Genomic DNA, 571243 nt, shown 5'->3' on the forward strand with positions numbered 1-571243 from the left:
GAGAAGAGAAAGAAAATGAGGGGGAAGGGGGAAGGGGATAAAGCACAGAGAGAGCAGAACCAAGAAGACAGCTTTGCTCTGTGCACAGCACTAACTCCATGATGCCCAAATCTTCAAGAGTTGTCTAAATAAATAAAATACTTTCAAAGTGCTAATTATTAGTGGAAGTCTATGTAGTCTGATTGATATGGGGGGCACTCCATAGTTATAGGGGGAGAAAGATGCAGAAAGACCACAAGACATTGGAATTTAAAAGTACAGATAGGGCTTTGCATCCTAACCGATTGTACGAACTTTGTTGGGTCATCCTGAGCCAACCCCAGATAACTAAAAGTGGATGGGGTTCAGCTGGGCTACACAAGATGGACTTCTCCAAACCCTCTTGGAAATGCAAATCCAGTATATATATAATCCATTAAATACAGAAATAATTTAAGAAGATTCAGGCTAGATCAGAGAAAACCCAAATATTCTGAACATGCAAGGAATTGCAAATATTCAGAAGTATACAATATTTAAAATGGATGCAGCTCTACCACGGCCTAATATACCTAGCGAAGTACAATTGACAAGAATGATCTGCAATTAACTTACCAAAACACCTAAGAAAACAAGCCTCCTCCGCTCATATAGAATTTGCATTGTTTGTATGCAAATGAATGCTCCTGATGTGTTTGAGAACAATTTATTCCCTGAAGAAGGCAAATATTCTCTTTATAATCCTGTTTACTCTGTTCCTTTGCTTTGCAAAACATTTTTCATAAAATCACAAAGTGATGAAATGTTGGAGGCATCTAACATTTCTCAGGGAACATGTCGGAAAGTCCAAAGTCCTCGTTGTACAGAAGAGAAACTCCATGGAGCCCCGGGCACACCCATATACCCTCAGCATTCCCGAGGTCTGCACCCCATACCCCACACCCTGAGCCCCCATTCCCCCAATGCTGGGGTCCAAGCCACAGCTCAGGCAGATGCAAACAGAGCAAGAAACCTGCAAAGCACTAGCTTTGGGGGCATCACCAGGACCCATCAGCCTCCTAGACTGAGGCAAGAGATTCCAGCGCCATTTCCTTATAGAACTCTAGGCCTTGTTAATCTGTTTGTTCCTAAGCCCCAGCTCCTACTTTATCTCCCGCAGGAAATCTTTCCTGACTCTCTTCCCCCTACCCCATCCTGATTAGGTGTCCACCCTCAGTGCTTTCCTCTATTGTTTTTCTAACCACATCCTATGGCCATCTCGCATTTACTTTCTGACCCCCTGCAAAGAAGCCTGGGACTCTGTCCATTTCTGTATTTTCAATGCTTGGGATAAGGCCTGACACAGGACTTATTGATGCATAAACTTCTTCAAATAAACCCATGAAGAAAATCCAGAGAGGGAATCATCATCTCCTTGGGAAGGAACATAACTCAGATTCACACAGTCCTCATTTCCTGTCCTGTCCTGGCCAAGTCCACTTCCATCCTGCATTTTCAGACAAGAAACACAATTAAGAATTCAAAGCATCTCTATCTCTATTCTTATCTTCTTCTTGCCCTCTTCTTATAGGTTCAAGGGACTTCTGATCTAAAGTTAGGAAACTTGGTTTTAAATTCCAACACCAATTTCTACTACCTGGATATTCGTGTACCGCATTTTCAACTTTATTTAGTCTCAGTTTATCCATCTGTAATACAAAGACACCAAGAATATCTTCCACGTGGGGGTTTCAGGAGGATTAAAGGAGATAACATGTATGAATATGTCTAGTAACCACTAAAAGTTAGAAATTCGAAGGTCCTTATCCTTGATCTTAGCCACTTGAAAGAAACATTTCTGAGGCAGGTGCTGTATAATAAGGAATTTAGCTGGGTTTCATCCCAGGGTTTGGGTGGAGGTCCTAAAGCCTTAGAATTCCCTAAGTGATAGGAGTGTCTTTGGTATTCATGGTGGGCCCTGATAGTTTATCCTAATAAGGTGACTCATGGTGAGTCGCAGGATAATTTCAGGATAGGTGCTGGCCATGCCAGAAAGACGAGCCATGTGATTATAGAGGGTTGGGGCTCTCAGCCAAATGATGCTACACCGACCACAGGGGAGGGGAGGGAGGCTGGAGATAGAGGTCAGTCATGCGGCCAATGATTCAATCCATCATACTGAAAGAAACAAAACCCCAATAACAACTCTGGACACTGAAGCTCAGTTAAGCTTCCTTGCTGGTGAGCACATCAATGTGCTGGGAGGGTGGGGGGTGCCCCCAATTCCACAAGGAGCGGGCATAGGAGCTCTGCATTTGGGACCCTCCCAGAACTCACCCTGTGCATCTTGTCTGCCCCTGATTTCTGTCCATTATAATAAAACTGTGGTCATAAGACTAGTGCCGCCCTGAGTTCTGCAGTCCCTTCTAGTGAACTGTTGAACTTGAGGTGGGGGGGAGGGACCCCGGAATCTGTAAGCCCTTGGCCAGAGCACAGATAGTCTGGGGAACCCCACACTTGCGGCTGGTGTCGGAAGTGAAGGTGGCCTGACGGAGGATGATGCCCTCGCCTCGTGAAGGCTGTGCTGATCCCAGGTAACTAGTGACACAACTGCACGGCAGCACCGCAGTAGCAAACCTCTCTGGCTCTGCTTCTGGTTTAGCAGACAGCACCCAACCCCACCTCCATGTGGGACAGGCACTGAGCAGGGGCAGGGGGCAGGCCGAGAGCTTCTCTGCAGTGGCGCATAAGGCAGAGGCAGCTCTGTAGTTGTCCGAGAGTGAGCACCACCATCGAACGCTGGACTTCAAATCCCAGAGCCGGCACTCACGGGCTCTGGGGCCTTTACCTCTGTTTCCTGATCCATAAGATGGGGATGATATAATAATAGCATAACAGCTCACAGGGCTGTTTCCAGATTAAATGAGCTGGGCTTCCCTGGTGGCGCAGTGGTTAAGAATCCGCCTTCCAATGCAGGGGACACAGGTTCGATCCCTAGTCTGGGAAGATCCCACATGCCGCAGAGTGACTAAGCCCGTGCACCACAACTACTGAGCCTGAGCTCTAGAACCCATGAGCCACAACTACTGAGCCCACGAGCTACAACTACTGAAGCCTGCACGCCTAGAGCCCGTGCTCCGCAACAAGAGAAGCCACCGCAATGAGAAGCCCACGCACCACAACGAAGAGTAGCCAATGCTTGCCGCAACTAGAGGAAGCCCGTGCGCAGCAACGAAGACCCAACACAGCCAAAAATAAATAAATTAATTAAAAGATTAAATGAGTTAACACCTGTAAGTATTATGTATCTTGTGCACATGGAACAAGGAATACATGTGGTCTCTCATTATCATTATTAGTACTGCTATTATTTACTCTGCTGCATGGGCCCCTGCTTTAGGTGAAGTCGATTACTGTAGCTGACGTAACTGGCAGGAACAGAGGCAGGGTATGGAAGAGAGACATGCCTTCTAGAACCCAACGGCATCTCTGCTTCTATGTGTTTCCAGAGTCGTGAAAGGTCACGGGAAACCACAGAGTATAACATAAAGATACTGGGGGTAGGAGGAATGCTAATATTTGATGGGTTTACCATGTCCCCTCCGGCAGGAAAAGAAGAAAAAAAAGGTCTAAAGTGGTCTAGACTACACTGTGGTACCCAGTATCTATATGTGGTATTTAAATGTAAAATAATTAAAATTAAATAAAATTAAAAATTTATTTCCTCAGTCACAAAGGCCACATTTCAAGCTCTCCGAAGCCACTGTACCTGGTGGCTACTGCATTGTTTAGAGTAGATACAGAACATTTCTATCACCATAGGATCTTCTATTGGACAGTGATGGTCTAGAACCATCAAAGTGTCTGCAATCAGAGATGTTTTGAAACATAAATCAGAGTTCTTTTTTTTTTTTTTTTTTTGGCGGTACGCGGGCCTCTCACTGTTGTGGCCTCTCCCATTGTGGAGCACAGGCTCCGGACGCGCAGGCCCAGTGGCCATGGCTCACGGACCCAGCCGCTCCACGGCATGTGGGATCCTCCCAGACTGGGGCACGAACCCATGTCCTCTGCATCGGCAGGCGGACTCTCAACCACTGCGCCACCAGGGAAGCCCCAGAGTTCTTTTTTAAATAGTTCTGTAACCATTTAAAAACCATCAATTTCCCCTCAAATGTAAAATAAAATGAAGAAAAACAATGGATGCATTTCACGGACAGACTGACCATCACTATGTTCAAATAATCTGCACTCTTCTCTCAAACACTTCAGTGGCTCTAAGTTTGGGATCAGGAAAGGGGAAATGTCCGAACTTCTGATATACTATCTTCCTCTCCTTCAGCTCTCATGCAAACATCCTGGGGCACCTGTCTTTTGTCAACCTGGAGGCTAGCAATTCCCGCTAATTCCTGGTATGCTCAGGTCAGCAATTTTAGAAGGGGAAAACCACTCCCCAAAGCTGGCCCTTGGGCAGAGATGGGTCGAAGGCCGATGAAATGGAGTAGTGGAAGCAAAGGAACACATTGGCAGAAGCATGTGTTGATGGGGTTCGTGGTGAGGTCAGAGGGAAGGGAAGGACTGGGAACAGAAGTGATAAAAGCTGGAAAGCAACACTGATTGCTAAGATGGTAACTGGGAAATCTGGTGGGATGGGATAGAGCCAGCTTGCAAGGGGGAAGATGCCAAGATAGAGAGTAAGAGGGCAGGAAGCTGCTGGAGGCAACATGGGGGTCTGTACCAACACATGGGCCACGGAGGGGTCACGGAGGACCCTGGTACCCTGAGCCAGCCTGCTGGACGAACATAACAATGCAATTTTTATAACAAGTTATTTGACAATTCTTACATTCTTATCAAAACACCAAAACATTGTGTGATGGAACAAGTGACCTCAGAAAGAGCATTCAATTAAGATCTAGGCCTGGATTTACCACTTAATGGCTACACTGCAAGTATAGCTTCATCTCCCCAAGCCTCAATTTTCTCAACTATTCAATCAAGAGATGGACAGATATATTCTCTAGGTGCTTTAACCTCCATCATGCTGGAATCCTGTGGCCCAGCCAAGGTCACTGTAGTGCAGACAGACTCAACACTTTAAGTCATCCAGCTCCAAGTTCAGCCCCATCTAAATGATCACAATCTCCAAAATGACAAATCCACAGATAGAGAAGATTCTATACCAACCTTTTCCTTTCCTTTTTAATTTATTTTCCCTTCAGACTCAGTTTATTTGCTAATCAGCACTAGCTATAAACACAGCCAAACCTTTCAGCAGATGTCCAAATTCACTACAGAAAGCTGTCAGGACATTTTTCCAATAGAGCCAAACTCTATCTTATAAATGTGCCAAAAGGCCAAGGAAGAGGACCAAGAGAGCCAGCATGTGCTCACAGAGAGCCTCTGGAGGACCGTGGTCTGGTACAGCATCCTCCAGGGCACCCAGGTCTGGACCCAAACAAAACAAAACACACACTACAAAGAGAGGGCAGTGGTATCTGCAGTGTCGGTGGTAGGGAAACTCAAAGATGCGGAGACAATTCAGCCACATCTAGAAATCATCCTAATAAAAATATCCACCCTGATTCCTGACTCCAAACGACTCTACCCTCCATACTGTCCCCAGCGGACATCTACGATGCAGAGTAGGGCACGCAGGTGTGGAGTCTGAAATTCCAATGTCACGGGACATCCTCTACATCATGTAACTGATAGAAAATGACTTGACCTCTCTGAGCCCCAGTTCCCAAAGCTCAAAACTGGGGAAAAGATATCTTCTGCAAAGGATGTTTGTGAGGAAAAAGTAGGTTAATGAAAACCCTTTGTAAATGGTAAAATGGGTGGGAAAAGCTATTCAAATGTAAATCATTAGAATTATAGCTTTATGCAATAATGTGTCTTTACTGCTCCTTAAAGACTATTCTGTACATTTTAATTGAGATAGTGTTGTGGGAATAACATATTAGCCAACTACGGCATCATCAGTGTTTTGCTTATATGATGAATCTCTATCACTTTGGACTTTTGGGTGTCCAAGGACTTGAATCTAACAGACTTGAGCTATTGGAAACAAGATGTTTGTCAGCCTGGGGATCCTGAAAACCTTGGCCTAAGTAGTCAGGGACTGCAAAGGGCAATGAAGCCAATGGTGGAGCAAGAATGGAAGAGCAGGGAGATGGCATGGGGGGTGGGTTGCAATTATGCATGGGAGGGGCTGTTAAAATATAGTTTCCCCCTCACAAAGTGGTCTTGACCAGCACTAATGAACTTGGTGATCCAGCAGAGATTTTTAAGCTGGGTTGAAGGTGCCATCTGGCCTCATCTTGCTGCTTATAGTAAACTGCAAGAGTAAGAAACTGAAGGAAGAACTGTTAAAAGAAAAGGAAGCAAGACTTGATGATTTTGAAAATTCTCAGCCTCTCCGGACAGAAAATGATGCTAAAATTAAGAAATGGCTTCCAAGCACTGTCAGAAAAATGTGGTCTAGAGACAGAGCTGAATAAGACTGCAGAACCCTGGGTTAAGACTCTAAAAAGATCAAAGCATGGGCTGTTACTGGGTCCTGCACAGCAGCCTGCAAAGAGACTGAAGGTGTGCCTTACGGCTTGTCTCAATGGGACAATTGGGCATTGAACCTTGGTCTTCTCAACAGGACCCAAAGCTAGAGGAAGGCTTTTCTCAAAGAGATTTGTGGATGTGACCTTGTTCTAGTACAGTGAACCCCTACTGGATTCACAGAAATCCCACAGAGTTTTTGAGAAAATGATATCAGCAGAAACACTGTCATTTTGGACTAAAAGGAGTAGACACAGTAAAAAATGAAAAGAGGCCAGTAGACCCCAGACTTTCTCCTGGCAAGAAGCAGGCCAAGCAAACTACTTGGGAGCAAGCATGTATTAGCTTTCATGAAAAAGGAGGATGACTCAGAGGACAGACTGTGGTAAATGGCTTCTAATAGAGCTTCCAATGGTCCCTGGATTCTGGTACCAATGTCCTGGTGTGATGCCCTCGCCTTGAGTGTGGGCTGGATCTCACGACTTGTTTCTAGCAAATAGGATATGGAGAGTATTATGGCAAGATTAGGTTATAAACGACTGTGATTTCCATCTCATCTCACACACTCTCTCTCTCTTGTTCAGATGGTTGTGAGATGCCCATGCCCAGAAATGCCTCTGGTCAGTATTTAGTGAGGAATAGAGACCCTCATCTCAACAATTCACAAGCAATTAGATCCTGCCCACGACCACTTGAGGGAGATTGGAAGTAGATGCACCCCTAGTGCAGCCTTGATGGAAGCCTTAGGAGAAACCCAGAGCCAGAGAACCCAGGTAAGTCAGGCCTGGATTCTTATAAGGCACCAAGTTTAGGGGTAATTTGTTAGGCAACAACAGATAACTAATGACGAGTGTTATGAACTGAATTCTGTGCCCCACCCTCTCCCCTCACAATTCATATCCTGAGGTTCCAACCTCCAAAACCTCAGGATATGACCTTATTTGGAAATAGTCACTGCAGATGTAACTAGTTAAGACGAGGTAATACTGCAGTAGGATGGGCCTCAATTCCAATATGAGCAGCATCCTTAGATGCTGGGAGAGGGGAAAGTTGGACACAGATATAGGGAGAATGCCATGTGGAAATTGGAACTATGCTGCTGTAAGCCAAGGAACTACCGGGGCCTAGGAGAGAAGTTTGGAACAGATTCTTCCCTAGAGCCTTCAGAGGGTCCTGCCAACACCATGACCTCAGACTTCTGGCCTCCAGAACTTGGAGACAATCAATTTCTGTTGTCGAACCACTCAGTTTGTGGTACTTTGTTACGGCAGCCCTAGGAAACTAATACAGTCAGTAAGTAGAAGAAAAATGTTATAGAATATCAAGTGGGAAAAGCACAACCAAGGCATGATTTGCTCTGGTTCCAGTAATCCTCTGAAACACGATACCCCCTCACTAAATCTTGGCCAAAAAACAAAAAATGATCTATGTGTCCCTGTTCAAACGCCATCACTCCAGGGCCCTTCTGATCACAGGAGAAGTTAGAGGACCAAGTTAGAGGACCATTCTGAGGCAGGTGGGCATGGTCCTTGCATCATGGCAGTCACACACCTGGAAAAGGTAAGCAGGGTAGAGTAGCTGGAAGCTAACAAAGCAGAGCAAAAGCCCAGATACAGTAAAAAAGAAGATCTGGGTAAGGAGACCCCCCCGCTTACCCAGGGCGTGCATCTCACCCCCTCTATAGGTTCATTACTAAGAGAATAAATATAAATAAAGAGAAAATGTGATTCCCTTTTGTGTAAATTAATTTACAGCACTGGCTGACCCACTTAAAGAACCACAGGGTGAATCACTTTAACAAGAAAGACATCATCTTCTAAAGGACCTCTTATATAAGCCTGGGCTCTGCCGACAGGCGCACGCCAGCCCAGCTCTGCATGTGAGCCACTGGGCTCCCAGGCGTCCAAATCCATCAGTTCTCAAACTCTACGCATATTCACTTTCAATTAATAGACCAAAAAAAATGGATTATGGAAAATTCAGGGCTGAAAAACAGACTCTCTGATTAAAATTCATGTTGACTGCTCTCATCCAGGGCTGGCAAGTCCTGGTGGAGAAGAAAAGCCTTTTTTGTTGACTTTTTGTTAATACTTGAGAAGAAAGAGTGAAGAAATGAATTACATTGCAGTGGTCCTCAGGGGGGAGCACCGGTTCCTGAGGCAGCATAATTATCCCTTCCAGCCCATGACCTTTACTCCTTGATGACTGGCAGGTAGGGAAGGGGGAGGGGAGCCCGGCTCTCCAAGGCTCCCTGTGAGCTGCCCAGGGTCAGGAAGCACTCTGCTCTAACCGACTGCTACAGAGATGTAGGTTATGTGCAGCTCATCAAGCTGCACCAAAATATGGCTCAATGATGCTTCTTCCAGATCCTCTGATCAGACTCCGACACATCCTGCTACCAGGGGCAGGTCTGAGTAGAGCGTAATTTTTTTTAAAGCATTTCACACACACACACACACACACACACCCCAAACTAACAAGGAACAAATATGGAAATGCAAACATGACCAGGGGTGACATTTCTCAAGGTGCAGCATTTGCAATATTTTGATTAACTCCCATTTCCGAATGGCAAAGCAACTTATGTTAATAAACAGCAAACCCCAATTAGACATCTGTGCCTGCAGTCCAAGTGGAGCCTTTGGCTGGCTCGCGTGGGGCACTGGTTTTCCCAGAGTCTGTGTGCAGGCGATCCAGCCTGGGCTTCAGGAAGAAGATTTCCAGTGATCTCCCCAGGCACCTGCATTGAACTCCTGTAAGCAGCAAAACCCCCCGCAGGCTCGTGGCCGAGCACCTTTCTCTCCTTTCCTGCCTTCGCCCAATCGGATCCCTGACCACAGTTCGGTCTAGAAAGCAGGAACCCCTGTGCAGAAGCCACCCCCTGAATATAGGAAGGTATTTAGCTGGCTATTCGGAGAGGAAGGAAACCACTGTGTAGCGAAAAGGACGTGGATCATGGGCCAGACACAGATCTGGGTTTGAATTAAAGCCTTGCCATTTACTAAAGAAGTGACTTGGGGAAACCATTCCAGCTTTTCAGCCCAGTCCTATTAACATCCATTAATTACTATTAATTATTAATATTTAGTAATTAATGAAAATGAAAGGGAATTTTAATAGTTGCCCTTTTAGAGCCAGGCACTGTTGTAATGTGCTTGAGGACACAGCAGGAAATCAAAGTGGCAAAAATCCATGCCTTATATTTTGGTAGGGAGAGGCTGGTGTTGGATGAGAATAAGTTAATTATACAGTATAACAGAAGGCAATAGGGACTATGAAGAAAAATAAAGCAAGGCAGGAGTTAGAGTTGGATTTTTTTTTTTTTTTTTGCGGTACGCAGGACTCTCACTGTTGCGGCCTCTCCAGTTGCGGAGCACAGGCTCCGGACATGCAGGCTCAGCGGCCATGGCTCACGGGCCCAGCTGCTCCGCGGCATGTGGGATCTTCCCGGACCAGGGCACGAACCTGTGTCCCCTGCATCAGCAGGCGGACTCCCAACCACTGCGCCACCAGGGAAGCCCTAGAGCTGAAATTTTTAAGAGTGGTCAGGAGACTTGCCATTTGCATGTGCTGGGAAATTGCCAGTGGCTGTCAGGAAGAGCAGGCAGGAGATCAGCAAGGGCAAAAGCTCTGAGACAGAGCTCTCTTGAGGTGCCCAAGGGGAGTGTGTCTGGAGGAGGACAAGAAAGCTGTGGGCACAATGGTGAGGTGAGTGCAGGCCCTGTAGGCTGGTACGGGCTGAGGCTTTGATGGTTGAGCAAGATGGAAAACCATCCGTGTGTTCTGGACCTAGGAGCGACCTCATCCTTTAGGATGTAGTGAATTAAAAGAAGATAAAGACAAAGACAAGAGGAGGAGAGAGAGGAGGAGGAGGACAGGGAAGGTGAAGGAAAAATGATACCACGTGCAATTAAGGAAGAACAAATCTGACTCCATATTGGATCTTAACCTTGTGTTCTATTGCTTTTGCTACAAGTTAATCACTAAAGGGATGGTGCCTATAGCTTAAAGTGTACATAATGGTCCATCTCTGGGAACCCCGCTTCTTGTCCTAAGCCTTAAGCTAAAATGCCTTTGTTTAGCTCACAGGAAACATTCTGACCGGGTCCACCTGTGAATGGCTGCAGGAAAGAAGAAATTAACACACACCCTCCCAGAGTCTGGCCCAAACCAGGAGATACTGCAACAACTTTTGGCCTTTTTACTTTACCTCCTCACCTCCCCTGATCTTTGCTCCATAAAAGAAACTAGCGGGCCTCCCTGGTGGCGCAAGTGGTTGAGAGTCCGCCTGCCGATGCAGGGGATGCGGGTTCGTGCCCCGGTCTGGGAGGATCCCATATGCCGCGGGGCGGCTGGGCCCGTGAGCCATGGCCGCTGAGCCTGCGCGTCCGGAGCCTGCGCGTCCGGAGCCTGTGCTCCGCGACGGGGGAGGCCACAGCAGTGAGAGGCCCGCATACCGCAAAAGGAAAAAAAAAAAAAAAAAAAAAAGAAACTAGCATCCAGACCCCAGCCAGAAGGGTCTCTAGGACAGCAGTCCGTCCTCTTCTTGGTCTGCTGACTTTCCAAATAACATCTTTATTCCTTGCCCCTACACCTTGTGCCCTGATTTACTGGCCCACCGTGCGGTAAAGCAGAAGGAGCTTGCACCACATAACGAAAGCACTTAGATGCCTCCTGGGACAGGTAAGTGCTTTAAAAATGCTGTTTTGAAACGCTCTTCACATTCCCCAGAGAATCACAGCAATCTTTCTTTCTTTTCTCCTTTGCCCCAAGATGGTGTGATTTATGCATACAATTTTGCTTGGAAATTTTTATGTTGCCTGAATGAATGTCATGAAACTTAAAGAATGGAAATGAAGTTTGGAACCAAAGCACACTGTTTTACTAGAGATTCTGGTGACTTCTACCTTGCTGGGTCAAGGAAGCCAGGTAATGTTTTCCCCTCCATCCATCCATCATCAGCTGTCAAGAGATGAGGGTGCTTGTAACCAGTGTCTGCAGGTTCACCCCACACACCTGTCTGGAGAAAGCAAGGACGCATCCTCCCAAAGGGACAGAGAAAGACAGAGGCAGGGACGGGCTGATTGAGTACCTTGTCCATGTGATGAGAAATTCATGGCTGTTGTTCTCTTTACTGACTTCTGCTGAGTAGACAAAGGTCAAAATCGATACCGAGATGCAAGGGAAGCACGCTCACTAAACCCCTCACTTTACAAGATTCAAGGCGGCCGCTGACCATGCCGGGGTTGTTAAAATGCCTCCCAGGAAAAAAGATTCACAACTCCCAGTCTGCATCTGAAGCCTTGAGTCATCGTTTGAGCTCTGGGTAAATCAGTGCTGAGGGATCTAAAATGCCACACTGTCCAAAAAGCATTCTTTTTTCCCCCAAACCAGTGTCTCTACATGCAGTCTCTCCCTAGCTGAGGAAATGACCCCACTGTCTAGTGCCCGAGCCAGAAACCTGGAAATCAAAGACGCCTCACACACAACTGGTGACCAAGTGTTGCTAATTCTAGTTTCCAAACACCTTTCCAAGCTTCCACATTTCCGGTATTACTGCGATAGTCAGAACATAACCTGTTTTACCTGCTCTCCCTGTTTCTTATCACGTCTTCTAATCCATCCACTGATTTATTTGGAGAAAAAAAAAAAAAAACAATAACCTTATTAGGTCCCTTCCCTACTTAAAACTCTCCAGTGTCTCCTCACTGCCTAAACCCCTTAGATGTACATATCAGACTCTGTGATTTAGCTACGGAACATCTCTGCTTATTATTTCTCAATACCTGCCTTCATCCATTCTCATTTCCACCAAAATGCAACTTAGCCAGATTGAGGTTGGAGTTCTCCTAAAATTTACCAAAACACTTTAAGCAAATGCTTTGCTTAATCCGCCCTCTCAGCCTGGAGAGCTGGCCTCACAGCCACTATGGGTCCCCGAGAACATGCCTCAGGGACCTGCTTCCACAGGGAGGGTGGTTTCGGACCAAGGGACCCAAGTGCAGAGTCCTCTGACTGCTTCTACCGGACCAAGACAGAGGGCAGCCGAGAGGTCAAGGAGGATCCTTTCCCTGAAGGCAGGAGATCCTCTGAGACAGCCTTCCTCTCTGTCTTCCAATGGCCCTGATTTCCTTGGATGACAGGAATCTGGGACACTTCCACCCATCTTTCCTCCTTCTCTCCTTCACCCCGGGTCAGCCGTGCGGTCTGACAGCTTTCCCAGTTTCTCCTGGATCACGCCACATTTTCTCTCACCGTTGTTCCCCCAATAATATTCTTGCACATTTAATCCTCTTAGCATCTGTTTCCCAGAGGAGCTGGTCCCAGACTAACACAATGGCCATGACAGGAAAGCCTGCTTTTTATCTGACACGTCCTCTCCAAGGTGTCTCATGACCCCTGGGTAAAACAATGCATCATATATAATAACAGCATATTATATATTATAACTAATCATAGCACTGCTCATATTAGAGAAGTAAATATTCACACGTCTCCATGGCATCCCCGCTGAAATGCCATCATGCCTCATACTATACTACAGGGCCTCATCACAGTCGTGGCGTCTTACACAACATCTCTGTGTCCAGAGAGCTGAGCACAGGGATTGGCCCACAGCCAGAAATGGTTCATCAGTGACTAGAAAAGTGCTCAGCACAGAGTAGATGCTCAATAAATACATGGTGAAAGAGTGAATGAGTGATGCTTTCTGCCTACATGAACGAACCTATGAATGGATGGCACACAAGCCCGGACAGCAGGGGTGGAAACCAGAGATCCTAGAGAAACTCAAGGGAGAGAGAGAAAATGTTTTGCTTCCTTGAAGGAATAATGGAGGATGAGCAAATTCTAACAGGTAAGGACAGTAAGAAAGATATCGAATTGTCCTAATGACCTTTCAATTTAAAGTATTACTAAAAGTCAAGTATTAGACATTTTGTAATTTTGTTTTGTTGGACTATTTTGGTAGTTAGACTGTTATTAGTTGTTATGTAGTAGAGGATAGATTAGGTATAGCCTGGATGTTTGTGAAAGATGGGCAATTTGTTGTGGGGAAAGACATGGATTTGCAGAAGAGATCCCGAAAGAAAATCATCACCCCATTTTAAACGTCTCTACGGTAAAACCATGTCATCAAGAGCAAGGTACTTTTCATGGAATGAGATAAGCCTAGACCTTACCCTACACCAGTCTTTTATTTAGGGAGAGATGCTATGTTTTAAGAAATGCTCGTTATTCCAGGATGTATCTGCATTTGCACTTTCTCATTTTAAGAGAGGAAGGTTGTGATATAATCAAATGTAAAAACTTGGATTCAAAGCCCCATTTTTCCCCCTTGCTAATCTGGTGACTTTGAACAAAGAACATAACCTCTCTGAGCACTAATGTCCTATAAAAGGAGAATACTAATAAAACTTCCCATACAGTGTTTGTGAGGATCGAATGAGATAATAAATGTGAATGCCAAAGGAACAGCACTTGACACACAACTGCGGCTCAATAAACACTGGCTGAGTCGACAGCCAGTGCTATCGCGGCATCAAATGCATTTGAAAAGGTATGAGATGAATTTACAGCTTGGCGTTTCTCCAAAATTCAAATCTACTTGGAAAGGGTTCACATAATAACCCTCTCTGAAACTCGCCGGACTCACTCACTCCTTCGGGCTCTCCAGTTCTGAAGAGACCTCTTCTTTGGCTGCATCTGGGAGATTTCCCCAGGGTGGTTCCCACTCTCAAGGTCATCTTCCCACCCATCAGGCTGCTGCTGCTGCTCCCACTGCCAGAGACTGCAGGCCACCTCCAGACCTCCCAGCCTTGCCTCCCATAAACACGTGCAGTTGTAAAGCTGGGATCTGAGTGCCTGATTCTCTTCCTTTTCCCACTGGACCCCTTTCCCCGATCCCATTCCTACTCTCCAAATCCTCACGCCCACTTACTAAAACTTGTGTCCTGGAAAGGATCAGATAAACTACTTCCATGAGGGATCTTTCAATACATTGAACTAATGTTCCTTGAACTCTTTTCTGTGCCAGGCGCTATGTTCCATCTTTCCAGAGATGTTCGGTTTTAAAGGAGATGGTATTAGGACATACAGATAAACATAAATCAAACTCTACCGGGAGAACTTGAGCAAGCAGGTGAAGTTGACTGAGAAGTGAGAAGGAAGATGAGGTCCCCGCGCTAAGTGGATTACCATTGGTGGCAGGTGACATCCAAAGGGATTGCGAATTGACTTTGACTCTAGGGAATGGTGGTGGCTTTAAAATATGTCCCCAGATTTGTTCACACACCTCCCTTCAAGAGGAGGAGCCTGGTCTCCATCCCAACTCCCCTTCAGTGGGGCCAGACTCATTCCTAACAAATAGAAAAAAGAGTAGAATAAATGGTATGTGACCTTAGAGGCTTGGTTACGCAAGGCACTGTATCTTCCTCCTTGCTCTTCCTCCTGGATTTCTCACTCTGGAAGAACTTAGCTGCCATCTCATGGAGAGAGAGCCATGTGGTGAGAACAGAAGCCTCCTGCCAATAGCCAGGTCCATGCACCATCTTGAAAGCGCATCCCTCAGTCCCAGTCAAGCCTTCGGATGCCTATGTCAGGCATCATTCCTGGTTCCCAGAAACTGTGAGATAGCAAATATGTGTTGTTTGAAGCTACTTAGTTTGGGGATACTTTGTTACGCAGCAATAGAGAGTTAATACAGGGGAAACTTAGACATTCTAATGTTTTAGAGTTAGTTAGAAGTAACAGGTGGTATATTGTGTTTCAAGGTAGCAGCTGAGTTTCTTGTGCCAACACAAGAACACGGGGCCTAAAAATGCTAAAAAAAAAATTCCAAAGGCATGGTTGACTCTCATCCCATGATAGAAATGTCTGTCTGGGTCACAGGTGGCTCTGAGGACCAAAATAATGGCACCTTACATTCACATATCATCTCATGCCTGATGTCATTTGATCCTCACAATAATCCCACTGGGAATGTAGGAAAATTATTATGTATTTTGTAGACGACATAAAGTGAATGCCTAAGTTTCACAGATAATGAGTGATATGGGTGGTATGAGAATTCAGGACCCCTGAATTTCAATCCAGCATAATTTCTTCCATATTATACTCTCTGCAAGAATCTATTCCCAAGCCAGTGACTGTGTTAGTTATTAGGGGAGAGGAAAGAAATAAACACTTTCTGATTATTCATTCTGTGTCAAGAAGTACAACAGCTATTTTACACACGATTTCAATTAATCATCATATCCACTGGCATAGCTCTTGTTATCTTAGTATTTCTGTCCCTAAAATTCCTTGTAGCTCTAACCTGACATGATATAAGGTCAAGGTTGGTCACCCCTGTGTAATTTTTGGCACTTAAAGGTTTTCGTATTTGGGTAAAAGGCAAGACTAGAGCAGGCTTCAACTACAACCACCAATGTCAAGATTACCACAAATTTCTGCTTCTGTTTTTGATGAATTACAAACCTATCACCATCTTTAAAACAAGCAAACACAAAAACAAAAAATTAACAAAACAAAGTAATCTACATTCTGGAAATACATCAGTGAAAAAACTAGGTATAAACTTCTTCCCTCACAGAGCTCCCTGGAAAGTGTCAAACAGTCCTACACAACATGGAAATCAAGTAAACATCTTTGTGGGAAATGTCATTCTTCCCCATGCCACTTCCTCATCCATCCCAGCTGGGTCATCAATAGAATTCGCCAGTCTTTTTATTTGTTCTTCCTCAACCACCTCGCAAGTATCAATACTTCTTTTTTTTTTTTTTGCGGTACGTGGGCCTCTCACTGTTGTGGCCTCTCCCATTGCGGAGCACAGGCTCTGGATGCGCAGGCTCAGCAGCCGTGGCTCACGGGCCCAGCCGGGAGCAGCATGTGGGATCCTCCCAGACCGGGGCACGAACCCGTGTCCCCTGCATCGGCAGGCGGACTCTCAACCACTGCGCCACCAGGGAAGCCCATCAATACTTCTTAGTCACAATCCCAGATATCTTCAGATATCACAGTCTTCAAGATTAAAAACAACAACAACAAAAGTAGCAGCTAACACACTAGAGTGCCTGCCCAAGCTAAGCACAGTGCTTAGCTTTATGGTAATGATCTTATTTGATTCTCATAACCCCATGAGTTAGGTCCTGGTATCCCCATTTTACAGATGAAGAAACCAAAACCCAGAAAGGTTAAGTTACTTTCTCAATGTCAAACAACTAGTGAGTTGTGTGCCCACTAACTCATGTCAGAGCCCATGTTCTTCACTGCCAAGGGGCACAGTCTCTCCTCCAGTCCCCACCCCGTCATTCTCAGCAGAGGATCATTTCCTCCTGGACCTCTCCCTTTTCTATGTAAGGTGAATTTATTCAAGGAACAGTTCACACCATCATCGTCCCTTCCTCCCCTCTCTTCTTCCTTCAACACCCCACAATCCATCTTCTCTCCCGACCACTCCACAAACTGCTTTTACTGAGGTCTTTGAAAGAGCCCACTTCTAGACTATCCAGATAGCATTTAGACTTTACCTTACCAGACTTCTCTCCTGCATTTGACTCTGCCCAGGACTCCCTCCTTCTTAAAAATCCATCCAGTGTTCCAAGATACCAGCCATGCGATCCTCCCACCTCTATAACTATTCCTTTTGGCTGTCCTTCATATAATATCTTTTACCCACACTTAAATTTTGCTATTTCCAGGGTTTCGTGCTTGCTTGCCTCTCTTTTCACCCTTTTTCCTTTTTATTCAACAGCATTCATGTTCTTCATTTTAACAACCACCTATATGAGGGTTCCCAAGTCCACAGGCATGGAAACACTCCTAACTGATTTTGTACCACCAACCCTCACTGCCAACTCTTATATCCAGTGTTTTAGTGGAGAATCTTTCTGAATGCTCCACACACACATCTCAAACTTAACATGACTAAAGCTGAACTCATCATTTTCCTCTTTGTCTCAAGTCGGCTCCTCCTCCTTTCTTCAAGTGATGCCACCCCCTTCCTTCTAGTTCTTGACTCTGAAGTCTGGAATTATCTCATAAAGCTCACTTTCACTCATCCTTTTCTTCAGCTCCTAATACTATTATTGTCTAAGATAGTGTCCCTCTCTCTTACTCCATGCAGTCCTGCAATCACGGTCCTAGTTCTGGCCTGGACTACCTTAATAATCACTTAATTGTTGTCTCTGTTTCTTGAATTTTCCAATATGCAGCTTTTTCAATCCAACATTGGAGTGATATTCTAAAAATCACTTCAATGTGACTCTGCTATCTGTTAAGACCAACTTGCTTATTTCCTGCTCACCTACTCATCAACAACGCAAGTACCACCTCTTCCAGGAAGTCTTCTCCCAGGCTAGGTTGGCTGTCCCTCTTTTGTGCTCCCAGAGTACCCTCTGCTTTCCTTTGACATGGCATTTTCCATATCATTTTAAAATTTTCTCTCTCTGACTGTCTTTAAAACAAGAATGCAATGCATGCCTTCTGTGGGCTGGTCCCTTCCAGGTACTGGGGATATAGCACTGAACATGACTGAGAAAATCCCTGTTCTTCTGGAATTTTTATTTGTGAAAGTATAGATGGAGGGATGGATGGATAGATAGAAATATCAGAGAGGAATTAAGTGCTAGGTAGAGAATCAAAATAGGTTGATGTGACAGAGAATATTTTAGAGTCATTTAAGCTGAGAGCTGGTTGACAAGAGGCGCTAGTCATGTGATGATTAGTGGAAAAGCACATCAAGGAGAAATCCAGGCTGTGTAGGGGATACCACTTCAGGCAGAAAAAAGGTTTGGCTGTTTCAAAATCAGAATGAAGGCCAGCCAGTATGCCTGGATCCAAGTGGGCAGGGGGAGATAGGTCTGAGCTGACACAGAGAGGTGGGTGGAGGTCAGATCACATGGGGCTCCATGAACCCGGATGAGGAGCTTGGATTCTCCTCTGGGTACAATGGGTAGCCTTCAGTGGATTTTTAGTAAAAGAGAATAAGATCTGGAGAGATGCAGACTGATTTGAGATGTGGAGAGGCAGAGTCCCAGGACTTGCTGATAGATTAGATGTGGAGCTGGAGGGAAAGAGAAGGATCAAGGTTAATGTCTAGAATTTTGCCTTGAGAAACTGGATAAGTGGTAGTGATGCTTAGAGATATTTGGAGATCAGGGGAGAAGGAGGTAGGAGGTTATAGAGGGAAGTCAACGGTTCCTTCTTTTTGTTTCTCTTTCTTGTTTTATTTTATATTTTTTGGTATTTCCAAAGGATGTTTTTTAATTTTTATTTTTTTATCTATTTGTATTTTTAATTGAAGTATAGTTGATTTACAATATTATATTAGTTTCAGGTGTACAACATAGTGATTCAATACTTTTATAGATTATAACCCATTTAAAGTTATTATATAATATTGGCTATATTCCCTGTGCTGTGCAATATGTCCTTGCAGCTTATCTACTTTATACATAATAGTTTGTACCTCTTATTCCCCTACCCTCATCCTGCCCCACTGGCAACCACTAGTTTGTACTCTATTATCTGTGCTCTGTTTCTGTTTTGTTATATTCATTTGTTTTATTTCTTAGATTCAATATATATGAGATAACATATATTTTTTCCAAAGATGACATACAGATGGCCAATAGACATATGAAAAAATGCTCAACAACAGGGAAATGTAAATCAAAACCACAAATGAGATGTCACCTCATACCTGTCAGAATGGCTGTCATCAAAAAGACAGCAAATAACAAGTGTTGGCAAGACTGTGGGGATCAAGGAACCCCAGTACACTGTTGGTGGGAATGTAAATTGGTGCTGCCATTATGGAAAACACCATGGAGGTTCCTCAAAAAACCAAAAACAGAGCTACCATATGATCCAGCAATTCCATTTCTGGATATATATCCAAAGAAAACAAAAACACGAATTCAAAAAGATACATTCACCTCAGTGTTCATAGCAGCACTATTTACAATAGCCACAATATGGAAGCAACCTAAATGTCAACAGATGAGTGGATAAAACAGACATGGTACCTATATACAATGGAATATTACTCAGCCATAAAAAAGAATGCAGTAATGCCATTTACAGCAACATGGATGGAGCTGGAGGGTATTATGCTTAGTGAAACAAGTCAGACAGAGAAAGACAAATATTGTACATTATCAAGATTTCTCTTTTTAACCATGTTAAGTTTGAGATCTGACTAGAGTCTGGAGTTCCAGGGGAAAGTGTTTATATACATATACACACACATATATGTATATACATACATACACCATCAAATGTATATATGATAGTATGTGTGTGTGTATATACATATAATCAAATCCATATCTCCATAGATATATGTGTGTGGGTATTTATATATAAATACTCATATAGATAAATAAATAATGTGTGTGTGTAGTTGGATTAGATCTCTTCTGGCAAGTGTGCTGATAGAAAAGAAGAGAGCACCCAGGAATGGTCTCTATAAGCCCCTTTGTGACCAAACTGTTTTGACAATCTCCTTGGCAGGAATTACAGAGCAGGTGTTGTCTGTTGTAAGTTTTTCAACAGAGGTCTGTTGAAAAACTTTTTGTCCCCTGAGGTCTGTCCCCTAACTCTTGTCCTCACATCAGCTTCAGGAAGTGACCCTGCCATTGCCATCACTTCTGACACCTAGCAAGTTTCCAACTCCACCCATTCACAACGTGGCTAACCTATTTTCTTTGGAATGATCTTCTATAACCCTGTCAAACTTTAAATATACACATTCAAAATAAAATAGACAATTTCACTGAGGGAAATTGGACCTTCTATCATAACTCGTCCTGAACAAATTATATAAATAATAATACTTGCAACCACAGATGTTCTATTTTCCAGGAAAGCTCTGTAATAAATCCCCAAGCTATAGCGCCAGCATAAAATGTTTTTTCTCTTTTTCTACTTACCAGTGAGAAAACAAATCATTGTATCTTTCCCCTCAAATAAATTTCAGTAATTTAAATTAATTTCAGAGGAAACCATGTATTCTCCAGGTTGTATTTCAGTTCTTTAGTATTCTGGGTTCAGTTCACTTCTAGGTGGATATTAATTATCTTACACATGTGATTCTAGAATATTTTCATTAAAGCCATATGGTTCCTTTAAAAAAAGGTGGTCTTCTCCAACCACCTAGAGGGGTGGGATAGGGAGGGTGGGAGGGAGGGACACGCAAGAGGGAAGAGATATGGGGATATATGTATATGTATAGCTGATTCACTTTGTTATAAAGCAGAAACTAACACACCATTGTAAGGCAATTATACTCCAATAAAGATGTTAAAAAAATTTAAAAAGATGGTCTTTCATTTATAATTTTTATATGTACCTAAAGCAAAGAGATTCAGAATGCCATTCATTAATAAAACAAGTTCATTTTCCTGAGAAAATTGGAGGCCTCTAAAGTTCCTCTTTAATTTTTTTCAAAGAAGGACCAAATGACTCAGCACTTAATGCCTTGGACTTTCACCTGGTATTTAACTCTTTTTCCTTCTGTCGTTATCCAGCTGCTCTATTAGTGTGCTGTGGTCATTTTGTAGCGTGGTAACATGGCTAGGCTGAACCTTTTCTAGAATTCCCTTCCCTGTCTCGTTCCAGTTTTGTCTTTTTACACTTGAAGGTCGGCGCTTCTGCGGTTCACACAGGTCCACACCTGATTCTCCTGTAGAATGCACCCTTCACCGAGGTGGGTGGTGATAACCAGTGAGCAGTAACAAGGGGTTCCGTCCATCCTCACAGGTTCCAGCTGGTGCTCACGAATTCGCGCTTGTCCTGGCTCTTCCCCACTTTCAATCCATTTCTCTTTCCAACAGCCTGCACTGCATCCTCCAAGCTCCAGCATCAGATGCAAAGGCGACAGCCTTAGACAGTGTCTAACCAGCGGCCATGCTGCCCAAAGTCAAATCTCTGTTGCGAATCCCTGTGTGTAAGGGGTCAGGCGGTAGAGGGGGAGCTGTCCAAGGTGATGCGTTTTCTCTCTACCCGTCTGTATGCCAAATGACACCTCTACTCTCCAGACTTTAACTTAATCCTATCTAGCTGACTCCATCATCTCCGTTTTAAGCCCTGGCTTGTATCTGCACTCCTTGCCTGTTTCCAGCTACCTACAGGACATCCCCACTCTGATAAGGTACCATCACTTCAAAAGCAATGTGTCTAAAGCTTAGATGACTGAAGTCCCTGCCAGCCTGCATCCGCATCCCTTCCATCTTCCAGGCTGGATAAAGGCAGGCACCTTTGATTCTTTCCTCCTGTGGTCCATTCAGCAGCAATTATTGAATGCTCCCTTGGCGTTCTAGAGGACAGCTGGGGCCAGGGAAGAAGTCCAGTGGGTGGCACTTTTGACCCTACCTGTCCAGTTCCAATAAACAGAGTTCTGTTTTCATGAAATTCCACACACAATTATTTTAAATGAGGGCTCTGCTATTTACTGTGGCGTACACACTCAAGGCCCTTTCCTCTGCACGTCACCCTCTGCCCTCCTCACTGCTTATGATCTGTGGGGTTGCTGGTCAGTATTGCTCATCCAGTGAGAACACTGGTGAGGGACACCCTCACTTCGTCCACACCCCAGACAACGTGGGCAACACGGTCTCCAGATTTCAGCAAGATGTCCCTGGCAAAAATCAACCAAGGTTGCCTCATTGACAAACCCTCTGGATTTTTCGTCTCCTTCCTACTTGACTCTCTCTGGTATGAGGTGACTCTGTTTTGCACCCTCCTTCTCGAAATGCTTTTCTTCCTTGGCTTCTGAAGCATTAATCTGTCCTGTTCTCCTCCTACTTGAAAAGAAATATAAAATGCATTATTAGGGGAAGAAGTGATGACGTCACTTCCTTTGTCACCCTGTGTGTGTGTGCACGAATGTGTGTGTGTCCCTGTTCTTCTCCATATACTCTCTTTGAATAATCTCATCTTTTTCCATCTCATCCACTTCAACAATCTCCTACGAGCTGATGACCCCCGAATCTGTATCTCAACTGTCATCTGTGATCTGCATTCCAGTCTCATAAACCTAAATATCCACTGGAATCTCCACCTGAATGCTCCTAGACCCTTAAACTCATCCCACCCCAAACTGAATCTATCCTTGTTCCCCAGCCCAGGTTCATCTCACCCAAGCATATTTCTCTCATTTATTCATTTATTCTCCCTTCTCTTGATTCCTTGCATGATGTTATGTAAGATCACTCTCAGATATTAGCATTTAGATGTTCTTTTATTATGTTCACCTGTTAATTTCGTCTCCTCATGTAAAATTTAGGCTTCTTGAAGGCAGGGATCACACTGTTGGCTGGTCTTCTAGCCGTACAATATGTGACATTTAGCTACACATAAATATATGGAATCGAATGGAATTATTCTCAAGTCTTTGGCTCTACCAATGGAGGAACATGCCAGGAAATCATAACTACATCCGCTCTCTAAATCCAAAAGTAACAGATGCAATTCATCTTCTTTGAGTACTATTAGTAGGAGAAATAATTTTAAACTGAAAAATATGTAAGAAAAAGAAATGTTCGAAACTGGATTTTGAAATCTGACTTAGAATTATGTCTTAAACGTTTCCACCTGCATGATCTTCCATGACTTGATAATCCATCTCCCCACCTCTGACCTTCGGACTGGACCAGTACAGATGACGACAGATGAGAAGCACATGGTTTATTAGGCTAAAGGGGCTCTGTCCCTAAAGATGGCCAATCCTTAACTCTGAAAACCAGTCAGAAACTGGAGGAGTTGTGGGGAGGCTGGGAAACAGAAGTGGGGCATCTCAGCCCCTTCCAGCCCCTACCTTTGCTTCCCATGGTCAGTCCCCTGCAGGGACAGCCTCTGACCTTTCACCCCGTGGTGGCAGGAGGAGAGGCCTTCCCCATTTTCTCATGCCAGGCTCCCCAGACTCTCGGAGGCCACACATCTGCTATCCACCAACACTTCTCTGACTGAAAATGGTAATGAAGCTACTTATTCCCCGCCTGTCCTCCAAAAGGATAAAAATGGGGTGGGTGAGTCATGAGCTCAGTACATCTACAGTTGTTCCAGAATATTTGAAATCTTTGCTTTATGGGCAGTAAGCTAGAGGGGCCAAAGAAATAACCATGGACACAGCCATGACGGGGAGGAGGTCTGGAAATAGTGTGTAGAAGAAATAGTTATCGTCTCCTTCAGTTTTTCTCACTTGCCTTTTGATAAATCCAGGGTACATGGAAGCAGATGTTATTTCTTCATGCTCGCCTGGCCCTGGGCCCAAAGAGGCCAAGCTGGACCTTGCCTGTCCCAGCACCCCTTCTGCTCTCTCTGCCCCACTCAACGACACCCTTTAAATGTCTACCTCAGGCCCTCCCGTCTAACTTCTCACGGATAAGATTCTCAGATTTGTCATTTACACGCCCCATCGTACAACTAACCCTGGGACTTCTATGGGAAAGTAGACAGAAGCAATTGTTCTTCTTCTTCCCCAGTTAGCTAGCAGGTGTGTATGGGGGGAAGGGTATCACTTTGAGAGAAGAAAGCCATTCTCTGATATCACATCCTAAGGCAGGTCCAATGGTCCAGGCTGTCACATTCTCTCAGGGGAATGAAGAAATTACTCACAATTAGCAGAGAACATCTTGGAATGATATTTACGATATTCCTTGGCTTTAGTCATTGTATGCTCTGTTGGCCTCAACCCTAATTAGACGGTTGAGAAAAGAAAGACTATTAATTGCTGCGCATCCGCTGTGAGCACAGGATGAGATATTTTAATCAAAAGATCCAAGAACAATTCCCCTTCAAGGTTAAAAGAAAAGTTAGCTGCATGGATAGTAAAAAGATCTGCTTTGGCACATAAAGCGGTTCTTGTTATGAATATCTGACTCAGGCTGACGCTTTTATCTGCGTGCTATCTTATAGAAGCTAATCATTTGCTACCAATTCCTAGAACCACACACTAGAGAACATGTTGTAAGCATGAAGAGAAAACAAATAATTCGACTTGATTTTCAACCCAAGTTGGACAGATGAATGCCTCTCATCATCCTTCTTTGATCACGAATGTCACTTTTTCTTAATGTAATTTTCATTCCCGGTTTCTTCCCAGGAATAGCAATGAAATATCCAATCAGGTGTTACAAGATTTAAATCATCCTATATAAGTCATGAGGGCTCTTCAAAGAAAACCCAGAAAATATGAAGTTTTGACTGAAGAAAGCAAAGGCTTTTTTGGGAAAGCCTTAGAAGGCAGAGCTTCTGGGATGGCCAAGACAACAAAACAGCAAGTGCTTTCTTGATGCTTCATCTTGTTCATACTTGACATCCCTCCTGCATCCTCAGATCATCTTCTCTCCTCCCTTCCCAACTCAGGTTCCAGGCTGCTCTGGATCCTGAAAGCTGTACCTAGGACCTACATTCCTGGTGGCAGCTGCTTGGAGGCACAGCTGGGGATGCTGCATCTGCTCACCCAGCTCCACTGCGCTGACAGCTGCTCAGAGAGCTCACCAGCCTCCATCGCTGAGATGGGCCACCAGCCCTCTCTCCCTCCAGAGAGACCCAAGAAGGAGGGGTTACTCTCTGGGATCACAAAGCTTTATTGTTGAGGCACTTTAAAAATTACACCAGTGCTTTAAGGATAGGGAAGGCAACTTGTTAATTTGTCATTCTCTGGTAAGTGCCTTGGACCCTAGCATGCAGTGGATTGCTCTGTAATAACTGACTCAACTACTGACCCAATCAATGGATATCCTGGAATTCTTTCATCATGACATGTTGTGTCACCGAAAACAGATCATCAGTGGACTAAATTCCATCTGCAGAATGAACTTTCTAGATTCACTGTAGAACTATCATTTGCATGTTCCAGAAGACGAATTAGTGGCTTGTTACTGGATTTCTTGAGAGTTAAATTTGAAATGAAAGATGCCACTCCAATGTACATACACAATGAAATGTGCTGGTAAATCTTTTACTTGTACTTGTTTTCACTTGTACTTGTTTTCCTAAAATACTGGAGTGAGGGAGCCTGACCCCTTTCCTGTCACTTTTAAATAGCCTCCTTCTAATCCACTAAATTTCCTGGCAGTAATGAATCTCTCAGAATACATTCTGATCAGGTCTCTCTTTTCCACAGAAAGCACACTTTTTACCTGCAGGACTCTTATAAAATACGGAATAACACAATCATAACATCTGGTTCTAAGAGTAAGAGATAGAAACCTGTGTAGTTGGTCTAAAAGGGTCCTTTCCAATATAGATACTCCAGGGCAACTAGGTTCTAATTTAGGTAAGATGCCTGACCGTGAAAATCTTAAGCTATTAGTAAGTTTATCTTTAGCACTGGAAAGATGTCAGAAAACAGAATCTATTGTTTGAACTTTATCTATTATCAAGGAAAGAAAATCAGAGGTCTGAAACTCCTCTATGTGAGGCAATTACAAGATCTTTTTTGTTAGAACAGGAATAAATTCAGTGGTGACGGTTTTGGAAATCAAAAAGAGTAAAGAGCACATGTTAGCCTGTTGGGTGTCTTTAGAAGAAACAGCACTTAAATAAGGAAGAGAAAAGACAGATATATCTCTGGAAAGTATAACAGGACCAGAAGCTGTGGGGAGAACTTTGAAGTAATTGTGTCCTGAGCTTGAAATATCACCAACATTTCTGAAAACTAGCTATATAGATTTTGATGTATATTTGACTATTCAGCATGAAATGGACTGAGATTCCTTTGTGACTCTAAAAGCTATAGAAAAATATACACATTTCCTATTTTCTGTTCGGGACTATTCAAAGTGACACGTATATACTCTAATGATGCTCAAAACTGCATATTCGGACTGAGGTCCAGATTTTGGCTGCATCTGGCTATACTTAACACAATATTGAATGGTCTAGATAATATTAACTCAAAGAAGAAAAAAATCTTCAAAATATTTATCATTAAGTTATAACTTAAATAACAGTGGTTAACACTTAAAGAGGTGTCTCCCTCATACAGGGAGATCATTTGTTTTTGAGAAAACCCTTCTAATTCTGAAATATAGAGGATTTATCAAATGCTGTGAATCAAAATCGAATTTAATAAGTTAATGTTGAGATTAGCTAAGGATCTAGTATGTGCTGCAGCAGACAGATGCCTAGGTAAAAATGATACATATTATTTTTTAATGGTGAATTAAAAATGCAAATGGAGAAGAAAAATGAGCTCCATATTATCAGAATGGTAAAGAAAATCTCTCCAGGGAGTCTCAAAGAATATTGGGAAAACGATTTTGGGAAATGCAGCCAGGAGCATAGTTCAATTTATTTTATTTACTTTCAAGGATTATTATCCATGGTCTTTGGAGAATAATGTGTTAATTATAGACGGCTGACAAAATGTAACTGGTAACAAACTATTATATATAGAATGGATAAACAACAAGGTCCTACCGTGTAGCACACAGAACTATATTCAATATCCTATAATAAACCATCACGGAAAAGATATGAAAAAGAAAGTATACATATATGTATAACTGAATCACTTTGCTGTACAGCAGAAATTAACACAACATTGTGAACCAACTATACTCCAATAAAATAAATTCTAAAAAAAAAAATGCTCTTTCTGATGTTGCAAGATTGAATACCAAGGTTGAAACTGTTGTATAAAATGAAGACTTGGAGCAGGTGGAAGGCATTAGACCACAAGAAACTCAGAATGAGAATAGTCTTTGGAGGACTGTCCTAGATAATTCTTTATATCTGTCTGATTTAGGTCAGTTTGGGTTCTAAACCCTGTACGGGTCTGAACTTTCTGTGAGTCCCAAACCCCAACTTTGGGCAAGCAACTAGAGTTTGCTATGAAGAATTCTGGACCAATCTTACAGAAGTACTTGGGATAAAGAAGTACTGACAGATCCCTCAGTATTCATCTGCCTGCTCCCCAAAGTCCATTTCAAATGTAATTTCATTATTACAGAATGATAATTAACACATGAGAAAAAAGTTCATGCCATGCATGCCAAGTACTGTCTAAGAAGTTTTGTATTTTTTGTTATTGTTGTTTTTTGTTGTTCTTAAAATTCAATCCTAGGAACTTCCCTGGCAGTCCAGTGGTTAAGACTTCGCCTTCCAACACCTTCCTCGTCAGGGAGCTAAGATCCCACATGCCTCCAGGCCCAAAATCCAAAACATAAGAAAGCAGGAGCAATATTGTAACAGATTGCATAACGACTTAAAAAAAAAAACCTCAGTCCTCACCACAGTTCTGCTAAAACTTTTTAAAATCTGTCATATTTTACAGGTGTGGAAACTAAGCTCCAGACAGGTCTTTAAGTAACAAGCTCAAGGTCACCCAATCAGTAGATGTAGAGCCAGGATTGAACCCAGATGGTCTCCTTCCCAAGCCTGTACTCACCCCATGACCACCTTTCCTGCTGGCCCCCAACCAGATGCAACTACTTCTGAATTCCAGCAGCATTTTGTGCCAATATATCCTATGTTGATTTTAACTGTATTTACTTGACTACCTGTTGCTTCCTCTCAACTAGATTATATACTTGTTGAGAGGTAAAAGGAGCTCCTTCTGTTGTCCCCAAGGCCTGTTTCAATGCCTCAAACATAGCAGGCACTCAACAGATTTGGGTCATGGGAGTGAATTCAATGGGGTGAGGGGCTGATTTGTCCAATCACTCAAACCACTACCCCATTTACACTATGAAAATCCCAGCCAGAATGGACTTAATCCTCTTCTCCAGCCAAAGGGCGGAGATGGAGAGCTGGACTCAGCAACACAACCAAGGCACGTGTCCATCCCCATCTTATCTCCTCTGCCTACTCCCCTGTCAACATTGACCTAAATGAAGCAAGGTCCGTCATTTATTTTAATTCAATTCCCTGGCATTCCATGTTCCATGACAACTTTTAAGAGATGAGACAAACGCTGGCCAAGTTCAACATTTTACCAAAGTCTGGTTGGAGTAAAAGTCAAGAGCAGCTAAAGATAGCTTACAATTGGACATACTCTAGTGTCTAATGAACTCTGGGGAGATGTGTGAGAAGGGGTTACAGTAACTTACAAAAGACCCAGAATGAGTGGAAGGACAGAAGCCTGGACTACTCAGGTGATGGGTCCAGGTTCCCTTTCGAGCCTTCCTCACCCCCTCTCACTCATCCCGTTTGCCTGAGAAACCACCAGAATGTGTGCTTGGTATTCATAGCATGGAATGAAGTGAAAATAAGCTTCTTTCTCTACTTTCTCCTGATATGACTAACTTCACTTCTTTTGCCCCAAGTCATAGCCTTGGAAAAGCCCCTCCGCCTTTTGTTCAAGAACAGGATAAACAGGCCCAGAGGACACTTTTCCTCTAGCAGGACCTGAGCGTGAGGGGGCTGGTCAATTTCTGGGCCACCCAGCAGGAGAGAGGTAAACACGAAAGCAGGATGACTTTACAGACCCTCTTCTGCCACTGGAAAATACTAAAAAGTTTTAAAAACTCAGTCTTGAAGCATAAAATTAGAGAATGTTGGGTTGATAGAGACCTTGACTACCCTATATTCAATGAGGGCTTTGAAACTCAGTGAGGGGACATGATTTGAGAAGCAGTGACTCTGGGACTTGCTGTCCACCTCCCAGGCCAGCCCTGTTGGGCTCCATCACATCCTTCTGGTGGTTCTTTTCTCTCTTGACACAGATGCACTTTTCAGAACCAAATCAGGTAACGGCCTCGCACCCTTGGAGACTGGTACTAGGTGACTCTCTGAAGCAGCCTGACAAAGAACATGAGAGGTGGGCAATGAGACCCACAATTAAAGCGGAGACTTGAAAGCATCGGCTCAGAACCACTCTGGAGATAGCCATGACTCACGAAAATTTCAAGCTAGACAAAATAATGATTACAAGTCTGTCCAGAAGGCGGGCGGGGGGGGAGTGAGCTAAAGAGCACTAGGGGTCATCAGTCATTCTATAAATAATATGGAAGATTGAAAATGTTCCCCATTTAGTACTTGTCAAGCCCACAAAAGGCCTAATCTATTCACAGACTGTAACTATAATGTATCCCTAGATATGGCATGTAGAGCAAAAGCATGCAAGTGAGACTTAGGAAAAAGTACAGCTGTTAGAATTGCCTGTGCATTAGTGCCGTAGAGAGAGACAGATCTAGTTTTTTCTGGCTTCTCTGGAATCCCTCTATCTATAAGCTATTGTCTCTTCTGTTAGAGAAGTTGGGCTCTGAGGCCTTCCTCAGAGAAGGGAGGGCTCGTGACAGTAGTGAACTCGAATGTTCTGTAAAGAACAGGGCTAACTGTGAAAAACAATCTGGAGTTTCCTTAAAAAACGAAAACTAGAGTTACCATATGACCCAGCAATCCCACTGCTGGGCATATGTCCAGAAAAGATGAAAACTCTAATTCAAAAAGAGACATGCTCCCCAGTGTTCACAGAAGTATTATTTACATAAGCAAGACATGGAAGCAACCTAAGTGTCCATCAACAGAGGAATGGATAAAAAAGATGTGGTATATATATATATATATATATATATAAAATGGAATATTACTCAGCCATAAAAAAGAATGAAATTTAGCCATCTGCAGTAACATGGATGGACTCAGAGATTATCAGACTAAGTGAAGTAAGTTAGATCAAGAAAGACAAATATCATATGATATCACTTATATGTGGAATCTAAAAAAATGATACAAATGAACTTATTTACACAACAGAAACAGATTCACAGACATAGAAAATAAATTTATGCTTACCAAAGGGGAAAGGGGAGGGTGAGGGATAAATTAGGATTATGGGATTAATAGATACACACTACTAACAACAAGTATTTACTGTGTAGCACAGGGAACTGTATTCAATATCTTGTAATGACCTAAAATGGAATAGAATCTGAAGCTGTACACCTAAAGCTAACTCCCTATTGTATATCAACTATAGTGTAATAAATAAATTTAAAAAAACAGGGCTAAATAGAGAATGCCCTTTGACCCACAGGCTCTGCCCCATCCCCATCCTTGTGCTGCATGAGGCACCCTATTTACAGTGCCTAGGATGTAAATCTAGCCCTTTGGCTAGAAAGACTTGGTGATATTCCACAAGCTCCACTTCCTGCAGGAGCTCTTTTGCCTTGGATTCTAGATTTTGCCCTTTATTCCAAGCCTTTTCAAGCAGCTTATGAATAATTATCAGCTGAAGAGAAATAACTTGACCCTCTTTGGGAAAGGACAGCTCTGTTTTCAACACTGTCTTATGTCCTGCCTATCTCAGAACTCAGAACCAAAGTCCCAACCCCTTAGGTTATTGAAATTCTTGGTTAATGCCAGTAAATCACATTGAAAATTCTACAAAAAAAAAATTCTATACTTTTAGCCTTCGAAGAAGTCCATGCCTTGATTTGGTTTTTGTTTGCTTGTTTCCAAAGAGAACATCTCCTTGGTATATTAAGCTATTTTTATTTATTAGAAGTACAGAAGCTTCTTCATGCTGAACATCTCTTGCAAAACTATTTATTTTTATTATTATTATTTATTATTCCACCCTCCTCCCACACACACACAACTAACTATTATCCTGAAGGCAGGAACTGAATTCCAAGGTATTTAAAGCAAATATATTCTAGCTCTGAAAATTAGACTGAACATCCACTCAATCACTTCACAAATAAATGAATATAATGGGGAAATGAATAATATGAAGGATTATTGTCTGGAGGATTCATACTAATTGGGAAAAATTGCAGAAAAAGCAATGGATATCACCACTTCAGGATTCTTCTCAAAGGAAGCAGCACATATAGAAATTAGTACTAACTTTTGGTCAGTCTGATTTATTCTTATAAACACTTGTACCTCATTTTCAACCAAATGAAATATCAAAGTAAGTAATGACAAATTTTATAATCTTTAATTCTAGGTAATACAATGTCCTGAGGCTTGAAGTGTTCCCTAAACTCAAATTTAAGTACATTATGGGGGCATTGTTCATTAGTCTATGGTATGTACTCATCTGCCTTTAAATTTCATTTTAAACATTTGTACTAATTGACAGACTAGATCCCCCGGAAATGCTGAAAAATCTACCAATAGGCAATTGCTTTATATGCCAGTATAATCATTTGCTTTTCGAAACCTTTACTCTCATTAGCTATTGAATATTTCTCTTGCAATTTAACCATAGAGCAAATTTGAGAGTCATTTTGCTGTTTATGACATTTGCCAAAAAAAGAAAAAGGCTTTTTACTACTAGTAAAGAGCAATATAATAATAATAATAATATTTAAGTACTATTATAACAGTTAGAGTAAAGGTTGCCAATAACCTGACTTCTGTTCTTGACTCTGCTGACCAATTTTTTGGGGACCTTGGGCAAGTCACTGAACTTCTCTGAGACTCAATTTTCTAACCTATAAAGTGGAGCCTCTGGTCAATTACAGGACTGCTGTGTGTATTAGACGTAACACTTCCAAAGCATTTTAGTCTGTGGCTGTATCCCAGTCTCAGACAAGTCCCACTTTGGTTATCAGTGGTGGCGTCATCATCATCACCATCTTCTCCACCCGCATCATTATGACCATCATCGTTGTCATTATCGGGATTGGCATTGTAAGCAGTTGCCCAGAAAATATGACTGAAGGATTACTGATGGAACAAGGCATGTAGGTTTCACACTATATTAATTTCCTAGGGCTGCCCTTAAAAAAGTACCCAAAACTGAGTGTCTTCAAATAACAGAAATTTATTCTCTCAAGGTTCTAGACGATGAAAGTCTGGAATCAAGGAGTCAGCAGGGCACACTCCCTCCAAAAGCTCTGGAGGAGATTCCTTTTTGCCTCCTCCAGACGCTGCTGTCTCCTGGTGTTCCTTGGCTTGAGGAAACAGAACCCCAATCTCTGCATCTGTCTTCAAAGGGCCACCTTCTCTGTGTGTTCAAATCTCCCTTTCCTTTCTCTCATAAAGACACCATAAATCATTCTCATAAATCCAGAAAGATTTCATCTTGAGATTCTTAACTTTTACATCTGCAAAGACCCTATTTACAAATAAGGTCATATTTTGAGGTTCTGGGTGGACATAATTGGGGCAGAGGAGGGTCATTGCTAACTTCAATAAATGCTCAAGGCTGACTGGGACATGTTTCAGGAAAAAATTTAGGTCTGAATTCAGGATTCTTAGAAAAGAATACCAGGATCATGAGCAAAGCATGGGAAGTGGAAGCATATTTGTTGTGTTCTTGTCATCATTAAACACTGATCTTTGAGGGAAGTGAGACTTAAAGAAGGTTTGTCAGTGCCCAGGGTCACTCAGTGGCAAAATTGCACTAGAAATAAAATTCAGTGTCCTTTCCACTACACAACTGAATCATCTCTGCTCATCTCAACACTCCTCCAGAAATGACTGCAAAAATATAAATATAAGACCTTGAAAATTACAGACACTTTAATACTTATGTTGACTTAGATTAAAACAGTTAAGAACCATTTGGCTGACTTCCACCACACTAAACTTCCACCTGAGAACAAAATAAAAGCTGGATACAATTTAAAGGAAAAAATTTTGAAAGCTTTGAAGGGTTGCTGTAGTTGATGTTGGTATACTTCAAGGAAAATACTAGTAGTAACAAAGAAGGATATTTCATGATGGCAAAAAGTGACAAAAAAAGGGGGGCCCATACAATAAGAATACATTAAAAAATCCTAAATTTGTAAGCATCTAATAATATACCTTTAAATATATAAAACAAAAAAGAAAAGATAGAATTAAGAAGACACATAGGCAAATCATATGTACAGCTGGAGGTTTTTAATTATGTCTGCTTCTCATGGATATAAAAAGCAGACAAGAAAATCAGTAAGAATACACTGATTTGAACAAGATTAAGAAACTTGGCCTAATTGATAGATAGGACCATTTATTTATATTTATATATATTCTTTTTCAGATTCTTTTTCATTATAGAACCTATACTTTTATATTAAGAAGCCAGGGGAAAATGCAAATTAAATCCAAAGGAAGTAGAAAGAAGGAAATAATATTTTAAATGTCATAAAATAACTGTACATAAAGAAAATCAACAAATTCCCAACGTTTGTTCATCAAACAAACAAACAAAAAACAACTAATAAAGATGGATAAACTTCTAACAAGAAAAGTGATCAGAAAAAAAAAAGGAAGAGACACAATAAACAGTGTCTGGAAAGAAAAATATTCCACAAGCATTAAAAATAAAATTAGGGGATAAAATGAACAATTTTAAACCAATATATTTTAAAATGAAATGGACAAATTAATTGAAAGGCAGCTTATTTAAGCTGATATAAGAATAGAAGATATGAAGAATGCTGTACTAAAGAAACTAAATTTCTAAGAAAAATACTCCCATAGCATAAATTTTTAGGCCTAGATGGCTTCACTAATGAATTCTTCCTCTTTTTTAAGGTAAGAAATAGCAGCAGTCTACCACAAACTCATTCAGGGATTAGAAATAGAATCTGTTTATCGAGGCCCTCACACACTTGAAACCAAACCTAACAAGGATATTACAAGAAAATTATGGAACCGTCTGTCTCGTAAACAAAGACAGACTCATATACACACCCAGGATACTCAAATCTGGTATAAGGACAGATGAAATGGCCTGCGCGACACAGCTATGACAATTATTTTCTTCAAGGTTTCTTCAACCTTGTGCTTTTGTGGTTAAAAAAAAAAAGCAAACTGTCTTGTTTATTGGAAAGAAGGCAGCACAGCAGGAGACGTACCCTTCTGAAGTCACATATACTTATTAAATTACACCAGGGAAGCGATGTCCTTTTTCAAAATTCATCATAGGACTCTACTGGCAGTCCCTGCAGTCCTGTGTCCAAAGTCTGTCTGTGGTGGCTGAGTGACACGAATGAATTAAAAGCGAGAGTCTGACGCTGCTGGGTCCAGTCCTGGTTCTGCCATTTTTTTTGGCAAGGTGGTGCTGCGAAAGTCACTTTGCCTCTCTGAGCCTTAGTTTCTCAGATCAAATAATGGGTCAGTAATATGTATCTCAAGGTAGTTAAGGGAAATAAACAAGGTATCAGGTGTGACTATGCCTAGCACAAATTCTGTCACGTGAAGTTTTATAGGTACACATGGAGAGGTAGGTATTTTCCTGAAGCTGGAGATGTTATCCATCTGCATCAGTTATTGACATGATTCTCGCCACCTAAAATCACTGCTGTCTACCTTTTTCTGTTTATGAAAAGCAATCAATACATGCCCCTAAAAGATGATCATTTACTGTTGCAGCTCCTTGTAAGGTGTCTGTGCGTACATCAGATGCATGCTCGTTAGGATGCATACGGTATGGCTCACAACGGGAGAGTCAGAGAGATGCTGAAGGGACCGTTTTGGGGGTTGGGGATGGGATTGGGGCAGCGGCTTCCAATAATCAATACAAGTGTTCTAGGTGCTCAGTATCAGAGACAGTCTTGTTTCTGAAGAACTTCCTTGATAAAAGCCCTTTGGGGGTGGATCATAGTAAAGCAAGTGATGAAAGCACCTTTGACTCACTGAACCGCACAATATTGTGGAAAAGCTGAGAGTCGGTAGGAACTCTGGGCTTAAACTTCTCCCCTGAAGCCAGAAACCCCTGTGAATCTATGTCTTTACAGTATCTTTGCCAAGAAATTTCCCTGCCTGGAATGTACCTTCCTATCCGTGCTTGGAAAATCGTTACTCATCTTTTCTTCTTTTTTTTTTGGACATCTTTATTGGAGTATAATTGCTTTACTGTGTTGTGTTAGTTTCTGCTGTCGTTATCATCTTTTAAAAATCACGCATTCACTCCATCAGGAATGTTTATGAAACCCTTACTACGTATCAAGTGTTGTGCTGGGGGCTGGGTGATAATGGAAAACAAAATCAGACCCTGACTTCATCCTTATGAGCTCAGCCTCTGCACTGATGTCCCTGGAAAGCTTCCCCTGGATGCTCCCGTCCTGGTCCTCAAAGCTCGGGGTGCCCACATTATGGTAACAGAGAACAATCTATGTGTTTACATGACTGTTTCCCCAGCCTGGCAGGGAGCTCCCCAAGAGGAAGGCCTAAATCCATTCATCTTTTCTTCCCCAGGGCACACTCGGGGTCTGGCACACAGTGGGCACTCCATAAACCTTTGTTAAATGAATCATTCATTATTTATGAGGCCCTGATACAGTCGAATCTGTTCAATGATTCTGCTAATGAATATGAGAGAAATGAAAACAATTCTATTCAGGAAAATTACATATTTTTGAGATATTCTTTGTTTTTTCCTATTTTATTAGATTTTATTAGCAGTCCTAGCAGCTACTTTAAAAATACCTAAAAGCTAATGTCATTGGTTTTCTAAAAAGATGAGCAATATAAATACAGGGGAAATGATGCCTGATTAGACTTTTCTGGCTTACAATCATGAGAATTTGGGGGAGGGGGAATGGAATGAGCTTCCATTGAATTGAAAATAGCTATGTACGTGAATGACTTAAAATTCCAGGGGATTTGTTAGGTTTCCAGACTAAGCAACAATATGCTTCTAGAAATAGAAAGTGGTCGAAGACATTCACAGAATTTGACTTCACAACACGGAGGTCTGGCCCATCCTCCAAGTAGAGACTACATTGCTTATTTAAAAACACTTAATATAGATCTAAAAGTTTCCTGAGGTTCATACAAATGTGCTGACTAGCCTTGAAAAGAAGGAAAAAATGAAAAAAAAATGTCATTACTGTGTCCAAAAAAGGCAAGAAGTCATTCTTCAAGTGGTGCTAGGCAGACTCTGGAGGCTTGAGCAGCCTAAATATCAAGGGAACCTTGGAGATAAGAGATACAGTTTTCATCTACTTATTTTGAAATAAGTAAAATGGTTAGCCTTGATTCATCACGCTAAAAGTTACATACAAAAGGGCTGAAGAGTGAAAGCATGAAAGTACCTACTTGGTCTGATGTTTAGATCCTTTCAGATGGGCATGATACTGTTCTATTGAGTTTAGAGAGACACTGCAGATGGTACATCTGTAATTGCGCCTCAGACCTGTGGACGACAGACACACAGACCTGGTTAGCTGCATCCTTGTCATCAACCACCTGAACGAATCCTAGATCTCCAAAAGGTCAGGGACAGAGCCTCTTAGAAGCCATCTGGTCTACCCCACCAATAACAGTTCAATCCTTCCTTCCAAGAGCCCAGCCAACAGGTTCCTCTGCAGAAGTATGACTGTCAATACTTTGGAAGCCGCCTGCCCCATTGCTGGATGACTGAAATTATTAGAACATACTTCTTTGAGGTAAAATGTTTCCAGATACTTCATAACCCAAACAAAGAAGCAATCTATTTTTTCCTTACGGCAGAGAGACATGTAAGCTGTCATTTCTGCAGTGAAACTTGAGACTCCAGAGAAAAACTTAGTCTCAATTCCTCTTCCACCTCTATTCCAAGGACTGAATCAGAAATTCAAGTTTATATATCATTCATCTGAGCTCTTCTCCCAAGACCATCTTATAAAATGTAAATGCCCAGGAGGAGGAGGCTGTCTTAATTTAACCCACATGTAAATTTACTTTCCACCAGAGAGTTGAAAAGAAAGTTATTGACTGTTTACCCATTTCACTCATTCATTAATAGAGTGTCAACTTTGGACCAGGCACTAGGGATTCCAAGAGGAATAAGATGTTCTTTGTTTCCAAGGAGTTTGGTGAAAACCTTGATTCCTCTGTCACTCCTCATCTAGAGTCAGATGTGTTTGAAAGAAGCATCAACCAAACAACTTCCACAGCTCATATTCCTGCTATGTCCCATCAGAGTGGAGAGGAAAAGTAGATTCAGGGTCATGGTCTGAGACTTTGGATTTTAAATCCTGGCTCCAAATATTCCTCGTTCTGTAATGTAGGGGAGGCCAATCATATCCCCCTGGCCTCGGTTTCTTCATCTACAAGATGAAGACGAGTCCATCCACATCACAAGGTTTTATAAGAATTAAGCGAATGAGTCTATTCAAAGGCTTAGCAACTGAGACTCGGTGTTCTTAATTTTGCTCCAAAATTCCATATCTTCCCATTGTCAAAGCCAGGAGAGTAAACAGCTATAACATTTTTTCCCCCCTGATGAATGTATAGTATTTTCTTTCTAAGACACAAAAATCACTCTTATTTTCCTAAAAAGAAAATAATGCACAGTGTTGGGAAGAATTTTGCAACCTGCTATCTGGGTGACTTGACACAAATTATTTGACTTCTCTGACCTTCTGTTTCCTTATAGGATTGTGGGAAGGACTGAGTAAGATAAGGCATGTATGAAGGAGTGTCTGGTATACAACAAGTGATAAACATGAACTAGCTGGTATTATGACTGCAAAGAGATATTACAAGGGAATCTTTATTTCTCAGTATCTTGGATGAAGCCCCTGGTTGAAGTTCTAAGACACAGATGCTAGCTACACCTCCATGACTAAAGTAGAGTATGAGAGCCCCAGTTCAGGGCATCCAACAGAAGTGGTCAAGAGCCATTTTCCAACTAAAGTTGATCCCTCACCACCAATCTGAAAAAGAGATTGGAGAAGAAAGAAAGAAATAGAGAATTTCTTAAAGGGATCTCTATCATACTATGAATTTGACTTAACCCTCTTCCATGTGAGATGGGGGATTCCTTCTCTCTCACCTCGAACCCATGGGAAAAGGATTCAGTGGAATACTCAGAGAGCTTGAGGAATGCCTTATTGTGCTTGGAGCCCAGTGTCCTGGACTCAACAACACTGGCAAGATCCAAAGTCTGGAGCCTGTGTCTACTTAGCTACTCTGATGGCGAAGTAAGCGAGGTGGAAGGACTAGGCCTGACCTATATTCTCAGAGCTTGTCAGAGCAAACGATGTGAAGTTTCCCACAGACCACGTGTGTGCCGTGTATGAATGGTGGGGGCAATGTGACCTCAGCAGAAGGATGCTAGCAGGTTCAACTGGATATCTAGGGCCTTAAAGTGACCCCAGAGGAGGTACATAGCCTATAGACTAAGTATCAAGTAATGCTGAGTTCTTGAAAAAGCCATGAAATCACCCCATGAGAAAGAGTCAGGCAGTGTCTATGCGAGTTTTGTATAGGTATGTATCAAATAAACCTTTATCTCCCTCGCCTTTCTAACCTGATACCCTGCATCCCTCAGCCCTGGAGGAACCTGAGGCAGAGATAAAGGAAGAAAAGCAAAAGCCACAGGCAGAGAGGAAGAGAAGAGCCTATGCTCTCTTTTCCCATGGCAAATAGGCCGCCCAAGCAGAACTGAGCTAAAGGAGGGGGAAAACTCACTTCCAATAAAGTTTGGAGCTGTTTAAAAATTATTTTCTACCCTGTGGGAACTACGAATGTCACCTGCCATTTCAGTAGACAAAGGAGTCATCAGCCACTGCAGGCCTCCTGACAATGGGGCTCCCTGAGGGGATTCAGGATGCAGAAAAACAAGATATTGGACTGGGATAGTTAAGATGCATGTCAGGGCTTCCCTGGTGGCACAGTGGTTGAGTCCGCCTGCCGATGCAGGGGACACGGGTTCGTGCCCCAGTCTGGGAAGATCCCACATGCCGCGGAGCAGCTGGGCCTGTGAGCCATGGCCACTGAGCCTGCGCGTCCGGAGCCTGTGCTCCGCAATGGGAGAGGCCACAACAGTAAGAGACCCGCGTACCGCAAAAAAAAAAAAAAAAAAAAAAAAAAAAAAAAAAAGATGCATGTCAAAGGAATGACTTCAATGGGCCCAAGACTCTTGCCATACATAGAAAAGCACCTAAAATCATTAACTTGAACTGTTTTGTTCTTATGAGTAGCAGTAATCTTGTGATGTTTAAACACATGTTTTTTTTTTTTCTCAGCAAAAACTCCTATATATCCTGGCTTCTCCCTTACCTTTTTAGAACACCCCCTCAGAGCTATCTGAAAGGCTGTATCCCAGGCTAAAGTCCTCAGTAAGTTCACTGAATAAAGCATAATTCTCAACCTTGAACCTGTGCAGCTTTTTTCAGTAGATAAAAACTACTGAAAAAAACTTGGATATATCAGTTAATGCCATAGAATTTTGTGTATCTAAGAAGGAAAGTAAAGAACTCTTTACTACTTAAAAGTGAGCAAAAATTCATGACACTTACCCTAGTTTTTACCAAGGGGTAGGAAAAAATTAACCCCACAGAGATGGCATGAAAGGGCAGTGGATGGCAAGAAGTTACTTCTGATTACATCCAATGAGCCCTGCTTACTGAATACTGCAGTGTCATCAGAATTGCTCTTATGTAGATAACGTGACAAAGGGCAGAACTTCCTGTGAACTTTCAAATTCCTAGAGCCCAATGCATGTGTCTGAGAAACCTGTTAGACATGACAGGATAAGTTGGTTTGGCCAGTGTAAGGACGAACTTATTTTGTTTTAGTTTCAAGTACATGATAATCGGACACTGACTGACCTAATTGCTCAATTAAGAGTCAATTCAGTTATGGGAAAAAACAATGAGACCACAGGATCTTCTTGGTGAGCAATCTAAGGGACTCACAATTTTCCAGGCACAGATGGACAGTTCAGAGACAAAAGAGACAACTCTTGTCTCTCTATTCCTTCAAGCAGTGGCTCCAAAACGTCCCAGTGCATCCTCTGGGGATGGTGCTCAAATGCAGATTCCCAGGCCCAGTATCTGCAGATTCAGATTCTATAAGCCTTGGATGGGGCCTGGGAACCTACAAGAAGTTTCAGACTTGTAACCCTCACCTCCAACACACATACACACCTACCTTACAGAGTACCGCCCTCTAGTACCATGGTCCTTTCGTTAACTTGAACTTGTCAGAACAATACTGGGTCTTAAAGAAAAAAGTTACAAAGAAGAGCTGTGCTTCCAAGGCTCTTCCATTTCACTCGCAGGTGTGCGTGACTCAGGAAGATTACCATAGTCCCCAAACCCAGAGGCAATAAGTTATCACAACCTACATGTGAGTTGTTTGAATGCTTGTCTGGGGCTGAGCCATTCTCCTCTGTTATGCACAGAACATGAAAGCTAGCTTCAGCCTTCCTACCTCCAGAGTTCTCCATCAGCCTTGTAAATGGAAACCAGTATTTATATGGGTCCTCTTCACACTACAGACTCATCAAAGGTCTCCTCATAACGAATGGAGGTTGAGCACGGCAACAGGCATAAATATTTATGTTTACAAGTGGGCCTTCTTAAGAGCACCAACAAATCTAAAAACTGTTCTGATCTGTTGCTTTTCCATTACAATTCTCCTGCTCTGCAGCCAAACAGAAGCATGGGCAGGAACTATTTGGCACGTTATTGTGATGCAAACTGCAGGAAGCATAAACTATGAAGGCAGTGCATATAAACAAGAACAAAGGGAGAGACAGGGCAGAGGAGTCCTCCTCCACACGTGACACAGTGTCTTTGGTGGGAACTTAGGGCTTTATTAATGCTGAGTGAAATTCTAATGACTTTGGAATTGTACAGCTCCTTTTTCCACAGAGAAATAGAGAATCCTATTAAACAAAAACGCTAACTTTCTCATTCAATTCATTTTCAATGCAATACCATTTTATGAGTATCCCGAAATGTCTGCAGATGTAAAGGTTATTTCTGCAGGATTGCCAGTGTGTGTTCAGAAATATCTCCCCTGCTGGCAAGGACCTGACAATCCAGTTGGAGAGGGAAGATACGTATAGAAAGAGCAGTGGTACAAGGTCAATCACAAAAAGTACCACAGTAAGGATGAAGTGGAATGCTAGGGGAATGAGAGGAGGAGATTGTTTCCAACTCAGAGAATCTGGAAAAGTTTCTTGAAGAAGCTTCACTTTTGCATTTATATTCCCTAGCATAGTGTGTAAAACAGATGGTCCTGGAGAGTTTAGCAGTGTGACTACTCAATGTGTCTTTTCAATTCTAGCAAAGCTAGACTTCAGATGCCCCTGTAACTTCAGTTGTATCCATTCTACATTAGGGAAACATCACTGTGCCTTTATCATGATGCCAGGCATTTTGCCAAATGCCAAGAATGTAGGAGAATATAAAATAAATTTTCATATGGAGCTACTCAGGTAGAAAGACAAGAAGCAAGGAAACAAATAAAAACATTGTGGAAGTATTGCACAAGATGTAAAGAGGAAAATGAGAAAGTCACAGAGAAGAAGGCTGGTTTTGGATAGCATGGTCAACAGAGGTCTCTTAGAAGCATGAAATGAAACCAGAGAGATGAGAATTAGCCTGTGATATGAGGAATTGGTTCAAGAGTTGTCCAGGGAGAGAAAAGAGCAAACAGAGAGACGAGGGTGAAGTGGAGTTGGATCGTTTAAGGAAGATAAAGTGGTGAAACAAGCAAACGAACAAAACAAAACAATCAGAATTCTATATCCAGCAAAAATATCCTTCAAACTTTCAAGTAGAATAAGGACATTTTCAATAAACAAACCCTAAAAGAACAGCCTGCCAACAGACCTGAGCTAGAGAAATGCTTATAAAGTTCTTCAGGTGGAAGGCAAATGACACCAGATGTGAACTCAGATCTACAGGAAAAAATAAAGAACACCATAAATGATTAATATGTTGGTGTCTTTTTTATTGATCTAAATTTATTTGAAGATAGAGAGCAATTTAAAGCAAAACTATAACAGTGTGCTGTGTATTGTGGTGCTATACTGGGTATAGATGTAAAATATGTGAGAACAATAGCCCAAGAATGGGTAGGAGTTTGAGAGCTCATGATATTGTGTATAAAATCTAATTAATAAATAATAAATCTACCAATATTAACTCTAAATGACAGTGGTCATTTAAGGATGCGTCCTAATCCCCTAGAAACAAATACAAAGATATAAACCTAAGGAGACTATAGAGAAAATTAAGTAGGATAATAAACAGTATTTGATAACCCAGAAGTGGAAGTTCCTATATGAATATCAGACAAAATAGACTTCAAGACAAGAAATATTTCCAGAGATAAAGAGGATGTCTTGTAATAATACAGGGAGAAACTCATTAGGAGAACCTAGCAATTGTAAATGCAATTTAGCCAATAAAGCATAAAGAACATGAAGCAAAAACTGATGGAACTACAGGCGGAAACAGACACCATAATTATAAGAGATTTAACACTCCTCTCTCGGTAAGAACAGAACAGTACAACAAAACAAATAGTATCTAAATGAAACTATCAACCATATTGTACCAACTGATATTTATAGAACAGTACACTCAACAAGTGGAGAATATACAATCTTTTCACATGTATATAGCAAGGAAACTAAGTTAGGGAATGTGCTAAGCCATTGAAAATTCTTACTAAATTTCAAATATTTACATTTTGTACAGTGGTTTCTTTGACTATCACTGAAATTAATAAGAAATAAATATTAATAGCATTTATGAAAATACCTAAATACTTCCAAGTGACCTATTATCAAAGGGAAAAATCCGAAGGGAAATTAGAAAATATTTTGAACTGAATGATAAAATGAAAATACTACATATCAACAAGTTTATATTAATCAGTTTTTAAAGGAAAATATATAGCTTTATCTTAGAAAGGATGAAAGGTTTAAAATCAATGGTCAAAGTTTAAATGCTATGAAAGTAGAAAAAGGCAAGAAAATTAAAACGAAATCAGGTAGAAGGAATAATAAAGAGAAGTCAATGAAATAAAAAACAGAGTACAGAAAAAATAACAAAACCGAAATCCGCTCTTAGAAAGGATTAATGCAACTATTAACCATTAGAAAGTTTCATGGAGGTTTAAAGAAAAGCAACAAATTACTAAAATAAAAGAATTGTTTCTAATGCAGATACTACAGACAGTTTTAAATGGATAATAAGAGAATATTATGAATAATTTTATGCCAATAAATTTGACAAAGTATATGAGATGGGCAAATGTCTTTAAGAATTCAACTTACCAAAACTAACACAAGATGAAATAGAAAATTAGGGTAGCTATTATCTATTAATGAAACTGAATTTATTGTCCAAAGTTTTCACACAAAGAAAGACCCAGAGGATTTCACTAGAGAGTTCAAACAAACATTAAACAGTTGCATAGTATCAACTTATACAAACTCTTTTAGCAAACAGATGAGAAAGAAACACTTCCACACTTGTTTTTGAGGTAACATAACATTATTTTTTTTTAAAATTGATAGAATATAAAAGAAAATAAAATTGCAAGCCAATATCTGTCATGAACATGACAGAAAAATCCTTTAAAAACTAGTAAGAATCACATTATAAAGATATTTCTGTATGTATGTATACATACAGACATATAACAGTTCCATCATAAACAAGTTTGTTTGTTACAGGAAGTAAGACTGGTTTAACATTTAAAAATCAAATCATATAATTCACTTTGTTAACAGACAAAATGAGAAAATAATATAAGCTTAATAGATGCAGAAAAGAGCATATGACAAATTTCAACATCCATTCATATTCAAAATTCTCAGCCTACTAGAAAAGAACATCCTTAATTAATAATTAATAATAAAGAGCACCTATCAAAACCTACAGCTAATATTATATTAAGCAGTGAAATACTGAAGTTTCCTAAGACCAGGAAAAAGCCAAGAATGTCTTTCTCATTTGTATTCAACATTGCACTGTGGATTCTAGGCAGTGCAATAGGATAAGTAAAAGAAATGAAAGGCTTGCAGATTGGAAATGAAAAAGTAAAACTGTCTTTATTTGTAGAAGATATGATTGTTTATATAGAAGATCCTAAAGGATCTACAAAATAACTACTAGAATAAGTGAATTTAATAAGGTTACAATACACAAGGCCAATAGAAAAAATTGCATGCTTAAAATAGCTGCAAACCACTGATAAATACATTTGTAAAATTACCATTGTAACAGTATCAGAAATATTTTAAAACACTTAGGGATGAATTTAATAAAAGATGTACAAGACTGAAAACTACAAAACATTGCTGAAAGAAATTAAGAGGAACCTAAATAGATACAGAGATATATACACCATACTTATCAACCAAAAGAATCAATACTTTTAAGATATCAGTTCTCCTATAGATTCAAAGAAAACTCAATCAAAATTCCAACAGTCGGGCTTCCCTGGTGGCGCAGTGGTTGAGAGTCCGCCTGCCGATGCAGGGGACACGGGTTCGTGCCCCGATCCCGGAGGATCCCACATGCCGCGGAGCGGCTGGGCCCGCGAGCCATGGCCGCGGAGCCTGTGTGTCCGGAGCCTGTGCTCCGCAACGGGAGAGGCCACAGCAGTGAGAGGCCCGCGTACAGCAAAAAAAAAAAAATAAAAAAAAAAAAAAAAAAAAATTCCAACAGTCTCTTCCAGAGGGCTTCACTGGAGAATTCTATCAAACACTAAAGGATTACAGAGATAAGTGGATTCTAAAATTTATGTGGAAATCAACGTACCTAAAATAATTTTGAAAAAGAAAAAAGTTTGAGGACTCACACTTGAGGATTTCAAGATTTGCTTATAAAAGTCCATCAATCACAATAGTGTTACATAAGCATAAGAATGGACAAAATGCATCAAAGGAACAGAATAGAGAGCCCAGAACTAGACCACACCCAAAGAATCAATTGATTTTTTTCACTTTCATTGAGATACAATTGACATACCGCTCTGTGTAAGTTTAAGTTTAAGGTATACCCTGTAATGACTTGACATACGTATACCCTGTAATGACTTGACATATGTATACTGCTACATGATTATCACGATAAGTTTAGTTAATATCCATCATCTTACATAGATTTAAAAAAAGAAAAAAAAATTTATTTGCTATGAAAAATTTTAAGATCTACTCTTAGCAACTTTCAAATATATCATACAGCCGTGTTAACTATGGCCAATGTGTTGTACATTATATCCCCAGTACTTATTTATCTAATAAATGGAATTTTGTACCTTTTGACCACTTTCATTGATTTCAACAAAGGTGTCAGAGCAATTCAATGGGGGAAAGAAAGCTTTTTCAGCAAATGGTTATGGAATAACTGAATAAATGCATGAAATAAAAAAATGAACATCAACCTCTACCTCACAACACACATTAAAAGTAAGATTGATTACAGACTTAAATGTAAAAGCTAAAACTAGGGGCTTCCCTGGTGGCACAGCGGTTGAGAATCTGCCTGCCAATGCAGGGAACACGGGTTCGAGCCCTGGTCTGGGGAGATCCCACATGCCGTGGAGCAACTAGGCCCGTGAGCCACAACTACTGAGCCTGCGCGTCTGGAGCCTGTGCTCCGCAACAAGAGAGGCTGCGATAGTGAGAGGCCCGCGCACCGCGATGAAGAGTGGCCCCCACTTGCCGCAACTAGAGAAACACCCTCGCACAGAAACGAAGACCCAACACAGCCAAAAATAAATAAATAAATAAATAAATAAATAAATAAAAAGCTAAAACTATAAAGCTTTTAGAAAAATATGGAGGAATACGTCTATGAACTTGGTATAGGCACAGATTTCTTAGGAATTAAAACACGGTGAACATAAAAAAGAAAAATAGATAAATTGGATTTTACAAAAATCAAAAGCTCCTGCTTATAAGGAGACCAATCAAGAAAACCAAACAGTAAGCCACATCCAGGGAAAAAATAATTGTAATTCATATATCTTGTTCAGGACTTCTGTCCAGAATATATAATTTACTCCTACAGATCAATAAATAAAAGACAAACAGTCAAAGTTTTTCAAAGGACAAAATATTTGATCAGATATGTTATAAAAGAAGACATAAAAATGATTAATAAACACATGAAAAGATGCTCAACATCGTTTGTCACCAGGAAATGTAAATTAAAAGAACAGTTAAACACTATCTCATACCCACTACAAGTGCTAACATCTAAAACAACATAGGGGCTTCCCTGGTGGCGCAGTGGTTGAGAGTCCGCCTGCCGATGCCGGGGACACGGGTTCGTGCCCCGGTCCGGGCGGATCCCACATGCCACGGAGCGACTGGGCCCGTGAGCCATGGCCGCTGAGCCTGCGCGTCTGGAGCCTGTGCTCCGCAACGGGAGAGGCCACAACAGTGAGAGGCCCGCGCACCGAAAAAAAAACAAAAAAAACCCCATAAATAACATTTGGTTATTTACCAAATGTAAATAACCACATAGCTGGAATTCACATACAGAAGAATGTAAAATGGGAAAACTGTCAGTTTCCTATAAAGATAGACTTACCCTATAACTCAGAAATTCTACTCCTAGACATTTACCCAAAAGGAACAAAAACTTAGGACTAAAAAATGCTTCTGCAAAAATGCTTATAGCAGCTTTATTCATAATAGCCAAAAACTCAAAATAATCTAAATGTTCATCCATGCAAGAATTGATAAGCAAATTATGGTGCATTTATATAACGGAATAATACATGGAAACTAAAAACCAAACCAAACCAAACCAAACCCTACTGATTTATGCAACAACATAAATTAGCATCAAAAACATAATGTGTAGGTAAAGAAGTCAGACAGAAAATAGCACAACAGCACAGCTATGCTGTAATGATAGAATTCAGAGCAACGTTGCCTTCTGGGATGGGGAAGGTCCGGCAGGAGACACAAGAGAATTTTCCAGAGTAATGTAACTGTTCTGTATCTTGGGAGGGTAGTTACAGGGTATATTCATTTACCAAAAGTCATCAGATTATATACCCAAGATCTGCATATTTCGTTTTATTAGAAAAAATAGCCAGAAGGATGTAGTTCCAGACAGAAATATCAGCAAACCCGAGACTTCAGTTTATCCTCATGTACTCCCTACATAACTTCTATTGTTTTACATTCCTAGAAAGTAAACTTTATATTCCTACTTATGCTTTGATAACCTTGCAACTCTCCAAGAAATGTTTGCCCATGTTCTGCATTATAATGCTTGCTAAAGCTGGAAACATTTTGAAAGATGATTAATAATATGAAAGTTAAAAAAGTAAAGTCTTTGGTTTTGAGTTCTTTCTTTCTCCTCTAATCCTAAACATTCATGAATCAGACTGTCTAGTAAATGGATGTGTCATCTTCCAGTATAAAAAATCATATCTAGGGCTTCCCTGGTGGCACAGTGGTGGTTAAGAATCCGCCTGCCAGTGCAGGGGACACGGGTTCGAGACCTGGTCCGGGAAGATCCCACACGCCGCAGAGCAACTAAACCCCTGTGTCACAACTACTGAGCCCGTGCGCCACAAGTACTGAAGCCCACGTGCCTAGAGACCATGCTCCACAACAAGAGAAGCCACCGCAATGAGAAGCCTGCACACCGTAACGAAGAGTAGGCCCCACTCGCCACAACTAGAGAAAGTCCGCACGCAGCAATGAAGACCCAACACAGCCAAAAATAAATAAATAAAATAAATACATTTATTAAAAAACATCATAGCTAATCCGTATCTTATATATGCCATATAGAAGCATTGCTGTGCTTACTTTACCCATCTACTCATTTACTCTTGGCAACATTCTAGGAGCAGACACGACAGTTATCCTTCTTTAGCAGATGAGGAAATTGAGGTACAGAGACTTAGTCAGAATCACAGAGCTAGGTGGAGACACAGCTGGGTTTGAACCCATCCCTTCTGCTCAAGCTGCTCCTGACACCATGCATGGGGCCCTCCTGGGACAGGAGGAATAGAGTCACAGAAATATGTAAGGTTCTTTGGAGCTCATCTGGTCCAGGAGTTCCCACACTGGTGACTAGAGAATCAGGTGGGAGTTATTAACAGCACAAATCCCAGGCCTCACCCCAGATGACTGATTCAGTACATCTAGAGTGGGACCTGGAAATCTATATTTTGGAAAGCTCCCCAGGGGGCAAGTTTAAGAGAAATCATCAGTCTAGTCCAAAACCCCATGGGGGTCACATGAAGGTTTACAAGCAGAATGGTTTGTGTCTGCTTGCATTTGGAGGCTGTCCCTTTTTAAACACCCACTGTTCTGAATTCTGCTTTGTGCACAAGCTTATTCCCATCTCTTCAAATACATCAAATACTTGAGGAAAGTTATCACATCCCCAAGGCTCTGTTTACCAGGCTGAAAGTCCATTGGCACTTTGACAGCGTTCTTCACTAAAACATAGGTTCAAGTTCCCCATATCATCCCTTATTACCTTATGGATGGCATTTCCTCTTTGCGGATGACATTCTTAAACTATGACCCTTGAACTGAAGGCCAAGCCCCTGGTGTGGTTTCATCGGTACAAAGCAGAGCAAGACTTTCACAGCTCTCGTGCACCATTAATTCTATCAATATCTTTAAAGCTTTAAGTATGTATGAGTCTGGCAACCCTGACCCACTGTAATCTATACTCATAAGGAAGCTGCTAGCAATCAATTCTGAGTCTTTTGTACCCAGATTTCTGCTAAGCCAAATCTTCATTTCCTCTATTTTTTATACTGTTTATCCCCATTAAGTTCTAGCTCAGTGAATTCCACCTATTCCTTTAGGGAATATAGCTGCAAATACAAGGCAGCTCATGTATCCATTTTGATTAGTTAGGAAAGAGAGGCAGCCAGAGTGCTATGAGAAGATTATGAGCCCTCATTCCAGATGACAGTGAAAGACGGCCACCATCTATTAGCCAGTCTGTCATTGGCCAGTGGTGTACTTGGCCTGTCTGTGAGATTCCAGCTCTAGCATATCAACATCAATCATAGAAAATTCAGGACAAGCAATGTTCTGGTAAACCAGGGAGTCATTGACATATAGGTGGTAGTTAAAGCTGTAGGGCTGGTGAGATCATCTATGGAGACAATGTAGGTAAAGAGAAGAGAGTGGAGGAGGGTGGAGAAGCATTTAGTACCCCTTGATATCAGAGATGCTCACCGTGATGCATGCGGTGGAGCCAGACCCACGGGCATCTCTGGCTCCCATCAGACCTCCACCTTCCAGGTTGCTGAATCCTAGGCAGGATGTGGTACAACATGGTACAAAGCCCCAGCCTATCCTGCAGGTCACCCACATCAGACACAGCCTCCAGTTTGCACTCGTGGGTTCCAGTTTGTCTTTGCTCTTCCCTACTTCACAGCCACCTTTCCTTCCTGACTGCCGGCCCTACGGACTTCAGGCCCAAGACTAGATGCAGAAGAACCAACAGAAGAAAAGACTGTCTTACCAGTTCCCATAATCCTTACAATAAGTTCCTCACTCTTGGTGGTTGTACTCCTCTGATCAAACCCCGACGGATAGAGGGGTTATCAAGGAACCAGAGAGAAGAAAGCTTTGCTAGAAGGATGAAGGAGACATTTTTTTTTTTTTTTTTTTTTTTTTTTTTTTTTTGCGGTATGCAGGCCTCTCACTGTTGTGGCCTCTCCCGTTGCGGAGCACAGGCTCCGGATGCGCAGGCTCAGCGGCCATGGCTCACGGGCCCAGCCGCTCCACGGCATGTGGGATCCTCCCGGACCGGGGCACGAACCCATGTCCCCTGCATCGCCAGGCAGACTCTCAACCCCTGCGCCACCAGGGAAGCCCAAGGAGACATTATTATCATATTTAATCCTCAAAACCACTTTATGAACGTTATTAGCCCATTTTCCAGATAAGAAAACCATGGTTCAAAGACATCAAAGTCATACAACTAGCAAGTGCACAATGAGACCTGAGTCTACTTATTTCTGAATTCAACGCTAGTGACCTTAATAACGACACTAGGGCTTTTAAACGAAACATAGGAGTGAAGGAAGAAAAGCGGAAGAATCCTGTTTAAAAAAAACAACAACTTAATTTGAAAATAATGCATAAAATAGACAAAGCACAGTTGCTCTAGTTGAAAGGGGGATTAGGGTTTTTAAACATCAGTGAGACCATCAAACTTCAAGCATAGCACTTAGGGTGCCCCAAGTAAGGGACCTTGGGCTTTGGGGAGAAGAATGTGAAAACCACTGCATTTCGTCATGCCACCCATCATGGGATAACACAAGTGTTGCCATGTCCAATCTTAGACTTGCGCTGTGGAGTATCTCTTCCCTGTGAGTGTCAGCTAAGGAAACCTCCTAGGATCAGGGCTGGCTGCAGCACCAGATAGAGAAGAGCAGTATTACTCCAAACAAGAATCATTATGACCTTCAGAACATTTAAATGCTTAATCTTTTGAATTCATCCCACTGTTTGCTGGCACAGACTACAAGATATCTGACAGTCAATTAAACGAAGAACACACATTTCCTAAAACAATTCTTTCTCTATTTAAATAGTATTTATGTGAAGCCTTGAAAATGGAATCAGGAAGCAAATGGCTTTACGTCTTCATAAGCTCTTTCCAAACAAACAAAACCTAAAGCTATGGGCTAAATGTATTCCCCATAATTAAAAGACAATTTTAGCCATGTTGGATGCCTGACCCAAGAAAGGACTAGAAAATTGTCACCCTACTGTGAAGATTCAGAATTGACAGAGTAGTTCATTCTAAGTATTTAAAGAGCTGCTTGATCAGAAGAAGATTCACATGTATTCTATGTGGCAGAGGATAGATGATACTTTTTTTTTTTTTTTGGCCGCACTGTGAGGCATGTGAGATCTCAGTTCCCCGACCAGGGATTGGACCCATGCCACCTCCACCGGGAGCGTGGAGTCTTAACCACTGGACCGCCAGGTAAGTCCTGATATATTTTCATACTTTGAGCAAGGCAGCCCCCAGACAACCTTGTTTTTAGCTTTGGAGGGGATCACTAGTATTATGATGGCTATTAGCAAACTGCAAGCAACCCAAAGAATTGAACTCATTTTTGTTTTTGTGATTTGAATTAAATGCAAAGGATACAGAAGTAAGTAAACCTACTCTGAAGTAATCTGTTATTTGAAAGGTACTCAAGGGATCTGTAACCATATATTAAATAACAACATATGGGTGAAATAGCTTTGTCCTGGTCTGGATGTTGATGTGATACAAATGGAAATTTATGGAACATGAAATGTGTTTTTCCTTTTGGTCCCATGACATTGCCATAGATCTCAACTTATACAGGCAACTAACAACTTAGCTGGGCTATATGTTTTTCATGTAAAGCGTTGTCATAAATGTGTTTTTTTCTACAATATCATTTTTGATTACAGATTTTTTCATGCATAAAGTAAACTGTACTCCTAAGGTGAAGTTGTGAATTATGGCATCAAGTTCAACAATGGGTTACATTAAACTCAAATGGGTTAAATTAAACTCATGAGGGCTGGTGGAAAGGGTGCACAGGAAAGGAAACATGTGTCTCTTTCCTTCTCTCTCTGCCCTGTGGAGATGTGTCTTCCAAGCCATCTCTCATTTCTTCCTGAGGGCTAGGGAATCACAGGCCCTGTGATTTCCCTGAAGAACTGTCAGTAGTCCTGATAGGTCCACAGCTGTCAAAGGATCATGGCATTGGCTTTTTAGCTGCATCAGCTGAGGCACAGTGATTGTCAACTCTTTTGCTATCGGCTAGAGGTCTGAATGCATCCTTAGCGACCTTTGCTTTGGAGCTGTCCCGACTACCCTGGTCAACCAAAAGGCTCCAGGAAGCAGTAGGAGCACTTGTGATCATTTTCAAGAGACCTAGTCCAAGAAGGATTCAAAGGTGAAATATGAATGAAAAAGAAGTCCTAATTCTCAGTATCTCCTTTGACTCACATTATAAATGAAATTGTTCTCTCTCCCTCTTTCTCTCATTATCGTTCACACACAAGTTGGCTCTCTGGTACATGAATATTATCTTTGGTGTCCTCTGATTCTTTGTTAATCTCTCTTGGCCTGCTCATAAACATCTCTCTCACATGGCTGGGTCTTTATCTTGCTTTCAGCAGACAGCCTGCCAGACCCTGTGTTAAGTCACAGCTGTCTGCTGCTTCCTGCAGTATTGGCCTTTCAATAGGGATGTTTGAAATTAAAAAGCCTTCAACACTTGAAGAAAACAATATGAAAGGTAGAAGTTCACGCCTCACCAGATGGGTAGGAGAGACCTTTATGAAGACAGTAGCCTTCAAATCTCTGCAGCCACCTGAGTGTGTGCCCTGCCTTCCCCTGGGCCAGCCTGACACCAACGCCTTGACACACATGGTCCCACTGTGCCTTGAATAAGTGACTTTTCTCTAGGACACATGGCAAGAGACATCCCCATTCAATACCATTATCACAGTAGCCTCACCTAATTACAGAAGCACACCCGATCTTGTTTGATTTACAAGGTAATGGAGAATAGCAAAATTCACAATTTAGAGATAAATGTTGATTTTAGAAAAAGAAAACATTGTAAAAAAAATCTAGAAAATGCCTGCGACTCAGTAATTCTCAAATATATCTGGGCCTGCGGATATGGGAAACAGTGGGCATGAGAATAAAGTACCAATCATTTTCAGGAGGAGGAATTACATATTTTTCTCTCTTTCAACCTAAGCTTGTTATTTAACCCTTAGGAATCTCTATTTCATAAACTATAAAAGGGAGATAATAATTGTACCTACCTCAGAAAGATTATATGAAAATTAAAACTGTTGATGTAGGTGAACAACTTAGAAAAGAACCAAACAGCTCAATAAATGTAAGCTGCAATTGCTATTTTTAACCACAATGAGCCTTTGCTTTGAACAAAAATAAAGACCTAACTCATGAGTGTGAGATTTAATAGAAATTTAATATTCTAGAAAGAGTTCTCTTTCTTAGCATCCTGAGGCATATTCAAATTATTCTGGCAAGCTGCCTTCTCTACAGATGCTATTTATACACATCTTTTTTGACAGGTCAAAAGTTTCCTTATACACTGATCATCCTATATATTTGCTTGGCATAGAGTTGAATGAAAAATTATCTCTATTCTTTTAAAAAATTTTTTTGAAAACATGGAAGATATGACATTATATGAACTACTTCTTAGGAAGCTGTTGACAGTGGATCTCAATATATTTTGCCTGCTTAGTTCTCAAATTGAGTGATTGAGGCTACTGAATAGGTAATTAGCCAAGTTCATAAATTAGATAAAATGGAAAACTTGGAAGGGTATATTGGAAGTTGTGTAATTGCATCTTTTTTATTCTTAAGGTGTGCACTCAAGGATCCATCTGAAGACCTGTTTTAATTCTTCCATTAGTAGCTTTTGTTAACAATACTGTTTGTTTTCTTGGGCCCTTATAAACACTGAGCAGGCAGCAGCTCTGGTGAGAGCAGCAATTCCTTTCCAAATGCTCAAACTGACTTCCCAGGAGACTTTGATGTACCTGAATAGAATATATATACAGATAAATAGATGTATAGATATATCTCCTCATCATTACATTATATTATATTATAACGCATGGATCTGAATTTGTGAATTCACTTGCCTACTAAAATTTATCTGTAATCCCCAAAATCAATACTGGTGATGCTCTGTGGTCATTCTCAGACATGTACAGAACAGCCCACATGCACATTCCTTGATGAGGCTGAACAGGTGATACTCCATTTCCTAGTTTCAGCTCTCACACAGAGATGAACAGAGGATGGAGGTGATGGGGAACAACCAATGTAAGGCAACAAGCTCCAGCTTCGGGGCCTATTGATGGAATTTGAAACCCAACTCTAGCCCCTATTCATGGGGCAGCTTCAGGCACGTTGCTTACCACTTGTAAAGCTCATTTTCCCTTTTTGAATAAAAGGAAAATAGCCTTTACCGGTCTGAGTTGTTAAGATTCTAATCTATGTGAGATATGTATACAGATAAAATGATAGGCGCTGTTATATTGTGATTTATAATAAGAAACATATATTTGGTCTTCACCCCTGTTCCTGGCACAGAGCTCCTAAAACCCTTGGAATTTCCAAAGTGAGGGCAGAAAGTTTTCTTTTGTTATGTTAATGAGGATGGGGCTGGTTGTCAGGAGAACCAACCTTGTGATTAGAGGCTTAGAACTCTCAGACCCACCCTTCTGATTTCTGGCTGGAGGTTGAATCAGTCACCAATGGCCAGTGATTTAATCAATCATGAGCCTCCATAAAAACCCAAAGGATTGGGCTTCCCTGGTGGCGCAGTGGTTGGGGGTCTGCCTGCCGATGCAGGGGACACGGGTTCGTGCCCCGGTCTGGGAAGATCCCACATGCCGCGGAGCGGCTGGGCCCGTGAGCCATGGCCGCTGAGCCTGCGCATCCGGAGCCTGTGCTCCGCAACGGGAGAGGCCGCAGCAGTGAGAGGCCCGCGTACCGCCAAAAAAAAAAAAAAAAAAAAAAAAAAACCCAAAGGATTGGGTTTGGAGAACTTCTGGGTTGGTGCACATGTGGAGATGTGAGGACAGTGGCTCCCCTGGAGATGGCATGGAAGATCCTAGCTCCTTCCCACGTACATCTCTTCCATCTGGCTGTTCCTGAATTACATCTGTTTATAATAACCTGGTAATCTAGTAAGTAAAAGGTTTTCCTGAGTTCTATGAGCTGCTCTAGACAATTAATCAAACCCAAGGAGGGGGTCATTGGAACTTCCAATCGAGAGCCAGTGGGTCAGAGGCACAAGTATAGGTAACAACCTGTGGCCTTGTGACTGGCATCTTAAGTGGGGCTGGGAGGGCCGTATGGATGGACTGTACCTTTAACCCATGGGATCTGGTACTGTCTCTGAAATGGTGTCAAAGTTTCGTTGCATAGTAGCACACCCAGCTGGTGTCTCAAGAATTGCTTGCTGGTGTGGGGAACTCCTTGCCAGCCTTGGAATGGATACCAGAGCCCATGTAGATATACATATTTCCCCTAGTAGCGATGGTTCAGTATTTGTAATTCAGTTTCGGGGTGGGGGGATTTACAGAATAACTACCCTGGATACAGAAGATGAATGGCACATATACACGATGGGGGAGGTCAAGACCATGCGAGGGTCTGGGGCCGCTGTGGTGACTTTGGCTCTTAATCAGAGTGTCATGGCAGACAGCCACTGGCCCGAAAGTCAACAGGGTCACTCTGACTGCTAGGTTGAGAGTTGTCTAAATGCAGAACAAGAGCAGAAGCGGGGAGACGGTGTAGAGACCAATTACAATCATTCAGATGGGAAAAGGTAGTGTCCTGGACCAGAGTAGTAGCCCTAATTTCATAAAATGCCAAAGACGAGCATAGAATATGCCTTTCTCCCCCCAAAAGAGGAAAAGCAGGAGAGCTTTAACTATGCAATGTCTCCACGTCTAACATCAAGCTCTTCGTCTTCTATTCCAACTGCTCCTCCCACAGTGCTTTGCATCAGGTCCAGTGAGCACCGGCTAAGCCTTCAGAGCTGTCCTCCAAGCCCCTTCCAACCCCCTCCAGCTCCCTGGTACACTGGGTTGGCTCTGTCTTCAAAACAGATCCAGAGCGTAATCTGACATTTAAGAAATTGTTTCCATTGTGGTAAAATTTATTTACACGTCACAAAAAATGTGCCATCTTAACCATTTTGAGGTGTACACTTCGGTGGCATTCAGTACATTCATATCACTGAGAGGCCATCACCACCATTCATCCTCAGAACTTGTTTCATTTAGCAAACCTGAAACTCTGTACCCAGGAAACAACAACTTTTTCCTCTCTCCCCCCCGGCAACCACCATCTACTTTGTCTCTGTGAATATGACTATTCTAGGTACCTCACATGGGTGGAATCATATGGGATTTTGTCCTTTTGTGTCTGGCTTTAGCATCATGTCTTCAAGGTCCATCCAAGTTGTAGCATGTGTCAGAACATCCTTTTAAGGCTGCACAATATTCCATTTGTATGGACATACTAAACTTTGTTTATCCATTTGTCCTTGGACACGTTGATTCTACCTTTTGCCTATTGTGAATATCGCTGCTATGAGCCTGCTGTACACGTAGTTATCTGTTTGAGTCCTGGCTTTCAGTTCTTTTGTGGCCCTAGCCTGAGGTGGCATTTCTGGATAAAATAGATCCAGAATCCATCCCTGACACGTCTGCTGCTACCACCCTAGTCTAAGCCCCCATAATCTCCCATCTGAATGATTCCAATTGGTCCCCACACCTGTCTCCCTGCTTCTCTCCTCTTCCCTAACTTTAGACCATTCTCAGCACAGCAGTCAGAAGGATCCTGTTAATGTTTCAGTCCAATAGCTCCCATCACAGTGGCATCACACTGTCACTCTGGCCGGACCTCCCCCACTGCTCTCTGCCTTGCACACTCCTGTCTTGGCCCACCCACCCACCCTTGCTACCCCCTCTGTCTGCTCATCCCCAGGGCTGTGTGTGGCTCTCCCTCAGCTTCTTCAGAGCTTCATTCAAAGGTCACCTTCTCCGTGAGGCCCTCCTTGACTGCCCTAATGAAACTGCAAACCTCCTGCCCCACTCCTGTCTGTTTTCCTCTCATCTTTCTCCATAGCACTTACACCATCTATCAGATTATTGACTTTACTTCTTAAAACAATTTGCTGCAATGCTGCTTTAAAATTTAACATTCAAAAAGGCACATATCTTTGTCTTTCTGTTCCAAGCACAGAGAAGTGCCTGACATAGAAGCACTCAGTAAATATTGGAATAGATAAATGGATGAACGAATGAAATGTACAATCATTCAAAGGTAATTCAGAGAAGCTGAACATGAAGATATGTTTAATCTTTAGAGAAATATCCCAAACAGTCCTTTCTTTAGGTTACCTGGATGGGAAAATTCATTGACCTATTATTTGAGTTTCATGGCTATTTAAAACCAATGTTTGTGGAAGGGAGAGAGTTTCAACAGAAACTATGTTGCTCTCTCCCTCCCATCAAGATTCTAATGTGCCTCTCCAAAAGGAAGTATTTGAAGATGCAGAGAGTATATTTTTAAAATTCCCTGAGTTTTATGATATAAGATTATACCACAGATTTAAAAAAAAACACATGCAATTCATGTTTTTACATGCCAGTATGTTATATGCATAATTTGAACATGAAAGTAAGGTACCATGTATATGAGTGAATTGATTTTGGAATTCTATGTGAATGTGTATAGGAAAAGAAATAAAACATTAGGCCTACAATCCAATGAGATAAAATCCCAACAGCTATAAAATACTGCTTTGATACTCCAACTGACAGTTTCCAGGATTAACTGTCACCAGGTATGTGAATTGTTACAGGATTTTTTCTGATCAGCCAATACAAATGACTATTCTTTAGTCAATAGTTACAATCTGGTGGGAAATTTTGACTGGAAAAGAGTTAATTCAATAAGGTCAGTAGACATAGGCAAATCGATCAAAAGTTGTAAATTTGAGATTTCCTGAAATCTTACAAACGTCTGACACTGACCTACTCCAAAGTATTTCTAAAACGAATTCTTAAGGCCCCAGATTCACTCATTGCAATTTATTTTATCATTTCTCCTCTTTTTACCCCATTGCACTTTAATTTTATAACACTCCGGCTTCCTCTATTACTTGGTTATAGCCATGGAGAACGGGAAATGTCTGATTCATTTATGTATTTCCAACATAGGGTCTAGCACATAGTAGGTATTCAATTGAGGTCTATAATTACAGTTAATCAGTAGGACTCTGTCAAATACATACACATACATACACAAATGCACACACACATAAACACATACACATAAACATGTATACATACATATACATACACATATAGACTTAAATGTTTCTACGCTGACTTTCAGGAAGTTGAAGAATTTGATTTCCAAGGTAAAATTGGGAAAAACTTTACCAAAGAAGGGCTTCCCTAATATAGCAGGTCTTCACCATTAAAAGAGCTAAGATTCTCTTCCCTTTGGTAAAAATAGGGGCACACCTCGTCTGGCGACATACCATTTGGGGAATCATCAGCTTGCTTTTTTTTTTTTTTTTGTGGTACGCGGGCCTCTCACTGCTGTGGCCTCTACCGTTGCGGAGCACAGGCTCCGGACGCGCAGGCTCAGCGGCCATGGCTCACGGGCCCAGCCACTCCGCGGCATGTGGGATCCTCCCGGACCGGGGCACGAACCCGTGTCCCCTGCATCGGGAGGCGGACTCTCAACCGCTGCGCCACCAGGGAAGCCCCATCCGCTTGCTTTGAACCTAAGAGTTGGCATCTGCGTTAGTGTGCAGCTGTCTGTGCCGGGGCATGGCTTCCTCTCCCAGGGCTGTGCCTCGAGGCAGGTGGGAAGGTGGGGTGGAGACATCTGGGAGGAGGATGGAGACTGCCTGAGCATACGCTGTCTAAGGAGCAGCATGAGGAGGCATCACTCAGTCCAACTGAGCCCTCAGTTCCCAGCACAATTCTTCTGCCTGCCCTCCCTCACCACACTCAGTGCCCGAGTCACCCTCGGGATTCCTTGGACCGTGATGGTCTCTCCTGGTCATGCAGAGTTTGCAAATGTTCTTGGTCTTGAACTATTCAAACTAGCACACTATTTTTTTCGATGTTTTCATCTCCCCATTTAAACTAAAAACCACTTTGAAGCAACAGTGGCATCTCAGGATGGTCATCCTTTTACCTACATCTGCACCTGCAAAGAGTTCTGCTCACAGGGCTGCTCACAAAATAGCTGTGCAATCCAACAGGTGTGTATGTGTGTTGGGGGAGGGATGTTGGAAGGGAGAATGAAGGTGATGGATAAAGCTCTTTTTTGCCTTATTTCCATAAATTGGACATCTGTCATTCCTGCTAGGACAAAAGTCAACCATAAGGAAAGTAAAGTTTCCATCACATTCAGATATTCTGTTATTCCGACCTCCTTTCTGGTCTAAGCTGTGCTAACTCTTATCTCTAACTTCTCCCAAGATAACAATGAACCAATTAAAACATTCCTACACAGCTCAGTACAGGATGCCAGAGGGTCCTGCCTGGGTACCAGCCCGCAGATCCTTCTTTCTCCATCACGGTGGACCCGGCTGCCCTTAACAACGGACAAATACACACACATATACCTAACACCTAGCCGCACCTTTGGCAGTCCCAAGAGCCCCTGCCAGCCAACCTTAAGCAGGAGGAAGCAAGGAAGTTCTGATCCCGGTAATTGCGCTTCTGAAGGGCTCTCAACATCTAGGCTGTGTAACTCCATCTCACCCCAAGTGTGGAGACTAGATTCCCGGCTTGGTCGTGATGCCTGAGCACATCGGAGAAGTGCTATTTCCTCGTGTCGGTCCCCCTGCTGTCCCAGTCCCCTTCCAACTGCCCACAAAAAAGACCAGCAAGCCATTCGATCCTTCCCGTCAGTTCCAGAACTCCAGCAGGGTGGAAGTTAAGTAAAACTTTTGTCCCTCTGACCAGGTGGGTTTGGAAAAAAATCTATTTAATCTATAGCTGAGCACATAAATGTCAAGCACGTAATATAGACAGGCAGCAGGATAAGACTGTCCTCCATCCCTCGACTTGAAAATGGCTCTCACTCCCAGCAACTTTTATTGCTTGAATATTTTCAGTTGTTGAAGGAAAGGCTTTATTCATCTGATGTGCCATCAGGCAGAACCGAAGATCAGGTGACACCTGGTTGAAACAGGGTCAGGATTATAGGGCAAGGGAAAGCTGAGGATGGTTCCTCAGTGGTTTGGACTGAGGCAGCCCTTTTCCACTTGAACCAAAACTTGCAGTCCGGGTACCAAAACCCAGCAGCATAGCGTTTACTGAGACAGGTTTAATAAGCCTTGTAATTTAGCAGTTCTCCAAAGTTCCCAGGAAGTGGGGAGGTAAATAGCAGAGAAGCAAGAGAGGGGGCAAAGGTGAAAGGCAAGGGGGAAACTGGGGCCTCTGAGGTCTGTTTTATTCCCCTTACATGCTCAGTGCTTCTCAAAATATCTGTGATAAAGAACCATAATTTTTTGTTTTTATTGACTTTTAATTTTCGATATGTTGCAGACCGCACTTTTGTGAAATCCAATAAAAATTAAATTAGTAGGAAAATAAAATGAAAGCAAAGGCACGTAAAACACCAGCTCAGAGTTTTATTATCAGCTTCAACATACTTAAAATGACTCTATAAAGTTAGGGGGAAAAGTTTCTAAACGTTTACTCTCAATGTCTATGCTTATCTCATTGCAGACCAGTAAAAACTGGTTCTCAGAGCATCACCGGCCATGAACTACTTTTTGAGCGGAATTGCTTTAATTTAGTGGAGTTTCTTCAGTGCCTCTAGATCTCAAAGCCCCACCTGCCCACGGGAACATCCCCCGCTTCACAGCGGGCATCCCTGTGGCTGGTGAGTACTTTCCTGACAGCAACCTGCTGACCACTGCCCACAGGTGGCCCCCATGCTCTTGTTTTCAGTGAGAAGTTACACCCCAAACCCACAGTTAGGCACTAACATTGGCCAATCTGATCACCTACCAACACTTGGAATGTGGCCAAACCCCAGAGAGACCTCACTGTGACAAAATAGCAAAGCCAGACCTTTTATTCTGCATTCTTCTCAATTTTCTTCTTACCTCCCCTCACTTTCTCGATTCCTTGATGGATAACTGATTCAACACACTTTGGTGTGCCATCCCTCCAAACTTTTCTTGTAGCTTTGGACCATGGTTTCCCCCAAGTTTCATGTCCTTTCTGTTCCCTCAGCTCCCTTTGAGAAGATGTCCCAGGTTCTAGCTGAGCCAGCAGAGCCCCAATTCAGAGGAGTCAGGTCACAGAATTTGCTGTGTTAATGGCCAGATCCAAGCCCTAGTCCCTTTACTCTGTCCCAACATAGTCAACCAGTCCCAAGGTAAGGCAGCAACTCCAACCTTTATAGTTATTAGAAGATTAATTAATGCCCAGCAATTTGAACATATTCCCATTGGTGAACGCAACATAGTCTGTTTAAAGATTTTTTTTAAGAAGTAAAAGTATCTTTCAATAATGTCAATCCTTGAAAACAAACAAAACTACAAAGAATCCACAAATAGGGCTTCCCTGGTGGTGCAGTGGTTGAGAGTCCGCCTGCCGATGCAGGGGACACGGGTTCGTGCCCCGGTCCGGGAAGATGCCACATGCCGCAGAGCGGCTGGGCCCGTGAGCCATGGCCACTGAGCCTGCGTGTCCGGAGCCTGTGCTCCGCAACGGGAGAGGCCACAACAGTGAGAGGCCCGCGTACCGCCAAAAAAAAAAAGAAAAAGAATCCGCAAATAAATCCCCACTCATTATTGAATCCAGAGCGTGGAGAGTGTGCGTTGTATACAATAAATCCAGGAAACTGAGAGATTATTCACAGAAGCACACAGGACTAAATTTAAAGAATACCCAAAATACTGTTCACATGTACAAAGACCACCTGGGTGTCTACCTACTTTTATCTTGGATCAAACAGGCAAACCTTTGTGAGCACATCATGCCTTAGGTAGACACAACACTACAAAGCAAAAATGGGTTGGGTGAAGCAGTGATGCAGGGTTGGAATTCATCCCACGAGGAGATATCCAAAGAAAATCACACAAAAAATATCCTAATCAAGTGGATGATCCACCAAATCATGTACATTTTTTTTTCTTTGCATCTGTCTGGAAAGCTTGACTGCCAGTTGAACCACTTAAGGGAAGATGGGTCGTCTGCTTCATGTGGATGAAAGCAGGAAGCATTTCTTTCATAAATGACATGCATACAATTTAATTCTGTTACCTTTTCTGCTTGGGAAAAGTGCCTGGATTTTACACAGAAATAAGAATTCGATGTTGGCACATTTGCCATGTTTTCTTGAGACTGTAAATAAGAAAGAGATGGTGTCTTGTACATTTCTGAATCATTGGTATGTCTTGGATTCAAATGTGCAGGCTCTGTAACAGCAGAAAGGAAAGATAAAGACAGGGCAATAAGAAAAGGAGGTTGTGTGTGAAACCCAGGCTGGTCCTAGACTAGGCTTTCTCCTATTTTCAAACTGAGTAACCAGATTTACCCTTTGTATTATATTACTCGGCTGGTCTCAGCTTATGTGTGTGACGGCTGTTATGGAAATTTCTCTTCATCACCACATAAATAGACAATTATCACTTTCAAAAAGAACCAAGGTGGCATCTGCACTTTCCTTTGAGTTCTAAGAACAAGTGGTCTGTGCTTAACTGAAAAGTTCCTTTGGCAAATACACAAGTTGTGGAATCTTTTGCTATAGAGAGTCACGTAAAAGTAGTTTTAATGGACCATGTAATAGCTTATTTGACTGTGCCCTTTTATTTTAGCATAAAAGCATAAATATTCCATTCAAATGCAGAAAATCTATTCAAGGCAAAAATTCCAGCCTAGTGCATCAGCTACAACACTCTTTGGGTTGTGGTCCATTTAAAGGACAATGATGTGTCACCATTCATGGTGTCTGCCTAGAATTTGTATGTATTATCTGTGGGATATATCTGATCTCTGAAATTCACACTTCAACTTATTGTCAGGTGCATGTAATCACATTGAGAAAACCATTATTCCTTTCTACACCAAATCAATGTAGGATTTCCTTCTGGAAAAAAAAAAAAAAAAACGTAGGATGTTCATTATTCCGGGCACTAGTAAGGGAGACCAGTAAAGATGAAAAGTAAAAGTCTCAAATGTTCAAATGGTTTCTCAAGAGAGGTTAAAAATAAAATTTTACTATCATCTATTTTAGTTTTACAGACAAGCAGCTTAAGTGCCACAGTAAACTGGGGAAGTAAGGTCTGAAACTCTCCCTATAACCTAGAGAGCTGATTTTTCAGCAAGCGTTTTTAATGGTCAGACCTGCACTGTCACGGTTGAAAGGCAGAGGTAGTCCAGAGGAGGGCAAGTTCACGGGCTTTGGGTTCAAACAAACCTGAGGTTTCACTCCCAGTCCCACGACTTACTGTCGTGACGCACTGAGGCTCAGTTTCCTGCTTGCAAGAATAAAGATCATTTCATTCACTCTGGAGGGTTATTGTGAAGGAATGAATTGGCAACATATATAAAGGACCCAGCACAGTTCATGGTATATTACAGATACTCAATCAGCGCTTATTCCTAATCTCTCCTTTTCTCTCTCCCACGAGTCTATTATGCTAATAGCCACTAGCGCTCTGGGGCAATATTGCAGCCCAAAGATTCATTTGTGTGTCAATGCAACTAGAGGGTAGGAAACGCAGGTTCTACATCAAAGAAGCCACTTGTGACACCCACAGAAAACTTCTAATTCCATATTCCCGGCAAATCTTTCTCAGTTTCCTTTATTGCTAGCCCTTCCCATGTACACACAATAGCTGTTCCTTATACATTGATATTCCTCAAGCTTCTGGGCTTGGCTTTTCTCCTTGATCTTCACTTATCACTGATCTTACCTCAAGGACTCCAGCTTCTACCTCTGTGCTGATGATCTGAAGTCCATACGGTCAGTCCTGGCTTCACGCCTTAGCTCCGGACCCACATACCTCATGGCTGACTGGCATCTTCACCTGAGTGACCCCCAGGCACCTAAATCTCACGTCCCAAACAGTCTTCACTCCCTCAACCCACTCAATCCTCTTACCCCCCAATAAACCTGTTTCTCTGATCTCCTATATTCTGGTTTATTGTATTCCTACCCAATCATTCTCTGAACTAGAAATTCTTCACCTGCCCATTTAAATTGGTTAAATAAGTTTTACCCTCTTCCCAAGATTCCTACATGCACTACCCTATTCAGCTATGGATGTTCATTCCCTCCTCGCCTCTTCCCACCCCATACCTGTAACCTGCTCCTGACTTCCTTATCTACTCATGTAGCAAAGGCAAATCTTATCTGGAACCTTGGATTTCCTCAACTGGCCAGTTTCCTGGACTTGATGCCACCACTGGGGGCCAGGAAGTCACTTGGTCTTACTGAGAGCACCAGGCCAGGCACGTGCACTGGGTGACTGGTTTCTTCAGCCACTTCTGGACTTGAAAGAAACATCACGCTGCAGGGCATGGAATCTGGCATCCCAGAGCAGCCTCTGAAAGCTTGGGTGACGCAACCTGATAGCATGAGAGAGTCAGCTTTCTATACGGCCAATGTCCCCCAAAGAAAATCAGAGATGGGATAGGTCTGGACAAAGGAATTCCCCCTTGCTCCTGGGCTCTTTTAAGGTAAGCTTCCTTGATAGACAGTCCAGTGGCATTCCACATACTGATTGACAGCCCTGCTGGGTCACCTCTGTATCTCCTCACAGCCCATCATGAAGCAGCAGCTCACACAGAAATGCATCACGTTTCATTACATCATATCCTTCTCTGCATCCCCTCCATGGTTCCTCGCTTCTGCTACCCTGGGCTTTTACCCGACAAACAAAGCATTGACATTTAATCCTTGCCTTGAGCTCTGTTGTCTAGGGAACCCAGGACTAAGAAAACTTCTAAAAAAGATTTTGCACAACTTTAAATAAAAGGCCATGTTCAATAAGATAAGAAGGCTTGGCTTTCCTTTTTCTGCAGCAAGTATTAAAAGAAAAAGTAGTAGTTTAAGAGTCTGCTGGAGGAATGCTACATTCATTTTACAAAATTTTGCCTTAGGTTTTCTAGCAGCCAGAATGAAGAAAGAAACATAATAGGTTTCATAAGTTAATAACAATTGGAAATATATTTATCAAGAAAAGTATCTCAACTCTGAATAGACCCTGAGCTTTGGGAGGAATTTGTCATGATGTCATGACGATCTTTACATAAGAGTCATAAAGTAATGCAATGAATCATATCCTTTATATTATATATTTTTTACAAAATTTAAAAATATACACAGAATGCTCCCCATGTGAATTTTTCTTATACTAGAATTCAGGGAAAGGCAATGCAAGATTTTAGGACAATAGTTGTAAAACTCTTGATCTACACAAGAAGTTTCTTTAAAATACACATTTCAGGGCCTCATTCCAGACTCATGAATCAGAATTCCTGGGACTAGAGATATGTATTTTGAAGCCAATGCACATGAAAGGTTGAATACTGGCAATTCCAATGGTTCAATCTAAATGTTATCTAGAAAAATGGTACAACTTTGGTAGCAGACACAGCTTCTAAGAATACAGTCTAAATGTTATCCTAGAATGGGGGATCACTACAGAAAAAGACACCATCATTTGGATTTGAGGAATTACGAAATGTGTATAAAGCTAAAATGAAATGGCGAATTATGGACCAAGAATATGATGTGTGTTCTTTGAACAAATATCTGTGACACATCCTCTGTGGTTACAATGCCTTAGCTAAGTAAATGGCACGGGACATGCAATGTAGGATTCTTAAAAGCAGAGGCAGGGTCCCAACCATCCATACGCTTACAGGATAATTCAGAAGAAGTGCCACACAACAAAAGGTTATATCACTCAGGACGAGATGATGTACCATGAATTATGTCCACAGATGCAAACTGTCTCCTGAATATGTCAGCCACTGAGGAAACCCAAGACCAGCCAAATGTTTTGTCTTTTCCAAAAGGAAGCTTTTGTCCCATAGATAGCTTTGCTGCTGACAATTGATGTGAGATTAAAAATACAACAAATAAGGCACATGGCACAGATCAGAGCACTAGAATGTTCTCAGAAATTCTACCTCACTCTCCACTTTTAGAAAGCATGACTGAGACAGCCTGGCTGGTCAGAGTTGAATCACCATTGTTTTCTTTCTTTTTTTAAAAAATTTTTATTGGAGTATAGTTGGTTTACAATGTTGTGTTAGTTTCTGCTGTAGAGCAAAGTGAATCAGCTATATGTAAACATAGATCCCCTCTTTTTTGGATTTCCTTCCCATTTAGGTCACCACAGAGCACTATGGGTAGAGTTCCCTGAGCTATACAGTAAGTTCTCATTAGTTATCTATTATATACATAGTATCAATAGTGTATAAATGTCAATCCCAATCTCCCAATTCATCCCACACCCCGCTTCCCCCTTGGTATCCATACATTTGCTCTCTGTGTCTGTGTCTCTATTTCTGCTTTGTAAATAAGATTGTCTATACCAATTTTTTTCAGATTCCACATAGGTGCATTAACATACCATATTTGTTTTTCTCCTTCTGACTTACTTCACTCTGTATGACAGTCTCTAGGTCCATCCATGTCTCTACAAATGACCCTATTTTGTTCCTTTTAATGGCTGAGTAATATTCCATTGTATATACGTACCACATCTTTATCCATTCATCTGTCGATGGGCATTTAGGTTGCTTCCATGTCCTGACTATTGTAAATAGTGCTGCAATGAACATTGGGGTGCATGTGTCTCTTTGAATTATGGTTTTCTCAGGATATATGCCCAGTAGTGGGATTGCTGGGTCATCTGGTAGTCCTATGTTTATTTTTTTTTAAGGAACCTCCATACTGCTCTCCATAGTGGCTGTATCAGTTTACATTCCCACCAACAGTCTAAGAGGGTCCCCTTTTCTCCACGCCCTCTCCAGCATTTGTTGTTTGTAGATTTTGTGATGATGGCCATTCTGACCAGTGTGAGGTGATACCTCATTGTAGTTTCAATTTGCATTTCTCTAATACTTAGTGATGTTGAGCATTTTTTCATGTGTTTTTTGCCATCTGTATGTCTTCTAGAGTAATGAGAATAAAAACAAAAATAAACAAATGTGACCTAATTAAACTTAAAAGCTTTTGCACAGCCAAGGAAACAAAAAACAAGATGAAAAGACAACCCTCAGAATGGGAGAAAATATTTGCAAACAAAGCAACTGACAAAGAATTAAACTCCAGAATATACAAACAGCTCATGCAGCTCAACATCAAATAAAAACAAACAACCCAATCAAAAAATGGGGGGGAAGACCTAAATAGACATTTCTCCAAAGAATCACCATTGTTTTCTACACATTAACCTCCAGGCTCTAGGTTTCCATGATCTGGGTATGTGGCAATGAGCTTACACACCATGAGGAACAGTACCATGTTAATATGACTTCAGATTCAATATTTAGAGGTATTTTTAAACATCAGTCCAATTCTAACAAAGAAAAAAAAATTCTTTGTCCTGGGGTATCCAGGACAAGGACAATGTGAGGCAGTGTTTTCATTTATAACAGAGTCCTGCAGGGCCTATTGGTATTTACCTTCTACATCACTGCTCTAAGAGGCTAAACACTCACAAACAATTCTATCAGAGGGTCTGAGGATAAAAAGCACTTATAAATAATACTTCCTGATACCAGATACATTTCATAGTGTCTAACAGATGCTCCAGATTTTAAAAAGGAAACCATGGCTTAAATATCTTTTAAGGGGATGCAGTTCGTGTGGAGAGAAAATCAGATACTCTTGAGTACGAGGGTTTTAATTGTCTTTTGAGACTTTTAAATCCAAGCTCCTAACTCATTTGTTTAATGTAAAAACTGAAATTGTGTGGTCATTTTGATTGAGCACATTCCATTTTTCCTGCGACTAGAAAAAAAAATCATTACAAGTTTTAATGGTCAGAGCCACACTAAAGATGGAAAGGAGACGTGAGGGTCTAGCTCACTCGGGCCGACCATGCATTAGCCTGAAAGACACAGCTTCCGGCCTCATGCCCCGATCTGCTATTAAGTGGCATCTGAGCTTGGGTTTCTCTGGCTGATTCAAGGAATCAAGTGCAAGAATTGTATTCTGAAGACAATTCCAGGAAACACTAGTGACACAGTAGGGAAAGGGGTAAGGAAACTGGTTAATGAAGGATTTGTTCCCCAGTTAAGTGAGGTCTGAGAAGAAGGCTGAACCCCACTGGGGCCTCTCGGAGTGAGTGTCCAAAGTGTCTGTCAGAGAGTAATCCCATCTGAGGGGTGAGGATACACCAACTCCTGGTCAGTCACTGAGGACAGGCTGCTGGGGGAAGGGGCAGGAGTATTAATCCTCTGATGATTTCAGCCTCTGCCACAGGGACAGCGAAGTGGACTCTGGTGACCCGAGAAAGCCCTTAGACAAAGAGATGCTGGTGGCGACGGCCTGAGGTCAAGGTGACGTGCACTGAGGCGCCGTAGGTGGGGGGTGATATGGGAAGAGCGTCAACAGGGTTGGCCCCAAGTGGACTTGACCTCACGCGCCCATTCAAACTCTCTGTAGTCAGGAAGAAGATGGCGGGGGCAGGGGGGTGGGTAGAGGAGAGAAGGTCAAAAAATAATAAAAGCAGACAATTTGGTCTTCTCTACTTGGATGGGGCACGCTCGGCACCTTCAGTGTTTATGCCGTGCTGGGCGGGATGCAGGCTGGAAACAGGCAGAGCTCACACAGGTGCCCATAAGGTAGACACGGATGGGGGGTGGCCGTGAGCCCAGATGGGGACCACAGGAGAGGCAAGTGGGGAGAGAAGCAGAGACAGAAGCTTTTGCTCAGTCCCTGGGGTAACAGAGGGGGAGACAGGGAAGCTGGCATCGGCAAGGTCCAAGGAAGCAGGTGCCCGAGAGGTGCAGGGGCAGGGAGACACCAGCAACATCTAGAGCAGAGCCCTAGCCGGGCAACGATTCTATCTCACTCATCTCTTAGCATCAGCTCCGCACTGCTGACAGGCAAAGCGGAGCACGGAGGGTGAATCGGGCACCTCTCCACCCCAGGAAGGAAGAAACACGCCCTGGCAGAGAGCAGAGGGATCAAGGGAGACCACGCCCACCACAAACATCCCAAGCGCATGCCCTGCAATTGTGGGTCGGTCGTGTCTTTTTCAGACTTGAAGCCCAGCCCATTACCAACAGTCCAAGACGCGTCCATCTAGTTTCTCAGAGTGAAATCACTTACAAGGAAAACGCACCGTAGAAACACAATAGGCCATCAGCCAAATAAAATCCCAGCGATTGGAGGCTATTTGTCATAACATAGAAATATAGATTTTTCTCACTAGCTGAATACATTGTCCCCTACATATGAACCTTCAAGTTGCGAGCTTTCAAAGATGCAATCGTGCATTCCGTTCCATCGTCGTCAGGCATGAGGGAAATGGCCGCTTGCCCTCCGTCTCCTGTTGCTGACGACCCTTCAGCTCTGCCATCTCCCACCTGCTCTCCCTCCTCCAGTCAGTCACTCTTCTTGCCTGTCCACTCGATGCCAGCCCGTGTGCCGGCTGTTGTACTGGACTACTGTACTTTTCAGGGTACTGTACTGTGAGATTAAAAATGTTTTCTTTATTTGTGGTGTTTGTTTTCTGTGTATTATTTGTGTGAAAAGTAGTATAAACCTATTACGGTACAGCACTATATAGACGATTGCGTTAGTTGGGTACCTAGGCTAACTTTGTTGGACTTACGAACAAACTGGACTTATGAACTCGCTCTCGGAACAGAACTTGTTCATATGTAGGGGACTTAGTGTGTTCCGAGAGATCCCAAGATATGGAAGTGTCTGGGCTCGTGGCTTGTGCAGGAAGGTAGCAGGCTGAGAACTGCTATAGGGCAGGAGCCCTGACCCATCCTGCCACTCTCTATGCTGAAGGGTCATGGCAGAGGCACACTTTAAAGTGACAAAAGTCTGGGTCTTTATGAGTAACAAGAGAGTCGAAGCTGGAGCTAAGGATGATGTGGGAACCGTCAGAAGCCCCCCTCCTACTCTGTCCTTCCCCAGAGCACGGCAGGGCTGGTGGCCACAGGGCACAGAACCAGGACAAAGCGAAGCCTTTCCTGCCCGGGGATAGGGGATCTGCCACCTGACTAACACGACTGTTTTTTTTTTTTTTTTGATTTGTTTTTTGATTGAAGTATAGTTGATTTACAATGTTGTGTTAATTTCTGCTGTACAGCAAAGTGACTCAGTTATACACATATAGACATTCTTTTTACATATTCTTATCCATTATGGGTTATCACAGGATACTGAATCTAGTTCCCTGTGCTATACAGTAGGACCCTGTGTTTATCCATTCTAAATGTAAGAGTTTGCACCTACCAAGCCCGAACTCCCAGTCCATCCCTCTCCCTCCCTCCTCCCCCTTTGGCAACCACAAGTCTGTTCTCTATGTCTCTGAGTCTGTTTCTGTTTTGTAGTTTATTCCACTGTTAAAGACCATTTTTGTAGGATCCTTCCTACAAGATCTAGGAATCCTGTTTAATAGCCAAGCAAGGATTTAGGTCAAAGGAAGACGTGTTTGTTTCAGATTTTGAGATGCTCCCCATGTAAAGTCGACCATACATTATTATAACACAAATTATCCAACCAACGATTCCTCACTCCTATCACTTGTTTACAGATTTTATTAAGTTCTTGATCCAGCCACTGGGGTTTGCTGTTGCTTCTATTTGTGTCATCCCATAACAAACGGCCCTGATAGGTTATAATTCTGCAATTACAATGCCTAATACAATCTGTATGTGAATGTGCACAAATATGTTTCTCTCTTAGTGGTTTTCTCAGGCAAGCCTTTCTGCCGCTCAAGCTGCTTTCAAGCCTGTGCCGTACATTTATTTTTCAGCAAAAGCATTTGATTATATAACCCCTGCTGCTTATTCATTTCTAATGCCTCCTAGACCATTTGGAATTCTAGTAAGTTCTTGACAGAATTATATATATTCTAATACTAGCAATGTTCTGTTTCACAAAATTGAGGTCTGAGTCGTTTTATTAGATAAATGACATCCACCGTTACTGAGCTCCACCTTTATAACCTAATAAGAGTGGGTGATGCCCTGCAAGGATAGTGGGCTGGCTGGGAGACACTGTGATTCTAGTCTCAGCCCTACTGGGAAGGGACTTGGGGGTGGGGCACTTGGGAAAATGACTCAGTGTCAGACACAGGGCTTGTGCCCATGAGACAGGCCTGAACACACCAGGACTACCTGTGGAAAGGCAGCAGGTGGAAAGATGGGAAGATGTTGGAAGCTGCAGGCAAGGCCAGAACTTGCTGCATTAAAGGATGAATGCAGATACAAGAGCCTGCAGATAACCCTAAAGCCATACTCTAATCTGGAGGAAAAGGGCTGGAAGAGGCTGTAATTCCACTAGCTGGTGCTTTGAAGTGGGTCCAGGTCTGAGCAGCTGGTAATCTGCAAAGACTCAGGGATTCAGAATTTGGAGCAGATAATAAAGACAGAGGAAAGAAGAGAGAGTCACCCCGGTGGTACCAGGCAGGGCTGGGAATTTCAAGTCACAAGGTTAGAGCTGAAGGAATAAGCAACAATAGTGACATGATGTGACATCCCTGAGCTAATGGTATCGACTCCTCGGGCCCTGACCTTGGGCATGTTTTGTAACCCATTCGTAGAGGCCTCTGCTTTCAAGGTCAATGGGAAATGGTGGTGATGGTGGGGGTGTGTAATCAGGAAAACATAGCGTATGTCTCTTTGGATTTTCCCCTCTGTAAAGTGAACAACTTAGACCACATCTCTAAGTGTTACTCGGCGTCTAAGTTTAATTATTCTAATGGTTCTTTGTGCCATGTATGAATTGTTCAAAGCAGGTCAAATCATGTTTGGTAAAAGCTTACCCAAAGCTTTTCAATTTCAGTTGTGTCGGAGGCAACACACCAGTTACAAGGTCAGGGAATTTATTTTGAAGGCACTATAAATATTGAATATTTTGTACAGTTTTAGTAAAAATAGAAACTTTACTCCCATTTACTAAAATAGCAGTTATCAGAAGCTTAGTAGTAAGAGTCACTTCAAAGTATTTAACCTGTTTAAACTGCCCATCACCAATACATGAAAACACAAAAGAAAGTTCAATTGATAAATGAGCTGCTAATTCTTCTCACTAACCAATCACTATGGCTTATAATTTAAGCATATGAAATGCAGAAGAAACACAATAGTTTATTTCAGACATCCAGAGTTTACACTTGTATCTGCCCAAAGAAAATGGTGAGGAGAGTGAATATGTGTGTAAGATACACCATTGAAGGATACTGGGAAGGCCCATGGACCCAAACACCTGTCTTCTCAACCACTTACGAGGAGGCCCCTCCAAGGCTGAGGCTGTAGACTTCCAGGAACCTGGCACGGCTGATGCATGCTTACAAAGAGGAAAGCACACTGGGCCAAGAATCAGTTCTATTCTAAATAGTGGCACTAACTGGGCGGCTTTGCACAAATCCTTCACTTCTCCGAGTTTTCTGTCTCATTTGCTAAAGAGGGTATTTAAGGCCAGCTCAAATGTTATGATTCTAAGAGGTTACTTAGCATTAACACTTCATTTGACAAACATTTACCGCTTCCCTCACCAATGTGTTGGACTCTTGTGTTAAGGGCTGGGAAGCAAGACAAATAAAACAGCACATGTGGCTTCAGGGAGCCATCCGTCTGGCTGGGGGACCACCAAGGACACTCTAACTGTTACTGAAGTCGGGTCTAGCTGCTCAAAAGCCAATATTTGAGAGACAAGATTGGTGGAAAGGAAAGTTGGCTTTATTCTAGAGGCTGGCAACCAGGGAGAAGGTGGACTGATGTCCAAAGGCCAACTCCCCACTGCCAGTCAGTGGGCAAGAGCTTTTAAAGGGGAGCTTCAGGGGTGTATAGGTGGAGGGAGGGGATTACGTGTAGAAACAGCACAGTCAGCTCTGACAGTCATCTTGAAATTGGTCCTGCCGTGGTCTGATCAGCATCATCTTGATTGTTTTACGTCCAGTTAAACTTTAGTTCCGGAGTTGGTTTGTTCCCATTTCTCTGAGGCCAGTTCTTGGAATTGTGGCCACTTATGTCATGGCTACAGTCTGGTCATCGTGTAGTTAACTTCTTCCACCTGGCGGGGGTTTCAGTATCTACAAGACAGCTCATAGGACATGGCTGAGAATATTATCTATAGTCCTTGAGGAACTAAAGGTCCTTGACTTTATTTAATAACTAAGCATTGTTAATTGGTCTTATTTGACTGATTTTCCTTTGTTTCTGTCTTTTCTCATGTCTCTGATTAAATTTATTCTTTTATTAAAGTTTTCCTATAGACAAAAAGTAGGCTGAGGACTTGGTGGGGGGGGATAGTGGGGTCTCTTCTGGGAAGGGTCCATAGGGTCCTGCTCGGTTTCATAACCACGGGATGCTACACAGACAGAGGGAGGGTCCCCCGACATAACAGAAGAAGCTAGCTGGAGATTAGCAGCTGTCACTTGAGTGCCTGGCCTCATGGTGGCACAGTGGGGCAGCATGCAGCACTAGGACAATGTGACATAGTGACAAGACGGCAGACTTGGAGGCCTCTCAAGGCAAATACTGTAACTCTAAGTGCTCCTCTGTGAATTTGAAAAACAAGACTAACATTATTTCCCTTGCAGGGTGGGTGTGAGGATAAAAGTGAGATACTGCGTAAGAAAATACTAGTAAATGCCTAGCATAATTGTAATAGGGAAGAACAAATCTGACTCCATATTAGATCTGTTCCTTTTACTTTAATTTTTGTGCTCTGTTGCCTGTGCTTAGTCACGCTGGCTCTGCATCTTTTGTAAAACAATGTTGCCTGTAGCCTGAAATATACATGGTAGCCCATTCTTAAGGCTCTGACCTTTCAAGGTATAACAGTCCTCCATTCATATAGAGATAAAAAGTTGCAGAACAGAGAATAACATTTGTCTTGTTGGAGGTTTTACAAGAACATCATGACCTAACCAGATGTGGGCAGATGCAAGAACAAAGGATTCTGACAGCAAGAAGTTTGCAATAACCAACCTCACCCCCTCCCCTTTTAGTATAAAAGAAGCCTGAATTCTAACTCAGGCAAGATGGTTCTTTGGGACATGAGTCCGCCATCTTCTCAGTCTGCTGGCTTTCCAAATAAAGTCATTATTCCTTGTCCCAACAATTCGTCTCCTGATTTATTGGCCTGTCATGTGGTGAGCAGGATGAGTTTGGACTCGGTAATATTATTTCGGTGATTTTCATTCTTACTAATATGCAAGTTACTCAGAAGAGGAACCAAGAGGCCAAGAAGACAGATGTGTCTGTTTTGCCTCAGCTTGGCCTTGCTTAGCCTGGCTGGAGGAAGTGGTCATCCCTAGCCTGCAGACCCCAGATCTCTCTTTTCCAAGACCGCCAGGGTATATCACGGCACAAGGGGACAAGGGATGGCATCTAGCATTCCAGCAATAGCCAGAAAACAACAGTGCTCTTGGTTGTGGGAAATCCATCTCACAGGGGCATGAGATATGTTGAGTTCTAAAACCACAGGGACCCCGGACAGGTCATATCAATTCTAAGATGAAATAAACAACTCTTCTTCCTCCAAGTTTCACCCCGCCATAACAAACCCCAGAACTAACAAAGCCTCAGCCTGCCCCATCCAAGCAGCTACAGTGCTAATGTGTTTGACTCCAATGGGAGAGGCTTCTGTGATTGGTGGCCCTTTGTCTCCTGTATCCTACAAACACTCAAGGCTTAGGAGAAACACCAGTTTGCCAGACTCCTTATCATCGGCCCAATATCAATACCCTTGGGGAAGTGCGTGGGTCTGCTCACTGCACTCACACTGCCTTTACCTCTCAAATGAGGAAACTAAAGGAAAAAATGTCCCCAAGGATATACAGCTCGTCTGTGTAAAGGGCCAAGACTAGTCTCCAACACTAAAGTAGCCTGCTAACCGCCAGCCCTGTGATCTTGACCTGTGTCACCTGCCCCATTGCATGCCACCCTCCCTGATGCCCTGCCATGAGCAGTAAACATGCAGGGTGTCTGGGGAATGGCAAAGCTGGTTAATATCTCTTTGTGATTGAGCGCTGTATCCAGCACACTGTCTGGGAGGACAGACTAGATCTTTATCCCACTGGTGTGAAGGTAGGCTTCTGTGACTATAAGAAGGAACCCCTGGGTCTTTAGAATTAAGAGGAAGGAAAGCCATTGATTGCTAATGGGAGATGCTGGGTGGACAGGCACCAGTTAGGATTCAACTGGGGAGGTAAAAGAAAGCACGGAGAAGATGGGGGTAGGCTGGAGAGAGCCATTTACAACTGCAGCCCTCTGCAGGAGAAGCTGGGTTTGGAGTTTGGGTAAAAGGAGAATAGAACAAGGAGCTGTGGAATTATCCATTGGATGAACCACATTTCCAAAACAAAGTTCAGCACAGTTGACCCTGTGAAGCTCTTCCTGATCACCCCACTCTGAATTATGTGTTCCCTCTGCAGTTTTCCCAAATGATTCTGTGTATAAAATCGCATTGTTCTTCTCTACCTTTGTACCTGTCTCCCCCACTGAACTGTGCCTGGTCTGGAAGACTGTCAGTAAGTGATTATTGAACCAATCAATAATCAAACAATTAATGGATCAGGAGATTTGACATTTGGTTTGTCTTTGAAAATCTGAGATATGTATTTGCCTTAAGAATATTGCTGTGGAATAGTCTACCAGAAAGGCTGAGATTTTCAAGGGCATTAAGCACACTGAGAATGTATCAACTCATTATGTAACTAGAACATTTTAGAAATATCTGCAGTAGAGTTAGGCATTAGAATCTAATGCATAGATAAATAAAAGAATATAAGAATATATACACAAATACAAACCCATACCCACATATATACTCAAAAGTCTATATATACATACATATATGTTTGTCTTTATATGTGTGTAAGTATATATACACACACAGAGAAAGAGAGAGAAAATATTCATTGTTTTACTGACTTTATGGACCAGGAAGACATACACACTCCTAAAATTAATATTCATGAACATTTATTAACACTATTGTAATTCAACTTATCATTTGAATTATAATATTTCTACCATTACAATTTTTTCTGCTATGTATAAGCCTGGAATAGAATTAAAACATCTTATACCTGTGAGATTTCAATATTTTCTAGGTTGATATTCATATTCAAATTATTTCAACTTGCTTCTTCAACTTTAAATCTAATGAGAGCATCATCTCTTTTCTTATATGGTACTAAGCAGTCTCTGTGTTCACAAATAGGTATGTTAATAAGGCTTTGTAATTGATACAGCCCTATTTCTTAGGGAGTCCTTGGAGAGGATAGGGAAGGAAGTGAGGATTAGTCTACAGATGCAGAGGCAGGAGGCCAAGGGATTGACTGCTGGAAGGTCTCACTTCTGTCTCTGTGGTGGGAGGGGAAGCCATCACTGAGAGTGAAGGTGATGGAAGGTTAGGAAGAGGCTTGAAATAAGTTGTCAGCTTTGAACCGTCCACAGGGAACGGGAAAGAAAGTTACACAGAGATACACAGGAGGACTGAGCTCTGAGTCAAGAGCTGAGGAAGGATTGTGTCAATTTATCACAGCCCAAGGTTTAGGTGATTTTTCCCATTGGTGTCTCCACATCCTGATCACAGGAAGGGATGTGAAGATGTGTGGATGATTCCAGGTTACAGCCTGCCTGAGGGGGTGTAAACACAAGAGGGCAAGGGACCTGAGGGTACTACTAAGGGGGAGGCAGGCTGATGTCTAGGTTATCAAAGAAATGAAGTCAGAAAAAAGTCGATAATATGGTATATATGGATCAAGGGACTAAAGGTCGTAACACTGAACAGTAAGATTCTGGAAGGTTTATTATGTGCCGACTATTGTGTGAAGCATTTCACATACATTATTTCATTTCATAATAACTATGAAGTCTGCACTATGACTATGAAAGAGGCTAGGTAAGTTATCCAAGGTCATACTGCTAATAAATGATAGAAGGACTCAGCCCTCTCATCTATTATATGACGAGACCGCATGGTGAATAGTTATAGTGAAATTAAGAAACGGTTTTGAGCTTAGAAAGCTGTGGTCTGGGCATGAAATTTTGGATAGAAAGGAGGAATTACTGGAGGGCTGAAGGTCTAGAAGTTGGTAGCTGGGTGGCATGAGCCTCAGAGGAACACAAGCACTAATTTGGAGCAGAGAGATGGAAATTTGAAAATGTCACTAATAATCTACAAGGATGTCAACACTGCTTCTGGGTTATTTGTAACTTAGAATGAAAACAAGGAGTAACCACGAGGGAAAATGCCAACACAAATCTATGCAATACAGAATCACTACTACTTCGAATCTAAATACATAGTGATAAAGATCCATCACACAATGGAAAAATGATTGTATTTGTATGACAGATCATGTGGAAGCATATTATAATGTCTACTTGAGAAAGCCTTACTTTCAGTCTTCCTTTTCTATTTGAATTCTACTTCCTGGCAAAACAAAAAACAAACAAACAAAAACCAAAAAAAACTTATTTTCAATTCTTACTTAATGACTTGCTGCTCCATGTGAAAAGTTTCACGTCACTCATGTGGCTTCCTCCATCTGGGACGTCCATCCGTCAGTGGCGTTCGTGCAACCTCTCTCTTGTCTGGACCAAATTCCACATTCTACACAAAGTTTTTCTTCCTTCTCCAAACAGAAGTATAGTCGGTCCACCGTATCTGAGAGTGGTTGAATTCACAGACAGAGCCCAAGAACACAGAGGGCTGACTATACTATGCCACTTTATACAATATAAGGGACTTGAGCATCTGTGGATTTGGGTATGGGGAGGGGGTCTGGAACCAACCTTCCCCAGATTCCTAACGACAATTGTATATACTACTTGTGCTCCAAAATCCCCACCACATTTGTTTGTACTTCAAATGCCTCTGCTGCCTTTCACAGTTACATCCATAATCAGTAAAACAACAGCTCACATTCATTGAGAACATCATATTCCCTGTGGGGCCTAACATGGGTCCCTTGAAATAGATTTTCTCTAAACCTCACACATCTCTTATGTAGAGTATAATCGGTATCAGTTCCATTTTACAGATGAAGAAACTGAGGTTCAGAGAGGCAAGTTACTTGTCCAAGCTCACACCACCAAATAGGAAGGGACCAATATTCAGACACAGTGATGTCTATTATTAGTCTTGGGCCCAACCCCTGTAGTATTCTACACATACAGACTCACATTCTATAAATCCTGAAGAGTAGGTACAGCTTAAGATCTGAGTATAAATGATCTTTGTACTTCCTGGAGTGCCATGACAGTGCTTTGCCCATAATAGGCTGTGCAAAGATACTGAGTGAGGGGATAAATGAATCGGGCTAGTGATAGTTAATATGGGAAAACTTTGTTTCTGAGCATTTAAATAATTGTGGGAGAGGGTAAATTATCAGAAGAAAAGGGCTTAAAAAGTGAGGAATAGGGCTTCCCTGGTGGCGCAGTGGTTGAGAGTCCGCCTGCCAATGCAGGGGACACGGGTTCGTGCCCCGGTCCGGGAAGATCCCACATGCCGTGGAGCAGCTGGGCCCGTGAGCCATGGCCGCTGGGCCTGCGCGTCCGGAGCCTGTGCTCCATGGCGGGAGAGGCCGCAACAGTGAGAGGCCCGCGTGCCGAATAAAAAAAAGTGAGGAATAGTTGGCAGTGTAGGGGGAAAATGGGGCTACAGGGAGATATGTATCAGGACCTGAGCCATGCCAGAGCTACAGTAGCCCCACTAACCCCAGTCACTGTTAACACACCCATGTTGTGTCAGTGTACCTGTGCGTATGTCCACGAAGTCATTTTCTTACCTTTAAGAGTTTGATTTTTCTTTTTAAAAATTTTACTTTATTTTTCTTATTTCACTCCTTAACACCTTACCGATGCACAACCTGTCAATGGCATATACTTTTTTTCCCAAAAATAAGTAAAGTTTAAAAAAAGTTCTCTTTTATTATTTTCTTATTTCTGTGATAGTATTGTTTTTACATTATCAATTGGTAATAAGCAGGAGAGAAAATAGCATGGCTTGCCAAAAAAAATCTATAAAACTCTTGGACTAGGATGATTTCTTGCTATGCGCAGGGGCGAAAGAAGAGGGATGAGCAAGGACCCCATGGATGGACATTACCTAAAAGGTTTGTTTAAGTATCAGATACAACTAAGCTTTAAACGTCATTGGACGCAATAAAGTTTCTTTCTTTTTGGCCCAGCAGCTAGAGGTGCATGAAAAAGACCCTATTTGTTTAGACAAACAAAAAAGCATCTAAGCACAGTGCAAATGAATTCGTTTTTATCCCAGATTTATTCCCTTAAATAGCTGGGGAAAAATATTTTCTCTTTGCTGTCACCTCTAAGAAATTATCTTTCACAGCTCAGAAACACTTCTTACACCACCAGTTCTAGAGAAAGATTATTTCCACATCCTTAATTTCACCCAGAAATGTAAAAGTAAGTCAAGGCAATAATGTCATGCATCAAGCAGTTATTCTACATGTAATGAAGAGGCTCCAGAAGCTCTGGTTCTATACATGGGGAGTTGGGCAGGAAATGTGAACTGTTTGCAGGTAAAAGTTTCCATTCTGGGGGCATCATTCAATATGGTTTTCTTAAGCTCAGTTACCTTCTTTGCATTCATAATACCTCTGATCACTTTACAAAAAACTATTCAAACATCAGTAATCTCCCACAATCCACTTGTGTGTAAAAGCATCTAAGGATGGAGCCATCCACACAGAGAAAAGATACAGAGGCAGGATTCCATTACCCACATCCCTTCAGCACCCTGCGATCATTTGCAGTATATTAATTTGTACACATTTGTAGGAGTTTCATGGAGATATACTTAGAGGCTAGTCATATGGCTCTATTCTGTCTGCCCTTTTAGATGGTGGATGATCTTTTCAAAGGGAAGAGCAGCAATTTCCCAGCGGCCCTTGTGTAAACTGCTCGGCTACTAGTACAGAGAACGAAATTCCCCCAAATCTGATGAACGGATAGCGTTCCTAGGTTTTCTCTCCCAAACCTGTACAAAGCATTTCCGTTTGTATGATTTCCGAGAGGTCCACTTAGCCAAGGCGCCGACAAATAAAAGGTGGCCTGGGAAATGATGTTCAGTACATCTTGATCATTACTTTCTCCAGAGACCTAAACACAGTGGTGAGAAGGACTCGGGAAAATTTGGTCACTGCTTCCTTCTGCCTCCGTTTCCTTCCCCAGACAGTCCCCTGCTGCGTCCTCATCTCTCTGTGACTTCCTTCTCTCTAAAGGACGCCCCAGCCCACCACATGCAGACACACTCACACACACTGCAGCCCAGCACCCGGGCGTACATGTGTTCCAAGATATCCCATCCCCTGGCCAAGCAATCAAACTCCCATTCCCTGGTAGTAGACTAGGTAGTCGTACACTAAATATTCATTTACAGTGATTCCCCGGACTTCCCTGGAGTTCCAGTGGTTAGGATTCTGAGCTTCCACTGCAGGAGGCACAGGTTCGATCCCTGGTCGGGGAACTAGGATCCTGCATGCTGCACGCACGGCACAGCCAAAAAATAATAATAAATAAATAAATAAATAGATAAATAAATAAATAAATAAATAAAAATATACAACGATTTAAAAAATAATAAGTAAAAAAAAATAAAATGATTCCCATGGAAAGAGTGGCTACAACGTTCCAGAAAGAGCCCCCAGACTTTAATTTGGAAGTCTTGGGTTTGCCCCCTTGTTCTATCACTTACTACTTCGAAAAATTCCTCTGCCTCTCCAGTGATTCCCCTCATTAGCTTTGGTGTCACGGCCATGAAAATATTCACTGTGGTGCATAAGTGGCTAACAGACATGGCCTTTGTGCATGTGTTCTGAAAAGCAATGTTTAAAAGGAGAGCTTAGGGCTTCCCTGGTGGCGCAGTGGTTGAGAGTCCGCCTGCCGATGCAAGGGACACGGGTTCGTGCCCCGGTCCAGGAGGATCCTGCGTGCCGTGGAGCGGCTGGGCCCGTGAGCCATGGCCGCTGAGCCTGCACGTCCAGAGCCTGTGCTCCGCAACGGGAGAGGCCACAACAGTGAGAGGCCCGCATACCGCAAAAAAAAAAAAGGAGAGCTTAAAGAGTACAGATAGATACACATATGTATATGGATAACCGAATCACTTTGCTGTACACCTGAAACTAACACAAGATTATAAATCAACTATATTTCAATTAAAAAAAGTTTAAAAAGTTAAAAATAACATAAAAAGAGCTTACTAAGTCAAAGAAACTGTAATTTAATTAGTAAAGTTTGAGAGCAGGAATGGCTGAGTTCTGACATCTTCTGGGGGCCTCCATCACCACCTGCCAGAATAAGTGTCAGCGACCCGGGCCCTTTTCTAAAGGTTCCAGATATCTGAGTAAGCTTCTTAGTCAATGTTACAAGAGATGCCGTGAAGAACTGTAAGGAAGTCCAGCAATCAAAATTAAGGACATTTCCAGAAGAACCTGTGACTAGTCCCTGGCACTTTTCAATATGTCATCGCCTTTTCATTTAATGGATGTGAGAACATTTCTTAGTAGACATCTGAGGGTGTAAACACACACACATACACATTTTGTATGCCTTTTCTTCTTGAGAGACAGACTTGCACTCACAGAACTGATTGAAGTTGAAAAACAGACTTGGCCAAGCAGCCGGGGTTGAAGTATGGTACACAAAAGCTTTCACTCTGGGAAAAACCAGGATCTCTGACATAAAGCCAAACAGTGGCTTCAAGTCCTGCACGTCCGCATCCTTTTTCTTTTAAGCCAGTGCTCAATTTATTCTGCCAAACACAATCAAAAAGGCCTCACAATGTTTTTTGTTTTTTTGCTTTCTTTGGTGTTTCGAAGGTCAGCTTTAAATGCCTTCACATTTCTTCGGCTGCCTTCTATTCTTCTTTCAGGAAAACAAACAACAACTTAGAAGAGAAAGATAATTTGCTATGCCTGCCAAAGCTTCTGGAGCTATCAGTTATAAACAGGTGGCAGTCACCAGTGGCACAGTCTAGGGGAGTTTGTAATTAAATAGTGGCGCTTTGAGTACCTACCAGAAAGCACTGATGATGGATCAATGGCTTGGGGAGAGTTTTTGTCCCAGACAATCAAGTCTCAGTCTAACACGTATATTTGGGGGCACTGAGGAATGTTTTATGGGGGATTGGGGCCCTAGGATCAATTTTAATTTCACTGAGTTCCTAAGACGCAATTGTCAAGTTTTTTTTTTAATGAAAAACTTTCATTTTTTTAAAAAAACACCTCCCTCCAGAGGGAGTCCCCATGCCTTTTTCTGATGTGAGAGCTGCCAAATGCAGAGTTAGGTATCCTGAAAAAGTAATTGCTTCTTTAGCCGAGGCTCTAGTGTGTAGTTCCTGAAAAATAACCATCTTCAAAAGTTCCAGAGAGAGGAAGGCAGTCTGAATCTCAAATATAAAAAAGTAATGAAATAGACTGAAAAAAATAGGACACAACTCTGTGATTCCCAGGAGGGTACACAGAACACTTTAAATGTCTCCTCTGTCTCAAAGTGACATTTCTAAGACAAACTGCAGGTGTTGGAGACGGGGTCAGAAGGAACACTACAGTCATATGACCAAAATAAAATAACATGAAATTATTTTCAGATTATCCTCAGAATGGAAGCCCTTTCAGAGAGGCAACAAAAGGCAGCAGTTATCGTGGGAATTGCTTAGTGCCAAATCAGAATTAATGGCAAAGAGGCTGAGTCAGACTTGAAGAGGCTGACACCCCAGTAACTGTGTGATTCCTCCCTTCAAGTCTGAATCCACCAAGATCTGGATAAAGTGACTTAAAACAAGAGGTCAACATGCAGTTCCTTATGGTTCGGCACCCGCCACTTCCTGTCTCTCCCAAAAGAGAAATTAATGAGACTCAGAGAATTATTAAAATTAAACTTTAGAAACAGAAATCCCTCCAATGCCATATTAAAATAGTTATTAGGTGGGTCCTCTGCAGTAACAGAAGCTGCGTACAGAAATAGCCACGAGACAATTCCTATCATGACGAAGTCCTGGACAAATGTCTGCTTTTAAGAACCCCTGAGGGACTTCTCTGTGGCACAGTGATTAAGAATCTGCCTGCCAATGCAGGGGACATGGGTTCGAGCCCTGGTCCTGGAAGATCCCACATGCCACGGAGCAACTAAGCCCATGCGCCACAACTACTGAGCCCACAAGCCACAACTACGGACCCCGCGTGCCTAGAGCCCATGCTCCGCAACAAGAGAAGCCACTGCAACGAGAAGCCTGCGCACCGCAACAAAGAGTAGCCCCCACTCGCTGCAGCTAGAGAAGGCCCGCGCACAGCAACGATGACCCAACGCAGCCAAAAATAAATAAATTAAATAAATTTTAAAAAAAGAACTTCCTTTCCAAAAAAAAAAAAAAAAAAAAAAGACTTGAACAGGTACTTTATAAAAAAAAAAAAAGAACCCCTGAACCACTCATGTGACTGTTGGATGGAAAGGTCCTTGCTTTCCAGACTCACCAGGACACTAGGTACCAGGTCAGGGAATGGAGCAGGGTGTGCCAGGATGCTGGAATTTGGGGATGTTGGGAAGACAGTCAGGCCACCACCACCAAATCTTCAGTCTGTCTTTACTTCACAGTCCTTTAATGAGGGATGGAGTCTTCCATTGCACAGCTGATGTGAAAGTTAAAAGGCTCCTCTGCTTAGGAGGAGCTCCATTGAAGTCCCCTCTCCAGGGTAAATAAGTGCTTATCAGACAGGAGAATATTTGTGTTATGAAGAACAATTAAGGATGGCGAGGTAGAGGCCTCGGAGCAGCAAGAGGGGCGCTGCGGGAGAGGCCCTGAGAGGGCAGGAGAGGCATCCCAAGAAACAAGGGTGAGCGTTAGGGTCAAACTTCACCCACTTCTCAATTGTGCAGTTTTCAGGCTGTGCCTGGGCGTGAAAGGCCCCAGGAAAAGCTTCTGGTGCTTTGGGGAAAATGGAGCATAAACAAGGTCAGCAACGAACATACACGCCGTTCAGATTTCTATTAAACGGGGGAACTCTGAGTCAGTGTACAAGGTTGTATCCGGAAGAATTAAAAAGATGCTCATGAATAGAAAGCACATTATAAATATGAAGTGCAACAGAAAAGCTTTTGAGTTCAGTCTATTATGTGGTTGTCTTCAGTCTGATACGGAAGTATGACGTCATTACATAGCAATGAATAATTACCCTCCATCACGGGAAGCTCAGTCTATGCCTGCAGTGACTCGATGCTGGTGATGGCAGGGTACCCGCCTCCTGCACCCAAACCTCCAGGCCTATGACTGCTGCTTCTTAGCTGAGCAAAGCCCAGAGATAGGAAGGTCGCAAGCCACAGACAGGGTCATGGAGAAATACTGGCCAGCCACTCTTTAAAGGGATCCATACCTTCAGCTTGACTCTTCTCTTTAATTGTATTTCTCATCCATGACTGCTCAGACATAGATGTGAAAATTGGGGATATGAAAATTCTACTCTGGTAAAGTTTTCTACAGGGTTTTGAATGAGCATGGAGATAGTTTGGGAGCTGGGAAGGCCCAGTTGGGGCTAATATACCCAGGCAGGCTCTGAATCCCCAGCCCTCCATAAGGCCCCCAGGTCCACACTGGGATTCCCACGCCCACACGGGGACCCCATGCCCACAAGGGAATTCCCACACTCACACAGGGATCAAGGGCGGGGAGTAACTCTTAAGCTTCAGAACTTCCACCATTCTCAGTTCGTAGGATTTTTCTAACAATCCTCCAAAGAGGTGGAATGGAAAGACACAACGCTGTTTCTCTGAGGTTCAGCCAAGATAAGGCTGGATTTTCCTAAATAACATTTATACGGAAAATAAAAAGAGGGAGGGGAAGAGTGAGGCAAGGCAAGAACACACACGCACAGATGAAATCATGGAAAAACAGTATCTGAGTTCCTGCTTGCCTGGGTCTAGTCCTCATAGTTTTTTGTTTGTTTGTTTGTTTGTTTGTTTGTTTTGTGGTATGCGGGCCTCTTACTATTGTGGCCTCTCCCATTACGGAGCACAGGCTCCGGACGTGCAGGATCAGCAGCCATAGCTCACGGGCCCAGCAGCTCTGTGGCATGTGGGATCCTCCTGGACCAGGGCACGAACCCGCGTCCCCTGCACCGGCAGGCGGACTCCCAACCACTGCGCCACCAGGGAAGCCCTAATCCTCATAGTTTTGAGGGCAGGTGCTTGTCTCAAACAAGCAAAAGATCTTTATCATAAATAAATATATATGTAATAATACATATGTAACAATGTACAAATATATATAAATGTATTATTTATTTTTGCATATATTTATAAATATATGTAGTGTATATATTATATAAATCTATATGTAATATTATGTATATGTTTGTGTGCATATATATATATATATATACACATTATTATACAAGAGAAAGATGCAAGGAAGGACTCAAGTGAGAAAGGAGTTCTAAAAAAAAAGAAAAAATTTCAAGCTAACACAAGTCACTCCCCTCCCCTGTCCTCTGTCTTTCCCTTATACCCATTTACATTTACATTTATTTTGCTCAGGTGACTTTCAAATCTTGTTAGAGGAACAGGAAAAGTAAAAGCTCAGAAATGTTTACATACTTTAAATGTCTCAATAATATGCACAGAAATGAATTATTTTAAAAAAAGCGTTGGTGACTTTTAGTCTTTTTTTTTTAATGACTTTGCAAATTTGACGATCCCTGACAACCAAAGCTGATGTTGCCAAATGGCAGCGAAACCATTTTCTTCTTCTAAGATGTCTTTTTCTCTTTATTTCATTGAAATACAAACTTTTAAAGATATTTTGGCCTGAAGAATTAGGCATGACATTAAGTTTACCAAATTTAGCAAATGAAAATATAGGATGCTTGGTCAAATTTGAATTTTGGATAAACAACAAATAATTTTTCAGGATCAGCATGTCCCAAATACTGCATACTCATTGCATACTTCTACTAAAAATTATTTGTTGTTTATCTGGAATTCAGATTTATCTGATCATCTTATATTTTATCTGGCAAACCAAGGGGCCATTAAAAAATCATACCTACACCATATAGCCTACTGTTATGGTGGGTGAGCATTAAATAATATAGGGTATTCAAAAATAATTATCCTGGGATATCAGAGTAGGAAAAATATTAAACATTTAGTCATCCTCATTAGTATGGCTGAGAAGTAGTACATATACACAATCAATGTGGCTTCCAGAAGACTAGAGAAAACACATATCAATACTTCAGTGTATTCAGCTTTCCTACTTCCCTCACTTGGCCAAAAAGGGTCATCTTTTCAGGACAAATATTTCCAGCTCACTCCATTCAGTATGAAAATAAAAGACTTTCCTTCTAAATTACCTGATACACGAGCATGTCCTTCCTTCAGGAGAAAAATCTGGCAATGCTGCGGCAGTTTTAGCCTCTCTCCTGTAAAAGCTATCTGTGAGAGAAGGGCTATTAATATTGTCTCCATTTCCTTATCTAAGGAAGGAGGATTGGAGGCGACGTCTCTACACTATCAGGTTTAGAGGAAGAGCACTGCTGTTTGGAAGGAGTAAAGATCCATTTCCATTCTGGTGGGTCTGAAACCTCACATCCGGGCCGTATTTCACGAAAGTAAGATGACTGACTTAGTTTCCCAAGGAAAGATATTTGAGAGACACCACAGTTTTCTCTGGAGAAAATAAAGGTGTGGATGAGCAAAGTCAAAACTTATATACTTGTTCTCCTGTTAAGAGTCTTGGTGAGTGTGTCACTGTCTGGGGGGAAGTTTTGGAACTTGTTTGGAAATGCCTTTGAGATTACACTCTATTCTGAGCCGCGAGGCACAGGTAGACATTTCCTGGCAGCTTTAGAATCCCTGTCCATTTCTCTGTGGCTGGTTTCCCAGTCTGTTTAACCAAGCACTTGCCACATGCTACATTAGGACTAGGCTCAAGCAGTTCAGAAGCTGCACTCTGCCTTCTGTGTTCATTTAGAAATGAAAAAAAAAAAAAAAAAAGAGGCCAGTAATGCTGCCTTATAATGAGTGACGATAGATGGGTGACATTACCTGTTCACGTACCAAGGGAGTCTCTGCCTGTAAAAATCAATTTATAATAACACTTGGAAAACCATATTCTTTTGGAAGTATGTCAGGGCCCTTTATATCCATGAGACAAGCATAATGGGGAATACCCCAGGGGGCACTTACCGACTCACTAAACAAATACTTCTTTAGTGCATGTCAAGTGCCAGTTAACACTGGGTTACGTGTTAACACTGCAGTGATGAAACTATGTACAAAGTCTCTGCCATCACATAGCTCTCAGCCTAGAGGAAAGAGACATGTGCAAAGGTGATTGCCAACCATTGTGAGGAGTGCTGTGAAGTGAAACCATAGTGCAGGGTCCTATGGGGAGCTGAGGAAGGACGCCCAGCCTGGAAGCATTCTTGTGACAGCCTCCTAGAAGATGCTCATCGAAGGCGAGATCTGAAAATTCAGTAGGTATCTCCCCAGTGAAGTGTGTGTGCGTGTGTGTGTGTGTGTGTTGGCAAAAAGACAGCAGTAAGGGGCTTCCCTGGTGGCGCAGTGGTTGAGAGTCCGCCTGCCGATGCAGGGGACGCGATTTCGTGCCCCGGTCCGGGAGGATCTCACGTGCCGCGGAGCGGCTGGGCCCGTGAGCCATGGCCGCTGAGCCTGCGCGTCCGGAGCCCGTGCTCCGCAACGGGAGAGGCCACAACAGTGAGAGGCCCGCGTACCAAAAAAAAAAAAAAAAAAAAAAAAAAAAGCCGGGAAGACTTGGGCAGGGGAGGTCCCCTCCTGACAAGGTGGGCTGCTGGACGGCACAGATATACAGAGACGGAACGAGAAACTGACAGGGGCGCTAAGATCGTACAGACAATACTTGTTCACTGAGAGCGGGTATAAGAGAAGGAAAACTGGCAATCGTCCAGTTGTCCCCAGCAGCCCCGGGGAAGGCGCATCACTGGTGTTCCAGAGAGGACAGAGCTGGTGGAGCTGTTCTCCGGGGCAGCCCCGCCTTCCCTGCCTCACCTCGGGGAGTCAGGGCCAAGTTTACGGACTGCAGTCGCTCCGTCTCCTGGCAGATGTTCCACCCTCCTGCGCCGCACTCAGCCAGGAACGCCTGAATCCTTTCCCCCAAACCCTTCCTTTTTCATTCTATTGTCTTTGCGATTTTCGGGCAGAATCAGTGTGTCAATCTCTTCCAAGATCTTCATACACTGCTCGCCTATGGAGTTTGCAGAGAGCTTCAGCTTGCAAATCCTTGGCCACAAAACCCTGCTGGATTCCAGTAAGCTCTATACTCAACGCCTCCAGTCGCTCAGCTATCTTCTCCACAGACTTCTGCAAGTCTTTCAACTTCTTTAGTTCAACTTCTTCCTCGGGATTGTTCCTTTTCCCAGTTCACATGACCCGGCCACCGTTTGGTATTCCAAGTGCTGACAATGGCGTCTCCATTTCCTTCAGAGATTTCCCCTTCAATATGAGTTTCTGAAAAGGCCGCGGGACCCCTGTGGCCTCTGCAACAACGTGGACCAGGTCTTGGACCATTGGTTCACTATAGCCCTCTTGCAGGGTAACTTGCAGATCGTGCTTCTTCTTTTTTTTTTTTTTTTTTTTTGCGGTACACGGGCCTCTCACTGTTGGGGCCTCTCCCGCTGCGGAGCACAGGCTCCAGACGCGCAGGCTCAGCGGCCATGGCTCACGGGCCCAGCCGCTCCGCGGCATGTGGGATCTTCCCAGACCGGGGCACGAATCCGTGTCCCCTGCATCGGCAGGGGGACTCTCAACCACTGCGCCACCAGGGAAGCCCAATATGGCATATTTTTGTTCATCACCCAGTTCTAAGAACCCACTTAGCTAATGGAGGCATCGTACATACCTTTCAAATAAAAGATCTGTTTTGGTAAATAACGTTTCTACAGGCAGCACACCACCAGCCTCCATATTTCTAAGGAAATCTTTAGTTTTATTATTGTATATGTTTAAATGAAAATGTTTTCTCCAAGATTTTAAGGAAAATTTTCCCATTTCATACAGTAAGGACATGTAAATCATTTGGGAATTTTAAATACATTTTTAAAATAATGTTAAAATGGGGGCTTCCCTGGTGGCACAGTGGTTGAGAGTCCACTTGCTTTTAAAATGCTTGCTTTTCCTATTAAGTGTGGAAATTGCCTCAAGTCAAGGACTGTGTCTTGTTCATTATTGCATCACAATATCCAGCATGATAACATATAACACAAATATAATAATCACCTAATAAGGATTCGTTGAACAACCAGTGGATGAATAAATGAAGAGATCTTTCTTTCAAGTATAGAGCAAAGCATCTATAGGATTGACTGTCTCCATTTGCATGTAGCAGTTTCCACCCCGGGCATAGAGCCATACAAAGGTTCCAGACACAATTTACCAGGATGACTAATGCTTCTTCCCTTACATCAACGTCAACTATAAAATCCCCATTTTCTTGGGGAACTGTTCACATGAGATGATAATTGCCAGTAGCAGAAGCTGTTTGAAAAACAGATTGAATGTGTAGAACGCACTATGCTTTTGTGGGTGTGTTTTCCTTCCTGTATCTCTATATGTTTATGTACGCAGGATATACCAGAGATTTTCAGGTAAACAGCTTTTCAAAATATTGCTGTGGACTTCTTGAAGATGGGAGGATGTCTTTTATATTTCAGGGCGATGCCATCTTTATACGCCAGGGTTTATCACAATGCTTGTTATACGCTAAGTGCTCATTAAATATTAGTCAAAATAAGATAGTGAACAAAAACATCAGTCAGTAGGCTCTCCTTTGAGTAAACCTGACATTTGTATACCTTAATCTCAGTTCACAATCCACTTTATAGAATCCCATCTATTGCAGAAAATTAGGTCTATTGGTAGCAGCTTTGAAAAAAATGGACACTTATGGTTACTCTTTTGCGTGGAGTTAAAGCTATAATTTTAGAAACAAAGAAAAGTTACCCACTTGTTAAAAGACAGGTTTCTCCTGATTTTGCATCTTTTCCCAAAGCATCCCTTATTTTGTTGAATACAAAGCCCAACTAACAGAGCCACTACCAAAGCCCACATCTATTTAAGAGCCAGCATGGCAGATATCTGTTCCCAGAACCTTAGGAAAACACCGTGCTGAGCTCTTGTAAAATACGACCTCTGTTACTGGAGCTTAAACTAAACAATAGAGACCTTCAATCAATACTGAGGAAAAGCCTTAGAGCACTGAGGAAGGAAAGCATCTTCACATGATACTGTCAGCTTCCTCAATGTAGCCAAAATTGGCAACTAAAGAACACTTAAGTAACCTGGATTTTTGGTGGGTGTGTTTTGATGCTGCTTTTGCCCTTTTCTTGGTCAGCATCTCAAAACCAAGGACACTGTCTCCATGTGTCAAACTCAAGGCTGTTTCCAATGTATTAGCCCACTCTGAAATTAGAAATCCAAGTGGCTTTGTAGTTCTCTGTTTGATGAGTTTGCCCACAAACGCATAAATGGAGACAGAATGATTCCGTTTGAAAAGCCAAGCTCGTCCATTCTGGAACCTAGTCAGTGACGATGAAGAGTTAACCCAGCTTCTTCAGACAGTGTTCCATTCATTAGCTTCAGGAAGAGCAATAATGGACCAAAGTCTGTCTCGGCTGAAGAAAGAATGGCCCTACGGGATGTAAACAGACTGCCATGAATGTTCATCAACTACATTTCTTGTTGGACTTGAGAGTGAACAGAAATTTAAGTCATTACTCATATTACTCATTAAATTTCTATTTTTCCTATGAGTGTTCCCAAGGCCTCGCCAAGGTGTCTTTGAGAATTCGAATGCTCTGACTTCTCTTCATTTGGCTGACATGGGGAAGTCTGCTGAACAGAGCAAAGAGAAATACGTGTATCTTTCACTGGTCCCATTTCTTCCCTCCCCCTGCTGGACCTTGGGCCCCTCCAGGCCTTCACACAGGCCTCTGCATCCATTCTATCCAGTCTCCTGGCCTCCTGAATCCCCCTATTACAATCCATCACAGAGCTATCCCCCTAAAGCACAGATAAGACCGGTCATCATCCTACTCAAAAAGAAAAAAGAACAAAAAATGTCAGTGGCTATCAAATAAAGTTCAACTTTGCCTGACACGTAAGGCTATTTATAATTTGGTTCTGATCTGTCTTCTCAGATTTATCTCACTAACTCCAGGGAACTGGGTTGCTAATCGTGCTCATACTCCTGCCGTCTCTCTACACTTTTAGTCACGCCGACCCTCTGCTCTAAAGAAACTGGTCATCAGTTTCCATGTGTCCTGATGCTAACTGCAGGTTGGACGTCATTGTTTCCCTACTTTCAATTCCCAAAGCATCATGCTGGAGTGGCTTTTAAGCTCTGATTTTAGTTTTTCATATTTTGTGTTCTATTTATTTCAATAAATGTATTATTTTGCTCTCCCTGCTCTTCTCAAGACTTTAAATGCTTTGAGATGGGATGATGAGTCACAGACATTTCAATATTCCATAAGTCTTTAGGCACAGAGCCTGGTACATAATAGATACTTAGTAAGTACGAGTGAGTGAATGAAGGAATGAATGAAGGAATGAATGAAAATGATCTCTTCCACATCACCCTATTTTCCCATTCCAATAATATGACAGGAACACGAGCCATTTAAGCAGTTTAATTATCTAACCCAGAATATGGGCTCTGAACATCAGAGCAAGTCTAGATGCAACAGCTGAGGTGTCAAAACACATTAAAACTAATAATGCAAAAAGAACCAGGTGTAAGCTAAGCTGAGCATTTTCTTCTGGCACCTCTTCCCCTACCATTCAATTGTTCTATAATTATTGTCTCTGCTTCAAGGTCCTATTTTCTGCTGATTCTCAACTAGATAAAATACATACAGCTTTCAGAGATTGAAAATATTCCTATAAGGAATGAACTAAGGCTTTTGTTTTAACTTATTAAATGGAATAAAAATACACCTTAGTTACATAGTAATTTATTATCAACTATTCAGCACTGGGAAATGTTCAATCATCCGTTTGAGACCCAGAATTCTGAGTGCACCAGAAAAACTGGAGTTGGTTAACAGGAGTGAGACCACTCAAATCCTGGGCATCCATTCAGGACCTTCCATCAATGATACGTTGTTCTGCATACTGTAGGTGATACAAAGAATAAGAAGGTATGGACCCTGCCCTCCAGAAACTTTGACAAGACCACAACTGGGTTAAAAGTATCAGGACAGATAACGCCAAATGCCCAGCCCTGGGATTCGTGCTTCAGCAGAAGGTTCTGACGGTATCTGGGTATGCAGTTAAGAGTCAGTCATGGGCAGGCCCTGCCTGTACATGAAAGGTGCAACTGTCAAGGGCTCTGGAGAACCAACTGTCCACCAAATTCTGTTGAATTCACATCCAATTTGTTCCTCATTTTTTCCCTTTACTGATATTCCTGCTGCTACTACTTTCTTTAGATCAAGTTGGCATAATTTCTCACTGGATTAAATTAGTAGCCTCCCAATAAATCTCCCTGCTTCCCATCCAGTTCCCTTCTAATCCAGGCTCCACATTGCTGTCTGCAAACATCTCTTTCAAAAATACAAATATCAGGGCTTCCCTGGTGGTGCAGTGGTTGAGAGTCCGCCTGCCGACGCAGCGGACGCGGGTTCGTGCCCCGGTCCAGGAAGATCCCACATGGGCGCGGAGCGGCTGGGCCCGTGAGCCATGGCCGCTGAGCCCGCGCGTCCGGAGCCTGTGCTCCGCAACGGGAGAGGCCACAGCAGTGAGAGGCTGCGTACCGCAAAATAAATAAATAAATAAATAAATAAAAATATCAACATGTAACTTTCCTGCCAAAAATCTTTAAGTTACTCCCCATAACCTTCAGGGTTCAGTGGAAGTATTCAACTGGCGCCATGATCTGTTTCTTGAGGTGCTTCTCCCATTAACCCCAAAGTGGCCTTAAGCTCCAGCCATCCCACACAGTTCCCCCAGGGGGCGCTGCTGTCCCTCCAGCTCGCAGGCCTTTGCGTGAAGTCCGTCCTCAGCCTGCAGTGTGGTCCCACTCAGCTGCCTGACCTGCACATCTTCCAGTGTCCTTCAAGGTTCACCTGCCGCCTCGGATCGCACCATCTGGGAGTTCTACCTCCATTCCCACGCCCACTGTCACCTTCACAGGGCTCTTTTACTTGCTCACTTAAACAAGGCTCAATCAGTGGCCAGAATCCTCTGTTCTGAAATGAAGACTTCAATGGGGATTTGTTAGGTCCATTTTCCTATGAATAAGCTGCCCCAACATGCCTGGATGCACCTAATGCACCTCTTTCTAACTCCCCTGCTGTTTTTCAGGAACCAACATGCTCCTCCCGAGCTTGGTTTCCTCCCCAAGACTGTCAAGAAATTTCAATTCTCCCCCCATGCCCCCCACTCCCCCAAAACTATTAAAGAGACCTTGGTCAGTATGACTTTCATACTAAAGGAACTCCAGAGCTTTTTCTTAGTCCTGAAAACTATGAATGAATGATGGACCTCCAACCAGAATGGGCTGCTACCATAAAAACCTGCTTGTGATTTGAGAAATGTAGCCCTGAACAAAGGAAGCAGGTAAAGGGTGCGTCCCCAGGAATGACAGAAGCAGGACCTGCTCTTGGACAGAGGGAAGAGCTGGTGACCCAGAATGGAAATGAACTAAGCCCTAAAGTAGGGAAAAGGTGGAACATTTGGATTCACAAATAAAATGAGATGCAAACACCTGGGTGCACTTAGAATAAGTCACAACTTCTTCCCAAGAATAAATCACAACTTCTTCCCATGACCTATTTGGATCTATGCAGTGTGACCTCATCTAGATCACAATCTCACTTTTTACCCCTCTCCTCTCATTAGCTTCAGGCCCTCTGCCCACCACAGGGCCTTTGCACCTGCCAGCACCTCTACTCGAAGGGGCAGGTGCTTCGTGTCAGGATCCTTCAGGTCACAGTTCAAAATGTCAGCTTCTCTGAGTGGTTGTCACTAACTTTCCCATTTGAAGGAACACACCTCCCATTAGCACTTGTCACAGGCTAAATGTATTTTGCTTGTTTATTTCCTGCTTCTTCTCGATAGGAAACTTCTCTTCTCATTCACTGTAGAATCTCCAGCACTTTGCGCTTGGTACCAGGTAGGAGTTCAATGTTAGTGGAATGAAGTGGAAAATAAATGAAAAAATCAAAGAAGCCATCAAAGAGGAAATAAATCAACACATAACAAGTTTTCTGTTTCTAAAATCTTGACCTTGAGTCACCTGATCAGAATTTGTTTCTATCATCTCACAGGGAGATTAGGAGCCCACGAGCAAACTGTTAACTCCAATTAATTTGCTTCCCAAAACTTTGGAATCCCCAAGCGTATTGGAGTGGCCATGTCCTAAGGGAAAATGATTGTCGGATGAAGGAGGGATTGTTGAAAACTCAAATGGAGATTCTCAAGCAACCTTCAGCTGGGAAAGTGTGCCCTGTCTTTGCCGATTCCCGCTGTCACATCCATCAAGTCTTGGGCAGAGGACCTCAGAGAAACTATTTTCTGTTGACCTGGTTCTCATGAGAATAGGCAGAAATCTCAATCAGATTTTTAAAATGAAATCCTTGACTTGTGTTTATTGCATATATTAATGCCTCCTGTGGATGAGATGTTTTCCACTCCAAAGTCTACAAAGGGTATAACAGCACAGTATTTGTCACATGGGTCAGGTGTCCACCTGCATTCTGATTGTGGTGGTTTAAAAATGTCCACGTGTTCTCTGGTGGTCTCCTCTTCAAAGGTGGAGTTGAATTCCCAACCACCCCTTGAAGAGGGACTGGCATTGACTTCTAACCAACAGAAGGTGATGGAAGCAAGGCCATGTGACCTTGGAGCATCCTAAAACAGATGGCTTTCACCTGAGGCTCTGCAGGAAGCCAGGGCCACAGCACGAGCACCTTCAAAACTCCTGGGAGAGGCCCATGAGGAGAAAAACAGAGGCCTACTACCAACATATGAGTGACTCACTTTTTTTTTTTTTTTTTTGTTTTTGCGGTACGCGGGCCTCTCACTGTTGTGGCCTCTCCCGTTGCGGAGCACAGGCTCTGGACGTGCAGGCTCAGCGGCCATGGCTCACGGGCCCAGCCGCTCCACGGCATGTGGGATCTTCCCGGACTGGGGCACGAACCCGTGTCCCCTGCATCGGCAGGCAGACTCTCAACCACTGTGCCACGAGAGAAGCCCCACATTTTCTTTCTTCTTTTATTTGGCTTTTGAAATTGACATGCCACTCTCCCCACTCTCTCCTTGGATACAGTTACGTGAGTTTTGACAAACACATACAGCCAGGAAGCCATATCAAGGTCCAGACAAGTTCCACAATCCCCAAATGCCCTCTTATGGCCCCACTGTAGCCAACCCCTTCCCCTCACCACCAATGACCGGCCACCACTACTCTGTTTTCCAGAATGGAATGAGCCACCTTTAGAAGTAGAACTGCAGCCCAGGCTGACATCTCAGGTGCAAAGTGATAAGAAACCTCAAGCCAGAATCACCTAGCCAAGCCACTCCCAAATTCCTCCCTGAACTTTGAGAGATAATAAATGTTTACCATTTTTTAAGCCACTAAGTTTTGGGGTAATTGTCACACAGCAATAGTTGCACCTGTTGCCTTTGGAAACTGTTCATTTTTTAACCTAGACTACCTTTCCTTCCCTGGTCTTGGAGAAGCCCCAGTGCCCAAGTCCCCTGCACAGGTACCTTAGGTGACCTGAAGGTAGAGGAGGGTCACTGAATGATAGGACCAAGCTGTCTACTGCCTGCCACGTGGGCAAAGGCCGAACTAATATTAAGAGGAATTCACTATCATCTGAAATAATTCAAAAAGTAAATCTCTCTCACTCCAGTGTTCTGCCTGTTTTGAGGAAAGTCTGCTCATTCTCACGCACATACCACTTTTATGATTTGAAGTCCTAGGTAAACTTCCTGTAACCCCTGGAAATGATTCCCCATTCCCTCCAATAAAGGCAGAAGCTGCATTACAGAGGGAGTCATCAATTCTAGCAGACTCCCTAGAAATAGCTTTCTCTTCACAGAATTTTGCTTCTCAATCCCAGGCCCCTGGGAAAAGTGAATATGATTTCTTTGCCTTTTCTAGATTCTCTCTAACTGAGATGGAGTCATGAAGGTGGAGAAAACTCTTTTATTAAGGTATAGGATGTACCCTGTAAATCATTCATTCCCAGAAAGCTGCGAGTTGAACTGTGCCCATTCTATACTTGAATTCAAAAAGAGTTTTATACTAAAATATATGTAAGTTCCCAAACTTAACTGTTTTGAAACAAAAGAGTTAATCATCAGAGTTCTAGTTAGTCAATGAGGAGTCATTGGAAATGGATGCACCTCCAATCAGGAGCCATAACTGAGAAGGGGACAGTTACCCCACTTCTCTGGGCCCCAGAACCCTGCTCTGTAAAAACAAGGGGCATAATTCATGATGTTTGATGTCCTTTCCAGCATTGTCTGCATCTGATGCTCAGAAACATTATGAAATTTTCAAATGAATTCTTTTGCTCTGTTTTCGTTTCCTCCGAAACAATGAAATAACTGTGCATTTTCTCATCCTAACACTTTTAAAAGAATAAATAATAAATGTCTGCAAGATGAATATTCTATTTTCACTGAGCTCTAAATTCATAATTTATACTCTCCCTGTCTCTACATAAGAAATTGCCTTATATCTGTGTTTTATGCTAGCAAGAAGAAATTAAACTACAAAGAAAACCTCTAAAGCACTTTCTGTCCGTTGGATTTTATACTTCCATAATTCAATAACTTCCTTTGCTTTCTACATTGGACTCCATGTTCAGAAAGAGGTGGCCGTTTTTCTTATTAAGCTAAAACTTGGAAGTAGATAGAGACAGATGTCATCTATTTTCTGGAACAAATATCACTAAACTTGAGTCAGTAACCAGGTTATTCATATTAATAACTATTTAGGCCAATCCCATTTAAAATCCCTTGTTAATCTACAAGAATAATTTCCTTTTTAAAAAATTGATTTGCCACTTGAAGCAAAGGAAGGCCAGAAAGCTAATACGGTTCTGTAGAGTTTCCAATGACTAAATAGTGTGGATACCAAAAAAATACAAAAGGTACAAGGTTTTTTTGTGCTATTAAATTATATACAAATAATAGGTAGAAAGTTATGTGTAGGTCACAGGAATCAAGGTCAATGTATAAAAATTAATTGCATTTTCTATATGTCAGTAAGAAACACATAAAAATGAAATTTCAAAAAATATAATTTATAATAGTGTTAAAGAGCACAAAGTACTCAAGGATACATTCAACTAATAATGTGTAAAATCATTACACTGAAAACTACGTGATAGTGCTGATAGAACTTAAAGAAACAAGTAAATAGGGAGATATATGATGTTCATGGATTGTAAGATTCAATACTGTGAGTCAGTTAAATAAATCTCCCCAAATTGACCTTTAGAGTAAATGAAGTCCCATTCAGTATTCCACCAAACTTTCTACGTAGAGACTGAAAAACTGATTCTAACATTTATATAGAAATGTGAAGGATATAGAACAGCCAAACAATCTTGAGAAAAAAGAACAAAGCTGAAGAACTTGAACTACGTAATATCAAAACTTCTCTAATGCTATAAATAAACACAGTGTGGTGCTGGCATAAAGATAGACAAATAAATCAATGGAATACAATAGATTGTATAGAAATAGACTCACACACAATCAATAGATTTTCAAAAGAGGTGCCAAGAAAATCCAATGAGGAAAGAAAAAATAATTTCAACAAATTTGCTGCAACAATTGGGTAAATATCTAAAAACAAAATGAATTTCAACCCCTTCCTCACACCATACACAAAAATTAATTTGAGATACATCATAATTCTAGATATAAAAGCTAAAGTTATGAAACTTATAGAAGAAAATATACAAGATTATCTTTGATCATGAGTGTAGGCAAAGATTTTTTAGACGGGACACAAAAAGCAATGATTATGAAAGAAAATAAAGAGAAATTATACTTTCATAATTCAATAGTGTCTGCTTACCAGACATTATTTAAGAAAATGAAGAGCCAAGTCATAGTCTAGGAGAAAATATTCACAATGGGTATACCTGACAAAGGATTTGTATCTATAATATATGAAAACCTTCTACCTATTACTCAACAATAAAGTATGGTACTGGCACAAAAGCAGAAATATAGATCAATGGAACAGGATAGAAAGCCCAGAGATAAACCCACACACATATGGTCACCTTATCTTTGATAAAGGAGGCAAGAGTATACAATGGAGAAAAGACAGCCTCTTCAATAAGTGGTGCTGGGAAAACTGGACAGCTACATGTAAAAGAATGAAATTAGAACACTCCTTAACACCATCCACAAAAATAAACTCAAAATGGATTAGAGACCTAAATGTAAGGCCAGACACTATCAAACTCTTAGAGGAAAACATAGGCAGAACACTCTATGACATAAATCACAGCTAGGTCCTTTCTGACCCACCTCCAAGAGAAACAGACATAAAAACAAAAATAAACAAATGGGACCTAATGAAACTTCAAAGCTTTTGCACAGCAAAGGAAACCATAAACAAGATGAACAGACAACCCTCAGAATGGGAGAAAATATTTGCAAATGAAGCAACTGACAAAGGATAAATCTCCAAAATTTACAAGCAGCTCATGCAGCTCAATATCAAAAAAACAAACAACCCAATCCAAAAATGGGTAGAAGACCTAAACAGACATTTCTCCAAAGAAGATATACAGATTGCCAACAAACACATGAAAGGATGCTCATCATCACTAATCATTAGAGAAGCGCAAATCAAAGCTACAATGAAGTATCACCTCACACCGGTCAGAATGGCCATCATGAAAAAATCTATAATAAATGCTGGGGAGGGTGTGGAGAAAAAGGAACCCTCTTGTACTGTTGGTGGGAATGTAAACTGATACAGCCACTGTGGAGAACAGTATAGAGGTTCCTTAAAAAACTAAAAATAGAACTACCATATAACCCAGCAATCCCACTACTGGGCATATACCCTGAGAAAACATAATTCAAAAAGAGTCATGTACCACAATGTTCACCGCAGCTCTATTTACAATAGCCAGGACATGGAAACAACATTAAATGTCCATCAACAGATGAATGGATAAAGAAGATGTGGCACATATATACAATGAAATATTACTCAGCCATAAAAAGGAATGAAATTGAGTTATTTGTAGTGAGGTGGATGGACCTAGAGTCTGTCATACAGAGTGAAGTAAGTCAGAAAGAGAAAAACAAATACCGTATGCTAACACATATATATGGAATCTAAAAAAAAAAAAGAAATGGTTCTGAAAAACCTAGGGGCAGGGCAGGAATAAAGATGCAGATGTAGAGAATGGACTTGAGGATACCGGGAAGGGGAAGGGTAAGCTGGGACGAAGTGAGAGAGTGGCATGGACATATATACACTCCCTAATGTAAAATAGATAGCTAGTGGGAAGCAGCCACATAGCACAGGGAGATCAGCTTGGTGCTTTGTGACCACGTAGAGGGGTGGGATAGGGAGGGTGGGAGGCAGACGCAAGAGGGAGGAGATATGGGGATATATGTATACATATAGCTGATTCACTTTGTTATAAAGCAGAAACTAACACACCATTGTAAAGCAATTATACTCCAATAAGGATGTTTAAAAAAAATAAATAAATAAAGAGGCAGACGTAATTTTTTTAAATAGGCAAAAGACATGAACAGACATTCCACAAAGGAAGATATACAAATGACCAACATTTTAAAGTGTTTGACATAATTAGTCAACATGGAAACACAAATTATAGCCATAACGAAATACTCTCCTATACCCACTAGAATGACTAATATTTGAAAGACTGATAAAAACAAATGTTGGTGAGGATGTGGAATTCATATATGTTGCTTTAGGGTGTGCAAAATAATGCAGCTACTTTGGAAAACATTTTGGCAGTTTCTTGTTCAGTTAAAAACACACGCAACTTATGACTATGACCCAGCAATTCTACTCTGAGGTATTTAACAAGAGAAGTAAAAACATCTGTCAACAACAACAACAAAAAGAATGTTCATAAAGCCTTATTCAAAATACCACCAAAGGGCTTCCCTGGTGGTGCAGTGGTTGAGAGTCCACCTGCCGATGCAGGGGACACGGGTTCGTGCCCCGGTCTGGGAAGATCCCACATGCCGCGGAGCGGCTGGGCCCGTGAGCCATGGCCGCTGAGCCTGCGCGTCCGGAGCCTGTGCTGCGCAACGGGAGAGGTCACAACAGTGAGAGGCCCGCGTACCGCCAAAAAAAAAAAAAAAAAAAAAAATAGCACCAAAAAAGTCAAGAGGAGAATGGCTAGACATATTGTGGGATTTCTGTCTAGAAGAAAACCACTCAGTGATAAAGGGCAAGGGGCTACTCTGCTTTTTATGCAACAAATGGATACATTTCAAAAACAATATGAGAAGCTAGATACAGAAAAATACATACTTTCTGTGCCAATTATATGAAATTTTAGAGCAGGCAAAACTAAATTTTGGTGAAAAGAAATAAGAAAAGTGGTTCCCTGGAATGGGAAGTTAGGATTGACTGGGAGGGGGCATGTGGGAATGACATCATGATGGAAAAGTTATGGATCTTGATAGGAGTGTGGGTTACACTCAGTGAACTATATATCACTTAATATCTCTGCCTTTCACAATATATAAAATATACATCGTCTTTTTAAAATAGAAGAAAAAATCATAAATAATTTCTTGTAAAAATTATTCAATCAGGATCCTTTTGGAAATGAAAAGGATTGCCATGTTAAAAAATGCAGGATTTTAGGTGATTTTAAAATTCTGATTTCTCTGTTTATTCATTCATTCAGCAATTTTACTGAGTACCTACTCTGTGTCTATCACTGTTCTAGGTGTTTTTGAACACATCAATGGGCAAAGCAGACATAGATTCCTGCTTTCAAGTTGCTAACAGTATATAGGGTGAGTAGGGAGAAATCAGGAAAACCATAATAAACCGGTAAATGATGTAGTGCTTTACTGAGAAGTGCTGGGACTTCCCTGGTGGTCTAGTGGTTAAAACCCCATGCTTCCACTGCAGGGGACACAGGTTCGATCCCTGGTCGGGGAACTAAGACCCCACGTGCTGCACGGCCAAAAAAATAAAATAAAATAAAAAAATAAAAAACTGAGAAGTGCTAAGAAGGAGAGGAAGCCTGTGACACTGCCATCCTCCAGCTGCTTGACACCAGTTTTTTAGAAGTTATGGTTATGCCTGTATTTACTGGTTAGCATTTTTGCCTTTATTAATTGATGGACCATGCACTAGAAGCGTTCCAGAGACAGGAGACTGTGTGTGTGTGTGTGTGCGCGTGCGTGCGTGTGTTTTAAAACATGCTAGGTTATCATCATTGCTTTATTCCCTAAACTTTTGCAATATTTAATGCCTGAATACATATACATCAAGATGTCACCTGGGGTGGGTGAAAAGGTCGGTCTCAGGGACGCTGTGTTCAATGCTAATCGCGTTTCATGTGCTACTGAGTCAGAATCACACTGAGTTATCAAGTCCAAGAGCAGCCTTTTTTGTCTTCGGGATAAAAGACAAACCACTCAAATGTTACAGAATTCAGACTCCCAAGTCATTAAGATGTGGTTGTACCTAAAAGATGCAGCACCGATAATTCAAAACAGACAAGAAGAATGTGCTCTAGGAATAATTCTTCTGCAAGTCATAATATCTGGCACAAAACATAAATAAAGCCCTATTTTTCTCCTTCAGTGCCTGCCATGAAGGAGCCGCTGAGCAGACTTGTTATCTGCCAGGAACAGCGAGACATGGGGAGACCTTCAGCTAAAAAATACTCCTCCTGTATTTTTAACAAGACAGAGACTGTGAACACAAGAAATTCCCCAGCATACAGCAATAGTACCAACAATTCAAAAGCGTTTGCAACATGATTATCCAACATACTGAAATATTAAGCTCCATGCTGTTTCTCTATAGCTAGAAAACCTACACAAAAATAGTGTTTTTGCTCTTTGCTCTCATTTGCTGTTTTTAATCATTATCTTGGAAAAATCAGTCTCTCATCAAGCTCCATAGATCTCCTAATGGACCTGCAGTCTTAAATCTATGCTGTATGATAGGATTCTTCCATGATAATGTTTATTCACCAGCGACAGCTTATGTTCTCCTCTCTTTTGCCTAAACATATATGATTCTGCTCACATGGGATGCCTTCTCACCTGCTAAAAGACCACCCACCTTTCTAGTTCCAACTCCAGTCCTTTTCTTTGGTGAAGTCTTCCTCAACCAACGTAATCAGAAGTGACCTGTCCCTCCTCTCAGGTCACACAGCAAGATTTTCTGTCCCATTTATTTGGTCTAGAATTATACCAGGTTATTTTCCCTTGGAGGCTCATAGCCTGGTAAGGGTAATAAGAATCGCAGGCTCCACATACCAAACCCAGCTCAAACCCAGGTTGCGTTCTCAGAACTGACTTGTAAATTTTGTTATTACAGCTCTTATGATGGATGATGTCCTGGCCAACTCCTAAAAGTATATCTAAACCATAAAATATCTGAGGAATAGTCGAGCACCCTTTGCAGAATTATTTTTCTGAGCAAATGCATTTCTACTTCTACACTGCCAACATCAGTTGATCAAAACTGTTTAGATGATCAAAAAATGTTTAAATGGTTGTTGATGATGAAATATTCTGTTAGGTTCCACAGAATGGTATGTGGCTTCCTCAGGAATCCATAGGACTGATCCCCACCCTATGACTTCCAAGTCCCCACTCAGCAACTTCTGTAAAACCTCCCATGAACTTCAAATGCTCCATAGTTTCCATCAACCGAGAAATACGTATCAGATGGCGGATGGGGGGAGCCAGGTATTGATTCTATAGTGGTCCACAGCACTGTCTTACCTCAGCTTCCTAGATATGCCCATGAAAAGGCCTTGGGCTTAATTTAATCCATGAAATGGAGCCAATGTGTTGCTTTGTTTTGGCTGAATTCATAAAAGCACAAAAGTTTAAAATTAAGATCACACCATGTGGCCTTTTTTGCATCTGCTCTTGTACTGCTCATGTACAAAAGCATTCATTCCAGAAGGTGTTTAAAGATAAAGCAGAAGGAAAAACTCTGATTCATGAATGGGTGGTTTTGATCTGAAACATAGTCAATAAAAATATGGCAATCACAAATACTTTGAAAGAAAGGAGATGGAAAAAATTAGTTTTCTGTTCATTCCTTTTTCTTCTATTCCTTTTGGAGGATCCTAGAATTGTCCTTAGTAAGCAAAGCAATAGGAAGAATCATCCCAGTTTATGAAAACACAGTCCTTTCTCTGAAAGCCCAGTTCTGTGGCAGAAATCAGAAGAGTTTCTCTTACCTCTTAATTCCCCCGTATCCAGAGTTGTCCCAAGCTGTTCTAACAAAGCAACTCTTGCTGCATTCTTTTTGTGTTTCTTGCCGTCATAATGCTGCTGGGCCATCAGAGGATTGTTAAACCAGGCTGCACAGAGCCCACAGTATCTGTCTGAATCTCTTCTTTGATAGGGAGATGAGACCACTGGAGCAGTGTCCACTCTCGGAGGTTTAAGTGAGTTCAGAGGCGTTGCTGGGGAGAAAAACAACCAGATAGAACCACAAGCCACATTAGTCCCTTCCTGAGTGCACGTGTCCTCAACAGCTGAAGATGAAAGGGTCTCCCATTCATTCTAGAGCTCAAAAATCCAAGAATTTACTGAGATCAGGAAAAACGATCTTTGCCAGCCTTTGTTTTTGAAGTCAGGCTACAATTAAAAATTCCTAACTTATTGCGATCAAAGTTTGCAATTTGTTATGGTTCCATCTGATAGGTCAGGAAACCATCCTTTAGGAGGAAAGAAAGGTTTTTAAAAATAAAATCTCGGGGCTTCCCTGGTGGCGCAGTGATTGAGAGTCCGCCTGCCGATGCAGGGCGCACGGGTTCGTGCCCCGGTCCGGGAAGATCCCACGTGCCGTGGAGCGGCTGGGCCCGTGAGCCATGGCCGCTGAGCCTGCGCGTCTGGAGCCTGTGCTCCGCAACAGGAGAGGCCACAACAGTGAGAGGCCGGCGTACCACACACACACACACAAAAATCTCGGAGGTAAGGGAGTGATTTATTAATCAAAGCTAAAACTTGAAGTAAACATTGAACAATTACGACTTGAAAGATTCTGAATGAATGAATTAAACATTTGTGTGCTATAGATGGAAATAACTAGTAAGTAAAGGATTTGCCGAAGTGATAGAAGCTGATCTGTCAGTTGCATGGATTGTACCAACTGACGAAATCATGCTAATTTTATTTTCAGTTATTTCTGTTTATTGTGAGAGGTTACTGTCAACCCATACCTGCTAAAATTGACATTGAAAATACAATATTTTTTTAAAAGACCAAAAGACAAACACTACAGAGCAGATGTTGCTATCTATATGAAAAAGACATACTATCACTATTTTGAGATTGCACAGCCTCAGCTATTAACACATTTCATTGTGAGCTTACAGTTATTTTGGGTCCAGGAAAAAAAAGAGAATCTAACTTGGAAGAGTTTACTAACAGAAAACAAAAATAACCTTTTTAATGCATTACAACATACAAGTTGCTTTCATCTTTTCAATAACTGTGAGTTGGATTATTATCCTGTTTCTCAGATGATGGACTTCAGAGATGCCGAAGTTTTACTGAAGGTAAGGTAACTAGTTATGGTAAATGCAGGACTCCAAGCAAATCCTTAATTTCCAAAACCAATATTCCTTTCAATACCCCTAAGAACTCTTTTCATACTTCTTAATAAGCCAAGGGATTTTTTTCTAGACCTCAGTTATCTTTGTATTTTATATGGGACATAATTTAATTTTAGAAAATATTTCTGCTCCAAAACTTCTGGAGAAGAAAACAAATTTAAACTCTCACATGGCCCATTAGTCATCATGCAATATAGCAATGCCTTCTGTTTCTTTCTTTGCCTCTGTGATGTGGAGTGCAGCTGGCAAGACTATGAAAATTAGGGTTATTCCAAGGAAAAGCTGAGATCTGGAACCTCAATAACAAATTAATGAACCATCTGATCAACTCACTAAGCTTTCAAATCACTTTTATGCGGATTTTAATTTTAGATTGAATAACTGATATACCCACAGCCAACACAATACTCCATGGTGAAAAGCTGAAAGCCTTCCCACTAAAATCTGGAGCAAGACAAGGATGCCCACTCTCACTGCTTCTATTTAACATGGTATTGGAAGTCCTAGATACAGCAATTAGACAAGAAAAGGAAATAGGAGGTATCCAAATTGTAAGGGAAGAGGTAAAACTGTCACTATTTGCAGATGACATGATACTCTATATAGAGAACCCTAAAGTTTCCACCCCAAAACTATTAGAACTAATAAATGAATTCAGCAAGGTTGCAGGATACAAAATTAATATACAGAAATCTGTTGCATTTCTGTACACCAATAATGAAATATCAAAAAGAAAAGTAAAAAATATATAAATAAAATCACATCAAAAAAATACTTGGGAATAAACTTAACTAAGGAAGTGAAAGACCAATATGCTGAAAACTATAAGACATTAATGAAGGAAGTCAAAGATGATTTAAAGAAATGAAAAGATATCCCATGCTTTTGGCTTAGAAGAATCAAGATTATTAAAATGGCCACATTGCTGAAAACAATCTACATATTTAATGCAATCTCTATCAAAATACCCAGGACATTTTTCACTGAACTTGAGCAAATAATTGTAACATTTATATGGAAGCACAAAAGACCCCAATTTGCCAAAGCAATTCTGAGAAAAAAGAACAAAGCTGGAGGTATAACCCTCCCAGACTTCAGACTACACTACAAAGCTACGGTAATCAAAGCTGCACGGTATTAGCACAAAAACAGACATGAAGGTCAGTGGAACACAACAGAGAGACCAGAAATAAACCCACACACCTACAGTCAATTAATCTATGACAGAGAAGGCAAGAATATACAATGGAGAAAAGACAGTCTCTTCAGCATGTAGTGTTGGGAAAGCTGGACAGCTACATGTAAAACAATGAAAATTAGAATATTCACTCACACCATATATAAAAATGTACTCAAAGTGGTTTAAAGACCTAAATGTAAGACATGAAACCAAACAACTCCTAGAAGAGAACATAGGTGAAACACTCTCTGACATAAGTTGTAGCAATATTTTCTTGGATCAGTCTCCCAAAGCAGAAGAAATAAAAGCAAAAATAATCAAAGGGTACCTAATTAAAAGTTTTGCATTGCAAAGGAAACCATCAACAAAATGAAAAGACAACCTATGGGATGGGAGGAAATATTTGCAAATGATGCGACCAATAAGGAGTGGTTATCCGAAATATACAAACAGCTGATACAACTCAATATCAAAAAAAAAGCCCAATCAAAAAATTGGCAGAAGACTTAAATAGATATTTTTCCAGAGAAGACATACTGATGGCCAACAGGCACATGAAAAGATGCTCAACGTCACTGATTATTAGAGAAATGCAAATCAAAACCAGAATGAGGTATCACCTCACACCTGTCAGAATGGCCTATATCAACAAATGTTGGGGAAAAGGGAAGCTCGTACACTGTTGGTGGAATGTAAATTTGTGTAGCCACTATGGACAACATATGGAGTTCCTTAAAAAACTAAAAATAGAGCTGCTATATGATCCAGCAATTCCACTCTGGGTGTATATCCAGAAAAAACAAAAATCACTACATCAAATAGACACATGCACCCCTGTGTTCACAGCAGCATTATTTACAATAGTCAAGACATGAACACAACTCTCTCTCTCTCTCTCTCTCTCTCTCTCTATATATATATATATATATATACACACACACACACACACACACACACACAATGTAAATACACACTCGTGTATATTTTATATATATATATATATATATATATATATATAATGGAATATTACTCAGCCATAGAAAGAATGAAATATTGTCATTGGCAGCAATATGGAAAGACCTAGTAAACTTAGTGAAGAGTGTATTAGACTTAGTGAAGTAAGTCAGACAGAGAACAACAAATACTATATATCACCTATATGTGGAATCTAAAAATAATACAAATGAATGTTTATACAAAACAGAAACTGACTCACAGACATAGAAAACAAACTTGTCATTACCAAAAAGGGGTGAAAGGACAAATTAAGGGTATGGGATTAACAGATACAAATTACTACACATAAAATAGATAAGCAACAGTAATACATAAGTTACTGTACAGCACAGGGAATTATACCGAATATGTCATAATAACCTAAGATGGAATATAATCTTCAGAAATACTGAATCATTATGCTGTACAGCCAAAACTGACACAATATTGTAAATCAACCATACCTCAATAAAAAATAAATAACTGATATACAAATAAATACTTGCTAAATGACATTTTAATTCAGGAAATGAACTGTCACAATATCTAGAAAGCCTTTTCCTACCTACCCAGAGATTTCATCAGAAAGGGAAGTTTTTAGCTAGTTTGGATGAAACCAAATGGTATTATTTCTATAGGGACTTAGAAAAACAAGAGGTCTCTTAAGAACCTCATTGCCGAATTCAATAATACATCACCATGTGATGATAAAACTCAAACTGGGGCTGTACCATCCTGGCAGCCACCCAGAATCATTCTGCTATGACTTAGAAATGCTAATAAAAGCTACAAATATGCAGTTGACTTGTAACGTGAAAGGACTTCTATTTACTTTTCTGAAGGAAATTGAATCTTTCTTACAAAGTTTCCTGCATCCTTATCAATTTCTGAGGATTTATAGCCATCTATTGTTTTTGATAGAAATGGAAAACATATCAAACATTTGCATTCTGAATGAATGTTGAGTCTTGAAGCATAATTCACTTTTCTCTAAACTGGGCCCTAAAAAACATTTCAGAGTTGATTTCATCAATGGATAGCTTATACATCATATTCTGGCAGGAGCAATGCACTATAGAATATTCATCAGATAAGATAATCTTATCTTGCACATAAGAAAGTAGTTTGATGCTGCATTTGCATGGTAGCTTTTCCTCTTTAGTAATCCTACTATCCTGGTGCAGCACCAAAGTTTAATTTTTCCTATGCTTCTGTTTCCAACTGTCTTCACCAATTAAAACCCAGTTTATATTTCCTATAAAGGCAAACAAAGGTAGTAGTATAAAGGGAATGGAAATAGCTTTGAATCAAAATTGAAAATCAAGGTTGGGTTGGACTCTACCACCCCTGAACTGTGTGACCTTCGGCAAATCTCTGATGCCTCTGGTTTCCACAAGGTTATCTTTATACATTTCAGAGAGTACAAATTATGCATCTCATTCTGGAAACTTTACTTTCAAACAGGAAACCATGTACTCTGATTCACTGAACATAGCATCCAAATCCTCACTTCAGCTTTTGACAGGGTACCAACGATCCCAGTGTGCCTGGGACCAAGAGGGTTCCCAGGACATGAGATTTTCAGTGTTAAAACAGGGAAAGTTGTGGGCAAACTGGGATGAGTTGGTCACCCTAACCTCTGGGATCAGACCTGATTTAACATCCCACTGGAGAAAAGAATTAGGAAAAAGTTTGGAAATAACTGTTCAGGAGACCAGAGCAGGTTCTCTTTCAACCAAGCAGACAGGATCCACTGATAGATCTCAAAGGTTTACTTGTTAGCTCACCAAGTGGGTGTCCTTGCCAGAGAAGGGGGTACCACAACCTCCAGGAAATGGTGTTCTCACTTGCCTGCCTGCCTTCCAGTCCACAGTCACAGGGCGCCCTTCAACTCTCACACCTCCACAAGTGAGACTTCCAATAACATCTTCTATCTCCTACACTTTCTCTCTCTCTCTCTCTCCTTTCTTCTTTGTTCCTCCTTTTCTCTCCCCCTCTTTCATTCATTCTTACAAAGGATCTGGGGGCTTTCAAAACAATCCCGTAAATGGACTCATTTTAAAATGAGTGGTTTTCTACTAATTCAAAAAGATACATGTATCCCAACGTTCATAGCAGCATTATTTACAGTTGGCAAGATATGGAAGCAACTTAAGTGTCCATCAACAGATGAACAGATGAAGATATGGTATATATGCATATATACATGTATATATGTGTGTGCATACACACACACACACACACAGTGGACTACTACTCAGCCATCAAAAAAGAACAGAATTTTGTCACTTGCAGCAACATGGATAGACTTGGAGGGCATTATACTAAGTGAAATAAGTCAGACAGAGAAAGACAAATACCGTATGATATCACTTATATGTGGAATCTAAAAAATACAGCAAACTAGTGAATATAACAAAAAAGAAGCAGACTCACAGATATAGAGGGCAAACTAGTGGTTCCCAGTGGGGAGGGGGAGGTGCACTATGGGGGGGAGGGCGTGGGAGTTACAAACTATTGGATGTAAGAAAGGCTCAAGCATGTATTATACAACACGGGGAAAATAGCCAATATTTTGTAATAACTAAATGGAAACTAACCTTTAAAAATTGTATAAAACATTAAAAAAATTAAAGTCCATAATACATTTTAAAAAAGCATGTGTTTTTCTCACCTAAGGGTTCTTATCTACATTACTAATTCTTCCAAGTTTTGTGATATCATGCAGTTTATTCTATTTCATCTGTTCCATGTATTTTTTTAAAATTTGAGTTGCCCCCAAATTCAGTTTGACCAATGGGGCAGCTTGAAGCTCAGGGAGATAAATCAACCAGCGTAGGGCCCCTAATGAATAAACAGCAAAGGAAATAGCAAAGACCACACCTTCGGACTTGAGGCCCAACACCATATTTCAATGTCAGCCAGTTCCCAGTGATGCCAAGGGAGCAACAGGCCAAATAAACAAGCAAATTAACCACAGAGTCAGGACACAGTTCCTAGGTTTCAGCATCTGTTCTCAGTAGGGATTCTTTGGAAACATGCATGTTCTCTAAAATAATTTTTCTGATTTCCAGTCCCTATGATAAACTGCCTTTCTTTTTTTTCTTCCTATCCTAAATCAAATTAAAGACAGGAGGAATTTTTCGGCAAGTATCACTGTTTTTTTTTCAAATGCAGTTGACACTTCAATGTGACTGGACCATTTAGCGCCTGGCTGAGGAGCGGCTGTCACTACACATTGACAGCTCAGCCTCCAAAGAGTCCAGCCTCTTCTGCAGGTAAATGCCTCAACTCCGTGCAAACTGTGCAAAGTTAGAGCTCAAAACGTAGACTTCCTCTGTACTTCTCACAGAGGAGAGTGCCTCTTGTGTAGAGGATAAACGCTCAATGAACATGTGATGAATAAATGAAGAAAAGAACTAGTAAATTTCAGTTAATATCAACTCGGGGGATTTTCATGTTTTAATAATGGCTTGTGATAGCTGAATTTAAAATCTTTGATGGTTTCATTAAACTTACTTCATAGGATTAAAAACAAGTTAGATGCTCGTACGTGGGGATGAATTAAATAAACTGTGGATCGCTATACTCTGAGATTTAGTGACCTGGAGAAACATTCAGGATATAATATAAATTAAAAGATGGAGGTTACATGTGGGATGTAAACCCAATTACTTATTAAATTATACACACAGACATATAAAACTATATATAAAGGCTAGAAGGCTATAAATAAAAAGCACTGGTAATTTTTAAGTTGTGGATGATGAGTGATGTGGTTTATACTCATACAACCCTTGATGCAGGGGAAAAACATTTCTATTTTTCATCTTATATAGAGGTCACATTTCATGCGAACTTCTTATAGTGCAAAGTCTAGAAAACACTGCTTAAGGGACTTTTGGTGCCACAACGAGGTCTCAGATTAAATCTCACAAGATTTTCTTTGCACTGATTTATTTATTAATTTATTTTTGATGGGGGTGGGATAGGTTGGGAGAAAGCTAACTCAGTCAGAATATCATATAAAAGCTCCAGCTTCTCCTATTTCTCCAAAAGATATGGGGCAACTCCTTTCCCACCACAGCTGACCCTGAAATGGCTCTAATGATTTAGATAAAAGGAAGTATCTCTCTTCCTTCTCATCTGATATGTTTGGAAGTGAATACTGCTACCTGAAGCTGCAAGATAGAAGAGAGAGAAAAATCCAGGTGCTATTTCTTCGATGCCAGGAAGGAAATTAAAGAACACTATCAAATATCCCAAGTTCCAAAGTATGTACCATTAAACACTTCCTGAGAATAAACAAAGATGAGGGTGACTTACCAAAGCCATCATTCCAATTCAATTTTGTATCAACAGTCTAAGTATAATCAGCCTATTAGTGAGAATTGCTTCCTCACCCATACTGCATTTATAGATCATCAGTCTTCATTAATATCCTATTCATAGATTATTGATTTTCATTAATATAGAATAATTCCCTCTGGTTCAGTCACTGATTAGGTTCTAAATATCTTAAGTACGCCTGTTTTCTGCGGAATCTTAATCTTTGAGAATAAGCCATTAAATAGAACTTCAGAGGAGATAAAAGCCCTTTTATAACTTTCTCAGGTTGTTTGACAAAGAATCCTAAGGCTGTGGTACTGCACATTCTTTTACACATTGGAAACAGAAGGACAGAATGTAAGTTTCAGGAAGATAGAATCTTTATCAATTTCATCCGCTGACATATCCCAGGTGCCCAGAACCAGTGCGTGTTATATCAAGGCTTGTGGAATAAGGGGCCTAGTTTTTTCTCCATCAAGCTATCTATGTAGGAGAAGGAATCATGGTTTTGCCTTAGGACATTCTGATAAGATGGTGTGATAGCATCCTCTCTGTCCAGAGTGATCTTAAAAAGCCCTGCTGCGTTGTGGGTACAATACACTCATGGCATTCGGTTTTCAAACAGTATTCAGTTAAGGTGCTTTAGTCCCTCTGAGTTCAGTCTCAAAATCCTCGGTTTTCGCCTCTGTTCTCAAACTCTGTGCAGAGGTGCCCTGGATGGTGCAGTGAACACACAGAAGAGCCCATACGATCTTTTAAAATCCTGAGAAAGCATCGTGAATCCATCAGACCCCATGGGAACCACTATCTCCAGGTAATTCCCAGTTTCAGCATGAGATGCTACAGTCCTTTCTGTGAGCTCATATTCCCTTGAAGCTGGACTTCCAGAAGCTGCTGTGTACCTCCAATCCATCCAACCCATCAATGAGGAACAGGAAATGAAGTTGACAAAGTCCAGTCTAATTCAAAGATTTGAGAAGTTACCCAGTGCCCAACAGGCAAGCGCATGCATTAGGCAGTGTGGTTATTTAAGGATTAAGTACAAAATTAAGACTTCTTTCAATACACGTGCATTATTTTTGCACAAGGCTGCTAAGTCATTAGGACATAAATACTCATTAAGTTGTATGGACACAAAGAGTTATGACATCCTACTGTATACTTTGCTTATTGCTTGAGCAAGAATTAATGACCTGCTAACTGGGCACTGCTCGAAGTGCCTCTCCTCACAAATCTCAGATGAGAGGCAGAAAGTCAGCTTCTGGGAGAGAGACTCGACTCACTGCCACCCCCATGCCTGCCCCCAGCAGGTGCCATCCTTAGAGTGGTGAGCAGGAGAGCATCACCCAGACCACAGCCAGTATTGTTGGAGGGCGAGGGAGGGCCGATGAGCTGACCCCTGGGAACGGATACTAACTCCTGCTCTTTTCATTCTGCCATGGTTCTCCGGCGTCACCTAATCCATACGCAATGCTCAGGGACGGGAATGATTTACTTATCCAGCGGCATCAGCTATTCAACCAGGGAGCCAGCTTCCTGGCTCGTTTCTTATAGCCTATGAATATGTACAGAGGATTCAAAGATGGGAAAAGTGATCAGTGCCAGAAACACAGTGGGGATCAAGTGCAAGCTAAGTTTGGAGGAAGACAGAGAAAGAGGGTGGCCTTTTGGCCTGGGCTGGAGGGAAGCTGAAACTTTAGAAGTAATTTTAGGGAAGTCAGCGCTGATACTGTCCCCTGAGTAGAACACGTACATCTACACTTTTCTTCTTTACCCTTAGGCAGCAGCCCCCGCAGCAGCCCCAAAGCAATCTCCTGGCTTCTCCATCCAGCCTCAGCTTTGAGGTACCTTAAGCCCACATCCCTAAAAGTGACACTGACCTCAATAACCCAGAGTTTGCAAGTTATGAAAATTGCCTCTACTTTGTATTTAAAGCTATGAATATTAGTTCTGCATATATCTTGCACGTATCTATTTGGTTAATCCAAATAATCTAGAAATAAAGTCTTTTGTATTAACTGCCACTTAGAAACTTCTAAGTCTTAAGATTTGGTACTCTTGGTATTCAGCTCTATAAACCTCAAAGCAACCCAAAACTTCCAGAGGTCAGACTGTGAAACAGCTGGGGTTACCCGGCCCCATCATGCGAGCTGCCCCCTAATACCCGGATCAAGAGAATCCAGAATATTAAAAGCTAAAGCAAGAAGGGTCTCCAGCCCCAAAGAGTTTAAGGACCACGTCCTTACACCACTGCTCCTGATCTTGAGCAGTGAGGTTGCTGGGTAGAGGATGATTGTACGTAAGGAAGAGGTTTTAGGCTACCTAAGACTTTGAAGATAAATGCCAGAAAATCATTAGGCAATCCAGTTCCTGTGGAAACAGAAGGCTACTCAGAGCCCGAATTGTTTAGATGTATCATCTATAATCATTCCTTTAACTATGGTTTTGGCCGTAAATTGCACAGTGCATTGCCAGGCAGACACAGCCAAAAGGGAGTGCGTAAGAGAGAATAGAAAAGCTCTCAGCTGAAGAATTTTTTTAGGACAAGAGTGCCATTAACAGCCAAGGAGTGTGAAGCCTCTTAAAACTTGTTACTCTGAGTGTGCTCCAAGGACCAAGAACATCAACATCGCCTGGCAGTTTACTGGAGATGCAAATCTCAGGTCCAGTCCTGGACCACTGGATGAGAACCTACATTTATGAGAGCTTCAGATGACTCATATGCAAATTAAATTTGGAAAGCACTGAATTAGGATTCAGTGGTTCCCATCCCTGGCTAAGGGTTAGAATTACCTGGGAGGAGTTGAATACTTATGGACTCTAGGCCACAAGCCAGACCTATTAAATCAGGATCCCTTGGTTCAGGGCTGAGCATCAGTAGCATCAGTAGCACTTTTGCAAGGTGCTTCTGGTGTGCGGCCAGGGCTGGGAACCATGGGACTGAAGGAACACCGTCTGGCTTGGACCCCACATTCACCTTGACCTTACCAAGCATCTGTGATTCCTTGTCTCATCCATTCAACTGTAATTGGCACTGTCTTCCCCATGAGACATCCAGCACCACTCCGGCCCTCTTGGAATGGAAACATCTTTAATTTCAAGTGGCATCTTGTACAATGACGCATAGAATTTAGAACCTGGAGCCTAGGCAGAGTCTTGCCGGGTGAGCACGAGGTCTCCCAGAGCACGTTTCCAACCCCCTCCTGTCACAAGGATGGTGTAACAGGCTCCAGACACCTTTTTGGCTGTTTTCCTGCAGATGTTAGTTTTTAAATAAACACTGCCTTTTTCCCTCCTATTCCAATTGACAGCTTTCTTATTTAATAAATACTAAAACTGTTTTAGGTCTATGGCCATACCGCCCTGAATGCGCCTGATCTCATCTGATCTCGGAAGCTAAGCAGGGTCGGGACTGGTTAGTACTTGGATGGGAGACCACCTGGGAATACCGGCTGCCGTAGGCTTTAAAAGAATAAAAAGTAAAAAATAAATTTAGGGGCTCCCCTGGTGGCGCAGTGGTTGAGAGTCCGCCTGCCGATGCAGGGGACACGGGTTCATGCACCGGTCTGGGAAGATCCCACATGCTGCGGAGCGGCTGGGCCCGTGAGCCATGGCCGCTGAGCCTGCACGTCCGGAGCCTGTGCTCCGCAATGGGAGAGGCCACAACAGTGAGAGGCCCGCGTACCGCAAAAAAAAAAAAAAAAAAATTAAAAAAATTTATAACTATTTTACTACGTTGCATTAATTCTACAGAAGATTTCTTTAAAAAACAAATCAAAAGAGACAATGGGAATAAAAAAATAACATGGTTTTTAAATGAAGTCCAACCACAACTCAGGGTGGGGTTTCTAATTAGACAATAAAATGGGGCTACTTGTTCAACCTCATATCGTTGCTGTGAGGATTCAAAGTACCTGCTTGGTGGATGTTAGTTCCCAAGCATCCTGGCCACAGAGGAAACTATGACTGGAACTCAGATCTCCTAACTCCAGCTCCATGTTTTTCCACTGTCCCACACTGACTTTATTTTTTTAACATCTTTATTGGAGTATAATTGCTTTACAATGGTGTGTTAGTTTCTGCTGTACAACAAAGTGAATCAGCTATATGTATACATATATCCCCACATCCCCTCCCACTTGCGTCTCCCTCCCACCCTCCCCAATCCATCCCTCTAGGTGGTCACAGAGCATCAAACTGAGCTCCCTGCTGAGCTGATTTTAGTCCTGCCACAAGTGGGCCCAGAGGCTGGCCCAGCAAAGACCGGGAACGTGGTGAGCATGAGAAAGGGCAGTGTTGGGTGAGAATAAGCTGACGTAGTGGTAATGAAATGTTCAGGTCGCTTCTCTTAAGTGTCTGGTTACCAAAGTAAAGGGCACACGTTGTAGAATGATACATAAGATCCAGAGAGATGGCTCATGGAAGAAGGGTGCGTCAGTGATGGTTAAAGGATTTGGAATGGCTGCACCAGAAGAAAGGAGGCTGCAGACTTATAAATCTTGAGACTCATAGAGGACTATGGCATTTGGACCAACGGCCAGCTGTTCTCCAAAGCTGCTCAAAGAGGGAAACAGATTGAGTCTGGAACAGGAGGCCTTTGGAAGACAGGTAGCTTAAGGGACTTCACGCCTGATGTGAAGCAGGCTCCCTGGCCCTGGGACGGGGACCTGAGGGAGGTTTACAGAATGTGAGCATTATTAATACCCAGTGGGGGAGGGGAAGAGGGTTTCAATCACACCACATACTGGGACTTAGAATGAAATGGAGCCTTACTGGCAACAGATAGATAGATAAGATCCTAAGTCCAGATTCTGTGAATTCCTAGGTATAACGAGTCTCTGGATGAAACATAACATTTTTTTTCCAAAAAGCAAAATTCTTGAATATTAAATCATGAGGGTTAAACAGATATATGGACATCTTTCTTTCTGACTTATTTTGACTAAAAATCCCCTCCCCTTGGTATTAAGAAAGATCAAGGAAAACATTGCCAGAGTTAGTTTTCGCCTCCCTTGCCCATCAGCATTCTTGATCTATTAGTTCTACTATCTGAAAATGAAAATTCAAGTATTAATATTTCATCCGCTCTATTGACTGAAAAGCAAAATGAAGATGTCATGATTAGCACTTTGCACTAATCGAGATGTAATTACGGTGAGAATTCATGAGGAGGCCTTTAACCCCAGACTCCTGCTGCCCGGGTAACTGATTCCAGCAGGTGGGACAGAGTGGCCATCATGCCTTCCCGTGACCGAGGGCTCCTGGCTTCCAAAGACCTTTGTAGCTTTCGGTTTTGAGGGCTGCACTTGGAAGTCCCAGGTGGTGTCTTTAGCCAGTATCGCTAATTATAAGAGTGGATGCAACTCCTGCCCCATCACAGTAGACAACATCCTCTTGAAAACCTAGATGGGGCTTCCCTGGTGGCGCAGTGGTTGAGAGTCCGCCTGTCGATGCAGGGGACACGGGTTTGTGCCCCGGTCTGGGAGGATCCCACATGTCACGGAGCGGCTGGGCCCGTGAGCCATGGCCGCTGAGCCTGCGCGTCCGGAGCCTGTGCCCCACAACAGGAGAGGCCACAACAGTAAGAGGCCCGCATACCGCAAAAAAAAAAAAAAAAAAGAAAGAAAACCTAGATGGATTTTCCATTAAAGCCATAAACGAGTGTGTGCCCATGAGACAAGTGAAGAGAGTCACTCAGCAGGAAATCCTACACAGGAGAAGCAGCTCCTCGGAAGGCTGATCATACAGTAAGAAAGCATGAAATGTCATCTACCTGTTTTCGGACAGGGAAACTTGCTTGGTGTCTGGATCACATGACAATTTATAATGCAGGATAACCCCTGGAGAAATTGTGTTTTCCTGTAGACTCACTTCATGAAGAGGAAAGATGCTTTTCTATCGCATTCCAACATGAGACCCTTGAAGCTGTGGTTTTCCTCACCTCCACGAGAGAAGGAACCCATGCATTTGTTCCGGGCTGGCTGAGAGGCAAAGGGACCTGAGTGTCAGAGGCGTGTGACTGATGTCAGGAAAGGGATTGCTAGGGACTAGGAAAAAAGAGGATTGTACATATGGATAGAGACCTGTGTGTCCAAGGTGGCAGGATGTCCCGGAAATGTCTACAATGGGACCACAGCCTTCTCTTTTAAAGCCTAGCTTGGCACAGAGGGGTTGAAACCACCAAGGAAAGTCACTGACCTTGAGTAATAGGCCAGTCTGCACAGGCAGAGAGGAAAGTGAGACCCACTTCTGAGGAAGTCCTGGGTCTTCACCTTGAACCTGTGGAAGCCCAGCACCCAGCAGCCTCCTGGGTGATCAGAAAGTAGCCAGCGCCTACAGGCTGAGGGACCACTTTGGGGGTACCCACATGCTTCTAGGCCCCTGTGTGGCCCTGAAGACAGAGAGGGTACCCCAAAGAATGACCAAGACTGGCCTTCTCACCAAGCTTCAAGGCTAGAGGACAGAAGTCTTGTAAATTGATTTTTTAAATATAAAGAAATTTAATATGTGTGGCACTCAAGTACTATCCAGTAATTCACACTTACTGCACCTGATTATTGAAGAAACCAAACTGAGTGTTAAGCAAGACTTTTAAGGCTGATGTTTAAAATACATAGATGTTTCAGAGGATGAGAATACAGTCTGGGACATTGACTCCCAATTATTTTAGGTGGAATGCTTACTTTACAAGTGCCTTCTCGATTTCATAAACTAGACAGTTTTAGGGTTCTTGTCTTTAGTCAATAATTTAAGAGTTGTTGCCAGAAAATCTCTCACTCACAGTTTTCTGAATCATAATGCATTCTGTGTGGATGCCAAGTCCTGACCATGCCTCTTACTGACAGTTTCAGAATAAGCGCAGGAAATTGATTGTTTTATTGGTCTACTCTATTCGTTCCTAAAAATGTGTCAAAGGATACTTTCTGGAATAAAGGTATAACTGCATCATAAAAGCTGCCGAAATCATCAACTATCTTCTACTGCTCTTGGATCACCCAGAGGAGAAAACTGAGCTTGCGGTATTTTTAAAGATTTGTGAAACTCAGCTGGGAGGCAGCCTCATTGTTGAAATCTCTAATTCTACCCAATCACCGATGCATTCCTTTACTGGTCATCAAATATAAAATAAAAAGACAGTAGCCTTGATCTAATCATTGTTCCAAGCCTCTTATGATCCACTGTACAAAAGCATGACCAAAAGAATCTGGCGTACCTCTCATGCAAATTCATTTAAAACCTGATTCCCTATAGGGTAGTCAGCGGCCTGACGTGTGTGTTTTCTCCTGACAGTGTGACACCAGGGAAAGATCACTGCAAGAGAAGAGAAGCCTCTTTGCCATCAACCAGTTTTATCACTTGGGGCAAATAATGTCATCTCTCTAGACTTCAGTGTCCTCATCGGGAAAATGAGGTGGTTGAAATAATAACTGCTAAGAGCCTTCCAGTTCTGCAACTCTATGAATCTATTACTTGTTGCATTTACAAGCATCTGAAAAGCCACAGTCATCATCGGAACAAGTGCACTGATGTGAGGACAATGCCTTAGAACAAGCCAGCTTTCCTAATTTAAAAGAAAACACACCACTACGAAGATCTGCCTGTTTGACAAACTACTGTTTGCATCTATTAAAACAAGTACCTAGACAGGTTATGCCAGGCACACCAAATAACCTGATTCAGATGATAGAACTGCTGGGGTGGAGAAAACCTTCAATGCAAATGTGAGGCACTGATTGGATCTGAAATGCATATATATATATATATATATATATATATATATATATATATATTTTTTTTTTTTTTTTTTTTTTTTTTTTTGCGGTACGCAGGCCTCTCACTGCTGTGGCCTCTCCCGTTGCGGAGCGCAGGCTCAGGACGCGCAGGCTCAGTGGCCATGGCTCACAGGCCCAGCCGTTCCGCGGCATGTGGGATCTTCCCGGACCGGGGCACGAACCCGTGTCCCCTGCATCGGCAGGCGGACTCTCAACCACTGCGCCACCAGGGAAGCCCTTAAATGCATATATTATTCAAAACGTGAATTTATTTAAGTTTCAAACAGATCCAGAATACCCTTTTCTTTATTCATTCAACAGAGAACTCAAATAAGCAACTAGGTATCAGCCATAGAAATTTATGGAAAAGTTCTAAATCTCTGTCTCGTTTTCAATAGAAAATAAGGGGAAAAAAGGAGAGAAGCAACAAGATTTCAGAAGAGGAATATACGATAAATACACCCACACACGGGACAAGCAGAGTGGACAAGATCATTGCTTGTCTATTTCTTTCCCCACACAGTGGTTCACTGTTCCCACAAATGAGAAATTATTTTTTTTGAGCTTCATTTTTTTTAAATTGAGAGACATTCTTGATTGAAGGTGTATAAATATCTGTCTTTGTGGCTTTATTGCTTCCAGTCATCTTAGTGAGAGTCTTGGGGACTGAACTGTGCTGTTCGTTAGGTAAGCAAATGTCTGTAGATCATTTTACAAAGAATTACTTATCCTCACCTAGAGATCAAGGGAAAAGCCTTAGAAAATGCAATCAGAAATCCTGGGTTCAAGTTCTGATTATATATTTCACTATGTGACACCAGGCAAGTCACCTTACCCTATACAGCCTCAGTTTCTTCATCAACAAAATGGAGCTAATAATACTTTGTATTTATTATGAAGATTAAATGAAACAATGAAGGTAATATTTCTGAGATAGTATCTTTCTTTTCCGGGGGTGGGAAATCCAGGGTGAGATAATATCTTAACACTTATCAGTTATGATCACTGATTTTATCATTAGGTTAAAAAAAATATATATATATATATATATCATTAGGTTAGATTCAGCCTACTCTACTACAGTTTTACCACAGGGCAGGATCTTTTAAAATACAATATATTTTTGCTTCATTGTTGAGAGATGAAAAGGCTTTTTGAAAGCTACAGTTTATAAATGTAATGAATATAAAGTAACTTTTGTCATGTAGACAGTTGATTCTTGTTATCCGTGGCAGTTATATCCTAGAAACTCTCCAAGAATACTGAATTAGTAAATACTGACCGAGTATTCCTTGGGGAAATAGAGTTAGGTTCCTGTGAGCTTGTGGTCACACTCTGATCAACTGGTCAATATAGAATCTTGTTTTACGTGTGCTTCTGTTTAAAGACACCTTCTTTAATATATATTTTTGATTCACTAACATTTAACTCAAAGCCAACACATTACAACTCATGCCTGAACAAAGCTTATCTAAACACACACATTTTCCCTGTAAGGCACATCACAGCCTTCTTGCACTTAGGAAAACTAGACAGCACTCCAGGGCCGTCCCGGGGAGCCATTTTAAACGGCAAAATTTTCAACAAAAAGCACAAAAATGCAAAACACCTGGCAAGAAATAGATTGCAAAAAAAGGCACTTGTGGGCTTCCCTGGTGGTGCAGTAGTTGAGAGTCCGCCTGCCGATGCAGGGGACACGGGTTCATGCCCCAGTCTGGGAAGATCCCACATGCAGCGGAGCAGCTGGGCCCGTGAGCCATGGCCGCTGGGCCTGCGTGTCCGGAGCCTGTGCTCCACAACGGGAGAGGCCACAACAGTGAGAGGCCCACATACCGCAAAAAAAAAAAAAAAAAGGCACTTGTTTGCAGTATGAGGGTTGAAATTTCGAAGATAGAGGGTTGCCTTCAGCTGAGAACATACACATGGGGCAACTCAAATGTTTCACCACTTTGCACACATCTGTGAGTGCCCATGAAATGCCATAAGTGCTGATTTTGTGGTTAAAAATAAATTTTAGTGAGTAGGTGAGTTCACAGATACAAAATCCCACAAATAATGAGGATTGTGTGTTTGTGTATACTTATGTAAGTATTTATACACAATCATATATTCATTTAATACTTAATCATGTGGCAGGCTCTATAGTTAAGTATTTTAGATATATTTTCTTCCTCCTTTATTATAATAATTATATAATCTCAGTATCCCCATAATCTTACCAATATGAAATTGAGGGCTGAGAACTTAAAATCACTTGTAAAATTCACACAGATAGAACCAGAATTTAAAGCTGAGTCTGATTTCCAAGCCTATGTTTGCCCTCTACTTTATTCTGTGTTTCACCAATTTTGGTTTTTTTTAACTCAAGCAAGTGGCCAGGCATGCCACATCTTGTCAAATTGGCAAACCACTGCCTTTGATCTTCATACTGAACTCAAATTTAAATGACCAAGGTAACAATTTGAAAACCAAGCTATAGATATTTAAATGCCTATCCTTATTCTAATCCATGCTTCCAATTTTCAGTCATCTATGTTCAGTTATTAAATGCCTACTATGTGCCAGTAAGTCTTGTATGTGCAGTCATCAACACAGAGGTAATGCCAGGATGCCTCTGGAGCACGTCAGAACTGTTCTCCATCTTCTAGGGTTAAGATATACACACACTACAGCAACTTCAAACTCTTACAGGCAAATGAAAGAAAGGTTATTGCTAAATGTGATGCCATTACCTGTCAAGCCAGTGATGTCTGAGAACTATATAAAAGAAAGTGCTCAGTATCCATTCTGGCTAAGAATGATGGATGTATTCATAAAAGCTTATATGTGAAACAGTAACCTTCAGGGACAATGTATCAAGCAGGATGGATTAGGCTCTTCTGCAGTAACAAATAGCCCCCATGTATCACAATAAAGGCCTCTTTTTTGCTCTTGAAAAGTCTAGTGTAGGTTGAATGGCCCTCCTCCATCCTGTAGCCCGGTCTTAAGACATCTACTCTCAACCAATTGAAAGTCTGGGGAAGGTAGGAAGCAAAGGGTGTTTGGATGAGCAATGTCTCTGCCACAAACACAAATAAATTTTCCCGTTAATCCTAAATATAATACCTAACCATATAGACTATGGATAATCTTAAATCTCACTTTGATTAATGGTAGACAACGGGAAATACCTGTAGTTTAAAGTTTTTATTCTAAGCTTCAAATTTCTTCTAAATCGTTTACATTTTCTTCAAGAAAACTTTTTAAAGGACAGTTAAAGGATGTTTTCTTTTAGGATTTTCTTTAAGATTTTGAGTCTGAACTCAGTCTCATTCTTATTTCAATTATCTTGTTTGTACGGGTTGGTCATAAAAAGAAAGGGGGAAAATCACTAGCTAGCAAGCATAATATCGGGGCCAGTGACTTCAGTTAAATGAAGGTGGTTGTATCCTGTGTTGAACAGTGTCTCCCCTCAAATTCATGTCCACTCAGAATTTCAGAATGGGAACTCATTCGGAAATAGGGTTTTTGCAGATAAAATTATTTAGACTAAGATGGACCAGACTGGATTAGGGTGAGCCATAGATCCAATAATTGGCATCTTTATGAGAAGAGGAAAGGACACACAGATGCACAGGGAGGAAGGTCATGTGACAATGGAAGCAGAGATTGGGATGATGGATCCAGAAAGCCAAGGACCGCCAGGAGCCTCCAGAAGGAAGGCAAGGATTTTTCCCCAGAGCCTCAGTGTGAGCGAGGCCCTGTCCACACCTTGATCTCAGACTTCTAGCCTCCAGAACTGTGAGCATAAATTTCTATCATTTTAAGCCGCCCAGTTTATGAGAAGTTGTTACAGCATCCCTGGGAAACTATACAGATCAGACCTCAGATTTCAAATAAGAATTTAAAATCAGGAGGTATAAGTATATGAAGATTTTGATAAAATCTGGTTATAATCTCACCTCTTTCGTTTTCTAAATGTCTTTGAAGTTCAGGCCTAGTGGAGATATTTGCTATCATTCACATCTCGCAGCTTCTCTGGAGAATTCCTTGCTCTCAGCAAGAGGGAGCCACTGGCCTCCCCTCATTCTCTACTCTCAAGGTACCTCCCCAAGGCTCGTCTCTCTAACTTCCCCCCATCTGTCCTGATCTCTCCACTAACCCCCATCCGGTGTCTCCCCAGCTTCTCAAAGGTGTGTGGTCCTGGGGAATGTTTCATTTTATACACACACACCTATAATACCACCACTCTCTCTCCTTGCCACCTCTCCCCCCGAGATCATTCATTGTCTAGATCAGAGGTGGGCAAACCTTCCACATAAAGGACATTGGAGCAAATATTTTAGGCTTTGTGGATTCTATGGATTCAACTCTGCCATCATGGCACAACAGCAGCCTAGACAGAGCGCAGGTGAATGAGCACAGTCGTGTTCCAATCAAACTTTATGTATGGAACACTGAAATATGAATTTTCTATATTTTCCGTGTGTCACAAAGTATTCTTCTTTTCATCTTTTTTAAACCGCTTAAAAACATAAACACCATTTGGGGCTTGCAGACCACACAGAACGGGCAATAAGAGGTCAGATGTGGTTCTCAGGCCAAAGTTTGCTAAACCTGATCTAGCTCAGAGGTTCTCAACTGGGGTCAACTTTGCCCCCCAGGAAACATCCGGCAATGTCTAGAGATATTTCCTATTGTCACATGTCTAGTGGGGCTCTTTTGTCATCTAGTGGGTGGAGACCAGGGACGATGCTGCTAAACATCGTACAACGCATAGGACAGCACCCCTCCCCTAACCAAGAATTAGCCAGTTAAAAATGTCAGCGAGGGCTTCCCTGGTGGCGCAGTGGTTGAGAGTCCGCCTGCCGATGCAGGGGACATGGGTTCGTGCCCCAGTCCGGGAAGATCCCACATGCCGCGGAGTGGCTGGGCCCGTCAGCCATGGCCGCTGAGCCTGCGCGTCCGGAGCCTGTGCTCCGCAACGGGAGAGGCCACAACAGTGAGAGGCCCGTGTACCGCAAAAAAAAAAAAAAAATGTCAGCGCCACTCAGATTAGAAACTCTGAGCTAGATAAAGGGCTCCTGTGAGAAACTGAGAACCCTCCCTAACACCCCACGCCATAGGTTATATAGTTATTAAGGCCCTAGTTGGACAACTCTCAGCCTAAATTCTTCTCAGATCTCTCCAACTGCAATGATTCTAACTGTTCTTCAATAGATCCTGTGTATCCGTAGATCTTCACAGTGTGTTGTTCATTGTAGCCAAGGGCCCACGTTTCCTCCACGGCGAGCCTCAGAAGGGCGTGTGGTGTCCTACCCACCTTTACATTCCCACGACCAAGGGCGGCAGGAACTGAGCGAGGAAAAAAATGAACTAAAACCTCCAAGTTATGAACTCACCTGAGGCAGGTACCAGGTGAGGGAATTCCAGCTTCCGTAGAGGAGCTACTTCTATGAGCCCTTAGAGTGGAATTTTCTGTCCCAGAATGCCAGAGTTGCTGGGTGAATCGATGGCCAAACAAGGCCCCATGCTTGATGAAGCAGGAACTACCTTTGGCCAGAAAGTCAGTGGGACTGGAGCTGGTTGAGAAGAGCCAGTAGGACTTCCTGCAGCCCCTCTTATGGCATCGGTGGAATCTTCAATTACCCGTTGGGCTTGGTGTCCTGTGGCATCACATGAGGCTGGAGCAGGTGGGACCACAGAGCCAGAAATGGATTTGCAGAATCCCGCAGCTCTGGGTTTGCCCTGCCCTGCTCCCATCCAGCGCACCCGACGGCCCTTGGATCCCTGACTCAGCCCCTCCTCCTCACCTCTGAGTTTCTCTCACCCGGACCCTGCTTTGCTCTCCCCATCTCACAGCCCACCTCTGCCCCACCCCAAGCTTCTGCATTGACTATGCCTCTTCCTCCTATGATTTCCGGAATCGGCTAGTCCACACCCTGGACGCCCCAGGCCAACACCACCAATGGCTCCCTCCCTGCGCACAGCACAGAGCCCCACTTCTCCCACCCTCTGACTTGCCCTCTGCTCAAATCCGGGCTCCTGCGTTTCCCTGGTGGCGCAGTGGTTGAGAGTCTGCCTGCCGATGCAGGGGACACGGGTTCATGCCCCGGTCTGGGAAGATCCCACATGCCGTGGAGTGGCTGGGCCCGTGAGCCATGGCCGCTGAGCCTGCGTGTCCGGAGCCTGTGCTCCACAACGGGAGAGGCCACAACAGTGAGAGGCCCACATACCGCAAAAAAAAAAAAAAAAAAAAAATCCGGTCTCCTGCTCGGTCCTATTAGCTCCTGTCCATCCTCCCTCTCTACCCAGTCACTCTGGATTATGTCTCCTTTGGCAGATTTCCCTGGCTGTTTTGATTCATCTTCTCCCCAGGTTCCTGTGATCTGTACCCTGACCCCTACACCTGCACTCGTACTTGTCCTCAGGCAGGAACAGAACGCCAGGTGACATGGGCTGTCACTCTCTGTTTCAAGGACATGGAAGACACGCAAGCTTGTGCCCGGGAAGGATGCAGGAGAACAAGTGTGGAGCCCTGTTCCCTCCAGGAGGTGCTCTTGGTAAAGTAGATTCACCCAAGGGAAGCAGCCTTGGATGACAAGACAATAAAGTATTTCAAGAGCAAAATTATATGGCCCGGAGTTCAGAGCAGGCTAAATAAAAACAGCTTCATTTCCTAAGCAAACAGAGCAAAACATTTCCTGAGCTCTATGTGGCCCTGTGATTAGCACTTTGCATTTATTAATCAGATCCTATAATCACTGTGCAAAGCCTTTGATATAAGTAACAGCATTAGACCCATTGTACAGATTGGGAAAGGGCAGTCCGGGCAGGTGAAGTCCTCAGCCAGTAAAGGGTGGGGTCTGACTGACCTGCTTAATACCACAGGACAAAGTCAGCAGTGGTCTTGCACAGCGAAGTAATAAGTTATACTTGGGGGTAAGGCCCTGATACAAAGATATACCTCCTTCCCCCAGGCAAGTCTCTGAAAACAGTCACGTCAGTGTTCCCTATGTTGAATTTGAGGCTCCCCAAGGTGAAATAAGTAAAATATAGATAAAGGAGTACCCTGTCTGGCTAAGTATTTACTTAGCCCAGGTGTGTTAGTTTCATCTGGTTGCTGTCACAAAGTACCACAAAATTGTGGTTTAAAGCAGCACAGTTTTACTATATCACCATTCTGGAGGTCAGAAAACTGAATTCCATAGGCCACCTCAGTTGCCCCTTGTCCTGTAACACATATTCACAGGTTCTGGGGATTAGGAAGTCGGCATATTTGGATACACTATTTGGTCTCCTCCAGGCAGTAACAGTGCCCTTGGGGCCCCACCAATGGCAGACCTGCAGCCATTGAACATATACCCCTACAGGGCACCCAGGCAGCCACGGGGAAAATCCAGCACAGCTTACAGCACAGGAGCCCAGAATGGAGCCATCCAGCTGGTTCCTCATCCTCCCCTGCTCTGTGGGAAGTGCTCCCCTTCACCTACAGACTCGGCTCCTGTGAGGGGCCTCCAGGGCCAATCCCTGCCTCCTGCGGCCAGGTTTACATCAATCTTCTAGCTCTTTGTGTTTCCACTCTGATCGCACAGCTCCTTCCATATACCTGAGATTGGCACTCTCTTCTGGGCCTTCATTCTGGTGTCTGGTTCCTTATTTGATCCTTCAGAGATGTTGAGTTCTTGTCTTTTTTTTAATATAAATTTATTTATTTATTTATTTATTTTTGGCTGTGTTGGGTCTTTGTTGCTGCACGCGGGCTTTCTCTAGTTGCAGCGAGCAGGGGCCACTCTTCGTTGCGGTGCGCGGGCTTCTCACTGCGGTGGCTTCTCCTGTTGTAGAGCACAGGCTCTAGGTGCACGGGCTTCAGGAGTTGTGGCTCGCGGGCTCAGGAGTTGTGGCTCGCGGGCTCTAGATCATAGGCTCAGTAGTTGCGGCGCACGGGCTTAGCTGCTCCACGGCACGTGGGATGTTCCCGGACCAGGGCTCGAACCCGTGTCCCCTGCATTGGCAGGCGGATTCTTAACCACTGCGCCACCAGGGAAGCCCGAGTTCTTGTCTTGAAAAAGATTTACTGTCTCCTCTGTTTGCTTGCCAGTCCTCCGTCCCAGATGCAGAGTCCTGCCCTCGGGTTGGTGGCTGCGTCTCTCTCCTCCTGACAGGTTTCCTAAACGCCAGAGCCTGTTTGTGCCCTCGGCTCCGTGGCCAGCCCCTGCCCGTGAGTTCACAGAACTCATCCCAGAAAGGTCCGTCTCCAAGGAGACCCAGTCCCGGGCACCCTTGTGTTCCTCCCAAGGCAGAGTTTGAATAACCCATGTTAATCATAATCCGGACGTCAGAGGCTCTGATAGACGAAAGGGGTCAGGCTGCCCACTACCCCCCATCAACTCACCAAAGCCTCACCTGGGAAGAACACAAGACCTTCTACTTTTGAAAGCACTTTTCAATCTAACATTTGCTCTGTAAAAGGGCCAGTGAGGTAAATGCATCCAGTATAAGAAATAGACGACTGACGGGAAACCTAAGGTTGAAAAATACGTGGAGCTACTAAAGGAGATGCTACAAGTGGGCCTCACTTCCTGTCTCCTGACTCCCAGGTTAGGATTTTTTCTGCCATATTATGTCAGTGGGTCAAGGCTGTAGGTAGCATCCACTGAGAATCTCCGTGTTGGAAGGTCTTTAAATGTCATCTAGGCTAACCATGTAATCTAGGGCCATTAAATGTCCTCTGGGCTAATGTCATGATGGTGGCAGCCCCTCAGGAAATGCCCTGCCAAGTGGTCAGCCAGCCTCTGCTTCAAAAGCAGCCCCCAGACACACAGCCCACCTTTAAGTGTCTCTGAACATTAATAAAGCCTTCCTTATCTTGAGCTCAGATCTAACCCCTTAATGTCTACCTACTCATTGGTTGAATCTGTTGCAGCCAGGCACACACGTGCATGTGTGCACACACACATATGCACACACACACACATAACAGAGAAGAGCCAAACTGGATTACCTGCTGGATCTGTTTCTTTTACCTTAACCTTTGCTTTCTGCTGCGTTTGTCCATGAAAAGGGTACTGTCTATACATAATTGCCTGCCTTGGGGAACCCTGCCCCTTTGCCTGAATGTTAAACCGAAGTGCCTTTGTTCAGGGAATCTCTGGACCCTGTTCCACCTGTAGATGGCTGCAAGAAAGAAGAAATTAACACATCCCCTCCCGGAGGCTGGCCATTCCAGGGGATATTTGCATAACTTACGGCCTTTTTACATTACTTCCTCATCTCCTCCCTTTCTCTGTGCTATAAAATAAACTGGCATCCAAACCCCGATAAGATGGTTATCTTGAGACTTTAGTCCGCCATAATCTCGGTCTGGCGGCTTTCCGAATAGTCGTATCCCCTGCCTCAACACCTTGTCTCCGACTTATTGGCCTGTCGTGTGGCCAGCAGAGCGAACTTGGACTCGGTAACACACACACAGCATGACTCTGTCCCATGACAGACTTGTGAGTAATCTCTTTTCCGTGCTAAACAACCCCGCTCCCTTTCCTCTCCCTCCAGTGAGAGGATTTCCATGCCCTTCACCATTCTGGCCTCTGTCCTGTGAGTCAGCTCGAAACGCGTCCCACGGTGTGGCAGTGACACGACCACGGCAGCCTCAGTCTAGCCTCCGATCTGGGCAAGACCTCCACGCTGAAGTCTGCCAAGGCTTGGAGAACGTGGTGGGTCCCGAGTCCTCATCACGCTCTCATCTTACAGAAGGAGCTAGAAAAGCGTGAACTGGAGCAGAGATTCCACAACACACTAACAAACGAGATCCGGAACTGGGTTGTGTTCTAGTGGCCCTGCCAAGCATTTCAGAAATTCTAGTAAATACACGTCCATCTGGAAAGGCAACCCAAACCTAAACCATGTAATTCAGCAGGATCCCCAGCTGATGCCTGATCAAAGCACATCTTGAGTAGGAGGAAAGGTAATGATTCCCAGATACCAACTGCTGGCCCTCATCAGATGGAGAAGCTCGGAGAAGCAATGAGTTGTGCTTCAATTATTCCTACCCAGAAATCGCCACCGTTCAAGGGCCTATTATTCACGGAGGGGAGGCTTCAGCAGCACACCTGAGCAGGGAGATTCCTTCTGAATTCAGTTGTTTATGATTTATATGTTCTGTTTCTTCCTTTTGTTTTCATGCTAGAAGTAATGTCAAGCCAATCTGGTTGATAAGGCAGAGCAGTTCCGAGATCGGCAGAGGACGGTGAACCTTCGGGCACCACTGCTGGGTTCGGCTGCAGGCAGCATGGGCGGATGGCAGGCAATCCCGACTCCACTCAAGGAGCAGAAGGGGCTGCACTCGGGGGCTCAGGAAGCCCGTGGCCTGGGTATCCTTTTTTGCTGCCTCTTGGTCCTTATCCTGCATTTGCAGTAACTGCATTTTGCTGGAGACCAAGCCTCAACCTCTATCCTAGGTCTGGCCAACCGGGTTCCTGATGTGTCCTTATACTTGGTTTCCAGCCCAGCACTCTGGTCTAAGATGACGGTGCCCTGCCATGCTCTGAACAGCCTTTTCTTTCCCTAGAGTCCCAGGACTGCAGCCAGCACCCCGCTACCACATGCCTGACTTTTCTTGATGCTGGTACCCTGCTTGAGTCTCGGCATGATCTCGGCACCCAGAATGTCCATTGCTGGATTCCACCCTCCTATCAGGCCCTCCACCCCTGTCCTGTGCCTCAGGACATAATGCCTACCCTCTGCTTACACTTGGACCTAATGACTCACCTCCCTGTAGGAGGACACATTGCTTCCTTTGCTCCCTGCGGGCAGCTGGCTTGACAACAATGCCAGCCCAGGGACCAATGTAGCTTCCCAGGCTCTCCAGTCCTGTCTGAAGTTACCATGTTCTAAGATCCTTTCTGCTCAAAGCAGCTTTGGAGGAGAATGAATGAGAGATTAAGGTACAGAAAGGGAGATGCTGGGAAAAGACAACCAGCATCTGTTTCCATAGCCCAAGCCACGAGCTGTTAGTGCTACCTTCCTCCTGCCCACCCCCACTCCCTCCTCACCCACCCAGCAACTGTATGCCTGTCACAGTGAGGACTGGGCCAGCTCCGTGGACACCAAGACTAAGTCATTAAGGAAACACTGCAGTTCAAGTATTTTAGATTCTTTTCCTTTGGAATATATTGATGGCAACTAACAGCTCAGGATAACTCAGAAAAACAAACTGATGCTTGGTTATCTTAAGGATGTATTGAAATTCACAAATAACTATTTTTTTTTTGCCTGGTGGTGATTTTTTTTTTACAGAAATAATAACTCCCATTTGCTAATTAATGTGATAAACAAAGATATAGCCTCTTCTCGTCCATCACCACCTCCAAAATTAATTTTAACAGCAATACTAAGCTTAGGCAGAGAGAATAAATGGGCTAGTTACACATTCATGGAGAACAGGTAAAAACTTTCCACTGGTTGTTTCTGTGAGGTGTCTATTTTAAGAGATTTGAGGGGGAGTAGGTTACAAGGTGAGTATCCAAACTTTTAGAGGGCAAAAATCAAGAGTTTCGACCAAATGCCTGCTTATCAAATATCAACACACAGAATGTGCCTAAATCAAGCTGAGGTTGTCTCCAAATTCAATGTGTTTTGCAACGCCATCCTATATCTGAATGTCATAGCCACCTTGACAAAAACAAGAGTTTTTTTTAGTTCAACTAAGTAGAAAAACCCAGTGAAAAGATTCCTTGCTCGTCTCCAGGTAAAAGCAGATTTTTTTCTTAAGAAAAACACCAGTGAGGATAAAAGCCAAGTATTGTTTTAGACTCTCTTCAATTTCAAAAATACCATTGAAAAAATAATTACACCCACGATTTATGCATGATGCATTAGGCAGCCAGATACAATGCACTGCTACCTTGTAATGGCACTGAAAAAGTCAACATCATGAAATATACCCTCAACTTCTTGGGATTATCACCTAGTCTAGTAACATCTGTGCCACAATGTAAATCTTGTCCAAATAATCTATCTTGATTAAATGATAACAGTAGTAATTTTGTTCTATGACTTAATAGACTTCTGAAGAATTTTTTTTTTGGTTACTTCTGAAGAACTAGAGGGTCAAATGATCTGTTATCAATGTTTAAGCTTTTTTTTTGGGGGGGGGTACGTGGGCCTCTCACTGCTGTGGCCTCTCCCGTTGCTGAGCACAGGCTCCAGACGCGCAGTCTCAGCAGCCATGGCTCACAGGCCCAGCTGCTCTGCGGCATGTGGGATCCTCCCGGACTGGGGCACGAACCCGTGTCCCCTGCATCGGCAGGTGGACTCTCAACCACTGCGCCACCAGGGAAGCCCAATGTTTAAGCTTTTTATTGTGAAAGTTAATAGGCTTGAATCACAAGATTCCCTACAAAGATGACTGAAATGTCATCTGGGGGGAGGGGGTGGGTGCGCCTCGGGTGTCAGCACATGAGAGTGTCTTTAAAGACTCCCATTTTCCTCCTCCGTATCCCCATGAAGACAAAAACATTCTCCAGGAGTAAGCAGGGAAGCAATATGTATACAATACACTATCCATCACCCCTACTGATTACAGACCAAAACTAGAAAGGACAGTGTTCCTTACATAATAGATAGATTATCTTACATAATATACGATAAATATGACAGACAACATCTTGCAGGATGGAAAGAGCCATCCAGAAGATGCAAATTGCTGAATGACGAATCTGAAGGGGCCAGGTTGAGAGAACCAGCACTTGGATTTAACAGTCTTATGATAGCACAGGTTCCGCTGGGCTACCTGCTCATCCCTTTAGGTTTTCCTCTCAGCCACTCTCATCCTGGCAGCCACCCATGAAGAGGGAGCCTGATGAACGGGACGGGCACTGGATTTCAGTGTCTCCCCGCCATCACTGTTCAGACACCTACCTGTGGTCGTTAATGGGGTTTTCTCTCCTAGCAACAGTTTTAACCTTTTGGCATGGATTTTGCCTTGATAATGGGAGTCAGCCACCACCGCGGAGGTGAAGGACATGTTACAGAGGGTGCAGCACTTGTTTTTATCCACCATGTCGGCATCACTTCCCTGTGAGGGAGAGAGATGAAAAGAACATTAGAGAGAGCCCCAAGGCCTCTGATGTTTTTGTCCTGTTCCGTTCTGTGGCACGTGAAACCTACCATAGACTTTCTTCTTGAAATGTCTGTATTGTCTTTGCTCTGCAATCTCTTTTTTCTTCTCCATGATAACATCATCAAAACTTTCTCAGTTACTAACTTCAACCTATATTTAATAGGGACCACTACTGCCAGGCACTGGGAACACAGGACAAAGGGGCGGATATGAACTACCCGCAGAAAACCAAGGCCCACAGCAGGTGTCAACATGTTGGATCCGGCACTGGGAGGAAAGGGGTCTCTCACTTCCTCCATTATATGCATCAAAGTTAAGGAGAATAGCAGAGTTCACATGGCCTGAATTATTTAGCAAAAATTATCACTTGGCATTCAGCTCTGCCTTTGACCCACTTTGGTCTCACCAGGATACGTGGTCCCATGTTCAAGATTTTTTTAAAGATTCCTTTAAGGAATTGAATATTTTTCATAAGTAACTTGAGTCTATATCATAAAGCTATGGTGACCATGCTGGCTGAATTTTCCAAGAGAGTTTGTGTCATTTTCCTTTTCTTCAGGACAGGGGATTCATTAACTGCTGCACAAAATACTTAAATCCAGCTTGATTTTTATTCCTTTGTAAGACTTCACGAAAATGAATAATGATTTGGAGAAAATAAATCCTTTGTCAGACCATGTGACCTGGCTACTGTGCTCACAGATCATCAATTACCTATATTCTGTGAGGGGAAGATTAATCCATGGGATCCCCTCCTGCCTAGTTAGAAATTGAGGGTAAAGAAGGCACTCAGATAAGGAGTTAATCTATTCCTTAATGGAACGGCAGTAGCAAAGCATCTCTTTATTAAAACAGCAGCCTTGGCTGAGTATCTTGCCCCACAACAGCCCCTTCTCCTATTCCCGGCAGGCCCAAAGAGTGCAATTTAAAATAAAAAGGAATGAAATTGGGTCATTTGTAGAGACGTGGATGGACCTAGAGACTGTCACACAGAGTGAAGTAAGTCAGAAAGAGAAAAACAAATATCGTATATTAATGCATACGTGTGGAATTTAGAAAAATGGTAGAGATGATCTTATTTGCAAAGCAGAAATAGAGACACAGACGTAGAGAACAAACGTATGGCTACCAAGGGGGGAAGGCGGGGTGGGATGAATTGGGAGATAGGGATTGACATATATACACTATTGATACTATGTATAAAATAGGTAACTAACAAGAACGTACTGTATAGCACAGGGAACTCTACTCAGTGCTCTGTGGTGACCTAAATGGGAAGGAAATCCAAAAAAGAGGGCATATATGTATACGTATAGCTGATTCACTTTACTGTACAGTAGAAACTAACACAACATTGTAAAGCAACTATACTCCAATAAAAATTTTTTTTAAATAAAATAGCATGGGGACGAGGATGAGGGTGGGGATGGGACTGAGAAAGGGAATTCTGTATTTTCTGCATAATGATAAGATGTCCAGACTGCTGGAGAGTGTTGCATTGCAAATTATGTGGCAGTTGGAAAACTAACTCTTTCCTTCTTAAGGCAGTCGTTGGTAATATGGCTGACAATTGGCAGTCAATCTTGGGAGGAGCGGGGTGTGTGTGTGTGGGGGGGGGTTGTGTGTGTGGTTGTGTGTGTGTGGTTGTGTGTGTGTGTGTGGTTGTGTGTGTGTGAATGCACCAGGAGGCTGGCCTGCAGCTCGGGGATCAGGGAAAGGGAGAGACGCCATAAGAGTATCTGAGATTTGGAGTCCCACCTACAGCCATTTATTCTCTTGACCTTAGCATTTAAATCTTAGCATCTCCCCAGCCCCCTTACCATAGCTAATGAGTGAGATTGAAAGAAATGTACTGCTAGGGGCTGGAGTGGGGGTCGGTGAAAGGAGGTGGATTCTATGGAGAGGGGAGGGGCTTCCCGAAAGGGGTCTCCTAGAGAGGCACAAACCTCAGGGCAGGACGTCTGGGTAGACATCGAGGCTGGACTCACCGAGTGTACCCTTGCTGAGGGTTTCAAGCCAAGGTTTTCTCCTCAATAAAAAAACGAAAAGGGAATTCCCTGGCGGTCCAGTGGTTAAGGTTCTGAGATTCTACTGCAGGGGGTGCGGGTTCAATCCCTGGTCGGGGAACTAAGATTCTATATGCCTTGTGGCACAGCCAAAAAAAATTTTTTTTAATTTAAAAAAATTAAAAGCCAAAATGAAGTCATAAATACTTGTACCCCTTTGTCTGGTCTACTGTGGAGCTGACTGGACCAGGCAGGAAATAGGAGAAGAGTTGGCTTCCCTGCATCGACCTCACCAGCCAAGCCCAGGAGATGCCCCAGATCTATGTATGGGGTAGAGCTAGGAATACCGGGAAATACAAATCAGGGAGTTACTGAAGGCTTTGAGCCCGATAAATGAGGAGCGGACAGCTCGGGAGGACTGAGAGACACACACTGGCACTTTCCCACTCTGTGTGAGAGGATATCTGTCCTACATTTGGCGGGGGGCCGGGGGGAGAAAGGAAGGTTGTCAAGGTGAAAGTGGTTGCTTGAATTACCTGTTTTCACCTCTTATGCATAATATGGGTCAAAACACCTAATTTTTTTCTTAAAATTAGGCAGAAGGTCATAAGCCAAAGCATAACTCACAACCTACACCTATTTAGATCATGTGCATCCCTCCTGCCTCTTTCTAGCAAAACTGCCGGCCCAGCCTGCCCCTCTCTCCCTGGAGTTCTAAGGTGGAGACATTTCTATGGAAAGTGCCTGCTGTCATTATATGAAGTGTATTCAGAACTAGTTTCCGGGGCAACGGACAGCCCTTAAACCGGATAATGACCAGTGGGTTTATGGTATTCATTCACCCAACACATTTTTAAGGACCTCCTAAATGTGTGAGATGCTGTGTTAGATGAATATAACCCTCCTCCTTGTTATTAAGGAGGTTGGGGCCAGGAGAATTGGAGAAGGCAGGTATAGAATGAAAGGAACATATTGTAATCAAAGACATATAGTCTCCTATTGGACCCACGCTCTCCCAATTGTAAGGTAAAAAGACTAGCAATGTAAATGAGCCTATTTCTGTGGATTTTCATCTTCAAGCCTTTCTTGTGCCTGGAATGTCCTTCCTCATCATTTCTTGTCTAATCTCTTTCCAGAACCTGTTTTCATGGCCCAGGTTAACCATCACTTCTTGAGATGAAGCTTCTTCTGTCTCCCTCTACTGCCCTGCAGAAGTGGGCACTGATCTTAGGGCCCTCTGTGTGTCCTGTACATACTTCTCTTATAATAGAGCACTGAGTCATGATATTTGCTTTCATATTTGTTCCCCTTGTGAGGAAGAAGGACATTGCTAAGGTCAAGGAAATGGATACTGAGGCCCCAGCTTTTAGCACAATGCTTGCCACACAGTGGGACCTACAGATATTTACTGAATGAATGGAGGAGTTGAGGGTTGGTTTGTGAGGTTAGTAAATTGCATGCCATAAAAAGTCAAAAGAGGAGACAGGTAATGCAAGGAGGTCTATGGGCAGCCCAAATCTCTCAGACTAACAGGAAACTTGCCAGAAAAAGAACCAGAATTTTGAACAATTTATAAACTAACTTGAGGGTTCAACTAGGGCAACATTTTCCGAAAATTTATGTTTGTTTCATCATGGTTTTAATATATATTCCTAGATTTCTGCTCTGCTGGGCAATCTCATTCACATCACTATATAGAACAGTGGTCCCCAACCTTTTTGGCACCAAGGACCGGTTTCATGGAAGACAATTTTTCCATGGACCGGGGTTGTGGGGGGGGATGATTGTGGGATGGTTCAAGGGCATTGCATTTATTGTGCAGTTTGTTTCTATTATTATTACCTTGTAGGATATAATGAAATAATTATACAACTCCCCAGAATGTAGAATCAGTGGGAGCCCTGAGCTTGTTTTCACTTACCACTCACTGACAGGGTTTTGGTATGAGTCTGCAAGCAATTGATTTATGATGGTCTCTGTGCCGTCCAACCTCTCTGCTAATGATAATCTGTATTTTCAGCCACTCCCCAGCGCTAGCATCACCGCCTCAGCTCCTCCTCAGATCATCAGGCATTAGATTCTCATAAGGAGCGCGCAACCTAGATCCCTCGCACGCACATTTCACAGTAGGGTTCGCGCTCCTATGAGAATCTGATGCCGCCGCTGATCTGACAGGAGGCGGAGCTCAGGCAGTAATGCGAGTGATGGGGAGCGGCTGTAAATACAGATGGAGCTTCGCTGGCTCAACCGCCACTCACCTCCTGCTGTGCGGCACCATTTCTAACAGGCCATGGACCGGTACCGTGGACCCCTGATATAGAAGAGTCAAAGAATAATAGAAGCAGAGAACCAATTGTTATGCAAAAATATATCATGGGATGTAATTATGCCATCATTGCAGAAGAGGGTCGAAGAAAGTTTAGCTGTCTGACAAGAGAGGGGCTGGGATGCCCTGAGAAGCTAGGCAGATTTTGAGGCCCATAGGACACCTTTTATAGGATATTTTACTAAAGAGGTCAGTGTAACTCACATGATGCCACCATCTCTGATTCCTCTAATGAGCCTGGTGGAGATGCAACTACCCAGAAAGAATCTCAATATTAACCAAGGGCCTGGAAACTGCCGGAATTTTTTTTTTTTTTTGCAGTTCGCAGGCTTCTCACCACTGTGGCCTCTCCCACTGCGGAGCACAGGCTCCAGACACGCAGGCTCAGCGGCCATGGCCCACGGGCCCAGCCGCTCCGCAGCACGTGGGATCCTCCCAGACCGGGGCACAAACCCGTGTCCCCTGCATCGGCAGGCGGACCCTCAACCACTGCGCCACCAGGGAAGCCCGGAAACTGCTGGAATTTAATTGTGTGTTCCTGGCTATCTACATCCTAAATTCATAGCTCCTTGCAACTACAGATCATAGCATTGTTCCTGGAGTCTCCTACTGCCCCCCAGAGCCCTGCTCTTCTATGGCTCAGGGGAGAAATTCCATAAAAGTTGATGAACTGACCTCAATGAACACATTTAAGGTTTCTGGCTTAAAGAATTGAGAATGGCCCCAAACTATGAAGTAAATTAAGGGGAATCCAAGATTGTCTTAAAATATGGGTTTCAAACTGGAGGTAAACATTCAGTGGGACTTTTTCAATGCAGTGTCCACATGGTTGAAAGAAAAAGAAGTTTGTGGAGGGTCCTAAGGCTGCCTCATCAAAGCATTCTGCAAAGTTAAGAACGTTTCAGAGGAATTCCATCTAGGTGAAAAAACGCTGGCTGACTAGGCCAGAAATCTAGTCCCAAAATTCTGTTTTCTTTTTTTGTACTTTTTTTCTTTTTTTACTTAATTCAAATAACTGTCTTCATTCTCCTTTACTTTAAGTGAGTGTAAAAAGCCTGAGAGAGAGACTTTTATTTCAGAATATCAGAGTGAGGAATCCTGTGAATTTGTTCCCTGGCAAAATAACCATAACCAGTGAAAATTCTTTTTTTAAAAAAAAAACCTTTGAAGTCTCTGAAAATTATCCTAAGAGCAAACACCAGCTTAAAAAATATATATCTATTTAAGAAAATATACTAACTCTCAGTAAGAAGAGTGAGAGTCTACGGCACTTCAGAGACAACCTCTCCCACCCTACTGACCCCCCAGTTCAACATTAAAAAAAGTCCACTCTGCTGTGTGTGGTCAAGAAATTAGTGTTCCCTCTCCCATCAGCTCCCCATTAAGAGATATCAGGAAGAACAGATCACCAACACATCCTCTTTAGCTCCAAGCTGTAGAAACTAAATTCCTGGCAATGTAGCTCAGACAGAGATCAAGTACTCTCTTCCTCACTCTTATTCATAGGACAGAAGCTCTTTCCCTGGCATAGCAGGCCAAGAATATTGGAACTATGATTGGCCATGCCCCAGTTTGCTTGGAGGACAGAGGTTCTGTGCCAGGGAAAACAAGCTAAGAAGACCAGAGGCTGCCATCTCTGCCCAGATAATAAAGCAGAGCTGTCACTCTGAGAAAAGCAGTGGCTCAGAGATTTTTCCATAAGAACAGAGGGGTAAGAGGGGGGCTGTAAGAACAGAGAGCTCCTAAACTCTCCCCAGAGGAACTGACTGTGTTTGAAATAGTGTGGGAAGGTTTATGCTAAAGGATGCTCTCAAAAACAATGGACGTTTTGGTGTTAAGCAATTAAGAGAAAACTGATAGCTCCATCAGACCAATAAGCTAAACCACAGCCCAGCTAGTTTATCAGAAAGAACCAGCTAAGGCGAGCCTTCCAGGAGTGAGAACAAACTTCAAAGACTTGGGCTTCCCTGGTGGCGCAGTGGTTGAGAGTCCGCCTGCCGATGCAGGGGACTCGGGCTCGTGCCCCGGTCCGGGAGGATCCCACATGCCGCGGAGTGGCTGGGCCCGTGAGCCATGGCCGCTGAGCCTGCGCGTCCGGAGGCTGTGCTCCACAACGGGAGAGGCCACAGCAGTGAGAGGCCCGCGTACCGCAAAAAAAAAAAACAACAAAAAACTTCAAAGACTTGCCTCAAAAACTAATGCTACAAAAAGGAGTGAATTTAATCAGATCAGAATTTATACTGCACACTGGCAAAAACAGAAGTCGTCCAGCAATTAGCAGAGCCTAAGAGCTAGGTATGATTCTAGCAGAGGCAGACAGCTTAACAGAGAAGATCAGGGAAAGAGACAGTCAAATAGAGTCCTGCAAAAACACTGTCACCCCACAGTGACTGTGCACTTTCCTAAGGCTGTTCCTCTGAGCAATGACATTTGTGGCTGCATATCATGGGGGAGGAAGAGATATAATTAAAGTAATCTAGCAAAGACAATGGACAAATAAATAAGCAATCAAGAACAAAAACAAACCCAAGAGGGTGGGGGAATAAGTTTCCAGAATTGCTACAATATATTACCTAAAATATCAAGTTTTCAACAACAAAATTAAAAAACATTAAAAAAAACCCAGAAAAGTGTTACCCATACAGAGAAAAAAAAAAAAAAAAAAAAAAAAGAGGGCCCAGATGTTAGGTTTATCTGGCAAGACTTCAAAGCAACATCAAAGACTTAAAATGATTACAAACGTGTTCAAAGAATTAAAGGAAATCATGCTTAAATAATGGAATGTATGATGCCAATATGCTATTAAGTAGAGAATATCAATAAAGAAATAGAAATAATGAAAAAGAATAAAATGGATATTCTGGAGTTAAAAAGTGCAGTAATTGAAATTAAAAATTCACTGGAGGGGCTCATTAGTAGTTTTGAGCTTGCAGAAGAAAGAATCAGTGAACTTGAAGATAGACCAAGATAGAGATTGTGCAATTCAGAAAAGAGAGAAAAAAAAGAATGAAGAAAATTGAACAGAGACTCAGAGAAATGTGGAACACCATTAAGCACAACAACATATGCCTAAAATTGTAATACCAGAAGAAGAAAAGAAAGAGGAAGGAGCAGGAAAACATATTCAAAAAAATAATGACTGAAAACGTCCCAAATCTGAAGAAAAACATTCATCTACACATCCAAGACATTCAACAAAACTCAAGTAGAATAAGCGCAAAATGATCTACATCCAAATACTTCATAGTAAAAACACTGAAAACCAAAGACAAGGGGAAATTTTTGAAGCAGCAAAGAAACACAGGTCATCACAGACAAGAGAACCAAAATAAGATAAACAGTTGACTTCTCACCAGAAGCAATGAAGGTCAGAAGACAGTGGGATGACATACTCAAAAAGCTGAAAGAAAAAAATCCATCAACCAAGCATCTTATATCCAGCAAAACTTTTTTTTTCAAAATTTAAGGTTAAATAAAGGTATTCATAGATTTTTTACAAGTGAGAGAATTTTTTCCTAGCAGATCCACACTATAAGAAATACTAAAGGAAGTTCTTGAGGCTGAAAGCAAATGACATCAGACAATAAGTTGAATCTCATAAAAAGAACCAATAAACAAAGAGCACCAGTAAAGGTAACTATGTAATTATAAAAGACAACATAAATGCATGTCTTCTTTCTTCTCTTAAACTAATTTAAAAAGTATATAGAGTCACATGTATATATTTGTATTGTTGGGCCAATAATATATAGAAATATAATGTGCTTGACAATAAGAGCACAAAGGAGGTAGGTGGGAGCAAACCTGTAATACAGTAAGGAAATGACACGAGGTTGTAACTCAAATCCACAGGAACTAATGTTAAGAACCATAAAGAGTGAATAAGAAGGTTAATACAACAAGCACTAAAATATATACTGTTCTCCTTTAATTTCTCAGCTTCCTTAAGGATATAAAATTACATAAAATAGTAATTATAGCAATATATCATTGGGTTTGTGACATGCATAGATGTAATATATATATATATATATATATATATATAAAATAATAGCACAAAAAATGGAAAGAGAAAAGACTGCTATACAAGAGTAATGTTTCTATATTAGGCTAAAATTAAGTCAGTATAAATCTTAGGTAGATTCTGATAAGTTGGGATGTATGTGTAAGCACTAGAGCAACCACTAAATAAATAATTTCGAATAATACAGTGAAAAATCACTAAAGGAATTAAAGTGGTATAGTACAAAATATTCTCTTAATGCAAAAGAAAGTGGTATAGGAGAAATAAGGGAATAAAAAAGACATAATTCATACAGAAAATAAAAACTAAAATGGTAAACATAAATCCAACTAGAGCAACAATAACACTAAACTGTGGCAGTATTATACAGTCTAATCTAAAGAGAGATGATAAGACTGGATAAATAGAAAACATGACCAATCCACATGCTGTCTGGAGGACACACACTTTGGATTCAGTGATACAAATGGGTGAAACGACAAGAATGAAAAGACGGGACTTCCCTGGTGGTCCAGTGGTTAAGACACCATGATTCCACTGCAGCGGGGCGTGGGTTCAATCCCTGGTCAGGGAACTAAGATCCCGCATGCCACAGGGCGTGGCCAAAAAATAAAATAAAATGAGCATAGTTTTAAAAAATAAAATAAAAAAATTAAAAGATATATCAGGCAAACAGCATATATAACGAATCTGTAGTGACTGCTAGGAAAAGACCTAGGCAGTACACTTTTTAACATCAGTCTGAGCAATCTCTTTTTAGATATGTATTCTCAGGCAAGGGAAACAAAAAACAAAAATATCCAAATGGGGGCTTCCCTGGTGGCGCAGTGGTTGAGAGTCCGCCTGCCGATGCAGGGGACACGGGTTCGTGCCCCTATCCCGGAAGATCCCACATGCCACGAAGCGGCTGGGCCCGCGAGCCATGGCCGCGGAGCCTGTGTGTCCGGAGCCTGTGCTCCGCAACGGGAGAGGCCACAGCAGTGAGAGGCCCGCGTACAGCAAAAAAAAAAAAAAAAAAAAAAATATATCCAAATGGGACTATATCAAGCAAAATACTTCTGCACAGCAGAGAAAACTATCAACAAAACAAAAAGACAACCTACCAAGTGGGAGAAGATGTTTGCAAATCATATATCTGATAAGAGGTTAATATCCAAAATATATAAAGAATTCATACAACTCACAATTAAAAAATAAAACTGATTAAAAAATGAGCACAGGAGTTGAAGAGACATTTTTTCCCAAAGAAGACGTACAGATGGCCAACAAACAGATGAAAAGCTGCTCAGCATCACTAATCATCAGAGAAATACAAATCAAAACCACAAGGAGATATCACCTCACACCTGTCAGAATGGCTACTTTCAAAAAGAAAATAAATAACAAGTGTTCGCAAGAAAGTAGAGAAAAGGGAACCTTGTGCACTGTTGTTGGGAGTGTAAATTGGTGCAGCCACTATGAAAAACAGTACTGAAGTTCCTCAAAAAATTAAAAATACAACTACCATATGATCCAGCAATTCCATTTCTGGGTTTCCAAAGAAAACAAAAGCACTAATTTGAAAAAATACATGCACCCCTATGTTCATTGCAGCATTATTTACAATAGCCAAGATATGGAAGAAACCTAAGTACCCATCAACAGATGAATGGATGGATAAAGAAGACATAATACATACATACATATATATATATATATATATATATATGTACACACACACACACACACACACACACACATAATGGAATGTTGGTCATAAAAAGAATGAAATTTTGCCATTCGTGACAACATGGATAGACCTAGAAGGTATGCTATATGAAATAAGTCAGACGAAGACAAATACAGTATGATTTTACTTATATGTTGAATCAAAGAAATAAGACAAATGAACAAAAACAAAACAAGTGAACAAATATAACAAAATAGAAACAGAGTCATAAGTACAGAGAACAAACAGGTGGTTGCCAGAGGGGAGGGAGGTAGGGGGATGAGTGAAATAGATGAAAGAAATTAAGGGGTACAAACGTCCAGTTACAAAATAAATGAGTCAGGGGATAAAATGTGTAGTGGGGGAAAATTAATAATAATGTGATATCTTTGTATGGTGACAAAGGAGGTCAAAAGGTACAAACTTCCAGTGATAAGCTAAATAAGTACTATGGGTGTAAGGTACAACATGATTAATATAATTAACACCGGTGTATGGTATAATGAAAGTGATTAGAAGAGTAAATCCTGAGTTCTCATCACAAGAAATATCTGTTCTATTTCTTTGATTTTGTATCTATATGAAATGGATGATGTTCATTAAACTTACTGTGGTCATCATTTCATGATGCATGTAAGTATGTAAGTCAAATCATTATGCTGTACTCCTTAACCTTATACGGTTCTGTATGCCAATTATCTCATAATAAAACTGAAAGGAAAAAATTGGGCAAAGGATCTGAATAGACAATTTTACAAAGAAGATATACAAATGGCCAATAAGAACATGAAAAGATGCTTGAATCACTATCAGGAAAATGCAAATAAACCACCGTGGGATACCACTTCATAACCACTAGGCTGGCTAGAGTTTAAAAGATAGGTAATAAAAGGCACGAGCAAGGATGTGGAGAATTAGGAACCCTCATATACTGCTGGGGAGAGTGTAAAATGTCACCGCCCCTCATTGGAAAACCATCTGGCAGCTCCTCAAGAGTTGAAACGTGGAGCTACCGTACAACCCAGCAATTCCGGTTCTAGATACAATCAGTCCTCCTCATTTACAGGCACGTATCCCCCGCTTTTTGGAAGTTCGCTTTCACAGGAAGATCTCCAATTAGTACCTGTTTCACTAACTGAAAGAAATCCCAAGAGGATTTTGACTTTTGGGGAGAAAAGTGAAAACAGCATTGAGCTTTTGTTTTGCACTGAGCTGTTACAGGGGCAGCACACAGCCGCAGCAGCCAGAGGAGCATCACAGGCTCCCTCCCCAGGAACTACACAGCATCTCAGCATCAAGCTGCCATAGCTTTGCACACCCTGTGAGCATCTGTGCCTCCGTTAGCAAGGTGTGTCCTAAGGTAATCGCTTCTTCGCTTTACACCATTTCAGTTTACGAAAGTTTTCATAGGAACGCTCTATTTTCAGATAGTGGGGGGAACCTGCATTTGCAAATTTACCTACTTGCAAATATTTATTTGTAACCCCCAAATCCACACTTGTGGTGCTATTGTGGTAATTCACAGACTCGTGCACAGTGGCAAAAAATGAGTCACCTGACGCACACGTTCCCAGCTGAGCTTGAACAAGGCAACGCTGCCTTCTTGTTTCACCTCTCATGCTGTAAACAAGTGTTCTTTTTATGGCCCATTCAGTTCCACATTTTTTTTTTGCATCTTTGTGCTTTTACTTGGTGATTTCACCGCTTCTAATGATCCCCAACCGTAATGTTGAAGGGCTGGACAGTGTTCTCAACCACAGAGAAAATACACGTGTTAGATCAGCTTCATTCAGGAGTGACTCATAGTGATGTTGGCTGTTTGAGTTTGGTGTTAATCCATAAACAATACTTTACATCTGGAATAAGGAAGAGAAAATTCACTGATCCTTATGTTATCCAGAAAGTGCTAAAGTCATATCTGCAGTGCATGATGAAGGTGTGGAAAATCTGGAAAAGTGGCTACATGTGTGGATTCACAAGATAACAGCCGATAAAAAAGCATAATGGACAGCATTGTTGTGAGGCTAAAAGTCAATGAAATGTACCACATTACCCAGAGTCAGGAAAATATTAAACGTCCCTCAGCTAATTTTATCATAAAAAAGAACTATGTATAATCAATTATTTGTAAGAAATGTATATTAAATAAGGCATCTTTAAAGAGAAACACATAAAACGAGGTTATGTATTGACAGATTGACAAAAGCCTTGGGACCAGCGGCTTGCAGGAACTTAACCCTGTATTTCCCCTAGAAGCAATGGCTCAGCATTTGCTAACTCAGAGCTGGTAACTTTACGGAACATAACTACATGAAAAATGAGAATTAAATGTATATTTCATTCAAGAGAAATAAAAATATATGTCCACATAAAAACATGTATATAAATATTCATAACAGTATACTTCATAATAGCCCAGAAGTGGAAATAACCCACATGCCCATCACCTGAAGAACTGGTAAATAAAATATGCCATAATCCATACAATGGCCCATTATCAGCAATAAAAAGAATAAAGTACTGATACATGCTATGGCCCAGATGAACCTTGAAAACACTACGCTAAGTCAAAGAAGGCAGTCACAAAAGACCGTATATTGTATGATTCCATTTGTATGAAATTTTCAGAATAGGAAAATCTATAAAGACAGAAAGTAGCTTAGTGATTGCCACACAGTAGGAAAAGGGGAGAGAGAGTGAGGGGAAATGGGAGCAACTCCTAATGGGTACAAGGTTTCTGTCTGGTGAGGATAATATTCTATGGTTTACTATGGCAATAGTTCCACAACTCTGTGAATGCACTAAAAACCCTTGAATTGTACACTTTAAATAGGTGAATTGTAAGATATCTGAATTATATCTCAATAAAACTGTTAAAGGAAAAAAAGCCTAAGAGATGCATTTAAGTATTCCAAAAGCCCAAAGGAATACTACATTTGAAGCATAACTTTTCTTTTCTGGGCATCTTCTGCTTGGAGGCAAATCCACTGAGAAAGGGAAAAATGAAAAATATTTTGTTCGTGTGGTCTGCCTTGTAGTATATGTCTCAGAACTAGCTGAAAGTCCTTGGAATTCTGATCACTGGTGTCCATTTTAGCTAAAGACATTTCGTGGCTACCATGGAACTCTAACTGCAGCTGCTATTAACCTACACCTAAAGGCAAGAGCAACCTGACACCCCCTGCTAGAGCCAGAAATAACTGTCTCCCAGCACATACCGTGCAGTAAGAGGAAATGTCCAATAAATGCAACTATTTCCAGAATTATGCATGTCGTTGCTTATCATCTGTATTTAACTTTGAAAAGAGGCAGTAAGCAGGAAAGAATGTTCTTTCTCCTTCTCTCCTACTTTATTGGGACCAAAAGACCTAGAAGATGCTTCCTGACTGACAGCAGGGCCCTGAGCAATCTTTCTCCCACTGTTCTCTCTCATGCATCCTGTCCCCCTCCATTTAGGTCACGCTGTCCTCTCTCCTCCCAGGCTATTCAAATCACACCCAGATGCCGGTCCATTTTCTCCAGGACTCCTGTGAACTTCAGCTACTTCTTCATGGCTGACCTCTCCCCGTCCTGAATATCTGTGCCTTAAGTTTTGATTAGGTATATTTCTTTAATTGTTTCATCTGCATTTTTTTTCTTTTTTTTTTTTTTTGTGGTACGCGGGCCTCTCACTGTTGTGGCTTCTCCCATTGCGGAGCACAGGCTCCAGATGCGCAGGCTCAGCGGCCTTGGCTCACGGGCCCAGCCGCTCCGGGGCATGTGGGATCTTCCTGGACCGGGGCATGAACCCGTGTCCCCTGCATCGGCAGGCAGACTCTCAACCACTGCGCCACCAGGGAAGCCCCATGTCCATTTTTTTATTAGGATCATCTCTCCAAAACCATCTTTAAGGCAAGAACTATAGGAGTGATCCTCCCTCCCCACCCGCCCCATCTCCAGAGCCTGCTGTGGGTCTAATTACATAGAAGAGACTCAATAAACATGGAATAAATAGTTGCTGAATGAATGATGTGAAGTGGCCATCCATGAACCAGTTCTAACTTGGTCATGTACATCTGTTTTCCGCATAAAATCATCTCTCCCCTGCTCTCTTCCCAGCATTATTGCTGTGTCTCAGGAAAAGGTCAGTGGGCATGGAGCTCATACTCAATACTGAAATGGACATAGTGGCAATGGTATGTTATCATGGGAGTTTGCCCACACAACAAGGATGTGTCCTGCTGGCCAGGAAAGTGGATGGTAACCAGATATCCCAAGAGGAAGCTACAGTGTCTGCAAGAAAGCTGGCATGAGCCTCGTGTCCCAGTGTTGACTAGAGAGATACACAACCCTTCCTTTGGATGGAAACCATCCCTCCATTTCTATAGGACTGGGGAAAGTGGTCCTTTTGACAATAAAGGAAAGAGAGAAAGAAGATGTCTCCCCGGGAGAGATGCAGAATTGTCTGTGTGCCTTTGGTGTTTGGAAGGCACTGGTTTGTTTCTGCAGTCACTGAAGAAATATTTAAACAGATGGTAACAGTACTTACGAGATCCCCAAAGGGAGAAATTAGCCAGAGTCCCTGAGAGAGGACAAGCACATAAGTCAGATAAGCCCCACTAACAAAGAGAAGGGGCAAACAAAACTGTCACCATTGAATAGATGTGCCACAGAGAACAAAGGCGGTGGGAGAGGCAGGAGGGAAGAGGGGGAGACCAAGGGCTAAAAGCTCTGAAAATCTAGAACCTTCCAAAGGAAAAGCTGTATGTCCTGTCTGAGACACCACTTGAAGACTGGACAGAGCTGAGGTGGCCTTAAAATTTGAATGCCACCCATGCCAGAGAGGCCCTCCTTCAGACAGCCCTATTCACCTTTACCATCCAAACTCCCAGCCCCCACGTACCCACACAGCTGCCTTTTCTGAGCCATAGGAGGCCCTTATGTATTTTCCCACACTTAGTTTTCATAATAACTCTAAAACAGGCTTAGGATTTATCTCTGCTTCCCTTTTCCCTCATCCCCCAAACACAAGCCATCAGCACATCCTGTCAACTTGTCCTCCAATTACACCCCCAAACTCTTTCTCTCTGTCTCTCAATCCACTTGTAGAGTCTTTTCTCTGATCACTCCCACCATTCAAGCCTGAGTCCTTCTCCACTGCATGCCTCTCTTTTATACTCTTCATAGAACTTACTTCACATTCTAAAATTATACGGTTTAACTATTTAAATCAACTTATTTCTTACCTGTCCCCTACCACTAAATTATTCAATCCTGTGTGCCCAATATCCAGAGCAGCAGCACTGGCCTAGAGTCTGTAAGACAAGCCACAAATATGGCCACTTTAAAAATTTTAATAGTCATATTAAAAGAATTAAAAGAATCTGTGAAATGAATTTTTAAATACATACTTTATTGAGCCCAATATATTCAAACTAGTTTCCTTTCCACATATATTCAACGTAAAACTTATTAAGGAGCCATTTTATATTCTTATTCTCCTACCAAGACTTTGAAATCTGGTGTTTACATTTACAGCACATCTCAATTCAGGTTACCCGTACTTCAGGTGTCCAGTGGCTCCATGGGCCAGTGGCTACCGGGTTGGATGGCATAGTCCTAGATCATAATGAGTAATTGTTAAATACTAGTTGAACTAAAAAATGAATGAATAAATGAATGAAGGACTCAGTGAATAAATAAATAAATGAATTCCCATTTTCACAGATCAGGAAAGTGAAACCAGAGTGTTTACATAAATTCTCCAACGTGTCATATGTTTAGAACGTGGGGGAACTGATTTTTGAATCCTTGACTCACTGAATTCAAGGCGGTGCTATCTCCATGATATGGCACTGGCATCTTAGGTCAGTTGTCACAAAAGCTTTCAAGGGCCCTTTACTACCTAAACATAAATTCCTTATCATGACATTTAAAGCCTGCTACCACGTAACTCTCAACACACTTTTCCACTGCTTTTCACACATAATGTGCCCCAGGCAAACTGATTTTTTCAAGGTCAGGAACACAAAGGAACCTGCCAGGAGATGGCCTAAACTCCCAGTTCTCAATGTCTCTGCTCTTCATAGCCTGGCCGCCTGCCGTTGTCAGATGCTGCAGGTGAGTGAGGATCCAGTGCTTTTGGTCCCATTTCTTTTTTTTGTTTGTTTGTTTTTTGGTTTTTTTTGCGGTACACAGGCCTCTCACTGTTGGGGCCTCTCCCGTGGTGGAGCACAGGCTCTGGACGCGCAGGCTCAGCGGCCATGGCTCACGGGCCCAGCCGCTCCGCGGCATGTGGGATCTTCCCGGACCGGGGCATGAACCCGTGTCCCCTGCATCGGCAGGCAGACTCTCAACCACTGCGCCGTCAGGGAAGCCCAGTCCCATTTCTGTATCAGGTTGGAGAGCAGCAGACTCCCCAGAAGAGGAAGCCCCTATCTTGTCCATCTTCCTGTCTCTGCCCCAGCAGAGTGCCCGGAACACGGCAGCTTGAATGGAGGAATAAACCCCCCACCCTACAACCACCCTGAGTACATTCCTGCATGTCCTTGTTCATATGGCTCCTTCCACCTAGAATTTCCCCAGTCTCTCTACATACAAGGGTCACTCAGCTACCATGTCCCTCATCAAGGCTTCCCCAAGTCAGCCCACCACCAAAGGATCTCATGCTTCCCTCTCTGCTGTACAACTTCATTTAGGTCTCTCCCCACACACTTAACACCACAAAGCAAATATCTCACTATCTCTACTGGATCGTTCATTCTTTGGTCTAAAAAGGTATCATCCCCAGTGCCCAGCATGGTGTTTTTGTGTGACGTCCTGAAAAAAACACAGAATACTGAATTAAAGAGGAGCAGATCTGCATTCAAAAGATGCTGGTTTAAGTCCTGGCTTTAAATGTTCAAGATGTCACATAATTATTGAGTCTGAAATTTCTCCCCTGTTATGTATGAAATAAAATCTGCCCTGTCTGTCTATTCATGAGGTAAAAGTCAGGATAAAAGAATACAATATATGGAAACATTCTTTGGTTGGAAAGTACTTTTCAAAGTTTATATATATATATATATATATATATATATGATGTATATACACATATTTATGTATGTATATATAACATATAATTATAATATTGTAATTATATTATTCATACATACATACATATTCAAATAGACTGGGGGATGGATGCATATTATCTTATTTTATCTTTTTCATGGCATTTATTTATACCTGACTTTTTCTTACTTATTTATGGGGGTTCATGTTTAATCCCTGTCTTCTATCGTTGTAATGTATGCTTCTTGAGGCCAGGAACTCTGTTTTATTCACAGCTCTACCCCCAGTGTCTGTAAGAGGGCCTGCTATAGTCCATTCAATAAACATCTGCTGATGAATGAAAAAATACATGCACACAAAATACAATGAGGATTCTGAGAAGATGTTGGCAACAGTGGTACAGTTTTAAATTTTCTCTAAATCCCCAAATAAACCCAGAACTCAAAAGCCAAACAAAAAAAAAAACCAAAGACAACACTTCTAACAAAACTAAATGACAAGGTAGTCCCAGGAACGTCAAAATACAAGTGACTAAAAATAAACAACAAGATCTAGAAGGCCTCTAGGTATAAGTCTCTGTGCAGGAAAACAGAGTGAAGGCATGGGGTACCTGTTGGACCTCAGACCAGAAGGGCCCTCAGCGGCCAGCAAGTCCTCATGAGAAAGCATGGCAGATGCATGTGAGAACAGCAGCTGAAATAAGGAGGGCCTGCTCCATCCCAACAGCAGGTAGTACAAGGGTCTATGGAAGGTCAGGAGAGGCAAGCACAGTCTTGCCCCTTGGAACTTTCAAGGCAATGCATCAGAATTCTTACCGGGACAGAACTTTATACTGAAAAGACACTGCTGAAGACAGAATCAAAATCTTGGGGTTGCCATATACACACTACTATATATTTTTTATTTTTTATTTATTTTTTGCGGTACGCGGGCCTCTCACTGTTGTGGCCTCTCCCATTGTGGAGCACAGGCTCCGGATGCACAGGCTCAGTGGCCATGGCTCACGGGACTAGCCGCTCCACGGCATGTGGGATCTTCCCGGACCGGGGCACGAACCCGTGTCCCCTGCATCGGCAGGCGGACTCTTAACCACTGCGCCACCAGGGAAGCCCCACACTACTGTTTTGAAAATAGATAACCAACAAGGACCTATTGTATAGCACAGGGAACTCTGCTCAACATTCTGTAATAACCTAAATGGGGAAAAAAATTGAAAAAGAACAGATATATTTATATGTATAACTGAATCACTTTGCTGTACACAATACTGTAAATTAACTACAGTCCAATATAAAATTAAAAATTTTTAAAAATCGATCAGATCAAGGACAATGGAGACAAAGAAAAGAGAGGTTCAGACAAACATGCAGAAGTGAAAAAGAGCCAATAATATTCAGTAAACAAGCTACTGTATTTTTAAACACTAAACACAAACATGCTCATGCCAAAAATGTAAAAAGAAAGGAGCTCTGTTAAGTTAGAAAAGCAACCTTGAATTACACCTCCTTCTAAAAGTTCAAGAGACAAATACATGATAATAAGCAAGAGAAAACTATGAAGATCATATTCCATAAGAGTTATTTTCAAAAGGAGCAAAATAGCAAGCTTACAGAAAATGAAAGCATATCAGAAACAAATGCTTTCAAAAAAAATCAAAATGGTAATCTTCTATTTCAAAGCAAACTAAGACACTTTAAGAAAATGATACAAGGCATGAAAGGACAACATAAAAATGAGAAAATTCACAAATTAGGTGTAAGAACTACAAATATAAGTGGAAATAAAAGAATAAATCAGTTCAGAAATGAAGATTAAACTAGAAGAAACAGAAGATGAATAAACACAATGAATAATTCTCTAAGAAAAATAGAAGGTAAAATTAAGGAAAACATTTAAAATCCTAAGGAAGTAGAGATATAAAGAGATTCAATAGTAAGTGACAAATTGAAGAAAGACAAGGATGATCCAATATACGAATAGTAAGAGACCTTGGAAAAGAAAGTGAAATAAAAGAAAGCAAATGTTGGTATTTTCTAAAATTAAAATTAAATAATATAAAATATATATATATATATTTTTTATTAGTTTCTGCTTTATAACAAAGTGAATCAGTCATACATATACATCTGTTCCCCCATCCCTTCCCTCTTGTGTCTCCCTCCCTCCCACCCTCCCTACCCCACCCCTCCAGGCGGTCACAAAGCACCTAGCTGATCTCCCTGTGCTATGCGGCTGCTTCCCACTAGCTATCTACCTTACGTTTGGTAGTGTATATATGTCCATGCCTCTCTTTCGCTTTGTCACAGCTTACCCTTCCCCCTCCCCATATCCTCAAGTCTATTCTCAAGTAGGTCTGTGTCTTTATTCCTGTTTTACCCCTAGGTTCTTCATGGCATTTTTTTTTCTTAAATTCCATATATATGTGTTAGCATACGGTATTTGTCTTTCTCTTTCTGAGTTACTTCACTCTGTATGACAGACTCTAGGTCTATCCACCTCATTACAAATAGCTCAGTTTCGTTTCTTTTTATGGCTGAGTAATATTCCATTGTCTATATGTGCCACATCTTCTTTATCCATTCATCCGATGATGGACACTTAGGTTGTTTCCATCCCCGGGCTATTGTGAATAGAGCTGCAATGAACATTTTGGTACATGTCTCTTTTTGAATTATGGTTTTCTCAGGGTATATGCCTAGTAGTGGGATTGCTGGGTCATATGGTAGTTCTATTTTTAGTTTTTTAAGGAACCTCCATACTGTTCTCCATAGTGGCTCTATCAATTTACATTCCCACCAGCAGTGCAAGAGGGTTCCCTTTTCTCCACACCCTCTCCAGCATTTATTGCTTCTAGATTTCTTGAGGATGGCCATTCTGACTGGTGTGAGGTGATATCTCATTGTAGTTAAAATTAAATAATATATATTAAAAGAGCATACTCTGAATGTCAATTGAGAGCAGCCAATAGTAAAATATATTCCAGGAAAACTACTGAACTTGAGAGAAACATTTTAAAAAAGTATTTGAGCCTCTAAGAAAATGATTTACTTATAAGGAAAACAATATTAGATCATTATCAGACTTTTCAACTGCAGTGTTTTATTCCAAAAATAAATGGACTAACATATTTTACATTCTCAAGAAAAAAAGGTGAGCCCAATTTTTTTTATATATCCAGCAAACCTGACATTTCAATAGAAAGGGTCCAAAGTGCTAACAGGGATGAACTCAGGTAACTTTGTTCTCATGAGCCTTTCCTACTGTATCTGCTGAAATGACTAGAGAGACATCAATAGAAGACTAGTGGTTGTGTAGTATATATGGTTACTTATGAAATTAAGATAAAAGGGGGTTAATAGGGAGAAAGTATACTATGCAGTGTCTATATGCTCAGATACTGTGGATATAGTATAACTATTTAAACTGGGGAGAATAAGTGCTGCAGAAAATATTTATCAGTTAATATATTAGTGATGTAGTAATAGTATGGTTATTTGCAGCATGTTATGTCTATGATATTGGAGAGAGTAAATGAATAATCATGGGACATTCAAATTTTGTCATTTCCGGTGTCTCTGGGAATCAAGAAGAAAGGTAAACAGAAGAAAACGTAAACAGAAGAATAGAGGAGGGTGAGTACAAACCCTGAAATCATGACTGAATTGGAAGAATCAGTCTTTACTGGTGAGCTCTTGTGGAAACACACATCTTTCTTAGTTCTATCCACTGAAGAGACCTAAAAGCAATCACAAACCCAGTACAATATCCCTAGCACTCAGAATCCTAGCAATCTTGAAATACCATTCCCACTAAAAGAAACTCAGTCTTTTGGGAGAAAAGCAGCTGATTCCAGGAAGTGGACAAGATGAGCCTGAACTATCTTGCCATACTAGATAACAAGAAAGCTATCAAAGATGACCACGGGGCTTCCCTGGTGGCACAGTGGTTGAGAGTCTGCCTGCCGATGCAGGGGACACGGGTTCGTGCCCCGGTCCGGGAAGATCCCACATGCTGCGGAGCGGCTGGGCCCGTGAGCCATGGCCGCTGAGCCTGCGCGTCCGGAGCCTGTACTCCGCAACGGGAGAGGCCACAGCAGTGAGAGGCCCGCGTACCGCAAAAAAAAAAAAAAAAAAAGATGACCACGGTCATGACACAACGGCTCAGAGGCAAACTTGAAGAGAGGCTCCCACTGGCAAAAGATGAACTTCAAAAGGGATAGTAACTGCAGTTGATCGAAACACACCAAAATACGTTTAATCCATGCACTCATAACAGTATGTCTTAAAAGTCGATTAGGTCACCTCTGCAGGGAACCCAATTCCTTAACTGGAAAATTGATAAGTAAAAGGACAGAATAAAGCAATATTTCTGCCTTTTCTAAAAGACCTGTAACACAGAGTACCAAACAGTAAATGAGGAAAAGTGCTTGTTCAAAACAATTCCAACTAATCAATGAAAAAATGATAGAAGAAAAAAATTTTGCAAGCTTCATTGAATTAATAGCACCAACAGCTGCTAACATCACAAAAAGAGAGACAATCACATATCATGTGTCTTTGGATGAAAGAACCCAACACCATTTACAGTCTTGTCAAAGGCATCAATCCCAAAGCTTATCAAGTCTCTGGATCCATCTACCAATTTGCAGGGAATAGACAGGATAAAAGAAAAGTATTGAATGGAACCACAAATACACTTGCAGTAAAACCTACACTCTAGAAAATTCTGTAGGTCAAGTGCCCCCAAGTTTTTTCTACAGGTAAGTTATAATGAAAAGAAGAAAACGGAGAAGGAAACTGAAGATTCAAATCAATAAAAACAAATACAGGGAATTCCCCGGCGGTCCAATGGTTAGGGCTCCGTGCTTCCACTGCCGGGGGCATGGGTTCGATCCCCAGTCAGGGAACTTATAATAATAAGATAAACATTAAATAAGAACAAATTCATCAAGTTTTTAAAAATTAGGCAAGACTAAACTTTGGTAATTAGGGATGCACACATTGTCATAAAACTATACAAAAACCTGAGAAATGGTTCTGGGAAAGTCAGGGTAGCAGTTTATTTTGATGGCATATAGAGGGTCAAGATAGGGAAGGAGCAAATGGAGGTGCTCCTGGGATGAGTGACCTGGGTCGTGGTTACAGGGTGTTTGCCTGAAAATTCATTAAGTGAAACATCTGGGTTTTTTTTTTTGGTAAAATTTTGTATCTGTGTTTTATTTGCTAATGAATGGTTTGAAAAGATGGATTCCAGTTTAAAATGCACCTGGCTAGCAGCCCTAAGTGTCTCCCTGAGTATAACTCTAAAATACTAACGAAGAGTGAAAGAAATGAAATGCACACTAAAAATTAATTTGACAGACCACCTGATACCAGGACTTAAACTGAATTTCCACTTGCCATAAGGCATAAGGAGTTCAACTGAGATAAGCTGTGAAACGGGAATAATAACAGAATTTCCCTCGTAGGGCAGTAGTGAGGATTAAATGAATTTGTAGGCACAAAGTACTCAAAATGGGGCCTGACCCAGAACAAGGTTATATTTAAGAATAAGCTACTGTTTTTATTATACACCTACCCACGGTCACGTCTCATGAGTTCCATAAAACAAAAGATAAAAATATACTGTCTACATCTCACTGTCCTTCCCCAAAATTCAGACTTGTACCAACCACAACAAAAACTGAACTGCTATACTTTATCATATGGCTTCTTGAACTGACAAATCATTTACTAGTTGTCATTTATCTGCATCCATTCTGTGACACTCATTCATAATTATCAGCTGGGTAAAGAAACGCGACTAATCCATTATACATTGGTGGGTGTAGCTTCCCATCCCGGCAGCCAAAAAGATGGGCTATAGAGACAGAGGCAGGGACAGCTGCAGGGGCTCAGCATCTTGGGACTCATAGCTTTAAACTGAGGCAGCCACTCCTAGTGTTAGAAAACCAGCAAGGATAAGAAAAGATGCTACTCAGAAAGCAAGGCTTAACTATAGTTGAAGATCTTGCAGAAACTGGGGATGGGCCAGGAGCTGTGCCCATCAAGCCACGTTTCATCATGGCTCTAAGAAAGGAATTAGACACTTAGCCAATTGGACACCAAGAGAAGTTATTTCTTCTCAGATTAATTTACAAATTCAACACACGTTTAACCACTGGACGTTGGGGAAAAAGAAATCTGAATTTCTTCTGCAAGAGAAAACCAGTAGAAAGCTTAGACAATTTTGAACATTAAAAATTAGGAGTGATTTAGCTTCAAATATGAAAAACATAAAACTCTACGAGTTTTTAAGGTGGGTTTCTGTTACAGAAAGGCTAATGAAACAAAATAAATGCAGAAACAAGTAAAGAATAAATTCTAATTAGGATAAAATAAAGAGAAATTTCATGTCAGTGAGAAAAGTGACATTATTAAATAAATGGAATTGGAAGATTGAATAATAATTTGGGAAAAACAATAAAGCCATAAAATAATGAGAAGAAATATACAGAAATATTCATATAATCTTAGGATGGATTAAACTTTTTAAGCATAAAATAAAAAACAGTTCAACATTAAAAACCTTAATGACATATTCTTCTTGACCAGAAATTTTTCTGGAAATTTATCCTAAGGAAATCATGAGAGTCTGAGTGAATACATACAAGGTTATTTGCTAAAGCACTGATTATAATAGCTAAATGCAAAAATTTATATACTGAAATTAAGAGGACAATTTTTGAACAAATGGTGGTATATTGGTTATTGAACTAATGTTTAATAAACTGTGGCATGTTTATATAAGGGCATGATGGAATACAAAGTTATTAAGTGAAAGCAAAGCTATTAAAGTCATGATAGAAGATATTTACAGACATGGAATATGATTCCTGATGCATTACTAAGCCCATTCATTAGAGATTTTTAAACAAGTATTTATGGAGTGTCATCTCTGCATTGGGGATAGTGGAGGAAACAACCCAGGTGACAAGCCCTGTCATGGAGTTTATATCCTAGCTGGGGAGGCCGATAATAATTAAGATAAATAAGTAAAATACATCATATGTTAGTCATGATTCCTAAGGAGGAGAAAATAATGAGAGGAGATGTGAAATTTTAAAGTGGTCCTAGGGGTGGGGAAGGGAAGGATTGGGAGTTGGAGATTAGCAGATGCAAATTATTATATATAAGAAGGATAAACAACAAGGTCCTACTGTAAAGCACAGGGAATTATATTCCATATCCTGTGATAAACCATAATGGAAATGAATATGAAAAAGAATATATATATGCATCAATATAACTGAATCACTTTGCTGTACAGCAGAAATTAACACAACATTGTAAATCAACTATACTTCAGTAAAATTAAAAACAAACAAACAAAATAATAAAGTGGTCCTAGAAGACTTCAGTGTGGAAGAGACTTCACTGTGGAAGGGACTTATTCACTGTGGAATAAAGGCCTGAAAGAAGTGATGATTGGTCGTGCAGATAGATACAAGGAGGAAGAGTGTTCTAAGTGGAGGGGACAGCAAGTAATAGGGACCCGAGCATGAGGTGACCACGGTGCTCAAAGGTTAGCAAGGAGACTGGCATAGCTGGAGCAGAGTGAAAGGAGTGGTCATGAGGTCGGGGACATGACCAGGAAGGGGACATGGTGCAAACGGTAGGTTATAATAAAGACATTGGCTTTTATGCTGTATGCAACAGAAAGTCATCTACAGGCAACAACCAGCATGGTCTACCATATACAAAAAGCAATATTTGCATATATATGCATACATCTTATTTATTCATATAGACATAAGACAAGGGAGAAAAGAGACAAGTGTAAACAAAAACTAGAAAGACATGTCTCAGAATGTTAAAAAGATTTTCTGTATATACAGTTTCATAAAATTTCTTTCTTGGTCCTTCGTAAATTGTCTAAACATTCCATACTGACTATATGTTCCTTTCTTGTTTTAAAAAAGAAGTGAAATTGCTTTTAAATTTTTTTAATTGTAGTTGATTTACACTGTTGTGTTAGTTTTTGGTGTACAGTGAAGTGATTAAGTTATGCATATCTATATATTCTTTTTCATATTCTTTTCCATTATAGCTTATTAAAAGACACTGAATGCAGTTAGCTGTGCTATACAGTAGGAAAAGAAGTAAAATTTTTAAAAAATAATTTTTTAAATAAAATGTGAGCAAATCATGATTCCCACTATCTTGGAAATTTTCAGTTAAAAGGGGAGAGATCATGCATTTGTAGATGAGATACTCTTTCAGCAATAGACGGGGCAGATCTACACGAACGTCTCTAATTAGCATGACCCACCTCAGTATCTGGGTTCCCTGTCCATGACCTCTTTTTCCACATGTTCCCATGGGGGTCAAGTCACTTACCTCTGCAGACTTCTGAATAAGCTTAAGGTCCAGGAACTCCCTGACCCTACAAGTCATGAAGGAAAACTGTCAAGGAGGCAAGATGTGGGATGCAAATCTACAAACACCTGTGATCTTATGTCTTTACCCCCACACACACACGCCACTTCCGGGTCTCAACTGTCTACAGAGAGGACAGTCAGAAGCAGACATTATACCCCAGTTCCCACTGGTATCACCACAGCCTTGGGGAAAGGAAATCAAAGGATCAGACCTAAAGAAAAAAAATTATGGACAGTTTTAAAGGAAAAATAAATAAATATCTCCACTGGATTCACCATGAATACTCAGAAAAGAAAGTCTAGATCTTCAAATTGTGGCACCCGGCTCTGCAGCATCAGGATCACTTGAGAACTTGCTGGAAATGTGAATTCCCGGGAGCCCATCCCAGACCTGCAGCATCGGTGATGCTGTCCACGGGACCAAGCTCCAGGTGATTCTGTTCCATTGAAAGAACGCCCTACCAATTTACATTCCCCAAAACAGTTACCTTTTCTCCACACCCTCTCCAGCATTTATTGTTCAACCACTGTGGAGAACAGTATGGAGGTTCCTTACAAAACTAAAAATAGAACTACCATATGATCCAGCAATCCCACTCTTGGGCATATAACCAAAGAAAATCATAATTCAAAAAGATACATGCACCCCAGTGTTCACTGCAGCACTATTTACAATAACCAAGACACGGAAGCAACCTAAATGTCCATCGACAAAGGAGTGGATAAAGAAGATGCAGTACATATATTCAATGGAATATTACTCAGCCATAAAAAAGAATAAAATAATGCCATTTGCAGCAAGATGGATGGACCTAGAAATTTTCATACTCAATGAAGTCAGACACACAAAGACAAATATCATATGATATCACTTATATGTGGTATCTAAAAAAATGATACAAATGAACTTGTATACGAAACAGAAACAAACTCACAGACTTCAAATACAAATTTATGGTTACCAAAGGGGAAAGGTGGGGGGGAGAGGGATAAATTAGGAGCTTGGGATTAACATATACACATTACTACATATTACATAGATAACCAACAAGGACCTACTGTATAGCACAAGGAACTCTACTCAGTATTCTGTAATAACCTATCTGGGGAAAGAATCTGTAAAAGAATGGATATATGTATATGTATAACTGAATCACTTTGCTGTACACCTGAAACTAACACAACATAATAAATCAACTAGACTCCAATATAAAATAAATATTAAATTTAAGAAAAAAAGAATGTCCTAAATCTACTGCAGGAGTCGTTCCTCAGACTCTGCATCCCTTTACTTAAGGGAGAGTCGGTTGGATAGGGGGTCAAATGTCTACCCTTTAAAGGAGCTCTTCATTCATGCTTTGTGTTCTATAGAGGTTTTAAAAAGCAAGGTCTGCTCAAGATATCAACACCTACCCAGTTTCCAGCTGGTTAGACTGGGTAGGAGTTGGGACATGAACACTTCCTCTAGACTGGTTTGGAGACCACACGCCCATCTGCTTTCCCCCCTTATTTCCTCAACTGCCAGCAGTCCTATCCTTGTGAAATTGTTTCACTGGTGAGTTAATCTCTTTGGATATAAAATACTGTCCTCCTATGAAAAGTTCTGAGAACTTTTAACAGCGAGACTAGCTGAAACATTCTGTATCTCTTTTGTAATCCTGTAAGTTTATCTTCGATTGTTCAGTAATACCCTCTTTTCCCAGTAGGTTGGAATCATCCTTTTGCTACTAAACCTTGAACACACCGAAGGCCCTTAAGTCCCTGTCTGATCGGGCCAGATGGAAGGTATTCTGAGAATCTCATTTACCCTTTACTATGTGCTTGTCTCTGATTCAGGCTGTACAGAAAGGTCAGAACAAATCACATATTCACTAGCCTTTCTGTGTCAGTTCAACTAAGCAAGCCAGACCAAAGGAACACTTTCTAATAGGAAATATGCAAACTAAAACATTCAGTTAAAAATGTGCATTTCTTGAAAAAACTTCAGAGAGTTATAACTTCAGAGAATCTTTCAGCCTCAAGCAGGGACTGAATTTAGTAAAGTAAGGTTACTGGAAGTTTTGGTGGTATGTTCCTTTGTATTTTATTTTTAAATAAACTTTATTTTGGAATAATTTTAAATATAGAGAAAAGTTACAAGGATAGTACAGAAAGGGCCCATATACTGCTCACTCAGCTTTCCTTAATGATAACATCGTACGTAACCATGATATATTCTTCAATGCTACGGAATTAATATCTGTACATTACTATTACCTAAACCATAGGCTTTATTCGGATTTCACCAGTTTTTCCACTCAGATTCTTTTTCTGTTCCAGGATCCAATCCAGGACACCACATTGCATTTGGCATTCTGTTTCTCAGCTTTTACTCCTTCCTGCCAGCTTCTGGATTAGAACTTCGTATACAAGATCCGCTTATAAATTAATTAACTAACACAGCATCCTGTGTTTCATAACTGGTAGCTATTCTGCTCTAAACATCAAGCAACCCATCATGCCCTGTCACCAGCCCTCCTCAAGGGTTAGATTGGCCTGACTCAAACTTGGGCACCCTCTTAGGTAGGCCTGGGATCAGAGCAAGAAATCTATTTGGACTGGACAAGCTAACCAAGCCCTGCTGATTCCTATTTCTGAAGATAAAAGTTAAGCCAGCGTGTCATGAGGGCAGCTCTTTGTAACGATATCTTCAGGATGGCTGGGACGACAAACGGTTTAGGAAACTGCAGTTATTTATTTTTTTAAATTACCAGTTCATTCAAAGGCTACAGTATGAAGAAGATCTGGGCAACAGAAAAAACAGAAATCACCCATGATCCCTTGGAGAACATCCTCCTGACAACAGTTACTGTGTCTTTATCAGCTCACTGGTCTCCCACACTCTCTCCCCACCCAACTCACCTCCACAACAGTGAGAGAAAGGGAGAGACACACAGGGCAAAACAAACAAAAACCTTTAGCCAAAAGCAAAGTTTGCAAACTGCCCATCTAGATCATGGTTCTCAGCCCTGCTCTGTAATAAGGTTTCTGCCGGTGCAGGAAAATGGTTTCCTGAGTGGAAGCAATCGTCTCTCATATCCCTGTGAATTCAAGTTCCAATTTCTCATGATATTCTTCCTCTAAATCTCTGACACACAAACGTTCCTAAGGTTCAACTGCGGCATCGACCCGGAAGCTCAGATGAGGAAGAAACAAATAATCATGTCTGATTCTTGAGGCACCTCCCAGATGGGAAATGGGTCAGGCCCAGAAATAAGCCTGAGGGCTCTCTCCCTAAATGCGTTATACCACGGGGATGTTTTCTCTTTTTCTTTTTTCAATAAAGAAGTTGGCGCGAGAGTTGTTATGACTTTGAGGAACACACTAGAGAAAGCAGCGGGAATGTGGACCTGGACAGACAGTGAGGCCCAGGGCAAGGGCCCCCCCATGTGCTGTTCTCCATGAGCCCGAGGGCACAAGCCCTGTCCCCCCAGCAGCCCGTCCTTCCTCAAGGCTGATTCTGGACTGGAACTGAGACCTGGAGACAGTTTCGGCATGCCCTCTGCAGAGGACCAAGCCACCATTTACACCATCATTGGTCCACAGTGGACTCACCTTTCCCTAATTCCAAATTCATAATGAATCTCTGCATCCGAAGATTCTTATCAACTTCTTGCCTGTGTTATTTAAGCCTCAGAGATTTGTCTGGAAAACACCAGCATCCTTAATGATCCAGAGGAGATCAGTCTCATTCAGGTCACTGTTGTCACTATTGATTGTGACAATCAGCACTGTTCAGTACAAAAGGTCCTAAGATTAGCCTGCCATTCACGGCAAGTATCCGCAAACTTTTCTTAATCGAGTTTCTAATTTTCTAAGAAGTCTTATGATTGCTTTGGATAAATACAATACAAGTCTTGGTCTGAGGTCAGAAGCATTTGTATCATCCCTTCTCCCTGCTGCCCTCATCCAAATTACAGGAAAAGAATGACAGGGAGTGTGACATCAAAGGCCAGGTACAATTTCAGAATCATCAGCTAGACTCTTTCAGAAGAGCCCCTGTCTCCTGATAGCACGATCTGAATGAGGGGATAAGGGGAGGGGGAGACAGGATCAGAGGCAAAATAGCAAATGCCATGAGAAAGCTATTTTTAAGCCTTCAGGTGACACTGAGGGCTAGAGGTTTCTTGAACCTTAGAGCTGCACCTTAAAGGCAACCATGTGTCTGCATTTTAGAACTATCAGCTAGAAGCATCTTAGTGGGTAGGGAATTTATATTTATAACCAGATAAGTACATAGTCTGATAATAAACAATGTACAGCCGCCTCTCTATCTATGCCTGGAATGGTTTTTTTGGTAGCACTTTCTGCTTTTCTTTACAAACAGCCCTAAACGTGGTCACAAGTAAAATGGCATCAAATATAACAAAGTCATATTCAAATTATTCTCCAAAAAGTGAATAACGATTCCCTTTTTTCCTGTGAGCCACAAAAATAAAACTGTGATGAAACCCCAAGGGGAAAAGCCAGACTTGGAACACAACCCTCCTGTCCATGAGCAGGAGTAAACGAAGGAGATGTACATGCTGCACAAAGCACCAGGGAAGTGACGGGGATCCACACGCAGAAGGGACCCAGTGAACGGAAGCACATGGTTTTCGTCCATCGCTACCTATGAGCGCATGCGCACTCACAGCACAGACAGCAGGCGCGTGCACACACACGCACGCAATGCAGGTACACGCGCGCGCTCACGCAGGCCCATGCACACGCACGCACACTCATTCACTCACGAGCTAGTCTTCCCAGTCCGCGACGTTCACACTCTCAACACAACAATAACCCACATACAAGAAACGGTTTCCCCAGGAGTCCGAGACCCCACCACACAGCCAGGACGAGGCCATTTCTTCCCCACCTGACTGAACCTGCAAGCACACCTTCCCTCAGGAAAAAGCTGGAGAAGGAGGCGACAAGGCAGTCACAGAAGTACGAACCGATGCTCCAGACTGGAGCCTGTGGGTACCAAGGGCCCAGAAGCACCTGAGTCAGGACAGAGAGCCGGGGAGCATGAGCATCTGTATCTGAGACCACAGTCACCTTCTGGAAGGCATATCGTTAAGATTGGTTAGGTGTAGCTAGAAGGTTCTATCCATGCTCCACGTCAGGTACTTCACGGGCTGATGAGGATTAGTGGACCAGGTGGAAATCAAACCAGCCTCTACAGTATTATTTCTATGGAAAAAGGGTTCCACACTCCAGGCAGAGATTCACAAGTGAATTGTAAGAACACCATACATTTGTGCTTTGGTGCCTTCTGGGGAGGGGCAGGGACTAGCTTTTTGCCTTTCGTCTCATCTTGAAGGACACAGCCGGTGGATGGGGGCGGTGCTCCACGGGGGTGGCAGATGGTCCTGGAAGTGTCACATCTGAAAATGCACTCTGACAATGACTGCTACTGCCATCCCATGTGCAAAGCTGCCTCCTGAAGTCCTGTGCCAAGCGCCCTTGCCCTTGAACCTGGCTGTGCCCCTGAGAGCCAGGTAGCTGCCCTGCCTAGTCTGCATTTCAGCTTTCTCCCGTCCTGTGGGTTGACGTTTCCTGTGCCTTTGCTGTGTCGACGTGAAAGCCACTTCCCATGCTCTCCTTCGACTCTCTGCCCAGCAAGTCGCCCTGGGATAAACACGAATCCCCCTAAGGCTTCCCTGTCGCTCTCCCCACAGCCTGACTGCCACTTGACAATTGACTGAAAAACCTATGCTTTTGAGTTGCTGCCAGGTGACTGAGCAGGAATTAACACACTTATAGGTGTCTCGGGAAGCACAGGTGAATTCAGGTAGGCTGACCCTCGATAATATGATCCAAATAGGATGGGGAAGGGAAGGAGTGACAAAACCATTCAAGGAGCTGGATGTGGTGTCTGTGGTGGCCCCAAGTCTCAAGGGAAGTCAGGATGTAAAATTACTTTCTTGGCTTTTAGCTTGCACAGAGGTGATGTGCTCTGTCAGTGTTTGATTTTGTTCTAACCTGTTTTGTGGCTCAGTAAATCATTGGACGATGTCTTAAGATGGTATCTAGCTTTTCATGGGCTGACTCATATGCACAGATACTTATTAATCATCTACTATATGCAGGCGTCAGAAAGGAATAAGATATAGACTCTGACCTTCAAGAACTTCCAGTGGAAGGAGAGAGAATGACCATAATCAGGTCAGTTGATTTCACTACGCTCTGCTATGTTCTATCACAGACAAGGGGAGGCACAGCAGACAGAATAACTCTTCTGGAGAGAGCTGGGACCTTCCTACAGGAAGAAATACTTAAGCTGGGTTTTGAAGGCTGAGTAAGACTTTGCCAAGCATATATGAATGTAGAGATGAGAAAGGAGATGGTGCAATCTGGAAACGGGAAGGCATGCAGAGTAAGGCACTTGAGGGAGAAGATGAAGTGGACAGGGAGGCAGGACCCAGGACAACAAGAGGCTCAGGTCCCAGGAGGAAGAGGTAACAGGATACTCCTAGCTCCCCGTGTTCATCTACAAAACAGTTTTACTGACGAAGCATCAGAAGTCTCGTTGAATCTGTCTGCACTTCCACCAATGAAGCTGAAACGACGACTCCTTTCCATCACTGCATGACTTGCAAGTGGACACTTTGGTGATCATCGGCTGCCTCCCAGGGGCCTCTCTGTGAGGGGGCCCACAGCGGGGAGTCGTCTCAAGAGTCCCAGGCAGCAGAGCTGCGCTTCCCGAGACACTTGTAAGTGTGTTAATTCCTGCTCAGTCACCTGGCAGCAACTCAAAAGCACAGGCTTTTCAATTAATTGTCAAGTGGCAGTCAGGCTGCAGGGAGAGCGATAGGGAACCAGTAGAGGAATTCATGTCTCGCGGGGCTGTGGTTACTCTTTCCCCAAAGAGACAGAGAACCTCATTAGATCTTTCCTGGGGTGCCTCTTAAGGGGAGGTTCTTTTGTTCTGTTTTCTCTTTGTGTGTGTCTGTATTCATCAGAATCCACCAAGGCACTGGATATAAGCATGTAGGAGGGTGATACGACGTATACTTCTCTTCTACACAGGGTGCAAGGGGCAGCTGCGTGAAAGCATGATGCTGAGTCAGGGATGCAGCAGGTTTTCTGACCCTGCCTGGTGGCCACAGAGCAGGACCCATCAAGGAGCCACCGGGAGGCTCTCGCTCCACGGCTACGTGCACTGAGGAGCTCCTTCAAAATCGTCATTTCATTTCCACCTACTGTCAGAGACAGCGTTGCATTTGAAGAAACAGGGAGAATGAGAGATAAGAGAAGGACTTGTAAAATGAATGAACATTCTTCTGAATATGTGTTGTACACAACATATAATTTTTGCACTGTTACTCATTAGATCATGTAACCAGGATCCTCCAATTTCTACTCTGCCTTTCCTCTCTTTTTCCTCAACAGATACTCATCATTGGTACTTTCCTAGATCAATCTTTTACCTGATTTCCATTACCCCATGTTGTTTTTGCCAGAGTTCATGATTATCTCAAACAGCACGCTGGCTAAATGTGACAGACAGGCACTTTCGGAATTAAAGTCGTTCCTGTTTCCCTAATTAGAACAACATTCCTGCACAGACTCCCCAGATGCACCTGCCTTCGTGTGAACTCTGAAGGCTGATCACATTGCCTTTCTTTGGTCAAAGATGCTTTGAGTTAAAGCAGATGGACGGGAGGAAAGCTCCGCCAGATGTGATTTTCTCTTTCATTGAGCAGCATCAAGTTCATGGGCTTTTCTAGACAAGTGGTTTCCAAAAAATGCAGCCAACCATCAATTATTCAGTAATTGATTAAGTCGACTGTCAATTATATAAATCTGCTGTTTCTCAATTTTCTCTCCCTTGACTTCTGCTCTTCCCACCATCTCACTGCAGATAGCTCTTTCCCCAGAGGACAGACGGTGCCAGTGAAAGGGGAGAAAATGGGAGTCAGGCAAGTGGCCGCCCTGTCCCCATGAACCTTGATCACCCACACTTGGCTGAGCATGTATTTTAGGTCAGAAGTCAAACTATGGCCCACTCCCCAAGTCTGGCTCACTGCCTGCTTTCTGAAAACAAAGCGTTATTGGAACACAGCCACTCACTTGCTTATGTGTTGCCTGTGGTGCTCCTGCACGCAGCAGCAGAGTTGAGTAGTTGCAACAGAAACCACATGGCTCGCAAAGCCTCAAACACCGACATCTGGCCCTTTACAGAGGAAGCTTGCTGACCCCTATGTTAGGTGCTTGGGCTAGTGAGATCAGCTTCTTTAGGGCAAGCTCTGATTGAGGTGAAGGACTCACATTCTCTAGCTCATGAGCCCAGATGTCACCTCGAAGAATAGTATAAATGTGAAGGACACCCTAGGTCACCCAATGCAGAAAAAGATCATTTAAAAGTTTGCTTTTAACTGCAAGTAAAAGAAAACACCAAATCAAACTGGCCTGAGGAATTTATTTTCTCACTTCGTACGTTGAGAGATAATTTAGCCCCAGGGTTAGTTTTGTTAGTGGCCTGGCAGCTCAAGGTTCTTTTTGCTCTTCCTGGCCGGCCGTGCTTAGCCTGATGTGTGCTTCAGGCGAACTCTCCTCGTGGCACTAAGATGGCTACAGAATTCCAGTCATCTCACACTGACACAACAGTGTCCAGCAACAGAACAATCTCTCCTTATGTCTGTCTTTAAGATTGCATCAAACTGTTCCCATAACTGCCACACCCACCCTCAGCTGTCTTACCCTATATCTCTCTCAGTAGCCAGAACAACAGTACACGCTCCTGTGTTAAATCAATGACTGACAAGTCACAGGACCAGCTTCCTCTAGTCATGATGCAGCCTTTGGTCCTGGGATGGACACCTCTCACCCCTGAGCTTATGCTTTAGCTGAGAAGGGTGGGTCTGTAAAAAAAATTGGGGCTCTATCAAAAGGAAAAAGAGTGAAGAGGTATGCAAAGCAGACAAACAACAATGTCTGTTGTAGATTAACACAGATCCCCTTTCACCACTAGAATAATTCACAAGCCGTGTCCAATTAGTGATGAGCAAGTTATATATATTATATATACATGTATATGTATACATGCACACACACAGAACTTGATACAGTAGAGAATACTTTCTATTTTAAAGATTAAAATACTTCCATGAACTTGGAACCTGAACACATCATTTTATCTCTCTGGACCTTAAGAGGTTAAGACAAAATGAAACTCCCTTCAAGGTCTGGGATACAAAAATCATTATTAATTCAAAACCTTAAGTAAAGGAACATTGGTATTTGGATAAATATTTTATTCATATGTTTTTATAGTTACAAGCTGCATTTTTACACAAAGAATATGAGCTAACCTTAAAACAAATCTAAATACCAAAAGGGAAAATAAGTAGCCATCAGAATAGGTGCTAGTGGAAAATAAGGGAAGGAAAACATTAAAGATAGAGGCTAGGGGAGCATGTAGAAAAGCAAACCACATGTTCCCGGAGAGTTGCTTCTAAGAACCACCTAAAAATTGAGTTCTAAGCTCTTTACAATAGGAAACAAGAAAGGAAACACGGTAAGTTACAAAACGGACAATGACCTTGAGATAAAATCACAACGATTATTTAAAGGAAGCATAGCTTTGCTTGATAATAAGACTTAAGATAGGGGCTTCCCTGGTGGCGCAGTGGTTGAGCGTCCGCCTGCCGATGCCAGGGGACACGGGTTCATGCCCCGGTCCGGGAAGATCCCACGTGCCGCGGAGCAACTAGGCCCGTGAGCCATGGCCACTGAGCCTGCGCGTCCGGAGCCTGTGCTCTGCAACGGGAGAGGCCGCAACAGTGAGAGGCCTGTGTACCGCAAAATAAATAAATAAATAAATAAATAAAATAATCTTACAATACTTGATTTGTACACATTGTATATTTCTGTGTATATGGGTTTCCAACCTGCGCTCCCTGAAGGGTTCAGACCCAAGTGTGTACATGGAGGGTCTGATTGGTGTAGTTCTGTCAGGGGTCTCATCATAAGCATCTAGGGAAACACCAGGGAAATAGCTCCCCTTGAAGACAAACAGATCTGGCTTATATACAAAGGGTCGCAATAAAAGGACCCAAAACAGGAAGGTCAAAGCCAGTAGGAAGTACTGGGGCAGGTGACATACAGCAAGCAAGAGACTAACAGTTGGCATCAAATAGAGCCGGGAACACAGAGTGAGGGTCCTGGGGCTGCGGCCCTCAGAAGCCCAAGCAGAAAGGGCATTAGGACAGTCGGCCAGCAGGGAGCAGGGCCCAAGCCACTGAGCTGGATTCATGTCTAGGACTCATGCCAAGAGTGCCCTAGATGGCAACTAAGTCACCACGATGGGACTCAGGCAAAGGACAAGAGGGGAATTTAACACCTAGCCAAAGTATCCAGTGGTCCATGATGCCAGGATAAGTCTTGAAGCAAGCATGACTGAGGCTGGTTTCAAAAGTATTGGGGTGGGGCAGGGAGCAGGGTGTGGTGGTGGTGGTGGATGAACTGGGAGATTGGGACTGACATATATACACTAACATGCATAAAACAGATTGGGATTGACATATATACACTAACATGCATAAAACAGATAAATAATAAGATCCTGCTGTATAAAAAAATAAAATAAAATATTAACTTGTAAAAAAAAAAAAAAAGAGTTGTGGGATGGATCTTTACCATCTCTTCCCAAAATGGGCTCCAGTTGCCTTGGTTGTGGGAAGAAGAGGGATGCAGAATTCGGGGACCAGGGACAGCTGGCAGGCAGAGGCTGAGCGTGACCTTCATGCTCTTAACTTAAAAAAAACAATTCTTCCCAGAGTTGAAGTACATTGACATTCTTTTAGAAGAGTCCCCAACGCACCTTTGAGGGAAAATTATTACAAGGGGGTCAATGGGCAAAATAGACCCCATTTTTGGACCTTCAGTAGGTTCACTACTGTCTTTGAAAAAATCAGAACTCTGGTATATTTCACTTCCAACTTAAAAATGCCTTGAAATGCTACTATGTTCCACATTTTAAACTTGTTGCCAGGAAAGAGGGTGACTGCATCTAATTTGCAATGCATGCCTAGGCATCATGTTAATTCACAGAACTTGTGTTAATAAGAGACACTTCAAAGTGCATCCTGTGTATTCTACAGAATTAACTAGAATTGTTCAGGGGCCTGTTAACAAGTTGCTGAAATGCAGAAGCTTTGGGGTTTGTTGGGCAGTCAAAGCTTATTACAAGCTGTGTCAGGGCAATTTCAGGGGCAGGCAAAAAAGGATTGCTACTTTCTGGGGAGCCTTAGGCACAACTTTCAGATTTCATTAACAATGACATATACATGGATTGCAGATAACTATTACAGGTGGGCTCCATTTGAAGAACTATTAGTTGTGAAAAGCAATCTGAGAGCGTGTCTACATGAGGAGGAAGTTATTCATTTTGATAAAGAATTTTCTATTTACTCATCAGCTATTATTCATTCATTCATTCATTCCTTCATTCAGAAAACGTTTCCCAAGCCTCCCCATGAGTGGGAAACTCTGGACTATCAGTAACTCGCAATCCTTGACCGGGAGGAACTGACACCCCTGAAGACACATATTAATAATTAGCTAGTTCTAGGAGGTGACAGTTGAAAACAAGATGCTATGAACATTAAAATGATGGAGATGCCATTTCCAGCAGGGAATTTAAGGAAAGCTTCTCAAAGAAGATGGTAGCCTAGCTGAGACTCAGAGCTAGGAGGGTTTTAGCAGTTAGTGATTATAAGTAGAAAAGAGCATAAAGGAATATATGCAAATCAATCAATGTGCTACACCATATTAACAAATTGAAGGATAAAAACCATATGATAATCTCAATAGATGCAGAAAAAGCTTTCAATAAAATTCAACACCCACTTATGATTAAAATCCTCCAGAAAGTAGGCAAAGAGGGAACATACCTCACCATAATAAAGGCCATATATGACAAACCTATATGCCAACATCATTCTCAATGGTGAAAAACTGAAAGCATTTCCACTAAGATCAGGAACAAGACAAGGTTGCCCACTCTCACCACTACAGTTTTGGAAGTTTTAGTGACAGCAATCACAGAAGAAAAAGAAGTAAAAGGAATCCCAATTGGAAAAGAAGAAGTAAAACTGTCACTGTTTGCAGATGACATTATATTATATGTAATCCTAAAGATGCTACCAGAAAACTACTACAGCTAATCAATGAATTTGGTAAAGTTGCAGGATACAAAATTAATGCACAGAAATCTCTTGCATTCCTATACATTAATGATGAAAAATCTGAAAGAGAAATTAAGGAAACACTCCCATTTACCACTGCAACAAAAAGAATAAAATACCTAGGAATAAACCTACCTAAAGAGACAAAAGACCTGTATGCAGAAAAATATAAGACACTGATGAAAGAAATTAAAGATGATACAAACAGATGGAGAGATACACCATTTTCTTGGATTGGAAGAATCAACATTGTGAAAATGACTATACTACCCAAAGCAATCTACAGATTCAATGCAATCCCTATCAAACTACCAATGGCATTTTTCACAGAACTAGAACAAAAAATTTCACAATTTGTATGGAGACACAAAAGACCCCGAATAGCCAAAGCAATCTTGAGAAAGAAAAACAGAGCTGGAGGAATCAGGCTCCCTGACTTCAGACTATACTACAAAGCTACAGTAATCAAGACAGTATGGTACTGGCACAAAAACAGAAAGATAGATCAATGGAACAGGATAGAAAGTCCAGAGATAAACCCAAGTACATATGGTCACCTTCTCTCTGATAAAGGAGGCAAGAGTATATAGTGGAGGAAAGACAGCCTCTTCAATAAGTGGTGCTGGGAAAACTGGATAGCTACATGTAAAAGAATGAAATTAGAACACTTCCTAACACCATACACAAAAATAAACTCAAAATGGATTAAAGACCTAAATGTAAGGCCAGACACTATAAAACTCTTAGAGGAAAACATAGGCAGAACACTCTATGACATAAATCACAGCAAGATCCTTTTTGACCCACCTCTAAGAGAAATGGAAATAAAAACAAAAATAAACAAATAGGACCTAATGAAACTTCAAAGCTTTTGTACAGCAAAGGAAACCATAAACAAGATAAGGACAGCCCTCAGAATGGGAGAAAAGATTTGCAAATGAAGCAACTGACAATGGATAAATCTCCAAAATATACAAACAGTTCATGCAGCTCATTATCAAAAAATACAAACAACCCAATCCAAAAATGGGCGGAAGACCTAAACAGACATTTCTCCAAAGAAGATATACAGATTGCCAACAAACACATGAAAGGATGCTCAACATCACTAATCATTAGAGAAATGCAAATCAAAACCACAACGAGATATCACTTCACACCAGCCAGAATGGCCATCATCAAAAAATCTACAAACAATAAATGCTGGAGAGGGTGTGGAGAAAAGGGAACCCTCCTGCACTGTTGGTGGGAATGTAAATTGTTAGAGCCACTATGGAGAACAGTATGGAGGTTCCTTAAAAAACTAAAAATAGAACTACCATATGACCCAGTAATCCCACTACTGAGCATATACCCTGAGAAAACCATAATTCAAAAAGAGTCATGTACCACAATGTTCATTGCAGCACTATTTACAATAGGCAGGACATGGAAGCAACCTAAGTGTCCATCGACAGATGAATGGATAAAGAAGATGTGGCACATATACACAATGGAATATTACTCAGCCATAAAAAGAAATGAAATTGAGTTATTTGTAGTGAGGTGGATGGACCTAGAGTCTGTCATACAGAGTGAAGTAAGTCAGAAAGAGAAAAACAAATACCATATGCTAACACATATATATGGAATCTAAAAAAAAAAAAAAAATGGTTCTGAAGAACCTCGGGGCAGGACAGGAATAAAGACGCAGACGTAGAGAATGCACTTGAAGACATGGGGCTGGGGAAGGGTAAGCTGGGACAAAGTGAGAGAGTGGCACTGACATATATACACTACCAAACGTAAAATAGATAGCTAGTGGGAAGCAGCCGCATAGCACAGGGAGATCAGCTCAGTGCTTTGTGACCACCTAGTGGGGTGGGATAGGGAGGGTGGGAGGGAGACGCAAGAGGGAGGGGATATGGGGACATATGTATATGTATAGCTGATTCACTTTGTTATAAAGCAGAAACTAACACACCATTGTAAAGCAATTATACTCCAATAAAGATGTTAAAAAAGAATTTAAAAATTATAAAAAAACCATTTCCCCAAACAAGAATATTAATTAATTAAAAAATAAAATAAAGGTAATTTGGAGCCAAATCAAGAAGAGACATAAATTCCAGGGTAGGGAGTGTGCGATGGATTTGTCAGGCAATCAAGAGCCACTAAGCTGTTCTGCAAAAAGAAAGGACAGGATGAATGCTTATATTTAAGGAGAGCAACATATGCTTCTGAAATGCTGTGCATCTTCTATGGGGAAAGAAAACTGAAAGCAGCGATGTCAGATACAAATACATCACCATAGTTTGGCAGAGATGTGAGGGGCGACTGACCCCATGGGCTGCAGGGTGATACCCGTGTGCCGCTGGGTGATGCCCCACGTGCTGGTGTCTGAAGGAGGTTCAGTTGTGCTCACTAGGACATGTCACAGCGCTGCCCAAATTGGGCACACGTTTTCAGCTGGGGTTTCAAACAGGAGGAGGCTCTTCCGCCCAAGAGTCTTTCAATGGCCCCATCAGCACTGGCTTTGGGGTAGATGCAGACACACACACCGGTTAGAGGGATGGAACTGTAGCCCTGTGGTACCACTGCCACGACTAAGAAAAACACAGCCATCAGAGACACATTTTGCTCAGGACCAAACCAAGGCCAGGTTATTGATAAGGAGCGAGTACTGGACATTCCAGAACAGACCGGACTCTTGGGGGCAAGAGCAGTGGGGGCTTCAGAGCAGAAGCTACAGACATGATCAGTTCAGAAACGTCCTCTTGGCATTCCTGGTAAAGGTTACTCATCAGTTCTTTAGTACAGAGGACCTGGAGGCTGCTCTGAAAACCCACTGCTTCTTCTTATGTTTAGCTGCACAAAAGGCTGTACAGGAAACGAAATACTGCTCCTACTATAGCATAGACGTGATTGATCATGGTGTATCCTCTCATCAGCACTATAAAGAAGCAAGGGGAACAACCTGTCTAGGTATTGGTATCTATTCATCACCTAGATTGAGAGAACTCTTCGGAAATTTAACATCAGGATCCCTGTGTCCACAGTGTGTGTTTGGAAGTAGGGCAAGTAAGATGGCAGATTGTCCTAGAGTCCCATGTTACCAAGGCTTGTCTTGTATACACCAGGAGCAGCTAAACTTTGCAGTATCTTCAAGAACACTAGCACAGCTTTAGGTTTGCATACATGAAGGAGAGGAGTTGAGTGGGACTGAATGAACGCATCTGGGAGCCTGGAAGAACAGTGATGCTTCCTGTCAAGTAACAGTAGTTGGGAAGGGGAAATTATTTGCTTAAGATGGTGATTTCAGTTGAGAATGTGTTGACCTGGAATGGGAAATCCAGAGCAAAATGCAGGCACTGAAAAGGCAGGATGAGAGGTCAGCAGAAAAGGTCAGGGCACGAAACCAAACGTTTCTCAAAATAAAATGTAAACCAATAAAAAGGGACTCATAAAATGTGTTATCTGTTTACACACAGCTTTCTAGAACTATCCCAAAAGCTTAAAATGAGGTACGCCTTTAATTACATTAGTATTATATTTGACATTAAATAGACAATCATTTTACACATTTTTAGAGAAATAAGTAAAAAACAAAACTCTTTTTTAAGGAACTGCAAAGTTCTAGTGTATCCCTCATTCTTGAATTAGTCAATACTCTTATTGAGATAATAATATCATTGTAATAAAAACTTTAGGGGGCCTCCCTGGTGGTGCAGTGGTTGAGAGTCCGCCTGCCGATGCAGGGGACACGGGTTCGTGCCTCGGTCCGGGAAGATCCCACATGTCGCAAAGCGGCTGGGCCCGTGAGCCATGGCTGCTGAGCCTGCGTGTCCGGAGGCTGTGCTCTGCAGCGGGAGAGGCCACAACAGTGAGAGGCCCGCGTACCGCAAAAAAAAAAAAAAAAAAAAATTGGGGGGATGTAAGTTGCTAATAATTTAATCTTTAATAGAAGTACTGGAGGTTTTAAGACATTCTGAGCCTCAGGTGTGCTTCTGATCATAAATAAAGAACCACAATTTGTAATACACTACTGGTGTTTATCATTTTTTAAGAACACAGAACTAAATGCTAATTCAAAGAATTAATACATGTTGTGTGTTTCTGTCTTATGGATTTTTCCCCCCTACTGTCCCTCAGATGTGCTGACTATTGAAATTAATCATTTTAAGTCATCCCAGAAACAGAATTTATAAGACGGGTTCACACTGAAAGGCATCCACCCAACTCCTCTATACATAAGGCCATCTGTGCAATTGTTTTCCATCTCTACACTCAAGACAAAACAAAACACACCTGAACAACAAACTCCTGAAACCAAAAAAAAACAAAAAACAGTGCATTATATCACTAGAATATTCCACTGCACAAGAACAGAGACTTTTGTCTGTTTGTTCACTGTATCTTCAATGCCTACAGCAGTCTGTGGCATACAGTGGGTGTTCAGTAAACATTTGCTGAATCAATCAATCAATAAACACCAAAGTAAAATTTTTCTTTCTCAACAGACACACTTTTAGCATTTTAGATAGGACTGTTCTTACCTGTGAAATATCGTCCTGCACACTGCAAGACGGTTAGGACCGCCGACCCTCCCCTGGTCTCCCCAGGAGACCCCATTGTAACAACCCCAAACACCCTCACCCATTTCCAATGGCCCCTAAGAGGAGGTATTGGCCGCAGGTTGAAGACCCAGTGTGGGAAATGTGGAATTCATTATAGGCATCTGCCTGAGAACCCCAGCCAACTTTATGAAACTCTGCAAAATAAAACAATATCTAGAATATTTGAGTGCAAACTTGATGATTTCCACACAAAGAAAAAAAAATGCCACTACTAAGAAAGTTCCCCAGGGGAAAGGTGCTGAGTTAGAAAGAATCAGCCCTCTCTCTTGAGAAAAACTCATCAGTCGATTCTCCCCACCCTCTATAGAGAAGCATGTCCAAGTTTATAAAGAAAGTCAAAGGGGAAGTAATATCCACTTTATATTGTGGGTCAATCTTTCCAGAATACAATTATCCCACAAGGCTATAATAATAATAGCCTTGTGGGATAATTGTACCTAGGGATAATTGATAAATAGATAATTTACAGATAGCTCTTCCAGAGGCCAATATTGAAAATCCCCAAAAGATATCTGAATTGTCCAAAACTGAACATACCTTTAAAGACATTAGAAATACAATAGAAATTACATTTTTTGAAATAATACTCTCTTGTTTGAATGTTGCAACCAACATTTAAGGCTTTGTAATTAAAGGAATGTGTAAGAATTTTTAAAAATACCCTAAACATTTCATATGGGCTTTGAGTCAAGTTTTATTGCCAATAATACAGTAACATCAGTATCTCTGGTGACCTAAAAATTACAGAGCTTGTTGAGTTTGATTTTTTGAAGAACATAGACTATTTTCAACTCTTTCTTGCCCATAACTAGATGACAAAAAGGCCCGTTTGAGGCAGGACTGACTGCCACATGGGACCATCTGAACTGCTCACCAGATCTGATGTTCTAGGCAGAAATCCTCCCTTATTAACACTCAAAATTCCTGGTTTAATCTGTAACAGCACAACAGTCAAGTTGCATAAGTGGAGCCATTGTAAGGAGTCCTTGGTGATGATACATCTGCCAATGAAGAGGCTAAACACCCAACGTTTAGCACAATGCTTAATGCATATTTGGAGTTTATAATAAATATTGGTTGAATAAAGGAATAAAAGAGATGACCTTGGGGCTTCCCTGGTGGCGCAGTGGTTGAGAGTCCGCCTGCCGATGCAGGGGACGCGGGTTCGTGCCCCGGTCTGGGAAGATCCCACATGCCGCGGAGCGGCTGGGCCCGTGAGCCATAGCCGCTGAGCCTGCGCGTCCGGAGCCTGTGCTCCGCAACGGGAGAGGCTGCAACAGTGAGAGGCCCGCGTACCGCAAAGGGAAAAAAAAAAAAAAAAAGAGATGACCTTTGCCACCCAGGAAATTGAAATTATATTCAATATCTTCTGTTTATAGAGGACAAGATAACGGTTCATGCATTTTATGAGGCTTTTCATCAAAATAGTTAAATATTCGTTTTGGGTGCTCACAAGAGTAACAGCCAATTCTCTGCAAAAGATACTCACTGAGAATAGTCCATTATCAGACAGTGTCAGATGTTTTTAAAAAGCATTACTAAAATACAGGATATGAGTTAGAAATTTGTTAAAAAGTATTTGAGAGCTGTTTTCAGGAATGTAACCCACTGTGAAGTTTGAAAATATACATTTTGTGTTGCAGCCACTTTTCCAACTCTCCTCACAGAGAAGGGGCCTCCATGCAGCCGCCCGTCAGAATGTGCAAAACTTCGTGCCCAGTGTATGCAATCGTCCTCCTAAAGCAGAGAGTTTAGCAACTCTCTCTGTAGACAAAGGCATATGGACAGGTGCCACCGCAATACTCAAGAGTCCCAAAACAGCATGTCTGGAAGGGAACTGGGAAAGCATCTTCCTTTCACAGAAAGAGAAACAGGCACAGAGAGTCTGAGCGACTTTTCCTAGGTCACACAGTACATCGGTAGCTGTGATGATATTGGAAATCAGGTATTAAAAGCTAAGAACCCGGATGAATTATGCAGGAGCACAAATAGAAAAGATGAGAAACACATCCGTGTATAGGGAGATGCTGCAACGTGAAGCAGCAGAAACACGATAAAACATCCACCTTCTGACGGTCCAGACATCAGGTGGGATGGGAGACAGTTGGACTCACCTGGCTTGAGCTTCTAGAATACTCCAACCACAACAGCCTCGGGAACACGGGGAAGGAAAAAGGAAAGCCAGCACCAGGGGACATTGCTGGCTGGGGGCCTGAGTCCAAGAAAACATGTAAGCCCTGCTGGTAAAAATGAGGATGGCTCCCCAACCTTTGCTGGCCTCTGCAGAGAACCCACCGTGAAAAAGCACAGGACATAGAGGGAAGGACCCTCTTGATCATCTATACCCATAACAAGGAGCAAACTGCAGCCAGGAAATGGTGGGTACTTCCCCTCAAATTTGGATATTACCCAGAAACATTTGCTTTCCTGGCTCTGCTATTTTCATATCTTTCAGCCGTAAGTTTTATCTGACAGTCTCAGAGTAGCATCCCATGATTCTCATTCATTCAGTAAATACTCATTGAGCACCAACTGTGAGGAAAGTACAGCACAAGCTCTGGGACCTGATGCCTGCCTTAGAGGAACGCACAGTCAAGGGTGAGGAAAACAGTAAACACCAAAAGTGTCCAAAATTGCTGGGAGTATTTTACAAGTTCACAGCAAGTTCAAAAGTAAGAAGTAAAAAGATGCAGCTCACAAGAAGGACAGGGAGACTGGAGATCACACATGAACGAGGGAAAGATCACGAAGGGGTGGGTTTTGCATTCTAGAAGGATCCTCTCCAGCTGAGTGAGAGACGGGGAGAGTGAAGCAAACGGGACATGGAAACCAGAGAGGGAGCGATGGGAGAAAGTGGAGGTCAGAGAGGGCCCCGAGATACAACAGGTGGGACTTCCTTAGGGATGGAAAGCGGGGGCTGAAAACACCAATGACTCCAATGACTCCAGGGTGTCTGGCTTGGGGTCTTATTTGCCAAAACTGGAAAGACAGGGAATGGGTTTAGTTCCAACAGGACATAGCACCCATGGGACTTCCAGAGGGAGAGATCAGTAAAGCATTGAGATACAGGTCTAGAAGTGGGAGGGAACGTGGGGAGATGGGGTGGTGATGGAGCCATGGCAGCGAATGGACACTACAGAGAGAACATTTAGAAAAAGAAGCGATGGGGGCCAAGGATGGGACTGCTAACCATGTGCGAAGTTAAGGATTTAATGGAAGCAAGCCATTAAAGGAGAATGAAAAGAAGCCAGAGATACAGGAGAAGGAAGAAACGTCATAGACCCCAAGGAAACTAAAGTTCTTAAAATAGTTGGGCTTCCCTGGTGGCGCAGTGGTTGGGGGTCCGCCTGCCGATGCAGGGGACATGGATTCGTGCCCCGGTCCGGGAGGATCCCACGTGCCGCGGAGCGGCTGGGCCCGTGAGCTATGGCCGCTGAGCCTGCGCGTCCGGAGCCTGTGCTCCGCAATGGGAGGGGCCCCCGCAGTGAGAGGCCCGCGTCCCGCAAAAAAAAAAAAAAAAATAGTATCATTGTTGTCAGATGCTCCGATCAGATGAGAAAGGACTAAAAATCCCACTGACACGGGTCACTAGCAGGTCAGTCATTAGTGACCTTGATCAGGGCCATTGGCCAGGTGGGTGGGAAGTAAATAAGATGAGGAATCGGCATAAATGTGCTCAAGGGAAGTAAGTGAATTTGAAGGAGGTCTGATTATCCATCGCTATCTAGAAACACAGACAGAGATACAGATTTATCCAGATATATCTCTCTATATAAATATAGATTATGGAAAATGACATAAAGTTTCTGCTCTGTACCTTTCAAACTATATGCTATTAAACAAGTTAGTTAATCTATATTATCCTCAGCTGTTTTTTTTTTTTTTTTGATGAAAAGAGTTACATGAAACAATGCACGTGAAACATTCAGCTTAGAGTGTGGCACATGGGATGCCCTGGGTGATGCTAGTCATTAATATAAGTACCATGGTTGCTGCTCTAGCTGGGACAGTGAAGGTTCTGGCAAAAGAGCACTGATAAAAGTAAAGCGAAGAGGTGCCCGTTGGATGGGTTGAAAAGGAAAGGGTTAAGGTGTTGGAGATATGGATGCAGTAAAGACAAGGTATCCTAGGAGTTAGGACTTGGAGAACTGGGGGAATAGGAAGTTCCCCTATGGGATTAGAAGTTTCTATGTTGTATTTTAATACTTCAGGAAAGGTTAAGTGCCGTGTAATAATGAAGGAATATGACTAAGGCAATGAGAAGACAAAGATCATTCATTCGTTTCCAAGAAGTAAAAACTTCTTGAGAAATGACGACGTTCTTTGGGGAGCTGGGGCCACACCTTGAAACAAAGTTGAAACCTGGCTGCAAAGGAGCCTAGAGGAGGTCAGGATGCAGGACGGCTTGTCTCCAAGGATGTGAAAGTTGTTCTTGGCAGTGTCTGGACAGTAGACTCAGCGACCCAAAACCTCACAGCGTCAGACCATGGGCATCAGCTAAAGGAGAGCTGTAGGGTGACGTGTGTGGACGGAATGATGCTGGAAGTAGATGGTGGCAGGAAAGTGCCCACCACGTGGGGAATTTTCAGTTAAGGGCAGGAGGTGAAGGGACATGGTCTGAGAAAAGTCTGAGTACAAAGGCTGTTGATGTACACCCCCAGGCGGTACCATATCCCTTCAGGCACTACAGGCACCAGCCTCAGGGCCCAGGGGCTTTCCAGAACCTACAAAACATACTTTTAAAAAATTGGCTCCAGGGGCTTCCCTGGTGGCACCGTGGTTGAGAGTCCACCTGCTGATGCAGGGGACACGGGTTCATGCCCCGGTCCGGGAAGATCCCACATGCCGCGGAGCGGCTGGGCCCGTGAGCCATGGCTGCTGAGCCTGCGCGTCTGGACCCTGTGCTCCGCAACAGGAGAGGCCACAACAGTGAGAGGCCCGCATACAGCAAAAAAAAAAAAAAAAAAAAATTGGCTCCAAAATATGGAAAGCAAACTGCACAATTGCTATTGCTAAATGTTTAATTAAATGTACAAAAATGTATCATTATGTCAACTTCATTAACTGTTAAATTTAGTGCTCATAAAAATTTCATTACATTTAGAAAACAATTTGTATGTTAGATTTGCCTGCTTTGCAAGAACCCCTGAGTAAGTACAATAGTTGTCAAGAAAGCGCTGTCAGTTGTAAATGAAATACCTTTCTCATAACCAAGTGATTTAAAAAATACTATTAGTATAATTCTTTCAAATTTTTATAATAAAAATGTATTTAATGGGAACAAGGGTAGATGTTAATATATTTGATATAACACTTGAAAAGTTTCCAGGGGCCTAGGACAGGGATCCAGGAGAGTGAGGAATGTTATAGGGAAAGGACAGGTCAGGGCAAAGGAGGAACCTTAACCAGGAACAAGTAAGAATCTTCCAGTAACCTTGACACTTTCTCCAGCTCAGGGATTCTTAACCTATGTGTGCCTTGACATCTACAGACGCCTTCTCAAAATAATCTTTTTAAGTGCATAAAGCAAAATGCACAAGATTACAGAATAATCCAATTCTAGTGAAATACAACCAACAAAATATTTCACGTTTTTGTAATAAAGAGAGGATGCTTTCAACCTCAGTGATGTGATTTCAAAATATTGATGGTTTTTATTGGTGTCAGGAATTGCTCCTATTACTACGGTTTGTGGCTCACATGTATAATTGAAAGAAATACTAAATCTCAAGACGTCAGTGCACATAAAAATGTAATTTTTTTCCCATCAAAGTTCACAAATCTCTGGAATTCTATCCACAGATTCCCTTGAAAGTTCTTGGCTCTGTGGTTAAAAAATCATGCTGTAGTTTCTGTGCAGATAAAATGAACAGACTGGGGGAAACGTTAAAGGAATGAGAAGCAGGGGCAGAAATTTCTAGCCGACTTACAGGGACATCACATTCAAAGGTGCTCCCCCATAGTTTCATTTCCTCTTTCTAAACTATTTCATACATTCTGGCAGAATCTACTTCTGTTGGTTTGGCGTGTCATCTCCTTTAGCAAAACCTCATTTGAACAGTACTGGACTCAAAGCTAGAAAACAATTTCACAAATGGGTAGGGGGATAATATAGAACAAAAAGCAAAAGTGAGTAAAGGATAAATGACATGCTATGAAATTCAGAGAAAGTTATGTTTAGAAAAGATGGACATAACCACATGATAATCAAACCTCACTAGTAACTAAAGCTCTATCAACCAAATAATGAAATCTCTCATTTTTATCTAACAAATTAGCAAAGATTAAAAGCATTACTAACATCTAGTGTTTGTGAGGATGAAGTAAAATGGACACTTTCATACACTGAGAGTGGGAATACAAGTCAGTACAATCTTCCCGGCAGGCAATAGCCTTAGCCTTAGACTACATATCAAAAGGCTGTAACACAGAAATGCTGCTAGGAGGATATTAAATAAATACTTGTACAAGTGGACCAAAATATAGTTAAAATTTTGATATAGCATAAATATCCATTAATAAGAAATTGATTAATTAAATTTCAGAATATTCATTCAATATAACATTTAAAAGAAAGTATTAAAAATCAGATATATATGTTGTGTTGCCATAGGAATTTGACTAAACTATTTTATTACATAAAAAAGCGGGACATAGACATTATCTATAGTGTTAGCCTATTTTTGCCCCCAAAATACATATATAACATAGTTAACATACAATTCATATGTAAATATTATATATAGCTTATATATGAATATTATGTATGCATATATACAGATGTATATACAGATGCAACTATCAAAATATTTTCTATATATACATATATTTCCAGGTGTATCAAAGTAAAGAAACCAGAAAGGATCTCTATCATACAGTTAACTGATGACAACTCTCAGGGTGGGACTTTAGTTTGCAACTAAACTAAGTAAATAAATAAAACCATGTAGAAAACAAGAATCACTGTATCTCATTTTATAATCAGAAAGGGAAATAACACAGCTATTCCCGTTTGGCAAAATGTAACGTGGTTCCTGTGTCCTCCAAAGGCCTATTTCTTTAAAAGGAGGCTTTGAATGATTGATCTTTTTCTCTACTCAACAAGAATTCAAGGCTTTAAAACATTTGCTTAATTGGGTCGTTTCAGTTAACACCTGAAAGCAGTAATTTGTGATGACATCTGAACAGGGAGCTTCCTTCCTATTTCCTAGTGGCCCCAAGATGTCAGGCAGATGCCCCAGACAGCTGATCCAAGGTTGCCCTGGCTGAGGGTCCCACTAAGCATTTCCTAAGGGCCAAGTAATCCACCTGCAAAGAAACGATGTTTTGCACTGACAGAGGTCTGGTTCAAACCCAAGTGTTACTTTCTTGTTCATTTATTCACTCACCACCCATGTGCTAAGTATCTTGAATGTAAAAGGAAATAACATACTCCCTGGCCTGCTGGACCTTACCATAGAGAGGGAAGTCCTTAGTAAAAAAAAGAAACACACACACAAATCAAACAGAATGAATGCAGAGGGGCCCCAGGTGATGGTGGTCTTCGAGGTGCAGGTGCTTTCTGAGCTGGACCATGAGTGAGAAATGGGGTTCTTCAGGCAAAGAAGGGGGGGAACAGGCTCTCATTTCTAGGAGGGTGACCAGCTTTAAAAAAAGAAAGAAGATGCATGGTAACCACTTCCAGGAACGAGAAGAATCTGACCTGACATGATCTTAGAGTTCTCTTGGGTCAACGCCAGGAGCTGAGTCCACAAGAGTGACGGGGTGGGATAATAAGGCCTTGTTAAGGAACCCCTTGGAGACAATCTCCTACCTGGGGCCCAGGCTCCCTGGCATTGCATGTTTGGATGTTTCTTTTTCGCAGGAAGCAGGAGGGGTTGGTGCACAGATTGCGTCTGCCAGCTCCATTTCTATATCGAAACACACCAAGGACTCTGGGTCCCTGGCCAGTAGAGATAGAAGGCAAGCCTGCTGGAGACGGGGAGCTGGGAAGTGGTGTGAGGGTGAGGAGAGGCCAAGGGGCATGACCCTGCTGCAGACCCCACCTGGTTCAGTCATCAGGCTTGTGTGTTTCATTCCTTGTATGTTTCCATGAAATATCAGGAAGGCCCTGCTCATCAGTGTCCCAAATGAGGTGAAAGAAATGTGAAAGAAAAGATATATCCAGTGGTCCCTCATTTCTGTTCTAAGTGAAAAAACACATGCCGTCAGACCCCGTCACCTGGAGCACCTCTACTGAATGTAGTCACCGGGCTCTGCCCAGCTGTAACTCACCAGTGTCCCTCCATATGAGTGACTGAGCAAACCCACCTTGGATATAGTACCCCCGGCACAGTTCAAGAATTGCATCTTCGGGCTTCCCTGGTGGCGCAGTGGTTGAGAGTCCGCCTGCCGATGCAGGGGACACGGGTTCGTGCCCCGGTACGGGAAGATCCCACATGCCACGGAGCGGCTGGGCCCGTGAGCCATGGCCGCTGAGCCTGCGCGTCCGGAGCCTGTGCTCCGCAACGGGAGAGGCCACAACAGTGAGAGGCCCACGTACCGCTAAAAAAAAAAAAATTGCATCTTCACAAAGGTAAACTGGGAATGGGGAATGAAGGGAGAGTGAAATCCTTTGGACGGACTTGCCCTTGGTATCTTGCAATTCCTACCTAACTTCGAACTAAAATAATGACTGAGGCAAGCCCTAGTTAGGCAGCTAAATTAGGAGGGGCTACAGGTGCCCTGTTGAGAAGTTTAGGTTTTATCCTACAAGAAAATGCATCAAAGGTAGATAAAGAAGATGGGCCAAGATCAGACCAAGACACAAGAAAGGCAATTCTTGTAATAAAATTTCTAGGCTGGATAGAAGCAAAGACAGACATAAAGAAGGGTAAGGAGACAGAGGCATTAGGCCGAGTGGGAGTTGATGACGGCTTGATCTCATTCTGAAACATCAGGAAGGGACCGAGATGGGGTGAGCAGGGTCAGACAGGGATGAATCACAGGATCGGAATGTGGCAGGTGAGCGGGGCTGAATGTATTTCAATAGTTTGCAGCCTGAGAAAATGGAAGACGTTTGGTATCATTAAATCGTAAAAGGACATATAGGAGGGGAAGCAGGTTTCTGTGGGGAGAAAAGATAATTCCATGAGGCATGCTTGTTCTAGACTGAAAACACCCAAAAGTCCACAATCTGAGAACATGGGGCTCTATTTTCAATATATAAAACCAAATCGCAGGGCAGTAATGCAAGGAAGTGGTATACGAAAACATTTTCCCCACATTTACATAACTGCATTTCCCAGAATAGAGAGAGATTTCTTCATGTTTAAAATTTAGTTTTCTGAGCAAAACAAATGACTCGGGCGTATCAGTCATTTGCACCTTAGTATAAATGAGCGAATAAGCGCTTTTCCCGAGCCAAGGCTTGGAGGAGAGTATCTGAGAGTCAAGCACAGTGGCCCTGGGAGGGAACAACGGGGCAGAAGAAGGATTACAGGCAGCCTATCCCTTGCTACACACGGTGCCCAGAGCCAGAGCTGACAGGCAATGTTCCTCCATTTCCACCCAGAGAATGTTTACCCTACACCCGTAGGTCATCAAAACCTCTGCCCCTCTACCTCATGTGCCAGAGGGGAAGAAAGCAAGGGGACATTTCATATTTTTTAGTGGCTATCATTCAACTTGCCCTCTTTAAGGAAACAGAAAATGGACAATTTGGTATTGTTTTATGGAATATTGAAATAGTAAAATGCAAAAAGATATTGTTCTATAGCTGATTTTATCCTCTACCATGACTTTGATAGTAACCAGCTAAGTCTCCCACACACAACACACTCCCATCTTCCTCCACATGTCCTCTGAGGCCTCACTGGCTTCCCAGCAGCAGGTTTCCAGGCTCCTGCCCCAGCCCTCCCCTGCCCTCCCCCCCTCTCCCCTCCTCTCCTCCGCTCTCCCCACTCCTGGTTGGCATTACCTCCAAAATATCTCAATAGCTCCTCAAAATCAACATGTCTAGGGCTTCCCTGGTGGCGCAGTGGTTGAGAGTCCGCCTGCCGATGCAGGGGACACGGGTTCGTGCCCCGGTCTAGGAAGATCCCACATGCCATGGAGCGGCTGGGCCCGTGAGCCATGGCCGCTGAGCCTGCGCGTCCGGAGCCTGTGCTCCACAACGGGAGAGGCCACAACAGTGAGAGGCCCACATACCGCTAAAAAAAAAAAAATCAACACGTCTAAACAAATGGGTTTATGCAAATCTGGTCTTCCTCCAGAGTTTTCTCTCAGTAACAACTTCTGCATCTACTGCTATGTAACAAACCAAACCAAAACATAATGTCTTGAAACAACAACTATTGCCCTAGTCTGAGATTCCACAGGTGGGCAATTCGGGCAGGGCTCAGCTGAGCGGTTCTCCTTGTCTGAGCCAGGCTTGCCTGCTGTTCACTTTGGCAGTCGGCTGTTAGGCTGGGTCTCAGATTTCTGGCAGCCTCCACGGGGGTGCCCACACCTCCTTCCCCGTGCCCTCCCATCATCCAGCCAGCTGGCCTAGATGGGCTGCCAGAATCCAAGTGCATCACAAGTCTCGGGGCAGTGGACACGTGTGTTTCTGTCTCTACTTGCGATGCGTTTGCTACTACTCCACTACCAAAGCAAATTGCCTAGTTTAGTCCCAGTTCAGGTTGGGAGAATGATGCCAAAGGGCGTGTATACAAGGAGGTGGAAACAAATTAGAACCCTTACTGCAATCAACCCTCCATCACTGAAGATGTTAACTTTAAATTATCTCATATTATTCACTCTGGTCTCCACCTGCTCTGTCCTAGTCCAAACTCCCCTAAACCTCTACAACAGGCTCCTGGCAGGTCCCCTTGCTCCCCTCTGAGGCCCTCTTCAACCTTTCTTCCACTTTGCAACAGACTGATTTTCAAAGGCCACATCTGATCATTTCAGCCTTATGGCTTAAAATCCATTGATGAGTCTCATTCCACGTAAAGTAAAAAGAAATCTTCTTTTGATAGATTTTAAAGAGAGCCCTTGATCATACATAGTGGGTTACACCTATTTTTCCAGTTTCATTATGAATAGTGCCCTTTCACTTGCACACGTATTGCAGTTGGGATGGGCTGGGAGGGTCCATGACATCGTCAGCCTTCCCTAAAAGCATCAGCGGTCTGGCTCCTACTTAGTGCCTGTCCCAGCCTCTTTTACCACCATACCTTGCGTTGCTCTGCGCTTGCCAGGCTCGCCTTCTCTCCATCCCTCCCCAAACTTTCATAAATGTGATTCCTGCTCCCTGGAATGATCTTCCCTTACCTCCTTACCTGTGAATACCTATGCACCCTTCACATGTCACTTAGGAATCACTGCTCAGAGAGACCTCCTGCCAGCTCCCAGACAGGCCATCTCCCCTAATGAGCTCCCCTGGCACCATGCCCACTCACCACAGCATCCATCAGGGTTGCCATTTTCAGCCAAGGGCAGGGGGATCTTGTCTGGGTCTGGCTTTGCTCACCACTGACTCTCTATCTGGAATTGGCGCTTATTACTGGACTATATAGATGAATAATTATTGCCTTAGAAAATGAAAGAAATATTTCTAATGGTAAACAATTTATTTATGAACCAGTTTATTTATGAATCATAATATTGGTTTCCAGAGAATATTTAAATCACATTTGATGAAGATCGGAAAGCAACAAGTGATCATTTAATCCAGACAAGGAAACAGTCCAGGCATGTTTAGTGACTTGTCCAAGATCTCTCAGCCTTTCTTGAAGTCCAAGTGAAATGCAGACAGGACTATAGGTTTTCTCTTTTATTTCTAAGTGACAAGGCTTCCAAGGAGAAGCCTTGAAATCCCTTCCAAACTCAGATATTCTTTCGTTATGATTTAAATTTACTTTTGTCCTGATAGCGTTCTGTTTTTTTTCTCTTTCTCTCCCCTTTCCTTATCCTTTTTGCATCATTAGCCATGAAAGCAAAGAACTACTGCCCAGGACAGTATGTCACAATTCTGGAAAAAAAAAAAAAAAAAAAAAAAGCCAAGTCTGTATGGAGTGAGGGAAGGACAGGAGAGACACACTCACAACTCTTATTTCTTGGTGTTGAGGAAATTTCAGGCCTTAATCTCATCTTGAATTTTTCCATTCTCCATTACAGCAATGGATAGAAGGGTAATGAGAGATCAAACTAATTTTTCAATTCTAGGATGTGACATCATGACCATTCATTTCTGGAATTGCTAATGCCAACCAGTGACCTTCTAAGATTATGTACAGCTGTGATGAGGAAATTTAATAAGAAAAGGTCAACCAATACTCAGTATAGAAAGGAAACAGACTTTTTTACAATAAAATATCAAAAATTTTTAAAAACCAACATTGTGTCTTACAACACATATTCAGTGCTTATAGCCCAAACTATAATGACTATTTAAATTACACAGAGGACAATATTTGCTGAGTTCTTGAGTATCTGAAGCCATAGACATTCCTTGAAAGGTCAGCTGTAAAACCCAGTTAATAACTTTGAAGGAAAATGACTTTTTCCATCAGGAATTTACAATAAAAATCATGTCCTTTTCTACACAATTTTTCTTTTAACTATACTTGGCAAAAAGACAAAGCTAATAGAGGAATTATAAATAATTACAGGGCTATTTGGCTATACAATGTCACAGATCAAGAGGAACAATCCCTATTGCAAGTAGGAAATAGTCCTACACCATTCGCTCACATATGCTTCCAGAGAGAGTTTCGATGGGGTTTCAAGAATGACATGCTTAAACAGCTGCATTTTTAGTATCTATTAGTCGCTGTGCCATGACTGAATAATGCCACCCGTGAGCAGGAGGAAAGGGAATACAGTCCAACCAACCACACCACGCGTGTGACCAAGGGGTGTGCTTGCTGTCACTGCAGCTGTTCCAAACATCTCACTCTCTCCTGCTTAGACTCAACAATGGGGACTGGCTAGCAGCCAAGTCAGGACAAGATGAAAGTGTTCCTCCAAGCAAAGATCTGATGTGCAAATACCAACACCATATTTTTCACTCTTTGAATTAGTTTAGGTTCCTTCGGACAAGAATATTATTGGACACTGCAATATTTCTTCTCAGTTTGTCTAGTTCCTTGGCCATCACTTAGGGCTTCTACAGAAAATGTATCTCTCAGCAGCGTTTAGTTCGGGATACAGACCACTGAATTTCACCACTAGGTCATTCTAACCAGTCTGTATGTGTTTCTCCCCCTATCAAATGTAGCAGCAGAAAGACACTCAGCATCATCTGGGCTATTAGAAAGGAGAAGAAGGTAACAGGTGTAGAGCATCTCTCCCCCACCAGGCTCTGGGGGGCTCCCTACTTGACGTCTACATTATCACATGTATTCTTCTCAGTAGTCCTGGAACATATGGGCTGTTGGCAGCATTTCTCAGATGAGGAAGCTAAGTCTTAGAAAAATTAAAAAACTTGACCATGGTCACCCAGCTAGCAGAAGTTGGAGGCCAGATTCAATACCAGGGAAGTTCCCAAAGCCTATGACTTTTCCTTTATATTACACTGAATCAGGTGGCACTTCAGCATCTAAAACCTCAGATTTTCTATAGGTCTGTAAGGCCATCAACCCTTAGTAGGGACCTGGCGGAAAAAAGAACGTGACTGGGATGCCCCACCAAACATTGCTCCAGCCCACGGCAGGCTCTGAGTGGAAGATTTCCTTGAGTCACTCCCATAAAGAATGTTCTATGGGAACCTAGCACTACCGATGTCACCGATATATGAAATGGCTGAGCCAGGAGTGAAAGTGTGTTCTTAAAAATGAAGAAAGTCAATGCATCAAAGCCTGCCACCGGGAAGTGGGAGAACGAGAAAGAATTAGATGACCTGCCCCAAACCTTCTTTATCTCATTTGTAAAACGGGCACAGTAAATGCTCACGTTGAGAAAATGTTCTGAGCCTGACATAAGCTCACACGTGCAGAGCTCCCAACTCAGTCTGTGACATGGGGCACGTGCATGAGTGAGGTTTGCTGGATCCAAGTCCAAAAAGCCATTTTACTGCAAATTAGTAGAACTCAGCACAGCATCCCTATTTTCAAAATGTATTTTGCAAGGCTTTCTGGTATTTATCAGGAGACATTCATCACTGTCTCAGCATGACCTGCAGCAAATCTAGGTCACATGAAGTTAAAATGTATCTTGTATTCCAATGTCACAACCCCTTGTCCGGTTCTAAGGCAAGAAGAAAAATATACAAATATTCCTAAATGAACACATCAACCTAAACAGAGCCAAACGGTTGCAAGCCAGAAGGTAGTGAAGGAAACGGATTTCTTTGTTCTGCAAGAATAATATTCTGAGCATGAGGAATGCCCAGAGGTGACAAAGGAGAAACAGAACGGGCACTGGGGGTCATGTAACAGAGTGACAGAAGGCGTGATTTATGATACGGCTGCACAAGGGTACAGACTCACGGGGCTTTGTAGGACAAAGCAGGGAAGGGAGGCAAGATGCCCTCACACCCCTCCCTGCAGCCAGGGAAGAGATGACGATAAATGGACCCAGACACAGAAGGAAAGAAATCTGATTAAACATGAGTGATAACATTTTCAGGATAGAGTTGGGATTTCAGAGAAAAACAAACTGATGTTTTACGAGATTCTAGAATGTTAACCAAGGAAATCTATCTACCAGGGGAAAACATAATTGAGACAGGGAAGATACCTTTGAGATACAGACACCTAAAAAAAGGAAACACAGCAGAAAGGGAGGAGAGAGCTGCAGATCCCAGCTGTCACGTGCCAGCGAGTCACCTGTGCCTGGAGGTGCCTGGAGGCTCCTGTGTACCCATGCTACCTACCCCCAAAAAAGCCAACATAGAAACTAACATTTCAGAGCTGACATCAGCTGGAGAGAGACTATCACAGGTCAAACAGCTCTCTGGCAATCTGTGGTCACCAGAATTCTTTTATTCAAACTACCCTAAACAAAAATATCTTTCGATTCATTGTCAAGGGCCCAAGTGGTGTGCAAAGTGAGAAGACACACACTAGGGAATTTGATCCATACCCTTCCAAGTCTTAAGGTCACCCAGGAGGCATCCTCGACCTCTTCACCCCTGAGGTAGCGCCAGATTGTCCTCCAGAGAAGGACGTCCTGACTGTCAGGTCCCTTTTGTCTTATGGCTGAAAGGGGGTTGGGATCTGGGAAGGACATCTACCTCTGTGCGCTGCACACCACCTCCTGCTCACACAGCCTTGATTTCTGGTACAATAGGATCAAGCCTCCAAAAGCAGACAGGTGAAGGCAGGCGATGCGTAGCAGCAGAGGTGTCCAGTGAGAGGGCAGGAGGGTTTGCCAAGGGGGAGGATGGAGTCAGGACATGTAGATGGTTATCAGAAGCAACTTATGTCGGGACCAGCTTGTGCTACGAGAGCACGTCCTCCAAGGACCTGCCTCTCCCTTTCTTTGGGTTTTTCCTATTTGAATATGACCCCCATGGGACCAAGAACCTGGTCAAGATTCTTGTGGAAACTGTCCATAATGCTCAGATTTTCTTGAACAAAGCCAATTTCACAAAATATTCTTTTAACAAGGCCACTTTGATAGGTATATAACTAGACTATGATTTCACGGAAATGTTCTAGAAGACTTCCTATACAATTGATCATTTTTTTTAAAACTATTGTTTAAAGTCTTAATTGTTTTCAAGAAAAAACAATGGGGCAATAGCTTATTATGAAGATATGAACAATCATTTATGGAACTAAGTGCTAAGGTACAAAGGTGAGTAAGCAAAGCCCATGCACTCAAGAAGTCTAAAATCATGCTCTCTGGGTCCTACCATCTCTGCCTTTTAAACAAAGGAAGAACGGGATGGACCCCCTGGGAATCACTGGACCTAGGTCCCGAGACCACACCTAAACTGTTCCCACCTTTTAAATAATCCAGTCCTCCTGCTAGAGGCGTATTATCTAACTACTGCCAACTTCCGTGTCCCCTCTGGACGCCTGCAATAACTTCCTGCTGGTATCCTTCATTCAGGGTGCCGGGGTTCTGGTAACTGTCCTCTCCCCGGCCCCTCCCTTGGTGACTGTCTTGAACTCACTCAACGCACTGTCCTGCCTTTGGATATCAGCACACCAGGAGGGCACCTCTAGCCCATGCCTCTCTGGGCTCCACCCCCTGGGCTGGCCCCTGGGTGTCCTCACCCTCCATCAGAGAGGTAGAAAGGCTTGATTGGGAAGAAGCTCTGAGGACAAAGCCCCCCACCCACCGTCCCTCTCCTTTGCTGCCCCATACCCCTTGGCTGGAGGCAAATTCACCTCTACGCCACTTTAGCCCTGCGCAGCCTGGAGCAACATGGACAAAGGGTTTCGTCATGTTCTTCCCTGCTTCTCAGATCTTTCTGCTCTCTGGGTCACAACCTCAAGGTTATTGTTGGGGGGGGTAGGGTGGAGGAGGGGCGGGGGAGCAGCAACCATCCAGTGGTGTAAGTTCTAAACGTGGAAGTCATTCAGAAACCACCTTCTCTTTCACATCCATTATCCACTTCATCCATTTTTACCTACTTCACTGTCCCTCAGATCTATTTATTGCTCGTTTTTCTCCACTGCCGTCACCCTCATCCAAGGCCATACTCTTTCAGTTGATAAAAGAAATGTTCACATACCGAGGTATGGGGCAGTCATTCTGGCTTAATTTGAATTTTATGCTAACTAGAACAGCCCATTTGTGACTATCAAACCTACTTTATACATCTGCTTTAGTTATTCAAGAAAAGGGTGCACTGACCAGAAGTAAAGAATGTCCATGTTAAAAAGAAAGATGAAATGCCCCCCCTTCCTGGGACGCCACTGCTGGTGCTCCTTCCATGATAAGACCCCCTTCCCAGGTGCCAAGGTCACACTGACTCGCTGTGCGTGTGCTGATCTGGTTTTTTGAAAACCTAAAGGAATGTATCCCTGACTTGTTTGATGTTCTTTGTTCTGACAAGACATAAAACTGTGCTGAAAACCATGCTTCTCCAGAGCAGTTTCTCAGAGTAATCTAAGAAGCTGTCTTCTGGGCTACAGCCCTCAGTTTGGCTCAAATAAAACTCTTTTCTACTCCTATTATAGACTGTTTATGGATGATTTTCATCGACACAGGAAACAGTTGAAAGTCTGATACTTGACAGTTCAAAGTAGACGAGACTCTTCCTTCCATCAATCCATTCTCTGCAGCTCACCGCATGGCTTCTAGCCATGCTGGCTTTCTTGTTATTCCTTAAACGCTGTGATTTCTCTGACTGCAGACGCTTTGCATAGGCTGTTCCATCTGCCTGGAATTCTCCTGTCTCCCCTCACTGCTCTGACTAATCCTTACTCGGAGAAGACCTCCCTGATGCCAAAGACCTTGTGATTTTCCCATTCTCTACTTTTCCGTTACGTTCCTTCATTTAGATATTTGTATGACTTTTTACATTAGTGTCCATTTCCCACACTATCCTGTAAACACTGTAAACAGATACTGTATCTGTTTCATGTGCTATTAAATTCTCTGTAATTAACACAGCACCTGACTCTTGGTAGACAGCCAATTAATATGAAAGATTAAGTAAATGAAAAATATATAGTAATTCGGAGCTCAGATTCGAGAGCTAAACTGTACTGTGTTTGAACCTTGGCTGTATCACTTACAAGGTGTACGATTTTGGATAAGATACTTGACTGAAGCTTCAGCTTTCACATCTTTTTAAGATGGAGGCAATGAAGATTCCTACTTGCACTTGTAAAGTTCAAATGAAATAAATACCAAGTATTTAGTAAAGGGCCTGACACATAAAAAGGGCTTAATAAGTCATCTGCTAAGGAGAGGATATATCCAATGATAACAATATAATAATGGGATTACAGAGTACAGGAGGAGGCCACAAGGCTTACAGTAATCAAACACCCATGACAGTACCTCCACCTTAAAAAAATTACTTTCACAGCTGTCATTTTGGGGAATTCTCTCCTCTGCTCTGAATCAGATTCTAGATGGAAGTAATAACTATGATTTACATATTTTAGTATAAATGAGCTTCAGTACCAGAGTCCCAAGCTACAGATCTTGTCGCAGGCCTAGGAAGTTGTACACAGCTCAGGTGCCATACTCCACATTCACATCTGTTTTTTCATTTAAATTATCATCTGTCTGTTTGTATAACAAAAGTGTTACTCCCCTGCTGGGTACAGTTTGGAGAGGAAATACTAGATTTTTCAGGACATATCGTTGATCTGTAGTGACAAGAAAAAATATTCTACATCAGGGCCGTCTCAGAAAACTCACGAGTCCTGGTTACCATAAATTCAGTTTGGTGGGAAGATGGCAGAAGAAACAAACCTTCCTCATTGTTTCCACAGTGTGGCAGACTTCAAATTGATTCTTACAACATAACCTGTTCATAAATTTCAATCTATCCTATTGAAAGAAACAAAGCAAACTAGCAACAAAGTTCCTGTTCAGGGGTTGGGAATGATACTTCTTATTCCCTACAACCTTCAACCTGCTGGGCCCTAAAAAAAAGGAAACTCTGGAAATGAACAGAAGACAAGGCAGCTTTAGAGTCTGGAATGTTCCAAAGGGATCATTCCTATGAGTAGTGAGACAGCCACCCAGAGGGATGACAACTCACCTCCTCCTTTGCCAGAATCATCCACTTCACACAGGGGTGGGCAAACATTTCCTGTGTGGTGGCCAAAGAGTAAACATTGCAGGCTTTGTGGGACAAAGAGTCCTCCACTGCAACTACTCAATTCTGCTGTGTGATGTGAAGAGAGCTCTAGACAGTAATGGAGAGGATTGAGTATGGCTGTGTTCCAATAAGGCTTTATTTATGAGCATTAATTTTTGAACTCCATGTAATTTTCATGTCATGATGTATTATGCTTCGTTTGATTTTTTCCAAACATTTAAAAATGTAAAAACCATTCTTCGCTTGCAGACCTTACAAAATAAGTAGTGGCTGCTTTTGGGCGGTGGCTATGTTCTGACCCCTGGCTTAAGACACATAAATAAATATTAAGTCACACCTATGGATTTCCTAATTGCTCTTCCAGTCTTCCAGATGTGAACAGCAGGCTTGCCCCTAACTGGAAGATAGCAGGTCGTATATTGCACTGCAGAGAAGAAAGAATGGAACTAATAGACAAATAATTTTTTTTAATCCCAGGAAAGAACGTTTTACAGACACTTTACAGTTTATTACACAGCTTCGCAAACAGGAAGCTTCTAAACAAGCAGGGCAGTGATTGTAATCCCTGATTATAAAACCATGGCAGTGACGGTTTAGAATGTTCAAAGCAATGCTGTAAAACTAATAGGTTGCTGAGCCAGGGAAAGAATCCCCACTTCTAGCTCTAAATGTGCAACTGGAAGCCAAGACACAGCATCCTCAGTAGATGCACCCCTCTTGGAGAATTCCCCATGAATTCAGCAGCAGACCAGTCAAGAAAATGGAAAATGTTGACAAAGTAAATGTCAATATTATGCACAGTATGGGTCTGTACCTTTGTCTACCATCCAATGTCCACTTTTGTCTCTACTGCTGTTCTGGGAGAATACTGTCCCCCCAAATTCAGGTCCACCTCGGACATGTGGCCTTATGTGGAAATAGGGTCTTTTCAGATGCAATTACAATGATGTCACACTGGATTAAAATGAGCACTAAATCTAATGACTGGGGTCTTTTTTGGAAGAGGAGAGGACACCCAGAGATACACACAGAGAAGAAAGCAGACTGGTGTGACTCAGCTGCAAGTCAGGGAACACCAAGCGTTCTCAGCAACCACCAGCAGCTAGGAGAGAAGTGTGGACCTGACTTTCAATCCGAGCCTCCAGAGGGAGGTCCTGCCTACACCTTGACTTCAGATTTGTAGCCTCCAGAACTGTGAGAGAATAAATTTCTATTGTTTTAAGCCAAGCAGTTTGTGGTCATTTGTTACAGCAGCCCAAGGAGATGAACACAGCCACCCACTAGCACTTTGTATCTAGAAATACCTTTGAATTTTGTTTCCCTGAAGACATCACTCATGTGGAGGCCACACTCAGAAGAGGCCTTTCCCACCCTTCTTCATTAGCACCATCCACATCCCACCCTTCAAGAATCAGCTCAGGGTCACTTTCTCCAGGAAACACTGTCCTGCCCCGTCCTGCCAGGAGAGATCGGGGACCCCTCCCCTGTGCCCAGATGGCAGTGAGAAAAGAAATTTTCACATATTGAGGTATGGGAAAGTCATTCTGGCTTATACAGGAGTTAACTTGAATTTTATGCTAATTAAACAGCCTGTTTGTCGCCTATCAAACCTACACTGTACATCTGTTTTTTTTTTTTTTTTAAAGATGTTGGGGGTAGGAGTTTATTTATTTATTTATTTATTTTTGGCTGTGTTGGGTCTTCGTTTCTGCACGAGGGCTTTCTCTAGTTGCGGCAAGCGGGGGCCGCTCTTCATCGCGGTGTGGGAGCCTCTCACTATCGCGACCTCTCTTGTTGCGGAGCACAGGCTCCAGACGCGCAGGCTTAGTAGTTGTGGCTCACGGGCCTAGTTGCTCCACGGTATGTGGGATCCTCCCAGACCAGGGCTTGAACCCGTGTCCCCTGCATCGGCAGGCGGATTCTCAACCACTGCGCCACCAGGGAAGCCCCATCTGCTTTAATTATTAAAGAAAAGGGCACAGTGACGAAAAGTAAAGAATGCCCATGTTAAAAATAAAGATGAAATGCCTCCCTTCCTGGGACACCAATGCTCGTGCTCCTTCCATGATAAGACCCCCTTCTCAGGCACCAAGGCCATACTGACTCCCTGTGTTATGTGGTAGTGGGTTTTCTTCTTCTGTGGTTTTTTTTTTTTCTGAAACCTTGAAGTAAGGTATCCTGATTTGTTTGATGCTCTTAGTTCTGACACGACATAAAACTGTGCTGAGGGCTTCCCTGGTGGTGCAGTGGTTGAGAGTCCACCTGCCGATGCAGGGGACACGGGTTCGTGCCCCAGTCCGGGAGGATCCCACATGCCATGGAGCGGCTGGGCCCGTGAGCCATGGCCGCTGAGCCTGCACGTCCAGAGCCTGTGCTCTGCAACGGGAGAGACTGCGGCAGTGAGAGGCCCGCGTACCGAAAAAAAAAACACCAAAAAACCGTGCTGAAAACCAAGCTTCTCTGGAGCAGTTCCTCAGAGTTGTCTGAGAGGCTGTCTTCTGGGCTCAAATAAAACTCTTTGCTATTCCTATTATAGATTATCGATTATTTTGGTTGATGGTCGCCTGGACATATGTTTAGGGTGGTGCCTAGCACACTGTATGAAAAGACATGATTTGCACATTGAGGCCCCGACTAGATCCTGATTTCTGTTGAGGAAGGTTCCATGCCCTTCCATCTTTGTGCCCCCAGAACTTAGTAGATGCTCACCACCTGTCTCTGGGAGTGGCATGGTTAGCTAGTTTGCAGGGCCAGAGGGAATTTTATTTTGTTGTGTTTTATGTTTTCCCAGCCTTGTCTCTGCCACTCACAAGCTGTAGGACCGGAGTCAAATGCCTTAATCTCGATTTCAGTTTGCTTCTCTGTGGGGATAATGCTAGCTCTTGCCGTATACAGGAGGTGTGAGGATTAAATGTGTTGATGTATATAAAGCATTTAGAACTTAAGTGGGAAGCACCTGATAAGTACCGGTTACTATTATTACTTTGCCCCAGAACAGCAATATTCTCTGGCTATGGACCCAGCAATGGCTTCCATGACTCCAAATAAGATACAATTTCAAGATACATGGAAGAAGCCCAGGAATAAGATTTAGGGAAGCCGGGAGGGTCTTATTCTCAGGCCTGACAAATTTGGACAAGTCATGGTACTTATTTGGGCCTTATTTTCACCTTTGTAATTACGGGGTGGGAGGGAGGTTATATCAAGTCCTCCCGACCTGAAACCCAGGATATTTAGGGACCTGTGAACGTGATCATGGAGGTCCTCAAGCTGCACTGAATATTTCAGACCTAAGGGAAACCATATAAATATTTAGGAGTGATAAGTTCAATCACACTAACCAAATGTCAAGTTTCACCACTTAGAAGAAATTACATTAATTCCATGTAAAAACACTTTATTTAATACCAACTGGCAATTTGGGTTGGCAGTTACTTATCTTTACAGAATGAAAATAAAAGTAAAATTAAATCACGTTTTTTAACTTAAAAGTGCTATTTCCCAAGCAGACAATTTTTTTTTTCAAAGCATGTGACCCATGAGTGAGAAGACAATAAAAAGGACCATTGGTAGAAAACCGAGGCTCTCGGTGGACTAGATAACCTTTAAAGTCCTTTTTGGCTCTAATGCCGGTGGGATTCCTGAACATTTCTCTAAGGCAATCAACTCTAACCATTTATTTTGCACTTAATTTTACTCTGTGGCCTCAAGGGGAAAATGTCCTGCTCTAAAATTTCAGGGAAAAACACAGAAGACCCAAATGAGGATTCTAAAGAGTAAAGCAGGGAATTTAAAATGCTGGAAAGGCCAGAGGACAGAAATGAATTTCAGTTTTTAAAAAGCAACGACAACAAAAGGTCAAATGACCTGGAATAGAAATGACAATGGCCCTGGGAAAAATATCAGGCACTTCTGTTCATCTGTAGGTAAATTCAGAGTTACTGTGTATTCCTAGGCTGCCATTACCCATCAATTTTAGGGATCACTGTAGGCCCAAGGTTCACGTGTGGTCAGGGTTTGGAAAATCAACAACAAGTTTTCTGTTTTCAGAAACACTCCTTTTGTTGGATATTCGGGGCAGCCATAAAAGCGTTCTCAGTCAAGTAACACTAGGATGCAAACCATAGACCCTGGGAGCAGGGGAGGTGGGAGAATGGGCAAGACTGGAGAGGCAAGTGGACCAAAGTATTACATCCTCCCAAGAGCACAGGTGCTGGTAGAGAGAGGATCAGTAATAATAATGCTTGCAGAGGGACTTCCCTGGTGGTCCAGTGGTTAAGAGTCCGCCTTCCAATGCAGGGGACGCGGGTTCGACCCCTGGTCGGGGAACTAGGATCCCTCATGCCGCGGGGCAACTAAGCCCACGTGCTGCAACTAGAGAGCTCACGTGCCATAACTAGAGAGAAGCCCATGCACCGCAAGCACAACTAAGACCCGACACAGCCAAATAAATAAATAAGTAAAAAATAATAATGCCTGCAGAAAGCACTTTGAAAACAAAGTGCTATATAAATGGGTTAGTTCAGTTGAGTCTTAGGGTAAACCTGTACTTTAGAGATTCTTATCCTCATCCCCATTTTACCACCCTGTGGAAATAAACAACAACCAAATGGGAACAAGAAAGGCTATTTACGTAGAGCTTGCTGTAGCAAGACAGCCAGCCAACATCACCTGCATTTGGAGGAGACTCAAAGGCAAACAGAGAAGTGGAGAGGAGCTTCATAATGGAAAAGGGGTGGGTTTCACCCGTGCCCCGATTGGAGGCTGTTGGCCTGGGGAAACTGCAGGTGGGCCACCTAGAATGGGACAGCCTATGTGATTGGTTAGGGGTACATATTTGGCTTTTTCTGGTTGGTCCTAAGTTGGAAACAGAGACAGAAATTAGGGAAGCTGTCAGCTATTCATCAAGCCTGGCCATTCTAGGCCTATTGTTACAGGGCTATTTTTTGACTTCCTGGATTGTCACTAGAGACGGTGGTCTGACTTCCTACAAGTCTGACTCACAGCAGGCAGGCTTCTGGGCTAGTTACTGGATATCAATGTGTTGGTTTTCTGGACTGGTTGTTGCAGGTTGTGGGTCAAAGTTCTACTTTTAGATATGTTCTGGCCATTGTTGATTTGTGTATTTAGTCTTTCAACCCTTAGATGTGAGTCTGTACCAGAGAAAATTGGCCCAAATAGTTACCCACATCAACTCTCAGGGCCCTGGAGAGGGGCTGGGCGTACCTTCCACACAGCATCCAATGCATCAAGACGCCTAATGGAAATGAGCTATTCCTCCTGTGAAATGTCCATACAGCCTATTAAGGCATCAACCATCTCTTTTAAAAAGTAAGATCATTATGTTGCTTTTCCTACTTACTTATTTGCTTCCAGACAATGATTAACAAGTCACAGAAAATGATTCAATCAACAAATCACTGGTAGAGCTAAGTTTTCAAAATCCAGGAAAAAGCTCTCAAAGGGGCCTTTGGTAAAGTACCCTTGCAAACACTTCTTTCTGTAAAATCTGAACCTCTTCCCCTCTATCAACTGACACCGAGGAGTCTGGCAGAACCGGAGCCTGAGTGGGGTGAAACATGGATCTGACCAGAGCAGCAAAGATCGTGTCCTCAAGGTCACAGCTGGAGTCACAGTGCTCCTTTCTGTTTGCTTGTGAAGGGAAACAGAAATAAGCCCACCCCAAAATAAGCCACTTTGGCATATTGATTTTTTTTAATGAAGTTACTTAAGAAACAGCAAGGTCCAAGAAGGATACTCTGACCATCCTTTGTCCCCCTGAAAGCAGGAAATAAATCTCCCATGGAAAAGGCACCTTCCCTGTACCAGGAGGTAGACAGACATGCGTATCACCAAAGATACGGAATTCATGGTGGGGAGAAGCCTGTATAAACCAACCTTGTTATTCCTTCACTAATTTGCTACCCAAGCCCAAAAGCCTTTGTCGTGTCAATTCCTCACAAATGTATTGCTTTGCTTCTTTGTCTAAAAAGCATCAAAGTTGCCTGTTTTGGTCATCTCCTTGAGTCTCCTATCTTTGGGACTCCCACATGTATGAAATGAAATTTGTTCTTCTTCTGTTCATGTGTTTTATGTCATGTTAATGATCAGACCAGCCAAGGAACCTAGAAAGGAAAGGTTTTCCTCCCCTACACCTGATGGATGACTCGCTAGGAGCGCAGATATAAGTGCAACATTCATGATTAGAATTTGAGTGGATAGAAAATAATCTGTGTTCCAAGAGCTAACTGTCAAGTGTCGTGTCCGTGAATCCTATTGTTTCTGACTCTTAGGATTAGACGCTAAATGGCTATTGAATAAAGGGATACATCGCTGAATAATTTCAAGAGGAAATTAAAAACCTAATTCTGTTCTCTCTGTAATAGACAGCTGATGGAGGGCGGGACTCCAACGTGGTCCCAGGATTCTGAGATCACATAAAAGCTGACTTAGGCCAACTTTCCTGTGTCTTAATAGGTCCTTTGGCTAAGGATGCACCCAAGAAAACACCTGTCCTCCCCTCACTCTCATGCCTCCATCTGGTACCACCCATCCAAGCCCAAAGACCCCAGCTCACATGCCAACCCTGCAGTAACACCTTCCCTGGTCAGATGGCCCTGGCATGACTCACCTGCCCTTTGTCTCCATGGGGCTTTGTACAAATGTTAACAAACACCCACACTGTGGCATCAGAGCTATTTTTTATACAATGTTAAACTCTCTCACTATATTTAAGTCTCTTTAAAGCCACAGGTCTGTGGCTTATGTGTCTCTGTTTCCTCAGCGGGCAGTAAAGAAAAATCCACAGCATCCAGATGAGTCTGTACGTGAGCACCTCATTTTGTGATGCTGAGACACGGGCTTGGAATCTGTGGACCCTGCCAGCCATACTGCTTGCTACCTTTGGTCATATGCAGTTACCTTTCTCTCTCTGTTTCTTCTGTGACAACAAACAAGTACGGTTTTTGTCCATTCTCTTTGATGATCATGTATTAATTTTTAATAAGACTGGCATCGATATGGCAGCAGAAAGCAAACAGGATCACAAGCACGGTGAGAGTGTGGGGTGTGAATGCTACATCCTCAGCCTCTCAGCCCTCAAAGGGTGAGAGGAGTTTCTGTGTTTCATCGTCAGTTTTTATCATGGAGGGTCTCTGCCGTGGGTGGGTAAGAATATTCCACTTATTAGGAAAAGGGTCCCCTGCTGGGAGGAAGCAATATTTCTCTCATCAGTCTTGGCCTTGGCCTGGCTAAGGGAACCCCTTTGCTCTGACATTAAACCCTCAAAGCAAGTTTCTAATTGTCATTTGTCTTCCTAAGTAAACATTCCCTCAGGGAAAGGTGACGCTGATCAAAGCCGTGAATATTTTTATTTGCAAGATGTGCACAGCTTTCATTATAAATGAACAAACGGCATTCTGTTTTACACACCAAAGGAAACATACATTATGTAGCAAGCAAAGCATCTGATCTTTCTGACAGGTTTGCCCTTAGGTCACGTCTTCTGAAGGTGCCCGCCTCCCCTCAGCCAGCCTCTGTCTGTCTCAGCACCTCTGTCTGTTCTTTTCTCTGTGGAGTCCCAGCACAGTACCATAAAAAGTCTCCCAACCCGATACTGGCAAGTTCTGGCAGGAAAAAAGGAGAAGACTTGCTTACATGTCATATTTTCTGTAATATTTAATGCGAACGATTTCAACTCACTTAGCTGGACATAACTGCAATTCCCAGACCTGCAAAGTTTTTAGCAAACAGAACAAATTATCCAAGGATAACATGTGGCATCAGATACTCACATTCTCTGATCGGAGTCTCTTTGCGGGACACCCACCGTCCCTGGGGTGAAGCATGTAATATAGTCGGACTTTACTGGCATGTTTTCGACTCTGGGAAGAAAAAGCAGAAGAAGCAGATACTGTGAAAGAGAAGGCATTCTGAATTCTTGGACACATAGCCAGTGACTGCAAATGCCCAAAAGGACTTTGCTTAGAAAACACTTGAAACAAGGTCCTCACTGCAGAGCACAGAGAACTACACTCAATATCCTATGGTAAACCATAATGGAAAAGAATATTTTAAAAAGAAGGTATATATATGTGTAACTGAATCACTTTGCTACACAGCAGAAATTAACACTTTATAAATCAACTATACTTCAATTAAAAAATATTAAAACTGAAAAAAAAGAAAACACCTGAGCACGTTCCTATGGGTCCCATGGGGTGAAGTTTCAGATAGGTTAAGTGACTTGCCCAAGGTCATCAAGCCAATATAATTTCAGGATTACAAAACAGAGTTAATGAAGAAAGGTGAAACCATTGGGATCTTTTAGCCTGGAGTGAATGTTTAATTGTCTTCAAAGGTAAGACCAGGTCAGCAGAGGGAATAATACAAGGACCAACTGTGATGAAGAGCTAGGTCCCCAGCCCCTCTCTCACTGCAGCTGCCCAGCCCTAAGCAGCCAGGGACAACGTTGCCCTGGGATGGTGACACGTACACGGCACCTCCAACCAAAGCCTGATCAGAGCCAAGCTACACGCAAGCAGGCAGATGCAACTGAACAAATAAAGCCCCACCTCCTGCAGACTAGCAGGACTATGAATTTCCATCTGTCCTGACTGCTCCGTGTTCAGTGTGGACAAACTGACCCCTTATTTATTTATTTATTTATTTATTTATTGTCTTTTCTGGGTTTTTTTTTTCTTATTTATTTATTTTTATTGGGGTATAGTTGCTTTACAATGTTGTGTTAGTTTCTGTTGTACAACGAAGTGAATCAGCTCTATGTATACATATATCCCCTCCCTCTTGGACCTCCCTCCTATCCCCCATCCCACACATCTAGGTAACCACAGAGCACCGAGCTGAGCTCCCTGTGCTATACAGCAGGTTCCTACTAGCTGTTTTACACATGGTAGTGCATATATGTCAATCCCAATCTCCTAGTTCATCCCACCCCCACGTCCACACGTCCGTTCTCTACGTCTGCGTCTTTATTCCTGCCTTTCTTATTTCCATCTTTCCTCCTTTGCTGAACTGAGAGCCCATCCAAACTCCCCTCACCTCTAAACAATACTGCAGTTCTAACTTCCCAGTTGCTACCTGAGGCAGGATGGTGAGCTGAAAACACCAATAAAAGAGTCAGAAGTTCGCCGCAACTAGAGAAAGCCCTCGCCCAGAAACGAAGAGCCAACCAACACAGCCAAAAATAATAAATAAATAAATAAATAAATAAATAAATAAATAAATTTAAAAAAATGAGAGACAGCTTAAAACAATGTGACCGGGGCTTCCCTGGTGGTGCAGTGGTTGAGAGTCCACCTGCCGATGCAGGGGACACGGGTTCGTGTCCCGGTCCGGGAAGATCCCACATGCGGCGGAGCGGCTGGGCCCGTGAGCCATGGCCGCTGGGCGTGTGCGTCCGGAGCCTGTGCTCCGCAACGGGAGAGGCCACAACAGTGAGAGGCCCGCGTACCGCAAAAAAAAAAAACCAAAAATGAGACATTGTATAGGAAACACTGTAATCCACATAATGTTAAACATCGCTCACTGCAGACTGCATCAGTCCTAACTTCGAGTTCTATGTGATCTCCATGATATGAACTCTCCTTGAATCCTTTGCTACCTGATTCCAAGTCCCCCATCCCCTTCCTTTACTCAAAGATTTTTTTCCTTCTTTTCCAGTCCATGGTTCCACTTGTCATTCTTTATAATTGGGTTCTAGCCGACCTCCTGAATAATGGTTTGCCTTCATGGATTAGCCACAAAGGCAAAGTGATTTTCAGAGAATACACAGCAAACTGCATCTTGTTTACAGGATGTAGTGTAAATCCTTTCTGTCTGGTTTTCCTCATTTATCACTTTTTTAATTCCTTCATTTTTCCTGGAGCACAAAGACTGGACTGTCTTTAAATGGGTTTAAAAGTGCTATTGGAACATGAGAAATACTAGAGACATTAAAAAGTACTGAAGTGTGATTTTAAAATATATTTGTAGTCCTTTCTAGGTTGTATCTTAAGTTTTGTTTTTGTTTTTGCTGTACGCGGGCCTCTCACTGTTGTGGCCTCTCCCGTTGTGGAGCACAGGCTCGGGACAGCGGCCATGGCTCACGGGCCCAGCCACTCCGCAGCATGTGGGATCCTCCCAGACCGGGGCACGAACCCATGTCCCCTGCATTGGCAGGCAGACTTTCAACCACTGCGCCACCAGGGAAGCCCTACCTTAAGTTTTAATCAAGGTTATCTGGAGTGTTGTTTGCCTGGAAGATTGGTAGGACAGAGAAATGGAACCCTATATGAACCCGCGTCAGACAATTTCAACAACATGGTTTAGCTTCTGCATATTTTTGAGAATGACCATGCAGACTAGCACTTTTCCTTTTGCAGATAAATATGTTGATTCCTAAAATGTGTACACCTTTCCTACAGGATTGTGGGGTTTGGGGAGGTAAGGGGTAGTGGGAATATTAGGAATACTGCCATAGTCAAAAAATAAATAAAATTAAAAGAAGATGTCAAAATCTCCAGGACAGTGAACGTGGCCACAGAGCCTGGGCTGGTGAAGAGCATACACAGACAAGTAGTTGGTGAAAAGACGAAGTGATAACAGCGTGAGCTCAAATGGGGCTGAAGTAGGCTTTCAATTTTGCGTTTGTTACCATAGAAGAACTTCTTATCACAGTCCTTGCAGCATCAATCTACCCAGGGAACAAAATCATGGCAAAATTGGAAATCTCATAATGCAGCCTGTTTTGTGGTTGGGCTTTTTTTCCCTCTTTCCTAAAATAAACCATTTCTTTCAAAAAGACTATTTCCAGCAAAGACACAGTTCACTAGGTTATTTACTTGCAGTTTGACAAAACTAGTAAAAGCCCATTAGCTAGAAAAAAAAAAGGGGGAGTAAAGAGCAGCTCGGGTATGAAGCCGTTAGTGGTGAGCGATGCTGGGTGCGACGAGCCTTCTTCGTGATTTTGTTCATCGAAGGCTAGTTTGTCTCCTTCAGCTTCCCAGCCTCCAGGTTTGATGGAAGCACTGCCTTGCCCCAGTGTCTGGGTGAAAAGAAACAGAGTCTTGGCAAACACCACCTGATTGTAGATTGATGGGGGAGGCGTTCTGGCTCACCATTTAGCCGCATCCGTTCCTCCTGGTTCTCTCTTTTCCCCCTGCTGCTTTTTCCAGGCTGGACCAAGGCCTCCCCACCCTGACTTCAGGCAGGAAGTAACAACCCCAATGACCGTCCACTCCCCAGTGAGAGGAGCACGGAGTCCCAGTGAGTCTGATTCAAACCCAAAGCCACAAATCACGTTGGTTGACAAAGGGAAAGAGGTTCCCAGCAGAATGTTCCAGGTGCCCTCAGCTCGCCCTGCCTCAGCCCTGGAGCTCTGCAGCAGCCCTCCCCTTTCTTCCTGGTACACTCACCTCTTTGTCCTGACAGGACACCGAGTCACCTACTGCATCTTCCTCCAAATGACTTCTCTTAACTACCCTCCTCTCAACTTCCCTTAACCATCTGAAATTGCTTGGAATTAGGCACCGAAATTCCATTCCATTTATTCTAAAAACAAAACCTTCCCCATAAAAAGTTACAATTAAATTTGAGCAAAGATGTTCATGGCGGCATTATCGAAATAGGAACAAAAATAAATAAATAAATTGGGAGACAGCTACATTTTTTTTTTTTTTTTTTTTGCAGTACGCGGGCCTCTCACTGTTGTGGCCTCTCCCGTTGCGGAGTGCAGGCTCCGGACACGCAGGCTCAGTGGCCATGGCTCATGGGCCCAGCCGCTCCGCGGCATGTGGGATCTTCCCGGACCGGGGCACGAACCTGTGACCCCTGCATCGGCAGGCGGACTCTCAACCACTGCGCCACCACGGAAGCCCGAGACAGCTACATTTTTGACAACAGGGGATGGGTTCAAGCCGCCGTCAATGCCCTTATGTTCGGTTGGAAATGGAAAAAATGCTTTCTACGTAATGAATGTTGGATGGAAAATGCTAAACTCAAAATGGCTTGTATACGATGATGACAATTAAATAAAAATGCGTAAGTATACCAAGAAGAAGTGGCAAGGGAAAAGGAAAAAAAGCATGATTTATTAGGGTAGAAGGAGGCTGGATGGTTTTCCTTCTTAATTTTTATAACAGATTCATCTTTAACATAAACATAATAACAACTTCACAATGCTCAAGCCTTTGTAATTCCTCATTAAGTCTACTTTATATGCAAAATAATTGTAATTAGTAAAAAGCATCACTGATCTGGAATGCGTTTAACATATACTGATATAACGGACCACATTTCCATCTACCCTTATCAACATTCAAAATGCATATTTTTTTCATTGCAATAATTGTTATTTAGTGGAGCCTACTTAACCCAAGGGTAGCACGTGCTACTTCAAAACTGAAAACTTGATTTTGGTACGTACAAATTCAATGGTAAATATGTGTACTTTTCACAGTGTGGTCTCTTTAGCTTTCTGTGTGTGTGAATGGAGATTATGGCAGCGGTCCCCAGCCTTTTTGGCACCAGAGACCAGTTTCGTGGAAGACAATTTTTCCACGGACTGGGATCGGGGTGGGGGTGGGAAAAACGGGACTGTTCCGGCGGTAATGCAAGCGATGGGGAGTGGCAGATGTAGCTTCCCTGGCTCGCCCACGGCTCATCTCCTGCTGTGCGGCCCTGTTCCTAGCGGGCTGTGGACCACTGGATTATGGGATGGTAAGTACTGTCCAGACAACCAAACTGAGAAGCCCTGGAAGAAAGCTACTTCTGAAACAGACTTATGTCATCCAAATAAACACGAACAATAGCAAGTCCTTAGGACTTTTTCAAAGATGCATTAATATCTAAAATTTACACTACTTTTAAGAGCTTAAAAAGCCAACTGAAAGGAACTTAAAAGAAAAAATATATATACCTTATATGTTAAATGTATACCTTACAGAGTTCCAAGAGGGGAAAGGACCATTCCTTTCAGGGGAAAAAAAAACATGAAAAAGGAATTACAATCTCTTTCAGCTGCACTCAGAGTCAAACCCAGGTTCTTTCTTGCATTAATATTCGCATTTTAAGCAGAAGTCATTACTTTCATACAAACCACATCAACTTTAAGCTTCCCAGGTAGGCCAGAAATGACCAACTCTTCCATTTTAATTAAAGCCTTTGCCCCCATTGCTGGACATTGTGCGTGGGCAGACCTATCTGCAGATTAGTTTCTTTGGCTGAAACAATCTCTTGGCACTGTAAGAAATAGTCTAAAGTGGAAATTCAGGCCAGCCTTCTCTTTGCAGGGATAAAGAACGAGACCAACCTCTATTTCAGATCTATCGCTGTGAAAGGAGAGGGCGAAACACATAGAAATAGAACGGCTCTCTGCTTCACCTAAATAACCATCTTCCATTATCACACATTCCTTAAAAAACTGGCAACTCACATTTGCTTCCAACAGGGCTACTGATTTCTGGTCTCATAAAATGTGGCGGTAGCAAAGCAACTTTGTATTTGCATAATGTTCCTAACAGCCTTCAAAGTCCTTTCACATTTATCCTCTCATTTTATCCTCCAATCACCGCTGTGAGGCTGGCAGGAGATGTGTTATTTCAAATAAGCTTTAAGATCCATTGCTGATTTCCTAGTTAAATCTTCACCATCTTATTTCATCATAGGTATCTAATTATACCTCTTCCAGAAACCAGCTAACATAAGCCAAGAACTACAAGAAAAAAAGAAAACCTGGAACGGACTGATCATTACAGAAGAGTGATTCTCACAAGCCACCAATTTTTGAAGTATTTCCACTCATTCTAGGGTAAAGAGCAGCTGATTAGAGCAGAGACAAAACATACCAAAGGTTTAACTCCCCAGCTGCCCAAGAATGTCTGCCGATGTGAGATGGGGGTTCCATCTCTCAGGAAGGAGGAGAGGTTGCCCTGGCAGATCCCCACTTAACATTCTGAAGTTGAAGTCCCAGGGCTGAGCCCCAGAAAAACTGGGGGGCAACTCCACTAGGAAGTCAAGGTTAAATGCAGATAAACCAAGAGAAACCATGAGTCTCGGAGATTCCCTCTGATGAGTAGGGCTCTTTCCCAGATTGGTGCACCCGGATTGGTTGGATACAGAAACCTATAGTGAAAGATGGACCAACTGGAAATCTAGGAAGAGAAGACTGACCCCCTAGAGAAAGGCTTTACCAACACAGAGAAGGAAGAAATAAAACTCCTCTGCCCAAGGCCCCAAGGCAAGATGTTCTACCCAGGCTGCTGGGTTACTGAAATGGTCTGTCATCCAGTCCTACAGCTGAAATTGGATCAGAAGATCCTAAGAAGTTTCGGGTGGACTATGAAAGGATCCAAGGCTGATCCACACACACTGGGGACATGTGGCAGGCCTTAAACTGATGAGTGGCATACAGAAAAAAATTACATGACTCAAAAGAAGACATTGACAAAACTCTCAAGGAAGAGACATCAAGGAATTTTTTCTTTGCAAAATATTTACCACAATAAATAGAAGTAAGTTTTAAGCGGCATGTTGTATTGGGCCATTTAATTTCAGAAAATATGGACTGAGGATTAAAGCTCAAAGATGAGATAAGGCAACTGATTAAGACGAAGATGTACTATCTGAGTTAATAAAATAAAGCTATTAAAAATATCACAGCTTAATTTGGAAGACCTTTCACAGCAGGGCAAGAGCAGAATCAATACTGCAGGTCAGTGTGAAGTCCAGATAGAGTCACTTCCTAGAATGCAGAAGAATAGGATAAAGAAGTAGGAAAAAAATGATATTGGAGATCTGACATATGAAAGACCAGGACAAATATAGTGCAGCTTTAGCCGTAGAAAAAATAAGACAAAAAAATGGAATAGGAAAAGACTCCCAAAATAGACCCAATAGTTTGGGACCAAAAAGAAAACTAGGAAAATATATCTAACTTTGTGATTGGAAAGTTTTCTAAACAACAAAGCAAAAGAAGCAGTACTGATAGATACAGCTAAATATATACATATATATATATATATATGTTTGTAATCTGAAATACATAAATGTAAGAGGCAAACCACAAAGTAGGAAAATATCTGCAATATGTAAAAGAAAGTGGTCTAATACCTTTAAGATAAAGAGTGTTCTAACAAATTTATAAGAAAAAATAATATTAAAATAAGCAAAAGATATAAATAGGAATTGTAGAAATGAAAATAGCTAAAAGATACATAAAGAGAAGTTCATCCAAATTCTACCTCATATTACTTACTTTAAAATACATATGTATTTTCACCCATTAAATTGGCAAAGGTTTATAAAATATACATATCCATATCAGTGAAGATACAGGAAAACTAAGACTCTTGTACATAGCTAATAGGCATGTGAATTGATACAATCTTCCTGGATGGAAATTTTGCAATATATATTCAAAAGGCAAAAACTTGTTTGATCCAAAATGCTACTCCTACAAGTTCATTTTAAGAAAGCAATCGGAGACATGTACTGTCATTTATTTATAATAGTGAAAATGAGAAAATAATTTAAATGTCCTGAATGAGAGAGAGAAATGTTATGACATATATATGATAGATCACCAAAACTGCCACTAACAAGCATATTAATAATATTTAATGACATGAAAAATATCTATGCAATAACATTAAGAAAAAGTCTGTTTCAAACCAGAAAATAAAAGATGCCAAATTTTTTAAACAAAAATATCTATGTGTACTATACACGTTTGTGTGCATAGACATGGCCAAAGTCTACGAAGAAACACACCAAAAGATTAATATTCTTTACCATGGGTCACAGGTGACTTCAATGTATGCTTATTTTTGAATTTTCCAAATTCCTTAAGGAAACTAGTCATTCCAGTAATTAGAGGGGAAAAAAATCACAATTTATAGGTTCATTCCAGTTTTGATGATTTACCATTCTGTTTTACCTTAAGATGAGGACAATGATCTCACAACTTCTAAATCCTCAGAGAAGATGGATTACACCTATTTTGTTCATTTGCATCCCCATCATTTAGCATCATGACACACAGTCGGCGTTCAAGAAAGGTTTGTTGATTGAGGGACTGAACGCGTGCATGAAAGAAAGAAGTGATCCACAACCAGAGCCCAAGACTCCTGATGTACACACACTTCCATGATTGTGTGGAAGTGTGTGTACATCATTGCTATAGATCCCCTTCCACTCTGAAAATGAAATCAAACCCACCTCCAAGTTCTTACCATCCCTGAACCCCATGGGCAGGGCAGGTCCAAGAGGAGAAGGGAGCGTGCAGACCAGAGAGAGTTCTGGCAACAGCTCCTGCAGGCATTTTGCAGACTGTACACATTAGAGGAAAACTCTCAAGGGGACCTGAGGACAGCTGAGCTTGAAGAAAAACTCCAAGGAAACCGAGGAATTGCTGCAGCTGGTACAGAAGTCCAGATCCAGAGCGAGCCCGCTTGCTGCAGCCATCGTGACACATGCAGATCCAGGTGGTTGAGCAAGAGGAGGTTCGGGACTGGCAGAGCCAACTCCTCCACTGTTTCCAAGAATCCCAATCCACCAGACGCTGGTTTAGTAAATCTCATTTAACCTGTGGTCAGACACAGGCTGTGGCCTAGGGTGATATGTCACTTAGTTTTTAATCATAGGATCCCGGGCATTTGTGCTGCTATGGACTGAATTGTATTACCCACCCCCCAAATTCATATGTGGAAGCCCTCACCAACCACCCTCTCCCACGCCCCAGCAGTATTGTATTTTGAGATAGGTAATTAACGTTGAAAGGGGTCAGAAGGGTGGGGCCCTAATCCAGTAGAACTGGCGTCCTTCTAAGACGAGGACACGTGCACAGAGGAAAGGCCATGTGAGGACACAGCAAGGAGCTGGCAGTTCTGCAAGCCAGGAAGAGAAACTTCACCAGAAACCACGCCAGCACCTTGATTTTAGCCTTCCAGCTCCAGAACCGTGAGAAAGCAAATGTCTATTGTGTAAGCCCCCACGCAATGCTATTTTGTCTCGCAGCCTGAGGTGACTAAGACACATGCCATCTATCCACACCAGGTGCTCTTTGGGGGTCTTTCTTCTTGTACACAGGAATCAGTCCCTTTCCCAAAAGCAAATAGGATAGCCTTAAAGTTTCTAGAATTAGGTCATTTTATTATTTTTCTGAAATATTTTTAAAAGAGCATTTGAAATGAGAAATGCTTATCTTAAACAAGTTTTGAGAAAAATGAATTTTTGTTGGAGAAAACCATATAGGGTGGGCTGGGCAGCATTCATGATTGTGTAAACATGTTCGCACTAAATCTGTTACTTCCGTCTGCCTACACAAGTGCCTACATCAGTGCATTACAATTTTAAATCAAAGTCTTGCAACTCAAAAAATTACATTACCACCAAAGTACAGAGGAACAATTTTTCTGTTGCGTGAGGGCAGAGCTAAATATTTCTCCAAGATGTCTGCACATTTCAAGCAGAATCACAGGAGAAATAAGAGAACACTGGAGGATACAAAATGCAGTATACCTCACCTAGGCCTCACTTTTGCTGTTTGGGAAAATAAAACAAAAAATGATTTTTTCTTTCCCTCCAGAAGCTCCTGTAAAGAAGTTAAAGTTAGAGATGAGAGAAAAAATAAAGCCAGTGAGATCAGTGATTAAAGTCAGAGAAGACAGGGTGATTTGAAGCAACAAAGCTACCAAAGCCTTCTGCAGTGTGAAAGCTTAAACACAAGCCAATCCTGCGCAATCATTTCCCAAGGTCTCTTGGTTTCTCTTATAAAATTCATGCCTGGAATAAGAAAAAGGTTAGCACTTTATAAAAACATGGCTTTATGAGGTCTTCCAAGATTAACCCAACCACTGCCAAGGGCAAACACTTGTCTCCATCTATTTGTTTGGAGTGAGGTTTAAGGTGGTGGAGAAACCAAGATAAAACCGAGTCCCTGGTCTTCTGAAATAGATGACAGTCACTGAGAAAACCCAACAAGCAAGGCAGCAGGAGCAGGTTTAATGTGGCCTCATTACCCTGTGTAACATTTTTACATTTGATTCTCTTTTTACCCTATTATTTTATACTTCTTGGCATGTACCATACAATTATTCTCAAACTGAACTCTGTTGTTATGACTGAATCCTCAATTTTTGTTGTTTTTATAGTCCTGATCCATTCCCACTATGTACCTTTAAAAGTTCTGCACAGGGCTTCCCTGGTAGCGCAGTGGTTGAGAGTCTGCCTGCCGATGCAGGGGACACAGGTTCGTGCTCTGGTCCGGGAAGATCCCACATGCCGCGGAGCGGCTGGGCCTGTGAGCCATGGCCGCTGAGCCTGCGCGACTGGAGCCTGTGCTCCGCAACGGGAGAGGCCACAACAGTGAGAGGCCCGCGTACCACCCTCCCCCAAAAAAAAAGTTCTGCACACATTGGTTCTTCTATAAAAGCATGTTAATTACTTAAATAGTCAGGTGAACAGAAGCTTTTTTGTTCTGTAGTCTGCTTTTGTTTTTATAGTCCCACTTGCTTATTTTTGCTTTGGTTGGCTTTGCTTTTGGTGTCAAACCCCCCCCAAAAAAAATCATTGCCAAAACCAGTCTCAAGGAGTTCACTCCCTATACTTTCTTCTGGGAATTTTATGGTTTCAGATTTTATGTTTAAGTCTTTAACCCATTTTGAGTTAATTTTTGTGTGGGGAATAAGATAGTGGTCCAGTTGCATTCTTTTGCATGTGACTGTCCAGTTTTCTGAACACCATTAATTGAAGAGGCTATCCTTTCCTTTATTCTTGGCTCTTTTGTCGTAAATTACTTGATCACATATGCATGTAAAGGTTTATTTATGATCTATGTATTCCATTGATCTGTATGTTTGTTTTTATGCCTATATCATACTGTTTTTTTGGTTTTTTTAAACATCTTTATTGGAGTATTATTGCTTTACAATGGTGTGTTAGTTTCTGCTTTATAACAAAGTGAATCAGCTATATGTATACATATTACCAAAGATTTGAAATATACTTTGAAATCAGGAAGTGTGATGCCTCTAGCTTTATTCTTCTTTCTCAAGATCACTTCAGTTACCTGGGGTCTTTTGTGCTTTCATACACATTTTGAAATTGTTCTATTTCAGTGAAAAATGCATAGGAATTTTGATAGGGCTTGAACTGAACCTGTAGATTGCTTTGGGTAAAATGGACATTTTAACAATATTAATTCTCCCAATCCATAAACATGGAATATCTTTCCATTTTTGTGTGTTTTCTTCAATTTTTTTCATCAATGTTTTGTCACTTTCAGTGTCCAGATCTTTTACCTCCTTGTTTAAATGTATTCCTAAGTATTTTACTCTCTTTGATGCAACTGTAACTGGGATTACTTTCTTAATTTCTCTTTCTGATAGTTCATTGTTAGTGTATAGAAACCAACTGGGTTTTGTACATTGATTTGTATCCTGCAACTTTAATGAATTTGCATATCAGTTCTAACAGTATTTTTGGCAGAGTCTTTAGGGTTCTCTACATATAATATCAGACCATCTGCAAATAGAGACAGTGTTACTTCTTCCTCTGTGATCTGATACCTTTTATTTCTTTGTTTTGCCTAATTGCTCTGGCTAGGACTTCCAATACTATGTTGAATAAAAGTGGTGAGAGTGGGCATCTTTATCGTATTCCTGATCTTACAGAAAAAGCTTTCAGTGTTCCACCATTGAGTATAATGTTAAGATGTGGGCTTAGCATATATGGTCTTTCTTATGTTGAGGTACATTCCCTCTACACCCAGTTTGTTGAAAGCTTTATTATGAATAGATGTTTAATTTCATCAAATGCTTTTTCTGCATCTACTGAGATGATCAAATGACTTTAACATTCATTTTGTTCATGTGGTGTATCACACTGATTGATTTTCAGATTTTCAACCTTCCTTACCTCCCTGGAATTAATCCCACTTGATCATGGTATATCATCCCTTTAATGTATTATTGAATTTGGTTTGCTAATATTTGTTGAGGATTTTTGCATTTATGTTCACGAGAAATATTAGGCTGTAGTTTTCTTTTCTTGTAGTGTCCTTGTCTGGTTTTGGTATTAGGGTAATGCTGGCCTCGTAAAGTAAGTTTGGAAGTGTTCCCTCCTCTTCTAATTTTTGAAAGAGTTTCCAAAGGATCAGCATTAATTCTTCTTTAAATATTTGGTGGAATTCACCAGAGAAGCCATCTAGTCCTGAACTTTTCTTTGCTGGGAGGTTTTCGATTACTGACTCAATTTCTGTAGTCTGCTCAGATTTTCTATTTCTTCATGGTTCAGCCTTTGTAGGTTGTACCCCTCTAGGAATTCATCCATTTCTTCTAGACTGGCCAGTTTTCTGGCACTGTTTGTTTACAGTAGTCTCTCTGATCCTTTGTATTTCTGTGCTGTCAGTTGTAATGTCTCCTCTTTCGTTTATAATTTTGGTTTTGAGTACTGTCTCTTTTTTTCTTGGTAAGTCTGGCTAAAAATTTGTCTGTTTTGTTTACTCTTTCAAAATACCAGCTTTGAATTTCATCAATCGTTTTTTATTGTCTGTTTAGTCTCTATTTCATGTATTTCCACTCTGATCTTTGATATTTCTTTCCTTCTACTAAAAGCTTCTGCACAGCAAAAACAAAACAAAACCATCAACAAAATGAAAAGGTAACCTATGGAATGGGAGGAAATATTTGTAAATCATATTGCTGATAAAGCTTAACAACCATGATATGTAAAGAACTCATGTAACTCAATAACAAAAAAAAAGAACAATTTGATTAAAAATGGGAAGAGGAACTACATAGACATTTTTCCAGAGAAGATATACAAGTGGCCAGTGGGCATGTGAAAAGATGCTCAACATCACTAACCATCAGGAAAATGCAAATGAAAACCACACTGACGTACCACTTCACACCATTCAGAATGGCCATCATCAAAAAGACAAGAAATAACAAGTGTTGGCAAAGATTTCGAAAAAGGGAACCCTTGTGCACTGTTGGTGGGAAGGTAAACTGGCACAGCCCTTTGGAAAACAGAATGGAGATTCCTCAAAAAAATTAAAGATAGATCTACCATATGATCCAGCAATTCCATTTCTGGGCGTATATCCCACGGAAATGAAAACAGGATATCAAAAAGGTAATTGCACTCTCATGTTCGTTGCAGCATTATTCACAATTATTTACAATATTCATAAATCATAAGATATGGAACAACCTAAATGTCCATCAATGAATGAATGGCTAAAGAAGATGTGGTATTTACAGACAAAGGAATATTATTCAGTCATGAGAATGAAGGAAATCCTACAATTTGAGACGCAATCATGGCCCTTGAGGACATTACACTAAGTGAGATGAACCAGACACAGAAAGAGAAATACCACGTGAAATCATTTATATGTGGAATCAATCAATCAGTAAAAAGCTGAACTCACGGAACCAGTAGAGAAGTAGTTGCCAGGGGCTGCAGGGTGAAGGAAATAAGGAGAGGTTGGTAAAAGGGTACAAACTTTCAACTGTTAGATGAATAAGGTCTGAGGATCTAATGTAAAACATGGTGACTATAGTTGATAACACTGTACTGTATAATTAAAAATTGCTAGGAGAGTAGAACTTAGTCGATCTCATAAACAATAGATAAATGATAAATATGTGACGTGATCGATGTGTTAATTAACTCCATGGAGAGACTCCTTTCACAATGTGCACATAAATGTGTACATATGTCAAATCACCATGATGTACACTTTAAATATATTACAAATGTATTTGTGAGTTATACCTTAATAAAGCTGAAATAAATAAATAAATGGCCAGATGACTTTTACTGTAGAACATAACTCCAATAGACCTCACTTTGAATGCAGCGATAGTAAATAATAATAATTTTTAATTGGACTAACAAACAAAACAGAATATCTGCCTAACAAAGAGATTCTTCCACGTACAAGAAAATTTAAATTTTTAAAGTCAGTTTCCTCTGGTACACTTGAAAGGTGATTTTATTTTCACAGATTGTGCATTCATCCTATTTTCAAGAATACTTGTAGGTACATATAGCTTTTATAATCTGAGAAAAGTAATCAGCAAATTTATTAGGAATAGTTTTCACTGTAAAATAATGGGCAAAGAGTGGACTGTCTATTTCTTCCCACCCTAGTGTCCCCCCCTCCATGTTTAGCTAGATTTTTGCACACCACGTTAGCCGGCTGAAGTGGGGCAGGGCTGGGAAGCCTCAGCACTGCTGAAATCCTGAGGGTCCAGCCGTGCCACTAGTCGAAAAATAGGTTAATAACTTGGTTTCACTTAATGACAGGGAAACAGAAATTTTTTTCCCTTGAATCCCTAGAGTCGAGTATCTGGAAGCATATTTTATTTTTCCAGAAATACCTGTTTTGCTTAATACTGCTCTCCAGACCTTCAGGGCACACATGCACATGGCTGCCAGCTGCAAATCTGCTACCACCACCAGCTCACCACCACCTGCATTTCAGCTTCTCTATTTGCCTATTCAAAGTCCCAGATTTTAATCTGTTTGCAGGTTGCTCTGAACTGATAGCATGATTAAAGAAAAATAGGGAATTCTGAAATAATCCATTCTCTCTAGCCAGGTGGTTCAGAGAGATAGACTTGTTCAGTGGAAGATGGTTGTATTCAATAAATACTCCCCAGATGCTCCAGAGTCCCTATGTCACTCCTTTCCCTCAGCTGGAGGGACCAGAGGGACACACCGTCTAAAGCAAGCAGAGGTTTGCACATCCATCTGCCACAGACTGCAGCGTGCTGCCCCTTGGGGACAGCAGGGAGGGGCGCAGGAATCCCTAGTTTCCACCCAACCGCCCACCCCTCTGCATACAGACCAGACCTGGAGTAGTTCTTTTCCTTCCAATCTCTCCCAAAGTTTGGTCCCTGCACCACCTGTTTCAGAATCATAGGGTTGTTTTTTTTTTTAAAGGAAGGTTTCAGACCTCATCCCAAGAATTGCTAGGGGCCAAGGGACCAGGAATTAGGTTTTTTGCAGCTCCCCAAGTGCTTAGAAGGCAAGTGGACTTTTGAAAACCCGGTTCTATTTTCCCTCCTTTCTAATCAGCTCCTCTCCCCTTCCCTTCTGTGGCTGCCAAGCCCAGATTGAAAGAAAAAGAAAACAGACTGGGAGAGCTACCTCCAGCTTTAGCTAGATTGCACTTCAGTGTGAAGCAAAATCTGGAAGAGCTGGTCTCAGCCAACCTCCCAGGGACCTGCAAAGAGCAGGCTGAGAAGTGCAGAGCTCGAAAGAGGCTGCTGCGTGGCACAGAGATGCTGCTCTGACATCTCTCAGCTCTCAGACTCTGAGACTCCACTTCTCACCATCTCCTCCCGACCTCCATTTGCCTCTTCCTAAGGGCCTTCAGAACATCCCCTGTAGGTCCAGCCAGTGTCTTGCTCAAACCCAGTACTTCCAAAGAGAAGTCATTATCTTTCTTCCTTGTCTAGTCCCCTTTTCAGTGTCTCTGTCTTTGTCTGGAATACAAGCGTTCATGCAGGCAACCAGGCACAAAACCAAGTGAAGCAAAAATATTGGAAAATACCAACCGAAATTGTTAAATAAGGATGCTAAATATATTTAAGGAGTTGAGAAGATATTACCAATATGAAACAAAAACATGAAATCATAAAAAAGCAGAAACACTAGGTAATAGGATTACACAGCATGACTGTATGCAGTTTATTGCTTTAACAGATGAAAATCCATCAGTGTAAAATACCGCAACCATGATTGTTGAACTATGTGAATCTGTTATTTCTCTAAGTGAAAAACAATCAAATATTGGAAATTTCATATGGTTCAACTTCAGTTTTCTTTGATAATCGACAAAAAATACATCTTTTTTACAAAATGGAAATTTTGTTCACACAAAACCTGCACACAGATGTTTATAGAAGGCTTATCCATAATTTTCAAAACTTGGAAGCAACCAAGAAGTCATTTAGTTAGGTGAATGGATAAAATAAACTGTGGTGCATACAGACAATGGAATGTTATTCAGCACTAAAAATAAATGAGCTGTCCAGCCATGAAAAATTTAGAGGAAACTTAAGTGCATATTACTAAGTGAAAGAAGTCAATGTGAAAAGGCTACCTACCATATGATTCCAACTATATGACATTCTGGAAAAGGTAAAACCATGGAGACCGTAAAAAGATCAGCGGTTGCCAGGGGTTACAGAGGGGGAAGGATAAACAAGCAGAGCACAGAGGATGTTTAGGACAGGGAAACTACTCAACATTGTGGGTTTTTTTAAAAAGTAATGTATCATGATCAATACTGGATTATCTAAGAAGTGCAAGCATGGCGCAGCTTCAAAAATCTCAATGTTATTTACCACACCAATAGACTAAAGGAAGAGAAAAATCATTATCTCAACCAATACAAAAAAATCATATGATAAAATCCAGCACCTATTTATATTCTTTTAAAAACTTAGTAAACTAGGGAAAGACAGGAGCATTCTTGCCTCCACACTGGTTGTATGAAAAATCTATAGCGACCGGTATGCTTATTGGAGAAATTTTTCTTTTTTTTTTTTTTTTGCAGTACACGGGCCTCTCACTGTTGTGGCCTCTCCCGTTGCGGAGCACAGGCTCCAGACACGCAGGCTCAGCGGCCATGGTTCACCGGCCCAGCTGCTCCGCGGCATGTGGGATCCTCCCGGACCGGGGCACAAACCTGTGTCCCCTGCATCGGCAGGCGGACTCTCAACCACTGTGCCACCAGGGAAGCCCTGGAGAAATTTTTATTGTATTTCTTTAAAGACTATGACCACTGTCACTCTTGCTGTTGCACACAGCACTGGAGCGCCTCATCAACTCCATAAAGAAAGTAAAAGAAAAAGAGATCTGGGCAAAGAAAGGGGAGAGCTGAGACTCACTGTTGGCAAATAATAAAAAATGTATCTAGAAGAAAATTGACAGAGTCAACAGACAGACCATTAGAACTCGTAGGAGAGTCTAGTCGGTTTGATGGATGTGGAGAGGCACTGCCCAGATCCCCTTCCATGGAGAACGTGTGGCCCCTGCTCTGGGAGTATTGTCAGCAGCCAGTCCTCAGCTGTCAACTCTTTCAGGGATCCCCAAGGCCAGGTCCTTCCCAGGGTGAGTGGAGAAAAGAACATAAATAAATACCAGGAGAGGGACCTCGCACAGCCTGGTTTTGAGAAGGCTTTATGCATTCTGAATGCGATTAACTAATCCAGGTTACACACTTAGTAGGTTGTGTACAAGGTTACACAACTAGCAGGTTGTATAGAGCCAGTATTTGAACCCAGGCTTTCTCATTCCAGGGGTTAAATAAAGTCTTAACTACAATGCTGTACCACAGGATACTTTCCCCTTACCATCCTAAGATCACAAAATGCATATTCCTGTCTCTGTATATTTGTTGATTCTCTTCCCAATTCCTGATATACACGTACGCCTCTCATCACATAACCGAATATAATAACCCTTCTATGTCTATTCCAAGACTGACCCCTCTAAGGACTCTTCCCCAGTTGCTCCAGAAACTAATTTCATCCTACTTGAAAATCCCACAGCTCTCATTGTCTTTACTGTATATTTTAGCCTTTTTATTATTTTCAGTTAAGCAATTCATAAAACATTCCCCAGCAATATCAAATGCATATGTAGTTATCCATCCAGCATAACTCATGTAGCCCCAAACCACAACTACTGTGGCAAAGGGCAATGTATGAATCTTCTATATTAGAACAAGGCAGGGTGTACAGTCGGTGTCAAAACAGCACCCCTCGATTTGAATAGATTACAGATAGTATATTAGTCTCGCTGTCTCGAGACAAGTTAAAGCAAAGGAAACAGAACTGACTGTCAAATTCAGTTCTGCTTGTCTTTCTCAAACACATGGTCAGTATTCTATAATTTCTTCCTTCCCCTCATCATTCTTGACAATCTAATTTTGATTCAGAATCTCTTCCCGAAAGTCAGCCCACAGATAAATATGCACATATAAAGATAGCGCAAGACTACTGAGAAGTATTTAACCATGTAATCATGCATTCAGGCTGGACACGTTCTCATCCAAGGAAAATAATAACATCTTCATCCTAACATTATCGGGCATCCCATGATTATGCAGCACCATGCAGAGCCCTTTCCCTCTGCCACCTGCTCTTAACTAAATTTCAAGTAAGCCTTCCCCACTCCTTTTCACCTCCCGAGTGACTGGCTGTTTCATATAAATGGACTGAAATTTTGAAAACTGATGAATAAGGGTGGAAAAATTATGACTATAATTTTTTTAAAAAGATAGAGGGTTTAGCTGTCTTCAGCTCCCCCACAGCCCACTGCAGTGGTTTCTGGCTTACATGACAAAACACAGCAGCCAAGGCAGGGGGACGGGGTGCTGCGGCTGTGGGTTCCTTTCCTCTTTGCTGAATTAGGAATCCAGCAGAAATTAGTGCCTTCAACACAACCATCTGTTCTCCATGCACTCTTTTCTTCTGGACTTCAACAAGGGGTGATATGTTGATGCTAAGACACATTTAAATCCAGTTCCTGGTGTTTCAAATCTTATTCATCTCAGCTGAGAGTGAAGTTATGAAATTGGGCCAAGATGAGGGAGGAAATTAACTAATGTTCATGCCCCATTAATTTTCTAGTTTCCTTTTACTGGATTCAACCAACTGTACAAAAAAATTCCCGTGATATTTCAGCTATGAGAAGAGTTATATGGACTGTGGCAGGTAAACAGTACCAACAATTACACAACTATTATTCATTCACTCATTTATTCTCCAAACTCTTGATGTGTAATACGTACAGGCTAGGGTCAAAAACCACCTCCACAAGTCATGTGGCATGTGGATTATTCTGGGTTGAGTTATTGCTATAAAAAGAGATGCTACCAAAAGGAAGATGATCCAGCATACGCTATCTAGTTATTCTCTTGTGAAATCTCAGCATCACCTTCCATGAACATCTACTCAGTCCTTGTGCCTCCCAACTTACTGGCTGGAATTCACTCAGCTATCCTTCGGCAGCCTGACACTTCTTGATCTTCTTTTGACTTGGTATGTCTAATAGCACTCCCCTTCCTCAAGAGTCTGGGCCCTAGAATAGATGTATACAAATACAGGCTGTGCTAAGAGAAGAAAACTGGAGTTGCATTTTGCCAAAGGCTATTCTTGGTTCAAAGAGGATGAATAGGTAGAATGTAATTTTGAAATCTGTTACAAAGATTAAAACAGAACAGAAAGCTAGATGGTGAGTATAAAGATACATTAACCTTCCAAAATTGGTTTCATGAGAGAAGTTGTTTAAAGGCCAGTGAAGGAACATACATTAACTTTAAGATGCTGACTAATTTATGGTCTCTTAACTATAAAATGCAAAGGTAGAACATGACAATTTTTAATGTCCCAATCAATGGTAGCACTCTGTGATTCATGATATACACACATTGAAAATGCCATTGCAAATTTAGAGCAGTAAATGCTTATGTTAGAACAGGAGGAAGGTCTCAAATCAATGACTTCAGTTTCTACCTTAAAAAAAATCAGAGGGCTTCCCTGGTGGCGCAGTGGTTGAGAGTCTGCCTGCCGATGCAGGGGACACGGGTTCGTGCCCCGGTCCGGGAAGATCCCACATGCCGCAGAGCAGCTAGGCCTATGAGCCATGGCTGCTGAGCCTGCGCGTCCGGAGCCTGTGCTCCACAATGGGAGAGGCCACAACAGTGAGAGGCCCGTGTACCGCCAAAAAAAAAAAAAAAATCAGAAAAAAAAAGTAAATTAATCCTAATGAAAGTAAAAATGATAAAAAATAAATATCAAAGTGGAAATCAAGAAAGAAAACAAAAAAATAGAGAAAAATCAATGAAAGCAGAAGCTGGTTCTTTGAGATCAGTAAAATTGATAAGCCTCTAGTCAGACTGATCAGCCAAAAAAAAAAAACCCATAAAAGACACAAATCACCAATACCAAAGATGAGGGAGCTAACATCAGTACAGGTACTACAGATATTAAAATATTAATAAGAATATTATGAACAACTTCAGGCCAATTAATTCTACAACTTAGATGAAAGGAAAAATTCCTTGAAAAATACAAACTACTGAAGCTCACTCAAGAAAATATAACCCAAATAGCATATCTATTAAAGAAATTGAACTTGTAGTTTAAAACCTTCCACAAAGGAAACACCACACTCAGATGGTTTCACTGGGAAATTCTACCAAACATTTAAGGAAGAAATAACATCAGTTGTACACAAACGTTTCCAGAAGTTGAAGAGGAAAGAATATTTTCCAGCTGATTCTATGAGACCAGCATTATTCTGACACCAAAAATAAAGATATTACAAGGAAAGAAAACCACAGATTAGTATTCCTCATGAACACAGATGTAAGAATTGTTAACAAATTTTCAGCAAGTGAAATCCTACAATGTATAAAAAAGATAATGCATCATGACCAAGTGGGACTTACCCCAGTAATGTAAGGTAGGTTTAATACTTTAAAAACCAGTCAATAGAATTCACTATACCTACCAGCAAAAAAAAAAATTTATAATAATAATAAAAAAATAAAAAATAATAATAATAAATAGAAGGAGGGGGAAAAAAGAAAAGAAGAAAACTTATGTGAACATCACAATAGATGAAAAAAAATGCATTTGAGAAAATCTGACATCAATTCCTGATAAAAACTGAAAGCAAATTAGGAATAGAAGGGAATGCCCTCAAATTGATCAAAGACATCTATAAAAAAAACAAAAGCTACCATGATACTTAATGGTGGAAGATTGAATGTTTTCCCCAAGATGAATTAGGCAATGATGTCCACTCTCACTGCTGCTATGCAATATTGTACTAGTGGTTCTAGCCAGTGCAATATAGCATGAAAAAGAAAATGTATCCAAATTATAAAGTGAAAGACTAAATATACAAATGGACAATGGCCAAACCATGTATAACTATAGAACTCTGACCCATAGCTATAGCAACCAGTCCTAGAAGTCAACCTACTATCTGCAGTAACCAGTCCAGAAAATCAAACTAGTCTTCATGGCAACCAGTCCAAGAAGCCAAATAGTAATAATGCCTGTAGCAATAGACCCAAACTGCAAGAACATAATTAATAACTGAAGTCTCCCTAATTTTTCCCATGCTTCCAATTTAGGACCAACTGGAGAAAGACAAATATATGTCCCAAATCAATCACATAGTTAACCCACCTATAGCCTCCCCATTGCTAAGAGCCTCTAATCAGGATATGTCTGAGTCTCTTTTTTGCAGCTATAAAGTTTTATCACCCCTCTGCCTGTCTTTGAGTTTCTGCCAAACACAAGTGATGGTGACTGACTCCCTTGCTATAGCAATCTCTGAATAAACAGCATTTGCTTGTTCTCTTTTGATTGGTCTTCATTTATTTCTACAAAAGAAAGAAATAAACCTGTTTTTACTTACAAACAACAAGAGTTATGTGTAGAAAAGACTACAGAATCTGTCTTAAAAGCTCTTAGAACTGGGTACTATGTTAGTAATGTTTTGGGATACAAGATTGATATTCAAAAAGCAATTGCCTATGTACTAGTGACAATCAGAAATTGATTTTTTAATTCACTATTTATAATAGATCAAAATTGAAATACTTAGAGATAAATCTGACAAATTATGTGCAAGACCTATGCACTAAAAACTATAATAGATTGCTGAGAGAAATTAAAGAAAAAGTAAGTAAATGAAAAGACGTACTGCATTCAGGAATTATAAGACTCAACATTGTTAAGATGTCTATTCCTCCTGTAAGTTATTTATAAACTTCCAATAAAAAAATCTGTGTAGCCTTTTTATTTATATGAATCGATGAACTGATTATAAAATGCATATGAATATGCAATGTACTTAGAATAATCAAAACAACTTTGAAAACAAAGAACAGATTTAGACTTGTACTACCTGATTGAGACTATAAAGCTACAGTAATCAAGAGAGTGTGGATTTGGCATTAATATAGAAAAATACAGCACAGAATAGAGTGGGCAGAAGTAGACTCACACATACATGGTCAATTGGATTTTTAACAAATATGCAAAAGAAATTCAGTGGAGAAAGAACAGTCTTTTCAACAAGAAGTGCTGGTAAAATTGGATATTCATACAAAACAATGAACTTTTATCCATAACTAACACCATATAAAAATTAATTCAATCACCTCATACCAGGTAAAATGGCCATCATCAAAAAGTCTACAAATAATAAATGCTGGAGAGGGTATGGAGAAAAGGGAACCCTCCTACACTGCTGGTGAGAATGTAAATTGGTGCAGTCACTATGGAGAACAGTATGGAGGTTCCTTTAAAAAACTAAAAATATAGCTACCATATGATTCAGCAATCTCACTCCTGGGCATATATCCAGAGAAAACTCTAATTCAAAAAGATACATGCAATGTTCATAGCAGCACTATTTACAGTAGCCGAGACATGGAGCAACCTAAATGTCTATCGACAGATGAATGGATAAAGAATATGTAAGATTATATATATATATATATATATATATATATATATACACACACACACACACACAAAATGGAATATTACTTAGCCATAAGAAAAGAATGAAATAATGCCATTTGCAGCAACATGGATGGACATAGACATTATCACACTAAGTGAAGTAAGTCAGATAGAGAAAGACAAATATCATATATCACTTATACACGGAATCTAAAAATTGATACAAATAAACTTATTTAAGAAACAGAAACAGACTCACCAGACAGAGAAAACAAACATATGGTTACCAAAGGGGAAATGGGGGAGGGATAAATTAGGAGGTTGGATTAGCAGATACAAACTACTATTTATAAAATAAATAAAAAACAAGTTCCTAGTGTATGGCACAGGGAACTATATTCAATATGTTGCAATAATGGAAAAGAATCTGAAAAGTATATACTTTTTCAGATATATATATGTGTGTGTATATATATGTGTACATATATGTATATGTATATGTACATATATACACATATATATATACACACACATATACGTATAAAAAACTGAATCACTTCACTGTACACCAGAAACTAGCACAACATTGTAAATCAACTACAGTTCAATTTAAAAAATAACTTAATTTAAAAACTTAACTCAAAATGGTCCAATGGTCAATTGTGAAACCTAAAACAATAAAACTTCTGGGAAAAAATAGAAAATTTTTGAAATCATGGATCAGGCAAAGATTTTATAGATATGACATGAAAAGCACAATCCATAGAGTATGAACAAATGGACCATTTGGACTTAATTAAAATCAAGAAGTACTGCTTTGCAAAATCTATAGTTAAGAGAATTAAAAGATAAGCCACCACCTGAAAAAATATATATTTGGAAATCGCATATTTGATAAGGGACTTGTATGCAAATATATAAAGAATTTTCAAAACTCAATTATAAGAAAACACACAATAAGATTTTTTAAAATAATCAAAGGATTTTAACAGACATTTCTACAAATCTCAAATAAGTACATGAAAAGATGCCTCAATATCATTTGCTATTAGGAAAATTCCAATTAAAACCACAATGAGATACCACTACATACCTATTGGAATACTAAGATAATGATGTCTGACCATACCGAGTGTTGATAAGGATTTGGAGCAACTGGAACTTTCATACACTGCTGGGGGAATGTCAAGTGGTACAATGACTTTGGAAAACAGTTTGGGAATTTCCTTAAAAGTCAAACATCCACTTACTGTATCCTTAAAAGTCAAACATCCACTTACTGTATCAGTTTGTTAGGGATGCCATAACCACAGACTGGTGGGCTTAAACAACATAAATTTATTTTCTCACAGTTCTGGAAACTAGAAGTCTGTAAGCATTACTGGCCTAGCTAAGAGTGTCACTGCACAGCTGGGCAGTGATGTCTCCAGGGCGAGGAGGGCTGTTTTGCTGCCCAACCAAGACAAGCAGTGAAAGCTCACCTTCTCTGGGATTGTGGACAAAGTTCCAGCTACGACTAGGTATGGGGGCAAAACAAGTCTGGATGGATCCTGAGGCATAACATAGTCTTATGTTAATTTTACCTATAATAAAAATCCCATTTCAATTTTCTACAGTTTGGTATTTGAGTTATATACTATGAGCATATATTATGTTGAACCATATATAACTTTATTTGTAAGTGAAGAAGATCATATATTGGCAATTTCAACCTTATGTTTCTTTGATAATCAGAAAAAAATACATCTTGATATTTTTTAAATTGAAAACTATGTCCACACAAAAACCTGCACATAGATGTTTACACCAGATTTATTCATAATTGTCAGCAGTTGAAAGCAACCAAGATGTCAACAAAATTTGCCAAGTAAGTGAATGGATAAATAAATGTGGTACATCTTGGAAATGGAATAGTATACATCCATGAAAAGAGATGAAGGAAACTGAAACGCATATTAGTAAGTGAAAGAAGCCAACGTGAGAAGTCTACATACTGTGTGATTCCAACTATATGACATTCTGGAAGAGGCAAAACTATGGTGATGGTTAAAAAGCTCAGTAGATGCCCAGGGCTTACATGGAGGGAGGAATGAACAGGTGGAGCACAAGAGGTATTTAGGGCAGTGAAACTATTCTGTGTGGTACTGTAATGGTAGACATAAAACCCATAGAATGAATAACACAAACAGTGAAACCCAAAGTAAATTACAAACTTGGGGTGATAATGTGTCATCATAGGTTCATGGATTATAACAAATGACCATACCAATTCAGGATGTGAACCGTAGGAGAAACATAGAGGTTAGGGAATATACAGGAACTCTCTGCACTTTCTGCTCAATTCTTTGGGTAAATCTAAAACTGCTCTAAAAAATTAAGTCAATTAATTTAAAAAGAAAAAAAAAAAACACCTTGCCTTTCATGGCCAAGTACAGACATTAAGGACAGATGAGCTCAGGGAGAAAAATCCTGGGACAGGCTGTGTGCATCTGGCGGGGAGGCAGCCCTCATGTCTGCAGAAGGGGCCCTAAAGGAGTTCAGACCAGTCCCAAAGACACGCTCCAACGACTTTCCAATCTGCCTAAGGCTGACCTTCCTTTCCTGACAGCATGACTTCACAGCAGCCTGGAAATCCTTTTGCAAATTTGCTGCTTCCTTTCAAGCATCACAAATTTTCCATTGGGGGGTGTTTCTAAAGCTCTGGTGGTGTTTAATCTCATCTCCAAGTCATGACAAAAAGTCCAACACTTGCGAACGTTTCCAAGTAAAATGAATAGCTTGTGACAAGCAATGTCCCCAGTGTTTTCAAACCTGCACGTCAGGGAAGACAGGGACCACCCCATTTTATCTGGGTCATTTTTCTTGCCCTGAGGTTTCCCCCAAGGTTGAGGGGTCCCCTGAGATGTGACATCTGTCATTACAATCCATCTGGATTCCTCTTGTCACCTCCTTTAGGAAAAGTGTGACAGACTTGCTCCTCTTTTTTTTTTTTTTTTTGTGGTACGCAGGCCTCTCACTGTTGTGGCCTCTTCCATTGCGGAGCACACGCTCCGTACACACAGGCTCAGCGGCCATGGCTCATGGGACCAGCCGCTCCGGGGCATGTGGGATCTTCCCGGACCGGGGCACGATCCCGTGTCCCCTGCATCGGCAGGCGGACTCTCAACCACTGCACCACCAGGGAAGCCCCTGCCCCTCTTTTTGCGATCATAATAGAAGCACATATTTGTGTATTTTCTGCCCCAGATCTGTACATCCCTCAAGGTCTTCCATCCACGGAAAACAAAACATGCTTATTTCTCCCCATTCTCCTATATTCTCATTCGGTTGAACAGAATGGCCAATTTCACCGAAGAGAAGTTCCCTGGAATTAGTTATCTGTGGGCTGATTCAGGAGAGGTCAAAAGGCCATTTTTATTTTTACCTTTAACAGAATTGTTTTGAACTGAAACATAAATATCATTAAATATAATCCATTGATCTGTTCATGTGGGTCTGTAACATGACACAGTCCTGGGCTGACAAAACTCAGCAGCTTGATCAGGAGGTCAGGATACATTAAGGAAGAAACTGCCCTCAAGAGCCTGGATGGGAAATAGCTTGTGTGCACCAACAGCTGAAGAGAGGCATTGGGATCTGCCCTGATTCACAATGTAGGACTGTGTTTACTCAACACGCTAGAGTGCAGGACCCGCCTCCATTGTGGATACTAACTCAAACCTGGAGCACCTAGAGAGGAAATATACACATACTGTGCTGCAGTTCACAAAGTATTTCACCAGCCCAGTGACCCAGGCACTATCTGCTGGAAGGCAACAGTCAGGTTTCTACATCAGGCTTCTTCTTAAGGACTTTGCTTGGGCTTTTATTGCTTCATTAAGGGGTGTATGCTGTTTGGATCAGGACACCACACAGTGGCACAAAACAGATATGCACTGTCCCTGGGGCTTTCTGACCCTCCCTTTCCTATGGACATGGGTGTCTCCAGCCCCAGGGACCTCCCTTCCCTACAGCCTCTGTTCTCTCTCCTTGGGTCTGTCTCAGCTGGTTTCCCAGATGGACAGCTGTCGTCACAGACGTGTTGGGCTCTAGCGTGACAATGGTTACGTTAATGGGAAAACAAGAACTTGTAGATGGGGCAGGAGGGAGATTGGGTGATAGTGGCCAATGTAATGTCATCATCCTGACAGAGAGGAGGAAGCTGAGAAAACAGAAAGGAACAGATGCAGCAACACTTTGTATCGTCTTGGAAACCCAGACAGAGCCACCAGGAGTCCTCCATGCTTCTTTTTCCAGATCTGCTCATTACGGACTCCTGAGCAGTCCTAGCTCCACGATCCTGCCGTCATCGTCACCCTCAGACCGTCCAATCAAGAATCTACTCTGGACCCGGCCCTTGCCTTGCAAGCCCTAACCTTGGGCCATATTGATGGCTGTGCACCCCATCACAGTACCTGACCTGGGGGCAGACCTCTTGGTCAGCTGTGGCCAATGGTGTGAATGTCCCTGCACTGCCCTCCTGCAAAGAGGCACTTCTGCCCCTGAATCCTAAAGACACAAATAGAAAGCCCACTGCATCAACCCATCAGGCATTTGAAAGGTACAAGCTACCCTTATGACACACCATGGTCACTAGACCAAGAGACCGCTCTTTAGTGCAATTTCTAGCCAACTTAGTTAACTCTAGAACTTACGGAGACGCCATTCAGAGCCTCGGCTGTCCCTAAGCTGAGGGGAGAATTTAGTGTTACACCTGCTTCCTCCTCAGGGGCTTCCTTTTTGCTTTCACTGGCTGCACTGATAATATATCAATTGGGAAACTGTTCTCAGCAGTGGAGTGCGGTATTGATTTAAAGGGCTGAGGCTCTGGGGCTCAGACTTTCTCCCCAGGTTTACTGGATACAATCCATGGCATTAACGTTGCATATAAAAATCTCCCCATACTTTATAATGAGCATTCTCCATTCTGCAAATTGCAAACAAATGGCGTTCTTGAGCCTCCAAAGTGATGCTTTATATTCCAATCACCATCACGACAAGTACCTTACAAGACACCACTTACACAGGATCTCATCCCTTCCTATGACAAAATGGACCTGAGAAGCAAAAGAAGTACTTAAAAATATGGCTATGACTTTCCCACATTTCCTTTTTGCTTTTCTCCCCTTTCTTTGCACTTTGAGTCTCAAATAGCATGCGTGAGGGGATGGAGAGGTTTATGCTGTGTTCCCTCTCCCCAGAATGACCTCACTCTCTCTGGCTGGCAGAGGCGGGCGAGGCTATAAAGAAAGGGGAAGTTTTCACGCCATATGTAACCCTGCCTTGGAAGCGGGGTCAAGGCAGGCAGCGTGCACCACCGTGGAGCGCGCCCCTGCCGTGGTGCACGCACCTGGGAGGCTCCAAGATGCACGCAGGGAGAGGGAATGTCAACACCGCTGTCCGGCCCGCCCAAACTCTACATCAGCCTCCACCCTCCCCCACCTTTCCCTTTAGAGGAATGGTCCTGCAGGATTTACTCAGATCAGTGCTGAAATGAAAATGAGAACATTGATATTCCATCTCAGGATGTTTCTTTGTGTGCCGTTTAGCTCAGGAGAAGGTAAAGAGCAAGTGCTTAAATCAGCAATTCACAGAGCAATTCACAGTCCTGTCTGCTAACCACCGCCCTTGAATTTCACCTGGCTGTTTATCACTGTCTCCCTGGTATTTAGAAAAAGACAGAAAGAAAACTTGCTGCCTCCAAAGCACTAGTGAGAATGGTGTCTCCTTCACTCCCGGGCTGCCCCACACAGCTGCCGCCCAGACGGGAGAAGGTGCCTAGATGTGCACGCCTGACGCAGTTTTCACAGTATCGCCTTTGCTTCTTCATCGAATCCAGTCTGGAATTCTTGCCCATTTCAGTCAAAGGCCATCTTGGTTTTTTCTCTTCCTTTTGGGTGTCTGGGAAGCTGCGTGAAGTTCTAGGCCAAATAGCCACCTGCTGTGCTTGGAGAACTCACTGGCCCCAGGCAGGATTCACAACAGCACCAAGTCTTCCAGTCCCACACAGGGTCCCCTCACCTCTGGGGTCAGCCAGTCCCCTGACCTCTACCTCCAGGCTCACTGGGCTTGCTCCTCTCTCCAGCAAAGCCAGGCTGCACGCCTTTCGTATTCACTCTGACTTTGGAGCTTTGTGCCAACAGCCTGGAGCCTCCTTTTTCCCGTGTCTATAACTGCTGAAAGCTTCAGAGCCTGCTCACCTCTCCTCTGCGAATCCCACCCAATCCATCATGTCCCACCCACCAAAACACAGCCCAGCACCTGTCCAGGGGTCAGGGTGGGTCTGACCTAACCCTTGGGGCAACCTGACATGTGTAACAATCATTCACACATCCATCCCTGCTCTCCGGGAGACCCCAGGCCATCACAGAGACACCACCATTCATCCTTGTATTCTTGGGCCCCAGGCTCAGCGCCCAGCACTTTCTAAGAGCACAGTACATGCCTGTTGAATTGAAGAAAACACAGTTGGACTCAACTGCATTGTCACCTGACTTTTCTCAGACAGAGAAAGGAGAGAGCGTGACAGGACCAAGGAAGGTGGTCTTTGGGGAATTTCCTGCATAACAGAGTCCAGGTACTGCACGTGGGCAAATTACCTAACCTCTGTGAACTGCAACGGCCTCAAAGGACTAGGGGAAAATCGCCACATCTACCACTTGAGAGTCCTTAAAAGAACAAAACGAGGGACTTCCCTGGTGGTCCGGTGGTTAAGACTCCACGCTCCCAATGCAGGGGGCCCGGGGTTCGATCCCTGGTCAGGAAACTAGATCCCGCATGCTGCAGCTAAGACCCGGCACAGCCAAATAAATAAATAAATAAACAACAACAACAAAAACAAACAAAAAAAAACAGCTTTAGTGTTTAAAAAAAAAGAAAACAACGGGGGCTTCCCTGGTGGCGCAGTGGTTGAGAGTCCGCCTGCCGATGCACGGGACGCGGGTTCGTGCCCCGGTCCGGGAAGATCCCACATGCCGCGGAGTGGCTGGGCCCGTGAGCCATGGCCGCTGGGCCTGCGCGTCCGGAGCCTGTGCTCCGCAACGGGAGGGGCCACAACAGTGAGAGGCCCGTGTACCGCAAAAAAAAAAAAAAAAAAAAAGAAGAGCATGGGTAGGGAAGCATATCAGGCAGGGAGTGGTCGGCCAGCCCACACTTTTCACCTGCAGCATCCTCCATGGTGAGACGGGTCTGTGGAAACTACACGAGAACAGGCAGCCTTGGGACACAGGCTAAGACCCCGAAGTCCAGGCCAAAGCCCTCCAAGGGGTGAGCCAGGTGGGAAACAGGCAAGGATGTGAGGAAGACTGGCAGGTCCCTTGGGTGAGCTCCTAAGGGAAGGTGTCAGTGGTCCAAGCCTTTCTCCCCCTCCCCGGTCTCGACTGCCCCCCTCAGTTTCAGAGCAGGCGGACAGGAGGGCTCAGCTACCATCTGGGAAGGGGGTTCTACAACAGGTTGAGGGATCTGCCCATGGCTCATTCCCCTGCCTCCTCTGAATCTGTGCAAAAAAACTTTAAATCCAAGCATGAACCGGGGCAGCTCTGCTCAGAGCCTGATCTGCACGTAATGCCCCCCACACATCTCAGACAGAACTTTCCGCTGTTCTCCTCCTTCTTCTCCCCTGGCAAATATTCATGCAGCCCCACAGTGGGATGTGGTCTTGCCAACCTGTAGGGCTCGGTTCCAAGGTCCTGGTCCCCAGCTGTTAATGCATGAGAACCCACAGAGGGCAGGACATCTTATTTCTCAAGCCCTGTTGTAACTATCTGAAAAAAGACCTTGCTGAAAAGCAGAACACTTAGAAACTAATCAGCGTCTCTATACCTTGACTGATTCTACCTCTAAGAGCTGCCTTGAGTTTCCACATGCGGCATAAACCTGGGCTGTTTTAGAGCCACAGAGGTGCCCATGGATGTCCCTCGTAGTCCCAGTCCCTCCCAGCTTCTCTTGGCTCTGACAGGAAAACTTCATTGACAAAGAAGGTAATTCGTACTTGCGCTACCAAAGCAGCACTCTGCTGAGATTAATTTTCCCTTATCTTTTTTTTTTTTTTTTTTTTTTTTGTGGTACGCGGGCCTCCCACTGTTGTGGCCTCTCCCGTTGCGGAGCACAGGCTCCGGACGCGCAGGCTCAGTGGCCATGGCTCACGGGCCCAGCCGCTCCGCGGCATGTGGGATCTTCCCAGACCGGGGCACAAACCCGTGTCCCCTGCATCGGCAGGCGGACTCTCAACCACTGCGCCACCAGCGAAGCCCAATTTTCCCTTATCTTTACTGCCTTGCTGCTATTCCTCAACTTTGCTTCCTAGGGTTTCATCCTGGGCCAACACAGTGTTTTATCAGTGAATAAAATAGCAGCTAAAATTAGAGGCACCTTAGTGCACAGACCACCTCTACCCCCTACCTCCTTCCCCACTCCGTGTTTCTAAACTGTTTCTACCATTTCGAAGGATTTTTTTCAAACCAAACTCTCTTCAGTTGGCTCAATTACCTTTGTTACCATCTAGTCTAGCTTCTCCCTTTCTGTGTCTGTCTGCTTCTGTCCCTCGATAGATGATAGATAGATAGATAGATGATAGGAAACAGATCATCAAACACTGTTTCTGTTTCTCTCTCTCTCTTATATACGGGCAGAGACATATCTAGGGGAAAGAGAGAAACAGAGTCAGACAAGAATGGAAACAAAGTGTTTTTTTCTTTATTCCAAATTCACAGATCTGTTCCCTTCACTATTGGAGCTTTCTCCTGAGGTCTCTGAAGGCTCTCCTAAGCAGTTTGTTTTTTTTATTTTATTTATTTATTTATTTATTTATTTTGCGTTACACGGGCCTCTCGCCGCCGTGGCCTCTCCCGCTGCGGAGCACAGGCTCCGGACGCGCAGGCTCAACGGCCATGGCTCACGGGCCCAGCCGCTCCGCGGCACGTGGGATCCTCCCAGACCGGGGCACGAACCCGTGTCCCCTGCATCGGCAGGCGGACTCTCAACCACTGCGCCACCAGGGAGGCCCAGCAGTTTGTTTTTTTTTAAAAAATAAATTTATTTATTTATTTTTGGCTGTGTTAGGTCTTCGTTGCTGCACGCGGCTTTTCTCTAGTTGCCGCGAGCTGGGGCTACTCTTCGTTGCGGTGCGCGGGCTTCTCATTGCAGTGGCTTCTCTTGCTGCGCAGCACAAGCTCTAGGCGCGCGGGCTCAGTAGCTGTAGCACACGGGCTTAGTCGCTCCGCGGCATGTGGGATCTTCCTGGGCCAGGGATCGAACCTGCGTCCCCTGAATTGACAGGCAGATTCTTAACCACTGTGCCACCAGGGAAGTCCCTAAGTGATTTTCACTTTGAATACACAAAAGAAAGTCAGCTAATCAAAATGTTAAAGTATAAAAGAAAATTTTAAAAACACCACCAACGTACTTGGAAAATAGGTAAAATCAATTGTTAAATCCATCAATCTAGTGATCATCTTAATAATCTAAATCATTGGCTCACCAAATCTGGAGATCATTGACACAAAAGCAATTTAAAATTATTAAGCCCCCAAAAGAGTAATCGAAGAGTGGGCTCTAAGATGCAATGTGTCTCAAAGACAAGTAAAAGAAGAAATTCTCAAGTGTCCACAAGAACAAAATTCTTAAGGATCTGATGACTCCTGTCTGATAAACAGTAATTTAATAATCTAAAGTCTTATTCCATAAAAATATCTTTTATTAACACAGAAAAGGGGAATGGTTCATCTTTATACCTGCCAAAATAGATGCATTAAAAATGATTATTGGGGCTTCCCTGGTGGTGCAGTGGTTGAGAATCTGCCTGCTAACGCAGGGGACTAGGGTTCGAGCCCTGGTCTGGGAGGATCCCACATGCCGCGGAGCAGCTGGGCCCGTGGGCCACAATTACTGAGCCTGCGCGTCTGGAGCCTGTGCTCCGCAACAAGAAAGGCCGCGATAGTGAGAGGCCCGCGTACTGCGATGAAGAGTGGCCCCCACTTGCCGCAACTAGAGAAAGCCCTCGCACAGAAACGAAGACCCAACACAGCCATAAATAAATAAATAAACAAAACAAAACAAAAATGATTATTAAGGGCTTCCCTGGTGGCGCAGTGGTTGAGAGTCTGCCTACCGATGCAGGGGACATGGGTTCGTGCCCCGGTCCGGGAAGATCCCACATGCCACAGGGCGGCTGGGCCCGTGAGCCATGGCCGCTGAGCCTGCGCGTCCGGAGCCTGTGCTCCACAACGGGAGAGGCCACAACAGTGAGAGGCCCGCGTACCGCAAAAAAAAAAAAAAAAAAAAAAAAAAATTAAAAAATTTTTGAAAAGTAAAAGAATTTGTAGAACCCCAGGGTTACATCCATGTACCAAATGTGAGGAATACTAAACGTCTTGCATCTGGACGGTTCAGTCAACAGTGTGTCAACACTCCCTGGAATCTCAGAGCTACAAACCTCAACCTCCAGGGAAGCAGACACAGGGCACCACTGTCAGGGTTTTGCTTTCTTTCTTTCTTTTTTTTTTTTTTTAATTCAGGGCATTTGAATTGACTTTATTTCCTAAAGACATGGATATGTACTTCCTCATGATCACACATGACAAGTATCCAAGGACAGAAAAGCAAGGTTCCCTGAATGTGACTTTGAGTGACCTTAATTTTCAGAGATGTGCTGCCATAATCAGGGCTTTGTTCTTCTATTAAGCAACCATATTTTCCCCTTTTAATTATTAAATATATTATATGTACAAATCTAGTCCACAGAAAAGACACAGGAAGTTTTTTAGTTTTCACACTTCATTAAATAGGACAGGGAAGAGATATGGGAACATATGTATATGTATAACTGATTCACTTTGTTATAAAGCAGAAGCTAACACACCATTGTAAAGCAATTATACTCCAATAAAGATGTAAAAAAAATAATAATAATAAAAATTTTTTAATTAAAAAAAAAATAGAGGACAAGTCCAACTGAATCTTCTTTCTAACCAAGTCACCCTAATCTCTGTAATGAATAACACACACCTGCGCTTCCCTAATGCTCCTTACACCTTCTCATTTGTACGGGTGTCATTCCCGCTCTATCCAAATGAGTGCAAGAGCTTTGTCTTTTTCATCTAGGGATCCCCAAAGAGGAGGAAAATGGAATCAATTATGGTGCATTTACACAGTGTAGATGTTCAAAAAATATATTGGGAGCATAAATGCAGACAAACATCAGGGGGTTCATCACCAGGCTCTAGACTTAGAAGAAAATGTTCAGAAATTGCAGTGAGTCAGCCACCTCTTAAATCCTACACTACTTGGCTGACCTAAATATCAGAACACAAACCAGTGTGCCTTCTGTCCACTGCTGTCACAGAAACAAGCTTAAGAGACTTGCAGTTTCCCAGATGAATGTTTCCAGAGGATAAGACCCTCTTGAATTCTGGAGTCAACCCTACAACGCTGGGCGGGCTAAGCGGGGATGAAATCAGTTATGCACTCGGTGTTTCACGTCTTCCAGAGACTGAAGGGATAGTGCTGGTCCTTACCACCCGGAGTGGCCCTTCATTTTTTTTTTTTTTTTTTTTTTTCTTTTTGCGGTATGTGGGCCTCTCACTGTTGTGGCCTCTCCCGTTGCGGAGCACAGGCTCCGGACGCGCAGGCCCAGCGGCCATGGCTCACGGGCCCAGCCGCTCCGCGGCATATGGGATCCTCCCAGACCGGGGCACGAACCCGTATCCCCTGCATCGGCAGGCGGACTCTTAACCACTGCGCCACCAGGGAGGCCCGGCCCTTCATTTTTATTAAGCAGAAAACGTGTAACTCTGCCACATTAATATTTTAGCTACAAGACCGCTTTCCTGGGCAAACACATTTTGGTCTCTAAGATGCTAAGGTAGTAAACATCACTTCTTATTCCTTCACCCAGAAAACATTTCAAGAAAATTTCTGAATGTCATAGAGGCCCAGTGACATCAGATTAACTTCCAAACTTTGTTTCAACAAAACCAGCACATAAATACCACACACCCATGTCTCATCTGAGGCACGCCAAGCCATTCCAAAGACACCTGGGTTTTTTAAGTACCAGAGCCAAGGGATACCATGCGTTTTTAGTGCCCTCAGCTTTATCCAGCTTTGAATTATTTCCACTACACCCAGTTCCTAAGCCAAATAACTTGATGAATTCTTTGCACACTGACACAGATTAAAGCAGCTTTTCAACATGGAGAACTTCATTATCATATAAATTTATTATATGGATTTGGATAGGGTGCAAGTCAAATCACATTTCTGGCTCACCGTATAGATTGAAAAGGAGACACGAAGCAAAACAGCCAATAGGGCAGGGGTTAGACATGTCACTAACAAAATAAGGAGGATCTACTATGACTTTTCTTTTACGAAAATAAAATGTTGTTTTTCTTTAGATCAAAGAAGACTACCATGGGAGCACCTAAAACAATAAAAGTTTCCATAACGAATGTTAGAGCACTTTGTAAAGAAGATGTGGTAATGAAAATGCAGCTTAAGGATTGGAGGGGGAAAAGATTGCATATTTTGGCTTTTTATTACAAGGGGGAGTGGGATGAAGTGAGAGATTGGGATTGACATACATACACTACTATGTATAAAATAGGTAACTAATAAGGACCTACTGTATAGCACAGGGAACTCTACTCAGTGCTCTGTGGTGACATAAATGGGAAGGAAATCTAAAAGAGTGAGGATATGTGTATACATATAACTGATTCACTTTGCTGTACAGCAGAAACTAACACAACAGTGTAAAGCAACTATACTCCAATAAAAATTAATTTTAAAAATAAACAAGGGCTTCCCTGGTGGCGCAGTGGTTGAGAGTCCGCCTGCCGATGCAGGGGACACGGGTTCGTGCCCCGGTCTGGGAAGATCCCACATGCCGTGGAGCGGCCAGGCCCGTGAGCCATGGCTGCTGAGCCTGCGCGTCCGGAGCCTGTGCTCCACTACGGGAGAGGCCACAACAGTGAGAGGCCCACGTACCACACACACACACACACAAAAATTAAATAAATTAAATATACATGCCCATAAAGCAACATACATTTCAAAGACCATATACAAATAAAAAATATGTCAACACTAATAAAATGGTTACCTGTGCAGATGCAGGGGAGATGGGCGTAAGGAATGGGGGTCAAAGAAGGAAGACCCCTAACCTTCTTTAGAAGGGGGAACTAAATTCTGGACGGGTGAAGTGACGTCGCTAGGATTATACTTACAATGCAGGCCTCTGACCTTGAGAACACTGGAAGCTCTTTTCCTACCTCAGGCAAACTCTGCCTGCTCTGAGGATAAACTGAGTGAATTCACTCCACAGATACAAACTGGGGAATTTAGCAGGTGGGCCAAGAAGGAGTATGAATGTTTCCATGAAGTGGAAAAAGAAGATGATGCTTTGCTGCTTTAAAGTAAGTGACGGAATCCCATAGAATTCCCCAGGTTAAACACAGGGGCTGCTTTAGCGCCACAGAAAACTGGGGAGTAAGATGAGAGGTATCATTTAGGGCCAAACCTGGAGAGGTTTAGTTTCCAGTAAGTCAAGAGCCACAAAGAATTAATGAAAACAGGGATGGGTTGGATTTCTGGAACCGGAAGGTGGAGAAACATCTCAAGTCAAACGCAACATCTGGGACTGCAAGGCCAGAGCAGAAGGAGGAATATTTGGGGCAGAGATAGAAGAGAGTTTTGCTCTATTTTTCCTATTTTCTCAGTAAAATCTAAAACTTTCCATCTGCCTGTAGGTTTTTCAAGGTGAGGGCGGGACTGTTTCTATAGTTGAGTCAGTAGAGTGTGTGGACAGGAGAGTCTTCCCAGCAGCTAGCATCGTGGTGGCACAGATGTGCCCAGAGGCCAGGAAACCTGAAGGATGGGGCAGGGAGAAGGGGGCTGCAGGCAGGAGGGGGCAATTTGAAGGTGGTAGGGATCCTGCCTGAGTACGTACAATTATGCCTTTGTATGATCCTCAGGGAAAGGGATGGAATTCAAAGCTAGAAACATTCCACTCAAAATTAAAGCATCTTAGTAAAAGCTAAAAGGAACGAATTAAATGCTCAAATCACAGAGAGGGAGGGAAATATGATGCCCTCAACATCTTCTCCAAGCATCAGAAGAAACGTGGGCAAGACACCACAGCTGACAGCAACATTCCAACCCACTTCCTTAGGTCATTAGCCTTCAAGATTCCCCTGTCTGCTAACATCTTAAAAAAATCGACAAGCCCAGATGGCTCAATGACTCGGAAGTCGGAAATGCGTATGCTTTCAAGGGAATGCCGGGAACGGAAAACTGGAAGAAAAATTGTCACTGTCAATAACCATTCAGTAGGAGCCAGGAGCATCTTCCTGCTACCAGAGTTTTATCGAGCCTGCCAAGGAGTCATCATTCAATTCACTAATTTTTTTCTTTACAAACTGTGATACATTCATATCATGAGAATCTAAGCCACAATTAAAACAAACAAAAAGTGGAGGGTCGGGGCATCCCTGGTGGCGCAGTGGTTGAGAGTCTGCCTGCCGATGCAGGGGACACGGGTTCGTGCCCTGGTCCGGGAGGATCCCACATGCCATGGAGCGGCTGGGCACGTGAGCCATGGCCGCTGAGCCTGCGGGTCTGGAGCCTGTGCTCCGCAACGGGAGAGGCCACAGCAGTGAGAGGCCCGCGTACCGCAAAAAAAAAAAAAAAAAAAAAAAAAAAAAAAAAAAAGTGGAGGGGCTAGCTTGCTGCCGTTTGTGAAAAATAAAGAAAAGGAAAAATTAAGTTGTAGCAACATGGGTGGACCTAGAGATTATCATACTGGGTGAAATAAGTCAGACAGAGAAAGACAAAAATCATATGATATCGCTTATATATGGACTCTAAAAAAAATGGTACAAATGAACTTATTTACAAAACAGAAATAGAGTCATAGATGTAGAAAACAAACTTATGGTTACCGGGGGGAAAGTGGTGGTGGGGAGGGATAAACTGGGAGATTGCAACTGACATATTTACACGACTATATATCAAATAGATAACTAATCAGGACCTACTGTATAGCACAGGGAACTCTACACCATACTTTGTAATGAGCTCTATGGGAAAAGAAACTAAATAAGAGTGGATATATGTACATGTATAACTGTTACACTTTGCTGTTCAGCAGAAAGTAACACAACACTGTAAATCAACTCTAATAAAATTTTTCTAAAAAATTAAGCTGCATTGATATGCATAGATCATTTCAAAGAAAATCAGTCACCCAGGATTCTTCTGAGAAGGAGAACTCCATAGCTGAGAAACAGGAATAAGTGGAAGAATTTTCACATTATACACTCTTCCCCACTTTTTGAATTTTGAGTCATATAAATTTACCTTCGTCAAAAAAAAAATGAATAAAATGTTAAAAATAAAAAGATTAAATATTGATATGTTTATCCCCTGCTCTTTTCTTCAAAGACTTTAAGAAGACATATCAAAATACATCCACCTCTAACGCAAAAGGATGAAATAAATAATTGAGAGGTACAGATTTAAATTAAAACAGGGGAAAGAAAATAGTAACATCCAGAGGTAAAGTGAGCACAAAAAATGTGCACACAAAATCCTGTTGCTGGATGTGGCCATAAATCTGGTGGATAAAGCAAAGCAGGAAACTAGATCAGAGTCAAGGGCCTGTGATAAAGCAGCCTCTCAAGCAGACGAACACCTTTTCTTATAAGGGAGAGCAAAGAGAAATTTCTGCCAAACATCCATCTTTAGAAGATGCTGAGATACCAAGGATAGATCCCCAGCTTCTGCCCACAGATGGAGAGCCCCTGAGTGTGGGGTAGGCAGGCCGCTCCCCACCTGGGCCCCCCAGGGCTCAGAGCCTGGGAGACCGGATGGCGGGGCCCAAAAAGGCAGAGCAGAGGGGGATCCTCCCAGTTAGACATGCCACTCAGAACACAGGCTCCAAATTCCAAATGGAAAATCTCTGGGCTTGACCAATTAAGTTGAAGGAGTTGGAGAGAAAATCCTCATTTGATAGCATTGTATTTCTTTGTCTCAGACAAACAACACATGCTGGCTTCAGTTTTCCACACATCATGGAAATGAAATAGGCATCAACTTCACAGGGGCCCCCAGACACGCGATTGCCAGAGTTGTTTGTTTGTTTTTAATACATTTATTTATTTTTGGCTGCGTTGGGTCTTCGTTACTGCACGCAGGCTTTCTCTAGTTGCGGCAAGCAGGGGCTACTCTTCATTGTGGTGCGCAGGCTTCTCATTGAGGTGACTTCTCTTGTTGTGGAGTGCGGGCTCTAGGCACGCGGGCTTCAGTAGTTGTGACTCGCGGGCTCAGTAGTTGTGGCTCGCGGGCTCTAGAGTGCAGGCTCAGTAGTTGTGGAGCACGGGCTTAGTTGCTCCGCGGCATGTGGGATCTTCCCGGACCAGGGCTCGAACCCGTGTCCCCTGCATTGGCAGGCAGATTCTTCACCACTGTGCCACCAGGGAAGTTCCCCAGAGTTGTTTTTTACATGTTTGTTTGTCAAGAGCACTCCCTTGGGGATGTACAGCCTTTCCTCTCTTCCTCTTTCTTCTCCACGCGCCCCCCTCCATCCCCAACGAACCCACAGCAGGTCCTAGTCACGATGTCCCTCTGGTGTCACACACATGCAGTGCATAGAGGCAGTGCTGTATGTTCACCACACCGGCTCCATTTTCCTCCAGGGAACCCAGCTAAGCCACATTGGTTGCCCAGCTTCTCATGCAGTCAGAAGAAAACATAGGCCTGAGGTCTGGTCAGTGGAATGTGGGTGAATATGGTGTTGTCACTCGCAGACCTGGCCCCTAAAATGTCCTGCACAGTCACCCACATTGCCCATCGGTCCCTAAAATGTCAGCTGGACTTTGATACTCAGAGCAACTGATGGCTCTATCATCTTTGTCAGGAGCAAAGACAGTGGAGCCTCTGTCAACTTTTGTCCTAAATAATTACATGGTACAAAACCCCCTCTGCTAGCTAACCCACAATGGGCTATAATGCAGGCAGTAAAGAAATTTTTATTTCTAAAATGCTGAGATTTTTGTGACTGCAGTTAGCCTACGTTGTCTAAGGTAGAAATGGGGGTTCTCCCATAACAAGACACCAAATATTTGGCATTGGCTTAGCAGATGGAGAGTTAGGTGGGGAGGGTACACATACAGCAGATCCGGGATACACAGTGACAAAATCTTGGCAAAGCTACTGCCTATAGTACCCTGGAGGGCAGACCTGCCTCCAGAGCTTATGGTGCTAGAACTGGATGGTTCTGCACGAGGAAGTGGTTAAAATTCTAAGAAAACTAGAAGAGGATGGGAAAGCAGATTGCTTGGAGAGATGCTACCTGTTCCTAGCTGCCTGGTGCTGATGTTCAGCTAGGTTTTTTATAGAAGTATCTAAGAACTACAAGAACTATGATGTGTAGCTGACTCACTAGCAAATAGACATAAGCAAAATAAAAAGCTATTTCAGAAATTTGAGACTTAGGGAGTTGGAAAAGTCATTTGCTAATTGCTTCTAGTCACCTCAAAGAGATGTCATTTTTTAACTTTTTTTTTTTTTTTTTTTTTTTTTTTTGCGGTACGCGGGCCTCCCACTGTTGTGGCCTCTCCCGTTGCGGAGCACAGGCTCCGGACGCGCAGGCTCAGCGGCCATGGCTCACAGGCCCAGCCGCTCCGTGGCACGTGGGATCTTCCCCGACCAGGGCACAAACACGTGTCCCCTGCATCGGCTAGCGGACTCTCAACCACTGCGCCACCAGGGAAGCCCTTAACTTTTCTTTTAATTGAAGTATAGTTGATTTACAATATTATGTTAGTTTCAGGTGTACAACATAACGATCCCAAGTTTTTATAGATCATACTCCATTTATAGTTATTATAAAATATTGGCTATATTCCCTGTGCTGTAAAATATATCCTTGTAGCTTATATATTTTATACATAGTAGTTTGTACCTCTTGATCCCCTACCCCATCTTGCCCCTTCCCTCGTTGCCTCTCTGTCATTTTAAAAGACACTGTGTATTGGAGACCCCGTGAGATTTCTCAGTTGCACGTGGTGACTCAGGCCTTTGGCAAAAATCAGATTAAGGATGGGTATTTCCACCCACTTTTAGATAACCTCAAGGTAGCCACGATGAAACTGAAAAATAGAGGCACAGAAGTGAGGAAGCAATATAATAAACAGCCTTGAAATTATGTCTGGGAAACGCTGTATGGTTGTGACATGAGGAGCTTTCTGAAAGGAAACAAATCAGAAGCCTTCTATATTACTGAGAGAATTGTATTACTAAAGCTGTTCTGATCTGGAATTAGAAAAGCTTTGAATAGTCTCCAAACCTTAAATCAATCTCAGGCAGAAAGTGGGCTGTGAGTGCTGGTGGTCCCCAAGGAGGCTGGAGGACCCAGGATCCATTTCACATGTGTCAAGGAGGACCATGGACGGACAAGGAAGAACTCTGGGGGCAGAGCCAGGGATCCCTGGGGAAAATGAACAAAAAGTCCCTCCCAGAGGGGAAGATCGGAATCTATTTGGGTAACTTCCCCCACTCCCTGGAAAGAGAAACTTCCCAATGCCTGCCCTGCAGGATGTCGACTTTGCTGTGGGCTAGTGGTTACTCTTTTCTTCCTTTTTCAGATGGAAAACATAACTGCTGTCATCACCACTCTAAAGTGTAAGAGGGGGAGAGATGACATTTCTCTTTTGTTCGTTGGTGGCTGAACCAAGAAGACTCACATCCACAACTGATAGAGAAAGCCACTCCCCTCCTGGAGATCCTGACATTTGAGCTGTAGGCAGTGACTGGGTAGCACCTGGAGGCTGTTCCCATGGAGATGGGATGCATGTGTTCCACATGCCCCAGGGAGAATGTAATGGTGACCAGAGGGGTTGACGCGGCAGAGATGATCCTATGTGTTCACTGCACCCCTTTCATCTCCTCAAACATTGAAAGAGCATTTCCCAGCTTCCCCTGCAGTTAAGTGGGACCATGTGACTGAGTTCCAGCCAATGGAGTGTGGCCTGGCTCCTAAAATCCTCTGAGTGACATCATATGCTCTCAGCAAATGAGAACTCATTAACCACCTGCTCTTAACCAATGAGCAGTAAGCACAGCATCTGACAACTGCTCTTGGTCAATATCTGTGTTGTCCCGAGTCGAGTGTGTTCTTCTGCCTGGCATTGTCTATTTCACTGTAGTTTCTCTATTAATCATTTATTTTATGTTCCAGTAAACTGTATTAACTAATAATAAGTGATAAAAGGTAAACTGGCCAAACCTGCTGGAATAAACAATAGAAAAACATAAGAATAGGAACAAATTTCACAGAAGCTCAAGAGTCTTCATGAATTGGTCAAGAAACAGACATTGAAGAGTATCAGGCAATCAGGGACATGAGGAAAGGTAGTAAGAATTGCTTTAGCCTGGGCAGATGCACCAATAATTGTAGTAAGAGCATCTGGGAGAAATTAAGCATGTCATGACTATAAGAGATCTGAAGAGACGAAAACAGCAAATCTCAGTGTACAGTGCAAAGGAGGCATCTCCACAGGACCCTGCAATAAAGATCTTTTATTTTCCTCACACAGTTAGCACTTGCATCTCCAGGAGCACATCACCAGTGGTACCCAGGAGAGATGCGAGTGGTGTGAGGATACAGTGAGCCCTGCCGATATTCAAGTCCAGTTAGCGTGGTACCTGGCAGGACTGATGCAGAAACACAACACAACATTGACCCCCAACTCTCACACATATGCTAGGAGTTGTCCAGCTTGCATGCTCACTCAGGCAATTAGCAAAAGGAAGAAGCAAAGTGGAGAAGAAGGTGTGAGGGACTAAGGGGGAGAAGGCAATAAAGGCATTGGTAACACCAAAAAGTCAAGACACTAATCAGCATATATTGGAGACCTCATGTTTACCTTGTTATCTCTACCCAGGAAACACTTATGCCCCATTCACTATTGGACCTATAGAGACTAAGAGACTGCCGTTCAGCTATTCCCCACTTTAAACAGAAGCTAAGGAAGGCAGAGTTCTGTTGGAAGGCCATCAAAACAGGTGAAACTGAAAAATCCGTTTCAGCATGCCCCTGCAGGCCCAATGCACCTGTCGCTAGATTCTGACATTCCCGTGGGGACTGATAGGTTTCACTTGCCAGGACTGACATTACTACAAGATTCAGAGATGCCTGAAGAGTTCCCCATCAGCTTAGAGAACCGCCTTTCCTATAACTGCAGAACTGTCACCTCTACATTGAAGGCCGCTCCGGGAGTACAGAGCGACTCCGAACGTACACCATCGCACTGTCTGGTGCACCCACGGACGCTTCCATTACACCTGCCCCACTGCTTCCCCCTGCCAGTCCCCACCGCAACCTCCTCATCACCCTTGAAGTGCCAATGAGCAACAACCAGGGGCCAAGCTGTGGAAATAAATGAGAAACACAGTGCATGACTCTGGCCTGCCCTCAGGAAGCTTGCAATCTTGTTTGGAGGTGCCTCTGAGACTTGGATTTCACAAGCAGTGATTAATTACACAGCCGGCGAAGTAACACAAAACGGGCAAGGAATCGGGGCTGGCCTGTTGATGGCTGGCTCCCTTGGGTCTGCCTAACAAGAGTTTTTTCTCTCCTGCTAGATCTGATCATTCATCTTCTTCCTTTAGTTTTACTCCAGAAAATAATCTTTCTGTCCTTTTGGTTTCAGTTCTCCTAGTCTTCCAATCCTCTTCTTCCTACACTTAGAAAAGCAGCCCTTCCCTCATGGCCTCAAGGGGAAACAAGTTCTAACCTCTGTAACATTCAGGCGTATCCATTTGAAAGCTTTCTCTTCCCCTCTGTGTCTGTGTCTACTTGTTCTATTGATTCAGACTATTCAACCAGCGAGCAGAGACAACATCTAATTATATTTTCCACCGAAACATTACATGTTACTAATGCTTAGCAAGTAAGAAAAACAATAATGTCTTTATGTTTCCCCTTTTTTTCAGCCCAGAACTTCATATGTAAAAAGAGATCTTAAAAGTATAGCATGGAAGGGTTTGGTCCATTAGACATATATTAGGTTGTGTCCTCCTGTACAAAGGTTCAGGCTTTTAAATGGGACATGAAGCTATTAGCCATTACACGTCTGCTTTGTTGTTTTTCCTCCAACTTCAGCAGACTGGCACGTTAGTCTCTGGGCAAAAGTCATATCAAGAGCTGTTCTTTTCCCAACAATACATCTTGACCACCATCGATGGGCTGTCACTCAGAAATGCACAATGATTTTTTACACTCTCAAATACTTAAGAGCCTCACAAGAGTCCAGACTCCCCTTTCCTTACCCCTTGATCCCACCCTACCTGTAGGTGCTGCCAGCTTCTCTTCTCCAACACAAATCTTCCAGTCCAGCCAGGCCAGCCTCCTTGGAGATTCCAAGACTTCTTATTCTAGTAACCTCTAAATTTAACCCATCCACTGAAACCTCGAAAACTCATGTCATCCCCAAAAATCTCTCTTGACCATAATAGCTCTTGGTGATGATTCACCCTTTTGAATTTGGAATATGCAAAGATCTAAAAAATTAACAGCACAACATAGCATATACATCAGACAGTCCAATGGGCAGAAGAATGAACATTCTGCTTATATCAAGTTAGATCAGCCTCTTTTTAGGAGCAGAATCTACAAAGCCTGTTCTCGGTATCACACACATAGATACCACACTGAACTAGCCATGGCTTTTCCTTTCCAAGGAAGTTTATGAGCCTCTTGGAGGCAGGGACTATTCCTCACATAACCCAGAACCGCCTGCAATATCAAACGCTAATAGTGCTGGGCACGCAGATAATACACCGAAGATTCCCACTGATTTGCCCTGTAGGGAGGCTGGGAATATGATCTGGTCAAACTGAGAGTAAAATCATACTCAAGCAATAAATCAGTGAAAGAGCACTGAGAATAACCGTAGCCCTATCTTCAATGAACTGACTGGTCTTGGGACCGTAACGGAGCTGGACCCTATGAGACCTTCCCAGAATGGACACCCACCCATGTCATCCGCCTGCCTCTCTGTCTGTAGGAGAACGTTAGTCAAAGAATAAATTTAATCAGAGAAGTGAGAAAATGCAGAAAGAAAGGAAAATGGTCAAGCAAGACAAATAATAATACTGTAACCATTAAACAAAGTCAAGGACCTTTAGTTCTTCCTCCAGGACTATAAATAATATTCTGAGCCATGTCCTTCAAGCTGTTTTGCAGATACTGAAACCCTCAACAGGTGGGAGAAGTTAACTGTGTGCTGCCCACAAACACACAGACCCTAGGCCGGCTGGAGCCAGAAGGCTGACGATGCTGATTCCCACTCACCTAACCACCAACCAATCAGAAGGATGTCCACGTGCTCACCACGCCCTGCTCCTTGAACACCGTAAGACCCCTCACTACCGGCACCAGGGTGGGACACACAGTCTTGAGGGCATTAGGCCCCCTTTGCCTGGCAAAGCAATAAAACTATTTCTTTCTACTTCCCCCAAAACTCTGTCTCCGAGATTTAATCCAGCCCCGGTGTACAGTGGTCAAATTTTGGCAACAGAACTCACAGAGACCCACTCTACGTGCAATTTCAGCAGAGGGGGTGTGGGGGCGTGGGGGGGAGGGATGAATGGCATGAAAATATCAGTTCTCAAATGGCCTTTGAGATCATCTGGTAGGAGCCATCCTCCTAGAGATGAAGAACGTCTCCAACCGAAGCTGGAAGACCAGAGACCACACAAGGTGTGCTCAGTCCCAACTACACCCTTTCCGCACCCGCAGTGGCTCTGCATGTGTGTTTCCCGCGAAGCAAGTACCCACCTCTACCTGGAAGCAGGGGATGAACCCTCGCCCAGAGTTCCCATCCCTGGTTAACAGGGACACATTTCATGTTGTTCTCATGATATGTAACTCGGTTAACTGCAGATCTGTTGCTTTCTCTTCTCCCTCTCATCTAGGCTACATGCAACAAACCCTAACACATCCTCTAAACAATTAAGTTATGCCACAGCTGGTACAGTGTGGTAACAGGAAGACTTGAGTTCAAATAACTAAACCCGTAACTGAGCAGCTAAGATGCTTTTCCTTTAAGAAAATTTTTTTGTTGTTTTTGATTTTCTGACGTTACTTCTCTATCTCAGGTAACAACAAAGCAGTGTTCGGACAGTGTCACCAGGTTATTTTTGTAAACAAAAGCTCACTGAACAGCTCTGATGTGCACATGCTGTCCCAGGAATTATGGAAGATCAAATGAATAAAACTCTCTTTCTGGTTTCAAGAATCTAGTAAGATGATTAAAAATGGAACCCAAAAAGTCTAATAAAGGGAGAACATAAGAGGAGGCTGTGGAATTTCAGAGCAGGAACAAATTCCCTGATTTTCCTTCACTGGGGAAATGGAATTAATAAAAACCATATATGTTTACAAAGCAACATCTACAGAATTTAGAAATCCTTTTTTTTTTTTTTTTTTTTTTTTTTGCAGTATGCGGGCCTCTCACTGCTGTGGCCTCTCCCGTTGCGAAGCACAGGCTCCAGACGCGCAGGTCCAGTGGCCATGGCTCACGGGCCCAGCCGCTCCGCGGCATGTGGGATCTTCCCGGACCGGGACACGAACCCGTGTCCCCTGCATCGGCAGGCGGACTCTCAACCACTGCGCCACCAGGGAAGCCCTAGAAATTCTTAATTTCAAAAGATGGCTATCTTCCATTTTGATCATTCTTCTGCATCCACATTTCCTTCCTCTTCCACTCAGCCCCCTACTGACAAAAGAACATGCTGACTTTTTTCACAGAGGCTGATTTTTAAAAGTTTTCTCGGAAGAGCAAGTTTTCTTTGCCTGCATCCAAATATTGACGCCATGGAGTTAATAACGAGCAATAATGTAATGCTGCACGTTTGCCACACTGTACAGCTTCCGAAGTGTTTTCACAAATGCTCTTTCAAGGGGTCTCTCTGGTCACCACAGAATCCTGAGGAGAACACATGACCCGATGAATGCGTCGCTCAGCGTGTGCATGTGATTATTATTATTTTCCTCGTGCGCGGAGGAATCTGAGGTTCAGAGGAGTTTGGTGAGTGACAGGGACAACTGGCATTTGTCAGACAAAAAGAAAATTGCTGGCTAAGCCCTCTAAGCTAAAATTACTTACAAATTATTGCCCTTGAAAGCTCACGTTCTCGCTGGTATATGTTCTCTTGCAAAGCTAACGGCCCTGAGAAGCATCTGGGGGCCCAGGCTCCCCTTTTCTCCACGCGTGCCCCCCACCCCACCTTTCCCTCCTCAGAAACTGGTCGACCTCTCTCCTCTCTTCCCAATAAAAGATCAAAAAGCAGCCACTTGAACTTCCATCCTAAAAAGCCAAAGCCGATGAATTATGTCCTTCAAGAGTATTTGGGCTTTAAAACTTGGGCATCCCCCTGCGGGGGGATGTCTTCTTGCTAATGAACACTTTTGGGGGCAGCAGCCAGAAGGTGGAAGGAATTTGGTGCTGAACCACTGATGCTGCTATGTTTCCCTCCAGTGATGAAGAAAGGGCCTCTGAGCTTTTCTTCGGGGTCAGAGAAGGAAAGAAAAGCTGGCACTAATGAAACCTGGGCTGTGTCCCTGAAAGGGACTTCAGGGATGAGCAATGACAGATTTAACCAGTAGAGAAAGCCCACTGGGTCCCCAGGGGCTGAGGGACAAAGAAAAAAGCAGAATTTGGGGAGCAGCCAGGGGCCTGAGAGTGACATCCCCAGCGCTCTCTCCAACCCCACGCGTGCACGTCTGTCCTGGCCTGATCTCAGACTCGCCGGCTCAAGCCCTGTGCTTCTCGAGATCTGCCCCAGGTCCAGAAAGCAGCACCCTCAAGTCCCACAGCCTGGACCCAGGCTTCTCCTGCTTCCATTTGACACACTAAGTGGGAGAAGCTTTCTTACCTCGTAGTGGGCCACGCGCTGAGATTCCGATATCAGCTGTGCACTGCACACCTTGCAGTAACTGTCTGTAAATAAATCCTGATCGATATCGGAGGACTTCATCAGGCTAAAAGAGAATCAAGAGAAGAGAAAGACAAGATGAATCCACTGCTTTGGTTTTTAAGCAGGACACTAAGTGTGTGAAAAAGCCAGCAGCCCGGTACCAGATCCAGTGATGGTGGCAGTGGGGGAGATCTCCCCAAACCTTTGGGGTGACCATGTCAATCGACCTTAGAAAGCGTATAGGTGACCATTTTCTCATAAATGCTCGACAGCGTGGCTGATACCCCGAAAAATGGAAATCCAGCTTTAGTTTTCTTTATTTGACAAATCAGACCTACATCTACTCCATTGTCAGGAATTTATGTGAAAAGACATCTTAAAAAATGATTCATGCCTCTCTCATATACACTACCAAATGTAAGGTAGATAGCTAGTGGGAAGCAGCCGCATAGCACAGGGAGATCAGCTCGGTGCTTTGTGACCGCCTGGAGGGGTGGGATAGGGAGGGTGGGAGGGAGACCCAAGAGGGAGGAGATATGGGGATATATGTATATGTATAGCTGATTCACTTTGTTATAAAGCAGAAACTAACACACCATTGTAAAGCAATTATACTCCAATAAAGATGTAAAAAAATAAAAAGATTCATATTAGCAAAATATTGTAAGCACCCAATATAGCCAACAGTAGGAAATAGGTTAAATGAAATTTTGATACAGCCACACACTAGAATACTACATGGCTCCCAAATCCAAACTCCGATCAAATCCTTTAAGAAAATATTTAGTAAAATAGGAAAAAGTTTACCATTAACAAAAAAGGTTTACAAATCAGTATGTACAGTATTATACTAATTTCTTTTAAAACAGGTATAGATGTGTAGAAAACCATTCCAGGAAATTTTAACAAAATGCTAATAGCAGTTATCTTTGGGAGATTATAGGTAATCATGAAATTTTCCTTATTTTTACATTTTCTACAATGAACATGGATTGCTTTTGCAGTACATGGAAACAGGTTAGCTTTGTAAAAAGACTTATAAGCAATATCCAATTGACTTTTGAGTTCAATGGCTTTACTTAGACAGTTAAAAAGTAAAATCAGACTAAAGTATCACTTTCTTTGCAAGTCTATACCTTGTAAAGTGAGGAGCCCTCATGATTCCTGCTGACTTTTCTACATGTAGGGTAGAGGAAATTCATAAAGGCCACTTCCACCGCTCCACACCACAAGTGAGCCCACAAAGGTAAACAAACATATCCTCAAATTCCAAACCCCAAACCAAAGTGCAGCCAAAGTTCTCAAGCTTGTGAAAGTGAGCTGACACAGAGGTGTCTTACAGCAGCTGAAATGTAACGTCACCACCCTGGAAACACACCCCAGCACATCAGGATGCTTTTCTCTAACCCAAAAATTCGTTTCATCTTACCTCCTACCTGCCAAGCAAAGAGTAAGGACTGTACCAGAGGCCATGCGTATGAAGAGGCCTGAGAAGCCGAGACACCAGGGTAGGGTGGGCACCCTGGAGTTCATCCTACTCCGACCCCCTCACCGTACACGTGAAACTGTCCACAGTCACACTGCTGACGTTTGGCATGGCCACAGATACTGCCCAGTTTCCCTGATCCCAATTCCCAGTCTCTAGCCCAGGTCGAGCACAACCTGCAAGCTGCATGATATGATAAGTCACTAAACCCTCTAGGTCACAGTTCTCTCCCTAAAAAAGTTGAGAAAACAACATTTTCCAGGCCTCCTTAGAGAACTGTGGGGACTATCAAAAGGAGAAATCTAGAAGAAGGTACTGTATAAACTGTAAAGCTCCTTTTATTTGAATGGGAATCACTATCCCATTTTTACTGACATCCCGATGTTGGTAAGACAGTGGGCAAGTCTTGATTAATGCAACAAGATGAAGGATTGTGGTCCATTGTAAGACATGTAAAAAAATATCATCTAAATAGCTCGGTCATGAGCGTAAAGTATCCGCCTGAAATAAAAGGCTGCCTGACTCAACAACTCCAAACTCACTTTCTACCTTCTCTTTGGCTATCTTGGCCTGTTAGGGCATTTGTATTAAGCAGTTCAAAAGGATTCACAGTTTCTGCTCCCAGGAGACAAGAGTACCTATGGTTTCCAATGCCCTGAGTCCCAACAGTAATGCCAACGAGTAAGGACCAGTGATTCTCACAGCTGAAATGGACCTGTTATTTCTGGAAGGATCGTTCCGGGCAGACAGCCCGGTCAACTTGGAGTACAGCACCTGCAGTGCCTGGAGGCTCATGACCTCCCATGGCAGCCTGTTCCAAGAGCCTGGCAACTCTAGTATTTAGGTACTTTTTAGGTTGATTCAAAATCTGTCCCCCTATAGATTTCACTCATTGATTCTCTTTGGGAAGGACACAGAATCATTCTACTCCCCTTTCTCATGAGATCCCCTCCCTCAAGTACTGAAGATAGCTCTCGTCTATCTATTCCCAACACCTGTCCTGCCTTATCATCTTGGTCTGTGTCTGTCTTTTTATGGACCATCTTCAAAGGCAATGCCAAGAGCAGAATGAGACACTCCAAATAGGTCGGCAGAGGATCGCAAATCCAAATGACCCTCCAACATCCACTGTCATTTGCAATGGTCTGTATTCACAGCCTAGAGCGCAAATGGACAAGAGGTGCTTTGATGATGTGAAAATGTAGTACAACGTTTTGAAATGTCAAATTGGAAGAGAAAACTCGGTAAGGTGTATTTTTGAAGCCAAGCTCCTATAAGTAGTTGTGTTTAAGTATTATCGTGTTCCCTGATATTTCTAATAAAGAAAAGCACGAAAATAGATTCACGGGTGACCCGGTTAATAGGAATCTCCAAACTCAATGCACACTCCCTCCTCATTATACAACTGACTGCAGAAATCAAACAGTGTGAAAGGATATTCAAGGTACATGTCGGACCAAGCAGGGCCCGTAGGAGTCTGAGTCTCGGTAAAGCAGCTGTGCAGCAGAAATAGCTTTAAAGGCAGAATATAAAATGTGTATCCTAAAAAGAAAAAAAAAATTCAAAGTAAGAAGAGAATATCCTGGCTTTTTCCACTGTTTTATATAAGAATATTGACTTGAACAAGCCCACATACAGTACAATGGTAATAAAGACCCCTCTGAAATCGACACGGCCCGAGTAGAATGCCTGCACGAGTTAAATTCCAGTGGGAGGCTATCAGTGGACAAGTGTCAGCCTGGTTTGTGCATGAGACCTTTACTCCAAGAAAAGAGAACTCTTTCTGCGTAGGTCACATTAGACCAGCAGAGGCTCTGATTTATGATTCAAAGAGTGGACGTCCCAAGAGGGGAGGCTGCCACTTGGTCCTCTCCTCCAGCTTGTTTAGAAGAGGATTCCCAGATTCACTGGCCCTCAGAAGCACAGGAGAGCTGGGAAGAAAAAGGAAGACTTGACTGTCTTTCCTTAACCTTGTCCATGGCGCTGAATCATTGGCTAGAGCTGAGACGGGGCTGGGCCACTGATCACTTATTGGTCAGTCATACTGTCCATCAGGGCCAATGTGTGGTGACACGCCACCCCCCTCCCCAACAGATGCTAAGAACATGCTGATTGTACTGAACTCTGACCAGGCACTGGGGCACTGTGAGGAGGGAGACAAGACTAAGGGAAGCAGTTTGATGTCCTGAATTTGAAACTGATCTGAAGGAAAGCTTCCTCACTATTCCCCACCCTGGCACATTCCAGAGCAAACACTGAAGACTTGAATAACCTCTCTATCATTCTTCAGTATTCACAGAGGAAAGGGCTGGCCTGTATTGTAGGAAAGTAAAGGCCCAGAGTAGAATTGGAGGCAGTATTAGAACAAGAACATGGTCAGATTCTCATTGGCTGTCCTAGGTCTCTGTACAGCGATAGACCTACTTAAATGTGTAGCGGTGACACTGTAAGACTCAGAGGTGTAGTTCAGTATAGTAAATAAAGAAAATTTGGAGGGGAGAGATTTTGTTCATTCAGTAATGGTTATTGAGCATCTATTATGTGTGAGGCATCGGGATCACAGAAGGCACAGATCCTGTCCTCCAAATCTTTATAAGCTATTGAGTGAGAAGAGAGATACCCACCAAATACAGGCAGCAAGTGTAACTGGCTGGTAAAAAATGCTATAGGATTTGAAGAGACAAGAGGTATTACAGGGAACTCTTCAAGGAGGTTCTATAAGAATTGAAATTTAAGGATGGACAGGATTGGAGTGGAAAGAAACGGGTTCCAACTCAGGAGCTAATTCTTTTCCCTGGCATGGGAGAAAATCCTACTATCAGTAGGTATAAGAAGATGTATATGGGGCTTCGCTGGTGGCACAGTGGTTGAGAGTCCACCTGCCAATGCACAGGACACGGGTTCGTGCCCCGGTCCAAGAAGATACCCCATGCTGCAGAGCGGCTGGGCCCTTGAGCCATGGCCGCTGAGCCTGCATGTCCGGAGCCTGTGCTCCGCAACGGGAGAGGCCACAACAGTGAGAGGCCCGTGTACCGCCAAAAAAAAAAAAAAAAAAGAAAGAAAGAAAGAAAAAGAAGATATATATGAAGGGCACTGGTGGCCGTATTTGGGATTATGCAACATGAGGGGAAAAGGTAGCAAAATGCAAGGAAGAGCGGGGTACACAAACTTCAAGGTCCAGATGGAAGCAGGAGAGCCAGGTCCCAACACATTTCTCAAGGTGCAAGGAATGGCGTTTCTCAGGATCTTCAAATGCAGATGTGAAGCCTTCCTTTCTGCTTCTTTCTGCCCCTCAAGAGTAGATTTCCGGAACACTGGCTGAAAATTCAAAGAAACCTGAGGCTTCATAGCCGAGATGAATATTCTTCATTCTATTTCTAATAATGCTAAAACAGCTTCTGACTGAAAGATCCCAAAACCCATGCAGGACTCTTCAGAGAAAAACAAGACATTAGTTCAAATCCAGGTTTGGTCACTTGTCAACTAGGTTTTTGAGCAAGTTACATATCCTCCTTGAGCCCTGCTTTCCTCATTTGTGAAATGGGGTAAACATTCTCACAGGGTTATTGCGGTGATAAGAAAAGGTGAAGATTGAAAGCATCTAACAAAGACTGTGGCGTGTGGCAGGCGCTCCCAAGACAGATGTTACCGCCACTGGTATGAATATTATTAATTTTACATTATCATTATTCTTATTTTCAGGAGGGATGCTATAAATATTTAAGCAGAGAAATAAATAGAACCATATTCAAGACTAAGGGGGAAGATAACACAGTCGGTGCGCTGAAATCATAGCTCTTATTGCCTTCACAGGCTTTCTCTTTTGTATTAACAATGTCATCTACAAAAATGTCTTATTTCTACCGATTCCACTGCCAGCTGACACTCAGGCCTTATGCTTGTGAAGACCCCATACTTCATGAATGTTTAAAATCTATTTTTGTTGTTGGGAGGTGCTAATACTTGCAGATGGAGCAGTTTGATGAGAACGGTGCCCTACCCTCTGTCTTGCCCACATGTGCTCTTCTCGCTGCGAACTGCTTCCCGGGGGGACGCAAAGGAAAAGCACACTCCACCCAAAGTCTGGGGGTAGACCAGTTCTCTGCACCCATAGCCACTCACTGTGGTGGCCCTGCGGTGGCCACAGCTGTCACACTCCCCAGGGTGGCATCTCGGCTCCCATCCCTTGGAGAGAGAAGCCCTCGGCTCAGTGATCCCCACCGCTGGGTATCCTGTCACAGATTTTGGCATTTTCCTTCCGAAGCTCATCTATAAGATCTAATAACCTAACCTACTCTTCAGTCACTCTCTCCCCTCACTAGCCCTTTAAGCATAGGGTTTAAGGGGTTTCCCTGGTGGTGCAGTGGTTGAGAATCTGCCTGCTAATGCAGGGGACACAGGTTCGAGCCCTGGTCTGGGAAGATCCCACATGCCGCAGAGCAACTAGGCCCGTGAGCCACAGCTACTGAGCCTGCGCGTCTGGAGCCTGTGCTCCGCAACAAGAGGGGCCGCGATAGTGAGAGGCCTGCGCACTGCGATGAAGAGTGGCCCCTGCTTGCCACAACTAGAGAAAGCCCTCGCACAGAAACGAAGACCCAACACAGCAAAAATAAATAAATTAATTAATAAACTCCTACCCCCAACATCTTCTAAAAAAAAAAATAGGATTTAAGACTCATGGCAATTTTAACCAAAGTGTTATTTACTCTTACCTTTAGGGGAATATTTCTGCATTTCTAAACTGCCACTCCATCTGCATTTGTGAACTCATCAGTATCAGGGACTGCATCTAAAAATACTCCCAACATGGGACTTCCCTGGCATCCGGTGGTTAGGACTCCGCGCTTCCACTGCAGGGGGCATATGGGCTCGACCCCTGGTCAGGGAACTAAGATCCCACATGCTGCACGGCGCAGCCAAAATTAAAAAAAAAAAAAAAGTACTCTCAACAGCGTTTGACTCTTGTGAAAACTCTAGACCCAGAAGGAATGAAGATTTTATTTTACTACTATAAACGTACTAAGTGGTGCTCCTGAGTCGGGCGTAGGGCTAAGGGCCTTACCACCTGATTCAGTTCCTCCAAGAGGCAGGTAGCGTCATCAGCCTCATTTTCCAGATGAGTAACTAAGGCTTTGGATTGAGTAACAAGTTTGTAAGTGGCCGTCGGGTACCAAACTGGGGCTGACTCTGTGCGCATCCACTCAGCCCTCACCCTGGCTCCCTCCCTGTGGTGGAATTCAGCGCGGTGAGCCTTTCAGTCTGTTATCCTATCACCTGTCTAGGGAGCAGCATTAAAAATATGAAAATGGGGCTTCCCTGGTGGCGCAGTGGTTGAGAGTCCGCCTGCCGAGGCAGGGGACACGGGTTCGTGCCCCGGTCTGGGAAGATCCCACATGCTGCGTAGCGGCTGGGCCCGTGAGCCATGGCCGCTGAGCCTGCACGTCCGGAGCCTGTGCTCCGCAACGGGAGAGACCACAACAGTGAGAGGCCTGCGTACCGCAAAAAAAAAAAAAAAAAAAATATATATATATATATGAAAATGAAAGTGTCGGGCAGACATCCCGCCCAGAACTCATACGTTGTGGCCTGGGGAGCCCCAACTGTCCAGGTGGAACCTTGGAAGCTGGAACTGACCTCAGGGTCCAGACGCTTTTACCTGCGTTTATCTATCAAACTGGGATGTGCTACCGTCTTCCCGCACCTTCTACCTCTGTTCTGCCTGCACATCGGTAGCCTGACTCACCCTCAGATTCAGCACCTACTTCTCCCATTTGGCCTGACACCCTGCAAAACCAGCCCACCCTTCTGTCTAGCCTGGCTGGCTCCTCTTCATCCGGCTGGGACCCTCCACTCTATGCCCCGTGCCCACCCCAGCAAAGGGCTGGACTCCCGCGGCCACAGTGCCCCGTGCGGAGAGGCTAGACTTCTGTCTCTTTCAATTTTTTTTTTTATCGCTTTTTTTTTTTTTTTTTTTTGCAGTACGCGGGCCTCTCACTGTTGTGGCCTCTCCCTTGCGGAGCACAGGCTCCGGACGCGCAAGCTCAGCGACCATGGCTCACGGGCCCAGCCGCTCCACGGCATGTGGGATCTTCCCAGACTGGGGCACGAACCCGCGTCCCCTGCACCAGCAGACGGACCCTCAACCACTGCGCCACCAGGGAAGCCCTGTCTCTTTCAATTTTGACAAGCTGAATGGTTGACTGAAAATGCCACCAATGAAAATGAACTTTCCCCTGGTTTATGAAATCGAAACTGACAGGAGGAAGCCTGCTGCTGTTTACAATCAGCCACATTCTAAAATTAAAATTATTAACATCAAAAAGAATATTGAAATGGTTCCTGTTTTGTTCTTACCAATACTGGAGGGCATCAAGTTCTACTCAGAAGGAGGAAAGCTATGAGAATTGGGGCTGGTTCATTTTCGGGGCAAAACAAATAAGCCTTGGTCTGCTTCTCTGTGGTACTTTGAGGTCTTATTCTACGGGCGAAAGGGCCCTGAACTGGAGCCCGCTTTTGGTGTTGTCGTGTCTGTGGCCTGATCTGTGCTCCCTTCCCCTTTCAGGCCCTGCCACTGTCCTTCTGGGGCACATAAACCGCCTTCCCCGCGAGCCTTCCTGGCATCAGCAGACAAAGATTTGGAGACAAACACGTGACTTTGGAAACATCTCCACAGTGACCCCTCACCCTAACCCCTGCCTCTAGGGACCAACAATCCTACAGATGAGCTGGGTCTGTCTTGTCCCTTCACATCTCCCTCCATGTGATGGTGGGGGACCCAGGGCTGGTTGCCATGGCAGCAGACCAAGCAGCCTGAGCAAAAACCACCGTGGAAAGTGCTCCAGAAATGGGAGCACACAAATGAAGTGATGCCCGAAGCCAGCTCTCAGGGCCACAGACCCAACGTGTCCTCCTTTAATTCACCGCACACCCCCAGGTGGCCAGACAGGGGACCTGGAACCTCCATGAAGTGGCTGAGATCCGGATGAACGTCAGATATACAACCAGCTTGAAGCACCTTCGGGTTCCCTGTTTCTTGGGATGAAGGCTTTTCTGCTGATCGGATGCTTCCTCCCCCCTTTCCTGATGATGCTCAGGTAAAGGAATCTGGCAGTCCAGGCCCCTCACCATAGATTATCCACATGCAGGCGCAAGCTCTGCTTTCCAGCCTGAGCTTGAGAGAGAGAGAGAACTCCCCACACCACTATCTTCTCTCTCTTCTGCTTGGCATCGCCAGGAGCTGCAAAGCTGACTTACACCACTCGAATAACTGTCTTTTAATGGCACCATTTTCCTCACTTGTAAAAGCGGGCACTGTGACCCTGACTCAGAGGCATCTGCCTCTGCTGGGCACACATGCCTCATCCCAGGCCCTGGGCTGTGGAACCATATCTGTCAGTCTTGTCCACATATGGCTCAGGCTGGCCGATGACATCCGGGGCAGAGAGAAGCAAACATGCCCCCAGCCTGGGCCAGCCTCTGAGGGCACACACGTGTGTGCCTGGTCCCTGGCCACTTCTCCCTCTCCAGCCCCTTGTGCCTTGTCAGGATGTGTGAGTCTGGATTGTAGACACCAGGGGGCTGAGTGGAGCCCAAGGCTTCCAGGAACCCCAGCGCCTCAGATTTTCTATGGCCTTTACAAAACGGCCTCTGCCCAAGTCCAGCATATCCTACAGCCTCGCTCACATCCCCCTTTTACTCATCACCCAGGGTTTATTGAGCATTTACTCTGTGCTGGTACCCCTCTAGGCACTAGGTTTGCTGCAGTGAACAACTCCTCCAAGGTTCTGATCTCACGAGAAGGCTCACACACTGGACTCGGTACACACCATTCTGCAGAAACACACACAGAATCCCCATCTCCTTCCACACGTTAATAAAATATTTATACCAGCTAGTAGGCAGTGGCTCTATCTCTCTCTCATGTCACTCTAGAACCTCTACGTGTTCTGTGGCTTAACAGTTCCTGCTAAGATTTCAGGGTTGGACCTTTGTCTCCAGCGAACAGTAGAGACAGGGGATGTGGGCAGAGGAGGGGGCGAACAGATTTCCAAACGGTGAGGGCCCTTCCGTCTGGGTTTCCCAAAGGCCCTACGGGAGACAGCTGTGGGGAGGGCCCAAGGTGGCCGGCAGTAACAGGCAATGAGCCCAATTGCCCCAGCTGACGGGTCTGAGTGGCCTGACGGAGCACTTTTGTCAGGAGAAGCACCATTTCCTTCCGTAGGATATGAATGGGTACACTCCAGCACCTCTGCCAGTCACAGTGGGTCAGAGGCATTTTCTTTGGCTTTCTGCCACATCAGAGGGGAGACAGGGGTGGTGGATGGAGAACTCAGATTTTCCCTTTGTTTATCCCTTCCGTCGGCGCCAACACAGAGCCCCCATCTCAGGAGGAAAGCCAGAGGCAGATAGAAAAAAATAAATTACTAAGCCACAAAGAGGAGGAGAGGGCAGGAGAAAATATGGGCGAGGAGAACACGTCCCTTATGTTTTCTGTTGCTCCAAACTGAAGGGCTGGGCACCCAGATGGAAAAGCCACTCGCATCTTAAACACTAGGTTCCCACCCTCCCCACCACCACCACCTCACCTCCCCTCCCCGACGTGAAGGAAGAAAGCCGATGTGGGTTCCTCACTTCCCAGGGTGCCAGCTGCCTGGGTGGAGCAGGTGCACCCTTAAAACAGGTGGATTTTCTTAACAAGCTGCTAGACAACACAATCTTTCTTCTGAACAGTGGATACAAGCCTTTGCAAATACAGTTTGTAAGTAAATATTCCATTACTGCAACTTGTTTACATGATTTATCTTCACAAGGCTGCCCCTACTGAACCAGAAAGATTGAGGGCAGATGTGAATGCGGCTATCACATCCAGGGCTTGGGGGCATAGCTCTGCACCTGTAACCAAGTGCAGATGAGCCAGACCGAGCCGCTGCGGGGAAAATCATCACTTTTACTCCAATCTATACTCCGAGGACACTGTGTGGCGGTCCATCAGCCAGCAGACATTCTCAGCCCTGTTCCCTACTCCAGCCTGCTAACTTGCCTTAGCTCCACAGGAGATTCCTCTTTGGTCTCGATTTCTGTGCCGCTTTTCATAACATCAGCAAAATTGTAGAGCTGTGTAATAGTATCTGGAGTGGCCGAGATGAAAAGACGCAGGAATTAAATGTTGCAAAGGTAGGGGCCGCCCATCCGCAAGGTGACAAAAACCTGCCTGCAGGTCCGCCCCTTCCATGAAGTCTTTCAATCAGAGCTTCTTTCCCATCTGAGAGCTGGTTTGAGATCGTGTACCACCTCTTGCTTTGGGATGCAGCAAGAAGTAGGAAACATAATGACAGCTTAGGGAATCCAGCTACCAGGGGAAGCAAAAAAAGCTGTGTGTGGTATGCACATTAATAAACAATGAAGGGATTCGTAAAAATGAAAATATCTGACTATCTCAAGTGTTGGTGAAGGTACGGACACACAGGGTCTTTCACACACTTTTGATAGGAAGAGCAGTTTGAAAGTTAAGCATTATCTCATCAAGCTAAGCACTCCAGTTGATAGGCAAGAAATATTCTTGCTCCACGCACGACACGAGGCGTGTAAAGGATGAGGATGGTAGCATTGTTCAAACAGCAAAACCTGCAATCAGCCCAATGCGCGTCTGCCGGAGGTGGGATGAATAAATTGAGGGAGAATCACAATATGAGTGTTGTCCCGCAACCCACCAGAATATGGATGAACCGTGGCAGTCCAATGTTTACATGGAAAAAGTAAGTCAAAGAGCATGTACACGAGATCCTTTCTACGAGTAAAAAACTGAAATAAAAATAGATACATCTTGGGCTTCCCTGGTGGCGCAGTGGTTGACAGTCCGCCTGCCGATGCAGGGGACGCGGGTTCGTGCCCCGGTCCGGGAGGATCCCACGTGCCGCGGAGCGGCTGGGCCCGTGAGCCATGGCCGCTGAGCCTGCGCGTCCAGAGTCTGTGCTCTGCAACGGGAGAGGCCACAACAGTGAGAGGCCCGCGTACCGCAAAAAAAAAAAAAAAAAAGATACATCTTTAGGATACATGTAGAGAAGACACAACTCTGAAAATGTTTAGCAAAAAAATGAGGACAGGATTTAGGATGGTGATTAGTGCAGACGGGCAGGATGAGGGAGACTGGATGCAAGCTGTTGCCAGATCTTAACTTTGCTTTGAAAGGTGTTATACAGGGGCTCATTGTTATTAAAGATGGTAAATGATAGTGATAATGATGATAGATGATAGATAGATAGAGGTTAGATAGATGCCAGATAGATAGATTGATGACAAATAGATACCATCTATGCACCAATGATGAGAGAGAATTTTCTGGAAACAAATCCTCCACACCCTCTATAACAGAGACACCGTTATATTGTTTTCCTTCTCCCCAGCCACAAAAGATAATCTGCATTTCTCATCCTCTCTCGCAGTTAGTTTGCCTTCTACTAGTTCCGGCCAATGCAATCTGGGCAAAAACAAACTGCACTCTTGTAGGCGGGCCTGGAAAGCCGGCTGCACGATCTTCTATCTGCTTTCCCTCCTGAGGGTTGGATGCTCATGCCTTAGTCCATTGGAAGCCACGTGTTAAAGAAGTGAAACTTCTGAAAGCCTGGGATCCTGAGTGACCACATGGAGCGCAGCCCCACGGCCCTAACCTCTGGTGCCCACTGGACGTTATGGGATTGAGAAATACATTTCTGATGCGCCAAGTCACTACAACCCCAGGGTTTACCTAGCATGACCTTAGCGAACTCAACTCAAACACAAGCACCATGACATGGCTGGAAAACAGTTACCCAGAAGCATACTTTTTACCAGTTAAACCTCTTACGTGCTTTTGAGGGAGCTGGAAAAAGCCAGACTTTCAAGGGTCTTAAACTTGAGAGACTCGACTCTACGTTGTCCCTTGTGTGCTCTGGGTGATGGCAATAAACAGCCCAGGTCTCCCCGAGAATGCTTATACGGGCTCGTACCAATCACTTCCTCATTTGAAGAGATGTGGTGCTTTTATGGCATCTAAAAACTAAGCAATTTTTGGAAAAGTATCACACCATTTGAGGACAAAGCCTATGTACTGGTACATTGACTAGAAGGGCCTTTTCATGTATTTGAACTAGGAGCCCTTTTCAAATACCAGTGGCACCTTCTAGGAAGGCCACTCTGTTTCTGTCCGGCTTTGAGCGCATTCACCCTCCTCATGCCCGGCATGCTGGCACTGGTGTCTTGTGCGATCTGCTTTGCTGTCTTGTGAGGGAGGAGAACCAAGCAGATGGCCATGGCCACAGGGATGCCAGGTAATGAGCAAGTGCCTCACGTCAGAGCATCGGGGCCTTGTCACCTCGCCAGAAACGACAGCTTGGCCGTCTGGCATCAGCCCTGATGTTGGGAAGAAGCTCCCATCTCACCACTCCAGCTCCTAGTGTAGCTGCACTTTCCAATTCTTGCCCTGAATCAGTGTTTCTTGCCTTTTCAGCTGAGTTGAGCTGGGGTTGGGCAGTTTCCAGAAAATGAAACGATATTAAATATAGATGCATCACTTGGCTGAGCAGTTTGTGGCTTTGGGGAAAAGAGGGGCATATCTACTCTGGGCGGAGGGATGCCCTTCTAAGGCCACGTCCCCTCCCCCTGCATCGCTGTAGTCGTACCCCTGCCCCAAGCCTGGCAGTGAACTGTCAGCCCCTCCACCTCTCCTGCTCACCTGCCCAGACCGGACTGACCTTAAATCAGTGCCCCTACCCAGCCTCCCTCCTACCCACCTTCCCCACCTCCTGGGAGGAAGGTAGGGCTGCCCAGTGGAAGAGCACATCGGTGTGTGGACGGGCTGCAAGGAAACAGGGCAGTGTGAACACTGGGCTGCCAAAGTCAGGGGACATGGGACTCGCCGCCCAGAACTGAGGGGACTGGAGACGGAATAAGACCACATCCCACGGTGGAGACAGGAATAAGGTAAATCACAGCTGTAGAAAAGACCTTAGGGACCACTTGCCCTCTTCTCCATACTCAGAGAGAACAGAGAAGACATGCAGGAAGATGATGTGACTTACCCCTAGGTGACCCCTGTGAGCAAACACAAACTGGGGATCCCTACCCTCGTACAGTAACATCCTTTTCCTACATCTCCCTGCCCGTCCAGAATGTTCACTGTTTTCCTTTTAGGAAGCATTTTGGGCAAAGAGGAACCAAAGCCACCCTTTTAAATTAGGAGGGAGAACCAGACACGTGCGGGACCTGGCGAATCAGGGATGCCCAACAAAGACCACCTTCTGGATCGGCCTCTGGGAAGTAGGTGGGAGGGGTTGCGAGGAGGGGAGGGGCATTGGGTTGGGGGCCTCGCCTCCCCCACCAGGCTCTCGGATTGTGGTGACTGACCCTTTTGGTCAGGAATGAGAACGCCCTGCCCAGGGACCTGTGAGTCGTACAGATGTCAGGTCAGAGAGGGAAGTAGATTTAAGTACCGATTTCACCTACACTAGCCGTGCATTCACATCGCGAGCAGCAATTCTGATTTCTCACCATCCAGAATAAGAGGCCATCCTCCCAAGTCAATGGGCCATGACGTGCTTACTGACTGAGTCATCTGGACCCACACTGAAATAAGTACTTGGAGCTTCCTGGGGTGGACAGGGAGACGAGAGGTCCAGATGCCCTTTCAGGGAAGACCTTCTTGCCCCCACTGCTGGGAGTGGGGTTGGCTCTGGGGCTCAGCTGTCTGCCCTTTGGGAATGGCTTCTGCTGCAGTCACCCCGTCCAATGTCACACTCGCAGCCAGGGTGGCCCACACCCAGCCGCTGATGGACGCAGGGTGAAAAGACCAGCCACTGAGGCTTAGGATGGGACAAGTCGCACACACGGTCTCAACCTGGACCCTCTTTCGCAGGTGGAGAGGCTGTGGCATCCGCTTCCTGACCCTGCTTGTGCCCCTCCCTTCCACGATGTCCATCCCAGGTGCCACTTCTGGTAAACATCCCAAGCACTAAACCCTGCAGGGTCTACCTCCTGGCAAACCCGCACATGGACCTTGCTTCTCTCCCCAGGAGGCAAACCTCACACCGTAGCCCCACTGTGGACCCCACCTCATCAGAAATTCAGAGACCTGATCAGTTCCCGAAGCCCTAGAACTCCTCTGGGAGCCCAGCAAGTCATCCTCAGAGTAAACTTCAGACAACCTGAGGCAAGAATTGCCTCTGGTAACGCTGTATCCTGAGATTGGCTCAGTACTATGTAATAATATGCAAAACAGAGAAATATGCCAGAGCTGAATTCCATTTCCCAGCCCTTTGATCTATGGTCTCCACTGTGGTTACAGTTATCACACCATCTGACTTGAACTGATGCTTCTAAGTTCCATAATGTCAAATAACTCATACTTCAGTAACACTGCCTACCCACGGCTAAAAATATTGTTTCTTCCCACACAGCTATTCCTAATGAGATATTTCAAGCCACCTGGCACCCAGGGGAGATCCCTGGCTCATCTTCGATGGCGCCCTATGAAATGGGAACTGTATACAATAGAACCCATTGGATGCTGGTGTCACGGGGCAGGAAGAGACTGCACGGGTTCTTTTGTCCTACAGTAAGAGATGTCCCCTGGAGATGTCATTAGACCCACAGTCAGGGTGACCCTCGGGTAAAACGTGGTACAACACACCAGAAGAGGTGCTGGCCGCTGTTACTGATTGGTTTTCCTCCAGGACCTTAGCTGCTCTTACAGTTTCTGATAAGAACCAGTTTGAAACCTGAACAAGTGTTAACTCCCACTGAAATGTAAATGCATTCAGGGAGCAGACAAGGCTCCTAACGGCTGCACTAGCCAACAAATCCCAGCCATCCCAAAGGCGTGCCACGCATCACAAACAGTGTGCCCTGCACGCTCATCCCCCCATTTTGCTAGGCTGTGTTCTCGCCTCTCCAACACCCCACTGATCCAGGTGTTTAGGCGTCACCTCCCTGGGACGTGCTTCCTCTTCTTCTCACCCAAGCTGGGTTAGGGACCCTTTTCTAGGTCCTCCCAGCTCCCGGTGTACACATATACATAACAGATATAATATATGCTGCACCCCTGGTGTGCTGTGCTCCCCCACGGACTGGAAGCCGTTCTAAGCATGTCAGCTTGGGTTGAAACAGCAAAACTAAAATGCACTGGTGTGGCCATCTGTGTCTAAAGAGAACTTGTTGTTTCTATTCTGAGTGTTATCCTGAAAACTATTAAGCAGAGCCCAGAGGATGGTCCCAAAGAAAACAACTCCAAGAGCATCCCTGGGACATCCCTGGGCTACCCTGGGCAGGTCTTCTCCAGGGAGAGCCAGGCAGCCCACCTACCAGTGCAGATGTGTCAGTTTCTCAGAGCCCACAGAGGGGCTCCACCCTCTAACTAGAAAACGAGGCCTCTGTGATCTGGTCTGGGAGAAGTGGTGAGTATAGCCTCCCCGCCCCAGCAGTAAGCTCCCCTCCTCCTGCCTCACCTCCCAGCTGCACAATGGGTCTCTGCTGGAACAGGAGATAACACTAAAGAGGAATAAATGTCCCTTCATGCACTGCAACATCCCAGGAGGACCAAGTGAGTTCACCAACTCTGCCTCTGCCCAGGCAGGGCAACTCTGTTCTGAGCCACACCCTCCCACGGCCTGGATTTAGCCTCATCCACTGTTCAGACCACATCTGTGGGACATCTGGGAAAATGCTACTAGATACTCATCATCATAGTCAATGCTAACTGACTATTATGGGTTGAATCATGTCCCTAAAGAAGGTATGTTGAATTCCTAACTCCCAGGACTTGGGAAGTGACCTTATTTGGAAATAAGGTCTTTGCAGATGTAAGGAAGTTAAAATGAGGTCATATAGAATCAGGGTGAGCCCCGAATAGCCAAAGCAATCTTGAGAAAGAAAAATGGAGCTGGAGGAATCAGGTTCCTGGACTTCAGACTATACTACAAAGCTACAGTAATCAAGACAGTATGGTACTGGCACAAAAAGAGAAATATAGATCAATGGAACAGGATAGAAAGCCCAGAGATAAACCCATACACATATGGTCACCTTATCTTTGATAAAAGAGGCAAGAGTATACAGTGGAGAGAAAACAGCCTCTTCAATAAGTGGTGCTGGGAAAACTGGACAGCTACATGTACAAGAATGAAATTAGATCACTTCCTAACACCATACACAAAAATAAACTCAAAATGGATTAAAGACCTAAATGTAAGGCCAGACACTATAAAACTCTTAGAGGAAAACATAGGCAGAACACTCTATGACATAAATCACAGCTAGATCCTTTCTGACCCACCTCCTAGAGAAAGGGAAATAAAAACAAAAATAAACAAATGGCACCTAATGAAACTTAAAAGCTTTTGCACAGCAAAGGAAACCATAAACAAGACTAAAGGACAGCCCTCAGAATGGGAGAAAATATTTGCAAACAAAGCAACTGACAAAGGATTAATCTCCAAAATATACAAACAGCTCATGCAGCTCAATATCTAAAAAACAAACAATGCAATCCAAAAATGGGAAGAAGACCTAAACAGACAGTTCTCCAAAGAAGATATACAGACAGCCAACAAACACATGAAAGGATGCTCAACATCACTAATCATGAGAGAAATGCAAATCAAAACTACAATGAGGTATCACCTCACACAGGTCAGAATGGCCATCATCAAAAAATCTACAAACAATAAATGCTGGAGAGGGTGTGGAGAAAAGGGAACCCTCCTGCACTGTTGGTGGGAATGTAAATTGATAGAGCCACTATGGAGAATAGTATGGAGGTTCCGTAAAAAACTAAAAATAGAGCTACCATACCACCCACTCCTGGGCATATACCCTGAGCAAACTGTACTTCAAAAAGAGTCATGAACCGCAATGTTCATTGCAGCTATATTTACAATAGCCAGGACATGGAAGCAACCTAAGTGTCCATCAACAGATGAATGGATAAAGAAGATGTGGCACATATATACAATGGAATATTACTCAGTCATAAAAAGAAATGAAATTGAGTTATTTGTAGTGAGGTGGATGGACTTAGAGACTGTCATACAGAGCGAAGTATGTCAGAAAGAGAAAAACAAATACCATATGCTAACACATATATATGGAATCTAAAAAAAAAAAAAAGGTTCTGAAGAACCTAGGGGCAGGATAGGAATAAAGACGCACACATAGAGGATGGACTTGAGGACACGGGGAGGGGGAAGGGGAAGCTGGGACAAAGTGAGAGAGTGGCATGGACATATATACACTACCAAATGTAAAATAGATAGCTAGTGGGAAGCAGCTGTATAGCACAGGGAGATCAGCTCAGTGCTTTGTGACCACCTAGAGGGGTGGGATAGGGAGGGTGGGAGGGAGGTGCAAGAGGGAGGGGATATGGGGATATATGTATGCATATAGCTGATTCACTTTGCTGTACAGAAGAAAGTAACGCAACATTGTAAAGCAATTATACTACAATAAACATGTTTAAAAAAAAAAAAAGAATCAGGGTGGGTCCTAATCCAATATCTAGTGTTCTTTTAAGAAGGAACTTGGACAAATGGGGAGACGACCACGTGAAACCAGAAGCAGAGATGGGAGCAAAGCGTCAACAAACCAAGGATGCCAGAAACCACCAGAGCTGGAAGAAACAAGGAAGCATCCTCCCCTACAGCCTTCAGAGACAGCAGGATCCTGCTCACACCTTGATTTCTGGGAATCTAACACGCTGAGCCGGAATTTCATGCCACACGCATAATGACAACAGCCCTGGGAGGTGCTTACTGAGGCCCAGAAAGCCCACAAGACAGCCCCAAGGGAAGGTCAGCATAACTAACACAGACAGAGCAGGAACTCAAATTCATGTCCCAGGGACTCGAATCCGTGTCTCCTGCCTGCAAGCCCAGCCATCTTTCCAGAGCTTTCCAGAGCTTTGAAATCAATTGTTGTTTCAGCTTTTGCTTTAGGGGTCTCCTGATCCTTGTTAAAACCTCCCTTTCTTTGCACTTGCCAAAAGGAGAGAGAGTTTGAGGCTCTGATGGACTTCCAGATCTCATGGTCAGGAAAGGCCCAGACAGCACAGCTGCCATCTGCCTGGTTTTGTCCCAGGCCTGCCTGGGTTGCTGCACTTGATTTGGGGGGTCAGGAGAAAGCAGTAATTTACAAGCTGTCTTCACCTGCCAGTGTCATTGCCATAAACGGAGTCCATAGTAATTAGGCACTTGTAATCACTTAATCCACTTTAAAATCTCTGCAAGAGGAAGGGAATCATTATGCAGCTCCAGTCTGGCTAGTCCTTGGCTGGTCTTCAGGCACCTAGAGTCCAACAGAATATTATAAATTACACATTTTTAAAGACTCCTCCCAAACAGCTGCAGCCCCGAAGTGGGAGCTTTGTACAGAAAGGCGAAGTCAGGAAACACTCTGGGTTTCCCTGTGACTCTTCCCAAACTGGGAGCCAAACTGCCTCAGAGCCCTCCACTGCTGGGATCGGGCTTGTAAACTGGAACTATACCCTTTATTCCATTACATCCACATGGGCCACCTCTCCAGTCACCGCTGAACTCCACAGCTCCCTGACACAGGCCCCGAAAGTATAATTTACCAGGTGCTGCGGGATCAGAGACCCAGCTCGATGTCACGAACCGCTGTGTCCAGCTAGGCTGCATTTGCAAGCGGGAAAGGAGAGTAGAACTGGGCCAGAGCTGAGGGATAGACCAACGTGATCCCCATTTTCCCAGGGAGAGAAGGCTTGCCTGTGGCCCAGACATCCCCTCCACCCGCTGGGCTAAAACCGCTCCTCCGATCTTTCCGAAGCAGCAGCAGCAAGCAGCAAGGCTCCAGCCTTCAACGCTGATACTTCACCAGCCTGCGGCTCCGACAGCCTGCCAGCTCCACAGACTCAAGGGTCACCCCTGAGCCTGTTCTTTGTCTTCCTTCTGTGGAATCTGTGCCTGCAAGCAAGTCACCACCACTTCCTGGTGACACAAGAAGCTCTTGGTCTACCAGGGAAGTAAAAAATCGGTTGAATAGATTTGCTGCCGATTATGATTTCTGGTTGGTGGGGCAACTGGGGGCATGACTGGAAAACAAACCCAGCAGGACCTTGCACTAACTTTCAGGACCTGGCCCCCTCTTTCCTCCCCCAGAGTTTATGGGCTGTGTAGACACGGCATCCGGAAAACCAGGACTCACACAACTGGCACTGATGCAATTTAGCAAAAGCCCAACCAGTGACACTGAACATCTTCAGCCCAGCCCAGGGGCCTCTGAAAAATGCCCAAGGATACAACCAGCAGAAGTGACAAGGGCAAAGTGATGAAGAAGGAGAAACTGAGAAAGAAAACATCGCAGTTAAATGAAATAATGGCTGACCTTGCATTAACAACAAAACTTTCTAACTTTTGGAAGTGACGCCACAGAGCAACATCACATTTTAAACATTCTTGGGGTAGTAAGAGTGTCTGTCTCACACCTGACAGAGCAGAAACTGAGGGCCTGAGAAATAAAGGGACTTGCCTTGGGTCACATTGTCCGTGGCAGGGTCAGGGTCGGGACTCGGGCACCTGTAGCATTGCTGTGAGCAGAAATAACGCTTCTCCCAGGGGAAAGGTCCAAGGGGTGACCTCAGTGCATTAATGAGACAAAAGCAAAGACACCGAATGCTCGCGCAGTGGGAGAGAGGCTGCCTTAGATTCAGTCCCAGATAACATGACTGCAGGTGCTGAGCGAGGCTCTGAGCTGAATATCATTCACCAATAAATATAGCATCCTCAGCCCTTCATAGCTTCACCTTTCAATGTTCCCCCATCTCCCTGGGACTTGGATCATCTCGAGAAAGAAGTGTGCGGACGCCCTGGACCTGTGCCCAGATCAATACAGCCAAACAGCATCAAAGAGAACATTGGCAGCATCATTATTAATTTCAAAAGCTTGGCTTCTCCAGAGAAAATAGTCTCGTTTCGAGATCCACCACTCTGCAGACTGCCCTCAGAAGAGGACAGAAAGTTGAAAGTTATTAATGGGTATCTCCAGGCAATTACAGACACCCTGCCCTCGGGTTTCTGGTGTCTCCCGCCTGCCAGTTGGCGACTCTGCTGCTTCTGGAAGATAATGCAGCCTCTGCTAAAGCTGGTGAGATGTTCGATCAGACCTGCAGGTTGTGACAACTGCCGCAAACATAGCCGCCTCCTGTAATTTGATTGCAGGCAAGACAGTTGCTCGTGTTCAGGCAAGAGTCCTGACACGGTGAGAACCCCAAGAGACTGCCGGGAGAACATGGTGAAAAGCCGTGTTCACTGTCCAGGGAATCTCAAAAAACCTGTTAGGAAATGATTCAACCTCCCAGGCTAAATGCACTTGCTAGTTTAAAAAAAAAAAAAAAAGGTTGGAGGGGTCCACTGAGGGTGAAGATGTGTTGAACAAAGAGCTGAGCATCAATTAGGACCAGCCCCAAGGAGGCAAGGTGTCAAAAGGAGGGAGAAGCCAACTGGCATATGGGCTCCACGTATGGGAAGATGCGGGCCTCTCCTCGTCTGTGGATCCTGGAATTCCAACATTTGGACTTCAGCCTCTTCCAAGGCCCAGGGAGATCAGCTCAGCAGTAGCCTTCCTGAGGCATCAGGGAAAGTGGTCCATCTGCCAAAGGTGCACCGAATAGTCTGTCCGCCAACTGGCTCTGGCTGAGCCCTGGGATGCTGCTGCTTTGTGAGCTTCTTCCAAAAGGGCTCCCCCCTCACACTTGTTTTTTCTTACAGCCTTTTACTTGTTTCCCTCTCCTTAATCCAGCCCACCGCTGCCCCAACCCTCCCACTCATCCCGATCTCCAATCTTCCCAACAAGAAGACCGAATCTCCCTCTTTCTAGATGTGCTTCAGGACACAAAGGGAGAGCCAGCGCCCTGGAGCTCAGGTCTGGGGGCCATGGAAGCAGGTTCCATGGAGGGAAAGGGTGCCCAGGACAGGGCTGCAGCAGCCGCCTCGGAGCTGCCTGCCTCTGGATTCCATAATTAAAGTCACTGGGTGTTTGATCACCTCTTCCATGCAGAGTAATTAAAATCCTGCGCTGTTTCTTTTTCATTTCCTTTGATAAATGGTGAAAACTGTTAACGAGCAAAGGCAGCAACGACCCCCGTCATTCACCCTCGGCTCCCCGGTTTTCATGAGCATCCCGCTTCCCTCTGGGTGGGGACTGCGTCAGAAGCTGCAGAAGCGGGGGTGGGTACAATCCAAGAGCCCGGGCAGGATGGATCCTCACGGCTGAGGGGAAGGGGTTTGAGGATGACCTCTCCAGAAGGACTGACCCTGTCTTTTCAACCTTTTGAGGGGAAAAGTGTCCAGGTAGGTCTTTGTTTTAAAGGGAAAACTAAAAGTGTGAGTTCAGGCTATTCTGTTTGGCTTGTAAAGGCATCTCCCTTCCCTAGGCCCTTATGAAAAAGAAATGAGGTGATTTCATCCCATTTCTTTTGACCTAGGAGAAAACACTTTAGAAAACACCTTTCTAAGTTTCAGCCTCTCCATCCAGGAAATGGGTACAGTCGTATTTGCCCTGCTTATCACACAAAGATGCCATGACAATGAACAGCAGGTTACACAAGAGAACACTGCACAGGCACAGGCGCTAATTGAGGTCAGCAAGTTTCTGGCATTATTCCCGCCTCCCTGAGGGCAGAAAGGGAGAGCGTGGCTGGTTCCCAAAGCAATTTAGTGTTTCTAGTTCAAGTAGGGGGAACTGAGGAAGGACAGGGAAGGGGAGGGGGTGGGAGGGCAAAGGTGTTCCAGGGAAATTTCCGCACCATCCTCTCTGTGAGAGGACCTTGCCCGTCCCTCTCACAAGGCTCTAGAAGGTGCTGGAGGCCCCAGGCAGCCAGCTGGCCTCCCCTGTCACCACTTGTTTTCCCAAGTTGCTCCACAGCTGTGGCAACTGCAAGAAAAAGGACCTTTTCCCCTAATAACGTAGACGTCTGTGCAACTGGGTTGTGAGGAGAATGAAGGCCCCTGCAGAGGTGACTTCTGTCCTGGGAGTTTCCCCTCGAGTCACCTCTCATGGGACAGCCTAAGTCCATCCGCCACGTGCAGGCTGGATCGGCGGACGTCAAGCCCGGTGCCTGCGGGGCTCTGAGGAGAAAACCCAATGTCAGCAATTCCTGGCCTCCAGAAGCGCTAACCCGCCAGGGATGATGGGAAATGTAGTCCAAAGGCACACGTGATACGGCCTCTAATGTAAGCACCAGACTTTCCCTCAGAACCACAGGGACCAGGAAACCTTCTGGCAGTGGGTAATCTTCCTTGTTTTGTTTTGTTTTGTTTTGTTTTGTTTTGTTTTGGCTGCGTTGGGCCTTCCTTGCTGCACGTGGGCTTTTCTCTAGTTGTGGCGAGCGGGGGCTACTCTTCACTGCGGTGCGCGGGCTTCTCATCGCAGTGGCTTCTCTTGTTGCAGAGCACGGGCTCTAAGCACGTGGGCTTCAGTAGTTGTGGCTCGCGGGCTCTAGAGCGTAGGCTCAGTAGTTGTGGCGCACGGGCTTAGCTGCTCCACGGCATGTGGGATCTTCCTGGATCAGGGATCGATGGAGCCCATGTTCCCTGCATTGGCAGATGGATTCTTAACTACTGCGCCACCAGGGAAGTCCCGGGCAGTGGGTAATTTTGAAAACGAGGAGAGGGTTTTCTGCTGGACTCTGGATGTAGGTGCCCCTCTGCCTACCTCCTAGCGCCATCAGCCATCAGCCATCCTGGGGAAAAGACGTCAACCCAAGCAGAGGGAAATGAAATCCGACAGCCTAGAGAAACAAGGGGAAAGAGCTTCACATGGTGTGACTCTGAGGGAAATGACTTGGCCCATAGCAACACCTGGCCATGAGGAAGAAGGGTGCGCTGAAGGGGAAAAGCGTCCCCTCTATGTGGACGTCACACTTTACATTCTGTGACCCCAGACTGCGCTCAGGGCCAGTGTCCATCCTGTCACCCGAGCATTACACCTGAGTATCCCCAGAAACACAACAAAGTGTTTGCACTAAAACCACCACCACCACCACCACCCAAAAAGATAGTGATTATTTTCAGTTCTTTGGAGGAATCTAAGGCAACTGAACTTTCTGGAGAAAAGTGGGAGGTGAGTTAGACATGAGTCAGACAGCAGCATGTATTCTACAGTAGGGAAAGCACAGGCTTTGGGAACATCAAGGTGATCCCAAAATGCCACTCGTGGGTATCTATCCCAAGAAAACAAAAACACTAATTCAAAAAGATACATGAACCCCAATGTTCATAGCAACACAGTTTACAATAGCCAAGACATGGAAACAAGCTAAGTGTCCATCAACAGAGGAATGGATAAAGAAGATGTGGTACACATATACAATGGAATATTACTCAGCCATAAAAAAGAATGGAATAATGCCATTTGCAGCAATATGGATGGATTTGGAGGGTATTATGCTTAGTGAAATAAGTCAGAGAAAGACAAATACTGTATGATATCACTTATATGTGGAATCTAAAAAGTAAAACAAACTAGTGAATATAATAAAACAGAAACAGACTCACAGATATAGAAAACAAACTAGTGGTTACCAGCGGGGAGAAGGAAGAGGGAGGGGCAAAGTAAGGGCAGTGGATTAACAGATACAAACTACTATGTATAAAATAAATAAGTTACAAGGATATATTGTACAGCCCAGGGAATATAGTCAGTATTTTATAATAAATATAAATGGAGTATAATCTTTTTTTTTTTTTTTTTTTTGCAGTACACGGGCCTCTCACTATTGTGGCCTCTCCCGCCGCAGAGCACAGGCTCTGGATGCGCAGGCTCAGCGGCCATGGCTCACGGGCCCAGCCGCTCCGCGGCATGCGGGATCCTCCCAGACCGGGGCACGAACCTGCGTCCCCTGCATTGGCAGACGGACTCCCAACCACTGCGCCACCTGGGAAGCCCCTGGAGTATAATCTTTAAAAATTGTGAATCAGGGCCTCCCTGGTGGCGCAGTGGTTGAGAGTCCGCCTGCCGATGCAGGGGATACGGGTTCGTGCCCCGGTCTGGGAGGATCCCATATGCCGCGGAGCGGCTGGGCCCGTGAGCCATGGCCGCTGGGCCTGCGCATCCGGAGCCTGTGCTCCGCAACGGAAGAGGCCACAACAGTGAGAGGCCCGCATACCGCAAAAAGAAAAAAAAAAAAAAAATTGTGAATCAGTAGGTAGTACACCTAAAATTTATATGATATTGTAAATCAACTATATTTCAATAAAAAATAATTTTTAATAATTTCAAAGAATTTAAAGACTGTAAATGTTTTCAGAAGGTGAAATGGCTGACTTTGCCATTTGCAAAGTGATAGAACTTCGAGGAATTACTTAATCACTGAGCCTCAGTTTACTCAACAATAAATAGGAATAATAATAACCGCATCATATCAGGGTTGTATGGAGAGCAAAGAACATACAGTACCTAAAAGCTTGGTGCATAGAAGGGATTAAATAAATGGTAGCTGACTCTTACCTTTGTTACTATCGATGAGATTACAGCTTTGGGTTGGGGGGAAGGGGGGGATAAATTAGGAGTTTGGGATTAACAGATACACACTACTATATATAAAATAGATAAACAGCAAGGACCTACTGTATGACACAGGGAACTATATTCAATATCTTGTAATAACCTATAATGGAAAAAATCTGAAAAAGAATAGATATATATATATGTATAACTGAATTGCCTTGCTGTACATCTGAAATGAACACAACATTGTAAACCAACTACACTTCAATAAAAAGTTGTTTGTTTTGAAAATAAATAAAAAATAAATAAATAAGTTTTTTAAAGATTACAGCTTTGGGGAGGATTGTATAATTCTTCATCCATTCCCTTCCTCAGTTCAAAAGTCCCTTCACTGTGATTCCTGATCATAAAAACCAAGTCAGTGCCTGCATCATTCCAGCCAGCCCCAAAGAATCTGTTCAGAGGTTCAGAGGACTTCAGACTCGGCACCAAGGAGAGTGCAGAGGTCCCCTGCAGGTCACTGCTCTCTGCCCCCGGCAGATGGCAAGTCCGGCAGAAGGACCAGCTGCTAGCGGGCCGGCGGGTACCACCCAATGCCGGCATCACCAGTTGCCAGGTCAGGCGGCACAGCTGCCTACAGAGAGCCAGAGAACCCAGCCTGCGGACCTAGAAACAAGGCGGGAAGGAAGACGCTAAGCCCGTCAGCCTCTTCCCCAAAGCCGCGCCGGCCACGGCTGACCGCAGGCCACTCTCAACCCACAACTGCCCTGTCTTCTTCTTCTTTAACCCGAGCAACAGTGGCCAGACATGCCACAAGGAGCCATCTTCTTTTCTACTTTCCTGAGTATTTCCATTACTGACTTGTAATATATTTACAAATAATGACATTCCTCCGCCCACCTCTCTTCCACAGTTACGGGAAGGAGGAATAAGATGAAACGCTCTAACCTTCCCAGGAGAAAGAGATAAAAGACAATATATCGGGCTTCCCTGGTGGCGCAATGGTTGAGAGTCTGCCTGCCGATGCAGGGGACACGGGTTTGTGCCCCGGTCCAGGAGGATCGCACATGCCACGGAGCGGCTGGGCCCGTGAGCCATGGCCGCTGAGCCTGCGCGTCCGGAGCCTGGGCTCCGCAACGGGAGAGGCCACAACAGTGAGAGGCCCGCGTACGAAAAAAAAAAAAAACAAAACAGAAAGACAATATATCTCTTGGGGTCCCCGCAAATTGCAAAAAGCTTCCCCAATCATGCCACCTGTCCCCAAAGAACACACATCTACTCTGCTGGATTTTCCTGCACCTAAGCCATTCTAAATATATTCCCGAGAACGGGGTGGCAAGAGGATAACTCACCCAGGTGGCATTACTCATGCCACCTTTTCTGCTTCCAAAGCACTGTGATGAGAGAGACGGTCACACATGGTTGTGTGTGTGTGTGTGTGTGTGTGTGTGTGTCTCATTCATGAGGAAATCCTTGAATACACAGATCAGTGTCTTGCACAGAGTAGGTACCTGATCAGTATCTGTTCAATTACACTGTAGTTTATATGCTTGGCTATCTATCCAACAGGGCTCAAATCTAACTCGAATCCAAAGAGAACTACTCAACACAATCTGTGAGTTCACTGCCCTCAAGGCTTCCCCAGCTCAGTAAATGGTACAAACCCTCACCCAGCTGCTCAGGACAGAAGCCCAAGATCCCTCCGTGATTGCTCTTTCTTTCCCACTCGCATCCAATCTATTAGCAAGACATGCTGCTTCTAACTTAGAAACAGATCCTAAATCAGACCATGTCCTACCATCTTGGACAGGACACCTGGAGCCTAAGCTTCCATCATCTCTCACCTGGGCTCCCGCAAAGGCCCTCCCTGCTCTCCCGGCTCCATTTTGCTATCTGATAGTCCATCCTTCGAGGCGCTTGGATGATCTCACCCGTCAATCAGACACTGCCGCTTTCTTGCTTAAAGCCCAGCAAAGCTTCCCAGGCAACGAGAATTAAATCCAAACCCGCTACCCAGCCTAGGAGCCCTACCCAACCTGACCCTGCCTGTCTCTCCAGCCACATCTCCCTCTACTCTCCTCCTTCCTCACACCGCCCCCCCAGCCTCACTGCCTTCCCTCCACCCTCTTGAAAGCACCAAGCTCATACTTGGAAGGCTCATCCACCAGATCTCTGCCTGGCTGCTTTCTTCCAAATAGGACCAAGCCCCCACGTGTGCAGGCACCCACCCCTCTCCCGCTGACATGGCTCTCTACCCGATCACCCTGTTGTCTGTGCTCGAACCAGTACATAAAGTGATGCAATTTGTTGGTGTGTTTATTGTCTAACTTCCCCCAGAAGAATTTAAGCTCTTTAGACAGAGACTGCCTCTGCCTTATGGATAGCTAGATCCCCAGGGTCTGCAATGTCACGAGGTGCATAGTCGGTCCTCAGCAAACGTTTGTGGGCTGATTAAATTAAGTGGCTTGATCTAGTACTGCCTCTAGTACCCAGCTTCTTTCTCACGGAACTTAGTTTTGCAAATATATGTATATTTATAGATCTCATGGTGGGGAGGAGGAATGGACATATTCTCCAGAGACATTATGTAAACCCTCAACCTTCTAACTACCCTCCCAGGTGAGCAGTTTGCAAATAGAAGCCTTCTTTTCTTACAGAATACGTTAGGTCAGCAGCTCTCAAACTTTTTGTTCTCAGAACGCCTTTACACACTTAAAAACTGTTGAGAATTTAAAGGGGCTTTTGTTTACGTGGGTCAAATCCATCAGTATTGAATGTGATAGAAATTTAAAGTGAGACATTTAAAAAACTACTTATTAACTCACTTGAAAATAACAATCATAAACCATTACATTTTCACATACATTCCGTACTTATATAAAACTGTATTCTAAATGTCACATGGTATCCTAGATTGGCTCCCAGAACAGAAAAAGAACATTCATGGAAAACCTGGTGAAATCCAAATAAAGTCTACAGGTTAGTTAATAGCTGTGGCCTGGGACTTCCCTGGTGGTCCAGTGGTTAGGGGTCTGAGCTTCCACTGCAGGGGGCATAGGTTCGATTCCTGGTCAGGGAACTAAGATCCTGCATGCCCCGGGGCACGGCCAAAAAAAATAATTGTGTACTAACACTAATAATTGTGTTAATGCTAATAATAATTTCTAAATGTTAAATATTTAGTTCTGACAAATACATTATGGTAATGCAAGATGTCAACATAAGAGAAAATTGAACGAAGGGAATGCAGAAACTCTGTACTATGTTTGGAATTTCTCTATAGATGTAAAATTAATTTAAAATACAAGATTTGTTTCTAAACACTGGATTTAAAATAAATTAGTGTGAAGAGGGGCATTGTTTTGCATTTCTGTAAGTCTCTTTTATGTCGGGCTCAGTAGAAGAGAGCTGGATTCTTGTGTCTGTGTCTGCATTCAATCTGTTGTGATGTGCTGTTTTAGTTAAAATACACGAAGAAAATCCAGTTCACACAGATATGTCACTGGAAAAGGGAGGATTTAATAGCCTTATCACATAATTATGGATATTTTTTTCCGTGATACTACATCAAAATTTGATGAGGGATAACTTCTTAAAGGTTAATTGCAATGTGAAATATGAAACTGTTATCAGTGAACTTTTTGTACTTTGTTATAATAAACTGTCGGTCTATCTTACATTTTGGATGGATCTTTCACCCATCAGTGATTTCATAACAACATGCACTGATCATGTGGAAAACAGTTCACTGAGTTATGTAGATCTTTCAAATTTTGACAAATTTCATTGTACAATATCAAAGAAAGAAAGAATATTCATTAATATCAACCATCTCATCAGAAAGTCTTTAAGGTTTGGGAAGCTGTCAAGTTCATCATGATAGATGCAAATTTTCCAAAATTCTAATTTTCACTTGAGCACTTAAAATTTATCACTGGCAAAAAATACTTTCCTTGAAATGGCAGGCTTATTTTTACTCTCTTACTCTTTTTAAGAAAATGTCCCCACAAATATTTAAATCTAATAACCATATTTTCAAAGAGTAGTTTATCTACCAGCCCTTTTTTCAAGTAAAACTAGTATTCCATGAAAAAACCACGAGGTCAGTGCACAACTCAAACAACTGCACAAGTACTTTTCCTCAAGACAAGCTTTGTACCATGGTATAGAACAGAAGTCCTTTGTGTATCATTCCCACTTCATCACACAGGATGTTAAAAAGATATGTACTCAAAGGTTGATAATTAATACAATTATTGATTTCTAAAACTTCAGTTAGGGCATTTTTAAGTACAACTGACAGTTTTGGGTTTTGTTTTATTGCCACAAGTGTGTGGCTGCTACGCTGACTTCTAGCACAGTGCAGTGCCGTCGCCTTGACTTGGACTATAAGGCGCCTAGTTTTACCACTTTGCTTTTGCCTCATTGGTCCAACACTTTCCACATGTGTTTCCACACATTTCAACAAGTGGAAAATGCAAAGAAGTCCTCAATAGGATGATGAAAATAATGTCAACCTCACAGACATCCTGCAAAGGGTCTCAGGAAACCCCAGCGGTCTTCGGAACACATTTTGTGAACCACTGTTCTAAATGATCTACCAGTAAGATCCCCCAAAATGCAAATATTTAAAAAGCACCCACGGGGCTTCCCTGGTGTTGCAGTGCTTAAGAATTCACCTGCCAATGCAGGGGACGTGGGTTCAAGCCCTGGTCCGGGAAGATCCCGCATGCTGCGGAGCAACGAAGCCCGTGCACCACAACTACTGAGCCTGCGCCCTAGAGCCCACAAGCCACAACTACTGAGCCTGCGTGCCACAACTACTGCCCGCACGCCTGGAGCCCAAGCTCCCGCAATAAGAGAAGTCACCATGATGAGAAGCCCACGCACTGCAACGAAGAGTAGCCCCCTCTCGCTGCAACTAGAGAAAGCCCGCGCGTGGCAACGAAGACCCAACAGAACCAAAAAAAATAAAATAAAATAAAAAGCACCTACAGCATGTGGACCGAGCTCTAAATTCGTGTGGAGACTGAGGCTAGGACAGCACAAAAGGAGGAAGACAAAGTCCCTTCCCTAGGAGTTCAAAATATGGTTATATAAACAATGCATCAATAAAAGAACCCCAAACAATATAAAGGAATGACAGTGATAACAGTGATTAAAAAAACAGAGATTTCAAAGTGACTTCATTTTCAAATGAGAATGCAAAGTGCTAAGGCAATGCTGACTGTGAACCTACAGGAGTCAGGAGGCTTCGGTAGGGAGGGATTCCAGAAGGTCAGGCCTTTGGCAGAGTTGGCTCCAGATTCTGGATTTCTCCCCAACCTCACGCCCAGCAATCCAGCTAATGTGGATTCTCAAGATCACGGCCTTGGCCTAAAGACTGCCAGTGGTGCTGGAACTATCCCAGGCAGGGGGGAAAGATGGCAGCAGGATGTGTGAAAATGGCTTCTGCAAGTTACACAGTGCAGAGGAGAAAGACAACAGACCCTGGCCGGATACCAGTGGTGGCCAACATCTACATCTGGGCAAGGGAAAGGAGGAAGGGAAGACTGTAGGATGCTCCAAAGGGGCTGATTGTTGGGGAAAAAAAAACATAAAGTCGGTTTAATGGAAGATCATAATCCAAGGACAGGTAGGACATTTTTGAGATGAAGTTTGTACCAGATGAATACTGTACACCAACATCATCCAAAACTCCCACGGCTAATGTGAACACAGTGGCATTCATGCTCTTCCTCCGTCCCCCGCTGTTTGTGTTCATTTCAAATGACACTAGACTTCAAAAATTGGCCAGCTGCCCACTTAACTTAGGCTCTTTGTAAATGATGGTTGGCCCAGACCAAAGCCGTTCACGCCTGCACTATTTTTCTAACAAGCTGTGGTGTTTTACCCAGCAGAGCCAGGATGTTCTGAATCCCAGTGGACTCCACTAGAGCCCATCAGAGGCTTTTCTGCTGGCTGCTTTGATGGCCCTGGTGCCAAATGACTCAAAACCCCTCAGGCTCTCAGTTGCTAGGCTCGGATGATGTGAAGCAGAAGGCCAGAGACATCTTCAGCAGAGATGAAAACTGTTTCTGTCCCAGCAAATCCACAGGCGTGGGGTACCACAGCTCTCCACCACACAGCCAAAGGCACTGATGCAATCAGAACCAATTCTCATGGAGGCTGGAGCATTTTTCCAAACAGAATTGACCCATGTCTTTCAGGTCCACCCACCACTTACATGGAGAGGTCTATCCTTTCATCATTTGGTACTATCATGATTCTGAGCATTATTTTTTATTTTTTTGCGGTACGTGGGCCTCTCACTGTTGTGGCCTCTCCCGTTGTGGAGCACAGGCTCCAGACGCCCAGGCTCAGCAGCCATGGCTCACGGGCCCAGCCGCTCCGCAGCATGTGGGATCTTCCTGGACCGGGGCACGAACCCTTATCCCCTGCATCGGCAGGCGGACTCTCAACCACTGCGCCACCAGGGAAGCCCCGAGCATTACTTTTCAAGGAGAGGTTCCACCTACTTATCCCGTCCACAAGACCCCCAGGCTCTGAATAGGGAATGAGCCCTAGTAAGTCATAGTCCACATGGACTATGTGGTCCAGGGAGGGGATATAATGAATTCTATATCAAGCTGCTACTATCTCTTCCTCTGCATTTTTCTCAACTCTCTAAATAGACACTGAGCCTTTAGGAAGGATAAGATGAGTGACAAAGGAATTCAGAAACACTAAGGATAATGTGGAGGAGAAAGAGGTCTTTCTGGACACCTTTCCTCTAGGTGTCCTGGCATGCTGTATGGAGGAAGCAGAATTCAGGAGCCAGCACAAGGCAGGAAAGACTGGAAAAAGAAGACAAAGGGAAGAGGGCATTCCAGGTGAGGGAGGACATCACTCTGGCAGGGGTGCAAGGTTAAAGCATGGAAATCAATGAAGATCATGTGAGAAAAGTAGGTTGAGCCCATAATGTAAAAGAAATTGAACATCAGACTGTGGGGAACTGGGGAAACGCAGGTGATGAAGAGGACCGCAGCCCAGCAGGGTGTGTAGAAAGGGAAGGTGGTACACAGAGCAGGAGACATCAACCCTGAAGATATCATGAAGGACAGATACTGGAGCATCTTGGCTCAAAGGATGTCACATTCCCCAGGCAGACACTGGGGAATGGGCAAGAAGCACTTTCCAAGGACAGGAAACAGCACAGGCAGAGGTGTTAAGGCTTGGAACAGTATTTTGGCATCCAGAAGGCTACAGGCACTAAGATATGGCTGGAAGGGGACCTAAGGGAGCTGTGGGGACTGGGGCTCTAGGTGTGGACAGGCAGCGGGTCAGGGAGGGGCAGTCGGCAATTTCCAACGTACACTCCAAAGAGCACAAGTCACAAAGGAACCTCAGGTGCTGCAACGGTACAGGGAGGGATAGATGGGAAGGATGCATAAACAGGCTCCCATCTCCCTTCAGAAGACTAGCTCTGCTCTAAGGAAAGAGTTTTCTGCTGCAATTAAAAGTTCAGAAACTTCTGATATCAGTGTTAATCATTCAAGGTCTTTGGGAGTAAAGGACTGAAGCGATCAGGAAGCCACCAGAGCAACACTGGCAGCCTAGTCCGGGAAGTGAGGGAGGCAAGTGAAGAGATCACTGTTTAGTTCAGATGAGAGCTGATCAAGGCTGGGCTATGACTATGAAAAAAAGAAAAAAATTAAATCAAAAGATGCACCTCAGAGCAATGTCAAGAAAGGATTCACTGGGACTTGATGGTTAATTTTACATGAGGAACCACAATAAGACTTCACTACACATCACTGAAATGATTCCAAATGAAAGGCTGACAATACCAAATGCTGGTTGGTGACAGAGTCTTCCGAATTCTCGTGCATTGATGGTGGAAGGGAAGATGGTGCGTCCACTTTGGAAAACTGTGTAGAAATATTTGCTAATGTGAAAACGATTTCACTCCTAGATATTTACCCAAGAGAAATGAAAACCTATATCCCCAAAAAGACCCATATAAGAATATACATAACTTTGCTCACAAAAGGAAAAAACTGGAACTTTTCCATATGCCCATCAACAGGAAAATGGACAACCCAATTTTGATATCTCCACACCATGAAACACAACTCAACAATAAAAAGGAATGTACTACCCATGTAAGGAACAATCTCAAAAAATAGTGTGTGAAGCAAAAGAAGTTAGACATAAAAGGACACAATGTATGATTCCACTTATATGAAGTTCAAGAACAGGCAATGGGAGTTGTTGCCTAGAAAAGGGCAGGAGTGAACACTCAGGGGTGATCGGTTGTATATTTTTATTTGGGTGAGAGTTACACAATGTAAACATTTATCAAAACTCACTGAACTCTATACTTAATATCTAGGCATTTCACTGTATGCTTTGAAATATACTTCAATGATTTTGTTTTTCACCCGAGGAACCTGGAGAAAGGGAAAGTCAAAGGTGACTTGAATTCACCTGGACAGACAGGAAGAAGTTTTCCATGAATGAAAGAGGGAATCAGTGGACAGTGAGACGGTGCTCATTTTCCCCTCCTTTGAAGCTTCCCCTTTATACTTGGAAATATTTGGTTTTTATCTTCTGCCTCTTATCAGATCATAAGCTCCCTGAAATCTCCTTAATGCAAGATCTTGGGCAGCTGTCACTGGGTGCTGCCTTGGCCTTGAGATCGGGTGATGATTTTTTTTCTCTTTTCTCTGGATCCCAAGATGGACAGGCTTAATAAGCAAGTGTAGGGAAGCCCTGGTGAACGATGACAGGTCAAAGTGTTACCTCTGCCAGAGAAGATGGCTTCATTTCTATGGGTCTCAAGGAAGTTCAATGCCTTCACCCAGAGGAAAGGTTAATTAGAAGAGGTAGGCTCAGGCTTCCCTGGTGGCGCAGTGGTTGAGAGTCCACCTGCCGATGCAGGGGACACGGGTTTGTGCCCCGGTCCGGGAAGATCCCACGTGCCACGGAGCGGCTGGGCCCGTGAGCCATGGCCGCTGAGCCTGTGCGTCCGGAGCCTGTGCTCCGCAACGGGAGAGGCCACAACAATGAGAGGCCCGCGTACCGAAGAAAAAAAAAAGAAGATGTAGGCTCCATGAACAACCAGCTGCAGAGATCGTATGCGAGGGTTTCCCATGGCCTCAGCTCACATTATCTGTCCCCCAATGAAGAGTTCAGGTCAGTTCTCAAGGTACCAGCAAACTCCCTCATCAGAAATCCCTTCTCCTCTCAGCTCCTCTTCTGTTCTCCTCCATCACGTTCATCTACTTGCCCCTGTCCTCCTTGTCAACTTCATGAACATGTGAAATCAGCCCACACTCACTGTACACGATCCTTGCCAGTCACCCGCCCCATGGGGTTAAAGGTGACCCTGCAGGACAGGACAGCTGCGTTTACGATCAATGGGCGCGTCATGTCCTGGCATCTTCCCATCATTTAGATGCATTTTACTTGCACTTAATTAAATTGGGAGGCAGAGAGGATGACTCCTGGGGTCCAAAGAAAGCCTCTGTAATTGCCCTTGACCACAGAATCAACACTACGTACATGCTGCTTCCTCCCCAGCAGGGCCAGGGTTGCCCCTGCCTGCCTGGCCACTCCTGACCTCAGAGACTTCAGAACGGTTGTGTTTTCCCAGGAAATTAGATTTATGCAAAATACCCAGTAAAGTCACATGCCCGCCTTCAAGGCCTCCCTGGTTCCCTCCTGCCTCAGAAGCTACGGGGAGGAGGGAACCAGGGGTGGTCGCCCTACCCTCATCAGGGGATGAAGAGGCTTAACCAGGGGCACAAACCCACAGAAAGAAAAGTGAATTGCCTTTCCCTCCTTTCCCCACAAACAGTATTTGTGTGGAAACGCAGATCGTCAGCATCCTAAAATCCCTGACAGTGGCAGGTGGAGGATCTAGCAACACACACATCCATCTGCAGGATTCTGAGTTAATCATCAGACAAGGCAGATTATAGGACCAGTTATCATCTTCAGAGGGCCTTGAACATAAGCAAAAAAAACCCCTCGGATTAAGGGCAGAGCTCAAGGGACTTCCCTGGTGGCTCAGTGGTTGGGAATCCACCTGCCAGTACAGGGAACACAGGTTCGAGTCCTGGTCCGGGAGGATCCCACATGCTGCGGAACAACTAAGCCCAGGTGCCACAACTACTGAGCCTGTGCTCTAGAGCCCGCGAGCCACAACTACTGAGCCCGCGTGCCTGGAGCCCACGCTCCACAACAGAGAGAAGCCACCGCAATGAGAAGGCGCGCACCGCAAGCCCCCGCTCGCCGCAACTAGAGGAAGCTCGCACGCGGCAACAAAGACCCATCACAGCCAAAAAAATAATAATAAATTTAAAACTAAATAAATAAATAAATGAAAATATCTTTAATAAAAGAAAAAATAGTTTAAAAAAAAAGAGCAGAGCTCAAGGTAAGAGGCAGTGACTCTGCTGCCTGTGTCCTATCAGGACTCAAAGCAAAGACTGTAATCAAGACAGTACGGCAGTGGCACAAACACAGGAATACAGATCAACGGAACAGGGTCGAAAGCCCAGAGATAAACCCACACACCTATGGTCACCTTGTCTTTGATAAAGGAGGCAAGGATATACAATGGAGAAAAGACAGCCTCTTCAATAAAAGGTGCTGGGAAAACTGGACAGTTACAGGTAAAAGAATGAAATTGGAACACTCCCTAACACCATACACAAAAGTAAACTCCAAATGGATTAAAGACCTAAATGTAAGGTCAGACACTATCAAACTCTTAGAGGAAAACATAGGCAGAACACTCTATGACATAAATCACAACAAGATCTTTTTTGACCCACCTCCTAGAGAAAGGGAAATAAAAACAAAAATAAACAAATGGAACCTAATGAAACTTAAAAGCTTTTGTACAGCAAAGGAAACCATAAACAAGAAGAAAAGACAACCCTCAGAATGGGAGAAAATATTTGCAAACGAAGCAACTGACAACTCTACCAAAATGTACAAGCAGCTCATGCAGCTCAATATCAAAAACACAAACAACCCAATCCAAAAATGGGCAGAAGATCTAAATAGACATTCCTCCAAAGAAGATATACAGATTGACAACAAACACATGAATGGAGGCTCAACATCACTAATCATTAGAGAAATGCAAATCAAAACTACAATGAGGTATCACCTCACACGGGTCAGAATGGCCATCATCAAAAAATCTACAAACAATAAATGCTGGAGAGGGTGTGGAGAAAAGGGAACCCTCTTGCACTCTTGGTGGGAATGTAAATTGATACAGTCACTATGGAGAACAGTATGGAGGTTCCGTAAAAAACTAAAAATAGAACTACCATACCACCCAGCAATCCCACTCCTGGGCATATATCTTGAGAAAACCATAATTCAGAAAGAGTCATGTACCAAAATGTTCACTGCAGCTCTATTTACAATGGCCAAGACATGGAAGCAACCTAAGTGTCCATCAACAGATGAATGGATAAAGAAGATGTGGCACATATATACAATGGAGTATTACTCAGCCATAAAAAGAAATGAAATTGAGTTATTTGTAGTGAGGTGGATGGACCTAGAGTCTGTCATACAGAGTGAAGTAAGTCAAAAAGCAAAAAACAAATACCGTATGCTAACACATATATATGGAGTCTAAAAAAAAAAAGGTTCTGAAGAACCTAGGGGCAGGATGGGAATAAAGACGGAGACGTAGAGAATGGACTTGAGGACATGGAGAGGGGGGAAGGGTAAGCTGGGACAAAGTGAGAGGGTGGCATGGACATATATACGCTACCACATGTAAAATAGATAGCTAGTGGGAAGCAGCCGCATAGCACAGGGAGATCACCTCGTGCTTTGTGACCACCTAGAGGGGTGGGATAGGGAGGGTGGGAGGGAGGGAGATGCAAGAGGGAAGAGATATGGGAACATATGTATATGTATAACTGATTCACTTTGTTATAAAGCAGAAACTAACACACCATTGTAAAGCAATTATACTCCAATAAAGATGTTTAAAAAAAAAGCAGATACTGTGTGTTCACACAAGATGCTTCAATTACAGTCTTGGCGCTAGGGAATATAAGTTAGCTTGCAGTGTAACCAAGCTTCTGTATATACTCATGAACAGCGAGTTAAGTCATGTTAAGTCACAAGCGTTAAGCAGAGTAAGAGGGTAGCAAGGACCCAGCATCTCACATTCCAGTGGAGTGACATCACACGAGATCTTCCTTCAATACCTCCCAGATCTACTTTACAGCCTCACTCCTCAGATGACTTGAAAATACAGAAAAAGATGTGGAGGTTAGTCTGAAGGAAGAGGTTAATGCTCTACTGAGAAGCAACACAATCTGTATGCAGTAAAGCAAAAAGAATAACGACTTTGTTATCATCTTCAGTGGGCCTTGAACATCACCAAAGATGGACCAAGACTAATCCTAGCTCTGGGATATGGGCCTGGGGCAAGTCACAGATTGTTTCAGCTTCCGTGTCCACATCTGAAAATATGGATAATAATATTTGCACGGGCACTGTTTGGTAATGACCCCTGCCACAGAAGTCTTTCACCTAGAGATCTTCCAATCCAAAAGAAACGGCTCCTTGGTGTGATTTTAGTACCAGCCTGAGGTGAGGCAAGGGGTCCGTCAAGGGAGGGGCAGCCGGGAGTCACCAGAGTTTTCAGCCCATGGAGAATTTTGGCAGAAAACACGGGCCACATACTACAGTGTCTCTCATGTGACTGGAAAAAGCTTCCAACTTTACCCCAAACCATCAAGAGATATTCATGAACTACCTGTGTGCCTGAAATCAGAGATGCAGAAGCCAGGCTCTGACCCTGCCCTCGTGGAACTGACAGTCTAGAGATGGAGGGGTGATGGAAGCAAGATAACAAAACAATCTAACAGGGAAGTGGGCAGTGCTACGTGAGCCCTAAGGCGGCCGAGAAACCCACAGCTGGGAAACAGGAGAAGCTTCCTGGAGGAAATGGCTGGAGAAACCCCCCAAGAGGAAAAGGTCTCCCCTCCAGGAAGCCCTCCCTGACCACCACCCCCCAATCTAAATCAGGCCCTTCTCACACTCTTGTCAACCCTCTTCCTTCCCTTACTTGTCACGGTTGGCATTTACATATTCACATCATAACTGGCCTCCTCAAGTACAGGAAGTCCCCTACATACAAACCGTCAAGTTGCGAGCTTTCAAAGATGCAATCGTGCATTCCGCTCCATCAGCGTCAGGCGTGAGTGAGATGGCAGCTTGCCCTCCGTCTCCTATTGCTGACGACCCTTCAACTCTACCATCTCCCACCTCCTCTCCTTCCTCCAGTCAGTAACTCTTCTTGCCTGTTCACTCGATGCCAGCCCGTGTGCCAGCTGTTGTACTGGACTACTGGCTTTTCAAGGTACTGTGCTGTGAGTTTAAAAATGTTTCATTTTTTGTGTTTGTTCTTTTATGTATCATCTGTGTGAAAAGTATTATAAACCTATTACAGCGCAGCACTATATAGCCGATTGTGTTAGTTGGGTACCTAGGCTAACTTTGTTGGACTTACAAACATTGGACTTATGAATGCACCCTCGGAACAGAACTTGTTTGTACGTAGGGGGCTTACTGTAGTTTCAAACCCTCCAAGGGGAGAAACCAAGTCTTTCTTGTGTCCCAGCCCTCAGTCCAGGACCTGGCACAAGTCTAGGTGTTCTGTACGTATGTGTGGGTGAATCAGGGCAGAGATGACTGTTCCGAACAGGAAGACTAGGCCATGCAAAGGACTGAGGGTTGGAAACAGATGATGCATTTGAGGAAGAGGAGGCCATTCAGGTGACATAGAGATCATCTGTGGGCCAGGACACGAGCAAGAGATGAGTCTGGAAAAGGAAGCAGTGAAGAAACCAGACGGTTATGAAAGACTCTGGACTCTATCACAAGGACAATGTGGACTTCAGAAGAACTGAAGTAGAGAAGTGAGGTTATCAGATCCGTATTACTCTCGCTATGGTGTCGGGAATGTTTGGGAAGGACGAAGCCTGGAAGTGGGAAATGGGTTAAGAGTCTGTGTATAAAACTCGGTGAGAGGTCATGGTGGGCTGCTCTAGCATTGGAGGAGAACTTGGAGGAGATGAAGGGATGAAAGAAGTCAGCAGGAAGCAGCATCTGCATATGTGGAGGGTCTTTGAAAGAAGTGGTTGAATGAAAGGAAGAGTCAAAAACTAGCCCTGGGGCTTCCCTGGCAGCTCAGTGGATAAGATTTCACTCTCCCCATGCAGGGGGCCTGGGTTCGATCCCTAGTCAGGGAACTAAGATCTCACATGCATGCCGCAACTAAGGAGCCCAGGAGCTGCAACTAAGGAGCCTGCCGGCCTCAACTAAGACCTGGTGAAAACAAATTAATTAATTAATTTAAGAAAAAAAAGAACTAGCCTGGCATTGGCTCAAATGGGGTGCCACTTACTGTGGCCAGAACAACCCTGGAGGAGGTGGGAGGTGAGGCTGGGATGGGGACGGAGGTGGTGGATTCAATTACAACCAGGTGAGTTTAAGTTCTTACTGAGCTTCCAAGAGGAAATACCTAGGAGGTAACTGGATACATCAGAGTAAAGCGCCCCAGACCAAGAACTAGACTGGAGATACAGATCCAAGACAAATCCATCTAGTGACAGTCACTGAAGCAAGAGACTAGATGAAATTGCACCCCCCCAAATTCATCAGAATAGTATATTTTTACGAGATACCAATGATAGAAGACATTGTGAAAATCATTAATTTATCTAAGAAACCAAAGTAAACCTTTCTATCACCAATACTCACAATCTGGTATTCATTTAAGATTACACACACACACACATGCACTTTTATTACAGCATTTACCTATACAAAGTAATTGTCACACGTTATTACTTGCTCAACAATTAGATCAAAAAGTTCAGAAAATGGGAATATATATATATTTTAACATCTTTACTGGAGTATAATTGCTTTACAATGGTGTGTTAGTTTCTGCTGTATAACAAAGTGAATCAACTATATGCATATGTATATCCTCATATTCCCTCCCTCTTGTGTCTCACTCCCAGCCTCCTTATCCCATCCCTCTAGGTGCTGGCAAAGCAACATGCTGATCTCCCTGTGCTATGCAGCTGCTTCCCACTAGCTATCTATTTTACATTTGGTAGTGTATATATGTCCATGCCACTCACTCACTTCGTCCCAGCTTACCCTTCCCCCTCCCTGTGTCCTCAAGTCCATTCTCTACATCTGCATCTTTATTCTTGTCCTGCCCCTAGGTTCTTCCGAACCTTTTTTTTTTTTTTTTTAGATTCCATATGTATGTGTTACCATATGGTATTTGGTTTTCTTTCTGACTTACTTCACTCTGTATGACAGACTCTAGGTCCATCCACCTCACTACAAATAACTCAATTTCATTTCTTTTTATGGCTGAGTAATATTCCATTGTATATATGTGCCACATCTTCTTTATCCATTCATCTGTTGATGGACACTTAGGTTGCTTCCATGTCCTGGCCATTGTAAATAGTGCTGCAATGAACATTGTGGTATGTGACTCTTTTTGAATTATGGTTTTCTCAGGATATATGCCCAGGAGTGGGATTGATGGGTGGTATGGTAGTTCTATTTTTAGTTTTTAAGGAACCTCCATACTGTTCTCCATAGTGGCTCTATCAATTAACATTCCCACCAACAGTGCAAGAGGGTTCCCTTTTCTCCACACCCTCTCCAGCATTTATTGTTTGTAGATTTTTCCATGATGGCCATTCTGACTGGTGTGAGGTGATACCTTGTTGTGGTTTTGATTTGCATTTCTCTAATGATTAGTGATGTTGAGCCTCCATTCATGTGTTTGTTGGCAATCTGTATATCTTCTTTGGAGAAATGTCTGTTAAGGTCTTCTGCCCATTTTGGGATGGGATTTTTTGTTTTTTTGATATTGAGCTACATGAGCTGCTCGTATATTTTGGAGATTAATCCTTTGTCAGTTGCTTCATTTGCAAATATTTTCTCCCATTGTGAAGATTGTCTTTTCGTCTTGTTTATGATTTCCTTTGTTGTGCAAAAGCTTTTAAGTTTCATTAGGTCCTATTTGTTTATTTTTGTTTTTATTTCCATTTCTCTTAGAGGTGGGTCAAGAAGGATCTTGTTGTGATTTATGTCATAGTGTGTTCTGCCTATGTTTTCCTCTAAGAGTTTTATAGTGTCTGGCCTTACATTTAGGTCTTTAATGCATTTTGAGTTTATTTTTGTGTATGGCGTTAGGGAGTGTTCTAATTTCATTCTTTTACATGTAGCTGTTGAGTTTTCACAGCACCACTTATTGAAGAGGTTGTCTTTTCTCCATTGTATACTCTTGCCTCCTTTATCAAAGATAAGGTGACCATATGTGTGTGGGTTTATCTCAGGGCTTTCTATCCTGTTCCATTGATCTATATTTCTGTTTTTGTGCCAGTACCATACTGTCTTGATTACTGTAGCTTTGTAGTATAGTCTGAAGTCAGGGAGCCTGATTCCTCCAGCTCCATTTTTCGTTCTGAAGGTTGCTTTGGCTATTCGGGGTCTTTTGTGTTCCCATACAAATTGTGAAATTTTTTGTTCTAGTTCTGTGAAGAATGCCATTGGTAGTTTGACAGGGATTGCATTGAATCTGTAGATGGCTATGGGTAGTAGTGACATTTTCACAATGTTGATTTTTCCAATCCAAGAACATGGTATATCTCTCCATCTGTTTGTATCATCTTTAATTTCTTTCATCAGTGTCTTATAGTTTTCTGCACACAGGACTTTTTTTCTCCTTAGGTAGGATTATTCCTAGGTATTTTATGCTTTTTGTTGCAATGGTAAATGGGAGTGTTTCCTTAATTTCTTTTTCAGATTTTTCATCGTTAGTGTAGAGGAATACAAGAGATTTCTGTGCATTAATTTTGTATCCTGCTACCTTACCAAATTCATTGATTATCTCTAGTGGTTTTCTGGTAGCATCTTTAGGCTTCTCTATGTATAGTATCATGTCATCTGCAAACAGTGACAGTTTTACTTCTTCTTTTCCAATTTGCATTCCTTTTCTTTTTCTTCTCTGATTGCCATGGCTACAATTTCCAAAACTAATTTGAATAATAGTGGTGAGAGTGGGCATCCTTGACTTTTTCCTGATCTTAGAGGAAATGGTTTCAGTTTTTCACCATTGAGAATGATGTTGGCTGTGGGTCTGTCATATATGGCCTTTATTATGTTGAGGTACTTTCCCTCTATGCCCACTTTCTAGAGAGTTTTTCTCATGAATCAGTGTTGAATTTTGTCAAAAGCTTTTTCTGCATCTATTGAGATTATCATATGATTTTTATTCTTCAGTTTTTTAATATAGTGTATCACATTGATTGATTTGCATATATTGAAGAATCCTTGCATTCCTGGGATAAACCCCACTGGATCATGGTGTATGATCCTTTCAATGTGCTGTTGGATTCTGTTTGCTAATGTTTTGTTGAGAATTTTTGCATCTATGTTCATCAGAGATATTGGCCTGTTTTCTTTTTTTGTGAATCTTTGTGTGGTTTTGTTATCAGTGTGATGGTTGCTTTGTAGAATGAGTTTGGGAGTGCTCCTTCCTCTGATATATTTTGGAAGACTTTGAGAATGATAGGTGTTAGCTCTTCTCTAAATGTTTTATAGAATTCACCTGTGAAGCCATCTGTTCCTGGGCTTTTGTTTGTTGAAAGATTTTTAATCACAGTTTCAACTTTATTACTTGTGATTGGTCTGTTCATATTTTCTATTTCTTCCTGGTTCAGTCTTGGCAGGTTGTGCTTTTCTAAGAATTTGTCCATTTCTTCCAGATTGTCCATTTTATTGGCATAGAGTTGCTTGTAGTAATCTCTCATGATCTTTTGTATTTCTGCAGTGTCAGTTATTACTTCTCCTTTTTCATTTCTAATTCTGTTGGCTTGAGTCTACTCCCTTTTTTTCTGGATGAGTCTGGCTAATGGTTTATCAGTTTTGTTTATCTTCTCAAAGAACCAGCTTTTAGTTTTATTGATCTTTGCTATTGCTTCCTTCACTTCTTTTTCATTTATTTCTGATCTGATCTTTATGATTTCTTTCCTTCTGCTAACTTAGGGGTTTTTTTGTTCTTCTTTCTCTAACTGCTTTAGGTGTAAGATTAGGTTGTTTGCTTGAGATTTTTCTTGTTCCTTGAGGTAGGACTGTATTGCTATAAACTTCCCTCTTAGAACTGCTTTTGCTGCATCCCATAGGTTTTGGATCGTCGTGTTTTCATTGTCATTTGTTTCTAGGAATTTTTTATTTCCTCTTTGTTTTCTTCAGTGATCTCTTGGTTATTTAGTAGTGTATTGTTTAGCCTCCATGTGTTTGTATTTTTTACAGTTTTTTTCCTATAATTGGTATCTAGTTTCATAGTGTTGTGGTCCAAAAGATACCTGATATGATTTCAATTTTCTTAAATTACCAAGGTTTGATTTGTGACCCAAGATATGGTCTATCCTGGAGAATGTTCCATAAGCACTTGAGAAGAAAGTGTATTATGTTGTTTTGGGATGGAATGCCCTATAAATATCAATTAAGTCCATCTTGTTTAATGTATCATTTAAAGCTTGTGTTTCCTTATTTATTTTCATTTTGGATGATCTGTCTATTGGTGAAAGTGGGGCATTAAAGTCCCCTACTATGACTGTGTTACTGTCAATTTCCCCTTTTATGGCTGTTAGCATTTGCCTTATGTATTGAGGTGCTCCTATGTTGGGTGCATAAGTATTTACAATTGTTTTATCTTCTTCTTGGATTGATCCCTTGATCATTATGTAGTGTCCTTCTTTGTCTCTTGTAATAGTCTTTATTGTAAAGTCTATTTTATCTGATATGAGAATTGCTACTCCAGCTTTCTTTTGATTTCTATTTGCATGGAACATCTTTTTCCATCCCCTCACTTTCTGTCTGTATGTGTCCCTAGGTCTGAAGTGGGTCCCTTGTAGACAGCATATGTATGGGTCTTGTTTTTGTATCCATTCAGCCAGTCTATGTGTTTTGGTTGGAGCATTTATTCCATTTACATGTAAGGTAATTATCAATATGTATGTTCCTATTACCATTTTCTTAATTGTTTTGAGTTTGTTTCTTGTAGGTCTTTTCCTTCTCTTGTGTTTCCTGCCTAGAGAAGTTCCTTTAGCATTTGTTGTAAAGCTGGTTTGGTGATGCTGAATTCTCTTAACTTCTGCTTATCTGTAAAGGTTTTAATTTCTCTGTCGAATCTGAATGAGATCCTTGCTGGCTAGAGTAATCTTGGTTGTAGGTTTTTCCCTTTCATCACTTTAAATATGTCCTGCCACTCCCTTCTGGCTTGCAGAGTTTCTGCTGAAAATCAGCTGTTTACCTTATGGGGTGATTCCCTTGTATGTTATTTGTTGCTTTTCCCTTGCTGCTTTTAATATTTTTTCTTTGTATTTAATTTTGATAGTTTGATTAATATGTGTCTTGGCATGTTTCTCTTTGGGTTTACCCTGCCTGGTACTCTCTGTGCTTCCTGGACTTGATTGACTATTTCCTTTCCCATGTTAGGGAAGTTTTCGACTATAATCTATTCAAATATTTTCTTAGACCCTTTCTATTTCTCTTCTTCTTCTGGGACACCTATAATTCGAATGTTGATGTGTTTAATGTTGTCCCGGAGGTCTCTGAGACTGTCCTCAATTCTTTTCATTCTTTTTTCTTTATTCCGCTCCCTGGCAGTTATTTCCACCATTGTATCTTCTGGCTCACTTATCCATTCTTCTGCCTCAGTTATTCTGCTATTGATTCCTTCTGGAGTATTCTTAATTTCAGTAATTGTGTTGTTCATCACTGTTTGTTTGCTGTTTAGTTCTTCTAGATCCTTGTTAAATGCTCCTTGTATTTTTACCATTCTGTTTCTGAGATTTTGGATCACCTTTACTATCATTACCCTGAATCCTTTTTCAGGTAGGTTGCCTATTTCATCTTCATTTATTTGGTCTTATAGGTTTTTACCTTGCTCTTTTGTCTGTAACATACTTTTTTTGTCATTTCTTTTATTTTTGATGCATGTTGCTGTATTCCTGTCTTACTGGTTGTTTGGCCTGAGATGTTCAGAACTGGAGTTTGCAGGCAGTTGGATAGAGCCAGGTCTGGTGCTGAGATCAGGACCTCTGGGAGGCCTCATTCTGATTAATATTCCCTGGGGTCTGAGGTTCCCTGTTAGTCCAGAGGTTTGGACTTGGAGCTCAGGCCTGACCTCCGGCCTGGGAAGCAAGATCTTGCAAGTCGATTGCTGGGGGTTCCTCCCATCCCCTTAGGTGTCTGTGGTCCCCTGCCGGTGCCTGGTAGGTGCCCTAGTTGTGAGGAGACGCGAATTCCATGTCCTCCTAGTACGCCATCTTGACTCTTCCCCCCCGGGATTATATTTTTATCCATATTTTATTTGTATCTCTCATGCCTGGCACAATTCCAACATACAGAAGGTTTGTGCATGGCATGGGACTGCGTGCCTTGATGATGACCTTCTGAATTCCTTTGTCAGCAAATGGATGCATCTGACTTTTGCTTGGATGGAATAAACCAGAGTTGTGTTGTCCCAGGCTGAGGAAGTCTGGCCCGCTTCACCCTGAATGGAAAGGCACTTGTCTATCTGCCAGTGTCTGGAAAATCTGCAGAATATGGCCTCTGCTGATATTCATTTTCCTTTTGGGAATTTCTCCTTCTCCCTTTACTACACTGGCTCTATGCCCACAGATCAAACACAGCGCTAAAATCTTACAGACCTGAAAGTGTTTGCATTTCAAAAGAAGTTGGAGAAAAATTGAGAGAAGTAAATCTCTAATGGTGGGGTAGCGGTGAGGTGGCCCTTGGATATGCCATCTAAGTAGGAAAGGGCAATTCTAATGACCAAGATGGTGGTTGAGGCACCTTAACAGGAAGGGCAAAAGAGAACAAGTGTCACACTTACCCTGTGTGGCCTGGGTACTTGTCACAGTCCCTGGCAGCCATGAACTGGTGATGACGTCATGACACTAGGTGACACAAGGGGTGCAACGTCTCAATTCTAAATTTTTCATCTCTCTGACTACAGTGGGTTGTGACTTGCCCAAGTGACTGGTATTCTTATGCACTGTGATGGTATAAGTCGGATTTGAGCAAATATAGAGACAGCCCCCAACATGTTAGGAGATGACTGTAAAAAGTCTACCAAATTATAATCCTCAAAAACTGAAATATATGTCACAACATATCAAAAATTAAAAATGCACTGAAGCCGATTTGGATCATCTGAAATTCCAGTATTTATGAAGAGCTGACTTCCTAAAAATATAAAATCCTGAGCACTTCCACTGAAACACGTATTGAAATTCTTCCTCTATTTAGTAAGTTGGTTCTTTAAATAAAAGAGTGACATTCACACAGCACAGAAATTTACTGAATGAATTCAGAACAGTGTCAGGCAAAAATGTGAAATTAAATCTTATGGGCAAATTCTGATGCAAGATTCCCCTAAAAATGTCGGTTTTGTGTGTGGATATCTTTTGGCAAAGGAGAGGGCTGAAAGAATCAACCTTTTGCTGAATTCACAAGTTCTCCATACCTCGTAGAAAGAGCAACAAATGCCACGTTCTCCTATTTCTGAGCTTCACACAATGTTTTGTATGACAACGTCCAAAACAAAAAGGAAGTCGTGAATGCAGAATCAAACATGCCAATACACTCCAAGACTGACATCCCTCAGAAAATGTCTCCTTCAAATAAAATCTCCCATACGATCCCACCTGCACTGCTGTCTGGGGTGTGAGGGGAGCTGGGCACGTCTGGAGCAGACAGGATGGGGACCTAGTGCAGAGGGGCCGTCCAGGCAGGGCATGAACTTGGCCCCCAGGGCAACCCTGCCAGGGACATCAGGCCTCTCTCCTTCCAGATCCACAAAGGATGCGCAGTGACCACTGACACTGACCCAGCATCTTTTCCAGGCTGAACCCCCGCTGGGTGATTTAAATACAGGGCTCATCTCTCCCCAGCAACAGTCCTAGAAGAGATGACATCATTCTTACTGTACCGGGACTCAGAAGGAAACTGCAACTTAGAAAGTTAGTCACCTAAAGCCACACAGCCTCACAGCCTCAGTTTATGAAGTGGAGGCTCAATCCCAGACTTTGTGACTCCATCTTATCCTGTTTCACTGCACCCAGTAGAACGTGATAAAGTCTGAGCCCGAAAAGAGGCTCTCCCTTTTCCAACCCGTTGGCTGAACAGCAGCAGTCTGACTTTCCCAACAAAATTTTTGTATTTTAGAATGCCAAACCAACTAACTCATGAGTTTCTCAAAAGCAAAGAAAGCCAGGAAGCAGGTGAATGGGTATAAAAAAGCGTCAGACTCAGGGGCCACCTCAGATAGCCACGCTCAGAGACAGCTCAGTGTTTCCGAATGTCTGTCTCGCGGGTGAAAGCAGAGTTCAACAATTCTAGTTCACAGCATCCCCAGAACTCTGCATTCTCAGAATATAGTGCCTCCGTCCCTGACCTTCCCAGGTTCCCAGAAAGAAGGGTTTTCCCCACGGTTCTGCCTCTGGAATTCGAATCCATCACCACAGGGGCCATGCCATCGACTGCTTCACTTCTTTTCTTTTTTCTTGTCTTTGCTGTCTGCTGCTCAGGGTCGGTGGGGACCGGAGGACCCAGAGCTGTGCGCAGTGAGGGTTCTGCCTACAGCGCTCATGTCCTGGGTCTGGAAAACCTCAAGTGCCCCATTGTAAGCAGATCCATTTCCACTAATAGCTGGTGGATGTGCATTCAGAACCTACGGCACCCCAGGCACATTTCCAACAAACGATGTGGCACACACAGGAATTCATCCGAATCCAGCAAAAATCACTTAGCTTAATAACGCTGCCCTGATTTAATTTTAGCTTTTCATAAAGCATGAGAGATGAGCGGGGGATGCTTGGTTTTTTTTATGGATTACTGATGAGACGCGGCTCACATCTGGCGGTTTCATCTTTTTTTTTTTTTTTTTACAACTTCCAAAAAGAAGGGGGTTGGGAAGGGAAGTGGGTGGATAATTAAAAGGAGGGCAGCAGCTGCAAAATGTACAAGCGAAATGCCGTGGCGGGAGGGCTGGCTCTGTCTGGTATGTAAGTAGCTGGCGAGAGCCCAAGGAGCCAGAGATACTGGTCTCCGCGGAGGGCTTCACTGCTGGGGCTGTAAGCGTCCAACAGGAAGGGCACCACACGCATGCGCACATACTCTCATGCGCACGCGTCCACATGTACACATTTATACACACGCATAGGGCATGCTGATGAAGAAACAGTATTATCCCCCTGGTCTGCCTTTAGGCGGCGCCCTCAGGGCACAGTCAACCCAAAGGCTACCCACAGAGTGACTTTGGTTTTCAGGCACGAGGTTAGACAAGATGTTCTGACAAAGTCGTCCTGAATGCTTGCTTCTCTTTCTCTGGCTCTAACTGCAAAATGTATCCAGCCCTCCACCATCTCCACACTCTGCTGTCCAAGACACCCTCGCCTCTCATCTACATTATTACCTGGTCTCCTCGCTGGTCCCTCTATGCCGTCTCCTGCCCCCTGTTCTGTTCTCAAAGGAGCAACCAGAGCGAACCTGATCAAAAGAAGTCAGATCTTATGATTCCGTTGCTCAGGCCTCCCCAACGGCTTCTCAGTTCTCTCAGAGTAAAAGCCCAAGTCCCTACAGTGGCTATAGAGCCCTGTGTGATCTGCCGGATGCCAGCCTCCTCCCTCTGTGCCTCTGTCCGAATCCCCAGTTGCTCTGCCCTTGCTCCACAGTTCCAGCCACATGGCCTCTTTACTGCTTCTCAAACCCACCGGGCACACTGCGCCCCAGGGCCTTTGCACTTGCTGTTTCCTCTACCTGCAAGGCTCTTCCTCAGACACCCACGTAGCTCCCTCTTCACTTCCTTTGAGTCTCTGTCTAAATGTCACCTAACCCTCAGATGTAGGATTCCAACCCTCCCTGTCTTCCAGCAACCCCAATCCATCTTACCTGGTTTTTTATTTTTCCACCCCACACTCACCATCTTAAAAAATACTGTGGAATCTGCCTACTTATTTGTCTTGTTTGTCTCCACCCAGTAGACTGTCAGTTCCATGAGAAAAGGGATTACTGTCCTCAGCTGTACCCCAGAGGCTAGCACCATGTCTGGCACAAATAAATTATTAATATATTTGCATAATGTATATAACAATCATTTTAATATCATTGTTGAATGAAGAATGAACAAATGATTTGCTCTGATTTGCAGGTATATTCATATACAAAAATATAATCCCATTAAGTTGGCATTTCTAAATCTCCTGTATTCAAAATAATAAAATTAGACAACATCCAGAGGGCCATGGGCTATCAGGAGACCAGGGGGCCAGAAGACCAGGGGCTACAACAGCTTGGGGATGTCTATGAGGAGAACAGGTCGTCCTCCTGGCCTTTCTGCCTGTAGCTTCTAGCAGCTCCAGGACTCTGCCTGGAGGAGCAGCTCAGCTCTGCTACAGAACCATGGCGAGAGAATGAAACCAGTTCACCTTCTGGCCGCACTGCCTAAGGGTTACACCCCAGTTTTCTCAGGACACCACACCTGTACGTGGGCACCATGAGGGCTCAGTAGGGGTCAAGACAAGAAGCAGGAGAGAAAGTGTTTGGGTTAGATCATCAAGGCAGAACAGAGTCCAAGGGCATCTGATTGGACCTGCCCCTCCTCCTAGCTTCAAGCAAGGATCACCACCAACCCCTCCCGCCCCTAAAGCTGACAGGTGAGCTCTAAGGCTTCATGCTGACCTTGAGAAGGGGAACAGATGGAAGGTCTGTCCATCCCTCTCCATGGCCACCGAAAGCAGTCATATGAGTCAGCCTTCCTGGCTCCAGGCTCTGCTATCTGATCTCTTCTGCTCTCCACCCGATTCACGACCAAACGCCCTCACTCACATGCAGCTGCCCAATTAAAAAGTCTGCAGTTTTAGCCGTTACCCCAAACCGAAGCTCCCCCTCCTGCCCTCACAGCCCTACGAGATGGGCTTTGCCCCACCCATCCAGCCTATTTGCCAATGCTCCGCCCGACCCCCAGCCAAACCCTCTGGATGGGACGCCATTCTTCATTCTGACCCATCTCATACACGTCCTACCTCTGTTCACTTATGTTTGTATTATTCCTTTTCACTGGAAGGCCCTCCCTTTAGCCCCACAAATATCACTGAAGCTTCTAGAAGGTCCGGCTCAACCTTCACTTTCACCAAGAAAGTCAACTTCTCTTTTGAAACTTTAAACACCGTCAGTCCACATAATGCGAATCTCTTATATAATATGTTACTGAGCACAGACAAGCCTCCTAATAAATTTTGACCAGTTAGCCAGTGTCTACTGCCTTGGTACTGGTTTCGAGGGGGTTATTTTTTGCCCGTGGGGAAGGAGCGTACTATGGGACTTGATCTTAAACCTCCAGCCTGACTTTGGCTGAACTACTTAACTTCTTTTAGTCTTGACTTCACTCTCTACAAAAGACCAGAAACCTCTTCCTCCCAGGGATAACAGAAGGACAAAATGAGATCATCCCCAAATTCTATTAGAGCAGGAACTTGGCTTTATTCACCTCAGTGCCCAGGATGGTAACTGCCACACTGTTCTCAGTGATAAAAAATGTGAGTGAATAATGTGCATACAATTCCTCATATAATCTGGTGTGTGGTAGATGATTTTAAAAAAAAACGAGTATTGTCAACAGTCTTATTCTTTTTTTTTTTTTTTTTGCGGTACACGGGCCTCTCACCACTGTGGCCTCTCCCATCACGATGCACAGGCTCCAGACGCGCAGGCTCAGCGGCCATGGCTCACAGGCCCAGCCGCTCCGCGGCATGTGGGATCCTTGCGGACCGGGGCACGAACCCGTGTCCCCTGCATCGGCAGGCAGACCCCCAACCACTGCGCCACCAGGGAAGCCCAACAGTCTTATTCTTAAGCAAACTGAAGAGTGATGCAGGACAACTCACTAAAGAAGTCCACACACCGACGGCCACCAGCACGACCTCTCCCCACCTTCTCTCCTGCGGGAGACAGCCCAGCCCCTCAGCTCTTTCTCACTGATCTCCTTCCCTAACCTTTCCATCACCTTCCTTGAAGATCTTTCCAACTTCTCCACAAGATAAAAATTAAGAAGTCTGGTTAATTCTGGAAGGGAAGATTATCCTTCCCTAGAAGTTAATTACTTATTTCATCCATGTCTTTCTTTTGCTGCTAAAGGCCTCTGTATTCATCTGTATATGTCAGACGTCCCCTTCCCAGATTGAGGATGGACTCTTAGACCTACAGAATGTTTCTGACACATGTTTGTCCCTCCCACACCATGCACATAATAGATGCTGAAAAAAAATAATTGTTGAGTAGCTGAATGAATGCACTGATGGACTAAACCCGATTTTATTATTGCAGACCTTAAAAAGTAATGGCAGAAATGGGTCTAGATTGTGGTCTTGCAAATCAAGTGGAGACTTCTTTCCAGGCTAAGGAAGAGGATTCTGGAACAAACCGGGCTTAAGACACGCTCTTTCCGAAAAGGGGACTCCTATCTGCTGGGCCATCTGACCTTTTCACAATTATCGGACACATGTACCACTCTTAGCTCCCTTCGCGAGCTCCCCTATTTGTAAAGCAAGCCCATGACCTTCCAAGGAGGTTGGTGGATGCACGAGACAGCTCATCTTGAAAGCTTCTCTACCCCCAGGGAATGTGAACACTTCCAAGGAAGCGCATTATTACTCCACTGTCAGGTGAAGACAGAGCTCACGTCTTACTGCCCCACAGAAACACGTGGCGAGAATTTCTATTTTACAAAAGTTGCTGCACCATTTGCTGAAGGATGTTACAGGGCAGGTGTCCAGGATGACGAAGAGAAGGGATGTCTTGAAGCACCTGCTCTGCCCTCTGCTATGAGAGTACAAACACAATTAGAGGTAACTGGGAACACTGGAGAAAATCACCATTATTTCTCCACCTTTGTATCCAGAAATAGCAAAAGCATTATGTTGCAAGGGACAGGGAATTCCCAGAAGCTGCACGGGGCTGCAGAGGTCACGGAGGGGTGAAAGTAAAGGGTGGTAGACAAACGACATGAAAAAGAGGTTCCTTAACAAAAAAGCAGCAGACTCACAGATCTAGAGAACAGAGTAGTAGTAACCAGTGGGGAGACAGAGGGAAGGGGGGAAGGCAAGGTACAGGTAAGGGATTAACAGGTACAAACTACTATGTATAAAATAAGTTACAAGAAACAGCAAAGATGGTGCTGTATAGTACAGTGAACTATTCGGTATTCTGTGACAAACCATAATAGAAAAGAATATGAAAAAGAATATATATATGTATATATGTATAACTGAGTCACTTTGTTATACAGAAGAAATTAACACAACATTGTAAATCAACTATAGTTCAAAAAAATTTAAAAATAAAATAAGCTACAAGGATATACTGTACAACGTGGGGAATATAACCCATATTTTATAATAACTATAAATGGAATATGACCTTTAAAATTGTGAATCTCTATAGTGTACAGCTGTAACTTATACAATACTGTACATCAACTGTACCTCAACAAATAAATGAACATCCCCAACTGTGAGCTCGGTCTCCCAGGATGAATGGGGCCCTCCAGCCAGCCCAGGACAAGGCTGAGTGTGGACTGACCCATCTCCTACAGCCCTTCTCTTCCTTGGCCACGGAAGCCTGCCCTTCCACTGGGGGCCCAGTTCCCTCGTGCCCTTTCCTCCTCTATCGAGGAGGTGCTCTCAGGAAAGGATGTGGTAAACTGCCCTCTTGATGAGTCTACACTGATATAAGGTCTCACAAATTACACTCCTAAATGTATGTGTTTTCAGCTCGGATTAAAACCTAACTGGAAAGACATTCATCTCAATGTTGGGCTTTCAGGGGAAAAAAAAAAAAATGTGGCATGATTTCCAAGCAAAATGGGATTTTGAAATCAGGGCCAACTTGGGCCAATTTGGGCAAATCTGATCGCTACAGTAGTCAGCCCAAGGGTGGGGGGGATTTCTACTTGAAAGTGGAGGGCAACTTCCAAGGCATCTGGAATCCTCTGGAACCCCCTGTAACTGAGCTGATGCTTCTTCAGCCTCTGCACTCCCATCACCGCCGCTGTGCTCACACATGGACTATGGACGTGCTTACACGTGAAGACACACACGTGCACACAGAGTCTGCAGGGGCAAGAAAGGCACCACACAGTGAGTAACTCCGCAGGTGGGCCCCCCGGAGCACCCCGAGAGCTCCCCAGTTCGCAGAGAGGCTCAGGGAGTTCTCTCCAGGTGCCTGTGGAAACATCTTTCCTTCAGCGGCAGACGTGTTGTAGGATGTGGCTGTTGCTAGGTAACAGTGATCCCCTCCTCTCTTCCCCCCAAGCCCTCCCTCTCCGGACAAGGAAGCCCATGTACAACCTGGTTAAGTGCTCCCAGGGTGTCCTCAAAGCCCCCTCCTGGGAAGGCAGACTCTGGCCCACTCTTAGAATGCAAGATTTCTGTGCTTAAAATGAGAAGACTGAGGCTAGAGAACTAGACTCGAATTTGAGGAGAGGGGTACTGCTGGCTGGGGACTTGGGGGCAGAAAAAAAGGGGATTTTGTTTGTTTTGAGTTTTTGTGGACTGTTTTAGAATTTAAGGGGGCATTTGCTATTCCACGCGGCCCTCAGAGCCCAAGCCGCCAGAGCTATCAGCAGGGCCCGGCCAGCTGATCTCTCCATGGGCCAGCACAGCAGAAACCATGACCTCCAGGATTTTAAATAATCAGGGGCTGTCAGTACCAATAAGCCTCAGTCCCTGAAGCCCTGAGAGGTTAAAAGAAAATCCTCCATGCAAGGTGACAAAGAGATTTAGATGAAGACTCCTTCGGGATAAAAAAGAGGGCTGCGGCTTGCAGGGATGCACTGCCTTTGGCCCATCGGAGAAGCCTCCCTGGCATCACCTGACGGGCAAGCCAGGCCCCAGCCAGCCCCGCCTGGATGCACCCACACACGTGTGCAGAAAAGATAATGTTAATGTCGCTCCTTATTTGTTTTTCCGTCAACCAAAATGCCCACTTATCAGTATTTAATGGCTCTCAGAAATAAAGCTATTTTAGAACATGATCCAAGATGCAAATGAGTCACTGAAAGCTGTTGCTGTGACCTTTCCCTGTCACCGGGTGGATCTTTCCAAATCCACAGCGGCTTCCTGACGGCTTGGCTCAGGGCGGGGTCCCCGATGGAATAGAGGAACGTGGACCTTTGCTGTCAGGAGCAAAGACCTCTAAACGTCCACACACCCTTGAAGAGCCAAGTCCTTCATTTTAACAGAGAAGTCCTAGTGGCCACCCTAGACAGAATGCTTTCTCCTCAAGAGGTTGTTTCCTCAGCTGCCTGACCTCTGATGAGAAAGCCAGGCCGTCCAGTGACACAGCGAGGCCCCCCACGGAGAGCCCTCTGCCTTTGAGAGACGCAGACACCCAGAATCTGGTCAGATACGGGCACCCCTGCAAAGGAGTCCCAGAAAGCCTGAAAATAGTTCACCTTCACTGGGTGTCAGGAAATAGGACCTTTCGGAGACCATGCGTCCTCCTCACTGTTTTCCACTTTTGCTGTTTTTGACGATGTCAATTCCACTTGACAGCCTGAGGTTTCACCCCTCGGGCCCAAGGAGGGTCATGGTAGTCAGTATGAATCGGGTAATCCAGGCACATGAAGCGGGCGCTGTACACTCGCCACGAACCACGGCTCCTGCCCTCAGACTGGGCAAAGGTGAGACGGCTAGGAACTGAACTGCATTTTCTCACATGGAAGTTTCTTTCCCACAGACACAGACGTTAACATGCCCCTTCTCTCTAACTTCCACCTCAGACACCACCCCAGAGGGAACACTCGGACCCACTGGCAGTGTTTCCAAAGTTCCCTAGAACTGAGGGTCCTTAAAACTAGGAGTCACCCTGGCCTCTTCCCTCCCCTCAGCCCCCCAAAGACCCCTCTCTCTTCTTCAGTCTCTCAGTCCATGGAATGGGATGATCTTCGCTACCCTGGAGGCAGTCACTGTGCCATGATTAAGGGCTGGATGGTCAGATCCCTGGCCGTGTGAGATGCTGGGCAACTTATTCCAATCCAGGGATAGCCACTGCACATCCTTACCCACACAACTCAACGCTCTCATCTCTAGAAAACTCCTCCAGGCCCAGCTGCGCAACGGACTTCTATCTCTTCCAAGCCCCATCTCGACCTCTGGCTGCATTCACGTCTGCCTCTTCTAGTTGACCGGGTATTAAAGACAGGCGCTGTGTGTCAGGTATCTTTTTGCCTGGCCTGGTGGCTGGCACTGAGTAGATGTCCTTTAAGCACCTGTGAAGTCAAGAGTCCCCTCTTGCAATGACACAGACATAAGCAGCTTCCATGCCAACCCATTCCCAACACCAGGACAACCCCGCTGGGAATATTTTAACTAAGCACCCTCTGTGTCAGCCTGGGTACTCTTTCAACCAGATCTTTCTACCAACAAAGCAGGATCCTGATCAGAAACTCCAAAGCCTGGGGTCATACAGAAAGTCCTCCCTGCCTCCCCATCCACACTCTAGTTTCCAGAATCCAAAGGAACATTTAATTTTTCGTAGTACTCACACTCCGATAGCATACCAATTAACACCAATTAATCATCTTCATTAGGTGTGATAATGACTGGGAGAGAAAAGATTAGTTCCAAGAAAATATTCTGTACTTCTATCAAATGAAGCTCATGAGATCAACCCACCCTAAATCAGACCCTCATCAAACAACCCCACTCCACTGGAGACCTGTCACTGAACCTCTGGATGGTGTCAAAGAAGCAAAATGCCCAGCTGGAGAGACAGCCGGTGGAGACATTTGACCTGAACAATCACCGATGTCTTCCCAATGCAAGAATTCTTTCCAACCAGAACAGCTCTTCAAACAGGATACATCCATCAGTGATAGATAATTCCTGAGTCCCAAAGGAGACAGCCAAGATGAAGGATGCTATGGCCTCCTACTCCTAAGTAGTTTCCGATCCAAAGAGGACCAACTCAAAGCCCCTCCCTTGCCCGAGGCCCCTCTCACAGCCTTTCCCATCGCTGATGTTGGACCCTGCAGCCTTCCAATCGCTCAGGCCCAAATCCTCACAGCCATTATTGATTCTTTGCCCTTTCCGATATATCACAATCTTTTCACTAAAAATAAAATTCAAAATACATACAGAGTCTGACCACTTTCTCATTGCCTCCACCCTGGCCCAAGCCACCTGGACCACTGCCGTAGCCTCTAGATTTGTCTCCGCTTTCCACCTGCTTCACCTTCCCTCTGTTCTAAATATAGCATCCAGATCAATTCCTACGGAGAATAAATCTTATCACATCACTCTTTGGCTCAGAATCCTCCTTGTCTCCCTCAGCCCTTAAGATGGCCAACAAGACCCCATGTGATGTCCCCCCATGACTTCTCTGACTTTATTGCCTACTCTCTCCACTTCTCTCTCTATTATAACCACTCCGGCCTCCTTGTTCCTGAAGCACACTTCCACCTCAGGGCCTTTGCATGAGCCTTCACACGAATGTAAGCCTCCACAGGAGGCCTATCAAAAGACCACCCTCTTTAAAATCGTAACCTCACGCACTCCTCCCATATCAGCTCTCCCAAAGCCCTTCTCCCACTCTTCTTTTTCTTTTTCTCCATAACAGTTATCACCTGATACTTCATACGATTTACTTACATGTTCTTTCGATTCTTCATTATCTGTTTTCCCTAGCTAGAACATAAACTCAATGACAACAGAGGTCTTTGATTGATTCATGGATTTATCCAAGGTACAGAGAACAGTGCCTGGTACACTACTCAATCAATATTTTACTACTAAGTAGTAAGAACAATTAAAGAGAAGTATATATTCGTGACTCGGAGCATCCCTTAGAGCCAGGAACGGGAGAGAATCAGGGAAAGTTCCACAGAGGACGTGACACTTGAACTGAACCTTGAAGGATGGGGAGGATTTGAACCTGCAGGGCTGCGGGAAGGACATTAGGTGGAGGAGAACAGTGTGTCCTAGGCCAGCAGAGGGCCTGTTGAGATGAGAGGCGCTTCCATCTGGCCCAGGGCAAGCAGGGGGCGAGGAGGTGCTGAGAACTCAGTTGGGTCCACTGGAGCCACGGCTTTGAGGTCCAGGGAAAGGACTCTGATGATGGAGTTGCAAAGGATTCTGTGATGAGCCGGAGGAATGATTTCCCTTCGGCCACTTCTGTTTTATGGAAACGCAACCTGGGACTGTTGGCAAAGCATAACCGACCCTTACAGACCAGTGGCCAGGAGCCTCGTCCTTCCCCCGCTTTTACCCCCTAGACTAACTGGCCCTGGTTCAACCTTCCTCGCCCGTGCACTTGTCTTCTGCTCTGGTCACCACAGCAATCACCCCCTCCTCTGGATGTTCACCACATCCTCCTGTACCCCACTGCACCTTCCTTGTTCTCTGGTCGTTTGACGTGTGTTCTGTCTCCAAGTCTACATCAGAGGCAACTCCTGGGCCTCTTTTGTGGCCTCGGCACAGTTCTGAGCATGTAGGAGGTGTGGCAGGACGTGTCTGCATTCAGGTGCCCTTCCAGACGCAGAACCGGTCTGACCCAGTGCAGGATCTGTAGTGAGTGTGCCCGTTACATCCATTGCTAAGGTCATCACCCCTAGGCACTCTCTGGAAGAAAAAACCTCTGAGAGACTGAGAGCTACATTCTGGGCTCCCCTGAATATGAGGGGAGTGGAAGGGACAGGTTTGTTTGTTGGTGTGTTTTTGAAGGAATGGGTACAATGTATACAGAGAAGACCCCAGGGAGAGTGAGCCTCGGCATCCTCCTTAACACTTTCTTACTTTGTGGCTGGAAGGATCCAGCCACTCAAATCTTACAGTGGAGGGAATGCAGCCCTGATGACCCCCACAGAGGAGAACACCCCCCACCCCAGGCTCACAGGGTGTACCTTTCCTATGCTTTCCCCTCACCCTTGCCCCGAAGTGAAAACTGTAAAAGTCGGCTTTAACGTTTGGCATTGTTCCCCTGTGCCCTTCCCAAGGCAGCTAAGCATACCTAATGTAAACACAATTTATTAAGGGTTCCACGTTTGCACATGAATGGTCCTTGACTCTGGAACCTTTCTGTAGCGGGATTTTGTCTGATCCGTGGCCCAAGGCCTTTCCTAATTTTAACGCGCAGCCTGAGGCAACTGGGCTGCAGCAGATAATGGCTTCAGAGCCGGCTTATCTCAGGGACCATGAGCAGAGAGGGTGGTGGTATCTGTATTCATAACTCAGTAGGAGAAAACGGCCTCCACTCTTGCCATTTTCCTGCCGGATTTTCCAGCTCTGCGGCTCAGAATGTCAAGAGCAGGGCAGACGGAAGCACCACGGTAAAGAACTTGGACCCGTTCATCCTGTACACGCTGAATGTGCCGACGCCTGGTCCGTGGGTCTGACCAGTACAACCCCGCAGCATCTAAGGCAGGGATCAGGACAGCCAGGGGTGAAGCTAAAGTCTTACTTCTCAGTCACACCAGGCTCTGTTGCTCAGCTTCAGGTTCCTAGCCCTCCCCAGAGGAACGCCCGGTTCCTCCTGAACAAATGTAACTGACCCCTGGCTCCCTGCCCAGCGTCCACATGAAAGGGCTCATCCAGACATGTAAACTCTCCCTGCATCTGTCTTACCTCTGGAGGACTTCCCTGGCCATCCAGTGGTTTAAGACTCCACACTTCCACTGCAGGAGCACGGGTTCGATCCCTGGTCCGGGAACTAAGATCCCGTATGCTGTGTGGCAAAAAAAAAAAAAAGAATGTCTCGCCTCTGCTCAGCACCATCCCGTCCAGGGTGATGGCTCTGGCCATGGGTGTAAGAGTGGGATGCACGGAGGGGCGGGACCAAGGAGCATTGAACTTGTCACAGCCTGGCTGTGCTCCGTGGCTAAAGCCCTAACTCTGTCACTTCTCACATCCCCCTCCACGCCTGGGAAGATACCATGCACCACACACATTACCCTGTTTCCCCATTGTGCTTCTGAACTTGGAAATCCTGTAGGTGATAACGGGTCGTTTCATTGCCCCGGGGAGGCTGCAAGCACCCATAAGCTGACATCCAATTCTTTTCAGACACACGCTCATTCATTTCTTTTTAGTCAATGGGCTGCAAGCACACTGACATGTTGGGTTCTGTTGAATACTTTTCAGACACAGGTTCCTCAGCTGTTTCTTTTCAACCTCTGTCCTAGATCAAGGGTGGTCCCTGGCCGTTCTCCGCTGGCTTCACAGAAGAGGAACTGGGTTTGGCTCCAGGAAGGGGTATGGGGTTCACAGAACCAAATTTAAAAGTAACGTGAATTGCGGAAACTCACTGCGTAGTGAGGGGATAGGGAGAGAAATATTCTCAATCTGGTGGTCTGGGATGTCTTAAGGCAAGTTATTGCCTAAGGTAGAACTACTACCTGAACGACTTCTGTTAGGGTTGAATGGTGCCACGCCCAGCCCCCTAACAAATTCATATGAGGTCCTAACCCCCAGCCCCTCAGAACATGGGAAGAAGGTGTTAAGAGAGGTAATCAAGTTAAAATGAGGTCATTAAGGTGGTTTCCAATCTAATAAGACTGGTGTCCTTATGAAAAGGGACATTTGGACACAGTGACAGACACACAGACAGTATGAAGAGGCACAGGGAGAATGATGGTCATCTACAAGCCAAGGAGAGAGGCCCAGAACACATCTTCCTTCACAGCCTCAGGAGGAAGCAACCCTACCGCCATCTTGATCTTGGATTTCCAGACTCCAGAACCCTGAGACAGGGAACGTCTGTGGTTTAAGCCACTCAGGCTGTGATCCTTTGTTACCACAGCGCTAGCAAACTAATGCAATTGTAAGAAAGTCGCTCTGCAGCTGAGAAAAGTCCCCAGGAGTTTATAAGAGGTATCTTTTCACGTTTTATGCCCAGGAAGCCTGGTACAATTAGCTACTCATAAAGCTGCCCTCTTGCAGGACCGTGCATTCTGATGCCAGGGACTGATTTAATTTACCACTATGCTTGTACAGAGTAGGTACTTGGAAAGTCATTTTGCTTCCCATTAGTGTTGAAAGCTCTTTAACTCCTTTCTACCTAATTCCTAAAAAACAAAAGAAGCGAAAACACATATGTGTTTGAACACATTCAAGATTTCTACTTATGTCTAAATATAACTGTAGACACTGTGTGTGTGTGTGTGTGTGTGTGCGCGCGCACGTGGAGAGAGTGAGAAAGAGAGAGAATTTTCTCCCAAGACTTTCAGTGGGTGGCAGGAAAAAATAATCAGCCTCATACCAGCATTATAGCTAATGTTTGATACTATTTATAGAGCCAGCCATGGTCATGTCAGATCTTTAAAAGAAGCAAAACATCTGGGCACATTCCAAAGCAGAGAGGAAGAACCCAAGTCACAACGTATTACACAGCGCAAGGCTGCATCTTTACAAAAGTTATAATTTACATGTGCTAAACAGAATCCTGTGCCTCCGAGGATCTTAGGGAACCAGATTCTGGCACCAAGTAGAATGAAAGAAAAACACAATAGCCATCCTATGTGTCACAATTCCAGAAGTTCTGAAGGGAATCAATGAATGGTTTCCAGAGAGCAGAAAACTCAGCACCTCCTCAGCAAAGGGCCTCCAAGTGGTCAGTGGCCACGGACCGTCCATCACGGGAGGCAGCCCCCTTGAACTGAAGTCAGCGGCTGCCCTGGAAGGTTCTCAGAGGGGCCCCAGTTCAAGCCCAAACCATCCTCTGTTCCTCACTTGAAGGCAAACGGCATCCTCTCCCTGCCCCCATCTCACAGAGCTGTCTTAAGGATGAATTAAAGAAAAATATTTAAACCTATATAACACTTGGGACATCTACACTAAGAGGAAAAAAATCACTATTTCTACAATATTTCACAGACCTAAAGCAAGTGTCCTACTTGAAGCAAAACCAATACACACACACACAAAAAAAAATTCCAGATTTTAAAAACATATATATCAGAATTAAGTTGTCCAACATACAAAAAATAGAACAAGCTCTTCAAAAGCTTTATTCACCAGGGAACGCCCAGCACCTAGGTCAAGACCAGGCACGTTACATTCAAAAGGCATTTGCTGAATAAAAGCATTATTTCTGTTAAACAGCCAGCTCCATCGGCATACTTCATGAATTACAGAAGTTGCAAATATTGCATTCGTGTGTCCCATTCCCCAACATGCACGGTGGGACGGGTGAGACACCCTGTAAGGTGGCCCGGCCTGGGAACAGCTATGTCCTGGCAGTCGCCCCCGGCCCAGGTCCCATTACCTCTGCCAAATGTTTGCTGCATCACCCCTGGCGCATCCAGCCCCGCATCCTGGCAGCAGCGTGGAGACAGGGCTGCTTCTTTGTTTGAAGACACCTCTTCCTGGCTTCCTGGTGACAACGGCCAGGCGAGAGGGCAGCCTGTTCCAGTCTGGCTGTGCCTTTGGCAGTGACTAAACACACAGGTTGTTACCGTGTCTGTGGCTTCCGAGAAGCTAATGGATTTCAGGGCAGAGAGCAAACCCGGGCAGGCTACCCACCATGCTTGGCGCTGTCTTCATCACATACCCACTTCTGCCTCTTTGTTCCAAAATGTTTCTTTCAATCCCCAAAACCCTTGTTTCTTCCCTGTTGGTCGAGGAAGGGTAAGAGGAGGATCCATATAAGGCCTTCCGACAAGCTTCCAGGGAATCCACACCAGCCCTGATCACAGAGAAAAACTTCCACAACAGGGCAAGAACCTGGTCTGCTCAGGTTACTGGATCTCATGTTATTTCTGTAACTTTTATTATTTTTTGTATTATAAAAATTAATAAAGGCTCATTGTAAGATATTTGGAAACTGTAGAAAAAAAGTACAAAAATGAAAACAAAAATCATCCATAATCTCATCATCCACAAAGAATCTCTATTACCACTTTAGTCTATTTTATTTATATTTATACATACACATACATACACACACACACTTCATTAGCCACTTTAGAAGTATTTAACAAACAGCTTCATGGGCTTCCCTGGTGGCTCAGTGTTGAAAATCTGCCTGCCAACGCAGGGGTCACGGGTTCGATCCCTGGCCCAGGAAGATCCCACATGCCATGGAGCAACTAAGCCCGTGCGCCACAACTACTGAGCCTGCGCTCTACAGCCCGCAAACCACAACTACTGAGCCCGTGCACCCAGAGCCCGTGCTCCACAACAAGAGAAGCCACCGCAACGAGAAGCCCGCGCACCGCAACGAAGAGTAGCCCGCACTCGCCGCAACTAGAGAAAGCCTGCACACAGCAACGAAGACCCAACGCAGCCAAAAATAAAAACAAATAAATAAATTTATTTTTAAAAATAAATAAATAACATACAATTTCATGAGCATTGTCTCATATCATTAACATTCTTCAAATAGCTTTATATGGCTGCCTACTACTGCATTGTATGGATGTACTGTAATTTACTTAACTAGCTCCCTGCTACTGGGAAAAGTTGAGTCCAATTTTTCAGAAAGATAAATAGCACCACATTGAACAATTTTGTGCACACCTATCTCCCCACATTTCTGATTATTTCCTTTACATAGAATCCCAGAAGTAAATCAAAAGCATGAAAATGCCCCCAAATCATGCTTTCCAGAAAGATTACACCAATTGTAGTTCTAGTAACAGGACATTATGGCAATCTACCACATCTCTGTTGACACGGAACAATGCCATTTTTATTTTTATTTTTATTTATTTATTTATTTATTTATTTGCAGTACGCGGGCCTCTCACTGCTGTGGCCTCTCCCGTTGCGGAGCACAGGCTCTGGATGCGCAGGCTCTGGACGCACAGGCTCAGCAGCCATGGCTCACGGGCCCAGCCGCCCCGCGGCATGTGGGATCTTCCCGGACCAGGGCACAAACCCGTGTCCCCTGCATCAGCAGGCATACTCTCAACCACTGCGCCACCAGGGAAGCCCCACAATGCCATTTTTAACCTTCAGTAATTTTAGAGCTAGAAAAAGGGCATCTCATTTACATGTTAATTAGCATTTTTAGTATTGTTATTATTGAGATTGTTTTCAGTGGTCGGGACTTGACTTGAATGCCTCACCTTAGCCGCACGTGGCATCCCGGGAAGGTAGGCCCCCTTATCCTCATTCCACAGAGGGAGAAACTGAGGCCAAATTAAGTGCCTTTCACAAGGTCAAACAACCATCTCTCAGAGCCAGGATCAAAGCCCAGAGCCCATCCATCTAATGATTCTACCATGCTGGATATTCTTGGAGTCAAACATTTTCCCATGTGTTTTTAGTCACTGTATTTCTTTGTCTCAGAACTGGAGTAGATTTATTTGTCTGTGTAGAAACACAGCCCTCAGCATTTCGGGTGTTTTGACACTCCACGCTTGTACCGAGATGCACGCATCACCCACACCGCTCGCTGCCTCAGCCCAACCCAAACTGCCACCCATCTCCCCACAAGTCAAGGATGACACAGGGTCTCCCCTCTACATTGAAGGGTTTATACGGGGAGGGGGAAGGGTAAGCTGGGACGAAGTGAGAGAGTGGCATGGACATATATACGCTACCAAATGTAAAATAGCTAGCTAGTGGGAAGCAGCTGCATAGCACAGGGAGATCAGCTCTGTGCTTTGTGACCACCTAGAGGGGTGGGATAGGGAGGAGATATGGGGATATATGTATACGTATAGCTGATTCATTTTGTTATACAGCAGAAACTAACACACCATTGCAAAGCAATTATACTCCAATAAAGATGTTAAAAAAAAAAAGAAAGAAAGAAAGAAGAGTTTAAACTGGCTTCACCTGAGCCCTAGTGAGGTTAGTCAGAATGCCCTGGAATTGAACTTAACCTCGAGTGGGAGATATCCTTTCACAGTCAAAGAATGATCAACTCTACAGGACCCATAACATAGACCAGCTTGAAAGCACAGCACTCACAAGGGCCCATTCTACAGGACCATCCATTCCTTTCCTTGTGGAGGCAAGGCGAGATGTCGATGTGTCTCTCCACACAGAGGTAGGAGTATCTCCTGGCCAGACAGCTCCCATGATGCTCAAGTTCACAGCCAGGCCAGCACCTGCCCACCACGGTCACTCCTCAGAGGCCCAGGGAAATGTGTGCCAGTCCCCCTCCATGGGCTGAATCCCCTCAAAGGATGGAAGTCAGGAAGCTCTGCCCTAAGCAGTCAGAGGACATTCCTCCACCCAAACAAAGAGCCCTGCACCAAGCAGCTGGAAGGGAGGCCATGGGGGAGCTTCTTTCCTTTGAAGTCACCTGCTCACCCAGGAATTCATGCTGCAGAAAAGTTCTGCAGGATCATAAACCAGCCTTGCACCTGCCTCAGAGCCCACTCCGCAATTCACAGCGATCATGTGCTTGATTCAGCTCAGGTTAGGGAGATGGATGGGATTTTCACACAAATCGCTTGATTTGTATGAGAAATCTATGCTCCTGCTGTTCTAAGCATTGCAGGGATTTTTGGTTCCGCTAAATCTCTCTCAATATTATGGTTCTTGCAGCTTTTCAGAGTTTCCTGCCCAGGATTATTTTTTGAAGGCACTGCACTATTTGGCAATGCTACGTTGTTCTTCTCTGGTACCTTGACCAGCAATATTTGGGAGAAAGGGCTTGAGCTCTGAAACCCCAAAACAGGTATTCCAAACTTTTTATTAAGCATTCTGGGATCTCGGTAGCGGAACCACACGGAATCCATCGCCTGGCTTCTCCTGACCCCGGCCCACTACCCTGGCCCTCCCTGAGCCCTCCTTAGAGAGAAACTACCCCCCTGCTGACATCATCACCTTGTATAACTTCCCAGGCATCACTGAGCCCTCACTGCATTACAGTGCTGTGTTGGACACTCTACAGCTAATACTCACTTAATCCCGGCAACACAGCTCCGAGGTGGGTACCAGGAGGTCATGCAGAGCTGGGGAAACTGAGGTTCAGAGCAGAGCCACAGGGACGATGGGAGCTGTGTCTGCGGAGATGCCTTGGGTTAGATAACCTTGGGGTCCCTACACCTCTGTGCTTCCAGATCCTCTATTTTATCTCAAACAGAACCTCCAGGAACAAGATTTGGAGAAAAGATGGGCGATCCCTCGTCCTGGATCAGCCCTGAACCACAAATCCCTTACTGCCTTTATCGCTCCCACAAAGGACTTTGTCCCCTAGGTGAGCACGACGTTTTGGACCCTTTGCCATCCAAGAAGAGCGGCCCCACAGAACAACCGACAGACCCAGGGCCAGTCACGTGTCCCGTCCGAGGCCACCCCCCCTTCCTGGATGCACTGACAGTGCACAAGGCACCTCTTCTGAAGCTCCCTGAGCAAACACTGCCACCCCCACTGCTGTGACCATCCTCAGTCCCCTCAGCACTGCCTGGGTCAAGTGCATCTGCCCGGCTTTTCTGGTGATTAGTGACCTTGGACTGTTCTCTTTGCCTAAGCCCCAGGTCACCCTGTAATCCCACGCCTTGCCTGGGCTGCTGTCCTGTCTCTTTCCCACCGGACATCTAAGGAGAACGAAGAAGATATTCTATGTCTTCACAGCTTATATGTGCATCTCACTCTTCCCAAGGCCTCCTATCCTAACGGGAGATACCACGTGCTCAGCCCACCCTGAGCCCCACCCCATGTCCAGATCATGTGACCTGGGTCCCCTCTTCTTTCCCCAGAACATCTTAAAAAAACTAGAGAGAGGAATCTTCCTCTCATTCCTGCCTCCCTCCTGCCTTATAGGAAGATGTAAAAAGAAAACAAGAAGTCTCAAAAAAACAAACAAACAAAGAAGCTTTAGGAGGAGAGAGGAGGAAGTGCAGTAAGCGTCCCCCAGCTCTCCTCCATCTCTGGCCAAGGGGTTCTCGGCGCCTCATCCACCTGTCTGATTTCTGAGGATTGTCATCATTCCGGGCAAGCCATTCCATTTCTTCAAAATGCAATTGTAGCAAAAAAAAAAAAAAAAAAAAAAAGGTAACTAGGAGTGGTGATGGATGTTATCTAGACTTACTGTGGTGGTGATTTCACAATATATAGAAATACTGAATTATTATGTTGTATGCCTGAAACATATAATTTTATATGTCAATTACATCTCGATTTTTGAAGAATACACTCATTCAAGAGCCACCTGGGCAGACAGCTCCAGGCCTGTTGGAATCTGAGACTAAGTTTTGAGGACTCTCAATCCACACCCTCCTCTTGGCCTTATTAATTCAGTCATAACTCTTGAGAATTTACAAGGCCCCTTTTACAGTGAGAGCATGGGCAGAAACCTTTTAATTTTGATTTAGAGACTCAAACTCTCTCTGTCACTGTCTCCCGTCCCTTCCCTCGGGGCTCCAGGGGTGTCTCTCTCCACGGACCACGGGCTGAGGTCAATCCCTGCCTCTGTCGCAGCTCTTGATCCTAGTCACAGAGCAAATGAAGCCACAGGAGAGAGTGCCCGCGACGATTCCCCCCACCCAGCCCCACCCCACCCCACCCCACCCCACCCCACCCCACCGGTGCCTCTGACCACGGCTGTTCATCCTCCGTCCGCCGCCAGCAAAGGCCACGCCTGGCCCTGCGCACTGCATCCCTGCATCCTGTCCCCTCCCCCACAGGCCATCGCCCAGCAATGCTCGCTTCCTTCCCTGCATCACCTCTGCGTTCTCTCCACTGGACCATCTCCATCTGCACACAGACACCCTGATATTTTCCCCATTTTAAGGGAGAAATACTGACCATGACCAAACAGCCCTACACTTCACCATTCACTTCTTTGCACCCTTTACAACCGCACTCCTCCACAAAGTCGTCTACCAGACCGAGCAAGCCGCACTCCCGCGTCCTCCACCTGCCTCTCCTCCAACCTGCTCCACCCCACGCGCTCCCATCAGCTCCCCCATGGCCTCCACGTGGCCAGCGTCAACTCTCCTTCCTCCTCTTACACCAGCAGCACCTGACCGCGCTGATCACTCCCTCCCTGAAAATTGCTCCCCTTGGGAAACATGCCCTCCGGGTTCCCCTCTCCTCTCCTGGGCTGCCCCCTGCTGGTTCATCTTCATGGCCTCGATCCAGGGTCAGCAAACATGGCCCTCGGGCAGCTGCCTGCTCTTATAAATAAAGTTTTATTGAACACAGACACACACGTTCATGTGTCATCTGTGGCTGCTTTTGTGCTACAAGGGCAGAATTGAGTCACTGAAGCAAAGTCTGAAATATTTACGATCTGGCCCTTTAAGAAAAACGTGGCCAATTCCTATCCCAGACCCCTAAATAACGGGAGTTCCAGAACCCAGTCTTTAGGGCTTCTCTATCCACACTCACTCTCCAGGTGATCCCATCTGGTCCCACACTTTCGGTATTATCAGGACACTGACAACTCCCAAGATTTTTCTCCAGCATAGAAAACTCTTCTCTCAACCCCAGACCCATCATCCTGCTGACTGGTGGACTGCATTGAGATGCTTGGCATCTCCCCAGACAAACGCCTCCCTTCCTGTTTTCCCCCAGTTTGCTCCCCCCACAAGCCTTCCCATCTCATGCTAAAAACCTTGGAAGTCATTCTAGAACCTCTTTTTCTCTCAAACCCCACATTCAACTCATCAGCAAATCCTGCTGCTTCCACCTTCAAAATATATGCAGAATTTGCCCACTAATCCCTCCATTGCTCCCGCCCTAATCCAAGGCGCCCCCTCTCTCTTGCCAGGGTCACTGCCTCCAGGCAGCCCTCCTGGAGGTGTTCTCAATGCTGCCTCCCACACAGCAGCCAGAGTGATCCGTTTCCATTGAAACTATGTCAGTCCTCTGCTCAAAACTTTCCAGTGGCCTGGCTTCAGGGCTACCCCCTGACACCTCAAAATGTCTCCAGCTTCAGTGCCCCTCCTGGGTGGACGGCTTCCCCCCAGACAGCCACATGGACCCTCCTCCGCTGCACTGGGTCTCCACTCCAGGGTCACTTTACTACCGAGGGCCCCCGGGGCACACCCTCCCCACACCCCCCATCCCTTGTTCTGCTTCCTTTTTCCCACTGCACTGCCTGACCCTCCTACATACTTTCTCACTTGTTTTCATCTATCCCTCCACTAGAGCAGAAGCTCTGGGAGGACAGGCACTGCATCGGTTTTGTCCCCCCTGTATTCTCAGCGTTGAGAACTGTGCTTGTCAATCCTCAGCATTTTGAGCAATGAACAGGTGGACACATACATTTCAGAAGCCCCCTCCCCTCTTGAGGAAGCAAAAGGATGGGGAAAAGAAGCACGTGGCTTCCATCATGGAGAACTCAGAGAGGACCACAGCGCACAGGTCTCCCAGCCCTGAGTCAGCAGTATCCCGTACTGACCTGCCCCAGGGACCGGACTGAAACAAGCCAGTCCCCACGGACGAGGGGACTGCCCACCAGCTGCTTTCCAAATCCCTCTCTGCAAACCTCCCGGAAGCCAGGAGGCTGCTCTGGGGACCCACGGAGCTGCAGCACCTCCTCCGTCCCCCCTGCAGGCTACCCTGACCCAGATGGGGTGTCATGGCAGACAATGCACCAGGCTTGGAATCCACCACTCAGCAGCTGTGTTACCTTGTGAGTCTTCACCAGTCCAAGTCTCACTTTCCTCTCTGTAGAAGGAAGGTGATGAGCCATCGCTTCTAAATTTGACAATACAGTCATCCTTTCGTGTCCACGGGTTCCTCACCCCTGGATATGGGGGTGGTGGGGGAGACTACGGGGACTTGAGCATCTGTGAGGTTCGGTATCCACGAGGGTCCTGGAACCCATCCCCTGTGGATACCAAGGGACGACTGTAAAGGGTGGTCTCGGACTCTTTTTGCTTCTTCTTTGTGTGTTTATCACACTGCGAGGTCTACTGTGTACAAAGCGGTTGTGCTCAGGGCTTTCCATGTGCTGTAACCTGCTGCCCCGTTTCCAAGCATCCCTCTTGCGCTCCCACCTACTGCCCATCCGCTCCCATTTCTTCTTCTTCGTCTTTTTGTCTCACAACTTTTCCTTCCTCTTCCCACATTCTGAAAACCCTGAGGTCCAGGCAGGCGGGGAGGCCGGGCAGAATCAGACCCATCCTAACCCGCCTCCCTCTCCTCCTGGAAACCCACACGGAAATTTCACATCAGCAGGAAGAAAACCAAGAGAAAGAGGTGTGTGTGTGGGAGAGAGAGAGAGAGAGAGAGAGAGAGAGAGAGAGGAGAGAGAGAGAGAGAGAGAGAGAGAGAGAGAGAGAGAGAGGGAGAGAGGGAGACAGAGAGAGGGAGAGAGGGAAGGAGGGAGAGAGGGAGAGAGGGAAGTAGGGAGAGAGGGGGGAGAGGAGGAGAGCGGGAGAGAGAGAGGGAGAGAGGGATGGAGGGAGAGACAGAGAGAGGGAGAGAGAGAGGGAGAGAGGGAAGGAGGGAGAGAGAGAGGGAGAGAGGGAGGGAGGGAGAGAGAGAGGGAGACAGAGAGAGGGAGACAGAGAGAGGGAGAGAGGGAAGGAGGGAGAGAGGGGGGAGAGGAGGGAGAGACAGAGGGAGAGAGGGAGAGAGGGAAGGAGGGAGAGAGGGGGGAGAGGAGGGAGAGACAGAGAGAGGGAGAGAGAGAGAGAGGGAGAGAGGGGGGAGAGGGGGAGAGAGAGAGAGAGAGAGAGGGAGGGAGGGAGGGAGAAGGAGGGAGAGACATGGTGCAAGGGAGCAAATCCATATGAGAACCTCCAACCCATTTCCCCTGCCCTCCCCCTCCCTCGCCCCCTCCTCACAGAGCACACTGTCCCCAGCTGATTAAACAGAAGAGCTTCCTGAGAACTGAGCAGAGCCTGGAACCCCAGGGCTTCTCAGCAGCCCTGACACCCACGCTGGCTCTGGGCTCGAGACCACCACTCACACCAAGGATGTCCCTCCTTCTATCCAAATCATCCTCACACTTCAGTGCTCGGTGTTCAGGACCTCCCCAGCCTTCTGTGACCCTCACACGCCCACGGACACCCACTTTCTCAGCACCTACACCGGCCTTGAGTTCGGTCTCGGGTGAATACACCTCGGACCGGAAGGCATCTCACCTGTGCTGCGGCTGACCCCGCCAGTGTCCACCAGGGACACAGGACACCCTGCCCACCCCTCTCCGGCCCAGGACACACTGGCCAGAAGGAGCCCTGCTGCTTACGAGGTCAGGCGGTATTTCTCTGCAGGACGAATATCTGGCTCTTTCCATGCTGCCCGTACGACCTGGGGAGGGTGGTTTCGCCTTTCCGGGTATCCATTTCTTCCCCACCCACCTCCGAGGCTTGTGAACACAGAACACCATACACGCACGCGTTACTATTAAGCTAAATAGGGCGGCAAATCGGCCACACGGCCCACACCCCTCCTCACCCCGCCCGACCTTCTGGCAGCCCAGCCGCTTTTCCAGTTAAGCCCGAGGAAGCCCCAAGGATGTGCCTATCAGAGCTGCCGCCTGCCCCACGGAGGGAAGACACCCCAGAGCCTCCACGTGGCCAGGCACACATCACGGAGCTGCCCAGCTGTGACTTCCACCGGGATGCTCAGGCGGCCCGGAGTGGATGCAACAAAGGAAACCACAGCGGGAAGCGAAGGCATTTCAGAAAAGCAGCAAAACCAAAATGAGAGCCCGGGAGACAGAAGCAGGAGGTGGCCTCTGGAGAGCCTTCAGCACCTTAAGTCCCTTCTCTAAGCGTAACGGCTGCCCGTGCACGCACTCAGTCTTAATTAATAAGGGAATGAAGCACAAGGCATGGCTTCTGGGAAGCGGGGGAGGACAGCGCCACGCCTTCCTGGTGGAAACCTGCCAGCCGACTCCACAGCACCCGAAGTCCTACACCACTGCCCACCTGGACAGGCTCGGACACCCCCGTTCCCTGTGACCCGGCTCTGACACTCGCTGGCTTTGTGACCCTGGACGAGCCTCAGCCTGTCAGAGCCTCAACGTCTCGATTGGGGAAATCAGCAGGTATCCATGATGCCTGTCAACACACCACCTGAAATGCTAGGATGGGTCTGACCCCTATAGATGGGGCCTGGGGTTGAGGTGGGGAGAAAAGAGCAGGATGCCACCGCCCAGGGTCCCCATGTCCTGCCCACAGATGCTGCACCCTCGGCACTCGGCCCTGACTGATGTGCGGAAGCACACGCTGAGTGGCCTGTGCACATTGGTCTGACCTGGGGGTCAGGTCTGGGGGGTCCCCCGCCCCGTGGGATGCTTTTTAGTGAGAACAGAGGACCCGATCCATTGCTACATGTGGAGTCTCTGCTTGAACATTCATGGTTTGAGGAACTGACTTAGCGTGTTTTTCTAATCTGTAAAATAGCACATTTACTGTGGGAAATTTGGGAAATAAAGAAAAGTTGAACAAAATAAAAAACGGTGCCTCCTAAAACCCGAAGAGAACCACTGTTATCACTTCGATATATTTTTAATCCATTCTATTTTTTCTTGACTGTACACATCTTTTTGTTTTTACAAGATTGCATTTATACCCTATACGTTTTTTTGTTTGTTTGTTTGTTTGCAGTACGCAGGCCTCTTCCTGTTGTGGCCTCTCCCATTGCGGAGCACAGGCTCCGGACGTGCAGGCTCAGCGGCCATGGCTCACGGGCCCAGGCGCTCCGCGGCATGTGGGATCTTCCCGGACCCGGGCACAAACCCGCGTCCCCTGCATTGGCAGGTGGACTCTCAACCACTGTGCCACCAGGGAAGCCCCCCTATACGTTTTTAAACCTTTCTTTACTTAATATATTTGGTTAGCATTTTCCCCTATCCTTATATATTACTGAATGTCATTTTAATAGCTTCCTTGATTTCCCTTTTATGTATGCACCATATTAGATTTAACTAATCCCCCCCATACAATGTTTTGTTATAATGAGTAATGCTGAAAGGAATATCCTTGGTTTGGTTAGAACTATTCTGCACAGCTCTGATGATTTCGTTAGGATAAATTCCTAGAAGCGGAATTGCTAACTGGTTCAATGGGTATGTTTTTAAGACATGTCGCTTACGTTTGCAAATTATCTTCCCACAAGCTAAGTCTGAAAACATCCATTTGCCAGTACTCTTAACAGCACTGATACCCATTTTCCTTTTGCTCATCTGCTAGGTGGGCAATAATACCTTGATTTTAATTTTGTATTTTAGTGATTAGTGAGGTCGGACACTTTGGCATAGTTTTCTGGACATTTCTCCTTCTTTGCACGTGAATGAGCTCTTTACATCCTCTGCCCACTTTTCTATCAGGGGACAGGCTGATGTGTTAATACTCTATTAACAAATAGAGTACTGAGAGAAGAGAATTAGTCCACAGCCGCCTTTGATGATTCTGCCCCTGTGTTTAAAAATCCCCTCCATTAAGGCATTAATGTTAATGCTACCTTATACCCTTTTCCTGTTGTTTAAACCCATTTGCTCTCATCCTGTCTTCAGTGGGGGGGGGCACCCCTCTCTTTCATCTAATATTGGGACCTTCCCTCTCACCTGTCAGCCCCTTCTCCAGGGATGAATAATTCCTCTTCATTTTTGCCTGATCTAGTGTAACTCATGAAGCCAGAGAATCACCCCTTTACCGTCCCTCATCTTCTTAGACTTCTTCCTCCAGGCCCTCATGCTTTCTCCCCTGAACAGCAGCAAATGACTTCGGACCCAGCCTCTGCATCCCAGGCTTGCCCCTCCCCAACCTCACCCCCGCTCTCCATTCCCACCTCATTTTCCCTAAATGCAAACGTGACTGTCTTTTCTTGCCTAAAACCCTTCCGCCCCTGAGTTTGGCCAGCTGGTCCCTCCCTACCTGGGGCACTGGTATCTCCTCCTCCCACACCCCCAAACGTCCCTCATGTGCTCAGATGGAGCCACTCCAAGTGTTACCCACGGGGCGCTGGCCCCCACTGCTTCATGCTTCTGCGTCTTGACCTGTGGCTGCCTTGTCTCCCCCAGCCACCTGGGGGGATCCGGTTTATGTCTCAGGTCCCCCCGCCCCCCATGTCCCTCTCTGCAGGAGGCCTCCTCTGACCACGCCAAGTAAGGGCACCCAGCGCAGCCTGCATCCGGGCCCCCCCGTCACGCTTACGACACCGCCTTGTATCTGTAGCGCACAGCACCCACACTGAGGGCAGAAGTGACAAGTCAGCTGAACGTCCTTCTGAATAAAAAGGACACGGTGGAAGCAGGGCTGGGACGAGAGCACCCTGGGCTGGGACCGGTGACCCAGGTTCCATGCAGTGGTCCACAGCGTGCGTGGGCTCTGGACAAGACACTTCACCAGTCACCTTTACCCAACAGAACAGAATTTTGAATTTCCCTTGGATTCTCATTTCTAAGAGAAGCTTCTACAAGGTGGGGCTGAAATTCTACCTTCCTTCTGGCCAGACTTGATTCACTTTTGGGCAGACGCACCTCCTGGATACTCGGAGGCCCAGGGAAGGGTGCACACTTCTGCAGAGGGGGGGCTGTCTCAGGGCCCAGAGGCTCCCTCTCCTTCTGTGGACGAGCTCCGCAGCCCCTGGGTTTCCTGTCTTCCCCTGGCTACCCAGCCCTCCTCTCTCTTCCTCATCTTCCCAAGCTCTCTCCATCCCTCAAGCCTGTCTCACATCCAGGGCAGCTCAGCCCCTGGTGCTCACGGTGTCCTCTCCCGCTTTGGCTTCTCTGCATCTTCTCTCCTGGCCGTTCCTTGGACAGACATCCCACTTGGCTGCCTCTGAGGCTGACAGTCCTTCTACAGAGGTTCCCTCGGAAGAATCACACATACTTTGTTCCTGGAAGAACCCCACCCTGACCCCCGGTGCCTGCCTCAGTGCTCAGGAAGCTTTCATCAGCCCAAAGACACGCCCACGGGCTGTGGGTGTGCAAGGGTCGTGCCCTCCCCGCCAAGCACTCACCCCTAGCTAGCCCAGCACAAACCTCAGTGTTTTACCCCTTTTTTTTTTTCAAATAAAATATGCATTCATTTGGTGATGCTCATTTCACCAATTCACCTTGCTGCCTACATGGCTCAAAGCACCACAGGGCAAAGTGGTCCCCAGCCTCTGCCTGGCTCTCCAGAGGGCCAGCCTCTGTGTTCATCCCCAGGCTGCTGGCTAGACAGCACCCCTCCACTCCCATCCCTGGGCCCCCAGGGAGCCAGCCTCTGGGCCCTGAGACAGCCCCCCCTCTGCAGAAGTGTGCACCCTGCCCTGAGCCTCCGAGCATCCAGGAGGTGCGTCTGCCCAAAAGTGAATCAAGTGTGGCCAGAAGGAAGGTAGAATTTCAGTCCCACGTTGTAGAAGCTTCTCTTAGAAATAAGAATCCAAGGGAAATTCAAAATTCTGTTTTGTTGGGTAAAGGTAACAGGTGAAGTGTTTTGTCCAGAGCCCACACACGCTGTGGACCACTTTTATTTCATTTATCCGATGAGGAGCTGTAACTAGACATCTAAAGGCTCTTGCCTTCGTAAGCTGAAGATTAGGTCATCCTTTATTTTTTGCCTCTCTCTCTTCCTGGTCCCCGCAGTTCTAACCCATCCCCTCCTTTTCTCCCCAGTGTCTGGCGTGCGTCCTGCCAACCCTGGCCTTGCAGAAGCCCCTTCCCTTGCAATGACAGGGACCAAAGTGTCTGCCACGTAAACCAGGGAAGCTGGAGTTGGTTACACGGAATCAGTAACAGGCACTCAATGACCACTGCAGACTGCAGGGCTCCCTGTCTCTGCCATTTGCATAGATAGACAGCAGCCCAGAAAAAGGAAATGGTCCTTCAATTTGGAAACAAGGAAATAAACGAGCTACAAAGCAAATAACACTGACTCGGGATGGAGGACCTTGATTCTGATCCCGGCTCTGCCATCGGGTCACCGTGTGACAGCGCCAGGCCTCTCACCTCTCTGGGTCTCGTTCGCCACATCTGGAAATGAAAGGTTAGACTTGAGGAGAGGTCCTCAAGCCACAGACAGGGTCTGGGCCTCAGGCAGCGGCAGGAGGGCGGCTCGGATTGGTCGGCTCCATCCCTCAGACTGATTCTCGGTCTCTTTGATGCCCCAGAGCACAGGTGAGGTCTCAGAGAAATAAACAAGGACCCTCATCAGGCATGGGCCAGGATCCCTGCACTAGACGGCCCCTGCCTGTCGCCTCTCCACAGTCCCCTGCCTCGTCCTCCAGCTGAATCTCCCGCTCATCCGTTTCCTAAAGATCATCACGGAGGCTCCGAACCTTCCCTTTTTAACAACTCTTGCTGATGGAAAATTCTTCCTCATACCTAATCTAAGTCCATCTGCTGCAATTTCTGTCTATTTTCTCTCGTTCAGAGATGGAGATGGAGAACAGCTGGTCGCCATCCCCCATAAAACATCCCCTCCTAAACCAAAATCAGTTATTACATCACCCCTCAGCCTGTTTTCCTTCTGGTACAGCATCCACCATTCCTTCTGACCTGGCTGCATGGGATTCCGGCTCTGGAAGCATCGCTGAGCGCTGTGGCCTGCGCCAGAGCAGCTCTGTACACCCGAGTCCTTCTGGAGCTGTTACATCCCCAGCTGGATTTAGGACTCGGGTGGCAAAATGCAGAGAGAAGGTCAGAGCAGAGAAGGATGGATGAGAACACAGTCCAAGCCCCGGGCTTTCCATGAAGGTCAGAAAAGGAAAATAGATGCAGTGCCCAAGGTCAAATCTGAGGACTCAAGCTTCAGCTGCTAGACCCCAAATCCTGCCAGCACTATGCCCTGAGTAACTGCAGCGTATCCATGGGTAAGAGCAGAACGAGCCTTAACGGGAAAGCAAAGAGCCATCATCGCACAGACACTCCTGATCCAAACGCATCTCTCCAATCCCATTAGCAGACAAACGAAACTCCACTTTGAATACCATTAAGAGCTCAAACACCTCCTAAAGTGACAACACTGTTAGCTATTCACACTTTAGTATGAATAAGTCAACTGATCCTAACTCTTGATAGAGAGATTTAGGGGTGAGGAGAGAACAAAAAACAAATAATGGGAGACTGACCAAACAAACGCCACCACGTGCTGGTTTCCAAGGTCAGTCCTGCGCATGGAGGCTATGGGAGGGTGGGGCTCAGCACAGCCGGTGGGTCTGTGCCCACTGGCCTCACACAGGGCGGCTGCACCACCCCAGGTGCCCAGTGAGGTCTAGAACTGAACACAGGGCTCCCCCAGGGCCAACGCCAGGTGCATTCCAGAATTCCTGACACCCCCGGTTCACTGTTTCAGAAGTAAGGTAAGCATGGTGTCTAATATTAAATCTCAACCTCTAGTGTGCCCTTAAGTGATGGCAAGGAAGAACCAGAAGGGAAGGAAGAAAGACAGGCATCTACTGGGATGAAGTAAGATGGTTCAGGTCCCAGCTTCAGTGCGAAATTGCTCCCAAGTGAGGAGGGAGGAAGGGACCACATGAGTGTACGGAAAAGGGAGACGGGCGAATTAGTCACTGATAATTTGGGCTACGAAATGGTCCTAAGTGAAGAACGAAGAGTAGAGTGAACGCATTTCAAAGCAGCCTTCACCGCATCTTGAAGAAACAGAAGCATCACACTCCAACCTCTCCACCTTTCAGAGGCCACTCCAGACTTATTTCCGACCCCCAGACACACCCCAGCCCCCAGGATAACTGGGAGTTCACACATCTACCAGAGAAAAAGAAGATGTTTCAATGGCGTTTACAAAGACACTTAACACAATAAACGTGCTGATTTGATTTCCCCCAAACCGCAACACTAGAGAAGACTCAAAGGCTCGTCTCTGATCAAAATCTTAATATGTTTTCTACCCTACTTCAGGGGACAGTTTTCATTAATAGCGTGATTGGCACAAAATGACAAGATCAAAGCAGGTTGGCAAACAGATTATTTACTGATGTGTTGACGATGAAAGGAAGAATGGGAAAGAGAAGCAGAAAAGTAAGGAAGGGACTTCGGCCAGGTAAATCACCCAGGGCTGGTGAAAGCAGAAAGAGGCAACCCCTCCACAGCACAGCGGTTAAAGGAGAGAAATCCTGTTTGGCCAGCTGGGGAGAGACCTATGAATGGTGCTTATCCGGGGTCCAGGCTCAAGCTCCCACGTTTGATGAAATGACGAGCGACAAATTTAATTTCCTGAACAGTAATCAGTCCCTTCAGACACAAACAGGTGCCTGGCTTCACAAGGAACCAATCAGCCCAACACCAGCCAGCAATGAAATTCTCCAAACTGCATCATGCAGTGGTTGGACCCTGGGTTTCACGCCCCATCCAAGGTGAAGTTGCAGTGATGGCGTTTTGAGACTCTTCAATTATTCTTCAGCTCCCATTATGCCTTTTTTAGCCTAAAGTTGTTATTTTAATGATCTCTGTTCCAAATAGGGAGCTACAAGGAAGACTGAGGAGGAGGAGCAGAGGGAGGGAGGAAAGCAAGTGTTTCCAGTGTGTCCCACTTGTACTTTGCAGCTCCCTCTGCCCCCCTCCCCCACCCAGCCTTCTAGCTCCGCATGAGTCACCACTCCGGAGCCGGTTTCAAAGCCTTACTTTGAATGTCCTCTATCACGACAGAAACCTAGCAGATCGGCATCGGTGGGAGGGACCCACCATTTTGCTACCTGTCCCCGGTTCTAGATACCCCTCCAACTCCAAAGCATGTTCTCGTGTTATCACTGCCTTCATGAAAACCAAGGTGCCCCTTTTCAAAATCTCCCACCTGCTGGATGTCTTCTCTCGTGAGCTCTGTGGGAGTCACCTGCCCCAGACAGACCACAGAGGAGAAGGTCTTGGGCAAAGATGCCCCAACAGGCAATAAAAGTTCAGCCTCCGCTCCAGCCTCCCAAACACAAAGGCATTCTCCTTTGCGGGTTTGCAAGCTTGTTTTGTTTACTGCCAGGCAACCTGTGCAGAGGAGAAAGCTGACTGTATCCTGACCAAGAAAAACAAAAGTCGGGCAGCTGGGGGTTTTTTTAAGCATTGTGAGTAGAGCTTCAGCAATAGTATCTCCCACCTGAAACAGCTATGTAAAGGAGGTAGAGGAGAAGCCCTTGTGGAGGTTAAAGAAAACAAGAATTAAAGAGTGAATGTGATTTGTGGAGCCGGAGAACGGAGGCATCTACACCTCGGCGGGAAGGGTGTCCTGGGGACCAGGTGTCCTGGAGGAGTCCTCCCAGCACATCCCCATCCTGCCAGGACTGGGACCCGAACTTCCCAGCTTCGGGTCTAGGCTAGAAGTCCGAGGGACTCAGGGATTTGGAAGATCAGTCCTGGACCAGCAGCTTCTGAGGACCCAGCAGGTGGGAGGACACACCTGGCGAAGTGCTGTGAACATTCAAATAGGAGCGGCCTGCACCAAAGCAGGAAGGAAGTTTAAGACCAAGCACTTCACCTTCTCCCATGGGGACCCTGCTTCCTAGGAGCCCCACTGACCTAATACCTCTCCGGTGGCAGAACGTGGGGAGAAGGACTTCTCCTCAGGACCGCAAGTGAGACTCAGAGCAAGCAGGGCCCCTGTGGTCCTAACTGTTCAGCAATGAACAAGGATGCTACAAGCCTGGACCAGCCTCCTGCCGCGGCCAGCCCTTTACTTGAAGAGCAGTCATCACAGGCAGCAGGGGTGGTGGTGCCAAGCAGCCCCTCAGCCCCCCATGCACCCAGAGCCACGGGCTTCCTTAGCGCCCTACAGCCTGTCCCCGGTGAGGGTGTAACCTTCACACGGGATGCAGTTTCACTCCATCCCCTTTATTTCAGTACACACCAAGCCCAGAGAGTCTTCCAGAGTTTTGGGGAGCTCATCAGTGGAGTGCTGGCTTTTCCTCTGGGAACCGTTTTGTTGGTTTCTCAGCAAGTTATGTGACAGGCAGACGCCCATCAGGTCCAACGGGACAGTCGCCCACACCCCAGGAAACGTCTCCTTCCACCACATTAAGTGAGCAGAGACAGAGTGGGCAAGGGGGACGGGCGAGAAGGAGACAGAAGTTTGAGGAAGGACTCAAGCTGAAGGTCACAAGAGTTGGGGGAAGCAGGTCAAGGTAAAGTCAAGGGGGGCGGACCCTATGTTGGAAAACCCAACCAAACCATCACGCTTCCCAGAATCAGCCACCCAGCAATGGGTCCGCCAGGAAGCAGCGCACCCAGGGTTCAACCCCCTTCACCCAACAAACCCAAATCTACACCCCAACCGGCAGGCACCGTAGCCCAAGACCAGACCTATTTCCACACACCTGAGCGCGGCTAATTGAGAGTAGTAAACAAATCCAGTTCTAGACAGCACAGAAGTTTCCCAAACCGTCAGCTTGTTTTCCTCCCAACAAAAGGCGGTGATTTCCCTCCGTGGTCACATTTCCTGCCCTAAACTTTTCTTCCCGCAACCCCTCTACAGAGGCTAAACTGCAAGCTTCTGAGAACAGACGAGCAAGAGCAGCCCCGCCGGGATGCAGCAGGAGTACCTTTTCCGTGGAGCACAGGGGCCGGTGCCCAGAGGCTCGCTGCCCTGCCGAGCCGTGGAGGGCTGCTGTCGGGATGGAGCACGCTGAGGATTACGCGTCCCTGTCTCTGCGACCAGACCTTTCGGCGGCTCGGAGCAACTGTGCTAGCGAGGCACTTAGCAATTATCTGCTGGCGCTGACGCCCCGCCCTCTGCTCCTGCGATTGGCTCCCGGGGCCCGGGCAGGACTGCATTGGTTTCAGACGACCTCACTCATTGCCTCGGCTCCTACTATTATCTGAGCCATCAAAGGAAATAATTCCAGGTTTCATTGACAACCTGTAAGGCTCTCCTCCGGCCCCGGTGTGGGAGCAGCCCTGGGAGTCCAGTGGAGGGAAGAGGGCAGAGTAGAAAAAGTGGGGGTGGGAGAGAGGGAGAGCCGAGAAAGGGTGGAGGGTGAGAGAGAGAGAGGGAGGGAGAGAGGGAGGGAGGGAGAGAGAGAGACAGACAGAGATGGAGAGAGAGAGGGAGCTATCAAGCAATCAGATTCCTGCACCAGCATTTTAACTTCCACAAAACAGAGCCCATAGCAACAATTTTCTGGCCTTATTTTTCCCCCAACTGGTGAATGTTCCTGAGGGCAGGGAGAAATATGATGGTGGTGTTTCTGCCTGTGTAACACAGGCTCTGGGAAGAAGAGCAAGGTAAAGGCTGGAGGAATCTAGTGATGTATTTCCCGGGGCTACCCTGGAGGGCATGTGAAGGTCATTTTAGATTATTTAGGAGAACAGATTATGCACCTTCACTGGATTTATCCATCCGTTCTTTCCCTTATGGTCCACCTCAGCCCCCAACCTGAGAAGACAGTTTCCTTTTGCACCTTATTCAGTCTCAGCAGAGCTGATTTTAAAGTCTGCGAAAGTCTGGAAATCCTCACTGGCCCCACAGGGAAGTCCAGAGAGACAGGCATTCCTCAAGCTAGTAATTCTGCTTGGACCCTGACTTTTGCTTGTTCTCATGTGGCTTCAGTGAATTGCTTAGACTCATATCATCAACCAAAGCAAGGAAGGGGAGGAAAAGGAACTCATCAAGGGGTGAGAACAGTCCAAGTGCTTTTCCTTGTTCAACAAGGAATCACAGAGCATGAGTCTTGCCCTTTTTCTTTCCTTAGTGTATATTTTTCACTGTATGGAAAGGACATCATTTGATAGCGGACATCATTTGATAGCTGAATTTTTTAAGAGGGAGAAAAAGACGTTTAAAAGGGCCTTTTAAAGGAAGCCCTTGGAATATCAAATTTCAGATTAGTTAGAACTAGCCTTTCACCCTTTTCCTTCTGGGATCCACATGTCTCTGAGTCCAGGCTATGGTTCCAGTTCGTCCCCCGTAGCCTCAGACAATTGCAATCTTTATCACCATCTGCATCCTTGGAGGCAAAAGTTCCTCCTGCCTTGTTCAGTGAGCTTCTGCTTCATGGGGATATGCCTGGCTTCCCTAAACACATTGCAAGCTCTGTAGGGGCAGAGCCGGTATCATGTATATCTTTATAACTCCAGTGAGAGTACATAGCACTCAATAAGTGGGCTGACTAATAAAACCCAATTCAAAAGGTAGAGTGTACCTCTGAGCCTCCTGGCATCATTATTCCACTGTGATCAGTCATCCAGCTGGCGGGGTGGGGAAGGGGCCCATCCTGGATTCCAGGAGGTGACAATTAAGGACAAAACACTGTGACAGCTACCACTGTCCCTCCAAGCTCTCAGTGCCCCTATTCTCTCTGGAAAATGAGGCAGCTCTTCACTCCACGTCTTCTTACTCCCTCGAGCGCTGGAAGGAAATGAGAAGATGAGGGACACACATTTTATTTATGAGACATATACCTCAAAATATTAAGTCATTTCCATAGTGGCTTTCCAAATATCAGCATGGCTAAAAGGAGAGTGACCCTCTATTAGGAGTCAAAAAATAGGACAAGGGATGTAGCAAAGTATTTGCTTTCCATTTCCTTCCTTTGTCTAGGTGAAATTCTTACAAAGCCACAAGGATGAAATTAAACTTAGCTGTTCATTTGAAATTAACCCTGTCCCAGAAAATCTGGCATGTTCAGTCATGTAGTAAAAGCCATAAATAATACTTTTATGATTTAAGCCGTAAGATTTCGACTTCCACAAGAAAGCAGAGAGCAAGAGCAAAAGGGAGGGGATATGGGGATGTATGTATATGTATAGCAGATTCAGTTTGTTATACAGCAGAAATTAACACACTATTGTAAAGCAATTATACTCCAATAAAGATGTTAAAAAAAAAAAAAGAATGCCTTTGATGGGCTCATTAATAGACTGGACAAGACTGAGGAAAGAACCAGTGACCTTGAAAACCTGTCAACAGAAACTCCTGAAGCTGAAGGGCAAAGAATAAAAGAATGAAAAAAAAGAACAAAATGCCCCCCAATCTGGGACAATTACAAAAGATGTTAACACTTGCATAATGGGAAACTCAAAATAACAAGAAAGAAAGAAGTAGAAGTCTATTTGAATAATGGGTGGAATCCACAGATACAGGAATCTCAGGGAACATGAAGCAGGATAAATACCAAAAATTAGACACCTGGGCGCATCATACTCAAACAGCAGAAAACCAAAGACAAAGAATATCTTAAAAGAAACCAGAAGATAATAGGAAGCAGCTTGCCTCTAGAGTAACAATGATACGAACTGAAGCAAGTCTCTTGCCAGAAACCATGCAAGCAAGAAGAGAGTGAGGTGCTGAAAGTGTTGCAAGAAATAACCCCAGCAAGCTATAATTCTGTATTCAGTGCAATTACCTGTTAAACATGAAGGAGAAATAAAAACTTTCTCAGACAAACAAAAATGAAGGAAATTTGTTGCCAGTAGACCTGCCTTGCAAGAAATATTAAAAGAAGTTCATTAGCAAGAAAAAAAAGGATATAAATCAGAAACTCAGAGCTGTATAAAGGAAGAAATAAATGAAGGTAAAATGAAAAAATAAAATGCAGGCTTCAGCTCTGTGCCTTCACACTATCCCACTTCTCCCCCTTAAAAAAAAAATAAGAGAAGTAAACTAAATTATAAGAACTCTCTTGAGCACCTATCAAAGGTTCAGCCATCGTCAAAGGAAAAGGAAAGCATTTCAAGTGATTTTCTAAAATGTTTTGTCTGCCAAACAGCAAGTCCTTCATGTACTTTTTGCCTTTTGAAGATGAGAAAGAGAGAGAGAGCTGTAAACAGTTGTTTATGTCAGTGCCTTTCAAACTGCCTGGTGGTGGTGGGATGAATTGGGAGATTGGAATTGACATATATACACTAGTATGTATAAAATAGATAACTAAGAAGAACCAGCTGTATAAAAAATAAATAAATAAAATTCAAATAAATAAATAAGTAAACTGCCTGGTCATAAAATATTCTCTTTGAGAGAAGGATGATCCCTTTGTGTCCCGTAGATCAACTGCTTAATTCTGAGAGTTGGAGGACGCAGATTAAGTATGCGGATTCCACTGGTGCTTGCATTTGTATTAAATATCAGCTCCATACCATTTAAGTGCATTGAGGTATGAAATGTACTGAATTCCATCTTGTGGGCAGTGCCCTGGCTAAAGTAGTCCATTTCGATTTAACAATTTCAGTGCATTAGTGACCTGAAAGGCTTTGGAGGAGATTCACGTTCCATTTTCAGCAATTTAGGGAAGGCTGTGGGTTGTTTTATTAAAATACAAATTAAACAGCAGCCGTTGGAGCTCCCGTCCTTCTTGTGGGTAACCACCTGCTACAACATATTACCCTGACCCGCAGCAGTGGAAGCTGGAGAAACCCTGTGTTTGCCCTCCTGCTTATACCATTTTGTCAGTTATCATTTATTTATGCCAAATTCTGTTCCTGATAGGGGGAAGAGGAGAATCAATCTAAGCAATGCCAAGAAAAAAGGAAATGTGTGAAAATGGGAGAAAAAACAACAACAAAGAAAAGAGAGGGCGACTTTCAACCTTACATCTTTGCTAATCGAGTTGAGCCACACGATACTGTCTTGGAAAACATGATATTAGCAAGATTTCTGAAAACCAGCATTGGATGGATGAAGGCACAGCTTCCGAAGTAGAGGAACTTGGAGGAACATACTCACAGCTTTCCCCTTCTGGCTGATGGCTGTTGTGAAACTTGACGTAATGTGATTCCTGCCCCCTACACCCACCCACTCCACTCCCCAAATCAAACCTGTGGAGCCAGTGAGATTTCCTCTAAGTACAAGTGGAGATTGTGGTTGCCAGGAAGGTGTCAATCACCGTGAACCATTCTTAATGATTTCATTAATGACTAATGAGCCTTCAGAAAGTTGGTATTAAAATAGACAGGGATTCCTGAGCTTTGAAGACAGTATTTTACTGTTTAAAATACCCTGCTAAATAAAAGCAGGTGATTCTGGGGGTTTCAAATCATGATGATATTATCAATAACCTAAAAGAGAGAGAGAAAAAGACAGAAACAGACAGATGGACAGACAGCAATCTGCAAGACTCAATTGCCCACCTAAATTCTGTTTGCTTCAGTTAAATTCTTCATAAGAAACATGGGGCTGAAAGCTGTCACTAATTCTTGTCCAGCAATGCACCAGTTGACAGACGCTGGAGAACTGAATGAGAAAGGGTGGCTGCCTTCCACGAAGCTGGCGGATGGCCGTGACAGAAGGCACCTTCCAGATCAAAGGGCTGCACACGTGAATATGACTATGGGGCCCCCTGCCTGCCAGGACCCATGTCCTGACATACAGTCTTCTCGAAAGTACCCATCCAACTTGTTTACAAAACCTGCCACACCTCATTCCCTCATTAGTAAATCAGGTTAATACTATTATTTCTAGGGCTGTGGAGAGTATGATGGCAAATCAACCTACAAAGGACCGTACAGATGTCCTAGCACTTGATGTTAAGGGACCACGTCTTGGCATTGGCGAATATTCGTGGGACACAGAGTCACTCTGCTCTATTAGCCCAGATGTCAGGTCAGCTCTTCGAGTGGGACCAGAAGATGCTCACAGGGGCAGAAAAGATGCTCCAGGCACAGAGCAAAGCCTTGGGCAGTGAGATTTCATTTCCTATTGCTTAAGGAAATTCTCAAACTGTCCCGTGATGCACTCCATATGGAGAAGAGTCCCTGGGGGTGTCACAGTGTCATGCAAGGGACCTGCCATAAACCAAAATGTCTTCAAAAATGCATATTTTATTACAAAAGTCATGCCAATTTTGTATTCTACTCCAAAACGTTTGTTTTAGTACATGAGTTAAAGAATGAGTTGCCCCAAATATTTGTATAACACTGAGTTTCCAGGAAGATGCTGCATATTTATGAGTAGCCTGGGGTTTGAGAAACACAAGCCTCAAGTTTCTAGTCTGCCTTCTGCCTGGCTTTCAGAGTCAGGTGAAACCTGGCCCCATCCCACCTGTGTAACTTCCTCCACCCTCATCCTCATGGACCACGATCCCATCACAGCCTCTCTGAGCATGCTCACTCCAGCCTCCTGGCCTCCCGGTGGCTGCCCCAGTGTCTCCCTCGCACCCGCCTTCTCCTGTGAGATCTCAGCCATCCTCCAAGGTCCAGACGCATCTCTCCTTCCGTCACTTCTCCTGTCTGCCAGGACGCTTCAATTTTACCTTGCACCACACAAGTTCAAATTAGTTACATTCGTGTTTGTATTTTCATTATTGCTTCCATATGGCCATTTTCATATCTGCTACTACATGTTACGTTTATATGGTAGCCTTAACAAAACCCCCATGTCACCCCCAAATCCACAGTGATACCCACAGCAGTTAGGACAGTGCAGGCCAAACACTTAGAAATCCCAACAATGAACAGTTGATGACAACGTGGACAGATCAACTTCTTTCACAGCTGGAAGAAATGGACATCTGGTAACATCTAGCGCAAGGGTCATCCCGACCAGTTCAAAATGTTCAGGGGAGAGTGTAGCATCCCATCTCGGCCTCTGTGGCCATCCAAATGCACATCACACTTAGCATCAGCGGAAAGCAAAGAGCTGAAAGCATCATAATGACATCAGGACCAGATTTTCCCTCCTTCTACTCCCTTGTTCTTCCTCCAGCAAGAAGGGAGCCTGGGTAAGGCCAGAGAGGTTTCTTTTAGCATAAGAATGCATTTAAGTCACCAAGGAAAAGTGATAGACATTAGCAAGGAAACACTGGTCTGTCATGCAGACATATTTGAAGGGAGTACTTTCTATCAAGCTTATTTGCCTCCTTTGAAATGAAGAGAAGATCCTGGGGGAAAGGCAGGGGTAAAAAAACTGTGGGCAGTTGGGGTTGAAGAGGAAGATGAGGGATGGAACTCCTGGACTCTCATCCAACATGGTCACTGTTAGCGCTGAAAGGTGTCTGACGGAAAAAGCAAATTAGTGTTTTTGCACGATCCTCTGCATTCTATGTTTGGGATTGGCTGGTACTAAGAATGCCTTCAGGCTGGACTTTGGGCTACACACCTTTCCAATTGCTGTGACATAACGAGCAGTTTCCACTGCAATGCAACAGAAGTAAAGAGCTGGTATAGCAATCCCCCCAAATTGTCAAGGAATTATGTTCATCAGTGCACTCTCTTAGGAGAGCATCATGTGCCTAGAAAAGGCAGCTCCCAAGGGAAACTTATGCTCCAAGGGTTACTGTATACCAGTCATCTTCCCCTTCTGTCTTAGAAGTCACCTTAATAAGCTGTGTATCTAAAAGTCTGAGATAAAAAATGGAAGGAGAAATTAATTACACATAACAATGGTGGGCTTTGGTTAACTAAGTGTCTAGTGTTCTTTAGACTTAAATAAAGACTCTTGAATCCCCTCACGCTCAGACTGCTGGAGGGTTTCTCCCCATCACCTGGACATCTATTCTGAGTTACTCTCCAGAAGATGGGTGTTCATTTCCTTTGTAACAACTCCCGAAATACCAACTTCCCTTGGTTTCTCCCTACCAGGACCCCCATTGGTCTGCTGGTAGAGCTCTGAGGCTTTTATCCTCTGTCTTGACAAAGGCTCTGGACAGCTCTTTTCAAAGGGAAGCCAATAAGATACCCTCAGGGTCCCACTAGCCACCAGCCCCCACCAAAATTGTCTCCTTTCTCCTCCATGAGAGATGGTTCTATTTACCACTGGCTTATTAATGGAAACAGATACTTTTTTTTAACTTCATTTCATGATTATATGACAATCAGGTCTATTTTACACAAAGTCCCTTTACACGTGGGAAGAGTAGGGCATGACCAGTCATTGTCAGTTCCCGCAGAGACCAGGGCAGAAGGCATGGGACAGATGAAGCGACAGTCTTGGCATGTGGACTGGAGGCGGTGCAGCTCTTCCAGGGATCTTAAGAAACAGGAAGACCCTCTCCTCTTGTTGAAATGGTTTAAATGAACGTCTCCCTGAAGGAGCGGCTGCCATGTTCCCTCAGACCTTTTTCTGATTTCTGATTTCTGATTTATCTTTTCTGATCCCCTCTTCCTTTCCGCTCCTTCCTCTTTCTCTCTCTCCCTCTCTTTCCTTTTCTTATGACTCCTGTTTTCTTTTTCAATTTTCAATATTAGACCCTCTTGATAAATATTCATAAAACTGTCATTTTCCTCTTGTAAGTTAAACTATACTGACCTTTGAGCCATTTCAAGCAAAGGAGATATGAAAATCTAACCAAATGGAATAACTAAAATCCCACCCCTTTGCCTAGATTGTCTAGAGAAGAGAAGAAGAACAGATGTTCAGTTTTAAAAGATTTTCGGCTACAAGTTGTTTGTGAGTGCAGAGTGACATAAAGGAATAGTAGGTGGGTCTATGGAACATTGTCTTGATTTTTCTCAGGAGTTGGTTTGGGGGGTTATTCTCAGGTAACCTCAGCAAATGACTCCTTGGTGCTGAAACATCAGTCCCATTTTGAAGCCTGTAGCATGAATGTCTGAGGGGGCTGGGTGACAGAGAGGAAGAAAAGAATGATGGAGCCAACATTTCAGCTTAAATCTTCTTAACATCAGTTTTATTGAAACAAAATGTCTGAGTGATGGAGTTTCAGAATCCAGCTCTGCTTTTTAGCTATTAAAGAACACTTAAGAATGGCTAAGCTTCCAGAGGAAAGCTTGGAAATGACACAAGCTCCTTAAGACAATCTCCATAGCCCAGGATATTGAAGGGCTGGAAGAGGATAAATATGCCAATGTATCTGCAGCAATATCACTGCTGTGACTAGGAGTGGCCTTTAATCTTTTTTGCCAACTTTCAAGGCACTGCTGGGCTTCTGAGATCTACAGCTGCTATGAACTGGTGTTCTTCTCTTGGTCCTTCCCTCTTGACTCCATTGGGAGCAGCATTTGGCTAAGGAAATATGGGCCTTCTGCCCTTGTAACGGTCACGGTGCAATGACCTGGTCTGTGAGAATAAGAGCACAAATGTGGCAGATTCGTAAGTGGATGTTTTAATAGAGCTAATAATCAGCTGCACAGAAAGGCCCAGCTGGGATTCTCCATCTTGACTGATTAAGAAAATATTTCCTGAGGTTATGAAGTACATGCAGAGCTTCTCCAAAACTGGGAAAATTCTACTGGACTCTTCACCTTGATACTAAAGGTCTTGAGAGGTTGGGGGGTGGGAGGTAGTCATCAAGAGAAGTGTATCAAAGAGCCCTGACCAATAGAACATTTTAAAAACTGAGATCAACAAAAAGAATGTTTACTCTTCAATACGTACCAATGATGGGAGACGGGGACTCTAAGAGCACAGCACCTGGTACCCACCAGGGTTCCATGAATATGGGTTGAAGAACGATTGAGGGGGTGAGTGAATTGTATCACTGGCTTAAACCTTTGGCTCATTTAACATGAACTTTCATTTCCTGGAGTAATGCATTGTATGTTTATAGGGGGAAATTATTTCCTTTCTTAACTTACATTTAAAGATTAGGAACGCCTCCTAACCATCACATCTTTGTAAGTTCCTGTGCACACAGGCGACAACACACACAAAGCTACTTTCAACTTTTCCAATTTATTTCCTCAGATCTCTTCACCAGGTTTGGAGGGGCTCCTAATGCTGCCTAATATCACCTCTGGGTAAAAGACTTTCTTAGGTCATCCTGGAAGGACCCCCTCACGTCATTGCTAACCTTTTACTTTATTTTCATCTGATCGGTGTCAAGGCCATTGATGCTAAGAAGGCTTAGTGAGGAGTTGGAGTTTTAGGGAACTATCCTAAAATAGAATGTGTTTGTATTAGTCAGCTTGGGCTGCTGAAAGAAAATACCATAGACTGGGTGGCTTAAAAACAGTCATTCATTATGTCACAGTTCTGGAGGCTAGAAGTCCCAGATCAAGTTCTGGCAGGATCGAGTTCTGGGGAGGTTCTCTTCCTGATGTGCAGGTGGCCATCTACTCACTGTGTCCTCCTGTGGCAAAGAGACAGGGCTGTCTGCTGTCTCTTCTTATAAGGGCACGAATCCTATCAGATCAGGGCCCCACCCCATGACCTCATTTCGCCTTCATTGCTTCCAAAAGGGCCCTATCACCTACAGTCACATTGGAAATTGGGACTTCAACATCTAAATTTTAGGGAGACACAATTCAGTCTATAGTCATGATCTTTTATCTTATTGGAATAGTGTGAGTGTAATTCTTCCTGAAGGTGGAGAAATGGAATGTATGGCATCCCAATATCTTATACTTCCAAGTTGTATTTGTGTGTGGCTTCTGGAAATTATCTTCCTTTCCTTTCCTCATATTTTAGTTTAGCTATCAGTTATGACTCTAAGCCAATCTCTAGCTTCTAACAGATGGTTTTTCTTCAGCCTCTCCTTTTTCTTCTTGCTGTCATCACCATTAAATTCACTAATTTTTAATATTCAAACATTTTTAAAAATGTAATAGGACAAAAACCCTACTATTTGTACATTATGATACATGATGTCTGCACCATTTTTTGCAGTCTGCTGTATCCCTCCCTTTCATGGCCTCCAACTGCATCTTCAACCTTTGAAGCACCCTCCAGAATCCCAGGACTGCATACTTCCCCTTGAGTGACCTCCTCCTCTGAACCCTGGTGTGACTGGCCCTCCCAAGCCCTACAACCTGCCCCTTTTCCACGTGAGCAGACGTGCAGGATGACAGAACACCTCGTCCACCAGGAGATCTCTGTGCAAGAAAGTAGGTGCTCAATAAATGCTTATAGAAGGAATGACACGTCTGTTGGTCTGACCTAATGGCCACTCCCAGAGCAGGTTGAAAAAAAAACTGTAACTAGTTGACCGACATTTGGCATGTTGTTTTTAACCTGGCAAGAGCTGAATTAGGAATCAGAGGATCTGGTGTCGAGTCTCAGCTATGCCCTTTTCTATCAGAGCAAGAAACCTTGCCTGAGGTTTAGTTCCCATAACTTTAAAAGGTGTATCAATTCCTATCTTAAAACAATGTTAGGAGGATTATTACATGAGCTAATGTATCTGAATTCATAAGCAGAGTGCTGGATACAAAGCAGTTCTCAGTACATGTAATTTCAGCCTGTCACAGGAGAACAATGCATGACTTCTTGCTAATGTACTTATAGAAGTTTGCTGGACTGTTTACTACATTTTAGGTAAATTCTCTTTGATTGAAGTACACTGCTACAAAGTAAATTATGGTTCCTTCCTTATGAATTATAAAATAGCTCCTCTTAAAATGATTGCTTGAAAGGAATTTTGCAAGCCAAAGATAATAGTAATTTCCCTTTTAAAAAAGAATAACAGTAAAAAAGAATATGTTAATCTTTTAAAACAATTCAAAAGACAGCGTTCAGGAACAATATATTAAAGAAATAAAACAATAAATACGGTTTGGCACTTTAAACAATTATCAAAGTTATTTTAATCTGACCTGATTTTATTCTCCCAAATATGAAACTTTATGTACATACTTGGTGTGTATCCATATATAGATATCGGCACAAAGGCTAGTGTGAGGCTTAATGTACAACAAGCATTTCCATTAAAGTAAAAAAGAAAATAGGTATATTTATTGTAACCATTTTTATTTAACATTGTTCTGGAGACACTAGCTTATACAACTATATGAAAGAAACAAGTATGAATTTTGAGGGAAAGAAAGTACAACCATTATTATGTGTGTGTGATATATAATCGTACGCTTAGAAAATAAAGTTACAAGTACTACAAAATTTTAAATGCATAAAGATGTCTGGTATATAATTAATATACCAAGCTAAATAATTTTTGTATAATTAAAAATTAGTTGGAAGATATAATGAAAATATAGTAAGAGTAAAGTTAAAATACTTGGGAATTTACATTAAAAATGTGTAACCTGTATGTGATTAAAATTTTTAAATGCATTAAGGGACACAAATGAACCATTTAATGAACAAAAGGCATGCCATGTTCTTGAGCAGAAATATGTAGTATCACAAAGATATCAATTCTCCCTAAGTTAATCTGTAAAATAATGTGCATAAAACCCACAGGACTTTTGGAAGGAGAGGGGCAAATAAACAAACAAGTTCCATTCTGTACAATAAAAAAATGAACAAGAAGGAAGAGTGAGAGTACGAGTGGTTTTCTTGTTTGTTTGTTGTTGTGTTTTGTTTGTTTTTTTGAGGACTTATCTGCTTTAAAATTTTTTGTTTAATTTTTTTTTATTTTTAACTTTTTATTTTATGCTGGAGTACAGCTGATTAACAATGTTGTGATAGTTTCAGGTGCACAGCAAAGTGACTCAGCCATACATATACATGTGTCCATTCTCCCCCAGACTCCAGACTTCCCTGGAGGTCCAGTGGTTAAGACTCCAGCTTCCACTGCAATGGGCACAGGTTCGGGTTCGATCCCTGGCTGGGGAACTAAGATCCCACGTGCCGCATGGTGCTGCCAATAAATAAATAAAGAAAAATAAAAATAAAAGTTGAGCCCCCCAATGGATCATTGAAGACATCAAAGAGGAAATCAAAAAATACCTAGAGACAAATGAAAACAAAAACATGATGATCCAAAATCTGTGGGACACAGCAAAAGCAGTTCTAAGAGGGAAGTTTATAGAAATACAATCTTACCTCAGGAAACAAGAAAAACTACTATTAAAATATATTGTAAGCTATAAGAATTAAGAGAATGTTGTACTGTTTCTTGACTATACAGAATAATTAATGGCTCTAAATAGAAGTCCCGAAGTAGATTCGAATTTATATTATAAAGGCAGCATTTCAAATCAATGTAGTAAACATGGCTTATTTTATAAATGGTACTAGGATATCTCGGCTACTATCTGAAAAAAATAAAGTATAATCTTTAGTGCATATTTTACATGAAAGAAACTTCAGATGAATCAAAAATTTAAATGTAATAATGAGAATACTAAAAGTAGTCGAAGTATACTGTGAGGACATTTTGTATGACAGATTTTAATGGGGAGAGCCTTACTAAGTATGATAAAAAAAATCCAAACACAAATAAAGAGAAAGATCCACACATTTGTTCACAACAATAAAAAAGCTTCTGAACTGCCAACGGGGGTGGAGGGAGAGGGGAACAGGGGTGGTGAGAGGCACCCAGTAAACAAGATCAGAAGGCAAGTAACAAAATGGAAGTAAAATTTGTGAATAGTGGTACAGAGAAACAATGAATTGCCTTAGTATATAGAGATCTCTTGTACATCAATAAGAGAAAAGACCAGTAACCGGTAGGAAAATGAGCAAAAGAGAAAAACAGAATATTTCTGCAAAGCCTCTTAAACATAAGGATGTTCAATACAACTGAGTCTGAATAGAAAAGAAAAATACAGCAGATATTTTTCATCTACCATAATCACACCTAGCCTAAAAGTGAAAAACGTTTGATAGGGTGTTGGCCATGGTGGGGAGAAACAGGTACCCCAATCTTTGTAATGCTCTAGAAATGTAAACAAAATGTCAACAAAATGTAAGACACATCCTCTTTGTCCTCACAATTTCACTTCTAAGGATTTATATCCCAGATAGATCCCCTTATGTGTGAAATGATGTATGTACAAAGATATTTATCACAGTATTATTTGAAATAGCAAAAGAGAGGACGTGACCCAAATGTGCTAAATAAATTCTCGTACCTCCAGACAATGAAAGACAATGCAGCTATTTAAAAAGAAAGAGGCGACTGGATGGGACCTGAAGTGTTAGCAGCCCCCAAGGGATGCTGCAAAATATTAAAAGTAGGATGAAGGACGCCACAAATAGCAGAGAAGTGTGTAGTTATATATGGGTCTGTCCACAAATGGGATGCTCTGGGGGGCACATGGAGACCTGTTGGCAGTGAGCCCGAGGGAGGGGACCTGCTTGGCTTGAGCCAGGAGTGAGAGGGAGACCACTTTCTGAATCTGTAATATCCACATATTGTTTTAAAAAATAAATAATGTTTAAAGCCCTTAACTTTGTTCTTTTCTTTAATGCAATCTTGAAGGGAGAAAAGAGAGTTTAAAAGGCAAATAGTATTAGGGAGATATGGCCAGAGACCAGAAAAGTAAATGTTACCTATTCTGCTTCTCATCCACACAACTACATATTCAAAAAATAATATTTAAATGAGTTTTCTGCATAACAACTATATCCCTGTGACCGTAGGGAGATCGCCTCTCCTCTGCTGGCCTCAGTTCCTGCATTTTTATAATGAGATCATTGGACTGGATGCTCTGCAAGTTCCCTCCAGCTCCAGAATTCTATAAAACACTACCCTGGTCTTTCCCTGAGGTCGTTTTATTAACTTGCTTCAACATTAGCCCACAAATTAGGGATTATTTGACTGCTGACTATTGCTTTATATATGTTAAATGTACATATGTATTATATATATATATACACGTATATATTAGTGTAGGGGGTAAAAACATGGACTTTTCCTTGTTATTTAACCACTCTGAACCTCAGTTTCCATTTCAGCAAAATAGACATATTAACAGGTCCTAAATCACAGTGTTTTCAGAAGGACTAAACACACATAAAGCATGTACCCACTGTCTGGCAAACAGTAGGAGCTCAACAAATGTTGGCCAATGACAAGGCAGCCCTCGAGATACCGACAGTCAGTACGTGGTGGGTATTATGATTATTGTTTGTTTCTTTCAGGGGCAATCTGGAAGCCCAGAGGCAGAGGTTTGGAGGAATTTTAGGGGTCCACGCAACACACCCAGGAGGGAACAGCACAGGTCCCCTGAGTGGGGTTCAGGGAGCACCTCAGGAGTCCTGGATCTTCCTGCTCTCTCAGTTGGGAGGGTCTCAATGCTGGGCTTTGTGTTTTCAAAAGACGGCCCGGGCCTTCTTCAGAGAAGAGGAGGTGACAGACAGCATGACGATGGCTGATAAAGGTGTGGGATGATGGGCGGAGAGACAGCTTGTACCAGAAACATCAATACTCAACCAATGCCTGGTTGTGCTTCCTCACCTGTTTATTGATGACTAGGCTTTATCGGTTTCAGGACTAGAGTAAAACACAACGATTCGAAATAGAGTCACAGATGTAGAAAACAAACTTATGGTTACCACGGGGGGAAAGTGGGGAGGGGAGAGGGATAAATTGGGAGATTGGGATTGGGATTTACATATACACAACACTACCTATAAAATAGAGAGCTAATCAGGACGTCCTGTAAAGCACAGGGAACTCTACTCAGTACTCTGTAATGACCTGTATGGGAAAAGAATCTAAAAAAGAGTGGATTATATGTATTTGTATAACTGATTCACTTTGCTGTACACCTGGAACTAACACAACATTGTAAATCAACTATACTCCAATAAAAATAAAAAAAAAACACACACAAGGATTCTCCAAAGATCTTATGTTTGGACCTGATTCCTAGATCTTCTTCTGGGAATTGGGGGTGGTAGGAGAGAGAGTAAAGGAAACAGTGGGGTTGGGGAGGGCATAGGGAAATGAGCGCTTCATAGTGGAAGCACTGAAGCACCACAAAAGGAGTTCCATTGATCCTGGAGAAATCCCCTCAAGTCCCCTCCAGGAAAACTTCAAAACTCAGGACTGTCGATTCAGCGTATCTGAAAAACACAGAGCAGATGGACGTCAGGACCCCGTTGGGATCCTGCAGCTCCATGGCTGCAGCCCCAGCAGTTTTGAGGGCAAACAGCTCACTCCAGAGTATTGATCCAGCCACAGCAATGTGCAATCTGCTTAAAAAAAAAAAAATGTCTGTTTGAGAAACAGACCCACAGACACAGAAAACAAAATTACGGTTACCGAAGGGGAAAGGGTGAGGGGAGGGATAAATTAGGAGTTAGGGATTAACAGAGACACACAGATATATGATATATGTAAAATAGATGAACAACAGGGTCCTACTGTAGAGCACAGGGAACTCTATTCAATATCTTGTAATAAACTATAGTGAAAAAGAATCTGGAAAAGAATATATATATGTATGTATGTATACGTATGTATGTGTGTATGCATAACTGAATCACTTTGCTGTACACCTGAAACCATCAACGATGTAAATCAACCATTCTTCAATTTAAAAAAATAATAATAATTTAAAAATAATTTTAAAGTCTGTGTATGTACAGCAACCCTACCCCGTCAAGCCGGGAAGACAAACAGCAGTAAGTGTAGACAGAGGCAGCCCACCACATTGTCCCCAGCACGCAACTCCAGACACGGCCAGAAGCCTTTTACTGCCTGAGAGTTTTAACACATGAGGGAGAAGCTTTTCAGCTCAATTAGCATTTAATGGTCCTGATGCTCAATCACAGGGATCAGCTGTGAAGTTACTAAAGCCATTACAAGGGCTGGAGTCATCGGTTCAGTTTGAAATGTCAGTGCCTTTCCCCTGACACCACCCCACCTCTTCCCACTGTCCCTCCCAATCAGAGGTCCTGATAATTTGGCAACTTTTCACAACAGCAGGGAGTCATCCTTCAGTCTTGGGATCAGGGACTTTGAAATACCCAGGGAGTCAATTACAGCTTGGCTCAGTCCCTGGGAAAATAAAGCAGCAGCCGAGAGGTGGAAGGAATTGGGGTCCTGGGCAACACGGGCATGTGAGTTCCGAGGCTCCTTCTCCCAGATGGTGCCTGCATCCCACCAAAGCTTCCGAGGAGACCACAGCCTGTAGGGCTAGAAAGAAGAGCCTGGGAAGACCCAGCTCAAGGTTGCTATAAGCAAAAGAGAATATGAATGGAGAATTGTCTAGAATTAGAGGAGGTTTGCAGGAATGTAACCCTTTGTATTCTAAAGATCTGAGAGTGAATTGGTAGCTAGGTAGGTAGGTAGGACCTTGGCTAGTTGTTAATCAACACCCATTGGCCCTTTCTCTTTGCTGCATCCAGATTCCCTTCTACAGCCCCCTTGCCTCTGGGTGGGGCCCTGTGACAAGCCCTGACCCGTGGACCATGCGCAGAAGTGCCTCTGTCCTCTCTGGGCAGAAGAGGCGAAGAGTGTGCGTGCCTTCTCCAAGCTCCCTTCTTCCAGCGTGGGGCTCTGAGGACCTGAGGAAGGTGACGCCACAATACGGAAGGACCCTGAGACCCTCACATCTGCAAAGAACAGAGTCCCCCACTCCAACCCTAGCCAGTAAATCGAGCAAAAAATAAAACTTTAACCTGTATGGATGAAGAATGTCGCCTGCCCTATCAGTCAACAAAGAGTGTTGCAGCCATCGAGCCATCATCAGCCGTGGCAGCCATCCCCGATGGTGCACCCCACGCGGGGATTCAGGCTGGAGAAAAGCAGGATGCTGGCTCTAGATAGTTAAAATGCACATCAAAGGAATGATTCCAGTGAACCTAGACTCCTGCCTCTTCCCATACATAGAAAATTGCTAAATTCATTAACTTGAGATGCTTGGTTTTTCTTTAATTAACAGTAATCTTTTGATGTTCTGACTACCTGGTTGTTTTGGGGTTTTTTGTTTTGTTTTGTTGTTTTGTTTTTGCAAAAGTCCTATATGTCCTGGTTCCTCCCTTCCCTCTTCAGTGCAATCTCTCAGAGTGGTCTGACACTGCCTCCCGGGCTTAGGTCCTCAGCAAGTCTGCCAGAAAAAAAATGATTCTCAACGTTTAGTTGTGCATTTTTTTCAGTCAACACCTGCTAAGCCACTGAGATTTTAGGTTGGTTGTTAGTACAGCTACCATCAATTATCCTGACTGACAAACTGACATAATCAGAATTACAAACAAAAATATCCATCCTATATTATATATATTTATAAACAACAAAGTAACTGAATTAACTGTCCAAAAAAGGGAGCTGGTTAAATAAAGGATGGTACACAATACAGCCATTAAGACACATGTTTTTAAAATGATGCTAATGACAAGGGGATACGATAAAAAGTGAACTTATTTTTTTTTATACTGCAGAGTAGTAACCAAAAAGTAATTGTAAAATAATTTAAGTACTTTGCTTAGAGTCTTTGAAGGGGATTTATGGGGCACAGATTTTTTTTTTTTAATTCTCCCTTTCCCTTCTTACCACAGCACTTGCTCCCACACTTCCTTCTTCAAATATTCTTGCACAAAATCCCCGCCACTAGCCTATTTACCTCTAGCCTCCCCTTCCTTTTTTCGCCAATACTGTACCCCAAAACTAAAGGAGAGTCCATCATGCAGAAAGGGAAGAATATGTGGAAGGAGGGCAAGACTGCTTACAGTCATACATCAACGATGCTCACCCATAACCTCTGGCTAAAGGAAGTCCATTTTTCTACGTCTTTCCAGAATCAGAATCTTGCTCACCTCTGGCCCAGACTCAAAGGGAGTTCTTGTCATCAGAGAAAAATTAAGAAGCTCTCCACTGCCTGTGAAAGTAACTGAGGATGCTTTCTGATACATTGCAGGCAGGGAGAGAGAGCATGCTTAGCTTAGTCAAGCCTCTTTCATGACATGGAAAGAAAAGAGGTCAAAGTTACATTAAAGTGAAGAATCAAAGAGTTCTTTGATTTTTGAAAGAAATCATTAATTGCATGACTCTTGATCAGACTGCATGTCTTATCAAATCTGGAGCTCATACTTGCACGTGGATATATAATACAAGAGTCCCCACAAGATCACTCTTCCTCTGCAGCCCCGCGTTTTCCTAATCACTTTGGCTGGTGACAGTGGTTTTTTTCCTCTACATGGGTTGGATGGGTTGCGAACGGGTCACTTTGAAAAGAAGATGCCCTAACACCTGTCCATAAAAAAGGCAGAGTTCTGGTTACCTCAGCCCTCCCATCCATTCTGGGCACCCACTCAGGGCTCCAAAATGATCTTGTTGGCTGGGCCTTCACAGTAGATAGGTGTGAATTAAATGACAAAGCTCTGGGCTGCGTCAGACAGGGGGCAAATCACAGTGTCTGATAGGACAGGTATTTTGCCTGTTTTTAAATTTCTACACAATGGGGGATCCTTTTCTAGGCTGACCCATCTGGAAGTTGCTTTTCCCCCCAGGTATCAAATTTAGCCTCAACAGAACATGGGCCTCAGAGATGCCACAATCAGAGACCCCAGAATGAGAAAAAGGAGAGTGCTGTAAACCTGGATCTCTAGGAGGACAAAAACAGGCATTTTGCAGACAGACAGCATGAAAGGAAACCACAGAAAATGACTCCACTTAAAACAGAAGTTTGGGGCTTCCCTGGTGGCGCAGTGGTTGAGAGTCCGCCTGCTGATGCAGGGGACACGGGTTCGTGTCCCGGTCTGGGAGGATCCCACATGCCCTGGAGTGGTTGGGCCCGTGAGCCATGGCCGCTGAGCCTGCGCGTCCGGAGCCTGTGCTCCGCAACGGGAGAGGCCACAACAGTGAGAGGCCCGCGTACCGCAAAAAACAAAACAAAACAAAACAGAACTTTGAGCTACAACAGCTCCAGGGACTTGAATTCTCTCCAGTTAGTAAATACATAGTTTGCACCATCTTACCACAGAATAATCTGAGATAAGACGAGAGACAGGGTACTAAAGATCGACAAAACCTAGATTTTGAGTGAGGAGGACTCTGAAATGGGCAAGAATAGAGACATTTGCACTCAATACAAAAAGCTGAAAGTTTTGTCCACCCTTGCGAAGAAGGTGAGTATTAAGAACCTCAGGAAAAATGACTTAGAGTCTTCAATTAATCCTTTTGTTGTCTTAGTAAAAGTGGAGGGAGGTAAACAACCTTAGTAAGTGTTAAGGATACTATCCGGATTATGGGTGTGTTTGGCAATGATAGTATAACCATTCATGGAGTATTACAGTGGGCTGGTCATTGTCAAGGGCACTTTCAAATATTGTCCTGCTCTGTCCGAGGGCACTGCAGTGTAGATGTGATGAGTCCCACTTCACAGAACATAAACTGAGACTCAGAGAGGATATATGATGCTTTATAACACCAAATACAGAAAAATTTAAAGAAAAAAAATGTCCCGTAGTCAAATCAGTACTGTTATTTTAATCACTTTTTCTGCACTTGTATTATTAAAATTTTAACAAAATGAAATACTCCATCTAGTACTTTGTGCCCTGCTTTTACACTACATCTTCCCACCATTAAATATTCTTGGAGAAAATCATTTTTAATGAATGAACTGTTTTCCATTCTTTTTTTTTAAACATCTTTATTGGAGTATAATTGCTTTACAATGGTATGTTAGTTTCTGCTGTATAACAAAGTGAATCAGCTGTACATATACATATATCCTCATAACCCCTCCCTCTTGTGTCTCCCTCTCACCCTCCCTATCCCACCCCTCTAGGTGGTCACATAGTACGGAGCTGATCTCCCTGGGCTATGCGGCTGCTTCCCACTAGCTATCTATTTTACATTTGGTAGAGTATATATGTCCATGCCACTCTCTCACTTCATCCCAGCTTCCCCTTCCCCCTCCCCGTGTCCTCAAGTCCATTTTCTACGTCTGCGTCTTTATTTTCCATTCTTAAGTTGGGCCATCAGTTATTTAACCAACCTCCTATTGTGGGATTTTTAGTTACCTTCTAATATTTTTTCTATTACACTACTGGCTGAGATGAATATTCCTGACCATAAATCTTGTACATAAATTTGACTTTCACCTTAGGATAAGATCCTAAAAGCAAAATTACTGGCTCAAAATGTATGAACATTTTAAGGCTGTTGATACACAAATTGCCAAACTACCCTCCAGAAGGTTCGCACCAATTTCCATCCCCATGAGCAGCAACAGATGAAAACGGCCTTTTCCTTACATCCTTAGCAGCCAATTTTGTGCATTTTTAAAACTTTCTACCAATTAGATGAGCAAAAAAAAAAAGATTTATAACTTGCGTTTCTTGGTTAGGTAGTGAAGTTGAACATCGTTCCATGTTTATTGGGGATAAGCTGTCCTATTGTGAATGCCCTGTCACACCTTCCACCCGTTTATCTCTCACTGTGTTGGAAGATGCTGGGATGCAGAACCTCCTTCGGCGCCTAGTGTGGTTCTGCTCCTGCTGGCACAGAGTCCTCTCTCAGTGGAAGATGGTTGCTCCTTAGTCCTGAGAAATGTCAGCACCCCAACCGCCTGCCACGGGCCTGGAGGTGGTGTCTCGGTGGCTCTGGAGGAATTAAGTTCAGGTCCCTGGATTTAGCAACCAGAACTGGAACTTCAGGACTAAATGACTCTGCAGTGTATCAGTTCTCATGAACTTGGCCTTCTTCCCACCTTTTCACCCAGTGACTGAATCAGGCCAAGCTGCGGTGGAGACACAGCTTCATCTCTCTTCTCCCGGGAGTGGGACTGAAAAGCCAGTACAGAGCAGATCATCCCTGCAGACACCCACTGGGTGACCCTGGGGCACAGCAGGAAGAAAGAAGGGTGATCATCCTCACCCTTCTTGGAGGGTGGAGACACGTTCCAAAAAAAAGATGCAGTAAGCACGAACCACACAACAACCCAGGTGAACTTGACCTCAGCAGTTGGAATGACTAACCCCTCCTTTCTGCAAGTCACTGCTCACCCGGTGCCTCTCTCCATTGGTGAGTGGGTCCTTCTGGCTTTAAATCACTACTGGTGATTTACCACAGCTGGTGGTTTACATTGTTTCCCCCACTAGAATGCCAAGTTCAGGGCATCCAGTTCCTCCCAGTGAAACCCTTTGTAGTTGCTATGAGTGAACGGATGAGTGAGTGATAAATGAACAAAACAATTTTCCCCTAGCACTCCCATGCTGTTTCTAAATGACAGATTTCCACAGCTCCCTCCCCCATACAACCACAGACTCCTTGAAGACATTTCTCTCTCTCCCCGTATGCCTGGCACAGAGCGGGATAAATGCTAATCAAGGGAATGAATGAACCAAACCTTATCTGGGCCACAATAACGCCTACTTGAGCTCATCTTTCTTGAAGTTCTTCCCTTAGGAGATGTGTAAAATGCAGCAGGATTCTCAACCTGTTCCCCGTGGTCACTTGTGCTAGATGGAGCTTTGCGGTGTTCTGTGCCGGCTGGGGGCCGCTGGTGGAACGCTGTGTGACAGCTGCCTGCACAGGACTTCGGGGATAATGAAATGTCTGTCTTCCCAGCCTGACGCTGCTGAAAACCACGCTTCCCAGAGAAGGAGAGAGATCCAGCTGGTCCACACCTGCATACACATTTGTTGACGTGTGCAGATGACGGCAGGCTCTAGCAGGACCCACGTCAGCCTAAATTCAAGAACTCGGGTGCCAGCTCTTGACAGCAGCTGAAGAGGGGTTTACAAGAGAGGCAACCTCGAACCATACCCTAGGCTGAATCAGAGATGCTGTCGGAAGAAATAGGCCGTTGTGTCACTTTAACGAAGAGTTTGGCCACGAGAAAAGTCCCACGGAGCCCAGCACTCCGGGAGAGGCCTCACTCACAGAGCAGGGCAAGTGTCCCAGGCAGGGTGCCCCGCGCCCAGCACCCTGTCAACCCAGCAGGAAGGTGCCTCCCCCTACGCCCCAGACAACGGAAGCTCTGCCTTCCTGAATAATTGAGCTTCTCATCCAAAAGAGTTTCTCTTCCCACCCAAACATTAGAGCTTCTAAATATTTCAGGATCCCTGGGTTGTAGAGGGTCACTCACCGCGCCCTTTGGATAAATGAAGCCAACGTCAGCTGCTTCTGGGATGGCCTTGAACAACACCATCAAGATGGAAAATCTCTGCTCCCACCCTTCCTCCCGTCACCCCCAGTCAAGCCTTCCCTGCTGCTTGCAGTGACCCGGCTGTTTTGTGAGCAGCTGAAGAACACCTGCTGTGCGTGCAGTTCTGTGGTCCCTGCAAAGATGAGGTGGGTGCGGGGGGCCCTCAACCATGCTGGCCTCTGCTGCCACCCCCAGGGCCCTTGATACAGGCTTCAGCACAACACAGCCAGCCTCAGGAGGCCTGTGGGACCACTGGGGCCCCGGCGGCGATCCCCTGGATGTTCCTGGGAACGCTCCCACGACTCCAAGGCGAGCCCTGACAACACCCAACTGCACCAAGCTGGCACTCCTTACCTTTTCCTGATTCCGTTCGCATCCCCCTCCTCATATGCATTCTCAAAGCTTCCAAGGGGGGTGACCCCACTTCTCTGCTACAACTCCATCCTGAAGGCAGCCCCCGCCTAACGGTATCGCCCGCCCCCCCTCCACGTGGACTGTCCGTTCCCGGGTCCCACGCCAGCCCACCGAGGGGTGGAGACTCCAGGAGAACCACTGTCCACTCACACTGCCCCAGCATCACCACCGCCACTTGCATCCACTCTGCATTTTCATCCTGTGTGCTTCCCCACCCCGGTCCCCTGCGTGGGTCCCCCGCTGCATGTACACAGCCTGTGCAGAGACACAGCACAGCCACCAAGTCTGAGCCTCGCCACTGACCTCTGTGCTTGGAGAGGCTGGAGGAAGGCTGCTCCCCAGTCGGCTTCACCGCAGGGTCCTGGTACCCAGTCTGCCTCCATCAGGGAGGTGATGGGACCCCACGGAAGGATGCCCAGAAGCTCTCCCGGCCTGCGGGGTCTGGGGCTGTTAAGCTCTCTAATGCTGGGTCCTTCAGAGATAAAGTCTTCAGTCACCTGCCTGGGCACCCCATCCCCTCTGAAGATACAAACTAAACCTCCTCCAGGGGCTTGGCCTGGAGGGAGGGGCTGCCCAGGGTCAAAGCCCATCCCTCTCTCTTCCCACCTCTAGACCTGTGGGAAGGGGTCAGGCTAAACTTCCGGTGCCTCCTCTCTCAAACCCTCAAATGATAAGAGAAGAGGTATGTCTGTCCACCTTGCAGGGTCCTTACTCCTCCTGCCAGTAGGTGACATGGTCCTGGAGGTTCTTCTTAAACTGCCAGTCTCGCTGTCTTAGCCTCAGAGTTAACACACGCCCAGGAAGGAGCCCGGGTACACGGGCATCCCGTTACTCTACTCTTGAGCTTCAGGGTTAGCCGACAGCAGGGGACGACCCATTTCAGGGATTTCTCATTTCCAAGGGCTCTTGAATGCAGAAAGAGCCCTAAGAGTCAAAGGAATTTAGCTGCAGTGGTGAAGTTACAAGTCATCCGGCAAACACTTACAGCTGGAGGGCCAACTAAGCACCCCCTTAAATCTCACCACACAGACTCTGCTGATCCAGGCTAAGCCAGTGTGGTTCTCCTAAGGTTCCTTGTGATACTGATCATCTTGCTGTACCTCCCAGTTAAAGACACAGCCTTGGGGCTTCCCTGGTGGCGTAGTGGTTGCGAGTCCGCCTGCCAATTCAGGGGACGCGGGTTCGTGCCCCGGTCCGGGGAGATCCCATATGCCGCGGAGCGGCTGGGCCCGTGAGCCGTGGCCGCTGAGCCTGCGCGTCCGGAGCCTGTGCCCCGCAACGGGAGGGGCCACAACAGTGAGAGGCCCGCGTACCGCAAAAAAAAAAAAAAAAAAAGACACAGCCTTAGGAAGATGGCTGGACCCAGACCATCAGGCAATCAATCATATTTACCCATCGACCTACCCTCTTCCTCCCTCCTTCCCTCACTTTGGAAGCTTTAGCAAAACATGTTTCAATTCCCACTTTAAAATGAAATCATTAGCCTCTAAATAATTAACCTTGCCTGGATAGGAGGGCAGGCAGTCTGCACACACACCTGTGCTGGTCGATCTGTCCAGTGAAAGGGAGAAGCAGAGTGTTCCCCAAGGGGCTTTCTGGGAGCTTCTGAGGCTGAAATGTGAGGATTGACGGGCGGTACACGTTAGGAAGTGAAAGAGAGAGACTCCAGCTGCAGGAGAGGAGGGGAGAGACTCTCCGTGCTCTTCCCAGGGGGTGAGCTGTCAGAGCGAGTGGCATTCCTCCCCCTCACGCCCATGAACCAGTAACACGGCACACGTCTCTGTGTCCTTTTCCTAACGATGAGTTATTTTTTAAAATATTTTAACTTTGTGTGTTGTTGTACAGGAGGGTCACTGAGTGATATATTTGAGACTAGGACCCCTAACTCCATGAATAGCAAAGTTAATATCGGATGCAGCCAGGAAGTTGCAAAGCCTCTTGGGACCCCAGGTACCCAAGATCACGGTGCACGGAAGATCCAGCTGCCCATTTGCTGCTCATCCACCTGCAGGCTCCCCTGTCAGTGGCTTACGTAGCCTCCTGTCTGTATGTTCCCTGTTGCAACTCGTGGTGCTTGACTAACTGAGCCCGAAGCATTCTGAGCCTCTTCTGCTGGGTGCACAGAGCACGGATCCCAAGAGCTTCACCACCAAAGTAGGATTCTAGGGTCGACAAAATGGGAAATCTTGCACAGTTTATCCTCTTTCTAAGGATCCACCGTACTTTTTGTTAGTAGAGCCTCTTAGATAACCTTTAAGAAAGACACCTGGTTTTCTTTCCAAACTCACTAAACTTTTCCCATAATGAAATTTTTATTAATCTCCTGCAGACTTGTGCTTCACAAAAACACTCAGGAAGTCTTTTCCAGAAGCTTATAGATCATGTCTGCAACACTACTTCTTGTGCAAATGCAGCAGTGAACTTTGCATGACTGTTTCAAGGATGTTTAATTAAAGCCAAGGGCATGATTCCTAAAATGCAATTCAGTGAAGATAATTATACAAGGAAATAAACTAATATGGTTCAGTAATTGGCCTTCTGGTAGTCCAGGGAGAGGCATCTGTCTCTGAGTGCCTACAGGGGTGGACGGGGCAGGGGACCTTGGATGGTCACTTCTAAATGGCACTCCTCTCCCGAACTTTGTAAGTACTAAACAGCCAACAATTCGAGGTTAGACTCTCAGAGGGAAATCAAATGCACTGTTATCTTGCTTTAATAATTGAGGATAGGATCTCTATGCTTTGGAGACGAGAAAAGCAAATGGCAGAGATGCCATCCAAGTAGGGAAATTGATGAGCTCATCAGTATTCTCACCTGAATGGAAGTCTCTATCCTGCTCTAGGACTGAGGCAGGGAGGGACTTGCCTGAGGTCAGATAGTGAGTTGGTAAGAGGAGGAAGTCACACCCAGTTCCCTGACTCTGTTCAGTGATTACTCACCCTACTAACCACCCAAAGACCTCAGCTCTTCTCGAATATTTTGAACTGAGTTTTGGGCTTGTAAGGTACCCAGAAGTTTTTATGGTTTTGTTTTCTTTTTATTAAGTAGCTGGAAGTCTGAGATCACGGTTGACGCAGAACCAGAGGAAAGGGAAGGAAAAGAGGAAAAGGTAGATGAAGTGCGTCCTCCTGAACTCCTGCTATTTTGTTTTCAAGCTTCACTTCTCCGTATTCTAACCATGAAAATACCGATGGTCATGGTGATGGCCGTGGCTGTGATTTACTGAGCACCCACTCTGTACTATGTCCCGTCTTAAGCAGGCTCTCTTGGTTCTCATGCTGGTTCCGTCTCATTTTTCTGACTTTTAAACCTTGGAATGTCCCACCCGCTCCTCTCCTCTGTCCTCACACACGTCCTTGATGATCCCATGCAGCCCCAAGATGTTTAATGAACTACACACTGAAGATTGTATCCCAACCCCGGCCTCTCCCGGGGCCCCAGATGCTCACACGCCTCTGTCTACCCATCACCTCCACTTGGGTATCCAACAGACATCTACTGCTTAATGTGCCTGAAGCCAAATTCTTGATTCCTGTACCCCACAACCAAAGGGTTCTCCTTTCACCCAGTTCTCCGTTTTTCGATATGTGACAACTCCAGTTTACCCATCGTTCAGGACAAAATCTTTTTTTTACTGCAAAAGTGTTGTTTCTTTTTTAAAAATTTTTTATTGGAGTAAAGTTGATTTACAATGTTGTGTTAGTTTCAGGCGTACAGCAAAGTGAATCAGTTATACATATACATATATCCACTCTTTTTTAAGATTCTTTTCCCATATCGGCCATTACAGAGTATTGAGTAGAGTTCCCTGTGCTATACAGTAGGTCCTGATTAGTTACCTACTTTATACACAGTAGTGTGTATGTGTCAATCCCAATCTCAGGACAAAATCTCGAGGTCTCTCTTTGTGTCACACTATTCACCCAACCCACCCCACATACTAGCTCATCCTACAGGTTCTACCTACAGAATATTTCCAGATTCTGATGGTCACTTATCACAACGACCACTGCTGAAATCCAAGCCCTCTTCCTCTCTCACCTGGAGATGCAGTCACCTCCGACCTGGTCTTTTGGCTTCTCCACTCACAGTGTTGTGTTTTGTTTTTATTGGAGTATAATTGCTTTACAATGTTGTGTTAGTTTCTGCTGTACAGTCAAGTGAATCAGCTATATGTATACATGTACCACCTCCCTCTTGGACCTCCCTCCCACCCCTCATCCCACCCATCTAGGTCATCACACAGCACCGAGCTTACAGTCTTAATATCTACTTTCCACTGAACAGCCAGAGTGGTCCTTCTAAAATGTACATCAGGTCACATCTCTGCTCAAGACAACCAGTTGTTTCCCGTCTCACTTAGAGTAACCCTGCAAGGCTGCATGATCCAACCAGCCCCTGCACGCACGTGCGCGCACACACACACACACACACACACACACACGCCCTCTCTGCCCTCTTCTCCTTGACCCCCACTTTCCCACCCCTCCAGCCACACAGAGCTTCCTCATGTTCCCTGAACTTGCCAAGCACCCTCCCACTCCAGCATCTTTGAACTTGCTCTTTGCCGTACCTGGACATCTATATGACACCTCATTTTCTTCTAGGTTCTGTTTAAGTATCATCTTATCAAAGATGCCTTCCTTGACTGCCCTTTAAGAAAAGTCATCCCCACATGCATATACTGTCTCCCCTACCCCTCACCCCGGCTTTATTTTTCTTCTAAGTATCATAACCACCTGACACAGATGTCATTGCCGAGTTTTTCACCTTCCCATTTTAGACTATTAACATCTGAAGAGGAGAGACTGTTTACTGCCTAATTTCCAGCACCTAGAATACGCCGTAGTAGGTATTTATATGTTTATATTATTTGTTAAATCAGTGAGTGTAGGTACCGTGATCCAATTTTACAGATGAAGAAACAGAGACGCTTAGAAGCTGATAACCTGCCAAAGACCACTAAGCGGTAAGTTCAACCAGTAAGTTCACCAGACACTAGAGTCTTTGCCTTGGTGTCCAGTCCCCTGTGGTGCCACCACGTCCATCACATTCGCGACAATAAGGCATCTCCTCCTCCGACCTCTCTTCTCCTGCTTCCAGGAAACAAACTGCTCTCGGGAGGTGTGGTGGGGAAATGCACAAACCTCAACAGACAGAGAGAAGTGCAGGGTGTGTGCGGTTTTATTGGCGCCACACACCCGGCCTCTTCTGTCTCTTGTAATCGAGTTGCTGAAATGTGTACGGCTGGCCCAGATGCCAGGTCACCTACCCCAGAGGAAAAGCGGGGCTTCCAGAGGAGGCTGGAGATGCCCACAGTCGCTTTGCTGAGCCTCATCCCACACACTGCTCAGGCTTCTGGCTTAACCATGAGACGTGGAAAAGAGCAGGAAATCTACCTCCGTAACTGCAGCCCAGCTGGGTTCCTTAGGACATTTCCCAGCAGGCAGCGTGATCCCCGCTTTGCCAGTACTGCAGGCCCATCATTAAGCCCAGGATCCGCCACCCCCTCCTGGGAACAGCGTGCCTGACTCGCCCTCCAACCAAGGCCTGCCGGGGGAGCCAGTGGACGCCCCTGACCCAGAGCTGCCAACGGAGGCCACTGCCCACCTGGCTGCCACAGGATGGGGCCGGGAGGGACAGGGCAGTTGGGCCCAGTCCAGCTTCCCCCTCCCCCTCCCCCTGCCTCTCCCCCCACAGCACTGACTCCCCCCAGCTCTCCCCCCCACCCCACCCGGAGAGCCGCAACTCACATGCTCTGCAGGCTCGGGAGCAGGTCTCTCTGCAGCTCCTGACTCTCAAGCTGTTCCCCTTGTACCCCGCCTCCCAGGCTCTTGCCTCAGGGCAAGGGAAGAAACCTCATCAGTAGAATATCAGTCTATTGATACGGGTCCCGACAGCCTTTGTGAACAGAATACCAGCGCCTCAAGCCTGCTCTCTGTCTCCGTCACCTCACGCCCTAACTGCAACCTTGGGCTCCCTTCCCGATTCTGTGGGCCCCGGCCTGGGCTCTGAGGCTTCAGGGTCTTTCCTCAGCCTGAGCTGAGAGGTGCCGAGGGTGGTGGGCAGTGGGGAGGGTGGGAGACAGGCAGAAATAAAGACAGAGAACGGGAGCCATGCGGGGACGAAGCCAGCAGCCCTGCTGCTGTTGCTACTTCAGAAACCTCACCTCTCCTCCCACCTGTGACCCTTCCACATCCCAAGGACACGTGGCCTGGGAGTCTTGCTTCTTTCCATTTCACAGATTGATCTGGAAGCCCGAAGACAGGTTGACGGGCTGGGTTCTGCTGCCTTGCTGCCGCTTCTGGGGCTGCTGCTGATGGTGGTGACGGTAACAATGATGCTACTGCTACTGCTGCTGATGACGACGGTGGTCCTGTTACAGCATCTCTTCTGGTACCTCCCCTTTCCTCAGTCAGCCGCTTTCTACTTGTTGCCCTACTCATGAGCCCAAGAGTTCCACATGAGTCCCTGGGATATTAGAAGTCATCACGTGTGTGGAGAGGAGCAATGAAGGGGCCACGGGGGGTGCAATCGCAAAGCAGGGAAAGCCGAGTTCAGGAAAGATAAACAGATTTCTTTACTGCGGGACTTCTCAGAGCCTTTAATGTATGTGTTTAGATTGGGAATCCCCAGGAGGAAAATCAAGAAACAGTATTCGCTAACTTATTTTTTAAGAGAATGCAATTTTCAAGGCCCTCAGCTTCAGACAAGGGCTTCAGAGACCTATTTTGTGAAACATCGCTGCTGGCATGAAACTTGGCCTGAAGCTTGGGGGCAACTGGAAAGAGCAGACGCTGAGGTGGGACAGAGAGTCCCCCTTTCAGAGAAGCATGATGCCCTTGTCAGCGCCGCTCAGCCCTGGGAGGCCTTGCCACGTGCTTGGAAAGGAAAGACAGGAGGGTCTGCATGAGGTGGGCACCCAGAGAGGACAGGGCGGGGAGACGAGAGAAGGGGGGGATGGAGCCCTGGAGGAGACGGTCAGCTGCCTCCTGAGATGTGCCTGAGACCCCCGTGCTCTCCCTTCAAGCCTCAGCCTGTCAAGGAGAGGGGAGGGAGGAAATCCGAGGCTGGCTGAGGTTTTGCTCCCAAAGGTTAGGTTTTGTTTTTAATTCTGTAAAGTGAATCAATGGAACTGAAGCATTTCCATGGATTTCAGTTTATTTGAACCAGTATTTATGGAATGCCTAGGATGGGGCCGGCTAAGTCAGGGGCTGTGAAGAATGACAGAGTGAAACCCAGTTGCCACTTTCAAAGAGTTGGTAGTATTACTGGAGTGACAAGACCACAGCAGCGAACGATCAGGGAACAAGAGGAGACAGTGAAGAGCAAAGGGAGAAGTGCCAGCATGGCCAGGAGGGTAGGGCTGCACGGAGGGAGGCAGATGGCAGGGAACCTGGGAGGGTTTCCATCTACAAAGACATGCGGATGGCGGGGCACTCCTGCATGAGAACACTCAGGGAGGCACCCTCAGCAAACCCCTCCGTCCAAAGCAAGATGGCCGGGAGCTTGAGGCTCCCGTGAACATGAAAAGGCTGGAGGGATGCTGATGGCTAAGGCCACATCCCCTATTGGGTACCCTTAGGCCCTGTAGAAAGGCAGAGGGGTAGGGACAGTGAGGGCTACTGGTGGTGTATAGGGATGGTTAGAAGGTCACCCATGTGATCTTCCTCACTTTCCCAACTGCCAAATGGGGATGTTAGGAGCTGAATTGTGTCCTCCCCGCAAAAATTCATATGTTGAAGATCTAACCCCCAGAACCTCAGAATGTAACTATTTTTGGAGAGAGGTCCTATAAAGAGGTAATTAAGTTAAAATAGGGTAATGAGGGGCCCTAATCCAATCTGACTGGTGTCCTTATAAAAAGAGGAAGTTTGGACACAGACAGGCACACAGGGAAGAGCATGTGAAGACACAGGTAGAGGATGGCCGTCTCTAAGCCAAGGAGAGAGGCCTCAGAAGATATCAGCCCTGTCAACGTTTTGACCTAGGACCTTCAGCCTCCAGTACTGGGAGAAAATATATCTCTGTTAAGCCACTCAGTCTATGGTACTCTTTATGGCAGCCCCAGCAAACTCATACAGGGACTAATGCCGTCTTCCCGGCATTCCCGGATAGAGCAGAGACTGTTTCCTCCATCACTTAGGCTTCCCTTTTCTCCACACTTTCATTGTCAAGATCAAACACCATAATACTGTATGGGAAGAAACTTTGAATGAACTTTCTATAAACATCCGTTAACAGTAATATGGCACCAAGCTGGTCAGTGGAGATTCAAGAATGGGCAATGCAGTGACCCCACTTTCCAGGAGTTCCCAATGGCGTGTGGATGACAGTCACACACATGAGTGGCTGGAGTTCTTAACAGGTGGTAACACAGTGGAACCAGTGAAGCACAAAGGAAGATTGTCCAAAGAGGGGGCATTTGAGCTGGGCTTTGAGGGATGAGTAGGAGTCTATCTGGGAAAGAGGGCAGAGTGTTCTCAATAGAAAAAGGAGCATGTGCAAAATCCAGAGGCAGAGTGCATGATGCGTTCATAGAACAGCGAGTAGTTGGGGTGTCTGCATGGACCACGTGGGAAGCGGGGGAGACGGGGCTGGGAAGTCTGATGGGGGTTGTAGTCCAAGGACCTCTGGGAAGGAAGCTGGCCTTTGTCACCAAATAGTGAAGAGCCGTGGAGGGTGCTAAGAGGGACTCCAGTGCAGTGTGGACAGAGCCTGGTAGAGTGAGTAGATGAGAAGTCTGCTTTGGGACCCTTTGGGAGCCTGTGGCTCATGCATCTGCCAGGCAGTGACCACATGGGTGTAAAGCTTAGGAGAGGGATTGGAGCTGCAGTGGAGGAGGTGGGAAGGTGGTGTGGACAGCAAAATGAGAAGGCAGTGGGGGCTGGGAACCCACCTGGGCCAAACATTGAACCCTTCTGGCCTCAGTGTACTCATCTGTAAAATGTGGAGAAAAGAGTTCTCACCCCACATGACCATCATAAGGATGAAATAAACCGAATAAAACATCGTAGAAACTCTCAGCATGGCCTGGCAGGTACACTTCAGCGACGTGGGCCCTTGCCGCTGTCCCTGGTCCTGGAGGGACAGGGTGGGGAACTGATCACACAAAGTGGAGTCTCAGCAAAACGAGGAAAGACATCAAAGCTCACCAACAGCCTGTTTGCCTTGGTGCCACATTTCTCCAGCTGTGGATTTGCACTGATCCATTCATCCCTGACTCAGGATGAAACTGGTTCTGAAGCCGGAGGAGAGCACGAAGCCGGGTGGGGAGCCAGGTAGGCTATGAGGATGGCAGGCTGCCGAGCGCATGCGCAGAGAAAGGGTGGGGACTTGGGGAGCACAACCCTCGGGCACGGGGAAGAAAGGAGAAGACAAGGATGTCAAAGGAGTGGTCGGGAAAGGAGGGAAACTGAAAAACTCACTTTCATGGAAACAAAGAGACGAGACAGTTTCATTAAGGAATAGGACCTTCAAACCCTCCAGGAACAAAAAAGTGATGGAGAAGCAAACCAAGAAAAGCTAAGGATGCTGCAAGGGGAGCCCCTTGGTGCCCGAGGATGCGGTTTCTGTGGGGTTGGGAGAGAAGAAGCAGCCTCACGGGCTTGGGCAGCCCCTGGCTGATGGAGAAGTGGAGGCTGGGGGCACAGACCACGATTTGAGGGAAGGTGTGTCAGGCTGGAAGCATCTGGGGGCAGCCGAACCAAAGAAGGAGTTACTTCAGGGGTGACTTGAGATTTTATTTATGTTGGTGGGAGGGAGAAGACCTTGTGAGGACGAGAAGCAAGATGGAAGGCAGGCAGGGTCCCCAGGGAGAAAGGGAGGCATGGAATCTAAGACCACCTCGTGGCGGGGGGGAGCCCTTCTTTCTCTGCACATGGGGCAAGGGGTTGAGAGCAGTGGGCAAGGAAGGAAACCTGAGGGAGAAGGAAGGAAACCGAAGCAGCCTCCATCTCCCGGGTTCCATCAGACAGGCTGGTCATTGCCTCAGGAGGGCTGGGGTGAGGGCAGGTGGCTGATACCTGAGGAGAAGGAGAAAGGTTGACAGGGCTGCTACAGGAAAGGCAAAGTGGATATGAAGGATGAAGTTCAAGTCTGACTTTATAAGGTTTCCCCAGCAGCAGATCCTGGGATACTGATTTGGGGGCTAGTCTTGGATTTAGGAGGTGACCCCAGGAAGTGTGGCGGGGAGTTGATAACTGAGATGATAGCAGGCGGGTTCGTGGGTGAGTAGCTGCTCTAGGGACATGGGCTGCAGTCTCTCAGGGTTGCCTTTTGAGACTGGGGAACACACACCTCAGAATTGTCTCACCAAGGGACCTGGAAGCCGGGGTATTTATCCACCAGCCTTTCCTTCACTGGTTGAGGTTATCCCTTGCACTTAGTGTATCCCCAGTGTTCCTGGGGCCAGAGAAATCCCTCAAGCAGAGAGACCCAGAGCTTGAGGTGAGAAATGGTGGTAGTCAGAATTCTAACGTGCCCCCTAAGAATCCCTCTTCCTGGAGACACATCCTGTCTAATCTCATCTCCTTGCATGTGGTCTGGGCTGCGAATATGATGGGATATCACTCCTGTGATTTATGTTACATTATGTGGCAAAAGAGATGCTGCATATGTATTTAAGGTCCCTAATCCTTTGACTCTAAGCACCATCATTAAGTGATACTGAACTAACCAGGTGAGCTCTTGAAAAAGACAAGACGCAGTAGTGCATGCTCTCCCCTCCCACTGGCTTGAAAAAGCAAACTACCATTCTGAGGTCCGGAGGGTAGTCTCCAGGATCCGAGAGTGACCCCAGCCAACAACCAGCAAAAAAAATGGGGACCTCAGCCCTATAACCACAACCACGAGGAACTGGATATTGCCAACAACCAGTAAGTTTAGAAGAGGACCCCAGCTTCAGATGAGATCACAATCCCAGCTGACACCTGGATAGCAGCCTGTAAGATGCCGAGCAGAGGACCCAGCTGAGCTGAGCCAACTCCTGACCCACGGGGACTGTGAGAGAAGAGATGTGTGTTATCTTAAGCTGCTACATTTGTGATGGTTCTCTGTGCAAAAATGGGAGACTGATGCAGAAGCCATCAGCGCATGCAAGCCGTGTCTACCAAGCTGCAGGTGACCTTCAGGGTGGGATGAAGGGAGATGGACCAAGCATCTTCAACCTCCTCCCTCATCCTGAGGCTCAAATCCAATGTCAAGCCCAGGAAGAGGTGGGGTGAGTCTCTCTCCTCCAGGCACTGCAAGGATCAGCTGATCTGCTTGCAAATACTAACACGGGGTGCTGGGCTCCTGGGCTGTGTGGTCTGGAGGCTGGAGCAGGCACAGACTCAGAGGTGGTGGCCCCACCAGGCTTGTTGAAGGAGGTGTTCTGGGGCTGCCGTGGTTGCCGGGCACAGGCAGGTGATTTGCTTCTCTCTCTTTCCTTGAGTTTTCCCATCACTCTCTGGGCCTCGGGCACCGTGATAAGAAGCCCTGGCTTCCTCTTCCTCTTTGCACTGGAGGCGCTGCGTTTCCCCCTGTTGGATGTCAGATGCTCTCTTTGTAACTTTGGATACTCATCCCTCTCTTTCCCTGCTACTCAGCTGAGTGGAAATTAAAGCCAACAGAGGCAATTTTTACAAGGCAGACCAAGAAAAGGTACTTGAAATTACACACAACTCCACATTGAAAAGTCTGGGATCCCCTCCATGGCTAGGCGCTGCACTTCATCATTTTGAAGTGTGACACTGAATGTATTACCGCAGAATTTCCTTGTCTAGTTGAGGCTCTTGCATCTAATGCAAAAGTTTTATGAAAGATTGACACTCAGAAGGTTAACTGGAAACATGATTCTATATTAGGCTGTGCTTTCTGTGTGTGTTTTTTTTTTTTGTGGTAGGATTACCAAGGGTCATGGTCTGTCTGGGTCTCAATTTTACAGATTAATAAATTAGATTTTATTGGTTCATCTAAGGTTGAGCATGTATTTGGGAATGAATGCATAATCATCAAATTCACAAAGGACTGATGGGTAATCCTCATAATGGGAGCAGCAAGTCCTGTAGAATCACCCATTCAGGTCATGGCCCCGGTTTAAGTTTTGGTGGGTAGGATCACCCCAAAATAAAATTTAAAATCTTACTCAACAAATATCTTCTGAGTCCTTCTTACATGCCAGACACCAAGCCAGACACGTGGTGGGTGCAGCAATAAACTGTACTTTGGTCGTGCCCTCAAGAAGCTTCCTTACACATAAATGTGATACTGATGAGAAGGTGATACTATTTTTAAAAAAAAGAAAATCTGCTAGGGGAATGTGGGTGGGGGAGAACTCCTTCCAGCAGGGGATGGAGGGAGTGGGGAGGAAATCAGAAACCAGGGAGACAGCGTTCGGGCTGCGTCTTGAAGGAAGTGTGAAGGTTTGTACCCAAGGGGCTGAGGATGGTTATTCCAGGGAGAACAGTCGGTGAGCAAAGACACGGAGGATGGGAAATGAGTAATGTGTCTGATGTGGTAGAGGGGAGGATGCTAAAAAGACAAGGAGGTACCAGATTATGGCTCGTAGTCTCAGAATTCATGGGATGTGTCAGTCAAGCAAGGAAAGCTTGATGAAGTCACCTTTTCTGGGGTATGGAGCCTTCTGTTTAGATAATCAGTATTGGCTGCTTGAAACTGCCTCTTCCCCCAATTGGGGAAGACCCCCTGACATGCTTCAGTTGGCTCTGTTTAGGCCCCTAATTCTTCCTCAGTCATTAAGGTCTTCTGCCATCATGACATGACTCCCGATGGCATCTCACAGCTCACAGGACTGTAGCTTATCGTGCATTAGTTACTCTGTGTGCTGATGTCTTCCTGCCAGCCTTCTAGAACGCGCCTGCGCTCTGTGGTGAGAGCTACGAGCCTCTGCTCTCACCAGCCACGCGGAGACCCACTGCTCTGAGGGCGCTTCCTTTCTCCATCTTTGGCGGAACTCAATTTGCTCCCGTGACAGAGGGAGACATTGCCTGACTTTGTCTCCATCTTCAGGGTCCACAAGCCTCCCTGACTGCCACAGGACTGGAGATGGAAATGACCTTGGGTGGGTTGAACATGGCAATCTGGCCCCGGCGTGGCAGTTCGACGAGGTCTTGTGAGTTTCTGCTGCAGAGAACCAGACATAAGAATTGGCGGGGGATATGTCCACGTTACCTGACTGTCCAGAGGTCCAAAAAAGGCCTGAACCTTGCATTTGGTGAGACGTATTATGGCTGGGAAGGCAAGTTCTTGTCAAACAGAACCAGCTCTGCTACTTACCAACTGTATCGCCTTGAGCACGTTATTTAATCCAAGCCTCGGTTTCTGTGTATAAAGTGGGGATCAAGATCATGCTTACCTCCTCGGGTGGCTGTGAGACTGGCCAAGATGAGGCCTACATTGCAGCCAGCACAGTGCTTGACCCATAATGAAGCTGGGTAGGTGGTAGCTGTCATCAACACAGTCTCAGAGGGCTGGCAGGGGTATCAGAAACCTTTCAGCCAGTGGGAGGCACTGCCATCTACACCCCTGGTAGGCAGGGAGAGCTGGACCAGTTGCCAGCCAGTCCATCCCTCAGCCTCTGAGGCAACTGCAGGGGTTCCTACCAGGCCTCCCTCCTTCCTGCATCTGACTCTTATGCCATCAGCAGTCAGGGAGCCCAGAGGGACTCTCCAAAGCTCCCCTGCGTTTCCAGTTTCTAATTTCTATCATGATGACCTACCGTGGGTCCAGAGAAAGGCAAACTCTTGGCCACCTGAGGGACAGGGAGGTAAGATACCCAGTCTCGCTGTGGCTGATGGTAGAAAGCATGATGGTGACTCAGGTTTCTAAGCTTCCAAAGACAGTGGGACCAGGCATGTGCCTTCCAGCTCGGGTGAGTCTATTGCTACATCTTGGGGAACTGTGGTAGCCGCCTGGCATCCTGTTGGTGACATGACCTGGGTCACAGTGAGAGTGTTAACACACAGAACTCAGCAGACGTTGCCAGTCAAGGTGCCTCCCCTACCCCTACCCCCAAAAGCTGATAAACCTTTATCAGCACACCACCCAGCAAGACTGTTCTCGCTCCCCACCCCCACCTTGGTTGCTTTTAACTATTCCCTTCACACTACACACCCAACTCAAGTGTTTCTGAAATAAACTGCCAGAGACAGGTGATGAGAAGTCACTTGGGATGTGACAGGGTGGCTGATCTCCTGAACTAGCAGTAAGGCTCCACCTCCTTCCTTTTACTGTCTGTGCTCCTTCTCGGAAGAAAGTTCACCAGCAGGTATTTGGATACAAAGACTCATCACCAAGATCTTTGCACCAGTGCTCCGAGGTCCATGTGGACCAAAGAGGAAATCAGAAACATGACTCAGAGCCCCAGAACTCTGACCTCTAGGGGACCACCTAGGGTCACAAAGACTTGTGGACTCCACCCAGTCCCCATGGAGAGACCTAATGAGGAAGAGCTTGTGGGGCTGGTGGAAAAGGAGGGCTATCCAGAGTCAGCCAGGATCAGCGAGCTCAGCAGAGACCTCAGCTTCTCTGGGGTCACATCTGCATCTCCCCTTGAGGAAGCTGAAAGGAATCCAGAGCAGCAGCCTTGAGGCTGAGGGAGACGGAGCATCTCTGCCCCCATCAGCTTCACCAAATGGACACTGGCAGTACTGTTCCATCAGGAGCATCCCTGAGCAGCAGCAGCTTCTCCAAGGACCCGGGAGCCCCAAATACTGGGAGTGGCACCGCAGAAGCCCCAAGGGGCATCCCACTCCCTCCCCCTCTCTTCCCCATGGAACCCTTTCCCTCCGCAGCAGTAGGTTTCTCCCGAACTTCATCCTTAAGTGAATCTGGTGCATTCTCTCCTACAATATTTATGACCCACATCAATTTTTCATTCATCCCATCACTCAGCTTCTCAGGCGAGTTTGGAAACTTTCCCTCTGGGTTCTCCTTCTGCTGAGGGTGAGATGGGGACTGGAGTAAAGCCCCAGGGACCTGCTGCACCATCCGCCCTGCCATCCTCCTGCCCGGAGAGCCAGTGTCTGCCACGTTAACTGCCAGCCCCTCCACCCCTCTTTCTAAGCCGGTCACGATCTGATTACACCTCAACATCCAACCTTACACCCCACCTCTGCTGCCCCTACCCCCCCCACCGCCTTCTCACTGTGACCTGCAAACACAAAGCTTCCCCTCCCTCTCTGGGTGGGGAAAGGGGGTTCCCAGTGCTTCTGACCCCGTCCTTCCTTTGGTGCATCTGGCCCTGCCTCGTCCTCCACGCCCAGACCAAGTCCACATCTTCCCCCAAGCCACGTTTCCCCTCCTCTAACCCCCATACCCTCTCCTTGCTCATCCCTGTTTCACCGCAGCCAGTAATTAATGACTCAGTATTTAGCTGTTCTTTAACTATTCTCTCTGGCTGAACTGTAAGCTCCCTAAAGATAGAATCTGCACTTTCACACTTCTGTGGCCTGGTTCCCATGGGGCTTACAGTATATAGCACCAGCTACGTAGTAGGTGCTTCATAAATAACTAGATACATAAATAAATAGCAAAGAATAAAATAGCATAATAAAATGATAAATAATAAAATAATGATAAACGGTTTAACACGTAACATGGTGGAAATCATTTGGACTTTTCTCTATAATAATTGGGTCTTGTTCTTATCTGGTCTAGTCTCAGATGTAATGATGATAATACAGAGATGTTCTTATCTCCGAGAAATACGATAGCATGTTAATTATATTAATACTACTAAAGATGGCTCCAATTTATTGGGCCCTTACTTGGTGCTGGAAGCAGCAAAGTGTTTTACAGGCACTATCTAGCTGACCTTTCAGGTAAGTGTTGTTATAGCCCCCATTTAGCAGGTGAAACGCAGAGAGGATGTGACTTGTCCAAAGACACACAGCTAATACGCGTTAGAGCAAATGCTCAACTGCTGTAGCCCAGACCAGGGTTCCTGCTTAAACGTCGCCTCCTTCCTGCCACAGCTAGTATCCCTGCATCCCTACATCCCTGCGCACAGTCTCCAGGAGGGCAGCTTGAGGTGTGGACAATCCAGTAGCCACCAACGGCCGGTGCAACCAGCCCAGCAAAAGAGGAGAACCTTCAGGTAAATATGGGAAATGAGCATAAACACTTATATCTGCTCCCGCCTGAAATACCAGAAATGTTATGTAAAGGAATAACAAAAGGGTTGCGGGCTTCCCTGGTGGCGCAGTGGTTGAGAGTCCGCCTGCCGATGCAGGGGACACGGGTTCGTGCCCCGGTCCGGGAAGATCCCACATGCCACGGAGCGACTGGGCCCGTGAGCCATGGCCGCTGAACCTGCGCGTCCGGAGCCTGTGCTCCACAACGGGAGAGGCCACAGTGGTGAGAGGCCCGTGTACTGCAAAAAAAAAAAAAAAAAAAAAAAATTAAACGCTTAACCATCAACCAAGTTTGAGACACTTTCAGGCATGAGAGTAAGTGTTCTATCTCCCATGCATTATTTCCTAGGAGGTACCAGAAGAGGAGTTTCAGGAGTAAAGCATATGTGCACACATACACACATATAAACACGTGCATACATGCATACACACATACAGGCACACACACACACACACACATACATATATACATAAAACAAACTCAGGGGAAGAGGGAGGCAGGAGTAAACCAAGAAAGAAGATCAGGTCCAGGAAACCAGTGAGACATCAGAGAAACTGAAAAAAAGCCCCAAGACAACAGTCAAGTGCCATGCGTAAAGAAGGGAGCAGAAAAACAGAAAGCTTCTGGAGAAAGAGGTTCAGGAGTAAAAGTAGAACAACAACGACAAAAAAACGGTTACAGTTCAGGGAGTTCCCTGGTGGCCTAGTGGTTAGTATTCTGGGCCTTCACTGCCGTGGCGAAAAAAAGCAAAAAACAAAACCATTGGTTTGCTTTTCTGAGCCAATCCTGATCAATACTAAGTAAAGTAAATGAAAAGAATTTCTAACTCTAGGAAAAACAAAACAAAAGGATGTATAAGAGCAAAAATATAACCCCTTACAACATGTGGCTTAGCAGTGAACAATATTTGCATGAACTTAATAAGGTAATGACCAACTACTAGTTTATCTAGAATGTGTGATGTAACACGTTCTAGATAATTTAATATTGAGAAGATTGAAGGGGACGTGTACATGTGCAGGTGGGAGGGGTAGGAGAGCTAAATCCTCATTCAAGTTTATTCCCACCTCTGGGCTCTTGCACTGGCAGTTCCCTCTGCCTAGAACACTGTTCCCCAAACAAGGCATGGCAGCCCACTCCCTTATTTTACACAAATTTCTGCTTAAATGTCACTTCTTTTGCCCAAGATATCTAAAATAATGCTCCCCCAACCTACAGCATGCTTATCATCTTACTCTACTTTATTTGCCTTTATAACATTTCTTAATCATGTATAATATAAACCTTACAGAATAGTGCATGCCACACAGTAGATACATAATTGATTGAATAAAACAATGAATGAATTACCATGATGTGAAATCCATAGTCCATGTCTGGCTCAGCTTGAGTTTCTCCAGAAGCAGACCCTCAGATAAGAGTTAATCCAAAAGCTTACTTGAAGTGGTTACCCGGGGTTTAGGGGGGCAGGGGGTAATAAGTAGTTAGTGTTTAATGGGCACAGAATTTCTGTTTGGGAGGATGAAAAATTCTGGAGATGGATAGTGGTGATGATTACACAGCAACATGAATGTACTGAATGCTGCTGACTTAAACCTGGTTAAAGTGATAAGTTTTATGTTATGTATATTTTACCACAATAAAAATGGTATATATGTGTTTTTCTTTTTTTTAAGAAAAAAAAACCCTTACTTGGGAGAAACAGAAAACACCATAGAGAAATAAGTAGAACAAGGAGGCCACTGATAAAAGTGTACGATCAGGGCTTCCCTGGTGGTCCAGTGGTTAACACTCCACGCTTCCACTGCAGGGGGCACAGGTTCCAGCCCTGGTCGGGGTGTGGCCAGAAAAAAAAGAAAAAAAAAAACAAACACAAAACGGTGTGTGATCAACTAGAGTCCACCAGAGCAGCTAGATGTGTTTTTTTTATTTTTAAAAATTTATTAATTTATTTATTTTTGGCTGCATTGGGTCTTCGCTGCTGTGCACGGGCTTTCTCTAGTTGCGGCGAGCGGGGGTTACTCTTCCTTGCGGTGCGTGGGCTTCTCATTGCAGTGGCTTTTCTTGTTGCAGAGCACAGGGTCTAGGTGCACAGGCTTCAGCAGTTGTGGCTCGTAGGCTCTAGAGCACAGGCTCAGTAGTTGTGGCGCCCAGGCTTCGTTGCTCCACGGCATGTGGGATCTTCCCGGACCAGGGCTCAAACCCATGTCCCCTGCATTGGCAGGCGGATTCTTAACCCCTGCACCATCAGGGAAGTCCCAGAGCAATTAGATCTTAACAGAGAAGCTCTAGGGGTGGCTAGTGCATGCCCCAGAGTCAGGTCCACCAGCAGCGAGGGAGTGAGGGCATTTAGACACCAAGTGCCATCAGGTTGGGGGCTACTTCTGGGGGATTCCTCAGCACTTCTGGCCTGCCCTGTGCACAGGCAGGGTAGTCTTTGAAACAAGTCCCCAGGCAAAGAGATGACACATCAGCAGCTAGAAGTAGACCAGCTGCCCTGAAGGACTAAGGCCCAAGGGACATGGGTGAGGCACTGACAGGTCTGTGACAATGCCTAAAATTGATAATACACGCGGGTACTTAGAATCATGGAGTTAAACACCTCAAGCCACAACCAGAAGAGTTAAGAGGGGTTACATCTGGGGAGCAGGACTGAGAAATGGGAAGGAGATTGCTCTTTGTGTCATCAATTCTGACTTTTAAAAGTATTATTTCACTTTTAAACTATGTCCATGTATTATTTTGAAAAGGAAAAAAAGAAGACGAATTTTAAATGAGTACGACTATCACCAGGAAGTCATCCCACACTGATTTGGTTCTAATTTTTCATGAGAAAATGTCACAAAATGATTAACCAGCCCCGTGGAAAAGGAACTCAGTGAATGTTAATTGAAGAGAACTGTAGCTGAACACACTAGAAACCAGTAATGAGTTGCAGGCAATTCCGAACACTTTTGGTTAAGCTCCTACTAGGTGCCAGAATCCATGCCTCCTGTTAGCAAGATGAAGAGGTGAGACCCTGATCTTGGGGTAGAAGGTCTCCCTGAAAACTTCATGTCCACCCAGAACTTCAAACATGTTCTTATTTGGCTGTAAGTTCTTTGCAGATATAATTAGTTGAGAGGAGGTCATACTGGATCGGGGTATGCCCTAAATCCAATGACTGGTGTCTCTATAAGAAGGCATGTCAAGACAGAGACACGGGGACTTCCCTGGTGGTCCCGTGGTTAAGACTTCACCTTCCAATGCAGGGGGTGCAGGTTCAATCCCTGTTTGGGGAGCTAAGACCCCACATGCCTTGTGGCCAAAAAAAACAAAACATGAAACAGAAGCAATACTGTAACAAATTCAATGAAGACTTTAAAAATGGTCCACATCAAAAAAATCTTAAAAAAAAAAAAAGACACAGACATAGAGAGGAGAAGACCTTGTGAAGATGGAGGCGGAGAGGGGTGGGATGCATCTACAAGCCAAGGTCACCAAGGAGAGCTGGCAGCCACCAGAGGCCAGGAGAGGGCCACGGATCAGGTCCTTCCCTAGAGCCCTCAGAGGGAGCGTGGACCTGTCCACACCTTGATTTCAGACTTCCAGCTTCCAGAACTGTGAGAGGATAAATTTCTGCTTTAAGTTTGTGGCCGTTTGTTACAGCAGCCCTGGGGAGCTAATACAACCCTGTTCCCAAAAGTCTGTGGTCTGGGGAGATGACCTTAGCCTAAGGAGGTGTGTCCTTCTGGGACCCTGAATGGAAGCTGAAATGCGAAGGGAGATGAGTCATCCAGGTAGAAGCCCCTGGCAGCCACACCGGCCCAGGACTGCTGAGTCACCTGTGACTTGGAAATGAACACCTACATTGTTTATGCCTCTGTCATTTGGGGGTTCCTATCTCTTCCTGCTCAACCTAACTCTAATTCATTCTGGGAGACAGATTTGCAAATGAAAAGGTGCAATTCAGCGGGGTAAATAAATATCTCAGAGACAAGCCATGGGAGGGGCACCAAGGAATGGGTGATTAACCACCCTGGAGAGATCAGGGAAGGCATCTCACGAAAAGTAACAGCAGCTGGATTCAAGAACATGCGAAGGAGTTTGCCGGGCAGCCAGGATGTGGTGGCAGGTGGGTGTTTCAGAGGGACATCCATGGTGGAGTGAAAGAACAGTTCCTTGGATGCACCTGTAGTTCTGCATGGGGGAAGAAGGGGACAAAGCAGACAGGGACGAGACTGAAAGGGGCATAGAGGCAAGGTGACGAAACCCTTAGAAAGCCATTCCTGGTGCTTGTCACGAAGAAGAGCCATCCACGAAGGTGTAACAGTGGATAAATCTTATCGGATTAACATGGTAGAAAGACCACTTGGCTAAGGTGTGGGTGGCTTGGAGGGACCAAGGGAGGAATCAGAGAGACCTGGCTGAAGGTTCTTGCAGGGGCTGCTGAGGTTGATGATGACGGCGTCAGCATGAGTGGAGAGACATTGGGGACAAAAAGGAAGGGACAACTTCAAAATACAATTTAAGAGGCTGAAGGGATTGGCTGTGGGACATGAGAGGACCCCGCTTGGCTGGTTTGGAGCATGAACAGGTGAGCCTTACCTGAGACCAGGAGCTCAGGGGGAGGGGCAGGTGAGGAGGCAAATGATGGAATATTAATGATCCGTTCAGCTCCGATCATCCTTCTGAATTCTGGAGACCCCGTTGCTCCATTTCCAGAGGATTCCCTGTTTTCCAGCCACAGGAGGAGGGAAGAGGCTCCCCTCGTGTCTGGCTGGCTTCCCACCAGGCTGCACACCAAGGATGCTCTTCCACCCTCCAGAACCAGCCTGATGCATCCTTTCAGAAATCCCAGCACCAGCCGATCAGCATCCCTCCTCAGAGCCCAGGGTCCTGGTGCTGTGGTTTCTGCTCCAAACTCCTGAGGTTTCAGCCCAGACGGGCTGAGCTGTCTCTGCGTGGCCTGAGTCTCATCTCCTCAGAGCCTCTGGGATCTGTTACCCCGACCTCTTCCTTTCCTCACCTGCCTTTAGCAGTGGGAGCTGCTTCTTACAGTTACCTTGGACCCTCTCTGCGTCTTGTGTTCTAATGTTTCTTAACCAATTTCCTATGTTAAACTCACTCTAATAAATACTGCGTCCTGACTGATACAGCTATTGGTACCCAGGGTGGTCCCGGGGAATAGACCCCCAAAGACAAGACTCGGCTTGTTTGGGTGGCTTCCCTGGGTCTCCTGAGATGCACCAGGTGGAGCCACGGGGAAGCGGTGATTAGCCTGCAGTCAAGAAGGGCACCTTGGTGCATCCTCACGACTGTGATTCATCCTTTGGGGAGCAGAGAAGAGAAAAGGTTGAGGACGGAGCCCCGAGGAGCCCCGGAGTTTAAGAGGCAGAAGAAGAAGCACTGGGGGTAGACGCAGAGTTGGACACAGTGATCTGAAAATGAGGAGAAAAAATGGGAGAGGGCGATGTTGTCCTCCCAAGAGAGGAAGGTTCTGGGAGGGAAGGGGCCCTCATACACTAGCTAAGGTGGTGGCAAAAGCAAATGGTGGCCTCGGGAACGGACACTCAGGACCTTGCGGAGGCCCCTCCAGTGGAGTAAGGGGGCACACAGAGGGCAGGGGCGAAGCTTGGGGAGCTGATGGAAGATGAGACACGGCAGACGGGGTTTTAGCTAGAGGGCCAGAGGAGAGCATTTCTATTTTTACCTGAGGCAGACTTGAGCTCCTTTAGAAGCCCTGGGAAGGTGCCAACAGACAGGAAGCAGGGAGAGAAGGAGAAGAACGAGGCGAGCTGGGAGACAAGCCCACAGCAGCCACTGCATCGCTTTCTCTGAGGCCATGCGTCTACCAGCAAAGGCTTCAGTGTCCAAGGTGGGTCAGGCACTGTTCTGGAGGCTGGGGATGGCAGGAAATAAAAGAGATAAAAATCCGAGGCTGGAAGCAGGTGGCTAAAAGGGGCTCAGAGTGCGTAGTCTAAAAGCAAAAGTTTCCCAGGTCTCTGGGAGAAGGGGGCAGCGGGTTTAGAAAGCTGACTCTGGCTCTATTTTCACCTGAAGTCATCGGCAGGTTATCCTCTGAGGAACATAGGGAGACCACCCCCACCTCGTGACGGATGGCTGCGCCCCAAGTGAGGATGTTTAGTTCACCCTGGGGTCCCCTGTCTTAGAAAGAGAGGCACAGAGAGTAAGTTGCCCCAAATCTCCTTGATACGACCTTGCGCTGCACAGCCCACGGGGATAGTTCTGACCATTCTTTTGATCTTAGATGCCAGGCAGCGCTGTTTCTCCCTGGATATTGTCACTGCGACCATAACGTGTTACTGTGATTACAAAGAAGGCTACAGACCCATCTTAAAGACAGCAGCAACTAAAGCTTAATGCATGGATCCAGAGCTGGGAGGGCGTGAGACCTTCTCAGGCAGCCCCGCACTGCCCAGAGGGAGGCCACCAGTTCCGACTCAGCCATGGTCAGTGCTGGCACTCACACTGTCCACAGCTGCAGTGGACTCTTGGAGATCAGAGGTTTGCCTCTTGCATGCTGTCTTTGGGGCATGGGAATCTTTGCTGAGGTTGAGAAGCTCCCGGTCCTCTGATATGACAACCCCTCTCCTGCAAGCTGCCGCAGTTGGGGGTGCCTGCTTCCCACTGCTTGCTGAGTCCCGAGACCATCTGCGCTTCCCCAAATCTCTTCCTTCTCTCTCCCCTCCATCAAAAGCTCTCCTGTCTCTCTCCATGTCTCTAATTCATGACAACTAATAAATCTGTGCAGTGATCTCAAGCCTTGGAGAAAACAAAAGCCTGGAACAAAAGTCATATGCACAGCATGCCAGGTGCAGAGTTCACCCTACCCTCCCCCAGCTGGAGACCTGTCGGTCCCTGAGACCAGAGGCCACTGTAGTGCAGCAGCTGATAGGTACAGGGAAAATGTGGACTGCCTACAATACCAGTACATAAGGGACTGAAAAAAAATTAACTCCTGAAAATGTATAGTTTCTATAGTGAAGTGTGACAGATCCCAGGATAAAAGAAGAGGGGGAGAAAATTAAAGAAAAATGGTTCGAGAAAGAGAAAAGTGGAGGAATCCATATTATACAAAGAATGCCTACAGACCAAAAAGAGAGCGGGGTCGGCGAGGGGAGACAATCAAGAAAAAACTGGACAAAACACAAATACTTGATGGAAGAAGAAACACAAATAGCCAATAAAGATAAGGAAAGATGCTGGACAGGGCATTGCAAATTAAAACCACAGTGAGGGGCTTCCCTGGTGGCGCAGTGGTTGAGAGTCCTCCTGCCGATGCAGGGGACACGGGTTCGTGCCCCGGTCCGGGAGGATCCCACATGCCACGGAGCGGCTGGGTCCGTGAGCCATGGCTGCTGAGCCTGCGCGTCCAGAGCCTGTGCTCCGCAACGGGAGAGCCCACAACAGTGGGAGGCTCACGTACCGCAAAAAAAACAAAAAAACAAAAAAACACAGTAAGGTTTGTTGCATAGCCACCCTATTAAAATGTGGTCATAACAAGTGTGGTGAGAACACAGAGAAATGAGAATCCTTGGTAGGAGTGAAACTATTACAATCACTTTGGAAAACATCTTGACATTGTCTAGGAAATGTGAAGCTGCGAATACCCGTTTAACGCAGCCATTTCACTACCAAGTACGTACCGTAGAGCACCGGCCCTGAGCATATAGTCCCCAAACTCCCAAGGGTCCCCGAGACTCTTACAGGGTCCTGCAGGTCAAAAAAAGAAAATATCATTCTAATACTTAGAAGTAGTTTGCTTTTTTTCACTGTGTATGTTTTATTATCATGTACTTACAGTTAAAAAAAAAAAAAACTTTGGGGGCTTCCCTGGTGGTGCAGTGGTTGAGAGTCTGCCTGCTAATGCAGGGGACACGGGTTCGAGCCCTGGTCTGGGAAGATCCCACATGCCACGGAGCAACTAGGCCCGTGAGCCACAACTACTGAGCCTGCGCGTCTGGAGCCTGTGCTCCGCAACAAGAGAGGCCGTGATAGTGAGAAGCCCGCGTACCGCAATGAAGAGTGGCCCCCATTTGCCACAACTAGAGAAAGCTCTTGCACAGAAACGAAGACCCAACACAGCCAAAAATAAAAATAAATAACTTAAAAGAAGGCTCAACATTTAAAAACAAAACAAAACAAAAAAACTTTGCCTTTACTATGTAAGAATGTCCTTAATGCAGTGAAAGGCATTAATTTTATTAAATCAACTTTTGACAAACATCTTTTTACTATTTTATGTGATGAAATGAGAAATACACCTGAAACGCTTCAGCTGCATATTGAGGAGTGAAATTTGTCTTGAGGAAAAGCCCTGATGTCATTGTTAGAACTGTGAGCTGAACTGACCATGTTTTCTGTGAAACACTGTTTTTATTTGAAACAAATACTAACAGACAAACCTGGCCGCTCAGACTTGAATATTTGAAAGATGTTTTCGAAAAAATGAATGAAGTGACCCTTTCACTCTCAGAAAAACTAGTATTATTTGCTGCCAGTGGTAAAATTCCACCTTTCAGATTCCATATTGCAACTAATACTTTAGAAATAGTCACTTGGCAAGTTTTGGTATAAAATCAGGGAAGAATACTCATAATTACGTGAAAAGGCCATTAAAATATTACCATCTTTTTCAAGTCCATATCTGAGCAAGGCCAGGTTTTCTCCACATACTTCAACCAAAGCAACAACTACTAATAGGATGTAGAAACAGACATGAATATCCAGCCATTAAAGAGTTTTTTAATGTAGAAAAATGCCTTTCTTCATAAATTTTTTAAAGAAAATAGTCATTTTTCATAAAGATATGTTGTTTATATCAATATACAATGCTTTGGGGTAAGACTTCACTTGTAGAGCAGTTTTTAGTTCACAGCAAAATTGGGAGAAAGGTACAGAGATTTTCCCATATACCCCCTGACCCCAGATATGCACAGCCTCCTGCATTATCAACATCCCCACCAGATGGTACATGCACTTGTTACAATTAGTGAACCTACACTGACACATCATAAACACCCAAAGCCCATAGTCTGCACTACAGTTCACTCTTGGTGTCCATTCTGTGGGTTTGGACAAACGTATAATGGTATGCATCTATCATTATGGTATCACACACAGCATTTTCACTGCCCTAATATTACTGTTATTTTAAATGAATTAATACATATCTTTAAACGGTCTAGATTTTAATTCCTATTACAATAAATACAAATAGATACAACCCATATAATCAATAGCTGTTTAAAGTCCTCAAAAATTTTTAGAAGCGAAAACGGTCCTGAAGACAAGCAGTTTAAGAAGTTCTATTGCAGAGAAATACTCACTCATGAACAGAGGAGAAACATACAAGGGTGTCTATAGCAGCACTGGCAGTGTTACCTAAACACTGGAGACAACGCACTCAACATTAGAATGAATGATAAGTAAAACAGAGTATGTTCATACAATGCAACAGGAGTGAATATTACAGGCAATTTCACACTCGTGAAAAATGGTCTAGAACAACAGAGATGAATTTCACTAATGTAATGTTAAGGAGAAAAAAGTAAGTGAAAGGAGAATACAGTCAGTATAATTCCATTGATGTACAGTTAAGGAATAATCCAAGCTAAAAACAAAGGATTGAAATCAAAACAATCCATATTTCATTATGCACACTACCAGGACGAGCAATGGAATGATAAACACAGAATTCCAGAGAAAGCTTCCCTCGGAAGGTAGGTCCGCAGGAATGGATTGTGGAACAGTGTGTTGGAAGCTTCACAGATAATGTTTCATTTTATCAACTAGGAGTAAGTACATTGCTGTTTGTTGTATTTTTATTCTTCATACAGTACACACACTTTATAAAGATTTTGTATCTATCCAGTTTCATCAAAACAATAAAAATTATATAGACAAAAAAAACCTCATGAAAAGTTAAGTCAACTTTGAAAATGAAGAATAAAGTGGAAAGACCTGCCCCCTAAATACACTATCAATCCACAGTAATAGAAACAGGGCAGCACATGTGAGAACACACACAGTCCACAGAAAGGAAAAAAGAAAGCGAAGACAGAGCCCTGTGGATATTCAGGAATGGTACAGCCCTACAAATTAAACTGGAACAGACTATTAGTATAAGGTGTTGGGAAAGTTGGCTCACTAGATTAAGAAAAATAGAACTGGATCTTTGTCTAACCCAACATTTCAAGATAGACTCCAGAAGGACTAAATATCTACAATCGAAAGATAAAACTATGGTGTAAATAGATAATGACAGAAGCCAATAGGTGTATGATCCAGGGCTAGAAAGGAACTTCATAAACAAAATCTAAAAAGCATAGGGTAAAAAAAATTAATGGATTTGAAAACATCAAAATTAAGGATTTTTCTACAATGAAAGTTAAATAGCAAAATGGAAAGGGGTATTTACAGCATTTAAAATTGACAAGAGATTAATATCGAAAAATCTTCAAGGAACTCCCACAAATCAAAAAGTCAACAAGATAAAGTCAGAAGCCCCCAAAGAAAATGCTCGATAACCATGAACAGTCAGCTCCCAAAAGGGAAATCCTGGAGGCACAAGCACATGGAGAGATGCTCACATTGATTAGTAATTAGAGAAATGCAAATTAAGCAATAAGGCTCCATCAGTTAACAACGACCAACTTAGCAAAAATTAGAAAACTGGATAAAGCCAGTGGGTTTTGAGGGTGTGGAGATGTGGGAGACCCTGGACAGTGTTGGTGAGCAGTGTAGAGGGTGCAGCCATTCTGGGGGCCATTCTCAAAGTGCTTAGATTAAGCACTCAAATACTCCATGGCCCAGCAAGTCTGCTCCTGGGTGTAGATCACAGAGAAACTCTCAAAGGTGCCCATGTGAGGCCAGTTATTGAGCATTGAATGTGTGGGGAGTGTCCATTTATGGGGAAAGGATGGAATAAATATGGCAGACACACATGATGGAACACTCTGCAGCAGTTAGAAGCAACAGACCAGAAGTACACAGACCAACAGGAAGATACAAACACATTGCTGCATTTAAAAAAAAAAAAGAAGAAGAAGAAGGAAACAACACAATTTTATTTATATACATTAAAATACTTGCACACTACATGTACATAATCTGCTATAACACAAATCAAAATGAAAGAATATGTAACAAGTACATTAGAAAGATTTCTTAAGAGAGGTAAGGAAAAGGGAATGAGAATAAAAAGGAATAAATAATAGATCGTAGCAACAAGAGATGGGCTACTAGATAGATAGATAGATAGATAGATAGAAGATAGAATGGGGCAGGGTAGAGAGGTGTTTGATCTGTATGTAGAGAGACAAAGAGATGCATTCCAGGAATTGGCTCATACTCTCATTGGGGCTGGCAAGTTTGAAATCCGTAGGGCAGGCCAGCAGGCTGCAAACTCTCAGGCAGGAGCTGAGGCTGCTGTTACGTCTTTCTCAGGTAAGCCTTGGTTTTGCCTTTAAGACCTTCCACTGATTGCATGAGGCCTACCTACATTACCAAGAATAATCTCCTTTACTTAAAGTCAGCTGATTGTAGATATCAACAACATCTACAAAATCCCTTTACAACAACTCCTAAGTTAGTGTTGCATTGAATAATCAGACACCATAGACCAGCCAATTTAACACATAAAACTAATCATCACAGATGGTAACAAGATCACATGAGAATAGCCTTTGGCAACAGATTCATTACAGACAATTGGGCATCCAGGGATATCTACTCACAAATACCATCCTGTTACCAAACACAGATTTGACTGCTCACTGCTCGAAAGCCAATAATCAAAGAAAAAGAGTCAATAGAAAGGAAGGATGCTTTATTCAGAAAAACCAGCACTCTGGGGAGAAGGTGGACTCATGTCCAGAGACCAACTCCAAAGATTCTTCTCAGCCATGACAATTTTTAAAGGGCAAAAGTGGAAACGATCTCAGTTGATCCTTAAGGTAGGAGGTCAGATTCTTCACCATTTTTCCATTGTGTGCAGACTGCTGGCTTCTCTTGATCTTCCTTTGGATGCTGTCTTGCCTGTGTGGTCCACCTACAAATTTGCTAAGGGAGAAACTCGGGGTAGAGAATCAGTCATTCTTTAACTGCTTAATTCTTCATTCTTACTCCTTTTAATCCAGGGAAGGAATCCACAGGTTAGGCGAGGCATTGTGTACATTCAGTAAAGCAAAGATCAAGAGTGAGGTTAAAGGTCACCTAGTGATCTCATTTTTAGGATTAAGGTTTAAGGGGAACAGAAATAGACAAACAGGAAAGGGGCAAAAGAGGGGCTTACAATCCAGGCAGAACAAGGATGGCACCTCCTCCCCCTTCCTCTCTGCATCTCCCCTCCTCACTCCCAGCACAGCTAGAGCTCTGCCCTGGCAAGCAGGTCGTAGTATCATCTTCATTTCACAAATGAGGAAGCATGCTCGGGGTGGTAATTGACGAAACTTGCTCTAGGCCACTTGCTAGAGCTGCTGTGTCATCTCAGGTCAGGCTGAGTCCTTCCACAACAGTACCCCTGCCTTCAACAGAGCACAGCGTCCTAAGCTTCTTCCTCTGGTCCTGTTAGCAGTCTCTCCCTTGAGCTCTCCAAATAGCCCATAAGAACCTCAGGTGTAGCTCTTGCCTCTCCAAATTGTGTCTATTCAGCCACCTGTCTTCCTCACCAAACTCCAGATTCCTGGCTCTGCCTGTGTTCCTGGCCTCATCTGATTCTGGCACATACCTGGTATAAGAAAAAAGAGTGCCCAGTGGTCGTCTTTTCCAGAAAAGACTGAGATACAAAGAGGTGGGGGACCTCAGTGTTCACACTTCTGTGACGACCCTGCCTCTCTGGCAGGGTGTACCCCAGACTGAAGTTGGGACAGTTACCACATCTCACGGATATCTGAAACCCAAACCAATAGAAGGCCCAGTAGTGACCATGAAGAGGGTCCTAGTAATGGCAGGACTCTAGTAAGATCCTGCTGCTGGGACATCCAAAACTGCCCCCACCTCCTGCAGCCTTAGTTGTTCCACATCTCTCTCGATTCACAATCCTGAGTTCATGAGGGTCAAGGTGAAACAGCTAAAACGCAGAGCCCCAAACACAAGGGCTCCGGCCAAGCATAAGCTCATTGCTTGTAAAGGAACAGTCCAGCTCACTGCCAGCCGCCCTGTCATCCTCAGCTCCACGAGTGTCCCAAAGTCACTGCAGTAAAGCTACTCCAGCCAGAGAAGGAGGGAGAGATGTGAAGGTTGTGCCTGCGAGGTCCTGGGGCGCAGCCTAGCGGCGGCACCTGAAACTCCCACTCCCACTCTGGTCGCACCAGCTGTAAGGGTGGGGCTGTGAAGGTTGGCCCCGCTGGAGGGCCCCCTCCTGCTTCAACACCATTACTACGGAGGAACCTAGAGTGTGTCATACAGAGTGAAGTAAGTCAGAAAGAGAAAAACAAATACCATAGGCTAACACATACATACGGAATCTAAAAAAAAAAAGGTTCTGAAGAACCTAGGCGCAGGACAGGAATAAAGATGCAGACGTAGAGAATGGACTTGAGGACACGGGGAGGGGGAAGGGTAAGCTGGGACAAAGTGAGAGAGTGGCATGGACATATATACACTACCAAATGTAAAATAGGTAGCTAGTGGGAAGCAGCTGCATAGCACAGGGAGATCAGCTCGGTGCTTTGTGACCACCTAGAGGGGTGGGATGGAGAGTGTGGGAGGGAGGGAGACGCAAGAGGGAGGAGATATGGGGACATATGTATATGTATAGCTGATTCACTTTGTTATAAAGCAGAAACTAACACACCATTGTAAAGCAATTATACTCCAATAAAGATGTTAAAAGAAAAACAAACAAACCAAAAAAAAAAATTAGATGGTTTCCAATTGAGGAATATTCTACAAAATATCTAAGTAGTTCTCCACAAAACTAAGTTCATCAAAAGCAAGGAAAGTCTGATAACCTGTCATAACCAAGAGGAGCCTAAGGACACATGAAAACTAAAAGGAATGTAGTATCCTGGATGGGATCCCGGAATGGAAAAAGAACACTAGGTAAAAACTAAGGAAGTCTGAATAAACTACTGACTCAATATTTGTTTAATAATTGTGACAAATGTGCCATATGAATGTAAGATATTTATAATAAGGGAAAGTGTGTGGAATATATGGGAACCCTGTACTTTGCAATTTTCATTTAAATTCAAACTGTTCTAAAGAATAAAGATTATTTTTAAAATCATAAATAAATAAAATGTGGAAAAAAAAAAAAAAGAACAGCGTTGCTGGACACCGGCAATCCCCGGCTTATACCTTCTGTTGACTCTTCCCTCCCTGCCCCCAGAGAAGTCAGAGTCTCTTTCTGTTGCTTGCAATCAAAGGAAACTGAGCGGAGCCAGTAGGTGCCCTAGGTGAGAAAAGGGTTCATTGGTGGGTCCTTTAGAATATCCCCCAGGAGTGGGGTCCTGGGGGGAGATGAGCACAGACTACACCTAATGCATCTAGGGTCAGAGGACAGAGGTCAGAGGTCTCATGCAATCAAAGCCTGGGCCTCAGGGCTTGGGGAGAGTCTGCTCTTGGGGACCCAGACCCAGAAGGGGACGCAGTGCCTTTGATAAGGATGGGGCCTTATCCAACCAGCCCAGTCCTGTGTATAAAGCGGGCAGAGTGAGGGACCAGAAGCACGTGCCGAGGGCCCACTGCTTACACAGAGACCCCACAGCAGTGACCAGAGGTAGCTAAGGTCTTGGTTTCCTGGCCATCGCCTCAGAAGAGTCCAGAAGGGTTTGAGAGGGTGGCCCAGGGCCCAAGCATCTGTGAACATGGCCCCTCCCCCTGGCCAGCCCAACATCCTACAGAAACAGAGGTCCCCCAAAGGCTTTCAAAGTAGAGGCCTTCATGATCTTTGGATGAGCTATTAGGCTGCTTCCATTTCCCAAATACAACGGAGCCCTCCCAGGTCCAGAAAGACCCAGAACTGAATGGATCAGATTCAGGGACAAAGCCACACACCCAGGAGGGCTGCGGCCACTGCGTCCCTTGGGACCCTCCCCCTGCCCCTCACCATCCCCCTCTTGGGGAAGCACCTGTTGGCTCCTGTCTGTAACCTAGGGAGATACTCATCCCTCACATATTACTGGCAGGGGCGTTTCCTTAAGTCACACACAAGAAAATGAGAAGGAAAAGGTCCACAGAGCTAAAGGGGGTGACCCTGTGCATAGGTGAAAGGACTCTGCAAGCTGTTTTATAGGACTCTTACAGGTGTGCATTTCACTTACTCATTTACCTGTGCTTTTACATACATGATGTCATTGGAGTCTCAAAGCAACCCATTGTCCGAACAAGAAAACCAAGGACTTCTTATATATTTTTAAAATATTTCTTATGTTGGTTTCTTACTTCTAAGTCTGGTGACCTTAGCTTCAGAAATAAGAATAATAACAGTTAACATCTGTGAGCACTTAGTACATACCAGGCATTCTACCGTCATGTATACTATCTTATGTAAGTCCCAGAGCACATAAACAACATGATGACAGAGGCACTTGTATTATTCTCATTTGACGTATGAGAAAGCAACCTCAGAACTTGTGATATAAAATCTGAACTTCACAGCATCACAATATTTTAAGGCTGGGTGGTTTCTAGAGCTGACCTAATTCTTTCGTCTTCCTCCATCCAGAAACTAAACAGTTGCAGAGATTCAAGGAGATAATTTCACCACCTCCTCTGGCTACTCGCACAAGGCTCTAAATGTTAATTGCAGGAACCTTTCTTTCTGACGCAGACACAACTATTTTAAAAAATTTTATATTGGAGTATATTTGATTTAAAATGTTGTGTTAGTTTCAGGCATACAGCAAGGTGATTTAGTTACACATAGACATATACCTATTCGTTTTCAGATTCTTTTCCCATACAGGTTATTACAGAGTACTGAGTAGAGTTCCCTGTGCTATACAGTAGGTCCTTGTTGATTATTTATTTTGGATATAGTAGTGTATATATGTTAACCCCAACCTACTAATTTATCCCTCCCCACCTTTCGCCTTTGGTAACCATAAGTTTGTTTTCTATGTCTGTGAGTCTATTTCTGTTTTGTAAATAAGTTCATTTATATCATATTTTTTAGATTCCACATATAAGTGATATCATATGATATTTGTCTTTCTCTGTCTGACTTACTTCACTTAGTATGATGATCTCTTAAGTCCATCCATGTTGCTGCAAATGGCATTATTTTATTTTTTTATGGCTGAGTAATATTCCATTACACATATCTACCATGTCTTCTTTATCCATTCCTCTGTCGGTGGACATTTAGGTTGCTTCCATGTCTTGGCTATTGTGAATCGTGCTGCAATAAACACTGGGGTGCATGTATTTTTTCGAAGAATGGTTTTTCTCTGGGTATATGCCCAGTAGTGGGATTGCTGGGTCATATGGTAGCTCTATTTTTAGTTTTTTAATGAGCTTCCATACTGTTCTCCATAGTGGCTGCACCAATTTACTTTCCCACCAATAGCAGACACAACTATTAAAGCATGGAAAATCACCCCCAAATTAAGCTATAACAAGAGACTCCTGATTGGCCCTGAACCACCTTCTCCCCACTTTATACTCTGCAACTGAGAGGCACCGTGCACATTTTACGTTGCTAAGAATTCTGCAGCTCGAAAGTAACTTAAAGTAAGAAGAAGCTTGGAGCAATAACTTTCCTCCTGGGAGGCTCTCTCCTGGCTATAAGCGATCTCACTAGGCCCTGCTTGTGCCTCAGTGATGGTGCGGTTGCCCAATTCCAGATGGATTTTCTGGGTTTCAGGCCACATGTCCAGGACTCTAAAAGCTGTGGGTGAATTAAAGCAAACATCACTGTAACACACATTCACTTTCACTTAAAAGGAATCCAAGTCTCAAAAGCAAGCAATCCCTTAGGAGCACCTCTTTAAAAGAAATCCACAGTCTCAAAGGACATTAGCCCAGGTGGGATCATTGTCAAGCACCCAAACCAGGAAAGCACTTTTGTTAGCAAACCAAACTTGGGTCTGCTCACGTGCGTGCAGTAAAAAGATCTACTGACATTGGGTCGTGATGAAGGAAAGTGCAATGTTTATTGCAGGGCACCAAGCAAGGAGTCCAGGCAGCTAGTGCTTAAAAGGCTCGAACACCCTGATGTCTTTCAGGGGAAGGTTTTTAAAGATAGGGCTATGGAGAGGGTAGTGGAGTGTGTGATCAGATTGTGGGTATTCTTCTGATTGCTTGGTGGTGAGCTAATCAGGAGTCAACATCTTCAACCTTCTGGGCCCAACCAGTCTGCAGTCTACATGCTGGTGGGCAGCAAGCAGCCAACTTCTCCCACCTGGTGGGAGTTTCAGTATCTGCAAAACAGCTCAAAGGACGTAGCTCAGAATATTATCTACAGCCCTTGAGGAGGAACAAAAGGTCTTTGACTTTGTTTAACGGCGAAATTATTATTCTTTTGTCTTGCTTGACTGTTTTCCTTTGTTTCTGCATTTGCTCATTTCTCTGATTAAATTTGTTCTTAGGAACTAGGGGAAGGCCTAGGAGGCTAAAGTTTTTCTGCAAACAAGAAGCAGGCAGACTCCCATAGGGTCCTGCTCAGTTACGCTTTCTGTCTTGGACAGGGAATAAGAAATCTCGGGCTTCCCTGGTGGCGCAGTGATTGGGAGTCCGCCTGCCGATGCAGGGGACACGGGTTCATGCCCCGGTCCGGGAGGATCCCACATGCCGCGGAGCGGCTGGGCCCGTGAGCCATGGCCGCTGAGCCTGCGCGTCCGGAGCCTGTGCTCCGCAGCGGGAGAAGCCTCAACAGTGAGAGGCCCGCGTACCGCAAAAAAAAAAAAAAAAGAAATCTCCCAAGGATGGTCAGATCTGCCTAGGAAGCTGTGTGCTCACTTAGTCCTTACAGTTGTTAGTTTCATTTGTCAGTTTTCAATTAGACTCTGTCCCGCACTCTCCCCTCCACGCTGTCCCCACCCCAGACAACTTGGGTTTGTATTGCATGGATGACAAGGACCCCGGATTGGGTCTGCACTTTCTCACCTCTGCCAGCCTGCTGGAATCCTCACTCAAACGCACTGTAAACTCTAATTGCTCTTTGTCAAACATCTGTATTGCTTTTCCGTGTGACTTGTTAATAGTGCTCAGAGAATTTGAGTGGCAAAACCCCTCATTTTAAAAATGCTATTAGCAGGGATGTGCCTCTGTCAACATTTGCTGGTGAGGATGCTCCAGCCACCTTCTGCCTGTTCAGTTTGGGTGTTTGACCAACATAGAAAAGATGCAGTTTTGGTGGAGAGCCCAGGACGGCAGGTTGTGTCAAACTCACTCATTCTCTGTCCCCTGAACGGCCACGGTGAGGATGACAAATGTGTCCTGTAGGGAAGACAGCAGCAGCTGGGTAATTTGCTTGAGAAACGTTGCTGAAGAGTTTAGTGCAATGGAGAGGCGTGTCTCAGGTTTGCCAGGGTTCAAGGCACGGCAGTCCTCACAGGCTGGAGCTTAGCGTTTATGCAGAGGTCACGTAAGATAAACTTGCAGAGATGATCCCCATTTCTTGACAATCAGCTGAACAATCTGCTTTTGATGGTAATAAACACATGGGCCCCAAGTAGCAATTTCATTGTTTCCCTTACAATCTGCAAACGGAAAAATAACAGCTTTAGTCTTAGGGACAGGACTGACCGTCAACTTGATTTAATACGGGGTCTGGGTTTTCTTCCCATTTCATCCACTTGTCACCTGCGGGAAAGCAGGCAAGTTGCTTGTCCACGTTTCAGGGAACAGTGGGACAGGACGCAGAGGAGGACGGCAGGGCAGAGGGGCAAGAAACGGGACATACAGCGTTTATTCAGTTTCTTGTAAAATAGCTGACCTCACAGTCACTAGGGGACCTTGCAGTTTAATAGAAATCTGTAAATGTTTTTTAAAGAGAAGAAATCTCTTTGCATTATTATTAATTAATTAATAATTATTTATAATAATTAATTAATTAATAATTAATTAATTATTATTAATTACTTTGAAAATAATTAAGAACCAAAGTACTAAGTTTTATCCGAGTGGGTTACCGGTGGACATCTTTTGCTTGTACCATATTGATGAGGAAGCCTGGACACCAGGCAAGGGGGCTGGGCTAAGGTCAGAAGGTCTGCATTCAAGTCCCGCCTCTGCCCCTCATGATCTATGGGATCTTTTTTTTTTTTACATCTTTATTGGAGTATAATTGCTTTACAATGGTGTGTTAGTTTCTGCTTTATAACATAGTGAATCAGCTATATGGGAACATAGACATACGTTCCCATATCATGTGGCGCAGTGGTTGAGAGTCCGCCTGCCGATGCAGGGGACGCGGGTTCGTGCCCCGGTCCGGGAAGGTCTCACATGCCGCAGAGCGGTTGGGCCCGTGAGCCATGGCCGCTGAGCCTGTGCGTCCGGAGCCTGTGCTCCGCAACGGGAGAGGCCACAACAGTGAGAGGCCCGCGCACCGCAAAAAAAAAAAAAAAAAGAGAGAGAGAAGAGAGCAGGTAGCTGGGAGAGGGAAGCTACAGAGCAACCAGCCCAAAGCACTTTCAGTCCACAAAAAGGGGCTTGAACTTCATCCCGTGGGCCGTGAGCGGCAATTGATGGGACTGCCCTTCATGTACCTCCAAGGTCACTCAGAGGCGTCTGAGTCCCTCAGCCTCGAAATCCAGGGAAACTGATTCCTTTTCCCAGGACTCCCTATTCTGGCCCCAGTACCAAAGCCAGAGGCTGCTCATTTCAACTCCCATTAAGCTCTGCTGCAGGGCCCGGAGTCACTTAATGAATAGGAGCAAGATAACCCGTTCTGCACAAAAGGAGGAATTAAGAACTCATTTATATCAGTGACAGGGTGGAAGGAGAACGGCAATCTCGCTCCGGCCAGATCTCAGAGATACCAGCCCCAGCTTTATGGAGGCTTAACTAGATCTCCTCGGTCCTCTTGTGTTTGCTTCGTGTTTGCCTTTTTAAAAACAAAGGAAGAACACCCATCACCTCACACCACCGGAGTGCGCATTTTATGGAGAGAATACAGACGAAGATGTTCTGCTTTCACAACTCACAGAGGGTTGAGGGGTGAGAGGAAGGCGGTTTGCTCTGCATGAGGCAGGGGAATAATTCCTTTTCCTAATGAAACCTCACTCAAGAAGCACCACCAGCTACCTGCGGAGGATGCTTTACCTGCCGCCCAAGGTGGTTTCCTGACTGGGATGGGGGATGGGTTAGAGCCGGAGGAAGTTGGAACCACAGTCAGCAGTTGCGGTGAAGAGGCTTCCTGTGTGTCTTTTTCACCATGTTGGCATTTTCTGAACTACCATACGACCCAGCAATCCCACTCCTGGACATACACCCAGAGAAAACCGTAATTCAAAAAGACACATGCACCCCAATGTTCGCTGCAGCACTATTTACAATAGCCAGGTCATGGAAGCAACCTAAATGCCCATCGACAGACGAATGGATAAAGAAGATGTGGTACAGTGGAATATTACTCAGCCATAAAAAGGAACGAAATTGGGTCATTTGTAGACATGGATGGACCTAGAGACTGTCATACAGAGTGAAGTAAGTCAGAAAGAAAAACAAATATCATATATTAATGCCTATATGTGGAATCTAGAAAAATGGTACCGATGAACTTATTTGCAAAGCAGAAATAGAGACACAGACGTAGAGAAAAAAACATATGGATACCAAGGCGGGGAAGGGGGCACGGGAGGAATGGGGAGATTGGGATTGACACATACACACTCCTGATAGCATGTATCAAATACATAACTAATGAGAACCTACCGTAGAGCACAGGGAACTCTACTCAGTGCTCTGTGGTGACCTAAATGAGAGGGAAATCCAAAAAAGAGGGGATACGTGTATACGTATAGCTGATTCACTTTGCTCTACAGCAGAAACTAACACAACATGGTGAAGCAACTATATCCAATAAAATAAAATGTTACCAAATCAGAAAAAAAAAAAAGAAAAGAAAATGTGAACAACTCAGGAAATTCAGGAGAAAGGCACCAAGAAGGGAGTACAAGCGGGGAGTAGGTGCAAGGCAGAGACAGATGCCAGAGCCAGGAGACTTGGGCTCACAGCTGTGTGATGCTGGGCGAGTTATTCATCTCTCTGAATTTTGGTTGACTCGTCAGTAAAACATAGTTAAATTAGATCCAGTGACCTCCAGGGCACCATCCAATTCCTATAGGCTTCATGCCCATGAAGAAAGGGTGACACCCCAGAGGTCGAGCTAGAGGTGGGGAGACAGGGTGACCCCAGGATGACAGAAGGACATGCATGTCCTCTGAGGGCCTCCACTGGTTTCAGATGACATCCAAAAAAAGCCAAAAGATATTTCACCCCAGACTCTCAAAGCCATATAAGCCAGCCTGGACCAGAGTCCCCAAATGTCTCCCTCAACCCCCAACTCTCTGAGGTTGGTTTTGTGCCAGAGAGACTCTCAATTCGAGGCTCAGCTGAGCTTGGAGAACCAGCCTGGCTGAATTATCTTCCTCACCATCCGTCGTGGAGATGGGCACTTGCATTTCTCCCTCTTGAGCAATTCCGCTCTGTCCTCTGGCATCACTGTCTCCATGTGTGTAGTTACTATGGGGCAGTCGGAGCTGGAGTCCAGCCCGAATAAGAGACACAGCCAGTGGGTGGGGCTGGGTGACCAAGCTCATGTCAGAAATGCAGAAGTCACGATCAGCAAAGAGATGCAGCACAAAGAAAAGAAGGCCAGGAACACAAGAGACCAAAATCAAGGCATCAAGTCGGAGTCATAAGCTTAGAGAAGGGATAGCAAACTACAGCCCGGGGGCCAAATCCAGTCTATTGCCTGCTGTGTAAGTAACATTTCACTGGAGCACAGCTACACCCAAGCACTTACATGCGGTCTAGGGCTGCTTTTGCATTAAAACAGCAGAGCTGAGTGGTTGCAACAGGGACCGTTGCCCACAAGGTCAGAAATGCTCACTATGTGGGACTTTACAGAAAAGGCTGGACATTGCCGGCTGTGAGTGTGGACTCAGGTGGCTCCCCTATTTCTGCCCGAAGAGTTGACGCTCCAAGCCTCCCACTTGACCTCCAAGCAGAGCTTCTTTCGGGAGCCAGGCTGCTCGGGGCAAGTCCCATGGAAGCAGCAGCCCCGGGTCCATCTCCTCCACCCTTGGGAAGGGAGAGGACAGCCCTGCTCTCTCCCAGCTTCACCCACATACTCGGCCATGCTCCGGAGTGCTCCCACACCCCAGACAGGGCATGTCAGCCCCTCCTCTTTTTGGATCAACACAGGAATCTAATTGTCCAGGAGGTCACTCTGATCCACCCACTAGCTGAGTTGCTACTGAGCACCCACTCTGGGCCGGTGCAGCACTCAGCTCCTGGAGAGAGCCTGCTGCCCACAGCCCGCTGTCTGCAGCCCTCAGCAGTGGGCGCGCAGAAATCCCTGCTCCCAGGTCAGGCAATTACTTATGATTCATAAATGGCAACTAGCCAATTCGCAAAAGACAGAAAAGTGGAGAAAGAGTAGGGCTGTGAAGAGAGAACACACGCTGCTCCTTCGGTCCAGGGTCCCTCCCAGCTCCCCCATCACTCCTTGAGCAGCTCCAGCTTCACTTCCAGCCTCCACCAGACCGTGGAAGTGGCGCCCCCCTCTGCCCTAGAGCTGCCTCTGGGCAGGTCTCCATCCTATATGCAAATAACCCCCTCCCATCCAGCATCCTCCCCCCAGACCCTTGGTGCCTCCAGGGCAGGGCTGTGTTCTATCCATCTACCCATCTCCAACTGGGATATTACACAATAAGAAGTAAAAGGTTTAGAAACCAGCAGGCAAATGCTTGGTGCATCTGCTGTAAGAGGGCGGGGGTCCTGACAGGGGAGGTCTCCTGAAGAGCAGCATGACTGAGAGACCCCCAGAGAAGGAAGTCCCAGGAGGATGCCCCATCCCAAGCAGGCAGGCTGCTGTCAAGGGAATTACTGTTCCCTGAGAATCCGTGGTCCGTCCCCTGGTCCTCTTCTGCTGCTGCAGACCTCTGCTCCCTTAGCCCCCTCCACACCCACTGCCAGCTCACTCATCCCCAGCTGCTACACCAAGAATCCCAGCAGCAGTTCTAAGTCACAAAATCACCACCTGTCAGAGGCTGAGGGCCCTCAGGATCCCAGGCTGGGGCTTCACGGATATCCCGCAGAGCCCCGGGGTGGGATGGAGACGCCCCAGGAGCCACCTACACACACACAGTCTGGGGGGACATTCTGCTTGGCAGGGCTCTGGGCCCCCCGAACCCTCCCCTTCTCAATCAGAGCAGACCTCCTTTTGAGTTGACCTGTAATAATCATAAGTTTGGCTTCCACAAGAAATGTCTTTTTTTTTTAACATCTTTATTGGAGTATAATTGCTTTACAATGGTGTGTTAGTTTCTGCTTTATAACAAAGTGAATCAGCTATACATATACATATATCCCCATATCTCTTCCCTCTTGCGTCTCCCTCCCACCCTCCCTATCCCACCCCTCTAGGTGGTCACAAAGCACCGAGCTGATCTCCCTGTGCTATGCGGCTGCTTCCCACTAGCTATCTATTTTACATTTGGTAGTGTATATATGTCCATGCCACTCTCTCACTTTGTCCCAGCTTACCCTTCCCCCTCCCCGTGTCCTCAAGTCCATTCTCGACGTCTGCGTCTTTATTCCTGTCCTGCCCCTAGGCTCTTCAGAACCTTTTTTTTTTTTTAGATTCCATATATATGTGTTAGCCTATGGTATTTGTTTTTCTCTTTCTGACTTACTTCACTCTGTAGGACAGACTCTAAGTCCATCCACCTCACTACAAAAACTCAATTTCGTTTATTTTTATGGCTGGCTGAGTAATATTCCATTGTATATATGTGCCACATCTTCTTCATCCATTCATCTGTCGATGGACACTTAGGTTGCTTCCATGTCCTGGCTATTGTAAATAGAGCTGCATTGAACATTGTGGTACATGACTCTTTTTGAATTACGGTTTTCTCAGGGTATATGTCCAGTAGTGGGATTGCTAGGTTGTATAGTAGTTCTATTTTTATTTTTTTAAGGAATCTCCATACTGTTCTCCTTTTTGACCCACCTCCTAGAGAAATGGAAATAAAAACAAAAATAAATAAATGGGACCTAATGAAACTTAAAGGCTTTTGCACAGCAATGGAAAACATAAACAAGATGGAAAGACAACCCTCAGAATGGGAGAAAATATTTGCAAAGGAAGCAACTGACAAAAGATTAATCTCCAAAATGTACAAGCAGCTCATGCAGCTCAAGATGAAAAAAACAAACAACCCAATCCAAAAATGGGCAGAAGACCTAAATAAACATTTCTCCAAAGAAGACATACAGATTGCCAACAAACACATGAAAAGATGCTCAACATCACTAATCATTAGAGAAAGAAATGCCTTTTTAAAATAATGACTCTGCCGGTAAAACAGGATGGAAAACCTTGAAGACTGAAAAAGGAAGGTCAGGTGTCCAAGGTCACAAGATCAGGAAATGACAGATCATGGTCCAAAACTGGGCTTTTCCACTCCCTGCCCCTCTTCCTCCTTCCATCACCAGCCTCTGGTGGCAGCAATAAGCCAGTTCCAAAACCATGGGCACTTCAGGGCTCTGGCCTAAGCACATCCTTTTTTTTTTCTTTTTTTGCTGTACGCGGGCCTCTCACTGTTGTGGCCTCTCCCGTTGCGGAGCATACGCTCCGGATGCACAGGCTCAGCGGCCATGGCTCACGGGCCCAGCCACTCTGCGGCATGTGGGATCCTCCCGGACCAGGGCACGAACCCGTGTCCCCTGCATCAGCAGGCAGACTCTCAACCACTGCGCCACCAGGGAAGCCCCCTGGCCCCTTCTTGAAAAGAGCTGGTGAGAGGCCCCGGCTTGGGCCTGGAAGCTATGGTTTGGACTTTACCCTAGGGCAAGGGGGAGCCCTCGGAAGGTTTTGATCCATGAAGTGACACAACATAAAAAACCTGTGGGTTTCCCTGGTGGCGCAGTGGTTAGGAATCTGCCTGCCAATGCAGGGGACACGGGTTCGAGCCCTGGCTGGGGAAGAACCCACATGTCGCGGAGCAACTAAGCCCGTGTGCCACAACTACTGAGCCTGCCCTCTAGAGCCCGGGAGCCACAACTACTGAGCCTGTGCTCCGCAACAAGAGAAGCTACAGCAATGAGAAGCCCACGCACCACAAGAGTAGCCCCCGCTCGCCGCAACTAGAGAAAGCCTGTGCGCAGCAATGAAGACCCAACGCAGCCAAAAATAAAAATAAATAAAAAATAAATTTATTAAAAAAAAAAAAAGCCTGTAGGGGCAAGGATGGACAATGATGTGGCCTGGGCGAAACTGGTGGCAGTAATGATGCTGAGAAATTGGTTAGATTCTGGATATATTCTGAAGGTAGAGCCAGTAAGGGCCCCTCATAGATTGGATAGATTAAAGAAATTGAGGAATCAAAGATAACAGCGACATTTTTGGCCTGAGCAACTGTAAGGACTGAGTTGCTGTAAAGAGATGGGAAAGGCCACCAGTGAAACAAGTCTGAAGCAGGAAGCCAGGAGTTCAGCTCTTACGTGTGGGGTTTGTGGTGTCTGTTGGCTCCCAAATGGAAGTGTCAGAAAGGGAGTTGGACACGTGAGCGTGGAGTTTGTGCAGGGGTGTGGAGCCTGGAGATGGAAGCTGGGAGTCATCACGTATAGATGGGGATTAAAGCCACCATACTCCTAAGATTGATACGGGAGTGAGTGTATTGCAGAAGAAAAGAGGTCTGCAAACTACACCCCAGGGACGAACTAGCAAAGGAGACTGGGGAGGCCCCTGGACCCACTGGACCTGCAGAGGACAGGCTTTCAGTCCCTACTGCCAGGAGTTTCAGGGGCCACACAAGACGGAGGCTGAAACCTCAGCCCCGCCTCTCCCCTGAAATGCCCGTCACTCCTCCTAGGTTGAGCCTTTAAAAGTAACAGATCTGGAATCCAAGGAAGTACTTTTGAATCCTCAGGCAGAATATCTTGAAAAGGAGGCATCCTGTTAATATTACTCCATAGAAATTGCTGCTAGGGCAAGTCTATGAGAAGCAATATTCGCCCAGACTCATGATTTGTGAGTCGGCTGTCCGGCCCCTGTCCAGCCAGGAGTCCAGTGCCCAGCGCTGCTGTCATGCGTATCTATGCAGAGCCTCTGGTCTACCTGCCCCCGACATGGGCTTCCAGGCAAGGTTCCCCTCCCAGATGCCCCCTCCCCTATTGGGGTAATTGACCGTGAATCATTTAGGGCATAGGTAACTCTGGTCTGAGAGGGTCTCTGTAGCTTCCGAGTCACGTAGCTCAGAACCCCAGGAGCACAGCCACTCCTGCCAGGCCAGCAAACAGAGCTGTGGTCAGGTGACCGGGTGCTGGGGACCAAGAAGATGGGAGGGGGCGAGGGAACAGGCAGCTTGTTACCTGAACACTCATCACCTTTGCATGAAATTTCAAGCCAGTGACGTGAAAAACAAAACACATCAACTTAGACCTCAAAAAGTAAAACGTAGTTTAAGAAAAGTGTCTGGCATAGAGCACGTGCCCACCAAGCCATTGTTTTAACCATCATCAGATTAAGAGTTTCCTGATTTGTTTCCTGTTTCTCTGCATTTTCTATTATCTTTTAGGCTGAAAGTAAAGGATCAGAAGGAAGGATTCCGGCATCTCTTTAGTTCTTTATTTCTTCCCAAATATGAAACCTCTTTTGTTGGGAAGTCATTTCTAAGAACATTTATCAGCAGTTAGAAAAGGAGGCTCTGTTCTCTCCCAGCACCTGCCACAGCAGGTCCAGAAGAGTCGCACTAGTCCTGTTGCTTGTCCGGGTCCCTCCTGGACTCTGGGCCCACGGAAGGCAGGCACTGTGTCTCTTTCATCCACGAAAAGCACAGGCCCTGGCGCACAACCGGACAAGTCCCTCTATCCAGTTTCCTTCATCTCTCCCCCCTCCTCCCCAGAACGCTAACGATTTTGCCTCATCCATTATAACAAGGATCCATTGAAAGGGTTAAAGACTTATTTGCTTTAGTTTATGTTTCTAAGTATAAAAGGCAATAAACGTCACCAAGAATGTACCCCGAGCATGCGTTCTCTCTGATGCATTAGCAGAAGCAATCAATATAAATCACGTTTGTCCCGGAACAGAATTCGGTGAAGCCACGCCTTCTGAGCGGCTGGGCGCGGGGAGGGTGGAGGGGGGTGCGATGGCGCGTGAAGAGCGCTTTTTCTAGGCGAAACCTGCCACCGTGTGGCAAAGGCTGGAACTGCATCCGCCGCTCCGAAAAAGCCCGGGTCCACTTCACTGTCGCCACAAAGAGCAAAGGTCAAAGTGTCGCTAAGTGCCGCGCCACTTTCCATCAGCTTAGGCCACCAAGGGGACATGAGGATAACAAGTGGTTTAGGCTTAGGAATCAGGCCCCCGGCTCCGATTCCTTCTGTGCTAGACAGGGTCACCCCACCCTCCGCTCCGCCCCCCGAGGAAAGGGCCACAGACCGTCAAACAGAGGAGGGAAGCGGCGGCTCACCTAGTTCCTTCTCTCTTTTTTTAAAGGGGAGGCGGCAGGATGGCTGAGATTTCTCACTCTGGTGCCGCGTCCTTTGTCTCGGTGGTTGATAGACAAAGGACATCCCCAGAGATCCCCCTGTCGGGGGCACGTGGGTCCGCGGAGAGCGGAGGGAGGCGCCCCTCCCGCTGCAGCCGCCAGCCCCTCGGAGGGAACCCCTCTCGCATCAGCCGCGGGCGGGGCGGGGGGCGGGGCACCTTGGTTCCTAGCCTGTCCGAGCTGAGGGGCCAGTGCGGTGGCTCGCAGGACAGGGCCCCCCGAGTCCAGGGGAGAGCTAGTCTGTAAACCCGCGACCTTCAGGGGGGATGGAGGCCCCCGCGAGGCCAGCGCCAGTCTGCACATTCCCTCCCCTCCCACCCGGCTGGGGGGCCCACGTCTGGGGTAGACAACACTTGCGAGAGTACAGCAAATGGGGGGAAGGGGTCGTCCGGAGACCGTATGGGGTTGGAGTGGTGGTGAAGGGAGCCCCCGGCCTGCTCTGTTCTCTCCGAGCACTTGCCACAGCAGGTCCAGAAGAGTCGCACTTGTCCTGTTGCTTGTCCGGGTCCCTCCTGGACTCGGCCCACGGAAGGCAGGCACTGTGTCTCTTTCATCCACGAAAAGCACAGGCCCTGGCGCACCACCGGACAAGGGGTAGGTGCTCAGTAATGTCTGATGGAAGGAGATAAGGGGGGCCAGAAACAGAGTGATGTGACACGGAGACGTGTCCCAAGGGGATGCGACCAGAGCATTGGTCAAGTGATTGATTACGAGGCAAATAACCCACCGAGCCCCGCTTCCTCACTAACCAGCAGTACAAAACCTCGGACGCTTCTAATCCCCGACATATACTCCTATATGGCTGGAGACGGGAGGTCGTTGTTTCGTTCTTTTAATTTTTCATCGCAAATCTACCAAAAAAATTAAAAGGATAGAAGAATGAAAGCAGTATGTCTTTCACTTAAGTTTACTCTTTCTTAGGATCAAGTGTATCCTTCCCATATTTCTTCTTTGCAAAAATAAACAAATCCATACACACATCCATATTTTCATCTCCCCACGTTTCTCACCTGGAAGTTAACAGAATAAAGGCAACCGTTTTGCATTTTGCTTTTCCCCTCCCTGTTCATATATTCCGAAAATGACTCAGTGTCAGTCATCCTAGAAATCTTCCTTGGTTGCCTCTGCTGCTAACCGGGCTCTGTTATGTGAACATACCATAGTATATGCAACCAGTCGGCTAGGGATAGGCTTTTAGCTTGTTTCCAGTATTTTGCCGTGACAAATACTTGTAATAAATAACTCTCTGCATATAGTTGTTTAAATTTGTGAGGATATGTTTTCAGGGAAAATTTCTAGAAACGGGAGTGCTGGTCAAAGGTTAAATGCATATGCTGCTTGGTTTGCTGTTTCCCACCCACAGGGGCTGCTCCATTTTGCACACCTGCCATCACCGGATGGGAGTGCCCATTCCCCACACCGGGGCCAGCAGCGTGCTGTTAAGCCTTTGAACTCTTGCCGGATTCATAGGTGAGAAATGATATCTCAATGTGGTTTTAATTTGCATTCTTCTTTTTATTATTATTTATTTATTTATTTATTTATTTATTTATTTTTTTTGTGGTACGCGGGCCTCTCACTGTTGTGGCCTCTGCCGTTGTGGAGCACAGGCTCCGGACGCGCAGGCTCAGCGGCCATGGCTCACGGGCCCAGCCGCTCCGCGGCATGTGGGATCTTCCCGGACCGGGGCACGAACCCGTGTCCCCTGCATCGGCAGGCGGACTCTCAACCACTGCGCCACCAGGGAAGCCCTGCATTCTTCTTTTTACAGTAAAGTTGAACATCTTTTTTTAAAAATAAATTTGTTTATTTGTTTGTTTATTTTTGGCTGTGTTGGGTGTTCGTTGCTGTGCACGGGCTTTCTTTAGTTGCGGCGAGCGGGGGCTACTCTTCGTTGCAGTGCGCGGGCTTCTCGTTGTGGTGGCTTCTCTTGTTGTGGAGCACGGGCTCTAGGAGCGTGGGCTTCAGTAGCTGTGGCTGGCGGGCTCAGTAGTTGTGGCGCACGGGCTTAGTTGTTCCGCGGCATGTGGGATCTTCCGGGACCAGGGCTCAAACCCGTGTCGCCTGCATTGGCAGGCGGATTCTTAACCACTGCACCACCAGGGAAGTCCAAAGTTCAACATCTTTATAAGATTCATTTACATCTATTTTTCTATGAACTGCCTGTCCATTACCTGCTCATTTTTTCTATCAGGTTTCAGATCTTGTATCCCTCTCAATTTCTAAGAGTCTAGAATGATTACTCCAGCATCTAGGAAATATATTGTAAGTATATTCTCCTAATTTGTCACGTGTTATGGCATTTTTCTACATTAAAAATTTTTTTTTTAATTTTGTGTTGTCTAACTTGTCAGGCTAATCCTTTCAATACAGCATTACATGGCAATGGACATGTAGGACATCTTGCCTTGTTCCTGACATGATGGGAAAGCCTCTATTGTTCTACCAGTGATCTGGCTTTAGGCCCAAGGTGTAATGATACACCTGGTAATGTAATGGTACACACACACACACACACACACATCATGTTAAAGAAGTGTCCATCCATTACTATTTTACTGTGTGGTCTTTTTTTTTTTTACGTTTTATTTTATTTATTTATTTATTTTAATAGATCTTTATTGGAGTATAATTGCTTCACAATACTCTGTTAGTTTCTGTTGCACAACAAAGCAAATCAGCCATATGCATATATATGTCCCCATATCGCCTCCCTCTTGAGCCTCCCTCCCACCCTCCCTATCCCACCCCTCTAGGTCATTGCAAAGCACCGAGCTGATCTCCCTGTGCTATGTGGCTGCTTCCCACTAGTGAACTATTTTATTATAAGGAATAGTTCTGGGTTTGTGTTGAAGGCCTATATCCATCCATAGACATACAAGATTTTCCTATATTATTTAATATGGTGAATTATATTAATCAATTTTCTAATATTAAACCATTTTTGCATTCTTAAATCTCACTTGGTCATAACGTGTTATTTTCTTAACATGATATTAAATTCTTTCTGCTACTATTTGGGATTTTGCCTAGATATTCATAAGTGAGAATAGTCTGCAGTTTCCTCTTTTTATGATCTCTTTAGCACATTTATTGTATAGCAATATTGTATTGTTTCATAAAAATAATTTGAAAGTCATTCTTTTTAAACTCTGAAAAAATTGGTATAATATTGGTCTTTCAAGTTTTGATAGAAATCACCTTTGAAATCATCTGGGCTTGGTGAGTTTTTTTTAATGGTGTGGTTCTTGGATGACCTTCTATATTTCTTTGATGGAAATTAGTCTGTTTAAGAGTTTCTCTATTGAAATCAGTTTTTGTAAATTGCATTTTCCCAGGGAACTCTCCATTTCATCTAGGTTTTAAAATTTATTTGCATAGTGCCTCTGTGATACTATGATATAATAAGAAATGTACATTTGGTCTTTGTAGAGGTGGAAAATTTTTTCCTTCTTTTCTACGCTTTTTTGCTGATATAATAATCAAATTGACCCAAGACAGATTAACAGGAGAAAAACAAATTTAATTTGTACGTACAGGAGTCTCATAAAAATATGAGACCCAAAGGCAGTCAGGCAATTGAGGTTTACATGTCAAAAAGGAATGGGGGCTAGGATCAAAGGGATCATTCAGGGCAATTCACAGGAAGCTAAGAGCAGATGTTTGGTAATTAGATCTTTACCCTGCCATGCAGGAAAGTTTTCCAGATTAAAAAAATCATCTCTGGTAATAGTTCGTATTCTGGGCCAAGTCTTCTACCTAAAATATTTTAATCGGTTAAGGGAGAGGTCAAAGTTCTTCCTGAGTCTACTGGGTCTGGATCACCTTCAGCCATCACGCCAAAGGGGCGCATTTTGTGGTGGCCTCTTCTGGCACAGAGCTTCCAAAACCCTTTCAATTTCCTGATCGACAGGGGTGATAGGAGCATCTTTTGTTATAATGTTTCCTCTTAGTCTCCAGTTCCTGATACAAGAGCTTCTGAGACACTGGGGATCTCCTGAGTGATAGGAGAGAAGTTTGCAAGCTAATGACATGGCTGGCGGCTGGAGAGGCCCTGGACAGCCTGCAGATGGGGGCAGCTTGTCAGAAAGACCCAGCCATGAGTGGAGAGGTGGCGCCCACAGTCTAACATTTCCCCACCCAGGTGTGTCTCACCTTCTAAGCACGATTTTATCTGAATCCTTCCACCGTTGGGACCCAGAGGCACTTCCTCTGCTCTGCACAGCCTCCATCCCTCCCCGTGGTGAGGGCTCCAGCCCCCCCCCCCCCCCCCCGGGCTTCAGATGTCTGTTCCTCACTTACTGAGGGTCGCCGTGTTCCCTGTCTTTCAGGTGTGTTGTAGACATGGGTTACAGGTCCCGTCATACGCCCTCCTTCTTGCTCTGTGCGGTTTTTGCGGAACCTATGGAGGGATTCCAAGTTTGGCTATTACCACCATCCTAAGGGCTCTTGGTAGTTCCTCGACTGAGTTTTGAAGACTGCTTTTTCCTTCAAAACTTTTGCTGAAATTTCTTAACTTGGCTTCACTTATTTAAAAAGTGTTGAGTGGTAAACGAGGAAGCTACATGAGCGGTCGGACTCAGCCATCCCCTAACCTGGGGCATTGGTAAGAGACATTTTCTGTGTCCGGAATGCTTGGAAGGTTCAAAGACCCCAAAGGCATCCTGTATCCTCAAATCCTCTTTCTCGTCTGTCTCTTCCAACCACCTGGTCCTCCCAGCCTACCTACCTTTACCTCATCTTGTAAGTAGGAGCACAGCTTCTACTCACAGTGGAAGTCAAATAAGCAAACGACCCATATACAGTCTAGGGTGCCAAGACTGGGGTCAGAAGATTAGACTCAGGTTCACTTCTCGCCACCCAGTTCCACGTCCTGGGAGCAGTCATGTACCTCTCTGAAGTCAGTATCTGTGTATATAAAGCTAGATAGCTATCTCACCTCAGGAGATTTTGTGACTCTCTTACAAAACATGAAGATGCTTTAAAAAGCAGAAAATGCCATAAAAATGTGAATAACGTGATAATGTGAAAGCCAAAGACAAACATATAGATGTCACATCACACATTTCAGTCCGATCAGTGACCAACCTGGATGTAGAGTCATTCTAGGCATCGGCGACAGAACACAGGGGTCAAAGGAATAATCACCTTCGCCATGGACTTGAACATCTGCTGGGAATACTCTCTAAGTACCCTAGGGATGGAGGTACATGGTGTGAATTGTAAAACCCTTAATTAGGTTCATAGTAGTTTCCTTGGGCAATGGGCAGTTTTGTACCAGGCCATTTGGGGATCAAACTAAGAACAGAGGTGGCAGCCCCTGGCATCTTGAGAAAGATTTTTTACTGTTTCTTCTCCTTCCCATCTTTACTTATTCTAAGAGCAGAAAACAGGAATTGGAGAAGCCTACAGCATCTTCTCTGGTTCTTGGCTTGCTAACCCTTTTCTGGGGTCTTCAACAAGCGACGAGTGAGAGTAGCTTTTTACAGAATTTTGAGAAAGCAGCGGCACTGGAAGTGGCTCGGTCTCAGGGCAGCTGCATGAGGATTATGTCCCCTTAGTTGGTTATAATCTGATTTGTCTCTAGCCCTGCCCTTCCGATAGGTCTTTGGGGGCCACCAGGGAAGGCACCATCTTCTCTGTACTCTAGAACTCCCTGATTTGGTGGATAGTTATTATTTAGTGTCTTTGATACCTTTCCTCTGGAAAATATCTCAGCACCTAATTTATGTTTCCTACTTTTTTTTTTTTTTTTTTTTTGCGGTACGCGGGCCTCTCACTGTTGTGGCCTCTCCTGTTGTGGAGCACAGGCTCTGGACGCGCAGGCTCAGCGGCCATGGCTCACGGGCCCAGCCGCTCCGTGGTATGTGGGATCTTCCCAGACTGGGGCACGAACCCGTGTCCCCTACAAAGGCAGGCGGACACTCAACCGCTGCACCACCAGGGAAGCCCTATGTTTCCTACTTTTAACTAATCCTCTTCTCTGCCATCATCTTCGAAAGCTAACAACAAATGAGAAGTTACAGCACCTATAATACATATATTTAGTAGACTCTGTTCGTTATCCAAGCTGTGTCTGTTTCTCCTTCTTCCTTGCTAATAGATCCTATTTTGTATAAGTCTCTACCCTGCGTCATTCAGGGGAAGGAGATCCCATTCCCGGGGGTAGATCCCACTTCATCTGAGCCAATTCTGGTAATTCCACCCCCCTGCCAATACTTGGCTTAATAACAGACACAATTCTGGCCAGTGATACATGATGTGACATATACCAAGGCGCTTTTTTTTTTTTTTTTGCGGTATGCGGGCCTCTCACTGTTGTGGCCTCTCCCGTTGCGGAGCACAGGCTCCGGACGCGCAGGCTCAGCGGCCATGGCTCACGGGCCCAGCCGCTCCATGGCATGTGGGACCTTCCTGGACCGGGGCACGAACCCGTGTCCCCTGCATCGGCAGGCGGACTCTCAACCACTGCGCCACCAGGGAAGCCCCCAAGGCGCTTTTGAGAAGGAATTTGTCACTCCCAAGAATGAGATGAAGGAGGACACCTCCCTTTTGTCATGTCTGGACACAAAGCCTGGAGCAGCCCCAGGTACCATGCTCTAGCCTTAGAACGAAGCCAGACCCCTGATTATGTGGAATAATGAATTGTCTTTTGTTTAAACTACTTATGTCAGGGTTTTTTTTTATTCCAGCAACTAAAACCATCTAATATAATAATGAGAGTAACATAAAGAGCTTCTGTTCAAAAATTTCCATCCAGAATCATCCATACCCAAGAAGTATACTTCCACCTCATTGTAAATCCTTGATGGTGAACACGTTTATGTGGCAGAAGCGAGTGACTTGGATGTATGAAGACTTCCCCCACAATCCCTTTAAAACACAAAGTGTGCAAATTTTATACAAAGCTACCTGAGTTATACACCTAGGAACTTTTCAAGAGAAGCCTTGTTTTAAAAGGGTGTACTTCAGGTGTATAATATTTCACTTCTGAGAAAGTAGAAGCTATGCCTTTGACTTCTTAACAAAGAAGAAGACTGGCTCCTTAACAAAGGCTGGTTACTCACAGGAACCACCAGCCCTTGCCTACTTATGAAGGGGAAAACGGATGGAGTCCCCATCACCGCCCATCTTGTGTGCTTCTCAGATAGTTACTTCCAGAGCCCACAGAGTCTATTATTCTAGCTGTCATCTCATTGAAGATGAAAAGAACATAAAACTTGAGGGTTTAATGCCCCCAAATATCACCAGAAATCCTGATTTTAAAACAAAGTAAAACTACTTTAAGTCTCTGCCATAAGGAAGAACATCACCTTGGCTGCGTCTTAGCCGTGTCTTGGAAGGGGAGAGTTAGAAGTGGGCTATTTCTAGGGCTTTGGTATCTCGGCTCAAGAGACACCACTTGGGTTGAGTCTTTCAAGGCAGGGAACTGATGGGGGAGATTTTGTGATAAAATAGTTTAGGAGTGATGGGCACAGCAAAGCAAGGCTCCTGAAACAAGTCTTAATACGTAAACTCTTACCTGAGAGTGAGAGCTTGGCCAGGTGAACAGACAGTTGTCTCCAACAAAAGAGAATAGTGAAGTTGTTTACAGGTTTGTAGTATTATATTTCCCAGCAAAGTTTCCCTGTAGCAAACAACTTGGTCATGTTGGCACAGCTGGTCTCAGTGTTGTCACAAAAGATCATATATCTCAGGGAGCAAGAGAGAAAGGTTTGAATTCAGAGGCAAAGGGAGAAACTGCACGTCTCCTGTTATGTTGCCCAATATTTCCCGCTACATCCTGTCCAAAAAGTGGCCTTGTTTGGTTTGGTTTTTAAGGACAGAGACTTCTTAATGAGCTGTAACAATACGCATGAGCTCATGCCAGGTGTTCTGTACCAAATCATGGCCATGCCTATGTGACCTTAGGCAAGTCGCAAATTCTCTGAGCCTCCATTTCCACAACTAGAAAGAATAAATAATACATTCCAGAGTTGGTATGTGGATTAAACCACCTGACGCATGCAAAATGAACTTAGCATGGTACCTGGAATTGCTCAATACGTATATTGATTTCCTTTCTCTTTCGTCAAAGAACTTACAAAACTTTTGGAGGGGCAAGAATAACACAGTTGACAGGTTAATAGCAAAGTTTGAGACTGCACGAGGCAACAAATGCCAAGTGGGTCAAGTAAGCGCTAGAGACGACAAGCTTTGGAGGCTGGGGTGTGCGGGTGTGGGGTGTCAGGATGGGGTCCACGGGGAGATAAGCTTGAGGCTTCTTGGTATTCTTCTCTGATTCCTCCTGGGAAGAGTCCAAGAGAGCATTTGCTTCAGTCCCAAGACTCTGGAGTTGCAAGTACTACCCGTGTATGGTTGTGGGATACTCTCCTTTCCCTCAGGAGTTCACGTAGCCCAGACCTCCACATCTGAGCGCACCCTGATGCACTGTAGCTAATTCAGCTGTAAGTGGAGGGTTCAGAAAGTAAGATGCCCACTCTTCAGCCCTCACCACAAGCTCTATCCTGAGCCATCACCGCTTGACCTCTCTGCTGGAAGGACTACGTCACATAAACAAGGACTCAGGGAGATGCCCTTTGACTGTTCCTTTTGAAGCCGTTGAACCCTGAGACGGTACTTGACAGCCAGTCCCCCCATTCTGTCTCCTAATCTGGCTCCTCTAATTCCCCAGAACCAAAGATGCTCTCAGGCAGTAGGTATTCCTCGGCTAAAGGAGGGAGACAGAGAGAGGGGAACTGAGACCCAGAGGCCAAAGGTTTCCAGCTTCAGACCTTTCTCCTCCCAAAAGGTCCATCCCCCACTTGAGGACCCAGCTTGTTATACCTGCACCAGGAAGCAAAGAGGTCATTTGCTCTCTATGTCCAGGAGACACAGTGGCTCCACTTTCCCTTTATCTCTCTTTGACTGTAAGGACACCTCCTTACAAGTCTCCCTAGATGAAAACTCTAATTCAAAAAGATACATGCACCCCAATGTTCATAGCAGCATTATTTATAATAGCCAAGACATGGAAACAACCTAAGTGGTTATCAACAGATGAATGGATAAAGAAGATGTGGCATATATATATATATATATATATATATATATATATATATATGAATATTACTCAGCCATAAAAAAGAATGAAATTTTGCCATTTGCAGCAACATGGATGGAGCTAGAGATGATCATACTAAGTGAAGTAAGTCAGATGGAGAAAGACAAATACCATATGATATCACTTATATACTTATATGTGGAACATAAAAAAAAAGATATGAATGAACTTCTTTACAAACAGAAATAGACTCACAGACATAGAAAACAAACTTATGGTTACCAAAGGGGAAAGGAGGGAGGGATAAATTAGGAGTTTCAGATTAACAGATACACACTACTGTCTATAAAATAGATAACCAGCAAGGACCTACTGTACAGCACAGTGAACTATATTCAATATCTTCTTATAATCTATAATGGAAAATATTCTGAAAAAGAGTATATACATTTATGTGTGCGTATAACTGAATCACATTGCTGTGTACCCTTGAAACTAACACAATATTGTAAATCACCTGTACTTCAATTAAAAAGTAAAATAAAATAAAGCTCCCTAAACTGTTGTGAGTCTGGGCTATAGCTCAGGATCACTCCTACAGGACCTGGGCCTGAGTGATATGATGCCCCAAACTGCAGCTCCATCAGGGCCACTCTGACGTTTTGGCCAGCGTGGCACCCATGTCAGAGTCTAAAACTCCAGGAGAAACAGGCATTGCTGACCTCCCTCATAGTTCCAAACTGGACCGGAGGTAAGAGGCCTGCAGTGGACTAGGAACACCCAGACCCAGACCCACCAGATGTGATGGTCTTAGCCTCTTACTCAGTTCAGTACAAATGCCTTTTCATGAAACGTCATAGAGACATCTGCTAATTCAAAGGTGACTAGAGATCAGCCTTTTCCAGATAATTCTCATGGGGTGGAGGTAGCAGAGAGTAGTGCTCCCCCTTGGTAGAGAAGAAAGTAGGACATGGTAGACTTGGAGGATGCTGAGTGCTGTCTCTAGAACCTTCCGTTTACACTTCAGAGTAACTTGGGAGGATAAATATTATTAGCCTCACTGGAAGAGGCCATGGAGTAACTTGCCTAAGATCACACAGTTAATAAAGCACAGAGCCAAGGTACAGTGATTCACAGCATTCCCAAAGTACTTTCTCCCATGCCTTATATCTCAAACTTTAGTGGTTTGAGCACCACTTCCCTGGTCTCACCATATACGTGTACATGTGTGCTATCACTTACTGGATATCTTTCTTCATGTGGATCTCTTTTTAAACTTATATACATTCTATATTTATGTACTCAATTGTGTTTATGTTTAAGATATGCAAAGACATTCTATTTAAGAGACATCGTAAAACCATTTATGGATCAATGATCAAAATAGAAGATAACTCTGAAGATAAAAATAATGAAAATGCATATATACAATGGAATATTACTCAGCCATAAAAAGAAATGAAATTGAGCTATTTGTAATGAGGTGGATAGACCTAGAGTCTGTCGTACAGAATGAAGTAAGTCAGAAAGAGAAAGACAAATACCGTATGCTTACACATATATATGGAATTTAAGGGGAAAAAAAGGTCATAAAGAACCTAGGGGTAAAACAGGAATAAAGACACAGACCTACTTGAGAATAGACTTGAGGATATGGGGAGGGGGAAGGGTAAGCTGTGACAAAGTGAGAGTGGCATGGACATATATACACTACCAAACGTAAAATAGATAGCTAGTGGGAAGCAGCCGCATAGCACAGGGAGATCAGCTCGGTGCTTTGTGACCACCTAGAGGGGTGGATGGGGAGGGTGGGAGGGAGGGAGACGCAAGAGGGAAAGGATATGGGAACAGATGTATATGTATAACTGATTCACTTTGTTATAAAGCAGAAACTAACACACAAAAAATAATAAAAATAATGAAAACGAGTGTCCCTCCCTCCCTCCCCATGGGTCTCCAGGAGAACATCACAAGTACCTGAATAAGGAAAGGACATCAGCACAGGTTTGGATGGCAGAGACCAGTCGTGGGAAACTGACTCCATTGCAGATTGACCTGTGGACCAGCTACTGTCAGCTGCCTGTTTTCATATATCCCATAAGCTAAGAGTGAGTTTTACAGTCTTTATGATTAAAAAACTGTAAATGGTTCCAAAAAAGAAGAGTGTTTTATAACATGTGAGAATTAAATGAAATCCACATGTCTGTGTCCATAAATAAAGGACACAGCCACGCCCATCTATTTACACACCGTCCACGGCTGCTTTCCCTCTGCTGCAGAATTATGTAACTGCCACACAGAGACTGTCCAACCTGCAAAACAGAACGTATTTACCCTCTGCCCTTTTGTAGGAAGTTTGCTGACCTCTGGCCTTGGTGGTGGAGGACAGTGCTTTACAAGTGAGTCTGGTCTTTTGTCCTTTGAGCTTCAGGGCTCTTTTATTAGCTGTTATCCAAACCACTCACTGTCACTTCAGAGGACCCCTCCTCCGGGTGGCCCAATTTATCTCATGCCAGGAGATAGCCATGGATATGGCCCACGTGTCACCCCTTGAGTATGGATGATGATGATGTTGGTGATGGTGGTGATGATGCAGGGGACGAAGAAGGAAATGGAAAAGAAAATGACAAGATAGCACATAGGATTTGTGGATGTTGTGCTTGGTCTAGTAATCCGCCTAGTCCATCCCATCCCATCCCTATGAGAGAGAGACTATTATCGGTCCCATTTCACAGATGAGAAAAACCAAGCCTGGAGCAGTGCAGTGTAGTAAATTGCACATGGCCACACAGGGGATGGTGGCTCAGTTATCAGTCAGCGTTCCAACCCCTGAACCTGGATCGTACCTCTCTGTCAGATGGCTGCCTGCAGCACCTTCTGAGTCCCAGGAAGCCTTAAGATTCTTCGTTGCCGTCATGATTGATTTCGTTTTACCCAACAGCTTACTGACACCCGGGCAGGTCCACAGCTGAAAAAGGTGATTCTCAGAAACATTATTAAAGTTAAGAAAAAGAAAAAGTCACAGAAAGTATCAGTCATTCACAAAGTATATTCCCAGAGTGATCCAATTTCCAAACCCAAAATCAAACACAGTAATAAATTCCCCACCTGTTGAACTCAGATGCCTGGGCAGATCTCAGAAATCTTCACGAGAGATCGAAGAATCCTTCTATGCATCAGGGCTTAACTTTAGATAAATGAATAGTGTTCTATACTTATCAGTGAATTTTAAAGCTAATTAAATGCTATTGTGGTTTAGAAAAGAAATTCATTTAAACAGATTATTGAATTTATATTATCTTTTTGTCATGAGGCTTCCTTTTCCCATCAATAGTTACTAGATTGGAATAACCGCCGTCCCTGATATCCTCACATTGAAAAGTGATTGGGGAGGGAGACGCAAAAGGGAGGGGATATGGGAACATATGTATATGTATAACTGATTAAATTTGTAAAATAAAAAAAAATTAATTACTATTTAATTTATACAAAAAGAACCTCCTGGTCCCATTTAATGGTTTTTGCTATGAATTCTATTTTCTTTGATATTAAAAAAAAAAAAAAAAGAAAAGTGATTGGGGACCTTGACTGCAACATTTAGCCTGACAATAGAACAAAATGTTTACAGTTGATTCTTGCCAAGCAGACTCAGGTATACGAGCACCGGATTCAGAGCCCTTCCACTTCCATGAGTCTTTCTAATCAAATTACCCAGCTCTGTCTGTGTATATCCATGGGAAATGAATATGGACAAAATTAATTTTGAGTCCCATCCAGAAGCTTTTTCCAGAAACAGATTATATTTTTAGCCAACTATAAAGTGGGCACTGGCTAACATCAGCTCTGTTTTCTAATAATGAGTAGCTGCCTCAAGCCACAGTGAGTGCTGTGTCACCACGAGTGTATGAAAAAGCTGGATGCAACCATTCATGAGGGTCACCACGGATGGGATTTCTACCTTGGGCAGGAGATGCTGATAACCTCAGAGGACCATTCTGATTCAAAATCTGTTATTCTAAGATAAGGCCCAGGAGCATTTTTCTGAGACGATCCCAAAGAAAATGTAACAACTCCAGGCACACAGTGGCTCTTGTTCATCACTTACCTGTTTCTTCTGCCTGCCCTCCCCCTGCCCCCGACTTTCCATTAAGTTCGTAAAGAGTAGAAGGTTTGGCTTCTGGGCTGCAATTTAATATGTGTGTAAAAGTGATATGAGGATCCTGCCCATCAAGAGGGCTGTAGTCCAAGGAACAGGGCAGGCTTTATTAGTTCCTCATCAATTAAAGAGGGAAAACCTTCAGGCTCCAAGATGAACTCTGGCTCGGGGGGCAACAGAGAGAGATCGTTTTGTCTAAGGCAGCAGAAATCCACTGCGGACAATGGAAGCTCTGTTTCACACGGGGAAAGGGTGGGAGTCTCTTATCTGCCTTCAACAGCTTTTCAGTGAGGGAGAAAATCCCCTTGTAAAGGAGGGGGTGACAAACGGGACCCCGGGGGCTATCTCAACCTCCACGTCCTTCCACACCAAGATTCTGGCATGTCCCACTCTGTAGGAAGACTTTTCCCATGAGACTCTTTTTGTGCAACAATGCTATGGGCAGCAGCACCTTCTAGATCCTGACACTTTGGTGCAGAAAGAGTGGAGAATGACAAGCCATGACAGGTGTGTGTGCCCGGGGATGGGAGGGTCTGATGGATTTTTGGTAATATTGTGATAGACAATGAAAGGCAGGGACTATAAAGAGATAATGTTAGAAAATGAGGCTGATGGACGTCTGGTCGTGGAGGGTCTTGTGTGCCAGGTGAGATGCTCCTGCAGTTACAGAGCCAATAAGGGTTCTGAGAAGGGGAGTGATGGGCATGTAGATCTGTCAATCACCGCCTGGGAGGATGCACTTGGATGCCCCACAGGCTTCAAAAGCCAAGAGAAGAAGCTTTGACTGGAGATATTAATGTGGGTATCATCAGGGTGTAAGTGATTGATAAGGACATGGGAGGTATGAGATCACCCAAAAGAATAGAATATATAAGAGGTGTGGACAAAACTTGGAACCTATGAATGAGATAAGAAAGCAACAACAACCAAATGGCACAAGAGCAACCAGGGAAGTCAGGAGAGCAGAGGGACTCAGGAGCCAAGACAGATACCATCCAAGCACCACAGAGTGCCACCTTCCTCCCATCCAAGCACCACTTCCTCTTTGGGGACAAGAGTGGGAGGGTGCAGGGATCCAGCAAACTGGAATTGAGGGTAACCACTCCTCAGAGATCAAGTGCATTCTTGGTACTAAAGAGGAGAGCAATGATGTAGAGACTTGGATTGTCAAGAGGACGTGGCCCTGGTCGAGGGGCAGGAATGTTGAGCCTGACCTGACCCTGACCGTGGGACTTTCAGAAGGTCACTTTTCTCCTCCTGGGCTCCATTGTCTCAACTGGAAATTCAGGGGGTCGACTGATCTGCTTTCTGCTCTCAACTCAAACAAGCTCCATTTCTATAAGGAGATGAAGTTGTCAGTCATCTCCCCAGCCCAGCTGGACCAATCATCATCATCCTCCCCAGTTGCCAGAAATATCAAAATTGAATGAAGGGGGCACAGTGATTAGGAATCCGCCTGCCAATGCAGGGGACACGGGCTCGAGCTCTGGTCCGGGAAGATCCCATATGCTGTGGAGCAACTAAGCCTGTGTGCTGCAACTACTGAGCCCGCATGCCATAACTACTGAAGCCCGTGTGCTACCACTGCTGAAGCCCGTGTGCCTAGAGCCCATGATCTGCAACAAGAGAAGCCACCGCAATGAGAAGCCCGCGCACCACAACGAAGAGTAGCCCCTGCTCACCGCAACTAGAGAAAGCCCGCGCGCAGAAACGAAGACCCAACACAGCCAAGTAAATAAAATAAATAAATTTATTTTAAAAAAATTTTGAATGAAGGGGCCCAGCTATTTCAAAACTGGAGCATTTCTTTTCTACCTTCAAGCTGCCTTAATGTACATGCCCCGCGTCATACCTGGTTCCCAGTGTTACAATGAAAGTACTCTGTTCTTCCTGATCAATAGCAGGAACTCTTCTCTTGGGCTCTGAAGGTTAGCTTAGAACATTCTTAAAAGTCTTGACTGAATCATGAGAGCGTTTCCAAACTCATTTTGGGGAAATGCAGTCGCTTAGGGCACAGGAGGATCATTTTACAGGTGTCTTGGCGACACGGGGATTTGTTGACATCCCAGGGGGTGGGGTGGGACACTTTTGTTTCTCCCCTGCCAGGAGGTTCAGCTCTGTTGCACCAAGAGAGCCCTTTGCACAAGATACCCCCGTGCGAAGCCCTCACCCCCTCTCACGAGATAGTTCAGACCAGAGCCCCTGACACACACTTAAGTTAGTTGGTAAAATGCATTTGTATCAAATTGCACATCACTATATATTTCTGACCTTGTTTTTTCAAAATGATCTTATTTTTAATTCTTTCATAAAATTGTCTGCAATCACCTCAAAGTTGCAGTTTATGATTAATGATATGAAAATGTTGATATATTCAATTGCCTCTTCTCTGTAAACAACAATATTTTTATTTAAGAAAAACAATCTCCAACAACAAATTCTACTAAACGGAGGGTAGTCTTGATTCTAATTTTTCTCACATTGAAATGTATAAATATTTCAACCCAAATATTTTCACACTTTTTTGGCTCCCATTCAGAGCAGCTTTCTTTGACACATACTCCAGTAAGACGAAACAGCAAATAAACTGCCCCATCTTTTTGAACTTTTGACTATATTTAAATGCTGCCAAGTTGTGGGTCTCGTCAATTTTGTTCTATTCTGGTACCGAATACATACCTTTCCACTAAAAATAGAAGCTCAACAAATTGAGCTATTTCACAGTGAAATCATAGAATATCAGCATTCAGTCTTATTCACCATTTGCAGTCACATTGTTTGATTTATTCATTTCTCCTTGCTTTATGGAGATAAATTTTAATGGTTTCCAGTTTGTAAACTTTGTCTTCAAAATCGCAACATTACAATTTGCTAAAAGTTTCAAAGCTTAATTAAAGTTTTTCGGTGTTCTATTTATTGCATATTTTCATTAAAGATTTTCAACACCTTTTGAACACAATGCAACTACAGTTTAGAGGACTTATTTCCAAAAATGTCCAAATTGTCATATAGCTTAATTCACAAAGGTTCAGATATGTCTAAAGTCCAATTGGTGGCAAATAATGAAAAAAAGAAAGCATATACTACCAATGTCAAACTATTTTGGAAGGAATTCAACATTAACTTCATCAAAACAATTTTGTATTTCAGTTATTCTGTGTATATCTGAAAATAGTCATAAACAGCAACACCTCTGGCCTCTACTGTGATTGGTAGATTATCAAGAGCTTTTTGGACACAATTATGAATTTTTAGTGCACCGCAACCAATTCCAAGTATATTTCTGTTCCATAATTTTCTTAATTAAAAACACTGGTTTTGGGCCTCCCTGGTGGCGCAGTGGTTAAGAGTCCGCCTGCCGATGCAGGGGATACGGGTTCGTGCCCCGGTCTGGGAGGATCCCATATGCCGCGGAGCGGCTGGGCCCGTGAGCCATGGCCGCTGGGCCTGCGCATCCGGAGCCTGTGCTCCGCAACGGGAGAGGCCACAACAGTGAGAGGCCCGCATACCGCAAAAAGAAAAAAAACAAAAACAAAAAAAAAACAAAAAAAAAACACTGGTTTTACCACAAAACTGTGTTCTCGCAGACCTTGTTTATATTATCTCTGTAAAAACAATAATTTTGTCTTCAATATTGAACTTTATAACGACATTTATAATAGCGTTCACAACAATGGCTAGATTTTGCCTTTAAGAAAACGAACTTCTAAAAGCTTTGCTCTGTTGTCATGAATTGGACAAAGAATCAAGCTATTATGGGGATTAATTGATTTTCCTACTTGGAGTATCTGATGACATTTTAAAAAGCTGGCATCACTTAGCTGTGGGAGGAGTTCTCTTAATGGAACCCACACATCAACAGCTATGTCTTCATTTTTTGTATGCACCAGGAGAACTTGGGGTTCAGGATGAGTGATTCTAGAGACCTAGAGTCAGCAATACTGCATCACACACTCCAACATTTGTTAAGAGGGTAGATCTCAGGTTAAGTGTTCTTACCACACACACACACACACACACACACACAAACACGAGGAGACTTTTGGAAGTAATGATATACGTCTTTTATCTTGGTTGTGGTGATGGTTTCATGGGTATATGCATGAGTCCAAACTCATCAAGTTGTATATATTAAATATGTGCAGTTTATTTTATATCAATTATACCTCACTAAAGCTGTTTAAATTTTTTTTTAATTTTAATGAGTGGAATTAACTTAGAAGCTATAAATGATGTAAATAAATTCACTGTTATAAATAAAAAGTAATACTCTTCAGAGTAAGTTTAAAACATGCTTTCTAAAGCTGCATATAGCCTTCTTCTTAAAATAACTCCTGGAGTAACTTCTCAGGTAGATGTTGACCTTTCTTTACCAGATTTGAGTTCTCTGGGTTTTGGGGGCCGGGGGGGCCTGGTCACTGACACTGCTGAGCCTCCCAGGGTGGATAGCGAAGGCCAGCAAATATTTTGTGCACATTACATGTTGTTGATGTTGATGATGATCAGCTTTCTTAAGAAACAGAAATTTAGTACATACTTCATTTTCTATTAAATACACAATTTTTTTCACAACCATTGTGATCTTTATAAGGATTGCATTAATTGGGAAAGAACTGATATCTTGATAAAACTTAAGTTTTCTAATATAGGAATTAATATATTCCTTCATCTATTTAGATTGCCTTTAATTTACCTCACTATTACTGTAGAGTGTGAAGTATAGAAATTTGACACATTTTTGTGAGATATATTCCTAAGTACTTGATTTGTTTCATGCTATTTTAAATGGTATCTTTTTTTCAGATTTCATTTTCCACCTGTTTGTTACTGGGATATAGAAGTGAAATTAATTTTCCTATATTGACTTTGCATCTGTTAACCTTGGTAAACATATTTATCTTAACTTTCTGTGAAGATTATTATTCTGAATTTTCTATTACATAAACATATCATCTAGGAATAATTTCTTCTTCCTTATTTCCAGTCCTTATACATTTTATTTTGTTTTCTTGCTTTATTGTACTGGCTAGTAGCTCCAGTACAGTGTTGAACAGAATTGGTGTTGGTGAACTATACTTAATTTTTCAGCTCATTTTTGCAAATGGTAAATGCAATTGCAAAATAAAATCACTCCAAAATAAACTAAATAAATAGTTACATGACTCCATAAGATTAATGACAAAATCAGTGTAGCTGGAGTATAGATGACTTGCTGTCTATGCTTCAGCCTCTATTTCCCACATATATTTCACCTACACCCAGCCCATAATTTCTGGTGTTTTCCCACAAGCCAATGGTGGCCTAGAGGCTTCCTGCATCTGGGCCACAGCACAGGTGTGAGTGAAAGTGGCCGATGCACCAAGTGGTCCCATAGGTACAGGAGTGACAAATACCTCTCCCAGCACCACCTGTGATCAGAGGATTTACTGTCCTTAGCAGCTCCTGTCTGAGAGGACTTCATCTACCAGTCCCTGAAAGAAAGGTGTTGGTGTCTTTCAACCGGAAGAGCTGGGAAAAGAGAGCTGAGTGGTTGCTGGTCATGTTCCAGATAAAACCACTGCACATGCATCTCATACGCTAACCAATAAGGTCATGGCAAAGTGGGAACCACCCAAGGGAGGTCTACCAAAGCCACCCAGGCTTATTTCAACAGAACTATTGATAATAATATTTCATTTAAAAATGAAGAATCCCGCAAACACTAAACCAAACTGGGTGCTGAGACCATAGGCACGAACTACCTCAGCCCTGGGCAGACTAAGACATGAGTGCCTCTTTATTCTTCCTTGGCACCAGACTTTTATTCATTTTCTCTTGTTGTATATGAGTCAAATATGCAAAAACTTTGGAAGGTGTCTGCAACAGTCAGTATTTATTCTCCATCAACAGCTCGAATATTTTCCATTTCGGAGACTTAATTTTGGTGTGAGAAAAGGAGATGGTGAATGAAGGCCAGGAAATAGAGAAGCCATCAACATCCAAACAGTGGAAACATTTTTAGAATTATTCATTACTCTGTGGGCCTTTAGAACAAGAGCAAAAGTGAAAAGGAGCCAATCTCCCAGGCACTGTTGAAAATTTTTTGGAGGGGGTCTGTCTTTCCCATCTGACTAATGGACGTCAGTGAGAGAGGAGAAAGCAGGAGAGTGTGTGCTTTGGGGCAGGAGAAGGTAGTGTTAAGAGAGAAATTTGTCATCCCCTAAGTATTATTCCCCCAAAGCTATGATGTTCCTTCAAAAGAATTGATGTTTTCCAGTCCACCATAAAACACAAAATTAAAAAAAAAAAAAAGCAACCTTCTTTCCAAATGTTAAACTATCCATTAGATTGATGCTTGGAGCTCAGCAAGCTGCAGAACAGAGACTAGGATCCCAGAAGGCTTTGCTCCAACTTTCAAGCTTCCCACGGAAAGGCTGGAGGTTTACAGCTGGTTTGAGGGGCAAGGAGAGAGGGTGAGGAATAACCCTGGCCTTGGGTGCAATCCAAAGTGATTTCGGGCAGCTGAAATTTTAGAAAAAAAATCACTGTCCCCACACCTGCACAAACATCTTCCCCCTTGCATTTCCGCTGAAACAATGCTTTAGTAGAGTCAACACAAAAATAACATAAGTCTTGTAATCCACTCATAGCGCCCAGAGCATCCTCAAGGTTAGCCAGCTGTCTCTGCAGCTCAAAGGGAGATGCTTCAGTTCAAGTCAAGAACTGTGGATGCTGTTAGCAGGATGAACCCGGGTTTCAAACTAACTAGAGTCAAAAGTCATCAGGGCAAACTTGGTTGATCCCAAACCCACAATAGGTCCTTCATCCTGCATGACGTTAACTTTGGCTGTTGTTACTAAACAGGGAACAAAGGGGAAAGAATGCTGAGCTGCTGAACAATGGGTGTGACTGTTTTCTGGTCATTAAAGTCTTTTTTCAGGTTCTCTGAGGCACGGGCAGCCTCCTCATTTCCACCCTCTTCTCTGACAACTGTGTTCAACACAAGCGTATCTGGAAATCAAAACCACCTAGAGGGGTGGGATGGGGAGGGTGGGAGGGAGGGAGACGCAAGAGGGAAGAGATATGGGAACATATGTATATGTGTAACTGATTCACTTTGTTATAAAGCAGAAACTAACACACCATTGTAAAGCAATTATACTCCAATAAAGATGTTAAAAAAACAAAACAAAACAGGGGATTTGACCTCAGTAGTTTCCTATTACAGATATTCAGTCAATACAGACCAACCTAGCCCCTCTAGCCCTTGAGTGAGGATGGCTTGTAGAGTGTGAAGAGTTTCTCAACTGATCTTTCCTTACCCAACAGGAACAATACTCTCAGCCCTGGAATCTACTAGCAGTGACCCACCGATGTGCTGAGCGACCATGGACAGCAGAGGTGTCTCTCCGAGCCTATGTTTCCTGCAAGCAGAAGACAAGGGTTACTGGCTTGGAAGGGCTGAGATTTCATGCAGGTAGAGGCAAGGATGCTGCTAAGACAGTATTAGGATTACTGCAACCAGCGACCTCTGCCAGATGGTCAGTTCCTGGAGGGCGGTGGCCAATGGCCTCATCCTTGTGTTTACCACATCGTCCAGCATGATTAGAGCCTGGCACACTCTGGAGACCCAGGAAGCATGTCTTCAATTGTGTTCACAGCGGCTTTCCAAAGGGCGGGTGTCACAGCAATGACTGTGCACAGTCTGAATACATTTGCATGTGATTTTTGCCTCCTGACTTTAGTAAATCTCCCCGCTCCCAAGGATGGCAAATTAGATTAAACAGCACAAGCGTTTTCAAACACAATAGTTTGGACAGGATGCACACAAAATGCAGAACAGATTTCCCAATCAATTCCTCTCATCATCTTTGAGATGGGGAATGGCAGACTGATAAGGAAGCACTTGTATAAACAGGGGGAGGAAGAAAGGGAAGGGTGGGCAGGAGGTAACCAAGCTGAGGGTGGGAAGAGAAAAGAAGCAAACAGACAACATTTTCGTAAGTCCCCAAATTTGTCTTTGAAACCTGCCTAATTAGTTCTTCAGCTCTTCCGTTAACTTTGGTTCCATGTTGGATTTTCACGTGGGAATAGACCGAAAGGAGGTAGAGGGAGGGACGCGGAGGGGTGGAGTTTTTCTTCTCTTTGTACCCTCAGTACCTGGCCTGGAGCCTGGTCCCCGGGGCTAGAGTTTACTTTTATTTTTTAATTAAAAAACACAATTGTTGGGCCTCCCTGGTGGCGCAGTGGTTAAGAGTCCGCCTGCCGATGCAGGGGATACGGGTTCGTGCCCCGGTCTGGGAGGATCCCGTGTGCCGCGGAGCGGCTGGGCCCGTGAGCCATGGCCGCTGGGCCTGCGCATCCGGAGCCTGTGCTCCGAAACGGGAGAGGCCACGACAGTGAGAGGCCCGCATACCGCAAAAAGAAAAAAAAAAAAAAAAAAAAACACAATTGTTAGTGAGCTTTCACATACAATATCTCAGATTATGGGAAATGCAGTTATTGCCCATACTGCCCTAGAACTCTCGCTGAATTTAGCATGGTGGTGCTGCCAGCTTAACCCCAGTAAGAAAGCTGGGCTCCTTAAAGACAAGCTGGCGAGCGGCAGCTCGGGTGCAAATCTGAGGCAGTCTGAGTGATGCTCTTACCGGCCATGCTGTGCTGCTTCCATTGCCAGTGCCTGGAGGTCACAGCTCCCAGTCACTTGGGGGAGAGCAAAGGAAATGAAAGATGAAATTGACAGACTCAGGAGCTGAACTCTGAGCAATTGCCTCCCCAGAGACTCAGAAGTCTCTGTAATTAAAATAGCTAGCTGTAAGGAAAGGGATGTGCATTGCTTTTGAAACTCATCTGGTAAACTTGAATTAAACCAGGGAGAGGGAGCTGGCTGGTATCCCTGGGGAAATGGGTTTCCAGACTACTAGACACTGGGGGTGAGCTAAGGTTCAGAGACACCTGGGCACTGACCCTGCTTTACCTGTCCACACCCATGAGAGTTTGGCCCCGCTGATGAGTTTGGTGCAAGAACCAGGGGAGCCCCATGTTTGCAAACGGTCCTCTAAAGCCGTGGTTCTCTCCTGAATACCTGGAGGGGCTTTAGAAACTATTCATGCCTTGACTGCACTCCCAGAGATACTGACTACACTAATCTGGGATACAGTCTGAGTATCTGTGTTGTTTTCTTCTGTCTTCATTTTTTTTTTAATCTTATTTATTTTTGAAGAGAGATTCCATGTGTAAGGCATAGATTTTAAAATGTACACAAGGACAGTACAGTAAGTCTCCATCCAAGCCCTCTCCTCAGCCACTCACTTCTCTCAGAGGCAACTTCCAGAGATCATCTTAAAACCGACAAGAAATCATATATATTTATACATAAAATGAAAGTGTAGCGTGCACTGTTCCACACTTTGCTTTTGCTGTGTTATCTATATGCCTTGACCCTCCTTGCTTTTTAAAAAGTTTCCCCTATTGGTAACATCTTGCACTAGTGTGGTACATGTGTTACAACTGACGTGCCAATATTGACATGTTACTGTTAGCTCAAGTCCATAGTGTACATTAGGGTTCACTCCTGGTGTTGTACATTTCATGGATTTTAACAAGTGTACTAATGACATGTATCCACCATTCCAGTGTCACGCAGGATAGTTCCACTGCTCTAAACATCCCCTGTGCTTCACCTGTTCATCATTCCCTGCCCCGTCACCCCTGGCAACCGTAGATCTTTTTATTGTCTTCATAATTTTGTCTTTTCCAGAAAGTCATATAATTGGAATCATACAGTCTGTAGCCTTTTCAGATTGTCTTCTTACACTTAGCAATATACATGTAAGATTCTTCCACACCTTTTCATAGCTTGATAGCTCACTTCTTTGTGTAGCTGAATAATATCCTGTTGTACGGATGTATAGCAGTTTGTTTATCCATTCACCTATTGGAGGACATCTTGGTTGCCTCCAAGTTTTGGCAACTATGAAGAAAGCTGTTATAAACATCTGTGTACAGGTTTTTGTGTGGAGATAAGTTTTGAACGCATTTGCGTGAATTGCAAGGAGTATGACTGCTGGATGGTGTGCTAAGAGTATGTCTCATTTTGCACGAAACTGCCAAACTGTTTTCCAAAGTGACTGCACCATGATGCATTCCCACCAGCAATGAATGAGAGTTCTTGTTGCCCCACATCCTTGTCAGCATTTGATGTTGTCAGGGTTTTGGATTTTGGCCATTCCAGGAGGTATATAATGCATCTCATTGTTGTTTTAATTTGCAGCTTCCTCGTGACATAGGACATTGAGCATCTTTTCATGTTCTTATTTCCCATAAGTACATAAGTCTTCTTTGGTGAAGTGTGTGTTCAGATCATTTGCCCATTTTTAAATGGGTTGCTTGTTTCTTATTGTTGAGTTTTGAAAGTTCTTTGTGTATTTTGGATACTAGCCCATTATCAGATACGTGTTTTGCAAGTATTTTCTCCCAGTCTGTGGCTTGTTGTTTCATTCTCTGAACAGTAGCTTTTGCAGAACAGAAGTTTTTCATTTTAATGAAGTCCTACTTATCATTTTTTCCTTTTATGGATTGTGTTTTTGGTGTTGTATCTAAAAGTCATCACTGAACCTAAGATCACCTATATTTTTCTCCTGTGTTGCCTTCTAGGACTTTTACAGTGTTGCATTTTACATTTGGCACAGTGATCCATTTTCAGTTAATTTTTGTGAAGGGTACAAGATCTGTGTCTAGATTCTTTTTTTTAACTTTTTTTTTTTTGCATGTGTATATCCAGGTGTTCCAACACCATTTATTGAAAAGACTATCCTTCCTCAGCTGAATTACATTTGCTCCTTTGTCAAAGACCTGTTGACTCTGTATACCCAGAAACCTGGGTATTGGGGGGTATTTACCTCCCACCCCCAGGTGATTCTAATATATATCCAGTGTGTGCATTGTTAATATAAGTTCCCCTGGGAAGGTAATGTAAGCCCTGGATATAAAAGGGCAGCGGCTTAAGAAGAATCCACCTGCTTTCTTAATTCTGGAGGGGAAGTGTCACCAGCAGCTGCATGTCCTGTTAAAACCCCAGCTCCAGGGAAAAAGCCACCCCAAGGTGTATTGCCTCTGCTCCTACATGAGCTGCCTTACTTGCTTTAAGAGGAAGATTCCTAATTAAATAGGTTGGGAACGTATTGTGTGTGTGTGTGTGTGTGTGTGTGTGTGTGTGTGTGTGTGTGTGTGTGTGTGTGTGTGTGCAGCCTCCTCCTCGCAATCCTTAAACACCTGAGATCTGCACAGGGGTTGAGTATGGCCAGGTGCTGTGCAGGGCATGTGGAAAGCTTAGGCTGGGAGCCAGAAGAGCAGGAGAGGAGAACAAAACGAGGATGGAGAAGGGAGAGACAAACTCTCCCAGACTAGAGAAAGTCCCAGGGCTGTTTCCAGCTAAGGGCTTCCTCAGTTCCTGTCAAATCACCCCCTTGGTAGGGATAACATGCAAAAGCCAGGCCCTGGTGGGGAGAATGAAGTCAGAGCTTCGATCCTGGGAGGTTAGGAAGACAGAGCAGGAAGAACAGGGCTGGGGAAGCGAGGCGGACTTGGTGCTGGTGGAAGAGCCGGGGGTCTGCAGCCGGAGGCCTGGCCCAGCCCTTGGGCCACCCAGGCAGGAAGGAGACGACACAGCGGAGAGGGAGCCACTGCCAGGAACTAGGGGAAACTGGGACCTAGGCAGGAGCCAGGTGGGAGCCAAAAAAAAAAAGGCTGGTCCCTGGCGCCTGGCACACAGCTTTCAGTAAGTGTCTGTGGAAATAATGAGTGAATAAGTGAAGGACCTTGAAGATTTAATCACTTTAAATCACCCTTCCTGTGATCATCATCATATAATATCTCTCCTTTATGGGGTTCACATAGTGCTAGATGGTTGCCTATAGGGTAAATATTATTCCCATATATTATGGGCTGAATCATGTCCCCTCAAAAAGAGATGTTGATGTTCTAACCCCCTGTGACCTGATTTGGAAACAGGGTCTTTACAGAGGTCATCAAGTTAAAATGAGGTCATTAAGATGGGCCTTAGGGCTTCCCTGGTGGCGCAGTGGTTGAGAGTCCACCTGCTGATGCAGGGGACACGGGTTCGTGCTCCGGTCCGGGAAGATCCCACATGCCGCGGAGCGGCTGTGCCCGTGAGCCACGGCTGCTGAGCCTGCACGTCCAGAGCCTGTGCTCCACAAAGGGAGAGGCCACAACAGTGAGAGGCCCACGTACTGAAAAAAAAAAAAAAAAAAGATGGGCCTTAATCCAATATGATTGGTGTCCTTGTAAAAAGAAGTTTGGTCACAGAAACTGATACACACAGAGGGAAGATGATGTGAAGACACACAGGCCATGTGACTGGAGTGAAGCAGCTACAAGACAAGGAACCCCAAGGACAGCTAGCAACCTTCAGAAGCTGGGAGAGGCAAGGAAGGGAGCCTAGAGCCTTCAGAGGGAGCATCGCCCTGACACACCTTGATTTCAGACTTCCAGCCTCCAGAACTGTGAGACAATAAATTCTGTTGTCTTAAACCACCTACTTTTGGGTACTTTGTTACGGCAGCCCACAGAAACTAATACACCATGTTAAGGTGAAAAACATTGAGGCGGAGTGATATTCTGTAAATTGTCCAGGTTCACCCAGGCGGGAAGGGCCACTATTGCTATTTGAAATACAGTCTTATTTCTCCAAATCTTGCTTCCACTCTACTATGAAAATGTGTTGTGGATCTCAAGAAAAAGGTGTTTCCCAGCCATGTTTAACCAGGCCCATGTAGACCCAATTCATCATTTCCATCATGATTCTGCAGCCTAGCATAAAGAGACCCTTCTCAGAGGTCAGTACCTCCATAGAGCTTATTCCCATCTGATGAGCCACTCCTTCCTGCTCGTACAAAAGGAGATCTTCAGTATGACACTTGACCCAATTTCACTTGGGAATGAAGTACAGAATCAGGACATTTACTGTGACAGTCATTCCAAGGGAATATTCTCTTAAAGACAAGGTCCAAATGGGGTTAAACTCAGACCTTAAAAACCAAGTCAACAATGTTCCCTGCAAATCACTAGCCTCCAGGGCCACCCCTAGGGGGGCCCACCTGGAATTTAGTCCTAAAGAAGGGATTGACAAATACACACTACTCTATGTAAAATAGATAACGAATGAGGACCTGCTGTATAGCACAGGGAACTCCACTCAATACTCTGTAATGGCCTATATGGGAAAAGAACCTTAAAGAAGTGGGTATTTGCATATGTACTACTGATTCCCTTTGCTGTACAGCAGAAAGTAACACAACATTGTAACTCAAGTATACTCCAATAAAAATCTTAAAAATAAATAAATAAATAAATGATAAAATACTCTTAAAAAGAAAGAAGTGGGGCTGTGTACAGGAGCTCCCCTGAAGGGATGAGGAAGGGGCATGTCTAAAGAGTGAGCTCATGGAAGAGTGTTTGTTTTTCCAAATACAGAAACCAAGAGTGGGGTGAAATGAACATAGAGTCAGGTGGAGTGGGGATTGGGCTGGGACCCCACAAAGGCAAGGGCAGGAGGGTCCTCAGCCGTTCCAGCCAGCTGGTGGGAATCGGCTGGCTTTAACAGCCATGCCCATGCTGGGTGGCTGCCCTGGGGGACAATCCAGGCGGCCACTTCCTCACCATCCAAGAGAACTTTCCTCTGGCAAGAGCTGTAAACACCTCCTCCCCATCTGTCCTCAACTGCCCTGACTTCCCTGCAGAGGGGAACAACACTGAGCAGGCAGGCACATAGCAGGCATTCACTGAATGAATGATGGTGTGCAATTTGCAAACCATCTAGAATGCGAAAACCACAAAATCACCAAAAGGGCACATCCATCAATGGAGTCTTCCCAGGCTATGTTCCTTTTCACTTGAACTTGTGAGCAGACAACCACTGTATCCAAAGGGAAAATGAATGAAAATTGAGCATCCTGTAGAGTTGACTGATCAAGTAAAACATAACCAAGAAAATGGCATGTTGACGCCTCTCTATAAGTGTTATTATATTGCAGGGTGAATGAGCCGCAATGGTCAGTCATGCTCATAGATGACTTCTATTGGTAGTGTTCTTACCCAGAACACCAAGTTTCAGAGTTTTGTTTGCTTGCTGTTCTGCATTACTTAAAATTGACATCAATGATGACTCCTTTCTCTGTATGTCCCAGCTCTCATTTAATCAAATATCCGTAGCATCTTGAAGTAGAACTGGAAAATTAGAAGTGTTCTATTTGAGCCTCTACTTAACACAGAAAATTAAACCCCACAGTACACACACACAGACACACACACACTGTCATCAGGCAGCTGCCACCAGCTCACTTCCCCCAGGTTAGATGCCCTAGGAGAGGGCCCAGATGTCAGAAACTCCAGGTCTCTGGCTGTGGGTACCTACTCCCAAGGTCATGCTCACCTACAGGGAGAGGAAATGAAGGGGAGGGGAAATGTTACAGGGAGAAATCTTTGGGGGAGAGTCTTGGATTTGAGAAATAAGATGAGATGTTTAGAACTGGGGGCGGGGGAGAGGGAGAAGAAAAGAGATCTCTTGATACCTTACTCTTCCTTCTAACCCATCTCTGGCCCCAAACGAACTAAAGCAGATATTCATTCCCAGGCAGCCTTGGCAACAGTTAGCTCAGTGGCCAGGAGAATTCTCTCTCCACCTGTCTGAAAATATTATCTTGCTGTTGCCAGATGTTACTCTAACCAGAGACAGAGTAGTCCCAGACCCCAGTTACAGAAAAAAGGCTCTTATGAGCAAATACCTGGGAGGCAGAATTTCCTGATGTGAATGAGTTTCTGTCAAAGTGCAGAAAAGATTAGATATCTTTCTGTTTGGACAGAGCCAGCCAGATGGCAAAGAATTCAAACAAGAACAAAACAAAGAGGAAGCAAAGGTCAAGGAGGAAGAACTACAGACATTGGATTTTCTGATTCAGCATTTGACTGACGATTGATTCTATTTCCAAAGGCAATTTGAATGTTTTTGTTCTGTGAGTTTTCATGTATTTCTAGCCTCACCACCTTTGTGTCAAAATACCCCCAGCCTGATGGATTCCTTTTCCTTTCTAAGCCATGAGACGCTGTGGGTCTATCTGACAGTGTTCCTTGCTGTGTACCTTGTACTGTACTTTGGGCGTATTAACCTCCTCTCTTACTAAACCATGAACTCCTTGCAGGCAGGCAGCATCTGTGCCTAGCTCTGTCTTTTAGATAATTTGGGGTACAGCAGAGTGGGCAGGAGGGATCTGTTCTCAGATATCACCAGGACCACTCTCAGGTTCTGTGATTCTCTAGAAGGACTCACAGAACTCAGAAAAGCAATGATACTCACAGTTGTGGTTTATGATAGCAAAAGAGTACAGGTTACAATCAGACAGGTAAAAGACACATAAGGCAGAGCCCAGAAAAGAGACCACACATGACCTTGTAGTTGTCCTCTCCCCATGCATCTACACAGTGTGGAATTCTCCAGCAAACTATGTGTGACAACACCATGGAGCATTGCCATCTGGGAAGCTGACCTGAGCCTTGGTGTCCAGCGTTTTTATTGGGGGTCATTCATGTAGGCATGGAGTGTCCACATAGTTGAATTTGGTTTCTTAGTCTCTGGTCACTCCAGAGGTCAGACTGATAAGGTCCCCACCATAAATCACATTGTTAGCATAAAGAATCTGGCCATGGATCAGGGCCCCAGGTAAACAGAGATACCTGAGATCGGGCAGGATATTTCAAGGGTTTAGAGTATATCTCCCAGCAGCTGTCAAGGGGCAGAATTCTCTGTAATGTGTAGGGTTTGGACAATCTGGACCTGCTGAGTCAACCTTTTATTGTACAGGATCAAAGGAAGATAAACTCTTCACCACAGGTTCATGTTCTGACCAATCACAGGGGGTTTCTAAGCAGGCCCACCTAGGCTTACAAATGAGAACCAATTCTGGCTGAGGATGAAGTCTACCTAAATGAGAACAGAGAGCTTCCTCATGTTGAATTTTTTGAAAGATTCTGTTTAAGAAATGAGCATGTTTGCAAAACAACATCTCTCACCTTTGTTGAAGTTTTTACCTATGAATTTCATGATTCTTGGGCAAACAGTAAAAAGGACTTATGTGAGGCCTATGTTTCGATACACCAGACATACTTGCTTTCTCTAAATGCAGTGGGATTCCACTGTAATAAGGATTGAAAATATAAAATGGAATAACCTAGATCAAAAAGAGAATTCAGAATACCTCTGAAAGAAAGTGAATGGGAGTTAGTTGATGGATAAAGTAAGCCAAGAAAGAGATGGCCTGGATGAGCAGTTCTCAAAGTGTAGGCTATCGGTAATGTCATTATTATATTTTCATGATAATATTAAGATTCTGTTGGCCATTTTCATTTGTTGAGATTTGCATTGATGGTCCAAAAGCAACGGGGGGTAAAACTGCAGAGGTCTCATCATGAATCCAGGCAGAGGTACCATACTGTCCCAGAAGTCATTGTATTATTCACTCCCATGCACCTGCAGGAAAAAAGTCAATTTCACCTAAGGATGTTACAACAATTGTTACAAGTTGAAACAGTAAAATTACTAATTGTATTAATGTTGACCTTTATGTTTTGGTGTAGACTAGAATATGTATACAGAATTATCTAGAAAGGCTACTAAAATACTCCTCCTTTTTCCAGCTACATATCTGTGTGAAGTCACATTTTCTCTAATACTTCAACCAAGATTGAATGCAGAAGTAGAGATGAAAACCCAGGGGACTTTTATTAACCCAGACATTAAAGAGATTTGCAGAAAAATGAAACAAAGCCACCCTTCTCACTAAACTGTTTTGATTCGGAAAATGTAGTTATCATTCATGAAAAAAATATGCTTTTTTCTATTAACATGCAATGATTTTATTATTGTTATTTTTAAATCAATGAATACATAATTATTTTTTAAATTTCTCGGTTTTAATTTCTGATCCAGTAAACATTGACAGATACAATCCAGATAAGTAAAAGCTCATTGGCGTCCTCAATAATATTTAAGAATGTAGAGTCCAGAGACCAACATGTTTGAGAACGTCTAGCCTAGATCATGCTTCTGTCTGTCTGTCAGTCCACCTGGAGATCTTGAGGGCTGAGTCACCTCGAGGGGTAAGACTGAGAAATGAAGCCGAAAGCTGAGGATTAAAGACAGGTCTATATGGGGGATGGTTGTATCCCACCCACTCCTTCCCCATGGAGCACAGACAGATCTTTCTAGAACCACTGCCTCACTCTGCCCAGGACTATCCTGGATTTTTACTGAAAGTCCCACCACCTGGGAAATCCCTCCCACATGTGGAAAGTGGTTTTCCAATGCAAGTGCAGGAGATTGGGGGTAAAGTATAAAACCCATACAGTGACCCCCCAAATAGGGACGGAAGCAGCACTATCTTTAATGTCAAGTGGATGTGGCAGAGATTATTTGCCTTCATAGATGTTGTCATTGTCATTCACCTCTCCTGACTGCTGATGTTGGTGACCCACCATTTGTGGTTCATTCATTAGTTCCACTGTGGTTTCATCCCCCGGGCGATGAGATTCCAGTGTGCAATCCAAATGCACTGGAACTTTGACTTTGCCCGTGAAGTAATGGCTGTGCTTTGTGTTGGGATATTGCTTGTTTAACTTTTCACACTGTGAATACTGTGATCATGTTTTCTAAGAGTTCCTGTCATCAAAATGAGAACAATGAACTCACACCCGCAGGACACAGACATCACTGAACAAGACTAACCAGTTGTGTTATTTTAATGACAGACAGAAGGACGCATACAACTGGATCAGGGGAATAAATAACCAAAGCAGGGCACAGTGCATGACATGCCAGAAAGAGTTTGGTCATTGTGGAGAAGAGGGCACAAAAGTGCTCCTAGAGACCGGACCTCCAACATCTGGGATGAGACGGGCAAGTTCTTCTAAATCCATCCAGTTTTTTGTTTCCCCAAAGACACCAGTGCTCAGTCAAAAATAGTGACTGCTGAATTATCTTGAGTACACCATGCAAAAAAGCTCCTAGTATTGTATTCTTCTTTTGATTGCTCTGTGAAATTGAGTAAAGTTTTGAAATTGAGTAAACATTTTCTGATTAAGAAGATGCAAGTGAAATGACCTGTGGGCAAACAAAAGGGAACATTTTGATAAATTTTGTGTTGGTCCCTAATGCTGTAGCACTCCACTCATTCTGTAAAATCTGACCAGGGATTATGCTTTTTACTGTGGATCAAATGAAGCATCAAGTTGTAGCAACTAAAAAATTCTCCCCCTATTTCTTAGGCACTTTGATTTCAAAAATGGAATTTCAAATCATTTTAATCATCAATCCTGTCCAAAAGAAACTCAGCTTCCCTCCTCTAGCTGCATATTTGGCAGACAACACAAATGTAAATTTTGGCAAATTCCATCTCCTGCGTAAAGTTCTTACCAAAGAAAATGAAAGGTCTCAGCTGTCAAATGTCCTTCACACCTTGTACAGAACAGTGCTTAAAAAAAAAAAAAAAGATGTGATTTGCTTACCTGTGTGATACTGAGGCTTTCATAATGAAAAGTTTTTGATCACTTTCCAGGGCCTTCAAAACATGCGGAAGCACTTAGGTTTCTGATATTTTGTAAGGAGGTCTCTTCCTGCCTACAAGATGGCTGTTTTTGTTGCCAGCCACAGAAATTAAGTTAAAAGATTGTCCTCCCATATAATCATGTTTTCTAAATGTGGGACAAGAAGAATGTGGAAACACAAGGGTGCTTGGAAACACACCGGGGATGAGAATGGAGAAAAGGATTACAGTGAAACAGAAATTTATGTGCTGTTTCTGCAAAACAGTTTGATGATCTGTGAAGAGCCCGTAAGCGTCCTAGAAAAGGTGAGACTCACCGCATCAGAGTTGTTTGATGTGAAATGTAGGTTCCAGTAAAAAGTCACACAGGAAAAAAGAAATGACTCATTTTTTGGAAATAAGACTGCTTCCAAACTCAAAAAACTGTTACTGGAAAGGAACAGCCAAGTTAAACAGGAGTTTCTTAGTTTGTTTATGAAAACCATAACTTATTTGAAATCCAGCTTTGATTTCACAAGTTCAAATTACTTCTGTGCTTTTAAAGTATTTTTCCCCCACAAAGAGAGATTTAATGTATGATGACATCCGACGTGCTTCAGAGTGTTTTAAGATGATGGACATTTTGGAGATGGCCAGCCTATATGATGAAATTATAAATGCAAAGGACCTGATGAGCAGAGAGCTGGTCCAACAGGAAAAGCCCATAGATACAAAGTGAATGAACATTTTGGGAGAGCTGCAAACAAATTCCTTCAAGTCTACAAACCTGCTAGTGCTGGTAAGTAAAAATCCTAACTATCCTATGGCCACATGCCTTTGTTGAGGGGTTATTTAGCTTGAGGCCATCACATTGGCCTGACTCCAGAAATCAGTATAATGTGGGCTTAATAAGAGCACTGTGAGGCAGTGAATTTTGACAGTATTCAGTTTTACTACTACGTAAAAGAGAAGAAGGCTTTTTATTTAAAGCTGTAAGCAATTCAAGGAATTCCCAGGTGGTCCAGTGGTTAGGACTCTGCACTCTCACTACCGACAGCCCAGGTTCAATCCCTGGTTGGGGAACTAAGATTCCACAAGCCACGTGGCATGGCCAAAAAAGAAAAAAGAAAAAGCTGTAAGCAATTCAAAGAAGCATTGTTGGAAAAGGAAACAGAAAGAGTAAAAATATCCAACTGTATCAAGGGACAGAAAACATATATCATTGTCATTTTTATTAAATATAGGTAATAACTATTTAATTATTACTATTGTGTTTCCCTTTTTAAAAAAAACCCTCACATTTTTGCATCTTAGGAATACACAATAATATAGCCTAAAAAACGAAAATATACAATAAATAGTTTCCAAAAAGGGATAAGATAAATTGTTGTATGAAAAGAGAGGAACATTATAAAAATATAATTACATTTTCTTACACAGTATTTGTTTAATTACTATCGATTATTTTTAATTATTTATTTATTATTAATTCTTTTACTATTAAATACTACTAATTGCCACTGTTCTCTAGTCCTACTGTTATTTTAAGTAATAGCATGTATGTAACAGAAAAGTAAATATTACGGAATGACCTAGAGTTGCAAATAAACACCTGTTTTTCATATTTTTGTGTTAAATTATAACACAATTAATTAGGTATAATTAATTAATAATTAGGTATAATTATTTTATATTATACTATTATGGGTTTGGGGAGTCTGTTTTTCGGTTTTGTTTTGTTTTTACTCTGGTGCAACTGTGTCCCAAATTGAGGCTCTAAAAAAAATTGATTACCCTACCATTATCACCAATACAGCACTATCCAAATCTTCTCCATATAAATCAGAGAGATCTGGGGGGAAGTTAGGTTTCTAGTGGGAATATTGATGACCCAGAATAAGGCCTTTTTTTAGGGATAGAGATGGAGGAGGCCCCCAATCTCCCAGCTGACTCCTCTCTCAGGTGATGTAAAATCTGCCAGTTCACAAGCCCTGCTTTGCCTCATGCAACAGGCCTGGTAAGAATCCCTCCTGGGGGGAGAGAGAGGCGTCTCCGGGAACGAGACTGCTTACACAGCACCAGAGGAAGCCTCCCAGGCTGCACAGTCCTTTTACATTCAATGTGAACACGAAACCAGAGATCGTCAGGTATACAAAGAGAATCAAGTATCTTCATTCTGAACAAGATTTTAAAAGAGATTTTTTAAAAAGAAGAAGAAGAACCAGAAGAACCAGAAAAAACTCAGGGAGCAAGGAAGCACTTTTAAAGCATCCTATTCAAAAAAATATTTTCTATCCCCAAACAATGAAAACATGCCATTAAAAAATACATAATCAGAAAGTCAGAGACTTTACGTATGGCTGATGAGGACTGAGAAAGTTCAATAAAAGTACCAGAGAACAAAATAGAAGAAATCTCTCAAAACGTAGAGGAAAAAAATAGAAATACGAATAAAGAGACATGGGGACTAATTCAGGAAGTTCATCTAATAAATGTCCCAGAAAGAGAGCAAGAGTTTAAGAAACAATCAAAGAAGTAATAAAAAAATAAAATTTTCTCTAGATGAAGGTTACAGGGGCCTACTGAGGGTACAACTCAACAAATGAAAAAGACCTAGACCTATTCTTGTGAAATTATAGAGCACGAAAGATAAAGAACTTCCACTGAAGAAAAATAAATTACCTGCAAAGAAACAAAAATCAGATACTCTTCAGCATCACTGGTGACTAGAAGATAACAGAGCAATGCCTTTCAATTTCTAATGGAAATAACTTTAATTCTAAAATATATCTACCAGGAAATAAGTGACCAACCGTGAAGAGAGAATAAAAGTAATTTGGGATGTTCAAGGACTCACAATCCCATGCATTGTTTCTTTGGAAGTTCTGGGAGTTCTCCAGGAAATAAAGGGAAAGGGAGAAGATGGAGATTCAATAAAATAAAAAATATTATGGAGAACTTAGAAAAGGGTTAGGAGATAACAGTGGAAGGAAGGAAGGAAGGGAGGAAGGGAGGGAGGGAGGGAGGGTGGGAGGAAAGGGGAAAGAAAAAGAGAAAGAAAAATAGTTAGAAACTTTAGGGAAAAATTCTAAGTGCAAACATGGTCCAAATAAGAGGCGAGATGAATTATGGCATAATTTGAAGCAATGATCAAATAAAAAAACAAAAAAAAAACAAAAAAAAAACCTGGATCTTCCTTTAACAACATTCTCCTTTGAGTGACGTAGGGATGTATTTTCTCCCTAGAGACCCCGTCACCATTCCAAAGAGACTCACATCACTTAGCCAGAATTTAGTAGCGTTTACTCAGAACTGTTTGCTGGTTTTGAACTTTTAGAATCCACTTTTATTGTGGCTACAGGAAAGAAAGAAATGTGATCAACCGGAAGATGGTAAACTTCAGTGTAAGTGACAGAAGGTGGGGAGTGGAAATGGGGAAAGGATGGGGGTAGGAATCCTGATATCTTAATCATAAAAATGGAGTTGAAAGTTGCTGAAACAAGAATTAATTAATGATTAAATACATTATTCAAAGTTGTAAGGCTAACCAGTAAAAGAACCAAAAACAATCGCACAAATATTAAACAATAGAAGATGTCAGGAGAGAGAAGGTGGAGAATTCATTAGCTAAATCCTCCTAGTGTGCATTGGGTGACAGCATTAACAGTCCACCAAAGTGGTAGGAAAATTACTTTCAACTGGGCTTCCCTGGTGGCGCAGTGGTTGAGAGTCCGCCTGCCGATGCAGGGGACACGGGTTCGTGCCCCGGTCTGGGAGGATCCCACATGCCGCGGAGCAGCTGGGCCCGTGAGCCATGGCTGTTGAGCCTGCGCGTCTGGAGCCTGTGCCCCGCAACGGGAGAGGCCACAACAGTGAGAGGCCCACGTACCGCAAAAAAAAAAAAAAAAAAAACTTTCAACTGAAAACATCTCAACCAGCAGCAGCCACAGAAAGAAACATTATCTGAACTTAAGCAGAGCCACACAAAAAGTACAGGTGCTGTTGACTCCCCTCCAAGAGTCTCCTGTTTGGGAGAGGACTGACCCTTAGCACTGGGAAGTGAAAGCTCAGCTTCCCAACAGCACCAGAAAGATCAATTAAATCTTCTATACTTTGACACTGAAGCTCTAAACCACACCCCTCTTTTGTTAAGTTGGTTATAAAGGTTTACCTCTGTCTATTTAGTGAGTTACTCACTACTGAGTACTCCCACATGCATAGTAAACTTTTCTCCTGTTGATCTATTGCCAGTTAATTTGCAGGCCCTCATGCACCAGACCTAAATGCATAGAGGAAAAGTTTTCCTCCCAATAGTTTTGGTAACAAGGATAGGGATGGCTGGGACTCCCCCAGCCTACAGCTCAGCTATTAGGGGCTCTGACAAGCCAGCACAGGTAAGAGTAAGCTTTCTTACCAATCAGACTCCCAGATCCCTGCTCAAGGTCTGGTCAAGGGAGGGCAAGAAGAGCCTCTGTTTCTCTCTCTATTTTTAAAGGGGGATTTTCTAAAATTTAGATTTACAGAATAAAAGTTTTGCTTAAAACTAGTTCTTTGGATATTTGATTCTTAGATTTGGACCAGCCCCTCCCACATATAGCCATTCTCTCTGCCTTGCATGTTACCACTTTGTATCGTCCCGATTAAAAGTGTTTTGTGTCCTGCAAGCTTGGCTTTGGAAGCTAGAGTGTTCTTTCTGGCTTTTCCCTGCTAAGGGGCACAAACTGTTGGGTCTATCTCTAGAGGCAGCCAATTGCCAGTTTGAGGGCCCGAGCTCTCTTACCGACTGTCCAGTTCCCTTGTGATTGTCTAAATTCAAATTCTTTTCTATCAAATTGCCTTTGTGGTGCTGAGAATTGCCATCTCAGTATCACCCATCTGGTATCATGGATTGGTGGGTCCATGACTGAAGGCAATTGATAGGGTCAGCAATTCTCAGTTACACCCCCAGAACCTACCACTGAAATTAAAATAGAGGATCAGGAGCTGGATTTTTTTCAGTTGATACTGGGGCAACTTTCTTTACCATCTGCTCAAAAAAGGCTTGCAGTCACAATCCCTTCCTCTTTGCCTGTGAGATGTAATCTCCTACCACCCTGAACTATCTTCTCAGGGTCTCCTCTGAGTAAGTGCCAATTACTGCCCTCCCTGCTTCTTGAACTCCTGCTGACTACATGCTCAGCCACTCTAGCACCAGCTGTTTCCTTTCTTATTGACACGACTTACTGAGGATAATTTAGAATTTCAATGGCTTCTTTGAGTAAACTTAATATCTCTCAAACTGGATCCTCTAACACCTTTCTCTTCTCATTCTGCCCTTAAAATCCGTATAGTCACTTAAGCTTTAGGCTCCCTGCTCCATCAAGGGCGCTCAAGGGACTCAGGGACCCCCAAAAGCAGCCACCTCAAACCAAAGAGGCTAATCGCAAATAGACTGAATATTTCATCCACTCAGATGAGCTTGGGAGACACCTAGACAGCTGTGTGACACCTCCTCAGCCCCTTCTCCAAAATTTAGTCCACAGTCTCCTTAAGATTACGTATCAGGGCAAATGAAAATCTTAAAAATCTCCGCTACAAATATTGATTAAAAAGCTTTAGCCCTCATATTGAGCAGATAACCTTAACTTCTTCCATTTGCCAGAAGCACAACTTGGATAAAAATATAAAGAGATGCAAAGATGAGAATGAATTCTAACATAAACCAGTGAGTTTTGTGTTACTGTTTATGCCTAACTTGGCTAAACTTTTAGAATGAAAGCCGAAGATCTCTACTTGCATCTGTTTGTATTTTTATGTAATTATGTATATGTGGTATTTTCCTACCTCCAGATGGTATGCCAGATTAATTTATAAAATCTTTTAAAGGAGCTGTATTCTAATTGGCTTAGAGAAAAATAAGCACTTATATAAATAAAATATTCCTAGAATTCTCAGAAATATAGAAATTAGTCCAAATGTTTTTCAAGTTCACATGATTTGGGCAAATAAGGCTAGTTCGATATAATTGATTTAATAAAAACAGGTATTTCTTCAGAGTTGTCAGCATTAAATACAGTCCAAGCATACATTTTTATTCTACCTGGGTTAGTTAGTCAAAGAAGCTTATAGTATATCTACTGTATGTTTAAGATTATAAAATTTATAGATTTGAATTTAATCAAATTGAGTCACTGTTCCAATACACTTTATTTGAAAAATAATTATGTTTTTTCATATCTGCCTAAAAATAGTTTCCAAAACCTTTTTGGTGACTTGCAAACTTAGAGTTATATTTCATGAAGTAACAGATATTCATTAAAGATATAAATCATTTCTAAATAAGAAACTACCAAAACATTTATTCTGAGTATAAGTTTCTATACTTTTAAAAGAAACTAGAGATATTTGGATTAGTTATTTTTTAAAAAAAACTAGAGATATTTGGATTTGTTAATAAACATGTTCTTTTCCCACACTGAAATTGTTATTTTTTTACTTTAAAGGAAGATATATCTGTAGAAATTGTGAAATGGTATATATATTCATAAATTTGCTAATCGCTATAAAATGTTGATACATGACAGACAATTCACAATGGTCTACTTCCTAGTTTTCTCTGCATAATAAAGGTTACTCATAGTTAAAACTTATAATTAATATATGTAAATGAAACTACTAGAAATAATAAGAGTGGAGGGCAACAATTTTGCATGCAAGGAATGTAAGATGTATCTTTGTTAAGGGAAAAAGAAAGTAATTTTGTCCTAAAGTAATTGTTTAGAGGTTGTTTAAAGGTTGTTTCACAATGAGAAAGACAAAAGAATAGGACAAAAATCTGAATGGACATAGAAAGCTATAAAAAGTATTCAGGGAAAAGAAGTGCTCAAGCTGGCTTAGATCAAATAGATTTATCTGTGAGGGTTTAAAAGGAGCTTTAATATCAGTAGGTTAGGGACTTCCCTAGTGGCGCAGTGGTAAAGAATCCACCTGCCAGTGCAGGGGACACGGGTTTGAGCCCTGATCCAGGAAGATCCCACATGCCGCGGAGCAACTAAGCCTGAGTGCCACAACTACTGAGCCCACGTGCCACAACTACTGAAGCCCGCACACCTAGAGCTCATGCTCCGCAACAAGAGAAGCCACCGCAATGTGAAGCCCGTGCACCACAACGAAGAGTAGCCCCCGCTTGCCACAACTAGAGAGAGCCCACGCACAGCAACGAAGACCCAACGCAGCCAAAAATGAATAAATATATAAATAAAATTTATGAAAAAATAATATCAGTAGGTTACTGATGTAAAGCTAGACTTTTCTGTCTCTTAAAATGACTAAAATTCTTGGGTTATTAATCTGCTCTTCATGAAAGATTGTAAAAGGTTTTTCTTTAGCTCTTAAAATAATCCATCTAGGAAACAGATTCTGTGACTAATCAGAATAATCTCCTATGTTGTCTTTATCATGTTCTCAATAATTTAAGAGAAACAAATTTTCTTATTAGTTAAAGAGCTAAGGTTTTTTCTTGATCAAAACTGTTACCTCCTATATTTACCTTTAAAATCTTTCATCATCACTTTGGTTAAATAAATAACAAAGTATTTTTTTCACAGTGACCTATGATCTTATTTAATCAAGTGTTCAAACTTTTTGACATTTTTGACAATTTTTGATATTTTGTCTTCCCCCAAATCAAATTCTAAATGAAATCTTTATCTCAAGCTGACTTAGAGATTTCCCAGAGGGAATCTGGAAAATCTCAAGGGATTTGTTTCACTTTCTACAAAAAGAAATGTTAGAACATAATTAGGTTTACTTGATAAGTTTAATTGTATAAAAAGCATTGTCAAAAGAGAAGAGATACTGAACCTCCCCTAGGTTATTTTTACATGGGTAAATGTTGTTAACGTAAATATTTCAGGAATTATATCCAGTTCCTAGAAATTTGTCAGTGACCTTGCTGTTCATGACAGGTCTTTATGCTGCTTTGCCTGATAGTAGAAAACAATGGTATAATGCTATCGGTCATAATTCCAGAAACTATTGAAAATTTTGTATGTCACAGAAACAACCAAATTTCTTAGTCAGTTGCATTATGTTTATAATGAACTCTCATTAGATCATAAACCATGCCCTTTCTAAGTTTTTCGTCATTCACAGATGGTTATGGGTTTACCCTTGCTCTTCTCTGAAATCACTTGCAATCAGCTACAGACCAAAGTGAAACTTCAGCAAAAATGAACTGTCTCAGAAACCCAGGAAAAAGACAATGCCCGGTCTGGGGTACGGGTTTTTGATAGCATTATGTAATTCACTTTGAGATCATACCACTGGACCAAGTCAAGTTTTAAAAGAACTCTAGTGGAAAAGCCAATGAGTTCATGAAATTGCTAACCCAAGAACAAGCAGAACAAGAACTAATTACATGGGAATGAATGAAGTGATGGAGAATAATTATGATTTTTTATGGATTTCGTTTGGAACATTGCATGTTCTTCAATGTTCTATTTTCTAGATGTAAGGAACCTCTTTCTCTTTTCTCTTAAGCTATCCATAAGTCATAACAATTTAGTAGATTACACTTTTGTAAACAGAAATAAAACATGATTTTTTCTTCTGCCTGATTCCTCCAGAATTCAGAAACTCTTATTGAGTATTCTTATTTTCATGTCAATATCATTATTTACAGTTTCAGTAAGAATCTATCCTCCTGGTATTAAGACATGACTAGAAACATTAGTTACACAATTGAGGCTTTGACTGGAAAGTTATATTTGAGAATGATGTGCGTAGAATTAGGCATGAGCACTCAGTTCTATGGAAGTAAGGTTGAGTTTATGGAGCCAATGCTTACAAAGTCCTCTTGGAAATACCAGCCTGGTACCTGACTTTCAGCATTCCCAACCTTACAGGTAATTAAGGAAGGTAACTTCCTGGCAAGCCCAAGAACTATAAGATATTCAGGGGACTGCAAGAAGAGGATTCACACAAATCTGTAGGTTCTGCATGTGAAGTCTAATGACAAGTTCTTGGTTTGGCTTCCTGGTCTCAAGAGGCCTTAGAAGTGCAATCTGAGACTCCTTAGCTTCCAGCAAAGCAAACTTTAAAAGGCCTGTTGGTCAATTACTCTTCTTGCTGCTCTTATGAATAATCAGGCCAAATTTAATGAGATAAGACTTATTTTTGTAAGCAAGGATAATCTTACTTTGTTTATCTATGACTAAAGAAGGAGGTAAATGTAGGGAGATGTTTCAATAGAAAACTATAACACACCCTTGTGGGTTATCAGATTCTAGTCCTGTTTGTTTTCTTTGAGGTTTTATTATCTACCTGTAAACTGGACTGGATCCTGCCATCTTACACATTTTGTTGGTCTTTCCCAAATTCTCTATTCTTCTAGCTTACTTTGATATTGAGTTATGACCCTCAAAATGAACATTTTCAATTTCTCTCCCACCCTACTGACTTGGTGTCACTGAAATAAGACCTGACTGCCCAGATCTTTCCTGGAAGTCTCTAGATTGTCTTGTAACTGCCCTTTTCCCCAAGGATCTGAAAAAGTCCTGCAAGCTGAAGCTGGTTGACTTGATAAAAACTTCCAAGGACTGATCGACCCATCAGGTCATGTCTGGGAGGCCATGAACAAAGACATTCACACTGAAAACCAGAAAATCCATTGGATTGCCACTGGCATCCTCACCCCACCATCTGAACATGCTTTGAACCCAGTGTTTAACCCTCTAGATTCAGAAGCTGGGCTTACAGTCTGCCCCAACCATTCATCTTTGCTTTTCTTCATTCTAATCTGCTCTTCTTTCCCTTTGAAGATTGCTCACGTCCCAATTTCTAAACTGAGTCTTCTCTTCATAGCAATCAACACAGCTTTTTGTCTGTGAAATTTCTTGAGAAATTTCAAAAGGGGGAAACGAAGGAGTTAACAGCTTACCAAAGCGGCATGAAAACTTTTTTCAGTTCCTTTAAACTGGGGGTGATCAACCCCCACAGAAAGAAACAACATCTTCCCTTTGGGGAAGCTGAGCCTCCCCAAAATACAGATGCCATTGACCCCCTCCTCCCCTGCTCCCTGTTTGGGAGCAGACTGGCCCCTAGCTTTGGGAAGTGAGAATTCAGTGACCCTTTAGCATCAAAACAACCAACAGACCCTTTCACACTTTCCCATTAAAGTCCTAACCGCCCCCTTTTTGGTTAAGTTGGTATATACACCTTTACCTCTGACTACTCAGCAGGTCACCTGCTACTAAATATTCCCATGGCAGAATAAGCTTTTCTCCTGTTAATCTGTCCATTGCCAGTTAATTCACAGGCACCAATTATACAGACATGAGGTGGGTAGAGCAGGGGCCTCCAACCCCCCAGGCCACACAGCAGGAGGTGAGCAGCTGACGAGCTGAGTGAGGCTTCATCCGCCGCTCCCCATCGCTCCCCATCGCTCCCCATCGCTCGCATTACCTACTGCCCAACCATCCCCCCCAACCTCCCGTCTGTGGAAAAATTGTCTTCCACGAAACCGGTCCCTGGTGCCAAGAAGTTTGAGGACTTGGGCTTCCCTGGTGGCGCAGTGGTTGAGAGTCCTCCTGCCGATGCAGAGGACACGGGTTCGTGCCCTGGTCCGGGAGGATCCCACATGCCGCGGAGCGGCTGGGCCCGTGAGCCATGGCCGCTGAGCCTTCGCGTCCGGAGCCTGTGCTCCGCAACGGGAGAGGCCACCGCAGTGAGAGGCCCGCGTACCGCAAAAAAAAAAAAAAAAGTTTGAGGACTGCTGGGGTAGAGAAAGTTCTCCTCCCACCAAAGATGTCAAAAATTATTGTCTAAAATTGACAAGTCAAAGAAACAGGGAAGTGCATTATAAGTGTATTGTCTGTAGTTACAAAGGTAACCAATAGAAGACCTCAGCAAATAGGTGCAAGAGATTGTCTTGGGGGAACTGGAAATGGGGTTTGGAAGGGAGAGGACGAGCAAGTCATTTGTTTTTCTTTATGAACTTTTCCATTGATATCTGATTTCTTGGTGTGCACATAATAATACTTTGATAAAAAGAAAATGAGGGCTTCCCTGGTGGCGCAGTGGGTGAGAGTCCGCCTACCGATGCAGGGGACACCGGTTCGTGCCCCGGTCCGGGAAGATCCCACGTGCCTCGGAGCGGCTGGGCCCGTGAGCCATGGCCGCTGGTCCTGCGCGTCCGGAGCCTGTGCTCCGCAACGGGAGAGGCCACAACAGTGAGACGCCCGCGTACCGCAAAAAAAAAAAAAAAAGAAAGAAAGAAAGAAAAAAGAAAAGAAAATGAAAGTAGTGAAAGCAGCGGAAAGTAATGCCTGAGGACAGGTGTGGACACTTTCACACGCTCCACGGAGTCAAGCTTCTCTCCTCACCATCCCCCAGGCCTTCCACGGATGTAGCACAAGACTGTGAGCCTGAAACGTATACAGCCCAGGGGACTCATACCTGGGCAAGAGTCCCAGTAGAGCCTGAAGGGGATGTGGAAACTGACTGAGACTTCAAACTCCAGACCCTGGTGAAGTATGCATTCAACTGCAAATGTTTTTGCTGTGCACTCCGCCAGGCCCACAGTCGGAGGTATTCATCTGCTAATCAGAACTCACAAACAATGTTATCCATCAGCAGCTAAAATCAGTACAAATTGTTAGTGCGGAGAAACTTTCAAGAAGCCAAAAGGGAACAGACTTCAAAGGGACCGCATCTAGTTTATTATGGAAAATCTGCTTTCCCCACCTCTATCAACTGTGTTGCCTTTCTTTGGACTATCAAAGGATGTGTACACCAGATAAATCTAAGTTTGCAAAGCTTCACCTCCACACGCAATTTTCACAGGCTTTCATCAACCTCCAGAGGCTTGTTGAACTGTAGGCCCTGCCCTATTTCATGCACATGTGCTTTTTTTCAAAGAAAACCCTGAAACTGAGGGATATACCCAAGAGGCTCCCAAATTTTCTGGGTTCCTGGTGTTCTCAGTGTCTCAGTAATTTGTTTTAGCATTCCAGGCCAAAAGTAGTTGGGTCCCAAATAACTTAATACATATTTATATTCTTACTAACTCAATAACCAGTTGAAAAAATATACACATAAATTGAAAAAAAAAATATTCTTAACCACAACTACTTACTTCTGGGATGTGTGCCCTGGGTGCACCTGTTTCGGGGTACCACCACCCTCATTTCCTGTTAGCCATTGATTTTTTTCACATGATACTTTATTTTTATCACAATGGAGAGTGGGGAAAATAATTTTGCCTCTATCCTTCTGAATTCTTAGCTGAGACCCCTGTAATAAAAGACAGATTAACAAGAGAAAAACAAACAGAAGTTTATTAACATGTATACGCCATGTGTACATGGGAGATACCCAGAGAAAATGAGTAACTCTCTGAGGTGGTATAAAATTCAGGCTTAAATGCCATCTTCATAGGGAAAAGAAAGGCAGGATGTAGACCTCTTCAGGGAGACTAAGTGATTTTTAGGAAAGATGAATGGGCCCTTCAAAGAACAGAGGGGAGACATAATAGTTTGTGACAAAGTTTGGGTATGGTGTTGATTTCTAGTCTTTTCTCCAGTGACAAGAGTCCATCTTCCCTGGTGGATGAAACACCCAGCGAGGTGATTTAGGACAACTGAGCTCCTTTTGGAGGATCTATCTTTAGGCAGATAAGGAGGGTCCAAGGAAAGCCTTTCCCCTGCATTTGAAGTTTTTCAAGCTCCGGCAGCTCGATAACCAATATGCTAAAGTGGCCTATTTTGGCCTGAACTCCCTACAGCCCTATTTTGGGGTGACACATTGTTACCATCAGCAGCTGCCTCAGAAAAAACAGGTTCAAAAAGATATGGTATCATCAAAAGGAATTAGTGCAATTGTGTTGAAACTGTGGACTGTCTCCAGCTAGTAATTCACAAGGGGAGTAAATCATGAGGTGTCTGACAGATGTCAAGTTCCCCCCAAATTTCACAGTATCCCACAGTCTCTTATGAATTCACTGTGATGCTGGGTGCCTTGGCATACAGTGTGTGAATCACAGACCCATCCCAGACAAATTTGAGGCCACACATAGGTTTCTGAAAAGTTAGGGAGATGGCATTAAGTGACAGCCGATGGGAAATTGGGGGCTTCGCCTGAATACCAAGTAATCAGGGATTTCCAAAAATCTATACATTTGAACTTTAATGCTATCAGCAGAAGACTATTACCGCAAAAAAGTGCCGGAATATTCAGAATACTTCTTGTTCTACAAAGTAAGACACGTAAACCTCAAAGACTGTTTAAACTAGGAGGCATGACAGAGATAAGGCAGCTCAACCCCTCCACTGTAAAGTAGAGAATTTAAAAACTAACATTACTGAGCTCTTACACACATCCGTCACTATTCCAAGTACTTTGCTTCATTAGCACATGTATCCATACCACAGTCCCATGAGTTGCTATTATTATCCCCATTTTACAGACAAGTAAACTGAGGCAGACGAGGTCCAGAAATTTGCCCAGCATGGGGAGAAAGTGGCATCAGACTCCACACCTCCTGGCCCCAAAGTCCAAGTTCTTCCTCACGTGGAAGAGAGACGTGAAGAAGATTCTTCACTAGATTTGGTTCAGTACTTGACAATTTACAACGTGCTTTCAAATCAATTGTCTCCACCAAGAGTGATAAAACTGCAAGGTGGGTGGGACAAATGTTGTACCCAAATTCCTAGTGGGGAAACTGAGACCGAGTGGGATCCAGGCCAAAGTCAAGTTGCTAGTGAATGATTATATGGGACAAGCCTGGCTTTCTGGTGAAATCACAGTTCAGTGATTTTTTTTTCTCATAAATTTTCCAAGATAATACAAGTTACATCTTGGTGGAAAATTAAAAGACTATTACTGTTCACTAATCTTCAGATAAAATAATAACAGCTTCAAATCACTGCACCACGTGCCAAGCATTGAGCCAAACCCTGTACCTCACTAAGTCTTCTCTACAACCTTACAAGGTAGATGCTGCCCCCATTTCACAGATGAGGAAGCTGAGGCTCAGAGGTCCTGCTTAGCCAGGGTCCTTAGCTGTTTCTAGAGTTGACTCTAGTTTTTAGAGATGGCTCTAAAAGCTAACGTATGCTTAACCATTGTGCAGGTCTGACAAAACCTGATTTGGTGAAAATAACATGCTTCAGTTCCAGGAACTAAAGAGAGTGTTCCCTAGCAATCCTGTTTTCTGGGGGAAAAAAATCTTATCTTACTTGCTACAAAATACAAGTGTGACTTTGTAATCACTATTTTCTGTTTTCAGAAATTGGTGGAAACAAGAGGAGTGATAACATGGAGAAGTCAAGAGCTGGGGTTTTTATTTAATTTGGCTTCTTGTGTAAGTAGAGCAGTGGAATTTAAGGAGATTAAAAATTAGAATTACAGAGAGAGTGGCTTAGGAAAACAAAGGAAATGAACAGTGGTTAAACCCTTATGGTACACCACAAGCCTGACCCTCTTTCCTCCTCAAATCCCCTAACCAGATGAGGATTTTACTGGTTTAATAGTGAGGAAACTGAGGCTGGTGGTTAAGAACTAGTAACCCACTCACAGTGACATGGGTTGGGGGTGGGACTGGAACTCCCAAACCTGAGCTCTTTCTCCTGACAAGTTTCCAGACCAAGGAAACTTACAATGCGAATGTTGGAAAGTGATAATTTGTGCAAAAGTACAAATCAACAAAGAACAATATCCTGTAACAATTTCTAAATAATAAGTAAAGGATTAATAACAATTAATTTAAAGATCTCATTTCACCAAGAAAGAGAGGCAAGCAACCCACCCAGGATATTGAGAGGCCACCCCACTAGGTCAGCGAGGGCTGTGAGCCTTGCATCTCCCAAGAAGCCAATACTTTGTTTTTTTATATCACCTTCATCAAAAAAGCAAAATGAGGCTTTTTTTTTAACTGTCCATGAACGATTCCCGAATACAGTGCTTAGATTAAAAGACAAAATCAAACAAAAAAAACACTCTTAATAGAGTTTAATAACATGGACATCTAGGTTTAAACAGAGGGTTTAAAATACTTGCAAAGAATTATTACAAACCATTGCTTTGTAAAAGGGTAAGTTCTAGAAGAGTATTACCCCCTTCAAAAAAAAAAAAGAAAGAAAAAGACAGATTACATTCCTACAACTTGTCAAAGGCATATGTAGTGCTGTTCTTGGTATTTACCTGTACAGCCTATTACCTTTGTTTTTTTCCCTCTGACGGAAGTTGACGTGTGTATTCAAATAAATTTAACTCAGATGCCACCAGACACACACAGGAAGAACACGCAAGTCTCCACTTATGTGGACTGACTCAGGACCTACAGAAGAGAAACATGAAGTGACCTTTAAGCTTAACAACAGCAAAAAAAGGAAACAGTGTTTTTGTTTGTTTTTTTTTTCTGTTTTTCAAATTAGTATCCACTTCATATGATTGTTGTGAGGATAAGTGAGTTAATTTGTGTCAAGTGCTAAGAACAGTGTAAGCACATAGTAAGTGTAATAGGGAAGAACAAATCTGACTCCATATTGAATCTCTTTCTTTTACTTTAACCTGTGTGTTCTGTTGCTTTTGCTTCAAGTTAAGAAGGTTGCCTATAGCCTGAAATGTACAGGAAGCCCATTCTCAAGGCTCTGACCTTTAAGGGTATAACACTTTTCCATTCATATAGAGATAAAAAGTTGCAGAACAGAGAATAACATTTGTCTTGTTGGAAGTTTACAGGAACATCTGACCTGACCTACATGGACAGCTGCAAAAACAAAGGATTCCAGCACCAAGAAGTCTGCAACAACTAACCACGCTGCTCCCTCACCTGGCCTTTAAATATGCTTTGCTGAAATTCTTTAGGGAGTTCAGGATTTGGGGGTCACGAGCCACTCTTCCTCCTCATGTGACCCTGCAATAAATGTTTCTCTGCTCCAAACTCCAACGTTTCGGTAACGTTTGGCCTCACTGTGCATCAGGCACATGAACTTGCATTTGATAACATAAGCACTCCAAATTAATGTTGCCTGTTATCGCTACTGTCATTATTATCATTCTGACACCAATTGACCTACGTTGGCATCCTGTGTAAGACTCCAAAGCCGGACGTTGCAATGACACAAAGGTCACGGGACATGAGCTTAGCTCAGCATTGCTTTGCCTGTCACTCCAACCAAGGGAGCCTGTCCGGGCAGCGACATCTCTTAGAGCAGACTTGTCTTCAGTTTTTAGAATGCCGTTGTCACTGTTAGAAGACACATTCTTTTTTTTTTTTTTTTACTACTCTATTGGAGTATAATTGCTTCACAATGGTGTATTCGTTTCTGCTTTATAACAAGGTGAATCAGTTATACATATACATCTGTTCCCATATCCCTTCCCTCATGTGTCTCCCTCCCACCCTCCCTATCCCACCCCTCCAGGCGGTCACAAAGCACCGAGCTGATCTCCCTGTGCTCTGCGGCTGCGTCCCCTTACGTTTGGTAGTGTATATATGTCCATGCCTCTCTCTCGCTTTGTCACAGCTTACCCTTCCCCCTCCCCGTATCCTCAAGTCCATTCTCAAGTAGGTCTGTGTCTTTATTCCTGTTTGACACCTAGGTTTAGAAGACACAGTCTTAAGTGCCTGAGTATGGAATCTGAATTCAGTGTTTGGCTCGCTGGGAGTGAGTTACTACCACGGTGAACTTGAAAAACATTTACTTTTGTCCTAATCTTAAATGTCACAAAATGTACAACATAGAGTAACCTAGAAAGGATTAACTCGGTGATGTCTGTTTTTATTTCTGTTTCTTCTGGGGTTAAAAAGTAAGTTTAAATCATATGTGATGGAGGCATAGGCAGAAGGGGGAGGTGAGAAAGATGCCGCCATTTAACAAGAAGTGGTACCTGGTATTTTTAAGCCTTCCGTCCACCCAAAGTAGCATGTCTGTTCTATAAATCAGAATACTGAATATACATCTGACAGAAACCAGAAGTTTGGATGTGTATATGTCACTTTATGCAATAATTGACTCATGTAACCCTTTCTCCACGATTCTTTTGGTGCTTAGTGCTTCCTCCTCTGCAGAAATTGAGTTACACCCATTTATCTCCCCTACCAGACGGAAAGCTCCTTAGAAGTGGAGATTAGTTTAACTTTGCATCTCCAGAGTATTCCCATTTGTGCTTTAGGACATAATAGCCTCTTGGTTACTATTTAAATGAATAAGTTAAACGTTCAGTGAGTACTTAACGAGTATCCACTCATCTATTATATATAGTCCTATCTTGACCCTAAGGGGGATACTGAGAAATATGAGAAGGAGTTTCCATCTAAAAGGAGGATAAGTAAGACTTGATACAGACTGTTAGATAAGGATGATGAACGAGGAAAATGGAGACAGGGATTTGGGGAGGACAGCCACCCTGCCATGTCCCACCCAGGAATCCCCGCAATGTCTAGCATTATGGCAGGTGTCCAAACACTGCTTGTGGACTGAGTCAATGAACATAACATCGGCGGTCAGATTTGAATGAGAACTTAGAGTTTATGAAGTCTAACTCCTCATTTTACAGATAAGACTGTTCTTTAGCAGGGTCCCTCCCACTCTGATTATCGTCCCTCTTCTCCATTTTTTCAGGACGCCAGTTGTACATCATCTTCTTGTCAAGACGATACCTTTCTGACGCTTTCCTGACTCTCTCCATGCAAAGTGACCTTACAGCTCTACGGTTTCTCGTAAATCTTAGTTTCTTTTCTTTTCTTCCTTTCTGTTCTTCTTCCTGCCTTCCTCCCGTCCTTTCTTTCTTTCCTTTTTCCTTTCTTCTTTTCTTTCTTTCTCTCTTGTAAATTTGTTCCTTTCTTCTTTCTTCCTTCCCTTCCTTCTTTTTTTCTTCCCTTCTTCTTCTCTGTCTTGGGTCTTCATTTTATTAGTTACACATTGTACATACGATTCATTTACAATCTTTTAAATTATGAAACATTTCAAGGACACAGTAAAGTACAGAAAAGTGAGAGAACCAAATACCCACTCTCCAGATTTATTCAAAGTTCACATTTTGCCACATTTGCTTTAGCTCTTCATTTAAACTTATAAAGATTCACTTGGGAGCGTAGACTCCAATCCCCACGTGGTCCTTACCTCTGAGAACGGAGGAGGTGGAGAAGCAATGGGACGAGGACAGAAGTTGGGCATTTAGCTATTAACTGCCTCTGAAAAATTGATGACAACAACCAAAACATCCTGGAACCTGATTTCTCTCCTCCTGCACACCCCACCCCACTTCTGATGTTTCTTTTTCACTCCATTCCCCTTCAACAGTCAGATGCTTCTTTTTCTCCGACTGACACACTCTCATTGTGATATGGCTTCTCTGTCTAAGTGTTGTCTCAATAAACCAACTCAATTCCAAGCTCCTGGAGGGTAGGGGCCACGTCTTACCCACATTTGTCTTCCACTCAACACAGAGCCATATGGAACACATTGGAAGCTTATTTCATTTTATTAAAACGTATATCTCCTATGAATATGGCATATGCAGCTCATTCGTTTTATTTTAATAAGGGTTTCTCTCTCAGATGATTAACTTTGCAATGTCTTCATTCATCATCTCATGCCTAGTCTTCCCAAGAATGTTTTAAATGGAACAAGTCAAATTTACACACTCTCTGAAACTTGTTTCCAAGGGATTCCCATTACGATGAGGATGAAAAATTGCCGAACACAGTTTTCAACCCCATCTGCACGTACCATGCTTTGGGGATTCATTAAACACGTTTTCTTCGCTTATTTGGAAGATAAACTGTTGCAGTGTCTCCACGGTGGCGCAGATGTAATCTTCCCTGGCCGGATCCACTGCCGATGCTCAGCTGCCCGGTGGAGTTGAATGTCTCAAAGGTCAACAGCTCTTTCTATCATTTTTCATTAAAGTGCTTGGAGCAGGCAGTTCCTAAAGGAATAATTACTTGGAATCTGGCATATGATTCTAGTTCTCCCCGTGAGTTAACCTTGAGCATTCCAGCCCCAAGCCAGCTCTTGACAGGTTTTTGTGGGAGTTTCACCTCACACCTTGGAACAACTGATATGTCTTAGGAAAACCACAATTCCAAAGCAAGAGTTCCCGGGCTGGGTGGGAGACACAAAACGCCGCAAATCACCATGTACCAGGGTGGGCTGACTCGCCAGATGGGAAAGGGGGAGTAGGGAAGGGAGAAACCATCGTGTGGGCTTCATGAAATGGATCGTTTCAAAACTTGATTCCCAATAGATTCAGGGAGAGAGCAACAAAACTGTTATTATTCTAAACTCCAGCCTCTACTGACAGAATCCAGCTCCTAAGCATGGCCTCAGCTTGACCCAGACACCTTGGGACCCCAGGTGTCCTTCTTGACCAGCAGAATCTCATAATCCAAATCTGGTTCCCGTGGCCAGAGCTGAAGGTCCCACAAGACAGAGGCAGAGTCAGGGTCTGGGGACAGGAATAATGTGGTCCAGGTGATTTCATCATTTCAGACTATGAAGCTGACCCACTGGGAGCATTGAAAGTGTTCTCTGGCAGAGCTGCAGAATCATCTGTACAACACCCTAAGGAAAGTTTGGTTCCATTGGTTTATCAGTTAACGTCCCTTGGGTTGCAAATAATTCAAACTACTCTGGCCAGGGTAAATCAGAAAGAGAACAGGATGGAAGAGACCTGGGCTGGCTCAAGAAGAAAAGACAGCTGAATAATATATAGCCCAGGCCTGGGGAAGCTAGGAGCCACTCAGCCCCAGGAGCTTCAAGAAATATTTCTCTAGAGCAGTTTTGTCCAAAGGAAATAAAATTCCAACCACATATGTCATTTCAAATTTTCTAGTAGCCACATTACAAAAAATAATAGCAGACAGAAGGAATTCATTTCAATAATATATTTTATTTAACTTGATAGACCCCAAATATTATCATTTCAACATATAATTCAAAGAATTATGAATGAGACATTTTATTTGCTTTATTTTTTTAACCTCTTCATTGGAGTATAACTGCTTTACAGTGACGTGTTCGTTTCTGCTGTATAACAAAGTGAATCAGCTATATGTGTACCTATATCCCCATATCTCCTCCCTCTTGCGTCTCCCTCCCACCCTCCCTTGAATGAGATATTTTAAATCCTTTTTTTCTTTCATATCAAGCCTTTGAAATCCAGTGTGTGCTTTACACTCACGGCCCATCTCAATATGCATACATGCTCCGTAGCCTCGTAGGGCTACTGAATTGGGCAACACAGCTCTGGATGCTGCCATTGGTCCAAATTATTACCAACAACTCCTGATATCAGGGTATCTGAGCTCAAAATTCCAAATCTCCGGGAGACAGAGATGAAACTGGGCGGCTAGCATCCTGGCCGCAGCTGGATCAGTTAGCCATGTCAGGGCAGGACCACCGAGCACAGACATGGCGGCTGAGGGTCCAGACGCGGAGAAGGGGGAGTCATGAGCAGGAGGCCTCGGGAAGGGGCAGCCAGAGTAGATTTGGGGTGGACATGGGGCGTTTCCAAAGTCCCATGGGAAATTTACAGTGGGGGAGACGGGAATCACTGGCTGTTATCCCATTTTTTACAGATAAGAACTGAGCCCAGAGCATCCATGGAACTAGTTCAGATATCAGCTTCTTTCCCTGTCATGCAGCTCAGGGTGAGAGGCAGGCAGCTCTGATGATGTTGCGTCTCCACTCACTGAGAAGGTCCTCTGTGAATGCTTTCAACCTCCCAGGGAGGGACTGGCCCTCCCTAAACCCATAGAAAGTGGGCAGTTTTCGTTATGACCCCAATACTTCAAGACACTGCCTAGACCACATCAGCCCTTTTCAGCCAGCATCAGTCTAAAGGCCTCAAGGGTGCCTTCTCTTAGCTTTGTTTCTCTCTCTCTCCGGAGCTCTGATTTGTAGCACTTGCCAATTTCTGTGTGTATAAATGCTCCTATCGTGACCAATTTCAAACTACCAGCATGACATCAATCTCCCTGCAAAAGTCCTAAAATTTTTACGTTTTTTTCCTTTTTTCTTTATTGAAGTATAGTTGATTTACAATATTGTATTAATTTCAGGCGTGCAACGTAATGATTCGGTATATATATATATTTCTTTTTCTTTTTCAAATTCTTTTCCATTATAGGTTATTACAAGATATTGAATATAGTTCCCTGTGCTATACAGTAAATTCTTGTTGTTTATCTATTTTATATATAGTAGTGTGTATCTGTTAATCTCAAGCTCCTAATTTATCCTTCCCTTTCCACTTCAGCAACCGTAAGTTTGTTTTCTATGTCTGCAAGTCTGTTTCTGTTTTATAAATAAGTTCATTTATATCATTGTTTTAGATTCCACATATAAGAGACATCATAATAAAGACATTCAGATGGCCAACAGGCACATGAAAAGATGCTCAACATCGCTAATTATTACAGAAATGCAAATCAAAACTATAATGAGGTATCACCTCACACTGCTCAGAATGGCCATCATTAAAAAGCCTACAAATAACAAATGCTGGAGAGTGTGTGGAGTAAAGGGAACCCTCCTGCACAGTTTGTGGGAATGTAAATTTGTGCAGCCACTATGGAGAACATTATGAAAGTTCCTTAAAAAATTAAAACTAGAACTACCATATGATCCAGCAAACCCACTCTTGAGCATATATCTGGAAAAGACAAAAACTCTATTTCAAAAAGATACATGCACTCCAAGGTTCAGAGCAGCACTATTTACAATAGCCAAGACATGGAAACCATCTAAGTGTCCATCAACGAATGAATGGATAAAGAAGATGTGGTACATATGTACAATGGAATATTACTGAAAATTTAACAATCAGATCTGGCGACCCAGTAATGAGCTGGATCCAGCATACCACGGTGGTGGAAACAAAACACTTCCCTGTCTGAGCCCTGCCCATTCTCCCCCTTCTCCATGTCCCCAAAGCAGCAGCATGGTATGCATGCCAGCCTCAGAGCCAGTCAGAACATGGCCTGTCTCCCAGGTCAGACTCTTTCCCCCAGTTGGTTTCTTTGATATTTGGGTTCGTGTTAAGTAACTTACAGGACAGTGGTGAGGATTAGAGAAAATTCTTGTAAAGCCTGCACATAGGAACTATGCCACAAATGTCACTATTCCTGTCTTCCCATTTTGACAAGGAAACTCATGCAGAGAGCCAGGATAGAGTCAGATTTGAACACAGGGCAGTCCCTCCAAGCATTTCAAACTAAATGACCAATACTGTCTAGTTCAGGATGGTGTAGACAGGTATGGAACTTCTGACCTTGTGTACATCCCTTGGAGCGAACTGGTGAGTGGGGGAGAGTGTCACAGGGAGTGAGAGGTGAAATTGACATTTGGATCGTAGTGACACAGAAATGAAAAATAATATTAAGTCTTGTTCTTTGTTTCCTGGCACTGCTGTAAGGAGGTATCACAAACTGGGTGGTTCACAGCAACAGAATTTATTCTCTTAGTTCTGGAGCCTGGAAGTCAGAAACCAAGGTGCCAGCAGGGACCCATTCTCTCCAAAGTCTCTGGGGAGTGGCTGCTTTCTTGCCTCTCCCAGCTTCCCAAGGGACCCCAGGCATTCCTTGGCTGTGGCAGCAAAATTCCACCCTCTGCTTCCATGTCCCACGGCATCTTTGCCCTCTGTGTGTCTCTCCCATCTTCATCTTACAAGGACACCATCATATTGGATTAGGGCCCCCTCATCTTAAGTCGACTGCATCTGCAAATACTCTAATCCCAAATATGGTCATATTCATAGGCATCCGTTTTTTTCCCAGCATGTCTTTAGGAGGACACAATTCAACCCATAACAGTTCCTTTGTAAGATCTGGACACGATAGCATCAAATCCCTAGAGGATATTCTCAGCCCTCTAGCTTCCTTTCCTCAACAAGTAGAAAAGCATTTTGTGTATTTATAAATTAAACTAATATATTGTCAAACTCTGTTGACAGCACTGGAGAACCTGGGCCTCTTCTCTAGGTCCGTCAGCCAGACTGAATCTGGCAAAACGTAGTTGGCAGGCAGGTCTGTTCTCAGCAGGAGGATTCTGAGTGCACAGATGCGAGGGGCCCCTGGTCACACAGAATTAGAGCTCAGTCCCGACATTCAGATGTGTAGAAGATCTTTTCAACCTCCTTATTAATTTCTTCCCTCCCTTCTCTAGCTCTGCTTTCCCACAAAATGGTCATTGTTCATTAATTCATTCACTCATTCATTCATTCAACAAGTAAGGATTCAGTGTCCACCGCTGAGGGGTCCTGTTGTGTAGTATTTCCAACCATGCCTGATTTGAATCCTGGCTCTACTGATGAGCTGTGTGACTTTGGGCAAGTTACTAAACCTTTCTGTGCCAGCTGTAAAAGAGGAAGAATAACAACACCCCCTTCCTTGAGTTGGTGGGAGGACTACACATAAAGCGCTTACCACAGTGCCCGGCGCCTGGTGAAGCGCTGAACACACATTGGTCACCATGGTGACCATGAGCCTGGCCCTAGATCAGACCCTGGAGACGCAGTGACAAAAAGACCAACAAGGCCCAGTTCAAGGAGTTATCATCCAATGTGGATACTCACAAACATAACAGTTCAGACAAACATAACAATTTCAGATTTAAATCACTGTATTTTGTAAAATCTCATTTCTACAACTATTCCCTTGGGCCCCCCTGAGTTTCTGATTTTGTGGCCAGATGTGTTGAGGGCATCTCAGCCAGTCAAGGCTCTCCAACCTCCCAATGCAGTCCAGTGAAGTGCTGCTGGCACCCACACGTGGGGGAGGTAGACGGAGGGGTAGGGGGTGGGCCCCTATTTATTCTCCCCAAAAAAGTCTCCCAATTTGGATGCTCTTGAAATAAGAAAGAGCAAGAGGTAAAGAGACTGAGACAATTTTCCATGTTGGAGTTTCACCAATATAAGCCTGAAAGCAACCTTGATACACTGCACGCTCCCCCGGAACATAAAGAAAAATGTACGACTCTATCAGGGTTCAGGTCCAGTGAGAAATATCCCAGCCTCAGTCTGATCATCAGTAGCTCTGGGAAATGGAGACTGGAGGCAACGGGACATGGGTCAGTGCGACCCCCTCCAGGATGGCCTGAGCTCCTTGTAGGGGTGGGGGAGGGGTGCTTTACTGGCATCAAGAGATTCTCTCTTGGCTCTTATAAGAAACTCTATTAGTTCCACGTGTATTTAACTATCTATATTGTTCTCTTCTACCTGTCATGAATCGATGGGTCAGTTCTTTTATTTTTAAACATATAAAGCTAATAATTTTATTTATTATTTTTTTAACTTTTTATTTTATAATGGAGTATAGCCAATTAACAATGCTGTGATAGTTTCAGGTGCACAGCAAAGGGACTCAGCCATACATATACATGCATCCATTCACCTCTATAGGTCAGTTCTGATTTTAAATATTCAGATCTAAATTAAGCACAAAGAACTATATTCAATATCTTGTAATAACCTGTGATGGAAAAGAATTGGAAAAATATATACATGTAAATGTATAACTGAATCTCTTCGCTGTACGCTTGAAACTAACACAATATTGTAAATCAACTATACTTCAATTAAAAAATACTAAATTAAGAACTAGCTATAATTTATGGGTTTTAATTTATGTTTTTGTTTTGTTTTGGTTTGGTTTGCGTTATGCGGGCCTCTCACTGTTGTGGCCTCTCTCCCATTGCGGAGCACAGGCTCCGGACGCGCAGGCTCGGCGGCCATGGCTCACGGGCCCAGCTGCTCTGCGGCATGTGGGATCTTCCCAGACTGGGGCACGAACCCGTATCCCCTGCATCGGCAGGCGGACCCCCAACCACTGCGCCACCAGGGAAGCCCTTAATTTATGTTTTAAATGTGTTTTCAAGAAGACATATTATAGCTATCTTTTCATTAAATATCTTGGTAAGACTTCTCATGTAAATTATTTAATAAATCAGGAAAAAAGAGCTTTTCCAGCCTTATACACTGATGTGCTGTTTGTGGGATATGATCACTGCTGCAAATCCATCAGCTGCTTGAGAACAAAAACACAATCAGAGAAAAGGGGGCTTAGAGATCATCCCACCCCAAGACCTCCAAATGGATTGCATCAGAATCACAGATATGCAGATTTCTGCTGACTTCCTTCACTGGAGGCTGATCCAGTGGTCTGCCGTGAGATGTGGGGATGTGTGAGTGCCTGTGTGTTCATCTTCCCCTCCCCTTGGTAGTCAACCCATTTAAGTAGTACCCATGCCCGACCCCACTGCAGACGATTGAGACCTTGTCTTTGGTGGTGAGGGCTGAGTAACTGAAGCTTGAAAGCCCTCTCCAGTTGGCTTTAGTATGCTTCCAGGGCTGTGATCCATTAACCCAGTGGGAGAGGCAAAAAGGTAAGCAGGTAGAGGGAACACCTTATGGTTAAGGCTAGAGCAGGTTTGCAGGAAGGACACACCAGCCCTGCTGTCCGTGCAGCATATGTTGTTATATGTGCCTGGGTGCACTGGAGGTGTTCCTTGGTGAGAAAAAAAAAAGGCAGCATCGCAAAATCTAACAAATGGAATGTCCCCATTCAAAACTCTACCGTGGGCCACACTGTCCCGAGAAATTCAAAATAGGGGATAATTTGTGACAGAAGAAAACTAACCCTGAACTTGAGGAGTGTGAAGGGAGAAGAGACACCCGGACTGTGATTCAGAAGATACTCCCACATTAGCCAAAAGATTTTAAAGCAAGGTCCCTGGAAGCTGCATTTCCTTCAGATACAAGAAGAGGCGGATAACAGACCTGAGTATTGACTTTTCTCCTGACAGCTGATAAGGCTTCAATTCTGTTGACTAACAAGTACATGAGATGTTCAATTTCCCTGGTAAGCAAAGAAATGCAAATGAAAGGAAAACACCAGCTTACACTCCTCAGAGTAGGAGGGGAAGTCAGATAACGCTCTTGCACGCTGGTAGATGTGAGAACTGGGACAACCATCCTGAGACACCACCTGGCAGGCAGTCCCTCAGGACATCAGAAATGCATATGGGGCTTCCCTGGTGGCGCAGTGGTTGAGAGTCCGCCTGCCAGTGCAGGGGACACAGGTTCGTGCCCCGGTCCGGGAGGATCCCACATGCTGCGGAGTGGCTGGGCCCATGAGCCATGGCTGCTGAGCCTGCGCGTCCGGAGCCTGTGCTCCACAACGGGAGAGGCCACAGCAGTGAAAGGCCCGCGTACCGCCAAAAAAAAAAAAAAAAAAAGAAAAAAAAAGAAATGCATATGGCGGCAAGTAGGAGAGCCCTCTCTTGGGGGTGTGCTGCTGAGAATACACACATACACATCCAAGCATGTGTATCAAACACATCAGACTAGGTGCACATGGGGAGAGGGGATGAGAATAGGGATGAGGAGACAAAATTAATAAAACAAAGAGGGGAGCCCTACAAGACAAGTTATGGTAGCATGCCACAAGCTGCAGAGTTTAATTAACTAGATGCTCTCCATCTTCCCTTGGCACTGACAAAAGGTAAGTCTGAACCTTCCAGGCAGGGGCTGGTTTCAACCAAGGCCTGCCTTGGATGATGTCATTGTATACCATGAATGCAAATCATCTCTACAGGTAATAATATTTTTTAAAACCCTTTGCCGTTCTGATGAATGGAGAATGTACAACTGGATTTTGAAAGATACACAAGGATTTAAAAATTAGACCTTTCTTTAAAAGTCAAATGCATTGGGCTTCCCTGGTGGCACAGTGGTCGAGAGTCTGCCTGCTAACGCAGGGGACATGGGTTCGAGCCCTGGTCTGGGAGGATCCCACATGCCGCGGAGCAATTGGGCCCGTGAGCCACAACTACTGAGCCTGCGCGTCTGGAGCCTGTGCTCCGCAACAAGAGAGGCCGCAATAGTGATAGCCCTGTGCACCGCGATGAAGAGTGGCCCCCGCTTGCCACAACTAGCGAAAGCCCACGCACAGAAACGAAGACCTGACACAGCAAAAACAAATTAATTAATTAATTTTTAAAAAGTCAAATGCATTTCATTTTATAAAGTGAAGATTTAATGCCCCTTGTTGATGCCCAAGAAATTCCAAATTATCACAAGGTTGGGCTTGGTCAATGTGATGGGTAGAATCATGACCTCTCAAATGTCCAAGTCCTCATCCCCAGAACCTGTGACTATGGTACCTTACATGGCAAAAGGGACTCTGCAGATGTGAATAAGGTCAAAGATCTGGGGATAGGGGAAACGATCAGGATCATCCTGGTGGCCCTGTGTAATTACACAAGTCCTGAAATGCAGAGAACCTTTCCTGGTCATCATCAGAGAGGGAGGTGTAACCACAGAAGAAGGTCAGAGAGTTGTGACATTGCCAACTTTGTAGACGGAGGAGGGGACCAGAAGCTAAGTACTGCGGGTTGCCTCCAAAAGCCAGAAAGGCAGGGAAGTGGATTCCTTCCTGGAACCTTCAGAAAAGAATGCAGCCCTGGGATACCTTGATCCGAGCTCAGTGAGACCCTTCTCTGAAGAACCATATAACAATACATCTGTGTTGTCTCAGGCCACTACACTTGTCACAGTTTGTTATAGCAGCAACAGGAGACTCATACAGCAAAGGTGACCTGTCTTATCTCGATCCAGACAATCTAGAGTTAGCTTCTCTTTCTTTTTGTTTTTGTAATTTGCCTGCTAAAACTCTACAGAGTCTTCAGGATACGATCAGATGAGGCAGGACTGTGGGCAGCTCACAGCTTGTTAGAACTGGAAGCCATCCAAGAGGAAGCCCAGTGCAACTGCCCACCCAAAGCCAGAATCTCTCCTACAGCAGCCCTGACCAGTGGACCCTCAGCCTCTGCTTGAACCCAGGGGAGAGAGCTGCAGCTTCAGAAAATTCTACATATAGAATTTTCTCTTCCTAGCTGACTTAGTTCTGCTGTCAGAGAGCACTTCCTTTTCTTTCTTTTTTTAATTTTTATTGGGGTCTAGTTGATTTACCATGTTGTGTTAGTTTTAGGTGCACAGCAAAGTGAATCTGTTATATATATACATACATACACTCTTTTTTAGATTCTTTTCCCATATAGGCCATTACAGAGTATTGAGTAGAGTTGCCTGTGCTATACAGTAGCTCCTTATTAGTTATTTATTTTATATATTGTAGTGTGTATATGTCAGTCCCAATCTCCCAATTTACCCCACATTCCTTATGAGGAAGTCTAATGCATGGCTGGAGGGCTCTATTAAAATGTTCTTTCTTGCTGTGAACCAATATCCACTGCCCTAAAGCGTCTATGTTTTGGCATTAGTTCTGCTCCTGCAATAAAGTAGAAGAGAAGACACAGGGTGTACATTGCACCTGAGATTAAAAGATTAGGTTCAGAAGACAGGTTAGCAGATTATTGAACTGCCGTTCAATTCCAGCCCATTCAATTCTATATACGTTCATTGAGCACCTATTACATCCCAGGCATTCTGTTCGCTACTGGGAATGTATTTGTGAGCACGCAGACATGGCCCCTACATGGTGGAGCTTACAGTTAAAATGAAACAGATATGAATAGATACAAGATAAAAATATAATTATAAATTGTAATACATAATATAAAAGAAAAGTACATGTATAACAAATGTAATTAAGTATGTGCTTAATCATTTGTCAAAAGGGTTACCATCCTGAGGCTTAGATCTCAGCGTGAAATGAAACCTTCTTTTGTCACTAGACAGCCCTTTGAGTTCTCAATAGTTCAGGTGGATATAAACCTGCCCAGTGCTACCTGACTGTAATACGGTTATTTGAAATCAGGGGTCTGTGTTATGTTTAGTATAAATAAGACCACCGCTGCGTTAACTATATGTCTTTGATGGATTTGTCAGGATTATTTTGCCTAGGAAGCCAGCCCCTGAGGGTCAGCCTCTGAACATCTTTTCTGTACTTAGGCATCTCATCACCTAACCACACAATCGCCTTAGCCCTGCTGGCCTGGCTACTCCAGGGAAGAGTCAGAACTCCACCCAGCAGATCTTATAAGAGGACCATGACGGCTCTCAGGGTGTTGGGCTGCACCCTGCAGGCCTGCAAGCCCTGTACTTGCCCAGCTGCAAGATCGAAGAGCCCAGAGACAGCGAGGGTTTAATGGATGGGGCAGATTACCTGTCTGAAGCAAGGTCCTGGAGCAACGCCCCAGCCCCCATGGTGCGCAGCAGACTGCGGACAGGACATGGTGGCCGTCTTTGTATCCCATTAAAGGAGGAATTGACGTCAGGTTGGTTACCAGGGAAACTAGCAGAAGGTCACACCCGCCCCTTTGATTAGCATAGTGGAGAGTTTTGAGCTAAAGCTAGACTGATCATTAGCTGCAACCTGGGGCAAGTATGTAGGAAGGGCAGTCAGGTGAGTGGGGTGTAGGTGAAGCAGGGCCTGGTAGAGCAGAGGTAGTACAGAGAGCAAGAGAGCAGCCATCTTGAGTGGCCTGACCATGCACTAGGACGGCCCGAGCCTGCAGGACATCCAGCCATCTCTGAGGACCTGCTGGGACATACAATCAGAGGCTGTCCTTCGTCTGGTGAACTTGAGAACCTACTGCTGTCAGACCAGAAAGCTGGTTATATCTACGGATTGTATAGATGTATATATTGATTGATTCATCTATATTCATCCATGTATCTATATATTCATTCATCTGTATATCTATATAATCAATATTATCTATGGTAATATAGCTAACACTGTTGGTGAGGGAGAGGACCACCACGTAATGGTAGAAGGTTCCCTTTGCTAAGATGTTGCTATAGACTGAATGTTTGAATTCCCCCCCCACATCCCCCAAATTCCTATGTTGAAACCTAACTTCCAGTGTGATGGTATTTGGAGGTGGGGCCTTTGGGAGGTGATTAGGTCATGAGGAGGGAGCCCTCATGAATGTGATTATAAAAGAGACCCCAGGGAGCTCCTCCCTCACCTCTTCTACTATGTGAGGACACAGCAAGAGGACAGTCATCTGTGAACCAGGAAATAGGCGCTCACCAGACATCAAATCTGCTGGCATCTTGATCTTGGACTTCCAGCCTCCAGAACGGTGAGAAATAGATTTCTGTTATTTATAAGCCACCCAGTCTATGGTATTTTTTTATACCAGCCCAAGAAGACTAAGACAGATATTATTTTTAAAATATATGTACCTAAAAAAATAGCCTCAAAATACACAAAGCGATTAAAAAGATCAATCTTCAGGGAGAAATAGGAAGTCCACCATCATAGTGGAATATCTTTCTTGATAAAAGGAACACCTTTTTTGTTTTTGAATGATTCAGAAGACAGAAAGAGTATCATCAGGGACATAGAAGATCTGTAAAACTCAATTAACAAGCTGGGCCTCATAGACATACAATCCTGTACCCAACATTAAAGAATTCATATTTTTCCCCTCAAGAATGCAGAGTAGATTTCTAAAATTTGATTATGGAAATTAGTCAGGCTTTATCTACCCATATATTATTCTTTTTTAAAAATGTATTTTATTGGGCTTCCCTGGTGGCGCAGTGGTTGAGAGTCCGCCTGCCGATGCAGGGGACACGGGTTCGTGCCCCGGTCTGGGAAGATCCCACATGTCATGGAGTGTCTGGGCCCGTGAGCCATGGCCGCTGAGCCTGTGTGTCCGGAGGCTGTGCCCCGCAACAGGAGAGGCCACAGCAGTGAGAGGCCCGTGTACCGCAAAAAAAAAAAAAAAAAAAGTATTTTATTGAAGTATAGTTGATTTACAATGTTGTGTTCATTTCTGCTGTACAGCAAAGTGATTCAGTTATGCATATATATATATATATATATATATATATATATATATATATATATATATATATATACACACACATCCTTTTTCATATTCTTTTTCCACTATGGTTTATCACAGGATATTGAGTATATTTCCCTGTGCTATACAGTAGGACTTTGCTGTTTATCCATTCTCTATATAATAGTTTGCATCTGCTAATCCCAAACTCCCAATCCTTCCCCCCACCCCCCTCCCCCTTGGCAACCACAAGTCTGTTCTCTATGTCCGTGATTCTGTTTCTGTTTCACAGATAGGTTCATTTGTGTCATATTTTAGATTCCACATATAAGTCATATCATATGGTATTTGTCTTCCTCTTTCTGACTTACTTCATTTAGTATGATAATCTCTAGGTCCATCCATGTTGCTGGAAATGGCATTATTTCATTCTTTTTATCTACCCATATATTACTCTTGCTTTGTTCTGGCAAGGAGGAAATGAAAGCCTTGATAAGGTCCTGTTGGAAATGAAAACCTTTAAAAAGGTCCTATTGGAATAGAATTTGCACTTGGAGTCAATAGGCCTGTTTACACCATATCCGAGTCCTGCGATTTTTCAGTTCTCTAATTCAGTTGCTTCATCTGAACAATGGGACAGATACCAGACCCCCAACTTCAGAGGGTGATTATGAAGGCCATGTGAGATCAGTTATGGGCTTATCATCATCCTTGTCATCTTCTGATCCAACTTCTCATTTTCTAGAAGAGGACTCCAAGACTGAGCAGGGGGAAGTGATTTGCAAAGATAGCCAACAAAGGAAATTCAGGATGTCGACACCCCCCTAGGGCAACTCTACACCTGCCAATGTTAATCTTCCCCAGAGAGAGAACGCATTCCCCAGCAATTTGGGCAAAGCTGTCCTTATTATTCTTACAGGACAGCAAGTCTGCAGGCAACTCAGTAAGAAAATCAAGTGATCTGGTTTCCTTGCCAAAGGAAACAATATCCCTACTTTTCTAAATGAGCATAAATGTCAGGACCAGGGGGATTAGTACCACCACTGCCTGCAGGATGGAGAGTCTTTCAACTTTTCCTTCTCCCCTGCAGCTGCAACTCCTCCAAAGAAGCCAGAGCAAGTTTAGGATTAAAATAAGCAATCTGGATTTGGAGGGTGCCTGAGGATGGCAGAAAGAAGAAACACCACTTACTGCATTTCCCCAAGCAATAGCTCCTGGGGGATCCCGACCCCATGTTTGGACTTTGTTCCTCTGGCACAAGAGATCAGTGTTTTCTCATGTTACATCCTGAAATTCAGACCCTCTGCAAAACAGTTTATCTCAAATGACTCTCATCTCTGCTTCTTCCCTTGATTCCCTCTACCCACTACAGGATGGACTTTGGGGACATAAAAGTAAAGGCAGATATTTCAGGGAAAAGAGGTAGCCACCAACCTTTGTAGGGCACCCAGTCTGCTGTTTCACTGGATCATCACAACTCAACGCCCCTAGTATTTTTATCACCATTTCATAGATGAGGCTCAGGGCAGGTACTGGTCATGCTGCCCGGAAGTGGTGGGGTCAGGAGGCCAGCCAGTTTGTCAAAGCTTAGATTGTCCCCAGAGCTTCTTAAACTTTCTCAGGACTGAAATATCCCTAGCAAGAAAGATGCGTCAGGACTTCCCTGGCGGTCCAGTGGTTAAGATTCTGTGCTCCCAGCACAGGGGGTGCGGGTTCAATCCCTGGTCCTGGAACTAAGATCCCACATGCCTGGCAGTGAGGGCAAAAAAAAAATAGAAAAAGAAAGATGCCTTCACGTACATTCCCGGGTGCTCTGGGCTCGGTAGACACAGCCTGTGGTATTCAGTCTGAATGGAATATTCTTCCTGAATGCTTACTGGGCAAACTCACTGACATGCTTCCAAATCAGCCAGTCATCATGTCCTCCGGGAAGCCGAGTCCCGGGCTGGCTCAGTTGCCCTCCCACATGCTTCAATATTGCAACACCAATGAGGGCACTCCCCTGGGTGGTGTTGCTTGTTTATTTGTTTGCAAGGCCCAAGAGGTCAAGGACCACGTCTGCCTTGTGTATCTCCAGCACCCAGAACACTGTTCAACACAGTAGAGCTGCGTGATTAATGCTTGCTGAGTGAGTGTTGACTCAACTTTTTAGCTCATACGCGAATTGCCTCTAGAAGAGCTCTGCAAGCACGGCACCAGCACCAGAGAGCATGGACATCCCACGCCGCATCCATTCTACCTCATACTGTTTGCACTCCAGCCACACTGGCCCTTGTTGAGTTCCTGAAATATACCGTGTTCTCCATACCACAGGGCCTTTGCACACACTGCTCCCCGTAAGTGTACCACTTACTCTTCCTCCAGATCTCTGCTCACGGTGCACATGCTTTTAGCACCGTATGCTTCTCCCTCACATCATTTAGCATGTCTGATTGCCTGGCTCTCACACAGCAAAGGCAGGCAGGGGGCCTTTTTGTTTGTTTGCTTGTTTACCCTGGTGACTCAAGCACCTAGCACAGTGGCTGGCATGTAAAAAAAGCTCAATACATTGTGCGTGAACAAGGAAGAGATGCTCAAATGGAGACCTGTGTGGGGCAAAGAGTATGCCAGGCAGGGGAAACAGTTTAAGCAAATGCCCGAGTAGAGAGGTGTCATCTGTATTTAAAACCCAGTGAAGCCCATTATGTCTGGACCACAGAGGATGAGGGGGAGAGTGATGCAGGCGAGGCTACAGAGAGGCAGACAGTGCCAGATGCTGCAGAGTCTTCCAACACATGTTAAGGCCTTGGACTTGACCCCTGGGGTCATGGGAAGCCATCAAGGGGTTTGAGGCAGAGGGGTTATTCTCCTGTTTCTCACAGGAAACCTGTTCATCCACATCATCACATGCCACCGCATCTGTGAAGTTGGTCTTTCGGCCGGGGGTCAGCATTTTACACATGCACACGCCAAGTGCCGCCATGTTTAACCGAGTCCACTGTTCTCACCTGCTGAGGTCGTCTTGTGCCTTCTTTGTATCTTGCTTTCCAGCTTGGCGTCAATAGCACTTTGAGGTAATAGAAGAAGTCCCTGCTGTCAGAAAATATTAGAAAAAACAAAGGCAGTTATGTTTTTAGAAGGCCTCCCCTCTGTAGCTCCTGTGGTATCGTGAATTGGAGCCAGCCTTAGATTTCTTGGAATGTGAGCCCCGTCTGTTACAGACTATAAGATAGCCAGCCTCACCCCTCCTTAAGCTATAATTTTATGTACATGTCCTTTTATTTTTTTATTCCCCTATCTTCTCCTTTAGTTCTTCCTAATTGTAGTTTTAGGGAAAAATATTTTAGGATGGGTACATTTGATAAAGGAGGTGAGGAAGAAGAATTTCCTCACTTACTTCAAATATATAAATTGGATTTCTTTTCCCCAAAGAAATGTGCTTTCTTTTCTTCCTGTTTCTCCCGGGCACAGTTACAACAGGATAAACTGCACTGATAGCTTTTTGTTTGTGTGGATTTTGTGAGTCTTTTTGTTTGTTTGTTTAAGTATAGTTGATTTACAATGCTGTGTTAGTTTCAGATGTACAGCAAAGTGATTCAGATAGATAGATAGATATTCTTTTTCAGATTCTTTTCCATTACAGGTTATTACAAGATATTGAATGTAGTTCCCTGTGCTCTACAGTAGGTTCCTGTTGTCCATCCATTCTCTATATAATAGGTTGCATCTGCTAATCCCAAACTCCCACTCCATCCCTCCCCCACCCCCCTCCCCCTTGGCAACCACAAGTCTGTTCTCTATGTCTGTGAATCTGTTGCTGCTTCATAGATAGGTTCATTTGTGTCATATTTTAGATTCCACATATAAGTCATATCCTATGGTACTTGTTTTTCTCTTTTTGACTTCACTTAGTATAATAATCTCTAGTTGCCTCCACGTTGCTGCATTATTTCGTTCCTTTTTATGGCTGAGTGATATTCCATTGTATATATGTGCCACATCTTCTTTATCCATTCCTCTGTTGATGGACATTTAGGTTGTTTCCATATCTTGGCTATTGTGAGTAGTGCTGCTATGAAAATATGGGTGTAGGTATCATTTTGAATTATAGTTTTGTCCATACATATGCCCAGGAGTGGGACTGCTGGGTCATATGGTAACTAACTCTATGATTTTCTTTTGCAGATATTTTTCAAGGTTGGACTGAGGGGTATAGTTTACCTCCCCCATGCCTTCCTCCTCCTCCTCCCCTCCATGTGTTGGTTTTCTGACAGATATCAACCAAATAGGAAAACATCCAACAACTCTTTACCTTTATTTTTTAACATGCACAGATTTAGAGAAATCATTTCAAAAGCTGAATTCTAGATGCTTGAAACACGTCTCATGGTTTATAATGGATAATGGTAAAAATGGCAATTTGGGGATTATTTCTATACCTGTGATCATATATCAAGAGAAAAAGAAAACACCCCAAAACTAAAAAAGTACCAAAGGCGAAAGGGGGGAAGAGGGATAAATAAATAAATAAATAAATAAATAAATAAATATATATATATTTAGCTGAGCCACTTTGCTGTACAGCAGTAATTATTAAAAAAATCAAAATGATAGATCTGCTTTATTAAATTGAGACTAAAAGAAAAAAGATGGTTGCTCCAAAATAACTCATAAAATGGCGGGAGAGGGCAGTGCTGAGGACAACACTGTCAGGCCCTTAGGCAGTGACGGTCATGGCCTCTCCAGGGTCTGCTGGCCCATCAGTGGGTCAACTCATTGTCTCCTCCTGATTGGCCCTCATTTCTCCATCTCGCCCACTAGGAGACGAAGAGGGGGCCCTGGTGAAAGATTTCGCTGGAATCCAGGGGTACCATGCCACGATCCATGAGGATTCCATAAGGCCAGTTCCAGAACAGGAAGAAGCCGAGTCCAGGCCAATGTCTCCACAAAGCCACCAGCTCCCGGTCATTCCTGCTTCTCTTTCCAGATGCTTATACAATTTGTTTTAGCGTCTTATCACAGGTAGCTATGAAGTTCTCCTCAGGATCCCTGGTGGCATTGACCTTCCTGCCTTCTGAACGCTGTGTCTACAGCATTGCACACATAGAGCCCGGCACAGCTGCCCAGGTGGCCGGGCCTCCGTCAGAGCAGAGCCTGTGAGCTCCTTTCAGCACTTTAACAAAGAAGCAGTCATCCAAAAGCAAACATCTTCATTCACAAGAAAACAAATTCTTCCTGCAACATTTTTCAACCAAAGAAAGTGCCAGAATGTTTTTAGATTGAAAGTCAGACATGGTTCATGAAGCTCCACTGACCAACCGGAGCTTCAAGCCAGCGTTTTGCACACCAAATGCTACAGACCGCAACTCAGCCCCGGCCATCCAAAGTCATGCAAGGTTCTGGAGAACAGGCCACGAGGGCCGCAAAGAGACCCCTGGGCCCACGTGGGCTCCAAGCTGCTTACTCATTCATAATCAGCCCACAAGGAACCACGGTGTCGGGGATTCTCCCGGCCGGCTCACTCCTCTGCCCTGCGGCCCTTACCTGGGGGTGGGCACATGTCGGGAACTGGAAGCCTGATTCTGTTACCGTCTGGCTGATTCAATCCAGGTGCTCTGTGTATTTCAGAGTGCAAAAACACACACCAAGAGCTTAAAACTTACATTACAGACAGGAAACGCGCTCCAGTGTCTGAAACTTGGAGCTGGGCCCTCTTCTCACACAGAGGCTGTTTCTTTCCTGGTGGAGGCCCATGTCTGCTGATGGAAAGGGTCCTTCTGACTCCTCACCCTGGGCAGTTCAAGGCTCCGCTGGCTATACATTACATATTTTAAATGTACTTTGTCTTCCTTTGTCCTTAACATTTAAAAGCAGATGGTTTAAGCTTGACCCCAGCCACACTGCCTCCAAAGAGACAGTCCTTACAAACTGGCCGTGATGTACACCTCCTGGCACAGACTGGGGTTCCTTCACTTCATGTGCACAGGAGAGCGCACGGGATTAGCAACAGATACTGCTTGGAAACAGGCAAGACTGCAGTGCCAGGCCTCAGTCTCTTCACCTGTCAAATGGGGCAAGGACAGGACGACTTCTCAGGTCTATTCCAGCCCCGGAGCTCCGGTTGCCATGTGCGCCCCTGTTGAAGGGGGCTAGATGAAAAGGAAACGGGTTAAAATCAAACAGTGATGGATCCATTTCCCAGACTTCGGTTGTAAGCCTTAAAGCTCTGCATTAACAACCTAAGCAAGGAAAGTTTGTTGGACTGAGTGGAAAAACATGCTGACCAACGAGGCGATCAGAAGGACAGATTCAAGGGCAGATTTGGAGAATTTCCAGAGATGGGGCTGCAAACCATCCCATTATGCTGCTGACATCAGAGTGAGTCATCTCCAGCTGACTTTTTTTCTGATATCTTCACTAAAGATTCCAGTTCCTGGCAGAAAAAAAGTTTTTTCGTCCATCTGAGCCACATACCTCCTCCTGTGGCTACGGGCAGCATCCAGTGACTGACGGCTGACTGGGACCAGGGACAGGGAGGGTCGGGGGCTCCAGAGGAAGGGACGCCGAGTAGGCAGTGCCGATGGATTCTCATTCTCAGTGGTCACCTCTGGGTCGTCACGAGTGCTCCTTGCTTCTGATGCTTTTCTGTGACATCTAATTGTTTTACATATTAAACTTTCACTGTTCCGCAATTATGGGTATGTATGTGTGTGCAGACATATACGTGTACATATGTACACATATTCATAATGTATGTACATATACACAACATATATAACATATACATATATATATGTATATATATTCTTGAGAAGATCGACACTGGATTCCCTAACCCCTTAGTATGAGTTTACCATTGACCTTTGAACAACATGGGTTTGAACTGCAAGGGTCCACTTATACACAGATTTTTTTCACACTAAATATGCCCTATAGTACTACACAATCCAAAGTTGGTTGAATCCTGGGATGTGGAACTACAGATACAAAGGGCCAACTATAAAATTAAACTTGGATTTTCAACTGCATGGGGGTGGTCGCCCCAACTCCCCTGTGTTGTTCAAGGATCATCTGGTTTTTAATCAGAGGCTGTTTTCTAGCCAAGAAGTGTTCTGTCCACTAAAAGGCTGAGAGCCCAGGCAGTGGAAAGAGCCTTGCAGGTAACAGGCACTCAATCAGTTGTGTTCAATAAAAATGGAATGGGGAAGAGCTACAGAAAGAAAAGTTAAGAGGCAACTACTTCACCTGTCGTTGGCCCATCCTCTATCCCCTGCTGTGACCAGAGGATTTGACCACATCCTCCTTCCCCCAGCCCTATTGCTCTACTGCTTCTCTTCAGAGAAACAGCTAACAAATCTACTTTGAGAAGAATTTTCCTGCCTTTGATTTGTGGTTGCAAATAAAGCAGATGCTAGGTCTCCTCCTCACTCTGCATTGTTGCCTGCACCTTAGGACAAAATGCAACCTCATACTTGCAGGACTGCATTGAACAAGACCAGCAGGTGGTGTATGACAAAGCCCACCTCTCTGGTTTTTGCCTCCCACTAGCCCATCAAAGTTCCTTTAACAGAGGAGGCATTCTCTCTGCCTCTAGATGACATTCAGCAAATTGATGACTTGTCCTTTTCCACTTTTAGCATAGACAGAGTCCTGTGTTCACTCCAAGTTCCAGAGCTGCTCTAAGTTCGGAGCTTAAGTGTCTTGCCCAGGATGTTGACACACATTTCGTTCTCCATTCTCCCTCCTTGACAGAGCCTGTGGTCATTAGGCAGCCAGGCTTTGGGGGATGAAGCCACTTCTGTTCTTCTCTGCTCATGCCACACCCCCAATTCACTAGCTGCAATTTTGAGTCCTGCCTGGTTTGAAGGGGATGGATGGGGATTAGGGAGGAGAGTTGAAGGAGCTGACAGTTCTATCTGTGGGAAAGCACTCCAGCTCTCCAGCCCAGCAGTTGGTGAAAGCTGACCCTCCGATGGGCAACCCTGTGGGTTCTCTGGAGATTCCCAAGCTGGGGTCCTTCAAATGGAGCCACTCAGATGTGGACTCCATCCATGGGCCCCTCTGCCCACTGTGTGTGCTCCCCTCTCCAGGAGCCATGCTACACCTAGGAGGTCCCCTTGGACAGGACCGGGAACAGGTCCTTAGGACCCATGTGTCCTCCATAGGAAAAAGGTCCATCTTCAGAGCAGACTGATTTTTCTCAGCTCCCCTCCGCCGCTCTACCCCGCCCTTCCACTCGTGTTCCTGCTGCAAGTCAAGCCTAGGGCGTGGAATTCTCCACCTGCAAGGAATACATATCAAGTCCTGCAAGCTGTCCTGTTGAAGACATTCTCTCTTTCCCTCTCATTGTGTCTCCCTCATCTCCAGGAAAGGAGGAAGCACCATCAACCCCTGCCATCTTAGGGGGTCCATTAGACCCTAAGGGGGTGGGGCTCACACAAATGCCCCACAGACACCTCTCCTTGCTTTGATGCTTGTGACCTTTTTATAGTCCCACCATGGAGGAGGTTTTCAAAAATCGGGGAGCGAGTTCTTGAGCAGCTGTTTTAAAGCTTCCTCCAGGTTGGTGGGTTCTTATGCTCCTTTGGGCATCTAAGATTTACATCTGGGTCAAAACTTCAATTGTGACATCCTGTTACACTCATGTACTTACAGCTTTTACACATATTACCCATCTCCCTGAATCTGTACAACACCCCTGGGGAGCTTTTCACCCCAGATAATGGATAAGAAAAGGGAGCTCGGGAGCTGCAGCCTTGCCCATGGTCACTCAGTAGGCAGCGGGGGAGGCCAGAGGGAACTCCCGGGCTGGCTCTCTGCCCCCCATGGCACCAGGCTGGCCTTTGGAGGGAGGAAAAGTCTGACCTGCCCCGTAATACAGGATCCAATCAATTCCTGGTAGATAGCTCTAGTCTTACACTGCCATTTTGTCCTGGTAGATCAAACATGCCTGTGTGAGGCTCTCCCTTAGAGGGGATGCTCAGTACCCAGGGGACAAAGGTGAGTCACGCCTAAGGCTAGTCTGCTGTACCTCGCACGCTTGTTCTAGAATTTAAATGGCACAGGGGTGTCCAGCTATAGGTAAACCCAGCATCCACATTGACACAATGGCCTGATAAAAGAGGTAACACTACCTACCCTGTATAAAGATTCACCTTTAAACAGTGAAGTTTCCCAAACAAATTAAATATAACTCCACCGACCATATGGTCAAATAGCCCAAAGCACCTCTTCATAAGCAAGGGTGGCCTCCCCTCCTCCCCATCGTCACCATGGATTCCAGGACCTCACACCCAGCAGATCCACAGACAAGAGGCACTTTGGAGAGAAATGGCTGCCTTGGTCCAAGAGAGCAGGGTCAGGCTGCCCTCCTGATAACCTGCCGTGTGTGAAACCTGCACAAGAGTGATACCAAGCAGGGCTCTATGGGGGTGCTGTGCACAAAAGCCTTTCTGTGTCCCCCATTTCTTTGATTACAGGAAATAGGCTTCATTCAGCCTCCGTGACCTTTCCTGAGTTCCAATGGGCAGATTTAAGCAGTTGATAATTAAAGAAGGGAGGAGGTGCGAGACCAGGGAGAAACAAACAGTCAAGAAACAATAGTGCAGGGACTTCCCTGGTGGCGCAGTGGTTAAGAATCCACCTGCCAATGCAGGGCACACGGGTTCGAGCCCTGGTCTGGGAAGATCCTGAATGCCACGGAGCAACTAAGCCCGTGCGCCACAACTACTGAGCCTGTGCTCTAGAGCCCACGAGCCACAACTACCGGAAGCCCGTACACCTAGAGCCTGTGCTCCGCAACAAAAGAAGCCACTGCAAAGAGAAGCCCGCGCACTGCAACGAAGACCCAACGCAGCCATAAATAAATAAATAAAAATTTAAAAAAGAAAAAGAAACAATGGGCAGGCTTGGGGCAGGGTCCTGGATCCCCCTCAAGGGATACACACAATAATATCTTTGAGTTGTTTTGCAGATACTAAAACCCCTACCAGGTGGGAGAAGTTATTAAGGATGGTATGCTGCCCACAAGTACGTAGACCCCAGACCAGTTGGAACCTGAGGGTTGATGATGCCGACTCCTACTTACCTCACCACCAACCAATCAGAAGAACGTCCACGAGCTGACCGCGCCCTCTCCATTACTATAAAACTTCTCACTAAACTCTCCAAGTTGGGGGACACAGTTTTTCGAGGCAGGAGCCCCCTGTGTCCCCCTTTGCCTGGTAAAGTAATAAAGCTATCCTTTTTTACTTCACCCAAAACTCCGTCTCCGATCGATTCGGCATGGGTGTACAGAGAAGCTGAGCTCACCGCATCAAGAGGACCCGAAATTTCCTTCCGGGTGACGGGTGCTGGCACTTTTTCCTGAAGGGAGTAACCATTACCCTGCCAAGTTGAAAGTCCGGCTGGTTTTTAGGGAACTTAAACTTCATTTTTTTCCCTGATTCAAGGGTTTGGCCAAGATAGGAATTTTACAGAAAGAGTCAAGAAGCGGAAAAGGAGATTTGAAAGAGAGAGGAAGAGACAAAGGAGGATGAGAGGGAGAAAGAAGGAGGGGCTTCAGGGCAGGGAAGGAGGTCCTCCAGCTGCCTACGGACCCCACCCTCCTCCTATACCACCACCTGGCCCGAACCCATCCCGTGATCCCCACCACCGCTGACTCCCAGGGACCAGGGCTCGGCTGGCCTGGGACTCCTTCCGCCCCGTCCCCACCTCACTCCCATCTGTGCAAACCTCAGCTGCACCCCCAGCCTACGCAGGACCCTAACCAGCAAACGGGGCCACAGGGAGCCATGGCGTCCCCTCATGCATCCTTCAAAGGCATCACAGGACAGTGTGTGAGGCCGGGAAGAAAATGCATCTGAAAGACCAAAACCATTCAGCCTAGAGAGAAGGAGCTCATGAAACATCATGAAACATCACTGGCTTTTTTCGGGCAGTGCTTCACACACACACACACACACACACACACACACACACACACACACACACCCCTCACAATAGTGCAGGGCCAGCTCCTCTCCCCCGCGCAGCCCTGCCCCTGGGCTCACCACCCCTCTGTGTGCCCCCTGGCTGGGTTTCCCCTCTCCAGCCCACCCATGATCAAGTACATCATCTGGATGTCATTTTTCTGGGTTAATCTTGTCTCCTCAGGTGAGTGTAGACTCACTGAGGCCAAGTCTTTAGCCTCTTCTTTGATTAAAGCCTCCCCAACACACACTACCGAACCCAGCACAGAGCGGGTCCCCCACATATTTTCTGCAGCCCGTAGATGTGGCCCACAGGTTGAGAGCTGCCTTGTTCGGAGCTGTGGGACCACGAGGTCAAACCTGCCAAATCACAGCCCCCACCAGAGCTGGGGCCCCGGGATTTTCCAGGCCTGTCCCTCCCGTGTCCCCAGGTCATTCCCTGTCTCGGCCATCAGGTGGCACCACGGCTCCACGGGTCACCGGGACTGGGGCGTGTGGGAGGGCAGCTTTCTCATCGGGCTGCCGCGAGTGGACCGTCCCCAGCCTGCGTGGAGGGGAGCCTGGGGCCGTGACCTGAGCCTGGGGCCTGGGCTGCCCCACCTGCCTGGGGCGTGTTGATTGCCCAGCACGCGAGGACACAGCACCCCTGCGCTGAGCAGGTAAGCAGGGCTCGCGACCAGGAGGCTCAGGAAAGCAGAAGTCTGGCTGTAGCGCCGACACTCACCTTCGCGGGGCGTGCCTGAGTCCCCACATCCTTTCCCTTCATCGCCGCCTGCCCCTACCTACTGCCCTTTCCTGATTCAGGCAGGAGAGTCATTTGGATGCCCTACGAAGGGCATGGTGGACACGAAAGGGACAAGGCGCACAGAGGACCCTCTGGCCCCGAAGCCGCAATTTTCTCAAATCCTACAGCCTTTTCCTCCTAAAGCCACTTTGACTAACAGGACTTTCTATCAAACTCTCAGCAAATTGATCAGAAAAAAGTACTTAACCAGTACATTTATTTTTGCCAATTTACCTTTCTTCTCTGAAGGCATACAGATCGGATGATGTTGAATAATCTTGATTTCAAATCAGTGCATCCAGGGCTATGACCACAACCCAGCCCAGAGACTCTCTGGCGTATCTGTTGCCTCTGACCTTGCCCTTGAGTCTGTGCACCCCTTGTATTACACAGCTAAGGTCATAACAACACAACCCACTGGGCCTCTAATGGATAGAAAGAGGAAGAAGGAAGGAACACAAGTTTAAAAGATTTAGTAACAATTTAAAAGATACAAACATTTTAATACATGTGAACTGCATACCAGCAATCAGATGAATATACAGATCACACCGAGCTCGTCTATAAGTTGAGCTTTATTTTGAGTTCACATGATCCCCAAGGCAGCTTTTAAATTTGAGAGTTCTCTCTCTCTTTTTCAGTCCTTCTCTGTTTTACACACACACACACACACACACACATATCTGTCCTTTGTGTCAGGTGTCAGTTGGTCACTTATGCCAGATGCCCCTCCCTGGCCCACCAAACTGAGTGCGGCGTGATCCGAGCATCTTAACCTTTCCCTGAATCATAACCGTCCATGGGCCCCTGTGCACCATTAGCTTCCTGGGAAAGGCAGCTGTGTTCCGTCCTTCTCTGGCTCTGGCACTGTGCTCTACAGATCTGTTACACCCATGAACACACGTGCATGGAGTGTGGACACACACACACACACACACAGACTCACACCTTTTCACAGGAACTGGTCTCCAGGGCATCTCCAGGATCCGCAGGGGTCAGACCCTCCCTCGCAAGGCTCAGGAATGCTTTTCCAAACGCAGGTTGCAGAGAAAGCAGCTCCTGTGGATGCGGGCAGCCCAGCCTTACAGTTGATACCTGTGTGCGGGGTTTGGTGGGGATGCAGACACACCGTTCAACATCAAATCTGTAGGAGCCGGACTCAAAACAGCCTTGTGACCCTCTCTTCCCTCCAGTGCCCGGAAATGCCCACTTCTGATGGCCCCGGAGGCCCACACCCCTTCCTAGCGGCCACCAGCCTGAGGATCCGCTGCAGGGAAGTTGCCAGCCTGGCGGACCCCTCTGCCACAGTTTATGCGAGGAGAGCAGCTGAAGTCCACCTCTGCCTCCTCCAAACCAGGGCCTACACACTCATGCCTCTCCCTCTTTAAAATCCGTAAAATCCCTGCTCCACTGGGTTATTTCCCCTCACCAAGGTCCTACATTTTTCTAGGACTGAAAAGAAATACGTAAAAATGTTTTAAATTGGAAGATGATAATTCCGCTCTTCCCTGATCACTTCTGTTGGCCGGATGGAGTAGAGATTCTTGCTCTCCTCTTGGCCTAATAAGGAAACAGGGAGGCCAGCACTGTTCTTGGGACAGGTCCAGAACCTTCCTGGGATCAGAAAGGCCCCGACCTCAGTCTCTGACGCAGTCTCCCCACCGCCTCACCCCAGGCTCCCGCTAACCCTTCCGCGGCTTGCGTTTTCTTCCTGGCACCTCCCCTGCCGGAATTATATCATATATGTATTCACTGGCCTGCTCGCGATCTGTCTTCTCCAAGAGGATTTAAGCTTCTCGAGGTCAAGAACTTTGTCTCGTTTATCACTGTAGCTGCAGAGCGTGGAAGAGCGCCCGGACACGGGAGGAATTTGACACGCGTTTGGAGAATGAACGAATGAATGAATGGTCACTGCTGACCCTCTGCGTCTCCAGCTCCGCCTCCTATACTCTTTCCTGGGCCTCTGTACCTGGGCCACCCTGGCCCGCAGTTCCTCTGCTCACCTCTTCTGTCCCCGGATCCGGCCTAATATACACCTAATATACACCGAACCCCTTCCAGACCTCAGCAGAGACCCTCCCCACCCGTCCCCCACCACGCATGTCACACCTACCTGTACTTCTTCTGCACAGCACTTGTCATGCTTTGTGATGTTGTATTTATTTGAGCGATTATTTACCCAGCGACTGTGCCCTCTGCGCAATTTCTCATCACATATTCCCCGTTCTTAGCACAGGGGAACACAGCAGGGGCTTAAAAAATATTTGCATTTGATATTTATTATGGCTATGATATTTATTATCACTAAGTCATGTGGATTATGATTTTGTCGTGAATAGACGTTTCCTTCAAACTCTTGGAGTTTGGGAGTAAAGGGTACAGTTTACAAAGATAGAAGTCACGCCCCAGGTTGCCAAGAAGTTTTAAAAATCTTTCTGGGCAGACTTTGCTCAATTTTCCTACTCTTGGAAGCCAAAGCACATAGGATTAAACCCATTACTTTTCAGCTATTTGCTAATGATGATTTTCTAAGTTAGGTACCAGAAGGATGGAGAGGTGAGGTCTGGAGTGGGAGGGGAATGGGTGATAACAGGGGAACAGGAGCGTTTGCCCAAGAAAGAGGTCAAGGTAGTCAATCTGAGTTTTGGTCTTTCCTCACTAGGGACTACCTTCCCAGCCCCTGCTGTTATATTAGGAAAAGACAAAAAACAAGCCCTTATCACAAAACACCTCGGCAGTTAAGACTGTGAAAATGTCTGCTTTTCCTTACCGCCACAAGATTAGCAAGACAACCTTGGATCCAATTTCATAGCATTTTGGAATTTTAAGATATTGGGGGAATCGTGCTACCCAAGCCTCTAACTGTACAGATAAGGGAACTAAGGTCCACAAGTTAACCAGGTTCACAGAATTAAGCCCTGTCTCCTACACCACTCTCGCAGAGGCAAGTTTTTGGTTTTCTTAAATTAGCGAAAGTTTCCAACATCGTTGTTTGGAGAAGAATATGGTCAGTAACACAAGGTACATGACTGCTGATGAGAGCCACGTGTGTGTATTAAGTACCTAGCGTGTCTTCATCTGGGTTTCCCCCAAAGCAGCCTGAGACAAGGGTTTGAGTGAAAGCAGTTGATTCTGGAAGGGGTGTCAGGAAGCGGGTAGGGACAGGGAGGACATGGGGGGAGGGGAGTGGTGAGACAACAGAGGGAGCCCATAAAGGTGGGCTGATGCGCAATTTCTAATCTCGCTGGAGATACCCCAGGTTGGTTAGTCACCCAGGCTCCACCCCCCTTTCACTGAGCTCCCTCGGGGGAGGCTGATGGGTGAGTAGCACTTACCACCTGCCCACTGGCTGTCTTCTCGGCCATATAGCACAGGGCTGGGGGGACGTGGAGACCAGCGTTAAGGCAGCCTCCACAGCAGGTCAGGGGGCACGCACAGACCCCGCTCCCATTGTGTAGGCGGGTGAGATGCAAAGCCATCTAAGACATGACGCCTCGCCCCAGATCCCTACAAACAGGGGGGCCTTGGAACTCATCCAACCAGAGCTCGGCAAACATTTCTGTAAGGGCCAGGTAGTCAATGTTTGGGTTTGGGGGCAGCATGGTCTCTATCGGGACTACTCACTTCTGGCTCTATAGTGAGAAAGCTGTCATAGACAATATGGAAAAATGGAGCATGGCTGTGTCCCAGGCAACTTTGTTTACAAAAACAGGGTGGGGAACTGGACCTGGCCCTAGGCCGTAACCCACTAACCCTTGATCTAAACAAATCTCTTTAGTTTAGCTAGAGCTAAACAGACCCACAAAACCAACCTCTGCTCAGGGGTCATAGCCACTTCTGTGTCAGCTCAAATGACCCAGGACCCTTCCTGGCCCCAAACCACATAGGTTTCAACCCACAGATGTAAGTCCTGCTAACTCAACCCTCGGGGAGCTGCCCGGGGAGCGGTCCCTGCCATACGGGGCATCATTGCTGGGGGAGAAGTAAGCTAAACACACGCCAAGACCTTGGCACCATGGGGCAGGACAGTCACATTTGGTAGAAAAGTCTGTGAAAACCTCCCAAGTGGCCCATGAAGTGCGGTGCCCATGGTCTTAATTCTGAAAACTCAGCCTCTGTGCACAGTTGCCAAAATCAAATCTCGGAAACAGAGTTTGGGGAGAAGTGGAAAAGAATAGCTTTATTGCTTTGTCAGGCAAAGGGGGACACAGTGGGCTTGTGCCTGCCAAAAACTGTGTGTCCCAACCCAGGGCGGGGTGGGGGGTGGCGGTGAGGAGTTTTATAGCAATAGCTCAAGGGCGGGGTTGCTGATAAGGGTTAGGGTGTGTGAAGGACCTGCACTCCTCTAATCTGCCCTCAGATGGTCTCTTGATGAGCTTCTCGAGGTTATCAAACTGTGATCTTCTCTCTGGAACATCTTCCATCTGGTGGGGGGTTTTGTGCTGTAGAAGAGCTCAAAGACATTATTACATGTATCCCTTGAGGAGGAACCAGGACCCTGCCCCAAGGCTGCACTGTTGTTTCTTGGCTGCTCCTCCCTTTTCTCTGCATCCCCTCCCTTCCCTGATTAGCAACTGTTTGAACGGCCCCCTTGCCCAGGAGCCCCCCAGGGTGCTGCTCAGTTTCACTCTCATGCACACACTGTTGCATATCTCCTGGCTTCGCCTCAGAACCCTCCATCCTTCCCCGACCTGCACCCTGTTTACCCAGAGCATGGACAATATGAACCACAACAGCAGGCTCACATCCTCTGGATTCCTGTTGGGTTCAACAATGGTTTGGAGGAAGGAGGACAGTAAAATCAGGACATTAACTCTCCCACGTCCCTCCCAAGGGGTCCCCGCAAACTGAACGTTTCCCTCTAACAAAGGTCCAGCCAGGCTGGTCCTGATACCGACCTGCCCTTGCTCCTTCAAGCATAAGTGAAACCTCAACTCAGATTAGGACTCGAACCCATGGTCTTTTAACTGAGATCACACACCTGGTCTCAGGATTTCATGAAGCTCAGGTCCTTGATGTCTCACCACAGAAAGAATTCAGTGAGGGAAAAAGTGATGGGTAAGAAGTGGATCTATTTAGAGAGAAACACACTCCACAGACAGAGTGTGGGCCATCTCGGAAGGCAAGAGAGGCACCGAAATATGGCATGGTTTGCTTTTATGGGCTGGGTAATCTCATAGGCTGATGTGGGGGAGTATTATTCCAAGTATTTTGGAGAAGGAGCAGAGATTTCCAGGAATTGAGCCATCGCCCACTTTTTGATCATGGCGCTGGTGGGTGTGTCACTTAGCTTATGCTGATGTATTACAGTGAGCGTACAATGAGGCTCAAGGTCTCCTGGAAGTTGACTCTTCTGCCATCTTGGACCTAGTTACTTCTAACCAGTTTTTGTCATGTCCTATGGCTATGTCATTCTTTTAAAGGTTGTGCCCTGACCCCTTCCCTCCTGTTTCATAAGGATGGATAAGGCACCCTTGGATTCCAGCCCCGGGGGTCTACACTATCTTTCATGCCTTTCCTACGCTCTTCCCACATCTTTGTAAAAGTTCCTGTATTAAATATTCATGAATATTACGAAATTACCCCCAACTCCAACGTGCCATGTGTTTACCACTGGGCTCCTGACTGCCAAGATATAATATGTGTCAAATGACTGTCCCAGGCTGTACCTGCTGTGGGACTCTGGAAGGGAAGAAGGAACTTCTCCTGGTGGGTCCAACAGGGGATGCTGACTCGGGCGTTGAGGAGGGGGTGCAAAGAGGCTGAACAAAGTGGATGGAGAGACCACGTCTGGAGGCAACAAGAGGATGGTGGTATGTGTGTGGCGTTGATCAGCTTCAAATCCTTTGCCCCAACTGAACTAGAGGAGGAGGTCCAGGCAATGTAGTCCAGATTCTGGTGAAAAGGCCAGGAAAACGTGCACTCCAAGTGAGGAAAGAGCCTGTCCGGACCTGCCAGCTGTGGCCACAGAACCAAAGGAGGAGATTAATAAGGATTGCCTACCAGGGTGGAGGGATCAGGGCAAAACCCAGAGGGACCCCTGTGTGCACTGAAGACCTTCAATCCCCCAAAAAGCTCGCAGAGCAGTCTGCAAAAGGTTGCGATTCTTCCCAAGAGGGTGTGGGTAAGTCCTACCTTGCTTTGGGGACCAGAGTCAAAGTCTTAGGCGAGGAACCAGAGGCTGAAGAAACCAGCAACGGGGGAAAGCGGGGAGGGGGGATGAATTGGGAGACTGGGATTGACATATATATATACTAATATGTATAAAATAGATAACTAGGGCTTCCCTGGTGGCACAGTGGTTGAGAGTCCACCTGCCGATGCAGGGGACACGGGTTCGTGCCCTGGTCTGGGAAGATCCCACATGCCGCAGAGCAGCTGGGCCCGTGAGCCATGGCCGCTGAGCCTGCGCGTCCGGAGCCTGTGCTCCGCGGCGGGAGAGGCCACAACAGGGAGAGGCCTGCATACCGCAAAAAAAAAAAAAAAAAAAGATAACTAATAAAAAAATTGCTGTATAAAAAATTTTAAAAAAGAAACCAGTAAGAAACCGTGGCTGCCAGGCCTCAGAAACAAGGTCCTTCTGTCCTTGAAGATTGGACTGGAATAAAGCTAATGTTTTGGTCACACATAAGCAAGTCACCAAAATGGTGCCCCTCCCCCCTTCCCCCAGTACAAACACAGAAACCCTGAGAGGGAAGGCGCACACAGACACACAGACACTCAAAGGCCAGGACACGTCATTTCCAAGTGGATTACATGGCCCACTTAGCAGGCTTCCCCGTGGATTCCTTAGACACTCTTAGAGCCCTATAAATGGGATGTAAAATTCAGGCAGGTTTCCTGTAGTGTATCAAGCTGGTGACTCCCTCAAACCAGAAAACAGAGCAAGAATGTGCCAGAGCTGAAGAGGGAGGAGATAGGAACCTTCTGAAGTTAAGACTGGATTGAGGATGCAAGATTGAGCACGCTGCTCACTGAGCCCCCAGGGAGGTTGGGGGAGCGTCTGGTTCTTCTACTTGACCTTGGCCTCCAAGGCAGGAGATGTTGCCCCTGGTTACTTTTTATGGGTTCATCATGCACAAATTCATGTTCCCCTCTAAACTGACTACCTTTGAAACAGCAGAAGTTTCCTTTGTTTTTCTTAATTTGTAGCTCTTCCAGCAGTGTACCTAAATTGGGTATTCCAGAGTCTTCTGTCTTCCTCTAATCAGCTTCGTAGACTTTGACCCTATTTGCTTTGGAATTTCATCCATCCGGTTGACATTGGTACCTTGAGCACCTACTATGCACCCTAGCATAGATTCTCTTGTCCCTCCCCGTTCATTCCTCAGATTATTTTGATTCTTCTTCCCCGTTACCTTTTTCCCCCCTTGGTTAACTGTCTAAGCAGCCCCCTGGATCTGCAAAGGTGGAATGGGCAAGTCACCATTCTCTTTCACAAACGGGGGAACCTCGGTACAGAGATATTTTATTCTTAGGGACCTGCTGCGGGGCTGCGGTCTCCTAGGGAGGAGAGAAGCATAGCAGTTCAGACTTGGGCTCAGATTCCGCCCTCTCCTGCCAGCCAGTCTGGTGACCTTGGACATGCTGATGGACTGTTCTGAGCCTTAGTCTCCTAATCTGGAGAATGGGGATAATGTCACTGCTCTCAAAACATGTTGGGGAATTAAATGAAAAACCTTTTTCGGGTGATGTGGGAGCAGTTCTCCATATGCAGCCAGGCCGCTTGTTTGCAGAAACATGGCCTTTCCACTAGAAGAAGAAGGCACAAAACTACAAAGAAGGCAGGACAGGATGAGGAGGGCAAGAAACAGGATTCCCTGATCTCCTAACATCATGCAGATTATGAGGAGAAAACAGCAGTAACCTCCCGCCCAGCATGGTTGGCCCCTCTTGGTCGGGATGCCAGCACCCTCTCCCCTTCGCCAGTCTTCCTTTAGAGAGACATCCTGCAAGTGTGCAGAGAACAGAGCTATTTCAGAGCCATGAAAGGATTGGGTCCTTACATTCAAATGATAGGTTAAAGTCACCTCTGGCTGGTTGCTATTTTTATGAAATGGTGAGAAGCTGTGTCCATTTTTCAGCATTTACTTTCTCTCTGGCCTAAGAAAGAATTCCCTTCTAGACCCGGATGTGGACGTGGAGGCTTAGGATTATACGTGGTGCCCACCTTGCTGAGCTAGAGAAGCTCAAAGCCCTTGAGAGGGAGCTGGGAGCTGTGGAGGAGCCTGGCTGTTCAAAGTCACGTTCTAGATCTGGGTGGGTGGTGGACAGGCACCCCAGAGGGGCAGACCCTCAGGTGTGCAGAACCCCACGGTATCAGGATAGAGCCTTTGGTCCCTTTTGTGCCCCATCGGTGGAGTCTGCAGTGACCAGCTTGGACCCGGGCTTGTCCTCCACAGGCTGCGTGGCAGATGTCTGTGTTTAGTACTCCTCTCCTCTCTTCTTTTAAAAGGCACCAAAAGTTTGAAATCTTCAAGAATCCCCAAGTGGCAGGTGCTGGCAGTTTGGCTGAAGCATCTACTGTGATCTATTCTGGCACCCGCCCTGGCACAGAAGCAAAGGGCGGGAGGGAACAGTCAACTGAAAAAAAAATATGCACAACCTAAAAGTTGAGAATTATGTTTTATTCGGTGTACAAACTGAGGACTTAAGCCTGGGGGGCAGCTTCTCAGATTGCTCTGAGGGCCTGCTCCCAAGAGGTAAACGAAGAGCCAGGATATAAGGAGTTTTTGAGAAAAACCCAGGTAGTTGGAACATCAAAAGATTACCTTTAAAGGAAACCAGGGGGGGCTTCCCTGGTGGCGCAGTGGTTGAGAGTCCGCCTGCCGATGCAGGGGACACGGGTTCGTGCCCCGGTCCGGGAAGATCCCACATGCCGCGGAGCAGCTGGGCCCGTGAGCCGTGGCCGCTGGGCCTGCGCGTCCGGAGCCTGCACTCCGCAATGGGAGAGGCCACAAGAGTGAGAGGTCCGTGTACCACAAAAAAAAAAAAAAAAAAAGGAAACCAGGCCTCTCAGGTTAACGAATGTAGCACTTTTCTCTGCATGGGAAGATGCAAAAGCCTGGGCTCACTGAAATGACCCTTTAGATGCACACCTTAACTATCTAGGGCCGGTATCTTGTTTTCCTCTATCCTGAATTCCCCTCAGGGGTGGGGGGACGGGGAGTGTGACTGATGATGACTTGATGGCTGCACCATCCTTTGTTTACTGATATGGCAGGTGACATTCTTCCTCCACAGAACCTTGGGAGCACCTCTCCCTTGCTCGCTACTCACCCGGCAAAGGCGGGACTAAGTCAGTATTTTTCTCAGAGTATGATTCTTGGATCACCCTTTTCAAATGACCAAGGTACGTGCGTGGTGACAGTGCAGACTCTTGAGTCCCCCAAGCTGACTAAATGCTTTTTACTTTGGGACCCCAAGACAAAAGAATCACTAAACCTCTTCCAGACCAGCAGTCATATGACCATGTGACCACACAGAGACAGCGGTCAGCTCCACCCACCTCACCTCCCCACCTTTGAAAGTATCAGGTCTTCAGCATCAGAGTCTGATTAAAATACCACCCACGCTTCATTTCCCTCGCTGAAGGCTCTGGCCCACCTTCAAGTCAAACCTCATGGAGTAAACTATTATCAGTCACTTACACCTAAGTCAGGCCAAGCTTCAAATCCTTTTTTTTTTTTTTTTTTTTTTTTTTTTTTTTGCAGTACGCGGGCCTCTCACTGTTGTGGCCTCTCCCGTTGCGGAGCACAGGCTCCGGACGCGCAGGCTCAGCGGCCATGGCTCACGGGCCCAGCCGCTCCGCGGCATGTGGGATCTTCCCGGACTGGGGCACGAACCCACGTCCCCTGCATCGGCAGGGGGACTCTCAACCACTGCGCCACCAGCGAAGCCCTCAAACCCTTTTTGAGGACAGATATGAGCGTGGAGAAAAGTATGGTGGGTGAGAGGAGAGGGAAGGAGGGGGGAGGGGGGAGGGGAGGGGGGAGGGGAGGGGGGAGGGGAGGGGAGGGCAGGGGGACCAGGGCTCTGCTGGGATGAACGTTGCCCCTTCACAATGTCAGCCATGGCTGGTGCCAGGTAGGACTCAATCTTTAACAATCTGCACGTGCTTCCCGAGACGGGGGTTGTTTCCAGCTTTGCTACATGCTTGGAGTTCAGCACATCCTGACTCAAGCCTTCCGCCCTCCTTGCAACAGAACTTGAGCTGCAGACTGGCGCTTGCCAAAGGCCTTCCTGCTCAAACATAATATTTGTGGAGGGACGGGTGGTGTCTCTGAGAAGCTCTGAGACGTCAGGAAGCTTCTCCCTCACAGGCCGGTCCTGTGCACCAGCCGCTACCTAGCCACACCACCAATGCATCCTTCACATTTTGGCGCTTCTTGGCGGGGGGACACACGGGCCCCTTCAGACACTCCAGCAGGAGCCAGGAAACACTGGAGGGGAGTTTTGGGCAGTGCTATGAATACCCCCTCTCAGAAAGGGCCAGGGCAGGCACCGAAGCTGTCTTAGCCTGAATTTAGTGCTGTTTTCACTTGCTCTTTGAAGCTATTTGGACCTCCCTCCACACTCCTGGGGCTCTTTAGCTGTTTTCCCAAAGACTCAGTTCCCTTTTCTTCATTTATTTCATGCCATGCTCAGAGCTCCCCAAACCCCTGACCTCCAGCACTTCCCCTGTGCCTGCCACTCTCCTCCTCCACTGCCCCTGCCCTCCGGCGTGCACTCAGCCCTTTCAAGGGGCTCCTTGCAGCAAGTCTCCCTCTGGTTGCAGGCCCACAAGAGCAGCAGGGCCATTCTGGCAGGTGCGTGCTTCCACCTCTCAGAATCAGGTAGGAAACACTGGAAAAGACCGAAAGGGCATGTGTCAATCGGTAAGGATCCTTGAACACAAACTCCTTGCTCAGTACCACGATGTTCTGGGAAAGAACAGAACAGGAGCTCAGCTCCTGCTCCCAAGAAGCTCAGAGCAGGATGATGCTGAGGGTCCTTCACTCTGCAGGCCCTGCTGGGCGCGTAGGGCAGAAGAGCTTGGAGCACAGACCAGGGGATTTCGGCATCCCTGCCTTCTTGCAGATACAGAGAGGGAGACTCCTAGAAGTGACGTGGCTCGCCCAGGGCCTCACAGGGGTACAGGGGTGGGCCGTGATGCTAAGTCAGGGCATCTGACCCAACGCCCAGGGAGTGTCCCACCCAGTGGACTGGGGCACCCGTACCAGAATGTGAGGTCTGGAGCTGAGCTCACAGGGTCTGGCACTGGCAAGCCGAGTGGGGACTCGATGAAAGCAGCTGTTCCTGGAAGAACGTCTGCCATCCATGTACGTACGAGACGGACTGGAAGGAAGAAGGCTAAAGATTGGGTCGCCATCTAGGGGTCCGTTAAACTAATTAATATGATCAGGTGACTTTGTGTATATTAATCCTCTTCCAGGGCTGTGATATTGTGAGTGATAATAAGAAATATGTATTTGGTCTTTGTCTTGGTTCTAGCACGAGCTCCTAAAACCCTTGGAATTTCCTAAGAGATGAGAGCCTTAAAGGTGTCTTTTGTTATGTTAATGAGGTGACTTTTGGAAAGCCCCATTAGCTTGGGGGCTGGTTACCCGGGAAACCAACCACGTGATTGGAGGGTTGAAACTTTCAGTCCCACCCCTGACCTCTGGGGAGGGGAGAGGGGCTGGAGGTTGAATGCATGCCAATGGCCAATGATTTAATCAATCAGTGCCTGTGTAAGGAGGCCTCCATAAAAACTCTAAGGGCTGAGCTGGAGAGCAGCCAGGTTGGTGAACACGTCACGATGTAGGGAGAGTGACACACAGAGAGGGCATGGGAGCCCCGTGCCCTTCCTCCAGACCTCACTTTCTGCGTCTCTTCCACATGGCTGTTCCTGAGTTACATCCTTCTTTTTTTAGATTTATTTATTATCGTTCTTATTTTTTTAATTTTTGGTTGTGTCGGGTTTTAGTTGCGGCACGCGGGCTCTTCCTTGTGGTGAGCGGGCTTCTCTCTAGTTGTGGCGTGCAGGTTTTCTCTTCCCCAGTTGTGGCGCGTGGGCTCCAGAGCGCGTGGGCTCTGTAGTTTGCAGCACTTCCCTGCGGATTCTTTACCACTGGACCACCAGGGAAGTCCCCTGAGTTACATCCTTTTATAATAAACAGGCAGTCTAGTAAGTAAACTGTTTCTCTGAGTTCTGTGAGCTGCTCTAGCAAGTGAATGGAAGCTAAGGATGGGGTCCTGGGAAGCTCTTGATCTCTAGCCAGTCAGTTAGAAGCACAGGTGACAACGTGGACTTGCAGTTGAGTCTGAAGGGGGCAGGGCGGTCTTAGCCCCTTAACCTGTGGGATCTGACGCTCTCTCGGGGAAGCCGCGTCAGAACCAAGTTGACTCATGGGACAACCTGCTGGTGTTGGAGAATCGTTGTTGAGCTGGGGACACCTCGTCTTCCCCAGCACTGGAATTGGTACCAGAACAAAACTCAAAAGGGCAAAACTCAAAACACATCTTTTGTGGGAGGAGGGGATTAACTTTTCCAAGCAAGCCCACTGACACCTACCCTCACGGCCTCTCAAGTGAAAGGAATGTAAAAGCAGCTCCTTTTCTTGCTTTTCTGTCATGTCAGCCACCCTCACTCTAACAAGGCCACGGAGCCGGAATTATCACCTGCTTCTCACTGTCACCTGTGTTCCAACTGAAGTGGGCTCCGAGTTCAGCCCACGCCATCCACCACCCTGTTCTCCACTCTGTGGGCAAGGCAGTCGTGAGCATCTTCTCCCAGGCCAGGCCGCAGCCAAGCACACTGCCCCACTCCTAGGAAGTGCCACCAACTGGCTTATCATCCAGGTAATGTTTGTTGAGGGCCCATTCTGTGTCAGGCACTGTTCCAGGCCCTGAGATAAGTCCACAGGCCAAACACCCTCTTCTCCTGCAGCCTTCAACCTATCAAAGTGACAGGCATCTCCAAGCAGGTAAAAAATGAGATGGCCAAGGTAGGTCATTTGGTAGGTCATCAGAGGTCATGGGGAGCCCTGTAGATGGAGGGCCATTGACGGCCTTTTACACTGGGGGTTGAGGCCTGAGGGACAGGGAGGTTTAAGCCGGATGAGAAGCTGGAGGGTGTCCCCCCGGCAGAGGGGACAGCTTGTGAAAAGTTCAAAGGCAATCACCACAGTCTGAGGAACCGAACGGAGGCAGATGCAGCTGTAACTGGGTTCACGAGCAGGCCTCGTACTCAGCCAGCGCGTGCGAGTACCCACGCGCTTGTTTTTTGGCTGACATCTGTTCTGATTGGTCAACTGTCCACTCCGATGTGTTAGGTAGCTAGTCAGCCATGAGCAGGTCCTGCCCCATCCTGGAAGGGGTCATCTTTCCCTCCCCCACCTGGACACTGGTAATCAGAGCATGCCCAGAGATCCTCCCTCTTTTGGTCAAGGACCACTGCTAAGCTTCCAGCCCTATTAGGACCAAGCAAGATAAAACCGCCAGCACAGGTCAGCGCAGGCACACCAAGACCAAAAATGTGACTCAGAGTAACCCGGGGTTCATTATGTCATCATTATAATAAATTAGCATTGTGGTTCCCCCCTCCATGGGTTTCACTTGGGTGCTTTATGAGTAAGCATCCGCGCACTAAGGGAAAGGTTATACGACCTAAAAGTGTCATTCAACTCAGAAAGTGAAACTCAGACAGTCGTCTAAGCCTCAACAGCAGCATTTCATCATTCCCACCCCAACTCTAGATTTGAACCAGCAGGGTCTAACCTCAAGGATTTTGCATGGTGCACAGAAGACTTGGCCCTAATGGAGAGAGTGTGTCCTAAAGGTGGTGGTCAGGAGTGGGAACTGTCCTGGCTCCCAGCCTGAAGCAGTTACAAAGGGCAGGACCAGCCGGGCTTAGAAAAGATCATCTTGGATGAGGTCCCGAGGTTTGGCTCTTTCTCCTTCACTGGTTTTTCCCAAAAAGACTAGATGGATCTGGTTCAGGGTCAGCCTGTCCTTTTGCCCTTTCAGCTCATCAACCTTCTGTTCCCCATGTATCCCTTCTATCTCTGCCACAATAGCAAGATCCTACTTTGAACTGTGCGTTCTGATTCACATGCGTGATCTCATGTGATCTTCTCAACAACCCCAAGGTAGAGAGATCATTCCCAGTTTACAGATAAAAACCTGAAACTCAGAGGCTATCACTTGCCCAAGGTCATAAAAACAGAACTCATGACTTTCCCCCGTATATGCCCTTCCTCCAGCTTTCTCCACACTCATGATGGGACCCACCAGCTGCCTAATGATTCATGACCGAAGCCTGGGAAACAACTTTTGACACTCTCTTCCCCAGCTGCCATCTCATCATGACCAAATCCCATTATCTCTGTCTCCTAAATATCCAGCTCTGAATCCAGCTCTAGACTATCATCTAAGTCACCATTATCTCTCCCCGCCCCCCAGGCTGATAAGACAGCCTCTTATCTGGTCTCCCAACACCATTCCTGCCCTACTTGCATCCGTTCCTCACACCAAGCTGAGAATTGTTGCAGAAATAAAAATCTGATTAAATCACTCCCTATTTTAAAACTCCTTACAAAGTCCCAAAGTCCAGTAAAAAAAAAAAAAAAAAAAAAAAGAACATGCATAGTATGGCTCCCAAGCACTTCATGGTTGAGCTCCTGTCATCTCTTCATCTTCATCTTCATCACACCTACCTCTTCCCCTCCACCCCTAAGTTTAACCACAAAGCCTTCCTTCCATTCTCCACAGATGCTAAACACTTCCAGCCTCAGGACCTCACACCCGCTGCTCCTTCTGCCTGGAATGTCCTTTCTTTCGGTCCAACATCACTTCGTTTGGTTAGTTCCTACCCAGAGGTCTCAGCTTAAATGTTCCTTCTTCAGAAAAACCTTGCTCACTTGTGCAGATGAGGTCAAGTTGTTCTCTTACATACTTTCATAGTTGTCCACATTCTTTCCTCACCACGAGTATCACAATTAGAATTCGTTTATTATTATTATTGTTATTTTTTTCTTTTTGCGGTATGCGGGCCTCTCACTGTTGTGGCCTCTCCCGTTGCGGAGCACAGGCTCCGGACGCGCAGGCTCAGCAGCCATGGCTCACGGGCCCAGCTGCTCCGCGGCATGTGGGATCTTCCCGGACCGGGGCACGAACCCGTGTCCCCTGCATCGGCAGGAGGACTCTCAACACTGCGCCACCAGGGAAGCCCAGAATTCGTTTATTATTTACGCAGTCGTCAAAGTTACCTATTGCCGCAAAAATACTGCATTACAAACTGCTCCTAAACACAGGGTCTTCAAGCAATCATCATATTCTCATGGATCTGCAGATGAGTTAGATGTGGCACAGCTAGAGTGTGTGTGTGTGTTGTATGGGTGTGTATTGAGACAAAGAGTCAGAGGGTAATAACAAGGTGCTCAACTCACAAGTGTTTGAAAATCCAGAGTTCGGGTTCTCCAAGTCTCTTGACTTGAAATCCTAATGTATGTTAGGTGTTTTGCCCCAAGTTTGGCTGTCGCACTCAGAAACAATTTACTGATCGCCCCCCCCCCCACCAGCCTGCCCCGTGCCACTCACTCATATCTGCCAACAGAACGCCAACCCCGCAGGGACTGTGATGGTTCACTGTATGTCAGCACTTGAACGCGCTGGGTCTCTCTTTTTTTTTTTAATTTAATTTAATTTATTTTTTATACAGCAGTTTCTTATTAGTTATCTATCATATACATATTAGTGTATACCTGTCAATTCCAATCTCCCAATTCATCACACCACCACCACCACCCCACTTTCCCCCTCTTGGTGTCCATACGTTTGTTCTCTACATCTGTGTCTCTATTTCTGCCTTGCAAACCAGTTCATCTGTACCACATATATGCGTTTTTTCTAAATTCCACATATATGCGTTAATATATGATATTTTTTTTTCTCTTTCTGACTTACTTCACTCTGTATGACAGTCTCTAGGTCCATCCACGTCTCTACAAATGACCCAATTTTGTTCCTTTTTATGGCTGAGTAATATTCCATTGTATATATCTACCACATCTTCTTTATCCATTCTTCTGTCGATGAGTCTCTTTTCATCTTCTACACAACGAGATGATTAGACTCTGTGTTCATTAAGGCTCATTAGGCTAAGCTGTTGTAACAAAAGCACCCCAAAATATAATGACTTAAATAAGTTAGAAGTCTATGCCTCTTTCTCATAAAATCTAAACTTATGTAGCTCCGGGTAGTAAGTAGGCTCTAATCAAAAAGGTCATCCAGGGGCTTCCCTGGTGGCGCAGTTGTTGGGAGTCCGCCTGCCGATGCAGGGGACACGGGTTCATGCCCCAGTCCGGGAAGATCCCACATGCCATGGAGCGGCTGGGCCCGTGAGCCATGGCCGCTGAGCCTGCGCGTCCGGAGCCTGTGCTCCGCAATGGGAGAGGCCACAACAGTGAGAGGCCCACGTACCACAAAAAAAAAAAAAAAAAAAAAAAAAGTCATCCAGGGAGCCAGGCTAGTGGGTCACCTCTTCTGTGGTCACACATGCTTCCACCTCTGGATCCAAGGCAGCAGAAAGGAGAGAAAGAAGAGCTAGGGCTTTGCTCTTTAAGGAGACGATGCTCTCTTCATACCTCATTCTGTTCACATCCCTCTGGCCCATGACAAGCCACATGGCCCCTGAGCTGCAAGAAGTTTGGGACATTCAGTTTGTAACTGGATTGTCATTACAAGCTAAGAGTCGGGGAAAGGTTGGGAAAGGGGCTCTGTTTGAAAAGAAAAGCATAAGTGGGAAGAGAGTTTACCACAGAAAAGTGGATCTTGAACGTTCTTTTGGCTCTTCCAACAAGAAGAGGCCATGTTCTTCAGCCATTACACAATCTTTCCCAAGTACTGGCTTCATCTCGTTGTCACATCTTTATTCCAAATAGTCCATTTCGTTGTTGGGCACATTTCACAATCCACGGCTCACTGTGGTCTTGAATCCCTCTGACATATTTCATATGGATTGGCCAGCTCATGTGCTTTTTATTCCATCTCTTGCTTGATTGTTTGTAAAATCTGAGCTAATTAGCAAGCTTCATGGTGGTTACGTTGTTTCTTTGATGACTTTCCTTTTCCTCTTCACTGCTATTATTCCTGGTTATTGGTTGGATTTTCACATGTCATGGAAAACTCTTAGGTTATTTTCAGATTTCCCAGCCCCACCCCCCTTGGTAATCTCCTTTCCTAATAACTGAGGCATGTATCTGGCTATGTTCAACATCCTCTTCCCTTTATTTCTCCCAAAGCTCCCATACCATAGTGTTCAGCCTGGGAGAAACAATGAAGGCTAGGGCAAGAGTTTCCCGTATCCCTTATTCTACCTTTTGAAAGCCAAAAGAGATTAAGGTAAGTCAAAATTCACAGAGGCTTGATTTTCTGCAGGCTATTCCCCATTAATTCTTCTTTAGTCTACAGGGAGATTTCCACACTTTAATACTTCACTTAAAAGTGACCATGGCAAGATCCACATTTCCCAGGTTTTTGCTAGGGTTTCTTTCAGCTCATCTACGAGCTGCATGCATTATTTAGCATCATCCAGCCTCATCCAACAAACACAGCCAGCCCAGCCCTTATGATGCCCTTGACAGCACTTCTGCAACGTGCGTTCCTTGACTCTTAAACCACTTTCCCTCTCCTTTATTCCGGGATCCTGGCTACTCATGACAACTCTTGTCTGGGGAAGAACAGGAACCTTGCCTGGATGGAAGAGAGAAAGAAGAAAGGGAGCAGCCCTCAGGAAAAGGGGAAGGATCCAAGGAGAAAACTGAAAAAGAGCAGAGGCTTGGCTGGAGCTCACACTCTGGACGTCATGGCCAACAGACCTCAAGAGCCCACAAACGTTGGAAGGCAAGGGAGGAGGTGCAGCCAGCTGGCTTGGGAGCCCTAGAAAGAGAGGACCCTGGACTGCTGGGTCCTCAGAGTGCCCTGTGGGGAGCAGGAGAGAGAAGTGAGCCTCCATCAGCCAGGCTCTGATCAACAGATGGAGGGGAGAGAATGAAGGACACCAGATGTTCATTTCCAGGGTGTGGTGAAGAAGACAGCCAGGCCTAGGGCGGCAGAGCTGGCCGGAAACCATGAGCCCCTGTGGGCAGCTCAGGAAAGCTGCCTTTTGGTGAAGCAGGGACTGGGGAGACCCGGCATCCTCAGGAGGCTTTGCAGAGGTAGATGTGGTCAATCTTTGCTCTGCAGAGTTTGCTCCAGACCCTTCATGTTTTTCAGGTGAGTGAGTAAGTGGCGGTGGGTGCTAAAACAGTAAAGAGAGTCCAGAAAGGGTCTTCCATTTCTCTGTATCAGAGACTCAAAATGAATAATAACCATGGTTGAAATGAGCCTGAAGTTGCCCTGGTTTGAGTTTTGTTCAGGACAAGGACAGATATTTGAAACAGTTCACATCAGAGCATAGAACTGGAAATACTTCTATTGCAGGTTGAAAAGCATCCTTGGAATCAATTCTAGGTTTAGCAGGAAGGAGGGTTCAGGGGTAGTAATGCTTTGGATCAACTGCAGCCTTCATCTCTGGGAGAAGAATCTCTTCCTCTTTTACCACATTTTCTAGCTAAGATGGTATTGAGGTCTGAGAATCTAGGTCACAGTATAACCTCCTCTGCTACTTAAGAAAAAGCAGAGACAGAGACACCCCTTCATCCGTTGACGTGCAAGTTTGCAGGGGAGCCCTGAAAAATTGCGCAGAAAGGCTCGTGCATGATCAGAAAGACTTGGAGACAAGACAGGACATTTATAGACATTATTCTCTGAGGCGCTGCCTTACCAGGCTTTGCCCCGTCCGACTTTCAGAGGGACAAGTCCCGTCCTCCTCTCTAATTGGACCCTACCATTGTCTCATTATGCTAGAGCATCTCAAACTCAAGAAGTCCAGGACATAGTCTCTGGGTCCTGGGTGATCAGAACTACCAGCAGGTTTCCCAGAAGTCAAGATAGACCTCAAGAAATAGAAGAAGGGCTTCCCTGGTGGCGCAGTGGTTGAGAGTCCGCCTGCCGATGCAGGGGACACGGGTTCATGCCCCGGTCCGGGAGGATCCCACATGCCGCGGAGCGGCTGGGCCCGTGAGCCATGGCCGCTGAGCCTGCGCGTCCGGAGCCTGTGCTCCGCAGCAGGAGAGGCCACAGCAGTGAGAGGCCCGCGTACGGCAAAAAAAAAAAAAAAAAAAAAAAAATTCCTGGCGTTCACATCATCCCGGAAGTGGGGAAAGGTCTCTGCCTCAGCACCTGTCTTCACTACTCTGATGCTCAGTGTCCTAGCCTGTGTGGTCCATTCCAAGACCCCGACCCCTCCTCCAAGCCAAGCAGGGAGCCTCAAGAACGGGGATATAGGGATATATGTATACATATAGCAGATTCATTTTGTTATACAGCAGAAACTAACACAACATTGTAAAGCAACGATACCCCAATAAAGATGTTAAGGGCCTCCCTGGTGGCGCAGTGGTTGAGAGTCCGCCTGCCGATGCAGGGGATACGGGTTCGTGCCCCGGTCTGGGAGGATCCCATATGCCGCGGAGCGGCTGGGCCCGTGAGCCATGGCCGCTGAGCCTGCGCGTCCGGAGCCTGTGCTCCGCAACGGGAGAGGCCACAACAGTGAGAGGCCCGCATACCGCAAAAAAAAAAAAAAAAAAAGATGTTAAAAAAAAAAAAAGAAATGCATATACTAAAAAAAAAAAAAAAAAAAAAAGGGAACCCTTCACAGCTCTTACGGAAGTGGTACTTCCTGTTCACCCCGGACATCTCCACACTCATTCCACCCAAGGTCCTGTACCTCCTGCCTCTGGGTGCAGGCAGAGCACAGGTCCCCACCCCCAGGGGGCCCAGGAGCTCTCCATCCATCCGCTCTGGGCGTGCTTCCTTGGGATGTGTTCCCCCTCCCCTTCGACCTGAGAAATCCCACCTGGGATCAGCCAGCTCCTCCCCTGCACAAGCCTGTACTTGTTTCTCACCTGGGGCAACGGAGGTCCAGGTCCCCGGAACACAGAGCCCCGGCTGTCCCTGAGGGGAGGTGGGAAATACCACTCATTCCTTCCAAAGGCCCATACAGCCCGGAAGACAACAGGGGATGGATTCCTGAGTCAGACTGTATGGCCAGCACTGTAGAGGGGGGCCACCTCCCCCCACCATCCTCAGGGGTGACTTCCCTGACTCTCTGCCTAACGGGGGTGACGGAAGGAAGCCTGGCATCCCGGCTCTGATCTCCTCTTTCTGTTCATTATACAGAGACACTGACCAAGGGAGCAGGGGAGGTTGGCTGCTGTCAGGGCTCCTCTCCAAACCCTGTGCCTGGCTGTGGGGTTGCATTTCCCTGGAGGAGGTGCCTTTCTCTCTGCCTGGTCTGGGGTCAGCCCTGGACCTGAGTCTGCATGTGGTGTCAGGGCTGACCCACACGGACACCTTGGGAGCATTGTCCAGTGCTCTGTGAGGCTTACACTCAGCATGGGGGTCCCACGAGGAAGGGAGAGATGAGAAGAGGCTTCCCATCCCAGGAACAAAGCCCCAGAGTCTGACAGCAAGGAGGACAGCCAGCATGCTTGAACGATGTGGCTCTGCTCAGCTGTCTCCGTAGTGGGTCAGGCAGGGCCAGCGCAGGACATTTTGCCCCTCTGGGCAGTCTCTTCCTAGAAACCTCTTCCCCAGTTGAGCTGACTTACACAGCTTACTAGAAAAAACTCTGAAGTAGGAGTTGAGAAACTTAGGTTGCTATCTCACTAAATGACCTTGGAAAATGACTTCTCTCTTCTGGACCTCAGTTCCCCCATCATTAGAATCCCAGGTTCCACTTAGAGTAGTTAGAGGATCACATTAGAAGGATGAATAAAACTGCTGTGAAGAGTACAAAGAAATACACAAATGTTTGTAGCAAGAACAAGAGTTCCCTTAGGTTTGAGGGAGCCTCTTCTTTCACTCAGATCCTTGCTCCTATAACACGTCCTGTACAGAGAGTGTAGGGGTCCAGAAGGAAGCGGAGAAATGATAGGAACTTTTCTTGATACAAAACCAATGTCTCCCATTCTGTCTTGATAGGAGAGGACAGCCAGCCTCCTCCAGGCTTTCTAAACTCTCAACCACGGTTTCCGGGAGCTTCAAACAATTAGTCCATTTGGGTTGGGTCTTGACGTGATCCTGGTCCCCATCCCCCAGGAGCCCCCCAGAGACAGCCGTCCATCCTGAGCTCACCCCCTTGAAGCCTTCATCATTCTCCAGTCATGTCCAGGCCAAGTGCCCGGCTCTGGGGAAGAAACAGAATCGGCAGGGAGGGGACGTTGGCACAAGAATCCAGGGCAGGACAGGGAACATTGGTCCCCCCGCCAGAGCAGACTTGGACTCTAAAAATAGTTTCATGATGTAAACCCCAGAACAAAGTCTTCTTTGGCTCCAGAAGTAAAAATTTCTGTTTGGAATTCAATCCAAGGCTTTGTTCTAAATACTTAACATGACGGAACCTATGAATATCTCCAGCTAATTGCTCCGAGTTTTGTAATCTCTGTGGCAAGAGTTCCAGCCAGGTCAATTAAGGGGAGTGGATATGCTCTATCGGGGGGCCCCCAAGTTCCTGTAAATCAGATCGTGTTTGGCTTTGTACCCAACTCAGAAGCCTGTTGTATGACTTGGTCTAAAGGTTCTGTTTCCAGTCCAACCTGTTGGGTTCTTGGCCATTATGGTGGGGTGGCAACACAGAGGGGCAGGGGACACACAGAGACATGCACTTTTTCAAGGCTTAAAATGAGGCAGGATCTCAGACCGCAAGCACGTTTCCGTGGGTTTGCTTTTCGTTGAATGTGAGAAGGGGTTGCTGAAAGCTCCAGCCTCATGCTTTGTCAATTGGATCAATCAAAATCTACCCTCTGGAGTCCGCCTGCCGATGCAGGGGATACGGGTTCATGCCCCGGTCTGGGAGGATCCCACATGCCGCGGAGCGGCTGGGCCCGTGAGCCATGGCCGCTGAGCCTGAGCGTCCGGAGCCTGTGCTCCGCAATGGGAGAGGCCACAACAGTGAGAGGCCCGCATACCGGAAAAAAAAAAAAAAAAAAAAAAAAAAAAAATCTACCCTCTGGCTTTTATTAGGGAAACTCCAGGCCTGAGGCAGGGTAGGCAGGCTCTGTTCTCCCACAGGAAGACCCAGGTTCATCATGAACAGAAACGATGGACATTGAGAATTCAGAAAATGGTGGCAAGAGCGTTTGGCCCATGGCTCTGGCCCAACGGAAGACTTACAGCTAGAAAAGAGCTTCAGATTTGTATCCCCAGGGGCCTCCCTAAATGTAAAACTTGATTGAAACAAATATGCAGCATTTCCTTCAGGCACCACAGGTAGGGGCTCAGGGACTGAGAATTATTTACCTGTTGCTCCAGGAATCATCTGACGCCACTAAGATCAGTGAAGGTAAATGATATTAAAATTTAGAAATCTTCCCAGATTGCGGAGGGGGCGGGGGGGGTGGGGTGGGGAACAGACCATCCCACCCACACATAGATTCAGGGGCAAGTTACACACAAGCAGAGCAGAATGTTACGCAACCTGGTCACAGACTGTTCTTTAAATGGAGATGGAAATTCCCCTTCAGATCTTAGTCCCTGGTTGTTTCAGGTTTGTTTGCTTCCTTGGTTTCCTTTCTCATTAATTACTTTTAACATGTTAATTTGCTCATTCAGCAAGGAGTTGTTTTTTTTTTTCCCCTTGCGGTACGCGGGCCTCCCACTGCTGTGGCCGCTCCCGAAGTGTAGGCTCAGCAGCCATGGCTCACGGGCCCAGCTGCTCCACAGCATGTGGGATCTTCCCGGACCGGGGCACGAACCCGTGTCCCCTGCATCGGCAGGCGGACTCTCAACCACTGCGCCACCAGGGAAGCCCATCAGCAAGGAGTTTTTGAGGGACTATTATATCCTAGCTTGTGTATTAGGTGCTGGAAATTCAACAAAGAGCAAAACTGGCCAGGACCCCTGTCCTCCTGGGGTTTACCATCCAATTGGGTGGCGGTGTTGGGGGGAAACAAACATCTTCAGAGGGTACCAGGAGAGGCTGCATTGTAGGTGGTGGCTTATTTTGTTTGGAGGTTTGATTTTACTTTGTTTTGGGAGATTGGCTTCTGAAGATGGTGGTTTGGGATCCGGTTCTTTCAATATGATTTTTACTTGTTTTGTTCTTAATCAATGACATCTTGGACTGTCACTGAAAGCTCCTCTTGGCTGAAGCTGCTCGAATGATCCATCCCAAATTGTTTGGAAATGTCAGGAAGATGAGCATACAGGCTGCCGTCACCAATTCAAGTCAGAGCTCAAGAGTAACCCGCCGGTGACCTCTGACACCGAACGCCATGGGCTGTGGTCGCGTCTCAGTTGCCAGGCTCTCCAGTGGTCCCTGGGGAACATTCATCTGGGTGACTGCCATGGGTAGATGTCTCTTCTTCGGGGTGATGACATCTTTGTGGGGATTGAGCTGGCACCTCATACCAAGAGTTTAGGTCTAAAATGAAAGGCACTTAGAGGGAAGGTTTGCACAACTCTTTTCCAAATACATCAGTTACCGACGTGCAGAGAAGCTCCTTATATAGTAAGATGTGGAGACTGCAGGCTGCTTGAACACTCTCCCCAGTGTTTCCTACCCAACCTGGGGAGCAGCTGCTTCTGAGACAGTCCTGGACTATATAGACGCTGGAGGCCATAAAATCACCATTTAGTCAGACCTCCCCGTTTAACCTGCCATTCGACCAGCCTTCCTTCCCTCCACCCACCAGAAGCCCTTCCTGTGGGCCTCCCAACTGTGCATTTCCTTTGAGTCTCAGAACCTAGCTTCCAGGTAAGATGCTGAGCCTGGAAAGGTGGATGACTGAGGGCGCCATGTTTGAACAGCCATCACTGGGACTCACTCGTGAATGCGGGGTGGGCAGGACAAGGGCCATCTCCTAGGTTTCCAGTCCACAGCATCATCTATCCCTCCATCTTCTAGAAACCTGGACATGGGGTTTCTGTTTACCTTCTGAAGAAAATCAGTTCCAAGCAGAGAATTGGCAGGATTCCTAAAAGCTCTTAATATTCATCCTTCACCATGTCATAAATCTTCTCTAATCTGTCCCCTTATGAAAGCCAAACAGACACATTTCATATTCCTCTCTCCTTCCTCTTTTCCTTTTTTTCTTCTCTTCTACTTCTCGCCTCCCTCTCCCCCTAGCAGGGGCAGCGTGAAGGGACACAGGGGCCTCCAACTTTCTGTTTGTGCAGAGGAATTATTCTCAAGGCAACAATTTTCCCAACAACGATGTAATTATGAAATATTGCCCAAACACATTGGGTATTATTGAATGTGCCATTTCTGGATCCTGGCCAAAGGCTTTGGCAGAAACAGGACTCAGGAAGAAAAGAGGGAGAAAAATTATGCACACGTCTCCCTTTCCATCCTGCTCTTGAATTAAACCACATGTAAGTTTTGTAGCAGCGCACAGCAGAAAGGAACAGCTCCAAAACACGTGTTTCAGAGCAGAGATCTTGTCTTGGGGATTTTGAAAATTAGCGGCTAAAGCAATATAACATGAAGTCAGGGCATGTGGAAGTGATTAAGGACCATTGCCATGTACAGTAAGAGCTGTTAATCAGCGCCTCACTACTGTCTACTTGGAGACAGGATTTGAGTGAACACGGAGTTGAGCTCAATAACTAACCCAGGGGTCATGAGGACCCTGGGGTCAGGGATCACTTTTACCCTTGGGAAAGAGGTGGAGTTAATGACACAACAAATTCCTTAGGAAAGCAAACCCTAGAGGGACGCTAAAGCACAAACCTCATCCACGGGGTTGTAATTACATGTGCCTGGGGCTTGGAGGAGTCTCTGGCATTTCTTCCTGCCACAAAGGCATCACAAAGAAGCACCTCAAAGCTAGGATGTGTATGGTCTCCTTATATTTCTATCATTCACTCATTGTTTCATTTATAAATTTGTTCATATAAATATTCAAGTAGTATTGATTGAGTAACTACTATGAACACATACTATGGACAATGTAAAGATCTGGTCTCTACTCTGAAAAAACCTACTACCTAATGAAAATAGAAAACCTATCATTATAACAAGCTAAATTAACAATAGATGACATGACATCAGGAAACATACATGTAACTAGTAAAGGAATAATGCAGACAAGAACCTTTCAAGGAGTTTAGGAGAGGGTGCTGAGATTGCTGTGGTCCAGGGTAACCTGAAAGGGATGGGATTTGGGTTGGGCTGTGGATGGGTGAGAATGAGGAGAAGAGGCATTCCAGGTGAGTTAGGCCAGTGTAGAGTGGAGGTGAAGTCCTTCTTTTTTTGCTCCATTCATGTATAAAAGCCATGCAAGAGCTCTGCCATCAGAACAGGGCTGAACAGATGAGCCTGACATTGACAGGAGCTGCCAGGAAGGATGACCAGTGATGGTTACATTAAATGAGACCATTAGGGCGGGTCATAGTCTACTCTGACTGGTCTCTTTATAAGAAGAGGAGATTAGGACACACAGAGAGACACCAGGGGGTGCACAGCACTGAGAAATGACCTTGAAGAGGCAGCAAAAAGGGGAGCATCTGCAAGCCAAGGAGAGGGGTCTCAGGAGATGCCAAATCTGCTGACACTCTGATCTTGGACTTCCGGCCTTCAGAACTGTGAGAAAAGTAATTTCTGTTGCTTAAGCCACCCAGTCTGTGGTATTCTGTAATGGCAGCCTTCACAGACTAATACATATGGCTTTTTTCATTTCATCTGTGGATGTAAATTACATTAACAGATCTAAAAATGTTAATTCATGCTTGCATTCTTAGGATAGACCAGTTATTTAGGATATATTTTTAATACATTTTACTTAGGATATTTACATCTGTATTCCAAGGTGAAATTGGTCATAATTTCTTTTCATGTATGATTTTTAACCTCATTTTGGCATTAAAGATAAAGGAGTCTCTATAAAACAAGTTGAGGATCATTCTGTTTTCTATTTTATGGAAAATTTTGAATAATATTTAGTAAAATTCACCTATATAACCGCTGAGTCTAGTAGAATTTGTGTGTGTTTTGGAGGTGGGAGAGGGGATAGACTTTTTAAAAACACTGACTCAACTTTTATAAAGGTTGTAGATGTATCCAGGTTTTATATTTCTCTTTGAGACAGTTTTGTTAAGTTATATTTTCTAGGGATTTTAAATTTTTTTTCAAGGATCATTATACAAAAATTAATTGCATTCCTAAGTAGCAGAAACATAACGATAGAAAGCTTTTAAAAATATACCATTAACTACATCAGAAAATATAAAGTGCCTAAATAAATAAATCTAACAAAGTAAGTACAAGGTTTAGAAGAGCAAACTAAATCCAAAGCAAGCAGAACAAAGGAAATAATAAAGATAAGAGCAGAAACAAATAAAATAGAAAAAATAATAGAGAAAAATCAGAACCAAAGTTGGTTCTTTGAAAAGGCCAACAGAATTAACTAAACTGAAGCTAGACTAACCAAGATTACACACACACACACACACACACACACACACAGACTCAAATTAGTAAAATAAGGGGAAAAAAGAAGGGGCATAACTACCAACAGAACAGACATTTTAAAAATTATAAAGATATACTATAAACAATTGTATACCAGCAAATTAGATAACATAGATGCAATAGACAAATTCCTATAAAGACATAAACTATCAAAACTGACTCAAGAAGAAATAGAAAATCAGAATAAACCTATAACAAGAAAAGACTCTCCTCACAAAGAAAATCCCAGGCCCAAAGGGATTCATTAATGAATCAGTCAAATATTTAAAGAAATAACACCAATCCTTCACAGACTCTTCCATAAAACAGGAGAGGACAAAATGTTTCCCAACTTATCTTATGATGCTTACCTTGATATCAAACAGAGACAAAGACATCACAAGAAGACCACAAATCTTGTGGATGTAGACAAAAATTCTCAGCAAACTGCTAGCAAACTGAATTCAGCAACATGTAAAAGGCTGATATACTATGGCCAAGTGGGATTTATCACAGGAATACAGGGTTGTTTTAAAATTTAAAAACCAATCAATGTGATAAACCATACTAATAGAATAAAAGTAAAAAACTACATGATAATCTCAATGTATGCAGAAAAAGCATTTGACAAAATCCAACATTCTTTCATGATAAAAACATTCAACAAGCCAGGAATAGAAAGAAGCTTCCCCAACCTGAAAAGAACTTCTACCAAAAACAAAACAAAACAAAAACAAAAACAAAAACAAAAAATGTGAATATCATACCTAATGGTAAAAATGAATACTTTCCTACTGAAATCAGGAACAGTACGAGGATAGCCATTATTACTACTTTTATTCAATACTGTATCAGGATTCTAGCCAGAGCAATTAGAAGAAAAAAAAAGGAAGGAAGGAAGGAAAGAAAGAAAGAAAGAAAGAAAGAAAAAGCATCCAATTGAAAAGGAAGAAGTAAGTCCATGCACGTTTGCAGATAACATAATTTTGTATATATAAAATCCTAAGAAATTTAAAAAATACTGTTAGGACTAATAAGTGAGTTCAACAAGTTTGCAGGATACAAGATACAAAATGCAATTGTATTTCTATATAACAATAAACAATCTGAAAATGAAATTGAGGCAATTCCATTTATAATTGCTTCAAAAAGAATGAAATATGGAACAACTTAGGAATAAACTGAACAAAATGTAGGACTTACACACTAAAAACTACAAAATAGTGTTGAAAGGAATTAAATGGGACCTAAATAAATGGAAAGACATCCTGTGTTCATAAACTGGAAGACAATATTGTTGAGATAGCAACATTCTCCAAATTGATCTATAGATTTGATGCAATATCACAATTCTAGCTCCCTTTTTTTTGTGAAACTGACAAACTGATCCCAAAATTTATGAGGAAAACTAAGGGAACCAGAATAACCAAACAATCTTGAAAAAGAAAAATAAACTTGGAGGACTCAAACTTCCCAATATCAAAACTTACTACAAAACTACAAAACCACTAAGCAAGATATATGGAACTGTCATAAGGATGGACATACAGATCAATGGAATAGAATTGAGAATCCAGAAATACATCCCTACATTTATGGTCAATTGATTCTTGACAAAGGTGCCAAAATAGTTCAATAAGGAAAGAATAAGCTTTCCAATAAACAGTGCTGGGACCGCTGGATATCTATATCCAAAAGAATTAAGTTGGAACCGTACCTCACACAGTATACAAAAAATTAACTCGAAATGCATCATAGACATAAATATAAGAGCTAAAACTATAAAACTGTCAGAAGAAAACATCAGAGAAAATTATCATGACCTTGTATTAGGCACAGTTTCTTAGATATGACACTAAAAATACAGGTGACAAAAGAAAAAAAATAGATAAATTGTACTTTGTCAAAAGTATAATAAAAAAATTTTGTGTTCAAAGAAAACTTTAGCTTGTATGTGAGTGTTCAAAGCAGCACTATTTACAATGATAAAAAAGTAGAAACAACCTAAATGTCCATCAACTGATGAATGGATAAATAAAATTGGTATGTTCATACAATGGTATATCATTAGGCCATAGAAAAAGAAGGAATTACTGATACAACATGGATGAACCTTGAAAACATGCTAAATGAAAGAAGCCAGGCACAAAAGACCACATAGTGTACAATTCCATTTACATGAAATGTCCAGAATAGGCAAATCTATAAACACAGAAAGTAAATCAGTGGTTGCCAGGGACTGGGGACAGGCCAGGGAGAAGGAGAGTTGGGGAGACTGTTTATGGGTATGGGATTTCTTTGAGGTTGATGAGAATGTTCTAGAATTAGATAATAGTGATGGTTACACAGCTCTGTAAATATAGACTACGGGATCACATACTTTAAAAGGATGAATTATATGGTATGTGAATTATATTTATATAAATTTTTTTAAAGAAAACAAGAAAAACTTTAAAGACATAGCTATATGAAGAGAACATCATGATTATGGCTTATAACATCAATATTTAAACATGCCAATTCAATCCAAATTATTTTAAAGAGTCAATGAAATACAACCTAAATCACAATGGGTTTTTTTTAATAGACTTAAAAAGCTAATTCTAGATATTATTTGAAAGAACTAGCATTCAAGAATAGCCAAGGAAATTTGAAAGAATAAAGTGAAGATGAGTGATTTCCCTACAGCTATGAAAACGTATTTTAAACTATATTAATCAAGACAGAGAAGTGTTAGTACAGGAAGAGAGAGGTATAGAAGAGATTAGACAGTCCAGAGACACACACAGACATATATGGAAACTTTTTATATGACAAAGAAAGCATTCAGCCCTCAGGAAATAGGAAAGGATGAGCAAAATGGACCAAATTCCTAAAGAAAGAATCTGAAAACAGAAAATCCAAATGACCAATAAATATATGAAAAATGCCCAATCACACTGGCAATCAAGGAATTAAAAATTAAGACGATAGTGAAATACTATTACATAGTTATAATGTCTGACATTATGATGAATCGGCAATAATATGGAGCAAAGGGAACTCATATCCAGCTTCAGGAGTTTAATTTGAACAATCACGTTATGGACTGATTTAACAATATACAGTCAAGTTGAAGATGTGCAGATTCTATGACGCAGATATTCCTTTTCTAATAATCTATCATAGAGAAACTTTTGCACAAATTTCTCTATGGGCTCAAAGGAAGTACAAAATGTTCTAACAGCACTATTTTTAATGGGAAAAACTGGATGTTTTCCTAAATTTCCAACAGTAGGCAAATTTCTGCCTTGCTTGCTACTGAATTCTCAACACTTATAACAGTGCCTGATAGTAGTACTCAAGAAATATAGGGGGCTTGCCTGGTGGCGCAGTGGTTGAGAGTCCGCCCGCCGATGCAGGGGACACGGGTTCGTGCCCCGGTCCGGGAAGATCCCACATGCCGCGGAGCAGCTGGGCCCGTGAGCCATGGCCGCTGAGCCTGCGCGTCCGGAGCCTGTGCTCCGCAACGGGAGAGGCCGCAACAGTGAGAGGCCCGCGTACCGCAAAAAAAAAAAAAAAAAAGAAAGAAAAAGAAATATAGGTTGCATCAATAAATCAATGTAAAAGGAAGACGTTCCCAGGTCCCCCCATCCATCAGAAATCTAAGTGGGAAAAGAGGACTTCTGATAGAATTTTCCATGCTGTCTCTTAGGCTGTACAGTCTGGGGTTCACCTCCTCAGGGTCTAGCAGTGCGTGATTTATCTCTTCTAGAGCAAAATAGAAAGAAGAAGATTCTTGTAGCTCCTCATTTTTCTGCCTCACGTTATTACTACGAAAAATCACCATGGCAGCCTTCTGGGAAAAGAATTTTCTCCCCAGACAGTAGCCTTTATCACCGATTGGAAAAACATTTTTTACCAGAATGTATCTCCACCAAAGGAAGCACATTTTCTAAAATTTAACATGGCTATCTATCTATCTATCTATCTATTTATATAGCTATGTATCCATCTATGTATCTGTGTTATCTATCCATCTATGTATGTATGTATCTATCTATCTATCTAATCTATACGTATACATTCTTACTCATGTCATCAGAGTTGTTAGTGCTTCTGATGCCATATTTGTCAATAAGCCTTAATGAATAGCATGAGATGCTGATAGTTGGAGCCTTGCAACACTACAGATCCCAGGTCACAGTCAGAAAACCTCCATGGGGACATTGATGCTAGAGTGCCTCCTTGACCTGTTCCTTCAGGATGATCCACTGCAGAAGCGGCATGAAATCCCTGGTCCCGGTGTCTCAAAATGGGTGCAGAGAGTAGATGCCTGATGCAATCCAAACCTTCCTCAGTGATCCACGTGAGCTATCTGCCTACAAAGGCTTCCATTTGTGGGAAATCACGTTGCTATTCAGAAGACTGGGCTATGCTATATGCAGCTTATCCAGGAATTCTTTACATGAAAGAATTGGCTAGAAGCTCTGTCTGGTGGCCTGGATTTAATCCTGAAATTGAGAGGAAGGCAGGGAAGTGGGGTATGTGCCAGACTAGACAAGGGAAGTGATCAAGAAACCAGAATCACCCATATTTCTTTCTCAGGGATCATATCTGGGGAAGAATATCTTGGTTTTGATCTGCTTCTTCTCAGACGGCTCCTGATTTTGGTCGATTACAGCTCCTGCGGTATCAATCACAAGTCTAAGCCAGTTAATTGAAAAACACTGATAACCAGACACTATGGTTTCTGACTCTGGATTTGCTTTTATCGTATGGGTGTATCTCTACATTGTCTGCATTGTTTCTCAAAGTCTTGCAACAGAGGTATTACAGATACTCTTAAATCAATTATTGAAGGAGGCTAGCCAAGAAAACTTCTGTGGTTTCTCATTTCCGATACGACAACTGAAGTCATTCTTGTTGAATTACTGAAGAGGAAACATCTCAAATCTTGCCTAACATTTCCAGTCAGACTTAGATAAGACCTTACAACACAATCAAGCATATATTCTAAATGTTTCTTAATGATGCTCTTTCTACACCTACTTTATTCTCCTTTTTCCCACCAATGCTGGCATTGTAGGAACCATGGGATTTGAATCAAGAAACGAGCTCCTGACACCAAACTTATGTCATAGTCAGTGACCTGGAAATCTAGAATCAGACAGACCAACGCAGCACTGCCATAATGAAAGCTATTTATGGAACACCTGAGCACCAACTACTTATTGGGTACTTTTCGTAATTTCTCCCTAGTTCACACATCACTACGATATAGTACATATCTCATCTCCAGCCCCATTTTTACAGATAAGGAAATGAGCTCAGAAAGATTAAGTAACCTTCCCAAGTTACAGCCACTAAGTAGAATGACAGTCCAAACCCAGGTCTGTCTCCCCATCAAACCCGCTGCACTAAGCAGACCATTCTTCACGATGGCGGCTATAGCCATGGCCCCCTTTTAAGAAGACTGCTCAACTCACTGCACCTGTACAGTGAATAAGCCTTAGATGCTTTCTTGTATGTGTTGCCCTGCTGAGGTCATTATTAGCTCTGGCCAAGCTGATTGGAGCAGGGGTGAGTACTGCCACTAGGTTGCCCAGCTGGCCAGTTGATAGGTTGAACTGTGGCCCATGAAGTATCTCAGACCAAAGAGCATTGCCCAGAAAGCATAATGATGATTCACTTCATCCAGTCAAATCCTCCTTCTCTTGGACTTTAACAGGAGAGACAGGGAAAGAGTCGATAGCTCGTTTTGTTGGGGGAGCACTAGGAAACCACACAGGAAGAAGGCATAGAAAGAAGACAGGCCATGAGGGCTCAAGAATAAGCAGTGTCAATGAGAAGCTGAAGATCTGAGTCAACAGAATAAAACACCCATAAAGGATGGGGGATGAGATAGTAGGTTGGTAGTCACCTGAGTGCTGGAAGCAGCGAGGAAGACGTTCTGAGTCACTGGAATCGTGGGAACCAAGAAACTCCAAGGGTGGGGAGGAGTGGGTGGGAGAAGGCAACCTGGTGCCTAGAGCTGCGTCTTTCCAGCTCCCAAGCTGTGTTCCCGTGTCTCTGAGGACAGCTCTGCACCTCTTTCCAAGGATACTGTGACATCCCTGTCCCCCTTGTTACGTATGTATTCTTGCTCTGAATCCGCCTTCCTTGACATCACTGAGGACCAGGGGAGGCAAACTGACCCGCACCCTCCTTCCCTTATGTGGTGCTCCTCGGGGGATGAGCGCCTGCAAAGTTCTCTCCTGTTCCTGCTGCAGCCCGGCCAGGAGAGCAGCTGAAGCATCTCTCCTAAGCTGGCTGAGTCCCAAAGCCTCGCTGGTACCCAAGAGGGGACCTCTGGTCACAACTGCGGAAGATGCAGCTCCCTGGCATTTTCATACGACACAGGGACAGCCTCGAAACAGCGCGAAACGACTTAACTGATGGAAAAAGGATGGGTGGTTCCCCACTCGGCTTTTGTTTCTTTCTGGGATTGTGGGCACCTGTTCCTGTGAGGTTGCTGACAGTCTGAGCCTCAGAGATACACCCTCAGCGTGGTCTCGTGAGTTTTGCCTGGACTTGAGGGTCTGCTTGCTTCCTGCGTGTTCCTTGCTACTTGGGTACAGCCAGAACTAAGCAGAGGGTTTCTGGTCAGGAATAAAGTTGAGAGAAGGGAAATGAGAAATGGTCAAAAACTCCATTTGAGACCCAGGACAAAAAGGGGGTTTATAAAAGAACACGCTCATGCCCCTCCTAACGGCTCTGGATCTGCCCCAGAAAGAGGGAAGGACCCTCCTCTGCCCCAACTTGAGTCAGGAACGCCGGCCAGCAGTGCACTGAGGCACAGAGGACCAGGCATGTCGTCCTGCAAACTTCCTTTGAACATCAAAGAGCCCAGGGCCTTCTGGGTGACCTTGGAGGAGGGAAAGAGAAACGGGGAAGCCCGGAGCCCCGTGTTGATGGTACAAAGATCAAACGGGACCCAGTGGAACATAATGCTTCCCTTTATCTCCTGACTCTAAGAGGTTTCAAACTGCCTGCCGTGCCCTGAAGCTGGGGAATTAGGAAGGAACTGAGGTGTCTTTTTTCATTGGGGAGACAGAACAATGCAGAAATTATAACTCATCCTAGGAAAGCCTGCTAGGGGATTTTCACCTTCCCTGTGCTGGGGAAAGCCCTTGCTTCTGAGAAGTCTCACCCCCCTCATTGCACACCCCTTGCTCCCCGCTCCAGGGCCCCTGCCTCTCTGTCACTGTCATTCTCTTGAGACTCAGCACCCGGTCCAGTACCCGGCCTTGAGATGGCACTAATAAGTATTTGCAGAATAAAAGAGTAATAAAGGAATGAATGAGTGTAAGATGTCTTGTTGGAGGGGGCAGTGGATAAGCACGGTCAGTCTATCAGCATTGCATCATTTCGCTCAACTTCAATGAACATACAAGAACTGTCTGCCTGTGTGTAGGGGGAGACAAGAAGAGCCTTAGACACAGCACCTATGCTCAGCCGCCTTCAATTTACCTAAAGAGATGACATATGGACCCATTACAGGAATGTGTGTAGAGTCTCAAACTATCACCCAGGGAGCACGAGTTAAAGATGCAAGTTTCCCAAGCCCCACTCACCAGGGCTTCTGATTCAGATAAGGGCCCCCAAATTGAAAATTTGAGCCAAGTCTCCATGTAATTCAGAAGCTGATGTAAACCAGTCCAGTCCTGGAGAAACACTGACGTGTGGGGAGAAATAGACCCTCTAGGCAGGTATTGAAGACCTTGCCCGGTCTTTTCAATGACGTCCCATGACTCCTGAAACCTTTCCGGCCTCTTCTCAGCACCCACTTCCTATCCCATGATGACTCAAAGCTCTGAGCCCCATATTGTATGGGTGCACTTGGATCTCTGCGTACACATTTCTGGCAAACTGGCTGAGAAGGCTCAGCGAAGCCTGTTGCCTGGGGGCTAAGACACATCCTGGGAGAATCAACTCCATTCCCCACCCCCCACCCCCCTGCTTTCGCTCCTGCAGGATGTCCTATGGGAGAAGGAACCAGTCACAGCGGGCTGGGTTGTCAGAAGTGAGGGACACGGGGAGGATGGGTTCTGGCAAGCAGACCTCTTCCCCTCCCCGTCCTCCTCTGAGTCACCTGGAGACGAGGGAGTCTCTGTGTAACAGCTCAAAGGACAATCTTATGAAAAGTGTAAAATCATTAGGAAACAAGCATCACTCCCCCAGGACACTCAACACCCTTGTCCCACCCAGGTCAAAGCACGTAGCCTGTGAGGGCAGAAGCACCCTGGGGGCAGGGCATGGGGGGACCACGCAGGGGCGCTGACTCACTCACCAGCACCTTCGAGACAACCCTGGGAACCCCCAGAACCCCCCTTGGGAGGAGGCGGTGTAGGGATACAGGGTCATCCATGGAGCAACAGCCGTTAAATTCGTGTCATGGCTGTTGGTTATCCCCACATGGACAAAAGTCTAAAATATCTCTTGAATCCACCTGCACGTCTGCCTTATCTTGGGATGACTACTCAGCGTCCCACTGGGTCTTCCTGTCTCTCATTTCTTCACTCTCCATCCTACTCACTGTACTGCAACCATTGTTTTTTAACTGTTAGTCTGACCATGTTTCTTCCCCATCACCTACAGGATCAAGTTCAGACTTCTGTAGACCCTTCAGAGCGATTCAAGCATAAGGTCCTCCAGGAAGCTGTCTCTGGCTTCCTTGGGTAAAGAATGGGCCACTTCCTCCTCTGCCTCTGCTGTATTTTGTATAAAGTCCATGTCACATTTCATGGGCTTTATTTATTTACCTTATTCCCCTAGACTGGCATCTCCTTGAGGGCAGAGCCTGTGTCTCTCATGCATCTCCACTACTCGTGCTCAGCACAGCACCAGGTGCACACGATGAGTTGGACCAGTGTTTCATTCATTCATTCATTCATTCATTACTACCCTCATATCAACTCCATCTAGGGCTATTACCTCCTTGCACCTCAACATGTTCTCATCCCCACTACTGAACCTTTTCTTCTCTTCTTCCCCTTGCCCGAATTGTTCTCTATTCTCTTTTTCATTCCTCTTTTCATTCCTCTTTTTATCTCTGTGACATTTTCTGTAACCTATCATTGTAATACATCAAATCCTTGAGAGAACGGTCCTGCCCTTTGGTGTTGTTTATGCTGACTCTTGCTCACAGTGGCTTGTTTCCTTGTGCAGTTTGTAATTTGGGGTTACGAGCTTGTGTTTGGTAAGGTGTCCTAGGGCACTACGAATCAAGAACCACTTAAAAGTTAATTTTGTAGCTTGAAGTTTCCTGTACAATGCAAGTAGTATAAAGTTAAACCCCAATCCCATGGGAGAGTACGCCTACCTATGGTAACCAAGTCACAGGGCAGATACTTTTCTTTTTCCATCCAGAGCCCAACCTGATAAGCCAAATTTCCTTATCTGTTTTTCTTTGCCCAGGGCCACATTTCTCCTGTACCACATTTTCCCTGGAGATCTTGTTTCATGTGTATAAGGGTTGTCTCCATTCTATCTTCTTACCTTGTATGGGCCCAAGATCAGAAGACCCACAAAAGGCATTCTGCTCTAAGACTCCAGATCGGAAATTGGTAAAGTATGGCCCAAGGCTCAGGTCCAGTTTACTGTAAGTCAAATCTTCTTATACCTGCTGCTTATGTATTATCTCTGGCTTCATTCATGCTACAAAGGCAGAGTTGAGTTGTTGCAACAGAGAACCATATGGGCTCATAAAGCCAAAAATACTATCTGGCCCTTTACAGAAGATGTTTGCTAAGCCCTGCTCTAAACAACAAGGAGTACCAAAAGCAGTGGCAACTCTCACCTTTTTGCCAACTCAGTGATGCATTTCAAAGGAATTTTGTATCCAGCAAGTTTAGCTATATTGTATGGGGAGATTTTCTAAGACATCTAGTCTACCGCATTGCCAGAAGGTGAGATTAGTCTCTTCTTTCTTTTTTAGCCTCTCAAAAGGCTAAAACGATCCAAAACAGAACTGCTCTCCTTCCCCAGTGATTTCAGCTCATGTTATCATTCTCTACACTTCTAACACCCTTGCCCTCTATAACCTATGGTTCAGCAGTTCATTGTAGGGGTTTGTGTGTCTGTGTGTGTGTTTGTGTGTGTGTGTGTTTGATTGCTCTCCAGTTGCACTGAACAGGTAATTTTTCTGCTTTGTGAGGTTGCCAGCACCTTGAGAACAATGTTTATCATTTAGATGAAGACCTAGTATTGTGGGTTTAGAGAACTGGAACAATCCTCAGGTGCTACAGAACCCTAAATCTGGTGGGTTAGAAAAGAACCCTTGGCAGTGGAGAAGGTAGCAGAAGGCAGTAGTGAGTGATCAATGTTTGGGTTTAGACAGAACTGAGTTCAAGTTTGATCTCTGTCAATAGCTGCACGATCTCAGCAGCTACTTAATCTTTCTAAGTTCAGGTTGTTTCATCTATGACATGGAGAGTGATGTACCTTCCGTGGACAAGTGGGAGACTTAGAATGGATGCACAGTATCTGGTACAAATAGGTGACCAATAGGCTATCATCATACTGTTATGGGAACAACTTGTTTATTAATGCTCTTGACACTACACTTGAAGATGGCTTTGACTATTCTAATACTCAATGCATCCCAGCTGGAATTTGATCTGCATTTATATCCAAATTTGTAAAATTTAAACAAGGAGCATAGGAAACATAGAAAGTAAGGAGTTGGGAAGGATGCATTCCTAGACCTTACAAAAATCAGATTCCCAACATTTCAGGTCTGACCATAGAAATGCTGCAGGGCTGGACTATGAATGGGCCAAATGATCTAATCCATCTAATCAATAAAGAGTGCATCTGAGTTATGACTGTAATAGCTGTCAAAAAGTGTTGGTTGACGGTTACTGCCATAGATAGGTACCTCATCTTGGTTTTGCATTTGGCATTGGCCTCCTTAAGCTCTGTTGGTGTCTTGTCCCATCATCCTAGCAGCCCTGAGCTCTGCCAGCTAGCCCTGCTCTTTAGAGAAGAACACATTTGTCTCTTCTTTCCTTTCTCTTAGGATTTGTAACAGAGGAATAGGACCCAAGGCAGGAAGTTAAGAGAAAGATGGGGTGGCCTGAGGTTGTACCCCCTACCTCCAGGGTGACTTATACCTATGCCTTCGGCACTGGTTTGGGGCCTGGCCTGGGGGCTCTGGGGAAGGGTTTGGACCAGGGATGGCAGGGGAAGGAGGCACAGATATACTTATGGCCCCAGCCACAGAAGAGGCACAGGGAGTTTGCTGGTGAGAAAGCTGGTTCTTTCAGGCACAGGGCCTTGATTTCTTAGCACTGGGCACATTTACTGCCAGCTTGACCTCTCTAAGGCCTTGCCTGTGGCTGGCACAGCCCCCAGATCACCACGCTGCTCCTGTCCTCCCGGGACGTCTGAACTCACCTGCTTCATGCAGTTTTCTCTTGCAGGCAGTGAAAGGGGCTCCCACCCCATCCTCACCCTGCCCAGACACATCCTGCCTGCGTCTCTCTCCCCATTTCCCATCATCTTCCTGGTCCATCACTTCCGAATTACTCAATTATGTTTTTTTTAAATCTACTTGTTTGTGTTTCTTGCAGTGTCAAACACAGGTGTTCTGTGTTTCTTGACTATTTCAACCACTGTTTGTTAAGGTGTTTTGCACCTGACAAGGGAAGTTAAGCAATCGTGAATGTGATTTGTGCAGTATTCTTTTTGTGTGTGTGTGTGCAGTATTCTTTTTAAGGAATGTAATTGTATACTTTTTTCAAGTAAATAAAGTAGCTAAATTAGGTCAGGACTATGGTTTACTAAGTCATCTAGAATGATCTATAACAAGCAATAAATTGATGAAAAGATTTCAATTCCAATTTCCACGGTATACAAAAAGCATTGCAAAAGAGATCAAACCACCGCAGAAAAATGGCAAAGAATATGAACAGACAGCTCACAGGAAAGGAAATAAAACATGGATTTTAAATATAGGAAAGTGCACTCAACCTCATTCATAATCAGAGAAAAGCAACTTCAAACTATATCATCTTACAGTTTTTTGCCTTTCAGACAGGAACAGATAAAAGATTTGATAACATACCTTTTTGGCAACTTTGTGAGCAAAAGTGTGGGGAAATAGTCCAGCTCATGAGCTGATGGAAGGAGTATAACATGTGATTTTGCAATATTCATAGAAATGACAACCGTTCACAGCTTTGACCTAGGAACGCCACTTGCAAGAAATTATTAAACACGTGTATTCTCACATATATGTGAAATAACATATACACAAGATTATTCATTGTAGTGCTATTTATAATAGCAATGATTTGGGAATAAAACTTAAATATTCATGAACAGAGAACAATGCTTAAGTAAATTATGGTATATCCATAAAATGGAATACTATGCCGCTGTCAAAAATGAAGGGAGGAGGGGTAGTTCTTAGGGAAACTTTATATTGTTAAGGATACACTGTTAAGTGGAAAAAGCAAAGTGCAGGAAAATTTGTAACTTACGTGGTTGTCATCTGTACCAAAAAGGGCAGGGAGAGGAGAATACATACAGATACTTTTATATGCATAGAGTATCGCTAAGGATACACAAGAAATTTAACATGGATCGCCTCTGGAGAATAAAACTGGATGTCTGGGAAAGAGAGATGAGGTGCAGACTTTTCACTGTGTGCTGTTATGTACCATTTGAATTTTGACCATCAAAATAAATAAAACATTTTAATCAAGTGCCTCAAATGTTGGTGATGAGTGATGCTTCTATTGTGCATCCTGAGCGTCACCAAATCCCTTTTGGAAGTAAGATGGCTGCCAAATATTGGCCAACTCCAGCTACCAACGTACCCTTGTCATCTCTGGGTGCACTGGAGGGCTGTTTCTCAGGTGCCCTCAAACCATCTGCCTCTGTGCCACCTCTCCCTCATCCTTCTCTCCCACTTATCCTCCCACCTGCCCATGCTACCCCCAGGAAGGCCTCCTGGAGTGGCCTCACCTCACTGCTGCCATTGTCTCTGCCAGGACAACTCCGGATGCCTCCAAAATTTTCCATTCCCCGGAAGCCTCGTTCCTGACGAAGCAGGTGAAGGACCAGCAACCCTGCTCAGGGCTGTGTTTTCTCTCCTTGACCCTGAAGCAGCTCTGCCTGGACAGAGAGTCTCACGTCTCTTGAACATTTCTATCGGCATCTAGTACCAACCTCCAGTCCCCTGTTTGTAAAGATCAAACTGACTCCACGGGGCTGATGGGAGACAGATTCCCTAAAACCCATCAACCCTTCAGTTTTGTGAGGGAGGGGCAGATGGTGGAGGGGCATGCTTCCTCCCCCATAAATCCCTTTCTCTTCCCTCAGAAGTAAAACAAATATGGGTGGTGGTGGGTAGAGGGAAACAGATGTTATCAACAGCACCTGCAGTCAAGTAACAATTTTTGGTAACCATTACACTTATAAAAATACAATTTTGGACAATTCCTTTCTGGCAAGGATGGGCACATTAGTTCTTCCTTGGTGTTTTCCACCACACTGATTTTGACGCTGATTAGCCCAAATCCATTAGAGCTACCGTCCTGCAATTACCTTCAGCCCAGTCTGGTTCCAGTCTGCCCTCTGAGGTGTCTCAGCCCTCCTAAAACACCCGAGTCAGACTACGTCTACAGGATTGAGTGTCTGAGACCATCGAACTTTTCAAAGAACCCTGGAGAGTTACAGCCCATGTAAAGGAGACTGGCTGCATTGATCAGGCTGGAAAACGGACAACACACCCAACGAGGAGTTATGCGCATGCTCTGTGGGAGTTGCTGGGCTAAGTGACGTGTAGGAGAGAGGGATCTGGTCTTCAAGGAGCTGCAGACAAGGAGAGAAAATAAAACTTTCACACCGAGTGGCAGCCATGCAGGGCCCAACGTGGCACATGACATAAAATCTGTGCAGACAACATTCAGTGCAAGTTCACAGGAGGGAGCGGTTTCATCCGGCTGGAGGCAGCAATGAGATCCGAGGAGCGGCATGAAGGAAAGGGAGAACTTGGACACACAGAGAAGGAAGAGGAGAGTCTAGCCACGTGAAAAGATGCTCAGCATCGCTAACCATTAGAGAAATGCAAATCAAAACTATAATGAGGGGCTTCCCTGGTGGCGCAGTGGTTGAGAGTCTGCCTGCCGATGCAGGGGACACGGGTTTGTGCCCCGGTCCGGGAAGACCCCACATGCCGCGGAGCGGCTGGGCCCGTGAGCCATGGCCACTGAGCCTGCGTGTCCGGAGCCTGTGCTCCGCAACGGGAGGGGCCACAACGGTGAGAGGCCCACGTACCACCAAAAAAAAAAAAAAAATCTACAATGAGTTACCACCTCTCACTGGTCGGAATGGCTGTCATCAAGAAGTCTACAAATAACAAATGCTGGAGAGGGAGTGGAGAAAAGGGAACCCTCCTACACTGTTGGTGGGAATGTAAATTGATGCAACCACTATGGAGAGCAGCATGGAGGTTCCTTAAAAAACTAAAAATAGAGCTACCATATGATCCAGCAATCCCACTCCTGGGCGTATATCTGGAAAAGATAAAAACTCTACTTCAAAAAGATACATGCACCCCAATGTTCATAGCAGCACTATTCACAATAGCTAAGATATGGAAACAAACTAAATGTCCATCGACAGATGAATGAATAAAGAAGATGTGGTGTATATATATATATATATATATATATATATATATATATATATATATAAAATGGAATACTACTCTGCCATAAAAAAGAATGAAATAATGCCATCTGCAGCAACATGGATCGACCTAAAGATTATCATACTAAGTGAAGCAAGTCGGGCGAAGACAAATATCATATGATATCACTTGTATGTGGAATCTAAAAGATAATACAAATGAATATATTTATAAGACAGAAACAGACTCACAGACATAGAAAACAAACTTATGATTACCAAAGGAGAAGGGGAGGGAGAGGTAAACTAGGAGCATGGGATGAACAGATACACACTACTATATATAAAGTAGATAAGTAACAAGGATTTACTGTAAAGCACAGGAGACTATACTGAGTATCTTGTAATAACCTATGATGGAAAATTATCTGGAAAAATATATATGTATAACTGAATCACTTTGCTGTATGCCTGAAACTAACACAGTATTGTAAATCAACTATACTTCAATAAAAAATCACATTTCTTTAAGAAAAAAGATAAGAGCCTGAGCAAAGGGGACCGTCTGGAGGATCTGGACAGGACCCTGAGCCCGGGAAGATTTGGTGGGAGTGAGCCTGGGGTAATAATCATAACACCTACCGTTTTAATGGAGCTCTTTCCTGCGAACTGTCATGTGATGTCACAGTGACCTCCCCTGATTTAGACACTTTCATATAAAGCAATGAGGGCTCAAAGAGAGCTTGAAATAAGTCACCCAAGGTTACTCAGTGGCAAAAGTTGGTTTTAAGTTGGGAAACTACATAGTACTGTGCATGAGAAGGCACTAAAAATGCCGTAAATATGTGTTGGTTGGCCCCCAGTTGCTTGAGGCTAATTTTAAAAGTTCTTTTCCATAGTTTTAACATTCCCCTTGAGTAAATAATTTTCCAATATTAATTTGTATTATGAGTCATTTCTTGAGGTTGAATTTCTTCAGGTAATTGCCAGGTTAAACTTCAGGCTTGACCCTCTTAGAATTATCCAGATTACTGGGGGGTGAAGTACTGTCTATTCTTTTAAGTCAGGCGGCCCAGGCCAGTCATTCCAGCCTCATCATTTTCACAGGCATTTGTTCACTGCTTTTGTGAAGCCCTCAGACTAGTTAGAGTAACTAACGGGGAGACCCTTTATCTTTTTCTCCTTTTTTGGTTTTTGTTTTTACTGTTTTGTTTTGCTTTTAATGAGGATTAAAAGAAGGAAAGTGATTCCGATACATCTTTAGGACAGAAGTGAATGGATTTCGTTATTATGTCTATTCTGAAATTTCTCCCCGGGCTGATATAACTGAACTGGGTCGGTTGCAAATAATCACTTCCTATGAGATGCCTGTTGTTGGGTAGTGATTTACTTTTATTGTTCTTATGTCCTGATTTCTGTTGTCTTATTGGTGAGTGGATTTTCCGTTCTATTTTTTTTTTTTTTTTTTTTTTTTTTTGCTGTACGCGGGCCTCTCACTGCTGTGGCCTCTCCCGTTGCGGAGCACAGGCTCCAGACGTGCAGGCTCAGCAGCCATGGTCCACGGGCCCAGCCGCTCCGCGGCATGTGGGATCTTCCCGGACCGGGGCACGAACCCGTGTCCCCTGCATCGGCAGGCGGACTCTCAACCACTGCGCCACCAGGGAGGCCCTCTATTTGTTTTTTGTTTTACTTGTTCTTGCTTTCTTTGGGGCCAGGGAGGGTTGCTGGGTAAATACTCTGCAGAGAAAGAGTTCAGCTCTGCAGGGAGAAGCCCTGCCTCAGTGGCACTGTCCTTGCCCCCGTCCTGGGTGTTCTGACGGCGTTTGCTCAATGAGAGAAGTCATCCTCACCCAGGTGAACCTAGAACTTTCCAGAACTCCAGGGCTTCCTCACTTGTTACCTAGAGAGAGGCACCCAGGGGCAGGGATGCGGGCCAATTCATGCCCATCCCCATCACAGGACCTGGATGAAAAATATGCAGTCTGTTTTTGTTTTTCAAGGGAGTTACGTTCTACAGTGTCTGCACACACCGCCTTAGTGAACACTGAACCATGGCTCCGAGGTGCCTGCGAGCCTCTGGTCACAACATGTTCGTCAGCCAATTCTTACTAACCTCATTTTAGGTCTGTTGCAGTTTAAAGACGGCTTTTAAAATATTTACTGTTGATTCATTAACATAACTCACAGCCAACAGCACCGTAACTCGCACCTGAAGGAAGCGTATCTAACCCGCATCCTTTCCGAGAGGTAAGTCACAACCTTCCTGTGCCTGGGGACACTGGACAGCTCTTAGTCCTATTCTTGGGGGCTAATCGAAACAGCGAAATCACCAACAAAAAGCACAAAAATGCAAAAAGAAGTGGCACTAAATAGATGACGAAAAGGACATCTATTTACAGGAGGAAACAAGAGGGCAGAGGGTTACCTTTTTTGACCTCAGCTGGGAACGGGCGCAGCAGGAGACCCCAGCAGTTCATTGGCAGTTCCACGAATGACCACAAAAGCACCATGAGCACTGGTTTGGGGTGATGAATACATTTTAGCGAGTGGGGGAACTCACAAACACAGAATTTGCAAAGAATGAGTGTAGACAGAATAGTAAAAGTGTGTGTGTGTGTGTGTGTTCATGGAAGAAACGAAGGGTGCTGTCTGAGGCTGGGCAGTGTCAGGCTTGTACCCAGCCAGACCAAGGCCACTGCTGTCTATCGGGCGCCTTCCTATGAATTACAGGCGCCCACGGCAGCCTCAGACCCACAGCTCACAACTGAGAAGCCGGCAGAGCATGGGAGGAGAGGAACCCCTTCCCTCAGGGCGTGAAGCTTCGCACAGCATCGCCTGAGCTCTGCTGAGGGAACACCGACAGGATGCCAGGCCCTTCCCACCATCCCGATGCAGGCCAGATGCGGTGGTGTAGATGGGCCAGCTCTGTCTTGAAGCAGAAATGAATCCTTTAAACATGCCCTGTCAAGGAGCCTCCAAGGGGACCTATATGTCAGCATTTCCCTCCTCTGACTCATGTTTTGCTCCAGGCCTGAATTTCTTTAAAAGCCCCTATATCTTTTTCCAAGGGCTGCTATAATAAATGACCACAAACTGGGGGACTTCCAATAGAAATTTGTCCTCTCAGGGTTCTGGAGGCCAGAAGTCTGAAATTGGGGGTCAACGGGGCCATGCACCCCTCTGCAAGCTCCGGGGAAGAATCCTTCCTTATCTCTCCCAGTTTCCGGTGGCTTCCGGTCCCCCTGGCTCATCGCTGCCAAGGTGGCTCGTAGCTTCTGCCTCCGTCTTCATGAACTTCTTCCCTGTGTTTGTCTCTCTTGGTCTGAGGACACTGGGCACTGGATTCAGGGCCCACTCTCACCTAGTGGGACCTCATCTTAACTAATTGCATCTGCAGAAACTCTATATCTAAATAAAGTCACGTTCTGAGCTTGCACATGGACCTGAACTGGGGGAAACTATATTCAATCCACTACCACCCTACAAATGACATCTCGGGGGGTGGGCATCCTGATCATAGGGACCTTGACAGTTGTCTGATCTCCTTCTCCCAGAGCCCTAGATTATTCTCAGGCTCTCCACTGTCACACCCCACCAGCATTAGGGGATCTTTGCCCCTGTGTCCTCTTCAGGCTTGAAGGGGTTGGAACTGATGGTAGTGCAAGAAAAGAAAGAGAAGGAAAAACACTAAAAACGTTTCGCCTTTTGAAAGTTTATGCAAATATGTACACAACCTCCGCTCAGTAACATCTTAAAGTTTGCTGCAACCCGAGGGCGAATTCCAGGGCTTTAGCACCGCAACCAGAATAAAACGGCAGGCTACACATCAATGACCCCTTTGGCCACAACGTTTCCCACGGACTCAGGAAAACGGCACCTCAAAGCACACCTTCATCACATGTGTCCTGACACATTCCGTAGGAGACCCCACCCTTCTGTCTGCTCCGAGCTTTGGACTCTTGACCGCGACCCTGAAATAAGTCCCGTTCAGGTGCATCTCTGCCTACAATCTATCCACCAATACCTAAGCCTAAGTTCTTCTGACGACAACAGAATAATCTTTTGAGAATGATTCCATCCACTGCCCCGTAGAGTCAGTACCAAATACAGTGGACTCCACAGCTCTGTGGACTCCTCAGCACCGTTCTGCATTTGTCCAGGTGTCCCAGGTGGACTTCACTCCACCTTTGCCTCCAGGTGGACAGGTAAACTGAGCCCGCCCATTTAGAGCACCGAATCCTTCTGGCCGCAGCAATTGGATGAAAGCTGGGTGTCAGACACAATCGGGGCCAATGAAGAGCAGAGAGACAGTCTGGGACTTTGGGGAGAAGGGCACGAGCCGTTCCCGTTGGGTGTGTGCAGCCGCCGGCAGCCACAGTGCCACCAGGGAATTACTTGGCAACAAAGCCAAGATGAAGAACAGCAGAGTTGAGAGAAGAGTCTAGACTGAGACTTGTCAGTGGCATCATTTGAGCCCTGCCTTGAGCCACAGATGAAGCTGGGACGGCATCTACTGGACTCTGAGTTACATGAAGCAGTTACATGAACTCCCTTTTCTGCTCATTTGAGTTGGGTTTTGTGTCACTTGCAGTATCTCAACTGACATGGCCACAGAGGACTGGTTATCCAGGGGGTTCTGACCCTAGACTCCATCTCCTCTTCCCCAGGACAGAGGAGATGCTTCTGAGCCAATGAGGCTGAGGTCCCTGTGATCACCCCGTCGGGTCCTTCCTCTGGGTCTCCCATTGCCCTCATCCCACTCTGTCTGATCTTCTGGGGTTGTTGATTCTTGATCATCATTCAGTCTTTGCATATATATCGGGTTCTCTAGATATACCTCCTCCTGCAACCCAGATGGACAGAGAAAATATAATATTTCTGGTTTGCCAATAGCATATCTGATCTTTTCCCTCTGGAGTCTCTACCCACTGGTTAACAAGGAACTATTGAACAAATCCAGTTTAAACGTACTCTAATCCAATCACTCAGATTTTTAAAATAAATTTCTTTATTTTATTTATTTATTTTTGGCTGCATTGGGTCTTTGTTGCTGCGCACGGGCTTTCTCTACTTGCCAAGAGCGGGGGCTACTCTTTGTTGCCGTGCACGGGCTTCTCACTGCGATGGCTTCTCTTGTTGCCGAGCATGGGCTCTAGGTGCGCAGGCTCAGTAGTTGTGGCACGCGGACTCAGTAGTCGTAGCACACAGGCTTAGTTGCTTGGCAGCATGTGGGATCTTCCTGGACCAGGGCTCGAACCCATGTCCCCTGCACTGGCAGGCAGATTCTTAACCACAGCGCCACCGGGAAGTCCTGAAAACAGATTATCTTAAAAAGAAATACACAGATTTGTTTGGATAAAAATTCTCAGTTACTAAGACAGAACTTCCCTCTTCCTGCTTCTCTCCATAAGAGGGTGTCTGGGTGCACGAGAGGAAGGGGCTAGCTCACCCTGTGTCCGCAAGGATGGATGAGAGGCCTTAGGCTTGGTATCCTCAACCTCCTCCAGGGTCTGCACACCTCCCCAGTCCACCCAGGAGAAGTCTGCAGTGTAGATCTTGCCCTGGCTATTCTTGCTTATCTTGCTCAGAATCAAGTATCTACCCCAGGCTGCCTTGGCCTCACCTTGGCTGCCACTAGGGCTGGACGTTGAGTCTCTGCCAGCCCACCATCTAGTCCAGCACCCTGCAGGTCTGGCACCAGCCCCTACAGTGGACCACCTCCACCTGCCACGGTGGATGCCATGACGGGTGCCCTGGCTGCCCGTGCAGTGTCACATCCCAGGGTGACCAAACAGGAGGCAAGTCTGCAGGGCCTCCGGAGGCTACCCTGTGCCACGGGTGACCTTAACATGACTGGGTACCAGGCTGATGTGTGGCAATTCTGCTTTTAACGTGGCCCTCCTGCCTGACAGCCCTGCCCTCACCAGTCCAGGTCTGGGTCAGCAGACGTGAGTCCAGCTGCGCCTGGTCCTCAGTCCTTTTCTTCTCCTGCCCACATTCTCCAGGCAGAACACACACTCTGCCTGTACTTCAGAAAATACTCGGATTTGTGTTTTCTTCCCCTGCCTCCAGCTAAGCCTGGCTACCCTCTTTGTGGTGAGGAAATCTCTGGCCCGAGTCGTCTGGGCTTTGCTGCTGAAATGTCAGAGGGGGTGGTAAAGAGATGTGGACAATTGGTTTTCAAGACGATAGTCTGACACACACAGCTCTGTTATTGTGAAAGGATCAGATTCACAGTGTCAATGGCTGAATATCAAGTGCTTCTTCCGCTTCACATTTCTTAAATAACTTTCCTCATTTCCTCTGCGGCCTTCAACCCCCAAACAGAAGAATGCTTATAGCCGACCTGTCCAAAAGAACTTTCGCAAGGATGGAAATGGTCTCCATCTGTGCCTTTCAGTCCAGTAGCCACTGGCCAGATGTGACTATGGGGCCCTTGCAGCGTGGCTGGTGGGCCTGAGGATCTGACTTGGTAATTTATTTCATTTCAAAGAATTTAAAAAGCCACACCTGGCCTGACACTACGAGATCAGATGGCACAGAACTAGAGTAAGGGTCTCATCCTCAGCAAGGCAAGGAAGAAAGGTACAATAATCACTATAAAATCTGATATCTCCCAGGCCACTTGAAAGTGGTTGTATCATTCTGCAATCTTCATTCCAGTGCAAGTGTTCTGTGTGGTTAATTACTTCACACCCAATACTTTCCATTGTCACCCCAGACACCACAGCCGGTGTCTGGTTTTGTAACATTCCGCCCCACACAAATTTCCAAGAGCTGCAAGAGGTGCAGGCCATTTCCAAGAAACAAGTCCTTAACCTAGAATCCTGACGTTCTCATCCAGACATCTTCCTCATTTTTTTGTTTGTGTGTTTTGTTTTTCCTTTTTGAGAGTTTTTTTCCACAGCATCACGTTGGCAAACATCTCGGGAACCTTTAGGAGGAAGGTCAGTGAACAGCAGGAAACAGCTCATGAAAGCCTGATCTCCCGGGGCTTCAGGAGGTCACAGGAGAAGGGCAACCTCACGGTTTGGTATATTTTCTCTGGGAAATGTCTGTCATCCTGGTCTCTTTCATCCTGCAAGCCTGCAGGCACCCGCTGGACCAGGAACCTCCCGCAAAGATGTTGGCAGGGAGGACCCATCCCCTGAAGACCCCCGCCTTCCAAGACACACCTCCGTGCCCTCTGAGTGCCCCTAAGACCTGGGGACCTGGAAGGATGAGATGCCTGGCCCCTTCCCCATCCTACTGAGGCTGCTTCCTGAGTGGAAAGCAAGGCCAGGCAGCTCAGGGCCTGCCCAGTGCTGCACCCCTCAGAAGGATGGCTCGGCCTAGGACGCACTCCCTCAGGTTGAGGTGCTCTGGGAACAGGGTCAGAGTTCCAGGAGCCTCCCAGGTGCCCTCTGTGTGGGCTCCCCTGACACACACGTCCCTCAGGGCTGCTTCTGTGAAGCCACATGGGGAGAGGGGTGCAGCTTCCTGTAGCCACACTGCCCCAGGCCCTTCCTTTTTCTTTTTTCTTTTTTTTATTGAGGTATAGTTGATTGACAATATTATAGAAGTCTCAGGTGTACAACATAGTGGTTCAATATTTTTATAGATGATACTCCTTTTAAAGTTATTACAAATGAACTTATTTACAACACAGAAACAGACTCACAGACTTAGAGAACAAACTTATGGTTACCGGGGGCAATGGTGGTGGGGGAGGGATAGGCGGTTTGGGACTGACATGTACACACGGCCATATTTAAAATGGATAACCAACAAGGACCTATTGCACAGCACAGGGAACTCTGCTCAATGTTATGAGACAACCTAAATGGGAAAAGAATTTGAAAAAGAATAGATATATGTATATGTATAACTGAATCAATTTGCTGTACACCTGAAACTAACACAACATTGTAAATCAACTAGACTCTGATATAAAATAAAAAGTTAAAAAATAAAGTTATTACAAAGTAATGGTTATATTCCCTGGGCTGTACAATATACCCTCATAGCTTATTTTTTTTTTTTTTTTTTTTTTTTGTGGATGGGCCTCTCACTGCTGTGGCCTCTCCCGTTGCGGAGCACAGGCTCCGGACGTGCAGGCTCAGCCACCATGGCTCACGGGCCCAGCCGCTCCGTGGCACGTGGGATCCTCCCGGACCGGGGCACGAACCCGTGTCCCCTGCATCGGCAGGCGGACTCCCAACCACTGCGCCACCAGGGAAGCCCGGCTTATTTCTTTTGTACGCAGCAGCTTGTACCTGTTAATCCCCTACCCCTCTCCTGCCAAGGCTGGTGACAGGAGGCCTGCCGAGAGTGGGGAGCATGAGGCTTGGAGGCCAGAAGGCCCGCAGCCACTAGGCCGTCGCTGGGTGACCCCAGGCAGCCCAGGCCAGCCTGCTCCTCTGTCACCTCCCTGCCCCCACTCCTGTGCAGGGAAAGTAAAGATGCTGACCTTGAAGCCCCTTTCACCCGTCCCTTCACGGAGCGCCTGCTGTGTGCCAGGCACCCTGCCAGGAGCTGGGAAGATGCTCAGGGGCCAACCCTCAGGTTCCGGCTCACGGAGAGCTTACTATCTAGCTTGCAAAGGCAAGAGCCCACTCAGCTGTGCTGGACACACACACGCGTGCACACACACCACACACACACACCACACAACACACACCACATCACAAACACACACAACACACATCACACACACACACCACACACCACACACACACCACATCACACACACACACACCCCCACACACACCACACACACACAACACACACACACACCACACAACACACCACACACACACGAGACACCACACACACAACACACACACAACACGCACACACACACCACACAACACACCACACACACATCACAACACACCACACACACACATCACAAACACCCACAACACACACACATCACACACACAACACACACACCACACACACCACACACACACCACACACCACACACACACACCACACAACACACCACACACACACGAGACACCACACACACAACACACACACAACACGCACACACACCACACACACCACATCACACACACACACCACACACACACACAACACACACAACACACACAACACACACACCACACACACCACACACCACACACACACCACACACCACACACACACACCACACACACACCACACACCACACACACCCACCACACACACACCCCACACAGTAGGCCTCCATGGCTCTCTTCCTAAAAGCCGTTTGAGGATCAGTTAGGACTTGGGTTTGCTGTCCTGACGCAGAGGGTCCAGCAGCTCAGGAGCCGGCTCCCCACCCTGCCGTGGGCCCTGGCTGCGGGGCCTTTCCCTCTCCAGGGGGAGGGACCCTGCGCTCGGAGCTCTGGGCTCACCCAGACGTGCATGGCTCCAGCACCTGAACTGGTGTAGAGGCTTCACGGGCATCCACTGAATTCAGTTCCGACGCTGGCGTGAGTGGGCAGTGCCCACCATTCCTGGGCGCACTGGCCCAGCTTCCAGCAGCAGCAGCCATTCGTTTACTAACAGCCACAGAGGCTGCCAGCGAACCTGCGCTGCCCCTGGATCGGGCGTGCAGGGACCCGCCCTGCAACCTGAGGCAGCTCTCACCGACTCTCCCTGCTCCTTCCTTGTCACCAGCCAGCCTCCCTCCAAAGAACTGAAAAGCAGAGATTTCCCCCTGAAGCCACCCTACAAAAGCCCCTCACCTCCACCCGAGCAACACCACCATCCTCTTGGTCCCTCAGAAACCATTCATGGCACCATGGTGCCAAGTCTGGCTGGACTTCAGAATTACCTGCAGAGCTGGGACCCACCAGGGGACAGTCTGATTTAGTGGGTCAGGGCTGGAGCCAGGCATCTGTCTCAGAATTTCTTTTTTTTTTTTTTTGTGGTACGCGGGCCTCTCACTGCTGTGGCCTCTCCCATTGCGGAGCACAGGCTCCGGACGCACAGGCTCAGCGGCCATGGCTCACGGGCCCAGCCGCTCCACGGCATGTGGGATCTTCCTGGACTGGGGCACGAACCCGTGTCCCCTGCATCAGCAGACAGACTCTCAACCACTGAGCCACCAGGGAAGCCCGTGTCTTAGAATTTCTGTTTTCAACTTCACCCTCCATCAGAATCAGCTGCGTGTTAACGTCGATGCATATTTGTGTACAGGGGAGGATGGTGGATTTAACATACACATTTGCCGGGGCCTAAAAGGTGGAATGAATCCCCACCTCCTTCCAGCATGATGAGATACAAGCATTCAGAAAATGGAAGGCAGTTTGGTGGGCTGGAAGGCAGGAGATCAGGTTCCAAAGTCCAGCTCTTCATCCGCTAGCTCCATGACCTTGAATGTACCACCCCACCTCCTGGGCCTCGGTTTCCTTGGTTCAGGTCCAGGGGGTATACACATGACTTGATACAATGACTCAGGCCTCTCAAACAGAAGAGGAAGAGTTGCTAAGTGCCCCCACTCTCTTGGTGGTTTGAGATCCTGGATCTTGGTTTAAGGTCACCAAGGGAGAACTTCAAATAGCATTTTCCAAGGAACAGAAAAGATTAGAGGCCTCCGAACCCAAAGGGACAAGAAAAGTCTCTTACTTCTAGAACCTTCCACAGCCCGAGTCTCAAGTCACTCTCAGCCCAACAGACGGTGTTATTGGGCTCCAATATCCTGGATCGCCTTTTTTAAAATTTGAAATGGGACTTCATCTTGGCTTCACCAGTGTCCCTGTTGCATGCCAAAGTCACAAGAAACCATGGGGTTAGTGCTGCTGGCTTTCTTCCCCATTGCTGTGAGCACCAAATCCTCATCGGTTTTATTTTTTTATTGATTTACAATGTTGTGTTAGTTTCAGGTGTATAGCACAACAATTCAGTTTATATATATATATGTGGGGCTTCCCTGGTGGCGCAGTGGTTGGGAGCCTGCCTGCCGATGCAGGGGACACGGGTTCGTGCCCCGGTCCGGGAGGATCCCGCGTGCCGCGGAGTGGCTGGGCCCGTGAGCCATGGCCGCTGAGCCTGCGCGTCCGGAGCCTGTGCTCTGCAATGGGTGAGGTCACAACAGTGAGAGGCCCGCGTACCGCAAAAAAAAAAAAAAAAAAAAAAAAAAAAGAAATATATATATATATGTGTATGTATGTATGTATCTATATATTCCTTTTCAGATTCTTTTCCTTATAGGTGATTGCAAAATATTGAGTATAGTTCCCTGTGCTATACAGTAGGTCCTTGCTGTTTATCTATTTTATATATTGTAGTGTGTTAATCCCAAACTCCTAATTTATCCCTCAATCCCCCTTTCCCCTTTGGTAACCAGAAGTTTGTTCTCTATGTCCGTGAGTCTATTTCTGTTTTGTAAATAAGTTCATTTGTATTATTTTGTAGATTCCACATATAAGCGATAGCATATGATATTTGTCTTTGTCTGACTTACTTCACTTAGTAAGATCATCTCTAGGTCCGTCCATGGTGCTGCAAATGGCGTGATTTCATTCCTTTTTTATCGCTGAGTTATATTCTCACTGGTTTCAGAAGGAACCTCACAAGTCAGAACTGAGAACGGCTGGGATGGAGACACCTTTTCTTTTCTGTTTGCAGGGCCTGGGTCCACCAGATGCCAGTCACCGTCCGAGGTCTGCGAGGGCTGATAAGGAGATGAGTGACGGTTTTCTGGGGAAGTTCCAGGTCAGTGGGGTTTTCCAGGCCTGGGAAGTCCTCCCTGTCAATCCACGGCTCAACCGCAGAGCTGTAATTGGGAGCAGACGGCTTTGCACACCGACAGGCTGAATGAAGCAGGACGTGCCCATGGCTCTTGTCCATCATCAGTTTGCTCTCAGACTGGGAATAGCAGCTTGACGGGGAGGCTCAAAGCAGAAAGAAGCCAAAGGGTGAGTTAATTCCCAGAGGAGCCTCAGCCCAGCCAAGAGGGGATGCAAGCTCTCCAAAGGAGAGAGGACGGCTCTTAGAAGCACAGCTAACTGGGATGGAGACCCTACTCCTAAAACCAGCTGAGGTCTTTGGGGCCGAAGTACCCTTGCTGCCTGCAGGCCCCTCGTACAGCATCATCTCACATCCACATCTTCTTGAACGTGGTCCAAGTGGCAACTTATTTATGGACGCACCATCGACACTGCCACCCTGGAGAGGGATGGCCATGTAGCAGCAGCCCCTGATGAGCTGCGCTCCTCTCCTGGCCTCACTGAATTCTTCCTGCCTGAGCTCCCCACCCCCGTAGGGGTCAGGAAAGGCCTGTGCAGAGCACGGGAGACGTCTGGGTCCCCCCATCATTTGGAAGCAACCAGCCATGGACGATGACGTGCAGCGGGAGGGGACGTGGCCTCTGTGGCCCGCTGTGTGTTGCTCATTGTTAGAGACGTGGCCACGCCTCCAGGGAAGACAGCAACTTGCCGTCCCTGTGGATGGCACTACCCTGGCCCGGAGGGAAAGGAGCCTGGCTTGGGGAAGGGCAGAGCTGGGGGCCTAAGCTGAATGTTACTAAGTCTTCCCACGAGGGTCTCCCCAGCTGTCCCCAAGCTGAGACAGGCTTGGGTGGAAAAGATCGGGAGGGAGGGGCCCTCGACAGGGGTCGTCTCGTTTCATAAGTTTGTCCCATTCCGAAGCCTCCCATGGCTTCCCGACAGCATGGATTCCAAACTGCATGCCCAGATTAAAGCTGCTTAAATGTGGTCCCACTCGACCATCCCAATGTGTCTGCCCGCACTTGGCACGGATGTGATCTCGGCCTCCTCACCCCTGCTCATCCCCCAGTCCAAGCCGATGCTCACATGCGCCCTTCCCTCTGGCTCCCCCACATCGCTCCACATGTGAACTCTGTTCCCTTGGACCCCACACCCGTCCATACTACCCCATTCTCTAAGCCATGTATGAAGACCCATCAAGAAGTGTTCCCCAATCACCCTTGCTGACACTGACCTCCCTGAAACACTCGTTCTTGCTGTGTGGTTTCCTTATGGGAAGAACTTCAAGTCCTGACGTAGCCTGTGCTTAGTAGTTTTATACCTCCCACTAGACTGTCAGCTTTGAAGGAGAGAAAACCTTTGAATTTTTTAAAACATCATTCATGTGAATGAAGGGACTCCAGACTCAGGTGCCAAGGATCCTAGGCCACTGCCCACCTCTGAGCAGCTTTCCAACCTGTAATTGCTGCACTGAGGTGGGATTTGGATGGGGCTGGCGTGATAAGGAGGGTCCTACTCAAAACCTCTCGCTCTGGCCTTGTACACATCACCTTCAGTCTGGCCCCAGTTCCTTGACACAGAACTGCCCAGCTTGCTTCTGGGTCGATAGCTAAGCACAACTCTAGAGAGTGCCATTCACTTAGACTGTGGTGTGACTTAGCCCCCTAGATTTGCTCAGCGCGGAACCTGCACAACCACACATGGCAATACTATGCAACTTCCTGTGGTCGTGTGGTTAGCAGTCCATGTTTTTAGAGCTCTCCATCTATGGCCACTAGGAAGAAAAAGGACACCAGAGATGAGCTGAGCATGGAGTTTGGCTGAACATTCAGCCTGTGGCCTGAGAAAGAGCCAGCTTCTCTTTTCCACACTCCGTAGCTTATGTGCCAGGAATCACACTGAACCACCACCTGGCATCTGGTCACGCCCCTCCTCTCTCCTCACAATGGAGAAACTCTGGGCCAGGCTTGGGGTCAAACCAAGGGCCTGGGGGCCCTCTAGGTGCTGCCTGGGATTCTGACAAATTGACACAATCTAGTTGAAATTTTGCCCCTGGATCTTAAAAAGCCCTGAATTCCAAATGAATTCCCAGCATCCCTGTTCCTCTTCATTTTTCTCTGCCCCAGAGAACATCCTGACCTCCTGGGCTGCCCACGCACTTGCGGGGACCGAGGCTTTCGTCATGCCATTAAGACTTTCCAGACAGTGCGTAAGCAGAGCAGCTCTGCAGCAGGCAGGAAATTATCAGTAGAAGTGGAAGTGACAGGGTGTTTTGCAAACATTAAACCAAGGAAGCTTAAAAGGGCTTTGAGCATCGTTAAATAAACATTTAGGATGACTGAGAGGGCAGAATATAAAATGGAAAGGGAAGTATAAACACTTTCTGTGGGTGGGGAGACCTTACTCTTCCATTGTCTCCCGAGCATAGGGCTGCAAGGCTGCTAGGAGGGCCCTGAATGAAGCTACCGAATCCTTAAGCTAAAATTACCCTTTGGAGGCGAAGCACGAATCAGCAGACATTCTGAGCAAAGGAACGTGGTCTCTTTGTCTCCACAGTCAGATTTGGCTCAGATATTTGTGCCCTGCGATGCTGGGCAGGTCCCCAAGTCTAGATGGTCCCGGGAGCTCAGCTGACTCAGGGCCTCACCCTCCAAGACACCCCAATTGGAAAAGCAATGGGAAATCCAGTGTAGGGACTGAACAGCCCCCGCTGAGGGCCAGATACATTACTTAAGCTTCGAAACCACCCCCATGGCTTAGATGTTCTTACCAGCAGGCGAAACGGAGGCGGAGAGAGTAAGGTTGCACAGTGAGTGGCAGAACCGGGGCTGGGGCTCCAATCCGTGGGCCCCCGGGGCCCATCCTTCCAGCTCCGCTCCCGCATTGCCAGGAAGTGTCACAAGGGGCTCCCACCGGGCTCCTCTCAGGGGGGCCGCGAGGGAAAACGAAGACTGGGAGAGAGAGGCGGCCAAGCCCAAAGTGACAGGAGCAAGTGACAAGGGGGTACCAATGGCAGAGATCACGGACCTCGAAGCTTCAGGAAGCAGCGTCTGCTGCGCCCCTCCTTGCTTTCTGGGGGTTCTCAGTGCCTACTTTGCAGAAGATTCATTTCTCACATGGCCCCAGTCAATCCAGGCAAAGGGCAGCAAGGGCAAGCTTGAGGCAGAGGAAGGCCAGCCAGCCTCCCTGCTGCCGGGATGAGTCCTGGTAATGTCATCATCAACTCAGAGTTGGAAAGCCTGTCCTCATTTTCTGCCATCGGGGCTCAAGTCTGCTAAATAATCTCAGGGCTTTATGGGCTCCTGCAGACGGAGAAGACACAGGCACAGGATTAGCGAGTGTGTCTGCTTAGGACTATCCCACACAGACACACACACATACACTACCCTCTCCCCTGACAACAGGGATGGCTGAACACCAGAGGCTATCGCAGGCCCACCACCTCCCCACAAGAAGACCACCTCCCCACCAGGGGCCTTTGGCTGCACTGCCTTGCTTTAGTAACTGGAGGATATAAGAACTTAACCCAACAAAGCAAGGCAAGTCAATAAACAATAATTCAATAAGTGCAAGAGAAACAACCACGGAGCCAGATGCATCCAGCAGCGTCTCCCCTAGAGCCTCAGTGAAGGCCATGCCTTGCCCGTGTCTACAGACTCATTCTGCATCCCCAGCTGCTTCTCTGCTTCCTTCCCCAAAGCTGTCCGAGGCTCCCCACAAAGCAGCAGAGAGGACCAAGTAGCTGCCAGCACCCAGCCAGTCTCTTGCTGTCTGTCTCCCATCCCAGGTGCCTTCTGCATCCCCACTTCTGGGTCACCTCATGTGATTTTCCTCCCTCCTTCTTTCTGTATCTTCTCCAATCTCTGCCCTCCAGCGAGGCCCGGCTCCACCTTCCCTTCAGGAAGACTCCCTTCCCGCTGCCAGTTCCAGGGACACCCCCTCCCCTGAAGCACTCTAACCTCAAGCCTCGAGCTCGGCTGCCTTCCTTTGCGCTGAGGAAATGAATTCTGACTCCTCTCTTAGACCCTCAATCTCTGGGCTCAGAGGCCACAGCTGCTGTTTCTTTGCCACCTGGCACGTGAGGGCTGCTTAGTTAGCCGGGAAAGGCACATCTAGCCTTTCTGTGATAAAGTCAGGCCAGCAGCGTGGCTCTTACTGGACGGGCCCGTCCAAGATCTAAGTGGATACACTCCAGGGACCCCAGAGCATTAATGAAACCTCGGCGCCTATCCAGATGAGTCACAGCTTCAACCCCGACCTCCAAAATCAAACCCTGACCTAATTTCTCTTGTGTTGAACTAAATCCCAGTGACACCAAGAAAGGGGCAAGAATTTTAAAATAGCCTTCTCTGTTACATGTTGAATCAGTTATGAACTTCCACAAACAAGGTTCCATCTTTTCCAAATTAGAGTTATTTTTATAGTATAGTACAAGGACTCAAAGAACCAGTTGTGCGATTACAACAGCTGGCAGGGCCCGTCTGAAGCCTCAAACATGTGTGTTTGCTTACACAGCCCGGGATTTTTAACTCTGCTTTGTTTGTTTGTTTGTTTTTGTTTTTTAATTAATTAATTAATTAATTAATTTATGGCTGTGTTGGGTCTTCGTTTCTGTGCGAGGGCTTTCTCTAGTTGCGGCAAGTGGGGGCCACTCTTCATCGCGGTGCGCGGGGCCTCTCACTATCGCGGCCTCTCTTGTTGCGGAGCACAGGCTCCAGATGCGCAGGCTCAGTAATTGTGGTGCACGGGCCCAGTTGCTCCGCGGTATGTGGGATCTTCCCAGATCAGGGCTCGAACCCGTGTCCCCTGCATTGGCAGGCAGATTCTCAACGACTGCGCCACCAGGGAAGCCCTCTGCTTTTGTTTTAATGTAATGATACATCTTATGTGTGAGGCAGTCTCCACAGGGATGTGTTTCAAGATGCTGTAGAAGTGCCCGTGTCGGGAACTGAGTTCCCAAAAGCATCCAGGAGGGAGTGGAAGGGGGAAGGCCAGCTGTGTGCAGGCGAGAGGCTGTGGGCGGAGGAAAGCCCAGGCTCTGGATCAAGACGTGGGCTTTGCTTCCAGTTCTGCCACTGAGACCTGTCTGCCCTTGGGCAAGTTACTGAGTCTCTCAGAGCCTTTATTTTTATTCCTGTGAAAAACACTCGTATCAGTTTCCTGGGCTGCCATGACATCAACACCAGACATGTTTTTTCTCACAGTTCTGGAGCCTAGAAGTTCAAAATCAAGCTTTCAGAAGGGCCGTGCTCCCTCTGTAAGGTCTGGGGAAGAATCCTCTCTTCTCCCAGCAGCCTCTGGTCACTGCCAGCATTCCTTGGCTTGTAGCTGCATCATCCAGTCTCTGCCTTCATTGTCAGGTGGCCTTTCTTCCCACGTGTGTCTCTGTATCTGAGTATCTCTCTCCTTTCTCATATAAAGGCTCCAGTTATTGGATGGAGGGCCCACCCCAGTCCAGTATGACCTCATCTTAATTTGATTAGATCTACAAAGGTCCTGTCCAAATAAGGTCCTGTTCACAGGTGTCGGGGGTTAGAACTTGAATATATTTTGGGGGGGGACACAATTTAACCCACTTCAAGGGGATAATAATTTGTGCCTCCCTGCAATGTCTAGGGAGAGAGAGGAGGAAGTAAAATCACAGAGTGCACAATAATTGGCCCATATATGCACAGTGATTTAGAACAGTCATAATCGTGGTGAACTTGGCCTGTGCAAGGATGGGGGTCAAAGAGCCCAGGAGGGTGGGGTTGGCCTCACAGCTGGAGTCTTGGGAAGTGGTGTGCACAGGACAAGTGAAAAGCCGTGGTGTGCTGCCCGATGGTCCCTCTGGTTTAGGGCAGACATCTGCCAGGAACCGGAATTAGTGAGAACAGGGCCTGGCTCCCAGGGAAGAGGTCACCTGGGTGTTTGGGTCCTCTCATATTGGAGAATCAAAGCAACAAGCTAGTCACACACACTGGGCAAGCAGGATGGAGCAAAGAAACCTCCTAAGCACAGAGGTATCCCTCATTAAGGACAGAAAGACCACCTTCTGGAAGGGACAGTGATGGGTCATCATGAGATGTGCCTGCTGTGGTCCCACTGAGCCCTGGACTGAAGTGGGCCTGTTGTTTGGGGGAAATCCAGAAATGAGAGGGGACCCCTCAGACACAACCATCACAGACCTGTGTCATCTCTCTCTTTGAAATGATGAGCTACTGTTGGCGCCAGCCAGCTCAGGGAACCCTGCTTCACTCTCTCTACTGCTCTGTGTTTCTCGTGTAAATCCTACCTACTATTCAAGGGCCTGGTTCATCATTCAGCTTCCCTAGAAACCTTTCCCATGCACCCTAACCTCCTCCCTCACTTTACATTTTAATCACACAATTCACTCCTATAGAACCTCTTACTGTTGTTTTGTAGGTTAATTTCTTCCCCAAATGGACCAGGAGTTCCTTGAGAACAAAGATCCTGCCTTATTCTCAGTACTCCCATGAGCACATGTGTGGTACCCGGGATATAATACACACTCAATAAATACTTGCTTATTCATTTCTTATATTTCACCCATCCTCCATTCCAGAATTTTATAGGTTTCCACAGAAGATGAAAACTATTTCCAGGGGAAAAGATGTGGCTGAAGACTTATATCTTAACCCTTACAATTTTTAGAAGTTGATTCTGCAGCAGGTTCCAATAAATAAGTATCATATTATTCCATGACTCAGTTGGAAGCCTCCTACCAGATTGGGGTAAAGTCCTTCATCACCCTCAACTACAAATATCTTGGGGCACTTACTATGTGCTACACACTAAATTAGCATAGGCAATGTCAAGAGGAAGAGACCCCTGCCTTTAGGAAACCAGAGTACGTACTGGATTTGTTATAAAAAAAACATTGTCCAACTGAAGATATCCTGCTGACCTAGTGGGCAGGGGTTGACCATGGAAAAGAGCCAAGTCCATCTGCTGCAAAATGAATTAACGAGGGAAAAAAGTTTTCTAAATTCAAAAGAGGACACGGATGAATTGTATCAATACTACCCTCCTCCCCCAAGATCTGGAGTTTGGAGGCCAATTTTAGTTTCGTGCTTGATTGGGACATTGATTTAGTTGGTGGCATGTTAGCAATGCAAAGGAATGGACTTGAGAGAGGTCATGGCAGAAGAGGAAGAAGTCCAAAAGCCTTGGTCACTTCCCCTCTCCTCTTCCCACACGCCCGCTGTGCAAGGAGAGCATGAGCATTTCTAGTACCAAAAATGACTCTTTCATGGAGGGGAGCCACGGTGTTCCTTGAAGAGGATTGATTATAACAAGACCAAGAACACAGTATGCCTCTGGATCATCTGATTGAATATGAACACAGTTTTGTTGTACAGAGTCCAAAAGGACCTATACATGTTACCATCTCCTGAATTAATGTCAACATTGGATGTAAGTCTATTTTTTTAAGGTCTCCAACAAATATTTGTGTATCATTATAACGGCATAGGCCCATTCACCAGGCAAAACTTATTAGAATAATCATCTCCACGCATTATGACAAGTGTCAAGAATAGAAGAGTAGCTCACAACTGGAGGAGTGGGTATCAGAAACCCACACAGCCCTCTACATCCCAAACATGCCTCTGAAACTACGATAGCCCCTCACTGCTGTACGTAGTTTCAAACAGCTGCTCAGGAGACCCAACCACTGGTTGAGGGCCTCCTGGATTTGTGTCAAAGCAGGATTGGTTTCCCAGCAGCTGCAATGATAAGTAATGAACATGATTGTTCCTGTCTTTGCAAATTCCCATCCACATTGCCCAGGAGATCATTCATAACAGCATAACGGCTCTTAGTCCTGAACAAGAAGATTCACTGAAGGTTAAAATGATCCTGATGCCCTGACTCAGGACTCTCAGGCCACCTTGCCTCTTTTGGAGATGACTTAGACGAGTTGAGCATCTCTTGGCTTAGTTTCTATGAGAACCGAAGGAGAAAATAAGCGTGTGTGAAAGCACTTTGCAAAGTTGAGATAAATATCATGGACTTTTGGTTGGGCGTCCAGAATCTGAGACAAAGTTTGACAAGGACCTTGGCTGGGGGGAGACATAAAGCAGGGAGACAGGCACGTGACTACTCTCAACCCTGAACCCCAAGCTCCCACTCACACAGGGTCTAACTGCTTGATGCCCAGACGTCAGCATCCACACAGGGCAAAGCAACAAGTTTTCTTTCTCAGAGACATGGATGGAAATGTCCTTGTCTCTCAAGGTGTCAGCTTTTAAAAGAACAGTGGAGCCTTGGGAAGAGTACTTTCCCAAGCTTTGGGACTGTATGGATTTGTGTGGTGTCAGCTTTGGGAAATCAGAAGTAAAGTAGAAGCCAGATTCCTTTGACAGTCAGAAGGTCAGGGCAGCATGCCAGGTGCTGCCTGCGTCTGTTCGCGCACACCGTCATTGCCTGCCGCCTACCCCATTGCCATGGGGAAGCAGCCAAGCCCAGGCCAACTCCAGATGCTGCCAGATCCCCTCTTGAGCACCTTCAGTTCATGGCCCAGGTGGGTTTTAGCACCATGACATAGGACATCGGTTGCTCCTGCAGAATACCCATCACCAAAGTTCCAGGTGCAGATGGTGAGAGACCAGTGGGGGTTCTAGTTCATCCTCAGGGGTTCTACGTCATCTGTATAGGTTCTTGCTTGTCCTTGCTTCTTCTGCTTCATGAGCATCTTTACAGATTGGCAGCCCAGCTGGTCATGACCCAGCACCAGTTTCAAAATCCAGAACCTCTCATAGAATGCCCATAATGGTCTAAAGCTAATTCTCACAATAAACCTCTATTGTGTAGAACTCCTTGTGGCTTCTCTAACTGAACCTTGTCTCATACAAAATTTGGTACTGGGAGCTTGGTTCAAGATGGCGGAGTAGGAGGACGTGCTCTCACTCCCTCTTGCGAGAACACCGGAATCACAACTAACTGCTGAACAATCATTGACAGGAAGACACTGGAACTCACCAAAAAAGATACCCCACATCCAAAGACAAAGGAGAAGCCATGTGAGATGGTAGGAGGGGTGCAATCACAATAAAATCAAATCCCATAACCGCTGGATGGGTGACTCACAAACTGGCGAACACTTGTGCCACAGAAGTCCACCCACTGGAGTGAAGGTTCTGAGTCCCACGTCAGGCTTCCAAACCTGGGGGTCCAGCAACGGGAGGAGGAATTCTTAGAGAATCAGACTTTGAAGGCTAGTGGGATTTGATTGCAGGACTTCAATAAGACTTGGGGAAACAGAGACTCCACTCTTGGAGGGCACAGAAAAAGTAGTGTGTGCATCGGGACCCAGGGGAAGAAGCAGTGACCCCATAGGAGACTGAACCGGACCTACCTGCTAGTGTCGGAGGGTCTCCTGCAGAGGCAGCCGGTGGCTGTCTCTCAGCGTGAGGACACGGACACTGGCAGCAGAAGTTCTGGGAAGTGTTCCTTGGCATGAGCCCTCCCAGAGTCTCCCATTAGCCCCACCAAAGAGCCCAGGTAGGCTCCAGTGTTGGGTTGCCTCAGGCCAAAAAACCAACAGGGAGGGAACCCAGCCCCACCCAGCAGCAGTCAAGCGGATTGAAGTTTTACTGAGCTCTGCCCACCAGAGCAACAGCCAGTTCTACCCACCTCCAGTCCCTCCCATCAGGAAACTTGCACAAGCCTCTTAGATAGTCTCATCCACCAGAGGGCAGACAGCAGAAGCAAGAAGAACTACAATCCTGCAGCCTGTGGAACAAAAACCCTATTCACAGAAAGGTAGACAAGAAGAAAAGGCAGAGGGCTATGTACCAGATGAAGGAACAGGAGAAAACCCCAGAAAAACAATTAAATGAGGTGGAGATAGGCAACCTTCCAGAAAAATAATTCAGAATAATGATAGTGAAGATGATCCAGGACCTTGGAAAAAGAATGGCGGCAAAGATCAAGATTATGCAAGAAATGTTTAACAAAGACCTAGAAGAATTAAAGAACAAATAAACAGAGATGAACTATACAATAACTGAAATGAAAAATGCACTAGAAGGAATCAATAGCAGAATAACTGAGGCAGAAGAAGGAATAAGTGACCTGGAAGACAGAATGGTGGAATTCACTGCAGCGGAACAGAATAAAGAAAAAAGAATGAAAAGAAATGAATACAGCCTAAGAGACCTCTGGAACAACATTAAACACAACAACATTTGCATTATAGGGTTCCCGAGAGGAGAAGAGAGAGAGAAAGGACCCGAGAAAATATTTGAAGAGATTATAGTCGAAAACTTCCCTAACATGGGAAAGGAAATAGCCACCCAAGTCCAGGAAGCACAGAGAGTCCCAGGCAGCATAAACTCAAGGAGAAACATGCTGAGACACATAGTAATCAAACTGGCAAAAATTAAAGACAAAGAAAAATTATTGACAGCAGCAAGGGAAAAATGACAAATAACATACAAGGGAACTCCCATAAGGTTAACAGCTGATTTCTCAGCAGGAACTCTACAAGCCAGAAGGGAGTGACATGATATACTTAAAGTGATGAAAGGAAAGAACCTACAACCAAGATTACTCTATCTGGCAAGCATCTCATTCAGATTTGATGGAGAAATCAAAAGCTTTACAGACAGGCAAAAGCCAAGAGAATTCAGCACCACCAAACCAGCTCTACAACAAATGCTAAAGGAACTTCTCTAAGTGGGAAGCACAAGAGAAGGAAAGGACCTACAAAAACAAGCCCATAACAATTAAGAATATGGTAATAGGAACACACATATCGATAATTACCTTAAACGTGAATGGATTAAATGCTCCAACCAAAAGACACAGGCTTGCTGAATGGATACAAAAACAAGACCCATATATATGCTGTCTACAAGAGACCCACTTCAGATCTAGGGACACATACACACTGAAAGTGAGGGGTTGGAAAAAGATATTCCATGCAAGTGGAAATCAAAAGAAAGCTGGAGTAGCAATACTCATATCAGATAAAATAGACTTTAAAATAAAGAATGTTACAAGAGACAAGGAAGGACACTACATAATGATCAAGGTATCAATCCAAGAAGAAGACATAACAATTATAAATATATATGCACCCAACATAGGAGCACCTCAATACATAAGGCAACTGCTAACAGCTATAAAAAGGGAAATCAACAGTAATACAATAAGGGTGGGGGACTTTAACAACTCACTTACACCAATGGACAGATCATCCAAACAGAAAATTAATAAGGAAACACAAGCTTTAAATGACACAACAGACGCGGTAGATTTAATTGATATTTATAGGATATTCCATCCAAAAAAAGCAGATTACACTTTCTTCTCAAGTGCGCACGGAACTTTCTCCAAGATAGATCACATCTTGGGTCACAAATCAAACCTCAGTAAATTTAAGAAAATTGAAATCATATCAAGCATCCTTTCTGACCACAACGCTATGAGATTAGAAATCAATTACAGGGAACAAAAAGGAAAAAACACAAACACATGGAGGCTAAACAATACGTTACTAAATAACCAAGAGATCACTGAAGAAATCAAAGAGGAAATAAAAAAATACCTAGAGACAAATGACAATAAAAACATGACAATCCAAAACCTATGGGATGCAGCAAAAGCAGTTCTAAGAGGGAAGTTTATAGCTATACAAGCCTACCTCAAGAAACAAGAAAAATCTCAAATAAACAATCTAACCTTACACCTAAAGAAACTAGAGAAAGAAGAACAAACAAAACCCAAAGTTAGCAGAAGGAAAGAAATCATAAAGATCAGAGCAGAAATAAATGAAATAGAAACAAAGAAAACAATAGCAAAGATCAATAAAACTAAAAGCTGGTTCTTTGAGAAGATAAACAAAATTGATAGCCAGACTCATCAAGAAAAAGAGGGAGAGGATTCAAATCAATAAAATTAGAAATTAAAAAGGAGAAGTTACAACAGACACCGCAGAAATACAAAGCATCCTAAGAGACTACTACAAGCAACTCTATGCCAATAAAATGGACAACCTGGAAGAAATGGACAAATTCTTAGAAAGGTATAACCTTCCAAGACTGAACAAGGAAGAAATAGAAAATATGAACAGACCAATCACAAGTAAGGAAATTGAAACTGTGATTAAAAATCTTCCAACAAACAAAAGCCTGGGACTGGATGACTTCACAGGTGAATTCTATAAAACATTTAGAGAAGAGCTAACAACCATACTCCTCAAACTCTTCTCAAAAATTGCAGAGGAAGGAACATTCCCAAATTCATTCTATGAGGCCACCATCACCCTGATACCAAAACCAGACAAAGATACTACAAAAAATGAAAATTACAGACCAATATCACTGATGAATATAGATGCAAAAATCCTCAACAAAATACTAGCAAACAGAATCCAACAACACATTAAAAGGATCATACACCATGAACAAGTGGGATTTATCCCAGGGATGCAAGGATTCTTCAATACATGCAAATCAATCAATGTGATACACCATATTAACAAATTGAAGAATAAAAACCATGTGATCATCTCAATAGATGCAGAAAAAGCTTTTGACAAAATTCAACACCCATTTATGATAAAAACTCTCCAGAAAGTGGGCATAGAGGGAACCTACCTCAACATAATAAAGGCCATATATGACAAACCCACAGCAAACATCATTCTCAATGGTAAAAAACTGAAAGCATTTCCTCCAAGATCAGGAACAAGACAAGGATGTCCACTCTCACCACTATTATTCAACATAGTTTTGGAAGTCCTAGCCACAGCAATCAGAGAAGAAAAAGAAATAAAAGGAATACAAATTGGAAAAGAAGTAAAACTGTCACTGTTTGCAGATGACATGATACTATACATAGAGAATCCTAAAGATGCCACCAGAAAGCTACTAGAGCTAATCAGTGAATTTGGTAAAGTTTCAGAATACAAAATTAATGCACAGAATCTCTTGCATTCCTATACACTAATGATGAAAAATCTGAAAGAGAAATTAAGGAAACACTCCCATTTACCATTGCAACAAAAAGAATAAAATACCTAGGAATAAACCTACCTAAGGAGACAAAAGACCTGTATGCAGAAAACTATAAGACACTGAAGAAAGAAGTTAAAGATGATACCAACAGATGGAGAGATATACCATGTTCTTGGATTGGAAGAATCAATATTGTGAAAATGACTATACTACCCAAAGCAATCTACAGATTCAATGCAATCCCTATCAAATTACCAATGGCATTTTTTACAGAACTAGAACAAAAAAAAAATCTTAAAATTTGTATGGAGACACAAAAGACCCCGAATAGGCAAAGCAGTCTTGAGGGAAAAAAACGTAGCTGGAGGAATCAGACTCCCTGACTTCAGACTATACTACAAAGCCACAGTAATCAAGACAGTATGGTACTGGCACAAAAACAGAAATATAGATCAATGGAACAAGATAGAAAGCCCAGAGATAAACCCACGCACCTATGGTCAACTAATCTATGACAAAGGAGGCAAGGATATACAATGGAGAATAGACAGTCTCTTCAATAAGTGGTGCTGGGAAAACATGACAGCTACATGGAAAAGAATGAAATTAGAACACTCCCTAACACCATACACAAAAATAAACTCAAAATAGATTAGAGACCTAAATGTAAGACCAGACACTATAAAGCTCTTAGAGGAAAACATAGGAAGAACATTCTTTGACATAAATCACAGCAAGATCTTTTTTGATCCACCTCCTAGAGTAATGGAAATAAAAACAAAAATAAACAAATGGGACTTAATGAAACTTAAAAGCTTTTGTACAGAAAAGGAAACCATAAACAAGATGAAAAGACAACCCTCAGAATGGGAGAAAATATTTGCAAACGAATCAATGGACAAAGGATTAATCTCCAAAATATATAAACAGCTCATGCAGCTCAATATTAAAAAAAACAAAGAACCCATAGACATTTCTCCAAAGAAGACATACAGATGTCCAAGAAGTGCATGAAAAGCTGCTCAACATCACTAATTATTAGAGAAATACAAATCAAAACTACAATGAGGTATCAGCTCACACCAGTTAGAATGGGCATCATCTGAAAATCTATAAACAACAAAAGCTGGAGAGGGTGTGGAGAAAAGGGAACCCTCTTGCACTGTTGGTGGGAATGTAAATTGATACAGCCACTATGGAGAACAGTATGGAGGTTCCTTAAAAAACGAAAAATAGAATTACCATCTGACCCAGCAATCCCACTACTGGGCATATACCCTGAGAAAACCATAATTCAAAAAGACACATGCACCCCAATGTTCATTGCAGCACTATTTACAAAAGCCAGGTCATGGAAGCAACTAAATGCCCATTGACAGACTAATGGATAAAAAAGATATGGTACATATATACAATGGAATATTACTCGGCCATAAAAAGGAATGAATTTGGGTCATCTAGAGACTGTCATACAGAGTGAAGTAAGTCAGAAAGAGAAAAACAAATATCGTATATTAACACATATATGTGGAACCTAGAAAAATGGTACAGATGAACCGGTTTGCAGGGCATATATTGAGACACAGATGTAGAGAACAAACATATGAACACCAAGGGGGGAAATTGGTGGGGGGTGGTGGTGGTGGTATGATGAATTAGGAGATTGGGATTGACATGTATACACTGATGTGTATAAAATGGATGACTAATAAGAACCTGCTGTATAAAAAAATAAATAAAATGAAATTCAAAAGTTCAAAGAAAAAAAAAATTGATACCAGAAGGTTCCAGAGGAACAGATCTCAAGAATCAGTTCCCTGAATTAGGCTTTCAAGAATTGGTTTTCTGATCTACATTTAAAGACTTTAGTGGTCCTGTCTCCAGTGGTAAAATGGGCAAGAGCAGTCTGTGGTACTCAGTGGCAAAATAGTTCTCTAAATTATCACTTACAGACACTTGTAATCCAGTGTCTAGAGAGGGCAAGTCTTTGAGTAACCAAGTTTTTGCTGCCACTAAAATTTTTAGTGAAAGTAAGAAATACAGTGCAACTGGTTAATTGTTTCTAAGTGCAGTGGAGAAACGGGGGCTGGGGGATGATGATATCAGGGCTTTAAATTTCCAGTTCAAGGTTCATACAAGGGACTCGAAAGCTTCCATTATGGTCCTAAATAACCTATCTTCTATAGCCACTGAAATGAGATTTCTAAAAACAAAATCTAAACCCAAAGTCTAGCTCGGCAGGTAGTTAAATTGTAACACAGATGGAATTGTCTCCCTCATAGACTTTCTCATGTTAGTTAGAGTTGGTTAGTTAGTTAGATTTTGAAGGAGTGAGACTCTGAAACTTGGGTAGATTCTAACCCCTCAATTCGGCCACACCTCCTTTCCAGAACTTTCACCCAAGAATGGGGAGGGTCGTCTCCCGTTGGCCAAAGAAACGATAGTGACTTCACCTGTCTGGTAAGGGATTATACCTCCCCAGCTCTTCCTCACCCTCTCTCAGCACTTCCAGATTTACGGCCAGAGTCAAGTCCCCAGGCTCCAGAGGGTAAAGTACAAAGAGAGATTCGTGAGAAAGTATGATGTACAATGAAAGAATTGCATGATTTTGCCAATTTATGTTGATAAAAACCTGGGAAATACATGTGGAATGGTTCCAAATGGTGTGGGATTAGATTGGAAGGAAAATTAAGTTGGATCAAGCCAAACTGATCTATATGGACCACTAAGCAGAGATTTCAGATTCAGTGTGTTCGCTGTATGGGCTAAGAGTTCTCTAACACTTTTCCTGGTTGGTGGACAGAAATCTGGACCAAAAGGTGGCTCACACTACAAGTGGCTGAAATGCCAAGATTTCCAAGGCACATGGTAGGGAGATGTTACTGGCACGGTGACCGTAATGGACAGCAGAGGCCTTGGGTGTCCATAGGACTGACAGGATGGGGATCCCACTCACGTCTTGATCCATACAAGCTGAGAAGCTCTAGGTCTGAGAAGCACAGTAGAGTCATGGACACTAAATTCACTCCCTATTAAAGCCAGTTCACTGTTCCAGAGACCCTTGAAGGAAAGGGAGGCCAGGTCTTCTTGAGGAAGCACCTGCTACACAGCCCAAATTTTGCCCTAGGAATCTTCCTCCTCATCCCCTCCAAAGGCACCTGCACATTTGCCAGGAAGACTGAGCTTCATGGAAGGGAAATAATCAGAATTTGGAGAGACAACTGGACTGTGATTCTGAACTGACAGTAATTCCTAGACACCCGAAACTCCACAGCGGTAGACTAGTCAGTGTAGAGGCTTATGGTGATCAGAAAATCAAAGAAGTTTTGACTCAAGCCCATCTCATGAGAGGTCCTCACACCCCAATCCCACTCTGTAGCTATTTCCCCAGTCTGGGAACGTATAAGTGGAATATATACACTCAGCAACTGGCAGAATCCCATGGAGTGAGGGCTATCATGGTAGGGAAAGCTGAACGGAAGTCGTCACGATTGCCTCTATCTACTAACCAAAAGGCAATACCAATCTCTAAAGAAACCAAAGAGATTAATACCACAACCAAGAAACTGAAAGATTTAAGGGTGGTGATTCCTACTGCACTCCCTTTCAACTCACCTATTTAACCTGTACAGAAGAAAGATGGATCTTGGAAAATGACAGTGGATTATCATCATAAACTTGATTAGATGGTCACTCCAATTACAGCCACTGTTCCTGGTGTTTTTTAATTGACAGAGGAAATCAATATATCCTATAGAATCTGTATGTAGCTACTGAATTGGTAAATGCTTTTTTCTATGTACCTGTATTAGTTTCTAGGGCTGCCATAACAGAGGACCACAAACTGAGCGGCCCTCAAAACAGCCACTGAAGCTTCTAAGGGATGATCCTTCCTTGCCTCTTCCAGCTCTGGCAGCCCCAGGTGTTCTTTGACTTGTGGAGCATCACTCCAGCCTCTACCTGCATCATCACCTTGTCATCTTCCCTCTGCAACTGCATCTTCACAAGGTGTTCTCCTCTGTGTGTGTGTGTGTGTGTGTGTGTGTGTCTGAGTTCAAGTTTCCCTCTTCTTATAAGGACAGCAGTCATGGTGGATTAGGGCCCATCCTAATGACCTCATCTCAACTTGATGATGTCTGGAAAGATCCTATTTCTACATAAAGTCACATTCACAGGGACTGGGGGTTAGGAATTCAACATATATATTTTTTGGAATACACAATTTAACCAATTATAGGCTGCCTTGAGTACTCCCATGTCCTGTGATTAAATTAATGTAATGGGATTATCATTATAAGAGAATAAATGGATGGAAAACTACAGACGGTACTAATGGCCCAGACCCTTCAGGAATGAAGGTCTGGCTCACCTCACTAGGTAGGGAGCCATGACCAGCCAAGGTGCTTGCTAAGAACAAAAGGAATAAATATGTTCTGAGAAATATAAGAAGATATGTATGAACCATAGCTGCAACCATGGACACAATTGCAGAATAAGAATTGGAATAGTTATGAATAATTTTTCTTTCTTTTTTTTTTTTTTTTTTTTGCGGTACGCGGGCCTCTCACTGTTGTGGCCTCTCCCGTTGCGGAGCACAGGCTCCGGATGTGCAGGCTCAGTGGCCATGGCTCACGGGCCCAGCCGCTCCGTGGCATGTGGGATCTTCCCGGACCCGGGCATGAACCCGTGTCCTCGGCATCGGCAGGCGGACTCTCAACCACTGCGCCACCAGGGAAGCCCAATTTTTCTTATTTTGATAAGAATATATTTGAGTATATATTAACCAATTCTTTTCTTTCTTACTCTCTTCCAATTCTCTACCATCTAAGGTGTGTTAACAGTAGTTTACCTTATACCTCAGTATTTAAGTCAGAGATATTAACATGTTCTTGACCAGGGGATTTTTGCAGAAACTAATACCCGTGGCTGTAATATGTCTCTGGTCAAAAATGTGTTAATAAGGGAGTGTAACTCAGCCAGAAATGGAATAAACCTCATCCACAGATGGATAAAGGGATTTTGTTTCTTCTTTTCAGGAGAGGGTTAGCATGTTTTCAGTTGTGTGGAGGATAGTTGTATCATCTTAGGTGAAAGCATGGTTCTGCTATTGTCTTTGTTAGGAAATAGTTAATAGTGATACATGTGGATAAGAAGTTTCTAAGGGTATATTGTGGTAAATTTGTTTCAAGTCAACTTAGCTAAATGAAACTTGGTTTCCCAGAAGTTCTGGGTTAGCACTGGCCACAAAACGCATTTTGCGTGAGATTTGGAAAGCAGAAGTGAAGCTGGAGCCTTATTCCTTTCATGCTCGGAAAGCTGGTGCAGGGTTGCTGGCCCTGCTACCGCAGACACACACTGTCACTCATCTGGCTCGCCTGGGTGATGGCGCAGCAGCTGCATCTCCGGCCAGGTCTCTCTTCAGCTCAATTCCTGGGCCAGATGTGTTTAGCTCTGTGGCAGCTCCCGCCAGCTTCTCCTGCCCATCGACACCCATCATCAAGATTGGAGGCTTAGAGGTGACAAGAGGTCAATGCAGATTCTAGTCCATTCTCATAACTTCCGGATCATCTGTGTCAATTTCAGTTTCTCCTTGCTTCTTCTGTATTACGTACATCTTTTCTTCCCAACTGCCTGGCTGCTGAGTTCAGATTCCAGCACCAGGCAAAGAAGTGACAACCTCTTAACCTTTGTGAAATTCAAGTCATATTTTTATGGCAAGACAAGAGAAATTTAGACAAAAATTCTTCTCTGCCCTTTGGCCTCCTCTCTCCTCCCACTGTGCATTGTATATCTGCATTAAGCATCACACAACCTCCCCCACTGGCAGGAATACCTGCTGAACCATAAAAAGCAGCACTCCCCCTGCATCAACAAGGCAACTCCATAAAAGATAACATTCCTTCTTGATCTTGTAAGGGGTCACATGACCCACCAGGATGACACTTAGATATCTGGATTATGTGAATTGCCAATAATATGTCTCAAAAAACTTATATAAACTGTGTCTTGACTTCGAACAGGTGGAACAGTTCTCAGAGATTTCTGAGATGCTTCCTGGGTTACAACCCTCAAATTTGGCTCGAATAAAATTTTCCATTTCTTTCTTAGATTGATTAATTTTTTGTTGACAGCTTTTCACCAACTCCCACAATTGTGGGAGATCAAATCCCCACAATAAACCCCTCATTATAAATCCTAGTGGGTTCTAGGTATTTCACTGTAAGAATCTTTGCCATAAGCAGTTTCTCAGCACAATTAATTGGCCGTAAGACAATTTTGCCATAGAAGATAAAATAATAAAAATAAGATAAAAGATGGACATTAAAAAGGACATAGTGAATCAGGAAAAGTTAATGACAAAAACTTTTAAAGATTTTATGGTGAAAAATGAAAATACAAAAAAAAATTGAATACATTTAAAATGTCTCTGGGTTCATGGCAATACTGCACAAATAACTGATTTTAACTTGTGGATTGTATCTCAGCACTTGTCTTCCAGACCTTTCTTTCATTCATAGCACTACAATTTTTTTTTTGCTTGTTAATATCCTCCTAGTATGGCATTCCATTTTTCCTCTTGCACTAAAATATCCCTCTTTATTAAGACAGATATCAGTTTCCAAATCCTAGGGTGTATATTTGTAACTGCATTCTGTGTCTCATTGTGGAAGCTTCTACACTATTGTGTGTTCTTGGCATATTGTCACATGGCGTTCCAAAGTTCTATGGGAAATGTGCGTTCAACTGTGTGCCTGGGAGACCCTCATCCTCTTTCTCTTCCAATGTCGTGTGCTTCAAAATAATAAAGCAACTCTTTGTCACCTGTCAGCTGGATAAAGCCATCCGTAATGTCACTAACCGGAAGAAATGCTAACACTGCAAAGCATTTAATTTTCACGTTAAATTCAGCATCTGTTTGACAGAGCAACTTTTGTCCAATGTCAATGATTTTGTAGAAATGTTTTTTGCCATATAAAACAAACAGCTGGGGAATTCCCTGACGGTCCAGTGGTTGGGACTCCGAGCTTCCACTGCAGGGGACATGGGTTAGATCCCTGGTGGCAAAACAGCTCGTTATCATTGTATTCAGGTATATCTTTTTTTTTTTTTTTTTTTTTTTTTGGCTGTGCCAGTTCCTAGCTGTGGCACATGGCGATTTTCACTGCGGCATGTGGGAACTTTTTTTTTCACTTGCGGTACGCGGGAAATTTAGTTAGAACATGTGAACTCTTCGTTGCGGCATGTGGGATCTAGTTCCCTGACCAGGGATGAACCCAGGCCCCCTCCACTGGGACAGTGGAGTCTTAGGCCCTGGACCACGAGGGAAGTCCCATATTCAGGTATATCTTAAGGAAAGTGATGATACTTCCCTTCTCAAAGTCAATCAATAAGGATTCAGGATTTAATGTTGAACATAAGTTCTCTACTACATACATATAATCTGCTGTAAGTCTTTCCAGATTTCCCCGGAAGTAAAACTAGGGGTGCTGCTATTTCTCATCAATGTATGTAACTGCTAGAACGTATCTGGGCTACATTGGAATATTCCATCACCTGCCCAGTCCCTTATATTTCACCAAATCATCTAAGCCAGATTCTGTGCCAAATACCAAAATTCCATCTACATCATGTTCTCTACTACCAAACAGCAAAAAAAGTCACCATTTTCAAGAAACTTACGTTCATCAGAAATCACATAACCATACCTTTTGGGGGGAGAGGGAGGGGCTTGATTCTTCTTCTGCCTCCAACTTCTAATACCGCTGATATTGATAAATTTGCTAAAGATGGCAAGAGAGAACAAGCTGGTGTATCTAAATGAGCCAATGAATCTGTCATGAATGCTCTCAAAGACTCTTGTGAATTGCCACCTCTTATAAAGACTTGTGGCCCCGAGGGGCGGGAGGGAAGACTGTGCTCATGGAAGGACTTGCAAACTAATATGTTATCATTTTCTAGTATGGTATGCAATCCAGCTCTGCACACTCTTATTTTACACTTCCACTAAGTTTTCTTATCATCGAGTGTCCTATCGAGTCAATAAACGTGGTTTTTTTCATCCACTCTTTTAAGATCACCATAACTACATCACTGTAGAGATCATTACGGGGCCTGAGATGTATATAATAGAAGAAGGGAGTATCGTATCCATGGAGAAATGAAACCCAACTGTCAATCAGTTGTCTTGTCTTTTACGGCAAAACTACATTACAGCCAATTAGTTGTGCATCAAAGCTGCTTGTGGCAAAGATGTTTCTGGAGAAAATATGGACACAGTCCTAGAGGTGTTGCTTCTCTGGTTGAAGCCTGCTTACACAATGCTGTCCCAGACCTTGACCCGCCAACCTTAGAAAGCACGGAGAGGCTGTAGTCTTAGCCGTTGGTCTGCCAGCTGCGTCAGACCTGCCCAACATGGTGGCCACTGAGTGCTCAGCGTTGAGACGGTTGGAGTTCACACCCGTGTTCACCCCCAAGACCCATTTGTTAATGTTTACCCCTGTGGACATCTTTTTATAAATGTGTAAGGTATCCAAAAATTGTGTTTATTACGTACCCTTTACGTTGTTTTCCCATATGTTATGACTGAGAGGTAATCAAAGCTGCTCATCAGAGTAGTGGGCCAGCACTGCTGTCCTGCACTGAGCTCATTCCAGCCAAAGACGAAAAAACCTGACGCGCTGGCCAGCTCTCCCAGGAGGGGGAGTCGTCACGTCGTCAAGTTTCCCTCGGAAAAGCCTGTGGGGAGAGAGGACATCAAGATGGGTGAGCCACGGGGCTTCCCTGGTGGCACAGTGGTTGAGAGTCCGCCTGCCGATGCAGGGGACACGGGTTCGTGCCCCGGTCTGGGAAGATCCCGCATGCCGCGGAGCGGCTGGGCCTGTGAGCTATGGCCGCTGAGCCTGCATGTCCGGAGCCTGTGCTCCGCAACGGGAGAGGCCACAACAGTGAGAAGCCCGTGTACCGCAAAAAAAAAAAAAGAAAAAGAAAAAGAAATAGACCTTTATTACGTTCAACAAGTGACACTGTAAGATTTCTCTTTCAAAGCAACTAGAAAAACTGATAGGGCTCTCAGCTATAAGTTCATGACCAATTAACAGCTTACAAATACTTTCATTTAAAAACATTTTGGTGCTGAATTTCACCTGAAGAATGACCACCCTAGGAAATAGGTCAGTTAAATCTTTCTTTCATTTAACCTCAAGAACCACCCTCCGCTAGCTTCATACTTTTCTTCTGCAGCTTCTTCATCTCTCTCAGCATTCACAGAATTGAAGAGAATTGGGGCCTTGCTCTGGATGAGGCTTTGGCTTAAGGGAAGGCTGTGGCTGGTTTGATCTTCTATCCAGACCACTGCAACCTTCTCCGTATCAGCAATAAGGCTGTTTCCCTTTCTTATTGTTCGTATGTTCACTGGAGTAGTACTTTTAATTTCCTTCAAGAACTTTTCCTTGGCAGTCACAACTCAGCCTACTGTTTGGTGCAAGAGGCACAGCTTTCAGCCAATCTTGGTTTTCATCATGCCTTCCTCACTAAGTTAACCATTTCTAGTGTTTGATATGACACAAGTGATGTGTGGCTCTTCCTTTCACTTGAACACTTCGAGGCCAGTGTAGTGTGATTAACTGGCCTATTTGCAATGCTGTTGTACCTCAGGAAATAGGGATGCCCGAGAGATGGGGGGAGAGCCCACTGGTGGAGCAGTCAGAACACATACAACATTTATCAATGAAGTTTGCCATCTTATATGGGCGTGGTTTGCGGCACCCCAAAGTAATTCAATAGTAACATTAAAGATCACTGGTCACAGATAACCAAAACAAATATAATAATAATGAAAAATTTTTAAATACTGTGAGAATTACCACAATGTGACACAGAGACACAAAGTAAGCAAATGCTGTTGGGTAAATATGCTGGTAGACTTCCCCAAGGCAGGGTTGCCACAGAACTTCATTTTGTAAAAAACATAATATCTATGAAGAGCAATAAAGTGAAGTGTGTCTGAATATTGAGAAATTTAAGAGGAAAACGATTGTCACCCAAGGTCTCTCTTCCTCCCCCCAGGATTACCACCGCTAACATTTTTGTGTCTTCATTTCTAGGTTTTTCTCAGTGGATATAAAAAATACAAACGATTTTAAAATAAAATTGAATCACATGGTGTAAGTGTTTTATTACTCTGCTTTGTTCTCTTGACATCCTACGATAAGTATTTTATTGCCATTAAATACTCTTTCAAAATACCATATTTATCACAGAATAATATTTTTAGACATTCAGGTTGTTTATAATTTTTAATGATTGGACATAACACTGTGATGAAGATCATTAGACATAAGTCTTTAATCACATTTTGATTATTTTTTTAGGAGATACTTGAAAGTGGGATCCTTCTGACAAATGACATAAATATTTTTACGAAAATTCTTACTGCTAAGTTGTTTCCAGGAATGTTGCACCAATTTATAGCCCTAACAGCAAGTATGGGTTAGTGCAAAAGCATTGTAGAAACAAGTCAATATTTTTAAGTGTTTTTCATATTAATAGGAGGAAATGATATCTCATTATTTTGATTGATATTTCTTTGATTAATGGGTCTATTGACCAATTCTTAGGTTTGTTGGCCATTTGGATTTCTTCTATGAGTTGCTTGTTTATTTTCTTTGGTCATTTTCCAATTGGGGTATTAGTATCTTTTATTGACTTGATGTAATTAAGGCTGTTATTCTTTGTCAATTTTATTGCAAATATTTTTGCCATTTTTTTCATTTCACTTTTAATTTTTATTATAGAGGGATTTTTAAAAATACAGACAGTTTTGGGTTTCTTGTTTGTCTTATGTAGTTAAACGTAACAGTTTCCCCTGTGATGGATCCCAATGGCTTTATGCTTAGAAAGCTCTCCACATCTCAAGATCAGTTAAATGTTCCCCTATCGTTTCTTTTAAATAATTAAGAAGATTTATAAAATCACAACCTATAAGAATTGGAAAAGCACTGTGTTCTTCATTTTATAAATGAGACAACTCAAGCTTAGGAGGCAAAGTAACTCAAAAACCAGGAGACAGCCAGTGAGTAGAAAAGCCAAAATTTTATTTCCGATTAAAGAATAATTAGCACACAATAAAAGTTACATATCTTAAGTATTCAGTTTGATATGTTCCGACAATTGTACACACTCTTGTAACTACCACCCAAACCAAGATACAGAATATGTCTACCACCATCAGCACCTACTATCTGACATTGTTCACTATAGATTTTTTTTCTTTATTTGGATTTTATAAAAATCCAAAAGTACTTTTTTGTGACTCTCTTTGTTCGCTTACTTAGCATAAAATGTTTAAGATTCAATCATGTTATTTGGTCTACAAGTAGTTCAGTCATTTTTTATTGCTGAATGTACTATGACTACACTAGTAATTGATCACATGAATATATTATGTAAATATAGTATGTTTTGTTCATTCTCTTATTTATCAACTTCAAGTTGTTTCCAGTTTGGGGCTTTTTTGAAAAAGGCTGATGTGAATATTCTTGTAGAAGTATTTGTTCACACATGTGATTTCATTTCACTTGGGAATGGAACTGCCAGGTCATTGAATAGATGTGTGTTTTACAGTTAGGGTTTGCCAGCTGACTCTAAACACCATGTCCCAAGCCATTCAACCACACTGCCCCTCAGAGGTCCAAGCATTAGGAGATCGAGTTCAAATCCTAGCTCTTCTATGTCCTTGCTGTGTAAACTCGGGCAAGTTACTTCATCTCTCAGTGCCTTCTTTCCTCAGCTGCACCAGCCCCTCAGGTTATTATGGAGATTAAATGAATTAACAGAAATAAAGCACTTCGAACAGGCCTGGCACATGGTTAGTTTTTATTATTATTCTTATAAGAGAATGTGTCTACATTTAGCCTCTCGGATACTGGATTCAGAGAATGGTTCTCTTGAAGCCAGGGGGAAAGGCCTCCCTGTCGAAGGTGGGACCACACCATAAAGATGATTTATGGAAGAAGACTGTCCCTTCCCACAAATTCAGCTGGACCTGCCACCTAAGCGCCTAGTGTTGGGATCTGGCGGCCTCAGGCATCTCTGAGGCTCTGAGGGTCTCATTCTCTAGTTCCTACACTCGTCCTTTCCCGGTCCTACATGCATTCGGCCTCTGTGTCTGCAGGTTCCACATCCACGGATTCAACCAACTGCCATTTTATATAAGGCCCTGAGCATCCTTGGATTTTGGTATCCATGGGGATCCTGGAACCAGTCCCCTGCGGATACCGAGGAACAATTGTACTCATGCTCAGTGTCCAGCCGCAGCCAGGCCCCGAGGACTCGCTCTGCCCTGAAACCCTCCTTCACATCTGAGCAGGAGCACATACCTGGCTCCACCTCTCCTCCCTGGGCATCAACCCTATGGCCCAAGACTCTAACAGTGCTGTGTAATTACCGATGTCCCAGCCTGAGGTCAGTATGGAGGGAGATCTTCAGGAGGAACACGTTAGTGGCCCGAGGTAGTGCTGTTGGCCCTGAAATGAAGAACACTTTTCCAATCTTGATTATTTCCTGATCTCTTTGGAGCATCATCAATTATGGCCCTTTCTCCACGCCACTCTCCCACTGGCCGGTAAGCTCCACAGGGGCAGAATCCAGACTATTTAGCGCAGGATGGCATACTTGAGTGCCTAGCAGAGACCCGGCATACAGTCAGGAAGGCTCCCAGTAAGCATTGCTGATGTGTAAGAGGAAAAGGTACTTACAGACAAGTATTCAGCGTCTCTCCTCTCCTCTTACCTGCTGGGGAGATTTCTGCCTCCCCTCAGAGTTCTGGGCTTTTATTATCAAGATCAGAAAATAGTTGAGAAGGGAAACAGAGCCCAAGGAGTCTTCTTAGATTTTGCTGGAAAATAAATAGAAGCAAACTGTTCATCCATCAACAGGAGTATTTATAAATAAATTATGACCATGCATATAATAGAGTATATAGTGTAAATACACAATCTAACGTGCACGAATCCATAGACTTTCTCCATGCTCTTATGAACACGGATAAACACATAAGGCTCGGTTTTTTAAATTTGGAAGGTGATATATACGTACGTATATGTGATGCCATTCAAATGAAATTTGAAAAATGCAAAATTATGCTACTGTTGCTATAATAGATGGTTATGAGATAGACATAGAAATATTATATATACATAATATTATGAAAATGATAAATACCAAATTCAGGATACAGGTCATGTAATTTGGGGGCAAACTATATGATAAGTGCACTTTATTTGTAGAGTATAAGTGAAAGTATTGGGGGAAAGAGGTTTTTCATTCCATATCCATCGAGTGACCATTAGGTGCCAGGCACTGCTATTGGCACTTAGGATAGATCAGGAACCAGACAAAAGTCCCCATTGTGGGCTTCCCTGGTGGCGCGGTGGTTGAGAGTCCGCCTGCCGATGCAAGGGACGCGGGTTCGTGCCCCGGTCCGGGAAGATCCCACATGCCGTGGCTGTGCCCGTGGGCCATGGCCGCTGAGGCTGCGCGTCCGGAACTTGTGCTCCTCAGCGGGAGAGGCCACAACAGTGAGAGGCCCGCGTACCGTAAAAAAAAAAAAAAAAAAAAGTCCCCATTGTCACTGGTATCCTTGTAGTTTTCTAGGCCTGAAGTAGAAGCACCCGTCTCAGGGTGGTCCAGCTGACAGCTAATGAGGGCCTGGAGGTGTGAGGGGAGTGAAGAGGAAGTGTTGGAGCTAGAGGCCACCCGGGTGGAGGGCAAGGCCCTGCGGTCACAGGGGAGGCACGGTGTCTTGGAGGAAAGTGGGACTTTGCATCTGGGTGCCCCGAGCAGTGGGGTGTCAGGGCAAGAAAGAAGGGGCTCCTGCTCTAGGCCTCGCCCTGCAGCAGGGCCAAGTTCTGCAAAGATCGATGATGTGTTCCCTGCCCCCAAAGAGCTCGCAAATTAGTTGTGACAACCATTCACTCAGCAGTTCGTTCAGCAAATACTCTCTGAAGAAGCGTGCCGACATCTGCGCTAGAGAACTCATCCTCCTCGCGACCCAGCCAGAACTTGACCTCCAGCCCCCGAAGACAGAGACAAGAGGGCCCCCGGCTCCGGACAGCAATGAACCTGGGAGAGTTACGAGGTGCACTCTCCTCTCACCCAACTCAAGTACCTGCATGTCTCTTCCATAAACATTGTTAATTCCCCACGCCAGGTCTCTTGCTGGCTCAGCCCCCAGGAGCAGCAGGCCACAGCCATAACTTTCCAAACTCAAAACATCCACTCAGGCAGGATAAATTTCTGGTTCTGGCAGGACCCTCTGGGAAGGGCTGTTACAAAGGCTCACCCAGGGCAGCTGGCTGCTCCGGGGGACTGAGCATCAGCCTGGAAAACTGGAGAACAGAAAGAGTCTGTAAGCAAGTCAGAGATCTGGGTTTAAGTCTCAGCTCTGCCGCTAACTAGCTGGGTGACCCTGCACTACCACTTAACCTCTCTGGGCTTCAGTTTCTTCATGGGTAAAAAGACACACTTAGATCTCTTGGGGCCACTCCAGCTCTCACCACTGTACCAGTTTCCTAGGGCTGTTGTAACACAGTACCACAAACTGAGAGGCTTAGAACAACAGAAATGGAATGTCTCGCAGTTCTGGAGGTTGGAAGTCCAAGATCAAGGTGTCAGCAGGGTTAGTTCCTTCTGAGGCTATGACAGGGGAGAGTTCCAGGCCTCTCTCCTGGATGCTGGTGGTTTGCTGGCAGTCTTGAACACTCCTTGGCTTATAGAAGCATCACCCAATCTCTACCTTCATGTTCACTTGGGCTTCTCCCTCTGTGTGTGTGTGTGTCTCTCTCTGTCTGTCTGTCTCTTCACACAGTTATTCTTTTTATAGGACACCAGTCATATTGGATTAGGGGCCCACCCTACACCAGTATAACCTCATTTTAACTACTTATACCAGAATGACCCCATTTCCAAATAAGGTCACATTCTGAGGTCCTAGGGAGTTAGAAGTTGAATATGAATTTTGGGAAGACATAATCCAACCCCTAATGAAAATCTTGAATCTCTAATTCCTCCTCCCATGGACCTTTGGGGGGGCATAACATTTATTATTATCATCCAAACAGGACATTTTGAGAATGAAAGGGGGCACCATGAATACTTATGACAGACAACAGGTGTAACTGGGAACTGACCCAGGCAAACTGGGACATACGGTTCCCGCAGGTACTGTTAGGTCCAGCAGAGGCACTTGACACAAGACTGAGAAGCAGGGATTGGGACTCTTCTGCTTCCTGCTGGTCACTCTGTGACCAGGCTGAAAATCACATCCTCTCTCAGTGCCTGGGAAATGCCAGAGGCTGGGACATGCTGCTGCTGAGGATGTTCACCCATGGGGATGAGTTGGAGAAAAGTCATCCCAGTTTCAAGCAGGAACTCTTCACTGAGAGGCAGATATGGACTCGAGCCCAGGTCAGACCTGCAGGGTGTGCGTGACACCATATGAAGTATGGAAAAGTCCCCTCAATGAGTCTTCAGTCTATCTTGAGTGAGATTGAGTCACATGAGTAATGAATAAGGAGGTACTGGGCTGCTTGGTGCAAGCAGGGTTCAGAAAAGGAGACAGTCGAGTGCTCTAAAGTAACTGGGAGATTTCAAGGTGTGTAAATGTCACTTAAGGCCAAAAGAAGTAGCCAGGCAGCCTGAGTAAAGCAGGCTTCATAAAATGAGTTGAGAAGTGTCCCCTCTTCCTCTATTTCCTAAATTTGTGTAGGATTCGTGTAATTTCTTCCTGAAATGTTTGATAGAATTCTCCAGCGAAGCCACCTGGGTCTGGAGTACTATTCTTTGTGGCATGGCTTTAAATTATGAATTCAATTTCTTTCATTGATTTGGGTCTACTCAGACTTTGCCTTCTTCCTGAGTCAGTTTTGGTTGTTGGTGATTTTTTGTTGCACTTCACCTTTCATCTAGGGTGTCAAATTTATTGACATAAAGTTTAAAAAATAATATCCTCTTAGTATTCTTTTTTTTTTTTTTTTTTTTTTTTTTTTTTTTGCGGTACGCGGGCCTCTCACTGTTGTGGCCTCTTCCGTTGTGGAGCACAGGCTCCGGATGCGCAGGCTCAGCGGCCATGGCTCACGGGCCCAGCCCCTCCGCGGCATGTGGGATCTTCCTGGACTGGGGCACGAACCTGTGTCCCCTGCATCGGCAGGCAGACTCTCAACCACTGTGCCACCAGGGAAGCGCCTGCCCATTTTTTGATTGGGTTGTTTGTCTTTTTAATATTGACTGCATGAGCTGTTTTTATATTTTGGAGCTTAATCCTTTGTCCATTGATTCGTTGGAAAATATTTTCTCCCATTCTGAGGTTTGTCTTTTCATCCTCTTTATAGTTTCCTTTGTTGTGCAAAAGCTTTTAAGTTTCATTAGGTCCCAGCTGTTTGTTTTTACTTTTATTTCGATTACTCTAGGAGGTGGGTCAAAGAAGATCGTGCTGTGATTTATGTCAAAGAGAATTCTTCCTATGTTTTCCTCTAAGAGTTTTATAGTGTCCAGTCTTACATTTAGGTCTTTAATCCATTTTGAGTTTATTTTTGTGGATGGTGTTAGGGAGTGTTCTAATTTCATTCTTTTACATGTAGCTGTAAAGTTTCCCCAGCACCAGTTATTAAAGAGACTGTCTTTTCTCCAGTGTATATTCTTGCTTCCTTTATCAAAGATAAGGTGACCATATGTGCGTGGATTTATCTCTGGGCTTTCTATCAATAGCTCTTTTACTTAAATAAACTGTTTGTTTTGGAACAATTTAAATCTACAGAAAAGTTGTAAAGATAGCACAAAATTCCTATATAACCAACTCCCAGTTTCCCCTAATAGTAACGTCTAACATAACTATGGTACGTTTCTCAAAACTAAAAAATTAACACTGGTACATTTTTATGAACTAAACTCCAGACTTGACTTTACTGGATTTCACCCGTTTTTCCACTAATGTCTTTATTCCAGAATCTAATCCAGGATACCACATTGCATATGGTCATCATGGTTCTTAGTTACCTCTGGACTGTGACTATCTCTCCATCATTCCTCGTTTTCATGATCTTGACAGTTTTGAAGAGTATTGGTCGAATATTTTCTAAAATGTTTCTCCAGGGCTTCCCTGGTGGCGCAGTGGTTGAGAGTCCGCCTGCCGATGCAGGGGACATGGGTTCGTGCCCCGGTCTGGGAAGATCCCACATCCCGCGGAGCGGCTGGGCCCGTGAGCCATGGCTGCTGAGCCTGCCCGTCCGGAGCCTGTGCTCCACAACGGGAGAGGCCACAACAGTGAGAGGCCCGCGTACCGCAAAAAAAGAAATGTTTCTCCATTAGTGTTTCTCATGTTTAGACTGGGGTTATATGGGGGTTTTGGAGGAATACCACAGAGGAGAAGTGCCCTTCTCATGGTATCATATCAGGAGATCAAAGATAATAAAATATCACTGGTGATATGAACCTTGGTTGCTTGACTAAAGTAAGGTCTGCCGTGTCTCTTGCTGTAAATGACTACCTTTCCCACTCCATGCTCTTTGGAAGTGAGTGGCTAAGTCCAGCCACACTCATGGCAGTGGAGGTGGGGAAAGCTGAAGTATTGTTTTGCCATTTCTTTCCATCATGTCTGTTTCTGAGTTTCCTTTGAGTAATATTTTTGTCTTAGTTATGAGTTAGATTTTCCTGCTCCTTTGCAAATCTAGTGATTGTGTGAATTTTATGTTCTTGAATGCTAGATTTTGTTGCATTGCTTTAGAGAGTGATGGATTTATTCTGGCAGTCAAGTAAGAGATTTGTACATCAGTTTAATCTTCTGGGCTTTTATTAAACCTCTTTTCAGGACGTCTAGAGAGTCTTTCTTCAGATTCATTAAGTCCTTCTATTAGGTATGTCCCTTCTGAGGCCTTAATGATATAGAAGAACGTCTCTCCACACTGTCTGGTGGAATTGAATGATTCCCAGTTCTGTGTGGGGTGTGGCAATATTTTGACTAACAGTTCCTCACTGTCATCCTTCTCAGCCAAAGACTCGAGAAGACACCATGCATGTTTCTGGATCTCCTTTCCTGTAAAACTCTTTCTTCCCTGGTATTCTCCCTCACAAACTCTAGCCACCTCAGCCCCCCTAAACCCCAGTCTCTGTCTCCCAAAGTCAGCAGGACACTGGATTCTGTTTGAGTTTCCTCTCCCCTTTCCATGGTTCAGGAATTAACTTCCAGCAGAGAACCAGGGCCAGTATAGAGCTTACCTCTTTCACTTTCCCCCTCTCCGAAATCACAGTTCTGAGCATCCCATTTACCCAGAGTCTAACAATAGCTATTTTATCTATTTCATCCAGTTTTCTAGTTGTTTATGGCAGAAGGATCATTACAGACCATTTTACCATTTGTGGTGGGAAGAACTTTGAAACTTCCATAATTCCTGTCGCTTCCCTCAGTTCCCTAACTGAGGGTAGCTACATCCTAGGGTTACAACTTTCATAATACCTTAGTAGTTGGTTTTGCCTTTTCAGTTCTCCAATACAATTGGAAAATTGTATCATTAATAATTATTTATATTATACTCTCTCCATCAAAATAATGTGTTTTCTGTCTCCTGCCAATCACCTTCCTTCCATTTATTTATTTATTTATTTATTTATTTATTTATTTATTTATTTTTATTTTTGTCTGTGTTGGGTCTTCGTTGCTGCGTGCGGGGCTTTCTCTAGTTGCGGTGAGCGGGGACTACTCTTTGTTGAGGTGCGTGGGCTTCTCATTGTGGTGGCTTGTTGCGGAGCGCGGGTTCTAGGTGTGCCGACTTCAGTAGTTGTGGTGCACAGGCTCAGTAGTTGTGGCTCGCGGGCTCTAGAGCAGAGGCTTAGTAGTTGTGGTGCATGGGCTCAGTAGTTGTGGCGCATGGGCTCAGTAGTTGTGGCTTGTGGGCTCTAGAGCACAGGCTCAGTAGTTGTGGCACACAGGCTTAGTTGTTCCACGGCATGTGGGATCTTCCCAGACCAGGGCTCAAACCCATGTCCCCTGCATTGGCAGGTGGATTCTTAACCACTGCACCACCAGGGAAGTCCCTTCCTTCAGTTTAAAATGATAAGAAAGAGATGGAGGGAGAGGGTTGGTGATAATGCATTTTTTAAAAATTGAAGTATCATTGATCTCCAATGTTCTGCTGTACAAATAATACATTTCTTGAAGAAGGTTGGTGGCTTCATAAAAGTAGATATAGATGTGATCTCTCTGCCTACCACCTCAAGCCAAGGGGCCCTGGAACTAGAGCAGAGGTCAGCAGGAGAGTTCCCAGAGGAGCATAAAAAGTGTCCCCTGGAGTTGGGAAGTCCTAGGGTCATGCGTCTGACTCTCAACAGTAGACCTCTAAAGGCAGCAGGTGGATGGTTATTTGGAAAGCCAAAGTCATGAGAGGGTTGCTCTGGGAGTGGCTTCAAGGGCCAGGCTTTCCCACTGGGGCAGAACAGGTGGCTGGGAGGAGCCCATGTAAAAGGCTCAGGTGACCCTGGCAGACAGATCTGGGATTGTCAGCTGGAAGGTGAGATATCGAGGTATCTCTATGTGTGGTGGGGAGGATTTCCAATAATTCATAAAAAAATTTTTTAAAAAACATGAGAGAAAGCGCCTAGTTTGGGGCACCATCCAAATTAGATGGCCTTACTTTAGACTACTACATGCTAGAAGAATGAGAACTTCTCCCACTGGGATCCCACTGCAGGGGGGTGCAGGACAAGGGGAGGAAGAGACCACCTCCCCTTTCTCCCCTGTAGGTTTCAGAGGCTGGAGGGGGGAGGGAGGGAGAAGTCAAACCTGAATAAGAACTTAAAACTTTTAGGCAGCCTGGACTCTTTGGTCCATGAAAACGAGATTCCTCCTTAGTACCTGCAAGGACCAGAAAACTATGGAAGCTGCATGAGTTCTTGGGATCAGGATCCAACCCAGCAGCTGGGAAAAGCAGTAGTTGGAAAAGGGAGTACTGTTTCCTTATTTCAGGCCAAGTTCAGTTCATGGAATAAACCAGTTACAAATACTAAACACGTGAAAATTGTTTATAGGAAAAGAGATGGGGCTCCAAAGCCTCCCCTGAGTCCATGATGGTGGCCTTGCTGTGGCCAAACCAGGGTCCAGATCTGCCTTACCACCCAGAGTGCCCACTCCTGTCGTGGACACTTTAGACTCGTGTCCTGCCCCACTGTGTGGGCTTCACATGGCTATGCAGACACAGCATGTGCCACGTGTGGTCCGTCTGGAGAGAGGAAAGAGACTGGGCTTCACAGGACAGACCTCAGCAAACAGTGTGAGGGAGAATGGGGTCTGTTTCAGGAAAGACCACAGCGGTAAGTGAAGGGAGTGCTCCCCCAACTCTCTGTCATGAAAGACTAGTGAGGATTTTCTTTCCAGTCTGTCCAAGAGCTCTATATATTGTAAGATACAATAAAAACAAATTGTTAGGAAAAAATTGAATAAAAGCAAAGCATACAAATCCAAGTTCAACATTCGTATCATTAGATTCGACATGCAGTCACTCCATCAAATGCAATTTTGTATCATTAGATTCGACATGCATTCACTCCATCAAATAGCAATTTCTGCACGTATTTCGTATTTCACGTGTATAGTGACAGCCCCCCACGGATCGGGCTCTTGAGTAGCACTAGCCGGGTCAGTTCAATGACAGCCGCTCGCTTCTCAAGCAGCCTTGGACAGACCCAGGCTGTGTCTGTCCTCCCTGACGGCCTCTCCAGGCTCCTTGAAAGCAACTTCTGATTAGGTCCATCTCCAGAGCATCGGTGGGTCCCGCGGCACCAGCTCCGTGCCCTTATTCTCTCTCTCAATGTTCGTGCTGTTCCCTCTACGTGGGACACCCTCTTCTTTTTTTTTTTTTTTTTTTTGCGGTACGCGGGCCTCTCACTGTTGTGGCCTCTCCCGTTGCGGAGCACAGGCTCCGGACGTACAGGCTCAGCGGCCATGGCTCACAGGCCCAGCCGCTCCGCGGCACGTGGGATCCTCCCAGACCGGGGCACGAACCCGTGTCCCCTGCATCAGCAGGCGGACTCCCAACCACTGCACCACCAGGGAAGCCCCAGCACACCCTCTTCTTGACTTGGCATATCCCATCCTCACTATTCTCTGAGGCCCAACGTCAGTGCCACCTGCCCTACTTTTTTCCACCCTCCTGGATAGCATTGCTCTGAGACCTCTCTGATCTGGTGCTTCACTTTCTACGTAGCACTGTGGTCAAGGCCATGTCTTCCCTTCCCTAGGAGACCATAGGATACTTGGGAGAAGGATTCATTTCTGCTTTATCTTTGCTGCCTTCATAAAGGCAAATAGTGAATCGCCTCCATGCCCGTGGTTACCCAAGAAAGTTGGCTTTTATCAGCAACTGGCAACAACAGAACCGTCTCCCACGGTCTGGATGGAGCAGGCCGGGCAGAGAGAAATGGCTGTTTGTCTGTTCTTCTTAACCTCGAGGGCCAAGAATGTCCAGGCCCTGACGGCCCCTGGCCAGGGAAATCCCAACAGCACTACGAAAAGTAGTTGATTGCTCAGGGGACCCTTTTGAAGGGCTCTGTGCCTCTCAAAGCTCTTCAGAAAATGAGGCCACCAGCTGTCCCCTGCCTCAGTCAAGCAGGATGTTTCCTTTCATCTCACTCAGGCCTCTCCCTGCCCAGCAGGATGTCACAGCCCAAAGCCAGTTGTCCCAAGCTGGGGAAGCAGATCTGACAGATGGAAGATGGGTCAGCTGTGTGTAGGGAAGCACTTTTGTTTAGAGCCTTGCATGCACGGCAAGCCCAAGTCTTGATTACAGGGTGATGAACCACGGGAGGAATGTGCCACCTGGGCTGGAAAACCACCGGGGCTTGTTTTTCTCCTGCATCGGAGGACAGCACGCAGGCAAAACGTGCCACCTTTCATCCCTACGGGAACGGACCACGCCCCTCCTGTCCCTCAGAGAGGCTGCCGTCCCTTCAACTCTGCCGTGATGACCCTGCTGCACAGCAAGCTTGGATGCCCTCAAGTCAAAGGCAGTCTGAACTGGCTGGCTGAGAAGTGTGCGGAGCAGGGCAGCCTCTGTAAAGGAGGCTCTCTGACCTGGTACAGCGGAGACAGAGTCCCCGAGTGTGGTCCAGCCTGCGGGAGAGTCCCTGCTGCATCCCACCTCAAAACACAAGTCCCCGAGCCAAGGATTGTATCTGGCTATGAAAGCAAGGAAGACGAGGGGAGAGCTCGGAAAACAGGTAGGAAGATTGAGGGTGGAGGAGGGGCCGGAGGGAGAGCTATGAGGAAAGATGATTTTTTGTGACTTTGAATATTTTTATTGAAATATATTTGACCTATAACACTGTATAAATTTCATGCATAAGACATGTTGACTTGATACATGTATATATGGTAATATGATTGCCATCATAGCAATAATTAACACCACAATCATGCCACATAATTATAGTTTCTTTTTAGTGGCTGGAACAATTTAGATCTAGTCTTTCAGAAAGTTGGATGATTATAACACGACACTTTTGTCTATATTCACTATACTGGACATTAGGTCTCTAGGGCTCTTCACTACTTGTTGCAACTTTGTACCCTTAAACCTCTGTGCTATTGCCCACAACACACACAGCAGGGGTGGACTGTGAGAACATTATGCTAATTAAGTCACACAGAGAAAGACAAATACTGTATAATATCACTGAAAGGTGGAATCTAAAAAAGCCAAATGTGTAAAAATGGAAGGTGAGGGCCTCCCTGGTGGCGCAAGTGGTTGAGAGTCCGCCTGCTGATGCAGGGGATACGGGTTTGTGCCCCGGTCTGGGAGGATCCCATATGCCGCGGAGCGGCTGGGCCCGTGAGCCATGGCCGCTGAGCCTGCGCGTCCGGAGCCTGTGCTCCGCAACGGGGGAGGCCACAACAGTGAGAGGCCCGCATACCGCAAAAAAAAAAAAAAAAAAAAAAAAAAGGAAGGTGATTCAGACATAGAAAGCAAACTTATGGTTACCAAAGGGGAAAGGCGAGGGATAAATTAGGAGTTTGAGATAAACAGATATACACTACTATATATAAAATAGATAAACAGCAAGGACCTACTGTATAGCACAGGGAACTATATACAATATCTTGGAATAACCTACAAAGGGAAAGGATCTGAAAAAGAATATCTATACGTGTGTGTGTGTGTGTGTGTGTGTGTGTGTGTATAGCGGAATCACTTTGCTGTACACCTGAAACTAACACAGCATTGTAAATCAACTATACTTCAGTTTTAAAAATGGAAGATGATGACAGAGAATGGAAAAGAAAAAAGAAAAGAATGAGCAGCAAGAAAGGAAAATAAAGAAATCTTAAAAGCCGGGGTTGAGGGGAAGAGAAGGCAAATAGGGAATAATGTTTGCAGAGCCTCGTGGATTGATGGATGCTGTTGCTTGGATACATGTCCCCTCGGAGTTGGGGCCTTTGGTCCAAACTCCGTCTTCTCACACCAGCAAGGAGCAGGGCCACACATGTGAAGCCATGAGCTTCTCAGCAAAGCCCAAGGCAGCCCCATCCCCTTTCTCCTTCCAGTACAAGTCCTGGGGGCCCAGGGGGGCGAGTTCAGGGTTCCACTCCAGCCCAGCAGGGGCACTGGGACATGGTGTCATTTCACACAGGACATCTGCTGAGCTGGCTGGAAAGTGTGTGCACGTGAGTGTGTGCATGCCTGTGTGGAGGGACGGTTGAGGAGCGTGCCTGCCTGGGTTGGAGAATCTCGCCCGTCGGAGAGTTCTGCTCACTTGTGCTTTGGGCGAAGCTGGTTTCCTCTTGTAATCCCCAGTGTGGTGAGCAGAGGAAGTGGAAAAAGCACCCCTTGAGGTTTTTTCCATTCGGAGGCCACAAAATTGCCCAAGGAACACAGAAATAAGGGTCTGCTGCATCCGTAGCTTCCAACTCACATCTTACTGGGCTCTGGAAACCCTGTTTTGTCCTGGAAATGCCCAGGAGAGATGGAACAGTATTTTTTAAAATTATTTTTAATTGTGGCAATTAGACATGCCCAAATTGACCATTTTTTTTTAAACTTTATCTTTTATTGAAGTATAGTTGATTTACAATGTTGTGTTAGTTTCTGCTGTACAGCAAAGTGACTCTGTTATACATATATATACATTCTTTTTCATATTCTTTTCCATGATGGTTTATCACAGGATACTGAATATAGTTCCCTGTGCTCTACAGTAGGACTTTGTTGTTTATCTGTTCTATATATAATAGTTTGTATCTGCTAATCCCAAACTCCCAATCTTTCCCTCCCCTCCTCCCCCTTAGCACCCACCAGTCTATGCCCAAAATTTACCATCTTAACCAATTTTTTTTTTTTTTTTTTTTGCAGTACGCGGTCCTCTCACTGTTGTGGCCTCTCCTGTTGCGGCGCACAGGCTCCGGACACGCAGGCTCAGCGGCCATGGTCACGGGCCCAGCCACTCCGCGGCATGCGGGATCTTCCCGGACCAGGGCACGAACCCGTGTCCCCTGCATCGGCAGGCGGACTCTCAACCACTGCACCACCAGGGAAGCCCTCTTAACCATTTTGAAGTGTAGAGCTCAGTAGTGTTAAGTACATTCACATTGTTCCCTTTTCATCTCACAGACTTGAAACTCTGTGCCCATGAAACAACTCTCCATTTTCCCCGCCTCCAGCCCCTGGCAAGCACCATTCTACTTTCTGTGTCTATGGACTTGACTATTCTAGGGACCTCATCTAAGTGGAATCACACAGTACTTGTCTTTTTGTGACTGGCTTATTTCACTTCATATATAATTTGTCCTCAAGTTTCGTCTGCGTCATAGCATGTGTCAGAACTTCCTTCCTTTTTAAGGTTGAATGATATTCCATTGTATGTATATACCATGCTTTGTTTATCCACTCATCTACCTTTTGGCTATTGTGAACAATGCTGCTATGAGCGTGGGTGTACAAATCTCCTCAAGCCCTTGCCTCTTGTTCTTTTGAGTACATACCCAGAAGTGAAGTTGCATGGACCACATGGTAATTCTATTTTTCATTTTTTGAGAAACTGCCATATCATTTCCCACAGTAGCTGTGCTACGGCTCCCTCTCTCTAGCCGTGCACAAAGGTTCCAACTTCTCCACATCCTCGCCAATGCTTGTTATTTTCTGTGTTTCAATAGTAGCTCTTCTAATGGATGTGAGGTGGTATCTTGTGGTTTTGATTTGAATTTCACTAATGATTAGTGATGTTGAGAATCTTTGCATGTGCTTATTTGTATATCTTCTTCAGAGACATGCTTATTCAAGTCCCTTGCCCATTTCTTACTCAAGTTCTTTATTTTGTTGTTGTTGAGTTGTATGTGTTCTTTATACATTCTGCGTCTTAACCCCTTATCACATGCATGATTTGCAAATTCTTCCATTCCATGGGTTGCCTTTTCACTCTGCTGATTGTGTCCTTTGATGCACAGAAGTTTTTAATTTTGATGTAGTCCAATTCATCCATTTTTTTCTTTTGTTTCCTGTAAGAAGAGTATTTTAGCCAATCTCAATACCATGGCTCTTCTCAAGATGCCTTTAAGTGAGAGAACAAGATAAAACCCTGTGCTGATCATGGGTGCCCTGGATCTCAGTGGCCACAATGAGCAAACGTGGACCAGGACAGGAGCTAACCTTTCCTTTCTGTTACTTTCCGGGTCAGAGTTTGTACGAGGTTATAAGAAATCTTTTTTTTTTTTTTTTTTTTCAGACCTATGCTAAACTTAGGGGTTTGGGTTTTGGCTTCTTTGTTTTGTTGTTGCTGGTTGGGTTTTGTTTCGATGCTGGGTATTTTTTTTGTCCCTGCCTTCTGGGTACACATTTTCCCATCGTACAGCAAGGAATCTTAAAGAATTAACTTCACATACAAGATCCAAAATGAGCCACTTATTTAGGAGAAAATATCCCAGGTTTTCTGGCCAGTTCAGATCTTCGTTACTTGCATCAGAGGGGATCATCCTAAAAATCAATCAAGGGTCCCCAGGGAGTGAGCCAAATGCAAACATTTAACTGCTCTGAAAGATAAGGAGCTGAAAGCATCTTAGAAAAAAGAGCTGAGCATTCAGGTCTTGGCTCTGTGCTTTATGAGTCCTAACTCTGATCGGTGTCAGTTGCTGAGTCCTCTGCCAAAGAAATACTGGAAAGCCAGCTCTCCCTAATTCCCTCGGTACGCCAGCAGCTGAAGGTCACCTTCTGTGAGGCCAGACCAACCTTTAATACATTCCAGTCTACTGGCATGAACGCACCACTTTCCTCTCATAATGGAAAAAGCAAAGCTAGTTTAATTGAAGACACTTTCAACCCAGTGGTGCCACAGGAGGTGAGGAAGGGCTCCCGGGCAGGGACAGCAAAGCCACTGCCACACCGCCCACCCTCTTCACCCTTCCCCTCACTTTCCTCCCTCATGTGAGGCCTCACACATGCTCCCATCTGCAGATTCAGAAGTCCCGCTGTTTCCACTCATCCCCCTTGTTTCTTAACCATCAAGACAAGTTACCCATGTAGACAAGTTACCTGAGTACAGGCCGTGTGCCAGGCAGCGGAGGGGGGTGACCCAGAACTAGTATCACACAGGTATAATGCGGGTATAACGTATTACCATGTGTAATGCATGGTATAATGTATATTACACTAGTATTAGACCTCACGTGCTACAAACAGGTCGAAGGGATTAAAAGACATCCCAGGAACAAGAGCGACCCATATGAGAGAGACTTGTCACAGCACCACTTAACGTTCCATTATACATCAGGTGTGGTGGGTGCTCGAAGAAGAGGGGCCTGTGAGGAGGGGACCACCCACCCCCCCGCGGTCTGGTAGTGGAGCCACATTACACCACACAGACACCAACACCAAGGCAAGCACACACGTCCCAACATCAGCTCTTGCACGCCCTGACACACACACACACGCCTTCCATACACATCCACACCCTGCAAAGAGATGTGTTCTCCGCACACCAGTTCATGGGTAATTGTTTGTAAGTTCCTCTGCTGAAAGAAATGAGAAATGGACAAAAGCACATAGTTTCCTAAAGAAGTTTGGGTGGCCCAACAAAGCACTCCCGGCTGAATTTTTTTACTGAACTATAATTGATTTACAATGCTGTGTTAGTTTCTGCTGTACAACAGGGTGATTCAGTTATATATATATATATATATATATATATATATATATATGTATATATACACACACATATACATATATATTCTTCTTCATATTCTTTTCCATTATGGTTTATTACAGGATATTGAATACAGTAGGACTTTTGTTGTTTGTCTCTTTTATATATAGTAGTTTGCATCTGCTAATCCCATACTCCTAATTTATCCCTCCCCGACCCCCTTTCCCCTTTGGTAACCATAAGTTTGTTTTCTCTGTCTGTGAGTCTGCTTCTATTTTGTAAATAAGTTCATTTGTATCATATTTTAGATTCCACAAATTAGTGATAGCATTCATATTTGCCTTGCTCTGTCTGACTTAGTATGATCATCTCTAAGTCCATCTATGTTGCTGCAAATGGCATTATTTCATGCTTTCTTATGGCTGAGTAATATTCATATACATATATATACCACATCTTCTTTATCCATTCATCTGTCAATGGACATTTAAGCTGCTTCCATGTCTTGGCTATTGTAAATAGTGCCTCTATGAACATTGGGGTCCATGTATCTTTCTGAATTAGAGTTTTCTCCAGATATATGCCAAGGAGTGGAATTGCTGGATCATATGGTAACTTTATTTTTAGTTTTTTAAGGAACCTCTATACGGTTTTCCATAATGGCTGCACCAATTTACATTCCCACCAACAGTGTAGGAGGGTTCCCTTTTCTTCACAGCCTCTCCATTGGCTAAATGTATAATGTCATCCTCCTTTTGCCCCATTCCAAACAGGCTTTATGAGTAACCCATAAGAAAATGCACCCTAGATTCCTGGAAGGGTTGGGCTTTTTGAAGGAATAAATTAGTGTCCATGGGAGGTGGTCGCTGGAATTTCAGGTGAAGAAGAGAAAAGTATGAAGTGTTCATCCCGGAATTTCGAACGCTCTTGCGGATAAGCGTTTATCCCATGAACAGACGCTGGCCTCTCTTTTCATGGACTCTGGCTCGTTTCCAGCACAGGTCAAGTTCAAATGCTTTATGCTGCCTAGACAGTTACTGGGCCGTGAGCAAGTCCAGGTGGTTCTGATCAGGTCTAGAGACGCCTGGCTTTTCCACTAGAGAATCGGTCGGTTCCAAAGGTCGGCATTCCTGCCCCTCGGTCAAGTTTCATGCCTAATGGAACGTCGCTTCCCAGTTCAAAGTGAAGATCTTTGATTCCTTTTTCCCACCTACCATCCTCACAAAAAGTCATACGGAAAAAAAATGGTTGGCTTGGAATAGAGGCCCTGAGGTTTGTTTGGATATCACCCACCCCTTGTAAATCAACATTTTAATGAGTTAAGCACACAGTGAGAAACACAGGGGTCACATTCCTCTGAAATACTTGGTCGGGGTGCATTTAGCCTAATCCCAAATGAGGTGGCAGGCCAGGCCCTTGTCACATCTCCCTTGTCCCCAGGTTTGGCTCAGCACCCAGGACCCCGGATGGTCAGGACAGAGCAGGGACTCACAGCCTTGAATTCCCGTGCTGGTGGGTGACAGCTGCCTGACGGCCTGCCTGGGGAGGGGTGGGGGACACTGGCTTCATGATGGATACCAACAATTCCCACCGGGCTGCTGTGATGGCCTCCCCGAGGGGCAGGCAGGCAGAAGAGGAGGCAAGTGATAATGAGAACAATGAAAGGGTCTGACATGGACATTTCAGTAGGAAACAAGCAATTACATGAGAACAAACATTCCCAGCGCCACTCACAATCATCCGAACACATAACAGTGATTATAAAAACGATAGCAACAAATTGAGACCCGGGGCTGTTTGCACTTTGAGAAAACAGTCCTTCTGGGGCGGAGCTGTGACTGTCCTCAGGCACATGTGTGACTCTGTGTGTGTGGTGGGGGGCTTTTGAAACACATGAATTTCATTTGACTTGATTTAAAACTGGATCTCTTTCCCCTGCAGTTGAAACCACTTCTCCTGAACAAACACATTTCCATTCACCAGGCGGGGAGGAAATAGTGAGTCAGAAAAGAGGGGAGGATTTTTCTGGACCTGCTGTAGGTTCAGTGGAGCCCTGATGGGAAGCGTTCAGACCCGAGGAGAATGGTCCCCAGTGCAGAGCTCAGGCTTGGAGGTCGGATCACATCGAGGAGGGTCTAGGATGCAAATATTTTGCTAGGAGCCTAACTGACCACAAGTTGTCCTTTTTTTCATCAAGTGTCGCAGCACAGTCAAGCTAGTTCTTAGGGTTTTAAAAGTGAGTTCTTTTCCTTCCAACTCACTAAATGGAAATAAAAGTAAGTCTCTGGGTCCGGCTGTCCATCTCAACTGTCCCTACATCGTGGGTTGCCTTCATCACCCCTCTCCAGCCTCCACATCTTAAACAGCCTGAAGAGAGGAGACATCCAAAAGTAAGGAGTCGGCTCTAGAGAATTAGGAGAGGGCTCGGAGAGTTTAGATGTGACAGAGGTTGGCAAATCAGGGGCAGAGCTAGACAGGCTTCCTGCTGACATTAATTGCCATTTACAGACTGGGGTGCAATTTTCCTCTAGCCGGCTCCACGCTGCGTCTTCCGTCTTCCGTCGCCTCTTCCTTCTCTGCTGGGGCCTTGAGGCTTCCCCCAGGCCTGGCCCAGGTCAGGGCCTGATTTGCATGCCAGAGGGGAGCTACTGTTGCTAGACGTCACTGAGTAACCTGCAGGATGGGCAGCCAGACTTGGATTCCCCGTGGTCTCAGCTGTCAGCCTCTGGAGGGAGTGCTGACCCCCCAGGAATCCAGTCAATTCTGTGGAACCCACCCTGGCTGTCTCTGGGTCACACTGTGACACACACACTTGGGTTTTGGCATGCGATGCCTTTCTTCCTTCAGCTGATGGGCTAAATCTTCTAGGCAAAGAGGCAAAATTACCCAGATCTGGTCATTACAAACTCTCCAGAGGTCAACAGCAAACATGGAAACCGAGGCCCTTAAAGCACCTCCCACCCCCAATCCATTCCCAGGTACAAATAGTGACGGTGATGCTGGTGTGAATTATTAAAAAGTGCAACAGAGGTGGGATTATGTACAAAACAGTTCAGCAGCATCTCCTCTTTTCTTTCTAATTCTTTTTTTTTTTTTTTGAAAGGAAATCAAATGTGCACTTCTGGGGTTTAATGGCTTTATTTATCTCTAAGTCCTGACATCCAAGGAATCTCAGAGCAGCCCTAGCCCAGGATCCCACCTGGCTAGCTGATGGACAGGCTTCTGCAGTGTGCTCAGTTTCAGGGCCCAGGACTCAGGAAATCCAGGGCAGAGAGAAGGTAAAACCATTCCTTGCATCTCATGGATGCCTACAGCAGAGCTTAGCTGAGACGCCGAGGACAGGACCGTGAGAATTCCGAATCCTTCGCCCCCGCCCTATCCACCAACTCTGGTGCTCAGGTGATGGGAAGGTCATCCTAATTAAAGCCACGTGGTGGGGTTTCAGCTGTGGAAAAATTGCTGGATCCTTTCTCCTACCTCCCATCTCCTCTGTCTCTCCTGAAACATACACATGCAACCTTCCCTCCCTTTATTTAAGCAAACAACTCTCTCCGTGATTAACTACAGCCCCCGCTTATCTAAATAGTCCACAGACCTATAAAGACACAGGCACTCTCGGGTGCTATTCCGAGCTTGTTCTGGCACCCGTCTTCTCCAAACCTACAAAGCGCAGCCTTCCTCGGCCTTTGCTGACAGAAATTCCTCACGCCTGTTCCCCGGGTAAAGCAGCCTTGCTCGGCAGGCTGTCCTCAATTTATCAGAGAGGTGGGATTTCCCCTCCAAATACTTCATCCCCCCCGCCACCCCTCTTTTCGTGGCCTCTCCCATAACCTGAGCTTGAAGCTGCCCAGATGTGAACATCGGAACATGAAAAGCCCCCGTTCTGTTGTCAAATTCTGATTCTGTTTGGCGGTGGAGGGGAACACCATCCATCGAGAGGTGAACCCCAAGGCCCCCCAGTGGGCGGGGCTGGGGGGAATGATGGCGGGGAGGTCCAGAGGCAGACCTGGACAGGACAGGTCTGGATGGCTAATAGTTTGCTGAGGAAGAAAGAAAAAAAAAGAAAAAAGAAAAAAAAGAAAGGAGTCTGGGGAAAAAGAATCAACCCTGGAGAGCTAGGACAAAGAACCCTAACGAGTGGATGGAGAGGATGGGCCCCCAGCTTTGGGTTTCGAACTCCGACTCTCCCAGTTTGATTTTCTTTCCACCCCAAAGCATGGTTCGTATTTTGAGTTCCGAGGAGATGGGCGCTGCGTGGGGACCCAGAGGTGACATTATGAGCGCAGGGAGCCAGGACACTGCTGAGCGGGCAGCCCTTCTTCTACGTGCCGTGCCGCTTAGAGCCTCCGAGGACCGGCAGCGCCAGCTCCGCCCCTCACCCGGAGCCAATCAGAAATGCAGAATTCCAACCCGCCCCCAGATCTATCCAATCAGAACCTGCATTTTAACTCGGTCTCCAGGTGACTTATACGCGTATTAGAGGTTGAGAAGTACTCCTTGGAGAGCAGGATGTACCTGGCAGTAAAGAGTTAGATTCATCCCCTCCCTCGTGTATCTAACTTACCTCTGTTAATTAATACCTAGTTAAGAATAACTCACAGAACTTCAGAAAGGGCTGCAGCAATTTGAAGTGTGTGAGTAGGGAAAGGAGATACCAAAATAATCGTCTGCCTCTCATTCCCAAGCCACCACGTATGTCCTACTAGGATGTCATGCAAAGTAAGACCCAGAGGACCGCTGGCATCTGGAAAACCTAGAGCACTAGCTCAAAGTTGAGATTCTAGGGCCCCATGGCAAACCGCCCGAATCTGAATCTCTGGAGTGGAAGACAGAAACTGCACATTAGTAAGCGCCCCTCGGTGACACATGCTAAAATTTAAGAATGAGCCTCCCTATATCCTTTAAGTCCTATTGGATGGTTGGTACGGATTTCTCTTCCTCCAGAGAGAAAGTGCATTGCTAGTACTTCTGGATCCGTTGTTGCCTTGGAAATAAGACCCACCTAACTTGGATAACTTTGTGACCCTGACCTCCTCCTGCCCCTGAGGTGGAGAGCACCTGTACAATTCCTTCAAGAGGTGTGAGTGCCACCCTGTTAGTCACGAGGCTGTAGCAGTCCTGACACTTGGAACACCCCAAACTCCAGGGCGACGCCGGCTGCTGAAGCCAGGAGGCCTTTGAACACACGTCATCACCTTTCGGGTGATTTGATTTTTTTTTTGATAATTCTATTTTAACTTTTTTTTAATTTTAATTTTTTAATGAAGTATAATTGATTTACAATGTTGTGCCAGTCTCTGCGATACAGCAAAGTGACTCAGTTATACTGCTTTGATTTTTAAAAATGCAAAAGAGCAGTGAGAACATATGGGTCGTGGTGGTGGGGTTCAGTGGGGTGACAATGATAGCCACGCCCAGCCTAAAAGAGATTTTCCTTCTTATCAACCACAGAGGAATAAAAAGGAAATGCCAGGGCTTCCCTGGTGGCACAGTGGTTGAGAGTCCGCCTGCCGATGCAGGGGACACGGGTTCGTGCCCCGGTCCGGGAAGATCCCACATGCCGCGGAGCGGCTGGGCCCGTGAGCCATGGCCCCTGAGCCTGCGTGTCCGGAGCCTGTGCTCCGCAACGGGAGAGGCCACGTCAGTGAGAGGCCCGCATAACCGAAAAAAAAAAAAAAAAAAAAAAAAAAAGGAAATTCCAGTATTTTCCTTGGCTGGGCTGGCATTCCAGGTACAGGTCCAATAGTATGGGAAAATCTTTTTTTTGTTTGTTTGTTTTTGCGCTACGCGGGCCTCTCACTGTTGTGGCCTCTCCCATTGCGGAGCACAGGCTCCGGACGCGCAGGCTCAGCGGCCATGGCTCACGGGCCCAGCCGCTCTGCGGCATGTGGGATCTTCCCGGACCGGGGCACGAACCCGCGTCCCCTGCATCGGCAGGCGGACTCTCAACCACTGTGCCACCAGGGAAGCCCTGGGAAAATCTTTTGATACCAGAGCATGACTTAGTGGAATTTTTACATGTCCTCATACCACGCCTTAAAAATGGTTTCTCTGTGCTTAGGTGTGATCTGGGGTCACTTGGGAGTATTTGCTCACTTCTGGGTGAAACTGCCAGTTGTCTGAGGTTTGGAAGTGCCTTGTTAGTCAGGGAAAGACATGAACTGAAGTTGTCACTGTCGTCACTTACAGAATTAAAAGTCACAGCGAATTCCTTAGGCAAGAAGCCTATAGCAGCCTATAGCCTCATATCAGAGAGCTTGGGGTCGCCAAGTGGCACAGTCTGGATCCAGAGGGAGGCTCAGCTGTAATTCAGACCTTGATCCCATGGGACTGGGACTTGGGAGCCCTGGGTTCTGGTTCCAGCAACGCCAGTGACCTGGGAGCCTCACCCTTCTTGGGAAACCCTAGCCATCTCACATCTGAGCTTCCCATCTGTAAATTAAAGGGGCAGACATGGTCTCCTCTAAAGCTCATGTGGGTCTCAGACTCCAGGTACCAAAGAGTTTTCAAATTTTAGTTGGAATTTTAACATAGAATTGGCTGGAGGGGAAAGATCATCTGAAACCAAAAACATGGAAAAGAAACGCAGGCAGCGTTGAAAAATACATTCTTGGAGAGCAAGTATTTAACTTTCTCTCTGATCTGAAACACACAGCTGGGGGGAAACTTCTGGAAATGATTCATGGGAGCAGGTGGTGTACATGGGATGGGGTGAGGGTGTCTGCAGGGCCCCCCAGGTACTCCGCTGGCCCACCATGCCCTGTTACCATTTGAAAGCTGTTAAACTGGGACCCGAAAAAAATCAAGAGATGGGTATGTGTGCAGTGGAGGAGGGTGAATGGTGCATCACTGGCGGGAAAAAGTCACCGTGCACATTACCGTTGATTAATTGAGTGATTTTAGTCGAGTGAATATTGATACATGGCAGGAAGGCATGAAAATAAAATGAACACATACGGGAATTACTATTAACATAAGTGATAACATCAAAACATCTGGTAAGATGCAGTTAAAAAAACAACACACAAATGAAATGGAATGTAAAACATTTTCACAGTATTCAAAGCTTTTGTAAGAGATTTAGACTCTATAAGAGGAGTGCTACGTGGAGAACTAGAGGAAACGGGAATCTCGTCTGTGTCCTGTGTATCCGCTGGTGAAAGGCCAGGAGGGCCAGCACATTAGGCCACAAGAGTCTCTCCTAAATCAGAACGCCTGAGCCCAGCACATCCACGGGGTTCCAGCACAGCAATTAGTTACCTGGAGTCTGATGAGAAAGATAGACTCTAGGTTTGGGCAATGGGGTTTCTGGAATTTACAGACCCAGATGCCTTCGGGAGCCCTCAGTGCTAATTCACCGACACCCAAAGCCAAGTGTGACACAGGATGCTCTAAAAATAAAGCGTTCTTGGAATTCTCACCTCACATTCTATCTTCTAAGATAAGTACGAATATTCTTCAAAGATTTAGCTGAGCTCTGCCCATGACCTCACTGGATTCCACCCAGAATGATGATTTTAAACCTTCACGAATACGACCTTTGCACTAGCAATAATCACCAAATCACACACAGACCTCTTCTGGAAACCAATGAGAAAGCCAATGAGTCTGCACATCGTTTTTGTTACATCCTTTGTTGAGAAAAACAAAGGTTTGTGATCAAATGCAGCTTAGGGCCCAGAGCCTCCCTTTGCCCTGCAATGGCTGATGTGTCATAGTCAAGGCTGTCCCAAGTCCACAGTGAAACTCAGTCTCGGGACTCTGTGGTTGGACTCTCCAACTGCAATTCACATTTCCAATTTATTTTGAACTCTCGTACTGCTTCCTACCTGAGAGTTCCCATTTAGAGAGTCCACCTGTTCATGTATAACCTTCCTGGGGTAACTGCTATGGCCCACACAAGGGCCTTTCCCAAGGCCCTCACCCTGGACAGAGGCCTTGTTGCCTGACCCACTCTGTCCAAACAAGCAGATACATATGAGCACAGAACTCGTGAGTTAACCAATCAAGACTAAGACCCAGATCCAGACGCTCACGAAATTGCTCTGAATTTCAGTTGACAATAGGAAAGTAGAATATCTCTAATGAACTAATATATATACACATTTAAAAAAATCATCCAAAATTACAGGCAAAACACTTAAGATCCCCAACACTTTATGATTAAAGGTCAGAGAGAACCAAAAAAAAAAAAAAAAATGTATGAAATGATGGGTCACTAATTGTCAGGGGTTCATTAGATCAGGATAACCCTCAAGAACGTAATGAAGTTGGCAGGCTGGCTTTCAGACCGGAGTTTTGGGAAGTTAACAGAATCTACCACTGTTTCTGTGTCAGGCAGAGGCCATGCGGGTGATGCCTTCCAGCCCCACTGAAGCATTGGATTGGGTATAAACATTTGCCCAGAGAGACAATCGTTAAATCCTCAAGGTGTTACAGAGAATTGAGAATCAGGCTTGAGGGAGAAATTAACTTGGGAGGAATTACTTCCTATACATTGAATACAGGAGTCAAGTTGCTTCCGTGAATGGGTTTATGTACATCACTTATTAAACACAATGGCTTTGAGAATTATCTTAGGGCCCTTGGGGGAAAACCGTAGCTGCTTTGCCTTTTAGACTCCCTCTTTGGATGGGGACCCTTGTAGCTTAACTTCCCCTCTGCAGAAATGAAAAAAAAAGGCCAAACAAACATTTTTTTAAGTGCAGAGGACAGGCAGGCAGGCTATTCTGAATTTCTCTGATCTCTAGGCAATCAAGTTCAAAGGAATTCATTTCTTCACAGGAAAGACAGGAATGGGATGTACTGTGAGTTTTGATTAGCGTTGTGTTCGGGCCAGGGCAACCCAGAACCCCTCAGGAAGGAGGATCCACAGCTACACTACCAGGAGAATCCACCTCCCACTGGAAATGCTCAGAGAGACAGCCACTCAGCTAGAAAGTTGCCTCAAAGGCACCAAGAGACCCCAGTCTTACCACACCTTTCAAATGCTCAGTGGAGATTTTTTTTTAAAACCTTGAAAAGTAAGTGGGTCTGTTGGTCGCTTTAAAGCAATGTGAAATGAACAAACAAGGGAATTAGAATACTAAGCTCTTTACCCAATGACAATTCACCCTAGACTAGCAACTTGCTCGACTGTTCTCAATTTTTTCTGTTTTTCTCCTTTAACTCTGTTTTTTGAAAATCACCGTTGCCTTCTCAGTCTACGAATCATCACCTCTGTCACACCAAGGCAGGCCCGGGCCGCCCTCCACGTGTCAGGAGGTGAGATCAAACCTGAGGCTGACGGTAACCACCTCCAGGGCATCTGAGACTGGCTGGTTCATATCAGAGATGACACATGGCCACAGGGCCAAGCAATGCAGGCCCCTCCCTTTGTTCTTACTATTTCTCCTGCGCACTGTCACTCTCTGAGTGTGGTGTGTGTCTGTTTCTGTCCACAACGAACAGAAAGAGAAACTCCTCGGGAACTGAAAGCCGTGCATCTTACCAACAGTTAGAATTTTCTAGTTCCAAAGGCGT

General features: G+C 44.5%; 1 protein-coding gene, 1 non-coding gene and 1 pseudogene across 2 annotated transcripts; 1 reads left to right on the forward strand and 2 right to left on the reverse strand.

Annotated features, from left to right (window-relative positions):
- Positions 1–21142: 21142 nt before the first annotated feature.
- ZMAT4 (zinc finger matrin-type 4) lies at positions 21143–248744 on the reverse strand. The gene is made up of 7 exons (XM_060085862.1): positions 248643–248744; positions 200946–201035; positions 131902–132058; positions 103345–103572; positions 36448–36544; positions 22093–22150; positions 21143–21367 (listed from the first exon to the last, which is right to left on the reverse strand). Exons 1-7 carry the CDS (start codon positions 248742–248744, stop codon positions 21143–21145), a joined length of 957 nt encoding a protein of 318 aa, XP_059941845.1.
- LOC132481374 (uncharacterized) lies at positions 58450–93029 on the reverse strand (annotated as a pseudogene).
- LOC132481391 (5S ribosomal RNA) lies at positions 114578–114696 on the forward strand. Its single transcript, XR_009530813.1, has one exon. It is a non-coding gene; the product is annotated as a 5S ribosomal RNA (ribosomal RNA).
- Positions 248745–571243: the final 322499 nt, after the last annotated feature.

Source organism: Mesoplodon densirostris, chromosome 20, assembly GCF_025265405.1.
Source record: "Mesoplodon densirostris isolate mMesDen1 chromosome 20, mMesDen1 primary haplotype, whole genome shotgun sequence".
NCBI lineage: Eukaryota > Metazoa > Chordata > Mammalia > Artiodactyla > Ziphiidae > Mesoplodon > Mesoplodon densirostris.

What these genes read in the sequence shown, in the direction of transcription:
- ZMAT4 (XM_060085862.1), bottom strand. Translation starts at nt 248,744, where the DNA reads ATGAAGTCCTCCGATATCGATCAGGATTTATTTACAGACAGTTACTGC. An exon ending in AACCCCATTAACGACCACAG is followed by an intron (nt 103,573 to 131,901) that starts GTAGGTGTCTGA and finishes TTTTCTCCCCAG; the next exon opens with CAACGCCTCTGAACTCACTT. An exon ending in GGATCTAAACATCAGACCAA is followed by an intron (nt 22,151 to 36,447) that starts GTAGGTACTTTC and finishes GATTTTTGCCAG; the next exon opens with GGACATCTTGCTGAAATCTG.